This window comes from Diabrotica virgifera, chromosome 1 (genome assembly GCF_917563875.1).
Source record: "Diabrotica virgifera virgifera chromosome 1, PGI_DIABVI_V3a".
NCBI classification, from domain to species: Eukaryota; Metazoa; Arthropoda; class Insecta; order Coleoptera; family Chrysomelidae; genus Diabrotica; species Diabrotica virgifera.
This window is the reverse complement of record NC_065443.1, coordinates 100,746,155-101,322,870: the sequence shown is the minus strand read 5'-3', so window position 1 is coordinate 101,322,870 and position 576,716 is coordinate 100,746,155. Positions and strand designations below refer to the sequence as shown.

At 32.6% G+C, this 576,716-nt stretch overlaps 2 protein-coding genes across 7 annotated transcripts; both read right to left on the bottom strand.

The window, feature by feature from the left end:
• Positions 1-147,501: 147,501 nt before the first annotated feature.
• Positions 147,502-189,999, bottom strand: LOC114349413 (uncharacterized). Of its 3 annotated transcripts, none has more exons than XM_028299782.2 (4): positions 189,216-189,997; positions 184,669-184,763; positions 173,663-173,809; positions 147,502-167,953 (listed from the first exon to the last, which is right to left on the bottom strand). In XM_028299782.2, the coding sequence occupies exons 1-4, from the start codon at positions 189,894-189,896 to the stop codon at positions 167,776-167,778; spliced, it is 1,101 nt and encodes a 366-aa protein (XP_028155583.1). In that variant the 5' UTR covers positions 189,897-189,997; the 3' UTR covers positions 147,502-167,775. The 3 variants fall into 3 exon arrangements, with proteins under 3 accessions (XP_028155583.1, XP_028155584.1, XP_050513791.1); XM_028299783.2 differs by lacking the exon at positions 147,502-167,953 and adding an exon at positions 170,228-170,778 and having other exon boundaries at positions 189,216-189,998; XM_050657834.1 differs by lacking the exon at positions 147,502-167,953 and adding an exon at positions 170,794-171,210 and having other exon boundaries at positions 189,216-189,999.
• Positions 190,000-213,874: 23,875 nt separating this feature from the next.
• LOC114349416 (hypoxia-inducible factor 1-alpha) lies at positions 213,875-570,395 on the bottom strand. Of its 4 annotated transcripts, none has more exons than XM_028299786.2 (12): positions 570,181-570,395; positions 442,570-442,757; positions 423,601-423,752; positions 419,750-419,932; positions 415,443-415,645; positions 412,275-412,381; positions 397,860-398,004; positions 295,852-296,177; positions 247,004-247,224; positions 243,977-244,310; positions 238,547-238,842; positions 213,875-214,366 (listed from the first exon to the last, which is right to left on the bottom strand). In XM_028299786.2, the coding sequence occupies exons 1-12, from the start codon at positions 570,216-570,218 to the stop codon at positions 214,085-214,087; spliced, it is 2,475 nt and encodes an 824-aa protein (XP_028155587.1). In that variant the 5' UTR covers positions 570,219-570,395; the 3' UTR covers positions 213,875-214,084. The 4 variants fall into 4 exon arrangements, with proteins under 4 accessions (XP_028155587.1, XP_028155590.1, XP_028155588.1 ...); XM_028299789.2 differs by lacking the exon at positions 570,181-570,395 and adding an exon at positions 506,583-506,601; XM_028299787.2 differs by lacking the exon at positions 570,181-570,395 and adding an exon at positions 506,487-506,565.
• Positions 570,396-576,716: the final 6,321 nt, after the last annotated feature.

The window sequence follows — 576,716 nt, the reverse complement described above, 5'->3', positions numbered from 1 at the left end:
AATTTCCTGGCTGAGAAGAGAGTCTAGGTGCAGGACAGTAGATCTTTTTAGATCAGCTACCAATGAGGTACGGATAGCTGTGATGATAGCCAACTTCCAATAGGAGAAGAAAATACAAGAAAAAGAAGGATAATTTAATTTTATCTGACTCCTATGATATTGACAATTCAGATAATAATAGATATATATTGTACATCTATTACTCATCTCGGTTCCTGTGCAGACATTGCTAGATCAATGATTCAACATTGCAATGATTGCAAATAATTGTTTGAGCATTACAAACCCATTTCCAAAACCATTCCGTGTGTCGCTTACCTTTGCGATTTTGTGCTTATACAAAAGAACATCAGGGCTATGTCCACAGCCTACTATTAAAAAAATAATTTTTGAAAAAATCCCAAATTGCAGTTTTCGTCCATGTTAGTCTATTTGAAACCGTCATTATTTTTTATCTAACGCCCGGTATGTGTGCGATAATCTCAAACGGTATCGCTCATACTTCGCGCGAGGGTGGCCATCTGAAAAAGGGCACAGGGGTTCAGGGCGCTGTTCGTGATTTTTAGTCAAGTTTGCAGATTGTCCTCACCAAGTGTGTCTGAAAGATACCGGGCACTAACTATGTTTTAATAGCCTACACTCGCCTGATGATGTATGGCTCTCTTTCTGCTGAAACTCATGAATATGCAACTGGTACGGTCTCTCTAACTAAATGAATAACTTTCGGCTTTTGAGATTTCGTACGGAATGAGGAATCTTGCACATTTAAAATTCATAGAGTTAATTAAAATAATAAAGAGATGAACGGAGGAAATGCCGGCTGGGTCAATTAAGGGATCTTTAGATAAAAATTACGTAATTTTAATCCAGTTTACTTTTTATTTATAATTAATGTCATCCTACGTATCGGAATTTTAAAGATTAAATTAATTAGATTTTCCATTTTGCCAATAGAATAAACTTATACACTGTCTACCACGTTGATGTGTTTTTTGGATTACAACAAAGCCTTCGATAAGGTCAGACATAACCGCCTTATCGAATTACTTGAAAAGAAAAACTTAGACATGAGAGACATCAGGATCATTATAATCAGATCGCTGTGGTAAAAGAGAACGTTTTTTCAAATAAAATACAGATTGAAGGGGACGTCATACTTTGTTTAATTTGTATTTAGAGAAAATAATCCAGGAAGCACTAAAAAACTAACTACGGAAATAAAAGTAAATTAACACCGAATTAAAACCACCTCTATGTAATAGGTATATTAAAAATTCTAAAAAATTCCAATGGATTGTCTAAAATGTGTTCAGAACGAACGTTTTTGGACCTATAAGTCCATCATCAGTAAACTCAAATAAATTCATTAAACTCAAATACTTGCTAAATAGCCCCAGAACCAGACAACGGTTGTAATTAAAATTCAGTCTACATTATAGTGTATTGAAATTAAAAAGGCTTAAGACCGATGTTAGAAGATACCTCTGGGAACATGGTGAAACCCTAAACAAAACCTTAAGCAACCATCTTAGGCCACGAATGTCTGCCAAGTAACTTGCATTATACTTCAGAGGGGATCCAATTTTACTGAATCGAATGCCTTTGTGTAATGACCTACGAAACAAAACAGAATTGGTATATTGTATTCCCCTGTTTTTTCAGTTATCTATCAGACGTTCCTTTTCCTGGTACGAATCTGCATTGTTCTTCAGCTACCTCTGGAAGTAGAAAATTCTTTAGCCGTTTATTGATTTATAATATGTAGCAGGAATTTGCTTGCATGAGGAACAAGGGCAATGATTCTGTAACTGCTGCATACTGTTAATGATTATTTTTTATCAATATGGATAACAGTTGATTCACACCACTCGTCTGGTCATTAAACAAAAAGTTATAAACAAAAATAAGAGAAAATTTTGTAAGAAGTTTCCTTTTGGAGGTTATAATTTCCGTTCATTTTACAATAAAAAAACATCATAGCGATTTTATAGAGGATTTTTCAACAATTTCCACTATAAAGTTGTTTTATTTTATTTATTTATCTAGGTTTTACAGCGCTCCAAACTTGACTATATTCTCGAATTCTCATAGGAATACAATAAAAACGAAACCTTGGGCTTACTTTTCTATCTATTTATTTATTTATTATGATTTTAACATCTTTAATATAATAATGGACGAAATAATAGAAGCAGTACGTAAAGGTCATGGTTACAGAATGGGGAACAAAGAAATCCAAATATTATGTTATGCAGACGACGCCGCAATAATCGCCGAGACAGAAGACGATCTCCAAAGATTAACACACATCTTCAATACAGCAGTCAAGAAATACAATATGATAATATCAGCAGAAAAAACCAAATGTATGACAACATATAAATACCCACCACGATGTACAATCGAAATTGATGGGAAAATAATAAAGCAGAAAGCAAGGTTTAGATATCTGGGAATAGATATAACCAGTTACGGAGATGTTGAAGAGGAAGTACGACAACAAAGCTTAAAAGCAAGTAAAGCGGCTGGATCCCTTACTGACACAATCTGAAAAAACAAACACCTAAGACGAGACACAAAAGCAAGAATCTATAAAGCAGCAATTAGACCTATATTGACCGGAATGGGACGTTTCGATGCCGCCGGTTCATCGCCAGTCCATTTCATCGCCGTCATATCTCGCATTTCCTAGAATTCCTAATTAATACTAAAAATAACTAATAATTGTAACTGTCGAAAATTCGGAAATATATCAGATAGCGATTAATTGACTGGCGATAAATCGGCCGGCATCGGCATCGAACTGGCGGCATCGAAACGGCGGCGATGAAACGTCCTAGACCCTATATTGACATACACGGCGGAGACAAGACCTGACACATCTAAAACGAGACGACTACTAGAAACAACAGAGATGAAAATACTCCGACGAATATCAGGGAAAAGTCTGTTGGATAGGGAGAGAAGCGAAAACAAGAAGATCATGCAATGTAGAAAACCTAAATGGATGGGTGACAAAACGGAAACAGGAGTGGAACGAACACATTAGTAGAATGGCAGAGTACGAGATAAGTCACCAAATGGACGAAGAAGTATTGGCAGACCAAGAAAAAGATGGTGCGATAACTTAAATAATTTAGGAGGCTACTATTGAAGAAGAAACAGGCTTTAAAGCCTACATACAAGAAGGAAGAAGAAGAAGATTTTGACATTCCTATGCTATTATTAAGCTAATTTTTGACCCTTTTCCCGGCCCCCTATTAGGTAGGAGTCTGGAGGCGCGTTTTTGTGTGGTATTCCCAATAGGCCTGATCCACGGACAATTTCTAGATAAAATAATATTATTCATTATTGTATGTTGAAAAAGATCTATCATAATTATTATTTTTTCATTTTTTTTTCGATGGTCCAGGCTGCAAGTCAAGATGTGAATCAGTATCCGAGGTGAATTTTTTTGGTATAATGAGAGTTAGAGTTGACGTCATTGTCGGTAATTCATCTACTAATTCATTTTCTTCAATAATTAATGTTGATATGTCCACGATTTTGCTGCAACTTTCACCACCACAATAGAGACACACTGCTGAACATTTTGAGGTCTGCTTTTCGGCAACCACATGCACTTCCAGTTTCCATTGCATCTGTTAAAGATGAATTTCATAAGCTCGGGGGTACTGGAGGCTTGGAAGTTTGGATTGGTATCCAAAATTGTCCATGCTTTTCCAGCCCCAATTTTCTGGATCACAATGTTTACCGAGCCATGACTGAATCTGGTGATAGACTCGGAGTTTGTGGAATCGGGCTGCATCTTGTGTTGGACGAAGTGAGAAGCGATTAAATGCATTTTTTGTTTTAGCGAATCATTTGTATCTCAGGGTTTCCAGAGAATCGTCTTTATTTCCGCCATATAAAGAGACGAAAAACGTTCGCCGACAACAGTGAGTAAAGATGGCTCGACTTTCCCACTGACAAATAATTTTCCCTAGAGGTTTCTTACAAATAAAATAACCACCACTCATGATGTGCTTTTACAAAAAACACAAAATTCTTATCTAATCACAAAAATATAAATTTTACCCACAAGATCCTCAATAGTATTATCTATAAAACTCAAAATACTTTTCACAATTTTTAATACGACTGCACGTGGCCAAATAGGTAGTACAACTACTGTAAGAATAAGTTAAGTAGAGGGGGACCAACTGCTGTGTCACCTAGGATAAATTATAATAATAAAAGTAATAGCAGGCAGATATTTAGTTCGGTACGGAAGAAAAATGACGTAACTGCAAATTTTGTCAATTCCTGTTTATTGCGCAATTAACTTCTAAAATACTATGTGAAGATGATACAAAAAGACCGAACTGTAAAAATGTGCTGAGCCACTATAGGGTAGTTGCGTCGTTACTGAAATACGAGGTATGTTAGACCTTGTTTTAGATGCATAATGACGCAACTGTAGGTAGGGTTGAAAATGGGGCGATTAAATTAAGATAATGGAATTCGAACCAATATCGATGAAAATAAAAGCCATCGTTGTCAAAAAACAAACGCCATACCGATGCTCCTGGACGATTACTCTTCATTTAATCCCGATTTTAAATATTTAAAAATCGTTTTTTGCTCTTCTGAAGAATTTTGCATTTTGCGCTTGCATCATTCTTCTTCTGGACCAACAACTTCTTGGACCATTTCTATATATGCTTAGGGTTCTAACTTTTATAGTGGGGCGAAAGGTCAAAAATAGATTAATAATAGCATTGGTTAAAATCATAATAAATTGTATGAATAAAAAATATTAAGATAGAAAAGTAAGCCTGACGTTTTGTTTTTATTGTATCCCTAGCCTATGAGCATTCGAGAATCTGGTCAAGTTTGGAGCGCTGTAAAACCTAGATAAATAAATAGAATTAAACAACTTTATAGTGGAAATTGTTCACTGAAAAACCCTCTTGAAAAAACAAAATTGCTATAATGTTATTTTATTGTAAAATGAACAGAAAAAAAGTTATAACCTCCAAAAGGAAACTTGTTAAAAAATTTTTACATATTTTTGTTTATATCTTTTTTGTTGGTCGCTTTACGATAAAAAGTAATAGAAATTAAATTGTAGAAAATTGAATTTGCTACATTTTATGTTTATTAGATTTTCTGTAGGGTTGGTAGTTTACGAGATATAGCGCGAAACCCCTTTGCACCCCTTTTCCAAGATGGCGGCCGGGGGACAAGGGTGGCGACCCCAAAAACTTGAACTTAAGCTTCTACTAATCCCCCCTACAAATTAAAAAAATAAAATTGACTCCTCTAACAAATGCAAGGTATGGCCCAAAAAATGTTTAATTTCATTACCTTGGATATCAGTTAAATTGTAACGCAGGGAGTCGTGGTAAAATGAGATCCAGAATTAAGCAGACCAGAGCCGCTTTCAGAAAAATGTTTAAGGGATTATGTAACAGAGACCTACAATTGGCATTGCAGATCCACCTACTATGCTGCTACGTGTTCTCGGTCTTATTTTATGGTCTTGAGTTTTGGACTGTGAATAAAAGTGAACTAAATCGCCTTGAGGCTTTTGAAATGTGGTGCTATAGAAGAATTTTAAAAGTTTCTTGGGTGGAGAACTCTCGAAACTCCACAATACCAGAACGTCTCAGAAAGACTACTGAGATTATAAAAAAGCATCAAGAAGATAAAGCTAGACCACTTCAGACATGTAATGAGAGGTCCCAGATATAGCTACAAAATATTATGCAAGGGAAAATAGCAGGCAAACGCAGTCAGGACGAAAAAAGACTTCATGGTTGAAGAACTTACGAGATTGGTGTGGTATTAATACAATCGTGCTATTTAGGTTGGCAGTGAATAAAATTAAGCTAGCTATGATGGTAACCAACATTCTGAAAGGACATGGTACATGAAGAAGAAGAATCTCGCCCATAGCTTTTAGAGCCTCCGCTGGTATGCCATCTATCTCCTGAAAATTTTTTTTTTCTTAGTTGGTTAAGAGCAGTGGCGGATTCAGAAATTTTTTTGGGGAGGGTGTGATGGATCTTGAGGGTGATTTATAATTACTTTTCTCTGGTGCAACGCCACTTTGTCTTACCACCCTTAGGATAAGTGGCTTTTCAATTATTTTTGGATGGGCCTATTTTTTTTTTGTTTTACGGCCCTCGGTTTTTCTTTTTTAGGATTATTGAATTGCTATTTTTTATTTGTGTCTGGGGGGTCATGATCCCCGTGACACCCCCCTTAGATCCGCCACTGCTAGAGAACCTTCTCTATTTCTGCTTGTAAAAAGATTGATTCTGCTGCTTTGATTGCATGTTTCTCGTACCCGTGTTGAGCTGGCCTCCCCCTACTTGCAAAAATTAAAAAACAAATAGCGCTGATTTATGAGCTATTTATGAACTTTCATATTCAGCCAATTAAAAATTTTGACCTCGTTACACCGAGCAGGAAGTTAATATTTTAGTGGGGGCGAGCTGAATTGAATCGATCTTTGCGCCAGATTACGAGCTATTTATGAGCTGTCAAAGTGATATAATTTCGATTTTTGAGCTCATCCCCTTCACCCCCAAACAATCCTTTAATTGATTTAACTTAAGAGAAAAATGCTGAGAAAATTTAAAATATATCGTATCGCGGATATAATTCGTATAGCTTATATATTCTAAAATAAACTCCACCCCATCTTACCGAATTAAGAGAGAGAGTTGTACTTAAAATGAATTAAATTAATTATTTGGCGACTACATATCGTTTAATAATTTATGAGCTCCAAAACACGAGAATTTAGACCAATAAATTTCAATTACTTTTGTATAGTGTAGTCACTGAAGGTAAAAATCAACTATTACCTTAAATTTCGGTAAACCTTCATCGATTTTCACGAAAATTGGTGAGTGGTTAGAGAATACCTCAAGAAACAAAGGTGACGTGATGCCATCGTGTGCCTTTACTCTGAGGGTGGATACCAACCACCCCTTCTTGGGGGTGAAAATTATTTTATTAAAAATAACTCCACAAATCCATAGAAGGACAAATAGGGAACTTGCATAAAATTTTAAATTCGAAAAAATGGTATACCTAAATCACAACAGAACATAATTTGGAACCTGTATCAAAGATAAAAAAGGTTTGTTTGTCTTTCGTTTGGCCCCTAAAGACGGCTAAAAATTCAACTTATACCAGCCATCCCAAAACGCGTCGTGACGTCACGGGGTTATATGTTTACATTCTATACCAATTGTATATATAATTTTAAATTAGACATTATAAACGTCAGTAGAAAATACAGTTATGTGACGTTACAAGTGTTTTTGATCGTTTGAACTATTCATAGAAAACTTGTACTTTTAAAAAATGGTTTTATTTTCAATAGTAAACCTTCTTTCCTTTCCTTCAAAAACTGTATCAAACTCCAATCTCAATAAACTGGTATATATTAATTACAAAGACATACGATAAATGTCATTAGAATATAAATATTTTTCCTTTATTCCCCGACGACGAGATGGCCAAATACCCAAGTAGGTGGAGGCCAATAAAATAAAGAAGAAGAAGAAGAATATACGTAAATATAACCATAAACGGAACCATATAGTTAAACTATGTGACGTCACGGGTCGTTTGAACTATTTTAAGATACAGAAGACTTTAAATTTGTACTTAGTACAGTTATTATGAGTTTTTGAAGCGTGAAATTTTGGAAACCTCATTTTTATACAAAACTGAACATTATTATGTAGTTACAAAATGTGCAAGTTCCCTATAAGCAAAATTTGTTATATAAAGTTATTAAAATAATTCAATACCTTTTTATTGTTAATAAAGATATAAGATTTTAAATTTTCTTGAAAAATATGCATGTTTTAAAGCGGTTTTTCGTAAATCACTCAAAAACTGTAAGTTTTTACAAAAAAGTAATCGTTACAAAAATTGAAGCTAATAAAACGTTGAATAACCTCCTTACTTGAAAAACCTTTTAATATTAATAATTCAAAGTGAGTTACATATATGTAATGAAATGTATATTTTTTTATGTAAGCGAGTACTAAAATCTAAGTAGGTATTTAAGCTCAAATAACAGGAAAACCATTTTATAAAATATACTTAATATACATAAATATACAGTGCGTCCATAAAGTAACGCATAAATTCATTATTTCGTAAACCGGCGACTTTAAGGAAAAATCCCGAAACACGCCAATTTTTATTTTTAAATTACGATATTTTGGCATATATAAATATATCATACTAGTGACGTCATCCATCTGGGCGTGATGACGTAATCGATGATTTTTTAAATGAGAATAGGGATCATGTGGTAGCTCGTTTGAAAGCGTATTTAATTCTCTATTCACTAGTATAAACATTAACAAAATTATTTACACAGGGTGTCCAAAAAATGTTTTTTTTTAAATAAATTAATTGGCACAAAAAGATGAATGTATGTAATTCTAAATACATTTTACTGCTGTCAGAATATATAAAAAAATTTATTTAAGAAATAAACATTGATTTTCGCTTAAACTTAATGTTCAAATTTCCAAGAGGCAGGTGGGTCGCAGATCTAACATTGAATTTAATCGAAAAGCAATATTTATTTGTCAAATAAACATGTTTTTCCTGTCTTCTGACAACATAGTAAAACGAATTTTGAATTAAATAAGTTACATACGTTCTTCTTTCTGTCTCAATTAATTTAATTAAATTTCTTTTGAACACCCTGTATAAGTAATTACCTATATTAATGTTTATATTAGTGAATAGAAAATTGAATACCCTTTCAAATGAGGTATCACACGACTCCTATTCTTATTTAAAAAAATCATCGATTACGCCATCAAGCCCAGATGGATGACGTCACTAGTATGATATATATGCCAAAAAATTGTAATTTAAAAATAAAAATCGACGTGTTTCGGGATTTTTCCTTAAAGTCGCCGCTTTAGGAAATAATGAATTTATGCGTTACTTTATGGACGCACTGTATATAAAAGTACTTAGAAATATCTATTAAATGAGCTGCGAAAGAAGTTGATAACATCAAAATTAAGCAAGTGAACATGAAAATAATAGGAACCTTTCGAATTTTTTAGGAAAAAGTGAAAAATAAAACGTACGCCATTTCCACAAAAATTAAAATCTTTAGTAATCCCTATAAGACTTTCTTTACTTTAGCATAAGTAATGACCTTAAACATTTTGACCGATTTAGAATTCATATTTTAAAAAAATATATTTATATGATTTAAAAAAATCAAAATTTTTCAAATTTTCCTAAATTATTTTCTTTTGATAATAACTCCAACCATACTCGATACACGTAAAAAATGATAGAGATTCATACTCATCTGTATGAATCAAAATATCCAAGATAGAGCCCTTTAACCTATTATCCTAAAAAATAAAGTATTTGAATGATTAAATGTAATACAGTTTAATAGCTCTTGAAATTACCTTTCAAATAGTTGGATGTGACTGATATCATAAAAATTAACAGAGTTATTAAAAAGAAAACAATATTTTTTTTGGAAAATTTTTTGGAGTATAAATTTTGATGCTATCAACTTCTTCTGGAGCTCATTTGATAGGTATTTCTAAGTATTTTGACAAGTATTTAGTAAGTATATGTTATAAAATGCATCGTTTTCCCGTTAGTTAAGCTTGGATCCTTAGATCTTGCATGCAGAGGTAAAATAGTATAATATGTGAAAAAAGTGAGTTTTGAGATAAATGACTTTTTGTTCTTTTATTGCGTCGTTTTGTCATTTATAAAGTTAGACAAGTGAAATTTGGAATATAAAAAAGTATATTATTATAATAATTATTACAACAGCAAATAGGTATAGTTTTTTCAAATGTGCTTGTAAAATGACATATTGGGACCGTGCAAGTTGCGCAAAGCGACACCTATTTCTACGCTCTGCACTTTTATTCGCAGTTTTAATTGTATTGACCAATTACGTTAGTCCTGGTTGCTGGATAATTGTCAAGGCCATAGCCCAAAAAAATAATAAGAAGAAAAAATAAGATTCAGGGTATGTGATGAAAACGTAAACAATTGTATGTAGTAAATAAAATTAGTTATTAAAATGCAGTACTGCTAGCAAAATAAAATTAATTAAATTTACCTTTATATAATAATTGCATATCATATCAATATTGTGGAGCAACATATAATTTTTCTCCTTCAATGACAGTAGATATGAAATGTACGTCAATTTGACAATTTCAATTGACAATATGAATTATTTAAGAAAGTTGCAATATTTCTCCGCTATTCGCGCACGATCGTTTCACGTCTCCCTTCCAAGTACTTGCACACCGCGAATACTGTTTTACCATTTTTCCAGTATACCCAAAGAGTATATAAAAGACTTTATACGTATATACCGTCGGGGGAGATAAAAATTCCCATTGGCCATACTATGGTAAATATACCATACTACTATGGTAAAAGAGTATATGAAATGTTTATACTGTTTTACCATTGGAATTGGGACACCGTTTTTATGAAATATGTTACCGTATAACAGCATATACCACATATATCCTGTTTTACCAGTAGAGTTTCAAAAAATACATTTAATATAATACCAGGGATAAGCAGTGTATGACGATGTATACTATTCTGCCTTCGTAGAGTTGGTCGAATATACTGTTTTACCATAGCAGAGGCGCAAGTACACGTACTCATATACTGTTTTACCAGTGTCACATTTTGAAAACTAAATGAGATAGAAATAGACTAAAAATTGCATAAGAAAGAGCGGAAAAAATAACCCAGTTTCGGCGGCAAATTCAAAAATCGAGTTTTTTCACATTATACTGTTTTACCTTGGCAGGCAAGAGATTTGAGTACTCGCAGAAAAAAATATACATTCAATTACCTATAACTTACTTTGAAATAATATTAAAAGTTTTTGCAAGTAAATAATTTATTATATTTTTCATCAGCTTCAATTTTGGTAATGAAAACTTTTTTGTAAAAACTTACAGTTTTTGAGTTATTTATGGAAAATCGCTTTAAAGCATGCATTTTTTTCACAAAAATTAAAATATTTGATCTTTAATAACTCAAAAAGTATTGATTTATTTTAATAACTTTATATAACACATTTTGCTTAGAATTTGTCCCTCTATCGATTTGTTGGGTTATTTTTAATAAAGTAATTTTCACCCCCGAGAAGGGGTGACATCTACCCCAGGCTAAAAGCGCAAGTTGGCACCATGTTACTTTTGTTTCTTGAGGAAACTTACTTTGTTTCTATCTATCCACTCAGCAATTTTCGTGAAAATGAATGGAGGTTCACCAAAATCGAAGGTCATAGTTCATTTTTAACTTCAGTGACTGCACTATAGAAAGGAAATTGCAATTCAATAATTGAAATGCGCCTATTTTGCGAGCTCATAAATTATTAAACGATATGTAGTCGCCAAATAATTAATTTAATTCATTTTTAGTAAAACTCTCTCTTAAGCTAAGAAGATGAAGGGCTTTCTTGTGAAGGGGTTGTAGCTCAATAATCGAAATGCGCGTGATTTAAGATATAAGCTATACGAATTATATCCACGGTACGATATATTTTAATTTTTCTCAACATATTTCTCTTAAGTTAAATCAATTAAAGGGTTGTTTGGGTGTGAAGGGGATGAGTTCAAAAATCGAAACTATATCACTTCGAGAGCTCATAAATAGCTCGTAATTCTGCCGCAAAGATCGATTCAATATCCCTATTTTTAATTGGAGGGGGTGGGGCTGACTCAGCCCCACCACTAAAATATTAAATTTCTGCTCAGTGTAACGAGCTCAAAATTTTTAATTTGCGGAATATGAAAGCTCATAAATCAGTGCTATTTGTTTTTTAATTTTTACAATTGAGGGGGCGCAGCTCAACACGGGTGTTTCTCGTAGTATATAATTCTGGGAAGTAATTTTTCCAGTTCTCTGCAATGCTCTCTTTCAATGCAATGCAATCACCTGCAATGTCGGTTCTTTACTTCTTCTATGGCCTATGCAGTGGTTCCCAACCTTTTATGTCTCGCGACCCACCTTCTGATGTTTTTTCATATTCGCGACCCATCCCTCACCCATGATGATACGTTATTATGTACTCTGTACGCTACTTAGCTACTGTAAGAGCCACGCCGCGACCCACCTGAAATGTGCCCGCGACCCACTAGTGGGTCGCGACCCACCGGTTGGGAAACGCTGGCCTATGGTATTGAATGGCTTGAACTTATGGCTTGAACTCTCGGGCCTAGTTTCTGTTACCTATGACTAAGAGTGATTGTTTGAATTCTATTTATAATTTCAATGAGTGTTCGTTAAGTATCAGTAACATTCTTGAAGGAGTATAGGAATTTTTATTAAATAGATTATAATTCTGACATTATAGGTATTCTTAGCTCAGTGTAAGGAGTTGCAAAAAATTGATTCTAGTAAATTACATGTAGTATAAAGTACCATCAAAATACGAACAAAACCAAATGAATCCTCAACTGACATATACATAATAAGCGAATGATGAGATACCTATATAAAAAATTGAAAATATTCAATTTAACATTGACCCATGCATCGCAACGGTAGAATACTATACCTACTTCAACGCCACTTAAATTATTATGTGAGAATGTATAAAAAATCTGTTAAGTCATCGAATACGTGGGTATAACTACTGGAGATTTGTGTATGGGTGTCCTTCACACTTTTAAGTTGCAGCATGGGCTTGGAATTATGTAGTACCCACTTATTACAAACCTAAAATTTCACTCCAAGTCCGAAGTAGGTAATACAGCTTGTCTCTGCTACAAATAGCTTAGGCAATTATGTAACAACAGTACCTACTTCATATGTCTAAGTGTATGTCTGGTTCATTGCCATATCGATTTTTAACGTAAGAAAATTTATCCTAACAATTTTTTCATACGGACAATTTAGTATGATAGAATTCATCCAAAAGATGGCTTAACCCAGACATCCAAAGTGAAAGTTATCCACCTACACCAAATTGTTCTATATGGTCCACATAAGTGTCGGGTTTTGGGGGAGAGGGGGGAGAAATCGGTAAATTCGTAGTTTTTTACGTTTTTCGTCAATATTTTAAAACTGTGCGGTTTAGCACGAATAACCTTCTATACAAAAATGTTCTACATTAAATTTGAAATAAAAAAGGTCCTATGCATAATCCTTCTAAAATGAACGGTTACAAAGTTACGGAGGTAGTATAGTATAAAATTGGTCCAAAAAAAGGCCTAACCCAGACATCCAAAATAAAAGTTTTCCTCCTACACCAAATTGTTCTATATGGTCCACATATGGTTCAGTAAAAAGTAACACCATTTTGAGCGTCCGGTTTGGGGGGGGGAGATGGGGGAGAAGTCGGTAAATTAGTAGTTTTTTTTACGTTTTTCGTCAATATTTCTAAAACTATACTTTAGCGTAAACAATGTTCTATACAAAAATGTTTTATAGTTTGTTCGCTAAACTCAGACGCAACTGGCTACATATTTTAGTCGATAATTTTTTTGTTTTTTGCCAATTTTGCAAAAATTGGCGAAATTACTAACTATTTAGTGATTATTAACTATTTAGTAATTATTTTTTGCCAATTTTACTAAAATTGGCAAAATTACCGACTAAAATATCTAGAAAGTTGCGTCTGAGTTTAGCGAACAGACTATACATAAAATTTAAAACAAAAAAGGTCCTATACATAATTGTTATAAAATCAACGGTTACAGTATTACGGAGGGTGAAAAGTGGAGGTTTTCGATACTTTTTATATTTATTGGGCAATTGATGATAATTTTGGGTGGTGAGGTTGACGTTTCTTCAAGGGCTTATCACTAACATACCATCGGGCATTGAAATAGCAAATTTGATTTATAAAACAAAATCCTGTTAAAGAAAATCAGTAGGGAATTGCCCAAAAAATATAAAAAGTATCGAAAACCTCCACTTTCCAACCTCCGTAACTCTGGAACTGTTGATTTTATAACAATTATGTGGCAGACCTTTTTTGTTTTAAATTTTATGTAGAACATTTTTGTATAGAACATTGTTTACGTTAAAGCATAGTTTTAGAAATATTGACAAAAACGTAAAAAAACTACTAATTTACCGATTTCTCCCCCATCTCCCCCCCCCCCCCAAACCGGACGCTCAAAATTGTGTAAATTTTTACTGAACAATATGTGGACCATATAGAACAATTTGGTGTTGGAGGAAAACTTTTATATGGATGTCTGGGTTAGGCCTTTTTTTGGGCCAATTATACTATACTACCTCCGTAACTTTGGAACCGCTCATTTTAGAAGGATTATGCATAGGACCTTTTTTATTTCAAATTTAATGTAGAATATTTTTGTATAGAAGGTTGTTCATCCTAAACCACATAGTTTTAGAAATATAGACGAAAAACGTAAAAAACTACGAATTTACATATTTTCCCCCCTCTCCCCCCCAAACCCGACGCTCAAAATGGTGTGACTTTTTTCTGAACATTATGTGGACCATATAAAATAATTTGGTGTTGGAGGATAACTTTCACTTTGGATGTCTGGGTTTGGGTCTAGTTATACCATACTAATTAGAGATTTGTCAATTCAAAAGCTATTTATTTGTAAATTTTGATGATAAAATAGAAGGTATAATTTATTTAAAAAACCCTTAAAGTGCCGCATCTATCACAGAACGTTTTCGATATACATAGATTATCATCAGTGCTGTTACAGACAAATCAAATGCTGAGCCTCCAAAAATACATGGGTAAAACTCTTTAAATATTAACAAAATGTGTTACAATGATATTATTGTTGAAACATCCGATTGATGGATAAAAATTCGTAAGGAATGGCCCTTGGCATTATATAACCCCCCACAAGGCACGTGGGTTGCTTAATTGACTATATGGCCTTTGGCATTCACTTAGTCAATTAAGCAACCTTCGTGGGGCGGCATAGGTACAATTGTAACTTTTGAGTTTTCAAATTGTGATAACTTCTTTTTTTAAAGAGGTAGAGGCTTCAACTTTTTTGACATCTCTACATTTATCCAATAGAATATATGAGCCAAATTTAACAAAAAAATCTTTATTCAGTTCCCAGAAGAAGGCTTAAATAGTTCTTACCCCCATAAACGACGGCATAGGTACATTTGTACCTTGTACGTTTTTTGTACCACACAAGTATTTCTCGTTTTACGCTGTTTTTCCGTTCATTTCGACAAATATGACAACCTCCCGTTACTGGAGTAGGTCCACGAATGCTGTGAGATACTTGAGGAGGAGTTTTTACAGCAAATACGTGCTCTGTTTCGACCAAGGACCATTTCTACAGCACTATGATGAAAATGACTCCTCATCATCATCCGGTTTTTTACTTTGAAATTGAAATGAAGGTAACCAAATATCTTTAGAATGATCTTTTTCTGGTTTATTTCTATTAGGTCAAAATATTTTGCCTCCTTTTCTAATCTTTTCAAAACATTTCTTAATATGTAATTATATTCTTGTTTTCTTTAGAAGTTAGTAAAATCGTTAGCAAAGGCCAGACATTGATGCTTATTGTTGAAGATGGATCCGGTCGTTTTATTTTTACAGAATTACCTAATACAATAAAATAAATCTTTATTGACTATTAAAAATTATTGTATGTTTTCTAGTCATTTTTTTTTCTTCTTTATGTTTTCTATATCTTTTCGATATAGGCCTGTCTTTTTGCCCTCTACATTTCTCTATTCTGGGTTAGCCGGTACCAATTTAGTCCTACTTTTTTTTAAGTAGTCGTACCATCTTTGTTGCGGTCTTCTTATGCTTCTTTTTTCTCCTCATGGTCTCCATCTATTGAGATTTCCACTACATTTGGAGCGATTACGTCATTACGCCAGCTCTGATGACGTAATAATATGCAACACATACATAGCAATTAAGGGCCATTCAAACATTAAAACTGGTACCTATGTTTTAAGATTTATTTTTTTAAATTCGTCTGTTTCTGAAATAATCAATTTATTCCATTCTTTTGCATTATACTGTATAAATGATAAACCAAATAAATGTAACATCCTTATTAAAAATTAACAGATTTCATTTATTTTAAATATTTAAATACTTTTAACCCAACAGTTTAAATAGTAAACATTGTTTATTTTGGGATTTAGTCTGTAAATAAATAAAATATAGAGATAGAGAAATCAAATAGTTCTATATTATTATTGTTATCTAGTTCAGAATACTCACATGACTTATATTCAACTTACATACAGAGTGAGTTTTAAGTATGGAAACCCTCAATTATCTCGGAAAGGGCTTGCGCGATTTTTATAGATTTTGGTGGCCAAGGGTTTTCTAATGCGGCCGATATTAAAGTGCTAATTACATTGTTGTCAGATTTTCCGTTTTTCTTGAAATCTAATGAACTTTCTTATTTCAAATGAAACACCATATACAGGGTGAGTTTTTAGTGCGGGATCGGTCGATAATTCCATTACGGTATAGAATATCGAAAAAAGTTATTTAGAAAAAATGTAGGCAATGATATTCTCCACGCTTGAAAAATATGTCCATTTCTACAGGGTGATCAATAACAGCGTGGTATATGAAACATATAATTTTTTAAATGGGACACCCTATATATTTTTTCATATTTATATTCCCCTCATAATTCTTGTTCATATAATATAGGGTTTTGCATTATTATACAGAGTATTTAAAAAGTTATGACCATTTTTATTTTGAAATCCCTATGAGATTAACACCCTGTATATAAAGAAGTAATTCATAGACAATAATTTGTTTTATGTAGTAAGATAAACAATATACTGTAGTTTTTAAATAAAGTCCAACGGAAATCATTGACGAATGTTTGTATACAGGGTGAACTACAAAACCAAATTACGATTTTCTCTATTTTTTTAAATGGATCACCCTATATTTTATTTTTCAAAAATATTGTATTTATTATACTCTTTCATTTTTATATAGCATTCCCTATATCTAAACTTATTACTTTCGGAGATATTTTTAGTTTTCTTTAACTTTCGGGAATACATTCAATTTTTCTAGTAGAAAAAGTTGGTATTGAATGATAATTAAACAAAATTATTTTTATTCAATAAATAACTAACACAAAATATAAACCATAGCAATAGGCAATGAATGTATCAATAGATGTGATATTAACACATTGGCTGCCACAAGGATCACCGGCGATCCTAACTAACAGATTACAATTATTGTGCCATTAGGATCACCGGTGTTACTTGTGCGTATTTAACTTTCAGAATTATTAGTAGTGTTCGCGCAGTACAAATCGAGCATACCCAGAGTAAGTTCGGGATTAGTTTCCAATGCGCAGGCGTCAACGTAAACTTATCCTGGACATGCTCAGGATTTTTCGCTCCGCGAACAATTTTCGGATTCGCAATGTAATGACGGGTTGCATACATTAAGGTTAGAGAAGGAAGCTTTTTGTTGTCTCTTTCTTATTTCGAAATAAATGTCAAAAAAAATGCAAATGCAACAAATTTGTATGTCAACAAAGAGAAAAAGAAAAGAGAATAAAGGCAACAGGCAAAGGATTAACTTTCTATTCAATAATTCAATGCCTTTCTTAGAAGGTAGAAATTTGATTAGAGTCTTTCTTTATTATTTCCACAATATAATGTGGTTATTTCCACTCTGAAATCCAGCTTACATTTTTGTAGAGAGTAAGATTGTTGATATGTAGATATAAAAATTACCTTTAACTTCATGAGGGTTGAACATTATCTGAAGGAAGGAATAATTTAGTAAAACAATCATTTCCAATTTTGATATCTATGTATTGAATTTAATGGGTTGTGGCATTGTGTTGTGGTTTATTACACCACAAAAATAATGAAATATAACAAGACACAAGAAATAGTTTCAGAATAAGTTTGATGTATTGTTTATGTTTCATTATATTCAATAAGAGACTAATTTAACTCATAAATTAAACTGAAAAATAAACCACAAGAATATGTAGGTACTTTTAGATAGAAGAAATTAAGTAAAAACAGAGTACAATTTATTGTAATACATACTACCGTAATAGATAATTATCGAATATCGAATGAAAATAATACTTGAAAAGGTACCTACTTATTTATAAACATACGAAATGGAAAACATTGACAAAAACAACTAAAAAAGCTTTAATATAAAAAATATTAAAATTTGTTTGAAGAATATTTAAATGACACAACACTTTACATAATTTCAAAACTTTAAAAACCAGTATCTACATCTACAAGTTGTTTAACAAAACAATATTTTAGGTTAAGAATTGGAAGGAGTAAGAACAGAATGTCAAGAAATTCTTCCCAAATATTTTGTGCGCCTGTGCGAACTTAAAATCCGAAACAAAATCCTCGAACGTCGAGAGCGTACCCCGGGCATGTTCAGGATCTTTTTTCTGTACTGCGCGAACACCGAATTAAAAATCCGGAGGGTGTTCAGAGGGAAAGATTTGGACTCCGCGAACGCCCAATTTTGTAATGCGCAGGCGTTCTCCCTCTGGGTATACCCAGGACGTACTGCGCGATCAAAGCTACTATAACGGTCGGCACTGTAGGACGCTCAACTAGTTTTACTGTGGCACACTAGGAACCCATAGCTAGTATTTTGTTAGGCGCGATAATGTCGTAAATAGCTTGTAACGACAGTTGATAATAAGGCGTTGTAGAAACGATTAGTGGCATTCATTATCAAGTTTTTCTACGGAATTAGCAGTTTTTTTGGTGAATTTGAAATTATATGAAGTAAGTATATGTAGTTTATTCATTTTAAAATCTTGTTGCTTGAATATTTGTAAGGATAAACAAAATATTACAGTATTTATTTTACATAACCTCAAATGTTTTTGCTTACATTTAATTAATGAAAAATGGTGATAGTAAAGTTACTTTTTTTAATTGGAATTTGTCTTTCAGATCATGGATAATTTACCAAGTACAAGTAAAATGCAGCGTCTGCCAAATAAAAATAAAAAGTTGACAGAGGCGGAGTTGCTCAAATTGTTAGAGGAGGATTCTGATGAATGTGTGTTATCCGGTTCAGAGTACAACCCGAGTGACGAAGAAGAATCTGATATAGAAGATGAATCTAACAGTGATTCAAGCTTATTAGATGAAAATGCACGACAATCGGTAAAATCTAACGACCAGCAAAATAATGACGATGAATGGTACGAAGTTGACTGAACTCATTTACGTCTCGATATACAGTTTCCTGGTAATGAATCATATGTCTATGATGATAGGTATCCTCAAAATAGAACCGAACTAACTCCTTTTCATGTATACAGGAAACTGATCGATGATGAAATTTTACAACTTATTGTAGAGGAGACTAACAGAAATGCTGCGCAAGTAAAAAATGCACAACGTTATAGCAGATCATCCAGAATTCATGCTTGGAAACCTACCAATAAAGAAGAAATTTTAAAATTTTTGGGTTGTGTTATGTATATGGGAGTTGTCAAGCTTCCCAAAATTGCTGATTATTGGAGTAAGTCACCATTGTATAATTTTACTTTTATTTCTTCTGTAATGACTAGAAACAGATTTCAGCTTCTTTTGAGATTCTTGCATTTTGCTGATAATACGGCTGCTTTACCAAACGATCGTTGCCATAAAATTAGAAAATTATTTGAAATGACACAATTACGTTTTGCCCAACAATGTAATCCTGGCTCAATACTAGTTGTTGATGAAAGTATGATTCCCTTTCGAGGAAGACTACTTTTCAAACAATATATACCTTCAAAGCGTCACCGCTATGGCTTGAAACTGTTTAAATTATGTAATCCTGCAGGTTATACTCTAAAAATGATTATGTATACCGGAAAAATGGCTAATAAAGGGCCGGATTTATCGGGAAAAATTGTACTAGATTTAGCAAACGACTATCTACAAAAAGGAAGAGTTTTAATAACAGATAATTACTATACGTCTGTGCCTTTAGCAAAACAATTATTAGATGCTAATAGTCACTTATTAGGGACACTACGTAAAAATAGAAAATATATTCCGGAAGTTATACTTTCCGCAAAATTAAAAAACGGAGAGATAATTGGAAAGCAACATCGTGATGGCATTGTAATAGGCAAATGGCACGATAAACGTGATGTCCTCTTCTTGACGACCAGACATGGAATCGAGATGAAAGATACAGGTAAACATAAGAAAGATGGTGTAGCTATAATTAAACCTGAAGCAATTATAGACTACAACAAAGGAAAAGATGGTGTTGATGTCTCAGATCAACTCGCAAGCTATTTCTCACCTCTGAGAAAAAGTGTTCGCTGGTACCATAAAGCTTCAATTGAAGTTTTATTGAATACGGCTGTCATCAATAGTTTGATAATATATAATTCCTTCAACACACCAAAACAACAAGTTATCTTATTTCGGGAAATGCTAATCCTAAGTTTAGTCAATTACAGTCCGATGCCTGAGCCTATTACTACTGTAAAGCATATGCTTGTTACAGTCGACGCCAAAACTACAAACAATAGGAAGAAGAGAAAACGTTGTAACCAATGTTACACTGAAACAGTTGCAACAAAAGGCAGCAAAGAAGCTCAAAAGAAACCCAAACTTGTTTCTACATTTTGTAATGTTTGTGAAAAATTTTACTGTGTGACATGTTTCACTAAAAAGCATTAAGTTGTTCACGATCACCGGTGATACTAGTGGCACATACGTGTGTAATATGTTAGTGCAGTGCCATTAGGATCACCCGTGATCTTGCTATTTTTTTCAAAAAAATTTGTAAGAATGTAAACTTACATTGTATTATTAACCATTTGTATGAATAAATATTGTTTTGTAAGCATTTTTCACTTTGGCACCTGGTGAACGTACCTAACACTCTTATGGTGGCAGCCAATGTGTTAAGGAATTATCATATTTCCCTAATATTCAAGAATCATACAATTCCTACAAAAAAATATACCTAGGTATCTTGTGTATAATAAAATTACAAGATTATTTTTATTTAATAAACAACTCACACAAATATAAATAAAAACAATATACAACTAATTTAATAGTTTTTAGATTATTATATCAACAGCATTCTAAGCCAAGAAGTTTTTAGTAACACATTCCTAATTGCAGATTGTGACCCGCAGTTATTAATAATATAATTTTCATATTAAATTTCATTAATATGCATCAAGAAATCCCTACTTTGTTAACACTCAAATTAGGTGATCTATAAATGTTTAAGGTGATATTGTTAGAGATTATGTGATTGGTCCACATTTTTTGACGGTTCAGGTTTTTATACGACGGTGCTCCAGTTCTTCCAAAATTGATTTTTTTCAAGTGGGGCTATATAAAAAACCTTGTATACCAGAAGCATCCAACAACGCTTGATTATATGAAAAATAGAATAAAAGAAGCTTTTAATAATATTGACTTACAAAAATGTTAGAAATGTGGCTCGGTCATTTGAATATCGGTTACAAAATTGCATAGACGTTGAAAGTGGTCATTTTCAACATTTACTTTAGACTTATATCCTTAACATCACATTAATTGGTACATTCATTAAATTTTGTTATGGTTTATTATTTTTTGTTAGTTATTTATTGAATGAAAATATTTGTTATATTATTGCATAATACTTATTTGTTAAGTTATTATTATATTTATAAGAATTGAATGTATTCCCGGCAAATGAAGAAAACTAAAAATATCTCAGAAACTAATAAGGTTAGGTATAGGAGATGCTATATAAAAATGAAAGAGTATCATAAATACAATATTTCAAAAAAAATAAAATATAGGGTGATCTATTAAAAAAAATTGAGAAAATCGTAATTTGGTTTTGTAGTTTAAAAGTGCTTATAAAAATGAATGTTCTACTAAAAAATTCTTGGCTTAGAATGCTGTTGATATACCAATCTAAAAACTGTTACATCAGTGCTATATTGTTTTGATTTATGTTTCATGTAAGTTATTTATTTAATAAAAATTATCTTGTTATATTATTATATACAATAGAAAGTTTTTTTTGTAGGAATTTTACGATTCTTTTATATTACGGAAATATTATAATTTCTTAATATCACATTTATTAGTATATTCACTGCATATTGCTATGGTTTATATTTTGTGTTAGTTATTTATCTAATAAAAATAAGTTTGTTTAATTATCACTCAATACTAACTTATTTCTACTAGAAAAAATTGAATGTATTCCCGAAATTTGAAGAAAACTAAAAATATCTCGGAAAGTAATAAGTTTAGATATAGGGAATGCTATATAAAAATGAAAGAGTATATTAAATACAATAATGTTGAAAAATAAAATATAGGGTGATCCATTTAAAAAAATAGAGAAAATCGTAATTTGGTTTTGTAGTTCACCCTGTATACAAATATTCGTCAATGATGTGAATTGGACTTAATTTAAAAACTACAGTATATTTTTTATCTTATTACATAAAACAAATTATTGTCTACGAATTACTTCTTTATATACAGGGTGGTAATCTCACAGTGATTTCGAAATAAAAATGGCATAACTTGTTAAATACTCTGTATAGTAATGCAAAACCACATATTATATGAACAATAATTATGAGGGGAATATAAATATGAAAAAATATATAGGGTGTCCCATTTAAAAAATTATATGTTTGATATACCACGCAGTTACTGATCACCCTGTAGAAATGGACATATTTTCCAAGCGTGGAGAATATCATTGCCTACATTTTTTTTAAATAACTTTTCTCGATATTTTATACTATAATAGAGTTATCGACCGATCCCGCACTAAAAACTCACCCTGTATATTTTTTGCGTTTTGAAGTGCTTATGAAACACTGATTATTTTTCATGTTATATTCCTCATACCTTAATGCCATAATTTAGAAGTTATTGCTACATTTATTAAAAAAAAATAAACAAATTATAAAAGTCAATTTTTTCGGCCCGAATAAACATTATTTTAGGTTGCTTAGATTATTGGAAACAAAAAAGATCTGTTGTAATTTTTCTCTAAAATTAATTGCTTCCGAGTTATAAACAATTTAAAACTGAAAAAATGGAATAATGACGATTTTCAAGGTTCAAAAACACAAATAAAAAATATTATTTTTGAAACTGCGAAGTACCTAAATTCAAGTTCAAGCCTTAATTTATCAGCTACCGATAAGTAATTTGAGCTTGTTTCGTTTGAAAACATTGTGTCTTAGTTGTTAATGCAGCCCGCTCGCCCGTCCTCTCATATTCACCTCATTAACAATTAAACAGCAACGTTTTAGAATAAAACGAGCCAAAAAATCTTATGGCAATCTATTAGAAGAAGAGTTGAGCTTGCATCTAGGTAGTTCGTAATTTCAAAAATGATATTTTTTACTTGTGGTTCTGAACCTTGAAAATCGTCATCATTCGATTGTTTTCACTTTTAAATTGTTTATTACTCGAAAACGATTAACTTTAGAGAAAAAATACAAAAGACCTTTTTTGTTCCCAATGATCGAAGGAATGTGAAATAATGTCTACCTGGACCGAAAAAATTAATTTTTATAATTTGTTTAATTTTTTTTAATAAATGTAGCAATAACTCCGAAATTATGGCATTTAGGTATAGGCAATATAACATAAAAAATAATCAGTATTTCAGGACTACAAAACTCGAAAAATATACAGGGTATTTGAAATAAAAAAGTTCATTAGATTTCCAAAAATACTGAAGATATGACAACAATGTAATTAGCACTATAATATTGGCCGCATTAAAAAGCCCCTACCTACTAAAATCTATAAAAATCGTACAAGCCATTTTCGAGATAATTGAGTGTCTCCATACATAAAACTCACAATATGAGTAACATTTTTGTCGTATTCAAACTTTTTGCGAGATTTATTTCTAATGTTTTTTTTTATATATTCTTCTAGGTGAAGGTTTTTGCTGAGGAATAAGTAGACGAATAAAAGAAGGCACTGTTTGAGGATTTTAAACTTTATCATATTATGTGTCAGTTTATTTCTAACACCAAATCAAGATTAGTAGCTGATCTCAAAATTAGAAGTGCAATGATATCAAAATTATTGATAAAATATAAAAATTTAAACATTTTTTAAACTCGTGAATTTTATATTAATATATTGTTTTATGTAATCTATTTTATGTAATCCTACTAATTAATCCATATTGTATTTCATTATTTAGTTTTTTAATAGCTCACATAAGTTTAAAATACAACGAAAATTAGAACCTATATAGAAATTTGAAAATTAAAAGTGATATCAATAGCAAATGGAAGTAGAAATAATCATGGCGTCTAAACAGTATATAGTCTAAGAGCTAGTGAATCTGAACCCTCCGACTAACGGTCGTCCTGTAAGGCTAGAAATTTGTCTAGTGATAATTCATAGCACACCAAGGCTAAAAACCATGACCTGGCAAGCCTCAGCGGTGCACTTGTATCTACCAGGTGAATCGAAAAGTGCAAATTTAGAGGGTACTTTCTCCTGTAAGGTTTAAATTTAAGTATGTGTTTGAGTAAGTCATTTAGAAGAAATGTGTACAATGACAGGCGATTCTGAAGAGCATAAGACCTTGCCAGGCGAGGGGAAAGATTAGGGGTTTTTCCTAAAATTATTCTTTCTGCATCGAACAAATTTTTTTTTTAGATTTTTTAAATCATTCCAAACAGAAAAGGTACTTAGTGATTTTTCTCTTAAGTTAATAGTTTTTGTTATATAAGCGATTGAAAATTTTGAAAATTGCGAAATCGGCCATTTTTAACCCTAAATCGGACATTTATCTAAAAATTTCAATATTGGCAAGGTACGTAGATATTCCTTAAACATTGATTGATGAAATCCCGAAGAGTTTTTTGCAATAAAATATCGAAAACCCCTTTGTTTTTTTTAATTGCTAATCAAGCGGGCGCTACACTGTAGTAGAGTGAGGACGTTTGAGCTTGCTTAAATTCATTATCTCGAGAATGGGCAAATTTCAAGAGAAATCCTCAGACAGGTCGATTTTTATTTTTGAATTATGACTTTTTGGTATATATATCATACTAGTGACGTCATCCATCTGGGCGTGATGACGTAATCGATGCTTTTTTTAAATAAGAGTAGGGGTTGTGTGATAGCTCATTTGAAAGGTTATTTAATTCTCTATTCAGTAATATAAACATTAACATAATTATTTATACAGGGTGTACAAAAAGAAATTTTTCTTCTATTTGTCAAATTTAATCAAAGTTAATTTAATAAAAAAAAATTTTTGTACACCCTGTATAAATAATTATGTTAATGTTTATATGAGTGAATAGAGAATTAAATAACGTTTCAAATGAGCTATCACACAACCCCTACTCTCATTTAAAAAAATCATCGATTACGTCATCACGCTCAGATGGATGACGTCACTAATATTATATATATGCCAAAAAGTCCTAATTTAAAAATAAAATCGATCTGTCTGAGGATTGCTCTTGAAATTTGCCCATTCTCGAGATAATACAGTGTCACGTCCGCTTGATTAGCAATTAAAAAAAGAATGTGTGTGTACTTTGTACGCACGTAAGAAGTTATACTTCTATTATATGATTATATGATTATAAACGAAATTAATATACTTTCTATTTATATTTTATTTAAATATTAAATTAATTTATACTTACTACTTCTCAAACATTTTTATTAAAACAGTGCCAAAAATTAAAATAATAAAAAAATAAAACACACACTAACATTTTAAAAATGCCACAAATGATTTCTGAACATTAATTGTCGGAAAATTTTTTAACTAAATACGTATTTTCTGAAAATAAAATTATATAATAAATATACTTACAATCATAAAATGTATATAAAAAATTAAAAAATAAAAGTTTCTATTGGGATTCGAACCAACTTACCACGCGGCTGGTATTTGCGTTGTATTGGGATTCTCTCGCATTCAAACTTCGCCACAGAGACAGCTTGTCATTATGTGCGAAGATCGTCTAACTAAACAGATTAACCTTTTGACATTTTTAACTTATGTAAATCAAATTATTTTGATTTTGAATTGAAATGATTTAGAATTGAAAAAATACAACAAAACATATAGTAAGAAAACAATATATTAGGTGAATATTGATAGAAATTTTGATGGTAATCAAATGATGTAAATAAAAGTATTACATACTACTTATGTATTTTGGTAGGTTCAAGGTAGGTATCGGAGCCCGTATAACGACTAATAAATTTCGCAATCACTTGCGTCGTGCAAAGTGGCTATGTTCAAATATCATAACAAAATTTGATCAACTATTTATAAAACACTTACCAGTGAAAGATTCTTTAGCTTTGAATAAGCGAGACCTGCGGCACTCATTAGTCACAGTTTGATGAGCTTTCACATTGGCATGCAACAATCATCTCTTCTATGTAAATAAGTCCAAAAATATAATATGAAAACTATTTAACAAGGCATTAACTAACTTTTTGTTTGTTGTTTCTCTTCCTACAAATTTTAAAACGCAACAAGCATACATTATAACCAAACCACAGTCCCACAGCTGCCATATTGGATAATTTTTGTCATGTCATTTGAACATCCAATCAGAACAAAGTTATAATGCGCATGCGCCCGGTCGCTAGGTTTTCCATATAAAATTTCACCGTCATTACGCCCGTAAAGAAGTATAACTTCAAAAACAAAGGGGTTTCCGATATTGTATTGCAAAAAACTCTTTGGGATTTCATCAATCAATGTTTAAAGAATATCTACCTACCTTGGCAACTTTGAAATGTTTAGATAAATATCCGATTTAGGGTTAAAAATGGTCGATTTCGCAATTTTCAAAATTTTCAATCGCTTATATAACAAAAACTATTAACTTAAGAGAAAAATCACTAAAGACCTTTTCTGTTTGGAATGATTCAAAAAACTTAAAAAAAATTTGTTCGATGCAAAAAAAATAAATTTAGGAAAAACCCCTAATCTTTCCCCTCGCCTGGCAAGGTCTTATGCTCTTCAGAATCGCCTGTCATTGTACACGTTTATTTTAAATGACTTACTCAAACACATACTTAAATTTAAACCTTACAGGAGAAAGTTTATTTTACCCCCTAAATTTGCACTTTTCGATTCACCTGGTGCATTAACGTGCACCGCTGAGGCCTGCCAGGTCATGGTTTTTAGCCTTGGTGTGCTATGAATTATCACTAGAAAAATTTCTAGCCTTACAGGACGACCGTTAGTCGAAGGGTTCACTAGCTCTTAGACTAATACCTACAGTCTTTGTCTCAATATAGCGTCTATACGTCCTTTACTTCCAAGTGATTATTGGATTAAAAACTATTCTGTTCCACAAAGGTGTACCTATAACAGGTATCAATAAATTATTATTAGAATTTAGAATGCAATTTGGACATGCGTGTTATCCTAGGCGTCTGGCTAAGTTCAAACTCATGTCTAGACTGTCAAAAAGAAGGGGATGTGAACCACATTTTCTCCCAATGTAAAAATACATAAAACAAACGGAAGATCAATTAAAAATCTTAATATACGTCAACATTTTTTCCTCCTCACACAATACGTGCTATCTGCTATCTCTTAATATGAAAATTGTAGAATAAATTAATGTTTAGTGAAATATATTTGCAAAAATTAACTTAATATTTAAGGTAATTAAATTCTTAACCTTTGTTTTACCCCATTTGTCGTTTCCTCCTGTCCGTGCTTGATGGGTCTCTAAAGGAGGAACGAGTGTCCATGTTTTATCCCCATCTTACCCTTATGAAAAATATCTTTTATACTCTGGATTTATATCATAGTTTTCTACTATATTGTTGTACTTATTGTAGTTTTTCTAATACAAAGTTAGTTATAGATTTATATTAGTTTAGATTATATTAGTAGTTTTTTAGAAAATGTTATCATGTTGTGACTGACTATATGGCATTTGCTAATGCAAATTAAATAAATAAAATAAAACTAATAAATTATTTTAAAAATTATATGCTTTATTTATTTACTATCTTGTATGTAGGTAGGTAGGTACTTTGCAAAATAAATTTGACAATTATAATAAATTAGGTATCCTAAATTTATATATTTTGGATTTATACATATTTGCAGTAAGGGAAAGATATTTATACGTGATTACAAAAAAGGTTCCTCCATACCTTCTTTCGTCTTTTCTATCAAATTTTCTAGTAACTTTATCTTGTTAATTATTATCCTGTATCTCTTTTGCTCCGTACAAACTCTTGAGCTGCATCTTTCTCTCACTCGCTGTTTCTTCGCTTTGTAAGCTTTTCTATTTTTTATTGACCAAATTATTTATACGTCATTAGACAACCCATCCTACGGGTCGCCCCCAAAATTAGTACTGTCATTAACACGCGCAACTTTTATACGAAAATTATAAAAAAAATATGCATTGAAATCCAGATCCCGTAATTTTTTGAGCAATATAAAGTGAGTACAAAGAGATACATAAATATTTTTTTAAGTAAAATTTAATAAAAAATTTGGTCTTGGTAAAAGGTATATTATTTTAAAAAGCCCTATAGGGCTACAAACATCGAACAGAACGTTTTCGCTCTAAAAAGAGCATCATCAGTGTTGCAAGAACATGGTGAGCCAACCAAAAAATACGAAGGTCAAAGCCTTTCAAAAGATATTTTTGGTTGGCTCACCATGTTCTTGCAACACTGATGATGCTCTTTTTAGAGCGAAAACGTTCTGTTCGATGTTTGTAGCCCTATAGGGCTTTTTAAAATAATATACCTTTTACCAAGACCAAAATTTTTTATTAAATTTTACTTGTAATTAATGGTATACAGCCAGCTACAGGAAATTCTTCCTAGTGGATTTTTAAATATTTTTTTGGTATTCCATCTTCAATTTACCCTGCACTTCTCGTAGACTATTATCGATAAAGTAGAGTTGTCACTATTTTGGGTCGCGCCCCCCATCCTACATAGTATCATATATTTATTTCGGATCCAAGAGAGTTTTTTTCTCCCGACTCTGTGTTTTCCTTCATATTTGCCTGTTATTACACGTTGGGGGAGGAAATAATTCTGATTCCGTAATAGGTGTCCAACACATTTATTAGGTATCCATCATTTTTATTGGAGTATCTTCAAGTATCTATGTTCTCTATCACTTTGCTCTTTGACCATTCCAGTTCATCCTTATCTTTTAGATACAAACGCAAACGATTTGTATTCTGTTTTTTTTAAGCACATCTACCAATTCCACATTCGTACCTTCCAGTAGGTAGATGGTTCCAGACTCTTTTGGGATTCCAGCACCCTATGACCCTATACCTTAATTTTACAAACCTGCAACAGCATTCTCCCTGTGATTAAATTTCACGCAGTTATGAGTTGTTATCATAGTTCTTGTTTGAAATTCTAATGTTTTTCTTTCAATCTCTCTTACATTTGTTTCTGTATTGAATGTGTGTCTTTCGTCCAAAGAAATTTGTTATTTTTCCTCTTTGATAAATTACAATATTTTAAGTGTACGATGTGTTTAATTACTTATATTTTAAGCTTAATGGTTGAATAGCAATTTTAAAAGGATTTTTGTTTTTAGGCTTGAATAATAAAAGTCTGTCAACTTGTCATAAATTATTTTCCCTCGATTTGCTCCGTGAAGCGTTTCATATCCATCCATAACAAATTCAATCTATATTAAATTAGAATTGAATAATAGATAACAAGCCACCGTGACCATAGGTTTTAGTAAAAATCGCCTGTTAAAAGTGACAACCAAAAATTAGGCCAATCACTGTGCATCAGAAGTTTTCGTTTAAAAGGTCAGCGGTAACGGTAATTATTGTATGTACAGTATTTCTCATGATCATTTTTCAGTGCGTAACAAATGATAGGAAAAAGGGTAAGTCCGTGATAATACACATTTATGACATTTATTCTAACATGACATTTTAGTTAAATCTGACAGTTGTCACATTATATTTTCAATTTGGAATAAAAACAAATCAAAAGTGTTTCTTGCATTTATAAAATGGTATTTTCTTTGATTTGTATAGTCTTATAAATTATACAGATTATATTTGTAATATTATTATCTAATTAAAAAAAAATATTTTTTTATTATGGCGCCATCTATCGACAACTAGAATAATTAGAATAAATGTTATAAAAATGTCACCGACGAAATGTAATCACCGCCGTGCCTTTTTTTCACATACAATTTAATGCGTTAGAAAGAAATCGAAAAACTGTGACGCACTGAAAGATGATCATGAGAAATACTGTATCTACTTTTTTGTGCAGGTTTTTGTCACTATATTTTGACCCCCTGTTAACTGCTTTATTTACAGAATTAGCAAAAATATGAAATACAAAAGTTATTCGATTTTTAAATTATGATTTTTTGACATATATATCGTACTAGTCACGTCATCCATTTGGACGTGATGACGTAATCGACTATTTTTTTAAATGGGAATAGGGGTCGAGTGCTAGCTCATTTGAAAGGTTATTCAATTTCCTATTCAGTAATATGAACATTAACATGATTAATTATACAGGGTGTCCAAAAAATTTTTTTAATTAAATTAATTGACACAAAAAGAAGAAGTTATGTAATTTATTTAATTTAAAATATACTTTACTGCTATTATAAAACTGAAATAAAATTTATTGCACAAATAAATATTGATTTTTGCTTAAATTCAATGTTCAAACTGCCAAGAGGCAGATGGGTGGCAGCTTGAACATTAAATTTAAGTGAAAAGTAATGTTGATTTGTTCAATAAATATTTATTTCTGTTTTCTGGCAACAGTAGAATGTATTTTGAATTAAATAAATTACATACATTCTTCTTTTTGTGTCAATTAATTTAATTAAAAAAAAATTTTTGGACACGCTGTATAACTAATCATGTTAATGTTTATATTACTGAATAGGAAATTGAATAACCTTTCAAATGAGCTAGCACTCGACCCCTATGCCTATTTAAAAAAAATAGTCGATTAGTACGATATAGTATGATATAAACGGCAAAAAATCATAATTTAAAAATCGAATAACTTTTGTATTTTACATTTTTTTCTAATTCTCTAAATAGAGCAGTTTACAGGGGGGTTAAAATATAGTGAATAACCCTGTACATACAACATATCTTTGAACGACTTTTAACAATTGTGATGATCTTAACAACAACTTAGAATAACTTATAACTTAGAATTTGAAATAAATGAAATTAAACATGAAAGTCAAATCGAAATAAGTGAGAAATATGAATTAATGAGGTAATATACAAATACATACAATTTCTCAGAATCATCCATACACTAATTTACAAGAATTGTGAGATTCAGATGAGTGACACTAAATTAGGATTTCGAAACACGAGAAAGTCCTTTGTGACTTAAATGTGTTAACACTCTCTCTTCTATGGCGCTACAGCCCAAGTCCGACCCTGGCCTCTCCCAGCATCAGGCTCCAAGTATCTCTGTCTCTGCTCTTCTCCAGTTGTCCACCCTCAATATATCTTTAGCATCGGTTCTCACTTCGTCTACTTCGTCTTCGTTCTCTTTCTTGGTCTTCCTACTGGCCAAAGTCCCACCATAGCTCCGCTAAGCGTTCTACTAGGTGTTCTGTCGTTATCCATTCTTATAAGGTGACCTGCCCAGCGCAATCTTTGTGTTAACACAACGATGGAGAAACATGAATGTAGATATATATGCATATTTGATTAATTACCGAAAAGCATTTGACTGCGTTAAAAATCAAAAGATAATCGAAATTCTGAGAACCACTGAAATTAACGAACAAGACTTGCGAATTATCTCAGAACATCAGAATTATGACACCAAACGGCAACAATTGAAGCAGATCACACAACATCCGAAGATATACGAATCCGACGAGGGGTGCCACAGGGTTGCGTCTTATCACCACTATTATTTAATATGTATTCAGATTCAGAACCTGTACTAAGAGAAGCATTAGACGAGCTCCAATGTGGAATCAATATTAACGGAACCAGCTTAGACAACATACGGTGATGATAACGTCCTAATAACAAGCAACGCACGAGACCTACAAAATATAATAAATACGGTAGTTTGTCATAGCGGCATGTTTAATTTACATCTAAACGTTTCCAAAAAACTAAAATTCTATTATTTTTAAGGGCAGCAATAAAGATACATTTGTATGCCAAGGGACAAATAGTAGAATAGAAAACTTCCATAACATATTTGGGAGCAAATATCAACAGCCCGTCTAAGGCGGCGGTTACATTGGATGCGAGTTCGTACGAAACTTTATTCGTACGAATTCGTACTAATTTAAGTCGTAAGACAGATTGGTTACATTGGATATGACCTCGGACGAAAAAACGCAGTAGATATATCAGAGTTTTCACATTGTGGTTTGTGGTTATTAAAAATGGATGACGTTGATTAACAATGAATGACGTATTACTTTTTTGAAACACCGTTATTATTAAAGTTGCTTTTATTAGAAAACTCCAGAGTTTGGGTTGATGAATTCTTTTTATCAAGAAGTGTAGATGGAGAATTTGCGAAATATTTTAATGAGCTCAGGTTAAATGAGAATTTTTTTTTGCATATACAAGAATGACACCAATTATTATTAATTTTTCAACATCCATTTTATAACTACATATAATCAGCGTAACACCACAAAACTATTAAATGCAATCGACTTCTCGTACGAATAGTTGCAGGAAAAACAAATTATGTTGGTCGCATCAAAAAATCGTATGAGTTCGTAGGAATTCGTAAGAAATATTTTTGTAAGTAATGTAACCGTGCATATAACATTGTACGCATTTGTTTCGTTCTGATGATTTCGTACGTATTCTTACGAATTCGTACGATCGGTTTTTCGTACGAACTTGCATCCAATGTAACCGCCGCCTAACCCAAAAAAAAAAGAAATCTTATCAAGAATCGAACAAGCGAGGAAACACTTATGAACATGAAAACATTTTTTACAAGATCATACCTTAGTCTAGCTAGAGCAATGGTTATCAACATTTTTGGGTTAGGTACCACAAAATACTTTAAATTTTTTTTTTGGTACCACCTAACTGAAATACCTATCTAGCTAGGTAATCTGTGGTGCTATTAATATGTACCACCAGTGGTACATGTACCACAGATTTGGAACCGCTGGTCTAGAGGTAAGAATCCAAATTATCAAATATTATGTTTTCTATATTTTGCTTGATGGCTGTGAAAGTTGGACAATGGGTTCTGAAACAGAAAAAGGAATTAACGGCTTTGAGATGTATAAACACAGACGTATACTGAGAATTCCATGGGTACCAAAAGTTACCAACCATGGTGTACTTCGGCGCATCAGAACTAGAACAGACAAAAAAATTACTCCTCCTCCTCTTAAGTGCCTTCTCTATTAAGGTTGGCGATCAATATGGCAAATTTCTCTCTGTTCTGGGCTTGATGAATTAAGTCATTCCATGTTGTGTGTGTCCAATCTCCGATGTTTCGGAGCCAGGATTTTTTCCTTCTTCCTATACCCCTTTTACCTTCGATTTTGCCTTCTAATATTACCTTGAGCTGCTCAAATTCCCTATGGCGCATTATGTGTCCTACGTATGACGTGTTTCTAATTTTGATTGTATTGACCAGATGAGGACGTGTGTTCATTATTTCCAGTACTTCTTCATTTGTAATCTTGCTGGTCCAGCTTATTCTTAGCATTCGGCGGTATATCGACATTTCGAATGAATTCAGTTTGTTGACGTCCATGATACTACGACAACCAGAGATAAAGCCACGCGCATGAATAAGCCTGTCTCTCTCTCTTCTACGCCTACGTCACTGACCGACAAACGCCAGACCAAATGTTAGATTTTTAACTTGGGTTTGTTATTTTTATGCAGTTTGCGAAAGTTTTCGGAAAGTATAAAGCTATATTTTCGGGATAAAATTCTTAAATATAATTAGAAATAGTCATTACTGCCCTTTCAGCATGGTATTATTGTTAGTATTAAATCTTTGCGACTAGTCTTTCTAGATTTAAAAAAAATATTTCAACATCAATTTAATAACAATATATAATTTAAATCAAGATTGCTTAGAAGGACTATTCTCAGTAATACGTGCGATTGAAGGTTTACATGATCATCCGTCTCGTTTGCAATTTAAATACCGTCTTCGTAATTTTATTATGGGTCGGAACGATGAAGTTATTTCACTCTCAGCTAATGTAAGTAACCTACCAGAAACAACAAACATGTCGCTTCAAAACATGAAAGCAGGAAGCTCTTTGAATATTGATTGTTACAACAATGACGTAGTAGATTCATTGATGATAACCTGATGATAACCGAACCACTCTTTAGTCAATTAAATCTTCCAGTAACTTCAGAAAATGAAAACCATCAAACAGATTTTGAAATGGAACAGTTGTTTCATGATGGACTAGAAAATTTAGCTGGTTTCATAGCTTTCAAGCTACGACATGAAGAGAGTTTGGGCAGTTCTACAAATAGTAACACTTCTTCCTCGTGGGCAAATCATCTCTCAGAAGGGGGTTTGGTGAAGCCTTCAGAAATATTACTTACGAACTGTCGTGAACTAGAAAATATTTTCTGCCAATTCAATGGGGACACTATTAAAGTTGGCATCAAAAATTATAAAAAATCTTTATTGGAAAGATCAGTTTATGTTAAAATATCTGGTGATGTGAAAAAACTATTTTTTAGATGTCGGATGTATTTTCAAATGCGAGTTTTGAACCAAAAGTTGAAAGAAAAGTCTGAAATACAAAAAAAAATTGCAAAAATCGTTAAGTAAAATGAATCAAATGTAATATTGTTTTTGTTTTGTTTTTTTTTTGGGCCGAGGGATGTGCTCTTTTTCTAGTCGGCGTAAAGCTGAGCGAGAAAAGAACTAATCTCAAGTTTTTCTTAGAGAGTCTTAGGATTTTGCACCTCCTTAAACCATCCCAAGACCGCTGGGTACTCCCAACATTGATTGGGGGTGTGTAATCTTTGATTGCACCCTTCTCGTGGTGGCCCTGTTGAAACTAAACTTAGCGGATCTAAACTACATAGATAGTCGATAAACAATCCCTGCGGTAATATGCAGATAGATAAGGTTATACCTGGAGAATAGGATAGTAATATCAACTCTAGTTAAAGCAACCATCAAAGCAAGAGTAGGTGGAGGCTGTCCACAAGGAGGAGTTCTGTCACCTCTACTTTGAGCAACATTGGTAGATGATCTCAAAAATCTCTCCACAGAAGACTTTTTTGTCTAGGATACACTGACGATAATATCAATCGTCATCAGGGACAGGTTTGCCCAGCTGGTGTCTGGGAGAATGTAAGCAGCCCCAAATGTAGTTGACGACCGGTGTAAATAAGAGAGACTGATAGTCAATGCTCAGAAAACAAATCGCCAACTGCACCCAAAGGACAGCACTAGAAGGCTTAAAACTACCGGTGCTGGGAGGAACAGAGATTTCATTTGCCAAAAAAACAAAATACCTTGGGGTTTATACTGATCATAGGCTGAAATGGAATACTCACATCCTGAAAACCCCACAGAAAGCTACTATGTCCTTGGGCAAATGTAGAAGAATGTGCGGTGAGAATTGGGGCTTATTGGACCTTTTAAAAAGGGCCAGACTAAAGAATGTAATCTAGAATTAGAGGACCACAATAGATCTGAAAAGGTAGCAGTGGAATAGGCTAAACGGTTACCTCTTTAAATCCATCTAAATCTATCTACTTAATCTTGTTTTTGTAATTTTAATACTTTTTTGAAACTTTAGTTTTTTCATTATTTGTTAATAAACCATCTTTTATTTGACGCGGTTTATTTAAAGTTTTCTGCATGTCAAGAAACATCTTAAATTTTTGCAGTGAAAAAACTATTACGTTTTTTAGTTCAGTACCTATATAATATATTGTATTATTTTACTGGTATGATTATAATAATTCATCAAAGTATAAATTAAACAGTGTAACAGAACAGACGAACGGCAATTTCAGTTATTTAATAACACGAGAATGTATAAAACCGTATAAAACTATATGCTTTCCCATAAGTCTCCGTACAAGTTTGTCGGGCGCTGACGTCATGCGCGCACCGGTTAAAAGTCGTTCTCGAAGTGGCTTTATCTCTGGTTGTCGTAGTATCATGGTTGACGTCATACTGTTTTAATGTCCAGGTCTAACAGCCATATAGTATAGAGGCCACAAATAACACTTTAGTGTTCTCAATCTTATCGTGACTGATAGCTTGGGGTTACAGAGCATTTTACGCATGTTCATGAAGCCCGATCTTGCTATTTCAATGCGTCTTCTAATTTTTTTGAGTGGTCTAGCTGACTGTTTAGCTCTCAGCCCAGGTATATGAAGCTTTCTAAAAAAATTACTAAGAATGATTAAAGGGAGGAAAATACAATACTTGGGTGGTGTATTGAGATATTAAAGATATGAATTACTACCAATAATATTAAAAGGTAAAGTAAAGGGCAAAAGATCAGTAGGAATACGCCATAACTCGTGGTTGAAAAAGACCTGAGGAGATGGTTTGACCGCTTATCGGCAGAAACATTTCGTGCAGTAGTTTCCAAAGCTACAATTGCCATTTGGATCGCCACCTTTGAAAGAAGAGGGCGAAATAAGAAGAAGATACAAATGCAGCAAACATTAGTTATGGTGAGATGCGCTAAATAGGATATTTTCGAGATATCTGGTCCTCTTGGCTGGCGAAGCTATAGAAAGTCGGCGTTCATTTAGTGGCGTATTTGCGAAAGCTATTAGTTACTGCTACATACCATAATTTGTATAATTCACCTAGTTATTTCGATATTTTCCTTTCCACTCTTAAAGGCAAGTAATGTGTAGGTACTCTATCTCTCTCTCCTTTTTTTAAGCGACTACAAACTCCGTACTATTCTCTATAAGGCTTTCATTATTCTAAGATTCTTTCCTGGTGTTTCTAATCTGTAACGCTGTTTCTCATAAAATAGTCCTCTCCCAGAAATCCGAACTGAAGCTCATTTTGGTTCTTAATCGTTTAGAATTAGAAAATAGAGAATTGGTCAGATTTTATCTCATTACATATCACATAAAACTGGCCTAAAACGGATGATTTTAGTGAAAATCCCCTATGAAAGTGACAATCAACTAGAAGAGCAGTTAAACCAGGTGCACGTCAATAAAATAATTGGTCGATGACTTAACGAAAAAGTAATTCACTATCAGTTGATAACAAAAATGTCAGCGATCACGAGGATGCCGTAATAATTGGGTAATATATTGAAGGGATGCGTGTGCCGAAATGCACCTTGCTAGGGTTAGGTAAAAATTTCGAAAAAAAAGTTGTTAAGTAAATGAGAAGCATTAGACCAATATTTAGGTTTTTATAAATAAATTTATAAGAATAAATTATGAAACTCTTAACCGGGACAGTGATTGGTAGATAGGGTATAGTAAAAAACAGATTAAGCTGCTTCTTCTTCTTCTAGTGCCGACTCCACTAATGAAGGATGGCTATAACCATTGCAAATGCATCTCTCTCTTTTCTGAAAAGCGTGTCTGTGTTTAATCCGGTCCAGCCGCGAATATCATTTCCAACCATGTGCCCCAAATATGCTATTCTTCTCTCTTTAATGGTGATCAAAAGATCTCTGTATCTTCCCATTCTGTGCAACACCACTTTGCTCGTAATATGATCGGTACACAGTATTTTCAAAACTCTTCTGAAGAGCCAGATCTTAAAAGCTTTTATACCTTTCACATTAAGTCAACACCACCAGTCTAAGCGCCAACACCATAAAGAAGAACCTAAGCAGGTACATTTTATTATGCGATATCGGATTTGCAGTCTTTGGCTACTCAGAAATCTCCCCACACTCAAAAAGGCTGTTCCTGATTGCTCTACGCTTGATCGAACTTCTGACTTTGTATTTAGATCCTTCGTAATCCAGGCTCTCATGTACTTCATCCTGTCCACTTGTTCGATATCTCCATTTTCCATCTGGATCCCTGTTATGACTTCACCCCTCTTGCTGATTACCATGGTTTTTATTTTCTTTCTGTTTAGTGTCCAACCTAGTGTTTCCCAGTATCACAAACCGTGCTCAGAAGCGTCTGCGGATCTTCTCACTTTCAGTGACATGTGTGCGTTCGGACGACCATAGCGGCTGGACACCTTTTTTTTTTTTTTTTTGGGAGGTGGGAATCTTCTTAAGACCGTCTGGGAAGGTATCCCAGGTGTGTCGGATTCAGCCCGTCCTATCTCTATCTTGCCGGGCCGCCTACCGACTAAACCCACCTCCTCTTTCTCCAGCCGGCGGGTCCGGAACCGCTCTTGGCGAGCATATCTGACCCGTCGACCTTACTCATAGCTCCCCTCCGGCACTCCCAGCATGTATTCCACGGATTAGCCGGCCGCCTGGCCGCCCCCCGCCCCTGCGCGCCGCACCAGACCGGTCGCCGCGCGCGGGGTAGTGGGGCAGCCAGGACGCCACCCAAACCAAGATGGAACCAACCAAAGAATGCCAGTTGACAGCTACGAGCAACTCCAATCATTCATGCTTTCATCTATGCACGCCTTCTCATCCACCCATTCAGTCACTCACTCTGATATTAAGATGGGACAGTCTGTGTAGGTCGGATATAAAAGGTCCTTCCCCACTGACTGCCCCACAACGATACGAACAAATATAACATAAGAAAAAGAAACAAGAATAAAAGAGATGAGGGAGAAAAAGAGAAAATAAAAGAAAGAGAAACAGAGAATAGAAAGAAAAGATAGAGAACATGAACAGGGAAAAGTAGAAAGTGAAAATAAAAGAACGGTAAGAGTTAAAATAAAATTAAATAGATTAATTAATAAAATCCGATAAAATAATAAAGAACAGATAAAATCAGCTAAAAAGTAAAATAGATAAAATTAAATAGGCAGTCAGCGTGGTTAGGGTGTATAGGGTCCTCCCCCGCTGACTACCAACCACAACACAAACGATTTTTTTTTGTAAATAAATAATATGATATGTAATATGGGTCATCCCGCCTGTAGTCGTCTCTCTTTTTCTTCTTTGTGCTTCATGGTTTTTGTGACAAAAGCAATGAACAAGTCGAAGTTCCTCCTGCTTCCGATAATTCTATCCATGAGCTCTTGTGGCTCACCTAGAGGAGACCCCAGATCCAGCTGCAGCTCAGTTCTCCCCGCACGATATGCAGGGCACACGAATACGACATGCCGCGCGTCATCCACCACCCACACTCAGGACATAGATCATCCACCGTTTTCCTTATACGGAAGGTGTAATTCCTGAACAATCCATGTCCCGTCAAGAACTGTGTGAAGTAGTAGTTGACGCGACGATGTCGGCACTCGTACCACTTCACTACATCCGGAATCAGACATCTCGTCCAGGCAGCCTTTCTGACTTCAGTTGTCCATTCCCTCTGCCACATCTCCAAGCTCCTCTTTCTTTCTTGTGTCCCTGAACCAATTGCCCCGTTGCCCCTCTGATGCATTCGGACCCTTTCTCTGGCCAGGATGTGCACCGGCACAGACCCAGACACCACTTGTAAGGCAATGGTTGAAACGGTTCTGTACGCGCTGCACACCCTGATCAGAGGTTTCCTCTGTGCTCTAAGAAGCATGTCTCTGTATTTGGCCATCTCTAGAACCTCGTGCCACACTGGGGCCCCGTATAGTAAGATGGACATGATTGATTGTAACACTACTCGTTTTTGTGATCCAGGACCCCCTATATTTGGCATTAATTTGTTTAGTGTGGAGGTCCTTTCTTCCGCCTTCCGACATGCCTCTTCTATGTGTGGTCCGAATTTCATTTTGTCATCAAAAGTTATTCCTAAGTATTTAACTGTTTTCTGGGGTCTTATTACAGAGTCTTTGTACTGGAATAATATATTTTCTCTATATCTCGGTCCCCTCAAGATTATCGCTTCCATTTTCTCTACTGCTAGTTTTAGATCATTTTCTTCTATCCATTCCGCGGTTCTTTTTATTGCTCGGTTTACTTTTTCTATTATGCCCCAATCATTTTCGACTAGTAAGGCCAGGTCGTCCGCGTATGCAATCGCCCTTACTTCTCTCTCCGTGTTTACTTCTAGTACCCCGTTATATAATATATTCCACAGTGAGGGTCCCAGGACTGACCCCTGGGGTACACCCGCGGTCATTTTCATCTTCTTTTTCTTGGATATACATACGGTTCTTTCAGATAGGTAGTCTTTTATTATGTTGGACACATACTCCGAAGCCCCACTCTCGACTATTCTGTCTATAATGAGGCCCCAGTTTGCCGAGTTAAAAGCGTTTTTAATGTCCAACAGAACAAGGACCACCCACTTTTTTTTGCTTACTCTAGTCGTGTCCCTTATCCAGGCCGCGGTCGACTGCCGATCGGCCTTTTCTAAATCCATATTGCTGGTTTGATAGCACTCTCTCATCTTCCAACACGCCTTCCAGCCTCTTCTTGATAAGCGCCTCATAGAACTTACCAAGGCAGTCTAGGAGGCATATTGGCCGATAAGAGGATGCCGAATCGGGGGGTTTCCCAGGTTTTAGGAGCAGAACTAGGTTCGCTTCCTTTAGGTCTTTGGGAAACTCTTGTTTCTGCAGTAGGTCGTTGCATATTCTTCTGATCAAACCTGGTTTCTCCGTTGCTACTATCTTGATTGCCTCTGGTGGCAGCCCGTCAGGGCCGGGAGCTTTCCCTGTCTTCATCTCTTGACCAGCGGTTTTTATTTCCTCTTCTGTAAACTCCTCCACCATATTTGGAAATATTTTTATAAAATTCTGGATGTCTTTGGTTGGGAAGAGGAGTTCAGCCGATTTCATCCGCTGGTCCTCATCCAATTTATATGGGGCGATTATTTTCAGGGCCTTCATGGTTATCTTGTAGGCATCGCCCCATACATCTTCGTCCAACGCTTTTATAAGGGCCTGCCACTTTTCCTTTTTTTCCTGTTTTATTTTTTTATTTAATTCTTTCTTTAATTCCTTGTATATTTCTTTGAGCTCGAGGCTGCCCTGGCTTCTCGTATAATTCCTGCGAGCTCTGAGGCATCTCTCCCGTAGACCTTCAATCTCATCCGTCCACCAATAGGGGGATTTTTTATCATTCTTTTCTTCACAGTGGCCAACTTTGCTGCATTTTTAGTGCTCTTTTTAGTTGGCCAAGGTCAGAAATCTCTTCCTCGTTGATCTTTCTGACCTCCGATAGGTACGTGGTTTTGTTAAAATAGATGTCAGTGTGTCCTATCGACCGTCTTATTCCCCCCTTCACCTTTAATTTCGTACCTAATGTATCGGTGGTGGGTAAACAGCTGGTCGTCGAGGACATCCCAGTCGTGTATTCTGCGGGATAGCCCTTCACTTGCTAATGTTACATCGATGTGTGTCTGGCTGGCCCCTCTCACAAAAGTTGGTTTGTTGTTGTTCAGAACTTGGAGGCCAGCCTGGGCTATCCATTCATTCCAGAGTTCCCCCTTTTTATCATTTATGGGGGAACCCCACAACCTTGACTTCGCGTTGATGTCCCCGGCAACGATCACGTCTTTTTCGTTTGTAGCGGCACTCATTATTTCGTCTACGATGCTTTGGTATCTCTGCATAGGGATGTTCGGAGATACGTAGCATGCCAGAAGGCTGAAGTCCCTCAGTTTAATGAGGATATGATTTCCGTCCCTGACAATACCCCGCACTCCTAGATCCCTATTTCTAATGAGCACCGCCACATTTTTTCCGTTGTCTTGTACCCATCCACCTTCCGAGGTTATCTTTTTGTTCGGTTCGGGGACGATGAGTAGGTCAGATTCTAGCATGCAGGCTTTTGCGTTGACAAGGTCATGTGCTCTTCGAGCCCTGCCCACATTCACCTGCAATATCCGTATACCAGGTTGATCCTTGAGGTCCGTTTGGTTCAGTTCCCGAGAGTCGCCCCTACATCGGATTCTCCATTTTTAATAAATTTAAAATTATTAAAATTTGATATAAATAAAATGAATAAATAGATAAAAAAGTATAAATAAAATTGACTAATAAATAAATATAAATAAATAAAAATATAGATAAAATAGTTAATAATATAAATAAATAAATAAATAAATAAAATATATACCCTAGGTGGGCTGTATATGGGCCCACCTTTGTTTTCCAAAAAATCTGTTGTTTCTTTATTATTCGTTTTCTAAGGGGGGTTCTCCCTCTCCTCTCCTTCCGTAAACTAGGGCTCTGTAGTCTGGACAGGCCATCCTGTCCATCCTGTGCCCCTCCTCCTTGCATACTAAACAAAACGCTTTGTTTGTGCAATTTACTGCCGTGTGTCCATTTTTCAGGCAGTTGTAACAACAAGCTGCTCTACTTTCTTCTTTGCAGTCATATGTATTATGACCGAACTTAAGACACTTGTAGCACCGTATCGGGTTGTGCCTCTCCAAGCGGCTGGACACCTGAGAAAGCGATAGCTGTCAGACGACACCGCTGGAAGTCAGCCGCTGAGAGATTTACTAAGCTTTCCCTATTAGCGCTGGATACAACCACTACGCTGCTTTGTGCTGACAGTCAGCCGCTGTGGTCTTCCGAACGCACCCATTGAATGTATCGTCGGCATAACGAATTTATATTTTCACCATTTATCTTGATGCCTTTTGTGCTGTTTCCAAGTGCTTGTGTAAATAACTCTTCGGAGTATATATATTAAATATACTCTGGGCTAATTAGCAACATTCATGGAAAAGTTATTTACCAGCAATTTTATTGCTGGAATCGAATTATAAGATCGTATATATTAATAATATAGGTATGCAAAGTCCGCAGATAGTGTGCTACTTTTTTTATAAACAAAATGGCGCCGACAAATCGTATTTTTTTCAATTATTGCTCTATAACTCCGAAGATTTTAAATTTACAACAAAAATACCCAAATAAAAATTCATCGCAATTAAATTCTGCATAGAGATATGTTTTTCACGATTTGCTCCGACGAAAATTTTCCTCGGAAAATGCGGGTTTTCCTAACAAAAATTCTAATTTTCAAATAAAGTTTTAGGTAAGTAATTATTAATCAATAATTAAATAACTTAGTGACATCAAAGCTTTCTTGGTATAGATTGTAATTCCAGAAGCCGGTGAAAATTAAATGAATATTTTAGCAACAATTCAATTGTTAATTAACAATTTACGATTGCAATACTAACCAAAATAATCATGATACATTGATCAAACTTATAAAAATTATAAAGATGAGATGCTTATTTAATATTTTATCAACAAAATATAAATTTTTCGTTTTTTTGCATAATTATTAAATTTTGAAAAAAAAATAACTGTAAATATAATAAATATAATACGCTGGTCTAATTAGTAAAGTAAAAAGAAAGGTTATTTACCAGCAATTTCATTGCTGGAATCGAATATTATGATCCTATATATTAATAATATAGGTATGCAAAGTCCGCAGATAGTGTGCTACTTTTTTTATTAACAAAATGGCGCCCCCAAATCGTGTTTTTTTCAATTATTGGTCTATAACTCCGAAGATTTTAACTTTACACCAAAAACACTCAAATAAAAATTCACCCCAATTTAATTCTACATATAGGCATGTTTTTCCCGATTTGCTGCGACGAAAATTTTCCTCGGAAAATGTGAGTTTTCTCAACAAAATCTCGAATTTTCAAATAAATTTTTTGGGAAACGTAATTATTTATCAATAATTAAATAACTTGGTAAAATAAAAGCTTTCTTGGCATATATTATAACTGCAGAAGGCGGTGAAAATTAAACGAATATTTTAGCAACAATTCAATTGTTAATTAACAATTTACAGTCGCAATAAAAACCAAAATAATCATGAGACATTGATGAAACTTAGAAATATTATAAAGATGTGATGCTTATTTAATATTTTGTCGACAAAATATAAATTTTTCTATTTTTTTGCATAATTTTTAAATGTTTAAAAAAATAGTTATAAACAATATATAATAGTTTATTATATTCTAATTTTAAAAAATAATTAAAATGCGTATTTCAAAGGTCTTGAAAATGAATGCTTCAAAAATTTTTTCCAACCATTTGCAAAAAAGTTATGAAAGAGCAAAATAAATATACGATTTCTCCGTTGTTTATAATTTGTTTTAATTGTTTCAAAGCTTAAAAGTGAATCTGTGGTACAATCTAATTACTCACAAAGAATATCAAATATTAGTTCAATGGTTCTATTTTAATCAAAGATTAAAAATACTTTTTTTTTGTAATTTTTAGCGCGATAGTAGGCTTGATACAGAGCCGGAGATATTCACCCGAAGCGATTGACACGCTTTAAACTCGCGCGAGTTGTGTATGTGGACGGGTATAATACATAATACATAGCTACGGTACTGTATTAGTCTAATTTCGCGCATGTAAATTACAAAAAAATATATTTATAATCTTTAATTAAAATATAACTATTAAACTAATAATCGATATTTTTTGTAAGTAATTAGCTTGTACTTTAAACTCACTTTTACGCTTTGATAGAATTAAAAAAAATTATAAACAACGCAGTAATCGTATGTTTACTTTGCTGTTTCATAACTTTTTTGCACATAGTTGTAAAAAAGTTTTAAAACATTAATTTTCAAGATTTTTCAAAAACGCATTTTAACTATTTTTTTAAAATTAGAATATAATAAAAACTTTCTGATAAACGATAATTTGTTTATAACTGTTTTTTTTTTAACATTTAAAGATTAAGTATACAAAAATATAAAAAATTTATATTTTGTCGACAAAATGTTAAATAGGCATCTCATCTTTATAAGATTTCAAAGTTTGATCAGTGTATCATAATTATTTTGGTTATTATTGCGACCGTAAATTATTAATTAACAATTGAATTCCAGCTTCTGGAACTATAATCCAAACCAAGAAGGCTTTTAAGTCACCAAATTATTTAATTATTGGTCGATAATTACTTATCTAAAACTTTATTTGAAAATTAAAGATTATGTTGGGAAAACCCGGATTTTCCGAGGAAAATTTTCATCGGAGCAAATCGGGAAAAACATATCTCTATGCAGAATTTAATTGCGGTGAATTTTTATTCAAGTGTTTTTGTTGTAAAGTTAAAATCTTCGGAGTTATAGAGCAATAATTGAAAAAAACACGATTTTCGGGCGCCATTTTGTTTATAAAAAAAGTAGCACACTATCTGCGGACTTTGCATACCCATACTATTAATATATATAATCATAAGCTTCGATTCCAGCAATAAAATTGCTGGTAAATAACTTTTCCCAAAAATGGCCTATTCTCCGATAATCAGCCCAGATTAATAGTAATGGTGAAAGTACACAGCACTAATTATGTAAAACTGCTAATTATTAAAGTTACTATGGTCGTAAAAACACGAGGAGAATGTTGCGGTTGATTAGTCGTGTACGACTGTAGTCTGCTTTTAAACCAAGGGGAGTAATTCAAATTTCCTGCGCCGTAAAGCTTGTTTGTAATTGGTCCAACCTCAGGCAAGTTGCTTGCTTGCTTGGTTATTGGCCTTGCTTTACTCATATTGCCTCAGGCAAGTTTACTCCACTGTCAGAGCCTATTTTACTTCAAATCGGGCCCGAGGCACGACACAATTTTCGGGCCTAAATATATTCTCACCACCAGAGCTCAATCCTTTTGATACCGTAGGTATCGGGGATGAGTCAATTTTCCCCTTAGAAGGAGTGTGAGCCGTATGACTAAATCTGAATAATAATAATTGTTTCGATTCTATATGCAAAATGGCCAGAACATCGAAGCCATGGGTGAAAACGAGGTGTACAAATATCTTAAAGTAAAGCAAGCGCAGAAGGGTAAACAGCTGCTTCGTTCACAGGTCAATTTTAGGCGTGGGTAGTTTCCATGACAATTTGCCGATATCGTTCTCGATCTTGTGCGGTATGTAACAATTGATCTGCTGATAAGGCAGTACATTGACGAAGGTTTCGGAGCCATGAATATTTCTTCCTACCAATTCCGCTTTTCCGTCGATATTTCCGTTAAGTATTAACTGCGGTATCCTGTATCTGCTACCTGTCATTATACGCCCCAGATATTCAAGTTTTCTCTTTTGGTTCATCTTTAAGTCACCTTCGCCTTGACTCTGTTTAAGACTTGCGCTATTTGGCAGTAGATAGCACAACACCGATCAAACTGAGGCAACCGGAAATGCGCATAAACCACCTTAAGGTCATCACAATAAGGTCAGCCAAGACTATGTCGACAATGCAGCGTCGAACTATTGGTTGACATCAGGAAAGATGTTCCCTCAAACAGAAGGTTCATTACTAGCCATTCAGGATCAGATTATACCAACCAAAAATTACTTGAAATATATCGTCAAAGACCCTCAGATCCAAAATGACAGATCCCGATATGGATGTCAAGCCCAAGAAACCATCCAACATCTTACAGGGGCTGCCAGGCATTTGCTGCAACTGAATACAAGGAACGGCATGACTGAGTAGGAAAGATCCCTCCCAAGAGATAGCTATCAAGCTGGGACTTCTCCAAACAGACCATATCACATATTATCAATAAGTCCCTGAGGATATGCTTGAGAATCACAACTACAAGTAGTTATACTGGGACCGCACTGTACTCAGAGATCAAACAGTGGCACATAATAGACCAGATCCGTACTAGTTAATAGATTATCAAGACAGAGAGGCTGCTGATTTAGAGTATTTCTTAAATATAACTTACTCTTTTCAGTACCGAGAAGGTACTGAATTATTTCGCAATTATTTTCCAAGTAGAATAGTTAATTAGAAAAATGTCACAAATAAATAGCTTCAGAACAATATTAACATAGTAAAGTATCACAAATAAGTAAAAAACTATGTATTTAAAAATGTTCATGTCCTTTTAAAAACATTGATAAGAGCGGTTTATGGTTTATGAATATAACTCTTATTGTTATCATTTACCATTTCCTGGTCGTAAAATAAAAGAATTTTGAAAATTTATTTTGTTATTGCAATAAAATTCTTTTTTAATGATCATTCCGGGCCCCATTAAAATGCGGGCCCGAGGCAGGTGCCTCACGGGCCTAGTGGTAAAATAGGCCCCGTCCACTGTTGTCAAATTTTGACACTAATGACATTAATAAAATTTTGGCACTATTGGCATTTCATAGGTTAATTAAGTTATATTAGCAATTCTTTGTATTTTATGCGTTATTCCTTTAACTTTTAGATTTTTAGTCTGTTTTTGTATAAAAAACAGTTGTTTTAGAACTTGTTAGCGACGTATTAGTATAATATAATGTTTATGGATTACCGTCAAAGGGCGATATGATCAACCAAAAAAGAAGATGTATTTGGTGATATTTCTAGTGACTTTCTTGGGTATGCATCTATCTTTTAAGTTTACTCCTCTTGGTTTAAAAACAAAGCTTAGTTATTATGGCCACCTTGTAGGAATTAACCAGAAGCTCTAATAGACACCATTATTCAACAATTCAGAAAACATGACGTTTTGAGAATTTCCGGATTAATTGCCCTAGAGATTTGCAATAACGAAGTTTCCATATTTCCTACAAGCTATACACAATTTCCGGAGAACAAACCCGTTAAAAATATTCCGCATTCGGAATTCATTAGGTTGCGGAAAACCGCCTGCGCTCGAAATAATGTGGATGGTTAAACTATATACGGTACGATGATGATGATGCCGTGGTATATACGTCCAATTTTCCCCTTTTCATTACTCGACCCGTGCTCTGTACCGCTGCTAACAACCCCTATGCAGACTACAGTGAAACAGTGACTAAGCTTATGTAAACAGGGATGATAAGAGATAGATTCACAACACTTACGACGAACTAAAAATAACACAACGTTAAATTAGCGAAGGGAGAGATAATCCCCATATTTTTATAGTAAGTTGTAGGAGAATATAACAGTGGGAAATGCGAAAAGTAAAGGTATCAGATAACGCTTTTTGGCCTTTTATATCGATTTGGAAAATGCACAGTATTATCGAATACACATTAATGAAGCTAATGAGCTCCAAATTATCACGCGACTTAATTCTGTAATTTCTGTTCCTTATAGTGTACCAGTAACTTGATTTTTTTTCATAAAAATACCTTCAGCATTTTATGTAGGTAGGTATATAATCTAATATAAATTATACACAAGCCGATCTCATGCACTATTTTCATGGGAAACATCTTGAGTCAAAAGGAATCTTAATAGACTAAGAATAAGGACACATTTATGGACAGTCTGGGGTAGCAATTCTTCAGAAAGAGGAGTTTTATGGACCTTCTCAGTTGATTCTAAATCTCGAGAAGAGCTCCAGAAACTCCAAATGGCGGCCTTTTTCGGAACGGGAAATTCGTAATTTAGGTGTGGTTTTTCCTTTTGATATTGTGGTAATCTAGGCAGCAAAGTTGAAACATTTTTTTTCTTTTACTTGAATATCTTTCTTCTTTTTTTTCTTCATGAATTTTTCTTATCTTCGCCATAGATAATAGTCATACATTATCAATAAACACTTCGCGCACATACTATTTCGCGCCCGTATAGATAACTTTTTGCAAGAAATTCCTAATCTATTGGACTTTTCCCCAAAAGCCATCTCTTATAAACTGTCGTACGGCAGCCAATCAACTTATTATATATCTTCCATTCCCTCATTTCCTCATCCCAGAGCTGATTGATCTTATACGATTGGTTGAAAATGAAAGTCAAATATTTGGTCTGCAATTAAACAAAGATCATGATAGTGGATAGACTACATAACAATCATCCACACATAACCATAATTGATCGGTTTGAGGTTGTGAGCTCATACTCTGGGATCATTAATCACAAACACAGGGTCACTACAGGAAGAAATAAAATGTAGATGTGATCTAGCAAAAGTCACCACAGCAAAAATGACCACAATATGGAAGCACTGTCAAATTTCCAGAGCGTTAAAGATGAGGTTGATCAACTGCTTAATATTCCCAATACTGACCTACGGATGTGAATCTTGGACCCTGAAAAATTCGGAAAGAAGAAAGATAGACGCCACTGAAATGTTCTGTTGGAGACGAATGCTACGAATTCCTTGGACCGACCATGGAACAAATAATTCAATTTTAAGAGAGCTAAAGTTAGCCAACGACTCTCCAGTAAAGTCCATCTTCAACAATTAAAATACTTTGGACATGTTATGAGAGTAAACACAGAAAACATGGAAAGGCTCATTATACAAGGAAAGGTGGAAGGCCGAAGATGACGAGGAAGATCCCCAACAAGATAGATCGATCAAATTACAGGAATATGCAAAAGACCTATGCATGAGTTAAAAGAAATGACCAGAGACAGAGATCTTTGGAGACGGACAATACACGACATCACGTCGACCACTACACTCCCTCCGGGGGGTCAGGATTGAAAAGAGAGATTCCCTCATGATACCCATTCCAGCATTCTGGAATCCTATACCAACTTATACAGGTCCAGTGAATGGGTACCATATATTTTTGGAGTCACTTGGTTGTCTCCAAAAGTATTTGCCACCTGAGCTGCGGTCTAATACCTCGCAGTCATGAAAGATATGGTTCACTGTTTCGGGTTCTCTGCTATAGAGTATGTAGTTTAAATACCCATAAAACGATCGCGTGGTTTGTAGATGTGTCGTGACTGACGCGTTTTCAGTAAGAAAGCCAGTACTTTAGACCTATTAGCACATATCCGTCCAACATATATTTTGCCTTGCGATTGACTGGATATATTTTCCCAGTAAAAGTTATGTTACTTAGGATCCCGTGCATCAACCCTTTCATTGCCGATTATTCCGACTGGAACCCATGCCAGTATGACAGTATTATATTCCGGCAGTGTGTCTAGTTTCACTCAGCATTCCCACACTAGACTTGAGTTCGCCCATGGCTGCTTGACTATCTGTGCATATATTAATCAGCGTCAATTCGAAGGCCCTCATATTTTCTCATAACATTGAAAACATTACTACCAAATATTCCTGTGCCCGGCCCTTCTGCAATTTTAGTCCGATCTGAGTACCAGGTATAACCCAGCAGTTTTAGTCGAGGGTTTACTCTGTCCCATTGCTCTAGTCTAGTGGGGTGAAGTCCAGCTGGAAAGTTACTTTAGGCCTTTATCTGAGTACCATATGGTATTACATCCTCGCCTCCCTCCTTATAATTATATGTAGTGGAGTGTGCGCCTCCAAGATTGGTTACGCTCTCGGGTGGCCCAAGGTAGTCTATTAGAAGAATGCATAGCTGCAGGATTTCTCAGATATGGGCTTGTAATTAAGAAAGTATATGAAGGAGGAAGAGTGTCATATGATAGCTAGAATGTAATGTCACACTATGATGTAGTGGGATCCGGCATCCAACTCAGTATTTAGCTTGTCCGACTTATAATAACAATGGACAGACAATGGTACAAACCTTAGTCTCTCCATAAACGTCAAGCACACACTGGAGAAGTGCTGGTTGGAGAAGACCGAAAGAATATCTATAACTTTTAAACAATAATATTTACTATATGTAATGAGAATTAATCACAATTTTCGTTGGAAATACGTTTTTTTTTTACATTTCGATTTCCACTTCGACAATCGTCAGAAGTGGAAATCTAAACGTCAAAATAAATGAATTTTCAACTAAAATTGTGGTTAATTCCCATTAAAGATAGTCTTCTCTTCTTTTTCTTCTTTTTGTATAGACATGACTCTGTCTGTTTTTCAATGTGTCTCCAGTAGATAGTCATTCCACCTTTTTCGTGGTCTTTCCACTGATCATCTTCCTATTGGGGAACCGCCGCTCGCCATTCTACTCTTCTGTTTTTCACCTAGTTATTAATGTTGTCCACCTTGTATCTCTGTCGTATATCTGCACTTCTAGCTCTGTCCCATAGAGTCTTACCATCGATTTTCCGAAGGGTTTTCATTTCCGCTGTTTCGAGCAATCTTTTTGTCCTCTCTGTGTCGTGTCGTGTTTCTGCCGCGTATGTCATTATTGGTCTAATGACTGTTTTGTAAATTCTGCCTTTCATTTCTTTCCGATATTTTTATTTCTCCATATTGTGTCATTCAGGCAACCTGCGGCTCTGTTTGCTCTATTCACTTGATCTTCCACTTCTTTTTCGAGCCTTCCGTAGCTAGATAGTGTGATGCCTAGGTATTAGATGTTCAAAGTTAAAAAAATAAATGCCTAAATAAATTGTATAAGTAGATAAATAATCAACTTCAGACTCGAAATATATTTAGATAACGTTGCTTTAAAAAAGAAAACCTGCGGCTCTGCTTGCCTTATTCACCTGATCTTCCACTTCTGTTTCGAGCTTTCCGTAGTAGGATACCTAAATAAGCAAGAATCATATCATCCGTTCCAGCACGTAGCGTTTCGTTTCCGAAAAATATTGATTTTAATGGTTTTAAATATGAACAATTATTCATACTGTCCGGAGCGTATAGTATCAGACAACTCTTTGTAAAATCAGGTTTTTCGGAGACTACGCTACGTGCCGGAACGGTGCGGGGATGATAATATGATTCTTCCTTTTTTAAACTCCATAACTTGTTTTATTATTTGACCCTCCAGCTCTAATTTACACCTTATTAGATTTGCTGTTATAACCATGCATTTAGTCTTTTTTGGGGAAATTAACATGTTAAATTTTCTAGCGGTTATGTTAAATTAGTGCAGCATACGTTGTAAATCATCTTCACTTTGAGATATTAGTATTACGTCGTCTACATAGCAGATTATTTTAAGTTGTTTTTCTCCCATTTGGTAGGTATCCTTTTTTTGTTCTTACTTTTTTTAAATCGTAAATAAATTAAAGATAGTAAATAGTATTAAAATGCCACAAGAAAATAACTTACGAGCAATATAAAGAATAAATGATTAAAATACTGAAATTAAGCCAAAACATTTACAATAACTTTATTTGTTAAATCGACAGTGAAATGAGATTATACATATTTATTTAAATGCAAACGTGTTGTGTCATGTTTTATGTAGGTATGCTTCAATATTTTTTTTGTAAACGTTTGGCGGGTTTTTTTATGTTATGTCTGCGGCTGTTACGTATTTCAGAACGCAAATATACGCTTAGTCACGGTGAAAATCAGAATTAACAAGAAGGTGGCAAGTGGTAAGTATAATTGCAGTAGAAGAATTTCAATATCTGATGGATATTGTGAAGAACGAAGAGCTGATAATAATCTTGGGTAACTTCAACGCTAGAATCGGAGACTCGGTAATATCAGAAGTAACACAGCGAGTCAACGGAGATATAAAAATGGCAACATAGTAATTAACGGTAGCATTTTGTTCCACTAACGAATTAACAATAAATAACAAATTTTTCAGTCATACACTTTAACATGAGTACACATTTGACAACACAAGAGGACAAATAATATCGATGACAGAATAATATCGTTACTATATCGAGCAATACATGCTAAACAGAAACAGGTATTAGAGTCGGAAGGAATCTAACTTCAACAAATGTGTAATGTGTTCCAAAATAAGAATCATTATTTATATAGTACTAGGCAAGCTTCTTTTTGACATGGTTATATGAAGTGTCGATGCAGACCAATAAAGTCAGAAATTAAACTAAAAATAAAGAATTTGCAGGAAGAACCGATAACATTAGTATACCAAAATATACCTACTAGACCTTAAAAGTGGCGTGAATCCCATCAAAGATATAAACGACGTAGAATCATGCCGAATGAAGCTAAAAAAACATACAAAAATCAGCAAATGATGCTTTAATCTTCTTCTTCTTCTTTTTCTTACGGTGCTTATCTTATCAGTTCCGGATGTTGGCGATCAGCATATGGCTATCCTAACTTTGCTTGCGCTAGGTATTCGAAGTAGTCCGTTTGTAGTTGTATTGAACCACTTTCCCAGGTTTTGAAGGAAATATACTCTTCTTCCTCCTAGTCCTCTCTTTCCAAATACCTTGCCCTGAAGAATGAGTTGCATGCAACCAAACCAGCCATATCTCTGTTCATGCCTCATAACATGGCCAAGATATTTTAATTTGCGCTCTTTAATTGTGTTAATAATCTTGCATTTCTTGCCCGTTCTACGCAAGACCTCAACATTGGTCACATGATCCACCCATGAAATTCTTAAAAGGCGTCTGTAATACCAAATCTCGAAGACCTCGAGCTTTCTTAAAGTGTCCAGGCCCCTACTCCGTATAAAATGCGGAACATTTGATAATAAAGATTTTGGTACCGAGTGGTAAATCGTGACTTCTGAAAAGAGACTTCATCATTATTAACGCTGACTTTGCTTTTCCTGTGCGTTTGATTGGCTGTTTATGTTGGTACCAAAGCATGTGTAGCTAGCTATCCACCCTGTCAATTGGATAATATTTCTCGTTTAGGTACTGACCAGCATGTACTTTGGTTTTTTCTTGTTGAGATTAAGTCCCTAATCTCTGCTTATATCTGATAGGTATGCCTTATTATCTAAATAGTAAACAGAAATGTGAAGTTAATCCGGCATCCGACATGTGAATTTTTTGCCACCAACAGACAGGTGAGGTGTGACAAACCCCAGCAACTGAAAGAGTTAATGAATCTCAAAAAATATCTTTACGTTTAATTGTCTGTGATATTTGGAACGTCAACATCTTGAAGCTGGTCAGAATAGTCACTATTTACGCTAACATTATCTATTTCTTCACTTACTTCCGAATTACTCTTGTCAATACACTCGTCACTGTCTGTTTCACCCCATAAGGCCTGAAGGCGTGCTTGTTCTCGTTCGTAATTTATTTTAGCTTAGGCTAATAAAAATTATGTTAAAATCTGTAATAAATATTATAACTCAACTATACTTACTTATTTATAGGAGTAACACAAAATAAAAACAATTCTGCAGAAAGTACAAAATCCGACTCGTCGGGTGTGATCACTTTCAATCAAAATATAGAGGTACTTGCTGAAACTAAACACACGACTAAAAACTATGTGTCATCGCATAATATATGAATATACAATAGAAAGCTATCTATCCGCTATGGCCACTACATGCAAAATTTCCTTGTGTTTTAGGCGCTCCAGTATTGTTGGGGGGTACTACACCCCACCTGTCGGATGAAATCAGAGACCCCTTTAAACTCATTAAACTCAACTCTAAAACTAACAACATTGTTATAAACGATTTTAGTTTTTTATGTAGGTATTAAAGAGACTATTAATACACACTTATTTTAAAAGGAAGGTATCATTACTTGCAAAAATAGAAAACTATAATAATAGATAAAAAGGAACAAAAATCAAGTTGAATCGGTTTTAAGATTAAGTTTGGAACCATTGTGTAAACATACTAGCCAGTCACGTTTATAAATATTTTGATGTAAAACTATTCAGGTAGATATATTAAGGAACGACGTTTTAGAGGAAAGGTTCTTTTAGGAAAAACACTAGAAATTCCTCGAACTGTTACAATATACCATATAACCCACTTCCTTTTTGACACTTGATTTTAAAGTTTTTGGTAGAGATGGGAGCAAAATTGAAAAGCCGGGTCCAGACTATGTAACAAAACATGTGAAATAACAAGAATTTTAAATAAAAAAGTTTTAAAACACAGTGTTGTATAACATTTTTCTGGTTATGTAGCATGTTTGATGTTATCCAACTGATGTCGGTAAACATCAAAGAAAGTTATAAAACATTGTTGTAAAACCGCACCGCCACTGATCTACACTTAAAAACATGTTATTCAAACATTTCTCTGGCATTGTAGGTACGCGATCAGTAACTTTGGTAGGAATCTCCACTTGCTAAGAATCTTATCGTAACTGCTAGTCTTTCTCTTTCTCTTACTGGAATTGCATCTCGAAATGTTGTGTCTTTCCTGCCTATTTTGTTGCCGATTTTATTTAGAATAAATTCAAAATCAGAACTTTTCATTCTTAAGAAGTTTTTAAAACTGCCATCACATTTAATGTCTCCTGTCGATGGGTCTATGTCATCTCTTTCCAGATCAGCTAATTTACCACTGTATTTTGCTCGAGCTGCTAATGAAGGCCGCACCCAAAATCTTCGTTTAACACGCTGGTGTCGCCTGCATAAAGTTACACAAGCTGCTGGTGCTATGACGGCATCCTCTACGTACACTCAAAAAAAATTTAGTTAGTAATATTGATTAACAGTGATTACTGAATAGTATTTCGTTGTCACAATTTAATTTGTTGTTTCAACGAACTTTTAGACATTGACGAATGTATTTGGTTATTGTCACAATGAATGAATAATAATTGTGAGAATAACTAGAGTACATTAATCAATAACACTCAATTTATTCAGCCAATAACTTAGTTTCGTAAATTTAATAAATACTGTTAATTCTGGCAGCAACTCACGTTCTTGATTTCGTAGATGACAAGCAATTACCTTGGTTTATTGTGACAACGTACAGATTTCATTAAAACAATGTACAAATGTTGTTAATATAGAGTAATATATGATTATTGAATAGATGTAAATTGATTGTTGTGACAACGAATGCATTAATCAATCTACTACTGCATTTAATTCCCACAATCAATGCGTTTATTGTGACAATAATCGTAGTTGTTGAGACAATAAATGTTTTGCTTGACCATTTGAAAGTTAACGGTTTTTCCTTATCGTGATACCCCTAGCTTCTCTGTGTTACCGAAGTACCGAATAATAATTGCATTTCGTTTTCAAGTGTAGTCCGTAGTAGAAGGAAGTTTTTGTGTGTCCATTATCGTGAAATTTCGGTCGAATTCTTTTTAAATGTATTCATTTTTTTCGAATCCTGAGAAAACTAATTATTATTTTTGAAAATTTAAATGCAAAATAAAATGTTACAGTATTATCTAGGGTCTGAAGTCCCTGAGAACCTCTATAATGATTATTTTAATAAGTCACAGGGGTGAAAAATAGAAAATTTAGTATGATTTTTAATTTCAAATAGGCATACCATTCAACAGAAACTTTTTGTTTATTCTAAGGGACTTTCTGCCCCCCTCGGTAATAATGTAATATTTTATTCTGCGTTTAAATTTTTCAAAAATACTTATTAGTTTTCTCAGAATTCCAAAAAATATGAATGCGCTTAAAAAGAATTTGATCGAAATTTTGCACCTGCGCTCTCAAAAAGGATTAAAGTGTTATACATTTTTTGAATCACTATTTCAAACGCTTTTCAATAAGCTGTCACATGACGTACTTTCACATTAAAAAAAATCAAAGTTACGCCGCGCCTGTCACCTGAAGAGGGATCGTGTAAAGTTCGAAACATTGATGTTATAATATACTTTGATTATTTTAAAAATCGACCTATCCGAGCGTTTTGCTTAGGTGGGGGAGTGTAAGACTTATTCCAGTACACTGTATAAGTGAAATGATATGAAAAATCACACAGTGTAAAGTCTTTTAAGGACAAAAAAGGAGGATTTAAAAAATTATTATTAATCAATTAATATCATACATTGGGCTATTGCATTCAGTAATTATTAATATAAAATACGTTCATAGTAGGAATGAACGGAATTAATTGTAACAATAAACGGAAATAATTGTAGAAATAAACGAAATACGGTCTTCGTTGGTCAATTAACGACGTTGTTGTTTCAATAAATAGTGTTCGTTGACTCAGTGAACACAGTTCGTAATATCAATAAATAGTGTTCGTTGACTCAGTGAACAGAGTTCGTAATACCAATAAAGTGATATTATGATATACATAATGAATGTTCATCCATTCAATAAACGTAATACATTGGCTCAACGAACGAAAATAATGAATTAATAAACATCGTTTTGTTGTCCCAATAAAACCAAGAATTGGACAAATTTTAAGTATTGCGTTTATTGTCTGAATTAACATTTTTATTGATATTACGTACCTTTTTCGTTGAGTGTATGATGCCATTTTATATACATACTTCAATTGAAAAAGACTGTATGACTTGTACACACTTCTAAGTAGGTCAAACCGGCAAACAGGTGTATGTTCTCAAAAAAATTGATAGTGTGTAAAAATTTTTTTATTAATCAGCTAAGTACCTACTTTCAACATATTACGTGTCATCATTTTAGGAAGCTCTTCTTAGGATGTCTGTCCATTCCGAACGTTGGCGATCATTCTGGCTATGATTATTTTGTTGGTTGTTAAATCGGCGGTTGTTATAATCCGTTAAATCTGCGGTTGTGTTCATCCTCCGTAGTATTCCTCATTGGTGACTTTGTCTGTCCATGGTATCTTCAGGATCCTTCGGTACAAGCATAGCTCAAAGGCCTGAAGTTTCGATAGAGTTTCCGTCTGCAATGTCCATGTTTCTACTCCGTATAGAAGCACTGAGTACACGTAACATTTAAGGAGCCTTATTTTTGTTTCTAGAGTGAGGTCATGGCTGTTGAACACAGAGCTCATAGTCAAGTATGCACTTATTGCCTTTCCGATGGGACATCTAATCTCTTGGGTATTGTCCCACGACTCATAGATTATAGTTCCCAAGTAGTTGTTGAGACACGTTCAATTCTCATTTTAGTCGAGGAAATGAAGCATTTTGGCTCGCAATTTTTTCGTCCAGCATGGATTTACTTGAAATTCGTACAGAAGGTAGGGAATAGTCCAAACACCATTTTCTATATCATGCCGCTGTACGCTAAAACTTTGGGGGTGGTTGCCACCCCATCTCAGGCGTGTGCATTTTTAATTAAATTTTAACCATGTAAATCGATGTAAAATGTAATTATAAGAAAAAAATGTTTTTTACATTTTTTCGTAAAATTAATATTTTTCGAGTTATTCGCGGTTGAAAGTAACAGTTTTTCGACGAAAAAATCCACTTTATTAGAGAGTTTTTTGAGAATAACTCGAAAAATATGCATTTAATCAAAAAAATTATATCTATTCAAATTGTGTCCTTTAGTAACACAAACCAAATTCTTTGTCTATAATATTTTTACGACACTCAACGAAAAAGGTACGTAATATCAATAAAAATGTTAATTCAGACAACAAACGTAATACTTAAAATTTGTCCAATTCTTGGTTTTATTGGGACAACAAAACGATGTTCATCAATTCATTATTTTCGTTCGTTGAGCCAATGTATTACGTTTATTGAATTTATGAAAATTCATTATGTATACCATAATATCACTTTATTGGTATTACGAACTCTGTTCACTGAGTCAACGAACACTATTTATTGATATTACGAACTCTGTTCACTGAGTCAACGAACACTATTTATTGAAACAACAACGTCGTTAATTGACCGACGAAGACTATTCGTTGTGTCAATAACAGTGTTATTTCTCCTAACGTATTTCGTTTATTGCTACAATTATTTCCGTTTATTGTTACAATTAATTCCGTTTATTCTCACAATAACGGTTTTTCTTACAAGCAATTCTATTCATTCTTACAATCAGTTTCGTTCATTCCTACTATGAACGTATTTTATATTAATAATTACTGAATGCAATAGCCCAATGTATGATATTAATTGATTAATAATAATTTTTTAAATCCCCTTTTTTTGTCCTTAACCTAAAGGACTTTACACTGTGTGAGTTTTCATATGATTTCACTTATACAGTGTACTGGAATAAGTGTTACACTCCCCCTGCCCCCTTATTAACTTATTTATTTTTAGCACATTATAAGCAAAACGCTCGGACAGGTCTATTTTTAAAATAATCAAAGTATATTATAACATCAATGTTTCGAACTTTACACGATCCCTCTTCAGGTGACAGGGCGGCGTAACTTTGATTTTTTTTAATGGGAAAGTACGTCATGTGACAGCTTATTTAAAAGCGTTTGAAATATGGTAATATTTTATTTTGCATTTAAATTTTCAAAAATAATAATTAGTTTTCTCAGGATTTGAAAAAAATTAATACATTTAAAAAGAATTCGACCGAAATTTCACGATAATAGACACACAAAAACTTCCTTCTACTACGGACTACACTTGAAAACGAAATGCAATTATTATTCGGCACTTCGGTAACACAGAGAAGCTAGGGGTATTACGATAAGGAAAAGCCGTTAACTTTCAAATGGTCAAGCAAAACATTTATTGTCTCAACAACTACGATTATTGTCACAATGACCGCATTGATTGTGGGTATTAAATGCCGTAGTAGATTGATGAATGCATTCGTTGTCACAACAATCAATTTACATCTATTCAATAATCATATATTACTCTATATTAACAACATTTGTACATTGTTTTAATGAAATCTGTACGTTGTCACGATAAACCAAGGTAATTGCTTGTCATCTACGAAATCAAGAACGTGAGTTGCTGCCAGAATTAACAGTATTTATTAAATATACGAAACTAAGTTATTGGCTGAATAAATTGAGTGTTATTGATTAATGTACTCTAGTTATTCTCACAATTATTATTCAATCATTGTGACAATAACCAAATACATTCGTCAATGTCTAAAAGTTCGTTGAAACAACAAATTAAATTGTTGTGACAACGAAATACTATTCAGTAATCACTGTTAATCAATATTACGAACTAATTTTTTTTGAGTGGACCCATACAAACCGAGATACAGCATGTTAAAGGTTAGCTTTTTTCGTCAAATTTATAATTTGAAATATTCAAAGCCAAATAACGGGAAAACTTTGCATTTTTTGAGGAAAACTTAAATTATCTTTTTTCCAGGATACAATTAGATCTTTCAATAGAAAAAAAAACAAAAAGTTTCTAGCACAAAAATTGAGTGACTTATGATCAAAAAAGTTCGCTACCTGCTTTTCTTTATGAAAAAATCAGTGAAAACAACCCCCTAACTACCCTCCTAATTAAAAATTGGTCTTCACATTTCTGTAATTTCTTTTATATTTGTGTTATCAATACATCCAAGAAGTTTGACCCATTTAAAACGTCTAAATTAAAAAAAATTGGACTTTAAAGAAAAATTGATTTTTTGCAATTTCGTATTTTTCACCATTTTCTTCAAAATATCTCCAAAAATACTAGAGATACGAAAAAAATTATAGACTACTAAATTGTAGCATTTTTCATAACTAAAATTTTTTTGGGCATAGATTTTTATTAAAGTGCATAGTTAGCGAGACATAGCTGTTTAAAACCTCTATTTACGAGCAAACACCCCCTTATTGAGCCCTTTAAACCACCCCAATTAAAAACTAAGGCAATTTACGGAATTTAATTTACACAGTCCTATAGCGCTTCAAAAATCCTACAAGATTATTTTTTAAAAAACTTTTTATTGCCAAAAATAAATAAGCTATGTTTATAAAACGAATTTTTTTTCGAAAAATTCGAATAGTTCGCTTATAGAGCATTTTCAATGTATCTAATACCACAGAACTGGTTCGTATACTGGAAGATGACTAAAAAACTATTTGTATTTGTACATATTTGTAAATTCGTATTTTTTTTGTAAATAAATGTTTTTGTAATTCTTTAATTCTACTTTTTTTTCTGTATAGATCTATTAAATTATCTACGTATAAAAATTGCAATGTTATTAAGGGTGGTTTTTAAGGGTTGAAATATGATATTATATCCTTTAGCATAAAACAATCATTCGTTAACCAATCAAAACCAAATTTTACCCATATTAAAGTTTACAATGTTGTTATATAATTTTTGACAATAACGGGTAGTTTACACCCCTAAAAATAATCAACGCCCTTGAGCATGATATAGAATATGAAGTACAGGGTGAGATAATCCTAATCTCAAATTTTTATGTAAATCGATGCAAGCCGAAATTATTCTTTTGGGATAAGTCAATTTTTTATATATAGCTCCAACAAGGGTGGTTGTAAGGGTTGAAATATTATAATATTATATCTTAAAGCATAAAATAATCACTACGTAACGAATAAGAACCAAACGTTGACAATATTAAAGTTTAAAATATTATTTTATAATTTTTTACAATTACGGGTAGTTTTCACCCTTAAAAAATCATAAGCGGTCAACGGCTCACTATATAAAATGAACTAAAGGGTGAAGTGAGCCTAATCCCAAATTTTTGTCCAAATCGATGCCGGACGAAAAAATTGCGAGGTTTTGCCATTTTTTCAGTTTCATTTCCTCGACTATTTGGTTCACATACAGATTTGCTCCAGTTAGGTATTCCTTATTGATGATCATTAGCTTAGTTTTGCTTGGTGTTTATATCCAGTACGTATGTTCTACTTGTTTCCGCTATTTGGTTCATTAAGTTTTGCTTATATTCTATGGCATTGGAAAACGCTATTGTATCATCTGCATAACGCAGGTTACTGAGCTTGACTCCATTTATTGAGATGCCTTCATCAATATCTTTTAGAGCCTCTTCAAAAATGTGCTCTGAGTACAGATTTAATATCAGCGGTGAAATTATGCACCCCTGTTTAGGAGGTACACCGTACACATGTATAGCTGGTTCCTAAAAAAACTGATAAGACTCTTGAAGCCTATTTTGTAGAAAATTGAGCAGTGTATTTTGAAGGATAAATACTTATTATTTACATACTGTCATTGTCACTGCCAAATTTTAAAATTTTTCAAATAACTTATTCTGTTCAACCCGTTTAACCCTACCACAGTATTCGCGGTGTGCAAGTATGAATTGAGAACCGATCGTGCGAGAATAGCGGAGAAATATTGCAACTTTTTTAAATAATTCATATTGTCAATTGAAATTGTCAAATTGACGTACATTTCTTATCTACTGTCATTGAAGAAGAAAAATTATATATTGCTTCACAATATTAATATGATATGCAATTTTTATATAAAGGTAAATTTAATAATTTGTATTTTACTTGCAGTACTGCTTTTTAATAACTAATTTTATTTACCACATACAATTATTTACGTTTTAATAACATAACCTGAATCTTATTTTTTCTTCTTATTATTTTTTTGGACTATGGCCTTGACAATTATCCAGTAACCAAGACTAATATAATTGGCCAATATAATTAAAAGTGCGAATAAAGTTGCGGAGCGTAGAAATAGGTGTCGCTTTGCCGAACTTGCACGGTCCCAATAGGAGAATTCCTCCTATACTGTGACCCAACGAACTGCCAATACTGTCAGTATTGACAGTTCATTGGTTCAACCTCAAAAAATGCCTCCACATGCTAGGAAAGAACTAAAAGCAAGAATTGTAACGAAATTAGAAGATGGTTGGTCACTATATGCCGTAAAGAACCATTTTAACGTAAACAGAACAACAGTTTTTAATATTAATAAAAGAAGGAGATAACAGGAAACTCTCGAAAGAAAGCAAGGTTCTGGAAGACCAAATAAAGAGAATCCTTTTGAAGATGCGAAAACTGCAAGAATTCAAAATAATATCAAAATTTAGACCTTATAGTAATAGTATATTAAGTATGGAGAACGATAAGGGTTTTATACCGATCGAAGACAATTGTTTGGAGGAGGAGCGGATCGACGACTCCAATTATTGTCTGAGATCGGTTACCCTTAACGTTCGACATGCTTATAACGTTTTTTGCACGATTGATACCATTATAAATTATAAAATTAAACATTTTCGTCATATTGACTAGTTTCATTCATTTTATCAAGATAGATGCTTTGGTTGTTAGGTAGTAACTAGGGTGCATAACAACAATGGAGAATTGAGTTTTTATTTAGTTGTCAATAATTTTAAGTACAATTTTGATAATTATAAATTAAAATATGAGCGAAAGTGAATTTGAAGAAATTGAACGGGCTTGGGAAGAAGGGTGTTCCGCAATTATTCCCGAAAAATCCAAAATCCGTTATCAAAATACCTACCAAAGTTTTAAAAAATGGTGCGAAGGCAAGAATTTAAGAATCGAAGAAAAGACTCTATTGGCATATTTCGTTCAAAGACATATGCAGTTGAAACCTCCTGGAAGCCTCTGGGCAGAATATTCAATGATTAAATCCACCGTTTTTCTTTATGATGGCATTGCTATTTCCAAGTTTTCAACTTTGATCGCGTATTTGAAGAGAAAAAAAAATGTTGGCTATAGGCCTAAGAAGTGTCAATATTAATAAATAATTCGTTAGTTTTCTTTATTCTTTCAAAAAATAAATTAAAATTAAGAGATTTTTTAACTCGACGGTAAGTGAATTACTTACCGTCGAGTTGGATTACTTACCGTCGAGTTGCTAGTAAATGTCACCTACTGACGTAAAATCTGTCACGGTATACAATCAAAAATGATCAATCGTACAAAATAATTATTACAATTTATGAATTAACATATTATGTAATCAGTTGGTTGTTGCTTATTTGTTTATTTTATTATTTGTCCGTCATCATAAATATAATATAATGTCAAACCAATCAAATACACTGCTCAAACTGATCAAATCTTACTAAGAGTCGTATCAGTTTTTTTAGGAACCAGCTGTACCCTAGGCACGAAATTGTGCACCCTATAATATAGGTATACTTGTAAAAAATATTTATCATAAATATTGTTCCAAAAATCGGTTTTTTCTTTGATGGTTCCAACTCTATTCACAATGAGTTACCAACCTGTATTTAGCGCAATACCTGGATCCAGCGTTCCGTTTTCAACATGCGTGTGGTCTCAACGGAAGAGCTCTTACGATTGTCTCCTTCAAGTGCTATTTAACTCCTTACCTTACCGTATACGTACAAAAATAGAATCATTCATTCGTTTTTGTGCTACCTACCAGAAACATTCATAATAAATATGCATCCACAGGTTTTTCATTGTGTAGATATGGATCCACTTTGATATTTTGTCGATGAATTTTTGGATGTAGGGGTCACAGTAAACGTTGATGGTTTTATCCAGATCAATTTTAGTTTAGTCAGAACAAATAAATTTTATAAATAATAATCTAAATTTCTTAACAAAGAGATTTGACCTCTTTGATTTTTTGTAGTGCTCCTATTATAAAATTGGTATTTTCTATATTATTTGTTATTAAATGTTCAGTTGGTCATCGAAAGATCTTGTATTCCATTATTTTATTATGCATTATCATCAATCATCATCAACAGATATTCCGTCTATCGTCAAATAAAAGCTGTAAAGGATGGTCGAATATATACGGGATGTCTTACAAAAATAAAAATGTATGTAATATATACAGGGTGTAACAAAATGGCAGGTCACAAATTAAATCACACATTCTGGAACCAAATAGTTCGGTTGAACCTAACTTACCTTAGTAAATTGTGCACATAAAAAAGTTAGCTCTTTGAAGTTACAAAATGATAATCGAATTTATCTAATATGTAAGTATACCGAAAACTGAAAACGAGATTTTTTATTAAAAATGAACGTGTGACATTATTATGGCAGGAACATCTTAAAAAAATAACAGGGAAATTTGTGAACACCATAAAAATTTTATGGGGGTTTTGTTTCATTAAACCCCTACCGTACCCCCCCTTCCGAATATTTGTGTACGCTCCAATTAAATTATTATTTTAGTATCACTATTTAAACACAATGTTTTTAAAACTTTTTTGAGTCTTAGTACTTTTTCGATACTTCAGTTTTTATCACTCCGCTCAAAGAGTGTCATAATTCAAAAAATTTTAAAATCGGTTTTATTGCATCAACTGTTTAATAAAACTATAAGCTCCTATCTCACAAAGTGTCCCGTCTATGGGTCAAGCATTTATCGTTAGATGACAGTAGTGTCATTATACGATTATCCAAAATCAACGACGCACCGAACACAAACAGTGTCATATATCGCCTTGTGCAAAACATTTGTCCATCTAAGATGTGTATAAAGCGTCGTTTGTCGAGTTAAGACAGTATATGCAATTAGTTTATTCAAAACAATCTGTGTATGTGTCCAAGAAAAGTGACACATTTATCACTTATTTATCTTTCTTTTTGCACTATTTTGTGTTTAATGTTGTTACTTGTATTTAAAGTTACATCCTTAAAAAGTATAAGCCTGTTAACCAGGCAATAATAATGATATTATATTATGTACTGCAAGTGTCACTTTTGATAAATAATATTTCGTTATTTTATCTGTATAGTGTCACAACTCAATTTTTTTTTAATATTTAATATACTTAATACGGTATTTTATAGAGCTTTACAAACCATTGTAACTGAGTAAAATAGTTATTATTCTAATTTTAATAGTTTTTGAATTAAATCCGAAAATGTTGTAAGTAGTACAAACTTTAAACGTCGTTTTCTCGAAGTTTTTTTGACTTATGACACTCTTTGAGCGGAGGTGCGATATTTTGAACATCATTTGTAAAATTCACCACATATTTTTAATTATCTTAAAACATATTTTATTTCACTGTCAAGAAGTAAGATTTTAGAGAACTAGTAATATGTAATAAATATTATGAAATAGTTATTTATGATATAAGTGTTAAAAGTACACGTTTAAGGCATGCATGTGAAAGTTTGCAGAAAGAGCGAAGCGAGTTCTGCAACTGACATGAGTACCTTAAAAATGTACTTTTTAACACGCATATCATACAACATTTTTTCTACAAACGTAATTACAGGACAATATCTACAAAAACTTTTACTTGAACTTGACTGATTTTTATATTATTTTGACATTACATCAAAATTGCCTATACGGTCAATACGAACTGCAGTGCCATAAAAATTTTAAAGCACTAGTGCCTTAAAGTGGCATTTTTAACGCTGGTATGGAGTGCTAAAAATTGCATTTTTAACACGGTTGTAGAAAAATAATATTATATAATATAATCTTACTTAACCAATTACCAATATGTGGTGGATTTTACAAATGTTCAAAATATCCCAATAAAAACTGGCTTATCGAAAAAGTACTAAGATGCAAAAAAGTTTTTAAAATGTTGTGTTTAACTAATGGTATTTCCACAATAATATTTTAATTGGAATGTACATAAATATTTGGGGAGGTTTAAGAGAACAAAACCCCATACAATTTTTATGAGGTGCACAAATTTCACTGTTATTTTTCTTAATGTTCCTGTCATAAGAATACCACATGTCCATTTTTAATGTAAAATCTCTAACAGTTTTCTATATATTGGAAAAAACGATTTTCATTTTGTAACTTCAAAGGGCTGTAACTTTTTTTATGTGAACATTTGTACTAAGGTAAGTTAGGTTTAATCGAACTAATGTGGATTCCACAATATGTGATTTAATTTATGACTTGCCTTTTTGTTACACCCTGTATAAAAACAAACAGTAAAAAACATGTAAATAGCCTTTCCTTCGGATTAAGAAGTGTTAAGATTTTTTTGCTTCATTAGCCCGACTAACTGAAATCCCAATTCACTCCTACTATAAACTCGAAAACTCATTCAATTTGCACAAATTATTCAAAACCTCCATTGATTTGGAAAGTACGTAATTTATTAAAAGAAAAAAAATGAAAATAGCAGCAGGGAAAGAAGAATAGGAGGAAAAAAACGAATAAGTAAAGGAAATAATGAGCCTTGGGCATACTTGGTCTTCAGAGCTAATTTACATAAATAACGGATTTAGTAAATCACGAAAACAAAAACAATCAAAACGAAAATACAAGCTTAGCAAGAAACTTATGTATGTATATTATTCCATTATAGTCTCTATTCTTGTGTTTTTATATTTGGTAAGATGGCTGTCACGACTAAGAATTATCGTGATTAATAATATTAATAGAATCTATATTTCTAATAGGTAAAGTCCGGATATGGACTTTCACTAAACATCGAGAAAACAAAATGGATGATGATCTCTGAGAAGGAACAGCAATTTGGATGAATCAATGTGAACAGTCAACAAATAGAAAGAGTAAAAACATACACCTACCTTGGTACGAACGTCAATGAAAATTGGGACCATTCCCTAGAAAGCAAATGTAGGATAGAGAAAGCAAGATCTGCATTGAAAAAAATGGCTAAGCTATTCAAATGTCATGATTTATCAATACCCATAAAAACCAGGTTACTACGTAATTATATCTTTCCTATACTGTTGTACGGAGTTTAGTCGTGGACTTTCACAGACGCCACCTGCAAAAAAATTGAGGCTTTGGAAATGTGGCTTTATCGTCGAATCCTGAAGATATCTTATGTCGACCACCTTATTAATCAGGGCGTTTTGTTGAGAATCCAAAAAGAAAAAGGGAATCCGGACAAATAATCCCCGGACAAATAATCCTGGATAAAAAATCCCCACAAATTATCCATGGACAAAAAAACCCCGGACAAAAAATCCAGGGACAAATAATCCCCGGACAAATAATCCCCGGACAAAAAATCCTCACAAAAATTCCGGACAAATAATCCCCACAAATTTTTTTTGACAAAAAATCCCCACAAAAATCCCGGAGAAAAAATCCCCAAGAAATATTTGCTGCCAAATAGTTCTCTAAAAGTTTTCCAGAAATTTTACCAAATTTCGAATTCCAATTCCATGCTGAAAACTTCAAATTTTACATGAAAAAAGAGTGAGTTTTTTCAAAAATCGTGGAAGATATGGGGAATGAGCTAAGGCCCCGTTCTCATGACAGGCGCTTAACGCGCGTTTTGATAACGCGCGATTACAACTACATTTTACTGAAGACCGTTCACATGCTAACGCGCGTTTTTAGCTCATTAAAACGCGCGTTGGCATGTGAACGGTCTCTAGTAAAATGTATGTACATAGTTGTAATCACGCGTTATTAAAACGTGCGATAAGCGACTGTCATGAAAAGGAGGCCTTAGCTCATTCCCCATATCTTCCACGATTTTTGAAAACATTCACACTCTTTACTCTTTTGTCATGTAAAATTTGAACTTCAGCATGGAATTGGAATTCGAAATTTAGTCAAATTTCGGGAAAACATTTAGAGAACTATTCGGAAGCAAATATTCCTTGGGGATTTTTTGTCCGGGATATTTTGTGGGGATATTTTATCCAAAAATATTTGTGGGGATTATGTGTCCTGGATTTTTTGTGGGGATTTTTTGTCCGGGGATTATTTGTCCGGGGATTTTTTGTCCAGGGATAATTTGTGGGGATTTTTTGTCCGGGATTATTTATCCGGGGATTATTTGTCCTAGCTTCAGAAAAAGAGCTGTTAACCATAATAAAAACAGCCAAAATCGAATACCTCGGTCACATCATGACGAACAGCGAGAGATATAGGCTACTAATGCAATTAATATTGTAGGGAAAAGTAGAAGAAAAACGTGGACCCGGAAGGCGAAGGATTTCCTGGCTGAAAAATCTACGTACGTGGTTCAACACAACAACCACAAACCTCTTCAGAGCAGCAGTGTGGGAAGTACAGATTGCCATGATGGTCGCCAACATCCGAAACGGATAGGCACTAGGTACAAGAAGAAGAAATTCGAAACTATAAACATTTTGATTTTTTTTTAATTTGGATTTAGGATGTTTAGTAAAATTAATTATTCTACAAATGTTTTGCTTTTCTTAATTATAAAAATCCTTTTCTGCTAAAGATCAATTTTAGGTAGTACCAGTGGTTAAACCGCATTATTGGTACCTCTTCATCATACAACAGACCAGTGTTTCCCAAACTTTCTTAGATTTGGGACTCTTTTAGACAAAAAAATTAATTGGCGACTCCCTTTTCTTATTATACCCAGTCCATTCGCCATTTAATAGAATTGTGAAAACAAGGGGAAGATCATTCTATACGCCATTTCAGATCTTTTTACAGTTGTTTAACACGTTCAGCCCCGGTGTTATATATTTTTTTTCTTATCCATTGGTCAGCATTTTCTTTTTCATTACTGTATTGTGGCATTAGTCATGCCTCACTGTTCTAAGAGTACGATTTAGTGAGGCACCATATTGATGGCACCCGGAGCTGAACGTGTTAATAAAGAAAAACGCTTTTATTTGCCCCATCAATAAGCAAGTTACACAATTTTTTTCTTCTTAATAAATATGTGTCTTAATAAAGATCAAAGACAAAGATAATAATAGAGGATAGACTACATAACAATCATCCACACATAACCACAATTGATGGTTTTGGGGTTGTGAGCTCATACTTATATCTGGGATCATTAATCACAAACACAGGGTAACTACAGGAAGAAATAAAACGTAGATGTGATCTAGCAAGAGTCACCACAGCAAAACTGACCACAATATGGAAGGACTGTCAAATTTCAAGAGCGTTAAAGATGAGGTTGATCATGATCAACTGCTTAATATTTCCAATACTGGCCTACGGATGTTAATCTTGGACCCTGAGAAATTCGGAAAGAAGAAAGATAGACGCCACTGAAATGTTCTGTTGGAGACGAATGCTACGAATTCCTGCCTTGGACCGACCATAGGACAAATAATTCAATTTTAAGAGAGCTAAAAGTTAGCCAACGACTTTCCAGTAAAGTCCATCTCCAACAATTAAAATACTTTGGACATGTTAGGAGAGCAAACACAGAGAACATGGAAAGACTCATTATTAAAGGAAAGGTGGAAGGTCGAAGATCACGAGAAAGATCCCCAACAAGATGGATCAATCAAATTACAGGAATATGCCAAAGACCTATGCATGAGTTAAAAGAAATGACCAGAGACAGAGATCTTTGGAGACACGACATCACGTCGACCACTACACTGCCTCCGAGGGGTCAGAATTGAAGAGAGAGAATAAATATGTGTATATGAGTAACTAGAGTATAGAAACTCTCCGAAAGATAGGTATGGACTTATCGAATTATGGTATGAACGACAATGATATTCGGATTGTGGCAAAGCTATATTGGTGTCAAGTCGCAAGAATAAAAATAGATCCTGAACTTACTGAAAATGTGTAGATCAAAATGCAAAAATGTAAAGATGGTATCCCCACTTCGCTTGAATATCGACTTCGAGGAAATATTTAAAAAATTACCATGCTAATAGCATTGATTATAAATATTCCAATATGTAGTTATTAATCAATGCTAATAGCCAACTTTCGCAGCGAAAAAGGCACCTAAATAAGAAGAAGAATTTATTATTACGTTGTAGTTCATCTATAAATATTGTAAATTACCTGGTATTATATTTTTTATATAAATTTAAAATAAAAATAGCAGATCTTCAATGCTACGAAAAGTCATGACCAATGCAATTTATTCGTTGAGTAACATTTCAATTACTTAAGCACCTCTTAAGTGCATAATATATAACCTCCTTAACATTCATTCTTATTATTAAGCTATTATTAAGATATTTTGAGCAATTTGAGATTAAAAAGTATTTGTTGTATGCATGATTGAATCAAAACCATTTAATTTTTAATACAAGTACCTTCAGTTTGTAATTTTATCGAAGCACCACTCTTAGGAATGATAACTTTTTCATTCATATTATTTTCATGGTTTACTAGATAATAAGTTTAATGACGTTGTATTTGCTATTCTTCTAGGGAGGATTTTTGATTGGTACGAAGAAATTCTTCTTCATCCTTATCATCTATTTTTTTAATAATAAGTATTACTCATTTTATAGCTATTAATACACCGGAAAGGTTATGGGATTTATAATAGTTAAACAAGCACCTGGACTTCGTAAGTCCAGGATTTTACCCAACGTGACTGAAAATAGACCGTGTGGAACTTCCGGTTACAACTTTTTAACCGGTAGTGATATAAAAACAGCAAGTATATATACTTATTCTTTTCTTGCTAAGGTGCGTCGAATAATATATCGCTTGTACTATTTTGGCGTCTTTACAACAATCCTTCCAGTTGCAACTTCCGAATTGGTAGTCGAAGGTCAAATTTCTCACCTTTAATACCATATTTGAGTTTAGGCTTTCATTCGATACCTGATTTCGACATCTCTTAGAAATTTTTCTTATTTTTATAGTGTTCAATAACTTACAAACGACATTTACCTACTATATTTACCACGGCTTCGTTGGTTTGCATAGTTGTCCAATGCATTCGAAGCATTCTTCTATGCAACCACATCTCAAACGCGTCTAGGCGATTGATCGTATCAGCCCACAGGGTCCAGGTTTGGGTGATATGTAACAATACTGACCAAATGTAGCATTTGATCATTCTATGGCGTAATTTTAAGTTTAAGTTGTGGCTACAGAAGAATGATTTCATTTTTAGAAACGTTGTGCAAGCTGCTTCAATTCTGCATTTAGTCTCTTTACTTGAATCAGGCTTCATCGTCGTTGTGGTTTTCATCTGTAACCGTAGATAAGGGACCCTCACAGAGGGCTATCATCCGGGTAAGATAAACTCTTTTTTTTGCCTCTGTCTCTATCCCTCTTCTTTTTTCCGGGCTTTGGTCCAGCTGCATCTGTTATAAAAACTACTCAGTTTACATTACAACTAACGAAGGCAGAGTTACTTATTGGTATTGTACAATAATGTAAATAATTTGTATCTAGTGTATTAAAAAGTTTTTCCACCTACCTCTACCGAAAGTATACTTTTCCTGACCTGATTCTAGGGAGCAAAGTCGTACTTTTCCTCCCTAGGGAGTAAAAGTACTTTTACGCCCTATGGAGTAAAAGTAAAAGTGGCGTCATGGTATGTCATTGATGAAATAACTTATTGACGCCCTATACAATATTCTATTAACTATTACGTAAGTATCTATACATTTTAACGTTTATTTATAGAACACCCTGTATTTGCAGAATGGTAAAAAACAGTAAATTGGTATTTTGATTTAACAATGTTTACATCAATAATTTGACTTATATTTGACAGTTGACAGTTATACTGTGCCTACTTGTTAGTTTTAGTTCTCTAATAAATTTTGTTAGTTAGTTACATAAACAAATTATTTAAAAATGAAAAAATTATTTGTTATTTGAGGAAGATGGAAAAATCATATGTAAATATAACATGGGAGTAAAGTACCTTTTCCTCCCTTGAAACTTCATTCTCGGGAAATAATATAAATAATATAATAAATAGCTATTTGTATAACAAGGGAGGAAAGTGCTACTTTTCCTCCCGAGAATGAAGTTTACCGCCCGACGCGTAGCGGAGGGCAGTACACTCAACGAAAAAAGTACGTAATATCAATAAAAATGTTAATTCAGACAACAAACGCAATACTTAAAATTTGTCCAATTCTTGGTTTTATTGGGACAAGACGATGTTCATCAATTCATTATTTTCGTTCGTTGAGCCAATGTATTACGTTTATTGAATGGATGAACATTCATTATGTATACCATAATATCACTTTATTGGTATTGCGAACTCTGTTGACTGAGTCAACGAACACTATTTATTGATATTACGAACTCTGTTCACTGAGTCAACGAACACTATTTATTGAAACAACAACGTCGTTAATTGACCGACGAAGACTATTCGTTGTGTCAATAACAGTGTTATTTCTCCTAACGTATTTCGTTTATTTCTACAATTATTTCCGTTTATTGTTACAATTCATTCCGTTCATTCCCACAATAAATACGGTTTTTCTTACGAGCAATTCTATTTATTCTTAAAATCAGTTTCGTTCATTCCTACTATGAACGTATTTTATATTAATAATTACTGAATGCAAAAGCCCAATGTATGATATTAATTGATTAATAATAATTTTTTAAATGCCCCTTTTTTGTCCTTAACCTAAAGGACTTTACACTGTGTGATTTTCCATATGATTTCACTTATACAGTGTACTGGAATAAGTGTTACACTCCCCCCACCACCTTATTAACTTATTTATTTTTAGCACATAAGCAAAACGCTCGGGCAGGTCGATTTTTAAAATAATCAAAGTATATTATATCATCAATGTTTCGAACTTTACACGATCCGTCTTCAGGTGACAGGCGCGGCGTAACTTTGATTTTTTTTAAATGGGAAATTACGTCATATGACAGCTTATTTAAAAGCGTTTGAAATAGTGATTCCAAAAATGTATAACACTTTAATCCTTTTTGATAGCACAGGTCCAAAATTTCGATCGAATTCTTTTTAATCGCATTCATTTTTTTTGGAATTCTGGGAAAACTAATAGGTATTTTTGAAAAATTTAAACGCAGAATAAAATATAACATTATTACCGAGGGCAGAAAGTCCCTTAGAATAAACGAAAGTCCCTTAGAATAAAGTTTCTGTTGAATGGTATGCCTATTTGAAATTAAAAATCATACTAAATTTTCTCTTTTTCACCCCTGTGACTTATTAAAATAATCATTATATAGGTTCTCAGGGACTTCAGACCCTCGATAATACTGTAATATTTTATTTTGCATTTAAATTTTCAAAAATAATAATTAGTTTTCTCAGGAGTCGAAAAAAATTAATACATTTAAAAAGAATTCGACCGAAATTGCACGATAATAGACACACAAAAACTTCCTTCTACTACGGACTACACTTGAAAACGAAATGCAATTATATTTCGGCACTTCGGTAACACAGAGAAGCTAGGGGTATCACGATAAGGAAAAGCCGTTAACTTTCAAATGGTCAAGCAAAACATTTATTGTCTCAACAACTACGATTATTGTCACAATGACCGCATTGATTGTGGGTATTAAATGCAGTAGTAGATTGATTAATGCATTCGTTGTCACAACAATCAATTTACATCTATTCAATAATCATATATTACTCTATATTAACAACAGTTGTACATTGTTTTAATGAAATCTGTACGTTGTCACGATAAACCAAGGTAATTGCTTGTCATCTACGAAATCAAGAACGTGAGTTGCTGCCAGAATTAACAGTATTTATTAAATTTACGAAACTAAGTTATTGGCTGAATAAATTGAGTGTTATTGATTAATGTACTCTAGTTATTCTCACAATTATTATTCAATCATTGTGACAATAACCAAATACATTCGTCAATGTCTAAAAGTTCATTGAAACAACAAATTAAATTGTTGTGACAACGAAATACTATTCAGTAATCACTGTTAATCAATATTACGAAATAAATTTTTTTGAGTGTAATCATTCAAGGGAGGAAAAGGCACTTTACTCCCATGTTATACACATGGTTTTTCCACCTTCCTCAATAACAAGTCATTTTATTCATTTTTACTTAATTTATTTATGTAACTAACCAACAAAATTTATTAGAACTAAAACTAACAAATAGGTACCTACAATATAACTGTCAACTGTCAAATATAAGTCAAATTATTAATGTAAACATTGTTAAATCAAAATAACAATTTACTGTTTTTTACCATTCTGCAAAATACAGGGTGTTTTTTAAATAAACGTTAAAATGTATAGATACTTACGTAATAGAAAATAGACATTGTACAGGGCGTCAATAAGTTATATTTCATGAATGAAATACCATGACGTCATTCTTACTTTTCCCTACCAGGAAAAATATTTTCCTCCCTAGGGAGGAAAAGTACAACTTTGCTCCCTACAATCAGGTCCGGAAAAGTATACTTTCGGTAGAGGTAGGTGGAAATAGCTATTTTCACTATTCATAGTTCATTCAAAGTAGAAGGAAAGCGAGGACCAGGAAGGCGAAGGATTTCCTGGTTGAAAAATCTACGTAGGTACGTGGTTCCACACAACCACTACAAATCTTTTCAGAGCAGCAGTGTGCAAAGTACAGATTGCCATGATGGTCGCCAATAACCGAAACGGATAGGCACTACAAGAAGAAGATAGTTCATTCTGTAATGTCGTGTTTTTTGAATAAAAAATAATATTTTATCTTTTGATAAAGTTTCCAACTTCTCCTAAAAAACATCAGTTATCTAATGTTTGTCTAATTTTCATAAAGCTTCTATCGTTTCCACTGTTCAGTTTTATGGAAAGAATAATGCAATTCAAAAAGAAACAAAAAGCTGACGTTAAATTGTTTACAACGGAAGTATGTCGTATACTTAATAATCTCAATTTCACGAAAAATATTAGAGTAAACTTTCTCGGAAATGTCTATAGACAGAGAGATTTCTAATCAAAATATAAGTGAAGAGAATTCCGATATCTACTTTAAATATTTACTCTTATTTTTCATGTTAGGCTAAATGAGTTTGGGAAAAAGAATCGGGCAAATACGTATTATGACTTGACAATTCAATTCTAAACGTGTACAGCTCCTTCGGTTATTTTTTTGTGGACTTTGGAAAGGTAGAAATGCTTTATTGACATTGGTAAAAGGATTAATTCAAATTTAATTTAATAAAAAAGCAAACGATGTATTTTTGAGATTTCTAATATAAAAACAGTATGCATCAAAATAAACAGTACTGAAATGAATATTGAAATGTTTATAATTATTTATACAAGGTGTCCCAAAAGTAGTGGAACGGTCGAATATTTCGCGAACTAAACATCGGATCGAAAAACTGAAAAATAAGTGTTCAATAATTTCCAAAAATCTATCCAATGACACCAAACACCAACCCTAACTACACCCCATGGAGGTGGGGTGGGGGGTAACTTTAAAATCTCAAATGGAAACACCCAGTTTTTCTTACAGAATTTAATCCGTTACGTAAAAGTAAGCAACTTCTATTCAAGACATTTTTTCGGACTGTGGATAGATGGCGCTATAATTGGGAAAAACGATTTATCCTGATACCATAGGTAAATTATAGAAACGGTCTGATATCTCACGAAATACACTTCCAAATGAGAAACTAAAAAACAGATGTTTAATCTTTTTCGAAAACCTTTCGAATAACACCAAACGTGACCCTCCAAGTCCCCTCCAAGTCCCCTGGAGGTGGGGTGGGGGTAACTTTAAAACCTTAAATAGCAACCCCCACTTTTTATTACAGATCAACATCTATTTGAAACATTTTTTAGAATTGTTAATAGATGGCGCTTTAATTGGAAAAATACGATTTATTAGCGCCATCTCTCAGAAATTTTAAAAAGTTTCGAATAAATGTTGCTTAATTTTTTATGACGAATCAGAATCTGCGATAAAAAGTGGGGGTTGCTATTTAAGATTTTAAAGTTGCCCGCCGCCCCACCTCCAGGGGGTGGGTTAGAGGGTCATGTTTGGTGTTATTCGATAGGGTTTCGAAAAAGATTAAAAATCTGTTTTTTTGTTTCTCATTTGGTAGTGTATTTCGTGAGATATTAGACCGTTTCTATAATTTTACCTATGGTATCAGAATAAATCGTTTTTCCCAATTATAGCGCCATCTATCCACAGTTCGAAAAAATGTTTTGAATAAAAGTTACCTACTTTTACGTAACGAATCCAAATTTGCAAGAAAAACTGGGGGTTTCTATTTAAGATTTTAAAGTTCCCCCCACCCCACCTCCAGGGGGTGTAGTGGGGATTGGTGTTTGGTGTCATTGGATAGATTTTTGAAAAGGATTGAAAACTTATTTTTCAGTTTTTCGATCCGATGTGTAGTTCGCGAAATATTCGACCGTTCCGCTACTTTTGGGACACCATATATACCTAGTATACATGATATAGCGTTGCAAACATTATTCACGACGACGCACGTTCCCGATAAAACAGATGTTAAAGATGCCCTCTGCCTAGTGGCGGATCTACGGGGAAGGAAAATGAGTAAATTTCCCCCTAACAAGGTCCAACATTAAAGAAAAAAACTGTTCAAACATAAAAATATATTAGCTGACATGAAACCGAAACCACAGAAAGACAAATTCAACCCAATAAACACGCTAGTTAGGACAATTAAGGGAACTTAATGCCTATAAGTTATTATTTATGTCTTTTATGTAATCTGAGTTTTTTTTATGTATTTTGATAGGTTTTCCATTAGAAATTAGAAGTTCCCCCCTAAGGAAAATTTCCCCTCCCAAGGCAAATTTCTAGATCCGCCACTGCCTCTTTTACGAAAAATTTTTTAATTCTAATCCGCAAATTCCGAAATGGCAGACAGTGGATCTGTCTGACTCCTTTAGCATTCCCCATATGTACGCCTCTGGTGGCGTTAGTTCTGGTGAGTGGTAACTCCCAAAATGATCGCGCAGTATTCGAAGAAACTCCCTGGCAGTGTGACAGGTTGTCCTGTCCTGCTGAAACCATTATAGTAACTCCACCATAAAAAAAATTTCTGCAAAACTGAGAACCATTCTGAAGTACCTACACGACATTATCACACAATACACATACGTTATAGCGACGTTCGGAAACCACTCAGTACGTTTCGGCGCATGATACATACAAGTTTGAGGCATACGCATTTCAGTACTGTTTATTTTGCCGCATATCGTAGTACGAATAAAGAGTATAATTTGTCGTACCTTCTTCAAGTGCCCTGTCTGTTGAGAACGTTGGCTATTAACATGGCAATTCTGATCTTGCTTGCGGCACTACTAAATAGTTCGACCGATGAGAGCCCGAACCACTTCCGCAGATTTTGGAGTCACGAGTGTCTTCTCCTGCCTGGCCCGCGCTTACTGCCTATATTTTCGCCTGGATAATCAATTGCAATAGACGGTACTCCGGTACTTAGCGTGTCTTAATACCTATGTGGCCTAGATACTCAAGTTTTCTTTGTTTAATTATGCTCACGATTTCTTTCTCCTTTCCGATTTTGTGACTACCTCTATGTTGGTGACATGTTCGGTCCTGGATATACAAAGAATGCATCGGTACACCCACATTTCGAATGCGTTTAGTTTTTTCATGAGCGTCTCTGTCAGCGTCCAAGTCTCCACACCATGTGCTAAGATGGGAATATGTAGCATTTAACTAGACGTAGTTTTAGGGGAAGGGACAAATCCTTCCTTGTAAGGAGCTTTTTCATATTGTTAAATGCTGCTCTAGCTCGTTCTATTCTCGCATTCATTTCTGTGACCTGTTCCCATTTTGCTTTACGTTGATGCCAAGGTATACACAAGATTCTACATGGTCAACTATAATGTTATTTATACGTAACTGTCGACTAGGTTGTTGCTTCTTGATTATCTGCATTCACTCAGCCAAGGCTGTATTCCTGACTAACTAGATTAACCCTGTACATTGCCTGTCGCAATTCATCTATGTTACTGGTAAGGATCATCGTGTCATCGGCATCTCTTATATTATTCGTTAACTCACCGTTTATTTTTATGCCCTCATTTGCATTTTCCATACTTTTTTAAATATTGAATAGGAGTGGGATAATACACACCCCTGCCGGACACCTCTTTTGATCTCCACACTTTTAGGAAGGTTTGCCACAATCCGATTATCCTTGTCGTCAATACCAGTATATGAATAATGTATATTATATTATAACGTATATATACAGGTTGTGGAATGCATATTCTATATTTCCCCTAGTCTATTCATGTATTGTATGTTTTCCTTCTAAATTGTAAAAAGCACGGATTTAGGTTGTCACCAGAATACCAGAATTTGATTCCAACGTTAGAAGTTTTAGATCTTCGGTTCTTTAGACTTCTCGTTGTTTTAAATAGATGTCGCTACTACGTCCACTAGCAAATTATTTCGTGTAATTTTGCTTTACTAGACAGTTGATTTCCGTTTTGATTCAGAGCAGACCAAAGGCCGTCCTAAAGATCCCAATAGGGTGAAACGTTTCGTTTTATAAATTAAATAATAAAAGAGGGAAGGTGTGGTGTAATGAGAAAAATATTACGATTTTTATATGTATTAGAAATATTAATTAGATAATATTAAATAATATCAAATATTATTTAATATTGAACTTGGTCAAGATTAAGACTGAGTGTGATTGCAAGGACAGATTTTGATCCCTGTCTATTTTAAAATAACAGAACGCTCAGCGCTCCAATCGGTGGCGGTTTATATGTAGAGGAGGGCATGCCGTATCCATTGGAGCAGTTGCAGGGAGTACGGGGCGCAAGTTGTTCGCGAACATAGTGGAGACATGCCCATGCCTTTGAATGCTTAACATTAAAAATTACCTTACCACCGCCCTTGCCTTACATTGCGACCCTGCCAAACCATGTCAACTTCATAAAGCACATGATAGGGTTCCTAGCGAGGTACTGGTAAGTCCAAGGTGACTATGAGCGATATGTGTGAATGACCAGCAACTAGTGTTTGAACAATAGCTCATAAATTTCAAGTATCATTGCAACAGGGCTCAGTGCTTAGACTTAATTTAATCTCATTAGTGTTGGATCAGATAACAGGGCAACTACAGTGTAACAGTCCGTGGTACCTAATCTAAACTAAAGACACTCTTGAAAAACATTAAACACTTAGTAGAACACAAGAGTATCTAGCATGTTCATTCAAAGATAAAGCCGTTGATTGATAAATATTGATCTGTATATTTATCAATCAACGCTAATACCACAAATAAGGTGATAAGGGTGGTGTGTTGTGTTGGTAGAGAGATTTCAAAGAAATTGAAAGAAAACTTTTTTAACATTGCTATAAGACCAGCTATGATGTACTTCACCGAATTTTGATTTTTGAGCAGTAAAAATTGGTGGGAGACGCAAGGCAGGACTTGTTTGTGAAGGTGAAGTTAATAGATGTTAATATGACCCAAGATGGTAACTTATTAAGAATAATAATTATGACTCTATAATTAAATATTGATAATATGTGAAGAATATGTGAAGAAACCGAAATATCCGATAATCAATTTGGCTTTATGCAGGGCAGATCAACAACAGTTGCAATTTTCATTGTAAGGCAACTGATGTAAAAATACAGGAATAAAGAGACCAACGCATATATGATATTCATTGATCTTGCGAAAGCATATGATAGAGTTTCTCGAGAGATTATGTGGTGGGCACTCAATAAGAAAGGAGTCCCTGGCGAATATGTAAAGATTGTGAGAGATATGTATGAGGGAGTAACGACTAGTGTTAGGACAGGTGTGGGAGAGACTGATAAATTTCAGGTGAAAGTAGGATTGCACCAAGGCTCGGTGCTTAGTCCTTATTTATTCTCATTATGCTGATGATGTAGTGTTAATAGAAAATAATGAAAGATACTTAGAACAAAAACTGGAACAGTGGAGACAAACTCTGGAGGAAAAAGGTTTAAAACTTAGTAGGACAAAAACACAGTATTTGGAATGTTCATTTAAAGATGGAGTTACTACAATTAAAATGGTATCTTTGGATGGTGAAATGATTGTGAAAAGCAATAGTTTTAAGTAAGTACCTAGGATCGGTAATTAAGAGTAATGGAGAAATAGATGGAGATGCATGCAGTAGAATTAGGGCTGGATGGATGAAGTGGAAAGAAGCGAGTGGTGTGTTGTGTGACAGAAAAATTCCAATGAAGCTGAAGGGAAAATTCTATAAAACAGCCATAATACCGGCTATGATGTACGGAACTGAATGTTGGGCAGTGAAAAAGAAAGAGGAACAACGAATGCATGTGGCGGAGATGGGAATGCTTAGATGGATGAGTGGAGTGACAAAGAAGGATAAAATTAGAAATGAGTATATTAGGGGAAGTCTAGGTGTGGCACCAATTGATACCAAAATGAGAGAGCATAGGTTAAGATGGTTTGGTCATGTTCAACGACGAGACGTTAATCACCCAATACGAAGAATAGCTGAAGTGCAGATTCCTGGAAGGAGTAGGGGAGGAAGACCAAAGAAGACCTGGGGGAGACGATAAGGCAGGACATGTTGGTAAAGGGGATTAACATTGATATGACCCAAGATAGAATTGTGTGGAGAAATGCAATTAGGGAAGCCGACCCCGCATAGGGATAAGGCAAAGAGAATGATGATGATGATGATGAATTAGATATTGATAATAAAACGTACTAAAATATTTATTTATCCTTTATTAACACAAAACAAAGGAAATTTGAACACAAAAATTATTTTGGGTCAAAATTTATAGCCCTTGGGCCCATACTTAAAAAAAAATGTATTACCTTTTTTATTCAGTTATTCATGTCGAGTCGGACAACTTTTCTAATTTCTTGATCTTGTCTTGATTTCAAGACAAGATCAAGACAAGAAGTAATTTTAGATTTCAAGACAAGACAAGAAATTTTATCTCACAATAAAATCCATCAAGTAACGGTCGAATCCATCAATTATTTACAAGAAATTTTATATCAATACCAAGATTTCTTGTCACGAAAACAAAAAATCTTGAAATATCTTGACTAATAATGAAAACTCTAAAACGTATTTATTTGTGAAAAAGATAACATTATTTTAACATAACATATTTTAATTTATTGATTGCAAACTAGATTCCTTCTATTGATACCTATGTATTTTCTATTGATATATAGATTGATTCTATTTTAAATAATAAATTTAGCGCATTTTTAAATCGGAATTGATAAGCCATGAATTAAGGCAGATAACACTTCTCATGGAGTCAACAATTAGCAGATTTCTTGGCTTTGTTATTGTTAAAGCTGCTCTTGAAAATAGCATTTCCGCAGGTACCTACAGGCTGGCGTTCCGAGGTGACGGGTAGATATTTTCGTGTCTTCTCCACCAATCAAGTATATTCTCAGACCAGTATATTCTGACCTAGGCTCATTTATGTATTTTTCAATTTCATACTTCCAAGATTGTAAGTTATCATTGTCAGCGTTCTTAAATAGGTAAGTAATATCTAAATCAAATTCGTTATCTTCTTTTTTCAGACCAAGTGCTGGTATTGGATTCTGTAGATCATTCTGGGATTTATTAAAATAGTAAGCTTAAAATATTTCTTCAAATTTTTGTACTGCCTCTGATTGTAGAAGCTTTTTCCAAGATGAAGAGGAAAATGCCTCTACTTTATGCCGAGTATCCAAAATAAGAACTATACAGTATATCCAATTAGTTTTGTAATAGTGTTTCAGTATTTTATCTCTCGCAGTTTGAATGAAGTAAAGTAATTACTCGTCGGTAGTGCCTTTATCAATTTAATTTCCAAGTTAATGAGCCCAATATTTTCAGTTTGTCTAAAAGTAAATTTACTCCAATTACCACCAATGGGAGTGCGCAATATTTTTTCCCTTCGAGCCTTCGAGTATTGAAGAAAGTGTTTTAAAGCTTCTCAGATACTGACAAAATTTACTGATCAGAACCCATTCTTTATCTAATATTTTGCATTTATTTAGATTTTCGATCAGGACTCCCCCCAGTGGCTGTGTTAGCACGCAACGCAATAAAAAGGTCGCCGGGGAATCACCGGACCGGGTAATCAAGAAATTTCAAGATCTTGAAATTTCTTGTGTCAAGACAAGACACAAAATGTCAAGAAAACGTCAAGACAAGAATTTTTTAAATTTCTTGATTTTTTCTCAAGACAATACATAGTCAAGTGGTTGTCAAGACAAGAATTCTTGTCTTGTCGACCCCTACCAGTAAATTGTATTTTTATCAAACAATCCTGCAAAAAAATCATCACTTATGCCTCCACAGTGCGCTACCCAAATGGAGGCATCATAAAGAGTCATAAAATTCATACCTCCCAGCTGATTTTTGCAGGATTCTTTGATAAAAATATTTACAATTAACTGGTAATATTGTCCGAGAAATTTTTAAGAGTACCTACTCCAGTTGTCAGTCGCACCAAAGTTTAGAATCCTCTAACCTCTATATTTACGAAACTCTGCCTTCTCGAAAACTTTCCATATTAGAAAAGTTGTCCGACTCGACATGAATAACGGAATAAAAACAGTCTCATGAGGGAGGTATTAATTTTTAAGTGTGGGCCCAAGACCTAATTTAAAATTGTGGGAATCTCACGTTCGAATTTCGTTATTAATTTTTGATTACAACCATACATTGATTAACTATTTAGATGGGAAATAAGCCACAATGAAATTGAAAAAATAATTTTATTAACGTTTCGAAGCCCAAATCGGGTGTCATTGTCAAAATACAAAATACAAATGGGATATTTTCTCCACTGAGCTAATTATGTTTAATTTTTGGAATAGATGTATGAGTAACAGAATAGTTTAAACCTTTTGACAATACCAAATTTTCCGTTGAATTTAAATGTCTATTTGAGAGATTGACAACTGTCGCTAATATGTCATTATATCTATTTAGGTTATCAAAAGTATTTAGACTATTTAAAAAGAATATTAAATTTATTTAAATGTATATTTCTTTGTTTTTTATATGAATTTTCATACATTATGTGTAAACTAAAAATAATTCGATCAAAATCAGAATTTGATATCATTCCGAAAAGTAAATATTCAATATTTACGACATACGATGTCTTGTTCGATAAAAAATAAATTTGATCTGTGAAATTGTAACCTTTCCCGGATCATCGACAAACTGGCTCTATGTAATATATTTTAGAGTATTCTGCTTGCTGGCCGTAACCTCAAGCCCTTTGGTATTATGTTGTTATTTCTACATCGTCTTAAAAATTTTATTGAATTTTGACAGTGTGCCAGTTTCTCGTACAAGGTTTCCAATTTCCTAAAATTTTGACACACGATAGGCCCATACCGTTTCTTAATGTTGTTCTGAAGCTATTTCCTTGTGGTATTTTTATGATTAACTATTTAGATGGGAAATAAGCCACAATTAAATTGAAAAAATAATTTTATTAACGTTTCGACGCCCAAATCGGGTGTCGTTGTCAAAATACAAAATACTATTTTTATACAGTAGTATTTTGACAACGACACCCGATTTGGGAGTCGAAACGTTAACAAAATTATTTTTTCAATTTAATTCTGGCTTACTTCCCATCTAAATAGTTAATCATAAAAATGCCACAAGGAAATAGCTTCAGAACAACAACCATCCATTCTTACACGAACGTTTTAACATAAATATGCGAAGAGCTAAATGTAGCCAGGCTTTAATATTTTTCGGTAATAATAATTCTAGGTCTGTTTCCATCATAAAATTTTACCTGTCACACTATCGTGAAAATAAAATGTTAAAAGGGACAATATTTAGATCACGAAATATAGCCAGCCCATCACCCCATCAATAAATGAATTAAAAGACCTTCGGCAGATAATAAATAAAAACGTGTTAATGCACATTTAAATTTCTTCATTGCCTCAACCTTAAATGCAAGAAACGAAAGAAGTGGAGGACGATTTTGGTTAACACCTCAAATAACAATCTTATCGACAAGAGTCACAAACTGAGAAACGTTGTTGCCAGTTTACGTCGTTTACTATAGAGTTCAAAAGGCACGAGTTTAACTAAAATAAACATTAATTTTATCACAAAAGTGTAAAAATAAGTCGTTTATAAAACAGTACTTCATATATACGAGATTCCCTTAAAGGTATCAGACTTTCGTTAATAAATTCTCAATGCTTTATTCTTGGTCATCCAGCTTGAAGCATCCTTCGAAAAAAACCCTATCTGACTTAAAATTATGATTCTATCAGTTATTTAAGTCCTGAATTCCTATGTCCTGAAGTTCTAAGTCACTGAATTAGCTCTGAAATTCAATTTTTGATATCCTTCAAGATTATCATCACATTCGTTCGAATCGTCTCTATATCGTAGAAGTGTTGCAGTTTAAGTCGAATTTTCCTTTAACGAAACCCGAAAACGTTCCATTTTGGAAATACGTTATGAACACTGTACTGTAAAGCCGATGACCACAATCTACTTATGTCAACACCTAACTAATATTGCATTCTTTATATATAATCGATTTCTACGGCTGTCGCCGCCTCTCCATACCCAGCTTGCAATTTTTTCTATCGTAACACATATCTTCATCTAATTGCCTCGAATCCATTGCTTCTTGAATATTGTTCCTCCAGCTTCTCCGTGGTCGTCCTCTTTTTCTTCTCTCCGGTGGGATCCACTCTAATATTTTTCTCGGCCAGCGAGTCTCATTCATTCTTTTAACGTGACCGAACCATGTCAGCTGTCTCTTTTCAATATCGTCTATTATAGTTTTTTCCACCTTCATATGTTCTCTAATTGTTTCATTTCTTACATGTTCTAATCTCGAAACCTGACAACTTCTCCTCAAAAAGTCCATTTCTGTACTAAGTAGCTTCTTTTTATTTTTTGCACTTATGTCCCAAACTTCTGCACCGTAGATTGTAGCGCTCTTCATTATACTTTCTTATATTCTTCTCGTTTTTTCCTTCCTGATATATTTGTCCCATAAAATTAAATTGAGGGATCTAGTGATGCTTCTACCTTTATTGATCCTATGTTGTATTTCATCTTCACTATTTCCTCGTTTGTTAAATATAGCTCCCAAATATTTGCATTGTTTCAAACCAACAATATGTCCTTGTTCCAATGGTACAACTTGGTCGTCCGCAAAATATAATGTAAATAGGGAGTCGTCTCCCACTTTCAGTCCCATCGGTTTTACTGCTTTTGTCCACCTCTCTAAGGATTGGTCAAGGTATATTTTAAAGAGAGTGGGAGATAGACAACATTCTTGTCGGAGGCCTTTTGAAGTATTAAATGCCTCAGTGAAATTTTTGCCGTTTTTGATTCTGGTGTTAGTGGTCTCATATAACATTTTAGTTGCTTGTATGAGTTTTCCATTGATACCGATGTCTTTCATTGACTTCCATAGTTCTATTATGGAGACACTATCATAGGCTTTTTCTAGGTCGATAAGAGTGAAGTGGGTTTCCTGATTTCTCTGTATTTTTTTTTGTATTGCTATTTTTAAAGTGAAGAGATTGTCTACCGTTGAACGTCCCGCACGAAAACCAGCTTGTTCTTCAGCTTGCTTTCCTTGAATTTCTCGTTCTATTTCATTTCTTAATATCCTGGAGTATAATCTTCCAATGGTGCTGATGACTGCGATTTCCCTATAGTTTTTGGGGTTATTTTTAGGTCCCTTCTTATGTATGGGAGTAATATGTGATGTTAGCCATTCATCTGGTACTTTTTCTCCATTTAGACATCTTTCGAAAAGTTTTTTAAGCATATCCATATCCCATAGTTTGGTTGGTCCATATTTTATTAATTCAGGATTAATTCCTCAAACCCCCGGTGCTTTCCGGGATTTCATAGTTTTAATAGCTTCTTCCACTTTGCTTTTATCTAGTTCTATTTCGTGTTCTCTCTGTATATCATTCTTGTATTCTTGTTATGTATTGTGGTCGTTTCTCTACTAATTCCTTAAAATGTTGTTCCCACTCGGCATCAGATATACTCTTAATTATGTGCCCACCTTTTTGTGACGTTCTGACATTATTTATTATCTTCCATGCTTCTGAACTCCTAGTTCCTCCTAATTTTTGATCTATGTATTCACATTTTTTGATCCAGGTTGCGTTTTTTCTTTTAATCACTTCTCTTTTTTACTTCTCTATTTAGGTCCCTGTATTGTTGTTGAATATCAATGTTGTCCTGATTTTGTAGACGTTGTAGGTGAAGCTGTTTTTTCTTCTCTATTTTCTTCTTGATATCTTTATCCCACCATTCTGGTTTCTTTCCGTTTTCTAAGTTTCCTAGTGCTTCTTGTGCTGCTTGTTTTATGCATGTTTTTATTTGATTATATTCTTCTTCGGTTGTTCTTTGTTCTTGATTTAGTTTCTGTTCAAGTCTGTTACGGTACAGATATACTGTACTTTCATGTTGTAAAATACTATATTTTTCTATTTCTGGATCATATGAATTCCTTTTGTGTTCTTTTTCTTCGGAGTTATTTTGTTTCGGTATAAATGGAACATAAATTTTACCGATTACTAAGCAGTGGTCTGATCCGCAATCAGCCCCTCTGAAAGCTCTAACATCCTGGATGCTAAATTTTGCATTTTGTCTCGAAATTAGATAGTCAATGATTGACTTAAGTCTACGTGTACGTGTATGTTGGTACCATGTAAATTTATGGATGTCCTTATGTTCAAAGAACGTGTTGTATATTTTAAGTTCATACTCCTCGCATAGATTAATCAATCTTATCCCATTGTCGTTAATTCTCTCTTCTCCATATTTTCCAACCACATTGCTATGGTCTTGTTTGCCTACTCTGGCATTTAAATCTCCTGCTATAATCAATTCGTGCATATTCGGAACCTGTTCTATTTGATCTTTTAATATTTCTTCAAAATTGTTTTTTACTGCTATCTGGGCATCGTCATTGGGAGCATATACGCCTAGAATTGTACTTCTTCCTCTAATTGAGATGGTCAGTTTTATTATTCTTTCGTTTATAGCTTCCCATGATTTTATTTGGTTTTTTCCATCGTTTGTTAATCATTACTGACATCCCTACTTTCGCTCTTTCACTTTTTGATACTACTTTGAATATTGCATTCTATCTATCTATAATAAGTCGATTAAATACGTAATTTACGCTGATTATACAAGAGCGCGCATCGGAAAACCTAGATCCATCTTCAACCGGATGGGGGCCTTCTTCAAGAACCACAACCACTCTCTGTATAAAAGTAAGAATGTCTCTACGTCTTCTCTGTCTTTTTTTATGGTGTTGAATCGTGGACCTTGAACGAAGATATGTGCCGAAAATTGGAAGCATTTGAGATGTGGCTGTATCGGCTCATTTCTGACCCGGTCAAGATATGCCCTCCTACAAACCATCCTACCAGAAAAAATATTTGGTATGCCGGGTCCAGTAAGAAGAAGAACGTACAGGTTAAAGAATCTCAGAACCTGGTTCAACACAACACCTGTGCAGCTTTTCCGGGTTGCTGCAGATAAGATAAAGATTGCCATGATAATCGCCATCATTCGTCACGGATAGGCACATCAAGAAGAAGAATACAAGGCCGCGTCCGTGTAGATGCACAAACTTTTTCTATTGCAAATTCACGTAGATATTGTTTATCAATATGTTTTATTAATTCACCTCTTCGATATTGAATTAAAATTATTTCTAAGCTATGTAGTTTAGTATTTAAAATTAACATGAATAGATATGTGTTTACTAGGTGCATCGTCATCATCCAGCCTTATACACCCAAAGTTGAACATAGGTCTCCCCCAATTTCTTCTAGTTTAGCCTTGAGCTTCCTGCAACCGATTCCCAACGATTCTTTTGACGTCGTCTATCCATCGTGTAGCTGGTCTACCTCTACTTCTTTTGTCTGCTCATGGTCATTCATTCTGGCCACACAGTCCACCCAATTCCACTTCAGCCATGTCCTGCGCTATACAGGATGAGTCATGAGGAACTGTACATACTCCTACCTCGTATAGAGGCCCCTATGGGGAATAACAAATGACCATTAAAAGGTATCTGCTCCCATTGTTTAATAATATACAGGGCGAGTTTCGAATTTTGACAGAAATTTGTATTCGTCATAATTTTTGAACGGTCAGATCGATGTGTCTCTTATTTTGGTCAATCGTTACACTATTACCACCTAATCAACTGATTTAGTCAAACTAGAAAAAAATCAGGTCCGGCTTTAAAAAATTAGTTCGTTTTGGTCTTAGAAAAAATTTCACCGTGTATACGCTTTTTGAAAACTCTAATATGAATTTTACAAATTAGACAAATAGGCAATTAAATGGCATATTTATTTTTTTCCCCACACGATTACTTAATTTTTTATAAAAAAATCAAATTTGACTATGAATTAAAAGTTTGGTAAAGTGAACTATAGATTTAAAAAAATTAACTTTTATTACAAAAAATAATTTTTTTAAACAAATATTTAATTTATGTTATCACCCAATCAACTGATTTATTTAAACTAGAAAAAAAATCAGGTCCGGCTTTAAAAAATTAGTACGTTTGGGTCTTAGAAAAAATTTCACCCTGTATACGCTTTTTGAAAACTCTAATATCAATTTTACAAATTAGACAAATAGACAATTAAAATGGCATATTTATTTTTTCCCCACGCGATTTCACAAAAGTTTCACAATTATTTTTATAACACGTCTAGATCTAAAACTCCCCATACACTTCTCTTTGGACTCTATAGTTTAACATAGACGTGATCAAATAGATAAATTTTAAATTTTTTCACTTAATTTTTGCAATTTAACTTTGCAATTCACGAATCTGCACCTTTTATTTTTAAAAATTCATAACTTTTACGAGAAGAAGACTGAAAGTCTACAACAATTTTCATAGTCTTCACAATGGTAAGAGATATGTGCTGTAGAAATTACAGAAAAAAATATTAAAATGGAACAGAGTTGTAGCGAGTTATCGTGATTTCATTTTTTTTTTTTTCATTTTTAGGTTAAAATTCCGATTTTGACAAATTTGATTTTTTTATAAAAAATTAAGTAATCGTGTGGGGAAACAAATAAATATGCCATTTTAATTGCCTATTTGTCTAATTTGTAAAATTCATATTAGAGTTTTTAAAAAGCGTATACAGGGTGAAATTTTTTCTAAGACGAAAACGAACTAATTTTTTAAAGCCGAGCCTGATTTTTTTTCTAGTTTGAATAAATCAGTTGATTGGATGGTAACATAAATTAAATATTTGTTCAAAAAAAAAATTAATTTTTGTAATAAAAGTTAATTTTTTTAAATCTATGGTTCACTTTACCAAACTTTTAATAATTATTCATAGTCAAATTTGATTTTTTTTATAAAAAATTAAGTAATCATGTGGGGAAAAAATAAATATGGCATAAACTAATTTTTTAAAGCCGGACCTGATTTTTTTCTAGTTTAAATAAATCAGTTGATTGGGTGATAACATAAATTAAATATTTGTTTAAAAAAATTAATTTTTGTAATAAAACTTAATTTTTTTAAATCTATAGTTCACTTTACCAAACTTTTAATTCATAGTCAAATTTGATTTTTTTATAAAAAATTAAGTAATCGTGTGGGGAAACAAATAAATATGCCATTTTAATTGCCTATTTGTCTAATTTGTAAAATTCATATTAGAGTTTTTAAAAAGCGTATACAGGGTGAAATTTTTTCTAAGACCCAAACGAACTAATTTTTTAAAGCCGGACCTGATTTTTTTCTAGTTTGACTAAATCAGTTGATTGGGTGGTAATAGTGTAACGATTGACCAAAATAAGAGACACATCGATCTGACCGTTCAAACATTATGACGAATAAGTACAAATTTCTGTCAAAATGCGAAACTCGCCCTGTATATTATTAAACAATGGGAGCAGACACTTTTTAATGGTCATTTGTTATTCCCCATAGGAGCCTCTATACGAGGTAGGAGTATGTACAGTTCCTCATGACTCACCCTGTATGACATGTGCCGCCTGTCGGTCTTCTTATTTCCTCGTTTCTAGCTCTATATCTTGTGTTAGTCCAAATAGCGACCATTTCATTCTTCTTTGGGCCACTCTGAGTTTAGTTGTTGTGGTCTGGGTTAACGAAAGTGTTGCCATAAGTCATGACTATAAGCACACATTAGTCGAACGTCTTCTTTTTCAAATAATTTGGCATATTCTCTTGAAGATGTCTGATAGAGCTTATACAGGCCAAGCTAAAGTTCTTTTTTGCAACTCAGCAGTTTGTCCGTAGCAATTTGGATTTCATGACCTACATGACAAGTATTTATATTTATGAACTAATGCTATTTCGATTTCGTTGCAGTCGACTTTTGGATTTTCGCTTGGTACCAGTAGGGGAGTGCATATAGATTTTCACTTCGGAAAAAATCAAACAAGATAGAACTTTTTATAATTTCATTAAGAAATGTTTAATAAACAACATATTAAAAAGTTCTACTCGAGAAGTGGGTGCTTCATTTTTTATTAAACAAATGAACTGCGAAATTAGATGTCTTTTTAAATAACTCCGAAAATATAAATTTTAGAAAAAAACTGACTTGACCATTGAAAAATTCAGGAAATTTTACAAAAAAACCATGTATAAAGATTTTTCTAAAATTAAATCTGTAGCTTCTATAATTTTCTATTTATAACGCTAAAGTCACCCTTCTCACAAACATTGGAGCACTGTAAACTGGCGTACGGCGAAGTGCACGGTAGAGTTATTTTAATGTAATTCTTTAACTAATGGATCAAATGAAATTTTACAAGATGGACATGAAAGAATAATACTTAAGCTAGCTTATGGTTATAATAAAAAGAAATAAAATATATGGGCATAAGTACGGTGTGGGCGGAAAGTGAGACTTACATGAATTTTGTTTAAAAATTATTTAAAAATGTGTATCTAATACAATTTTTCTTATAAGACTCTCAATTTTGCACAACATACCTTTTAAACATCTCACTAAACGATGTTTCATTAAAAAAAATCTCAAAAATTTAATTGAAATGATACGACGTCTCAAAAAATGTAATTTTTGACAACTTCGTAGTTTTACAGAATTACCACCATTTTAAGACGGTATTACTCATGTTTGAACAGAGTTATTACAATTTTATATATGCTTTTTTAAAGCTTAGGATGTAATCTTTAAAATTCATTAAATTACTTTACTTTAGAGATGAAATAAACTATTTCTTTTTGAGAAAATTAAGAAAGATAACAAAAATGTAATACAATAACCGAAAATTACCAGCTACAAAAAAGTGATCAAAACTTTTTTCTTCAAAACTTATCTAAAATACATTTAATAATAAGCTTCAACAATAATAAATGTTCAAAAAAAAATTTTTTAACTCTTATACAGTATGTCTGCGTAACTTGGAACCTATTGATAACTTTTTTATTATCAGTTTTATGAAAAAAGTTATTCTTTATAAAATACTCTACATCCTATATAATCTAAGATGCAACCATCAAATATCAAATTCTATTAATTTTATACGAAGTATATAAAAAATATGAATTTCACTCAAGAGTAAAGTACCTTTATATTTCACAATATCGAAAATTGTTATTAAGAAAAGTTGTTTAGAATTAAAAAATATGTTTCAGTGTTCAATTACATCCTTCTAATTAAAATACTGTGCACATAAAGGCACTTAACTCTTAGAAAAAATCATATTTTTTACATACCTCGTATAAAATTGAAAAAATTTGATATCTGATGGTTGTATCTTAAATTTTTGACCAGGCAGAGCATTTTATGAAGAATAACTTTTTTTCGTAAAATTGATAGTTATCATAATTGTACTAAAATGATGATGGGTATCCGTAATTTGAGAAAAAATGAATTTTTTTTTTTTTTCGATTAGAATGATGTATGTAATTGTATATTAAAACATAGTTTTTAATTTCAAACGACCTTTCATAATAACATTTTTTGATATTCGGGAATATAAAGGTATTTTACTCTTTAACGAAATTCAAATTTTTGACATAACTCGTATAAAATTGATAAAATTTGATATCTGATGGTTGAGTTTTAGATTTTTGACTATCCAGAGCATTTTATGAAGAATAACTTTTTTTCGTAAAATTGATAATAAAAAAGTTTTCCGTGTGGTTCCTAGCTACGCAGACATACTGTATAAGAACTTCTGTATAAGAATTTTCAAATAGTAATGCCATATTCGGATTCAGCATAATCAAAAACAAAATAGAAACATATTTGATCAAAGTAAAATGATGAATTCAACGATATTTTTAAAATGATTTATACAAAATAATTGTTATTGTTTAAACAATTAATAAACAATTAGCGCCTAAATCTGTGAGTACAACTTTTTACCTTAACATGTATATAAACTAACAAAAACAGTTTTATAAAAATATAAGCTTATTTGAATTTTTCCGAAACAATGCATGTTTTCGTTCTAATTCCACTCACCTACAGATTTGTCATGTATTGTTATCTTTCCGAAATTTATGTTTAAACCATCTTTCTTGTTGTTCACTAAAATTGTTTGAAAGCATGTTCCAGAACTTCCGTAAAGAGTTTGGGAGATAACGTGTCTCAAAAGCAAAGCAAAAAACAATGTAAATATATGCTGTTATGAAGATTTCCGATTTATCAAAGCGTTACTGATTACCAACAGAGGGAGCTGAAACGTTTTGATGCAAAATTATGAACGAAGCTCGGATATTTTTGGGACAGACCTCATCTAACTTTAATTCTATAAATATATTTATTAGACTAGACCAGGACAATATGATGCGCCACTTCGTTAGACATATATCTACTAGATACATTTACAATCAAGATGCACTAGAAGTTAACAAACCAAGCCACATTAACTGTTACAAGGAGCACTCCTGAATCATGATTTAGGTACAATGTATAAACTTTTTAAATCATCATTGGGGATTTACAATGTATAAACATTAATGTTATGTGGCAACATAAACGTTAATGTGGCTTGGTTTGTTTACTTCTAGTGCATCTTGATTGTAAATGTAGTATAAATAATTCCATTAATGGAAATAAAATGAAATTGAATTATAATGCATTCTTATAAATTGAATTTATACAACAATTTGAGAAACAAGTCAAATAAATGCAAGCTTGTTTTAGATCATTAAGCAGTTATTTTATTAATAAGGAGAATCGACTTTGATGTTATTTAAGATTTTTTTTTCATTTGTATTTATTAAGTCCTACTTTAACGACGGAATTATATTTAAATTAATATTATTCGTTTAATTATACTTGAGGGAAGTAAGAATAGGATTATGTCTTGTTTCACTTATGTAAATTATAGGTAATTGTAGAAGAAAGACTCAAAAAAATGGATTTCATTGATTCTTCAACACTAGATAAGCATCTACTTATTATTTCAAGCCCTCGTCTTCTTTATTTTTGTTAATAGGCCTTTTCATTCTTTTCAGAGTGCCTTTTCATTCTTCTATATTTAAATAGTCACAGCAGTGTTTTTTAGATCGTGCAATGCTTCTACGCCCTATTGGTTACTTGTCTGAAGATATTATTATTAGTCTGCCGATTTCATCCCTTACCAAGAAGCTTGTGCTTATGTCATTACTTGAAGGATAATTATAATATCCTTATCCTGGGACTATTCGCTCAAAAAGAATAGCAGGTTGCATCTTGGATACTGAGAAGGTTTTGCTAAAACGTGGCAGGGATTCCTACATTTATAAATCCGATGAAAAAAAGAATATAATAGTAATCAAATCAGCAGATAACAAATGTGTACTTCTGGCTATTACTGGTTGTGGGATTGAGCCAGTCAACCATGTACAAAGATATTCTAAAGTACATAAAAGAAAAATAAATGTGTCATGCCCAAATCTTATCAATCAATAAAATAATTATTAACAAATGGGTGGAGTGGATAAAGCTAACTCTTTATTGGGTCTTTACAGAACTCAAAGACGTGGTACGTAAAAGATGTTATCTTCCAATAGTTAGCTGGCTCTTAGATGTATTTATGTAATGTAAATAACTAAATGACAGTAAAGCTAATCATATAAATTTTATGCCTCTCAAGAAGTTTAGAACGAAACTAGCTAAGTCTTTTTATAACACTGGAAAGAACAAAGTAAAACGAGGTCATCCATCAAATACGGAAAATACAGATAACATAATTCGCCATCCTCTTGCTCATTCCACGATTAAAATTAGACCTATATTTATAATTTTTTAGTCTTATGCACTATATAAGTAAAAGTTCTTTTATTAAATCAATAAAATGTCTTTTTAGGTGGTTAAATAGTATTTCTTGGCAGAAAATGAGCAGCAATTTCTGGGCAACGAATTCAAAAACCGCTTTCGTCTGTCTCCTTCAGGTTTTTTTGTACCACAGGGTGTTATAATAAATAACAATAAAATAATTTTATGACATCTATATTTCAGATACCGGGTTAATTATGTTTTCTCTGTGTCTCTGTAAATTTCTTTGATTGTTCTAATAGTACCGGATCCGAATAGGATGTCGAAATGTACCCATCTGCTTGCGGGATGAAACATTTTTTTTATTAAATTTCGTACATAGACAAACACGACAAGCATGGGTTGCCTATCAAAATCGTGTCATAGCTATCCTTAAGGGGGGGCGTAGGGGTTGAAATCAACATTTCAAGCACATTTTTGTGATTTTTTTTTAAAGTATGAGAGAATAATTTTATTTTTAAACTAAATAAGCGTATTAAGTATAATTCAAAGAATATTCAAAAAAAAATTCAAGAAAAAATATTGAAAAATAAGCCAACGGTGGCAAATTTTTAAAGACACCTCAAAAAACAATGAATTTTGCGGTGGACATCAGAATTTATCATTGGATCATGGTAGACAAAAAATTCAAAAAGATTTTATTAGCTTATGAGTTTCGCGAGGTAACGCTGTCAAGTTTCTTATAGTTTTAAAGATCTTTGACTTTTTAGTATCACTCAGAAGTCAAAACAACGAAATTTTCACAGAAAAAAGGGTGAAAATTAACATATTTATTATGGTTAAACAAAATATAAGCATAAAACAAAAAATATCTCGACAGTTTTACCTCAAGGAATATCTAAAGAAAATATGTACAAAATTCCAAGTGAGTTGGTCAAGTAGTTTTTGAGTTACAATGTCTACAATCTTCGAAAAACGCAGTTTTGAGAAAAACGCTTTTAAAGTATTATCAACTTTTATTTTCAATTTTTTTTGTCTGTCAAATCGTAAAGTGATGCACACCGGAATATGTTTTTGAATCGCGGGGTAATTTACAAAAGAAAATGAGAACAGCTGTGGACCGTTTCTTATTACGCTTTAACGTAATGAACAACGCTTTAATGCTTTAACGCTTATTATGCGTTAACGTAATGAACAACGGTCAACAGCTGTTCTCATTTTCTTTTGTAAATTGTGTTGTTCTGAAGCTATTTTTTGTGGCATTTTTGCAATTAACTAGTTTTGATGGGAAATAAGCCACAGTTTTACTAAAAAAATGATTGTATTAACGTTTCGACCCCCAAATCGGGTGTCGTTGTCAAAATACAAAAAATATTAATTTTGTAAATTACTCCGCGATTCAAAAAGATAATCCGGTGTGCATCATTTTACGATTTTACAGACAAAAAAGAAATTGAAAATAAAAGTTCAATACTATAAACGGTTTTTCCTCAAAACTGTTTTTTTCAAACGCTGTAGACATTGTAACTCAAAAACTACTTGACCGACCCCCCTGGAATTTTGTATAAGTATATTTTCTATAGACATTCCTTGGGGTAACGCTGTCGATATATTTTTTGTTTTATGCTTATTTTTTATTTATCAATAATAAATATGTTGATTTTTGCCCTTTTTTGTGCAAAAAATTTCGTTGTTTTGATTTCTGAGTGATACCAAAAAGTCAAAAATAGTTATAACTAAAAAAAACTCTACAGGGTTATCTCGATAAATATACATATAAGCTAATAAAATCCTTTTGAATTTTTTGTTTACCATGATCCAATGATAAGTTCGGATGTCCACCGCAAAATCCATTTATTTTTTCGAGGTGTCTTTAAAAATTTGCCACCGTTGGCTTATTTTTCAATATTTCTCCTTGAATCTTTTTTAGTATTCTTTGAATTACACTGAATACGCTTATTTAATTTAAAAATGAAATAATTTTATCATACTTTCAAAAAAAATTCACAAAAATGTGCTTGAAATGTTGATTTCAACCCCTACGGCCCCCCCTTAAGGATAGCTATGACACGATTTTGATAGGAAACCCATGCTGGTCGTTTTTGCCTATGCATGAAATTTAATAAAAAAAAAGGTTTCATCCGGCAAGCAGATGGGTACATTTCGACCTCCTATTCGGATCTTAGACTATAATTAAGTTTCACGAAAAATTACTATGGTGCACAGTATAATACATTAATAAAATATAATTTTATTTTATTATTATTATTTAATAATAATAATAATTTATACATTATTTTATTATCAACTATTTTCAATGGGAAATAAGCCACAATTTTACCAAAAAAATGATTTTATTAACGTTTCGACGCCCAAGTCGGGTGTCGTTGTCAAAATACAAAATAATACTAAATTAAACAAAAATGTTGTTGCTTAGTAAAAAATTTTTCTAATAGTTTGTTTAATCTGACTCATTTATATCGGCAATTCAGACATGTATTATACATTTTAAAGTAGAAGACTTTAAAATGATATTGCCAATATTGATGAGTTGCGTTCCTGGGACGACTTTACTAAAATATCAATAAAATAATAAAATCTTTTTTTTTGGTAAAACTGTGGCTTATTTCCCATTGAAAATAGTTGATTATAAAAATGCCACAAGGAAATAGCTTCAGAACAACATTATTTTATTATTTACAATAATAAAGTAAATAATAATTATTAATGTCTCATTTAATATAAGTTTTATTAATTTTAAATTCGCGGCAACATTGTCTTTAAGTTGAGACCTCGGCCATGCAGACCATATAACACCTCGTCGCTCTGGGTGGTCCTGCCTTGATAGAAGGGGAGGACGGGATAGTGTCAATATTTGACATTTTCATTTCACCTGGGTACTTAAGTAACCACAAAAAACAATGTCCCACTGGGTGGGTTGTTGATTTTGTACGAGCGGTGTGTTGTGTTTGAAGTTTTTGAGAGTTTGCCAAAACATTATGACAAAAGTAATAAAATCCGATTTTATAGTGCCCTTGCACTTTATAATACCTTACTGGTACTTAAAGCAAGTGCAAGTGATCATGTCACTGAAAGGGATAGATGGCAGACACGTCTAATTAGCAATTACTTGTGAAATCTGTTTATCATTTATTTGAGATACAGAACTCAATCAACCAAATTACTTGTAAAGATATATATGTTGTAAACGATAAGGATATTTTGATCATTTTCTTATTGGTTTCTATTTTTTAAACTATGATAGACAGAGTTATATTAACAGTATTTGCTTTCTTCTTCTTCGTGTGCATCATAACCAAGGGTGGGTATTTGCCATTCAGATCTCTCTTGTGCCCTTCTCCTTCATTGTCTTATATTCATCGGCTTCCATTTTATAAATTTTTAAATTTCTAATCACTTATGTCAAAAACTATCAACTTTAGAGAAACGTCACTAAAGACCTATTAATTCTGTTTGGAATGATCCAAAAATCCTAAAATCTTTGTTCAATGCAAAAAAATAATAATTTTAGGAACAGAACAAAAAAAAACCTTTAAAAAATTTTTTACCCACTTTTGGACCTGGTAACATGCAAAGGACCCCGCAGACTAATGGGAAGTGGCTCAATGTCAAATGCTCTGAAACTTTGGGTTCTGGTAGTCCTTGATGTGTAGAACAAAAGACTCAATAGGTGCGTAGCTCCAAAAATCATTGTTTTAAGATATAAGCCTCTGAAGTTATAGGTACAGTGAGGACGTTTAAGTTGGAATAAATTCATTTTCTCGAGAACGGGCGACTCTGGAGATAAATTACGAATCATATCGATTTTTATTTTTCAATTACAATTTTTTGGCATATATATCATACTAGTGACGTCATCCATCTGGGCGTGAAGACGCAATGGATTATTTTTTAAAATAAGAATAGGGGTCGTGTGATAGCTCATTTAAAAGGTTATTCAATTCTATATTCACTAATATAAACACTAACATAATTATTTATACGGGGTGGCCAAACATATTTTTGAATTAAATTAATTGAGACAAAAAGAAGAATGTATATAATTTATTCAATTCAAAATACATTTTACTGCTGTCAGAAAACTGAAAAAAATGTTAACTTGAAAAATAAACATTGCTTTTCGCTTAAATTAAATGTTCAAACTGTTAAGAGGCAGGTGGGTGGCAGCTTTAATATTGAATTTAAGCGAAAAACAATATTTATTTATCAAATAAACATTTTTTCCCGTTTTAGGACAACAGTAAACTGTATTTCAAATTAAATAAATTGTATACATTCTTCTGTTTGTCTCAATTAATTTAATTAAAAAATTTTTTTGAGCGCCCTGTATAAGTAATTATGTTAATGTTTATATTAGTGAATAGAGAATTGAATAACCTTTTAAATGAGCTATCACAAGACCCTATTCTTATTTAAAAAAAAAATCATCGATTGCGTCATCACGCCCAAATGGATGACGTCACTAGTATAATATAAATGCCAAAAAATTATAATTTAAAAATAAAAATCGACCTGATTTGTAATTTATATCCATAGTCACCCATTGTCGAGAAAATGAATTTATTCCAACTCAAACGTCCTCACTGTACCTATAACTTCAGAGGCTTATATCTTAAAACCTTGATTTTTTGGAGCTACGCGCCCACTGAGTCTTTTATTCTACACATCAAGGACTACCAGAATCCAAAGTTTCAGAGTATTTGACAGAGACCATTTCCCATAAGGTTTCTGCGGGGTCCTTTCATAAATTAAAAGCCATAAAATGTACATACTTATAGTATTTTTACTACAAAAGCGATATTACGTAGGTCAAAATTTTTGACGTAAGAGAACTGTCAAAACATTAGAATGTGACTTTTCATTATTGCCATGTTTATTATAAACATAGGTAGGTCAAAATTTTTGACGTAAGAGAACTGTCAAAACATTAGAATGTGACTTTTCATTATTGCCATGTTTATTATAAACATGGCAATAATGAAAAGTCACCATAGAAAAGAGTGTTGTGTGATTTGGTAGAATGCGATCTTACTCTTTAAAAAACATGTCACGTATTTCAGCGCCATCTCAGCACCTGGTTAAATGGAAGGATACTACAAATCTGGCCTCCACATAAGTGGTCTGTAGCTTCGACATGATAGGTGTGAAATTTTAAACGTTCTTGTTGTTGATTGTATAGGAAGGGTGCCATAATCTAGCCTCCATGCTAGGTACATAGCCTCCATACGGTACTTCCAATATTTAATATTTTATTCAAGTGGACAATAAAGGTAAAACAAACACAACTTTTGTTTCTTACTTATTTATTTATAAAATAATGTGTCATTTTACATAAAAATATGAGTATTTAATTTGGATTCAATAAATGTTACTTGTTGAACTTTTCCACCGTCTGCACACAACAGCTGAACGGAGCCATTAGACCTAACAACAAAACGCGAAATAAAATGTGTATTTTAAAACTGTTGGATGGACAGTACCTACAGTCAGAAAATCTCTACCTTACAATCAGAAAAACTTACCTTTAAAAAGGTACTCGATTACAAAATATCAAAAAACGACTGAATATCAGCTTTTTATGGTGACACAAACACATCACCATCACATAACCGACAAACCGACCATATAAAATAACTGAACGACAACGAACGAACGAACACGAACACTGAACACAGATTCACAGATAGCGCAGGATTTGTCAAAAGTCATGTTCCACCAATCACAATGCCGACATCAGCGCCTCTGACAAAATGGAAGGAAAATAAATACGATTACATGTTTTTTATTAGAGTGCGCGGGGCATGAAAGTCACATTCTAATGTTTTGACAGTTCTCTTACGTCAAAAATTTTGACCTACGTAATATCGCTTTTGTAGTAAAAATACTATATATAAAATTTACTGGCAACCTGCCGCACTCAAGTTTATTATATAAAATGCAGAGTTACAAAAAAAAACACTTTATGGTCACTACTACCTACTACTAATTTAATTAATTACATTCCGTACTTTATTATAACCCCAAAGAAGTCTCCACGTTACTAATAATGTTGCAGTTGTTAAGTATGACATGAACAATAATTGAGGGGGCCAGACGTAAAAGGGTTTAAGTGCAGTTTTGATAGTTCTGAGATAATCAGCTTCAAAGTTGTTTGAGTTTTATAAATTCTAGGAGTCATTAAACTAAAATATGTCTAGTGTACAATGTACTTACTATAAAATGATAAAAATATAAGGGTATATTATTACACCTAATAAGTATATCCTTCCTTTTTTTCAATTATTATAAAAATGTACTTGAATCGGTACAAGGTTTTGATAAATGTTACTGGTAAAACGGTTCAAGTGCAGATGTTTACTAAATATTACTAATCATTTTTATCACAGCTGTTATCCATAGTGTAACTACAACTGGCACGTTGCATTATTTATTTGCATTATTAATATTTAATTAATCTCCAAAATTTGTCAAAAATCTAATATTTATTTACTTGAAAGTAATCCTGTATTAACATGTGTTTACGCATTACAGAATACTAAAAAAGGTTTTGTGGTAAAATGATTCAAGTGCACTGAAACCAGTTTATTACTATTTGTTTTTACAGAATACTAAAATTAGTTTTGTGGTAAAACGGTTCAAGCGCACGTTAAATCTATTTACTATGAAAGCAAACTGCAATTGTTTTCAGTGAACTAAATGTAATGTAAAAGAATATTTGAAGACGTAACAACAATCAACAACGTAACAACGGGTAGTGACCATCGTATAGTTAGAGCAAAAATAAATATTAACATGAAAGAAGAGAGAAAAAGAATATTTAAAAAAACAACGCGAATAGATGCCTTTAAATTAAAAACAAATGAAGAGCAATTCCGAGAGGTCTTAGCGGATAAGTTCAAATATGATCCTTCACATAATCAAGATGAAATTCTAACAATAAAACACGAAAACGTTTGTTTTCTATACTTCCACAAAATTTTATTATATCTAAGTGACTACAGCTGTTTCGGCGGAGTGCCTTTCTCAAGTAATATAGTTTACAATTTGTTTGCCTTTTTAATCTTCAACTGAAGAGGTTGAGGAGTGGGGAGCTGTTTGTCTCGAGTTGGTCATTCAGAATTATATCTGTATTTTTCAGTTTATTAATTTCCATAGATTCTAAAAAAGATAGCTTAAGGCCTTTATTTTGAATATGTAGAATTTGAAACTCTTCATTGAAAGAATGATTATGATCTAGAAGGTGAAGTGCGTATGTAGAAGTGTCTGTTTTTCTATTGTTGAATGCCCTTTTGTGTTCTGCTATCCGTTTGTCAAAAGTTCTGCCAGTTTGACCGATGTACGTTTTCGGACAGTCACCACAAGTTAGTTTGTACACACCACTCTGTAGTTGCTTTCTCTTTCGGCTTTTATTGTTCTTAATATATTTGCTTAAGTTGTTGTTAGTTCTGAAAGCTGGTGTTTTTCCTTTCTTTTTTATGTATCTGGCTATTGTTGTTGTTATCTTGCCAGTATATGTGAGAGAGCAGAAGGTACTGGGTTCTTTCTGTGGTGGTGGATACACTAATTTCAGGGCTTTCTTATGGAGTTTTTGGTTTAAAATTTTGTTAACTGTTTGTTCGTTATAGCCGTTGTTTACTGCTATTTGTTTAATGATGTTTAGTTCTATTTCGAAGTTATTTTTTGTCATGGGAATTTCTGTCAGTCTATGTATCATGCTATGGTAGGCTGCTAATTTGTGTTGTGTAGGATGGGATGATGAATTGTGTATAGTTGTGTCAGTATGGGTAGGTTACATTATTTACAAGATGAAATTGACGAAATTAACAAAAACATCAATAAGAACCTTCTCGAAGCCGGACTAAAGGTCGCAAAGAAAACAAGTACTAAAGAAGACAAAATAAGCAACGAAACTAAACAACTAATGACGGAAAGACGACAACTACTAACGCAAAACAAACGCCATACTCAAGAATACATAGAACTTAATAAAACAATTAGAAAAGAACTAAAACGCGACTTACAAAAATGGAACGAGAACTTAATAGAGCGAGTCATTGAAAACAACAGAGGCTTAAAATGTCTAAGACCGGCACTGGGTGTTCAAAAAATCATCAAAATTAAAGACGCCAATAGTAAGGAAGAGAAGGACAAATATAAAATTACAAAAATAGTCGAAGACCTCTACAAAAGCTTGTACAGCTCCCAAAGCCAGCCTAATGAATCAACAAAGGTGAACATCAAAAGAAAAATAAAAAACGTGGGATCAGAAGTACTACCAAATATAAAGGGATTCGAAATAGAAAGAGCTTTAAAAGAACTAAAAAATAATAAAGCTCCAGGACAGGACGGTATAATTGCTGAGCTCTTGAAAACAAGCAAAACAGTAACAATCCCTATACTAACAGAACTATTTAATAAATGTCTTCATAATAGCAAGATCCCTAAAGACTGGAACGAAAGTCTAGTAATACTTTTACACAAAAAAGGGGACAAATGTGACCTACAGAATTATAGACCGATATCGTTGCTCAGTCAAGTATACAAACTATTCATGAGAATTATTAACAACCGGTTGACCTACAAAATGGACAATTACCAACCAGTGGAACAGGCTGGCTTCCGCAAAGGATATAGTACACCAGACCATCTGCTGACAATGAGAACATTGATAGAGAAGGCAAATGAATACCAACTACCCGTATTTCTTGCCTTCGTAGACTATGAAAAGGCGTTTGATAGTATCGAGATGTGGGCCATAGAACAAGCTATTAATAATTGTAGAATAGATTCGAGATATAGACAACTAATACATAATATATATGACAATGCAACTATGATAGTACAACTAGACGAAAATACAAATCCCATCCCTATTAAGAGAGGCGTGAGACAAGGAGACGTAATATCGCCAAAGCTTTTCAACCTAGCACTAGAAGACGTCTTCAAAACGACAAATTGGTCAACCTATGGCATTAACGTTAATGGCAAGAAGCTAAACCACCTCAGATTCGCTGACGACATTGTGATTATAGCGAGCTCATTCGAGGAACTGCAAATTATGATGGAGGAACTCGCAGGCAGCTCCCAATACGTCGGCCTGAAAATGAACATGAAGAAAACAAAAATAATGACAAACACAGATGACCCCAGACGCATAACTATAAATGGCAGTGAGATAGAAAAAATCCAGGAATATATCTACCTAGGCCAAATCCTGAAACTAGACAAAGAAAACCAAAGTGCGGAAATTAATAGAAGAGCAAGACTAGCATGGGCAGGATTTGGAAAACTTGGTTGGATACTTAAGAACCGCAAAATACCTCAATATTTGAGAACCAAAGTGTTCAACCAGTGCATCCTTCCTATCATGACATATGATAGCATAAGAGCAAGACTAGCATGGGCAGGATTTGGAAAACTTGGTTGGATACTTAAGAACCGCAAAATACCTCAATATTTGAGAACCAAAGTGTTCAACCAGTGCATCCTTCCTATCATGACATATGGGTGTCAAACCTGGACCCTAACCAAGGCAAATATGAATAAACTAGCCACAACACAAAGAGCTATGGAAAGAGCAATGTTAGGTATACGACTGTCAGATAAAAAGAGGAACGACTGGGTAAGATCAAAAACAAAAGTCGAGGACATAACAACAAAAGTTGCCAAACTTAAATGGAGCTTCGCAGGCCACACTGTTAGACAAAAAGACCAACGTTGGAATGCAACGATACAACATTGGAGACCTTACCAAAGTAAACGACCGAGAGGAAGACCACAGATGAGATGGGTTGATGATATTAAAAGAGTAGCCGGAACGAATTGGAAATATGTTGCTCAGGATAGAGACCGATGGAAGGAGTTGGGAGAGGCCTATGTCCAAACGTGGACGATAGAAGGCTAAGAAGAAATGTAATGTCGATAGATGGCGACTGTAGGGCGAAATATGCTTAAATCATTTTACCACCAAGTTATAATACCATTTAAGTATGCGAATATGCATAAATTTTAAAAAAGTGCACTTAAACCCTTTTACTTTTAACCCCCTCAATTAATGCATGTCCTGAAATCAAAGAAGATAGACAACAGTGACCTCAGGATTACATCGAATTTACCTATACTACACATAAGCAACGAGCAAAAGTAGGTATTAACGATCAGCTGTCAGAGGAAATTGAAATCAGACGTGGGGTAAGACAGGGATGCGTGTTGTCGCCAAATCTCTTTAATGCCTACACGGAAGACATCTTGGAAAAAGCTCTTGAGGGTGAAACAGTTGGAATAAAGGTAAATGGAGTTCCCATTAACAACAGTAGATATGCCGATAACACTGTCATCTTAGCCGAAAATATTGGGGATCTTCAGAGGCAGGTAACCAGAATAGCGGAGCTTGGACAAGAAGTCGGGCTAACAATGAACGTCAAAAAGACAAAGTTTATGAGAATATCGAAAAGCCAAAGAAATAACGAGAATCTCTTCATAAACATACCCAATGTCGAACGAGTCAACCAATATGCATATCTTGGAACAATGATCTACTCCACAGGTGATTGCTTTCAGGAAATCAAAATCAGAATAGAAAAGTCTAGAGCAAATTTTAACAAAATGAGAAAAATGCTCTACACAAGAGACTTGAAGTTGGAGCTTAGAATTAGGCTAGTCAGGTGCTACGTTTTCTCGACTTTGTTTGATGCAATGGAAGCTTGTACCTTGAATGCGGCATCAATGAAAAAACTAGAATCATTCGAGCTGTGGGTGTACAGAAGAATTCTGAAAATATCGTGGACAGAACACGTCACAAACAAAGAGGTTCTGAGAAAGATGAATAAAGAAATGGAAATCTTAAATACCATCAAAACAAGAAAATTAAAATATCTCGGACATATTACACGTGGAGAGAGATACAACTTTCTCTCCAATTGATCATGCAGGGAAAGATTCAAGGAAAAAAATCATAGGGAGACGAAGAATATCGTGACTGCGCAACCTGAGAGAATGGTACGGATGTACATCAAATGAACTTTTCAGAGCAAGCGTTTTTAAAGTCCGAATAGCTATGATGATTGCCGACCTCCGTCGCGGAGATGGCACTTGAAGAAGAAGAAAAAATAGAACATAATATTTGCTATTATTAGTCAGCAAATTTCACATCATCGTAAAACACATACTTTCCGCTTTCCGCATCATCTAACATTTAAATTTCATAAATTTAAAAGCCATAAAACGTATCTATATAAAATTTACTGGCAACCTGCCCCACTCAAGTTTATTATATAAAATGCAGAGTTACAAAACAAACACTTTCTGGTCACTACTACTAATTTAATTAATTAAATTCCGTACTTTATTACAACCCCAAAGAAGTCTCAACGTTACTAATAATGTTGCAGATGAGTCCGCAATAACCACAAAATAGCAACCCTTTTGGTTAAGTATATACACATAGGCGGAGAAACCACTACAAAGTGGAATTGTAGGGAAATATTTTTATCTACAAAATTAAATAGAGGAAACTTAGAAGTGGGGACAAAATAGAAAATAAAAAAGTTATATTTTAAGAATATAAGAAAACGCTTTTGCTTTCATTTACTTTCTTGATTTATTCCAAGATAATTTAAATTACATTTAAATAATTGAAGAAAATATATACATACCATATACACTCAAAAAAAATTAGTTCGTAATATTGATAAACAGTGATTATTGAATAGTATTTCGTTGTAACAACAATTTAATTTTTTGTTTCAACGAACTTTAAGACATTGATCAATATATTTGGTTATTGTCACAATGATTAAATAACAATTGTGAAAATAACTACAGGGTGATCAACTTCTGTGACAAAGTCCAATATATCTGTTATTATACAATATATGAAAAAACGTTGTTAATAAAAGTTATAGACACCTTCAATGTACACATTTTAAAATTAGTGAGAAATATACAGGGCCCTCCATAACACGGTGCCTAACCAAAGTTATGTTTTTTTAAATGGAACACCCTGTATTTTATTCAAAATCTGGTTTCTCTACATTTTTCTGATTCTAGAGATATAACACTTGTCTAGGGTTATACTGAGTGTTTCAAAGTTACGAGCACTTTTATTAAAAAATCATACTGATTTGATCGCCCTGTATGTCGCTAACAGTGTAATATAAACTTATTTTTTTAATGATTTTGACTATAAATATTAAAGTAGTTTTGCAACAATGTACAATTTTTTTATAACTACACAAATTGTATACAGGGTAAGTCAAAATGTAAATACAAGATTTTCTTCATAATTTTAAATGGATCACCCTGTATTTAAATGTATTTTATATTATTATCGAAAAGTTCTATCACTATACTTACATATCTTTTAAATATTCCCTATACCTAAAGTTATTAGTTTTCGAGATATTTTAGTTTTATTGTCGATAACAACATGTATTACTTAGTTATTAATAATAATACTGTAATTAATTAAAATTTATTAAAAAAACTAAATTAAATAAAAAAAATGTTCAACGTACTTCTTATGTTATAAAAGGTGTTCAAAATGACCTCCCATAATGTCTACATAGCCTGGAGACGCGTTTGAAAGACCTACTGATGTTTGTAAGCATTTGTTGTGAGACACTTTGAAAGGCATTTTGAATCCTTATTTTCATATCGTCAACTATTGTTGGATGTGTCCTATACACTACGTATTTAATATAACCAAAAAAAAAAGAAGTCAATTTCGTTTAATTCTGGTGATCTGGGTGGCCAGCGAACTGGCCCATCTCTTCCTATCCATCTTTCAGGAAATAGTTCATTGAGTTCACCGTTGACAAGTATGTTGTGGTGAGCAGGGGCTCCGTCGTGAAGGTACCACATATGTTGGCGGATGTTAAATGGTACATTTTCAAGTAAAATAGGTAAATGATTCACTAGAAAATTTAAATAAACCTCACCATTTACCGATACCTCAAAGAAAAAAGGACCTATAACGTAATTGCCTATGATTCCACCCCAAACATTTAAGGACCATCTCGTTTGACTATGTGTCTGAGCACAGTACAGATTGGTTGTGGAATAATAATGAAAATTGTGTCTGTTTACACTACCATTTTTGTGGAATGTTGCCTCGTCTCCAAAAAAAAAGAACCAACTCAAAAAAATCTCTCTGTATAACTATTTGTTGTTGTGACCATTGACAAAATTGTACTCTTCGTTCGAAATCATCCCCAACAAGTTCCTGATGTAATTGTATATGATATGGGTGCATGTTGTTTTTCTTGAGTATGTTTTGGATAGATCCATAACTTATATCTTGCTCTCTTATAATATTTTGAATACTTGTATGAGGATTTTCTGTAACAGGCACTAAAACCTTTAATTCATTTTCATGCGTAACAATGATTTTTGTTTTTTCCTTTGCTTCATAAACAGAACCAGTACGATTAAACATGTCTAATAAGTTGTCAAATGCTCTCTTATTTGGTTGTTGACGCTATGGACACCGTTCCTTATAAATTCTTGTGGCAACTAATGAGTTTTTGAAACACTCTACTAAAATCCATATCATATCTGTCATTTCTTCACGACTAAAATTCATTGTTAGGTACCAATTATAACAATATGACAAACAATTATAATCAGTAACAAAAATAAAAACGTACAGATAATTAAAATCTTACATCTGACAGTTCTTGTGTCAATTATTTCAAAGCCACCTTAAACAAGAACTTGCAGCAATTTATAGTTCCCATTTCTTCGCGTAAAATTAATATCATTTTGTTAGTAAATATAAAATTGTCGTTATTGTATAGAATTTACCATAAACTTGGAGAAAAAATGAAATGCAGTCTAATTTTAATTATCATTAACAAATTGATTGGAGGTTTCTAATATTAAGGGTAATTAATTTATTGTAATAAACGTATCTATGAGTTATCAACAATAAAACTAAAATATCTCGAAAACTAATAACTTTAGGTATAGGGAATATTTAAAAGATATGCAAGTATAATGAAAGAACTTTTCGATGATAATATAAAATTCAGGGTGTTCCATTTAAAAATATGAAGAAAATCTTTTATTTGCATTTTGACTTACCCTGTATACAATTTGTGTAGTGATAAAAAAATTGTACGTTTTTGCAAAACTACTTTAATATTGACAGTCAACAGCAGTAAAAAAATTAGTTTATATTATACTGTTAGAATCATACAGGGCGATCAAATCAGCATGATTTTTTGATAAAAGTGCTCATAACTTTGAAACACTCAGTATAACCCTAGACAAGTGTTATATCTTTTTAATCAGAAAAATGTAGAGAAACCAGATTTTGAATAAAATATAGGGTGTTCCATTTAAAAAAACATAACTTTGGTTTGGCACCGTGTTATGGAGGACCCTGTATATTTCTCACTAATTTTAAAATGTGTACATTAAAGGTGTCTATAACTTTTATTAACAACTTTTTTTCATATATTTTATAATAACAGATATATTGGACTTTGTCACAGAAGTTGATCACCCTGTATAGTACATTAATCAATAACACTCAATTTATTCAGACAATAAGTTCGTTTCGTATATTTAATAAATAATGGTAATTCTGGCAGCAAGGACTTTATTGATTTCGTAGATGATAAGTAATTGCCTTGGTTTATCGTGACAACGTACAGATTTCATTAAAACAATGTACTACAAATGTTGTTAATATAGAGTAATATTTGATTATTCCATAGATGTAAACTGATTGTTGTGACAACGAATGCATTAATCAATCTACTACTGCGTTTGATAACCATAATCAATGCGTTCATGGTAACAATAAACGAAGTTGTTAAAACAATAAATGTTTTGCTTAACCATTTGAAATGTAACGGCTTTTCCTTATCGTTTTTTGTTAAACAATGCTGTTACCTCTGCCGAAGTACCGAATAATTTCATTTCGTTTCCAAGTGTAGTCCGTACTGGAAGGAAGTTTTCGTATGTCTATTATCGTATTAATTTTTTTCGGATCCTGAGAAAACTAATTAGTATTTTTGAAAAATTTAAACGCAGAATAAAATATTACAGTATTATCGAGGGTCTGAAGTCCCTGAGAATTTCTATAATGATTATTTTAATAAGTCACAGGGGTGAAAAAAAGAAAATTTAGTATGATTTTTAATTTCAAATATACCATTCAAAAGAAACTTTTTGTTTATTCTAAGGGACTTTCAACCCTCGTTAATAATGTAATCTTTTATTCTGCGTTTAAATTTTTTAAAAATACTTATTAGTTTTCTCAGGATTCCAAAAAAATGAATGCGTTTATAAACAATTCGATCGAAATTTTGCACCTGCGCTCTCCAAAAGGATTTGGTATGTATTTTTGGAATCACTATTTCAAACGCTTTTAAATGAGCTGTCACACGATGTACTTTCCTATTAAAAAACCAAAGTTGTGGCTATCACCTGAAGAGGGATCGCGTAAAGTTCGAAACATTGATGTTATAATATACTTTGATTATTTTAAAAATCGACCTGTAGGAGCGTTTTGCTTATGTGCTAAAAATAAATTAGTTAATAAGGGGACAACACTTTTTCCAGCGCACTGTATAAGTGAAATCATATGAGAAATCACACAGTGTAAAGTCCATTAGGTTTAGGACAAAAAAGGGGGATTTGCAAAATTATTATTAGGTAATCAATTAATATCATACATTGAGCTAATGCATTCAGTAATTATCAATATGTATAAAATACGTTCATAGTAGGGATGAATAGAATTGCTTGTAAGAATAACCGTATTTATTGTCGGAATGAACGGAATTAATTGTAAGAATAAACGGAAATAATTTTAGAAATAAACGAAATACCTACGTTAGGAAAAATAACACTGTTATTGACACAACGAATAGTACTTGTCGGTCAATTAACGACGTTGTTGTTTCAATGAATAGTGTTCGTTGGCTCAGTGAACAGTGTTATGTGAATTAACGTAATACATTGGATCAACTAACGAACATAATGAATTGATGAACATCGCTTTGTTGTTCCAATAAAACCAAGAATTGGAAAAATTTTAAGTATTGCTTTTGTTGTCTGAATTAACATTTTTATTAATATTACGTACCTTTGTCGCTTAGTGTATTACATGATATACGATTTAGGTTTCTGAACCCATATTCTTTTATTTTTTCCTTTACTTAATCACTACTCATACAAAACCACCCATAATTCATAGAAAGAGATGCAGAACAACAGTCAACAAAGCCAATAGGAAGAGCAGATCGAACTAACATACTAACATAACGAACTAAGCGAAGTAAAAAAAGCCATAAGAACTATTCTTTTTCTTCTTAAGATGTCTAACCGTTTCGGATACCAGCGATCAACATAGCTATCCCAACTTTGCTTGGAGCTATTCGGAATAGTCCGGTTGTAGATGAGGTTTTGAAGCCAAGATAGTCTTCTTCACCCTGGTCCTCTCTTTCCTCAAGTAGAGAGGAGTACTTTGCCCAGAAGATTGAGTTCCAATAAGCCGTATCTCTGTTCATTCCCCATAACATGGCCAAATTATTCTAGTTTGCGCTCTTTATTTGTGTTAATAATCTCGCATTCCTTGTCCATGCTACGTAGGATCTCAACATTAGTCACGCGATCCATCCATGGAATTCTTAAAATTCGTCTGTAACACCACATCTCGAAGGCCTCAGGTTTTCTTAAAGAAGCTTCAGAAAGGGTAATAGCGTAGAAAATACATAGTATCTGATGTTAAAGATCTTGGTACCAAGTGGTAAATCGTGACACTCTATTGACTAATACGCCTTCCTGTAGTTCTCCTACTGTTTGCTCAAAGATATGTTCAAAGTACATATTAAATTTCACCGCGGACAGAATGCATCCTTCTCCCATTCCTCTATCTATGTAAAATCCTTCTGTCAACTCATTCACTTAATTGTTGGTTGTAATATATAAAATATATACAGTGCTAGTCAAAAGTCCGTACCCCCCCTCGTATCTTTTGAACGGTTATACCTATAATAGTAAAATTTGAAGGGAGGAAATAAACAGACGTAAGCTTCTGAACTAGTCATTACAGGTGACGTAATAGTGACAGATGACTTTACAGCGCCACTGTGACAGATAATTTTAAATGAGACCTTATGGCAAGTGATACCTCGTTTGAAAGGTATTGAAAATACCTATTCAGTCATACTAATTTTGTTTGAGTTTAAGCTAATTTTGATGAATAAATGAAATAATAAAAGATTGTAGTTTCGCATTTAATTAATAAAAATTCAAAATTCCGCCTATGATTACTTGTCAAAAAGGTTGACGTTGACGTAAAAACTACTAGAGAATTGAAAAACGTCAACTTTTTGACAAAAAACCCATAGGCGGACATTTGAATTTTTATTAATTAAATGCGAAACTACAATATTATATTTATTTAATTTATTCACCAAAATCAAAATCAACTTAAGCCCAAAAAAATTAGTATGACTGAATAGGTATTTTGAATACCTTTCAAACGATGTATCACTTGCCATAAGGTCCCATTTAAAATTATTGGTCACAGTGGCTCTGTAACGTCATCTGTCACTATTACGTCACCTGTCATGACTAGCTAAGAAGCTTACGTCCGTTTATTTCCTCCCTCCAAATTTCACTATTATAGGTATAACCGTTCAAAAAATAAAAGGGGGGTACGGACTTTTGACTAGCACTGTATGATTCTCAAGTCTCTATCTAATTCACCTTCTTTCAGGATGTTTATGAGCTTATCACGTTTACTCTATTAAATTCCTTTTTGTAGTCGATAAAAACAAATATATACGTCACATTTGACATCCGACATCCCTGTAACTCTGCATAAGCACTTGGACAGCGAATAGAGACTCTCTGGTGGCTGATGCAAGATACTTGTTTTTCGCATTTTTTATATATTCTGCCGTGTAATCATTTTGAAAACTTTTTTAAAAGATAAGAACTCAAAAAACGAAATTATACTTCAAATTTTTAAGTGCAATAAAACTGAAATAAATACCAGAGAAACGGTTTATAGGTATGTTACGCGATTGACTCTACTATTTTATTTATTTATATCTTTAGGCACTAAGTTTAATTTAAATAAAGGAAGACTTACTTATATTATTTTATTTACATCACTTATTTATTTTAATAATCACAAATAACACCAACTAACACATCTAATTTATTTACAACTCAAATTTATGATTTAATTAACTAAACATAATAACTTCGATAACTAATATATACATTTCATTAAATCCGAATCGAGTACAATTATATTACGCGTCGCGGCTCGTTCATTGACTGACTGACTGGCCTGTGCTCGGATTCCTGTTCTTAAATACTCTGACAGCGGTCGCCTCGAATCGCCGTGGAAGATCTGGCCTTTACTCGTAACGCGGAGAAGTTTCGAGAATAATTAGGCCGGGTTGCGAAGCGTCACATTGCCCCCTCCTTAAAAGATGGTTCCTCCTGGAACCTTGTCGGGACTGGAACTGGATGCTGGTATCTGCAACTGGACCCTCTTTTACAACTCCCAGTTGTATAAAAGTGACAGGGGACGGTCTTCTCTCCGCACCAGTAACTATGCGGATTGCAACAGACTAACACCTGGACCTCGGTGTCTTTAAAAATTTCTTCTACCATATTTAGGATAACTCTCCAGTCTAATTGGCGGCATTCTAATTTTGGCATGGCTAACTTTTGCACGTCGGACTCCAAAACGTGCTCTCTCAATTGAATTAATGCATCCCATACATCTTGGTAGGTAGGTTGGTCATGGACAGTGGCTTTTGTTACCAGATAGAATAGGTAACGTGATGCATCTTGACCAAACTTCATTCGGAAGGCGGATGCCAACCCTCGTGCGTCTTTGATACTGGCCGGGATGGTATGGGCCAGCGAATAGTCATCGGGAAGTGCGAGAAGATCTCGCTTTTCTTCAGTGGTAACACCATGTCTTGCTTTACCGGTACCTCCGTAGGCACCCATGAACTCTTCAAACGTGAGGTCAGGTATTTCTCGAACTTGGTTGACTTCTACTTCTTCATCTACGTCGTGGTCTCCCTCGTATGGCGCCAACCGGTTATGGTGGACTATCATCGGCTTTCCCCTAGGAATCTTGCTTATTCGGTAGATAACGTCATTAATTTTCTTGACAATAACGTACGGACCTTCCCAGAACTGCTGCAACTTGGGAGAACAACCTGTTCGTTTCTTTGGATTATAAAGCCAGACTTTGTCGTTCTCCTTGAAACATCCCTTCTCGGCTTGGGTATCGTATCGTTTCTTCATTCGGTCGCTAGCGATCTGAAGATTAGAACGAACCAACTCATGTATATCGTCCATTCTTCTTCGTAATTCATTCACGTAATCCTCACCAGCAACATCTTCTCCAGGTCGACATCCAAACTCTAGATCACAGGGTAGACGCATCTCACGTCCAAATAGGACTTTTGCTGGTGTTTGGCCAGCTGATTCATTAACAGCAGATCTATAGGCCATTGCGAAGAATGGAAGGTACTGGTCCCATTCTCGTTGATGATTGGACACCATCTTTGTCAAATACTTGCCGACTGTCCTATTCATACGCTCCACCATTCCATCCGATTGCGGGTGATAGGCCGTGGTTCTTGTCTTCTTCATGCCTAGTTTATCACAGATTCCTTGAAATAGATCGCTCTCAAAGTTCCTTCCTTGGTCACTATGGATCTCCAGAGGTACTCCGAATCGGCTGATACAATCTTTGATTAGCACATCTGCAATAGTGGCGGCCTTCTGGTCTGGAATTGCGTAGATCTCAACCCATTTCGTGAAGTAATCCATTACCACCAACATGTACTTGCATCCATTGTCACTTTCTGGAAATGGCCCGGCAATATCCAAAGCTATTCTTTCAAACGAACTTCCAACATTGTACTGTTTCATAGGAGCCTTTCTTTTCCGGTAGGGTCCGTTACTTGTAGCACAGGTAGTACATTTCTTACACCAGTCCTTCACATCGTCGGAACTATTCATCCAATAAAATCGTTCCCGAATTCTCTGAAGGGTTTTCTTTACACCAAAATGCCCTCCTGATGGACTGTCGTGTAACTGACGAAGTACTTCGGCTATTCTGCTCTTTGGAATCACCAACTGTGTTCTCCTCACTGAACCATCATCATTTTCTATTACTCGTTTAAGCAAGCTGTCTTCCAAGATAAATGAGTCCCACTGGGCCCAATACGTCTTAACTACTGAGCCTAGGCTTGATATTTCTTGCCAAGATGGTCGACGATTTTCTTCTTTCCATTTTCGAATCTTCTGTAAAACTGGATCTTTTTCTTGTTCTTCCTTGATCTTGGTAGGCGTCCACTCGTCGTTGACCACTGTTGTTCTTAGTACTGCTGCTTCCTTTGACTCTGTTTTGTTGCAATGGGAACATTCTGCTGGACACGGTCTTCTAGATAGAGAATCAGCGTTCCTGTGGCTAACTCCGGCCCGATGCTCCATCTTGAAATCATATTCTTGAAGTCGTTCAATCCATCTGGCTATCTGACCCTCTGGATTCTTAAACTGCATTAACCATTTAAGGGCGGCATGGTCGGTTCGGATTAGAAACTTCCTTCCGTAGAGGTATTGATAGAAGTGTTCCACTGATTTTACTACTGCTAGAAGTTCTCTTCTCGTGACGCAATAATTTCGTTCAGGTTTTGAAAGCACTTTACTAAAATATCCAAGGACTCGTTCCTGTCCTCCTTGGATCTGCGACAGCACTCCTCCAATTCCCACATTGCTTGCATCCGTATCTAAGATGAACTCTCCTTCTGGCAGTGGATACCCTAATATTGGCGCTGTAATTAAATGCCTCTTCAAAGTTTCAAAGGCCGTTTGGCAGTCTCCATCCCAGCAATAATCCCTTGCTTCCTCTGTAAGTCGTGTTAATGGCTTAGCGATATCTGCAAACTTCTTAATGAATCTCCGGTAGTAAGTACACAGTCCCAGAAAACTTCTCACTTGATGTTTATCAGTTGGTTCCGGCCATTCCTTAATGGAATCGATTTTTCCTTTGTCCACGGCCACTCCTTCTTTGCTGACTATATGGCCTAGATAATTGACTTTACTTTGAAACAGCTGGCATTTCTTGGGGTTTACCATTAACTGGGCAGCTTTAAGTCGATTAAAAACGTCTTCTAAATTCTTCAGGTGGTCTTCAAACGTCTCCCCCAAAACGATTATGTCGTCTAAATACACCAGGCACGTCTTCCAAGATAACCCTCTCAACACATTTTCCATAAGCCTCTCAAATGTCGCAGGAGCATTACAGAGTCCGAACGGCATAACGTTGAATTCCCATAATCCAGATCCTGTCGTAAAGGCCGTCTTCTCCTTGTCCACTGGATCCATTTCTACCTGCCAATATCCAGACTTCAAGTCCAACGTAGAAAACAATTTACTTCCAGCCAGTGTGTCCAACGTGTCGTCGATCCGAGGCAGGGGATAACTATCTTTCTTGGTAACATTGTTCAACAAACGGTAGTCCACACAGAACCTCGTAGTTCCATCTTTCTTCTTGACCAGGACCACCGGAGAGACCCATGGGCTCGTAGAAGATTCTATCACCCCGTCTTTCTTCATTTCTTGAACAATCCTTTCAGCTTCCTCTCTCTTCGCCTGTGGTAATCGTCGAGCTGTTTGACGAATTGGCCTAGCGGTACCAGTGTCAATTTTGTGTTTGACAACTGTCGTTCTTCCTGTCTTTCCTCCTTTCGGTACGAATATGTCACGATATTGCCGAAGAAATTCCCTTAATTTCCTTTTTTCTACTTGGTTTAGAGACTGGCCTGCAACTGCAACCATTTGGTCGAACTTGTCGTTGGAATTATCTGATGTTGTCGTCTGACGGATTATGGACGTCACGGGTACACAAGTTCCTACTTTTGTCTCCTTCTTGATGGTCACCGGGTAGTCATTGATATTAATCAATCTCACGGGAATTTCTCTAGCAGAAGTAACCAATTACTTACATGAACTCCGTACGTGTCCCATTTCCCCACAATTCCAGCACCTTATGGTCTTTGTTTTCTTGTATGAAATGCCCTTTATCATATTGACAATCTGGTCCAGTTTGTCTTCATCCTCTTCCTCTTTCACAGTCCTAACTTTACTGTACCCGCCAGAGGCCTGGATAGCTGATTCGTATTCGAGGGCGGCAGACAAGACATCAACCAGCGTCTTGTGACGAGCTAATCGCAGTGTTCTTTGCATTTCATGATCACGAAGGCCATCAATGAATGTTTGAACAGCCAACTTTTCCATCATGTCTTCGGGAGCTGTTGGATATGCATATCGTACCAACCTGGCAATATCGACCTCGTATTCTTGAAGAGCTTCATCTTTCTTTTGTCTTCGATTTTTAAACTGCGACTGATAGACATGCTCTAAATGTTCGTGCCCGTATCGCATATTCAGTCTCTTTTTAAGCTGCTCGAAGTCATCTGTCTCCTCTACGGCTATGGTCTGGAGGACATCCAAAGCGTCGCCTCGAAGAGCAATAGTGAGGTTTACAGCTTTTTCTTTTTCGGACCATCCGTTCGCTCTGGCCGCCGATTCGAACTGTTTCATGTAGTTGTTCCATGATGACTTTCCGTCGAAATTTGGCACCTTAACACGAGCAAGACTCACACTCCCTTCAACTATGGACTGTGGCTCCAATTTGTATTTGGTTTCATCATTTTTAATGTCTGTTAAGATGGGTTCCATACCTTTGTCTGCTTTTTCCGTTTCCTCCATTTTCTTTTCTATTTCCTTGATCTTTTCTTCAAAAGTAGATTTTATGGACGATATTTTGTCGTCAAAATCCGAAGTGACCCTAGAGATCTCGTTAGTCATTTTGCTGTCAAGGGATGAAATATCACCCGAAACTTTCTTCTCTAACGATGCAATGTCTGTCGAAACTTTCAAAACATCCGAGGAAACTTGGGAGATTTCACTAGAAACCTTTTTCTCTAACGATGTGATCTCTGTTGAAACTTGGGAGATTTCACTGGAAACTTTGTTCTCTAACAATGTAATGTCTGTCGAAACCTGGGAGATTTCACTAGAAACTTTGGTCTCTAACGACGTAATTGACGAAATCAAAGCAGCATGCTTGTCTTCAAACAAATAGGTTTCTGGATCTTGACCCTCTTCTTGAAGAGCGTTTTTTAGACGTTCGACTAACTCAGCCTTTTTCCCCGTAGTGTCCATGTCTCTCTCTTCTAACTGGTTACGGAGCTCCTTAACGATCAAATCAGTGATTTTCTTATGTTGTGTAGACATTGTCACACACTTTATTTATTACGATATTTTATTTATTTTTAAAAGTTCCACACTCTATTTAAACCGAAAATTTACGTTGATTTTATTTCAAGTATCCCACTTCTGATCACCAGTTGTTACACGATTGACTCTACTATTTTATTTATTTATATCTTTAGGCACTAAGTTTAATTTAAATAAAGGAAGACTTACTTATATTATTTTATTTACATCACTTATTTATTTTAATAATCACAAATAACACCAACTAACACATCTAATTTATTTACAACTCAAATTTATGATTTAATTAACTAAACATAATAACTTCGATAACTAATATATACATTTCATTAAATCCGAATCGAGTACAATTATATTACGCGTCGCGGCTCGTTCATTGACTGACTGACTGGCCTGTGCTCGGATTCCTGTTCTTAAATACTCTTGACACCTTAAATACTCTTGATCACCGTGGAAGATCTGGCCTTTACTCGTAACGCGGAGAAGCATCGAGAATAATTAGGCCGGGTTGCGAGGCGTCACAGGTATATGAGGAGCAGACTTTAAAATCGCAATTTGTCCATATTTTGACATTTTGACTTAGAGGTGGCATTGGATTCGTCAAAACATCATTTATTAATTTACTCACAATCGGTTAGTAATTTATGGATTTCTAACCTTTGAAGTAATCAGGAAGCGACTTATTACTTACTTTACTTTCCCAGCTAGCCGGGAAAGTACTTTCCCGGCTAGCATCTGTCACTTTTCTACCTGCAAATGTCAATGTCATTTTTGATTAAAAGGTGGTTTATAAAGAATAGAATCCACTCAACATTTATTTAATTAAGAAACAACAACAATAATAACAAAAAGAAAACTATTTGGAATTAGTAGCACCATTTACTGTATAGTTCATAGGTGTTTTCATACCTCTCCCTGTTTTTTTCAGGAATTATTTCTTCAGTAGCTCTCTCTGCAGCTACCCGCAGTTCTGGTGGCGTACATTCAAATTCACTATCAGACATTTTTGTAAAATAAACACAATTTGATTATATGTACAATTAATGGCGTCGTGTATCGCCTAAATGTCAGATTCAACAAACTTGTTTTGTTACCTAGCAACGATCTCACAGGTTAAAATTACTTAAAATAATTCATCTTATCACATAATGAAAATGGATACAGATATTTGAAACGAAATTATTATTGGTAGATTGTGAGTATTAGAAATCCATAAACTACTAACCGATTGTGAGTAAAATAGTATACAAACCTCGCGGTAACTCATTCTAGTCTCGCGTCTGTAGTTTACCTCGGTGCTTCGCACCTCGGTAAACTACCGTGCCGCTCGGCTGAAATAGAGTACTTTCCCGCTAGGTATGTAATATACTATTACACACTCCTAGACATTCTAAGCGTGCTATTTCATGTATATTCTTGGCTTCAAATATCACCTAGACAAACAAAACGCATTTTGTCCATTACCAAGAGACAAATAGCACTATTTTGGACAAAATGTGATTCGTTTGTCTTACAATGCTATTTTGTCATGTAACGACTTTATTTGGCATTTTTTCTGGCAGATATTTTAACAAAGACTCCTGTTTTTTATACATGCCTTGAGCATGAAGCAGGAAGAGGTGAGGTAGAATTAAGTTCCGCGTTGACTGACTTTCTAAAAAAACTGATTTAAGAAAGGGCAAGTCCGCAAGCTAGGCTCTGATTGGACTAGGTATGACATAAAACATGCAGCACTTTCACTCAAAAAAAGTTATAGGTATCAGTAAAACCAAAAGAATAATCATAACTAATAAAAAGTTTTTTAAGTTTACTTCAGCCCAAGTAACTCTAGTTCTGCCGGAATTATTGCCAATGAAGCAAGCTGTTAAGAAGAAAAAACTGTGAACATGGAGAAAGTTGCTGCCTTCTAGAGGACTACATCCATGTCATATGATTTTTTTAAATTTTCTATATTGCTTTCCAAACACGCAAAATGTATCTTTAGTTCACATTTTTATTTTAATCATTTAGGGACAACCAAAATTAATTTTTGTCCTTTAAAGACAATCAAATGGCGTTTTGTTCATCAAAAATTTTTTTTTTTTTAAAACTAATAAAGTCTATTGTTACTTACAAACAGGGCAAATTGATAATAAAAAAGAACATTTTTTCATGTGTTTTTTTTTAACTTTATTAATAACGGAGTGGCAGTTTTTCTCATTTCCTGAAAAATGTAAAAAAATGGACGAAGTGCGATTTGAAAGTCTGCTCCTCATATAGAGAAAACCAAATATTGTATAGAAGGACAAAAATGAGTTACCACTAAAGAATGATATGGTTATCGACCCAAGCTCTGACTATGTATACCTTCGACAAAATTCGAAATCTACGAAAGAATTATGAAAGGCAAGAAAGTAATAGGAGCTTTGAACTCACTACTTTGGTCAAAAACCATATCAAAAGAAAAGAAAACACGGCTATATAATAGCATCTTTAAAAGCGTGGTACTGTATATGGATATGAAACCTGGCAACTGAATAAGCGAACAGAACAGAAGTTGCTCGCACTGGAAATGGACTTCTGGCGAAGATCGGTCTGCATTCTGCATCTCTAGAGTCTCACACATAACGAATGAACGAGTATTATAACGAACCGGTGTTATATGTTTAGAAATGGTTTTACGTATGTATTAAAAAATGCGAAAAATACAGATGAGACTTTGGAGAAATTAGAGCGAAGTATTACAAATAAAATCAGATAGCATCAAACAGAATTTACTACCAGGTATTGCATAACAAGGAGCTAGAGCACGCATAAATAAGTAAGTACTACTATAAAATATTTTTTCTAAACTATTTTTTTTGATAAAATAAAGATAAAGGGGTGTCATACAGAGCATAACCGCATATTTCTTAGGGCTGGCAATATTAGATCAACGACTTATGTTACGCTCCTGAATCTACCCCTTTTTCTACCAATGATTACCCTCTAACCTGAAAAATAATAACGCAATTAAATAAATTATTTGAAGAATATATAATGACATAGTACTGGCGGTTTGTCGAACTTCCGACAAAAATGACAGGAAGTGAATAGTTGAACCAACACACCAAAGTGTGCCGGTCACGTGTGCGAAGGTTATCAATAAAAACTTACTTTTTGCAGATAACGAAAAACGCTTATTTGAATTATTCTGAGCAACAATTAATTCTGAGCAAATAAGAGACACTGTCTGTCATATTACTCTGGGCAAATTAGGAAAAAACAAGGAAACATTATTCACCAGCTATTTTATTGCTGGAATCGAATCTTAAGATTGCATAGGTACCTATATTAGGTATTCAAAGTCCGCAGAAAGTGTCCTATTTTATTTATAAACAAATTAGCGATCCAAAATATTTTTTGTCAATTATTGCTCTGAACTCCGAAGATTTTAACTGTAAACCAAAAACATCTAAATAAACATTCACTGTAATTTAATTATACACATATTTTTTCCGATTTCCTTCGATGAAAATTTTCCTCGGAAAATCCGGGTTTTCCCAACAAAATCTTTCTAAAATTTGAGGGTAATTATTTATCTTCTTCTTCTTCTTTCTCATAATCCTTAGTGCCCTTCAGGGCGTCGGATGTCGGGTTCCGCCTTTTATCCACTTCTTCCAATTGCTTCTATTGGTGGCCAGGTTCTTCATATCCCTCATACTGATGTGTCTCCTTTCACCTATATCTTGGATCTGGTCCATCCATGTCTTCCTCGGCCTTCCCTTTTTTCTTTTGTTTCCCATTTTGGCTTCATGTACCTTCTTTGTAAATCTATTTTGTTCCATTCGTTGTATGTGTCCAAACCAGCTTAATTGTTTGTTTTCGATCTTCCTAATTATCGGTTCTTGTTCCAACTCTCTTCTTATATCTTCATTTCTGAATCTGTCAAACTTCGTAACTCCGGCTATTTTTCTCATGTATTTCATCTCCGTCGCGTTTATCATTGATTCATGTTTCTTTTGGACAATCCATGTTTCCGCCCCATATGTCATTATCGGATTTACTATGCTGTTATATACTCTGAGTTTAGTTTTGTTGCTTATTTCTGACTTTCCAAAAATTGTATTATTTAAAGAGTAATACACGCTAGTTGCCTTCTTCAGTTTATTACTTATTGCCAAGTCCGTTTTCCCATCATCTGTTATTATATTTCCCAGATATTCAAAAGTAGATACATGTTCTATTACTTTTTCCCTTACTATTATATTAGTATTCCTTTCTCTTTTCTCATCTTCATTTATTATCATAAGTTTTGTTTTGTTGAGGTTCATTTCCATTTTTAATTTATGTATCTCTTTTTGCCAAATATCTATTAGTTTCTGCATTTTCTCTACTGTGTCTGTGATTAGAACTATATCATCAGCGTATAGAAGGGAGTTGATCTTTATTGCATTTAAGTTTTTATATCCTACTATGTATTGAAGGTTTCTTGTTTGATCTTTGGTATTTTTGATTAAAGTATCCATGACTATTATAAACAAGAGGGGGCTTAGTCCATCTCCTTGTTTAATTCCCTTATCCCATTTAAAAGTGCCTGATCTTTCTCCATTTATTTGTACTTGGCCTTCTACTTCCATATATATAGATTTTATGACTTTTATCATCTTTTTTGGTATATTATAGCTCTCCAATATTTTCCACAATATTTCTCTGTTTATCGTATCAAATGCCGCCTTCAGATCGACGAACATGAGAAATAGTTCATTCCCTTTACGGCATTGTCTCTCTATTATATTTCTTATGATGTAGACGTTATCGTTTGTTTGACGGTTTGATCTGAATGCAGCCTGTTCGTCTTCCAATTCTTTCTCTATCACTGATCTTAGACGCTTCTCTATAATTCTCGTGTATACCTTGAAGGCGACCGATGACAAGCATATTGCTCTATAATTCTCGCATTCATTATGTTGTCCTTTTTTGTATATTGGTAGAACTATGTTCTTCTTCCAGTCATCTGGGATTTTCTCTGTACTCCATGCTTCCTTGCATATCTGTAATAGCCAGTCCTCTCCTTTTTCACCCATCCATTTTATCATTTCTGGATCTAGTTGGTCCTCTCCTGCCGCTTTTCCAAGTTTAATATTGTTTATAGCTTCTTCCAGTTCTTCCTTCCTTATACTCTCTGGTTCCTCTTCCTCCTCCAGTTCTGGTCTATTTCTTCCTGCTTCATATATTTCTACTTCTTCGTGTTTGAATTTATCTTCGTAGTATTGTTTCCATACTTCTACTATTTCTGTAGTCTCTATTTTCAATTGGTTATTTTTATCTTTGATTCCATACTGTTCCCTACCTTTTTTCCCTCTTAGACCCTTTATACGGTTCCAGAATTTTCTGTTATCTGTTTTGTAATTTGCTTCCAATTCTTTTCCGAATTCTTCCCAGCTCATATTTTTCGCTTTCCTTACTGCTATCTTTGCTCTATTACGTTTCTCCATGTATTCTACTTTGTTATTTTCATTTCTACATTGTTGATATTTTTTCCAGGCTTGCTTCTTTTCCTTTATTATTTTCTTTAGTTCTTGACTCCACCATTCTGTTCTCTTATGATATTTATTTATTGACTTTTTTCCACAAATTTTCTCTGCTGTTTTATATAGTGTGTCTTTTAGTATTTTCCATCTTTCTTCCATATTCAATTGCTCTCTTTCCAGCTCCATTCTTTGCAATTCCTCATATATTTCTTGTTTATAGTCACTTTTCTCTTTCTCTGTTTTCAGCTTCTTAATATTTATCTTAGTGTATGACTTATCGACTATATATTGCTTTTTCTTTGTAGTCATTTCGGCTACGAGTAGCTTGTGTTGAGTATTAAGTTCTGCAAATTTTTCTGTTTTTATATTTTTGATAATATTCATTTCTGCAGGAATCACGATGTAATCTATTAGACTTTTGGCATTTCTTTCCTGTGCTTCAAAAGTGTATCTGTCCTCCATATTTTGATACCAGAATGTATTTCCAATTTTTAAGTCGTTATTTACACAAAATTGTATCATCTTCTTCCCATTTCTGTTCTCAGCTTTTTCTCCATACCGCCCAAGGCTTCCAAGTCCCTTGTTGATGTCATTTCCAACTCTAGCATTCCAGTCTCCCATAATAATTATGTTCTCAGTATCTTCTCTCACTTCGTCTAAAGCTGTTTGGAGTTCGCTATAGAATTGAGACATTTTCTGTTCTTCTGTGCCCTCGACTGGTGCATATATTTGTATTATGCTAACTAACTCGTCTAGTTTTATACTTACGGTAATTATTCTAGAGTTTATTGCTTGGTATTTTACAACTCTCCCACTCAGATCATCCGTGATTATAAAACCGACTCCCTCTTTTGCTCTTTCCATTTCTTGTACACCTGAGTAGAAGAGCTTGTAACCATCGCCACATCTCATATTTCCTCTTCCCTTCTTCTTCGTTTCACTCAGGCCTAGGATGTCAATGCCGTATGTTTTCATTTCCTCTGTCAATTCGAATTCTTTACCATAAAGACTTGTGATATTCCAAGTACCTATTATTGTTGTTTCCTTTCCATTATTTTCGTTGTCCTTTTCCATTTGCGTTGTCTTTTTTACTAGTATCTTTGCAGTTTTTGGTGCCTGTGTTTTCAGTTTTTTGAGTTATATGCTCCCCCTTCTGCTGTTCTTATTGATTTTGGTATTTGCTGTATTTCGTTTCCTGGGGATCTTTCACTCGCTTTTCTCCCCTTTGTTTTTTGTTCCTCTGCTCCATTTTCAGGTTGAATTTCTCCATTGTTATCATTTTTGTAGCCCAACTGCTCCGGGGTATATATTTCTCCATCTATTTTGAGCCCGTTATAGTTTAGGAACGCTCTGTAACCTTTATCTCTAGCCAATTTCAGTTGGTGGATTAGAAATTTCCTTTTCTGTTGGTATTCTTTTGAGTAGTCTTCCGTAATGAATATTTTGCTGCCCTTGAGTCTGCGTGTTTGGCTTAGTATCTCTATTTTTTTCGACACATGTTTAAGTTCTATTTTTATAGGCCTGCTTTTATTATTTTGGTTTCCTACTCTATAGATATCTTGTATCTCCTCGTTTTCGTCTATTGAAATGTTCATTTTATTAGTTATTTCTTTGAATTTATTTTTTAGGATTGCTCTATTTTCATTTGTTGTTTCGGCTACACCATGTATTACAATGTTTTTCTTTCTTACTTCTTTTTCTAGAGCCTCGATTCTTCTTTCTTGCAATTTCATCTCCTCTTTGATTTCCAGGTTTTCCTTTTTGATCAGTTCATTTTCTAATTTTAGCTTATTGAGTTCGATTGATATAGCATCTATTTTATTTTCTACCCTAATCTCTCTCTCTTCCATTTTATTAAGTTTTTCTATTATTTCTTCCATTATTTTTTCCATGACGATGTATTTGTTTTTACCTTTCCCTACACGACCACTCACCGATAAAGGTTTATCCCAAGTCGACCCTGCGGAGGAAACGCCTTTCCTTGAGTGGTTAAATGTAGTTTGTTTAGATTTTAAATCAAATTTTTTATTTTTAAATTGATTTTTAAGTTGATTTTTGGCTTACTTTATTTATTATGGTTTAAAGAATATTTATACTATTATAATCCAATACTTTAACCATCCAACCGTCCAGACGATCCAAAATCTATTTTTAATAATAAAAATATGGAATATTCTTACCTTGAATTGTTACGCCTATGTTTATGTTATTGTTATTTTTGAGTACCTTATTAAATTCTGTCACCACGCGTCTTACTTGTTTGTAGGTTAATAAACTAAATTTACACTTCCACAATAAAATATTATGAATTTTCACTATGTAAATATTTTAAACCATTTAACTATTAATTAGGTTTACCTAATTATACGTATCTTCTAATATATAGCCAGTGACGGAACCCCGTAATTATTTATCAATAAATAAATAACTTGGTTAAATAAAAGCTTTTTTATAGTAGATTATAATTCCGGAAGCCCCCGACAATCTAACAAATAGTTTAGCAACAGTTAAATCGTTAATTAAAAATTTATGGTAGCAGGCGCGGATCCAAGGGGGGGGGGTCAATGGAGTCAATTGCCTCCTCCTTGAGACATCGCCTGGTGTCTACTGACACTTTTTGAGAAAGAGATTAAGGTTGAAAAAAAATAGTAAGTTTTGTGTCCTGTTGATAACTGAATAACTGCAACATACTTAAAAATATGGCAGAATTCCTTGGAATCGAAAATTATTAGTCTTTGGAACATAACAAATGAAAAATGTCCACAATAAATCTGTTTATTACCATCTATTCAATGCCAGAGACCAGATAAAAATAGTAATTGCCGCTGCTATGTTATGGTAATTTGTTTTCTAGAAAGGTTTGTATTGTTAACTGCAATAAAGTAGGCCGGTGGTCTCTAATAGACTCTGTAGGCTGCGTACAGCATCACGCCGTAGGAAAATTATTCATTTTCGTTACTTTTAATAAACTTTGAAGGACAAAAACTATCTCATTTTCTAAAATTGTAATTCTAAAACAAAGAGCCCTAATAAGAACCACGTTTAGAAGGATGTCCAAAGTATCATGTAACAGAGACTTAAAATTGGCATTAAGGATCCACCTACGTTTCTCGGGCATACTGTATGGTGTCGAGTCTTGGACTTTGAATAAAATCCATCTAAATCGCCTTGATGCTCACGAGATGTGGTGCTATAGAAGAATTTTAAGAGTTTTTTCATAGGAGAAGAACAGAATGGCGTAGAAAGCTTGAGAAGGTTGATGCCCTCTAAGGGCTGTAGCACCAAGATGATGATGATGATGATGATGGGAGGAGAAGATTCAAAAATCCACAATACTATAGGACCTCTCAGCAAGACTACTGCGATTATAAAAAGCATCAAGATGAGAAAGTTGGAGTATTTCGGACATGTAATGAGAGGTCCTAAATATAGGTCGCTACAAAATATTAAGCAAGTGAGAATAGCAGGCAAACGCAGTGCAGGACGAAGAAGAACTTCATGGTTGGTTAGGGTGGCAGTGAATAAAATTAAGATAGGTATGACAGTAACCACCGCTCTGAAAGGATATGGTACAGGAAGAATCAGATGTTGAAGCGGATATACCATAGTATTATTTGTTTATATAAATATTTGCCAGAAAATTAATATTTAAACTATTTTATTGAAAAATGTATTGAAAAAATAAATAAATAGAAAATAAACAAAAGTTTCGTTGAAAATAGTGAACTGTAATTTTAAGCATTACATTAACATAAATAAATAAAACTTATTTATTTGACATTTCAATTTTATGTTAACGTTTAGTTGCGTCAAACGAAAACAAGTTGAGTTGACGTTTCTATGTCGGAAGAAAATAAATATTTAAAGAAGGCTTGTGACGTCACAATGACGACTTTGAAGTCGTATATCTCAAATATGGTTAGAGATAGCGAAATGCCGATTTCAAATTTGGATTCAGAAGACAAAACTACATAGGAGCGGCGACGCACGAACGAATAGACTTTTAAGAATTTAGAAACGAAAAGTTTTCGTTGAAAATTCTGCAGAACAAAAGTTGCATAGAATTAGTCATTTTAAACTAACTTGTTTTAAACGTATGTTTTTTCACCCCGGAGAAGAGGTGGCTTTCACTCCCCAAGTAAAAGCAACCAAAGGCACAAGTCCAACTTTGAAGAAGAGGGTAAGTAGAACCTAAATCCAAAATTTCAAGCAAATCCGTTGTGACTCTGAAAATTACACTCCAAAACGGTCATTTTTGGGCTATAATAAAATAACATTAGTTGTTTTATTACTGACTACTTTATTACTGTTGTTGACTACTTTTTTAGTTAATGTAGACCTATAGGAAGAAAACCTACCTGTTTCCTGCCTAGAGTTCACGTCCGTTTTTTAATTATTAACAATTTAGTGCAAAAATCGCGATTTTTTCGATTTTTTGCACTCCATTCAAAAGCTAAATAGTTGACATAAAATTACAAAATTCAGTTTTTTAAAACATTGAAAAACCTTCAAAATGCCGATTTTTGAAAGTTAAAAAGTTAATTTGTTGCTATGCAAACTGCAAAATAAGTGAAAATCGTTATTTGTTAATAACTTTTACTAAAACTAACTTAGAACTTTAGTATTTCACCCAAAGTTGGGTATTGGCGAACTTAACAAACTTTCAAAATTTGAAACCCATCCATTAATTAGTTTAAGAGTTATTCTATTTGTTTATCCCAGAGATCTTTATTTTGCAATAAGATAAGACAGAAAATAATGAAGATATGGCAATTCTGAGTATGCCAAATGAAAGTAGAAGAAAGATAGTATCAAAATGTATTAAAAAAATCAAAAAAATAATTAATATAGTCAAAAATGCTAATGCCAAATTTTTGAAATTTTGTAGTTTATAAACATTTAGAATAACTTTAAAAATGTTGTCCGTAGAAACAATCTTTTTATATATTCGAAAAGGTAGTATTTTAATACGAATTTTCAAATAGAAAAATTTAGCCTGGGTTCATTTGAGAAAAAGTTAACCATATGTTTTTTTTAATTCACAGATAAATTGTTTATAATAATTAAGGAATCTCATTAATGTAATCTTAAAGAATAGGATTTGTATTTTTTCTTAAAAAATTTGCACAAACATTGTACCTTCACAGCACCCTCTACGATTTTTCAAAATTGTAGTTCAAACGATTACTATGGGGAACCTACAAATCCACCGAGTTAAAATACCGAAAAAGCAATTTCAAACGAATATAATTTTCTGTATCTCCGGATCAACTCAATGGATTTTGATCTTTCTTTTTTAATTTGTATGTAATTTCTACGTACATTACAAATATGCAATTTGTTTATAAATTTGTTAATTAATAAACAGTCTAATTTGTTTAAACAATTCTTGAAAAAATATTTTTCTTACAAAAATCTATTTTTTTAATCATAGTATCTATCATTAATGATCATAGACAAAGTTGAAGTACACTTTAATAAATAAATGATTTTTATTAGATAATTATTTATTGAAGATAATTTATTTATTAAAGTATACCTTAACTTTTTCTAAGATTAATAACGATAGTATGATTAAAATCATGGATTTTTGGGAAAAATTTGTTTTTTCAAGAGTTGTTTAAACAAATTAAACTATTCATTAATTAATAAATGTCTAGACAAATTGCATATTTGTAATGTACAACAGAAAAATTACATACAAATTAAAAAAGAAGACCCCGAGATATAGAAAATAATAGTAGTTTTAAGTTGCCTTTTTTAGTTTTTGAACTCATGCATTTGTCGGCTCCCAGCTCCCCTTCACTTACCACGACTAGTCACCAACTGAACTACATTTTTAAAATTTCGTGTAAAATACCAGCTTTTCTAATATGTAAAATGATTTTTTCTACGTACACTATTTTTAAAGTTATTCTAAATGTTTATAAATTACAAAGTTTCACAAATTTGGCATTAGGATTTTTGACTATATCTATTAGATAATTTTTTTATCTTTTTTTAGTGCATTTTGATAACATCAGTTTTCTACTTTCATTTGGCATACGCAGAATTGCCATATATCTTCATTCTTTTCTGTCTTATGTTATTGCAAAATAAAGATCTCTGGGATAAACAATTAGAATAACTCTTAGACTAACTAATGGATCGGTCTCAAATTTTGAGGGTTTGTTAAGTACCCCAACACCCAACTTTGGGTGAAACACTAAAGTTCTAAGGTAGTTTTAGTTAAAGTTATTAACAGATAACGATTTTCATTTATTCTGCAGTTTGCCTAGCAACAAATTAACTTTTTGACTTTCAAAAATCGGCATTTTGAAGGTTTTTTAATGTTCTAAAAAATTAAATTTTGTAATTTTATGTCAACTATTTAGCTTTTGAATGAGGTGCAAAAAATCGAAAAAATCGCGATTTTTGCACTAAATTGTTAATAATTAAAAAACGGACGCGAACTCTAGCTAGGCAGGAAACAGGTAGGTTTTCTTCCTATAGGTATACAATAAGTAAAAAAGTACCTGAATCTTTGAGTGTCCCGAACATGGTCTATTTCTAGCTTACTACCCTGGAGTACTATGAGGTCGATGTTAAACGATTCACTAACATAGATGATAGGTAACATAGATTTCCCTGCACAAAAAAGGGTAGTTAGTAAGTTAGTCCGGAGAGTAATACAGACCAAGTTATACAGTGACCGAGCGATACAGAATTGTACAGGATGTTCGAAGGGAATTAAATTAACAACAAGAAAGTCATCACAACAAGAACCTGCTAATACCATTGCTAATTACATCTTGATTGTATAAAAAATACCAGAGAACTACATGATAAAAAAAAAAGAATGTGTGTGTACTTTGTACGCACGCGCACGTAAGAAGATATTCTTCTATTATATAGGTAATTTAAACGAAGTAAATATACTTAACAGGTTATTTGTATTTTATTTAAAATTTAAACTAACTTTCTTATCTACCACTTCCAAAAAATTTTTATTAAAATAACGAAAAATAAAAAAAAAAAGTATGAATCGTCTAGGATTAGAAACCGCGACCTTCCGTGTGCTTCCGTTTTCTGTCCCACCGCTCTGCCAACTACGCCATCGAGCCACTTGAATTGACACGTAAGTTTCGGATATAATTACACAACACGGCGACAAACTGTAAACATGTTATGCCTACATATTTTATTATTTTACTACAGGGAAACACAAATCCAAAAACACAAGAATTATAATAAATAATACATTTCCTAAAACCACTAATATATTCTTTTAATGACTTATTTGCACGGTTACAGATACATACATTGTCATACATACCTATATTGAAAGATTAGCAATGAACTACATACTGTCAGTGTGCGCAGGCGCGTGGTTGATGTACAATTTTACCCTCAATCGATTCGTCGCTAAAGAAGAATATCTTCAATAAATCATATTTTGCTGTTATTTTTTACGTTATATACTGAAAATACTCAAATATAGCATTTTAACGTTAACTCTAATCATCTATAACAAGTAATTATTAAAACATTAAAGAAGAAAAAATTGTTATATTAAATAATTCATTATGGCAGTTATCGTGCTGTTGGAAGATCCAATAATTATCATAATATTTTTGCACTTACCTTTAAAGAATCATTGACAAAATGCATACTACATAACAGTATTTACCATTAAACACTCAGTTTCTACACTATTAAATACATTTTTTCACAAATTATCACTGAAAAATAGTGAAAACGGTGAAATTTTTAACAAAAACAGTCCTAGCCGAAAACCCGGATACTGCTTTGTCTATTTTATTTGAAGACGGCTTTACGAAAATACATGTTTTTATTGGCCGCGTCAAAACAATTGCTAAATCGAGGCTACTAGAAACAAACGAACTGTCAAAATTAGATTTTGCAAAACTCTTTGCCCTATTTATAACCTAATATGATTTGGTTTGATGAAAACAAAAACAAATGGTATAGAATTTTTAAGGCAACTAAAACCAGAATTTTAATAGGTAGGTTCATAATTTCGTATTTCGTCACAACTTTTCTTAAAATAATTGAAAGATTGCAGTACTTAGAATACTTATTATTTGTTATAGGTAAGTAAATACCTAGTTACACCTCTATTAAATTATTCTTCTTCTAAATGTTACTTAAATGCATGTGTCGACGAATTTGATTATTTGTTATCAGTTTTTCTGAATATATAAAATTCTCTTTTCTTTTGCCGCTTGGTACGAAATTCTCTAGAGTCCGTTCTTTGGCTATGTTTTCGATTAATTTCTTTTAGTGGGTTTTCTAGCATTTACGTAAATGCGTTTTAGACCAGGGCGCATCTGTAAAAATATTACTACATTTGGACGTTTAGAGGTGACTCATTTTTTTTGCAGAAATTGCTTGAAAATAACTCAAATAATCATATTTGAGTTATCCTCCCTCTCAAAAAGGTCCGGAACATTGTTTAAATAATCAAAATGTCAAAACTTGAAGAAAAAATTCGATTTTTTTCTTCGTTTTTTGATTATACCTTTAAAAGTATTCATTTCCGAGAAAAGTTGTACTGACATAAAAGTTGCGTAATTAAATTTCCTACAATATAGAATTGGTTAACAATTTAAAAAATAGTCAGCCTTGTTGCAAAATAGCAATAATTGCAAAAAAATCATACAAAACAAGTATTCGCATTTTACGTTTTTCAACCATTTATGCTACACTTAGAACCTTCATATTTCACCCAGAAAAACTTTATGATACAGTTAAACGATACTGTAAATTTCATTAAGATCGGTTCAATAGATTTTGCAAAATATATTTTGCAATCCAGCTTTGGCAAAAATAATTCATTTTTTCAAAATGTTACAGGACTGAAAATAAAGCAGATAGCAAGTTGAAATTTTTTTGCGTATAGAAGCGTACTGTATCTTTCATTTGCAATTTGCAATGTTAAAATCGATTAACTACCACGGTGTCAGGAATTTTTTTAAATAAACATTAAATTACTGGTGCTACGCGCAGGACAGCGGATAGTTTGCTCTAATTGGGCATTCCAATGACCTTTGATAATGATTGATACATTTTAATTTTTATTACATTTCGATATAAATAAATAAATTTGTTTATTGCAAAATAATAACACATACTCTATTCTTTAAAATAACACTTTTTTTAGCAAAAACTTTCTTTGTTCATATATTTTAACTTAGAGAATGAAAGTTTATTATTTTTAAACATATGCAATTGTTTAAACAATATTTCACAAAGAATAATAAAATTAGTTTGTCTTTTGTGAAATTAAAATATTAAAATACAACAAAATATAGAGTAAGAAAATAATATATTAGATAAAGATTGGAAGAAATTTTGGTGGAAATCAACTTGTGTGAATCGAACACCGCTGTCCTGCGCGTAGCACCAAAAATTAATGTTTATTTAAAAAATTTCCTGACGGTGGTAATTAATCGATTTTAATTTTGCAAATTGAAAATGAAAGGTACAATACACTTCTATAACCAAAAAAAATTCAACTTGCTATCTGCTTTATTTTCAGTCCTGCAACATTTTAAAAAAATGAATTTTTTTGCGAAAGCTGGATTGCAAAATTTATTTTGCAAAATCTATTCAACCGATCTTAATAAAATTTACAGTCTTGTTTTACTATATCATTAAGTTTTTCTGGGTAAAATATGAAGGTCCGAAGTGTAGCATAAATGGTTGAAAAACGTAAAATGCGAATACTTGTTTTTGTATGGTTTTTTCGCTATTATTGCTATTTTGCAACAAGAGTGACTATTTTTTAAATTATTAACCGATTTTATATTGTAGGATATTTAATTACGCAACTTTTATGTCAGTACAACTTTTCTCAGAAATGAATAGTTTTAAAGTTATAATCAAAAAGCCAATAAAAAAAATCGAATTTTTCCTTCATATTTTGACATTTGGATTATTTAAACAATGTTCCGGACCATTTTGAGTGGGAGGATAACTCAAATATTATTATTTGATTTATTTTCAAGCAATTTCTGCAAAAAAATTTGAGTCACCTCTCAACGTCCATCTCAAAACAGATGCGTCCTGGACTATTTGATGTTTGAGTTATTTTCCGTTCTTGGCTTACTATAGACCAGGGCATTTAGCACTAAAAACACCGAAATAAATCAATCTTTAAATACAGCACCTAAGAGACTTTCAACTTTTTGCATTTTGTTCAGGATAAGGTCAGAAAAAAGCCTATTATAGAAAAATTGATTGGAATAGGGCTTTTCACATAGAGTTATATTAGTTGTGTAATTTGATTGTGTAGTTTAACAGATATTTTATTTGTTTATAAACAAAAAAATTATTGTTTATTTAAAAAAATTCCTGGACCTCGATTTTTGACCCTTCGCTTCGTTATCGAACGTATTCGCTTCGTATCTGTTTAGTGTACAGATAATGATCGATAACGAAGCGAAGGGTCAAAAATCGAGGTCCAGACGTCGTGTTAATTATTCGATTTTAATTTTGCAAATTGCAAATGAAAGGTACAGTGTTCTTCTATATGTTAAAAAAATTTCAAAAATTTTGAAAAATTGCATTTTTTGCAAAAGCTGGATTTAAATTTTTTTTGCAAAATTTGTTGAACCTTTCTTACTGAGATTAAGGGCCGGTTGTTCGAACGCTAATCAAAAATGATCATTATCAAATATTTAATTACTGTCACAACTCTCAATGTCAACTTTGATTGGGTTGCTGAAAACATAATTATTGATTACAACTATGAAATTAATTAATCAATTATGTTAATAGTTGTTATGTTAATTGATTAACTAATCTCATAATTATAATCAATTATGTTTTCAGCATCGGTTAAGTCGATCGGATAGCTCAGTGCGACTAGCGGCTGACCCACACTTCACTTCGCCATGAGGTATGTGCGTTCAAGCCCAGCCCAGGCCATCGGAAAACAAAAAGGCTAACGCGTCAGTATAAAATTCGAAATATGAATCTGGCGCTTAGACTGGAATATGCGGGCATCTGATCGACCTATGAGGGAGCAGTACGGCAAGGGATAAGCGCTTGCGGCTCGGTGAAACTCCCCCATAGATCCCTACCGAAGGGCGTTGACGCCTAAGAACGGTGTATACCTACACACATGTTTTCAGCAACCCAACCAAAGTTGACATTGACAGATGTGACAATAATTAAATATTTGATAGTGATCATTGTTGATTAGCGTTCGAATAATCGGCCCTTACAGTATTGTTTTATTATATCATAAAGTTTTTCTGAGTGAAATATGAAGGTCCTAAGTGCAGCATAAATGGTTGAAAAAAGTAAAATGCGAATACTTGTTTATTATGGTTCTTTTCGCAATTATTGCTATTTTGCAACAAGGTTGACACTTTCTAAAATTTGTAACCAATCCTATCTTATAGAAAATTTAATTGCGCTACTATTATGTCAGTGCAACTTTTTTGGAAGTGAATACTTTTAAAGTTATAATCAAAAAACGAAGAAAAAAATCGAATCTTTCCTTCATTGGGAAGATAGGATATCTTGTAAAAAATTTAATTAGGTACGCAACTTTGATGTCATTGGAACTTTTCTCAGAAATGAATATTTTAAAAAAATCAAATTTTTTCTCCATTTTTGGAGATTTTGATTATTTAAACAATGTTCCGGACCTTTTTGAGTGGGAGGATAACTCAATTATTATTATATGAGTTATTTCCAAGCAATTTCTGCAAAAAAATATATAAGAGTCACCTCTTAACATCCAAATGTACCTACTCATATTTTTACAGATGCGCCCTGGACTATTAATCAAAAGTGAGCTTTTTATTTAATTCAGTATTTTTAATTATATTCTTTCTTCAATTCCTGTTATAATAACATAATAATAACTCATAAACTAATAAAATCTTTTTTAATTTTATGTTTCCCATGATCCAATGACTAATTATTCTGATCTGAGTTCTGATGTCCACTGCAAAATCCATTTTTTAAGTGTAAAAATTTGCCACCGTTGGCTTATTTTTCAATATTTATTCTTGAAATTTATTTTTGAATATTCCTTGAATTGTACTGAATATTATTTATTTAATTCAAAAATAAAAAAATTCTACTTAAAAAATCACAGAATATGCTTAAAATGTTGATTTTAAAGCCTACGCCCACCCTTAATTAAGGACAGCTTTGAATATATTTTGATAGGAAATACATGCAAGATGAATTTGTCTATGTATAAAATTTGATAAAAAAAATTGTTTGATTCGGTAAACAGATGGGTGAAGGTTGACATAGATTCGGATTCCGTCCTATATGTATTAAAAAAAATTCCGCCCTATATGTATTAAAAAAAATTCCTACTAACGAAAGTTTTCGTATTTTCTCAATTCTGCGTTTTTGTGGAGTAAACGTTCTATATAATATTAATCGCCTTATTACGAAATGATGGACGGGCAATAAAAACATATCCATCACCCTTGTGTGTTCTCTATAACTGAATTGCTGTTTTTGATGATAAACAAATAGGTCTCTACAGGTTTACAAGACTTTTATTTTATACAGCGAGCACTTTTGTGAGAAAATCGACATATGGAACAACAAAGAATAGAATGTGGTCACAATAGTTATTAATTTAATTGATTTTGTAATTATTGGCGTCCTAAATAATATAAACAAAAGCCAAAAAAGCAATGATGGAATTATACCTACCGATTACCGAATTCGCAATTAAAAACAAAGTAGGTATCTGAAGTCTTGAGTCAGAATAGCCTTGATGATATCCAATCTCCGATAGGAGTGGCACAAGAAGAAGAAGAATCTGACCTCTGGTGGAATAAATTTAAACTACTAAAAGTGGTAAGTACAAACAAACCAGAAAGCCGTTTGGAATGGAATTTGGTCACTATTAAAAATTTTTAGTAAACAGCATTATGAGTAGGTACATTAAAATATTTTAAATAAAATCGGTATTGTTCTGTTCCTCAATTGAATGTTTCTTTATAACATTTATTTCGGCCATTTTACTGCGTTCGACCTGCCCTCTATATTCGTTTTTGATCGCAAATACTGATCGTTATATTACCAATTTTTAAGATGAATTGTTTGCAAATGCCCCGGCCCACAAGGTAAAAAGAACAAAGTAAGCAGAGCCTATTTTACTTCAAATCTGGCCCGAGGCACTACACAATGTTCAGGCCCCTAAATATAATTTAATAATAATACCTAATAACTTTGACAAACCTGGTACCAAGCGAAAATCCAAAAGTCGACGTCAACGAAATAGCATTGGTCCATAAATATAAATAGGTACTTAGGGCATGAAATCCAAATTGCCAGGGACAATCAAACTGCTGAATTACAGAGAAGGAAAACCTTAGCATGGGCCGCACATGGAGCTCTATCAGACATCTTCAAGAGCAACTTGCCAAATTATTTGAAAAGGAAGACGTTCAACCAATGTGTGCTTCCAGTCATGACTTACGGCGCTGAAACATTATCGTTAACCCAGACCACAGCAACGAAACTTAGAGTGGCCCAAAAAAGAATGGAACGGTCACTACTTGGACTGACTCTCAGAGACAGGGTCAGAAACGAAGAAATCAGAAGAAGGACAGGCGTCACAGATGTCATAGAGCGAGTAGCATGGCTGAAGTGGAATTGGGCGGGCCATGTAGCCAGAATGAAGGACGGGAGGTGGACCCAAAAAATTACAGTGTGGAGACCAAGAGAAGACAGAAGAAGTAGAGGTAGACCACCTACACGATGGACAGACGACGTCAAAAGATTGCTGGGAATTGGTTGCAGAAAGCCCAAGACCGACAAAATTGGAAGAAATTAGGGGAGGCCTATGTTCAACTTTGGATGCAGAAGGCTGGATGATGATGATGAATAACTTTGTTTAGAAGTATAGTTGCACCAGAAATTTAAATTTTTATTAACAATAAATGACATTTATTTTTTTTTGATGACATTTTTATGACATGAGTAAAAATTGAATAGGTATAGAGTACTAATTGGTATCTAGTATATTGGTAGTACCTATTACAATAACGTAATATAATACATTATTGGTACATTATAGATAACAATAATACTAACAAGCCAATTGATGAAATATATTCAAGAGATCGCTCATGTTGAATAAATGTCCTCCTATTGATATTTTTGCAGTCATTATACCAATCGGAAGTTATAAGAACAATTTTTTGTAGAAAACAGTTTACAAACGACACAATAAACACGGCTACTTTAGAACTATACAGTAACCACTCGCCAAGAATTTTTCCCCATTAGCTTTTGTTTTATAAAAAATTGCACTTTGCAAATGTCTGGTTTTTTTATTGTCCAATTGTATAACACATTCACTAATTTTATCAATATTTTTATTCGGTCGATTATTTATACAATATTGTTGAAATTTCAGATTTAAATGTTTTGGCTAATCCCCTACATCGCTAGGAAAAAAAAAAGAATGTGTGTGTACTTTGTACGCACGTAAGAAGTTATACTTCTATTATACAGTATGTCCCTGTAAGTTGTATCCATATGGAAAACTTTTTTATTATTAACGTTACGAAAAAAAGTTATTCTTCATAAAAAGCTCTGCATAGTCCAAAACCTAAGATTTAACCATCAAATATCAAAGTTTTTGAATATTATACGAGGTATGTCAAAAAGTTTGAATTTCATTCAAGAGTAAAGTAGCTTTATTTTTCAAATATTGAAAATTGCTATTTTGAAAAGATGTTTGGAATTAAAAACTATATTCTAGTATGCAATTACATCCTTCTAATTGAAAAAAAATTTTTTTTTGAAAAATTATGGATTAACATTATTTTCAGTTATTTCAATTCAGATAACTCTTTTATAATTAATTTTACGAAAAAAAGTGATTCTTAATAAAAATTTATGCATGATCTAAAACCTAAAATACAACCATCTTATATCAAATTTTATCAATTTTATACGAGGTATGTAAAAAACATGAATTTCGCTCAAGAGTAAAATACGTTTATTTTTCACAAAAGTTATTTAGAATTAAAAACTATGTTTCAGTATCTAATTACATCTTCTAATTGAAATATTCTGAACTACAAAAATACTTTACTTTTGATCTAAATTTATCTTTTTTGACATACCTCGTATAAAATTGATAAAATTTGATATAAGATGGTTGTATTTTAGGTTTTAGACCATCCAGAACTTTTTATTAAGAATCACTTTTTTTCGTTAAATTAATAATAAAAGAGTTATCAAAATTGAAATATCTGAAAATAATGTTAGTTATCCATCAAAAAATTTTTTTTCGATTAGAAGGATGTAATTGCATATTAGAATATAGTTTTTAATTCCAAACAACTTTTCATAATAGCAATTCTCAATATTTTGAAAAATAAAGCTACTTTACTCTTGAGTGAAATTCAAACTTTTTGACATACCTCGTATAATATTCAAAAAATTTGATATTTGATGGTTAAATCTTAGGTTTTGGACCATGTAGAGCTTTTTATGAAGAATAACTTTTTTTCGTAAAGTTAATAATAAAAAGAATGTGTGTGTACTTTGTACGCACGTAAGAAGTTATACTTCTATTATACAGTATGTCCCTGTAAGTTGTATCCATATGGAAAACTTTTTTATTATTAACGTTACGAAAAAAAGTTATTCTTCATAAAAAGCTCTGCATAGTCCAAAACCTAAGATTTAACCATCAAATATCAAAGTTTTTGAATATTATACGAGGTATGTCAAAAAGTTTGAATTTCATTCAAGAGTAAAGTAGCTTTATTTTTCAAATATTGAAAATTGCTATTTTGAAAAGATGTTTGGAATTAAAAACTATATTCTAGTATGCAATTACATCCTTCTAATTGAAAAAAAATTTTTTTTTGAAAAATTATGGATTAACATTATTTTCAGTTATTTCAATTCAGATAACTCTTTTATAATTAATTTTACGAAAAAAAGTGATTCTTAATAAAAATTTATGCATGATCTAAAACCTAAAATACAACCATCTTATATCAAATTTTATCAATTTTATACGAGGTATGTAAAAAACATGAATTTCGCTCAAGAGTAAAATACGTTTATTTTTCACAAAAGTTATTTAGAATTAAAAACTATGTTTCAGTATCTAATTACATCTTCTAATTGAAATATTCTGAACTACAAAAATACTTTACTTTTGATCTAAATTTATCTTTTTTGACATACCTCGTATAAAATTGATAAAATTTGATATAAGATGGTTGTATTTTAGGTTTTAGACCATCCAGAACTTTTTATTAAGAATCACTTTTTTTCGTTAAATTAATAATAAAAGAGTTATCAAAATTGAAATATCTGAAAATAATGTTAGTTATCCATCAAAAATTTTTTTTTCGATTAGAAGGATGTAATTGCATATTAGAATATAGTTTTTAATTCCAAACAACTTTTCATAATAGCAATTCTCAATATTTTGAAAAATAAAGCTACTTTACTCTTGAGTGAAATTCAAACTTTTTGACATACCTCGTATAATATTCAAAAAATTTGATATTTGATGGTTAAATCTTAGGTTTTGGACCATGTAGAGCTTTTTATGAAGAATAACTTTTTTTCGTAAAGTTAATAATAAAAAGAATGTGTGTGTACTTTGTACGCACGTAAGAAGTTATACTTCTATTATACAGTATGTCCCTGTAAGTTGTATCCATATGGAAAACTTTTTTATTATTAACGTTACGAAAAAAAGTTATTCTTCATAAAAAGCTCTGCATAGTCCAAAACCTAAGATTTAACCATCAAATATCAAAGTTTTTGAATATTATACGAGGTATGTCAAAAAGTTTGAATTTCATTCAAGAGTAAGTAGCTTTATTTTTCAAATATTGAAAATTGCTATTTTGAAAAGATGTTTGGAATTAAAAACTATATTCTAGTATGCAATTACATCCTTCTAATTGAAAAAAAATTTTTTTTTGAAAAATTATGGATTAACATTATTTTCAGTTATTTCAATTCAGATAACTCTTTTATAATTAATTTTACGAAAAAAAGTGATTCTTAATAAAAATTTATGCATGATCTAAAACCTAAAATACAACCATCTTATATCAAATTTTATCAATTTTATACGAGGTATGTAAAAAACATGAATTTCGCTCAAGAGTAAAATACGTTTATTTTTCACAAAAGTTATTTAGAATTAAAAACTATGTTTCAGTATCTAATTACATCTTCTAATTGAAATATTCTGAACTACAAAAATACTTTACTTTTGATCTAAATTTATCTTTTTTGACATACCTCGTATAAAATTGATAAAATTTGATATAAGATGGTTGTATTTTAGGTTTTAGACCATCCAGAACTTTTTATTAAGAATCACTTTTTTTCGTTAAATTAATAATAAAAGAGTTATCAAAATTGAAATATCTGAAAATAATGTTAGTTATCCATCAAAAATTTTTTTTTCGATTAGAAGGATGTAATTGCATATTAGAATATAGTTTTTAATTCCAAACAACTTTTCATAATAGCAATTCTCAATATTTTGAAAAATAAAGCTACTTTACTCTTGAGTGAAATTCAAACTTTTTGACATACCTCGTATAATATTCAAAAAATTTGATATTTGATGGTTAAATCTTAGGTTTTGGACCATGTAGAGCTTTTTATGAAGAATAACTTTTTTTCGTAAAGTTAATAATAAAAAGAATGTGTGTGTACTTTGTACGCACGTAAGAAGTTATACTTCTATTATACAGATGTCCCTGTAAGTTGTATCCATATGGAAAACTTTTTTATTATTAACGTTACGAAAAAAAGTTATTCTTCATAAAAAGCTCTGCATAGTCCAAAACCTAAGATTTAACCATCAAATATCAAAGTTTTTGAATATTATACGAGGTATGTCAAAAAGTTTGAATTTCATTCAAGAGTAAAGTAGCTTTATTTTTCAAATATTGAAAATTGCTATTTTGAAAAGATGTTTGGAATTAAAAACTATATTCTAGTATGCAATTACATCCTTCTAATTGAAAAAAAAATTTTTTTTGAAAAATTATGGATTAACATTATTTTCAGTTATTTCAATTCAGATAACTCTTTTATAATTAATTTTACGAAAAAAAGTGATTCTTAATAAAAATTTATGCATGATCTAAAACCTAAAATACAACCATCTTATATCAAATTTTATCAATTTTATACGAGGTATGTAAAAAACATGAATTTCGCTCAAGAGTAAAATACGTTTATTTTTCACAAAAGTTATTTAGAATTAAAAACTATGTTTCAGTATCTAATTACATCTTCTAATTGAAATATTCTGAACTACAAAAATACTTTACTTTTGATCTAAATTTATCTTTTTTGACATACCTCGTATAAAATTGATAACATTTGATATAAGATGGTTGTATTTTAGGTTTTAGACCATCCAGAACTTTTTATTAAGAATCACTTTTTTTCGTTAAATTAATAATAAAAGAGTTATCAAAATTGAAATATCTGAAAATAATGTTAGTTATCCATCAAAAATTTTTTTTTCGATTAGAAGGATGTAATTGCATATTAGAATATAGTTTTTAATTCCAAACAACTTTTCATAATAGCAATTCTCAATATTTTGAAAAATAAAGCTACTTTACTCTTGAGTGAAATTCAAACTTTTTGACATACCTCGTATAATATTCAAAAAATTTGATATTTGATGGTTAAATCTTAGGTTTTGGACCATGTAGAGCTTTTTATGAAGAATAACTTTTTTTCGTAAAGTTAATAATAAAAAAGTTTTCCATATGGATACAACTTGCAGGGACATACTGTATGAATTCAACGAAATAAATAAATATACTTTCAACAGGTTATTTGTATTTAAAGATTAAATTAATTTTTACTTACTACTTTCCAAAAATTTTTACTAAAACAATACTAAAAATAAAAAAAAAGTTAGATACCTAACACACGGAATTGAACCAGGGAGTTCTCGATCTCCGGCCGAACGCGCTACCACCGAGCCAAACTCCCGTTTCCTTGACAGCTTACATGATTTCTCATACATACTGACAAATTCAATAGACCAAGTAAGTGAGGTATAAAAAAATACTTTAAAATTTAAAGTAAATATACTTACTATTATTATAAAATATTTTATTCCCGAGGAAGACACATCCAAAGACACAAAAATTATAATAAATAATACATTTACTAAAAACACTAATATATTCTTTTAATGACTTATTTGCGCTGATACATACATAATTTGAAAGATTAGCAACGAACTACCTACTGTCTGTCTGCGCATGCGCCAGGCAAGTATAAAATTTCACCCTCGATCGTAAAGAAGTATAACTTCAAAAAAGTTTTCCATATGGATACAACTTGCAGGGACATACTGTATGAATTCAACGAAATAAATAAATATACTTTCAACAGGTTATTTGTATTTAAAGATTAAATTAATTTTTACTTACTACTTTCCAAAAATTTTTACTAAAACAATACTAAAAATAAAAAAAAAGTTAGATACCTAACACACGGAATTGAACCAGGGAGTTCTCGATCTCCGGCCGAACGCGCTACCACCGAGCCAAACTCCCGTTTCCTTGACAGCTTACATGATTTCTCATACATACTGACAAATTCAATAGACCAAGTAAGTGAGGTATAAAAAAATACTTTAAAATTTAAAGTAAATATACTTACTATTATTATAAAATATTTTATTCCCGAGGAAGACACATCCAAAGACACAAAAATTATAATAAATAATACATTTACTAAAAACACTAATATATTCTTTTAATGACTTATTTGCGCTGATACATACATAATTTGAAAGATTAGCAACGAACTACCTACTGTCTGTCTGCGCATGCGCCAGGCAAGTATAAAATTTCACCCTCGATCGTAAAGAAGTATAACTTCAAAAATTTACTGAAATAATTGTAGTTCTCTATAGGAGATAACGGAGATGCACTTGTGCCAGGTGAAGTCGCTTGGAAATCAACAGTGAAGTCATCATTTTCTTTGATTGCAACTCGCCCTTCATCACATAATTTATTTTCACTATCACTAGTCACCACAGATTGATCAGAAACATGATGGGAAGACGAACTTCCTTTGATATATTGCATTTTTTTGAGCTTGCCGTTCCTGTTCTCTTAATTTTTGCTTTTTTCGTTTTTCACTGCTACTTAAATGTTTTTAACTCATGATAATAACGAAACGATTAAGAAAAATAAATTTGATTTCGCCCATATTATAATTTTGTCTGACTCCTTAGCAGTATTGAAATCTCTTGGTAAATATGGACCCCCAAACATCCAAGACTGCCCATACATTTATAAAATTAAACATATTAAACAAAATCTTTTAACCAAAGGAATCAATGTACATTTTATCTGGATTAAAGCACACGCAGGATTTGAACATAATGAGTATGTCGACTTATTAGCCAAAGAAAGCGTTTCATCCGATACCAGTATTCTACATAAAATAACACTGACTGATAGTATAATCTCTTTCAAGTCAACACTGCATCGGGAGTGGAGCTACCAGTGGAAGGAATACTCTTTTGTGAATCAAAATAGATACTCGTTAATTCAGCCCGATATTCCCAAATTTCCTTGGTACAAGTCTTGTAGAGCTTCTAGAAAGTACATAACTTCTATTATTAGAGTAAGATTCGGGCACGCATGTTATCCAAAGCATTTATTTAAAATACAGGTTTTGGATAATGATAAATGTGAGCATTGTGAAGAGGAAAGTGATTTAGATCATATATTTTTTGGTTGTTCTAAAAATACAATTTACTCATCTAAATTAATAAATGATTTATTAAAATGTAAAGTAGCAACTCCTTGGAATATACTATATTTATTATCACTTGGTTCTGTAGATGTATACAACTCTTTAATTAACTTTTTAAAAGACAGCAAATTATCATTATAATTCCCTTAAACATTTTTAATTAATACCTTTGGTAGTTAGTAGTTTTAGCTGTTAAGCTTAGTGTTACTTAATACCTTTTAGTTGTTATCTTTGTTTTAAACCTGTTTTGTATAACTTGATAACTTGTATTCCTTATGTGTCTGGCAGTATGACGGTAAGTCTAAGCCAAAATAAAAAAAAAAAAAAAAAAAAAAAAAGAAAAATAAATGTTTAAAGAAATTTAATAAAACGACTAATGATTAATCAATAGATTAATTCAAGTTAGTAAGCAGAGGACTGAAAACTAATGCAAGCAAGCAAGACCATATCTTTGCAGAAATCGGCATCAATATATTTTGAATAAATATCTTGAGTAGTATATTTATATTTAAAAGATAATAGTGAAGATACCTGTTGTTAATCAATTGGAGTAATGTCTATTATTCTATTGAATCTACTTTTATTGTTATCATTTATCATTTCCTGTTCGTAAAATGAAAGAATTTTAAAAATTTATTTTGTTATTGCAATACATTTTTTTTGAGGATCTTATTAAGAGGGCCCATTAAAATACGGGTCTGAGGCAGGTGCCTCATGTCTCTTTTTTGTTTTCTTTAATACATTAAAATTTAGTGTAAGTAGTACGTATATATGGTTCTTTTCATGAGCATTTTTCAGTGCGTCACAGTTTTTCGATTTCTCGCCGAAAAAAACGCACGTCGCTGACATTTATAACATTTAATCTATTTGTCAATAGATAGCGCTAATAATATAATATTAAATAATATTATATTATTCTATATAAAAAAATTCAATCTGTACAATTTATAAGACTATACAAATCAAAGAAAATACCATTTTATAAATGCAATAAACACAATTGATTTGTTTTTATAGCAAATTGCAAATAAAATGTGACAACTGTCAGATTTAACTAAAATGTCATGCTAGAATAACAGCCGGTTTCCGAAACGTTATTCAAATCTCCGATCATCTAATCGGCTGTCAGATTTGATCAACTGTTAACCTGTGATGGGTTTCTCAAACGCCAATTATTGTAAAATTGCATGATCATAGATCATGTAATCGATGATCTGACATACAATTTGGTAGCGATACTGTCACAATTGGCTGTTATCCTTCAAAATTTCAATTATATTAACCTCTAAATCCAAACTTGTATCTTTAGATTCTAAAGGTGCATTCTCTCTTACTTACTGTCACTTTTGTTTGGAGCAAGAATTGAACGAGAGCATTTTAAAAATGAGGCTAGGTAATGTGACGAGAGTTGGAGATATAAAACAGTTTATTTATGATCTATAATATTTTATAATCGTATTTTTATTTTTGGTCTATATATTTACTTTTTTATTTATTTTTAATTTATTTACCGGCTGTTTTATTGTCTTCAAAGTTAGCTGCTATAATTTCTCACACGTTTTCCCTCTTATTTACATCGCTATAATCATTATGTTCTGCTTTTTAGAGCTCTGGCCTCTCAAAAAATAGCTCTATGAGTCTAGCATCCTTGTTATCTTACATTTTTTAAAGAAAAAAAAAATATAAATTATATAATCAAATATAAAAAATGTCCGAGATATCCATGTTCTGCAAGTTAAATAAATATTTTAAATTATTTCTTCCACAAAAAATCTTATTTTTATTGAATAATATGATTTATATCATTTATATATGTGTTATTTGACAATTTTTTCCCGGTATTTGTTAATTACAGTAATTAAAAAACTAAAAAAAAAACTTTTAACAGCCCGTTAATCGACGGATAGTCGCAGATTAGGTAACAGTCCATTTTTACCGCCGTTTGACAAGCGAAACTGGTTAATCGACCTTTCGGAGACTCAAAACACTCATGATCGGCTGTTTAACTAACGATTAATCTTTTGTCAGGTGATCGACTGTTGTTAAAACTAGTTTGTTTGACGTTTCTGACGCATTTAATCTATTGTTAATCGTCGATTACATAATTTTTGAGATGATCATCCTTCCGGAAACCGGGCGTAAATGTCATAAATGTGTATTTATCACGGACTAACCTTTTTTCTATCATTTGTGACGCACTGAAAAATGCTCATGAAAAGAACCATACTCATTGTTCACATCTACTTCTTCTTTTGACACATAACATGAGTAGGTATTTGCCTGTTTGGCTATGTCCTTCCATTCACATCTCTCTTGTGTCCATCTCCTTCAGTCTTATATTCATGATTTCCAGATCGTCTTCCATGTCATCGAACTGTATCGTTCCTTTTTTTTTACTTCCCTAGTAATATTTTCTTTGGTGTTTTGCATCTTCTTGCCTCTGGACATATCCCAGCCATGACAGTCTTTGACTTTTCACAATTCTTACAATATCATTGTATATTCCCACTGGCACTACGTGCATTAATTTCGATACTCACGAAATTCTTCTGATTTCGGTGCCTAGATAAATATGAAGGCACACGTTCAATAGTATAGTTCTCTATTGCGATATTATTTCGTTCTTGTTTCTTTCATTTTAAGCCCTATTTTTGATGCTTCAGGATCAATTTCCTTGAACGCTTCCATTAGTCGTTGGACTCATACTAATGATAGCTACATCGTCTGCACATGCAGTAATTTGTACTGTTTTGGTATTTATTTGGCCGGTTACATTGGTTTTTCTGATGACTGCCTCAAGAACTAGGTTGAGCAGCGTTGATAGTGAGTTTCCCTGTCTAGAATGATGTCAATAAGGGAGTCAGTGTCAGACTTTTACACTTTTCGTATAGTGCAAAGGACAGAAAACGATATTAACCCGGGAGTAGTCGCGCTCACTTCTGTAACGGGAACAGTCGCGTGTTAGATTTCATCTCACAATACGAATTTACAACAAATTTTTATTTTATAGTATTTTTATTTACTTGCTATGTTAGAAATATTATTTCTAACAATTATTAAAGCTAATTGGCTCTCACCAAAGCCATAAATTCCACAAAAAGAAGAAGAAAAAAAATACCTACGCATTACTACACCCTTCCTCGAGGAACTTCCTCTATGTTACTCTACATCCCACCAGGCTGAAATCAATGGGAACCTTCTCTGGTTACATCTCCGAGGCTTCTACAATTTGCGGCCATAACGGATAAAATTCCCTCATCTTCCTTAGTCTCAGCATCCGTTATGGCTTGCAAATTGTAGAATCCTCGGAGGTGTAACCAGAGAAGGTTCCCATTGTTTTCAGTCTGGTGGGATGTAGAGTAACATTATGTTGTTTTATGTGCCATTAGATTGAAAACTTAGTCTTTTTGCTAGCAGTTGCCGCTAGGGCATCTATGCCATTTCGTTCGTTGCAATCCGTGACAGCACGCCGGGGTTTGTTTTGGTTGGATCAGAGAGAGCAGCATATGTGCCTCCTGATGAGAGACTAATAAGTTTCGAAACCGGTAGAGGTGCTTACCGCACTCTCTGATTGGACTAGAATATGGTGCCGCTGTATTTTCGTTTTACATCGAAATTGAAAGTGATTATTCATTTTTGAGTTACAATTATTATAAACTAGTTTGAAATGATAAAAAATGTTATCATAAAATATTTATTGAAAAGGACAAATATAAAAATTGTTTCTAAAAATATTACTTATCTGGAATATGTTTTTATAAATATGTAAATAACACCTGAAATATTCTATTGTATAACAAGCATGCACCGTTTCACTAAAACTCAAGCAACTCTGACTTATATGTACTTTGGAATGCATTGATACATTGGAATCGATTGTGGAAACAGTTTTTGTTTAGATTTTCACCTTTTATATTCATTCAATATTATTCATCTTGTTACACTGAAACTAAGATGAATTCAATACTGACATATCAGGCACTAAATTAAAATTGATGGATATAAAGGAAAGTGGGGGAATGGTCCGCAGCGGGTAATCTTGCGCTGCATTGTATTTCAAATTCCGTGGATGATTTTAAGAACTCAACAAGTCCTACACCTTTTGATGATCTCATGAACGGTTGACGCCATTATCTTCAGTCGAATGTTGCACGGGGACTGAGTGAGATCCGATTATTGAAAATCGCAAGAATTCTTTTAGTTTTTCTGCTCCAAAAATTAAGACGCTAAGTTCGTAGGTTTTATTAAATTGCTTTGATTGCTTAACTGCTTTTGATTTAAATCATGTTGTTTTCTGTACATTTTGGTGCATCTGTTGGTTTATATGGTCTAGTATTTTTTTGTTTGTGACGACGTTTGCTATTTAAGGCGTAAAGGGGTAATAGTGCGCAGGATTGCGCATGATTCCCCCACAAACAATGAAGTGGTAAATAATAAAGTCACCATTTTCCTTTCCAGAGGCTATAAAACTACACTAAAAAATCTATGATTCTTACATATATACTAACGAAGATTTACAAAATCCTCTGTATGCAATTAGAAATGCCGGCAAAAAAATAAGGGAAACGATAAGAGCTTTCGACATTCAAGATCGACTTCAAGAAAAAGACAAACGGGTTTATGTACCTAGAGGAGCTACAAATGTAGGCTCTGTTTGTTGATAGTGGAAGAACTATCATGATCGTTTATTGCATGAGTGCTGGAGAGAATTATATTCCACTCATGTTGATCTATCACGAGTTAAACCAGAATTTAAAAGAAAATCTCGAACAATCGAAAAATCTTACAAGCTCACCAATGAAGATAAAATTGGAGAACGCCAAGGAAAAAAGATGACTAAGGTACGTGAATCTCACGAGAAAGGAGGACCAGAAAGCAGCAAGAAAACTGTTCAAAAATGATTTGTTAAAAAATCGCTAGATATCTCGCCAGAGAGAAAAAAACTTGAAGGCAAACAAAACAAGAAGAGAGTGCAAAAGGAGCTAACACCTGTGTAGTCTGATGTAACAGACACTGATTTGTCAGATATTATCGATGAAGACAAATTATATGATATAAAATTAAGTTTCATTCCACCACCAGAAAACAAGCTGCACCTAGGGACATGTTGTATTTGCTGGAAAACAGAAAAGAACAATAAAGAATTTTATAAAAACATTATTCAGTGCGCACCATTTACCAATCCGTGCGCATGATTACCCTCATGGATGAGGAATCGTAAGCAAAGGCACTTCTTTCGTTTTTTAATATTCTGCTTTAGTAGTTTGTATTTCTCTAAAACCTATTTTAAATATTAAAAGTAGAATAATTAGAGCTTACTGTAACATACTAGCCGTTATGATAGATTTAAAGAATTTACAACGGAGTGCGCACCATTCCCCCACTGTCCCTTACGAAGAAACAATCTCCTTCCTTTGTATACCTGTAAGGTATATTCAGAATATTTCTACTAAACTATATATTTTCATGCTATTTTATATCTCATGTATCAATTATTTGCATCTTTGGAATAAGATTTTGGAATATCTTTGGAATAAGACTGATGCAATATCTAAATAACACTGTGTATAGATCAAAGCCTACTTGAGTGAATGTTAGCTGTTAGCAATTATTGATATTCTCGTTTTTTTTATTACAGAATCGGGATTAATACTAAATAAGTGGTTAAAATTGTAAACTATAAATAAACTGTGAATGCTTCAATGTATGTACATAAGAAAACAAGAACCAAATAGTTTATAAAAATGCTTACTTACTTAAACAATATACAATTTTGCTTATGCATAGTGTCTCAAACCTGGGTTACTAGTTAATACATAGTTATACGCCGACTTTACCGCAACTGTTATATTATAACTTATAAATAAGTTGTTCATTGCGTAATATTTAAACAATGTCTGTGAAGGTACATTAAAAGTCAATAGAGAGATATCGCAAATGCATTTTTACCGCACGCTAATAGCGGAATACGCTATTTTGACATGTACGCAAGCGCAAAGTGAATGTTACGCTAATACCGGATAACGTGTCCCGCTATTTAGGTCGAAATAAGGGACGGTAATAGGTTTGTTCCAACTCGATACAAAACCTTTCTCGAACGGTTACGAGTATGCGCAGTAACGAACAATGTGTTACTGCGCATAATTATTCGTTATTGCACATGCGCGTAACGATTCAAGAACGGTTTTGTATCGAGTTGGAACAAACCTCGAAACGTTAACGCTAATTTGACATTTGGGACGAAACATAAAAATAATTTGTAGAATACAAATTTTATAAACTAAAAATTGTAAATCATCTTGTTTCCTGTGTTGACAAATGCTTGTGTTCTTATTTTGTTTACAATAGACTACTTTTTGTGCTTAGGATATTAGCTATTCAGATATTTTATATTATTTTTATACTGATTATTTATATTTATTGTTGGTTAAACCATTGCTCAATCTCCAAATTAATTTTTCAATAAAAACATTTACAGTATTCCTTAACATTAATTTCTAGGTTACATTTAATTCCAAACTTCGGTTGTCATAATAACGTTAAGTCCCGCCCCAAAACATTTGCGATAACTCTCTTGATGCCTGTGTTGAAATAGACTCTTATCCCTTATTTACGTCTTGACACGTTATTAACGTTAACCTTTGCGATATCTCTCTAATAGCAACATCGCATTAAAAAAGTTAAATGAATAAAAAAATGAACTTTGTGACTTTTCTATGACAACTTTTCTCTCCAAAACTAGTTTACATTGATTGTTAACTTAATCAAAGTGTTTTTTTATAAATTAAATGATATTTTGGAGTGTCAGATTAGAAAGAAATAAGAATGCTTTATTGAAAATTTTAATTGAAAATACGATATATTTGAAAAAGTTTAAGGTACTAGTACACTTTAGAAGGCCAAAAATAAGCATTTTTCAAGATTTTTTTTCAGAACCCTTATTAAAAATGAACAAAAAACGTTTTAAATATTAATATCTGACTTTTAGAGAATACAAAAAATATATATTTTTTTATTTATGCACGTACACTAATATTGAAGAGTGCACCAAAGTCGAGGCCTCGAAAAAAAGTAGTTCCGATGGCGGACAGTTAATCTCAGGATTAGGATCTCTGAAACAAAAAAATCGTACGGCATTTGAAAAGGGAAGGTTTCTTACGTGACAATTTACCACCGTTAGTGAAAAATTCCGCAAAAAAAAGATTTTACGGAAATTTGAAAAATTTTTGTGAAGAAATCTCCGGTTTTTCTTCAGTTTTTCATGGATAAAAAATATTTATTTTTTATTTTTTGGTCAAATTGTGGTAAATTGTCACGTAAGAAACCTTTCTTTTTCAAATCCAGTACAATTTTTTTGTTTCAGATATCCCAATCCTGAGATTAACTGTCCGCCATCATTTTTGCGCCCTCTACAATATTAGTGTACGTGCATAAATGAAAAAAGATACATTTTTGTACTCTCTAAAAGTTAGATATTAATATGTAAAAAGCTTTATGTTCATTTTTAATAAAGTTTCTGAGAAAAAAATTCTTGAAAAAAATGAATATTTTCGGTCTTCTAAAGTGTACTAGTACCTTAAGTTTTAACTTGTATTGGAAGAACGATTTTCCAGATAAAAACAAAATAGTCTAAATACGTTATATTATATAACATATTTTCAATTGAAATGTGAAATTGTGGTTTATTCCCATTAAATGAGTAAATAATATCTAAAACTCAAAACAAAAAATAGTTTTGGAACTGTTACCATTGGTTATTAAGATGTTATTATTAAGTTATTCAAATATATAAAACTACATTTAACTATTTTCAATGCAATGAAGCCTCACAAAACATGAATAAGTACCTCGCTAATTTTAAATATATCTGTAAATAATATAATCTCGAATTTTAAAATAATTTAAAAGTTTAGTGTATTGCAGTAAGCAAGTAAGAGATTGTAAGAAAAACTGTAAAAACATTTAAACTTAAAACTTAAAAAAGTGTTCGACAATATCCAGTGTAATAAAATGGTGAACTTCTACTAAAGGCTCAACAGAGAAGAAAGTATTCAATAGCACATAATTAAATAATACGTACAACCCACCTTATGTATATTATTTCTAAAAAGAAAGGCATTTATTGTTTGTAGCGTTGTTACAATGAAAAGTATCTTGTAAAAACCTAGAAAAACAATAAAACTAATTCCGGCATAAAATTAATGCATCAAATATTAAAAATATTCTGAGATAATCTACTATCTACCACAAAAATATGCTTTGGACCTTCTGTAACCCTTCAAGCATATATGCTTGATTTGAAGTATAACATTTATTGCTTCCAAAATTTCCCAAAATTTATTTAAAGAAAGGTTAAAGTATGAGACCGTACATATACAAGATTTTGTTACAATTTAGTTAATGTATAATTACCACTAATGTATACAATGATAAGCGCGCTAATAACCGGCAAAATAACACAAAAGACCGAAACCATATTAAGTTGTGAGATCAAATTTAGATGAACCTAGTAGAGGTGGGAAATTTAGCGATAGAAACCTATAAATTAACATTATATTGATTGTTTCCCACCTTTCGACGTGTCGGAGGAGTTTGGCAACTACCAGTGTGACGGTGACAGTTTTAGTTGACATACTCCTCTGATACGTCTAAAGGTGGGAAACAATCAATATAATGTAAATTTATGGGTTTAGATCGCTAAATTTTCCACCTCTACAAGTTTCATCTCTTTTTATCTCACAGCTTAATATGTTTTCCATCTTTTGCGTTATTTTGCCGGTTATTAGCGCGCTCATCACTGTGTATTTAAATTTAATGGTGCATTGATTTTGATTAGGAATTTAGTCTATGAACACAATATATCTTATAGCTAAATAATAATAAACTTTAAATGTGTAAAATAATATTAAGCACAAAAACAGTCTATGAAGTGCACCTTGATTCTAGTTTTGTTAAATCCTTAAGACAGAAAGAAGTTTGTAGTGTAGATAAAAATACTATATAGGGTGTTTCATTAATAATTGGAAATATTTTAACTAGATTTCTGGGCTCAAAATATATATTGCGGTGTAACCAAAATCACTTAAATAAAATGTGTCTACTTACTGTTACAGGGTGTTTTACTTTATTATTATAAATTTAAAAACTATTTGTACCCGGTACCTACTTTAAATCTATTTGACATATTCTTGTCATACTTGGCAGAAAATGCAGGTACTTTACACCCTACTAAATTACATTAAATAGCTACTACCAGAGGCGTACGAAATGGGAAAGTGACCATAGAATTACATTTATTACGCACATGAAATGAATGTAAACCGCTATTATGGTTCTTTTCATGAGGATTTTTCAGTGCGTCACAAATGATAGAAAAGAAGGTAAGTCCGTGATAATATACATTTATAGCATTTATTCTAACATGGCATTTTAGTTAAATCTGACAGTTGTCAAATTTTATTTGCAATTGGGCATAAAAACAAATCAATTGTCTTTATTGCATTTATAAAATGGTATTTTTTTTTATTTGTATAGTCTTATAAATTGTGCAGATTATATTCGTAGATATATTATATAACTAGTAATTAAATTTTTTTCTATTATAGCGCCATCTATCGACAACTAGAATAATCACCGAACTAGAATAATTACCAAAGTAATCACCGACGTGCCTTTTTTTCTGTCATATACAATTTAATGCGTTAGAAAGAAATCGAAAAACTGTGACGCACTAAAAAATGCTCATGAGAAAAAGCATAAACAAAAAATAATGTTGTTTAATGAAATTTCTTGAAACGAATAGAAGCATTCAACATTTAGAAACAAACTGTGGTTCTAAAATGAATCATTTTGTTATAATCTAAATTAAAGAACAATTTTAATAACACGAAAATATCAAAAATAACATTTTAACTAAATATTTTATAACAAATGTTCAATGTTCCCATTTACATCAATAAGTTTATCAATGCTTCCGTTACGTTAAACGATCTTCTCACTTCCGACATAATTAATAAATTAATCAAAGTAACTGTGCTGTTTCAATTTTAACTTCAAATATCTCGAAAAATAATAACTGTATCGTTATGAATAAAGAGTATGTTATCTACACCTACAGTTATTTTTATTATTTTTGGTACCACCTATATTTTTAAATCGTATTATCAGTACTTACTAAGTACTACTATTTTAATTTTTTCTGTGTTTTGTGTACCACCGCCAATAATGATATGTACCACAGATTGAGAATCTCTGATCTACACTGTTAGTTCACTTTCTCCTGTCGTACGCCTCTGGTAGTAGCCAGAAACGACTATTTAACACAATTGGCGAGGAACCGCAAAGTGGGCGACGCCTGGTGGCGAATTTGAAAAGCATCAACAATAATTTCGACTTAAAAAAATTATTGCAGTGTTCCTAAGTATTCATTCCTATTATATTCTACGTAATGACCTAAATTAACCAATCCCAAATCACACATTTTGTTAATTTAACGTTTGTATTAAACGTAGTATTTTTTAATGTTTAAGCGACTGCAAAATTAAATAAATAAATAAAATGTAGTATATATTCTGTACATAGAATGTACATTGTTATGCAAAATATCTCGACCACTTCGTAATTTCCAGAATACAATTATTATAAAATAAATTCACCTACTTAGTTTCCAGTTTTTATTTAATTAAAAATTGTTATCTGCTGGTGTAAAATAAACTGTAGTGCACCTATTAATTAAATTAATAACAAAATTAGAAATCCTAAGATAGATTAATAATTTTTAGAACGCTGTGTGATTATCGGGGGCCAGATTTTTTTATGAAAAAAAAAAAGGTAAAAACAAATCAGTAGTTAGCATCAAATTTTAATGAATGCATACAGATTAAACATAATTTTGAGTCGTCTTTAACTTATAAGATGTCTTAGTTGCAAAACTTAGTGGTTACTTTGGCAAAACACTTCTGTAAATGATTTTAATTTAACGTTTTAGAACTGTGAATTCAAATGACAAAATGAATTGTTTTCCTAGAGTTGTCGTCCATCTTTGAAATTTTGAGCGCCCTCTGTTGAAATTTAATTTTGCGAATATAATTGGCTGTGAGTTTCGACGGTAGCGCTCTCTCGCAATTTGAAACTTGTACTTTTCTGATAAAATTGGTGTATGTCAAGTATACAAAACGAGAAAAATAGATATTTAATTTATGTAGAAAACCACAAATTATGAACTAAAATATTATTGTAACCTCATTACTGAACGAATACACAGAATTAATAGTAAAAGTAATTACAGTAAAGCATTATAATTTTAATATTTAATATATAAATTCGTGCGACTGGATGACTGCTTACGGAAGACGCCATTGAGAAAAAGAAGAAGTTTATGTGAAACTTAGAGGTTACCTGTTTTTATTGGCTGTGAGTTTTGTCGGTAGCGCTCTCTGGCGGTTTGAAACTTGTACTTTTCTGATAAAATTGTTCAAATTCAATGCACAAAACTGCCACTAACAGCCCTGGCGAAAACTGTCAAATCCCCTCTACTCATAGGTTATACAAGGCCTACCCTTTCTGCCAAGTTTGACAAGGATATGTCAAATAGTTTTAAAGTACTGGGATAGGTTTTAAATTTCTGTAACTCAGTAAGGAGCCACATTTTATTTAATTAATTTGGAAGAAATCTTAATATTTTGAGCCCACGATTCTACACTTAAATTATTTCCAATTATTAATGAAACACCCTTTATATACCCAGTTATCCTCTATCGAGAAAAATTGTAATTAGATTAGATTATGGAATTTACATAAATGACGCTGGTTAACTAGAGTCCTTTTCACGAGCATTTTTCAGTGCGTCACAAATAATAGAAAAAAAGGTAAGTCCGTGATAATACACATTTATGACATTTATTCTAACATGACATTTTAGTTGAATCCGACAGTTCTCACATTTTATTTGCAATTTGGCATAAAAACAAATCAATTGTGTTTATTGCATTTATAAAATGGCATTTACTTTTATTTGTATAGTCTTATAAAATGGTACAGATTACATTCGTAGATATATTATATAATTCGTAAATAATTTTTTCTTCGATTATAGCGCCATCTATCGATAACTAGAATAAATGTTATAAATGTATGTAATCACCGATGTGCCTTTTTTTCTGTCACATAAAATTTAATGCGTTAGAAAGAAATCGAAAAACTGTGACGCACTGAAAAATGCTCATGAAAAGGACTTTAGTCAACCATTTCACAAGTCATAAATGTCATGACTTTGTTACTTTTGTTGCGTTTTCCGGCTCGTTCAAAACTTCGTAAACAAATATAATTTACATATTTCACTGTATATCATATTCCTCAAAATATAAATTTTAAATTCAGTACTTCAGTGCAAAACAATTTTTTAATACCTAACGGAATATTGATTGCTGTCATATCTACGCAACTATTGAGAATTAAATCTGTAAATTTGGTGGGAATATATATATTTTTACTTTTTTCTTGTCTATGCAAAATTTTAAAGTTATAGTTAGATGCATGGACTTGCCATGCCTTGCCTTGAAGCCATGTTCCGTTAGCCGTTTTTTAAACTTGTTCCTGTCTGACATGTGTATGGTTTTAGACATGTACCAAAAGGGATCTTATATTTTGGACATGTAAAATTGTACAACTAAGTGATCAGACGAAAAGAAGTATTAAACATCGCATACACAGAACCCAGATCTAGCACGGAGATGTAAAACGAACTTAACAGACGCTAACTATTTGACTAAAGAAGACCCTGAATTTAACTACAACTTTGAATATTGTATGGATAATTGAAATTTTTGACTGGAAAATTAGAATGAACAGACAGATATTGGGAGGTCTGTGTGTCTAATAGCCGATTTCACCAATGACGAAAAGTAATTTATTTAATGAATAAACTTATTCGACCAATAAACTGACACATCTACGTTTCGCTAACGTGAAATATCATTTCATTTATTTATTTATCAAATAACTATTTACTCTTCGAATAAATTGACAAGTTAATATCGCTTTAAATAATATCTACAACAAAGAAAATTCGTCAAAATGTTTAAATTATCAAAATGGTATTGAAACAATTTTACTCGACGAATTCATTGATTTATTGTTATTGGTGAAACCGACCCTATGACTAACGGTAGGATAGTTGGTAGGCAGAAAAAAGAATAATAAATATTTTTTAGGTATTACAGATCCGAAATTTCTATTAAATGAAATTGATGTACAGTAATCTGACAAATTGACCATATTGTTTGAGAACGAACACGTTTGTGTTTTATGTACCGGGTGTCCACTTATATTTTCCCCCATTTTAACTGCCTATAACTTCTAAACGGCTCAAGATAAAAATATGCGGTTTTCACTGAAATGTTTTATTTTAGTAAAAGTTTTGTCTGAATGGATTGAATTTTTTATATCGCTTTCAAATACGAAATAAAAGATGGCGGATTTTTGAAAAAAAAACGTTGTTGACTTTTTTTTTAATGGAACACCCAGTATATTCTTTTGTAAATTGAAAGAAAGGTCATTCACCTATCTAGCGATATAAAGTTTTTCAAAACCGGTTGTCAAATCACTGAGTAATTAATTTTTAAAATGAGAGGTGCAACGTGGATATCACATACCTAAATAACATAACTGACCAAGTTCTGTAATTTCCACATTGCATCTCTCATTTTAAAAATTAATTGCTCAGTCATTTGACAACCGATTTTAAAAATTTTTATATCGCTGGATAGATAAATGACCGTTTTTTCCAGTTTTTAGGTAAGTGACCATTTTCTATATCGCTTTTAAATAAAAAATGGCGGATTTTGAAAAAAAAAAAAACGCTGTTGACATTTTTTTATTAAAACACCCAGTATATTTTTTTGTATCTTGAAAAACGGTCATTTACCTATCCAGCGATATAAAACTTTTTAAAATCAGTTGCCAAATGACTGAGCAATTAATTTTTAAAATGAGAGATGCAATGTGGAAATCACATAACATAATAACATTTTGGCCAGTTATGTTATTTAGGTATGTATGTGATATCCACGTTGCACCCCTCATTTTAAAAATTAATTACTCAGTGATTTGACAACCGATTTTGAAAAACTTTATATCGCTGGATAGGTGAATGACCTTTCTTTCAATTTACAAAAAATATACTGGGCGTTCCATTAAAAAAAAGTCAACAACGTTTTTTTCAAAAATCCGCCATTTTATTTTTCGTATTTGAAAGCGATATAAAAAATTCAATCCATTCAGACAAAACTTTTACTAAAATAAAACATTTCAGCGAAAACCGCATATTTCTATCTTGAGCCGTTTAGAAGTTATAGGCAGTTAAAATGGGGGAAAATATAAGTGGAATAATATCAGCTGCTACTTCAAGATTCACCATTGAAGATATTACTATTATTTTAGGTAGCTCATATAATTGTATTCTATTGTTGGTTCTTATTTGCCAAACATTACCATCTTTTAAACTTTCATACATTCTAGGAATCTTCCATTTCCATCTATTCAATTTCAGTAGAACAATAAATGAATGAAAGACCACAGATTGAGAATGCATGATACTTAAATGATTTATAATACTCTACAAAATAATTGAAATTGAAATTTGAAATAATCTATATAATAATTTGAAATACTCTACAAACTTCTTAGAAATTGCTCACAATAATTTAATCATTCCATATGACAAGTATTCTCTAAAATATGAGTATAATATATATTTGTAAATTTTAGCAATACAAGCAATATCACATCATTTACATTTTACCAAATTGAATCAAGTTAAAATTGGGCACATCTTATAAATTCGTTAAAGAAAACTTTTGCTTTTTTTTTCACTCGAACACAACCTATTTTACCCTCATATTCTTTTACATATTTATATTTCAATATAATGAAACAAATTAAAAATAAAAAGTGATACATGTGTATAAATAGTAATAATAAGACACAACCGTGATATTGTTTTAGGTCTTAGTGTCCTTTAGGCTCTTAAATTTTTTAATAGATTTTGTTTAAAACAAGTTCATATAAGATAATTCTTGCAATATACCGCAAACTGATAAACTTATCAATACAAAATGTATCGTGGGAAATCACCTCACTAGGATATCAAGACAGTAGGATATCTTCATTCAAATCTTATTCAAAGAATGTTAGTCTCTTGACAGTCAGTTCAGTGAATAAACCAACGTCTACAAAAAGCGTTATTTATAAGACATTCTTAATAAATTATTAACTATATAGTAATGGCTTTAAATTAAATATGAATATAAATGGAATAACAGTATTGGCAGTTTGGCTACTTTCGAATATTTTGTATAAATTACATTATCAGTTTATGAAATACTGCAACATAGCTAAATCGTTGTGGCATACCATACAATAAGCACAATTTTCACACAATCAATTCCCAAGTAAAACAAATACTTATTAGTACAGTAATGTACTTATTGTACATTATTCGAGGATTAACAGTTAGACATCAAGACCAGGGCACAGAGCGCATCTGTAAAAATATTAGTACATTTGGATGTTGAGAGGGGACTCATATTTTTTTGCAGAAATTGCTTGAAAATAACTCGTATAATAATATTTGTGTTATACTCCCACTCAAAAAGGTCCGGAGCATTGTTTAAATAATAAAAATGTCAAAAAATGAAGGAAAATTCGAGTTTTTTCTTCGTTTTTTTATTATAACTTTAAAGGTTTTCATTTTCGAGAAAAGTTGCACCGACATAAAAGTTGCGTAATTAAATTTCCTACAATATAGGATTAACTGAAAATTTTAAAAATTGTCACCCTTGTTGCAAAATAGCAATAATTTCGAAAAAACCATAAAAAATCAAGTATTCGAATTTTAAGATTTTCAACCATTCATATTTCACCCAGAAAAACTTTATGATATGATAAAACAATACTGTAAATTTCATTAAGATCGGTTTAATAGATTTTGCAATACAGCTTTCGCAAAAAAAATTCATTTTTTCAAAATGTTGCATCACTGAAAATAAAGCAGGCTTTAGACAGCAAGTTGAATTTTTTTTACATATAAAAGAATACTGTACCTTTCATTTGCAATTTGCAAAATTAAAATCGGTTAACTACCACGGCGTCAGGAATTTTTTTAAATAAACATTAATTTTTTGTGCTACGCGCAGGACAGCGGATACGTTCGCTTTGATTGGGCATTTCAATGACCTTTGATAAATTTTAATTTTTAGTACATTTCGAAATAAATAAATAAATTTGTTTATTGCAAAATAAAAACACACACTGTGTCCTTTGAAATAACACATTTTTTAGCAAAAACTTTTTTTGTTCATATGTTTTAACTTATAAAATAAAAGTGTATTATTTTTAAACATATGCAATTGTTTAAACAATTTTTCACAAACAATAATCAAATTAGTTTGATTTTTGTGGAATTAAAATATGAACATACAACAAAATATAGAGTAAGAATATAAGATATTAGTTAAAGTTTTCAAGACATTTTGGTGGAAATCAACTTGTGTGAATCGAACGCCGCTGTCCTGCGCGTAGCAAAAAAAATTAATGTTTATTTAAAAAAAAAAGAATGTGTGTGTACTTTGTACGCACGTAAAAAGTTATACTTCTATTATATGATTTCAACGAAATAAATATACTTAAACAGTTTATTTGTATTTTATTTAAATAACAAACTAATTTTAATACTTACCACTTTCAAAAATTTTTTATTAAAACAATACCAAAAAAAATATGAATTGTCCGGATTTAACCGCGGGGCCTTTCGATCTCTAGTCGAATGATCTACCAATGACCTACCACGGCTCTGTGTAATGATGGTGCTTCTCGGACATAATTACAATGATGGTGACAAATAGATCACGTGAAGTATAAAATAAAAATTTATTTCGGATATTTAACGGACTTCGGATATAACGGACAAAACAATCTGGTCAAATGTGAAAAAAATTCAAAACGTCTCTGTATTTTGCAAAAAATTTCAATAAAATTTTTATTATAGCATTGTGCGGATGCATTTCTAATTATAAAAAAAACAGCAAACTTCAAAAGTGCAAATACAACTTAAAAAAAGTTGTTTGATTTATTTTAAACCTATTTTTATATAACGGACTTTCGGCATTAACGGACACCTCGTCTCCCCATTTAGTCCGTTATATCGAGGTTTTACTGTACTTATTATCTTACCCCCGAAGAAGACAAATCCAGAGACACAAAAATTATAATAAATATATTTACTAAAAACACTAATATATTCGTTTTGCACCTTATTTGCGCTGATACATATCTATATAAATTGAAAGATTTAGCAACTAAGTCCATACTGTCTGTGTGCGCATGCGCGCAGAAAAATTAAAATTCACTCTCAATCGCGCCTAAAGAAGTATAACTTCAAAAATTCCTGACGCCGTGGTAGTTAACCGATTTTAATTTTGCAAATTGCAAATGAAAGGTACAGCATTCTTCAATTTCTAAAAAACTGCTTTTAACCTCAATTTGTAAAAAAATTAACTTGCTATCTGCTTTATTTTCAGTCCTGCAACATTTTGAAAAAATGAATTTTTTTGCGAAAGCTGGATTGCAAAATTTATTTTGCAAAATCTATTGAACCGATCTTAACTAAATTTACAGTATTGTTTTATCATATCATAAAGTTTTTCTGGGTGAAATATGAAGGTCCTAAGTGTAGCAAAACTGGTTGAAAAACGTAAAATGCGAATACTTGTTTTTTATGCTTTTTTTCGCAATCATTGCTATTTTGCAACAAGGGTAACAATTTTAAAAATTTTTAACCAATCTTATATTGTAGGAAATTTAATTACGCAACTTTTATTTTAGTGCAACTTTTCAAGTCAATACTTTTAAAGTTATAATCAAAAAACGAAGAAAAAAATCAAATTTTTCCTTCATTTTTTAACGTTTTGATTATTTAAACAATGGTCCGGACCTTTTTGAGTGGGAGGATATTTCAATTATTATTATATGAGTTAATTCCAAGCAATTTCTATAAAAAAATTAGAGTCACCTCTCAACGTCCATCTCAAAACAGATCCGACCTGGACTAATCGGACTTTTACATCGGGCTGTTGTATGAAGAACTACTTTGGGTCTTGTGTTTTGCAGCCATGTAAGTGATATTAAGTTCTTTATTTATGGATAAAAAAAATTATATATGTTCGTTGAAAAGCGCTAAATCTGACACTAGCGACGAAATCTTTAACATTCAATTACTATGTCTTTGTTCATAGTTGGGAATACTTTGTGTGAATACGTAATATACAAACCCCTAAATATATTTTTTAGAATTATATTTTAAAGATACTTACATAAAAATTTGTACAGCCGATAGTATCCAACTGTATATTAATATCTAAAAAAAAGTTTAAAAATAAAGAAGCAAATATAAATACCTACGTTAATCATTTTTATTGTTAATTTCTAATAAATTATTTTATTAGTATCACTGAGTCATATTCTCACCATGTATTTATATTCACGTTTTTAAATTCTTGTTATGATAAAAGTTCGTGAATGGATACTTACATAATATAAAGAAATAAAAATTTTAAATTTATAAAAAAAATTGATCTAAAACGACCTAGATAGTTTTCATATTGAATGTTAAGAGGATCGGTACGTATTTTCGGCTGCAATGCTATTCAAATGGGGATTCATTTTTTTCAAATCCTGAGAAAACTAATAAGTATTTTTGAAAAATTTAAACGCAGAATGAAAGATTACGTTATTAGCGAGGGCCGAAAGTCCCTCAGAACTTCTATAATGTTTATTTTAATAAGTTACAGGGGTGAAAAAACTAAGAGAAAATTTAGTGTGATTTTTAATTTCAAATATCTCATTCAAAATAAACTTTTTATTTATTCTAAGGGACTTTCGGCCCTCGGTAATAATTTAGTCTTTCATTCTGCGTTTAAATTTTTCAAAAATATTTATTGGTTTTTTCAGGATTTGAAAAAAATGAACACAATGCCGTGGTAATATTTTCCAAATCTGTCTTTGTCTTACAACGCACTCAACCGAATATAATATTGTCAGCATATATTGTCAGTCAGACACTGACAATCAGTGACAATTTTAAATATTTGACATTGCATCGGGAATATTTTGAGAAATTGATTAAATTAGTGTATTTGATAAATAATTGATTTAAGACGTGAACTTAATAAAAAGTTATTTATTGTGTATTATTTGTGGAAGATCCAAGCAGAGAATACATCAGATATATCCTGTGATCCAAGTATTTTGTTGTTAGAGATGTTCAATTATGTAAGCGTTCCTTTTTCCTCTTTTCTCGATTGATTATTAGTTTTTGTTGTACAAATAAATTATTACAATCACTGAAAACATAGTTAGTGAAAAAATTATCACATTTATTAATTGAATTAATAATTTGCAATTATAAAAATAACAGTTATCCAAGAACATTCAAAAGCCATCTCTTTAAATTAATTATGACATTTTCAAGTAGAATGACATTCTAGTAATGTTTACATATCCACACCAGTGTGAATTTTACTACACGTAATTTGCCGTGTAAAGACAGAAAAAGTAGGGATACACGTAAAATATTTGCGAATTATGTACCCATAGCCTTAACTATATGGAACATAAAAATTTAAAGAGCTGATCAGATAAACAGATAAATTTGCGGAGAAAAAAACTCGTTTTTTTCTGCACGTAACTCGTTTAAGAAAATGTAACAATTTTTGCAACAGAATTTTAAGTGTCGACATCAGGGCCGCCGCTAAAGTGTTGGCCGCCCGTGTGCAACTTAATATTTGCCGCCCCCTTTTAACACTTTAGTCGTTTCAACATAGGTACTAGTATTTAAAGAAATGTGCAGGAGATACATCGTAACCGTAACGAGTATATGAAAAATAATTGCTCTGATCTCGACGTTACTTTTAGACACCTGGATCCCGCGTACCAAAAAAAGTTGATTAATAGCAAGCTGAAAATTTGTTAATAGTTTACCGGTATCTAGTCGGACAAACTTTGATGTATGGGAACACTGGAAGTTTTAATTGTGTAACAGGTTAAAAATTTGGAACGTCAGACTACGAAAACGTTCCATGTATTTTGTCAGACATAACTTCCAATTGATTTGTTACCATTTCATTAAACTCTCATGCAAAAATCAGACTGGTGTCTATGACCAACTGGGCATTTTAATGAGTGAAACACGAAGAACATGTCAAATGACAGGAATCATGTTGGTTAGTAATAGCAGTCTGATCTTTGCATGAGAGGTCAATGAAAGGGTAACAAATTAATTGGATGTTCTGTCCGACAAAATACATGGGACGTCTTCGTAATCTGAAGTTCCAAATTTTTAAACTGTTCCACAATTAAAACTTCCCCTGTTCCAGTGTTCCCGTACATCAAAGTTTGCACGACTAGACACTGTTAAGCTATTAACAAATTTTCAGCTTGTTATTAATCGACTTTTTTTGGCACGCGGGTTCCAGGCCTATTTGAAATACCGTAGTGTGAAAAGAAACGGGCACACTACTACATATACATCTATTAAAAACAACATCGTTTATCAAAAGCGTGTCTAAAATCATCAAATTCTCAACTTAGACTGAACTATAACCCATCTATAGCCATACATACATAAGCACAAAGGAACAATATTATAACAGAGTAACCATCGAGTAATAAAAAAGATGTTTCAAACCATCGAGTAATAAAAAAGAGTTTTTTATTACTCAATGAGAGCAACTTAACAAGCACTTATCTAAATTCTCTGAAAGTGGCCTATTGTCGTGTTATAAAATAATAAATGCCTCTTAACAAATAATAAATGTTCAGAACGTGAAAAATTCGCATATGGACCACGTAGATAAAAATATCATTAGAAGCCCGAAAACCGGCAGCCACTTTGAATTAAAAAGCATTCCCGGAACTACTTTATGATTACAGCTGCAAAAAGGCAGTTCATATAATAAATAACATTTTCTGGCATTTTTGTTTAGATTGTTTGGAATATTAGAGTTTGTAGAAATATCTGAATCATTACTATTTGTTTTTGAATTTATTTTCGTTAAAAAAATTATCATCAGTCATCAGTGGACTGCTTTTGGCCGCCCCTATAATCGGCCGCCCGTGTGCGACGCACACTTTGCACACATGGTAGCGGTGGCCCTGGTCGACATAAAAATGCGTATGGTTAGATGTTATGTATTCACTATCCTATTATACGGTATAGAGCCAGCAACTCTAACTAAAGCGATGATGAGATAAGTGGAAGTTTTGGAGATATGGCTTTACAGAAGAATCCCGAGAATAACTTACGTAGACAGAGTCACGATGAAGAAGCCTAGCGAAGACTTTCAAAAGAAACACAACTGAGTAATGAAATACAGATACGAAAACTATAACATCTTGGCCACGTGATGAAAGGAACAAAATATCAGCTTCTACATAATATCATGCAAGGAAAGCGAAGCGTTGAAAGCCGACGAATGTCATATCTGCGCAATATCAAAGAGTGGTTTAATTGATCGTCTAACCACAACCAGCTTTTTAGGGCAGCAATGAACATATTTCGACTAATCATGATGATTGCCAACCCTGCAGTCCCATCACCAACTTCACAGAATATGCTTCTAAGGTCCTTCGAGACTACGGACACCAATCTGGTGTAAGAGAGTTCGCTACTGAATTCATATGTGTACAGTCCGTCTAATTTACTTACAGTTGCACGTCATTACTTACGTTAGAGATCAAGTTGACATTGTTGCCCAATTACAAAAAATTCTTAAATTCATTTTAAATCAAATACATCACACAATTTTTACGGAAGTGGATTATACAGCAAAACAAATTAATATTCAATGTAAATAAATAAAAACTTTAGAAATAGAAAACAAGAATTAATTTATAATCTTACGTTAAAATACATAATAAAAACAGTAAATATAATGAAACAAATACTTATAGTAAAGAATATAAACAAATATGAAGTGTCATCACCGCAACAGTCAAATAAATGTTACCAATTTATGCCAAAATATCACCTTCGTTCGATTATAGTTACAGTGTATTCCGAACACATGTGCTTCAAAAAAAGGCTTTATAATCCATTTATATAAATTAAATGAAACATATTATTGTGTATTTCTTTAAGTTAACATTAATAGAAATCTTTAAATATTATTTCTACGCGTATATAATAAAATATGCATAGTGGCTATAACATCAGTGTACTCGGCAAAGTGATTCTAAAAAAGAACACACCTACCGCCTAAATATTTCATGTGACGTCTAAGGTTATGACGCGGATGACGTGCAACGGTAAGTAAATTAGATGGAGTATAGGTACATACCACCAGACAAATCATACTTTTTGTAACAATTGATTGTACTACCTGCCTTTTTACTTGCATTTCATAAATTTACATGAAATCAAAAATTAACAGCAGAAAAAACTAGAGAAACAGCAAATGAAGCCAAATTATCATCTTACATATTATACAAGGATGTCCGTTTATTGAAGGTCTCTTGTTCGGTAAAAAAAGGACGCCAAAAGAGGCCTAACTGTAAAAAGCTAATGTAAACGAGGAAGGGAATGAATCATCGAACAAAAATGATTAGAATAAATATAAAGAAATATCTTTTTTCACGGAAGCCTAATCGAAAGGTACAGTATTAAAAAATATTTATTTATTTACCTACTTCTAATAAAAAGTAAAAACATGACCCAATGATATAAAACAGACCCTCCTTTTGCTAATATTACCACCTAACTTCATTAATAGTTTTAGGGCTGCCACTATAGTATGCGGTCTACCGTAGCTTTTCTGTTATAGCTTGCGGTCTATATGTAAGGTTAAACAACACCATAAGCTTTTCTTTGAAGGGTTTGCACACAATATGAAAGTCCATTTTTAGGCAAAATGTTTATTGCTAGGTAGTAATCAACATTTTGTAGGAATACACAATACACTTATTTCTATACTATTATATTCGCGGTGTGCAAGTACTTAGAGGGGATACGAGAAACTATCGTGCGAGAATAGCGGAGAAATATTGCAACTTTCTTAAATAATTCATATTGTCAATTGAAATTGTCAAATTGACGGATATTTCATAGTTACTGTCATTGAAGAATAAAAATTATATATTGCTCCACGATATTGATATGATGTGCAATTATTATATAAAGGTAAATTTAATTAATTGTATTTTGCTTGCAGTACTGCATTTTAATAACTAATTTTATTTACTACATACAATTGTTTACGTTTTAATAACATAACCTGAATCTTATTTTTTGACAATGACTATGGCCTTGACAATTATCCAGTAACCATGACTAATATAATTGGCCAATATAATTAAAAGTGCGAATAATGTTGCTGAGCGTAGAAACCAGATGTCGCTTTGCCGAACTTGCAGGGTCCCAATAAATAACACCATAATCTTCTTGGTTAGGGTACTTGCATGACTTTTTTAAGCCAGAATCATTTACTGCATTTCTCTTTTAAATTAAGGTACATGATATTTTTCTTTAATAATAATTAGGCTTTTTCGATTTGTAAATAATTAGGCTACATAGAATTTTTTGTATAAATAGCTGGAGTATATTTTTTTGTAAATCATTAGTCCCCTTTCATTATGTTTACAAATATTTAGTAATTGTGAATAAACATTTTTTTCTACAAGAGTTTTCTTGCATTTCATTATTTTGCGCGAATCCTTCATAAATTTTCCGATCGGTATATCGCACCCTATAATACGCACAGAGGGACCGCATCCTAGGGGTAGACCGCATACTATAGTACATATCACCGTTTTAGGTTTATTATTTCGAATAGGAATGTTATTCTTATTACTTCGACGATATGTTTCAATTAAATTCGACTTATTATTACAATAATTATTAAGTATTATAAATCAGTTACAGGGCCAGTCAAAGTGATTCTGGAATTACTATGAGATACTGACGAGGCGTTGGTGATGATGCTCGTGCTGAGACTTTCTATGGAGGCCGTCTTAGCTTCATCGGAAATATCTGAGTTGTTCATGTCGCTACTGCGCATTAAATTGGAAAGCTTCTTATCTAACCTACAAAAATATTAAATATGTTTATATAAACATTTTTATAATTATAAATAATTAAATATTGTTAAGAAATATATGTACGTACACAGGACTAATTAACGAAAACGAAACGATTTTTTGCAGAACGTTTTTTTTTTGGAAAAAAAATGCAAAAACTTAGCGATAGGTATTTTCATCATGTAGAGTCCTTTTCATGAGCATTTTTCAGTGCGTCACAAATGATAGAAAAAAAGGTAAGTCCGTGATAATACACATTTATGACATTTATTCTAACATGACATTTTAGTTAAATCTGACAGTTGTCACATTTTATTTGCAATTTGGCATAAAAACAAATCAATTGTGTTTATTGCATTTATAAAATGGTATTTTCTTTGATTTGAATATTCTTATAAATTGTACAGATTATATTCGTAGATATATTATATAATTCGTAAATAATTTTTTCTTCGATTATAGCGCCATCTATCGACAACTAGAATAACTAGAATAAATGTTATAAATGTCTGCAATCACAGACGTGCCTTTTTTCTGTCACATACAATTTAATGCGTTAGAAAGAAATCGAAAAACTGTGACGCACTGAAAAATGCTCATGAAAAGGACTCTAAGTAGCAACCATCATGTTGAACCAACTATAGTTCAATTATTTCGTACTGTTTTAATCAACAATGGTTGGGAACGCAGTATTATCTTCACAATTGAATCAATCGTTGATGGTGCTTCACTTATTTATACAGTAGGAAAAATGAAAGAATACCCATGCGTCATCGATGATATGCATACGAATCAAATCAAAAATTTCTAGTCAAAACAACGTGTAAACTAAGTTAATACTGTAAAAAACGGATGTGACTACTACCCCACCGTACGATTTTTCGTTATGTTATGTTATTCTTTTTCTGATAATACCTATATATTTATTGGTAATAAATGTTACTTTTACTACCGTAATTAATTATTTGATATAGATTAATAATACAAAAATAATGAGTAAGCAAATATAGTATTATGAATTTCTGCATGTTAAAGTTGCCGGACATAAGTAGTAACAGGAATTTAAAACATGTCGTTTATGTAAACTTAATTATTAATTCAGATCATTTTGGTATCCAGATCATTTTCCAGACATTATCTGCAAATAAATGTACATTCGTAAAAATATATTAATCTGTAATTTTATACACTATGATTGAAAAGTCAGAGTAATATGTACACGTTTGGCAAACTCATAGACAGAAGTTAACCATATTGACAGATGATTACTTACAAACTTTATTGACTTATTTTAATTAAATAAATACTTACCAAACCAAAAATACAATATAATATCAAAATAGCTTTCAAAAGTTGAGTTTATTCAAGTAAATACGATTGATTATTAAAATTTATAAACTCTACCGAACCTAATCCAGTTTCACTATCAAAGTGACAGAATTTGAATCTGTCAGATTATAGTTGACCAGCACGATTACTCGAATAGTAGTTTATACAATCATTATCTCTACTGATGTTGAATGTTTTTCTAAGAATGACATTAGAAGTACAGAAATAGTCAAGTGTGAGTTTAAATTTTCTACTAAATTAATATAACTTCGTTGAACAATAATTGTATCGCCGTCTCACTCTGTCAATTATAAATATGTAACTGCGTATGCCTTGGATAACGTTTTTGCTCAGTAGACAACACTTAATAATATATCTCTCTCGTTTGTTATTTATAGAAAAAGGCAGCAAATCCAAAATATGTGCTCGATATGATCGTTCATGGATATTCTTTCATTTTTCCGACTGTAATTCCGTTGAATAATAATTGTACGTAATTGAAAAGATGGCTCAAATGTCATGTACGTCCACAAAAAGGAAAAAGAAGTGAGCTGATTGAGAGGTTAGGTATCATTACTTGTTTATTATACAAATAATATCTACATCTTTTTTATATAATTAATGATGCCTACCGATTTTCATTACTTACCTAAATATATTAATTAACAATAGCTATTTGTATAACAAGGGAGGAAAGTGCTACTTTTCCTCCCGAGAATGAAGTAATTTTTTCATTTTTAAATAATTTATTTATGTAACTAACCAACAAAATTTATTAGAACTAAAACTAACAAGTAGGTACAATATAACTGTCAACTGTCAAATATAAGTCAAATTATTAATGTAAACATTGTTAAATCAGAATAACAATTTACTGTTTTTTACCATTCTGCAAAATAAAAAGTGTTTTTAATAAACGTTAAAATGTATAGATACTTACGTAATAGAAAATAGGTATTGTACAGGGCGTCAATAAGTTATATTTCATGAATGAAATACAATGACGTCACTTTTACTTTTCCTCCCTAGGGAGGAAAAATATTTTCCTCCCTAGGGAGGAAAAGTACAACTTTGCTCCCTACAATCAGGTCCGGAAAAGTATACTTTCGGTAGAGGTAGGTGGAAAAAATATTAATAGGTATAGTGTATGTGTATAATCAATAGAACAATTTTTAAATTTTATTGATTAAAAACTTATTTGTTAATTGAGGCACTTTCTTTAAAAATTTTATTAAACATTCTTTATAAAAGGTATACATATTTATATTAAAAAAGACCATTTGGGGCTACATCACACAACGTTTACGGAATGACAATTCCATCAACAGTGCTGCTTACGAGGTATACATTATTTATACATGCCTGCCTTGCATGCATTAACAGTCTTGTTCGAGCATATATTCAAAAAAGTCATTTAGATCAGTTATCGACAAAGTTGGGACTACTGCATTGCCATGATATTAAGTCAAGTAAAAGTTCAAACGTCACATAATATTAACTACCTATAACAATGTAACATTATAACAACTTTACACCATTTAAAGGGTTTTCACCCAGATAATTTTAGTGGCTCAATCATGTATACCTCGTAAGTATTAAAACATATTGCTTCAACCTTAGTCAACATGTAATATTTACGTTTGATTTAATTAAAGTGGCTAAACTTCTAGGTAAGCAGCACTGATGATGGAATTGTCATTCCGAAAACGTTCTGTGATGTAGCTCGAAGGGGTCTTTTTTAATATAAATATAATAATAATAAATCCACAAGGGAAAAAGTTTTCCTGTAGCTGACTATATACCATATATCACAAAAAATTTGTTAATTACAATCCTTTATAAAAGGTATACAATTTATTACAACTTCACTTAAAGGGCTACATCACATATGCAGAACGTTTTCGATCTAATACAGATCATCATCAGTGCTGGACCTAAAATAAATATAACCTTTGAAGTTAAAACAAAATTTTTAAATGTTGACTAAGATTGAAAAAACAAGGTTTGATTACACTTACAGGATGTTCACATGCCAAGCCACCAAAATTGAAAATATATGGGTAAAGACCCTTTAAAATGTTACAGTAATGGAAACATTGACATAAATTGATTTAAAAAACAGAGATGATTTAAATAATCCTAGATATAGCAGCACGTGGCACGTCTTGAGGTTCAGCTCATATCTTGGACGGTCGATGACAACTGAATGTTAACGGAAATTTTGAAAGAAGTCAGAACTCAACTGTCAACATTGGTATGTACTTCCGGTTGCACTGACTCCTCCTCCTCCTCAGTCGTTTCCTCATTGCTGAGTGTCGTGATTCTCTTTAATACGAGCAACTATCTCTTTCCATCGGCTTCTGTCCTGAGCTTTCCTCATGGATTCAGAGAATGTTTTTCCACTGGCTTTCTGTACTTGATCCGTCTATCGAGTAGGTGAGCGACCTCTACTTCTGCGCCCTTCAACGTTTCCCGAAATTATAACAGCCGGTTTCCGAAACGTTATTCAAATCTCCGATCATCTAATCGGCTGTCAGATTTGATCAACTGTTAACCAGTGATGGGTTTCTCAAACGCCAATTATTGTAAAATTACACGATCATAGATCATGTAATCGATGATCTGACATACAATTTGTTATCGATACTGTCACAATTGACTGTTATCCTTCAAAATTTCAATTATATTAACCTCTAAATCCAAACTTGTATCTTTGTATCTCTAAAGGTGCATTCTCTCTTACGTACTGTCACTTTTGTTTGGAGCAAGAATTGAATGATAGCATTTTAAAAATGAGGCTAGATAATTTAAAAAAGAATAAAACGCATTAAATTTATGTGATGAGATTTGGAGATATAAAACAGTTTATTTATGATCTATAATATTTTATACTCATATTTTTATTTTTGGTCTATATAATTACTTTTTGTATTTATTTTTAATTTATTTACCGGCTGTTTTATTGTCTTCAAAGTTAGTTGCTATAATTTCACACACGTTTCCCCTCTTATTTACATCGCTATTATCATTATGTTCTGCTTTTTAGAGCTCTGGCCTCTCAAAAAATAGCTCTATGAGTCTAGCATCCTTGTTATCTTACATTTTTAAACGAAAAAAATATAAATTATATAATCAAATATACAAAAATGTCCGAGATATCCATGTTCTGCAAGTTAAATAAATTTTTTAAATTATTTCTTCCATAAAACAACTTATGTTTATTGAATAATATGATTTATCTCATTTATATATGTGTTATTTGACAATTTTTTCCCGGTATTTGTTAATTACAGTAATTAAAAAACTAAAAAAACTTCCTTAAAGCAAGAAACCCATTATGAACGCCCGGCACGGCACAGCCCGGCACGGCACAGCACAGGCCGACACGTCCAAAAACCCATTTGTAACGGCCGGCACGGCACCGGAAAAATGATCATATATTTTAAAAACTATCGTAAAATAAAAGTTTTTAAAAGACATAAACTACACAATTTTAAAGAAAACATGTTAAAAAAAGAAAATCATGTTAAAAAAAAAGAATTCATGGTTAAAAGATAATGTACGTACCTGTCCATTGATCAAAATTTTCGGATATTTGTACCCATGTATTGTCCTTTTTCTTACTATCTTGATAATTTGAGTCCGATGCATCATACAAAAATGGGTATTCTCTGACACTCTCAATGAAAAGTTCGTCCATATTATTTTATTTCAAAAGAAACAACGCGCTTTCAATTAAAAAATCAACAATATATCTGCTTATTACCAATTATGACGCACTGGCGCCGACTGGCCGTTCGACTTCAACGGATTTTATTCTCCTCGGAGAATTTTGGCCGTTCCGTTTGCGTGCTGGCCTGTGCCGGGCCGAGCCGGCCGCTCATAATGGGTTACGTTGCATTTAAAACTATACAAATGAATTTGGACTGTCCTGTGCCGGGCCGGGCTGTGCCGTGCCGGCCGTTCATAATGGGTTTCTTGCTTTAACAGCCCGTTAATCGACGGATAATCTCATATTAGGTAACAGTACATTTTTACCGCAGTTTGACAAGCGAAACTGGTTAATCGACCTTTCAGAAACTCAAAACACTTATGATCGGCTGTTAACAAGCGATTAATCTTTTGTCAGGTGATCTACTGTTGTTAAAACTAGTTTGTTTGACGTTTCTGACGCATTTAATCCATTGTTAATCGTCGATTACATAATTTTTGAGATGATCATCCTTTCGGAAACCGGGCGTAAGTCTCTCAAGATTATCATCACTTCTTCTTGCAATATGGCCGAAAAAATTTAAGACGGTGGAGAGGCAAATAGAGGAAAGTCGAGTCTGAATATTAGTCTGTTGCACTGACAGAAGTATATAAATAATTAGTTAAATGACTTACTGTAATACTTTTTGATCTGATGCCTCCTTCTTAGCTCGGGTATCTTGGAGTTCACGTCGTAATTCTAGGGCTTCCCTTTCTAATTCAATCACTTGCCGGGCAGTATTAGAACTATTAGAACCATTTAAGGATACACTTTCTTCTTGCCTACATTTAAATAGTAATAAATATTAATTCATGTTTACTGAGTACAAATTATAAATAGCAACCTGACATGGAATTAAAATCTAAAGTGCGGCAATATATACAGGGAGTTTCATTAAGAATTGTCCATATAGTAACTGGAGAAATCTTAGCACAAAATACGAAGATTTAATGTGGTTCCTTACTGAGTTACAGAGTGTTTTATTTAAAAATTTAAAAACTATTTGTACCCAGTACTATAAAACCATCTGACCCTTGTCATACTTGGTAGGAAGTGTAGGTACTTTACATCCGACATTGATGTATACGAGTTGTTTTTACAGCACTGTTTTTATTTTATTTGTCTAAGCGAAAAAATGAACAGTTACAGACAATCTGGCTATGACCAAATGAAAATTACTGCAAATGAAATCGCAGAAAACCTTGATATAAATAAGTTGATATTTTAATATAAGTTGATTACGAAAAGTCTGTGGATGAATTTTTAACAGTGGAAGGTAAATATAAAATAATTTTTTTCATCTATATTTTAGACATTGTCATTAATTCTTTATTGATTGATCGAAACACTAGAAAAATAGTGTATGAATCTTCATTCAACACTTTCAATAGAAAAAAATCGGATATAAAGGCAATGATCTTCTAGATGAATTTAGAGTATTAATTTGAACTATTTGTGCCAAAATAATCTAATTTCTTTATACCTAAATGTAGTTGTATCACTAAGAATTTTATTAATACTCCCTGTCTCGGTAGCTATAGGGGAAAGAAGTTTTTCAAAATTAAAAATTATTAAAAACTATTTACGAAGTTCCATGAGACAAACAAAATTAAAAAATTTAATTTTAATAAATGCCTCACTAGCTGCTACTTTAGACTACACCAATCTGATTAACGAGTTTGCCAAAATTAAAGTCAGAAGGGTAAAATTGTAATTTTTGTAAAAGTTGTTTAATGTTAAAACATATTTCATTTAATTTATTCATTTCATTCATTATTTAAGTATGTTTTGTTTTTAAAATAAAAGTTTTCGTCCATTTTGCGCAGTTTCATTTAGTAAAAATAAAACTTGAGTTTCAATAATATTTAAGGGCATAGGCGCAATATTTCGGCTGGAATGCTTTTTAAATGCATTTATTTTTTTCGAATCCTGAGAAAACTAATAAATATTTTTGAAAAATTTAAACACAGAATTAAAAATTACATTATTACCGAGGGCCGACAGTCTCTTAAAATAAACAAAAAGTTTCTTTATTTTGAATGAGATATTCGATATTAAAAATCACACTAAATTTTCTCTTTTTTGTTTCACCCCTGTAACTTATTAAAATAAACAATATAAAAGCTTTCAGGGACTTTTGGCCATCGGTAATAACGTAATTTTTCATCCTGCATTTAAATTTTTCAAAAATTCTTATTAGTTTTCTCAGGATTCAAAAAAAATGCTTTGGAGCCGAAATTTAGCGCCTACCTCGTTAAGGGGAGGCATTTTTGAAAACTTGCATCATACTGAAAAGATTTCTTCTTTGAAAGAATTTGAAGATTGAAAAGAAGAAATTGGCAACTAAACAGAACAGTGAGCTATAAAAATAAATTTAATAAAGCAGCAAGGGAACTAAAAAAATAATAATACTTGAAGTAAAAAATGATTCTATACAAAGATACTTAGAAGAGCTTACACCAACAGAAGCCACCGACTACTCACTAAGGAAAGCCACAAGGAAACTAAAAAGTCCTCAGACACCAATAGCACCAATAAGAAAAAACAATGGCAAATTGGCAAGAAATAACATGGAGAAGGCAGATGACTTTGGTGGCTATCTCTCACAAGTCTTTGAACCAAACAGCTTGGAATCAACACCTGAAGAATTGGAGGAAATAAATAGAGTACTAAATGAACCTTACCAAATGGAGCTGCCCATACCGAAATTTAAGTACAACGAAGTTAAGGATGTAATAATGAAAGAAATTAATCCTAAAAAAGCTCCTGGTTATGATCTGATAACGGGTAGGATACTACAAAAATTAACAAAGAAAGGAATAACGGCAATATTACAAATTTTTAATGCAATAATAAGATTAAATTATTTTTCCACCTACCTCTACCGAAAGTATACTTTCCGGACCTGATTGTAGGGAGCAAAGTTGTACTTTTCCTCCCTAGGGAGGAAAAGTAAAAGTGACGTCATGGTATTTCATTCATGAAATATAACTTATTGATATTTTTGTACAATCTCTATTTTCTATTACGTAAGTATCTATACATTTTAACGTTTATTTAAAAACACTCTGTATTTTGCAGAATGGTAAAAAACAGTAAATTGTTATTCTGATTTAACAATGTTTACATTAATAATTTGACTTATATTTGACAGTTGACAGTTATATTGTACCTACTTGTTAGTTTTAGTTCTAATAAATTTTGTTGGTTAGTTACATAAATAAATTAAGCAAAAATGAAAAAATGACTTGTTATTTGAGGAAGGTGGAAAAACCATATGTATAACATGGCAGTAAAGTGCCCTTTCCTCCCTTGCATGATTACTGCCCTCCGCTAGGCGTCGGGCAGTAAACTTCATTCTCGGGAGGAAAAGTAGCACTTTCCTCCCTTGTTATACAAATAGCTATTCCGCAACAACTGAAAATGGCACTTATAATTATGATCCCACAACCAGGAAAAAAACTAGAGGAATTAACATCATATAGGCCAATAAGTTTACTGCCTGTGCTTTCCAAAGTGCTGGAAAAATTAATAATAAAAAGCATAAAGCCAATACTAGATAACAAAAATCTCATACCAGAACATCAGTTTGGGTTTAGACAAGAACATGGAACCATAGAGCAAGTCCATAGATTAGTAAAACATATCAGCAACGACTTTGAAAATAAGCGATATTGCTCAGCAGCGTTTCTTGACATAAGCCAAGCGTTCGATAAAGTCTGGCACAAAGGTCTACTCTATAAACTAAAAACCTATTGCCTCATCCATATTATGAACTTCTAAAGTCTTACTTATCTGACAGATTCTATTCAGTTAAATACCATTCAGAATATTCAGAATTATACCAAATAAAATCAGGAGTACCGCAAGGCAGCGTGTTAGGGACCAATGTTGTACCAGCTTTTTACTGCAGATCTACCAACTTCAAGAACTACAATAACAGCAACCTTCGCAGATGACACTGCAATACTCGCCTCACATCATGATCCAGTAACTGCCTCAAGAAACTTACAAGCCAGCCTTAATAATATCCAAGCATGGTTAAAAAAATGGAAAATTCGAGTTAATGAGACCAAATCAATCCATGTTACCTTTACACTAAGAAGAGGTATATGTCCAGCAGTGTTATTAAATAATCAAATGATTACTCAGAGAAATGAAGTCAAATATTTAGGTTTACATCTTGACAGAAGATTAACATGGAGAACCCATATATTTACAATATGAAAACAATTGGGTCTCAAACTAAGACAACTTTACTGGCTTATTGGCAGGAAATCACAATTAAATCTCACAAATAAGATCTTAATATATAAAGCAGTACTGAAGCCAATATGGACGTATGGAATTCAATTATGGGGTTCTGCTAGCAATTCAAACCTAGAAATCCTACAAAGATTCCAGAACAAAGTTCTTCGAATTATAACCAATGCTCCGTGGAACAACATAATAGAAAAAGACCTCCAAGTTCCATCCATAAAAACTGAAGTCACAAAGTACAGTGAAAAATACAAAAACAAAACTAGTGCTCACTCTAATTAATTAGTGCGCGAACTGTTTAATGTCAACGATGAAGTGCGTCGACTAAAGCGTTTTAAGCCTACAGACTTAATAAACAGATTTAAATAAAATTATTTAACAGTTACCACTACATTATTAACTTTGTTTGTTAATTATATGTTAAAGGAAGCCTCTTACTGGAGAGAATTCCTACAAGTCATTGTTTCTTCTAATTATTGTCATAAAATTTACTTATTGTTACGAGTGATAACAGATTGTAAATTAAGTGGAGCTAAATAAAAAAAATATTGAAAAGATATACCGATGCTAGTAGCCAGAAACGTTTGCTTAACATAATTTAGTAGTTTGTACAGTACATACACTTATTGCTAAGTATGACAAGGATATGTTAAATGGTTTTGCAGTACTGGTTACAAATACTTTTTATATTTTTAAATAAAATAGCCTGTAATTCAGTAAAGAGCCATATTTTATAAGTGATTTGGGTTAAACCGCAATATTTTGACCCCAGTAATCTACATACAATTAAAATAATTCCAATTATTAATGAAACACCCAGTATACATTGAAGTTTAGTTTTCACACTGTCATATTTTGTTGAGCACTAAAACTAATAATTTCTGTATAAATAGCATATCATTTATATTAATTATTGTGGAAGCAGTAACAATATTAATTTATTACTCTGTATAATTCGGTCGATAGGGAGATCGCGTAGGAATGAAGGGGCGATCTAAGCTTGTTTGTTTTATATCTTCTATGGAATTTATTGCATCATGATAAGACATGTTCCAGTGCCCTATCAGCTTTGAACCGACCGCAGACGTGGAAGCGGGTTGCGTGCGTTACGGACATGATTCCAGAGAAAACTTGACGATAACGATTGCCGTATTTAGATAGACATGAAAATTGTAGCTAAAATGTGTTGCTTGGGGGGAATTTTCATGAGTATATTTTGAGTAAAATTTTTTTAAAGCAACTTTATCTAAATATATTTTCTTAAGTCAATTATATTTATCCGCTTGTAGAATTTATTTAATTATTTTTGCGTTAATATATTGTAGAAATAATTATATATATGTTATTGTTGTATCAAAAGATATAAATAAATAATAATATATACAAGGGTGGGCGTAAGTCAGTTAACCCATTTGCATACCAAACAAAAAGAAAAAAACTATACAGAAACTTAGTTTATTGCGTTGATTATTTATATACAAAACTAATTATTATGCATTTAGTTACTGTTTGTGTTCAAACTGCAGATCACTTTCCTCAATGCAGCTATGCCGCCGCTTATTTACGCTTTTGCAGGTTTATCAAAGAATTCTGGGTTTTTTCGTATTGCATCTAATTCCACTTGAATTATTATTTTCAAATGTTCAACTTAATGGGGTGATGAACACTTTGTTTTTGAGTACTCCATATAGAGCAAAATCGCATGGCGTTAGGTCGGGTAACCGTACAATTCTTCCTCTTCTTCCTATCCACATGCCAAACTCAGCGTTCAGGTATTCACGAACTGCAAGTCCAAGTTTTGTTGAAAATATCGAATACCGACAAACTCTGGGTTATTTTCAAAAGTACCCTTTAAATTAATAAGCAGTTCAAGATAATTTTCTGCATTTCCACTGGTCTCAAAAAAATACGGACCAATTAGATCACTGGCGTGAATCCCAGACCACATGCACATGCAGGAAGATTTAACTCATGAGCAATGGTTTTGTGAGGGTTTTCATCTGCCCAGTAAGTACAATTGTGTCGGTTAATCCCAAAGAATCCATCACTCCAACGAATTTGCTTAAAAAATTGTGCGGTGTCTTCTGTGCAAGCAGTATACCATTCGCAATATTCCAGTCTACGATTAGGTTGTCTACTTAGCGCATGTATCAAACATGGATTATATTATTTTTCTCATGATCATCTTTCAGTGCGTCACAGTTTTTCGATTTCTTTCTAAAGCATTAAATTGTATTTGACAGAAAAAAAGGCACGTCGGTGATTACTTTGGTAATTATTCTAGTCCGGTGATTATTCTAGTTGTCGATAGATGGCGCCATAATAAGAAAAATATTTTTTTTTAATTAGATAATAATATTACAAATATAATCTGTATAATTTATAAGACTATACAAATCAAAGAAAAATAGAAAACTGGAATATTTGGGTCACATTACCAGAGGAGAAAAATATGAGTTGCTGAGAATTATTATGCAAGGAAGGATCCAAGGAAGAAGAGGCATAGGAAGAAGACGCATCTCCTGGCTGAGGAACCTTAGAGAATGGTTTAACTGTAGTTCATTACAACTATTCAGAGCAGCAGCCAACAAAGTGACCATAGCCATTATGATATCCAACCTCCGATAGGAGAGGGAACTTTAAGAAGAAGAAGATACAAATCAAAGAAAATACCATTTTATAAATGCAAGAAACACATTTGATTTTCCAAATTGAAAATAAAATGTGACAACTGTCAGATTTAACTAAAATGTCATGTTAGAATAAATGTCATAAATGTGTATTATCACGGACTTACCCTTTTTCCTATCATTTGTTACGCACTGAAAAATGCTCATGAAAAGGACAATAACAGTGATAATTTAATTTCTTTAAAATGCGACGTAAACATAGGTGAGCTATTATACCTAATTGAAACAATGCAGATTACTTGGTGTCTTAACAAAAGTTTGAGCAACGAGTTCCAACTTGTAAGCCATCTGCCTTGTAGGAACAGGCCTATTTGGATACCTTGTGGTGAATTCATTGAATATCGTCTGGCAATCTACATGATAACGCAGGTACGAAATCAACAGAGAGATTCGTAATTTTGTAGTGTACTTTAGACGATGTTATTAGACTATTAAAAAAAATACAATGCTATTTGCCTTCCAGACAACTAACCGAATTGTGATCATCATTATCATGAATGTAGTTACAACTCTTCGTAGTCTATGCCCGTTTACTACTGCCTTTTATGTTTGTCGATCCTGTGCCAATACCTACTTCCCATTTTCTCACTCCAATTTTCTCCAGATCATCTCTGACTACATCTTTCCACCTTTTTCTAGACTGCCCTACAGACCTTCTACCATCTGGTCTTTCCCAAAACACATTGTTTATAAGGCGATTGTTGTTACTGTGTATCACATGTCCTCCTCGTCTTAGTCTAATGCCCTTTATATCGCCGCCGCCTACGAAAAGTATAACTCCGAAAAATGCCGTTAAGAGTAGACCTTTCAATGAACGCCGCGAAAAAAATATTATTTTCAATTATATGATTGTGAAAATTATGATTCCTAGGGCCGGTTGTTCGAACGCTAATCAACAATGATCATTATCAAATAATTAATTACTGTCAATGTCAATTGTTAAAACATAATTAATTACAATTCTGAGACTATAATCAATTAATATAACAATAATTATTAACATAATTAATAATAAATCTCATAATTGTAATTAATTATGTTTTCAGCAACCCAAACAAAGTTGACATTGACAGTTTTGGTGACAGTAATTAAATATTTAATAATGATCATTGTTGATTAGCGTTCGAACAACCGGCCCTTAATAAAGTGTTAGCGAACAAATTCATTTTTTGAGGACTATCAGCAAAAAACATCATTTCTTCTGTGGGTCCACGAAAATTATAATTACCAAGAAGTTCTCATAAATAAATAATTGTTTTCGTCGGCAAACACAGAAACAGAAAGGGAAATAATTGTTTTCGTCGGCATCTATTATGAACTAAATCTTTTCGTTATAAATATTTTGGGAGTTATAATCTTCGCGGACACGCATATAAAAAAGAATTGTATCGCCAACACTTATCAAAGAATTATTATTTTCACTGGAAATGTTTTAGGAATCACATTAATCATAGGTACCAGCGATATAATCTCACTAGATTTTTCTTTCTGAAGAGAAATTCTGACTCGTTATTGTGTCTACATTTCCATTCGTTTCTTATGCTATCTCCTAATTTTTAATTTATTTTATATCAGGTCTTTATTTCAATTTTGTTGTGTTACTTTTTGTAAGTAGGTACATTTTTTTCAATTTGGTTTGATAACATGTGTAACCTGCATCTAGTCTTATTATCTTTATTACAGTTTTAGTCATTTTGTATGAATAGTACTTGTTCTGAAGCTCAACGCTCTTCGATCTTAAATCCATCAATCTCCTCAACAATAGTAAAAACAAACTCAAAAAGAACTCAAATACAGCTCAAAATTAGTAAAAACAAACTCTAAGAAACAAAAAATGAAAATAATAAACAGTATGTACCGTAAAATGGGGTGAATACAAACAGTTTTCAACTTTTAATATAAATATCGTAAAGTATTATGAGAGCTAAGGAATTGAAACCTACCTTAGTTTATGCGCCTTGCAGTCCTCTACAAACCTACCTAGTGATGTGAGTCGAGAATATTTCCAAGCGAATATTCGCGAACGTTGGAAAGTTTCCGTGAATATTCGCCTATAAAAAATGGAAATATTCCCCTGACCGCGAATATTCCCGGAAACTTTCAATGGAAAATTCTCGAGAATATTTCCGAGAACTTTCGAGAATGTTTCCTAGAACTTTCCATAATATTTCCGAGAACTTTTGAGAATATAAAGCATTTACATTAGACATTCAGTGTGATCGCTAGTCAAATATAAGAAACCAATCTGTTATTAACTTTAAGGGCGTTTAGACGCCGCGATACATATGAGCAATTTATTGTGACGATAAATGGCTACGATTTATTGATTTTTTTAAAGCTGTTTAGACGCTGCGATAAATTGTTGCGATCAATTAAGTGGCGTTTAGGCGCCGTGATAAATGCGAGCAATTTATTGTGACGATAAATTGCTACGATTTATTGAATTTTATAAAGCTGTTTAGAAGCTGCGATATATTGTCGCGATTGATTATAAACTGAAACAACTCTATCGTTACAATAAATTGATGCAAACCGATAGGTACCAATTCCAAACCAATTCAAATCCCGATAAATCGCTACGATGTACCGTTTACACACAACGATAAATTGAAACAACTCGAATGATATCGATAAATTGCACGGATTTCTAGCGGTGTCTAAACGCTGCTTTGACAACACCTGAATCAGTAATATGTATACTTAACACTTTTTACAGATTGTGAAAGGCACACAGCTGAATATCTTTCACAAGAAATAATAAATAATATAATAAATAATATAAAGGCTATAATAAAGTTGGCCCAGAAAAATTTTGTGGGATTGTTACAGACAATGCAGCACCAATGGATCATTTTGCCAAAGGCAAAATGATCGATAAAAAACAAATATAATTTTATTGAAGCATATTCCTGTGTTTCTCATACATTAAATTTGCTGGTGTCTGATTTGATGAACCTACATTCTCTTAAAAATGTTAAGGCATGTTGTAAAGAAATTGTTAAAAAGGTAACTAATTCTCACATAATATTATCTCTTGCCCGATTTAATACAATCTAGCTTCAAAACTACAATAATCATTAAAACTTCCTGTAAAAACTAGATCAGGTTCAATCATTAATTGTAAAATAGTCTTATTGTGTTTGAAAGTGCTTTACAAATGCTTATGATCATAGAGGGAGAAAATTTAAAATTTTCACGGAATTTTAAATAAAACTGTCTGGATGAAATATTTTTAATAAAGTTGCAAAAAGTAGCAGTTGTGCTAACACCAATAATAATTGTAAAATGGATTACTTTATTGGAAGGCAATATGTTTAAAATATCCCAGGTTGTCGAGTCATTTAAGGACATAGCAAATATTTTTACCGAGAATATTCCATTACTTCCAATCAGTAAGCCCGAGGAAAAGGAATGCTTATATCTAAATTAGAAAAAAAAAAGAAAACAATGGCAGTGAAGCCTGTGCACTGTGCTGCAAACTTACTTGATTCTTTTAGGAGGACAAAGCATCACTGGTAAAGAGCATATATTAGCTAAGCAGTGTATAGACAAAATATTAACCAACCATCCCAAGTTTATTGACAAAAAAAATTTTTTACAGAACTAACATACAATAGACATACAACATACATACAATACACACTAACATACAATTGACTAACAAGTAAAAATACAATATTTCCATAAGTTTCCGAAAGTTTCCAATATTCCTGGAAAGTTTCCGGAAACTTTCCGGTATTTGAATCTTTCCGGAAATTTTACATCACTAAACCTACCCTAATGTTTTTTCTTTTAAGTACAAGGAAAAAATTTTTAAAAATTAAAACATGCTGTTTCTTTTCACCCCATTGAGTGGGGTGTTTTCCAAGTATATTTCAACTGCAGAACCTGTGGGGCTTATACAAACAGTCAGCACTATCATGGGGTAAAAAGAAACAACACTTGTTTTGATAAAAAAATTTATGTAATGTAAATATCAAACTATAAATGACAAAATGAATCATTGCTAGACAAGTTAATTTAATTCTTCTTCTTCAAGTGCCATCTCCGCGACGGAGATCGGCAATCATCATAGCTATTCGGACTTTGGAGACGGCTGCTCTGAAAATTTCGTTTGATGTACATTCGTACCATTCTCTCAGGTTGCGCAGCCCACCGGTATGTTTGACCTGAACTGGATCTTCTGGAAGAAAATCTGCCACAGAAACACTTTTTTCAGGCTCCACAGAAACACTTTTTTCAGGCTCCACAGAAACTTTCACAAGTTTTTTGCGAGGTGCAGTTGCTTCTGGTTGTCTGAGAGCTTTCAGGAGTTCCTTGAAAGTGTCGTCAATAGCAGCGACAAGAGTTGTTACTGTTGGAGTTGTGGCTACTGAGTCCTCTAAAGATGGTAACATCTTTAGTACTTGATTGTGACAAAGAGGCACAATACCACATTTTCTAGAAACAGCTTACTGTGTTTCTATTCACCCAACACATCCTAAATATGTGTTTTTATTCACCCCATTCACACTGTTTTTATTCACCCCATTTTACGGTATGTTTTCTATATTATATATTTAAGATGAAAAGTTTATGTGAGACATTTATAAAAAAGAAAAAGAAAAAAATAGATCTAGGGATAACAGTTAGACATGGTATGTTTGTAAAGGAGATTAATATTAGTATCACTCAAGTAACAATTAACTTACCTATGACCTGATAAATTATGGTTCATTAATTGTTCTTCCAGTTTAGATATTCTTTCATTATTCTTATGTTTTTCTGATAGAAAATGCATGTGATTCTGAAATGAAGAAATAAATATTTTGTAGATAAGAATGAAAGCAAGAAAAATAACTTCATATAAAAAATAATAATATTCAAGGAAGTACCTAGTTAATCATATTTCTCTTATATTATCTATTCAAAAAATGCATATTATATCAAAAAAGTAGAGAGAGAGAAAATTCTCTATAGGCCGGAGAGGAGAATCCTTGTTGACTATCTATTGCCTGAGCTTTTTACAAATTTATAAAGACAGAGGCCGATAAATAGTGGACATGGGAGAATCTACAATATACATCCATCACCTGTCCGATTATTTAGATAAAATTCCAGGGCAGAATCCTTAATTCCAGAACTATATAATATAGTTCTCTGTGCTTTGATTGATATAGTTATTTTATTATATTATAATAAAATAACTATATCAATCAAAGAATATGATATTTAGGACTAATTGAAAGAATGGGAAAGAAAAGAATGCCGAAAATGGTATTATCATGAAAGCCAATACAAAAAAGAAGAAATGTAGACCAAGAAAGAGATGGAGGGATAGCTTATATGAAGACTTATAAAAAAGTGATATTGAGAATTGGAATGAGAAAACATTGGACAGAAAACAATGGAAGGAAGAGGTTATGAAGTGTATGGAAAAACTGTAAGAAATATTAAATGCATTTTGTATAAATAAAAATGTAAGTTGTAATTATATACAAAAATTAAACAAATTGGACAATGGTGGAAACAGCTGTCCAGCGATTGTGCATCCCTCTGAATCAGAAACAAGCAAAACCATCTTTTACTTTTCTATCTTTACTCAGATTTGAGTACTAGAAAGTTCCTCTTCTGTCCTTTTCCTAGACGAATGAAAACGGCATGTGATTGCAAGGAATCCTTTTTGTTTTCTATATTTGTCGTCTGCAGTCTTATAAATTGTAAAAGTCGCAGATTAAGGATGTACCAGAAAGAACTTTCAACACGAAAAGTCTCAGATTTAAATAACTATTTACCATTTTAATTTTTATTATAATGGTGAATTCTGCATCTGAGACTCTTCAATTTGTTAAGAGATGTCACTGGATCGCATCCCAATGGGAATTTGAATGATCTTTCAAATTCTCCTTAAATTGATGGTTGAGCTGTTTTTCGATTAAGAGGAGTGAACGCTAGCGCTGTTAAAAAAGCCTGAAATGGTGGAAACAGCTGTCCAGCGATTGTGCATCCCTCTGAATCAGAAACAAGCAAAACCATCTTTTACTTTTCTATCTATACTCAGATTTGAGTATTAGAAAGTTCCTCTTCTGTCCTTTTCCTAGACGAATGAAAACAGAATGTGATTGCAAGGAATCCTTTTTGTTTTCTATATTCGTCGTCTGCAGTCTTATAAGTTGTAAAAGTCGCAGATTAAGGATGTACCAGAAAGAACTTTCAACACGAAAAGTCTCAGATTTAAATAACTATTTACCATTTTAATTTTTATTATAATAGTGAATTCTGCATCTAAGACTCTTCAATTTGTTAAAAAATGTCGCTGGATAGCATCCCAATGGGAATTTGAATGATGTTTCAAATTCCCCTTAAATTGATGGTTGAGCTGTTTTTCGATTCAGAGGAGTGCACGCTAGCGCTGTTGAAAAAGCCTGAAATGGTGCAAACAGCTGTCCAGCGATTGTGCATCCCTCTGAATCAGAAACAAGCAAAACCATCTTTTACAAAAATTAAACTTTTTAACCCTCTAGGCTTTCAGGGCTTGTTGAGTTTTATAAATAAATAACTAATGTACATCTTCTTCTTCTTCTTCTTGTAATAGGACTATGTCCTCTTTCTTCTGTTACAGTCTCTGCTACGATCCGGAGCTCCAAAAACTAATGTACATAATTAAGTATAGTATTTATAAAGATATGTAGAGAATTTTGACATTATTAATCTGTATGATTAGTGAGTATTTGAAATAAATAGCTCAATTTTTGACAAAAAGAAATGGAACAATAATTGTTAATACATAATATCAGAAGCAACCTGTCTAAAATCCCATACTTATATATCTTTTTTTTTTCTTAAAGTTATTTTAAAAATACAGTAAATATTTGGAGAGAATAAAATGAAAATTATTGGATTTTACTGAGTATGGTTTTAAAAAGTCGAGGTACATTTTTTGTCTGTCACTTCCAACTTAATGCGTTAGAGAGAATTCGCTAATTGATGGCACGCTGAAAGAAGGGTTTGGCATGAACTATACATATATTATGTAGGAATAAGATGTCAAAAACTAAAGGAACAACTGTAGTGTTGAAGTAATCTATTACTTACATTTTCTGTATCTATAGAGTAGGAAGCGTGAGTCAAGTCCTACAGCACTCAGGCCACAATTGACCATTTGTGTATCCTCCCAGGGAGCTGTCATCCTTGGCACATTGTCCATCGTGCCATTTACAGGAAGGTGGACAAGTCACCAGGGGACATTTCCCTTATGTGGGCAGGTGTAGGCCAGGGCTTGCCTAATGCATACTCTTGTATTGCCAATAACTCTGGAGATTCACATAGGACATTTTTGACAGTTTCGTCTTCTCATTCATACTTCCTGCATAGAGGTGTGTCTACTAGCCCCAGTCTGTGTTTGCTTAGTTGACAATGACCAGTTAAAAAACCAAGTATCAAGTCGACCCATGCAACGAAGACTATCATAACTCAAAAAACGTTACATTTGACTTAATATTGTGGTATTATTATTCTTTTTAAGCTTTATTTGGTAGAAAAGTATGGTAAATCAGGTATGAATTTTAAGGCAACCAGTAAAGCATTTGCATGTGTATAGTAAATTTACTATCCCACACTCCTGCAAGCGAAAACTATAGTAAGTTGGGTTACTGTAGTCTTCGTTGCAAGAAACAGAGGAAGGTATTCCAAGTTTGAGTTAAACTGTTTGACTTACTATAGTTTTCTCTAGTTAGACTCTAATTTTAGTTATTTCAATTAACTACAGAAATGTTTTTTATTACAATTTTAAATAGGACTGTTTTGCTTCAATAAATCTGTTACTAGTAGATGAAAACTATAGTAAGTCTACAAAATTTAGCAAAAAATCTGTTTTTTGTTATGTTTGATATGTGAAATCCCTTAAAACCTTTTATACATAATATAACAGAAATTTAAATTTGTAAGACATATTTCTTCCAAAGATAACATCATTTACTGTTAATAACTCTAGAGTAAGTATTATTTTTTCCTTAATTACTTCGACGAAAACTATAGTAAGTCCACAAGATTTAGCAAAAAAAATGTGTTTTTTGTTATGATTGATTTGTGAAATCCCTTAAAACCCTTTAAATATAATATATCAGAAATTTCAGTGTGTAAGGAGTATTTGTTCCGAAGATATCGTCATTTCTTACAGCGAACTCTTTGCAAAAAGTTTTCAAATGCGATTATCTCAGTTCAATCAAAATTGAGTTGCAATAGTCTTCGTTGCATGGGTCAAAGTGTACATTTTTCCTGGTCATTCCCAAGTTATGTACTTACATTAGAATAAGGAACTTGCACAATTTTTTTATTACATAATAATGTTCAGTTTTGTATAAAAATAAAATTTCCAAAATTTCACGCTTCAAAAACTCATAACTTAGAAGTACAAATTTAAAGTCTTCTGTATTTTAAAATAGTTCAAACGACCCGTGACGTCACATAGTTTAACTATATGGTTCCGTTTATGGTTATATTTAGGTATATTCTTCTGCTTCTTCTTTAGTTTATTGGCCTCCACCTACTTGGGTATTTGGCCAGCTCATCGTTGCTGAATAAAGGAAAAATATTTATATTCTAATGACATATATCGTATGTCATTGTAATAATATATACCAGTTTTTTGAGATTGGAGTTTGATATAGTATTGAAGGAAAGGAAAGAAGATTTACTATGGAAAATAAAACCATTTTGTAAAAGAACAAATTTTCTATGAATAGTTCAAACGATCAAAAACACTTGTAACATCACATAACTGCATTTTCTACTGACGTTTATAATGTCTAATTTAAAATTATATACAATTTTGTTTAGTTTGTTGGTTCAGAATGTAAACATATAGCCCGATGACGTCACAACGTGTTTTGGGCTGACTGGTATAATTTGAATTTTTAATCGTCTTTAGGGGTCAAACGAAAAACAAACAAAACTATTTTATCTTTGATACAAGTTTCAAATTATGTTCTGTTGTGATTTATAATATTTTTTCGAATTTAAAATTTTATGCAAGTTCCCTATTATATCAGCTGCAATGCTGTGAATACCTTTTTTAAGTCTCAATTTCTTTAACTATCATCCCGTTAATACTTTACATGCCAACGGCACACATGTGAGCCACATAGTGCCTCCACTAATGTATGGACGGCTCATGAGTATAAGTCTTAATTCATACATCTGCAAGCAATTTGTTAAGCTACGAGAGGAAATCAATATTTTAATTTTAGTGATTACTCACCAAACCTAATTGTTGTTGCTGCTCTTCTAACATATGCTTAACTCTAGCTAAAAAAGCATCTTCTCGTACCCTAGCTGCATCCCGAACTTCTCGTATTATATCTGCTAATACACCAGGCTCATAATCTCTATCATACTGCTTAAAACTATTTTGTTGCTTTAATAAATTCATTTCTACTTTTAGCTCCATAACTTCTCTAGATAAACGGCGATTGCTGTCTTTTAAAGAGTTAATTTGAGATTTTAACTTATGCACTACACTGTCTTCTATGGAATTTGTACTTGAATCACTATCATTGGGCAAACCAGGATCTGAGAAACGTCTCTTCATTGCAACTTCGTCTGGTTGCATGTGAGCAGCTGGTAAACTGGAATACTCAACATCTTCATTAAATTCTGAGCCATGAAGTGTTTTTGGGGTACTCATATTAGACAAAAAATTTCCACAACTTAAAGAGTGATTGGACAAAGACATCAGCTGTTGAATGTTCATACCGTTTGTGACTGGATAATTCGACACATTTGGTAAATTCAAGTTGCATGCGTGGGAAGGCACTGGTAGATAGTTACAATGAGAAACTGAGTTTAACTCAAAAAAATTTCCATTTTGGTTGAAGTTTTTTTTCTGATTTTTCTTACGACGTACCACGCTTGGAGGGTTATTACTATTTTCGGGGGACATTTTTTGGAGTATTTATATAATAATATACCAAAATATTGAAATATTTAACAAAAATAAACAAACTTTGACAACAGTTCAGCTCATCATAACCTACTTTTGTTTTTGTTCGCTTCTGTCAGCTCTGTCTATTTTCGCCTTTTACTATGTAAGAACACAGTCATAGATAAAGAATATAATACACACGAACCACCACGCTATTCCGTCTTTTGTCGAGTCTATTTTATTTGTTACACATACTTCCTTAGCTGCATCCTGTAGTAGATCCTTATAGTTTTTCCATAGGTTGTTTATATCGTTATTGCCTACTATTTCTTTTATTGTTCTTTCTCGTTTACTTTTTTCTGAAATGTTTTTACCATTTCTTTGTTTCTTAGCTTATAATTAGGTTTTTATCTTTTCTAAGCTTATATTTATGTTTTTTAATTGGTTTTTCCCTTTCTGTACTAGGATTTTCCTTAATTCTTTCTTCTCGTATCTTAGTTACTAATAACAAATAATGGTCGCTGCCTATTTCGGGTCATCTGTGTACTTTTGTACCTACCTACTTTTGTCTATTATATTGCTTTTAACAAGTCAATGTGAAATCCATAATAGCCAATTATGGATTTCACATTTCGACTTTTGACTTCTCTAGTATACCTGTGGATTTATGTGTTAAAAAAATGAATTAGTTGTTATTTCTGGTCATTTCTCCATATAAATGCCTATAGTGTATATTTTGGTCTTTTATTCCGACCTGACTATTGAAATCTCCTGCAATCTGCAATGTAAACGTATTTCTGCTCTTGAGGCTTCTGTTGCAAACATTATAACTATCCCAAAAATTAAAACTCATCTTTGCTTTATACGTTAACATCTTCGTTTGGTCCATATATGTACTTGTACTACTATAATAGTTTTGTTAAGACTATAGGTACTCCTTATATCATTAATTTCTATTAGTAATATTCTCGCTAACCATGCTTTCCAGAAGGATATCTCTGTTTTTCCAGTCTTTTTTATATCTGTATTATACCTACATCTTGCATCTGCAGCTGCTGTTTTGTCTTGTGATACTCTAATGTATATTAAAATATGATTATTTTCCATTTTTATTATTCCTTGTCCTTTTTTCTTGGTCTATCATATTGCTAGTTATTCTGCTGCCTCAGACTCCTCTTCTAGTTCTATTTCTTTGCCAATAATGCTCTTTATGTTCCACGCTCCAATTTTCCAAATAATATGCTCATTTTTTTCTTAGTTGACTTATCTGATTTGTTTTTCATTCTTTGGGGTTTTGTCAATCTTGCCTTCATATTTCTTGTTGTTTTCCACAGATTGTCTCTGTTTTCCCGACTTCTGTTCCTTTTCCGCTTTTCCTCGTTTTTTGCATCTTAATATTTTTAAAAGTGCCGTTATTTTCTCATTTCCATCCCTCTTCGTCTGTTTTTTATACCTACTTTTACCGTTTTACCAGTTTTCCTGAGTTCTTTACATTTTTCAGTTATGTCTTTTCTCCCTTCTCTTTAATTTGTTGGTTTCCGGGATCCCGAATACCGGGATCCCGGACGATTTTTGTCCGGTATTCGATACCAGTATTTATAATAAAAATACCGGTATTTCGGTATTAGCTTAATTTATAAAAAGTGAATTGATGCACAATAAACTTTCTTCTAAGATATTTTTTGCTATTACAAGAAATTATTTTTGAAGATAAACAAACAATATCATTGTAAAAAATATTTATTAAACACGTTTATTACACATACAAGTCAAGTATAGCGCTTTCTAAAAGCGTGAATGTCGTTAATTTAAGGCGAAGGGTTATATCAGCTTCTACAACCAAATTATTCAATATCGTCTATACAAATACATAAAATGAGTTATATAAAAATTCTTAAATATTTAAAATTACACTACAGTAGACTCCCGTAAGTTCGGCCACCTCGGGACTGGACCCTAGGCCGAACTTAAAAGTGGCCGAACTAAACGATGCCTATCTAAAAAAATACCCATTTATTGTTTGTAAGGATCTAGCCTAGCAAGCACGAAACACTTGCACATTCTGTAGAATACAACACAGTGTGATACTCTGCCATATTATTTAAGACATATGAAAAAACAGAAGGATAAAAAACACTACAAAACAATACTTACAGAGCTGTAGGCCTAATAAAATTTAAAAATATTGTACATTGCTGGTTTGCCTTCTTAAATACTTCCTCAGCAGCATTTGCGTCGCTATATTCTTCTCATTTTCCTGGCGAATAACACACTCGGAGATTTATTAATCAGAATTGTTTTTACATTTTCAGATCTATTTTTCATTTTTTTTTTTTTGGGTATTGTGGTGTATAAATTAGGCTCAGTTATTTTCTGAATTATTAATAATAATTGAAAATATATAGCGGTCTAAATACAGAGTAATCCATATAAAATATTTGTCACAGTTGTTAATCTTTGTATTAATATATTTTAAAGTTAAATTAATTTACAAATAGCAAATTTCATAAGTAAAAGTACTATCCTATTATATGCAAAATTTATCCTAGAATCAAATATTTTGCTATTTTGCCTATTTAAAAGTGATCTCTGGAGTATCTGGTACCAAGGGTACCTACTGTTTACCTCGTCATTAAAATTCATTAAAAAATTAGTCAAAAATCATTACTCTAGGGTTTTTGGGGCCGCCAACGATGAATATGACATCGAAAGTGATTTTCGGAGTACCTGGTGCCCAGGGTAACAACTGTTTAGCTCTCTTGTGGAGTTTTTGGCAAAAAAATTATTAAAAAATTAGTCAAAAATAATTACTCGGGAGTTTTTGGGGTCGCTAACGACGAATATGACATCGGAAGTGATCTCCGGAATACCTGGTGCCAAGGGTACTTCTTATGGAGTTTTCGGCAAATTCATTAAAAAATTACCCAAAAATCATTACTCGGGGGGTTTTTGGGTCGCTGACGACGAATATGACACCGGAAGTGATCTACAGAGTACCTGGTACCCAGGGTACCTACTGTTTACCTCGTTTTCTGGAGTTTTTGGCAAATTCATTAAAAAATTACTTAAAATTCATTACTCTGGGGTTTTTGGGGTCTCTGACGACGAATATGACATCGGAAGTGATCTCCGGTGTACCTGGTGCCCAGGATACCTACTGTTTATCTCGTAACTAATGATGGTTGGCTAATTTTTTAATGAATTTGCCGAAAACTCCAGAAAACGAGGTAAACAGTAGGTACCCTGGGTACCAGGTACTCCGGAGATCACTTTGATGTCATATTCGTTTTCAGCGACCCCAAAAACCCCCGAGTAACAAAATTGAACTCATTTCCGCCGATAATTGACGAGTTCTGAATTTTTTTGTCTGAGATGCACTTTAAGAATGCATTTTTTGTATGCAGTTTTTTAATATTATATCATGGCTCCGGTTCACAAAGTTTCCTGGCACATTCACGAATCGAATGCAAAAAGAATTATTAAGATCCGTCTTGTCCTTTTTTTTTTCGGAGGTAAGGCCGATTTTAGTGCTTTATTGCTTCGTATATCAATATTTTGTGAGACGTTTGATAACCATTAAAATTAGTTAAGCTCTTGTCTATGTCGAGTTTTAAGGCTGCCAGTTAGCACAGCTCTGTTTCATCTCTATATGTCTATTTTTATTTATTGTAGCTCCTTGGTCGGGGCACGTTCCATATCCTTAGTCTTGTATTTTGTTAAATTTCTTCGAAGCTTTGTGCAATCCTTCATGTGCCTTTTAAAATAATTTCTGTATTTAAATTAACAGCAGTTGGCTACATATGTTTCAAATGTAAATATCAATATTAATAAAACAATAAAAAATATTCAACTCTTTATTATACCAAAACTATAATTCATACTATAATTAATAATTGAAACTAAGTAAAACTATAAAGTGAACAAATACGTAAGTAGGTACAACATCCATATTTTCTTTCATATTTTACTAATTTACACACAATTATTGCACGGAAATTAATCAAGACAAATATACAATATAGTTAATGTTGCAAACAAAAAGATTACCAATTGACAATGATAAGAATTTAGTGCCATTAATATCGAATTTCGTCTCTTCAGTGAAAATGCTACAACGTCAGTTAGAAGAAACCATATTTTAACTAATATCTGACGAGTGTGTAAAAATATAAATAGTAGAGGAATAATTGATGTTATACATTACATCAGCGCAACAAGAAACTTGAAATAGGTACAAAAGACATATTAATTAATACTGTAACTCAAGAATATCCTTATGCCAAAATAATGCAAACCAGGCGTATTTTGAAGGTTGGAAAATTAAAAAAAAATGAGCCAGCATCAAAATCATTTAATGTATGTATGTAATATTTCGGTTTTTTAGCGTGTTATGCCTTCCCGCAAGTTTAAATGAATGCTCCATGGAACTGGAATTAGAAATGGCAGATTCATAAATATGGTAGGTATATTATACAATAACATTTGAAAAATTTCTGGATGTAGTTTGGCTCGAGCCACAGCAAATCAACATAATGACACTTTACAACGTAAGAAAAGATTCCAAAAACAATTGCCAAGGAAGAATGACCATGGAAAACACATCAGAGTATTACAAAAAGCAATTGTACAGTTGAGTCCGCGAGTCTTTACCCGTGCGTCATTAATACCTGGCGAGATAAAACACATACTTTTTATCTAGCATCATTCTCTTCCATGCATGAAACTCATGACAAACCAGCTGCCGTTTGTTATTAAGTAACAACACATGTTATTTTTATGAACCATCTAGACTCAGTGCATTGAAAAGAGATAGGTACAAAAAAAGACGATTCGGTATGTTTTCATATTTTAAGCACAATTTGTTTGACGTTTCTGATTTGTTTAATTTTGTGGCTGTCAGTCAGTTGAACTTTTTGCGGTTTTTGTCGAATTTTTGCGTTTTGAAGTTTCTTTATATTACACAAACAGTTGTTTTCACAACTAATTTTATATTGGGCTTTGAAATTTTAAGGTAAATAATTATATTTAGGCAATTAATATTTAAAACATACACAGCTAACGTCATTCACACAGTAAAGAAATGACTGTGTTTAGATTTCCGTCAAAGTGAATAAAATAACAAAAATAAAATATGTTATTGGATTTTTTTATAAATTGTTTATTTATTTATTAATCAATAATAATAAAAGAATTTATTAAGCTACTTCAAATGTAGCTGTAATTATGCACAAAAAATTTGAAGCATAACTTACATTTGACATTCTATATATTTAATAACGTCAAATTTTATAATAAAACCCGTGATCGGAACAGTATCCATTTTCTGTCAGTTGTTGTTGCGTGAAATAGATTTCCGACTTATTTCGTATGCTTTAAATGATGACGCACGGGTAAAGACTCGCGGACTCAACTGTAATAAAGGTCCAGCTTTGACATCTCTAAATACCAAAATCAAAATTATTTAATGTGATAAACAATATATGACTATTAGGTGCTCGATTTCGAACATTTTTTAAACTGTCTGCAACAAAATACCATTACTTCGAGAATTTCTACATTAAATTTAAACAAAATATGGAAGCTGTACGTAAAATCCAAACATATAAAATTGTAAAATGTTTTCAATTATTATTGTTGTCAAATTCTAAGTAGATATTGTTTTTGGAATTTGCATGTATGTTTCTCAGTAATGTTAACATTTACTCGTAGCTGGTCATGGAGTTGGTGCTTATTTAAAGTTGCAAACAGCCAATCAAATAAATTTGCACAAACAACATTTTTAGTGTATGAATAATAAAAATTAATGTATGCAATACATTTTTATACATTATTTATTTTATACATCATAAAGTTGAGTAAAAATAGCGTTTAGTCTTGGTTCTTAATTTATCAATGATTAGTAACAAGTACATATTCGTATAAACATAATACGTTAATTTTGGCGAGGATAAAAATATTTTTTACAACTCGTCGAAATGTCAAAATTTTGCTTGGAAAAAGTAGGTATGCTAATATTTCAGAGTTGTATGCAAAAATTACAAAAAAACATTTACTATAACTTCCTACATCATCAAAAAAATTTCAAGTAAACCAAAATTTGTTTTTTATGAAATTTATTTCTACCTTTGATTTTTACAGAATTAACAACTAAACTATTGCGTGTTTTATTGCGTATAATAATACGTATATTTAAAATGACAACAAATAATAACAAATATCAAACAGTGGTTAGTTCACACACTCCTATCAAATAATAATCATTACAATTACAACAACTTATAGTATTAAAAACTAGTAGATATGGCAGTTTATAATAATTTTTCCATCACAACATAAAACATAATTTCTTGTTAAATATGATTTATTTTGAACAACTATGATCATACTTTTATACATGTTGAGTTAGTTAATGATAAAACTCCACTAATTAACAAAGAGAGCTTGAAATATTTCTGTTAGGTAAAGGATTCGGTGACTTTAAACTGTGATTTTATATGACATTTCTTTCAAATGTTTAAGACAATACATGCAAATAATAAAAAATAATATCAATTATGACAAGTAATCAACGCAAAATGTAGTATAATTTTAATAAAAAAAAGGGCGACTGTAATTTTGATAAAGTTGTTTATATTCTCATAGTGAATAAGTACAATGGTACATGTATATTCTCCTTATTTTATCCTTACCCAAGTACAGACATTCTTAGACATTGAAAACGAAAAACCTTGTCTCTCTGGTTTCGACCCTCGAATGTTCCTCCCTCGATATGTTCTAACCTGTGTTAGCAATAACCACTACTTACCGCGTGAAGAAAAGTATCGCGAATCTCTCTTTTGTATTGATCTCCACAGGCAACAGACGCGCGGATAGCTCTCTCTTTCTGGTTTCGACTCTCGAATAGAACAGATGCTCTGTTCTAAACTCTGTTAGTGATAACCACTAGCTTCTAACCGTCGGCACTAACTTCTGAACAGATAGGTAAACACCACACATAACTAAAGTATGGATATTCTGGATGGAAATTTTTGTTTTGATCCAATTATAATATTGATGCAATTTACGTATCGGTGATATTTTAATTACCGAATTGCTATTTTTTATATTTACATCTATCATACTTGAGTGCCTGACAAAGAGAAGGGGCTATACCACATAACTTGGGATTTTGGTTTTTTTGTCGTTCTGCATAGTGCTGCCATCAAGGAACAATAATATGAACTTCTTGTAAGTGTGGCATATCCCCTTGTTTGTCTAAAATGCAATTGAAAATCCGACAGTTCGAGCGTCAGCTGTTTGTTGAGAAAGATAAGGGGCTATACCATATGTCCTTTTGTTTTTAAAGTGCATTCTAGTCTATGTATTTCTTAATGTTTTTTATTGCCAACCGTCACTAAGTCATTCATTATTGTACTCATTTGCCCTCATTGCGGCAGTAAAGTAACACTTGATTGTACTGAAAGAAGAATTTTATTTTACCTGCCGCGATTAATCGGAATTGAATGTAAGTGGTCGATGGCAGTAATCGATTATTTATTTGAGTTAACTTACAATTTATTTACTTTAATTATTAAAAATATTGTACAACATTTACGACATTGTTAATTAAATTTATGTCGAAAAGTGAAATTTTGTAGTATTTTATAATTATATTCATATAAAATAAATCAACACTTTACCGATTAGAATTATTCAATATTGATAACTATCGATTAAAAATCGAAAGCGGCCATCATGCAGAAGTCACCTGTCATCAGTCATCACTGTCATGAAATTTTTATTACGTCTATAATTTTTAAAAAAATTCTTAAATTGTAAATTGTAAGTAAGTATTAAAACCAATATCAAATTGTATGCACCACGTCAGTAAAGACTCTTTATTGAACTCGTCTGTTATTCGCCTCACTCGCTAGGCTCGCTAATCTCGCTATGCTCATAATATCAGACTCGTTTGATAAAGAGTAACTTTACTGACTTGGTACATAAATAACTATTTCTGTAAAAGAGTTTAGGTCAATATTTTGGTTCAGCAGGTCTATTTGTACCTATTGTTCTAATGAGTATTGATTGTATTTTACTTTTACTTATTACGTGTAACATGAAAGAATTTCTTTTACTTATTATGTGTAATAATACCTCCGACGCCCCCGAGGGGCATAATGGAGTCTCGAGAAAGAAGAAGAAGATGAAAGAATTTCTTAAAAATAAAATTTATTTTTGACTCAGTTCTTTCTATTTCTATTAAAGTGCATTGTTTTAAGTAGTATGTATTTCTTTATGAATTATTTTCTGTTTACTGAGAAATTAAAAACACAAGATAATATTTTTTGGCTTTTTAGCATTGTAATTACGTGTTGCTTAATGTGTTTCTAAGAGAGCTTTATATAAAAATTTTAAAAAAATTTCTTTTATTGACAATATTTCAAAAATTTTACATAAAAAAATTTTTTTTCAACAATTTTCCCAGATTCTTTGCTATATAATTATTCCAAACATAATTTTTATAGTTATGACATTGTATTTTATGTTCAGTCTAATAAAATCTTTTTTTACTCAAAAAAAATTTTTGTGGCATAATCCCTTCTCTTTCTCAGACACTCATTTTCTGAGTCTATTTTTCTTTTCTAATCTTATCCCGTATCAATGTCTCACATTTTTGAATCCATACGAATTGAAAACAAAATGGATGATGGTCGGAAAAATTAATATAGAAGACTCAGTACTAAAATTAGATAACAAAATCCTGGAAATCGTGGAACACTTTAGATATCTGGGTAGCTGGATTGACTGCAGGGTTGAAAGTGATGAGGAAATTTCGATCAGAATAGAACTTGCACGAAAAAGCTGGCGTTCTGTATTGTACAGTAGAAGTTTGTCATTGACCACACGTCTAAGATTATTGAAGTGCTACGTCTGCAAAAATAAAAAAATATTAACAAATTGGAAGCGCCCGAGTTGTGGTGTAACCGCTGCATGCTCAGAATCCCGTGGACAGCACACATATCTAACGAATGTCTGCTAGAGACCATGCACAAAGAGCGAGAATTGAACAACATCATAAAAATGAGAAAGGTTCAATACTTCAGTCATATCTCTTACTCCGGTTGATCATTCAGGGTAAAATCGAAGGAAAACGCTGGGTCGAAAGAAAATAACTGTCCTGGCTGCGTAACAATAGAAAATGGACAGGTCGAACGGTCGACGAATTGTTTAACCCATTAGCGCCCAGCGTCCTCGTTTGAGGACGGTTTGTTCAGGTTGGGATAAAACAATTTATGCGTGAATATTTTGTGATTGCCTACCTCATTGTTTTAGCAGAAGCACTACCGTAGGCAGAAGTGTATGTATTGGTGCTTTATTTTTATTTGAAGAAATACTAGCCCAAGGCGAAAAGTACGATTTTTAAGTTTACTGAACTATACTTACATCGGTGTGCATAAGTTTTTTATATACAAAGGTGAGTTCTAAAAATTTGTTTTTTTTTCTTTAGGTTAGATTCATAACTTGCACAAAAAAAATACAAAAATGACTACCCAATAAAAAAAATGTTAAAAAAATTATAAGAGTATTATGCGTCCTCAAATGAGGACGCTGGGCAAATTCACATATTTTGTGTAAAAAGTCTACATTGGCATTTTTAGTAACTAATTATTTTCTTCGATTCTAGGATGACAAAAATGTTTATTAGAGAAAATTATTAGAGTAAACCCAACTGCAAAGTGTTCTACCAAACAATAAAAAGACCTAACATAACAGAATAGAAGCCTTGAGGTGCATATGACTGGTGCTTTGACAACAACAATATAGTAAATGTGTTTCTATTGGAACCAATTATGATACGGTTTTTCTCACCAACCAAGTTCAACAATGGAGTAAAAGGGATCACCATGGTGGCACCAAAGGTGGCGTGGATCACCATGACTGGTTGTAAGAAAAACACCATACATCTGTAAGAGGAAAAAAATGGTATTGGTGTCTTATTACACGAATGGTAGATATGGCTATTGTAAATGGATGCGTGCTATACAACATGATACATAAAGGGAAAAATATATCCATCAAAGAATTTAAGCGACAAGTAGCTTATTCATATCTAAAAAGTCGACATGACGTAAGAATAAGCAAATGTCGTCCATTTAGTCTTCCAAGTACATCAAGAAGTTAGATATGATCCGAATGATACAAAAACGAATTACAAAACAACGAAGATGTCAAAATCGAAACTGTACCTACGTCAAAACCTCGAACATATTGCCAGAAATGTAATGTAACGCTTTGCGTATCAATTTGTTTTAAACAATTTCATAAAAAAATATAGGATTTATATAAACATTTTTAACTCCATAGTATATAATATGAATATAATTTGAAAAACTACTAAAACTTATTTTGCGAAACTAAATTTTGTCTTTAATTTTATAGTAATTGAGCCCAGCGTCCTCAAATGGAGACAGTTGTTTTTTCAAAAATTTGAAAACAAGAAACAAAAACTTTGATAGGACATCATTTTGTACCTCAAAATATATTACGAAACAAAAAATTACGTTAAAAATGCAAAAAAAAATAATTTGGGCGTTAATGGGTTAATATAGCTGCCGACCAAGAAACATTTCATCAGCTTGTTAATACGGCGATAACCAACGCTTGAAAAAAAGCACGGCACAATAAAGAAGATGAATTGATTAAAGAATCTAGAATAGTCGTAAGCTGAAAAGTACATAGTAATGAGCAGAAATATCCATGATCTAATACAAATTTGAAAAAGTTTTATTTAAATATTTGAGATCAGGAATAATTTAAAAAATATCTAAAATAAACAATAACGGAAAAATTAAAAAAAAAATTAAAAATAAATTGTATAAACAGTGGCAAGAAAATACGTCGGACACACTTTTGAAATGATTCAAAAAAATAAAGAAAGACAGCACTATTTAGTTATTTATTTTGGTAACTGACGGTTTAATTGTTTCCTACTTGCCCCACTCTCCCCGAATATTATGTTTATTATGTTTAAATAAAAACAAACACTCCTCCCATGCTATTATTATATTTAGGTAACTTCACTACTTGAAATATCTACAAATCTGCTTCTCACACACGTTTCTACAAATTGAAATTGCACTTAAACCTAATCTACCGAAATAATAACACAAAATATGCAAATATTATTTTATCTTTTGATTTCTTGCCACTATCGTGTGAAGTGAACTGAAACATCGTATTTATTTATCATCTACGACCAAACAAGCACGTAGACACGCGGTCGAAATATTCATTATGTAAAAAGTTACTATATTTATATTGTGTGTACATTGTGAGACAATTTTAGTTTTAATGTTAATTTGACGATGAGAGGTGAGTTTTGTCTAGCTTCATAATAAATAATTCAATTAATTCATGAGTAAATTTTGTTTTTTTTTGCTATTTAATTAATATTAATTGATATTACACACACATTATTTTTAAAATTAGAAATAATCTCAAACAGTGTTTGTACTAAAACCGCAATAAAAAATACATATTTATAGAAAAATAAAAAATACTTCATGGTTACTTATCTCGCAAATTTTTCTTTTCCATCCTTGTACGTTCCCTTCTTTCATATTTTTCTTGGCATCGCTCTTTCTAATGTTTCTTTGAAGTAACAAAAACATAATACCTGTCTTGTGACTATTCTATTTCGAAAAAGCAGTTGATAAAACTTATTGAAATGCAATGGTGGACTTATAGAAATTATAATACACTCTCCCTGTGAAGATTTTTCAACTAAAAATTACAGAGTAATTGCAGAAATTAATAGCAAAGCATAGAAGTCAGCACTAGAGACGGAGTTAGACATTGCTGTTTTCTTTATCCGATACTGTTTTCTACAGTGTTCGACAGATTAAATAAAGGTAGCTAATATCGGAGTTTATAGGTAGTGTTAATCAAAAATATGTTACTCAAAAACAACATGGAAAAGCTGAAAACACGGAAAATGGTAATAAAGCACAATAAACCTCAAATAATAACTGCAAACTGTGTTGTATGTTAATAATTCTAGATATGATACCAGGTGGAAAAAATGAAATGTAGAGTAGAGGAAAAAAACAAGGAATGTCATTTTTTCACTAATTTTGGCTTTTCTCGCCATATAGTAGCAAAAACTGAGTACTATCGACTAGGCTATCGATTCAGGACAATAAACAAAAATATCAGTCTATATAAATTTTGTAAGAATTTGTATTCAGGCAAGGACCAGGATTGTCCGCACGCCACTGAACAAAAATAAGGATTTTTAGTAGTTTTTTGGTGCAGTATTAATAAGTTAATATAGATTCATATTATAATATTAAGACTAATATAATATAATATTAAGAATAACAATTGCTAGAATTCTGCTAAGCATCTCCTAAGTAATTTTTAGATATCATAAGAATTAAACGTTTATTGGTGTTTATCTCAATATGTATAAAATGTGACATTCCTTGTTTTTCCCCTGTACTCTTCAAATAGTATATACCAGAAACCTTTAATTTAATATATGTACCGGGTGTCCCAATAAGAATGGCTCTCGGCCATATCTCAGGAACCGTTTATAGTAGAGCTTTGAAATAAAAAATTTTATAACAAAAGTTGCCTCAGGAAAAGCCTGGAAATTATTTTCATAATTGTGGGTCCCCCGCTAGAGGGCGTAATTGAATATCAAAAATAAAAAAATCTAAATTTTACAAAATTTTCTTAATGGAGGGGCACTGGAAATCCGATTATTGTATTCTTCATCAAATTTTGCGCATATTTGATTTAACAAGTTTAACTCTACGTTTGCAAATAAGAGGTAGGGGTGAGTGGGAACCTTGTTATGAAAAAATGGCTGTAAGTCCGGTTCTGCTAAATCAAATTTTGAAAACTGGGTCTTATTGAAGACAGATCTTTTTCTTCAATGTAAGCGTGATAATTTTGAACCTTCCTAATAAGTAATAAGCCAGCTGGGAGGCGTTATTTAATTTTTTTCAGAAATCTAGTTTTCTTTGGAAAATATTAAATACAAGTATGCATTTTTAATCATACTTTATAAAATTAGATTAAATTAGCAATAGAATAGCGAAAACCGCATGTCGATACCTTTTTTCTATCTCAAGATATCTCGAGAAACGTGTAAATTTTATAAATAACTGTTACTATCACCGGTAAACTAAGTTAATGAAAAGTAGTGTGCTGTGGAAAAAAACACAATAACATTTTCCAGATGTCAACGTATAAAAATATAATTAATTAAAACAACAATATAAAGAGAAACAATACTATTAAAATTAAATATAACACAGAACAAAAAGAACTACTTAGTGACGACATAAATATTCAAATTGTTGCTCATCATACACTACTCTAGAATACATTATCCAGAGAATGCTAAACGCCATTCAAAGCATATCGAGAGCAGAAATTGAGACTGCTGTTCAATCTACTCTTGAAAGAGTAAATGTTTGCAACGAAAATGATGGGCAAAAATTTGAGCGTTTATGTCATCACTAAATAGTTGTTTTTATTTCTTTGTAATAGGGCTTTTCAACGCTTCTCATTTGTTTCGAGCCTCTGTCATATGCCGTATAATCCGTGTATAATATTAATATACGAGATATGAACGAGGCTCGAAACAAATGAGAAGCGTTAAAAAGACCTAATATACGTTGACAGCTGGAAAATGTTTCTATGTTGTTTCCATAGCACACTACTTTTAATGAATTTCGTTTACCGGTGACAGTAACAGTTTTCTTTTTAAATTTACACGTTTTGTAAGATATCTCGAGATAGAAAAAAGGTATTAACATGCGGTTTTCGCTATTCTGTTGCTAATTTTATCTAATTTTGTAATATGGTATTAAAAATGCACGTTTGTATTTAATATTTTCCAAGGAACACTAGATTTCTGAAAAAAAATTAAATAACGCCTTCTGGCTGGCATATTACTCAGTAAGTTAGTTCGAAATCATAACTTTTACATTGACGAAAAAGATCTGCCTTCAACAAGACCAAGTTTGCAAAATTTGATTAAGCAGAACCGGACTCACAGCCAGTTTTTCATAACAAGGTTCCCACTCACCCCCACCTCTTATTTCCAAAGGTAGACCTAAACTTGTCAAATCAAATATGCGTATAATTTTATGAAGAATACGACGATTGGATTTCCAGTGCCCCTTCATTAGGAAAATTTTGTAAAATTTAGATTTTTTAATTTTTGATATTCAATTACGCCCTCTAGCGGTGGTCCCACAATTATGAAAATAATTTCCAGGCTTTTCCTGAGGCAACTTTTGTCATAACATTTTTTATTTCAAAGCTCTACTACAAACGGTTCCTGAGATATGGCCGAGAGCCATTCTTATTGGGACACCCGGTACATACATAGTATGCGATTTTTTTACTAAGAAATAACCAATTTAAACAGAGTCTAAAAATACCGATACAATCAACAATATTTTTCGATAATATAGTGTTTATTATATTATACCTCTATATTTTTTGGAACATGTCAAATATAAAATCACATCTTTAAAGTCAATATATAAAGAAAGGTATAAGGTGTTTAAAATCATAGTATACTGTGTAACAAAATAAAATAAAAAATATATAAAAACAATTATTTGGTCCCAAATATTTGGATACTGCTCAGTAAATCCGCTTCTATTATTTGTGTTTCAAATATGCAAAATATGAACCAAAAGATGTAACAATAACATATTTTTAATTGTCGAAACGCAAGATTCTTCTTGAAGTGCCATCTCCGCGACAGAGGTCGCTAATCATCATAGCTATTCGGACTGTATAGACGGCTATTCCATTCTATGTAAATGAAAAGATGAAAGAAAAAGTGAAAGATTACATTGCCATAATGGAAAAAGTTTGATAGCTGAAAAAGTAGGTATTCCTTGTAGGTATACCATACGATCGAAATAGCAAAGTACCCTATTATTGTGACTATTTTTGTGATATTAAAATGACATTATTTATTATTAAATGCATTTCGGTAAAATGTATATTGACTCTTATAATGCATCATCTATGTAAAATAATTACTTGGTATAAATTTCGATGTTAACACATTTATGTAAATATATCACCCAAGTATATCGGGTTGTCTACTTTAATATGTATGTTGTCTAATGCCTGCTCTTCATTATCGCCGATTATGGCCGATCATGTGATTGTCTATGATCGTCACAATCATCGTGCAAGTGTCGAAGTGTCCACATAATCGTCCGTAGCATGTTGAACGACAACCATCAAGATGGACGTGCAGTGTGTTGCTACTGCAACAATTTATTTAATAGTGGTATATAACCATTATGTTAATATGGCCCAACGAAAACTCGTAAAAAAATGGAGGAAAAGAAGAGTGGTCTTTGACAACTACCTTTAAGACTGGCTTGTTCGAGATAAAATCAAATAAGTTTAGATACATCAAACTTCGCAATTCGATAAACATATTTTTCACTCATCGCTGTGCACTTAGATATCCTTTTTTCCAAAAAAATTATGGAGAATCTGCTTGCTTAATTATTGGTTAAACCTTCCGGAGAATTCGAAAATTTTATACGTATGTCACCGAGCGATTTCAATTAGGTATTTGGTACGAAAAATATCCCCATTAGTAGCAAAACAAGACACTACTTTCAGGAAGTCCATACCAGTTAAAATACGACTTGCAATCGCATTGAGATTTTTCGGTACGGAGGATAGTTAAGCTTGCATGAACTTTTTAGATAAAAAATTACACCTTTTTTAACCTAAGCACAATATTTTCAACGGGCATGTCAACGCAACTATCACTTATTACTCATTAACTTATTATTTATTACTCGACGATTCCCTTTGAAACGTCTCCAAAAAACCGCAAAATCACGGATCGTCTACAGTCATGGGCGATGATAGACGATCATGGGCAACTATAGCCGAGTATGCCCTCTACACAATCGTGCTCGCGCTTGATCGTCTGTAATCGCCGATTATGTAGAGGAGCCATAATGTAAACGTAAAGCAAGCACCACACTCTCGGCGAAGTTACTTCGGCAAAGTTGACCGAAGTCCGAAGTACCCGTCACTACACACTCGTTCTACTTCGCGAGAAACACATTCACGCCAGGCGATAAGGACTTCGGTTCCTTTGACTTGATCGCAAAAACCGCCACAGAATTGAAGTAGGCCAAGGCACAGCGAAGTCGCATAAGGTGACTGTCTACACTCTCGTACTTGCTGAACTTCGATCGACTTCGCGAGTAGTATAGTGAGCGTTTAATATTCGTAGTTGGTTATGGTTCTCAAACGACAATCTAAGCTATTTAAAGGAAATTAAGCACAAGTTGAAAATCTATTATATTTAATGTTTCGATTTCCACCTCGCAAATAGTTCTCCAAATACGATTTTGAGGACGATTTTCAAGGTGGAAATCACAAGATAAAATACAATATACAATTTTCAATTACAATTGTTATTTATTTACAGTAAATAGGGACAGAAGATATTGTAGTTTGTTATTAGGTTTGTTAAACTCGATACAAAACCGTTCTTGAACGGTTACGACTAAGCGCAATAACAAAAAATGTGTTACTGCGCATAATTATTCGTTAATGCGCATGCGCGTAACGATTCAAGAACGGTTTTGTATCGAATTGGAACAAACCTATTATTGATATAGAATCGTGGTCCTCATTGCGTTGTTTGATAGTACCCTTATCGAGTATAAAGTGGTAAAAACTTCAAGCACATTTAATAAGCAAACAATTGAAACATATCTGATATAATTTTAATATAAAAAGAGTAAAATTTAATCTCAAAGTTCTATTAATAGTAACAAATAATTATTACAGACACTATATGTAATTATCGTAAAATGTTGCCGTTTAAGAAAAAACTATTAGTAGTTACACAAATGTACTTTATTTAATACAACACTTTACTAACGGACTGTCACAATATAGAAGCGGATTTACTTTTAAAAAATATGAGAATGCGATCTGGTGATGCTGCAAATGAGATTACCACAAATGAGAACCTTAAATATATCAAAATGTGATATATTAGTATGAAATTGCAATAAATATTAAGTTTAAAATAACGTTGAAATTTTAAATATATACAGGATAAAAAAATGTTTATTTTATTATTTTTAAAAATTTGTGTAGCCAACGTACAACGAATTAATTGATTGCTTTCTTATTGAATTACCACCTACATGACTCATGTAGACTTCAAGCGCGGGTCCAGAGAGGGGTCCATGGGGGCCATGGCCCCCTCCGAGAAAAATATAAATTTATATATTTGCAGTCCAAATGTCTTTAGTTTCAAACATATACTATATAATTAGGTTCAAAGTGCAAATTATTACTGTGTCATATTTTAAGAGGACCGATGTATCCCACGTGGAAAAGCTTTCTCTAAATTTGAGATACATATACAATAACAACATTCGTGAAGACTTTTGTCAAGTTGATTGACGCTTATGAGAAGAAAATAATTAGTAAAACTTAGAGTAATGAGCCCTGAAGCGGTCGGTGCAGTAACAGAAATAAAAAAGATCGCAACAAATGCAGTAAGATGTCCTTGCTTGAATTACTTATATTTTCAACAACTCCCTTTCAACTTCATCAGAAACACAGTGGGAACAATGAAGTCAGTAATATCATTTTTAACATGTCAGCCAAGAGAAATGAAATTTTAAGACTGAAACTCGGACAAAATTTAACAAGTTTATGTGAAACAAAATGGGCTGCGCGCCATGAAAGCTTAATCCAGTTCAAATCTGTCATTTTACATAATTTAAGCACTAACATCTATCTCAACATGAAAAGATCTCAAGACTGCTACACTTGCATCAACATTCTTTATGCACATCTGAGTTTCTAGTATCAATGATGTCACTGATTGACAAACTAAAATTAATATTGCCATTAAGACGACTTCTACCCAAACAAAATCTCTTGATGCTAACCTGGCGAGTAACGCTGTTTCCAATAGATACCATGCCGACTTTGAAAGACAGAAGATCCAACTGCGAAGAAAGTTTTAGTAAGATCTTTACCGAAGTTAAAGATTTAGCAGACGAATTGGATGTTAAAGTGAAGTTACCTAGATTCGTGGTTAGACAGACTAAGAGAGCCAATCATTCAGGTGGACCAGAAGAATATTACAGACATTCAATCTGCATACCTCTTCTAGACAATGTTTTTATCAATTTAACGTCAAGACTACATATCACCTCATTGGAATGTTTGTGGCTATGGGGCATTATTCCCACACTCCTAACTGATTCCCACGGAGAAAAAGAAGTGGATTTATTAAAAGATTTGAAGAAAGTAGTTGAAAAGTTTTCACCTATCATGGACATTGGTGATACACAGACAAACATTATCCTGTTACCAGATGAAGTAACAAAGTTGCTTGACGTTTGTGACGCAAATGTCTTTATGACATTTAAAGTACTGAAAAGTGCCTTAAACGCATACCATTCTAACTCTAATTTTTTAAAAATTTCCCCAGAAAAGTATACCCAAAAAAAATTCATGGCCCCTCCCGAAAATCGGTCCTGGATCCGCCCTTGGTAGACTTAGAACAAAAATGCTAGAACATCCATCTTATTCCCCAGATTTGGCCACCTCGGAATTCCATCCATTTTCAAAACTGAAGATCTTCTATAGTTAGCGCTTTTTGTCAAATTCAGAAGAGAACTGCGAATGTAGCAGCATTTTTTAGGCATAACCGATCTATTATTAGTCCAGACTATGAGAGAAAATCAAGACATATACATGTAGTGATTTGGAACAATTATTGTAAAGATAAACTGAACGTAAAGACTAAGCAGACTACGAAGAAGAGGATGATAAAGAAGATAAATAGAAACTATCGATAGTGAAATGAGAGCAAGTAACTTAAAGGAAGAACCATGATAAGGCAATCGAAGTAAAACAGAAACATAAATAAGAAAAAAAGCTTCTGGAGTGTATTTTGTTGGCTACACATATTTAGGTTTTTTTTTCGATTTTTGATGTTTAATGTCAGTTCTATCTTTATTAATTTCTATATCAGTATTTATTTCCTACTGTTTGTACTAGTGTCAGTCAAAAAGTCGACAGTGAACATTATAGAAATGAGAAATATAAAGTAAAAAGTGCATTTACGAACATCATAAACAGTATTTTGAGCGTATGGTAAACTTTGTGAAATACAAAATATGCAATCTTAAGTTTTCTGTACTAGATTTAGTTCTAGTCTCGGTCATTCATACTTCAGTCGAGGTGTTTGCTGTAAAAATAGTCAACAGTAAAAGATATTCAGATAAAATGAAAAAAATCTATTTAACTATATTTTTTTAAATAAAAATGAATAACCATTTTCATCTCGTTTTTTATTTTTTATTTCTATTAGTATTACTCCTATATGAGTATTAATCCGGTCAACTTAGACATCAAAATAGTTGGCAAATAACAAAAATTGCCGGAGAGCCAAATTTTGGAGGAGAACTAGAGTTTACCATAACAAATAAAGTTTTAAAAGTCCCCATCGATCCCATGTGTGCAACAAAAGTTATTCGGGGTCAAAGGTCAAAATTTGAGATTTTTTGGATTTTTCTCGAAAACGGTAAGTTTTATCAAAAAAAAAACATCAAACCAAAGTTGTAGATCCTAACATTCTCTACAAAAATAGTCCTTACAATTTTTTTCCTAAGAGTTGCCATTCCTGAGATATCGCGATTTTAAAAGTTACTTTATACATTATATGCACAAGCTACGTATATTCATAATGTGGCACTTAAGACAAGTATAAATGCCTATTTGTGTCTCTTTTATATAATATATTATACTATTCTAAAAATATTTCTTCAAAAGATAATCAGTCCCAAACTGAATTTCCTGTATCCACGTGGCCTTGAAAAACATTTGGCTATACCATTGTTTAAAAAAGAACAGATTGTCTATTGTAAACAATGGCTACAGTATTGTCCGTAGGTCTTGTTCATATTATCTGTTTCTTTTAGTGCTAAAGGTTCAGTTCAAGTGAATATAAGTGCTTATTACAAGCGTCTACCATTTAGCAGACATTACGGACTTACAGTGACAGTGGTATTTGACGGCTACAGTGACCCGACAAAGAATATTAAAGTTGCAGAACAACGTCGTCGAACTACAAAAACATCATCGGGTTCCGAGATTATCTTTGATGATGAAAATATAACAGTTCCAGCGAATTAACAACAATTCTTCGCTAACACTAATAATAAATCTCGTTTCATTTCCATGTTAACTGACAAATTAACAGCTGCGAATATTGAAGTTAAACAAGTTAAAAATGACGCAGATGTCCTTATAATTGAGACAGCAATTGAAAAATTTAAGGCAACAAACACAACAATTGTAGTTGGTGAAGATGTTAATTTGTTAGTACTGCACTGCTTACTACAAGGACTCCAGTAGATAAAGTTATTTATTTTCTGAAACCTGGAAAGGCTCAACAGCGAACAGAGATATATTCTTCGAAAAGTTTATCGGCTTATTCCAAATGCCAAAAGTACATTTTATTTTTACATGCGATAACCGGCTGCAACACTACGTCAACAATTGTACAAAAGGGACAAAACGTCAGTTTTTAAATTATTCGAAAAAAAAAAAGATTTGACTGACTGCTGTAAAGTTTTTACAGAACTTGATTCCACACCGCAAACAATAATTACGGAAGGAATTCGCTTTCTTCTTGCGGTTTATGGAGCTCCAAAAGAAATTAGTTGTCTTGATGAGGTACCTACAGATACTTAACTTTTGTAAAAAATACGCGAAACAAGACACAAGTACAACTATCATGTCTTCCTCCAACATCAGCATCTGCTTTTCAACATTTGTATCGAGTATATTATCAAGTTCAAACATGGCTAGGCAATGAACTGAATCCAGAAGACTGGGGTTGGAAATTAATAGATAATAAAAGACTAAGTTTTTCAACCTAATAAAAATATTTGTAAATTAAATATTTTTAAAAGATTTTTAATTGAAAAACTAATAGATAATACTCTGGAACCGATTAAAACCTTACTCCCACCTGCTCTAGAAAAACTCCTTACTATTTTTTGTAATTGCAAAAAAGGTTGTAGTGCCAAATGTGGATGTAAAAAGTCGGGTTGCTGTGTTCTCCAGCGTGTACCAACTGCCAAGGTCAGTCTTGCTCAAATGTCCAGTTTAGAGTTTAGTACAACAGAGGAAGACAGACTCCTGTGATTTTAATGAAGAGACCAATGACTCAGTCACAATGAACAATTTTTAAACATCCAGCAAGAGGAAGAGGAAGAAGACGAAATCGAAGAAGACTTGACTGCTGAAGTAGACTTTCAAGAATATGAATCTGATTAAAATATCTAAAGAAATCAAAACAATAGTTAGCCTAATAATATCAATAATATAGTAATATCTAGAACTTGACCGGTATTGTTTCCTTAAATTATCCTAAAATTGTCAAAACAGTTAGTGGAGTAGGCCTACAGGCGAAACCAAGGTAAAAAAAACGCGCCAAGTACACTACCTCACAGGTGGTGTGGAAACGTGTGCAAATCGTGTATATTGTGACTCTTAGAATCGCGATATCTCAGGAATGGCAACTCTTAGGAAAAAAATAGTAAGGACTATTTTTGTAGAGAATTTTAAAATCTACAACTTTGGTTAAAGGTTCCTTTTTGATAAAACTTATTATTTTCGAAAAAAATCCAAAAAATCTCAAATTTTGACCTTTGACCCCGAATAACTTTTGTTGCACACATGGGATCGATGGGGACTTTTAATACTTTATTTGCTATGGTATACCCTAGCTCTCCACCAAAATTTGGCTCTCCGGCAATTTTTGTTATTTCAAATGTCTATATAGACCGGGTAATATGTAGCCCAGCATCCGCTTGGCTTGCATTTTTAGAAGACACGGAGGTATAACCAGAAAATGGTCCCAATAAGGTGTTTAATTTAATATTATTTTATATTTTATTAAGTTGAAAACTTTGACTTGTATAATTTTTTAGTTTTACTTCAAATAATATATGTTTAGTATATTGTTGTGATTAGTTTAAAAAATTATCGTTATTTTTATTTTAACATGGACACTAATGGACAGTTCTTTTGCTGTGTTATGTGCTGTGCTATGTTTCAAGTTATTTCAAAAAATAATTTTACAAACATGAAATAATATTCAGCAAATCTATTTAGGTTATAATCATTAATTCAAAAGTGTTTGTCAGTACTCACAATATTTTTAGCAGGTAATGAAAAATCCAAAGAACTAGTACAAACAGACAATATACTCGTTTACAATAATAACCTTAATGATGCATGTAAAAATGTATTTTGGTTATTGATTTTAGTATTATGTATTATATTTGACACTAATGATTGATTGGGCGTAAAAATTCTATCTAGAACAGTATACATGAATGTATATGTACAATGTCAAAATGGATATAAACCACTCCACTGCTATCAATCCAGATTTTTCTGGTGTAATTACATCAGTTTGCAAATAATAATATATATAAACCGCCAATTATTGAGGGGGGCATTCCTATCTCGGCTCACTATAATCCTTTAGTCCTTTATGATACCTACCCCAGGTACATTTTAAAAACGTCCCAGGTCGGCTCGAAGATTAACAGGTAGGGCTTAATACCCCATTAGTAGGTATAATAATAATTTTATCTTGGAATTATAGATTAGGGCAAATTTCTTATTAACATAGAAAAATATTCTACCCTCAATACCCCTTTCTTCAATATTGTACAGAAATTTTGGGTTCTTTACGAATTGAAGTAACAGTTTCCCTTGGTTGGAAATGTTGGACGTGGAATCGATTTCGCTACTGATACATAGGATAAAGCTTGGTTAGATGTTTGATGATATTGACTGTTTGGGTATCTGCTACGACACTGCTCATGTAGACAAAAACAATTATTATTTTTAGTTGAAGGTACACCAATGTCACTGTTTTTGCACTATGTTTTACAAAGCACGACAAAATACAGAACGATGTTACTCGCTCGACACCTCGTAGTGGAATCAATTTATCTTTCAATTAACTACTAGTTCAGTATTCAGACAAAATAAGAGTATAATGACATCTTTAAAGGCCAGTATAAGTGAAATGTTTAGTCAAAGAGGAAAATTATTATTGGTGTGTAAAAAAGTTATCAATTTAACGAACAAAAACGAAAATTAGCTTTAGGTGAAACAAAGTGGAGATGTGTAAGGGATAATTGCAAAGCTTTCAGCAAAACAATTGGAGAAAATATTACAAATACAAAACACATTACAATAATGAGTTTTTATTAGGACAAAACAATTAGTTTTTATTTTTATTGGGCTATGGATTATACATATAGATAATTATATTTATTTAATAAAGTTATTCCCATTCAATATTCCATGAGCCGAGCTGGTATATTTTGTATCGAGCAGTTTTATTCTTTGCGCCGACTTGGGACATTTTTAAAAGACCTACCTGTTTTTCGGGCCGAGATAGGCACTGCCCTATTGAGCTATTGTGTTCTTTCAAGTACTGCTTTCATTTTCATGTTATGAGTAAAGGATCCAAGCCATTATTGAACGAACGGTGGGGACATTTTATGTCAACTCTTTTGAAGAAAGAAGAAAGCTGAACTATTAACTTAATAGTAGTAAAAAGCCTTCACTTCGATACACCAGTTCCAAAGTGTCGAAAATGATTAGCTACGAGAAAACAGAGTAACAACTCGAATTTTTACACTTTGCAACTAAAATAATTACCGTTTGATGGCAAAATATATGTGAGACATCTTCACAGAACGTTATTATATAGTTGCTATCCTTTTGAACTCGTAAATATTGGTTATTGAAGCACTTTATGTACTTTCTCAAAACTCGAAATCGCCAAAATTCTGACTTCTTACTCTTTGGAACTGGTATATCGGCTTGATCAACAATTAGATCCTCTTTCCTGTAAAAATAATAAAAATATCTTGAAACTAGTACCTACGTTTAATTACAATTGAAAACTACAAAATGTAAAAATGTCTTAAATGTAAAAGTTATATTTAACAATATACGATACAGCTTATTTTCCTCTTTGCTTTTACATTTTATCCCAAAAACACCTCATCCAAAAATTTTCCTATCTTTAATGCTTAATCATCAAACTCTCATGGTGTTATGCGTGGCGGTGGTGCTGGCTAAATAGTGGCCAAGTTGATGTCTAAAGCCGTCAGAAGGTCTGTTCCTTGTAAGAGATTGTTACATACGGGTGCGTTAACATCGAAGTCCTGCTGGGTTAGGTCCATCAGTGACGCCAGCGATGTACCTTCGGGGTCTAAAAGACTTAGGGAATTTCTTATTAACTGCGATCTCTTTGAGAGCTCCTGATCTTGGTTTTGATCAATACTCATGGGTTCCTGACCAGAATTCGATCTAGGATCTAGTAACCTTTCAGTATTTGAATTGGTCATTGAGGTTCCCTGAAATTAGAGACATAGTTGATAAGTACTTTGTGATAATTAAAATGATGTTTTTATTAAATAAAGTCAGGAACTCTATTATTTTTAAATGAAATTAATCAAAGAATTAAAAAATCAGAAAAATGTGTACGGTACATTCCATGTCAAATCACTCAGGCAAAAAATTTTGGATTTCCGATTTGTCTGAAAATTGGTATATAGCTTCTGCGGGACGTAAAAATATGATATTTAAGGTCAAAAAATCTTCTTCTTTTTTCTCAAAATGTTATTTTATGCGATTTTACAGTGATTTTGTGTTTCTTTAAACAAATTTGCATTTTCTGTCGCAAAGTATCAATAAAAAACATAATATTTTAATAGAAGGGACTCAAAAAATGTCATTATATGGCATTATAATAAATTATTTTGATTCAAAACAAGGTTTTGATCAAATTTTATAGTGTATAAAACGTTAAAATACCGTTTTTTACATTTTTCTCCATTCCCAAAATACATTATCATCGATTTGGCTGAAAATTTGCCCACAGATAGCCAGAACATAGGACTTTAAGTGGTCAGAAGCATTTGATTTATTATCAAAAAAGTTACATGCAGTAATATCAGACTCAAAAGTATATTAGTCCAGTCAGAATAGCATTTGACCTTGCATGCCAAGCTGTCCAAAATTTTATTTTTCTAATCTTTAGGGGAATCAATAGTAGCCTAAATTTAATATCACGAATGAATTCCTCCGTTACGTTAGCCGTCATCTTGATTTTAAAGGAGAACCTGTTTTGTTCAATATCTCCGCTATTTTTAACTTTTCGACAAAAATGGTAGAAACTGAAATTATTCCAAATAAATCGTGTTTACAATTATTACAATTTCTTTTTAACAATTTTTGTCGTGAAGTCGATATTTTCGTGTTAATTTTACTTACAGTAGACGCCTATATTTTTGACTATGATATTGCATGTAACTTTTTTGGTATTGTAATATAATTCCAATCCTTCTCACCACTTAAAGTCCTATGTTTTGGCTATATGTGGGAAAAATTTTAGCCAAATCGATTATGATGTATTTTGGAAATGGAGAAAAATGTAAAAAAACGGTATTTTAACGTTTTCTACACTATAAAATTTGGTCAAAATTTGTTTTGAATCAAAGTAACTTGTTATAATACCATATAATGACATTTTTGAGTCCCTTCTATTAAAATATTATGTTTTCCTGATACTTTACGATAGAAAATGCAAATTTGTTTAAATAAACACCAAATCACTGTAAAATCTCATAAAATTTTGAGAAAAAAGAAGAAGAAGATTTTTTGACCTTAAATATCTTATTTTTACGTCCCGCAGAAGCTATATACTAATTTTCAGACAAATCGGAGATCCAAAATTTTTTTGCTCCAAAATTGAGTGATTTGAAATGGAATCATCCGTACATCAATTTAATTTTCTATTGTTTCTATTTTATTCGATGAGATTCAAATATTTTTTATTTAAATGCATTTATTTTAAATGTTGTACTAGAAATTTTCTAGTAAAAAATTTAAATAGAAAAAATTTGAAGAGATTCAAATATTTTTTATTTAAATGGATTTATTTTAAATTTTGTACTAGAAATGTTCTAGAACAAAATTTAAAATAAATACATTTCAATAACAAATATTTGAATCTGAATTTAAATTTGAATAAATACATTTTGTACTAGAAATTTTCTAGTACAAAATTTAAAATAAATGCATTTAAATAAAAAATATTTGTATTCTATTAAATAAAATAGAAATTTTCTAGAACAAAATTTAAAATAAACGTATTTAAATAAAAAATATTTGAATCTCATTGAATAAAATAGAAACAATGGAAAATTAAATCGATGTACACATTTTTCTGTTTTTTTTTAATACTGAGATTAATTTCAATTGAAAATAATAGAGTTCGTGACTTCTGTTATCTCTTATGAAATTGTATTATTATATTAATTTAATGTTAATTTTCTATAAAATAATCTACATAGGTATATCTGTCTCGCTCCAATCAGATTATTCCGCGACACTCTAATAAGCTGTTCAATTTGTGTGCTTGTGAATATATCAGTATAAAAACTTTTTTATATTTGTTTTTAATATGTTCTTATAACATTGTAATGATGCATAATGGTTAATAAAACTGATAGGTATATTTGTCAAGGATTTCAATAATTTTTCTTTTACTAGTTATTTATAATTTTACGAGTCGATAATTCTACAAAAGGAAAACAATAATTTAACGTATAGATTTTTTTATTTATCCAAATTTAAATAAACCGATTATACAGTATGATGTAAAAGTATGGAATAAATTCATTGTTTCAGATATAAACGATTTTTGAATGACCATCGATTGCTATAAAATACATGTGTTGGACATTACGTCATGGGTGCGTCACGTGACACCTCATTTGAAAGGGTCTCATAATCGCCTTTGCAGAGTTAACCAAAATTATGTACTTAGTTAAGTATGATGTCAAATTATGGAATAAATTCATTACTTCATAAACAGATCACATGGATGGGAGCACATAAAATCAGGATATTATGCTATGCCGACGATGCAGTACTAATTGCTGATAACGAGGATGACCTACAAAGGCAGCTCCACATCTTCAATATCACAGCTAACAAACTTAAGGGGCTATCCTAGTGTAAAACTACGAAATTCATATACTTTTTTGGGAATTTCTAAAATAAAAAGTACTGTACCAATTGTTTTGAAAATTTGCATGAGCATTTATTATAAAGATAAGTACATGTAAAACAGTTTTCATAAAAAAATATTGAAAATTAAACGATTTATGCGCCATCTACTGGCACCGTGAAAATAAAAACTTAGCTCCACTGCTACAGTGATTGGGACTAATAGTGATCCTGAAACATAAAATTTCAAAGTCATTATTGAAATATAGGTTATTTTCTATACCATGAACTAGGGGTTTTTTGATCGGATAAAAAATGTCAATTTGGCAGTTTTTGAAACTGAAAATGTTTTAGCTAATTGTAAAATTTTCTTTAAACACTTCGTCATTTTTCCAAATTTTGATATTTTTTAAAAAACCTAGTTGATGGTTGTATTTCAATAATCACTTTGAAATTTTATGTTTCAGGATCTCTGGTTAGTCCCAATTACTGCAGCAGTGGAGCTATATTTATATTTTCACGGTGCCAGTAGATGGCACATAAACCGTTTAATTTTCAATATTTTTTTATGAAAATTGTTTTACATATACATCTTTTTATATTAAATGCTCGTGCAAATTTTCAAAACAATTTGTACCGTACTTTTTATTTTAGAAATTCCCAAAAAAAGTATATAAATTTCGTACTTTTACACTAGGATAGCCCCTTAATATGGGAATATCAGTAGAAAAAACTAAATGTACAGTGATCAGTAAAGAGCCGTGTAACAAGTAATGAAATTACCTAGTAGGAGTAGAGATCACTAGTGACAGGTATATAAGAACAGAGACTACCTAGAAGGCAAGCAGCAAAACCAGCAAAAGCAGCAAGAGTAAGTGGTTGCCTCCGAGAAATCATATGGAGAAACAAATATCTGACCACAGAAAGCAAAATAAAAGTATACAAGACAACAGTGCAGTAAGACCAATCCTAACATATGCAGCGGAGACAAGAACCGATACAAGAAAGACAAAACAACAAATCAATAATATCGAAATGAAAGTATTAAGATCAATAGCGGGCATATCATTAAGAGACAGACAAAATAACAGAAGTATACGCGAACAATGCAAAACTCAAAACATTAACGGGTGGATAAAAACAAGAAAAAAAAACTGTAACGAACATGTAAACCAAATGGGACCAGAAGATTAGCGAACATCTGTAAAAACAGCAAGCCATACCTATAGCCGAAGACCCGTTGGAATGCCGCCGAAAAGGTGGAAGACAATGTACAGTCAACAACAACTGAAACAGAATAAGAGGCAGTCGCACGAAGAAGAAAAAGATAAACAGACGACTTTAAAAACAATATTATAAAACATGTCAATTGTAATTTTTGAATGACAATCAATTGCTATATTGTGTTGTGACATTACGTTACCAGGGTTGGCATAATGTAATCGAATACAAACCGAGGTCACAGGACACCTAATTTGAAAGTTCTCTTAATCGGCTTTGGAACGATGTATTATTCGAATATTTATTTCTACGGGGTTAACATTTGTTTGAAACATTTTTTTCTACGGCGTACAGATTCTTGGTAAAAAGATGTTTTCCGTTTTTCCCCACCAGAGTCGGGGGTTTTCAGGGGAAGCCCGGATGTAGGAAAAGTTACCTTTTTTTAATCTTTTTTAAGGTCCAAAAATAGGCATCCTCGGCAAAATTCAGTTTATTCGTATGATTTTTACAGGTTCAGTGGTGTTCGGCAATCCTTATTTCTTTATTTTATATTGAATATCATTCTAATATTTAATTTATTTCGGTTAGAATAAGTTTTAGATAATTTAATAATTATATTTAGTGGCTTTTCTCTGCCCTCTTTAAAAATGATGCAGAATAACCTTGTGTGTCTTCTAATTTAAATAAATGCTCAATATTAATTTTTACTCATCCACAAGCACAAAAATCGCTTTGCGCATCATGTACAAATGGACATGCTCCGTTGAGTACCTTAAGGACAGAAGGTACGACTACGACTTCGCTTCAAACCTTCAACGGTGAAAGAACTCCCGAATTCCGAACCTTTCGTGATTTGACGGTACCGTCGCACGTGCATAGTGAAATTCATGGAAGGAATCCATTAAAGGAGCAGTGATGAATTGAGTAGTCACTCTTGGGTCTGCATAGTTTACCAAATCCTAAAGAACACCAATTTTTAAGGTAAGCGATTTGCGCATAGCGTGTGGAACCAAATTATTTTTAAAGTCATTATTTTTAACAAGTTAGTTTTCATATTTCCTGCAGTTTTCACACAAGTGGCATTTTCGTCTCTGACCACTGGAGTATAAAGTAATTTTCTTTTAAAATTTATAATTCAACTCTGTTCTTGATCCAGAATCAGTTTAAGATTTATTTAGTTGTCCAGTTTGTCGGTCTTAGTGACTTTTATCTCATACAATTAATCCATGGAGTACAAGATATCCCTGTTGTTCCCCTCAACCAAAATATCTATGATGACTGTCACGTTTTGGTTGACAATCAAGGTCCTCCATAAAATTGTTTTATGTTAGAGTCTTCTGAGCTTCACCGATGAGGCATAAGGATGCTGAAATAGCTATATAGAGATGGTGGTCCAACTCTGAATCAAATATAAACAAAACCTGCATTGATCTTTTTTATCTTTTTATATGTTTTATGTTACTTTTATGAATGTTCTTATGTTTTTCCCGAGCCGTTTTTCCAGTCAATTTTTTGGTTTACCTTGAATCAAACTAAAGGGAACTATAGTATGTTCATTACTTTTTACAGAATTTTATGGATCAAAGTACCGTTCACAACTTAGGATTACTTAATAAGGATTATTAACAATTTTCATCACCAACTTAAAATGTTCCATACCATTAGATCCGCTTTTTACCCACATGATGAGCCTGTTGTCAAAATTCCTCAACCAGTCGGACACCGCAGGTTGACGTAAGATGGCTTAGAATACTAGTTATCTAGCTGTCATATTTCATGAATAAAACACTTTTTCTAGTTTTCTCAGAATAGGGAGTAAATTTCGGTTTCATAATTTGCCCCACATTACATTTAAGTAATGCCATGTCATTTCTTTTAAATCTATATTTCGATCAAAATGATTCCTTGCCGCCTTTCTTCAAATGGGTCATTTAATTCTTATCCGGTTACATAGCAAATAAGTCTTTTCCTTCTCTAATTGTTACAAAGCAGGTAATCACGGAAACAATTATGTCTCTACTATCGTATGAGTTATCATTTCATCAACAACTCATTCAAACTAAAGTTATCAAAAAAGAAATACTACCACACTTGTAAAGGTGTGTATCAGATAATGCAACTACGCATTCTTCTATTAATACTTTATTGATATGCAAAAACCAATTGTTAAGAAATTACACTACAAATTGTCTTTCTTATGACGGCACCACACTTCGCTATGTGCTATGTGTTATGCGCCTTATTCAGCCGCATAGGACGCAGTGTGGAGGGTTCATTCGTCAATATTCGCTTGATGCGCGCGCATAGCGAGTAAGCTCGCACAGCAAATACTCCTATTCGTCCAGTTGTCGTTTTTTACACACTTCAAAGGACAAATATTTGGGCGCATACATCGTAGCCGCATAACACATAACACATAGCGAAATGTGGTGCCGCCATTAGATGTACTTATTAATCAAATGATTCGGAAATATATCATATGTTATTGGTTTATACGCTTATAATTACATATTATGCAATATTAAAAAAACTTAAATTCAGTATTTAAAACGTAAGTATATTTAAGGTAAAAATATATACCACAGCTGTGACCAACTAATATTTTTTTAATTAATGTTTTTAATTTTAATTTTAAATTAATCACTTTGACATGTATGCCAAATTTCCGGTAAACGTTTACAGACTTGCCACTACTGGCGTTCGCGAATTTGTAAATATCCCCTCTACGTACGAGCTCACATCGTATACTAGTAAAATTTTAGTAAATCATATAATCAGTAGTCAAACATTATTTAAATAAAGGTTAGAACACCAGAAGTTTGTTGCCATCTTTCTGACTTTTAAGAATTTATCATTAATCATCTTCAATCTCACGAAATTTTACTAGATTCTCTTCTGGTTCATTTATGCCCGGTTGCACCAACAGATCTTAAGCTTAAGTCGAGAATATCATACGAATTAATATAATATAATTATAATATATTACGATAAGAATACCGTAATATAATAATAGATATAAATGATGATAAGGTAAGAATCTAAAATTATGGTGCAACGTAAGCGATACTCAAGGAGGCCCTATCTATAAGTAGAGCTTAGTTAAGCTGGAGCTTAAGATCTGTTGGTGCAACCAGGCATTATGTTTCTAAAACCTTATTTAAATGCTTGTAATACGTAGATATTTTAACTGAAAAATACTAAAGCTCTCTCTGACCCCCTCTATTCAATCCTGATCCCCCCGGAGGGAGTACAGGGGTCATCGTGACGCCGTGTAGGTCCAAACATCTTTGTCTGTGGTCATTTCTGTTGGCCAAGACTCATATTCCTGTAATTTGATCGATTCATCTTATTGGGGATCTTACTTGTAATCTTCTACCTTTTCTTGGATAATAAGTATTTCCGTGTTCTGCTCTCATAACATCTCGAAAGTATATTAATTCTGGTCGGTCCAAAGAATTCGTGACATTCTTGCCCAACAAAATATTTCAGTCACATCTATATTCTTTCCGCTTACCTTAGGGTCCAAGATTCACATCCGTATGTCAGGATTGGGAATATGTAATAAGCAGTTCATCTACCTCCTTTTAGAGTTCGTGAAATTTTGAGAGTCCATCCATATTTTGGTCATTTTTCCTATGGCGACTTTTATTAGATCAACGGACACTGCACACATCTTATGGAAAATATGTCACTCAAATAAAATAAAATTTACCTGAATATATTGGTCTTGAAATTACACTAATTTCATACCAGTGCGCCAACTCTGTATTTTGAATAATAAGAGCGTAAATTGATATAAATAAATCTAAAATCAAATGGAAATGTACGTGTGTCATATGGAAAAAATCAAATGGAAAAATACGTAAAGAGAGAAAAAAGATATTCTAATGCGGTACTCCATAAATCATTCTGAGGGATTAAGGCAGAGGCTTACTCTTATGTTATCTTATTGTTATTGATAATAAAGTAGGTATAATTTGGTCAGTCGTACTTCCTCTAATCCTCTTATCTCGTGTTGAGTAAACCCTTGTGAACAGCCACTAGACTAATACTATTTATGACTGACAGTTTTATGAACTTCAAAAATGTGATTTCGCTAAACTTTAATTACAATTAACGCCGTTAATAATGATAATTCAGAATTCGAGCAATGTTATGAAATTCTTTAAATTACGACACCAATATATTCATGTAAATTTTATTTCATTTGAGTGACATTATATTTTCCATAAGTGTGTGCGGTGTCCTTTACATTTTATTTTTTCCTGTAGTAACGCCGTGTTTGTGATTAATGTTCTCAGATATAAGAATATGATGTTGATATCTTTAACTGCAGACCAAATATTTTACTCTCGTTTTCAACCAGTCATATGCGTTCAATTAACTCTTCTTGATTATTTGCAAGAATTACTGTGTCATCTGCAAAACATGGGGTTTATTTTTCAGCCTTTTATTGAGATACTAAAAATCTAAATCAGTGATAAAATTTTTAATATTACGGATTTAGTGTCATTTATTTTATCTTGTGTTCTTTCATTCTTTCGATACATAATCAATCAGTAGCAGTTTATTGTTGTGTATACAACCACGATCACGATAAACTTTTTACTAGATAATGTTCTCGTTCATCGTTTTCTGTTTTATTTTTATCTGGGAATATGAAGATATATTTATAGAAATTATACTGGTATTAATTCACTTAAGGCGATTTACTGGTATTCATATTCTTCTGGTATTCCTTCACTCTTTCCATAAAGCATCAGTTACAGCTTATTGTTGCATTGCATAGTCTTGCATTTTTGTAACCATAAGCAAGAATTTTGATTGGATTACTGTGACCTAGGAATTATACGCATGACATACCAAAATCAATGCAATTTTTATCAACAACATAAACAGCTCTATCACTCAATAAGCAAAATTCTTCGTAATCTCCCAAAAAACACCACGCGATCGTAGATAGGGTAAAAATGCGTTGAGTGTTGAGTGTATCCATATATGCGTACATATATCCATGAAGATATATACTTTAACTCACAACTAAACCATTCGAAGTTTATAAAAAATATGAGAAAACTACAGACATATAATGCGCCAAGGAAATTATAAACAACTGCAGCTTATATTTGACGAAAAACATACGGGAAGCTTATTTTGGAAAAAGAAATCTGTGAAATATCTGTGGACTATAACCAACGAAAACAATCTGTTACTTATAGTACATACATAGAAAAAGATTTACCATGATTATGCGATAATCTCTAGAAAGATGCTCTGACAATTTCTCTAAGGGCCGGTTGTTCGAACGCTAATCAACAATAATCACTATCAAATATTTAATTACTGTCACCAACTGTCTATGTCAACTTTGGTTGGGTTGCTGAAAACATAATTGATTATAATTATGAGATTAGTTAATCAATTAACATAACAATTAATACCATAATTGATTAACTAATTTCATAATTGTAATTAAAAATTATGTTTTCAGCAACCCAATCAAAGTTGACATTAACAGTTGTGACAGTAATTCAATATTTGATAATGATCATTTTTGATTAGCGTTCGAACAACCGGCCCTAAATTTATTTAACAGCAGTATAGAAACTGACTTCATTTGCAACAAAATCCAAAAATTGCATTCGAAAGCTGCACCCTTCACCCTTAAAACGTATTTTAATTTTTGTCGATAGGGCACTTTATCAAAAGATATCGAATTTTTACCCTCGAGTTGATACAAAGGATATTATAAAAAAAATTATTTCGCACGCTTAACTTAATTAACATTTAAAATCGCCGGTCGCTCCAAGTGTTGTTTCTGAGAGAACAGTTCACCTTCATTCTACACACAAAGTGCTAATAAACATTTTTGTTCTAATTTATCTCAGCTCCATTCCTTGTTTGAAACATGTTTTTCTATGGCGTAAAGATTCTTGGTACATTTTTGTTTTCTATTATCCCCCTGCGAGGACTGGTTTTAGGGGAAGCTTGGGGGTAGGAGTAACTTTCTTGCATCTTTGTTGGGGTCCCAAAATTGATATTCTCGGTAAAATTCAACTTGTTCGTAAGATTTGTAGTTGTTCAGTGACATTTTCGTCTCTGACTAATTAGAGCAGTCAGTGAGGGTATTTGGCTGCGAATTCCATCCTACTACATAGATTTACTCGATATTTTCCCAGTAAGTAGGGAATAGCTCATGAAACAAAGTTTACCCTATGCCGATGTGCGCTTTTATCTTGGGGGTGGTTCCCACCCCTTCTCGGGAGTAAAAAATGTTTTGGTTAAAATAGCCACGGAAGATGCTAGAGAACCCAATTTTAAGCAAAAACTGTTCTATAATTATTTTTTGAAAACTCAATACTATTTGAGTTATTCGTGGTTGAAAATTGGTCATTTTCATTGAAAAATGACACCTTTTCGGACGGATTTTTGTGAATACCTTAGAAACTATGCATCTAACAAACAAACTATATAAAATATTTCTGTAGGTTATAAAAAACAAAGATATTCGTTCCTTCATAAATCTTTTAGTTAAAATAGAAAGAGGGATATGGTAGGTAAAAAGAGTTTGTTTTTTTGCTGCATGCTCAAATTGGTGTATTCAACTTGAAATAACAGAGAAACGGTCGATTTTAGGTGTATAATGATACAACTTTTATAGTACTTGAAAAGACCTTTAAAATGAGCAATACTAAATGTCGATTGCATTCAAACTAAGCGAGATATTCTGCAAAAAAGTTGATGACTAATGTATTTTAAGAAGAAATGAAGTATATTTAACCCCTCATCCATCAGAATTTAAATACATCGTTTTCCTTCTACAATGCTTTTTATTATAGTGTTATTTATATGTTCAAAAAGTTGGACTGGTTTAAAATGAATAGTTTTTGAAAAAATAAGATCAAATTATAGAGCGCATTTTTAAATTTTCTTAAAAATCTTCCTTTTTCTCCATGTAACTCGAAAATGATACGAAATATGAAATCTCCATGTAACTCGAGATATGAAAAAAGATACCGAACAAAAATATAGTGTTTTTTCAGATAAAAATTTTCATTTCATTTGTCATTACTGTATCTCTTATCATTTTCAAGTTACATGGAGAAAAAGAAAGATTTTTAAGAACAATTAAAAATGCTCTCTAAATTTGATCTTTTTTTTTTTTCAAAAACCATTCATTTTAAACCCGTCCAACTTTCTGAACATATAAATAACACTATAGTAAAAGGTATTTTAGAAGGAAAACGATGCATTTACATTTTGGTGGATGTGGGTTAAAATTACTTCTCATTTTGTCTTAAAACACGTTAGTTATCAATTTTGTTTGCAGCATATCTCGCTTAGTTTTAATGTAATGGACCTTTAATATAGCTCATCTTAAAGGTTTTTTCAAGCACTACAAAAGGTATTATACACATAAAATTGACCGTTTCTCTGTTATTTCAAGTTGAATACACCAATTTGAGAATGTACCAAAAAACAAACTATTTTCACCTACCATATCTCTTTTTGTATTATAACTAGAAGAGTTATGGAGGCAAGCGTCTCTTTATTTTTTTACAACTTACAAAAATGTTGAATATCATTTTTTTAGTTAGATGCATAGTTTTTAAGGTATTCGCAAAAAACCTTTCGATGAGGTATTATGTTTCAATGAAAATAGCCAATTTTCAACCACGAATAACTCAAAAAGTATTGAGTTTTCAAAAAAAAAATATGGAGCAGTTTTTTCTTAGAATTAGGTTCTCTAGCAAATTCCGTGATAATTTTAACCAAAAAATTTTTCACCTCTGAGAAGGGGTGGGAACCACCCTCAAGATAAAAGCACACATCGGCATAGGGACATGGTAGGTAAAAAGAGTTTGTTTTATGTGGACTTTGAATTAGGAGATAAGTAGAGGCTAGGCCCAAAATTTCATTAAAATTCATGCAGTAGGATAGAATTCGGAGGTATTTAATATCCTATTCTTGCTCCCATTGACTGGCGTAACTGGTGTATTTAAGAAGTAGGTACCGACTTTAATAATACATAAAATATTAATAAAAATAAAAGGTTGTGGGGATAAAGTAGTAAAAAAACCATTTTTTAATAAAATTTTATTAACAGAAGCATATTGACAAATATGCCGTAAAATAAATACACACGTTCGAAATAATCTTTATAAAAGATTAAAAATCATACCAACTTTATTGCTCTAGTAGTAACAACATGGTCCTTTCCGACTTAATAAAATATTCTTCAAAAGAATTGAAATTAAATTTTAGATAAGTATATGTATCTTCATACGCACAACATTTATTTATATTATTTTAGAATATTTAATTATTTTATTGGACGATGATGATGATTGGGATATTTAGTTCTAGTTTTTTATCTTTACTTTTAAATTGTAGCAGTTTTGGAAAACATCTATGTTAAACCATAAAAAGAAAATATTCTGAATAAAAAAGTTTCTAAAAGAGACTTTCAAAAGAAACAAAACTAAATAACGAAATAAAAATACGAAAACTACAATACCTTGGCCAACTGATGAGAGGAACAAAATACCAGCTTCTGCAGAATATGATGGGAAATATTTTTGAAAAACTTAGCGTTAGAAGGCGATGAATTTCAAGGCTTAATCTCTAACTAGTTTTTTAGAGCAGCAGTAAACAGAATACAAATAATTATGATGAAACTCGGAAAACCATTTAAAAATTTTATTAAGAGCTTGACCGAATAAAATAAAATAAATATTTTTTTTAGATTTGAAACAAATTCTAAAATATTTGCTATAATGTTACTATTAACACTATTGGCGTTAACCATCTAATACATTGCTATACAATTAAGATATTTTTTTAAAAGAATTTTCCATTCTGTTTTAAATGGATAAACTTTCTAAAAAAACCGAAATAAACATCCCGTTAATGAGCTATACTAAAATGTATTTAATGAATAAAATGAACAGTTAAAATTTGAATTCACAACGGCTTTCACGAAAAATACATCTATATTCGATAATATCTCACATTAGTTATCTATCGTTTTGTTTCTTCTAGCTATTATTCTACGTGTTAAAAGTTTCTCACATAAGTCGATCACATTCTAAAAAGTAAGTTTTGGAAAATCTGCTGTCAGAAAAATATAAATTGAGCTCTCCTATCGTTAAAAGGTTTGTTCCAACTCGATACAAAACCGTTCTTGAATCGTTACGCTCATGCGCAATAACGAATAATTATGCGCAGTAACACATTTTTCGTTACTGCGCATACTCGTAACCGTTCAAGAACGGTTTTGTATCGAGTTGGAACAAACCTGAAATAATATGATGACGATGATGTGACGGCAACAAAAGATATTGTCTACTTTAATATTGTCTTAAGAGTTTTTTAATAGCACCGATTAATGCTTGAATATAAATAAAAAAAGTGAAACAAAAATACTTGCACTAAAGATTTTTTTTACTTATTTATGTTTAAATCTAAATTTTAAAATGAATGTTAAATGGATGACTGAAATGATACACAATCTAAAATATATTTCTCATAGATTAAACATATTTTTTGTAATTTATTGAAGTTACTCTTTAAAAAGATTATTAATGATTTAATTCGTTGTGCCAGTAATAATTAAAAAAGTTTTAAGACTTCTAAGGTCCGGTATCACCAACAACAAATAAATCAATGAATAGTTATTCGTCGATTAAAATTTATTATTGTTTGTTTTTTAACCAAGAGGAGTGATTCAAATTTACCGCGCCGTAATGCTTGTTTCTAATTGGTCCAACCGCAGGCAAGGTTACTCCACTATTATTAAATTTTGACACTAATGACATTTATGAAATTTTGGCACTTCTGTCATTTTATGGGTTAATTTAGTATATCGGCGATTTTTTGTGTTTTCTGCATTATTCCTTTAATTTTTAGATTTTTAGTCTACTTCTATATAAAAACAGTTGTTTTCAGAACTCTTTAGCGATGTGTTAGTATAATATAATATGTATGGATTATCATCGAAAGCTGATATAATCAACGAAAAAAGAAGATGAATTTGGTGACTTTTCTAGTAACTTTCTTGGGTGTGAATCTGTCTTTTTAGTTTACTCCTCTTGGTTAAAAAATCAACTATAGACGTTTATATTTATATTTTGTTTCAAAATAATTTTGATAATTTGAAGTTAAATTGACGAATTTACTTTCTTCTTAATATTTACAGCGAGATTAACTTACCAATTTATTCGAAGAGTAAGTATTATTTATTTGATAAATACATAAAATAAGTCTCATTTGACGTTAGTAAAATGGAGAAATGTCAGTTTATTGGTCGAATAACTTTATTGATAGAATAAACTACTATTTGTCGTTGGTGAAACCGGCCTTATGTGAACAACCGCGTAGAATCAAAAAGTGACATAACCTCTGACAGAAATGTAGAATTAAAGCATAAAAAAGTATTAAATATAATGTCGTCCTCTTTCCTTCAAGTTCTGCTTTCGTTTTGAATGTTGACAATCATCAAGGCGTTGCCTCTCTCTTCAATCCTGATCAACTGGAGGGAGTGTAGTGGTCGACGTGATGTTGTGTATTATCCGTCTCCAAAGATCTCTGTCTCTGGTCATTTCTTTTAACTCATGCATAGGTCTTTTGCTTATTCCTGTAATTTGATCGATCCATCTTGTTGGGGATCTTCCTCGTGAGTTTCGGCCTTTCACCTTTCCTAGTACCTATAATGAGTGTCTTCATGTTTTCTGTGTTGGTTCTCATAACATGTCCAAAGTATTTTAATTGTTGGAAATGGACTTTACTGGAGAGTCGTTGGCTAACTTTTAGCTCATTCACATCCGTAGGTCAGTATTAGGAATAACAGTTAATCAACCTAATCTTTAACGCTTTTGAAATTTGACAGTCCTTCCATATTTTGGTCATTTTTTCTGTGGCAACTTTTGCTAGATCACATCTACGTGTAATCTCTTCCTGTAATGATCCTGTGTTTGTGATCAATGATCCCAGATATAAGTATGAGCTCACAACCCCAAACCAGTCAATTGAGGTTATATGCGAATTATTGTTATGTAGTCTATCCACTATCATGATCTTTGTCTTTCATATGTTTACTTGCAGACCAAATCAAGGCTTTGTAGAAACATCATGATTGAGGGAGGACAATTGAAGGCGACAGGAATCTTGTGGGAAACCGAACCAGTTAAAAACAAATAGTTTGAAAATGGATGCCAAGAAGTAGCAAATAGCAAAGATATTGTTCAAACCAAAGATGGTGAGAGAAATATCATAAATGATACGGTCTGTCTTGAACAGATGCCTTATTAGATCAAGTTGATTGAAATCTATTCAACCCAAATGAAAGGGCACCTACCATCGAGACTGTTGCCCAAGCCATTAGAAAGTTTAAAAATAATAAATCAGAAGGAACTGATCAAAATTGCAGTGAGCTCTACAAGAATGCTGGGAACTCCCTACTACAAATACTGCATAAACTTTTATTTCTTGTTCGGCAAAATTAGACCATGCCCTGTGAATAGTCTCAAGGCGTGACAAGTCCTATGTAAGTGTGCATACATAGTGGGCATAATTGGAAAATCATAAGCCATATTTACACCAGAAAAAATAAACAATTGACCGAATTCATCCAATAAGACAGATCCTCGAGAAGACATTAGAATTTAACATTGAAACCCATCACCTATTTGTCGACTTTAAGCCATGTACGACAGTGTTTTTTGGGAATACTTTTTTGTTCAGTTTTAAGTATTAAAAATTTTAAATAATTTTAGAAAAGTCTTATTATTTTTCCCTCATTCTCATTTTATTTATAACAGTTGAACGAATAATCTCATCGTAGCTGTTATGTCTAGGTAATACTAATTCAAATGGCAATTATGTAGCAATTAAAAACCTTGTCTGTAAATTGATATTGCCAATAAACTCAATTTACATGCATTCAGTTAATACCAAAATTAATTAATTAATTAGTTAACTGCGTTTCACACGGTAACGTATGAAATACAAAGGCATTAGTTATAATTGAACGTTCTATCTAATTATTATAAAAAGTAGCAATGTCGGAAATTAAGATAGAAAAGTGGAACGTATGGTAGGAATGCGAATATAAACTCGGTTCGACGATCCCAGTCCTAACTGTCTAGTTTTAGTAATCAGTAGTTTGTGACAATGTATATTTAATCCTTAATTAATTAATCCTAATTAATAAAAAACGTATGATGACCAAGTGGCTATTGGTTTCTTATAAATAATAGACTTGTTTTATTCGGATATAGATAAATCCGAGATAAGATCCCAGCTGACAACGATGTTACTGAAGAAAAAAAGACAGAATCCAATCAGCAAATCGCTGTCTATTCGCACTGGATAAGCTTATAAAATCAAAAAATCTTACAAGAAGTTCCAAGATCAAAATCTATAAATCCATCGTCAGACCTGTACTAACATATGGTTGCGAAACGTGGACCATGACCAAATCAAACGAAGAAAAGCTCAGACGTTTTGAACGAAAAATACTTAGAAAAATTTTCGGACCTCACCACGATATCACCACAAACCAGTATAGGATCAGAACCAACTTCGAAGTAAAAGAACTCTACAATGACACCAATATTGTCCAAGAAATTAAATCACAGCGACTAAGATGGGCAGGCCACGTACATAGACTTCATAACGAGAGACTTGTAAGACTGGTATGGGAGCAGATTCCTACAGGCAAAAGACCACTCGGACGTCCCAGAATGCGATGGAGAGATAACATCCAAGCAGATCTCCGGAAAATGAACATTCCAGTTGGCCATAGGTTGATGGAAGACCGAACAAATTGGAAGAAAGTTGTACAGTCAGCCAGGATCCACCCAGGGTTGTAGCGCTACGTGATGATGATGATGATGATGAGATAAGATCATATTTCAGAAGAATCTTTTAGGAGGCTGCTATTATACAACTTAAGAGCACTGTATTCTAAAAATAGATCAAAACGAAATGTTGGTTTTGTTAATAGCTTCTATTTATATTTGTGCTAAAGGCTTAAAATTTTTTAAGAATATCTATTTATAATTATATTTATATGTGATCTAATGTAAATAATCTTTTTTAAAGAGTTGGCTTCTTATTATTACTTTTACACTGTTGATGATGATACATAAAATATGGTTGGTTGCTAAGAGATCATCATCTTCAGCACTAAATTGAAAAACTAACAAAAACTTCCCCTCAACGCTGGTATTATACGGCAGAAACAGATCAAGTGGGTTATCTGGAAACCCAAGTCTCTAAACAGAAGCTTGGTTACTTCAGATACCAAAAAACAATATTGGCTTGGGTTTTTATAACCAATGAAATCATAAAGATACTATTGCCATGAGTTCAAAGTACAGCGAAAGGGAAGTTGGCAAAGGTACAAGGGCCATGCTTAGCAGGATAGGTGCCATGGGAACAACACCCACAACCGCTATGGAGAACCTCTTTAGTTTTGGATTATCTTCCTGTGGTAATTAAGGAGCAAGCTATGAAACCAGCACTCACACTACATGAGGCTGTATCTCACAGTAGGTAACGTAACCATAAATATAATTGTCAGTTTCATAAGTGGGGGGGGGGGGGGGTAATGGGCGGAAGGAGCCATATGTGTTTAGGAAAACTCCCAAAAATGGTAAATCGATAAATCAAAAAATGGAAAGTGGTCCGGGGTTAGACGTGGTGGGGTTAGAAGTGGTGAAAACAAGGTTCAAGACATGTCCCTCGATGCTGAAGCCACCATTTTCCGCATTAAAAGCACTGTAAGGTAATAGCTTCAGATCAAAAATGCTTTGCAAGTGCCATTAATCTCTTGCAGATGGATAAGAATAGAGTTGAACTTGTATGAATGGCAGGACAGGCGGGAATAGCAGGTAACGAGCACTCAGATCAGCAAGAGAAACTCGGGACAAGAAAACAGTTTCTAGAACCAACTCCCGTGTTTGGCTTTGGCCAAAGGGATTGTGAAGAGGTCATCAAAATTGATAAACCAAGAAATCAGTACAGCCTGGAATAAATTACCAGGTCTATATAACTCAAAGAACCACTGCTTAGCCCTAACAAAAAGAGTAAGTCATCATCATCTTTGGCTTTTACAAGTCTTCGTGAGTCTTTGCCGCGTTTACTATTGTCTTCCATTGGTTCCGATCCTGTGCTACGATTTCCCATGGTCTTACTTCCATCTTCTCCAGGCCTTCTCCGACTACATCTTTCCACCTTTTTCTAGGCCGTCCTGACAATCTTCTACCATCTGGTCTTTCCCAAAACACATTGCTAATCAGATCTTAGTCTATTGGCTTTTATGTATCTCACGATGTTTCCCTGCCTGAAGGGAGTCTCTAATTCATTGTTGTATCTGCTCATCCATTGATTTGTCACACTGTCCCTGCAAGGACCATATATAAATTGCAGGATTTTCCGTTAAAAATAGTAAGTGCTGAACCGAAACAGAAGAGAGTTCTGTGGTGAAGAGGTGGAACATAATCGAAACAAGGTACCCAGCTCTCGAAAAAGAATGAAACATCTGGAATTTTTTTTTCCACTTCAGAAGAGGAGTTACTGGAACTTCCGACGAGTGCCTTGATCGACTTCATTACGGACATAGATCTTTCCAGAGTCAAACAAGAGGGATGCTTAAAAGATCTCGTTTGGTCGCAGTGCACAAAGTTCATATTGGAATTGTCATCGCAGTCTTAACAATAATAATAAAAATACAAGCCACCAATTACAGTAAATTTGGACAACTAAGATTTGGTTTCAAGAAATATTTCTTTATCTAATAAGTAGTTTGTTCATTTTACGATTTAGTGCTGAAGACAGTATCTAAAGCGCTAAAAGCAATGATATGATTTCAAATGAAATCATTACAATTAAAGGAATGTAAAAAACACATAGAGAGCTTTTAGATAGAATTTCTATCACAGATAAAACGAAATAGTGCGCTGATTTTTTTGTCTATAATTATGTTAAGATAACTGGCAGTTATATGGTTTCCCTGAACTTATATTGTACTCTTAATTATTCAAAGTCTTTTATATTACGTTATAAAATCATAAACAAATAGTATTGTATATTGCTGGTACTGATATAAAAGTAAACATTGATCTAATCCTATGATGAAGTCATTTTGATTTAGACATTCAGTTCATGTCGAGGAAAATAACTAGTCTGATATCCGATTTAAAGTTTTCCTGAGATTGACTCTTCTTTATCGTCCATTTCTTCCAATCACTTGGGATGAAGGGATTCACCTAGATTTTGTTTATATTTTGATATGTATATTAATTAAGGTACCATTATATTTTCTGATAATTCTATAAAAGTTCTATACTCTCGACAAGATACAGGCTGTTCAGTGTTTGATTAGATATACCCCACTGAAGGAAGCGCTAAAATCGGCAACATCGCTTATAAAAATGGCATTGCTTACATTGCCACTGTAGAATGACGAATGACTAAATGAAACGACGCGAATCAGGCGCAAGTGGGCAGCGGGAAAGCAGTGTTGCCATTTATAGCGAAATATCCAATTTAAAACTAAACAGTCTCTATATCAAGTATAATCGAGTACTCTTAGGTATTGTAGATTAATAATCTTGGGGTTTTAGTTTTATAAATATATACGTTAATACAATTCGTAATATATTCAATTAAGCACATAAACAAAATCTAAAGAAACCAATCGCAACATGAAGTAATTTCTTCTCGGATAGAATTCTAAGATCTTCTCTCCGAAATATCCATAAACGTTTTTCTTAATTGACCAAAGGTACACTGGATATGACCGCAACATTATTAATACGCGAATAGGAGTCATAGACAATCAATTATCTACTATTGTCCAAGGGCTAGTATAGGAAAAGAGTCCTCTTTGGGTACATTTGCGTTAACTAATTGATGTAGGTAATAATTATATCCTTACAAAACCTGTTTCACGTCATTAATGACAAAAATATAGAATTACGAGATAGTTATAACTTCAAAAACTAAACTAGTAATCCTAAAATTACATCGTCGAAATGCAAAATATAGAATAACATTCTAAAATTCCCTATAATGGGATAATTACTAGTAATTTAGTGGTTTAATGGGCCGTACGGCCATAGTTTAACAAACTTACAATGAAGTAAAAAACGTTTAATGCAATTGGTATACAGTGATGAGCGCGCTGATAACCGGCAAAATAACGCAAAAGATGGAAAACATATTAAGTTGCGAGATAAAAAGAAATGAAACTAGTAGAGTTGAAAAATTTAGCGATAAAAACCTATAAATTTACATTCTATTTATTATTTCCCACCTTTAGACATATCAGAGGAGTATGTCAACTAAAATTGTCGCCGTCACAGTGGCAGCTCCCAAACTAGTCCGATACGTCTAAAGGTGGGAAACAATAAATAGAATGTAAATTTATAGGTTTTTATCGCTAAATTTCCCAACTCTACTGTTTCATTTCTTTTTATCTCACAACGTATTATGTTTTCCATCTTTTGCGTTATTTTACCAGTTATTAGCGCGCTCATCACTGTATTTGAGCGTGTTACGTTAAGAACGGAACGTTGCGTAGATAGGGCTGCGTATTTCTTATGGACCATAGAAGCGCGCCGATGCCAATGGATCTTATATTGACAGTCCAATAGCAACACGTGCCTGAGAGCTTTGGCAACACTGATCTGCATAAGCCAAAAGTTCCATTCTTAACGTGAAATAAAGTATAGAAGTTCTTACGTCATTGTAAGTTTTTTATTCCATAGTTCATATTCGTGTTTTAGTAAGAATCCTCTAATCTATCTTAATAATGACGTGACACCGATTTTGCTAGAAATATACTATTCCAGTAGGTTTTATTTTTATAACGACGGTTGGCAGAGAGGAATTATGTAAATACTTTGTCACACAAACTGTTGCTTTCCTTATATTAGTCCTAAAATCGCAAGGAAATATTAATGGTATTTTCGAAATAATATATGTATCCAGGTCTAAATAATAAATAAATAAATAAATAATAAGGCTAATAAATGAAGGCATCCGTGTAAAAAACTGAAAGCTCAATTTTATACATACAAAAATTTTAATATTTTAAACTTTTACCGAAAGGGAGATGTTTTACATATTATTGCTTAGTTTCGTACCTGACAGCATAGGAGCCCATACCCCTGGGGAAGGGGGGCCGTGGCCCCTAGCTTTTCGGGAAATAACAAAAAATTAAATTTATATTGTATATACATATATAGACAAACGTATTTTTGTCAAAAAATACGTTTGGCCCACCTTAAAAATTTTTATATGGGCGCTTTTTGATGGCAGCAGTTACTTCCTTGTATTAACCCTTTCAACTGCGTTCAACGCGTACGCGCGTCCAAATATGACTAGATTAGTGCCATTGGACGCGTAAGCGCGTCAACGGTGAAAGGGTTAAGGAACTTGTTTCATTAAATTTATTAAGCCTATTTCATTAAATTCACTTTGGATTTGCAGTAATTGTACTTAAACTTTCCCCGTCTACAAGATTTTGACTCTATTTGCTTAAAAAAATGCATGGAATCGTTACTGACGCTAATTTTATCTAAATATTATTTATGTAGAAAATAAATAATTGTTAAACAATATTTCTTGGAAATATGAACAGGCAAGGTTTTGTAATTTGAGAGATAACATAATGGTCAGATTTTAAGAACAATGGGGCTACCTAGTGACTCAGACTCAACTATCATGAACGACCGTTTGAGATAAAAGCGGGTTGTGCAGTCAGTCAAGACTCACCCCGGGTTGTAGTGCTACAAGAAGAAGAAGGTGGTTACTGTTTTTCCGTAGTTTCTACTAGCTAATTAAATATCTCGATGTGATACAACTAAACAGAGTAGATCAGAAGACAAAACTATTGAATTACTACAATTGGAATTATGCCACAAGGCTTTCGGAAAGAAAACGTAACAGGAATAAATTGAAGTTTTACAGTAAACGTATTATGGTGAGGTGCGTGAAATGACGCACTAGCTACTAGATTCCTCCGACAGGAGATACTATCGGAAGAGATCCGTTAGTCATTGGCTTATATGCGAGGACGTAGTTATTGCTAAGTGTTAGTATTATCTGCTATTCAGCAGACTAGCACATTCACTGTTTCGTTACGCCTAAAATGGTTTTTTGTAAGGTGCGCAACGAAATTTCTTCATAATTGACAAAAAGCGTTAATTGACAAAAAGTTAACTCATGTGGAAAGCGTTTAAAATACATGCATTTTAAAGCAGCTTTGTTTAAAATAATTTTCTCATGAAACTGAAAAACTTTTTGATTTGATGAAAAGCTGATTTTTTCGCATATTGTTTTGTCCACTATAATCAGTTAAGCCGGAAAACTACCATATGGTAGCCACCTTAAAATCGTATAGCACCTACTGTTATTTCCTACACAAAAGTGCGATGGATGACGTTTTAACAAGCATAATAGCAAAGGTCAACAGAGATTATACATATGAGAGCAATAATTTCAAATCACTTCCCGATTATATATAGGAACCAAAAGAGTTACAAAAATACTTAATAAAGGGTGATTCAGTGAAATGTGGCGATTTGACAACGCTGCTGACGATAAAATAGAGGAGCCGCGGGCTTGCGACGTAAACGATGTGAATCTAGAGAGTGGGAAGTTTAGTTATCATGGAGACGTGGTCGGGTGAACAACGCGCATTTTCTGTGAAAGCTTATTACAAAAATGGTGAAAGGTTTGGGCGTGCACAACGAGCATTTCGTTTACACTACCGTTTGCCGCCCCGTTCACAAGATCAAGTTACAAGACTTCTGTTAGGAACTGGAAAGTAGTGGATCAACATCACAAAAAAGAGGTGGCTCAGAACTGCTCGCACACCACAGACTATTGAAAAGGTACCAAATTCATTACACGCGAGTCCTCGAAGATCCCTGCGACGACTCTTTTCTCGACCTCTTTTCTCGTTAGACGGAACTGCAGCATGGGGCAGCAAATGGTAATGTAATCGAAACGCTCGTTGTACACGCAAAAAACTTTCACCATTTTTGTAATAAGCTCTCACAGCAAATACGCGTTGTTCACCCTACCACGTCTCCGCAGGATTGCCAGATGAAATTTCAGAATATCCCTAGACGGGAGCTTCAATTTCCCCTAGAAATCCCTAAATCGTATTAATTTGACCTAAAAAAGAAGAAATTGACAGATGACAGCTGTCAATTTAATTTATAACCTATTAAACACTATGTTTAATCCACTTTAATCATTGATTAGGTGATGTTTTAATGTTTACTTAGGAATATTTATGTCAGGGAACAATAAATAAAAGATATTTAATAACAACAAAAAATGGCGCCAGCACAGTTTAATAAATCCCTAGATTTCAAAAAAAATCCCTCCAGAGCTCCAAAAAATCCCTAGATTCGGGAAAATCCCTAGACATGGTAATACCAAACTTCCCACTCTCTAGATTCACAACGTTTACGTCGCAAGCCCGCGTCTCCTCTATTTTATCGTCAGCAGCGTTGTCAAATCGTACCGCTTCACTGAATCACCTTGTATAAATATTAATATTTCAACGGCTATAAGATAAACTTGAGAGGTCTAAGTAGGGAAGCTACCACAGCATAAGAACAAAGGCAAAGACAATGATTAAGACAAAGGTTAACATTGAGATATAATATGCTTCTGCATACCAAAGATAAATATGGCATTTTCCCTCTAAAAATTAGTGGTATATAGTACTAAAAATTGCAATTAGTGAGCGGTAAGGTAATAAAAAAAGTTCTGCATTGGTAAACATTTTATATTTTATTAAGGATTTTTAAACTAAAATGCAGAACTTTTCTCAGCAAAGTGCAAATTTTATTGTACAAAATAAACGTATAATAAACAAACTATGCAAACGTCTCTAAATAGTCAAAATAATGATAAATATGTGTTAAATTTTCGAGAAGGGACTTGAATGTCATCGAAAATACCATTATAAACCTTTGTGATGGTTAGGACAAATAAAGAAAAACAACAAATCAGTATTCAAAACATTTATTAACGAAAATCTTTGTATTTAATATTTCGGATTTGTAAAAAAATAACTCTATTCACACTCCCGCAAAGTGACTTTTCCCTTTCGGTTTCCGACCACAGAAACTTAATTCCGTTAATACACCATTTTGTAGCGGTAACATCCAATTTTAACAGCGCACAATCAAATTCGAGGCTTGTTCTCTCTATCTTTTCGATTTGTTTGGAGCGAGACAGATGTAACCGGCTCGAATATCGAAACCGCTTACCAGCAGGTTCATCAAAACGCTATCGCTCGGTTGCGATATACACGCTGCTTTTTGTGAACCGTTCTTGAGTAACCAATTATTTTTATCCCTCTGTCGCCCTCTATTGTGATTATTTGATATTAACTGCTGTAGGAGTTCGGATGACATTTTTTCTTTGGGTTCGTTGCGGGTTTTTTTACTGACATGGTCGTATATGGTACAATTTGATCGTTTCGTACTTTGAGTACGATCTAGTTTGTTGATGGCAGTCGATTTTGGGGACATATTATTTTGGTCGTTCCACGACTTTCGGATATCTGAAAAAAGAAAAGAAAACGTTAGAATCGTGATTTAATTTTTATAATAATATAAAACAATGAATTTAAAATATACAAAAATGTTCAATACTCAAATAATAAACGTAGTAAGAAATTTTGAAGAACTCATGATAAACTTCTGCACGAATAACGAACTTGGAATAAGTAACAAATTTTTTGACCACAAAGACCAACACAAATATACATTAAATAACACCCGTGAACAAAGATCTATGATAGATCTGTTGTAACCAACAGAGATATACATCCATCAAAAATAATCCACGTAAGATGCCTCAACTCAGCAGATGTAGGTAGCGACCATAGCCTTGTATGTATTACGTAAAAAAGGAATCAAAGTACTTCACACCCAAGAAAGCGGCACAAACACAAACAAAAATCAGAGTCGAAAGAATACATATGGAATAAAGAGAAGATTGCTGAGAATGAAATATTACAAAACGATAACATCGAGGCAATCTTAGTCCTGTCGCCAGGGGGGGTACAACGGCCTCGTTAATTCAGATGGACTTACTCAAGTTTTTTTTATGTATTTTGACCCGTAGAACACGAATTTTTTGGGTAACAGTTGATCCGGATGTCGATAAGATTGTTATAGACCAAGAACTTGAGGAATCAAATAACAGCGATTTTTGGCAAAACAAAACACTATTTTGTATTTTTTGGGCCATTTTAAGTAAAAAATATTTCTACAAGTTTTTTCGTAGGATGCACAGTTTTCGAGATAAACGCGGTTGAACTTTAAAAAAATCGAAAAATTGCAATTTTTGAACCCGAATAACTTTTGATTAAAAAATAAAATAGCAAGTCTGCTTACCGCATTTGAAAGTTTAAGTCAAATTATATCGGTTTTGATTATTTCCATTGGTAAAAATTTATTTTTTTATTATTTAACAAAGCTATAAACACGTAGGGTTTCCCGTGCTTTTACATGTGTTTTAACGCATGTAACGTAGAAATAGTCTTGATTGCACTAGTACCTATTCTACCTACTCGTTCGATTTTAAATGAGAAATCATAGAAACATCACTCACGCACTAGTTGTTTGTAGCTTTGTTTAACAATAACACAATAAATTTTTAGCAATGCAAATAATCAAAACCGACATAATTTGACTTGAACTTTCAAAGGCGCTAAGCAGAATTGCTATTTTATTTTTTAATCAAAAGTTATTCGGGTTTAAAAATTGCAGTTTTTCGATTTTTTGAAAGTTCAACCGCGTTTATCTCGAAAACTGTGCATCCTACTAAAAAACTTGTAGAAATATTTTTTGCTTAAAATGACCCAAAAAATACAAAATATTGTTTTGTTTTGCCAAAAATCGCTGTTATTTGATTCCTCAAGTTCTTGGTCTATAACAATCTTATCGACATCCGGATCAACTGTTACCCAAAAAATTCGTGTTCTACGGGTCAAAATACATAAAAAAAACTTGGGTAAGTCCATCTGAATTAACGAGGCCGTTGTACCCCCCCTGGCGACAGGACTATCTGGCAAAAACCCAAAGATAACATAATTAACGCAGCAACAGAATCACTTAGAGAGAGGAAGGTAACGAATACTAACGTATCAAAAAAGAAAACACCATGGTTAAGAGAGGAAATGAAGATAAAATGGGAAAAAAAGAAGAAAGCCATTTTACAATACAGAACAAAACAAACACAACAGGCATACAACCACTATAAACGAATCAGAAACGAAATGAATACCTTAGTGAGACAAATACATAAAAAGGGAATACTGGCAGATCTTCTCAAAACAGATGGAACACGACTTCTACGGAACACAAAAAGAAGTATGGAGAATGATTAGAGTACAAAGAAAAGTGATGAACGAACTAATAAAAACGAAACATATTCAGAAATAAACATGGGCAGACTACTTCCGATCTCTATTTGCTAAAGGAGACGATAATGAACCACCAACACCTAAAATTACGACAAACGAAGAAATAAACATCGAGAAGGGAGAGGTAAAGGAAGCATTAAGGAAATAAAAAAATAGAAAATCACCAGGAGAGAACAGAATAACTGGCCAAACAACTATTAAAACTAATACAAAAAACAATAGACCAAATACCACAGAATGGAGATCAAGCATCCTAATCCTTCTCTTCCAAAAAGGAGAATCGTGTCCAGAGAATTACAGTGGAATTAACTTATTAAACACAACATTAAAATCAACAACAAGGTTTTGGTACCATCGAAAACCCAATCGATGGTAATATCCAAGAACCCAATTAGATGTAAATTAGTAGTGGACGACCATATAATCGAACGGGTAATGGATTGTAGATACTTGGGTGTCGAAATATCTAGCGACAGGCATCTGTGGCAAGAAACAAAACAGCAGGCAACGAAAGCAGCGAGAATATCTGGTTTCCTGAGGGATATAATCTGGCGGAATAAATATATGATCACCGAAAGCAAACTGGCATACGTAGCTGAGACAAGGGCAGAGACAACAAAGACCAAACAAATAATGAGAACAACAGAGATGAAAACCCTAAGATCCATAAGAGGTATCACACTCAGAGATAGAATACGAAACGAAGACACATTGAGAGAGCTAGGCGTTCAAGACGTAGTGAGATGGACAAGAGCACGACGACGACTGTGGAGAGACCACGTAGATCGGATGGACCCTGAACGTACGGCGCAATGGGCGAAGACACAGAAGCATAAGCACCAAGCGACCCATAGGAAAACCCAAAAAACGATGGTACGAGAGCTGGAGCTCCGGATCGCAGCAGAGACTGTAACAGAAGAAACAGGACTTAGTCCTATTACAAGAAGAAGAGAACAAGGTTTTGGGTCGAGAAGATCATGCACCGACGCTATATTTATAATGAGGTAAGTTCAATAAAAATCATTAGAATATAATAAACCGGCATATTATGTTTCGTGGACCTTAAGAAGGCATTTGACAGGATCAAATTAAAATACGTTATCCATTTGTTGTACTCTATTAATAATTAAAACGATTGAAAATGTATAAGTTTTAATCTTAATAGCAGAGAAAACTTTGACAATGAGGTTAAAATGCAGATCGGTATGGTAAAATAATATTTGCTAATTTTATTTAACTGTTGCTACAACGCATGCACTTGGATTTAAAATCAGTCAGGGAGACAGTTTTTTAATACTGTAAAACAAACAAGTGTCATATTTATTATAAGAAATAAAAAAATTAATTGTTTAATGATAATTTTCATCGATTTTCAGTATGCAGAATGGGCAAAAGACGAAGTTTAGTGCATTGTTGATGTTGATGAATTTCATTGGATGGTGGGTTACAATATAATACAATATGGACCTTAATTTTTGTTTTATTTAGAATATAACCAATTTTGTACTACATAAAGAAGAGTGCTCAAAAATACAGAAGGAATATTTCTGGCGTAACGTAAAAACATTTTTGACATAAAAATAGTAGTAAAAAGCAAGCAAAATGATGTAATGCATTGCGGTCAGACGATCATGTAAAAAAGGATTGTGAATTTATTTATATATTTATAATATTATAACCTTTTTAAATCAACGCTACGTGCATAGGAAGAGCGAAGATAAAACGGTTATCATCGGAAATTCAGAGCAGTCATATTTCGATCTTATCGATAATGTAATCTACTTTTTCCGAGAATGGATTTGTTTAAAACCTCCATTATCTGTATTTAATTTCCTTGCGGAATACAGGTAAAACACTTTTCTGCGAATTGATTTATAAATTCTTAGATGATATTAAGGACTTTCAGTTTTCTAACTACTTACATATAAAAACATATTTTACGTTTTAAGTGGTAAATTTATGGGAAAGATAAAAATCATAAATAAAATAAAAATTTATAGGGATTGGATGCGATGTGCCCTTCATTAGATAGAGAATTGATGTCTGAAAGAGAACCTCTCTGTGAACCTTTCCAAAAATAAATTAGTAGTCTTCAATAATAAGAGAAAGCTTACTGGACTCAGTGAGCTGAAATTATTTGGGAAGGGACTAGAAAGAACCAATGAGGTTAATTTAGTCTAAAGGTAATTCTGGATTTAATTCGAGCACTCATGTTAATAATATAACCAACAGGGCTACACGACACTTCTGGAACTACAGATGAGTTGTAGGTAAAACCTGGGAATTGAAACCAAAGGTTATCTGTTGGTTATACACATCAGTGACACGATCGATCGACAGCTACTTATGGCATCTTTAGAGACCATTACAGCTCATATATTTCGCCATAAATGCGGTAGATCGGTAGCCCTTATGATCGGAGGCCGAATTATGCATTGAATAGTCACACAAATACGACTGGAACTATACTTGAGGAATCCATCTTTATGATGACTCAGATATTATGACACCAGAACTAATCTTCACTGAGAAGATTAACACAATTATACTATAGCGATACGCTTTAATTACTATTTTTGCTAATTTTAATTTTAATAATTTTTCTCAAAACGAAATAATATGGGCCATATAAAAGTCACAGTTAATATACAAACCAGATGCTAAGAAAGACATGGTTTTACAAACGAAATGCATCCCTAACCATATGTTTTTGGTGTGTTCAGTGTAACAAACTGAATTCCCCATAAATTAATTATCATATCAGACCATTATGTCAACAACTCACTTTGGACATGCAATCGTTTTAAAACTGCAGAAGTGTTTATGTTTTTATACGCCAGATCTAAATAATTTATTGCCCATCTGGTCAGAGGGTAGAAACACAAACAGATTAGCGTCTGTGGCTTTCTTTCAGTCTCTTCACAGCATGCGAACAAGCCGCACTCTCGCTAACAATCGACCCACTCCGAGACCTAAGCAAAACACCTTTTTTGTTACCAAAATAAATAAATATTTTACTGTTCGTCGTTAACTTATTTTTATTATTTTTTAATTAATTCCGTCAACTCACACCTACCGGAATAATACTATCTATAGAACAAAACTTAACTTGAATATTTTGGCCAAGTTATGCGACACCCAGAGATAAAATATACTCCATTTAACAATGCAAGGTAGACTGAAGAAGAGGGTCAGATCGAAGAAGAACGTCATGGATTAGAAACCTCAGAGAATGGTTTAAGAGATCCTCCTGAATTTTACTTACTTTTTATATTATAGACGTCATCAACTTCTTGTTTACACAATATTCCTCCCCCGTGGTCGCTCTGTTTTAACTGGCGTTTGTTTAACGAGTTGGATAATAATTGAGCTAAACTCGAATTACTTTCGGAATGCTGCGTCTTTTTGTCGCTCGTGCTCCACATCAGATCATTCGATACCAACATCGGCAGATCGTCCGTTATGTTCATGGGGATGTATGGAGGTTTCAATAATTCTATGTCCTCGTCCATGTGGAGGTTCATAAACGATGACGTGTGATCATCGTCTATTAGGGAATCGCAAGGACTATTGAGGGAAGGTAAACTGCAGTCTGAGTGCTAAAAAATAAATATGTTAGAAAAATAAATTCAAGAAAATTGGTTTTAGAGTAAGGTTTTAAAAGTTGGATATTTGCCTTTACATTTTGATTTTTCATGTATATTTAAGGGGATGGGTACGTATTCTCGGTTGCAATGCTATACAAATGGGGATTCATTTTTTCGAATCCTGAGAAAACTAATAAGTATTTTTGAAAAATTTAAACGCAGAATGAAAGATTACGTTATTAGCGAGGGATGAAAGTCCCTGAGAACTTCTATAATGTTTATTTTATTAAGTTACAGGGGTGAAAAACTAAGAGAAAATTTAGTGTGATTTTTAATTTCAAATATCTCATTCAAAATAAACTTTTTATTTATTCTAAGGGACTTTCGGCCCTCGGTAATAATTTAGTCTTTCATTCTGCGTTTAAATTTTTCAAAAATATTTATTGGTTTTTTCAGGATTCGAAAAAAATGAACACAATGTCCGTGGTAATATTTTCCAAATCTATCTTTGTCTTACAACGCACTCAATCGAATAGAATATTGTCAGCATATTGTCAGTCAGACAGTGACAATTTTAAATATTTGACATAGCACCGGGAATATTTTAAGTTGTTGATTAAATAATATTGATACCTATATAGTGTACTTGATAAAAATAATTGATTTAAGACGTGAACTTAATAAAAAGTTATTTATTGTGTATTATTTGTGGAAGATCCAAGCAGATAATACATCAGGATAATATATTCTGTGATCCAAGTATTTTGTTGTTAAAGATGTTCAAAATTGTAAGCGTTCCATAGTAACAATATATTATTAAAAAATTACTTTAACACTTTTCCTCTTCTCTCGATTGAGTATTAGTTTTTCTTGTAAATATAAATTATTACAATCACTGAATACATAGTTAGTGAAAACATTATCACATTTATTAACTGAATTAATAATTTGCAGTTATACAAATAACAGTTATCCAAGAACATTCAAAAGCCATCTCTTCAAGTTAATGATGGCATTTTCAAGTAGAATGACGTTCTAGTAATGTTTACATATCCATACAGTGTGAATTTTACTACACGTAATTTGCCGTGTAAAGACAGAAAAAGTAGGGATAGCCGTAAAATATTTGCGAATTATGTATCGATGGCCTTAATAGAAATCTTCAAATATTATTTCTACGCGTATAAGTATATAATAAAATATGTCTAGTGACTGTAATTCGAGTATACTTGCCTAAATGATTCTAAAAAGGAACATAACCACGACTTAAATATTTTGTGTTGGTATCATGTAACGTCACTTGCTATGACGCGGATGACGTGTAACGGTATTTATATTGTATGAACCATACTTACCTTATATTGGGATATACGTTAAATAAATAATATAATCAATAAATGTGATACTATTTTCATCAAAGGTAAGAAACTAAAAATAACAAGTTTCAAACAACTACTAATCCAAACTACTAAGGTCACACAATATACTCGGAAACAATCGTTAAACTATAAATTATAGGCAAATAAACAACTTAATAAGTTTTATCAGGCCACATTTAGTATGGTATAACTAGACCCAAACCCAGACATCCAAAGTGAAAGTTATCTTCCAACACCAAATTGTTCTATATGGTCGACATATTGTTCAGTAAAAAGTTACACCATTTTGAGCGTCCGGTTTGGGGGGTAGATGGGGGAGAAGTCGGTAAATTAGTAGCTTTTTTACGTTTTCCGTCAATATTTCTAAAACTATGTATTAGCGTAAACAATATTCTATCCAAAAATATTCTACACAAAATATAAAACAAAAAATGTCCTATACATAATTGTTATAAAATCAACGGTTCCAGAGTTACGGAGGGTGAAAAGTGAAGGTTTTCGATACTTTTTATATTTTTTGAGCAATTTATAATATTACTAATGAAAGAAATTCTCTTTAACAGGATTTGCTATTACAGTGGCCGATTGTATGTTAGTTATAAGTCCTTGAAGAAACGTCAACCTCACCACCCAAAATCATCATCAATTGCCCAAAAAATATAAAAAGTTTCGAAAACCTCCACTTTTCACCCTCCGTAACTATGGAACCGTTGATTTTATAACAATTATGTATAGGATCTTTTTTGTTTTAAATATTATGTAGAACATTTTTGTATAGAACATTATTTACGTTAAAGCATAGTTTTAGAAATATTTACCAAAAAAGTAAAAAAGCTACTAATTTACGGACTTCTCCCCCATCTCCCCCCCAAACCGGACGCTCAAAATGGTGTAACTTTTTACTGAACAATATGTGGACCATATAGAACAATTTGGTGTAAAAGGAAAACTTTTATTTTGGATGTCTGGGTTAAGCCTTTTTTGGACCAATTATACTATACTACCTCCGTAACTTTGGAACCGTTCATTTTAGAAGGATTATGCATAGGGCCTTTTTATTTCAAATTTAATGTAGAACATTTTTGTGTAGAAGGTTGTTCATGCTAAACAGCATAGTTTTAGAAATATTGACGAAAAACGTCAAAAACTACGAATTTACCGATTTCTTCCCCCTCTTCCCCCCAAACCCGACGCTCAAAATGGTGTGACTTTTTTCTGAACATTAAGTGGACCATATAGAACAATTTGGTGTTGGAGGATAACTTTCAATTTGGATGTCTGGGTTATGCCATCTTTTGGATCAATTAAATCATACTAATTACTTACTTTTGATAGATTCGGTGATAACAATTGCGGGGACGTGTCTTGGAAGTCTCTGTATGCAATAAATGGATCAGACGGTTCTTCTGTTAACAAAGGTCCAAAATTATCCTTTAAAAGAATATCGTCTAGCATGTCTGGAAGAAAAATGTGATCTTCCAGAGGAACGCACACGTCTCCCGCTACTGGAGCCAAGTGAGTTAGGTCTTCTGGTTCGTCTTTCAGCACTGAAACAAAGAGTGAAATATACTGTAATTTACGGTAAATGGTTAAATGGACTTATTATACATATTATAGTAGAAACGGAAATCGGCCAGAATGAGCAACAAAGTGGCGGTATCAATGTTTGGTATAAATGTTTAAGAAATTAGAATAGCCGCTTTATAGATAAGCTCTTGTCGGTATTTTAACATCCCATTAATCATTGTAGATTCGTCATTTTAGAACTTACAGTAAACACTTGCAAATTAGTACAGTTAAAATAATTAGATGATAAACATTAAACAGGAGAAATTAAACTTTTTTTCTACTTTTCATTAGCGGAACTGTATACACAATTATTTTGCACATCATATTTGAACCATTATTTGGTTAAAACATTTTTTTTGGTAAAAAAATATATTAATTTATCTGGAATAAATTATCGTTCTGTTGACATCCGAAAAGACTTGGTATTTACACAATGTTGCCAAACTGAATTTTTTTATATTCGGTTTAAATTTTCTAGCCGATTTCCGAGCCTACTACACATAAAACTAAGCATGACATATACCGTAACTTATGATATGGATTACGGTATGAATTAATGTATTTATTTTATTACATGAAATTCATTAATTTGAGATAAATTAAGGACATAACTAAATTTATTGGAACTACTAAAAATTTGTTCTGATTGGCATTCCAACGTTGGCAACGTTCAATAATTACGATTTTGGTATTAAATTATTAGGTTTTATTGCACTTGAAATCATGTTCTTTGATTTTTATTATAAACCTAGCAAGCCTTGCCAGACATCTCTAAAAAAATAGATTTTGCGGTGGTCATCAGAACTCGTCATTGGATCATGTGAAACAAAAAAATTAAAAAGATTTTATTAGCTTGAGTCTCTCGAGGTAACGCTGTTGAGATTTTTTTAGTTTTAACCATTTTTGATGTTCTGGTATCACTCAGAAGTCAGAATAACGAATTCTTTGTAAAAAATGGGTGACAATCATATTTATTATTATTAAACAAAAAATAAGAATAAAACAAAAAATGTTGTTCTGAAGCTATTTTCTTGTGGCATTTTTGTAATTAAAATTTGGCTTATTTCCCATTAAAAATGGTTAATTAAAAAAAATATCTCGACAAGGTTACCTCACGAAATGTCTAAAGAAAATATTTTTTCTTTAGACACTTTACACTTTAGATTTCTTTCTTTCTAAAGAAAAACTTTCAGGTGGATTGGTCAAGTAGTTTTTGAGTTACAATGTCCATCATCGCCTTTAAAAATGCAATTTTGAGAAAAACGCATTTAAAGTTTTGACAACTTTTTTTGTGTCAAATCGTAAAGTGATGCACATCGAAATTTGTTTTTGAGTCGCGGAGTAATTTACAAAAGAGAAGGGGAACCGATGTTGCACGTTTCTCACTAGGTTCAAGCGCGCTGGCGCAAAGCTGCTGCCAAGCTAGTCGATGGTAGGGATATTCAACATGCTGTATTTCTGGTAATTTTGATTTCAGAGAGTATTCTTGAAAAATAGAAAATTTCAAAATTTTGAAACCACACCCCCTCTTCCATTCTGCAAATGATTTTTTATAATATGTTAAATCGTTAAGAATACAAAACTTCTAATAGGTGTTCTTTAGTTATTTGTCAAACTTAAGATCAGTTTCCGGGATCAAAACAGAAATGATATCACTAATTTATTTTATTCTCCAACAAAAAAGTTTTCCGACCATTCGGTTCGTAAAAACTTTTGTAATTTTATTTAGAACTTCAAAATAAAACCATATAAATGTCGAAACTTCTTTTCGAAACTTTCCATCAAATGTAGGTAGGTATTAAGCTTCTTCATTTTTTGGTGTAAAAATACAATATTACTATATTTTATTATGACTTCGTATATAGTAGAGGATCCGATATAAGAACGACCTTCACCGATATGTTTAATGGATAAAAATTATTTGATATATAATTTAGTATGTTAAAAATTATAACAAACAAGGAGTCTCCGATATAATTTTGTCCAGAAAATAATTAATTAATAATTAAAAAATGAGTTTTTTTTATACATTCTACTAACATTTTTTCGGCCCGGGCATATATTATTTTATATTTTTTGGGTTATTCGAGTTTGGGTTAACAAAAAAGTCTTGTGTTGTTAGTATGGTATAGTTAGACCCAAACCCAGACATCCAAAGTGAAAGTTATCCTCCAACACCAAATTGTTCTATATGGTCCACATAATGTTCACAAAAAAGTCACACCATTTTGAGCGTCGGGTTTGGTGGGGAGAGGGGGGAGAAATCTGCAAATTCGTAGTTTTTTACGTTTCTCGTCAATATTTCTAAAACTAAGCGGTTTAGCATGAACAACCCTCTACACAAAATTGTTCTACATTAAATTTGAAATAAAAAAGGCCCTATGCATAACCCTTCTAAAATGAACGGTTTCAAAGTTACGGAGGTAGTATAGTATAATTGGTCCAAAAAAGGCCTAACCCAGACATCCAAAGTAAAAGTTTTCCTTCAACACCAAATTGTTCTATATGCTCCACATATTGTTCAGTAAAAAGTTACACCATTTTGAGCGTCCGGTTTGGGGGGGAGATGGGGGGAGAAGTCGGTAAATTAGCAGTTTTTTTAAGTTTTTCGTCAATATTTCTAAAACTATGCTTTAACGTAAGGAATGTTCTATAGAAAAATGTTCTACATACAATTTAAAACAAAAAAGGTTCTATACATAATTGTTATAAAATCAACGGTTCCAGAGTTACGGAGGGTGAAATGTGGAGGTTTTCGATACTTTTTATATTTACCGATTTCTCCCCCCTCTCCCCCCCAAACCCGACGCCCAAAATGGTGTGATTTTTTTCTGAACATTATGTGGACCATATAGAACAATTTGGTGTTGGAGGATAACTTTCACTTTGGATGTCTGGGTTTTTGGTATAGTTATATCATAAATATTGCCCAAAAAATATAAAAAGTATCGAAAACCTGGACTTTTCACCCTCCGTAACTCTGGAACCGTTGATTTTATAACAATTATGTATAGAACATTTTTTGTTTTAAATTTCATATAGAACATTTTTGTATATAACACTGTTTACGCTAAAGCATAGTTTTAGAAATATTGACGAAAAACCTAAAGAAACTACTAATTTACCGGCTTCTCTCCCATCTCCCTCCCAAATCGGACGCTCAAAATGGTGTAACTTTTTACTGAACAATATGTGGACCATATAGAACATTTTGGTGTTGGAGGAAAACTTTTACTTTGGATGTTTGGGTTAGGCCTTTTTTTGGACCAGTTATACTATACTACCTCCGTAACTTTGGAACCATTCATTTTAGAAAGATTATGCATAGGGCCTTTTTTATTTTAAATTTAATGTAGAACAATTTTGTATAGAGGGTTGTTCATACTAAACCGCATAGTTTTAGAAATATTGGCGAAAAACTTAAAAAACTACGAATTTACTGATTTCTCCCCCCTCTCCCCCCCCCAAACCCGACGCTCAAAATGGTGTGACTTTTTTCTGGACATTGTGTGGACCATATAGAACAATTTGGTGTTGAAGGATAACTTTCACTTTGGATGTCTGGGTTATGCCATCTTTTGGATCAACTATACTATACTATTGTGTAATGTTTTAAAGTTCAAACCTAAGTCGTAACCTAATAGAAGAAGCTATTAGGTCCCGATCAGAGTGTTTGCCATGTTTTATTCTAAAATATATTATTTAATTGTTAATGAGCAAGGTTTTTTATGGAAAGACGAGCGATGGGACTGCATTAACAACTGAAAAACAATGTTTTAAAAGGAAATAAGCACAAAATAATTATATCAAGAACTGATAGAATAGGGGTTGAACTTAAATTTATGTACTTAGGTACATCGTAATTTCAAAAATGATATTTTTTACTTATGTTTTTGAGCATTAAAAATCGTAATTTTTCGTTTTTTTTTTTTAGTTTTAAATTCGAAAACTCCCAACTCTAAAAAATTATACTCGAAAACGACCAACTTAGGAGAAAAATTACAAAAAACATTTTTTGTTTTGAATGATCCAAAAAATCTAAAATAATATCTGCCCAAGCCGAAAGAATTTAGTAGAATATATAAAAAAAATCTTTTTTTATTATTAATTAATTATAGTCAGGACAAAATTATATCGGGCACCCCTTGCTTTTTATAATTTTTAACATACTAAATTGCATATCAAATAATTTTTATCCATCGTTCTTATATCGGAACTTAGACTAGTACTAAATAAATCATCATCTATTCTTGTAGGAATGATGAAATTGTATAAAATTATTAACTATTTTGTGAAAACTGTCATTATAGATAGCAGTGCGTGAAGTGTTTAAAGTGTGCGTGAAGTGTTTAAAGTGTGCGTGAAGTAACAATGTATTTTAAATGGGACTTACTTTTTCGCACTGTTTTTGACACACTTTCATATAATCAAATATCCTTAACTTTCGCGTTGTCATGGTGATGACGTAATGAGCAATAAATTACGACAAAAGTTTTGACAGTTTTGTGGTTTGAAAGAAGTTAGAATTTTTAAATGTCAAAGTTCTAAAAATTGTAGAATAGAAATAAATTCCAGTGACGAAGAGTTACAGTTTTTTTATTTGTTCATCATAGATAAAATATTGTATGAAACTGTGCGTGAAGTACTTTTTGCGAACTTACGCGATGTATATATAGCACTCGCTCCGTTGTCGCTCGTGCTCTAAACATCGCGTGCGTTCGCAAAAAGCATACTTCACGAACTGTTTGATAAATACCTATTTTCTGATTGTATTGTAATAATTGCTTAGTTATGGTGTTAATTTTTGTGAAGTTATATTGTGACTTGTCGAGTTCTTATTTGAGGTAAGTCTATATTATGTTTATTCCTTAATACATTTAAACAATTAGTAGGCAATACTCCATGAATTTTTGTACAATTAGTTTTGTTGTTGAATATTTTCTAACGAATAAATAACTGAATGTTGAAGGCTTAGCGTGAATTAGAACAAGAAATTATTTTAAACTCAGCTGTTTCGTTGCCCAGTTTCTCTTGCATAACAACTTCCAAGTACAATGTGAATTCCAATGAAGAGGGAATTAGTGTGAGTAGTAGAGTAATTTAGCTATTAAAATAGAGCAAAGTAAAAACATACTTTAGAAAAATTAGTTATAGTTAAATAACTAATAAAAATTATCATTGTTCAGGTTCAGTGATACCTATTTTTAAATTTCAAACACCGAATCCACAGCCCCTATATACATCACTTCCCTTTTACAAATAAAATAAAAAGTTAACTGTTACTTTCGGCCGTGAAAGCATGCTCACATTTTATTATTAGAACGAGAAATTTCAGAGTAACGCAAAGTAAAAAATATACTACTGGAAAGCCGCCATAAGAATATAGTGGAAAGCAAAAAACGAAAACGTAGACCGTAGAAATTCAGCCAGCATGAAAATTATCTTGGACGACAGATCCCATTTTACATCTGTGTCAGAAGTAAAGTGAAAACGTAAATTGGTATATTCTAATAAGAAGGACGCCCAACAAATCGAAAAGATCAACATAAATCTTGTACGTGAAACTTGCGATTTTTCGTTCCAGTTTATTTTACTTTATATTTTCCTACAAGTATGAAATAATGAAAAAGCTAGAGGAAATGCTAGCGCATAGTAACGCCATCAAAATAATTGAATGCAGTAGTAATACTAGTACAGTTGAGTCCATGGTTCTTTACCCGTGCGTCATTAATAGCTGGCGAGATAAAACACATACTTTTTATCTAGCATCATTGTCTTCCACGCATGAAACTAAGAACAAAACAGCTAGCGCCTGTTATTAAGTAAAGACACATGTTATTTTTATGAACGCTCTAGACTCAGTACATCGAAAAAAGTACAAAAAATACACTTGGAGACGTTTTCAGATTTTAAGTATTACAATTTGTGACGTTTCTGGTTTGTTTACTTGTGGCTATTAGTTTATTGGATTTTTTTGTTGTTTTTTTGTCCTATTTTTGCATTTAGAAGTTATTTATATTACATAAACAGTTTTTTTCACAACCAATTTTATATTGGAGTTTGAAATTTTATGGTAAGTGTATTTTATTTTGCCATTAATTGACATACCAAGTTAAACTCATTCACAAAGTTACGGAATGGTTTTGTTTAAGTTTCCGCTAAAGTGAAAGAAATTACAAAAAGAAAATATTTATTTATTATTATTTATTATTATTAATCACTAATTGAAATGTAGCTGTAATTCTGCACCAAAACTTTTAAGCAAAACTAAAATTTTACATTATATTTATTTGATAACGTCAATTATAATCCGTGATCGGGGCAGTAACCACTTGCTGTTGCGTGGAGTAAATTTCCGACTTATTCCATATGCTTTAAATGATGACGCACGGGTTAAGAACCATGGACTCGACTATAATAGGGTAAGTACTTATAGACGGAGAGGCAGCGCTGAAAAATCTCTTTGAATTTACTAAAGCTAGATTTTTCACAGTTGATTACTGTGAGTGTGTAGAGAAACATACTGCGGTCGGTCAAGCGAAACGTATAACAGGGGTTACTGAGAGGGTATCAAAATTGTTCTCCTACGAAGGTAATTATTTTGAATTTATTAGGCTGAAAATCAGTACACACATCATAAATTAAATATAAATAAAAGTTATTATAGTCGGTCAGCTGTATGACGGGACAGAGCCGGTCGGTCGGCCCCAATAGTCGATTGAGGAAATGAAGCATTTTGGCTCGCAATTTTTTCGTCCAGTAGGATTTACAGAAGGTAGTTAATAGTCCAAGGATCATTTTCTATATCATGCCGCTATCATACGCTAAAACCTTGGGGGTGGTTGCCACCCTATCTCGGGGGTGGGAATTTTTTATTACAATTTAAACATGTAATTCGATGGAAAAAGTGATTCTAAGAAAAAAATGTTTTTACATTTTCTTCGTAAAACTAATATTTTTCGAGTTACTCGCGCTTGAAAATAACGCGAAAAAATCGACTTTTTTAGAGGGTTTTTTTTGAGAATACCTCGAAAAATATGCATTTAATCAAAAAAACTGTAGATATCAAAATTGCATCTTTTAGTAACACAAACCAAATTCTTTTCCAATAATATCTTTAAGACCAATATAAACCGAGATACGGCATGTTAAAGGTTAGCTTTTTTCGTCAAATGCATAATGTGAAATATTCAAAGCCAAATAATGGGAAAAATTTGCATTTTCGAGGAAAACTTAAATAATCTTTTTTCAAGTATACAATTAGACCTTTAAAAAAAAATAATAAAAAGTTTCTAGCATGAAAATTAAGCGACTTATAATCAAAACAATGTCGGTACCTGCTTTTCTCTACGAAAAAATCAGTGAGAACAGCCCCCTAGCTACCTTCCTAATTCAAAATTGGTCTTCACCATTCTGTAGTTCCTTTTATATTTATATTATCAATACACTCAAGGAGTTTGACCTATTTAAAATGCCTAATTTTGGAAAAATATTATATCTCACTGTGTACTGATTTTCAGCCTTAGTAAATGGATTTAATTACCTTCGTAGGAAAGCAACTTTGATACCCTCTCAGTAACGAGACCCCTCAAAAATGATTTTGTAGGATTTTTAAAGAGCTATTATAAGACTGTGTAAATTAAATTCCGTAAGATGGCTTAGATTTTAATTGAGGCGGGTTTAAAGGGCTCGAATAAGGGGGGTGTTTGCTGGTAAATAGAGGTTTTAAACAGCTATATCTGGCTAACTATTCACTGTAATGAAAATCTATGCACAGGGTAATTTTAGTCATTAAAAAGCTACAATTTAGAAGTATATAATTTTTTTCATATTTTCAGTATTTTCGGAGATATTTTGAAGTAAAAGGTGAAAAATACCAAATTGCAAAAAATTAATTTTTCTTTAAACTCCAATTTTTCCAAAATTAGGCATTTTAAATAGGTCAAACTCCTTGAGTGTGTTGATAATATAAATATAAAAGGAACTACAGAAAGGTGAAGACCAATTTTGAATTAGGAAGGTAGTTAGGGGCTTAGGGGGTTGTTTTCACTGATTTTTTCGTAGAGAAAAGAAGGCACCGACATTTTTTATCGCTTAATTTTCATGCTAGAAACTTTTTATTATTTTTTTTGAAAGGTCTAATTGTATGCTTGAAAAAAGATTATTTAAGTTTTCCTCGAAAAATGCAAATTTTTCCCATTATTTGGCTTTGAATATTTTAAATTTTGCATTTGACGAAAAAAGCTAACCTTTAACATGCCGTATCTCGGTTTGTATTGGTCTTAAAGATATTATAGGAAAAGAATTTGGTTTGTGTTACTGAAAGATACAATTTTGATAACTGCAGTTTTTTTGATTAAATGCATAATTTTCGAGGTATTCTCAAAAAACCATCTAAAAAAGTCGATTTTTCGTCCAAAAACTGTTATTTTCAAGCGCGAATAACTCGAAAAATATTAGTTTTACGAAGAAAATGTAAAAAACATTTTTTTCTTAGAATCACTTTTTCCATCGAACTACATGGTTAAAATGTAATAAAAAGTTTCCACCCCCGAGATGGGGTGGCAACCACCCTCAAGGTTTTAGCGTATGATAGCAGCATGATATATAAAATGATCCTTGGACTATTCCCTACCTTCTGTGAAAATTTAAAGTAAATCCATGCTGGACGAAAAAATTGCGAGCCAAAATGCTTTATTTCCTCAATCGACTATTGGGGCCGACCGACCCGCTCTGTCCCGTCATACAGCCGACCGACTATAATAACTTTTATTTATATTTAATTTAGAATGTGTGTACTAATTTTCAGCCTTAGTAAATGGAAATCATTACCTTCGTAGGAAAACAATTTTGATACCCTCTCAGTAACCCCTGTTCTACGTTTCGCTTGACCGACCGCAGTATGTTTTTCTACACACTCACAGTAATCAATTGTGAAAAATCTAGCCTTAGTAAATTCAAAGAGATTTTTCAGCGCTGCCTCTTGGTCTATTATTACAAAACAAAACTACACCGTCCAGGTAATTTTTCACATCTTGATCATTTCATCAAGATAAAACACGTGTATTTTTTATCTGACATAGATAATTGCAGCTCCAATAGTTCTGTATAAAAAAACACCTCATTCGTGAAAGTGTCTTTTCAAATACACTAAAAGTTTTTACTTTATTAGGATAAACTTCTATTTTTACACTCAAACTTAGTTTCCTTTGAGAGGTTTAGAGCTGGGACAAACATCTTCTTCAAGTGTCATACACTTTCAAGCCGTTCATCCGCCATCTATTTGTAATTGTCCCTCTCTGACCAACGTAAAAATTTTTCCTGCATTTTGAATCCTGCAGCAAACTTATTAGTCCAGAAAGCCACTGCGCATCCGCTAGGAAAAATATTCTGATTCGGATTATTTGCACAATCTTACTCAAAAAGGACTCCTTTTAACAAATTTGCATGTTGCCAGGACCAAAAGGTGGTCAAAAATTTTTTAAACGTTTTTTTTTGTTTTTTTCCTAAAATTATTTTTTTTGCATGAAAAAAGTTTTTTTAGGTTTTTTGGATCATTTGAAACAGAAAAGGTCTTTAGTGACTTTTCTCTAAAAATTATAGTTTTTAACATATAAGCGATTAAAAATTGAAAAATTGCGAAATCGGCCATTTTTAACCCTCAAAAACTATGTGAAAAACTGAAAATTTGAATGTTGCCGAGGTAGGTAGATATTCTTTAAACATCGATTGATGAAATCCCAAAGAGTTTTTTGCAATACAATATTCAAAACTCCTTTGTTTTTTAATTGCTAATCAAGCGTGCGTGACACTATATTCCACCGAGAGTATGGTGCAAATGAAAGGAATAAATTCGTTATTTCGTAAACCGGCGACTTTAAGGAAAAATCCCGAAACAGGTCGATTTTTATTTTTAAGTTATGATATTGTGGCATATATGGTACACTAGTGACGTCATCCGTTTGGGCGTTATGACGTAATCGATGATTTTTTTAAATGAGAATAGGGGTCGTGTGGTAGCTCATTTGAAAGGTTCTTCAATTCTCCATTTAGTAATGTAAACATTTACATAATTATTTATACAGGGTGGCCTTCTACTTCTTTTTTTGTCAAATAATTTAATTTAATAAAAAAATTTTGGACACCCTGTATAAATAATTATGTAAATGTTTATATTACTGAATAGAGAATTGAAGAACCTTTCAAATGAGCTAGCACACGACCCCTATTCTTATCTAAAAAAATCATCGATTACGTCATCACGTCCAGATGGATGACGTCACTAGTATACCATATATGCACAATATCATAACTTAAAAACAAAAATCGACCTGTTTCGGGAGTTTTCCTTAAAGTCGCCGGTTTACGAAATAACGAATTTATTCCTTTCATTTGCACCATACTGTCGGTGGAAAATAGGGTCGCGCACGCTTGATTAGCAATTAAAAACAAAGGAGTTTTGAATATTGTATTGCAAAAAATTCTTCGGGATTTCATCAATCGATGTTTAAAGAATATCTACTTATCTTGGCAACATTCAAATTTTCAGTTTTTCACATAGTTTTTGAGGGTTAAATATGGCCGATTTCGCAATTTTTCAATTTTTAATCGCTTATATTATGTCAAAAACTATCATTTTTAGAGAAAAGTCACTAAAGACCTTTTCTGTTTCAAATGATCCAAAAAACCTAAAGAAACTTTTTTCCATGCAAAAAAAATAATTTTAGAACAAAAACAAAAAAAAAAACGTTTAAAAAATTTTTGACCACCTTTTGGTCCCGGCAACATGCAAATTTGTTAAAAGGAGTCCTTTTTGAGTAAGATTGTGCAAAAAATCCGAATCAGAATATTTTTCCTAGCGGATGCGCAGTGGCTTTCTGGACTATATATCTCACAGCCACGTATGTTGCCTTCTTCATGGACCTCTTCTTCCTTCCCTTCTGTTTGCCCATTAAAATTAATTTGAGATTTATGATCTCTCATTATATGTCGTTGTTTAAATAAACTTCGTTGTAAAACTTTTCGGTGTTTAATAGTTTGTAACAATTCAGGCACGGTTCTAGCTCTTCATAAACCTTCTTAGTTTATCTCATGATCAACCCATGACAGACGCAGTACCTTATGAAGAGTCCACATTTCAAATGCTTCTAAGCATATTGATTTTAATTTGAGGAAATATGATTCATCCCCGTATGTTATTGTTGGTCAAATAATAACATTTTATCAGACGGAGTCTCTTCCTCCGGCATAACCGTTTTGGAATTTAATCATTGCCGATCTTGCCATGACTGTTCCACATGGGTAGTGACATGAAGTTTTATTTCTATAGGTATCACTATCCAGTTTGTCATTTATAGTGTAACCAAGGTATTTGAACTTGCCAACTGTTCCTAATCGTTTACTGCCCAATATTTGGTCCTGATTATGTTGTCTACTAATGACCATGAATTTTGTTTTGTCAATATTGATGTGCAGGCCAAACTTTTTTACTATTCTGCCAACATCATTACGAAGTTTTCTAGTAATTAGCCTGACACATTTTCATATAGAGCATTGTTGTTGTGATATTGTGACATTTTTAAAAACTGACGATTGAGATTCGTTTAAAAAGAAAATTTTTATAAAAATCTGCTTGAATAGAGCTCTCCTAATTGTACATTTAACTTGGATCTTTATCAAGAAGTGAAGGTTTTCACGGCCACTTTTTTGGTAAAGGTAGGTACAGTATTTCTCATGATCATTTTTCAGTGCGTAACAAATGATAGGAAAAAGGGTAAGTCCGTGATAATACACATTTATGACATTTATTCTAACATGACATTTTAGTTAAATCTGACAGTTGTCACATTTTATTTTCAATTTGGAATAAAAACAAATCAAAAGTGTTTCTTGCATTTATAAAATGGTATTTTCTTTGATTTGTATAGTCTTATAAATTATACCGATTTTATTTGTAATATTATTATCTAATTAAAAAAATATATTTTTTTTATTATGGCGCCATCTATCGACAACTAGAATAACTAGAATAAATGTTATAAAAATGTCACCGACGAAATGTAATCACCGACGTGCCTTTTTTTCTGTCACATACAATTTAATGCGTTAGAAAGAAATCGAAAAACTGTGACGCACTGAAAGATGATCATGAGAAATACTGTATATTTTATTTGTGGTTTGTAAGTTGTGATCCGAAATTATTTTTTCCTGGCATGTCATTTGCCTTTACGACAAACAACAATTTTGTGTGTACCTGCAGAGTTTGCTTATACCTCATAGAGATGAATCCACATTCAATTTTGATGAAAACTATTCTTTAAGATTAAAATTGACCGGATCTTCTTGAATTTCAGTAGCCTCTCTTACCATCCGTTGATATGAGTGATGAATGAACTTAAATAGTGAAGAAGATTATCTACATCTAAAAAGGTTGTGCACCTAACTCTACATTTACAAACCTTTTCCCAGGTGCACCAAAAATTCCAATGCCGATTGGGATCAACCGACAGATCCAGGGACATACACACTAAGAATATAAATAGCGCAGATACTCGAGGAAGATCAGAAGTGAGCGACAGGTGGTTACGTCCCGTTTCTTATACGGCTCATAAAGCCAGGAAACAATGAACCATCGTACCTTTATGGGAATGAAACCTTAAGAGGAAACAGTAGCGATCAACAGGTAGCAAAAACGCGTTCCAAGATTGCGGCTGTAATTTTGAATATTTTTTCGAGATATTTGGCACATGTATTCGTAATAATAAAGAATGGCGGTACAGAGCCTAATTTGAAAAATATATTAATATGTGAAAATTACTCTGTAATTAAATACAATATTAAAAAAACGAGCCTGTACCGCCATTAAGAAGAACAAAAAAATACACTTTCTTTAAATACACTTTTTTAACCGATGCCTAGATTTTGTGTCATTTTGGAACTACTAAATTTTTTTATTTCATTAGTAGTTCCAAAATGACACAAAAGAAAGTGTATTTTTTTGTTTTTCTTAATGGCGGTAGAGGCTCGTTTTTTTAATTTTGTATTTAATTACAGAGTAATTTCCACATATTAATATATTTTTCAAATTGGGCTCTGTACCGCCATTCTTTATTATATTACGAATACGTGTGCCAAATATCTCGACAAAATATTCAAAATTACATCCGCAATCTTGGAACGCGTTTTCGCTACCTGTTGATCGCTACTGTTTCCTCTTAATAAAGACATTGTATGATAGTAAATTGAATGTAATGAATATGAATTTGAAGTGAATATTGGGATAAAAATTGTAAAACAGGATAAAGGCAAAATATTACATGAAAATGTTTTGGAAACTTATCTAAAAGAAAAGAAAATTTACGGGTTAAAAAATATACAATCCCAGAATAAACACAACAAGGAAAACGACGTTTAGGAAAAATAGGCATTTATACATAGTAAATAGATGAAACTTATAAAATGTTCGAATTGCAGTGACCAATAGTATGGTTGGTGGGCGTCCTCTGCTCTGTAGTGCTTCTTCTCGTGGCCTCCACTCGACAATACGTTTTGTCCATCGGTTGTCTGACAATCTGGCGACGTGTCCTACCCAACTCCACATAAGTGAGTACAGGCAACACACACTGGACAAAGGTTTTCCTTTTCAGGCATATGGTAAGTCCGATTTAAATACATAGTTCAGTTTACCAAACGCTGCCAAGGCTAATCCTATGGTTATCTCGTCCTAACCGAATTTCATGTCCCAAGTACTTATAAGATGCAGTCTGCTCAATATCCATTCCATCAACAACAATATTACGATTTAGCACCAGTCCGACCTGTAAAGAAGCATGATATAATTTGTTCAGCATTATTATTGATTCATCCATTGGCTTGGCTCTAAGGACGATGCCATCTGCGAATCTCAAACGACTGAGCTCCTCTCCATTTATGTTGATACCATGTTGGTTCAGATCTGCCTTCTTAAAGGTAATGTTCTAAAAGGGTTGTGAATAGCTTTGGTGAGATGGTGTCTCCTTGCCGTACTCCTCGCTGTATGCATAATTGATTTGTTTGTTGTTCAGATAATCTTACGCTAGCCGTTGCCTTTTGGTAGATATATTTGATCAAGTTAGTGTAGCGATGGTCTATTCGGCATTCTGTCAATGCTTTTAACATTTTCTGCTGGCTTATGGTATCGAATGCTTTCTCGTATTCCACGAATATTATTGCCAATGGTTTGTTGCATTCTACAATTCTACAGACTTCTCTACCAGGTTTTTTATTACCAATAAGTGGTCGTTAGTGCTATATCCGGATCTAAATCCAGTAACTCAACCTACAGTCTTCTTTTGATAATTTTTGTGAAAAAAGTTTATAATATATGTATGATAGCAAACCGATAGGACGGTAGTTTTTTAGATCTGTTATGTCACCTTTCTTGTGTAACATTGAGAAGAAGGTATAAAGAAGTTATAAAAGTGAAAAGGGAGTGGAGAAGTAGAAAATTGAAGCGATATAAATACTAAAATAATTTATGCGTCAATAAAAATTATCTGATAGCATGTCAAGGAAACGCGTTTTGAAACCGCTCATTCAATTAAATGTTTCAAATGAATCAGTGAACAATAGCAATGATGTGCTATTGATATGTTACGTTCATTATGTAAATAAAAAAGGAATTGAATTAAAGTCACATGTTTATTATTATACAGGAGTTAAAAGGTAGCAAAATTGCTATCATATAAAACCAGTCTACGAAAAAATTACTGCTAATGATCATACTGTGCCATAAAAATTATACTAAAATTTCTATCAAATACGCAAAGCAAAATAATTTCAAGGTTAAAAAAAGTCAACTCGTTGAATAATTTGGTAATTTGTTTGATGTGTTAATCACAACTATTTAAATATCTATAATCCCATAAATTTATTATATAAGATACTTTTTTAAAGCATTTAGGAGAGATGTTATTAATGACTTCAATGTCGAACTCATAAACTATATTTATATAGTTATTTTTTTGTGGTGTGCATAGCTGACATATTACACTAAAAACAAACTTTGCTAATGAGATACAAAATACACACGGATATGGTTAAATGAATAAATTGCAAGGAATGTTTGATAAAAACTTTGCTGCTTGCTTGCTTAGTTATTGGCCTTGCTTTATGCAATTTGGCCAGCTCGATCAGGTTGGCGGTCACGATCCTTTATGACTATTATGACTGACAACGGACACAAACATGCATTAAAAGAAAAACGCAAGAGATATTTTAGCCATCGATTAAAAAATTGAAATAAATTGCAAATAAATCCCTATTTCACTTAGTCGATTTTCAAAACGAAGCGCGAAATGAAGTCGAACGAAAATGAATGTTGTTTAGATATTTAAGTTTAAAAGTAAAGCCCCTGGATTGTGCCAGTGGTAAAGTCATATTGACGACATTATATTGGTTTTCGGAAACGGGCCAGATTGTGTACATTTTTTGACTTAAAGATACTAAGACAAAAGTTAAAGAAATCACACAGATGTATTTAATTGTTAAGTGTATATAGAATCAAAACCTGCTAGATCCATTTGTTGAAATTATTCACGAGTAAAAAAACATTAAAAATGTAAATTTCCCCAAAAGTATCCGGCATTTTTTAATCAAAGTGGCATCAATAAATGTCATAAAATGGCACACTAATTTGGTATTACTACACTAACGCTTTGTTTACATGGGCGGTTTGCCAACGTTTGACGCCGCGGTTTACCTGAAAAACCCAACCGCCGCGGTTCAAGTTTAACATAGAAACAAATGCAACCTTTCCGTCGTCAAATCGCGGCGGTTGTAAGTTTACTAGGGGAGGAACGAGACCGCCAGTCAATCGCTCTCATGTGTACGAACCGCGGTTGTTGGGTTTTTCAGGTAAACCGCGGCGGTTGGGTTTTTCAGGTAAACCGCGGCGTCAAACGTTGGCAAACCGCCCATGTAACACTACTACATTAAAGCAAACCGAATATAATGGGCGGGCCACGTGCTAAGATCGAGTGACGAAAGACTTCTGAAGGTCTTATTCTGGTAAAGGCCCGATGGCAAAAGGTCAGTTGGTCGCCCAAGAAAGAGATGGAAGGACGTAGTAGCAAGTGATCTACGCAAAATGGGAGTACAGCAATGGGAAATAGCTGCTCAGGAGCGACAACAATGGAGGGAAATAGTAAACGCGGCCAAGAATCACATAGGGTTGCAGAACCAAATGATGATGATGACTAATTTGATATATATAATTTTTCTGCATGTCCCTTACATCTTCAGAAATTTGTACTTTTAGTTTGGATTTAGCAGAATTTGATTCTAAGCCCACATAATATTGCTCATTTTCAGGCGCAATTAATGCACTAAAAGTAGGTATTGAACCATTTTGATAGCAAAACATACAAAATATACAAGAAAAAGAAGTATTTTATTGTTCACAAAACTATGGACATAGCAGGGTTTGATCCTACGTTAACATTTCAGTGGTATTTTGAAGAGGATTTAGAAGGTTTTGAGTCGAAACATTATGCCTGTAGGCTAATAGATACTTGAACTTTGAAACTGTGTAAAAAAAAGGGAAAATGAAAAATTTAGGATTTTGCAGGTTTTGATTTTAATAGCTTAATTGTTGCGACTACTGTAAATTCTATACTATTGTGAGAATTGATTAATCTTAATAGACCGGGCAGTATCGTCGCCCCCGCTAGCGCAATTATTCCGATTCGATTTTTTTGCACAAACTTACTCAAAAAGAGGTCCTTATAACATATCCACAGGGTGCCGGGCGCTGCCGTGGTCGAAAAATTAAAAAAAAAAAATTTTTTAACAAATTCACAAAAATAATTTTTTTATTTCCAAAAATTTTTTTTTGATAATTTGGGTCATTCTGAGCAAAAAAAGGCTCTTGTCATTTTTATCTAAAATTGACTGTTGTCGAGTTATACGCGATTAAAAATTTGAAAAATGCGAAAATGGCAATTTTCAAGGCTTCATAACTCGATCAAAAATGATTATTATGAAATTCAAAAAGTGACAAAATCAAGATTCAAATACCTTCTTCAGCGTTATGAAGAGATTTTTGTCATTAATTTATTACAAAGCTGTTATTTTTAGTTATTAACAATTAGCGCTATCTGTATCGTCACCCCCGTTAGCGGAACTATTTCGATTATATTTTTTTGCACAAACTTACTCAAAAAGAGGTCCTTATAACATATCCACAGGGTGCCGGGCGGTGCCGTGGTCGAAAAATTTTTTAAACAATTTTTTTTAAACAAATTCACAAAAATAATTTTTTCATTTCCAACAATTTTTTTTAGATAATTTGGGTCATTGTGAGTAAAAAAGGTCTCTGATCATTTTTCTCTAAACTTGACTGTTGTCGAGTTATACGCGATTAAAAATTTGAAAAATGCGAAAATAGCCATTTTCAAGGCTTCATAACTAGATTAAATATTATTATTATGAAATTCAAAAAGTGACAAAATCAAGATTCAAATATCTTCTTCAACGTCTTGAAGAGATTTTTGGCATTATTTTATTACAAAGCTGTTACTTTTAGTTATTAACAATTAGCGCTATCTGTATCGTCACCCCCCGTTAGCGGAACTATTTCGATTATATTTTTTTGCACAAACTTACTCAAAAAGAGGTCCTTATAACATATCCACAGGGTGCCGGGCGGTGCCGTGGTCGAAAAATTTTTTAAACAATTTTTTTTAAACAAATTCACAAAAATAATTTTTTTATTTCCAACATTTTTTTTTAGATAACTTGGGTCATTCTGAGCAAAAAAGGTCTCTTGTAATTTTTCTCTAAAATTTATTGTTGTCGAGTTATATGCGATTAAAAATTTGAAAAATGCGAAAATGGCCATTTCAAGGCTTCATAACTCGATTAAAAATGATTATTATGATATTCAAAAAGTGACAAAATCAAGATTGAAATACCTTCTTCAGCGTCCTGAAGAGATTTTTGTCATTATTTTATTACAAAGCTGTTATTTTTAGTTATTAACAATTAGCGGTATAGTCCAACTGTATCGACGCCCCCGTTAGCGTAACTATTTCGATTAGATTTTTTTGCACAAACTTACTCAAAAATAGGTCCTTATAACATATCCACAGAGTGCCGGGCGGTGGTCGAAAAATTGTTTAAACAATTTTTAGACCACGGCACCGGCCGGCACTCTGTGGATATGTTATAAGGACCTCTTTTTGAGTAAGTTTGTGCAAAAAAAATATAATCGAAATAGTTCCGCTAACGGGGGTGACGCTACAGATAGCGCTAATTGTTAATAACTAAAAGTAACAGCTTTGTAATAAAATAATGCCAAAAATCTCTTCAAGACGTTGAAGAAGATATTTGAATCTTGATTTTGTCACTTTTTGAATTTCATAATAATAATTTTTAATCTAGTTATGAAGCCTTGAAAATGGCTATTTTCGCATTTTTCAAATTTTTAATCGCGTATAACTCGACAACAGTCAAGTTTAGAGAAAAATGATCAGAGACCTTTTTTACTCACAATGACCCAAATTATCTAAAAAAAATTGTCGGAAATGAAAAAATTATTTTTGTAAATTTGTTTAAAAAAAATTGTTTAAAAAATTTTTCGACCACGGCACCGCCCAGCACCCTGTGGTTATGTTATAAAGACCTCTTTTTGAGTAAGTTTGTGCAAAAAAATCGAATCGAAATAGTTCCGCTAACGGGGGCGACGATACAGTTGGACTATACCGCTAATTGTTAATAACTAAAAATAACAGGTTTGCAATAAAATAATGACAAAAATCTCTTCAGGACGCTGAAGAAGGTATTTGAATCTTGATCTTGTCACTTTTTTAATTTCATAATAGTAATTTTTAATCGAGTTATGAAGCCTTGAAAATGGCCATTTTCGCAATTTTCAAATTTTTAATCGCGTATAACTCGACAACAGTCAAGTTTAGAGAAAAATGGTCAAAGAACTTTTTTACTCACAATGATCCAAGTTATCTAAAAAAAATTGTGGGAAATGAAAAAATTATTTTTGTGAATTCGTTAAAAAAATTGTTAAAAATTTTTTCGACCACGGCACCGCCCGGCACCCTGTGGATATGTTATAAAGACCTCTTTTTGAGTAAGTTTGTGCAAAAAAATCGAATCGAAATAGTTCCTCTAACGGGGGCGACGATACAGTTGGACTATACCGCTAATTGTTAATAACTAAAAATAACAGCTTTGTAATAAAATAGTGACAAAAATCTCTTCAGGAAGTTGAAGAAGGTATTTGAATCTTGATTTTGTCACTTTTTGAATTTCATAATAATCATTTTTAATCGAATTATGAAGCCTTGAAAATGGCCATTTTCGCATTTTTCAAATTTTTAATCGCGTATAACTCGACAACAGTCTATTTTAAAGAAAAATGACAGGAGAACTTTTTTGCTCAGAATGACCCAAATTATCTAAAAAAAAATGTTGGAAATAAAAAAATTATTTTTGTGAATTTGTTTAAAAAAATTGTTTAAAACATTTTTCGACCACGGCACCGCCCAGCACCCTGTGGATATGTTATAAGGACCTCTTTTTGAGTAAGTTTGTGCAAAAAAATCGAATCGGAATAATTGCGCTAGCGGGGGCGACGATACTGCCCGGTCTATAAAGGAAATTTTTATAGATGGGTTCTGTGTAAAACATTGTCTCAAATACCTGAACTGCAGAATTACGATATTAAATTTGCATATATCTACTGACTAGTTTTTTTACTGTTATAGATAGTTCAATGCCACGATCGTAAGTAGTATTTGTAACCGATTCTAGGAAAACAAGTAATCATAATTATAATTGTGTAATGTTGGGAAACGATCACAATTACATGTAGGTACAACTTTTAAGTAATGTGTTTCTAACGAATATCTTACTTTGTGTAAACAGATAATATAAAACATGGATTAACAAATAAATATACCAGTACATACGAATGGTAAATAAGTATATCAAAGTTTATCAGAATTTTAAATCGAGTATATTTTCAACTCTTAGAAGTGTATGACTGAAATATAAGCACCTTTTTTTATTTATTTAGCTTAAATACCTCAATAGTTAAGACCAGTGTGGGTGTTGAGTAAATATCTTGTTACTTAGTAATGTCGACTTCATTGTCTTTACAAAGAGACTTTCTTTCTCTTCTTCATTAAATTTCATTAATTGTTCTACCATTTGGTCCTCATTATTTAATGATGTGAAATGCATCATAAATTACATCGTGTGTATAATTTACTATTTGCTTGTTTTAATTGTAATAATTTTCCATGAATTGCAAATTATCAAAATTTCAAAATTGTGTAAAATATATAATCTGTTAGTGACCGTGTCAAGGCTCACAAAAACAATCTGGTTAAACAAAATTTCTCGAATTCAAAAAAGTTTTTGCAATCTTAAATTTCTTTTCTCAGTTTGCAATTTGTAAAATTTGAATGCACATTGGCCCTATAGAACAACTCACAAATTGCAGAGTGCTTTCAAAGTATTATTGTCAAGGTATTGAACATTTTTTTCGATCCAATGCATGATTTACTACTACTAAATATTTCCATAACAACTCTCGTACTTATGCAGTTAATTAACACTTCAAAATATAGTTAATTAACACTTCATTATTTCAAGGACTTCCAATAAAATGGTAAAAACAATAAATTCGAGACAAACAAATGTGCGCTGATCGATAACACGCATGGGTATACGCAACGGAAATTTTAAAAATTATAATATATGCATGAGTGGAGATTTAATGGAAGTATTTTGGAAAACTGAAAACAGGTTAATGAAAAATCTGTTTCAGGCATTAATGGCCCACAGAAAGATCACTCTACATTTATATTGTAAATCATGTCATAATTAACATTATGACATATATTAACAATTCTTGTCATTTTTTTACGTTCTCTGTAATTAAAAAATAAAACTCAGCTCAATTTTAGCCCCCCATTTAACCAAGCCTTGATTGCATCTCACCCTTTTTTAGGTAAAATTGCGCTGTCATATTTTTTAATCACATAGAACGTAAACAAATGAAAAAAATTCTGGGAGTGAGTGCATGTGCCTATCTTAATGGGGCATTTATACATAATAGTCCAAGCTGTGGGTGAAAAATAGGTCGATTTCAGGATATAATTCAGGAATTTTTGAAACCTATTAAGTGTTGTAAAGGACGATGGCAGGAATAACTTGTACTAAAATGTAACCAAAAATTTCATGAGCTTTTTTATTTATGACGTTTTTCATTTGTTAAATTTGCAATTTTTAAAGATTTTTAATTTTGCAGCTTAGGATATTTATTTTAGAGAAAAACTTTTAAATAGAAAATTGTAGTAAATTAAAAAACCTACAACTTGAGCTATAACAAGTTTAATTTTGTTAATAGGTTATTGCAAAACAGCCTGCGAAAGGTCCAAAATGGCCGTTTTTGCAATTGCATTATTTATTGTAAAAATAACTTTTATTTATTTTTTAAGCCTTTAAAATAAAGATCCTCCAATACCAAACATAAAAAAAAATTATAGAGCCCGATTGGTAAACTTGTTGCTTAGATATTATAACTTGTTTATCCCAAGGGGTCAAATGTCGAAGCCTATAACTTTTTGAAAAAAAAAATCGTAGAGAGTTAAACCAAGATCCACTCTCCTTCTAAAGACGATTTTCATATTTTGATGTAAATAAATGCGTAAAATATTTTTCAACCTCTTATTTCGGGCTTGCAAATAAGGGGGCAAAATTCCTTATAAGCATTTAGAACTAAAGCCGCCCCTGTACATTCTATGAGTTTCTAACTTGCAGATTATTGTTGCTGAAGACAAAATAAAGATTCAAAACAAAATAAAAAATTTTTACGACCAACTGAAGCCGAGATAATTGTTTTTGTTTTCTTAAATCGTAGTGATTTTATTTATAACAATTAAGAAATTATTTCACAGTCATTGACTAAAGAAATACTTATATTATCTTAAAATAAAAATTATTTTAAACGAAAATTACATTTAATTATTAAAAATGATTTTTAAAGTGTAGTGGAGATTTATTACTCTCTACGAAAGTGATTTATTGTGTCGGTTGCCCTTAGCAACGGTTAGCAACTTACAGTACATTGAATCACGGTTTTTGCTCCAAATTTTAAAGCACCGCTTGGATTGACTTGAAATTTGGCAAACACATAGATGACATGTCAAAGAATAAAAATGGTATTGGGCCTCTGTGTGCTTTTGCCCTGGGGGTGACCTTCACCCCTTAGAATGGTGAAAAAATATACGTTCAAAATAAGTTAGGAAATAGATAAAACGTCTAATTCTAAGCAACTTTTGTTCTACAACATTTTCTCATTGAGCGTTTTGAGTAAATACGTTCATTTTCAACAAGAAAGAAAACGTTTTTAAGCGGTTTTTGGCAAATAACTCAAAAAGTAAGTACTTTATTGAAAAAACATTCTTAGAAAAAATATAACCCATTAAAAATAAAAAAAACTGGTGTATGTATGAACTCACTAGACCCAGCAGAAGCAAAGTTCTAGCTAATGAAAAATAGGTTCATAACCTTCAAATTTCAAAGTGAATATTTCAAAGTGAAATAACCAAAAATGATGCACTTTTTGGAGAACACTCATTAGAGCTTTTTTAAAGATTTTAACAAAATATTATTTTTTGTTTTTAAAAAAAGTTTCTAGCATCAAAAGTAAGCAAGTTACGCTCAAAATAAAGTTGATCTCTTTTTTTTTATTAAAAAAACTCGGGAAAGTCACCCTCTAATTACTATCTTAAATCAAATTAATCGTTACCGCTTCAAAAATTACTTTGCTCATGTATTATTTATGTGATTTGTAAGTATCATCTGTTTAAAGGGCTTATTTAAAAAAAATGGTTTTAAAGTAAATCTTTTTTAATTTTGATTTTTTCAAAATTTATTAGTGTGACCAAAAATCACAAAGAGTAAAAAAATGTAGTTTTTGCTTTTCTGAGTATTTTTGATTTTTTTTTTGTAAGACAAAAATTGGTTAAGATATGGCTGTTCTAAATTTGCGTACACTCGTGATTATTGACTAGTTCAAGTCCATTCAACTACACTCCCTTCAAAAATAAGCACTCTGAACCAATGAAACTTGCAAACATAAACGACACAAACACGAGTAAAACAACTTTTGAAGTAAAACGGATTAATTTCATTTTTGATGCTAATTAGGGGGTGACATTCCCGAGTTTTTTTGACCAAAAAAACCAACTTTGTTTTGAGCGTAACCTGCTTACTATTAATGCTACAAAGTTTTTTAAAAAACAGATACACATATTTTTTTAAATACTTTAAAAAAGTTGTAATGAGTGTTCTTCAAAAAGTGCATCATTTTTTGGGTATTTCACTTTGAAATATTCACTTTTAAATTTGACGGATATGAACCTATTTTTCATTAGCTAGAACTTTGCTTCTGCTGGGTCTAGTAAGTTCATGCATACATCATTTTTTTTTAATTTTTAATGGGCTATATTTTTGCTAAGAATGTTTTTGTCAATAAAATACTTACTTATTGAGTTGTTTGCCAAAAACCGCCTAAAAACGGGTTTTTTTTTTGTTGAAAAATAAACGTATTTCTCGGACATAACTCGAAAAATATTAACTAAATGAGAAAATGTTGTAGAACAAAAATTGCTTAGAATTAGACGTTTTATCCATCTCCTAACTTATTTTGAACGTATATTTTTCACCCATTCTAAGGGGTGAATGTCACCCCCAGGGCAAATGCACACAGAGGCCCAATACAATTTTTATTCTTTGACATGTTATCTATGTGTTTGCCAAATTTCAAGTCAATCCAAGCGGTGCTTTAAGATTTGGAGCAAAAACCGCGATTCAATGTACCTACTATAAGTTGCTAACCGTTGCTAAGGGCAACCAACACAATAAATCACATTCGTACAGAAAAATAAATCTCCACTCCACTTTAATAGTTATTTTTAATAATTAAATGTAATTTTTGTTTAAAATAATTTTTATTTTAAGATAACATAAGTATTTCTTTAGTTGATGACTGTGAAATAATTTCTTAATTGTTATAAATAAAGTCACTACGATTTAAGAAAACAAAAGCAATTATCTCGGCTACAGTTGGTCATAGAAAATTTTTATTTTGGTTTTAATCTTTATTTTGTCTTCAACAACAATAATTTGCAAGTTAGAAACTCATAGAGTCTACAGGGGCGGCTTCAGTTCTAAATGTTTATAACGAAATTTGCCCCCTTATTTTCAAACCCGAAATAAGAGGTTGAAAAATGTTTTACGCATTTATTTATATCAGAGTATGAAAATATAAGTCTTTAGAAGGAGAGTGGATCTTGGTTTAACTCTACGATTTTTTTTCAAAAAGTTATAGCCTTCGACATTTGACGCCTTGGGATAAACAAGTTAGATTATCTAAGCAACAAGTTTACTAATCGGGCTCTATAAATTTTTGTATGTTTGGTATTGAAGGATCTTCATTTTAAAGCCTTAAAAAATAAATAAAAGTTATTTTTACAATAAATATTGCAATTGCAAAAAACGGCCATTTTGGACTTTTTGCAGGCTGTTTTGCAATAACGTATTAAGAAAAGTAAACTTGTTATAGCTCAAATTGTAGGTTTTTAATTTACTAAAATTTTCTATTTAAAAGTTTTTCTCTAAAATAAATATTCTAAGCTGCAAAATTATAAATCTTTAAAAACTGCAAATTAAACAAATGAAAAACGTCATAAATAAAAAAGTTCCTGAAATTTTTGGTTACATTTTAGTATAAGTTATTCCTGCCATCGTCCTTTACAACACCTGATAGGTTTCAAAAATTCCTGAATTATATCACGTTTTTTCACCCACAGCCTGTGGTATAATAAAAAATTGCGATGTGCTGAAAAATGCTTAACATTGCTTATTTTTCCAAAAAAGAGTTAAGGCCCATTTATACATACCCGGGCCGTGTCTGTTCCGGGTCAGTGCCGAGTCCGGGTATTTTTATTGCGATATTCACATACAACCGGGTTGTGGCAGTGTGCGTACCGGGCCGAATAAGAGAGGAAAATGTTATTACATATCTCTGTGTAAAAGATAGTTGAAAATATTTCGGCTTGGATAGAAGATCTCACCTCACAATATCTATTGCTTGTCTGTTTTCCAGCAGTCGCGTTCACAAAACAATAAAATCGTGTTTATACAAGTCCCTGCGATCCGTGTCATTTTCGTGCATCGCCAGTGCCGACAGCAAAAATATCGGCTGGGATTAATTTCAGACCGGGCCCGGACGGGCCCCGTCCGGGAAACGCCAATGTATAAATATCCTCATAAGAGTACATATTGTTTTTTTTTTGGACCGGGCCCTGTCTTAACACGGAACGGACACGGCCCTGATATGTATAAATGGGCCTTACACCACCTTTTTCCCACAATGATTACAAGTATGGTCGACAGTGATGATACGATATTTTATAAATGACTACTCGTATCGCTAATTAGTATTAACGAATTCCAAAGGAATGAGTGAAAAATTTACATCGCAAATAACAGTGTCAATATTACGCAATGTCGCATTCTGCGAGAACCAATACACAGACAGATTCGCGGTCGTGACTACGGACAGGTAAAAAGTTGCTGCATTGTGTAGAACCAGTTATCGCATTTTATAAATTATTTATAAGTAGTTACGAACTCACCCAGTTTTTATACGTCTACGTTTTGTAATAGATCTTAGAATAGTTCGCTTTTTCTACAATTGATTTTATGAATGGGTATTAACTATCGTGTCTGTAGGTCATTTACTTTTTCTAGTCGATTGTCACCGTATATCTGATCAATTTCAGATTTTTTCTTGTTATTTGTTATTTAAAGGTATTTTCTATCGGTATTCGCATTAATAATTACATATATGTATTATCACTTTTATTTCTTTTCGTCCCAAAATAAAATTTAAGAGAAATGAGTCAGAAACTAAAATTCGAATTATTTATCATCTGAGCCTTTTAAGATGGAAAAATAAAGCACAACAAAGTAGTGAAATACTCGACAAGGAAATCTATAATTTCATTCACGACCTGTTGTTCACCGTGATAATAATCGTTAGCTGAATTACCAAAGATGAAATTATTTAAATAATTACACCGAAAAGATGAAAATATTTTATTCCGGTCAGTGCCATTATACTTTAAAATTTAAGAATTTGTTCTAGTGCCCAAAAATTGGAGGTTCTTTTTCACAATTCCTTGCACTGATACAATATCGCTTATTATTATTTGTTTGGACCTTAACAATTGCCGAAAAGATGACTTTCAAATATTGGAAAAATCCCTCTCTTTCTTTGTCTCGCATGGATCAATAGATCTTGAGACAGCGATGATCCTCTCAGTAGTCTTGCCTAAAGTGTAAGAGGAGCGAAATTGGTCTATAGGATTCAATGTTAATGAGGGGTTTCCCTGGTTTAGGGAGCATGATTGTGCTACCTATTTTCCAAGAGGTAGTAAAATATTCCATCTGAAGACTAGCATTTATATTTTGACTAACAGCGAGAAGATGGTGTCTGGAAGTTATGTGAGGCATCTACTTCCAGAAATATTAGCCTATAGATTAAGAACAACAGAAGATCATGGAACGAGCTATGGAGTATATCTGAGAGAACATACACGAAACGAGGATGTGCGAAATAGGACGAAGGTAAAAGATATAATTGGAAGAATTGCGCAAATGAAATGGAGCTGGCAAAGACAAGTGATACGACAATACAACGAAAGATGGATGAGACACATTGTATATTGGAGACAATAGCACAAAACAGAGAAAAGTGAAGAACTCATGGGGAGACCTTTATCCAGGAATGAATGCAAACAGGCTGCATAAGAAGAAGAAAGACTACATGCGGCTAAAATTAATGAAAATATGGCAAAGTATATGTTGATAATCATCGACTAAAAAGAAATCTACTTCTTCCAAGAGCTTCTTGGAAGGGTATCTTCATAGAAGGGATAGGAGAGAAAAAAACAAGGAACTGGTAGCAGAGAGTAATGTAAGTATTTTTTGTCACAAGATGGATTTTTGTCTTCGTTGATTATACCGATTAAGGATTAATTATCATATAGCTGTATATATACAGAGACGGGCTAAATTATGGAATAAATTAATTTTATCTAAAATGGACGACTTTGGAGAAAAATCGCGAAACAGGTCGATTTTTATTTTTAAATTACAATTTTTTTGCATATATTTCATACTAGTGACGTCATCCATCTGGGCGTGATGACGTAATCAATGATTTTTTTAAATGGGAATAGGGGTCGTGTGGCACCTCATTTGAAACGGTGTTCAATTCTCTATTCAGTAATATAAATAATAATATCATTATTTATAGAGGGTGACCAAAAAAATAATTTTTGAATTAAATTAACTGACGCAAAAAGAAGAATGTATGTAATTTATTTAACTAAAAATACATTGTATTGCTGTCAGTAAATAGAAAAAAATGCTTATTTCAGAAATAAACATTTCTTTTCGCTTAAATTAAATCACAAACAGCCTTCCACCTACCACTTGGCAGTTTGAACATTTAATTTAAGCGAAAAGCAATGTTTATTTGCCAAATAAACATTATTTCCTATTTTCTGACAGTGATAGAATGTATTTTGAGTTAAATAAATTGCATACATTCTTCTTTTTTCGTCAATTAATTTAATTTAAAAATTTGTTTTTTGGCCACCCTGTATAAATAATGATATTAATGTTTATATTATTGAATAGAGAATTGAACACCTTTTCAAATGAGGTGCCACACGGCACCTATTCTCATTTAAAAAAATCATCGATTACGTCATCACGCCCAGATGAATGACGTCACTAGTATGAAATATATGCCAAAAAATTGTAATTTAAACATCAAAATCGACCTGTTTCGGGATATTTCTCTAAAGTCGTCCATTTTAGAGAAAATTAATTTATTCCATAATTTAGCCCTTCTCTGTATATATTATATACAGTGCTAGTCAAAAGTCCGTACCCCCCCTCGTATCTTTTGAACGGTTATACCTATAATAGTGAAATTTGGAGGGAGGAAATAAACGGACGTAAGCTTCTTAACTAGTTATGACAGGTGACTTAATAGTGACAGGTGACGTTACAGAGCCACTGTGACCGATAATTTTAAATGGGACCTTATGGCAAGTGATACCCCGTTTGAACGGTATGTAAAATACCTATTCAGTCATACTAATTTTTTTGGGTTTAAGTCGATTTTGATTTTGGTGAATACATTAAATAAATATAATATTGTAGTTTCGAATTTGATTAATAAAAATTAAAATGTCCGCCTATGGATTTTTTGTCAAAAAAGTTGACGTTTTTTAATTCTCTAGAAGTTTTTACGTCAACGTCAACCTGTTTGACAAGTAATCATAGGCGGAATTTTGAATTTTTATTAATTAAATGCGAAACTACAATTTTATATTTATTTTATTTGTACATCAAAATTAGCTTAAACTCAAACAAAATTAGTATGACTGAATAGGTATTTTCAATACCTTTCAAACGAGGTATCACTTGCTATAAGGTCCCATTTAAAATTATCGGTCACAGTGGCTCTGTAACGTCATCTGTCACTATTACGTCACCTGTCATGACTAGTTAAGAAGCTTACGTCCGTTTATTTCCTCCCTCCAAATTTCACTATTATAGGTATACCCGTTCAAAAGATACGAGGGGGGGTACGGACTTTTGACTAGCACTGTATATGAGTATTTTAAAGGTGTTATAGATAATTTTGTTTGTTCTTATAATTTTGTACCAACTTTCGATTTACCATATTATATCTAGGCGATAAAACCACGTTTAAACTAAAAACGTTTTGAAAAAGACTGTTATCTTATACTGAGTGAAAGATAGACGTAAATTCATCAATAAAGGACTAAGGCGCGAAATGGAAATTGAAAGAAAGAACGAAAATCGATTAACAGACAGTCAAATCCTCACGCATTTATCCGACGAACCATTCCACAAAATTTGCCAGATGGCGAGTAGATTTGACATAAAAATATAGGTCTTTCCCTCGTTTTAAAACCTCATTATGCATTTGTCCTTGTTAAATTCATCCTTTTCCCTTTTTTGCGTAATAAAACGATCCGAAATTCTGTAGCATATAACGCCGAATCTAACACGAAAATTGGCCTCTACCTACGCATCTGTAAATCCGCATTGTGCAAATTTGTGACACATCTGATTAAATTGATATTAAACCAATTACGTAATGATACAATTATTATTTTATCCGAGTATCATCTATTTGCGTAGTATAGGTAGCTATTTTCGAACACTCCCATTACATAAACTGAATGGACATTTTGGATTCGAGGTTAGTTATTTGGACTCCAACCAACTGACAGGTATTTATGTCGTATGTTGCATACGTACGCTGTTATGTAAATAATCAACAACTAGCTACTACAATCCATATTCTAATAATTTATGGTTTATCAGTAAAAGTGGATTTTTGCCAAAGTTGATGAAAAACGTACCTGCCTACTGAACACAATGAGCTGGGTAAGATGTGGGATATTTTGTAAGAAATTTCGCAAAACCTGTGTTTATTTTTTTCCTATTTTACATAAAATAAATAAAGAAGCTAACCTTTAGAAAAAACGCAAGGTATGTGCGAGATAATTTACTTTCATTACTTGACAACATAGTGGCTTGTTGCCAACATAAATTTGAGAAACTCTATGGTTCTGGTCACGCGGCGTGTTTACTTATTTTTTTACATCTTTGTATCTTTATATGCATATGAGCATATACAAAATGAGTTGATGCGATTGGTTACACAAGGGAAAATGGAAGGAAAACGAGGACCAGGGAAACGACGCACGTCCTGGTTGAAAAAAAAGGGGAAGAAAACAATAGCACTCTTCAAAACCACTGTAGATAGAGTAAAATGGGCCATGACGATCGCCAATGCCATTCAACGATGTGACACATGAAGAAGAAGATGCATAAATAAGTAATAAAAAAAGTATAGGATCATCATAAATTCTATGGGGCAATACATCGATTTCATGATATTTATTGAAAGATAACATGTAGAACTACTGTAACGTTACAAACATCACATCTTTGCTATTTTATTTTTAAATAATTATTTTATTCTATCTTCTTTATTAATTCATTAATAATAATCTTCTTCTATTTATTTTACCTGTTTTCCCTGTTAAAAATTGGTTGGCGCCCTGTTTCTTTATTTACAGGCATATCTCAACATTCTTGTTCTATCTCAGCATAAAAGATCCTTATTAGACCGGGCAGTATCGTCGCCCCCGTTAGCGAAATTATTCCGATTCGATTTTTTTGCACAAACTTACTCAAAAAGGGGTCCTTATAACATATCCACAGGGTGCCGGGCGGTGCCGTGGTCGAAAAATTGTTTAAACAATTTTTTTTAAACAAATTCACAAAAATAATTTTTTCATTTCGAACAAAATTTTTTTAGGTAAATTGGCTTATTATAAGCAAAAAAGTTCTCTTGTCATTTTTTTCTAAAATTTATTGTTGTCGAGTTACATGCGATTAAAAATTTAAAAAATGCGAAAATGGCCATTTTCAAGGCTTAACTCGATTAAACATTATTATTATGAAATTCAAAAAGTGACCAAATCAAGTTTCAAATCCCTTCTTCAAGGTCCTGAAGAGATTTTTGTCATTATTTTATTAGAAAGCTGTTATTTTTAATTATTAACAATTAGCGCTATAGTTCAGGATGTATCGTCGCCCCCGTTAGCGAAATTATTCCGATTCCATTTTTTTGCAGAAACTTACTCAAAACGAGGTCCTTATAACATATCCACAGGGTGCCGGGCGGTGACGTGGTCGAAAAATTGTTTAAACAATTTTTTTTAAACAAATTCACAAAAATAATTTTTTCACTTCGAACAATTTTTTTTTAGATAATTTGGGACATTCTGAGCAAAAAATGTCTCTCGTGATTTTTTTCTAAAATTGATTGTTGTCGAATTATACGCGATTTATAATTTGAAAAATGCGAAAATGGCCATATAACTCTACAACAATCAATTTTAGAGAAAAATCACAAGAGACCTTTTTTGCCCAGAATAACCCAAATTATCTAAAAAAATCGTCCGCAATAAAAAAAATATTTCTGTGAATTTGTTTAAAAAAAATTGTTTAAACAATTTTTCGACCACGGCACCGCCCGGCACCCTGTGGATATGTTATAAGGACCTCGTTTTGAGTAAGTTTCTGCAAAAGAATGGAATCGGAATAATTTCACTAACGGGGGCGACGGATACATCCTGGACTATAGCGCTAATTGTTAATAATTAAAAATAACAGCTTTGTAAGAAAATAATGACAAAGATCTCCTCAGGACCTTGAAGAGGGGGTTTGAAACTTGATTTGGTCACTTTTTGAATTTCATAATAATAATGTTTACTCGAGTTATTAAGCCTTGAAAATTGCCATTTTCGCATTTTTCAAATTTTTAATCGCATATAACTCGACAACAATCAATTTTAGAAAAAAATGACAAGAGACCTTTTTTGCTCATAATAAGCCAATTTATCTAAAAAAATTTTGTTCGAAATGAAAAAATTATTTTTGTGAATTTGTTTTAAAAAAATTGTTTAAACAATTTTTCGACCACGGCACCGCCCGGCACCCTGTGGATATGTTATAAGGACCTCTTTTTGAGTAAGACTGTGCAAAAAAATCGAATCGGAATAATTTCGCTAGCGGGGGCGACGATACTGCCCGGTCTATTATTCAATCGTTCTGTGGTTCATGACAATGACATCTCACTGTCGTTTTCGTTTCAAATTTTAACCCCCACTCACGAAGTCGGTCAATGTCAAGTGAAACCTCTTGTCAAAATGGACGAATATTTTTTGTTTCAATTTTAAAATTTACTTAAGGCGACTGTCTGGCCTCATACCCACATTTTCAAACAGGCGTTCTTATTGGGGTTTTCTGGATAAATAACCAACATCTGAACAACCCTTTACTCCGTGAGAGGACTTCCTCAAGCTGGAGCCCCCAATGTCGCCGGCGATGCAGCGATAGCAACTAGACACCTAGAAACCGACCAACACCTTTAGGCCTGGTGGCCAGAACATCCACGTTGCCAGAGCCAGTATAGAAACAACATCAAGACACCAAGAACCCGCAGACAGATACCAAGTGCCATCGAATAAGTATAATCTCTGATCTGTTAAGTTTCGGCAAGGTCTTGTATATTATCTTTTAATACATTAATTATGTCTTTTATGAAAAATAAACATGAGTTAAATTATTGTTTTATTTGCTCCATTCTGGATTTTCATTGTTCATGTTTTTGATTAGGACATGGTGGACTCACAACTTGGGACATTGACCTAGTCTAGGGTAGACGATAGCTATCATAGTTGATTGAAATATTATTCTTCAATATTGTTTCATCATCTGGGGTAGTTTATTGTATCACTACTCTTCATTGAAAGAATTTGTTTAATAATGTATTATTGTATATTGTACGAGGTGTATACTAAAAGTTTTACACAGAGCTATATCACGGAAGTTACTCCACCTCGTAAATTTGGAAATGGAAATGGAAAAATGGAAATCTCAACAACAAAGCAAATCTGTATGTAACAATATTTTGGTTTGAAGTGATTGGTCTCATCCTCTGGAAGTATGAACCACAAGGCTCGTATACAACCGGAGTACTTGAAGGTACAAAACATGGGTTTTAATGGGCCATCCTGCCTACAGTCCTAACTTGACACCATGTGATTTCCCGAGAATCAAAATAAACTATGTAAATAAACGTTTTAATATGCCAGATGAAGCGGCCAAAGCATAAAAACCTGTCATTTCTAAAATACTCATTTCAGACTGACATAAGTGCTTCGACGATTGGTTCGAGCACAGATGTGTCTTGATCTTAAAGACCAATTCTTTTAAGAGTACCTACTCGTGCAGAACAATATAAATGGTTTTTTATCAAACCCAGACAAAATTACATCACAATCTACTGAATATTGTAGACTATGATATAGGTAAAAATCATTCTTATCTTGCACAAATATATTTACATATATCTTATGGCACACTTTATTAGCAACAGATACATTAATCTCTCACATAATCACTCAAAATAATAGTCGAAACTCAATTGGAATACTCATATTACCAATATAACCAATAGGGCTAAGCGACTCTTCTGGAACTGCAGACGAGTTGTAGGTAAAATCTGGGGATTGAAACCAAAGGTGATATGTTGGTTGTACACATCAGTGATACGACCGACAGTTACTTATGGGTCAGTACTCTGGTGGAGAAAGACGGCTTTGCAATCTTGTGTGACCACTATCACCACCCTACAAAGACGAGCGATTCTAAATATAACAGGAGCCTTGAATAGTACAGGAACGGCTTCATTAGAGGCTATCACAGGTCTCCCTCCGCTGGAATTGTATATTTCGGCGGTAGCCTTTATGACCATCCTGAGGCTCAAAGCAAACAATACTTGGAGGCCAAATTATGTATTGAATAGCCACACAAACATTACTGGGACTATACTTGAGGAATTCATCTTAATCTTCACTGAGAAGATTAACACAATTACGAGTATACCACCTAGAGAACAAAAAGTCCCAAACATTAATGGAGACTTAATATGGTTCACTGATGGATCTAAAACTGCCCATGGTACTGGATCAGGAGTCTTTGGGCAAACATGTAACTATAATAAATCTTACAGCCTAGGTCAACATAAAACGGTGTTCCAGGCTGAAGTTTTTGCTTTGGTGGCCTACATTGATGAAATCATTGATGAGGACCCTAAAGCTAAGAGAATCAACATTTACACAGAGAGCCAATCGGCTATTCTGGCTGTAAAGAACCCTCTCACCAAATCAAAACTGGTGAGAAACTGACATACACATACTATGCCATTGCAGTGTGCTAGGTGATGTAAGGCAGAACTTCACTGGTCAAATGAGGTTTGAACCAGAAGAGATCCTAAAACTACCAATAAGAAAACTGTTGGCCTTCGTTGAGGCCACAGGACTTATTAAAGTTTAAGGAGAAGAACAGGGTTTGGTACAAAGGTCTTATGACCAAGTGCCAGAGACTAACGAGTCTCGCCTGAGTTAAGAAGAAGAAGAAGAAGAAGAAGAAGGTGGACTCACAACTTGGGAGATTGAGCTAGTCTAGGGTAGACGATAGCTATCATAGTTGACTGAAATATTATTCTTCAATATTGTTTCAATCATCTGGGGTAGTTTATTGTATCACTACTCTTCATTGAAAGAATTCCTTTAATAATGTATTATTGTATATTGTACGAGGTGTGTACTAAAAGTTTTACACAGAGCTATATCACGGACGTTACTCCACCTCGTAAATTTGGAAATGGAAATCTCAACAACAAAGCAAAATTTGAATGTAACAAATTTTTGGTCAGAAGTGATTGGACTCATCCTCTGGAAGTATGAACTACAAGGCTCGTATACAACCGGAGTATTTGAAGGCACAAAACATGGGTTTTAATGGGCCATCCTGCCTACAGTCCTAACTTGACACCATGTGATTTCCCGAGAATCAAAATAAACTATGTAAATAAACGTTTTAATATGCCAGATGAAGCGGCCAAAGCATAAAAACCTGTCATTTCTAAAATACTCATTTCAGACTGACATAAGTGCTTCGACGATTGGTTCGAGAGCAGAAGTGTCTTGATCTTAAAGACGAATTCTTTTAAGAGTACCTACTCGTGCAGAACAATATAAATGGTTTTTTATCAAACCCAGACAAAATTACATCACAATCTATTGAATATTTTAGACTATGATATAGGTAAAAATCATTCTTATCTTTCACAAATATATTTACATATATCTTATGGCACACTTTATTAGTAACAGATACATTAATCTCTCACATAATCACTCAAAATAATATTCGCTAAGGTTATTGGTTTGAGTGGATACACTGATATAATAAAAGATATTAGAATGGTCCAGGTGAACAGAAAAAGGACATGTGAAAGAAAACAATCAATGAAACTTGTTTACTAAATTAAATTAAAAATTACTTAAATCGTAGCAACACAAGAAGCTCAACATGGTTTACCCCACCCCGGATTTTACATGACTTTATTATACAAAAACGACCTGGAATGCGAAAATGCAACCAGATTGCAAAAAAATAAGTCATTGGCTGCTGCCATGACGACAAAATGATACTTAGCCCAATAAATGACCGTTTTGGAGTGTTATTTCCAGGGGCAACTCCGAATTGCATGAAAATTTGGATTTATGTTCTACTTACCCTCCACTTTAAAATTGAATTTGTGCCGTTGGTTGCTTTTACTTGGGGGGTGACATTTACCCCTTCTCGGGGGGTGAAAAACGCGTGTTTAAAATAAGGCCGGAAATGGATAAATTGACTTATTTTAAGCACCTTTTGTTTTATAAAGTTTTTTACGTAAGTCAATACTTTTCGAGTTATTCGCCATTTAAAATGTTGATTTTTCGACAAAAAACTACGTTTTCAGACCGTTTTTCCCAAATAATTCAAAAAGTAAATATTTTATCGAAAAAAATATTTTTAGCAAAAGTGTAGCCTATAAAAAAACGAAAAAAATGGTTTACCAGTAAAGTCTACAAATTGAGTAGAAGCAAAGTTGTAGCTCATGAAAAATACGTTCTTATTCGTCTAATTCCAAATCTAATAATTCAACGCGAAATCACCGAAGAAAGAAGCGTTTTTCGGGAAAACCTTATTAACATTTTTAAAGTATCGAAAAAAAGCTTATTTGTTTTTTACAAAAGTTTACAGCATCAAAAATAAACGAGTTACACTGAAAAAAAAGTTGGCCCCTTTTATGGTAAAAAAAATCGTGAAAATCTCCCTCTATTTAGCACCCGAAATGAAATTAATCGTTTCGCTTTACCATATATTTTAACTGTATGTGTATTGTTTATATGATCTGTAAGTTTGATTGGTTTGAAGTGCTTATTTTTGAAAACATTTGGTTTTATAGGAAAAAAAAAATTTTTCTAAAAATTTTTGAAAAATTTCATTTTTTCAAAATAACTTAAAAAGTATTAGTGATAAGAAAAATCTTAAAGAGTAAAAAAATGTAGGTTTTATAAATATGCTAGTTTCATTTTGTTTCTCCGTAAGACAAAAATTGGTTAAGATATATCTGTCCAAAATTGGCATACACTCGTGATTAGTGACCCATTCAAGCTTTCTCAATTATAACCCTTTCAAAAATAAACATTTTAAACCAGTGAGACTGACAGAACATATAAAAAATAGACAGGTAAGTAAATTGTTTGTAAAGTGGTAGAGATTAACTTCATTTGGGGAGCTAAACACGGCGAGATTTTCATGATTTTTTTACAAAAAAAAAGAGGGCCAACTTTATTTTGAGCGTAACTCGCTTATTTTTAATGCTAAAACTTTTGTTAACAATTAAAACAAAGCTTTTTATAAACACTTTAAAAAAGTTTAAACAAGTTTTTCCCGAAAAGTGCTTAATTTTTCGGTGATTTCACCTTAAATTGTTCGATTTGGAATTAGACGAATAAGAACGTATTTTTCATGAGCTACAACTTTGTTTTTATTTGATTGATAGACTATACTGATACACCATTTTTTTGGGTTTTTTATAAGCTACACTTTTGCTAAGGATATTTTCTTCGATAAAATATTTACTTTTTGAGTTATTTGCGAAAAACCGTCTGAAAACGTAGTTTTTTTGTCGAAAAATCAACATTTTTAATGGCAAATAACTCGAAAAGTATTGACTTACGTAAAAAACTCTATAGAACAAAAGTTGCTTAAAATCAGTCAATTTATCTATTTCCTATCTTATCTTGAACGTATGTTTTTTCACCCCCGAGAAGGGGTGACTGTCACCCCCCAAGTAAAAGCAACCAATGGCACAATTTCAACTTTGAAGTGGAGGGTAAGTAAAACCTAAATCCAAATTTTCATGCAATTCGGAGTTGCCCCTGAAAATTACACGGTATCGCCGAATTTCCCGTTCATTTACTGGTCTAACTGTGGTGCAAAAAATCTGAACTGAGCTGCTGACATTTGGGCAAAATGGTTATTCTCTGATGCGAGTTATTTTTGGTAGAAGAATAGCTATCTTGTGTTGTTAAACTGTAAACAGCTGATATTGATCAACGAGCTAAATATTCATCGTATATGTTCTGAAGCTGCCTTCTTTATAGTTGAATCCCTTCTACTGATACCAATTCATGATGAACTTGCAAAGATACAGACAAGAAAGAACATAAATTGAAAACTAAACTAAGAAAAGTATATGCCAAAAACCAAACAGAATTTTGACCAATTTCGGCTCATATCACATGTCCAAAATCATAATTAAATATTTCAAGGACAAAAACAAGCGATACGTTTACGAGCAAGGAAACTCACCGGATTGTAATCTTTGTGGTCTAGATTATAATCTCTGGTCTAGTAAGAAATTAGATTGCACAAAAGATATTGTATAAAAAAACAAAACTGAGGGTCATTCGCATATGATTGCGAGACCAACAAATATCACAAAACTAAGAATCGCCAAAACACCAACCAAAAGACTTAAAAAAGATAAACCCAAAGTACATAAAAGACATAAATAATAACTTGTATGCCTTAAGTTCCCTTAATTTTACTAACCGGGGTGTTTATTGGGTTGAATTTATCAGTTTGTGGTTTAAGTTTCATGCCAGCTAATATATGTTTATGTTTCAACAATTTTTCTCTTTAATTTTGGACCTTGTTTGGACCCTTTAGAGGGAGAAAAATTTCCCCTCTTTTTCCCTCCCCTTAGATCCTCTACTGTAACCGATGTTTAAATTTTCTGTGAAATGCCAAGTATAATATTTGCTACAAAACGAATTCATAGTACATCTTAGTACATCTAGGTCACGTTATAAGGCACAGTAAATATAGAGTACTTTAGCTAATTATTATCCAAGGGAAAATAGACAGCAGAAGAGGACCAGGGAGGAGGAGACACTGGTGGCTCCAAATAGTTATGTTAAGTTAAATAGCTCCAAATAGTCAGAATAGCTATGTTAATTGCCAACGTTTGGAACGGACAAGGCACGTGAAGTTGAAGATCTTGACACATATTTATATCGTATGGTGGCTAAATCGAGTTCTATTTCAGTTATGAGGATGTACGAGACCTACCAGCTCAAGAAGAATTCAATCAAAAGATTTAAATCAAAGTGTTTAGGACACTTGAGACAAAATCCATGAGAGCTGTGGAAAATATCTACTATGTATAACGGACTACTATGTATATCTTCTCCGTATATGCAAAGTGGACCTTGTACAATGAAAAACTTTTCTATAAGAAGAATCCTTACATTCTATAAAAAATTATACCAAGTTACGTTTTATTGAACGAATATTTTATTAAAAGGAAAAGTAGTTTAATATTGCTGTAACTGCGTATCCAATAAAACAAATCTGATAACACGTTTTTATCTGATATCAAAAACAAAAGACCAAGAAATGGTTGGGTTTTTTATCTAGAGTTATTACTGTGCGAAATGAACTCATAAAGTAGGATAAAAATCTGCTGCAATAAAGTTTTATCATAACGTTTACTTTTCTCATATTGCGCACGAGTAACATTGTTATCAGCTAGATACACCTTAACTTCAATATAAAAAGAGTATTGTGGTGTTATTGACCTATACTAATGTTCGGTGTGTTACGGCTTAAACATGACTTTAAGGAACTCAAAAGCTCAAAAAGAAAGGTCAAAAGCTCGAAAAACATATTTGAAACGACTAGGTAAACGGACAAACAGCCTCCTGATTTTTTTCCGAATTATCATTATTAATGTAGCTCAAACAATTCCTTTATCCTTTCCATTATTTCCTCAGTCCGAATTTCTTTGTGTATTCTCTGTTTTTTTGTATTATAAATCTGGATTATGTCTACCCATAGCCGTACTTGCTATCGCATTCACTTCACTGGTAGTCTAGATTCTAGATGTTTCATAGTTAAAATCTATGCGCTAGCCAAAAAAAAATAAAAAGCTTAACAATTTAATCAGTTTAAGTCCCAAAAGGGATCTTAGAATGCGTCAATAAATCGGGTCTGCCTATGATGAGTAGAGCGGTAAGAAATGGGAACTTACGACTTGCCATATATTTCATTGACCCTAACGAAAGGCGCCAAGATGCTAGCACACTGGAAAAAAAGTCTAAAATCTTGGTGCGTTCTGATTTTGGTTTTACACTCTACATCAAATAATAGAACTGGTGGATTAGATATCAGCGAAGCTACAGGGTAACATTTCCTGGTGCTTAATGTATGCTGATGATGCAGTGTTAGTAGGAAATAGTGAACGCGACTTAGAACACAAACTGGAACAGTGGAGACAAGCTCTTGAGGAAAAAGGTTTAAAACTTACTAGGACAAAAACAGAGTATTTGGAATGTTCATTTAAAGATGGAGTGACTACAAATAAAATGATATCTTTGATTGATGATGGTGATGATCAAATAATATAAATAAAATGACAAACACAATTGGTATGGCTTTCGTTTGGCATTTATATACAAGGAATAGGAATATAAAAGAAAGGTAAAGGAATATGTTGTCGATGATATAGTTCAGGATACAAAAAAAACAAAAGATGTAGATCTTTGAAACACACTCAGTGATCAAAAGATCCACAGGTACTGGTTTAACGACCACTCGTACGAAATCAAACAAATGAAATAGAGAATGTGGAAAAATCCCCTTACGAATAATTCACACATCCACCATTTCGGGCTGGGAAAATTTTTTTGAATAGAATCAAAGACCCAAACACCAGTTCTTAGAAATGTGTTTCGCCCTCTTCAACCTCCCTGGGCTCGTCGGTAAAGATGAGAGGTTGAATATCTTTAGACACATTCCAATCAAAAAACAACATCCGAGTCCTAGACATAGCAGGAGCGTAAATCTACGCCCAACCTGAAAATGTCAGTCTCAAGTTTTAATTCCCCAATTACTTTAGAGTAAGATAATGTTTATGAAAAAACAAAAGATGTAGATCTTTGAAACACACTCAGTGATCAAAAGATCCACAGGTACTGGTTTAACGACCACTCGTACGAAATCAAACAAATGAAATAGAGAATGTGGAAAAATCCCCTTACGAATAATTCACACATCCACCATTTCGGGCTGGGAAAATTTTTTTGAATAGAATCAAAGACCCAAACACCAGTTCTTAGAAATGTGTTTCGCCCTCTTCAACCTCCCTGGGCTCGTCGGTAAAGATGAGAGGTTGAATATCTTTAGACACATTCCAATCAAAAAACAACATTCGAGTCCTAGACCTAGCAGGAGCGTAAATCTACGCCCAACCTGAAAATGTCAGTCTCAAGTTTTAATTCCCCAATTACTTTAGAGTAAGATAATGTTTATGAAAAAACAAAAGATGTAGATCTTTGAAACACACTCAGTGATCAAAAGATCCACAGGTACTGGTTTAACGACCACTCGTACGAAATCAAACAAATGAAATAGAGAATGTGGAAAAATCCCCTTACGAATAATTCACACATCCACCATTTCGGGCTGGGAAAATTTTTTTGAATAGAATCAAAGACCCAAACACCAGTTCTTAGAAATGGGTTTCGCCCTCTTCAACCTCCCTGGGCTCGTCGGTAAAGATGAGAGGTTGAATATCTTTAGACACATTCCAATCAAAAAACAACATCCGAGTCCTAGACATAGCAGGAGCGTAAATCTACGCCCAACCTGAAAATGTCAGTCTCAAGTTTTAATTCCCCAATTACTTTAGAGTAAGATAATGTTTATGAAAAAACAAAAGATGTAGATCTTTGAAACACACTCAGTGATCAAAAGATCCACAGGTACTGGTTTAACGACCACTCGAGCCCAGGGAGGTTGAAGAGGGCGAAACACATTTCTAAGAACTGGTGTTTGGGTCTTTGATTCTATTCAAAAAAATTTTCCCAGCCCGAAATGGTGGATGTGTGAATTATTCGTAAGGGGATTTTTCCACATTCTCTATTTCATTTGTTTGATTTCGTACGAGTGGTCGTTAAACCAGTACCTGTGGATCTTTTGATCACTGAGTGTGTTTCAAAGATCTACATCTTTTGTTTTTTCATAAACATTATCTTACTCTAAAGTAATTGGGGAATTAAAACTTGAGACTGACATTTTCAGGTTGGGCGTAGATTTACGCTCCTGCTATGTCTAGGACTCGGATGTTGTTTTTTGATTGGAATGTGTCTAAAGATATTCAACCTCTCATCTTTACCGACGAGCCCAGGGAGGTTGAAGAGGGCGAAACACATTTCTAAGAACTGGTGTTTGGGTCTTTGATTCTATTCAAAAAAATTTTCCCAGCCCGAAATGGTGGATGTGTGAATTATTCGTAAGGGGATTTTTCCACATTCTCTATTTCATTTGTTTGATTTCGTACGAGTGGTCGTTAAACAAGTACCTGTGGATCTTTTGATCACTGAGTGTGTTTCAAAGATCTACATCTTTTGTTTTTTCATAAACATTATCTTACTCTAAAGTAATTGGGGAATTAAAACTTGAGACTGACATTTTCAGGTTGGGCGTAGATTTACGCTCCTGCTATGTCTAGGACTCGGATGTTGTTTTTTGATTGGAATGTGTCTAAAGATATTCAACCTCTCATCTTTACCGACGAGCCCAGGGAGGTTGAAGAGGGCGAAACACATTTCTAAGAACTGGTGTTTGGGTCTTTGATTCTATTCAAAAAAAATTTTCCCAGCCCGAAATGGTGGATGTGTGAATTATTCGTAAGGGGATTTTTCCACATTCTCTATTTCATTTGTTTGATTTCGTACGAGTGGTCGTTAAACCAGTACCTGTGGATCTTTTGATCACTGAGTGTGTTTCAAAGATCTACATCTTTTGTTTTTTCATAAACATTATCTTACTCTAAAGTAATTGGGGAATTAAAACTTGAGACTGACATTTTCAGGTTGGGCGTAGATTTACGCTCCTGCTATGTCTAGGACTCGGATGTTGTTTTTTGATTGGAATGTGTCTAAAGATATTCAACCTCTCATCTTTACCGACGAGCCCAGGGAGGTTGAAGAGGGCGAAACACATTTCTAAGAACTGGTGTTTGGGTCTTTGATTCTATTCAAAAAAATTTTCCCAGCCCGAAATGGTGGATGTGTGAATTATTCGTAAGGGGATTTTTCCACATTCTCTATTTCATTTGTTTGATTTCGTACGAGTGGTCGTTAAACCAGTACCTGTGGATCTTTTGATCACTGAGTGTGTTTCAAAGATCTACATCTTTTGTTTTTTCATAAACATTATCTTACTCTAAAGTAATTGGGGAATTAAAACTTGAGACTGACATTTTCAGGTTGGGCGTAGATTTACGCTCCTGCTATGTCTAGGACTCGGATGTTGTTTTTTGATTGGAATGTGTCTAAAGATATTCAACCTCTCATCTTTACCGACGAGCCCAGGGAGGTTGAAGAGGGCGAAACACATTTCTAAGAACTGGTGTTTGGGTCTTTGATTCTATTCAAAAAAATTTTCCCAGCCCGAAATGGTGGATGTGTGAATTATTCGTAAGGGGATTTTTCCACATTCTCTATTTCATTTGTTTGATTTCGTACGAGTGGTCGTTAAACCAGTACCTGTGGATCTTTTGATCACTGAGTGTGTTTCAAAGATCTACATCTTTTGTTTTTTCATAAACATTATCTTACTCTAAAGTAATTGGGGAATTAAAACTTGAGACTGACATTTTCAGGTTGGGCGTAGATTTACGCTCCTGCTATGTCTAGGACTCGGATGTTGTTTTTTGATTGGAATGTGTCTAAAGATATTCAACCTCTCATCTTTACCGACGAGCCCAGGGAGGTTGAAGAGGGCGAAACACATTTCTAAGAACTGGTGTTTGGGTCTTTGATTCTATTCAAAAAAATTTTCCCAGCCCGAAATGGTGGATGTGTGAATTATTCGTAAGGGGATTTTTCCACATTCTCTATTTCATTTGTTTGATTTCGTACGAGTGGTCGTTAAACCAGTACCTGTGGATCTTTTGATCACTGAGTGTGTTTCAAAGATCTACATCTTTTGTTTTTTCATAAACATTATCTTACTCTAAAGTAATTGGGGAATTAAAACTTGAGACTGACATTTTCAGGTTGGGCGTAGATTTACGCTCCTGCTATGTCTAGGACTCGGATGTTGTTTTTTGATTGGAATGTGTCTAAAGATATTCAACCTCTCATCTTTACCGACGAGCCCAGGGAGGTTGAAGAGGGCGAAACACATTTCTAAGAACTGGTGTTTGGGTCTTTGATTCTATTCAAAAAAATTTTCCCAGCCCGAAATGGTGGATGTGTGAATTATTCGTAAGGGAATTTTTCCACATTCTCTATTTCATTTGTTTGATTTCGTACGAGTGGTCGTTAAACCAGTACCTGTGGATCTTTTGATCACTGAGTGTGTTTCAAAGATCTACATCTTTTGTTTTTTCATAAACATTATCTTACTCTAAAGTAATTGGGGAATTAAAACTTGAGACTGACATTTTCAGGTTGGGCGTAGATTTACGCTCCTGCTATGTCTAGGACTCGGATGTTGTTTTTTGATTGGAATGTGTCTAAAGATATTCAACCTCTCATCTTTACCGACGAGCCCAGGGAGGTTGAAGAGGGCGAAACACATTTCTAAGAACTGGTGTTTGGGTCTTTGATTCTATTCAAAAAAATTTTCCCAGCCCGAAATGGTGGATGTGTGAATTATTCGTAAGGGGATTTTTCCACATTCTCTATTTCATTTGTTTGATTTCGTACGAGTGGTCGTTAAACCAGTACCTGTGGATCTTTTGATCACTGAGTGTGTTTCAAAGATCTACATCTTTTGTTTTTTCATAAACATTATCTTACTCTAAAGTAATTGGGGAATTAAAACTTGAGACTGACATTTTCAGGTTGGGCGTAGATTTACGCTCCTGCTATGTCTAGGACTCGGATGTTGTTTTTTGATTGGAATGTGTCTAAAGATATTCAACCTCTCATCTTTACCGACGAGCCCAGGGAGGTTGAAGAGGGCGAAACACATTTCTAAGAACTGGTGTTTGGGTCTTTGATTCTATTCAAAAAAATTTTCCCAGCCCGAAATGGTGGATGTGTGAATTATTCGTAAGGGGATTTTTCCACATTCTCTATTTCATTTGTTTGATTTCGTACGAGTGGTCGTTAAACCAGTACCTGTGGATCTTTTGATCACTGAGTGTGTTTCAAAGATCTACATCTTTTGTTTTTTCATAAACATTATCTTACTCTAAAGTAATTGGGGAATTAAAACTTGAGACTGACATTTTCAGGTTGGGCGTAGATTTACGCTCCTGCTATGTCTAGGACTCGGATGTTGTTTTTTGATTGGAATGTGTCTAAAGATATTCAACCTCTCATGTTTACCGACGAGCCCAGGGAGGTTGAAGAGGGCGAAACACATTTCTAAGAACTGGTGTTTGGGTCTTTGATTCTATTCAAAAAAATTTTCCCAGCCCGAAATGGTGGATGTGTGAATTATTCGTAAGGGGATTTTTCCACATTCTCTATTTCATTTGTTTGGGTTCAGGATACATCTACATATTGAAAAACAAGAAATATTCTTAGTATCAAAAAAAAAACAAAACTGTTTACCTAGTGTATTCTTCTCATCTTTACGTTTTATGTCAAACATGAACATCCACAAGAGACAATATGGACATAATAGCGAGAAAAAAGTGATAGAAAGAAGAATATCAATATAAGACTGTTAATGGTGGGTTAAGGTTGCTACCAGCACCAGCCAAATAACAAAAAATTATCTAGCTAAACTATTACACAATAAGACGAAAGATGGAATACGGTTATTACGGAGTAGTGAAAATGGATATGGTCCCCATATACAAAAAATTAGGGAGCACAAATGGTGCATGGATACACATGGCTCGAAGTAAAAAAAAACGATATGTTCAACAAAATTGGATATTGTAAGATTGATTTATATTTATATTTTATTTATATATTTGCAAATATATTTATTAGAAAAATGAAAAGAGTATTAGGATTTACCGAAATTTGAACAATCATGCTATCCATAAAATGCGTGTAATGTTGAAGGTAAGAGCCTTGAAATTAAATGGTAGTCAAAATTGTTAGATTCACCAAAAGTTCCACACGGTTTTATTAATCAAATTGTACCAAGCAGACAAAACCACTTTTTTAAGTAAATTTGTCGTGTTCTATTGTGAAAACGATAAATAATAATTCTTAATTTTATGCGTATAATCTACATATTTTATAAGTTTGTCAATAATTGGAACGATTTTTGATAAATCTAGGCCACTCCATCCATGAATATTCAACAGATGGTATTTATTAAAAAGAGGAAACCATTCTGAAAAGTAGATGAGATTAAACCAAAAAGGTGCGAAGACTTGCTCGCATAACACATTATATCGGATATAGTCATATTAGTAGACATCTAAATTAATCAACGGTATAGATGGAAAATCATTAAGTATTATAACCTCATAGCGAATGACAAAGATGAGAAAGCAAAACAATTCTATGAGAAATCAACAAAGCCATGGTGGGAAGGGTATAGAGGGTATACATTCATTATGGGCCATTTCAATGTAAAAATAGGGGGGGAAAGAAATTGTGAAAAGAAACGTATGGAAACGTATGAATTAGGAGGAAGGATTAACAGTATACAAAAAATATATTCTTTAATACATATAGTCAAGCAGCCATGGGTGCTCTAAAGTGGACTTTAGGCTAGGTGGTAATGCCAAGCAATCGACAAACTGGCTGCAGATAACAGTGTCACACTGGTATGGTTTTCTGGTCATCGGAAAATACATGGCAGTGAAAGACCTGATAAACATGCCCGAAGAGGATCAGCTTTACCCTCACTGGTAAAAGCTTGGATTCGAAGACAACATAACTCTCATTGGGAAAGTATACCCGTTCAAGCACATGGCAAATGTATATTGGACAGACACGTGTTAATAGGACTGAAGTACTGCGGAAAATACACAATGGCGGCAAACACTTTTTGAAGCCTACCAAGTGAGTCCAAAAATATATATGGTACCCATCCACTAGACCTGTACAAGCTGTTACAGCGTTACAGAATTCTGGAATGGGCATCATGAATGAATGGAACATATATAATAAGGCAGTTGCAATATGAACAAGTTTCCAATAAAAAAAAAAGGATGGATTAGGTGGAAACAATAAGAGAGGAAAAACAAGAGCAAATTATGCAAAAGAAAACAACTTGTATGTAAGTAAACAATACATTCTTTACAGCACGATAACAGAGAAAAGATGCATTTGATAAAATCCAAATGAGACAACAAATAATCAAATAAATTACATGTTATGCAATGCAAGATTGAATTAGAAACAGTAGCTAAAACCATAGGCGTAACCAGTGGGTGGTTTTGGGAGTTATAACTCCCCCCCCCCCATTGGGATCTACTTTGAGCTTTATACGCTTAACACCAGTATGTGTTGATGACAAATCAAGCCATTTTGAAGTTGTAACCCTCCCCCCCGCCTTAGGATCATCCTGGTTACGCCGTTGGCTAAAACTGGCAGTACCCATTAAACAAATATATAAAGAATCACACCTAGTATTGAACACAAATCTTACAAACACTGCACTATCAACACAGGTTAGCCGAATAAATAACCCAGAAAAAAGTCCAAAAACCCAGCAAATAAATACAAAAATCAAATAAAGAAGCGGGAAAGTGTGTACCAAACCAAACACTTGATAGAATAAAACTATCCGAAACGAATAAAAACAATAAAGAAAATGTTCAGAACATACAAGAAATAAAATAATAAAGTTTATTATATTAGAAAGGAAAAGCTATAAATCGAATAATAAAATTAATAATCAGAAAGAAACATCATCACAGATACCCAAAAATAGTTATTTATGATATAAGTGTTAAAAGTACACGTTTAAGGCACGCATGTGAAAGTTTGCAGAATGAGCGAAAGCGAGTTCTGCAATTCACAGAGTGCCTTAAAAATGTACTTTTTAACACGCATATCATACAATATTTTTTTCTACAAACGTAATTACAGGACAAAATCTACAAAAACTTTTACTTGAACTTGACTGACATTCCAATTTTATATTTTTTTGACATTGCATCAAAATTGCATATACGGTCAATACGAACTGCAGTGCCTTAAAATTTTTTTAAAGCACTAGTGCCTTAAAGTAGCATTTTAAACGCTCGTATGGAGTGCTAAAAATTGCATTTTTAACATGGTTGTAGAAAAACAATCATAATGATCAAAACTTCATATCAATTATTGCTGTAAAAATTAAAAACAAAACCACCACCAGCAAAAGAAGAAAAACATCGAAACGTATTAGAAAATCTTGGAATAGGAAGATATACCGGAAATAACAGAGAGAAAAATAACAACCACCACGTGCACCATGTTTAATAGGCATCCTCTAAGAAATGTTAATGTGCAAAAAAGAAATAAAAATTAAATAGAAAATTGTAGACCTATCAGCCGACTATCAGGCTTTATAATATATTATAACATTATTAAACCACAAAACGCAACAAAAGAAAAGAAAAATAGCGGTAGAGAGAGTTATTTAACCCTGTATTGTGTCCTTAAGAGTGTAACAAATCTAAAAGTTGATTTTCTAAGCATAATAATTTTCAATAAAACATATTTCCGAAAGATCGTAGTCACGTTTTTCAAAAATTTGAAAGAATATTTGATTATTAAGGGACAATCAATAGGAAAAATAATGAATTTCATGTTTTAGTTTCTACTGTTTTTAACAATGTGGGATATTCGTTTCTTGACGTCCAATAGAAAAAATTTAAAGAATTTTGTTTATAATAAAAACGTAGTTTTAAAAATAAAAATCTTTTTTGCGAAATCTTTTGTCGTAAATTTTCAAAGTTACATCATGATTTCATAAGCTTTATAAATTAAAAAAATGAAGGTTATTTTAACGCTTAAATGTTTTTGGATGTTAAACTGTGGACTGTTTGAACAAAATATATTAGGTAATACAGTAGAATCCCGCAAATCCGAACCCCGCTAATCCGAACGTTCGGCAAATCCGAACCAACAGAAAGTGAAAAAAATTAAATAATTCAAGACAAAAACTTTTAAAATTATACAGATTAAAACCAAGAAATTGAACAATGTATGATTAATAGGACTTTTGACATTAAAAATTTCTTAAAAATAAGTACATACTTTATACGTAGTGCTTATAAAGGTTAAATACAAACTTACTTCAGTTCTCTTGCAGTCAACTTAAGTCCAAAAATATTGTCCACACTCTTTCGTGAACGTTTTGCGACTCAAAATCAACGACAACGAAAGCTTTGAATAATTATTAGTTAGGATAACTTTCGGATAATCCGAACTTTTCGGATAATCCGAACTTTTCGGAATCCGAACAGGCTGTCCCCCCAATTAGTTCGGATTTGCGGGGTTCTGCTGTAATAAGAAAAATCAACTTACTTGTAAGACCAGGCTCTTCATCGGAAAACGTCAAGAACCCTCTACTCATATCCTTCGTCCTAGGTCCGAACAGCTTACTAGTAGCACTTCTCGGTCGCTCGACTTCCTTAAGATTACCAAACAACTTCCTCGTGTTCGAAATTCTTTCTTTCACATCGATCTTCTTGGTCACTTCATCTTCATTGTCGGGTTTAACCTTGTCATTAGTAATCACAATTTCGGGAACGACTGACTTGGTTGTCAATTGACAATTATTATTATTAATCTCTGACTTAACAGTAGATAATTGTAAGGAGGAGTAAAATTGGTCCTCGCATTCCAGTCCACTGAAAAAATTAATAAACAGGGGGTGTTCCAAGATGTATCGCGCTTTAACCAAATTACTTCGGGGAGTTAATTTGGCTCCTAACACTAAATGAGGAAGTTACAATTATTAACTTACAAACTCACGTATAGTACGTTAGTGCGTTGGGGGAAACGTACACCACGTTATGGTTATGGCTAAGGCGCTTCGACGAAACTGACACTCGATCGACTGGCGGTGCTTTTTGCGGGCCAACAGCGCGGTCGTGATAACCGCCACGTGATGATATCAATGCATATGAACTATTAAGATTGTTTTAAATCAATCTTATAATAGCACGTGATTTGATTAAACTTATTGCCTAAGGCGCGACTTAGTTATTTTACAGGGGTTTTGATTTTTGGATGGCAATTATACAGGGAGTGTAGTTACGTAGGTGATTATACCAAGAGGTTGCTTTTTATTTATTACAATTTGCAATTATTTTTAAATTTAATTAAATTTTATTTAAATTTACTTTTTAAATAACTTTAAACAAATACTCTAAAGATTATACGCTGAATTGTAAGTAGACAAAATTGAAGGTTTATTGAACACGTTTGGATAATACAGTGATGATTGCGCTAATAACCGGCAAAGTAACGAAAACGACGGAAAACATAATACGATATGAAATAAAAAGAGATGAAACTAGTAGAGGAGCATCGTGGCAAGACACAAAAGTTTTAGTAGCAGATAGGAAGAAGTGGCGTAAATTTGCAGAGAGTATCATATAGAGAGTATCGACACCTAACGGTAAAAGAGGCAATCGATTATGGACGCAATTTACATACAGGGTGATTGATTAGTCGGGTAAAGCTCAATAGATCCGCTATAGTAATAGATAGCAATAAAAGTTAATAACAAACATTTTAGTCACCTTTGAGCTTCACATTACAAAATTAGTTAGAATGTTACAGGGTGTTCGATAACACAGTGGCAGACCAAACTTATGTTTTTTTAAATGTAACACCCTATATTTTATTTTATATTCGATATCCTGTTAACTTCTCCATCACAAAAATATAAAGGTTTGTTATGTTATACAGGGTATTTACAAAGTTATAACCAATTTTATATGAAAATCTTAATAAGTGAACTCCCTGTATAAATAAAAATAAGCAAAACAGCAATGGTTTATTATTGCCATATTTTTTTACGAATTGTCAAAATTTTCAAGAATGATTGATATGGCTAATTTTCTTTATATCAAATACAGGGTGAGTCAAAACGCAAGTACATTATTTTCTCAGTAATTTTAAATGGAACAACCTATATTTTATATCACTATTGAAAAGTACCATTACCGTACTTTAAGATATTTTCATTTTTCAATGGACGAGTAGCGTAGCCACCCAAATCACCAGAATTTAATAAACTGGACTGATTTTTTTGGGGTTACGTTAATAATGACGTTTATAAAATACCTCCAACAACAAGGGATGAGATGAAAAATAGAATACAAAGTGTATTTCGATGTGTTAATTTACAAATGCTTCGTAGAGTAAGTATCTCATTCAATGATCATTTTTAGGCGTGCATAAATGTGTTAGGAGGTAATTTTGAACACCTTATGTAATTAAATATTAAAAATATTTTATTAAACGTAGCTTCTAATTTTTTCAAACATGTTTTTTTTGCAAAATGTATTAGTGATCAATTATTTTTCGTTCTTTATTTGTTACGTTGTTACATTTACATACAAAAGTAGTGTTTAATTTTCTTCACAAAATGTCGTATTTTGTGTTTGTGTGTTTTTTTTTGTAAAATTTATTACTAATTTTTTTTCTTTATTTGTTACATTTACATAAAAAAGTATTTTTTAATTGTTTCAAAAATGTTGCATGTTGTAGTTGTGTTTTTTTTTTGTAAAATGTATTACTAATAATATATTTTTATTTCTTTATTTGCTACATTGTTTCATTGATTACCGGATTGATAATCAATAATCGTCAATTGTCAATTCAGTCATGGCTTACTTAAAATTTAGATAAATTTAGACACCTAATATAATTTGCTCTGAAAAATGAAAATATCTCGAAAACTAATAAATTTGGACATAGGGAATGTTATATAAAAATTAAAGTACGGTAATGTTACTTTTCAATAATGATATAAAATACAAGGTGTTCTATTTAACATTACTGAGAAAATAATGTACTTGCGTTTTGACTCACACTGTATTAGATATAAAGAAAATTAGCAATGTCAATAATTCTTGAAAATTTTGACAATAAATAAAAAAATATGGCATTAATAAGCCCTTGCTGTTGTGCTTATTTTTATTTGTACAGGGAGTTGAACTTGTTACGATTTTCATACAAAATTGGTTATAACTTTATAAATACCCTGTATAATATAACAAACCGTTATATTTTTGTGATGGACAAGTTAACAGAATTTCGAATATAATAAAATATAGGGTGTTCCATTTAAAAAAAAAACATAAGTTTGGTATGCCACTGTTACAATGTCTGTAACATTCTAGCTAATTTTGTAATGTGAAGCTCAAAGGTGACTAAATTTTTTCTTATTAATTTTTATTGCTATATATTGCTATAGCGGATCTATTGGGCTTTACCCCACTAATCAATCACCCTATTGATAGTTTCACACCTTTAGACATATCGGAGTAAAAGTATCAGGAGAATTTTGTAAAATTGTAAAATATAATGTAAATTTATAGGTTTCTATTGACAATTTCCCACCTCCAAAAGTTTCATATCATTTTATTTCACAACGTATCATGGTTTCCGTTCTTTGCGTTATTTTGCCAGTTGTTAGTGCACTCATCACTGTATAATTATGTAAAAAAGAAGCCTGGTGTCCCTCTTTAAAATGGGTACCAGGTCATGAAGGGGTGCATGGGAATGACCGAGCAGATCTGTTGGCAAAACAAGGCTCGAGAGAAACCTTTGTATGCACAGAACCTTTGTGTGGCATCACTAAAGATACTACAAAAACCGAGGTTCAGAAGTGGCTTACAAGGAATCATCAAAAGAAATGGAAAGCCACTTAAGGTAAAATCCAGACTCAAAAAATTATCGAGAATATTGATAAAAATTTGATGCACCTCAATAAACGAGAGATCAAAACGGTCACTGAAACGGTGACTTTACATTGCCGTTTAAGAAACCTCCTACACAAACTAGGTATATAAGGTGAGTGTACCATGGTGCAGAAAGTGCGAGATGAAAGAAGAGACTGTCACACACATCTTATGCCTTATGCCATTGCAACAGGAGTTACTTAAGAGTAACTCCTTAAGTAAGGAAAGTACTCCTTAGGAGTACTCCTTAAGTAAGGAAAAAACAAGGTCCGCTACAAAGGTCTTATGACCAAGTGCAAGAGACTAATGAGTCTTGCCTGATTTAAGAAGAAGAAGCCTGGTGTCTGATAAAGAAAGAAACACACCGGTATTTAAAGGCTTAATAACTCAGCAGTAGGGAAATCAGAAAAAAAAACGAGTGCACAATTTAATTGTGATAATGAAAAACTTCTCACCAGGGTAAATATAGATCAACTGAAAACCGACAAGTATGAGAAACATATAATATTTTTAACTGATATTATGTGATCAAAATCAGGTGCTGATATAATGTGGTCACAAATAAAACAATAAATTACGACACTTTTGAGTCACCAATAATTAAAAATTATACCCTAGGTATGCACCAAATGGAAACCCTCAATTGGCGAATGAATTTAGGCGCATCCTCCAAAATTCATTTCATGCCTATAAATTTTTGCATTCATTTTCTATTTACTTGTCAATCCATAATTATAGAGAAATATTTTAGACATTTTTAAAATAGAAACAGTTTAAATGTCACTTGTGATGTTGTCCAGATGTCTTGTATCAATTTTTGGGTAAAGTATCTTTTGAAATAAACTTACGTGCATAAAAATCGGCCCACTTAAAAATTTGGTCATTTTTGATGTCTCATATTTCCTAAACCAGTTGGCCGATTTATGTGATTTTTTTGAAAATGTTATAGCCTGATTCTTTAAAAATACCACTGGAATAATATTGTTGCTAAACAGGTAAATTTTCATTGTATACGGGGTGTACCAATCAAACTGTGTTTTTTTTTCTCAAAGTTCGCATCACCCTGTGGAATATACCCAACTATAGCCTCAGGTTTTCTTAACAGTCTGCTTTTTGATTCATTCGTTTATGTTGGATAATAAAAAAGTTACGTACTTTAACAACTACACATGTTCTTTATCAATACACGGTGTTTCTAAATAAGTGCGACAAACTTTAAGGGATAATTCTGCATGAAAAAATAATGATAGTTGGCTTTATAAACGTATGTACGCAAATGTTTCGTTTCCGAGATACGGGATGTTGAATTGTTTCTTACAAACTGATGATTTATTTTATTTCTTTAAAACTGGTTGAGATATGCCAATGAAATTTGGTGGGTTTTAAGACGTAGTTATTGTACATTTTTTGACATACAATTAAGAATTTAATATTCACTATTAGCGCGCAGAAGTGTAAAATGACCGATCTTATTGCCCGTATGCACGCTAATGGTGAATATAAAATTCTTAGTTTTATACCAAAAAATCCGCAATAACTATCTCTTAAAACCTACCAAATTTCATTTGCATACCTCAACTGGTTTTAAAGCAATAAATAAATCGTCAGTTTTTAATAAAAAATTCAACATCCCGTATATCGAAAACGAAACATTTGCGGACATACGTTTATAAAGCAAACGGTCATTATTTTTTATGCAGAATTACCCCTTAAGGTTTGTCGCACTTATTTAAAAACACAGTGTATTGATGAAGAACATGTCTAGTTGTTAAAGTACATAACTTTTTTATTACCCAACATAAACGAATAAATCAAAAAACATAATGTTAATAAAACCTGAGGCTATAGTTGGGTTTTAATTTCAGTATTTTATAAATGCTAGAATGTTACACAGGGTGATGCGAACTTTGAGAAAAAAACACAGTTTGATTGGTACACCCGGTATACAATGAAAATTTACCTGTTTAGCAAAAATATTATTCCAGTGGTATTTTTAAAGAATCAGGCTATAACATGTTCAAAAAATCAGTTAAATCGGCCAACAGGTTTAGGAAATACGACACGTCAAAAATGACCAAATTTTTAAGTGGGCCGATTTCTATGCACGTTAGTTTAGTTACCTTGGTTTCTATTTTAAAACTATTTTAAAAATAGTTTCCAATTTCAAACTTTCCAAATCACAACACATGACCAACGTTGTACTGGCCAAAAACATCTCAACTTACGACACGCAAATTGAACAAGTATATACCTACAAATATCTGGGCCACGAGATTAAATTAGGAAGAGACAATTAAACAACAAAGTTACAGGATAATAGGGATAACATGGGCAGCAGACGGAAAACTGAGTGAAGTCTCTTGATCAGATATTCCCATGTAGTTGAAAAGGAAGATCTTTGGTCAATGTGTACTCCCAGTTCTAACGTATGGAGCACAATCATTGACCCTTACCGGAAAAGTAACCAATAAAATCCAAGTGGCACGGAGAGCAATGGAGAGGTCAATGCTGAATATATCCCTCAGAGACAGAGTTTCAAATAAAATAGGCGAAAAATTGAATGGACTGAACTGGAACTGGGCGAGATATGTCAGATTCAAAGACGGAAGATGGACCAAGAAAATTTTATATTGGAGACCTAGACACGATGCTTATCGTAGTCAAGGGCGTCCTCCAACAAGGTCCTTTGCTAGGCGTCGCGTCGTCAGGTTTCGAGGAAGGTAGGTAAAGGAAGAGAACACTGGTACTTAAAAGATGATGACATCTAAATGATGCCGATACAAGCAATGTTGTTATATTCACGTGGAAACATACTTAAATCTTCGTTAAGATTGACTGGTGGTTGATGGTCATCGGCTTTACTGCACTTTGACAATTATAGGAATGTTCTTGAGAAGTTCTTTTGGTTGTTACACCGTTTCTCCCCAAGAACATTCCTATATTTGTCAGAGTACAATAAATCCGATGACCATCAAATATTAGTCACCTATAACGGAGCTTTAAGTATGTTTCCACGTATAAGCATCATTTAGTTTTGAGAAATTCCACAAAACCAGTGAAAAATAATATTCAAGTCAAACTGGAAACTTGTTGATCGAGGACTACAATTAATCATTGTAAATGGAGCTATCAAGCGAATATAAGGAGAAAACCAACAGCGGAAAGTAGGAAAGATTTGTCAGTTAATTATAATCTTAAAGAGGGTTTTTATTGAGAACTCTTGATATTAATAGAATAATAAATATTAATAGTAATTCTCTGAAAACGAAAGAAACATATCAACTCAAGCCAGAAAAAAAAAGAGAAAAAAATCTTAAAATATTTTATGCTAAGTTCAATAAAGCAAACAGAGCCGCAGGTTGCCTAAATGAAACAATATGGACCTCGATTTTTGACCCTTCGCTTCGTTATCGAACGTATTCGCTTCGTATCTGTTTAGTGTACAGATAGCGAATGTTCGATATCGAACCGAAAGGTCAAAAATCGAGGTCATGGAGAAATAAAAACATCGGAAAAGAAGTGAAAGGCAGAATTTACAAAATAGTCATCAGACCAATAATGACGTACGCGGCAGAAACACGACTTTATATTTGACAGCTGACAGTTCTGCTGTACCTACTTGTTAGTTTTAGTTTTCTAATAAAATGTGTTAGTTAGTTACATAAATAAATTATTTAAAAATGAAAAAATGACTTGTTATTTGAGGAAGGTGGAAAAATCATATGTATAACATGGGAGTAAAGTGCCTTTTCCTCCCTTGAATGATTATTGCCCGACGCGTAGTAAACTTCATTCTCGGGAGGAAAAGTAGCACTTTCCTCCCTTGTTATACAAATAGCTATTCCTTATTCAACATTTCTTCAAGATTTCTGTTTTCATGTTTTTGAGATAAAAACATATCCTACTACTGTTAAATTAACTTCCTAATTGGCTTAAATAAAATTTTCAAGGCATATATTAATACTTTAATATTGTTTTAGAACAAACTTCTTGGCATTCTTACCTACATAACTAAATTTTGTAAATACTAAATATCTAATATCAAATATTTCGTTCAAAATAACATGTAATACATAATATTATGTAATAGTAAATTCGTAATAATTGATTATATCTATCTTGTTCTTAAAACCGGAAGTAAATAAACAATAAATAATATAAGAACTCAAGCAGCATGCAAAAACTACCAAACAAGAAAAGAATATGTATAAAGCGTATATGCTATAAGTAGATAAAAATGATCCTATAAAAATATTTCTATTTTAAACTTTGCAACGTGTTTAACCCCTCGTGTACGCATATCTCGGCGCCTATGTTATTCAAACGATTGCGCCTTCCCATCTATTTAAACGACTGTGTGATTCTCAGTGATACAAATAAGAGTGAAATTATCTATTATTTAATTTTTCCTTCAGGGACAACACATGGAACTTAAATCGTATGTTTTGGCGTAGATAATGGTTATCATCGTAGAGGTGCGTGTAGTTTATGATCCAGAAGTGTCGAGGGATGGTTTTCTGAAATGCCTCATTCAAATCAGTACGCATAGTAGAATAAAAAGTGATACAGTATTTCTCAAAGTAATTGAAAACAAAGATTTGCCGCTCGCAATCAAAAATCATTATAATCAACAGATACACATAAGCTTACTCCCGAAAATTGAAGTTTCATATCAAATTTAAATAGTCTATGTCTATACACATAAATCGAAGGTAATTGATTGCGTCAGAAAGTCACATGGGAGAAACCCTGTACCCTGAAATGTACCCCTACCATATATGAACTCTTAATACAGGGACGTAGGTTAATTGCTGTCCCTAAAAAATCTAATCTTAGAAAAACTCGGAAACGTCAGATTAAGACCAGGTTAGTTTAAATGAACGAGTCACAAAGTTGTAAAAAAACGCCATCTTGAAATACTCGAGCGCGACTGATTATTTTTATTTTGAAGGAAATCCTTTAAGGATTACGGAAAAAAAATATAATCTGACAATTTTCATGGGGAGATGCAGCTAAAACCATTATATAGGTGTGCCAAAAGTAGCGGCACGGTCGAATATTTCGCGAAATGAACATCAGATCGAAAAACTGAAAAATAAGTGTTCAATATTTTCAAAAATCTATTGAATGACAGCAAACATGCCTCCCCTACTCTGGGGATCGTGTTTGGTGAGGGATAACTTTAAAATCTTAAATAGGAACCCCCATGTTTATGGCAGATTTGGATTCCTTACGTAAAAATAAGTAACTTTTATTCAATACATCTTTTCAAATTGTGGATACAATTCGAACAACAAGAATAAAAAAGCCTCCACATATAAAACTTAAGGGAAGATACTGCAGAGGAGGATAGAGAAAAGTAAAAACAATAATAACAGAATCTGCACAGGAAACTGTCGGAAAATTCAAGAGACAAATAAATGCAAAATCCTATTCTCTAAGAGCAATTTCTAAAATTATTAATAAAAGACATTTTTATTGGTCCCTTATAACAAAAAATCTTATTTCATCAGCGAATAGAAACGAGTTTGAAACACTTATCTCACGGTCATGGATACCGGATCATTCCGATATATCGGGCAATATACAAGTTGACACACTGGTCAAAATATAGAGAGATCTTATGCCTGGCTGCCCCAACAGATCTTAAGCTCCAGCTTAGCTAAGCTCTGCTTATGCATTAATACTGGGGCCACAGTAGCATCTAATACCGTTAATTATCGCATTACTTGCATTAGAAATATGTCAAATAATGCGATAATTAACGGCATTGGACACTAGTGTGGCACCAGCATAAGGATTTACATTTTAAGCTTAAGGTATGCGTTAAGCTTAATATGTGTTGGTGCAACCAGACATTAATGTTCCTTTGAACATGAAAGTGGATTCCCAAGACGTGTTACCCATAATTAAAAAGAAAATTAAAAACAAATTCAAAAATACTTGGAAAACTGTAATTAGTAAAAAATCATATCAATCTTACAGAGTACAAAATATTTTCGAATGACGTATAGTTTTAGTTTCAATACTTTTCCATATAACTATTATAAGAATGCGGAGTTGCGGAGCGGTCATTGTTTAACAAATCAACATCTTTTCAGACTGGCGGACAACCCTTACTGTAAATATGGCTTAGAGAACCTAAATCATATATTTTTTTAATGTCCCATTATTATAATTCCGAGCTTTGACCTGTAGAACCAGACTTCTTCGTGATCACCACCAAATGGAGCGGGCCTATCACCACGGCGTGTAAGACATAACAACAAAAAGAGGAACCAAGGAAGTGAAAAATAGTACGTTAAAGTGTGTAAAATGTATTTATTTCCTTAGCTAAGCGCTTTCGACAAAATTGTCATCATCAGAGCTAATGGTCAATAGGAGGTAAAAGTACCACTACTTAAGGTTATGTGCATGAGTATGTTAATAGTATCCAGTTGTATTACAATTTTTATTTATTCATGTATGCACTATAGTTGTCTTCCGTACAAACTCCCAACAGAAAAAACGGGAAAAACCGGCCACAAAAACGATACAAACACATTAAAAATTTTTTCATGGCGTGGGTGTATTAGCCAACCATCTTGGCCGAGGAAACAGCTAATTCACCTTCAATCAAGTCTTCACCTTCAGCCAAGATGGTTGGGTGATACACCCACGTAATGAAAAAATAGCAGTTTTTTTTTCTGTTGGAGGTTGTACGGAAGACAGCTGTAGTATATACATGAATAAATAAAAAATTGTAATAGAACTAGGCACTATTAAAGTACGATTCCGACATGGACGATATGAGACTGATTCCGACATCTAACTGCAATTGCTGTCCGGCAGAACGTCAGTTGCTAACAATTATACAAATTATTAGTGTAAAATAAATACGTATATCATGGTAACAACTGTAACTGCCGTCTGCCGTCGATGTCGGATTCGTACTTTTAAGATGCTCATGCACATAGCCTCAAGTAGTGGTTCTTTTACCTTCTATTGGCCATTAGCTCCGATGATGACAATTTTGTCGAAGGCGCTTAGCTAAGGAAATAAATACATCTTACATATTTTGACAGACTATTTTTTCACTTCCTTACTCATTCAAGTGTGTACAAAATTTATCAGTCTTTCAAAAAGAAGAACTCTTGCATCGTTATCATTAGTCCGTTAAGAGGAATTATTCTGAGATATTTTGAGGATTCTAGTGATCCGAATTCGATTATTTCGAATTCAGTAACAAGTACCGTACCTCTAGTCATAGATACATTATTTTACAATTATTATCGCACATCTGTTGCGTAAAAGATGGAGGAGTGGTGCGTGATCCAAAATAATGTTAATCAAATATTACTTTATAGTTTGTTTTATTTTAAAACCACTCTTTCTAAAAATGATCTAAGATGTTATTATTGAAATTCGAGAAATTTTTATCAGCTAAAATTGGAACGTTCTAATGTAGTTCACTCTCTTGACAGCAAGTAAATGTTGGCACCTGACGAAAACGAATGTTGGGTTTGTAAATAACTTCACAAGCGACGACATTTGAAAACTATTCAATTATTTGTGAACACAACAATGTATTTATTGTATTTAATAATTATTAAAATAGAGAGCCCTGGACGCTCAACATAACGCATACCGCTGATGAATAAGTTAGAAGTCTTTGAACTCTGACCACAGTTTTTAATTTAATTTTATATAATAAAGTATTTAATTAAATTTTCTCTATCAATATTGTTATATTTCTATTTGATATGAAAATTAAATTTTGATAATTATAGACAAAGTTCAATTTAATATAAAATATTTTCAATTTTCTCAACCACGGGCATATAAATTTAGAACAACCTGTATACAACAAATTGTTATATTTAATTTTAAGAAGTGATTAAACGAAACTCGGGACAATGCGCTTAAAATAAAACTCAAGTGAAATCGATAATAGGTCATTATCGTTGTTCGCGGAAGGTTCGATCATTAGCCGATGCTAAATAAGACTTAGTGGAAGTAGATAATAGATCATTAAATTTTGTAATTAGTAGAAAGTAATTTTAGAATGGGAATTAACTATTTTTCTTTTGAAATCCATTAAGCATATTTAGAAAGTTTAAAAATTGGTTTTGAGGAATACTGCGAATGAGAGTTGGTGGTGGAAGTTTGATTTGTAAATCTGGAAGGGATATTTAGAAAGTAGGGGAATGAATGACAAATAGAGATCAGAATGTTTTGAGCTGTCGAGAAGTGAAGTCCAGTAGTAGACGGTAGTGTACGGAGAGTGAGAAAGCCGGTGTAGTTCCGTGAGTGTGGAGTATCTATCGTGGAACGAGAGGTAGGCCAGGTTGAGAGTAAAAGAACCTTTTTGAGCCAAGAGTTCCCGGTAGCTGATTGCAGTTTCGAAAAAGGTAGAACACAGCATCACGACAGAAGCAGGAAACGAGAGCTATACGAGCTAGTTTCAGAGGAGAACATTACTGGAAGCCAGGACGAGGTTTTGATTGCAGCCAAGGATAGCAGGAAACGGGTCTTGTGTGAAGACATTCTCAGTTCACCAGAAAAAGGTCAGTCTCATTTGTTTGGACATGAATGTATGGGTTTTTCGTATTAAATACCACATTTAAAATTGAAGAAACATAATCAATAATATCAGAAAAGCTTCATCAAACTTAAATAGAATTGTTGCTAATAAATCATAATAGTTAAATGTTAATAAAAACTTTCAATTGGAAACCAAAAGGAAATAAGATTCCCATGTGTAAATGTTATGTTTAAGAATAATAAGATATAGCAAATATTAAGCAGTGATTGCCATTTAAATAAAATAAACAATATTTTGATTACAATTGTAACCCATATGTGTTATTATTTTACTCTTTTCTTTCCTATCCCGATTAGGAACCATTAAGAAATACTTAGAAGCCACGAGAGTACGTAATTAATTTTATAATTCGCCCTGAGATTGAAAACATATTGATATGTGATCTGGTAAATTAATTAGATTATGATTAATGCATGGATTAAATTAAATGACATATAAGAATATTATCTCATATCAATAATCAAGATCACATCAATATATACTGAATATGTCCAGAAACTGGGGGTGTCCAATAATGGGTGCATTTGACATATTCGAATACACTTTTGCTAAATTTATAATATCGAAATAATATAAAAATAATATTTTAGTAATATACAATTAATTAATATGTTCTTTATATCATCCGTAACTTCACGCATGTGCTCTTAAACAGACAAATCTTTGATCTTTAATAACTCAAAAAGTATTGATTTATTTTAATAACATCATATAACAAATTTCACTTATAGTTTGTCCCTCTATCGATATGTGGGGTTATTTTTAATAAAATAGTTTTCACCCCCGAGAAGGGGTGGTATCCACCCCAGGGTAAAAGTGCAAGTTGGCACCATATCATTTTTATTTCTTGGGGTATGCTCTAACTAGTCACCAATTTTCATGCAAATCGATGGAGGTTTAACAAAATAGGAGGTGAAAACCTTTAAAGACTACACTAACTTTCCCCTTTCATCCCTTATTGCTACTTCCTGTATCCACTGAGGTGTCAGCCTGAAAGGGGTCATAATTATCAATATACAATAGACACATTTCACATGCCAAACTCCATAATTACTTATGACGATGATTTTTCGGCCTAGTTCTTAGACTATAACGATTTTACTTTTATTGTGCTCTGGCTTTATATGTCGCACCCTCAGTGCAAGACTGCAGTAAGTCAAAATAAGTAAGTTTCGAGATAAAAACGATTTTGTTTATTTTCGTGCTAATATCGGTGAAATAAGACAAGTTTTAAGAAAAATTAACATTTGATTATGATTTTGCATGCTTTTCAGCCTATATTACATTAACCAAAAATAGAAATTTAAATAAAATAATATTAATGCACAAAAAATTAGGAATTTCAAAGTTACAACACTTTGCACGGAAAAAATTGTTAATCACTACACATTTAGTATTAGAATTTCAACGTTACAACAGTTTTGCACGGAGAAAATTGTAAAAAGTGTAGATACATTTATTTTACAGTAAAACCTGTGTTACCGGCCACCTGCCAACATCGGCCACCTGTACTAAAGGCCAGTTTAAAAATTCCCCAAACCGATTATGTATATCTAGACTACAAAAACTGGCAATACCGGCCACCTTTCTATATCGGCCAATAGTTCTTTCATTTTTAGTGGCCGTTGCTGACAGGTTTTACCGTAGTTGTTGTCCTCTTCTCGTACATGATCTTGTGCCAAAATATTTTTATAAAAACTATGGTGGGCTTCTGGTATCATACCCGAATGGCATAAGTATACCAAATCTTTCTTTTTGGCCATTTGAATTTTTGGCTGTTCTTTGGCAAGTTTTATGAGAATAGATATTTTTGACCTCTCAGTATTGTCAATACACAAGTTTTAAGATAACTGTTTTTCTTTTCATGAGAAAAAATACTTTTTGGTCGTAAATAATTAGTCTTATTTATGTGGTTTTAATCCAATCTAACAAATAAATGGTCAAACGACACTGCACACATCTTATGGAAAATTAATATCACACAAAGGACATAAAATTTACATGAATAGATTGGTCTCGAAAATCTTTGTTTATTGTCTCAGTCGTTAATGGATTACGTAGACGCGCTGTATATTAAAATTAAACACCACAGATATAGATATTAAAATAACAAATATCTTACTTTTTTCATTGCTTGTTATCGAATCCGTTGCAATGTTTCGTGCAAAACTGTTGTAACTCTGTTACATTAGAGTTACAACAGTTTTGCACGGAACTTATGTTCAAAAACGCAAAATAGTTAAACTGTTGTTGTTTTAATAACGAGCGATCCACAATTATTGGGATCAAAGCTATCCGTGCAAAACATTACGTATGTCTCGTTTTAATCTGAAAGATCGCCGGAGTGTGACGTCACGGCCTACTGCGGCTATATCCAGTGTTGTTATGATCACTATTCCAAACAAAGAATAAAGATTGAAAACACGTTGAAAAGATACCCAATCTCAAATCCTTTCAATTCGTATAAAGTAAAAATTTTGCTTCCTCTGCTACTTTTTATGTTCAATTATTATAGTGTTTTTTAAGTTGACGTACGTACACTGACAAGTATCTGTCAAAGTTGACGTAAGATGGAAAGTATATCTGAATTAATAATAGACATGCACTGTATAGCTATCTCTGTCGTCCAGAGCCACCTATGGTGACAATAGAGAGATATTGCAAATTTAACACAGCCTACGTTGCGCTATTTACACCGCGCTATTCTGACAGAATTGACATTTCTCAGACGTTTCATAAATGCAGATATTGCTTAACATTTTGGTTGCGGTATTTTACGGCTCGATTAAGATTAGTTGTTGTTTATCTAATTTGTACTCAAAATCCAGAATTTAATTTAGATGGAAGAAAGGTTTGTATTTTCTTCCAAATATCGAGCAAGAGAAACAAATGATCCTTGAATCCTTGATCCTCTTCATGTTTTCCTGATCTAACGTAAAATTTTCTGGAGAAGTCAATGGATTTTGACATAAAACTTGTTTTAATAAACATAAATCGTCATCAGACGTAAATCTACTTTGCTACTGTCTGAGGTACCCATTTTAGCAAATTATTACGAATAAATTTGGTTTAAATGAAAGGTAAACAACAAACATAACCTGAAAACAAAATAGCGCAACGAATACCGCACAGCGTAACGACTCCCCTAATAACGGCAGGCCGTATTTCCAATAACGCAGCGTAAGCTAGATATCACATCTGCGCATGCTCTACTGTCAAAATAACGCGTGCTGTAATACAGCAAGTGCAAAAAAGACTCAGCAATATCTCTCTAATAATTTTGGATCACACGTTATTTAGCCCATTAAGCATTTGAAAGTTACTAAAGTTTTACAGGGGATAGATATGCATGTTTACAATCGAATTCCATGATTACTTCATTTTTATAAAATTTTGAGTTACAGTGGAACCTCGATAACTCGGATTAATCGGGACCGCGGCCGTTTCGGGTTATCGAAAATCCGGGTTAGCCGGAGAGCATGGTAAAAATTAATTAAATACGGTATACTTATAGATAAAGTCCCTTATAAGCAAAATAATATGAAATATATATGCACAGTTACCTATGGTTGTATAGAGTTTAGTATAGACAATATAGAGTATTATTAATTTCTAAGTGAAAAAACTCAGTCAGTTTGGTTGTGTCAATAATTTCGTCTGGTCTGCTTATGTAATTTAAGAACAGTGACTCTTTCGTTGTTTAAAAGACCATTGTTTAAAAAACAATTTTTTAAAAGACAGTTGAAAATAAATAAAGGAATAACAGGTGCCTGTTGTTTGCGATAATGAATGTCGCTCTGCCGCCGCCGTGTGCATGAGTCATTTTTACTATCATATAGTTCAAATTACACAGATACCCATTATCTCTCAAATATTATATTATGATTGAAAGGAAGTTTTATCAATGAAATTCGATATTTTTAAGACATTCCAGAAGCAGCTGCAGATAAAATGTTTTAACATAATACATACATTTTTATTGTTGAAATGTTTGTCGGATGAAAATCGGTCCGGGTTAGCCGGACTTCCGGGTTATCGGGGGCCGACTTATCGAGGTTCCACTGTACTGCAGTCTTGCACTGAGGGTGCGATGTATAAGAATCTTGAAAATACCTTGGACAACCCACACGTTGGTGTGAACAGTCCACTGTAAACAGTGCCTTTAATGATCCTACTACTTTGCTATCTTTCAACAACAGTTTATCTATTTCTCTCTCTCTTCGCCTCCTCTATTTGTAAAGTTCTTCAGATAATTAACTCAGAACTAGATAAGTGTGTATTGCAATTTGATGAATGGAATATGCTGATGAGGCGAGTATAACCACGTACGGAAATTGATTAATATTTGTTGATAAAAAGTACAATAAGAATATTTTCGCATTTAAACTAAAAAGGGTAGTTCCCTAGGTTGGCTGTATACCATATAGTTAAAAAACTCAAACATGAAGTAAAAAACCACTTCTATGTAATTGGTATATTTATTAAAAATTTTAAAAATCCCAATGGATTGAAAAAATGTGTCCAATTCAGAACGTTTTCGGACCTATCGGTCCATCATCAGTGAATCTAAAATAGAATAAGTAATCCCACTAATAAAATTGAAAGATGGTTGAAATTTTAAAAGTTAAAAAATGTGGTTATGATTACTTAATCGAATACTTGTTAAATAGCCCCAGAACCAAACAATGGTTGAAATTATTATTCAATCTACATTATGTTGTAGTGATATTGAACAGGCTAAACGCCGATGTTAAAAGATATAACCTCCGGAAACATGGTGAAACTCTACCAGGAAACTTATTCAACCATCTTAGGCCAACGTTGACTACCAAGTGTCAAAAGTTTGTAAGGAACTGTATGGAGTGACATTGACAATAGAGAAGAAGGTAGTCGATTTTCAAAGGTTTTAACCAAAGGTCATGATCCGAAACAATGATAATATTATGATAAAAGATTTTAATATCTGAAAATGTCTAACATTTAAATCTATTGTTTTTTGAAAAGAAAATTGTGTTTTACAATTTTTTTTTATTATAAAATTATTTTACTTTGACTGTTTACTATAAAATTAAACTGATCAAATTGATTAAAAAGGAAGTATGAGCTGCTATTAATAATGATAAACAAAAAGATAAAACCAATGACGGTGAGAGAGGAGAAAGAATAAATTTTAAATTGGAATGCTATTATACAAAGGAATTGCCATGTTGGCAAAATTATTTATATGTATATTGTATTGGTGGTTAAAAAATGGAAGTGGAAAATTGTTAAAATAATGGATTAGAGTTAGGATACAGTCAAATTAATATTATGAAATATGTAAATTAAATGATTGTAATTATTATGAGATATTTTAAAAAAAAATTGAGAGAATTCTTGTGACAAAGTGGGGGGTTTGTAAAATTGATGATAAAGAAATGTAAGATTATAGCTGAACCCAGTTGATACAAAATACCGTATTTTCGTATTTACCTGCAGCCACTTTCGTTTAAGCCACTCTGCAGCGCTACTCCGTGGATCCACAAAGTGGCTTAAACAGGCGATTTTGTAGCCCCAATGATTTTATAATGGACGCCACTGGTTCGTCTATACATTTGAGGCTACATGAAGTGACAACTTTGAAACCTTTAGAGCCAAACCAGACGGGCCACTCTGCAGCGCTACTCTGTGCATCCACAGAGTGGCTGAAACTAGCCAGTGGCTATTTTATAAAATTTCAATGCTTTTGAAAAAATACCAATAAACTGCATAAATGGAATTAGAAGAACCAGACAAAAACAGCTATATCACAGAAAGAAGCACATAAAAAATCAACCAGTACATCTAGAATCCTACAGGCGTAAAATAGTTTGATACAAACAGACAACTGAGTGGAAGTGAAAAACATGTTAGCTTGCAACCCCCTTTTAACTAATATCTTATCGTTTTGTTTTCAACAACAAACAATAAAACCTTTTTTGACCTAGGATGGGACCCCATTATTTAACATAAATAAACAAACAAGATTGTGAGTATTTGTTTTGTTCAGTTCAAATGCATCCAATGTATAATAAAATGTAAATATAAATAGAGAAAACATTGCTTATAGGATTTATTTTTTTCGGTAGGGCTACCTTCTTTAAAATCAGAAACAAATAATTCAAAGATGACGTCTCACGCTTTTCCCTTTAATGGCCTATAAATATGCCCTCGGGTTTTTGTATCACATATATCCGGTCTGTTTTACACTTCAATCAAAAACCGTTCCGAATCGAAATTCATTTTAGGTGCTCACGCTATAAATTCTCGTAAACATCTGCGGCAGCTACAAAAGTGGCCCGTCTGAATGGCGTTTGCAACTAGTGGACGCCACTAGTAGTGAGGTTCGGCGACTGTGGCTGGCCACAGTCGCTCGTCTGAGGTGCGACGTCCACTTCACATAAGAACCCACGTTAAATCATCGCAAGCTGCTTTGTGGATCCACAGAGTAGCGCTGCAGAGTGGCCCGTCTTGTTTGGGCCTAAGGATTCATTAGAAAATTAATAAAAGGTATGGATATAAATGCATATGCCACCTTCCTCATATCAGTCCATACAAACACATATCAGATTCCTTATCACAATTCCGCCAATTTTTGCGAGGATTTAGTAAATTTAAATACAGATTATCTTCTCGCTAATGCGCAGTCCATTACGACTAACCTTCAAATTCTAAAAACATCCAAAACCAAAACAATAGTAGTAACCATAATAAACGGACTATCCTTATCAGAATTTTTGGTTATGTAAGTTTTTGTTCATGGAAAATTTCGAAGATTAAGTTTAAGATTCTTATCAGTTACATAACAATTGCACAATAATGTAAACTGAGGACACTCGTATCAGTTGAAAATAATTATTGGTGATCAAATTTTAAACTTTAGTGGTATAAATCAACAGTTTACACAGCAATAATAACATAAGTGACAATGATTTTATCTCATTACATTAACACAATTAAGTAGGCAGAAATGTAGAATTCCTTATTTGAATATACATATAGTGCAGTCACTGAAGGTCGATATGAGCTATTACCTCCGATTTCGTTGAAGCTCCATCGATTTGCATGAAAATTGGTGAGTGGTTAGAGGATGTCTCAAGGAACAAAGGTGACATGGTTCCAACTTGCGCTTTTACCATGGGGGTGGATGCCACCCCTTCTCGGGGGTGAAAATTATTTTCTTAAAAATAACACCATACTTCGATAGAGGGACAAATTTTAAACAAAATTTGTTATATAAAGTTATTAAAATAAATCAAAACTTTTTGAGTTATTAAAGATCAAAGATGTTAATTTTTTGTGAGAAAATGCATGTTTTTAATCGATTTTTGATAAATAACTGAAAAACTATAAGTTTTATCAAAAAAGTTATTTTTTCCTAGTAATAGCTAATAAAAAATTAAATAACCTCCTTACTAGAAAAACCTTAGTGTTAACTGAAAGTGAGTTATAGGTAATTAAATATATATTTTTTTCGGCGAGTACCCAAATCTAACTTATTCAAGCTTAAATAACGGAAAAATGATGCAATTTATAACATAAACTTATTAAACATTTGTAAAAGTACTTAGAAATATCTATCAACTGAGCCCCCGAACAAATTGATTCCATTAAAATTTATGCTCCAAAAATGTCTCAAAATGTATCTTTTAAAAATTTTTCCAAAAAATGTTATTGTGTTTTTTTAAATAACTCCGTTAATTTTTAAGATATCAGGTTCACCTAAAAACCATTTAAAAGTTAATTCCAAGGGCTATTACACCGCGTTGAATTTAATCTTTAAAACCCTATACTTTTTTAAAAATAAAAGGTTAAATGACCCCGGTTACATGGTTCTCGTAGCAAAATTTAAGCTTTAAACGTTTCTATCTCGGTTATTTTTTACCCAACAGAAATAGAAAAACTGGTAAAATATTCAATACAAAAAAAAAACTAAAATTTTGTTATATATCATTTTTAACGTATATTTAGTATTTTTGGAGTTATTATCAAAAGAAAATGAAAATTACGATAATTTGAAACTAAAATGAAACTAAAATTTGAAAACTAAAATTGTTGAAATCATTACTTATGCTAATATAAAAAAAATATAGTAAGGATTACTATAAATTTTAATTTTTGTGGAAATGGCGTATGTTTTATTTTTCACTTTTTCCTAAAAAATTCGAAAGGGTTCTCTTTTTTTTATCATAACTTGCGTAATTTTAATGCTATTAACTTCTTCTGGAGCTCATTTGATAGGTATTCCGAAGTAATTTGTCAAGTGTTTAGCAGGCATATTTTATAAAATGCATAGTTTTCCCGTTATTTAAGACTGAATGCTTAAATTTGAGTACTCGTCGAAAAAAATATACATTCAATTACCCATAACTCACTTTGAATTAACATTAGTTTAGTTCTTCAAGTGAGAAATGTATTAAATTTTTTATTATCCTCAATTTTGGCAATAATATCTTTTTTGTAAAAGCTTATAGTTTTTGAGTTATACGTGAAAAACAGCTTTAAAACATGCATTTTTTACGAAAAAATAAAATCTTTGATCTTTAATAACTCAAAAAGTATTGATAACAAATTTTGCTTATAATTTGTCCCTCTATCGATTAGTGGTATTATTTTTAATAAAATAATTTTCACCCCCGGGAAGGGGTGACATCCACCTCCAGGGTAAAAGCGCAAGTTGGCATCATGTCACCTTTGTTCCTTGAGGTATCCTCTAACTACACATCAATTTTCATGAAAATCGATAAAGGTTCAACGAAATCGGAGGTGAAAACCTTCAGTTACTGCACTAATAATGAATTAAAATGGGATGGCATTAAATTTAAAAATGAAACTAATAGATGCCCTCCCAATATCTGTGTTGTTTGATTCAGAATGCATTTTTAAGAGAGTTAATTAACAATTTTCTATAAGTCAGCTGCTGATATAACTCGAATTGTTTCCCGTTCCAAATGTTCAATTATCCGTTTCTTGAAAATTCGCCCTGACTGTCCTATACTAGTATACTTTTAAGCATGTACCACAAATAATTTTATATCCTGCTGAACTTCGGCTTCTATAATCCTTATTGTTAATATTTTCATGTATTCATTTAACGAAAAAAATCATCCCTACATTTATATAGTTTGGTTTTCGGAATGCAGTGGGTACGAGAGAGTATACAAGTTTAGTATATACGTGTATTTCAACACAAGGTCTTTAGTATACAAGTGCTATTTCAACGATGCAGAGATGTAAATTGCGATATTTATGCATGTTTCATTGAATACCATAAAACATTCGACACAGTAAAGCACGACAGCTGATGGAGATATTAACCAATGTTAGAATAAACAGGTGTGATCTAAGAACTATTAGCAATCTATACCGGAATCAAACATTTCAATATATTATACTCTGAGGATATCTTTCAAGACGCAGTGGATGATGTTGAAGCCGGAATTCGAATTAGTGGAGAATGTATCAATAACATAAGATATGCAGGCGACACCGTGGTACTCGCTGACAGTTCTGAAGCCCTCCCGGAGTTAATGAATAGAATCACAGAAGCAAGTCAGAGATATGAACTTTCACTGAATACTAAAAAAACAAAATGTATGATGATCTCTAAGAAGAAACAGCAATGTGGTCGAATCAGTATGAACAGTCAACAAATAGAAAGAGTAAAAATATACACCTACCTTGGTACGAACGTCAATGAAAATTGGGACCATTCCATAGAAATCAAATGTAGGATAGAGAGAAAGCCAGATCTGCATTTCAAAAAATGGCTAAGCTATTCAAATCCAGCCAAAATCGAATACCTCCGTCACATCATGAGGAGAAGCGAGAGATATGGACTACTGCAACTAATCTTGCAGGGAAAAGTAAAAAGAAAACGAGAACAAGGAAGGCGAAAAATTTCCTGACTGAGAAATCTACGTACCTACGTGGTTCCACACAACAACCACAAATCTTTTCACGGCAGCAGTGTGCAAAGTACAGATTGCCATGATGGTAGCCAACATCCGAAACGGATATGCACTACAAGAAGTAGAAGATCCAACGAATTCTTGGGAATCAAAAAATGCATAGTACTGTTGCGACATAATAAGCGCTTGGACCTATAGTCCGTTCTTTAACGGTCAAATATTGCAAAATCTCTAAATTTTAAAGAACAGCTTGGATTGCCGTGAAATTTGGCATACACATAGCTTACATGTCAAAGAAAAAAAGTGATATTGTGTCGATATGTGCTTTTGCCCTGGGGGTGGTTTTCACCCCCTCTTGGGGGTGAAAAAATATTCGTCCAAAGAAAGTCAGGAAATGGATAAACTGGCTGATTTTAAGTAACTTTTGTTCTATAGAGTTTTTTCACTAAGTCAATACTTTTCGAGTTCTTTGGCAGTGAATATGTTCATTTTTTCAACAAAATAACCACGCTTTTAAACGGTTTTTCGCAAATAACTCAAATAGTAAGTATTTTGTCGAAAAAATGTTCTTAGCAAAAATATAGCCTGTAAAATTTTTAAAAAAATGGTGTATATATCACGTCTCTACACCTAGTAGAAGCACAGTTATAGCTAATAAAAAATAGGTTCATATTCGTCAAATTCCAAATGGAATACTTTAACGTGAAATAACCAAAAATGAAGCACATTTCGGGGAAAACTCATTAAAACTTATTTAAAGTGTTAAAAAAACTTTATTTTTGTTTTATAAAAAAAATTTCTAGCATCAAAATTAAACAAGTTACGCTCAAAATAAAGTTAGTCCCTTTTGGTTTTGGTAAAAAAATCGTTAAAATCAGCCCCTAATTAGTATCTTAAATGAACTTAATCGTTACGATTTCACAAGTTTCTTGACTCTTGTATATATTGTTTATATGATCTGTAAGTTTCATCGGTTCAAAGTCCTTATTATTGAAAGGGCTGTAGTTAAAAGGGGTTGAACGAGTCACTGATCAGGAATGTATGCAAATTTAGAAACACCAAATCTTAATCAATTTTTGTCTAACAGAAAAACAAAAAAATACATGATATTGAGAAAAGCAAATCTGACTTTTTTTGTTTTTCGAGATTTTTGGTATCTCTAACAATTTTTAAGTTATTTTGAAAAAAAGCATATTTTTCAAAATTTAAACTTTTAAAAATTTTATTTTGAAACCAATTTTTTTCAAAAATTAGCACTTTGAATCGATGAAACTTACAGATTATATAAACACAACATAAGTAAAATAATTTGTGGAGCGGTAACGATTAATTTCATTTAAGTTGCAAATTAGAGGGTGGTCTTCCCGATTTTTTTTTTGAAAAAACAAAAGGGACCAATTTTATTTTGAGCGTAACTTGCTTAACTTTAATGCTAGAAACTTTTTGTAAAAACAAAAATAAAGGTTTTTTTAAACACTATAAAAAAGTTATAATGGGTTTTCCCCAAAAAGTGCTTAATTTTTTGGATATTGCACGTCGAAATGTTCTATTTAAAATTTGGTGAATATGAATCTATTTTTCATTGGCTATAACTCCGGTTCTACGAGACCCAGAGACCTAACTCGTACACCATTTTTTTTTACTTTTTTATAAACTATATTTTTTCTAAGAACGTTTTTTCGACAAAATACTTACTTTTTGAGTTATTTGCCAAAAAGCGTCTAAAAATGTGGTTATTTTGTTGAAAAATGAACATATTCACGCGCACATAACTCGAAAAGTGTTGACTTGGCGAAAAAGCTCTATAGAACAAAAGTTACTTAAAATTAGTCAGTTTACCCATTTCCGGACTTATTTTGGACATATATTTTTTCACCCCCAATAGGGGGTGAAAGTCACCCCCAGGGCAAAAGCACACATCGGCACAATATCACTTTTTTTCTTTGACATGTAAGCTATAAGTATGCCAAATTCCATGTCAATCCAAGCGGTTCTTTAAAATTTAGAGCAAAAACCGTGAATGAATGGACTACTAAGAATTTGGGCTATTAAATCTCTGGTCCGTATTTATTCAACACCAGTCACTAAAAGTAAAAAAAATTCAATCAGTCACTAAAAGTATATAAAAAAAAAACATTAAAATTCACTTTCATATCGTCCAATCAACGGTAAAATAGACAAACGATTGACATCAACGTACTGGAACAACACGGGACTAGTAGAAGAGAAAGAATGAATAGAACTTTAAATATCTTATGCCACTGGACGCTGAAGATATTCTGGCATAAAGAAAGATTATAATTTATAATTGAGAAGAAAGCACTTCTTCCTCTTAGAAGAAAGAAAAAGTTTCATCGTGCTTCTTAGTAACACTATCAACAAACTTTATTATACAGAACATTTTGCTGTACCTATTTATTTTTAAAAAATATACCAGAAAACATTTTTTTAACCAGACCATGTCGATATATTTTCAAGTGTTAAAAGTTTGTTTGGAACGATATATAACAGTTAATAAAACAAGGTTTTACCATTTATAGTCTAAAAAATACAACACTTAAAACAGCGACAATATCATAATTCGCCACAAGGAAAAAGATAAGAGTGTTCGCCCTCTGACAAGTATTATCCACGGGAATATTTTTATTGATTGTGCTACAAGAAACAAAAGGATAAATAATGGAAAATGTGAGTTATTGAATCATTCAACACAAGCTTCTATACAGTGCAACAGTTTTAGTTTTAATGAAAATAAATCTCACAAACTAACATAATCACCAGTTCGTAAACATTTTTGTAAATGTTTATATCGTCCGACTGACGAGCCATAAATGGCGAAACGCGTCTCGAAATGGTGAGATAGACGAGGGTGTGAATATTCCTTTTCTTATATTATTTACACATTGAAAATCATACGGAAAATCATGCGAGAGATACTATATTCAGCGGTAGATCCTGATGGTGGATTCAGTGGATCATCAGGCTAACTGATGATGATAATGATTCAAATGTGTGGAAGTCATAACGGGGTAAAACAAGATGAATGATTCTGTTAATTAAAAATATTTTCTATGAGAGTTGGACGAATGAATACTTTGTTAAATAAATTTTTCTAGCAATTTTACGAAGCCTCACTACAGTTGAGTCCACGACTCTTTACCCGTGCTTCATTAATACCTGGCAAGATAAAACACATACTTTTTATCTAGCATAATTCTCTTTCACGCATGAAACTAAAGACAAACCAGCTACCGCCTGTTATTAAGTAAAAACACATGTTATTTTTATGAAAGATCTAGACTCAGTGCATTGAGAAGAGATAGGTACAAAGAAAGACGATTGGGGATGTTTTCACATATTTTAAGTACAATTTCTGACGTTTTGGTTTGTTTACTTTTGTGGCTGTCAGTTTGTTGAATTATTTGCTGTTAATCTGTCGAATTTTTGCATTTTGAAGTTTTTTATAGTATACAAACAGTTGTTTTCACAACTAATTTTATATTGGAGTTAGAAATTTCATGATAAGTTTATGTTATTTTACGATAAATTTTGACAATGTACAAAGCTACCCTCATTGTTGACACAGTTAAGGGATGCTTGTGTTTAATGTTCCGACAAAGTGAATAAAATAACAAAAAGAAAATATGTTATTGAATTTTTTTATGAATTGTTTATTTATTTATTAATCAATGATAATAAAAGAATTTATTAAGCTACATCAAATGTAGCTTTAAAACAAAACTTAAATTTGACATTCTATTTATTTGATAACGTCAATTTTATACTATAACCCGTGATCGGAATAATACCCACTTTCTGTAACTTGTTGTTGCGTTTATGCCCGGTTGCACCAACAGATCTTAAGCTTAAGTCGAGAATATCATAAGAATTAATATAATATAATTATAATATATTACAATTAAGAATACCATAATATAATAATAGATATAATTGATAATAAGGTAAGAATCTAAAATTATGGTGTAACGTAAGTGATACTCAAGGAGGCCCTATTTATAAGTAGAGCTTAGCTAAGCTGGAGCTTAAGATCTGTTGGTGCAACCAGGCATTAGTAAATTTCCGACTTATTTCGTATGCTTTAAATTATGACGCACGGGTAAAGACTCGTGGACTCAACTGTACATTATGTTTAAACATAACTGATTGAATTTGAAGCATGTTGTTCTAAGGAATAATCTACATGCTGGATAATATGGAATTGGACTGATGGCAAAATGAAATATGAACAGTAATAAAACTTCGTGCGTCCTACAAACATACATTAAAGTTATACCAAACATTATTAAAAAACATTAATGTTTGCTAGTACACGAGGATTGAAGTGTATTGAAAAAAAAGTTGATTTATATTCGCAATATATTAAGACTAATAGAGATAAACAAGTTTTAGGGCCCGAACATAATATCAGCGTTTAAGGGCTCGGACACGTGCCAGCGCTTAACGACGCGTTTTACCTGTTTTAGAGACCGTTCACATGACAGACGCTTAACGCGCGTTTTGATAACGAGAGATTACCACTAAATACATTTTACTTGAGACCGTTCACATGCTAACGCGTGTTTTAGGTCATTAAAGCGCGTGTTGGCATGTGAACGGTCTTCAGTAAAATGTATGTAGTTGTCATCTCGCGTTATCAAAACGCGCGTTAAGCGCTTGTCATGAGAACGGGACTTTAAGCACTGCTATGTGTCCGACCCCTAACGCCGTAGTTTACCTGTTACACGCGCGCTTGCATGTATACGATACCATTTTGTTCCATGGTAAAGTGTAACTCGACATACAAATATCGATAATTTTAGAGCTCTCGTGTAATTACTACTGATTATTTCATTCATAGGAGATTCTGACCAATAGAAAGCTACAGAAATCTAAATTAAACTGATAATTTTTGATAATTTCTCGTCGTCAAGTATATTACGTCAGATGCCCTTCGTTGCTACGAAAAAATACATTCAGTGACATTAATGACAATTAATGTTTTAAAAATTATAAAAGTGATGACTTTCAACCGTAAAATATTTATAACAACTGTGTGTTTAATTGTACTAATTTGTACTTACATAAATAAATTACAATAAAATTTTGGTTTTGAACAGTTTTATTCATGAAATAATCGCAACAAATTAGTCTGAAATAGTCTGAAATTTTTAAAGAAACAAAAATAGTACGCCACTGAGATATTTCAAATTAAAAATTATTTTTGAATTCCCTGTTCAATTTCTGAGAAACAATTTATTTTCATGTTTGTTCATACGATGCTTCGTTTTCATGCAAAAAAATAAAATATCTTAACGCTTACAACGTATTCGGAATAATTTTCTACATATTCATACAGAAACTTCGTCGAAAACTTGGTAAGCGTTATGATGTTTTATTTTTTGCATGAAAACGAAGCGTTACATGAAAAAAGGGAAGATAGATTTTTTGTCAAAAATTGAACGAGAAATTCAAGAAAGATTTTTAATTTGAAATATTTCAGTAGCGTACCATTTTTATCTTTAAAAATTACAGACTATTATCCGTATGCGCGCCAATGGTAAATATAAAATTCTTAATTATATGTCAAAACATGCGCAACAACTATGTCTTAAAACCCACCAAATTTCATTTGCACACCTCAAACGGTTTTAGAGCAATAAATAAATCGTCAGTTTGTAAGAAAAAGTTTAACACCTCATATCTCGGAAACAAATGAAAATCCAATAACAACATATGAGTTATTTTTGATTATTTGTTGTTTTTAACAACAAATAATCCGTTCCGAACGGATATTATACAGTCTTGAAGTTTGACACATTCCTCCCCACTCACCCTGTATTTATTATGAGCAATACAGTAACATAACAAATTTTGGGGAAAACTGTTACAAATGCTTATTACAGGTAGAAAGGTGAGAACAAGAAAGGTCTTTCTATTTATATGAGAATAATGGGCTCTTTAATATTGTAAAAGATTTTACCTCTTATTTTTTACCTTACCAAAATTATAATGAAAACTAGCACATTAAAATTTTAAAACGTCGTCCCTGAAAATTAGAACTTTTCGACTTGTAACAGTGTTCTTCCAAACCAACGATGTACTAGCGCTTAAAACGATCAGGTTTCGGCATAGTTTTTTTTTAACACACAGCTTTCGCGGTTCGTTGGAGTTTAAGACTCTTGCATGCAAAGATACACATATTACTCGGTATCCAATATTGTTTAGATCGCTTACATGCTGTAATCATACATGTATGAAACATGTGATGTATGTCAGTAACCGTGAAGTATGTACTAGTGGAAGCCTGTGCATGGAACAAAACAGCAATATAAACTGCTTACATGGTGTTCTAAATTCGTAACTCGTTACATGTAAACTTTATGAGGTTTATGCTATTTGAGATTTACACGAATAATACATTATTTTCGTTATAAAACATTTTTGGTTGATAAACTTTTTTTGGAACTTTGGTAAGAGTTTTCGAATCAACCAAAACATGCACATACACTCGTAAAAGGGTGGGTTAAATTAAAGTGTGAATTAAGTGTGAGGGGGACACTTCTATTCTATTTATATTTTGGGTCTAGGACGTTTCATCGCCGCCGTTTCGATGCCGCCAGTTCGATGCCGATGCCGGCCGATTCATCGCCAGTCAATTAATCGCTATCTGATATATTTCCGAATTTTCGACAGTTACAATTATTAGTTATTTTTAGTACTAATTAGGAATTCTAGGAAATGCGAGATATGACGGCGATGAAATGGACTGGCGATGAACCGGCGGCATCGAAACGGCCGGCGATGAACCGGCGGCATCGAAACGTCCCATTTCGTTATATTTTTTACAGCTTGACACGGGCATATTAATATTTTAGCATTTATTTTCTAATAAATAATATTTTGAATATTGCCAGAATTCAAAGAAATAAAAAGAAATATTTTTGAAAAATTTAAACGCAGAATGAAAGATTACTATATTACCGAGAGCCGAAAGTCCCTGAAAACGTCTATAATATTTATTTGAATAAGCTACAGGGGTGAAAAAAAAAATTTAGAATGATTTTTAATTTCAAATATCTCATTCAAAAGAAACTTTTTGGTTATAAATAGTAATTATTTAGTCACAAAATTCATACATATTCTCATTGGTTCATCGTTACCATTTCAAATCAGTTTAGCTTCCATCCAAAAATCCTTCATATTTTCAAATTTCAATCTCCTTTTTTGTTGTATTTCTCGCGGCTCAGACCTTTAATACGGATTTAATACGGATTTTACAATACATTTTATTATTTCCTTATTTTTCAAAATTATTATATTTTATTATGTTACATAATGGTCAAATATTTACATAACCATGGTGTGTAGATGATAACATTAATTATTCAATTAAAATTTATTATTAGTCTGCTGGAAGAACAGCGCAAATTGTGTTATGCAAATGTCGTAGGTCAAGTTCAATGTAAGTAAATTTTGCTGTTAATTACAGTATTAATCTATTTTTTATCAGGTTTAAATAAATGTTTAAAATTCGGTGTACGATAATGATACAAACGTAAGAAAATCCTTGACACTTTTTGAAACTGTATTTGATAATGCTTTATCGTTTTATCTTCAGTATTTGCTCATCTATACTGTGTGCTGACATTATTCGCTGTATCTAAATTTGTCCGCCGTCAATCTTTGATAAATACTTTAATTCAGATAAATTAATCAAGAAGAATTCATAGATGACATATGAGATCCTGAAACTAATGGACGCAAGAAGAAATGCCAGAAATGACCTAGACTCAGATAAACTATAAATATAACAATCATCATCATTCTCTTTGCCTTATCCCTATGCGGGGTCGGCTTCCCTAATTGCATTTCTCCACATAACTCTATCTTGGTTCATAGCAATGTTAATCCCCTTTACCAACATGTCCTGCCTTATCGTCTCCCCCCAGGTCTTCTTTGGTATTCCTCTCCTACTCCTTCCAGGAATCTGCACTTCAGCTATTCTTCCTATTGGGTGATTAAAGTCTCGACGTTGAACATGACCAAACCATCTTAACCTATGCTCTCTCATTTTGGCATCAATGGGTGCCACACCTAGACTTCCCCTAATATACTCATTTCTAATTTTATCCTTCTTTGTCACTCCACTCATCCATCTAAGCATTCTCATTTCCGCCACATGCATTCGTTGTTCCTCTTTCTTTTTCACTGCCCAACATTTAGTTCCGTGCATCAGAGCCGGTCTTATAGCTGTTTTATAGAATTTTCCCTTCAGCTTCATTGGAATTTTTCTGTCACACAACACACCACTCGCTTCTTTCCACTTCATCCATCCAGCCCTAATTCTACTGCATGCATCTCCATCTATAAAATTCTATAAAACAGCCATAAGACCGGCTATGATGCACGGAACTGAATGTTGGGCAGTGAAAAAGAAAGAGGAACAACGAATGCATGTGGCGGAAATGAGAATGCTTAGATGGATGAGTGGAGTGACAAAGAAGAATACAATTAGAAATGAGTATATTAGGGGAAGTCTAGGTGTGGCACCAATTGATGCCAAAATGAGAGAGCATAGGTTGAGATGGTTTGGTTATGTTCAACGTCGAGACGCTAATCACCCAATACGAAGAATTGCTGAAGTGCAGATTCCTGGAAGGAGTAGGAGAGGAAGACCAAAGAAGACGTGGGGGGAGACGATTAGGCAAGACATGTTGGTAAAGGGGATTACTATTGATATGACCCAAGATAGAATTGTATGGAGAAATGCAATTAGGGAAGCCGACCCCGGATAGGGATAAGGCAAAGAGAATGATGATGATGATTTTTGATGAAACATGAACTATTAGAGTCGAAACAAAAGTGTTGAGTGAGAAAAGTACGACATTTATAGAATCCGTATGAACTCTAAGCTTGACATCATACACTATCATGCCTGAATTTTTTATTTTATTATCTGCCATAGGATCTGTTGGCTAGCTGGGTCACTAAACATGTCAAAAGATCGCCTGGATCATATCCTGGCAACCAGAAGGGGTTTCTGTCTCGTTTTGTGAGCATAGACATATATAACATGGATCCACTGGTAAACACCAGAGACCAAAAAATTTGCGTCGAATGGCGAGGCCATTCCCCTCATGACGGCCTGCTTTGAAGACCTCGAAAAATCATATTTTTCAGAAGGATTAAATAAGTTTAAGCACCTTTAAACCAACTGTATCGAGCTAAACGAAGACTATGTTGGGAAATTAATCCCCACTTTTCCCAACATTTTCGTTTTTCTTTTGTAGGCTAAGTATCTACTTAGTTATCGGGCCGCTCTTGTATGTTTTTATACATTTTATACATTTTACTATACATAACCTAATTCTAATTACTTTCGTAATTTGGCTAATGCTTGAAAACCACCGAAACCATTAACAAATTACACGTGCCGGGAGGTTATTATTTTCTTTGCAATTTTCCAGTATTACTTTAATATTATGAGCCTATTAACTCCTTCGCTACGGTAGGTTAGCTCCCAAAGGAACGGAAATTACTAGATCTACCAACAACCTGATGAGAGTAATTGAAAATTAGATTATATGTTGTTTGCCTCGCGTTAATTTTAACAGAGTCGTTTACTGAACCGATCCAATCTTGTCAGCTACTATACACTTGTTGATAATTTACCAGTAGTGTGTTAAACGAAAAGTTCTCTTCAGACGAAGATATGATCCGTTCACTACTGTACATCAAGAAATTTACTACCAACGTCTCTGTTACTGAATATATCACCAAGTACAGGGCAATCTATTTAAAACTTATAAAATCAGCTAAAAAATTGTACTATCAAAATCGTCTGAGAAGCTCTAAAAGTGTTGCAAAAGAAACTTGGTCCATAATAAACGATCCTCGAAATAAAACTCACACAGCTCAAACATTTTCCCTTCCACATTCAGAAAATCTAAATGAATACTTTGTTAATGTGAGTAAAAATATAACATCAACTATTTTCTCACAACAAGATCCCGTTTCCTATCTCCCTAATTCAATAAAAGTGTCGAATTCATTCTATATAAGACCGATTGATAAATCTGAACTGATCCAAACAATCAATATATAGTATCAAAAGCAAATTTTTCTGTAGTACAGATGGACTATCCATAAAAATTTTGTCATATCTCCCAGAAATTGTGTTGGGAGTCCTCATCTCTGTGTCTCTCCCAAATGTGTTGGGAGTGTAATAATTAATAATTCTTTTGAGAAAGGTAAATTTCCAGAGTGCATAAAGACAGCCATCATTATTCCTCTTCATAAGGGCGGTGAAAAATTTAACGCCTGCAATTATAGACCTATTGCATTACTACCGGTACTCTTCAAAATTATTGAGACTCATAAAAGTCCGTCCATATGTCCTTTCTCGTTGAAAACAACATTTGATCACAAAAACAGTTCGGCTTTTTAAATAATAAATGTACCACTGATGCCATGTTTTCTGTACTACACGAGGTTTATCAAGCATTAAACAATAATATGCTGCCACTGTTTTTTGTGATGCCAAAACTTTTGATTCTGTAAATCACGACATTTTGATAAAAAACCTAAATTTCTACGGAATTCGAGGTATTTCTTTGAATTGGTTTCAATCTTACTTGGATAATAGGAAACAACTGGTTAGAGCAAATGATACAGACTCTAGTCTCAAAAATAGTGTATATGGGGTACCACAAGGTTCAGTATTGGGTCTTCTACTTTTTCTTACCTTTATTAATGACATCACTAGTTTAAAAATCGATGAAAAAGTTTTGCTTTTTGCTGGTGATACCAGTATCACTTGGAGCAACTCAAATATCGCAACTCTTCATGCTACTATAACTTCTGATCTACTCACAATAAAATCCTGGTCAAATTCCAATTTACTCTCTTTTAACATAGATAAAACAGTAGCATTATCCTAAAAAGCAGCTCTTCAACCTTTACCTCTTAATAACAGCTAGATCAGTATCGTTGATTCTGTAAAGTTTCTTTTTTAGATAGCAACTTTAAATGGTCCCTTCATATCGATGTGTAAAGCAAGAAACTATCCTCAGCTTGCTATATAATAAGATCTGTTTCGAAGGAAATCAATTTAGCCTCTTACAAAATAACATATTTTTTGTTCGAGTCGCATCTTCGATATGGTATTCCTTTTTGGGGTTCTGGTACAGCTACCCAATCCGATGTTATTTTTAAATTATAAAAAAGAACAATAAGATATCTGTTTGGCCTCAAAATAACAACACATTGCAGAAGCTACTTCAAAGATCACAGGATTCTAACACTACCTTCTTTATATATTTTAGAAACTGTTTGCTTAATTCGTAAACATCTACATATCTTTCCAGCAAGACCTAGTCATGACTATTTCACCAGAAATTCTACCTTTGACATCTATTTACCGATTCCGTCCACTGAGTTAGTAAATAAATCTATATTAAATTAAATCTATACAACCATCTCCCTCTACAACTTAAATCTGCAACATATTTCCCCTAGTTCCGCAAAATGACAAAAGCCTATCTATCTGAAAGACCATATGTGACGGATATTCTTGAGTTGGGATTGATTTCATGTAATCGAATGAACTATCTTTTAGTAAAGTTGTCCCAGGAACGCAACTTATAAATATTGGGGATATCATTTTAAAGTCTTCTACTTTAAAATGTATAATATACGTCTGAATTGCCAATATAAATGAGTCAGATTAAATAAATTATTAGAAGAATTTTTTTACTTAGCAACAACATTTTTGTTTATTTTAGTAGTATTTTGTATTTTGACAACGAAACCCGATTTGGGCTTCGAAACGTTAATAAAATCATTTTTTGGTAAAATTGTGGCTTATTTCCCATTAAAAATAGTTGATTAAAAAATTCCACAAGGAAATAGCTTCAGAACAACACTGAAAGACCATATTATTCAGTAACAGGGTTTTTTAACCAATAACTAAGAAATTGCAGTATGTATTCTTATAGGCCAGGGTAATAAGACAAAAATATACCCTGTTCGTGACACTTCAGCAGCCAGGGTACTGGAGCGTTTTTTCGACAAGTAATACCTATAGGAACAAATTGTAACTATTTCCTGCGTAGGATCTGGCGGCCATTTTTAATTATAAACAATTAACTGTCAAAAAATGGCATTTTTCCTTTTTTTTCAAATCAATGGAAAACAATGAAACTTACGATTTCTTTAGTACAAATATCTTTGAGATTATGGAAAAAGCTTTAAAATGACATACTACAAAGTTTGATATACTCATTTATTGTTAACATAATTGTGAAAAAAGGTCTGAATTGCAAAAAAAAATATTTCCGCAATAACTGCTGTAAAAATTAGTGTACAGGTTTGAAATTTTTGTCAAATGAGGGTTCTTTGGTGCTTAATATGTGATAAAAATTTCAAAGCGATTCATTCAATTGTTTAAATTTTATTCGAATTGTTTATCTCAGAGAGCATTTTTTTTGCAATAACATAAATCAGAAAAAAATGACGTTAGAACCATTCCACAGGTGTCAAATGGAAGAGCATGAGATATATTTTCAACTTGGTTTAGAGAAAGCGAATAAAAAATGCATTTATTAGTAATAAATCATTATGCAAAAGTATGTAAATCTTTCCTTATAAACTTTTTGAATAACTTTTTCCAAAAAAATTAACTTTTTTTACCGTTTTAAGTGCACAACTACCAAGTAATGGTATTTATATCATAATTGATTAAAAATTGTAATACATAAATATATATAATTTCTTATATAACAAAATAAAAAGTTTATAAGGAAAGATTTACGATACTACATTTTTTATTCGCTTTTTTTAAACCAACTTGAAAATATAGCTCATGCTCTTTCATTTGACACATGTGGAATGGTTCTAACGTCATTTTTTTCTGACTTATGTTATTGAAAAAAAAAATGCTCTCTGGGATAAACAATTTGAATAAAATTTAAACAATTAAATGAATCGCTTTGAAATTTTTATCACATATTAAGCACCAAAGAACCCTTATATGACTAAAATGTCAAAGCTGTACACTAATTTTTACAATAGATATTGCAAAATTAATTTTTTTTTGCAATTCCGACCTTTTTTCGCAATTATATTAACAATAAATGAGTATATCAAACTTTGTAATACGGCATTTTAAAGCTTTTTCCATAATCTTAAAGATATTTTTACTAAAAAAACCATAAGTTTCACTGTTTTCCATTGATTTGAAAAAAAAAAGGGAAAAATGCCATTTTTTGACACTTAATTGTTTATAAATAAAAATGGCCGCCAGATCCTACGCAGGAAATAGTTACAATTTGCTTTTATAGGTATTACCTGTCGAAAAAACGCTTCAGTACCCTGGCTGCTCGAGTGTCATGGAAAAAACCTTATTACTCTGGACTATTATGTTTAAGTAGAATTTTAATCTATACTTGAGTGTCATATGCAGCAGCTTAATTTAATTTATTCAATTTCTAAGGTAGATTATGCAATTTGCAATTTTTTAAATATGTAATGCAATAGACTGTTATTGTTTTTTGTTTCACTTCATTATTTTTTATTTATATTGACGCTTTATAATATTTTCGAAAATTGTATTTGTTTTTATTTATGACACTATGACTCGTAAGCTTTGTCTATAAAATTGTTAAATTTTCCATGACAATAAAGCATATTTCTATTCTATTCTATGATTGAATTCTATTCTATGACTTCTCAATCTTCAGACTTCAGTTGACCAAAATGGTTGTTTGAGATTTCGGGTAGGGTCTCGTAATGTTCCCGCTAACATCGGCTTCAAGTCTTTATAATTTTACGTTTTAAGAATGTAAATTGAATTCTACAATAACCACTGTTTGGTTTTGGGGCTATCTTGCAAGTACATGAGTTCACTGATGATGGACTGATAATAAGTCCGAAAACGTTCGTTCTAATCATTTGGATTTTTAAGATTTTTGATTAAAGTATACCTACTACTAAGGAGTTTTTTAACTACATGGTATATAGCCAAGTCCCGGGAACTTTCCCGTTTTAGTAAAGCCGTATTAGCTATACATAATATACAGTTGAGTCCGCGAGTCTTTACCCGTGCGTCATTAATACCTGGCGAGATAAAACACATACTTTTTATCTAGCATCATTCTCTTCCATGCATGAAACTCATGGCAAACCAGCTGCCGTTTGTTATTAAGTAAAAACATGTTATTTTTAGGAACCATCTAGACTCAGTGCATTGAAAAGAGATAGGTACAAAAAAAGACGATTCGGTATGTTTTCATATTTTAAGCACAATTTGTTTGACGTTTCTGCTTTGTTTACTTTTGTGGCTGTCAGTCAGTTGAATTTTTTGCGGTTTTTGTCGAATTTTTGCGTTTTGAAGTTTCTTTATATTACACAAACAGTTGTTATCACAACTAATTTTATATTGGGCTTTGAAATTTTAAGGTAAATAATTATATTTTGGCAATTAATATTTAAAACATACAAAGCTAACGTCACTCACACAGTAAAGAAATGATTGTGTTTAGATTTCCGTCAAAGTGAATAAAATAACAAAAATAAAATATGTTATTGGATTTTTTTATAAATTGTTTATTTATTTATTATTCAATAATAATAAAAGAATTTATTAAGCTACTTCAAATGTATCTGTAATTCTGCACAAAAATGTTGAAGCAAAACTTACATTTGACATTCTATATATTTGATAACGTCAAATTGTATAATAAAACCCGTAATCGGAACAGTAGCCACTTTCTGTCAGTTGTTGCGTGAAATAGATTTCCGACTTATTTCGTATGCTTTAAATGATGACGCAGGGTAAAGACTCGCGGACTCAACTGTAGATATATTACAGGATTGCGAAAAAGTCTGGCAACACGTTATTTTCTCGGACTTGGATAATTTCTCGGATTTTGGTGGGTAAGGGTCTTTTAATGCGGCGGATAGCATAGTGGTAATTACATTGTTGTCAAATCGTTAGTTTTTCTGGAAATCTACTGAACTTTCTTATTTCAAATGGAACACCCTGTATATTTTTTTAGTTTTGGAATCATTAAGAGATACTGATTATTTTTCATATGATATTTCCTATACCTAAATGCCATAATTTCTGAGTTACTGCTCCATTATTTAAAAAAAATATAACAATTTATAAAAATCATTTCTTTCGGCCCGGGTAGACATTATTTTAGGTTCTTTAGATCATTGGTAACAAAAAACGTCTTTTGTAATTTTTCTCGAAAATTAATCGTTTTCGAGTTATAAACAATTTAAAACTGAAAAAAAAAACGAAAAATTACGATTTGCAAGGTTCAAAAACACAAGTAAAAAAAATAATTTTTGAAATTACAAACTACTTAAATTCAAGATCAAACCTTCTTCTATCAGATACCTATAAGAATTTTTGGCACATTTTATTTTAAAATATTGTTTTTTTAATTATTAATGAAGCGCATATGAGAGAACGGGCGATCGGGGCTGCATTAACAACTAAAAAATAATATTTTAAAATGAAACAAGACCAAATTGCTTATGGGTAACTGATAAAATAAGGCTTAAACTTTAATTGAATCGTTTATTTCAGAAAGGGGTCAAGTGACAAATCTTGACAAAATGTGTGCAAAAAAATTAATTTTTTTTCTTAAACAACTTGACAAGTTACATTTTAAAAAAATACAACACTTTTTGACAAATACTCCAGGTTGTTAGGTAGAATTTTTATTTTATATAAAGTGATTATTTGTTGAATATAAACAGTGTGTAAATTTAATTTTCTCAAAAGTAGATACTTGTGACTTGACCCCTTTCTGAAATAAACGATTCAATTTAGGCACTTCGTAGTTTCAAAAATAATATTTTTTACTTGTGTTTATGAACCTAGAAAATCGTCATTTTTTGATGTTTTTCAGTTTTAAATCGTTTATAACTCGGAAACGATTAACTTTAGAGGAAAATTACAAAAGACGTTTTTGTTCACAATAATCCAATGAACCTAAAATAATGTCTATCCGGGACGAAAAAATTGATTTTTATAAATTGTTTAAAAATGTTTTTTTAATAAATGTAGCAATAACTCCGAAATTATGGCATTTAGCTATAGGGAATATCATATGAAAAATAATCAGTATGCCTTAGGAATTCCAAAACGCAAAAAATATACAGGGTGTTCCATTTGAAATAAGAAAGTTCATTAGATTTCCAGAAAAACGGAAGATTTGACAACAATGTAATTACCACTATAATATCGGCCGTATCAAAAGACCCTCACCCACTAAAATCGTTGTAGAGGTTTTCGAGAAATTACCGTGTTGCAAGACTTTCTCGCAACCCTGTATTGATAGAAAGCACTCCAAGCAATTTGTTATGTAGGCTAGGTCATGGTTTTGAATTATGTTACTAAAATCCAGATTATTGATTATATCTGATTATGAAAAATATTTATCACTGTCGCATTCGGAAATGCAAGGCAGTGATGGATTTTAAACATCTTATTTTGACGTTGACACGTGAAAATTATAGAAATGTCTTGAACTTCATTTTCTTTATGGCGAAATGTGCGTAACACAGGATAATACAACGAATTACAAATATATTATTGATTATTATTGATTAATGAGACATTTTAGCTACTAATAAATTATAATAAAAGATATATGTTGGCAACAAGTATGAGATAAAGGTCAAGAACTGCAATAAAAAACGTTCAACGGTATACAAAATAAATTTAGAACAAAGTGTTGGTGTTGGTTGAAATCGAAAGCTGCACTAGACACTAATAATATAACCCACTAATAAATTATATGTTTATAAATATGAACACCTTATTTTCATGATTTTAATACAGAATTTACTGGACGACTTTCAAAATATTTCTGAGATCGCTCTATGTCCGATGTAGCAAATAACTTTTAGATGCTATGGGAATAGACTAATGCTTATGTTCTTTAAAAAGAAACTACAATCTTAGAGTATTTTTATTGTTTCATATGGTCAATGGCCCCCAAATATGAAAAAAACCGTGGAGTGCTGCATTCAAAAGGGTGCGTTTTTGAGAAATGGATTGACCCTCTTCAGTTTTTTATTTTTAACTCGAATTCTATGCACTTTTCGTACATATACATGTATAGAAAAGTTGTTCAAAATTAAATTAATGTTGGAGATATCCAGAAGACAGCAAATAATTATTTCCTGTTTACAACTTGGCATACCCAGTTTTCCCATGAGCATTTCTTCAAAAAAGAAGAATACCCAGGTGAAGAAGCTTCGGAATATCGGTTCTTTCACGATCCTACTAATTTTAGCTCGTTAGTCACTGAGGCTTACAGTTTACCTTAAGAAGTATACGTTACAAAACAATGTTCCGGCTGATGGGGCCAAACTCAACTTTATCTATACCCAGGATCTATACCCTAAAATTCCCAGGAACATGTCAATGTTTCTCAGTATATCCCGAACAACGAGCTCCACAATAACTTGAAGATGGAAATTGTAACAAAATCATAAAAAAGATGACAAGCTCCTAACTTAAACAACCCATCCAATTCCTGACAATACTAAATCTATTTAAATAGAACAAAACCTATCGAGTTAATGGAAATTATCTCACTTCCACATCTTGTGCGTGAGCATGTTTTTAGTTTACATAAAACAAGAGATACTCTTGGAAAAGTCTTAATTTTAGTAAAACTTTAGTAAATCAAATTAGAATAAAACTGCTAAGTCACTGACCACGTTGTAATGATCACAAAATACCAAGTAGATATATTTATAAAAGAAAACAAAATTAACAAGTATATAAAATGCATTAAAAGGTTAAATATACGTTGAATATACTAAAACCCATAAAACGTTAATTTTTTATAGAAAGATTTTTATACGGTGATGAGTGCCCTAATAACCGGCAAAATAACGCAAAAGATGGAAAACTTATTAAGTTGTGGGATAGTACAAGATAAAGCTAGAAAAACATTTTATTTTAACGTTCCATGTTATTCGTTTCGACTGGCACAAATAAACGTCAAATCAAAATTCCCAGGAACATGTCAATGTTTCTCAGTATATCCCGAACAACGAGCTCCACAATAACTTGAAGATGGAAATTGTAACAAAATCATAAAAAAGATGACAAGCTCCTAACTTAAGGGGGGGGGGGGTATAGTATTTTTGATTATTTTTTTCGATTTTTTTTATTGGCTTATTTGATTGTAAATATTTTCACTAGTAATACCACTAGAGGTCAAATTATTTCCGGAAATTTTCTAAAAATATTCATGATCAAAAAAAAATTTCCGGATATTAATTTGACTTCGCGTGGTATTCGGTAAGAAAATTCCACACCAAATTTGCATTTGAAAATCCAAAGCTGCATGAACAGATTAATAGCGCGCCATAGCTTTGTCAGCAATTATTTAGGCTTTCAAATTCGTAATTTCTACTCATTGTAGTTGCATGGGAATACCATTTCAAGATAGAAAATAGTATATTCTTCAATTTTACATAAGTTTTGAGTAACTACAAGTGATAGAAAATGAATCAAAACTAAATTATGTAAACAAATAAAAACTAGTCTGTCAAAAATGTTCTGTTATTGTAAACGTCAAAAAATGTCCACTATAATTCGCTGTTGGGTACCCCACGAGCAAAAAATTTCCGATAAAATACCTCCGTTGCCATGGTGATCTGTCAAAATAACGTATTTTGATTGGTTCAAAATTACAGGTGTGGAATTTTCAAGAGTATACCATTAAAATTTCAAGTTAATCCGAGCAAAATTGACGGAGATATGGATATACAGGGTGTTTCATTAATAATTGTCCATATAGTAACAGGAAAAACAGCACAAAATACGAAGATTTAACCTAAAACACTTAAATAAAATGTGGTTCCTTACTGAGTTACAGGGTGTTTTATCTAAAAATTAAAAAACTATTTTTGCTCTGCATTTTAAAACTATTCGACGTATCCTTTTCATACTTGCCATAAAGTGTGACTACTGTACACTCTACTAAATTATGATAAACAAACGTTTCTAGCTACTACCAGAGGCATACGACAGGGAATAGTGAATGGTTGACCCTTCCCAAATTCTACGCTACTGGAGGAATTACTATTTTAGTGTCATTTTTAGATTCTCCAATACTTTCTACGTAAATAATATACTCCTCATTGGTAACGATAAAGTCATTAGTTTTCGAGATATTTGAAGTTAAATATGAAACGGCACAGTTATTTTGATTAATTTATGATATGATTCATATGACTAAAATTTAAAAATTATTTGTACGCAGTACTTTAAAACTATTTGGCGTATCCTTATGATACTTGGCAGAAAGTGTAGATACTGTACACCCTACTAAATTAAGATAAATAAACGTTTCTAGCTACTACCAGAGGCGTACGACAGGGGATAGTGGCTGCTTGACCCTTCCCAAATTCTACGCCACTGACGAAATTGCTATTTTAGTGTATTTTTTTGGTTTTTCAATACTTTTTATGGAAATAATATACTCCTCATTCGTAACGATAAAATGATTAGTTTCCGACATATTTGAAATTAAAAATGAAGCGACACAATACATTAATCAAAATAACCGTGTCGTTTCATTTTTAACTTCAAAGATTTCGAAAACTAATGACTTTATCGTTACGAATGAAGAGTGTATTATTTTCATAGAAAGTATTGGAGAATCCAAAAATTGAACTAAAATAGCAATTCCGCCAGTGGCGTAGAATTTGGAAAGGGTCAACCATTTACTTTCCCCCGTCGTACGCCTCTGGTAATAGACAGAAACGTTTGTTTAACATAATTTAGTAGTGTGTACAGTACCTATACTTCCTGCCAAGTATGAAAAGGATACGTAAAATAGTTTTAAAATACTGAGCAAAAATAGTTTTTACATTTTTAGATAAAACACCCTGTAACTCAGTAAGGAACAATATTTTATTTAAGTGTTTAAGGTTAAATCTTCGTATTTTGTGCTAAAGTTTCTCCAGTTACTATATGGACAATTATTAATGAAACACCCTGTATACAAAAATTTTCTTAGTATTATATTGACAAAACTACATTTCTTTAAACGCGTTTTCTGAAAAACATGTTTTTTTGAGGCGGTGTACATCATAACTCAAAAAGTAATGCACCGATCTTTCTGAAATTTTGCACACTTCTTTTTTAGATATTTTACTAGGTAGTGACGTCGAGTTTTTGCTTATTTTAATATTTTTTTTTGTTTATATTACCATTTTTCTCTTTACCGAACACACTTTTTTTTGTTTTTTTCGATTTTTTCACTTTAAAGTTATACCATGAATTTAAAAATCAATAATCATAAAAACTCAACGTCACTACCTCAAAAAACTCTTAAACTAAAATAGTCTTTTTGGTTTATACGTTTCAATCGATTCTGTCCGAAGATATGGTGTACACCGCAAATCATCTTCCTTTTTGGATCATCTACTTAAAAATGACGCCACTGCTTCATTTTTTAATATTTTTCAATAAAAAATTTAACTGAATACTCTTCAAGTGTTGTTCTTTAAGATATCCTTTTACCCATTTAATTTAACCCTATCACTTTTAAGGGAAAACGTTTTAAAATTATGCAAAAAAAACGTAGAATTAACTATACCCCCCCCCCCCTTAAACAACCCATCCAATTCCTGACAATACTAAATCTATTTAAATAGAAAAAAACCTATCGAGTTAATGGAAATTATCTCACTTCCACATCTTGTGCGTGAGCATGTTTTTAGTTTAAATAAAACAAGAGGTACTCTTGGAAAAGTCTTAATTTTAGTAAAACTTTAGTAAATCAAATTAGAATAAAACTGCTAAGTCACTGACCACGTTGTAATGATCACAAAATACCAAGTAGATATATTTATAAAAGAAAACAAAATTAACAAGTATATAAAATGCATTAAAAGGTTAAATATACGTTGAATATACTAAAAACCATAAAACGTTAATTTTTTATAGAAAGATTTTTATACGGTGATGAGTGCCCTAATAACCGGCAAAATAACGCAAAAGATGGAAAACATATTAAGTTGTGGGATAGTACAAGATAAAGCTAGAAAACCATTTTATTTTAACGTTCCATGTTATTCGTTTCGACTGGCACAAATTAACGTCAAATCAAAATAAAAACGTCAAATAAACTTAATTTCAAACTAAAATTGCGGCTTATTAATGCAGATTGTGTAATGGTCAGCAGTTATCTCTGAGCGAGAAAAGGTTTTACCTTTGTTGTATTTGTCCCATATTAACTCCAAATTGTCGGTGGATGGAGGCCAACAAACCAAAGATGAAAAAGACATACATAACCTAATAAAACTAGGTTAGGAAGAACATCATACGTACAATTATGACTGAAGGTAACTAGCCCTCAACCTAACGTCTAAAGCTGGAAACTCTCGGTAGTGGTAACGTAATTTAAATTAAATTATAGGTTTCTACCGATATTTTCCCATCTCTACTAGTTTCATCTCTTTCTATTGCACAACGTATTATATTTTCCATCTTTTGCGTTATTTTGCGGGTTATTAGCGCACTCATCATTGTATATTAATGACTCATCTCATCAGTATTAGAGCATTTTATTGCTATGGAAAACATATAAAGCATTGTTTGCTTTCTTGTTTACATCGATAAGCAAACGTTATTAAATTTTACTCCGGGTCATAAAATTCGCATCATTCCTATAAAAAAAGCGACCAATAACGCATTAAATCAACATAAATATTTTCCATAAAAATTGAAACGAGAGTTTTTCTCAATGGCGAACACGATACAAACAAGTTTTTTTTATAGATTTCTGAACTTTATTTTCTGTAATAAATAAAAATTTTTCCGGAAAATTTTAGTAGTCCTCATCGCAACAAAAACTATTTATTATAACTTAATATCAACAATTTTAACCGGCTGTGAAAGCACTTCTGAACTTTTTGTTCAAATTTGTTGCAAATTAATTAATATAAAAGTGAATAATATTAAAATTCAAGGATTAAGTTTTAAAGGCTGGTGTTTTGTAGTGGCACATTGTTTTCCACTCGTCTAGGACGTGTTACGGAAATATTTCTTTCTGGCCTTCCGTCTGCTGCATTTGCAGAGTAAATGATCAGATCAAGCATTGATCAACTGATGCATCCACAAAATCAGATTAAAGTAATCAAATAAAGTGATATCAGGATCCAAGACGTTGTACAATGGTCTATGTAAAGTCAGAAAAAGAGCACGGAGAGATCGTGTTAATAGAATGGGTTATTAAAGACTTTGGTCAAAGATTGTAAGAATGACAAACCAAACACCAGTAGACCACCGGGAAGACCTCCCAAACGCTAGGATAAAAATTGGACATCAGAATCCCAAATAGGCTAGAACTTCGAAAAAAAAAACTGTCTTAAAATAGGAAAAAGAAACAAAATATAAATCAAATAAATCAATAAATTAATCTTCTTGAGTTTATAAAAAAATCATAGGATTGGTGGCACACGGTGTGGTTCTGTTATCTCCTAAGCATGACCGCAGAATCAGATTAGAGAATAAAATCAGGGACTTATGATAAGTGAAGTTGATTAATATAAGTAAATTTTAAGATAAAATTTCAGCAAAGAAAAGCAGCGTACAATACTCTACAATATTTTGCAGCACAAAAATGTATCTTCTGATCATTACAGAAACATTGAAAAAAAAAGAAGCTACCGTTAGTAGCTTCTTTTAATTAATTAGTAGCTACCATTAATACTTTAAATTAGAACAGTTCATTCTTACTATGCCTATTCGTGTAAATTTTCCTGAATGTAGTCCAGGAGCTTTTCACCTCGCAATTTTTACAGAATGGATCGATTTGCTTTAAAATTTGAGAATAAGTAGTGGATAGTCCAAGGATCAAAATCTATATCATGCCGAAAGGCCCTTTTACCATGGAGGTGGTTGCTACCCCATCTCGGGGGTGGAAATTTTTTATTATGTTTTGACGGCAAAAGTTGATAAAAACATTCATTCTAAGCCAATAATGTCCTATACATTTTTTTGATAAAATTTACAGTTTTCGATTTATTCGCTATCGAAAGTGTTAGTTTTATATCGATAAAATCAATGTTTTTCGATAATACTCTTTTATGATTCACTCAATTTTTGCCTTAAAAAATTTTTTCAAACCAAGTTTTTGGGAATTAAATAACCTACAATTTCATATTTAAACATTTTTTCGTGTCTCTGATGCTAATCTTTCTATTCTGAAGAAAATGGATTTTTTACCAAACTACAAAAATTCGTTATTCGCTCTTACTCCAGTTTTTTTAAAACTAATCATTCTAAGCAGTCAAACTTCTAGAATCTATTAAAAATACATAAATAAAGAAGAATGAATAAGGTCAATGACTAAAACACCGCTAACATACATTATTATGCTTCCAATTAGATTTCTCCTTTTTTTTAAAAAAAAATATATTGATTTTTTAAAAGTAACTTTTTTATTTTTTATCTTAGAAAGTTTAATAAAAAATAATTTTTTTTAGGTTTTTACAAGATCTATTATAAGCCTATTAATATTAAATCTGTTTAAAATCCTTAGTCGTAAAAAGAGGTGACTTTTAAAGGGTTGGTAAAGGTGGTTTTTGCATGTTATTACAAGTTTTAATTGTCAATAGCTCATTCAATTTTTGCTGTAGAAAAATTTTTTGCAAACCAGGTTATTGGGAATTAAATAAGCACAATTTCTTATTTAAACATTTTTTCGTATCTCTGATGCTAATCTTTCTATTCTGGAGATAAGGCCAGTTTTATCCAAACTACAAAAATTCGTCATTCGCTTTTAACTTCAGTTTTTTAAAAACTAATCATTCTAAGCCTGGTAAACTTCTAGAACCTATTAATAATTCATAAGTAAAGAAGACCAAATAAGGTCAATGACTAATTTTAATTAGGGTGGTGATTAGGAGGTTGCTTCCGATCACTTTTTCGCTGAAAAAAATAGGGACTGACATTATTTTCATTATAAGTCACATAATTTTTGAGCTAGGGACTTGTTTTTTATTTCGGGAGATATATATTTTTAAATACTTTAAATTAGTTTGAACAAATTATCCTCGAAAAATGCATGGTTTCCCGTCTTTTGACTTTGAAAATACAATATTTAGCATTTGACGAAGAAGAAGCTAACATACAATAAAGTATAGCTCGATTACTATTAGTCTTAAAGAAAATTAAAAAAGATGGATTTGTTTATTTTTTTAAAAGGTGCATTTTTGTTAAGTAAAGTTGTTTTGATAAAACGAAAACTGTTGGAGTTATGAGCAGAAAACATTGATTATTTCAACATAAAACTAACACTTTCGATAGCGAATAAATCGAAAACTATTAATTTTATCAAAAAATGTATAGAACGTTTTTTTGCTTAGCATGAATGGTTTTACCAACTTTTGCGGTCAAAATATAATAAAAAATTTCCATCCCCGAGATGGGGTGGCAACCACCCCCATGGTAAAAGCGCCTATCGGCATCATATAGATTTTGATCCTTGGATTATTCAATACTTATTCTCAAATTTTCAAGCAAATCGATCAATTCTGTAAAAAATGCGAGGTTTTGTCCTATTTTAAGCTTCATTACTTGGGACTAATGGTCAAACTTCCAAAATGGGTACGTCTCTAAAAAAGCTCCCCAAACATTACACGTCTTTCTTTATCCGGTAAGCTTTTAAAAATTTAATACCCAAATACCCAACAACCCATCAAATTCCAGTTCTCCTGTTGTAGACTTCATTTTTGTTGTAGTTATTAGTGTTACTAATTTAACAGGTATCACTTGTATTAATAAAGTGGTACACAAATAAGAGTAAATTAAGTTCACGTAGTGCTCTTATTTTAGCAACACTTTTGCTGACGACCAAATAGTGAACACTGAGAGAAAACTGGAACAGAAATATACAAACAATGGAATGGAAATAAATCAAAGGAACATACAAGTACGAGTATTTAGGTTTTATAATATCAAGCAAAGGAACAACTGAAGAATATATAAACAATAGACTAGGACAACCCTGACTTACGGGTGTGAAAATCGGATAATAAATAAGAAATTCGAAAATAAACTAAGAGCAACAGAGATGGAATTCCGAAGAAAAAGCTGCAGAGTGACAAGAAAAGATAGAATAAATAAAATAGAGACTAAGAAAAGAATGGGAACGAACTAAGATCTAATAGACTACATAGAACAGAAGAGATTAACGGTACGAACATGTCAAAAGAGCAGACAAAAAACATTAGATAAACAGAATAATAGAGTGGAGCCCCATAGGAAGAAGGAAGACCCCGAAGATGTTTCAGAGATGAAGTGGACGAAGAATGTAAAGAAGAAATCTGCAAGAAGGGGACTACTGGCAAAACAGAAAGAACTGGAGATAACGGCTGAGTGTAAATAATAAAATGAGTAAAATATATTATATATTATTATAATAAAATATATGAGCTGAGTAAAATATATTATACAGGGTGTCCAGAAACTCTACCGACAAACGGAGACAGGAGATTCCTCAGATAATTTTAAGACAATTTAACCCAATTCACCTAGTCCGAAAATGCTTCCTAAGGGAGCTAGAGCTCTTTGAACATGGCATAATGTAATTAGTTTTTCTTAAATACCTCCAGAACGCTTATATTTAGAAAAACAAAAATTGGTATGCGTATTTACTTTCTAGAAATGAATCGATTCCATCGATTGCGAATTTCTAGTACTGGTCATAGGCGTCCGTTTTGGGTAGGGCAATGGTTATTTTATCGCCTAACTTTTTTGTATTTAATTTTTAAGCATTTTTGACTCTGAATTATTAAATTGTGAGGTAGTCTAGTACTAAAAGGTACTCTTACTTTAAGTCGATAGGATATACCGTTTTCTAGAAAAATCAATTTGAAAATTTTTCGTTCTTTGAATTTAAAAAAAAAAAGATTAAAAAAACTATTTAGAAAGATGAAAACTGGTACAATTATTTATATTCCAGAGATTAATCGATTCCATTAATGGCGAATTTCTAGAAACGGTCATAGGCGTCTGTTTTGGGTAGGTCAACAGTTATTTTATAGCATAACTTTATTGTCTTTAATTTTTAAGTATTTTTGACACTAGATTATTCAATTATGAGATATTCGAGTACTAAAAGTTACTCTTGCTTTAAGTTGGTAAAATACATCGTTTTTTTTTTAATTTTTTTCAATTTTTTTTTTCAAATTCCCAAAACTAAAAACTTTCAAATCGATTTTTCTAGAAAACCGTGTGTCCTACCGACTTAAAGTAAGAGTACCTTTTAGTACTAGAATACCTCAGAATTTAATAATCCAGTATCAAAAATGCTTAAAAGTAGAAGACAAAAAAGTTATGCGATAAAATACCCAAAACGGACGCCTATGACCAGTACTAGAAATTCGCAATGGATTGAATCGATTCATTTCAAGAAAGTAAATATGTATACAAATTTTCGTTTTTCTATATAGAAGCGTTCTGGTGGTATTTAAGAAAAACTAATTACATGGCGCCATCTTCAAAGAGCTCTAGCTCCCTTAGCAAGCATTTTCGGACTAGGTGAATTGGGTTAAAATTAAATTGTCTTAAAATTATCTGAGGAATCTCCTGTCTTCGTTTGTCGGTAGAGTTTCTGGACACCCTGTATATGATACTCTTATTTTAGATCCTTAAAATCAAATCTTTGAACAATCTGATGTTGGACCAACTGAGTTGGAAAGGGGCTCTTATACAAAAAAAAATTAAAAAGTTCTTGAAACCGTTTTCTTGTGGCATGTCTGAGTTAAATATCACGTTTATATGGGATTAATTAAGGATTAATTGATTGTTTATAATGATTATGGATCTAAATTACAAACATAAAAAAGTGAAAGCTGCGAACGCGAAACCAGCAATAGCGATTATAAAACAGACAACGTTTTATTACTTCTTTATCTTAATTATTATCGCCACCTCAATCTTATAATCGCTGAATTATCAGTTAATCCGTTTTTTGCGTGAACTTTTTCAAGGACCGTTTATTTTAGAAGGAACAATTATTCGTAAAATACAGTAAACTTTTCGATTAACCCATGATACATTTTTATTTAAGTAAGTCCATTTATAAGTAAGCTTTAAAATATATTTTCTTTTTTTAGTGTACCTACCCTAGAAAAAGGATGTCAAAAAGAGATGGAGAAAAGGATGTCAAAAAGAGATGGAGAAAGTATTTTGACAGTTTATTAAATGAAGAATTTGACAGACAGCCTGTGGAGTTAACGGAGACAGTAACAGCAATGGTTACCAGAATAACAAACGAGGAAGTGGCTCAAGCGCTTCAAAAAATAAAGTAAGGAAAATCAGTCGGACCAGATGATATTCCTGGGGAAGTATGGAGAGCATTGGGAGATACAGGAATAAGTTGGCTAGCAGGTCTATTTAATAGAATTATGGAAGTTGGACAAATGCCAGACGAATGGAGAAGCAGTATAGGTACTGGTACCTGTTTACAAAAACAAGGGAGATATACAACAATGTACAAACTACAGGGCTATAAAATTACTTAGCCACACCATGAAAATATGGGAGAGAGTAATTGATAGACGGATACGTGAAGAATCCGAAATATCCGATGATCAATTTGGCTTTATGCAGGGCAGATCAACAACAGATGCAATTTTCATTGTAAGGCAAATGATGGAAAAATACAGGAATAAAGAGACCAACGCTCATATGGTATTCATTGATCTTAAGAAAGCATATGATAGAGTTCCTCGAGAGATTCTGTGGTAGGCACTCAATAAGAAAGGAGTCCCTGGCGAATATGTAAAGATTGTAAGAGATATGTATGAGGGAGTAACGACTAGTGTTAGGACAGGTGTGGGAGAGACTGATAAATTTCAGGTGAAAGTAGGATTGCACCAAGGCTCGGTGCTTAGTCCTTATTTATTCTCATTAGTTTTGGACCAGATAACAGCGAAACTACAGGGTAGCATTCCATGGTGCCTAATGTATGCTGATGATGTAGTGTTAATAGGAAATAGTGAAAGAGAACTAAACAAAACTGGAACAGTGGAGAAAAGCTCTGGAGGAAAAAGGTTTAAAACTTAGTAGGACAAAAACAGAGTATTTGGAATGTTCATTTAAAGATGGAGTTACTACAAATAAAATGGTATCTTTGGATGGTGAACTGATTGTAAAAAAGCAATAGTTTTAAGTACCTGGGATCGGTATTACAGAGTAATGGAGAAATAGATGGAGATGCATGCATTAGAATTAGGGCTGGATGGATGAAGTGGAAACAAGTGAGTGGTGTGTTGTGTGACAGAAAAATTCCAATGAAGCTGAAGGGAAAATTCTATAAAACAGCCATAAGACCGGCTATGATGTACGAAACTGAATGTTGGGCAGTGAAAAAGAAAGAGGAACAACGAATGCATGTGGCGGAAATGAGAATGCTTAGATGGATGAGTGGAGTGACAAAGAAGGATAAAATTAGAAATGAGTATATTAGGGGAAGTCTAGGTGTGGCACCAATTGATGCCAAAATGAGAGAGCATAGGTTAAGATGGTTTGGTCATGTTCAACGTCGAGACGTTAATCACCCAATACGAAGAATAGCTGAAGTGCAGATTCCTGGAAGGAGTAGGAGAGGAAGACCAAAGAAGACCTGGGGGGAGACGATTAGGCAGGACATGTTGGTAAAGGGGATTAATATTGATATGACCCAAGATAGAATTGTGTGGAGAAATGCAATTAGGGAAGCCGACCCCGCATAGGGATAAGGCCAAGAGAATGATGTACCTACCCATTGAATGAGATCGGTTCGCTGTGCCCACTACAAAAAAAAACGGCGACCAACTAGAATGTGATAGTCTGGGACGCAGTGTCAAATTTTTACGATTCTTATATGAATTATGAATTTTCTTATATGAATTTTTTTTGGTAGATAGTACTTGTTTGATAACGAAAATATCTGTCAGTCATCTGGCGCGACTCCGGGGCTTTTAGGCAAGAAAAGATAAAGTATGAAAGTAGATGGAAAAACTCTACAACTTACATGTCAAATATTTATCTCCGTGCCTTACATCCATAATGGCCTAGTGGTTAGAATACCTGGCTCCTGACTGTCACCCAGGCAAGTCTGGTTCGATTCCTGGCGTCGGAAATCCTTTTTGTTTTTAAAAATGAAATTTTGATTTGAAAAATAATGGTTTTCGTAATACCACATTTTTATTATTTATACGACACAAAATAAAAAAAGTATTATAAAAACAATTATTTTTCAAATCAAAATGTCAATTTTAAAAACAAAAAGGATTTCCGACGCCGGGAATCGAACCCAACTCGCCTGGGTGAAAGCCAGGAGCCAGGTATTCTAACCACTAAGCCAGGGGTGGCCAACTTAATGGTATTCGAGATCTACTGTCTGCCTTTCTAATTCTTTGCGATCTACCCACTAGGAATTTTTTAACTATACTGACGAGCAATAAAACTTTTAATCCAGAATTTTAACGTTAACAGTGAGTTAAATATCTCTAGAGTCGCTCGCTATATCTCAGAAAATCAATCACTGATTCTGAAATATTCGATTCGGCTTTGAACGCTAAAATTCTGGATGGATTAGCTTTATTGCTAGCCAGTGTCTATTAGTAATACCTAAATAAAACAAATGGAGACTTCATGAGTCGCTGCCGATGATTGGTGCAAGATGGCTAGCACTCCAATATTTTTCGTAAATATTTACGACGGGAATAGGTAGGTTACCGATAATTTTTTCCTTGCCCGCGATAGACTGACCTAGGGACCGCGATCGACGGGTTGGCCTCCCCTGCACTAGGCCATTATGGATGTAAGGCACGGAGATAAATATTTGACATGTAAGTTGTAGGGTTTTTCCATCTACTTTCGTACTTTATCTTTTCTTGCCTAAAAGCTCCGTTTTTGGGCCAGCTGACACATTATTTGTTAATAAGCTTTGGAACAACTGGCTATATAAAAAACAGCCATGCTAAAATGCTCCGGTCAAACTTGACGCTACCTCCCGGACTATAATAATTAAATAAAATTTCGGGTGAATATCAAAGTGGATCTGAAACTGGAAGGTCAAGATCAGCGTATTAGCATCGTCAATGAACAAAAAGGGGAATTACTATCTACATGTCTACATACATCATTCACCTTTTTATGGATTTCAAAGTGACATACTAGATGATCTGATAAGTAACTTACTTTGAAATGAAAAACATGTTACATTTCAGCGACGTCGTTATTTCATTATTTTGAAATTAATTCCATCGTAAAAGTATGGTTTATGAAAATTACAGTCGATTTAAGGATTATTGTAAACACATGATAGTACATAGTAAAAAGTAGCGTAACTATAGTATCATCATTCTCTTTGTCTTATCCCTATGCGGGGTCGGCTTCCCTAATTGCATTTCTCCACACAATTCTATCTTGGGTCATATCAATGTTAATCCCCTTTACCAACATGTCCTGCCTTATCGTCTACCCCCAGGTCTTCTTTGGTCTTCCTCTCCTACTCCTTCCAGGAATCTGCACTTCAGCTATTCTTCGTATTGGGTGATTAACGTCTCGACGTTGAACATGACCAAACCATCTTAACCTATGCTCTCTCATTTTGGCATCAATTGGTGCCACACCTAGACTTCCCCGAATATACTCATTTCTAATTTTATCCTTCTTTGTCACTCCACTCATCCATCTAAGCATTCTCATTTCCGCCACATGCATTCGTTGTTCCTCTTTCTTTTTCACTGCCCAACATTCAGTTCCGTACATCATAGCCGGTCTTATGGCTGTTTTATAGAATTTTCCCTTCAGCTTCATTGGAATTTTTCTGTCACAAAACACACCACTTGCTTCTTTCCACTTCATCCATCCAGCCCTAATTCTACTGCATGCATCTCCATCTATTTCTCCATTACTCTGTAATACCGATCCTAGGTACTTAAAACTATTGCTTTTCACAATCATTTCAACATCCAAAGATACCATTTTATTTGTAGTAACTCCATCTTTAAATAAACATTCCAAATACTCTGTTTTTGTCCTACTAAGTTTTAAACCTTTTTCCTCCAGAGCTTGTCTCCACTGTTCCAGTTTTTGTTCTAAGTCTCTTTCACTATTTCCTATTAACACTACATCATCAGCATACATTAGGCACCATGGAATGCTACCCTGTAGTTTCGCTGTTATCTGGTAGTGTAACTATAGTATATCTACTATAATTATAGTACGATTGCTACCACTGCATCAGTTTCAGAATATTTTGTAATAATAGAACATCTCATATCTAATATATAGAAACCAAGTCTTCATTTACGTTAGGAACTAACTTGCTTTGAAAATCATTGTACTTGAATGTACATATAATCTAGAGTTTATTATTTATAGGCTGGCCTGAAAGGACAACTTTCCCTTAGGGATGAGCAGTGCGGATCTACGGAGGGAGGAAATAGGGGAAGTCCCCCCACTAACAACGTCCAAAAGTAAAAACAAGCAAAAAATTGTTGAAACATAAAAATATATTAACTGTAATAAAACTTAGCCATAGACAGACAAATTCAACCCAATAAACCCGCTTGAAGAAAATTAAGGGAATGCATATAAGTTATAATTCATGTATTTTGGTTGGTGTTTCATTGGAAGTTCACAGGTTTATAATGAGATTAAGTTAATATATGTCCACATCAAGTACACATGATGGAAACCACCATGGAAAATCCTACACAGCAGATTTGGTTCTAGATAGGCTATGGTATTACAGGAGAATCCTACGAATATCATGGATTCAAAGCATGTCCAACGTAGAAGTAACGAGAAGGATAGAAAATGAAGCGGAAATAATATTTACTGTCAAAATATAAAAACTTGATTAGGTAGGATATGTGATGAGGTGGAAAAATATACTCATTATTACAACTTATTACGCAAGACGAAATTCGAGGAAAGCGAAATTTGGAAAGGGGGGAATATCCTGGCTTAAGAACTTGCGGGAATGGTTTAAATGGAGTGGTGCAGAGCTCTTCCGAGCGGCTGTCAACAGGGTTCACATAGCCATGATGACCTCCAACCTTCAATAGAAGATAGAACTTAAAGAAGAAGATTCTGAAAGTTATCTCTTGCAACCTATAAGTACCTATAAGTCCTAGCAACCGCAAATAATGCTATAGGTACTAACCGAAAATAATGCTATGCTATATTATCTACAGAGACACACATAAGAAGAAACGAAGGACGGAACATAGTATACAAAAATATAAAACAGCTAACTTTTCTAAAATTCTAAGCTCAGTCCGCCGACGCGACGACTGTAAATCTACAGAAGGTAAAAAAAGTTAAAAATAATCTATCATAAAATAATAAGGTCAACTTAATAGAATCGATTTAAAGATTACTAAAATGTGATACCATCATCGAATTAGATTAGTTATTCACCTCGGATTGCTGTAAAAAGGTAATAAATGTCCTGCTTTGCATGACAGAGACGATAAATATTGTGGTTTAATCTGGTGATTACAATATTAAGGATTACAGTCAATAGGACACCTGACCGATAACCTCAAAGAAATATAAAGCCATGAAAGAAATTTTGAGAAATTAAGATACAAAAATTCAAATTGTACAATAACATTGTTATAAAAATCATCAACTATATATCAAAAAAGGCATTTGACACTGGAAATAGAATCCTACATTTTCTTTGGTGTTGAGGGACAGAGTTATAAAGGTCAAATGACGTATGTAGACATATTTCACAGTGGCTTTCACATATTTTGATAGTTGCGTTGTTTAAAGTTTATATAAACACATTAATACAATAGGGAACTTGCATAAAATTTGAAATTCGAAAAAAATGTTATAAATCCCAACAGAACATAATTTAAAACATGTATCAAAGATAAAAAAAGTTTTTTTGTCTTTCGTTTGGCTCTTTAAGCTAAAGACGATTTTTGGCTAAAGACGATTAAAACTTCAAATTATACCAGCCAGCCCAAAACGCGTCGTGACGTCATCCGGTTATATGTTTATATTCTGCACCAACAAAGTAAACAAAATTGTATATAATTTTAAATTAGACATAAACGTCAGTAGAAAATACGTTTGATCATTTGAACTATTTTAAATTCATAGAAAACTTGTACTTTTACAAAATGGCACTAAACAACACTTATAGTGTTTTCTTTTATTTTCCGTAGTAAACCTTCTTTCCTTTCCTCCAAAAACTGTATCAAACTCCAACCTCAACAAACTGGTATATATATTATTACAATGACATACGATAAATGTCATTAGAATATAAATATTTTCCCTTAATCAGCGACGATGAGCTGGCCAAATACCCAAGTAGGTGGAGGCCAATAAACTAAAGAATAACAAGAATAATATATCTAAATATAACCATAAATAAAGTTCAACTATGTGACGTCACGGGTCGTTTGAACTATTTTAAAATACAGAAGACTTTAAATTTGTACTTGTAAGTTATTATAAGTTTTTGAAGCGTGAAATTTTGGAAATCTCATTTTTAAACAAAACTAACATTATTATGTAATAAAAAAAAGTGTGCAAGTTCCCTATTAGACCCAAACTTTCTTTATTTGAACAACGAAAAATTTAAAGAACAGAAGTAGGTACTATAGATCTCTTACGCCGAAAAGCAAAATTCTGGTACATACAACCCAAAATCCGAGCCTTCTACAATTTGCAAAGTAACCGGAGCGATCAACTATAAACATGGGGGAATCTACAATATGCTTTCCACAACCTGTCTATTTATCTAGGTAAAATCCAACGACTTTTTGCTTTCTAGTACCTAAATAGAGCAAAGATACAGTGGAAGAACTGTACTCTTTCAAACTATGCATACATAATATTGACATAATTGTAGTATACCTGATAGAACCCTAATTGTTGTAAATTGGAATTGTTAGCATTTAAGTAACCTTTCCGGACACCTGACGATAAACAGCAAAGTGTGGTGCTCGAAACCGGTCGTCCAAGGTATAATTAACTTAACTTCACATTAAGACGGATCCGAGAAAAAGAACGGATCCGGCTTTTTAGAGGGGTGTTTTGCCACTGCGTAAGGGCGAAACCAGACGGGCCACTCTGCAGCGCTACTCTGTGGATCCACAGAGTGGCTGAAACAGGCGATTTTTTAGCGCCGGCGACTACGCTGCGAAGTGGATCGTTTGGAAGGGTGCGGCGTTTAATGTAATGGGTGAGAAAAAACAGTAAGTTTGTTCAAATGATTAAAAACTTACCGGATGATATTTTTTTAAAAAAGTGTGTTCGTCAAAATCAGTGTTTGTAATGTCCATAGTTTTAAATATTTTATAAAATTTCAACGCTTTTGAAAATATACCAATAAACTCCATAAACGGAATAAAGAAAAACCAGACAAAAACAGCTACATCACAGAAAGAAGCACATAAAAAATCAACCAGTACATCTGGTATCCCACAGGCGTAAAATAGTTTGATACAACCTGACAACTGAGTGAAAGAGGCCCTTAAAGAGATGATGACATTGAATATATCTAAACATGTTAGCTTGCAACCCTCTTTTAACTGATATCTTATCGTTTTGTTTTCAACAACAAACAATAAAACCTTTTTTGGCCTAGGATGGGACCCCACTATTTAACATAAATAAACAAACAAGATTGTGAGTATTTGTTTCGTTCAGTTCAAATGCATCCAATGTTGAATAAAATGTAAATATAAATAGAGAAAACATTGCTTACGGGATTTATTCTTTTCGATAGGGCTACCTTCTTTAAAATTAGAAACAAATAATTCAAAGATGACGTCCCACGCTTTTCCTTTTAATGTCCTATAAATCTGCCCTCGGGTTCTTGTATCCCATATAGCCGGTCTGTTTTGCACTTGGATCAAAAACCATTCCGAATCAAAATTCATTTTAGGTGCTCACCCTATAAATTCTCATAAACATCTGCGGCAGCTACAAAAGTGGTCCGTCTGAATGGGTTTTGCCACTAGTGGCAAAGCAGTGAGGCAGTGAGGCTCGGCGACTGTGGCTGGCCACAATCGCTCGTCTGGGGTGCAACGTCCACTTTACATACGAACCCACGGCCAATCATCGGAAGCTGTGGATCCACAGAGTAGCGCTGCAGAGTGGTGCGTCTGGTTTGGCCCTAACACTGCCACTCCAAACGCACGAATCGGATATAGTGTAAACGAATCTGCCGACGAGACGGCACCGATGTGCTTCCTTTGTAACCCGCGAAATACTACGCTAACATCATTTTTGAGTTCTACGCTCGTGCAACATGGACGTCGATGCTTGTACTTTGATATCACTTATCGAAAATAAAGCTTTTCGTTTAAACAGCGAGTCCATCTAAGTGAGAACACTCACGTCCGGCTGCCGCCTTCCGTTTAAAAAGACGGTCCGTCTAAGTGAGAACGGGCCCTTAGAGTATTTCGGGTTGAGTTATTGTTCCACTTTCTTCATTATAGTCGAGGTAACACTACGTACGAAATTATTTCATTATCCACTCAATACATGCTGAACAATTTATAGCCAACAAGACGTTTATAGAAGAAAAAATATGAGCTAACAAACACTCCGTCCTTTTACGAATATCAGTCTTGAGATTTTCACAATATTAGGGAACTTAATGAACTCGCAGCTAATTTTGTGCGAAGCCATTATAAATCAAATCGAGGATAGGGATTCGCGGAGACGGTTCATTAAGAAGCTGAGCAAAAAGTGAATAAATCTAGCGTAGCGTAGTCGAGAATTTGTTTTGGTCTAAATTCTAAATATTAGGTTGCTTAAACATCCACCAAGGAAATGCCGAACAAAAAGAATAATGTAAGTACGTTTCGTTTGTAATTAAAACAATATGGATGCGAAAAATACAATAGACCAAGCAAAGTGAATTTTCTGCAAACAATTGTGTAATACTGTGGCAGTCTTACTAATTTATAGGTTTCGTAATATTGTTCTATTCTACATCCGAAAAGACACAAAGGTGTGAGAAGAAGAAGTAATACTTTTCGGACCCTGTTTCTTTGTGGTATTTTAGTATTTTCTTTCAAATATCTTGTTGGAAATAAGTCAAATTTAAAATAAATTCGTTATTTATTATACTTCTCATTTAAATCAAATAAAGAATTTATTGTACAATTTTTGGATTATTGTAAGTACTCGTAATTTGAAAAAAAGAGAACATTTACATCACATATAAATTAGCCATGGAAAAATTTGCTAAGTTGTACAATGAAGCAGCCAATAGGGTTTTGGCAATAAATAAAAATCAAAATGAAATAAATTAACTAATATGTTCAAGAAAAAATACAGTTAACGTGACAAGGTTAAATATTGGCGAATATGAGTTTGAAAAGGTAGAACACGTTAAATAACTTGGGGTCTCAGTTAATGGAACTAATGATAGAAGCATAGTAATCAATGATAGAATCCAGGCAGAAAACAGAACCTACTGGAAATCAACTTCCTCAATGATGTACTTTGAGGAAGTTGTTCCAAAGATATACATACTTTAATACTTACTCAGAATACTAAACTCAAAATTTACAGAGCAGCCACTAATTACACCACTAATCACATACGGTGCTTAACACAGAAAGATGAAGAAATATTAAGGACCCTAGAGAGAAAAATCATTCGGAGGACAGCAAGCCTTTGGTAATAATGAATTTAGAAAACTGATGAACTACGAAGTAAAAGAACTTTTAAAAGAAGAAAACAACTTTTATCAAGGCACCGAGACTCAGATGGATGGGAACTATAGAAAGGAGAAATCCAGAAGCAGTTATCAAGAAAATCACCAAATAGATACCAGTATCAGGCAGACCATGAGGAAGAACGAAAACGATATCGGAGAACAAGATAATTGCTAACCTTAAGAAGATGGGAGTAAGAGAATGGATAACCATAAGCAAAAAACTGGAAGGAATAGAGAAATATTGTAGTACACGCCAAGTCACACAACCAATTATAAAACCAAAATGTTAATGCGGGCTGATTCCCCGCGATAAATGAATAGGAAGAACCCAAAGAGTTCGGCAATCACTCCGCTAGGAGTGTAGATGCCATGATAATGATGATAAAATGGTCTGAGTATAAGATGAGTCTAAATATTATGTCTATGAACGTGGCGATAAACACTTTCTACAAACATTCCATATGAATACTATAGATCTAGAAATTGCCGTAGAATAATAAATATAAACTGGATACACATCAGATGAATCTAACTTTTTAGTATCAAATCAGTATGAATATTTCCAAGCACTGGCTTATATTCTGATTGATCATAACCCCTTGCCCCTTGATAGCACGAGCTCACATCAAATTGAAAATAGCATACCTAAACTAATCAAACTGATGATGGATATTTGCCTAAAGAAAGTAGAGATAAGCCACAACTTAGAAAAAAAAAATAAGAAAAAATAAACAGTAACTTACAAGCACTTTATCAGAATGAACATTATTATATAAATTGAAGAATGGAATCACTTAAAAGAAGAATGGTGCTTGCCAATAAGTGTTACTATGGCTTGAGAATACAGATGACCTCAAAACTACTCAGAAAATGAAAGTGACCGTTTATAACACACTAATAATACCAGCGCCAACAGATGGACCAAAAACGTAGCCACTTAGACAGAATGACTTCTATAGAAGTTATGAGAAACTTGACATTGTAAAATTTATCAAGGTAGCACGCCTTAGATGAATAGAGCATGTAATCAGGCGAGAGAAAGGTGCAACAGTCAAAAAAGTTTTTGATCGAAGGGGGGACAACGAGTTAAAAAAAACCGGGACTTAGGTATCAAGACAACTTAGAGAATGATTTAAAATCTATTGGAGCTGGGGCATGGAGAAGAGTTGCCAGAGATATGGGCGAATGGAGGTTTGGTTTGAAGAGGGCTTTGACTCATAAAGATATGTGACACCACTCATGAGGATGAGTGAAAATACTAAAATTAGAAAAAATTAGAAAATAGTCGATTCATGCCTTAGTAGACTTGAATCCAAGATTCATATCTTGGGACTGCTTTTTAGTGATAGATAATAATAATTACACGATAAAAACTGAGCACATTTCCATTCGTCATGCATAATCTAAATGCGTTAATAATAATAAACACCATGGTAGACGGGGCTGTATCGTCGCCCCCGTTAGCGAAATTATTCCGATTCGATTTTCTTGCACAAACTTACTCAAAAAGAGTTCCTTATAACAAAACCGCAGGGTGCCAGGCGGTGCCATGGTCAAAAAATTGTTTAAATAATTTTTTTAAACAAATTCACAAAAAAAAATTGTTTCATATCGAACAAATCTTTTTAGATAAATTGAGTCATTCTTAGCAAAAAAAGTCTGTTGTCGTTTTTCGCTAAAATTAATTGTTGTCGAATTATACGCGATTTAAAATTTGAAAAATGCAAAACTGGCCATTTTCAAGGCTTAACCCGCCAGTGGTCGCTATATGAGATTTTCTCTCACGGTTTCAGAAAATTGCGCACAACTTTTTTTGTGGGAGATTATATGCGCTGTAGTTCCTTCTAGTCTCCTAACTATCCTCCCTCGACAATTTAATAGACTCGTCCGCTCAGATAGTGACTCAGTTTACTTAGTATTACCAGATTGTTGAGTCAGTGCGCTTCATGTGAGAGATTCTCTCATCAAGCGACCACCCGCGTCACCAACTGTGTATAAAAATTAATTTTATTTTTTCCCTTAAAACCTAAAATAGTATCCTTTTATGATGTAAAAAAAGGCGCCGTGGATGTGGTCGATGATATGAAAATCTTATATTCTGTTTAACGGGTTAGTTGTAGATGGTCACTTATATATATATAAGTGACATATATTTTTCAATGTTAAATATTGGCGGCGTTAATAGTCACATTTTATATAAAGATAATAATAATAAAACAGAACAATGTCGTGTATTTTTAAAGCAAATGGCTTTATCGTTGATGAAACCTCATCTTTTTTGAAAAATTTTGTAAAGAAAGGCAAAAGTTGGATATGTGAGAGAAAATCTCACACGCGACCACTCGCGTAACAACCTATCTAGCGACCAATGCCGGGTTAATAACTCGATTAAAAATTATATTATGAAAGTCAGGAAGTGGTCAAATCAAAGTTTAAAACCTCTCATTCAAGAACCTGAAGAAATTTTTGCCATTATTTTATTACAAAGCTGTTATTTTTAATTATTAACAATTAGCGCTATAGTTTAGGTTGTATCGTAGCTCCCATTAGCGAAATTATTCCGATTCGATTTTTTTGCACAAACTTACTCAAAAAGAGGCCCTTATAACAAATTCACAGGGTGCCAGGAGATGCCTTGGTCGAAAAATTGTTTAAACAGTTTTTTTTAACAAATTCACAAAAATAATTTTTTCACTTCGAACAATTACTTTTGGATATCAAAAGGGTAGTTTTGAGCAAAAAAGTTCTCTTGTGATTTTTCTCTAAAATTGATTGTTGTCGAGTTATACGCGATTTAAAATTTGAAAAATGCGAAAATGGCCATTTTTCAAATCTTAAATCGCGTATAACTCGACAACAATCAATTTTAGAGAAAAATCACAAGATACCTTTTTTGCTCAGAATTACCCAAATTATCTAAAAAAATTGTTCGAAGTGAAAAAATTATTTTTGTGAATTTGTTTAAAAAAAATTGTTTAAACAATTTTTCGACCAAGGTACCGCCTGACACCCTATGGATTTGTTATAAGGACCTCTTGTTGAGCGAGTTTGTGCAAAAAAATCGAAACGGAATAATTTCGCTAACGCCGGCTACGATACAACCTGGACTATAGCGCTAATTGTTAATATGTAATTAAAAATAACAGCTTTGTAATAAAGTAATGACAAAAATTTCTTCAGGTTCTTGAAGGAGGGGTTTTAAACTTTGATTTGACCTCTTCCTGACTTCCATAATATAATTTTTAATCGAGTTGTTAAGCCTTGAAAATGGCCAATTTTGCATTTTTCAAATTTTAATCGCGTATAACTCGACAACAATTAATTTTAGAGAAAAATGACAAGAGACTTTTTTTGCTCAGAATGACCCAAAATATTCTGTTTTGTTCGAAATGAAAAATTTGTTTTTGTGAATTTGTTTAAAAAAATTGTTAAAACAATTTTTCGACCACGGCATCGCCGGCACCCTGTGGATTTGATATAAGGACCACTTTTTGTGCAAGTTTGTGCAAAAAAATCGAATCGGAATAATTTCGCTAACGGGGGGAGACGATACAGCCCCGTCGTAGTTAAAACCAATGAAACTGGCTCTATTTCTATTGTTATACCCAAGAAAATAAAGCCCAAGAGAGTTCACACAAGGCGAAATTTTTTTGTCACGTCGACTTTTTGTCGGTTTTCTACGTTTAATATAGATTCCTGCTCCATTATGAGTTCTAAATTAAGGAACTTGTTTCAGTCTACATGCTTTGACTGCGAAGATGGTAAAAGAGAGCCGCAAAAAGTGGGTGTAACTAGCTACACATTTTAACACTACCAAGACAAAAATAATATAAAACCAGCAATATTCATGCATCAAATATGATTAAGGATAAACAAAACGTATAAAATCAAGGTCTCGTTAAAAATTAATCCCTCATACATTATTCAAATTTAATTTTTTTGTGTTTAACTAAAACTGGGCCAACTTGAACACCCCTACAAATCTTAACCAAATCCTAGTTGAATATTTACCTTTTCAACATGAATTTTTTAGACAAAACAACCTTCTTCACCACCAAGAGACAAATAACTCCAGTACACGTGACTGGTAATATTATTTGGCCGAAATTTAAAAGCCTTCCCCATCTGATTGGTGGTTGTCAAGGTCGGGCATGCGAAAACTAGCTGTAATAAAAGGGGAGCCGAATGTTGAGGATCGATACGGACCATACACTCTCTACGTTAGAAAGGGAAAGTCTTAGCCGACAATTACTTTTTTTATTGGATTTCCTATAAAACTTTGTTGAAATCTCTTTCGACGCCGTTTGATGCCGGGAACTTGAAGATTTCATTCTTGTTTGAAACAGTCGGTTTTAGATGTTACGAAATATTACGAGAAATTGACAAAGGCGTTGTAATCATCATAAGTTCACAGGTCGCAGGCAACTTGTTTTATTTTATGTCCAATCCGTGCACGTCAAGGAAAATATACGAGGGTAAATCGAAAAGTTTGTTTGAAAGATAAGGTTTTAGATGTTACGAAATATTACGAGAAATTGACAAAGGAGTTGTAATCATCATAAGTTCACAGGTCACATCGAGGAAATATAGCTTAAATATACAAGGGTAAACCGAAAAATTAGCAAAACAATAAATATACAAAGAAATCAAGAAATAGAAAATTATTATGCTTGTATCAATACCATACCAATCTCGCAAGTTCTTCAACCATGAAGTCCTTCGTCCTGGACTGCGTTTGCTTGCTATTTTCCCTTGCATAATATTTTGTAAGCAACCTATATTTGGGACCTCTCATTACATGTCCGAAGTACTCTAGCTTTGTTTCTTGATGGTTTTAATAATCTCAGTAGTCTTGCTGAAACGTTCTAGTATTGTGGAGTTCCGAGTCTTCTCCACCCAATAAACTTTAAAAATTCTTCTATAGCACCACATTTTGAAAGCCTCAAGACGATTTAGATCACTTTTATTTACAGTCCAAGACTCGACACCATAAAGTAAGACCGTGAACACGTAGCAGCGAAGTAGGCGGATCCGCAATGCCAATTTTAGGTCTCTGTTGTGTAAGATAATGTATCTTGGACATTCTTCTAAAAACGGCTCTGGTCTGCTCAATTCTGTATCTAATTTCACCGCGACTCTCTGCATTACAATTTAACTAATATCCAAGGTAACCAATTTCATCAATTTGCTCAAGTTTGATACTACTTACATAATAGACGGTTTTATATTCTGTTGTTACCGAGTTTTTTGGTTCTTCGTATGTTCAGATCCAGACCTGCTTCCTAAGCTCTCAACGACACTGTCAAGTAATGTTTGCAGATCTTCATGAATATGATAAGGTATCTAGTGAAATTTTGCAGTAGGAATTTATTAGATTCTTATTATTCTAATCTATTATTAGGAAATTATTGAATGCTCGAATAAATGAATTTTATTTCTTGGATTTGAACATTGTCTTCACGATTGTCCTCACATGCTTCCTTGTTTCAAAGCTTCGATGCAAACTCAGAGTACACCCAGTTTTCATCGTGGAAAGGGCAGTTAAACATGTCTGGAATCCTCCCAATTAATTCCCCTCAAAACTTTTCTAGCTAGGCCTTTGGTAATGAACTAACATCCTTTGCATAGTATGATTATCACCATGTAGCATGTTCACTTCGCAAAGTTACTTTTATAAAATCCTAAGGTGGTAATTTCATCGTTTTGTAATCTCCTATTTATTTTCTTCTAACAATGAATTTTTCTCCTTTTGTTACTTTAGAAGTACATCTTCTAAGAACCATTTAGAATCCCGTTAGCTTGCCAACGGACAATCTCGATGCAAGAAGAAGTTGTTAGATGCTAAATATCCCATTTTCTAACCCTTCCTAAGGTCTATAATTGCCTAATAACCCCCTCTCTTTCGTTCATCCCTAAAAGTAGATCTAAATATCATCAGATTATTATGCTAAAAATATTTTAAAAAATTAATGTTGATTTCAATATTAATAAACCTATTTTCCCAACAAAGATTGTAAACGTTCTATTGAACTATTGAAAACATTTACCAAAACAACCAGATGGAAGTCAAAATAGGGATAGAATAGGTCAGAATAAAAACGGAGGTTATAAGTATGGGGATAAAATCATAATAACTACTTTTTTACAGTATTTAACAATGTTCTAAAAACTATTTGAATTTATAATTCAGTAAGTCACAGACTAGTGAAACAAGTTTTCATACTACCAATCATTTTTCCGTTGCTTTCGCATACGATTGCTGATTTATTTTTCTAAATATTTAAGGAAATTTCTGACCTATCGGGAATTCTCAGACGTCACAATTTTGTTACTGATTATCTGACATTTCCAATTATACTGGCGTTCCTCAAGGTAGAGTCTTAGGACCTATATTGTTCCTCTATACAGCTGATCTGCCGAGAACATGAACCACCACTGTAGCAACATCCGCTGATGACACGGCGGTCTTGGCATCTCACACCGATCCGGCCTCAGCCTCAAAGAAGCTTTAGACAAACCTTGATAAAATCCAAAAGTGGCTAAAAACATGGCGTATCAGAGTTAATGAAACAAAATCTACACAAGTGACATTCACTTTACGTAGAGAAACATGTCCACCAGTAAAAATCAACGACTGCCACCTTCGACATGCTGACGATGCTAAATATCTTGGCATGCATTTGGACCGACGGCTGACTTGGAAGAAGCATATATTCACCAAAAAAAAAAGTTGAAAGACTGATAAGTTTCATATTCACCAAAAGAAAACAGCTAGGCCTTAAATTTAGCAAAATGTATTGGCTGATAGGACGCAAATCTAAATTATCACTGGACAACAAAATACTGTTGTATAAGGCCATTCTCAAACCTGTGTCGACCTATGCTATACAACTTTAAGGATCCGTCAGTAACTACAACATTGACATCCTTCAAAGATTTCAAAACAAAGTGTTGCGAACCATCGTTGATGCACCATTCTACATCCCGAATAGGGTCATTCTACACGACGTCAAGCTGGAATCCATCAAGAAAGTCATCTACCAGTTCAGTGTTCGTTACAGTGAAAGAGTGTCAGTGCACCCTAACGTATTGGCCAACCGTCTAAATGTGCCCGGTGACAACGAAGTGCGTAGACTTGGACGCCTGCTGCCTGCCGACCTGTCTACAGGACTCAGATAAGTTTTAGCTTCCAAGGAAATATAAACCCCAATAAGTAATCTCATCGTCATAAAACACTAAATTTAAATTTAGCTAGTTTTTTAAAGGATATCATTCACTGGAGGAATACTCTACATGTCAGTCTCACATTTGTCAAAGCAAACGCTTATTGCTCTTCCGGCAGATTTCAGAATCCATTAGGGGTTATATAAAAAAAAGATCTGACACGAAGTTGCTGCTTTTGGATTATATAAACATAGTCACAAAAGAATTACCACAGTTACACTGAATGTTGTTAGTGCAGTTCAAACTTGGATCAAATCCCAACAAACGTTTTTGCAAAATGATCAAAATAAGACATTATTTATAACCGATTGTCCTTGAACCGATTGTAGTTGATATCTGAGTTAACTGCCAAAATTGTTTTCGTGCATATAATTTACGTCAATTGGATAGTAGTTATCTAATAGTGTTTTCCGTACAAAACGAAAATAAGTTGTTTTGTAGAACGATTGATTGAAAGGAAAAATCGGCCAATTCCTGACGTTATTCGTGGTAGTAGTTGGAGTAAAATTTTTGAAACTTCAAGAAAATTGATTTGATAACCTTTAAGGTATTTTAATATTTAATTGATGATTTATTCATATGTGTACTTTGAACTTTCTGGATAGTGTACACGCTTTGTCAGTCAAATAACAAGCAGCATGAATTTTCAAATGGAGCAATTTTATAATCAACAATCATTATCATTCTTTTTTAAAGAGAAATAAGAAGTCTCAGATCTAAACAATAAATCTGAAACTTCTCGTGGAACCACTTCCTGGTAACATCAGTAATCTCTGCCTTTTACAATTTATAAGGCAAGGAGACGACGAATAAAGGAGACGAAAGGGTCTCTACAATATGCAGTCACATTCCGTCTGTTCGCCTAGGAAAAATTCCAACGAAAGTTGATTCCGTGTACTCAAAATATGATCATCATTCTCTTTGCCTTATCCCTATGTGAGGTCGGCTTCCCTAATGGCATTTCTCCACACAATTCTATCTTGGGTCATATCAATGCCAATCCCCTTTACCAACATGTCCTGCCTTATCGTCTCCCCCAGGTCTTCTTTGGTCTTCCTCTCTTACTCCTTCCAGGAATCTGCACTTCAGCTATTCTTCGTATTGGGTGATTAACGTCTCGACGTTAAACATGACCAAATCATCTTAACCTATGCTCTCTCATTTTGGCATCAATTAGTGCCACACCTAGACTTCCCCTAATATACTCATTTCTAATTGTATCCTTCTTTGTCACTCCACTCATACATCTAAGCATTCGCATTTCCGCCACATGCATTCGTTGTTCCTCTTTCTTCTTCACTGCCCAACATTCAGTTCCGTACATCATAGCCGGTCTTATGGCTGTTTTATAGAATTTTCCCTTCAGCTTCATTGGAATTTTTCTGTCACACAACATACCACTCGCTTCTTTCCACTTCATCCATCCAGCCCTAATTCTACTGCATGCATCTCCATCTATTTCTCCATTACTCTGTAATACCGATCCCAGGTACTTAAAACTATTGCTTTTTTACAATCAGTTCACCATCCAAAGGTACCATTTTATTTGTAGTAACTCCATCTTTAAATGAACATTCCAAATACTCTGGCTTTTGTCCTACTAAGTTTTAAACCTTTTTCCTCTAGAGCTTGCCTCCACTGTTCCAGTTTTTGTTCTAAGTCTCTTTCACTATTTCCTACTAACACGACATCATCAGCATACATTAAGCACCATGGAATGTTACCCTGTAGTTTCGCCTGTAGTTATCTGGTCCAAAACTAATGAGAATAAATACGGACTAAGCACAGATAGTCCAGAGAAATAAGATTTTTCTCGTGACACATCTCCCTCCAGGCCGAAACCAAATTTTTTGAGTAGTATGGACATCTATATTATTAACCTATATGTTTCCTGCAGCCGATTTTGATGATATACATAGTTATAAACAAATGAAGATCAAAAAACGGTAAATTATCGCTTTTTTCGTCTATTACCAAAAAATTAAGCACTTTAAACAAATTTGAGAGTAAGAAACTCATAAATCGTATAAAAACTTCAATATAGCGTTCGCTGAATATGTCCATCCTTATTGGTTACTTAGAAAATTGCAAAATAAATCATAAATTTTGAGTTTTTATAAATATTCATAACTTAGGTAAAAATTAACTGAGAATCTTCTTATTACACGGAATGCCGAGACTTCTTGTACTTAAATTATATTTTAAATTTCAAAGCAATTGGTCAAATAGTTTAAAATTTATTTAATTTGTTTATCCCAAATTCATTTTTTTGCAACACCATAAGTCAGAAAATTATGAGGTTACAATAATACTTCGAACAGTTTATGAAAGAAGAACATTTATACTATTACCTTAATTAAAAATAAATGACAAAAAATAATTTTAAACAGTGTAAAATTATTTTGCAAAAACATGTCGATTTTTTGCTTACTTATAAACAATTAGAATAACTTTTTAACCGTTACCCGTAGAAAAATTATTTTTTCATATTTAGAAAGACTGAATTTTTATACACATTTAGAAAGAAAAACAACTGTCCTAGGACAATTAGGGACAAAGTTAGCCCCCCCAATTTTTCATTTCACATGTTTTTGCAAAATTATTTTGCAATATTTATAATTATTTTTTGTCAATTTTTTTAAATTAAATTAATACTGTAAATTTTCTTCTTTCACAAACTATCCAAAATATTACTGTAACTTCATCATTTTCTGACTTACAGTGTTGCAAAAAAAATTAATTTTGGATAAACAAATTAAATTACTTTTAAACTATTTGACCAATTGCTTTGAAATTTAGGGTATGATTTAAGCACCATAAGTCTCAGCATTCCGTGTAATAAGAAGGTTCTAAGTTAATTTTTACATAAGTTATGAATATTTATAGAAACTCAAAATTTATGATTTATTTTGCAATTTTCTAAGCAACCAATAAGGATAGACATATTCAGCGGACGCCATATTGAAGTTTTTTATACGGTTTATGAGTTTATTACTCTCAAATTTGTTTAAAATGCCCAATTTTTTAGTAATAGACGAAAAAAGCGAAAATTTACCGTTTTTTGAGCTTCATTTGTTTATAACTATGTATATCATCAAAATCGGCTGCAGGAAACATATAGGTTAATATTATAGATGACAATACTACTCGAAAAATTTGGTTTCGGCCTGGAGGGGGTTGTGTCACCAACAGGATATTTTTTTTCCTTATTTCTCTGAACTAAGAGCCTTGGTGCAATCCTACTTTCACATGAAATTTATCAGTCTCTCCCACACCTGTCCTAACACTAGTCGTTACTCCCTCATACATATCCCTCACAATCTTTACATATTCACCAGGGACTCCTTTCTTATTGAGTGCCCACCACAGAATCTCTCGAGGAACTCTATCATATGCTCAAGATGTGAATAAAATGAAAATTAAAAACAGCTTGTGTTTCATTTCGGTTCAAAAATATTCACCATCAACCTACGATGATCTCTCCTTTACTTCATCCATATGCGGAATTTCTATCTTATGTTATCTTTCACAGACGTCTCGTGTAACTGTTTTCCACGATCTCTTTTTGGTCTTTCGCTCTCATTTCTACTAGGAACTTGACACTCGAACTTGCTCAAACCACTTTAACATAATATTTTCTCTCAATTAAACATCTATTATTTTCACACCTAGACTTTCCCTAATAAATGTATTCTTAATTTTATCTTTTATTTGGTTCTTCCAGAAATGGAGAATAGAATAGGCCAGAAAATGTTTCAAAACAATCAAAAAACTGCTTTGTGATTCTCGAATAAAACTCAAAATTCGACTTTATTCGAAGTTTATCAAAATGCTACGTCGAGTCGACTCTTCTCTATGCAGTTGAGACATGGACCCTTAAACCGTAAATAAATTGGAGGCCTTTGAAATGTGGATCTACCGCAGAATCTTCAAAATTTCATGAACATCCCATACCTCAAACGAAGAAGTTCTGCATAGAATGGGCAAGGAAATACAACTTTTCAACACAGTGAAAGTTAGAAAAACATCATACCTAAGTCACACATCATTCAGCCTCTCTCAATCCACTGCTGGACATAGGCCACCCCTGTTTGTCTCCAAAGTGTTCTATCTTGTGCTTTCTGTATCCAGTTTTTTGTTGTCTTTCGTAAGTCGTCTTGCCATCGTATTGGTGGTCTTCCTCTGCTACGTTTATCGGCCCTTGGTCTCCATTCAACTAGTTTGCGAGTCCATCTTCCGTCCTTCATTCTGGCAACGTGTCCAGCCCATTTCCATTTTAAATTGCAGCTTCTTTCAATGACGTCTATGACTTTGGTCTTAGCTCGTAGATCTTCGTTTCTAGTCACACACTGAGAAATAATAAGTACCAATATGCTCAACTTATAGTGAAAGGAAAGATCGAGGGAAAGAGAGGACTAGGAAGGAAAAGACTATCGTGGCTCAGAAACATTCGACAATGGACAGGGCTAAATTTTGAACAGCTAATAAGAACGGCCTTATAACCGAAACAGTGAACAAAAGCATTCTGCAACTGAAAAAACCAAAAACAACACACAATGAATTAGATAAAGAAATATTACAACAAATAGAAAAAAGGGAGATCTTAAATAAATCTAACAAAAAGGGAACCGCAGAATATAGAGAACTTAATAGGCAGATTAGAAAAGGAATCAGAAAACAAAAAAGAAAAGAAGAAGAAAAATTAATAACAACAACTATTGAAAAAAATAAGAGTATGAAATGCCTCAGACCGACACTAGGACGACGTCAGATAATATCATTAATGGGAAAAGACGAAAATGAAATTACAACTAGAGAAAACATACTGAAACGAATAGAAGAATTTTACACGGAACTCTACAGAACACATCAACAAGACGATGAAATGAGACCAGCACGGAAATTAATAAAAAATGTTGGATCGGAAATAATGCCAAAAGTAACAATTTCAGAGGTAACTACAGCATTGGGAAACATGAAGAGAAATAAAGCTGCAGGAGAAGATAGTATTACTACAGATATGATATTAGAAGGAGGTAAGGAACTCATTGCAATTGTAACTAAGCTTATAGACAGTTGTTTACACCAGGGCAAAGTCCCTAAAGCTGGAACAACTCTAAAGTAAGCTTATTACACAAGAAAGGTGATAATCGAAAGTTGGAAAACTATAGGCCCATCAGTCTATTTTGTCACACCTATTTAAAATACTCACCAAAGTCATAACTACCCGACTAACAAGAAAATTAGATGAATACCAACCATATGAACAGGCAGGTTTTAGAAAAGGCTATTCAACTTCCGATCACCTGTTAACCACAAAAATATTAATAGAAAAATGTAACGAATACAAGTTTCCAGTTTTTATAGCATTTGTAGACTACGAAAAAGCTTTCGACACTATAGAACACACGGCCGTAATAAACGCAATTCAAAATTGTAGAATAGACAGCAGATATATTAACTTAATAAAAGAAACTATGAACCAAGCTACAGCTACATACTACCTAAATGAAAATGAATAGTCGAACCCTGTACCATTAAACAGGGGAGTCAAACAGGGAGACACTCTATCACCCAAACTGTTCACCTTAGTTTTGGAGGACGTTTTTAAAAATCTAAATTGGAAATATAAGGGAATAAACATCAATGGCCGCTATCTCAGTAATCTACGATTTGCGGATGACATAATCCTGATAGCTACTGACCTACAAGAACTGCAAACCATGCTTTCAGAACTACACACAGAATCTTCTAAAATAGAACTGAAAATGAATTTAAACAAAACAAAAGTCATGCACTCCGAAGAAACGATGACAATAATAAACAACAAAATTATAGAAAAAGTTGAAGAATATATATACTTAGGACAAAAAATAATACTAAATAGGGAAATTCAAACGGAAGAAATAAAAAGAAGAAGAAAGTTAGCATGGGCAGCATTCGGCAAACTGAACTATACAGGGTGTAACAAAAATACAGGTCATAAATTAAAGTACATATTCTGGGACCAAAAATAGTTCGAATGAACCTAACTTAACTTTGTACAAATATTCACATAAAAAAAGTTACAGCCCTTTGAAGTTACAAAATGAAAATCGATTTTCTCGAATATATCGAAAAGTATTAGAGATTTTTTATTGAAAATAGACATGTGGCATTCTTATGACAGGAACATCTTAAAGAAACATTATAGTGAAATTTGTGCACCCCCTAAAAATTTTATGGGGTTTTGTTCCCTTAAAGCCCCCCAAACTTTTGTGTACGTGCTAATTAAATTATTATTGTGGTACCATTAGTTAAACTCAATGTTTTCAAAACTTTTTTGCCTCTTAGTATTTATGGGGGTTTTGTGCCTTTAAACACCCCAAATGTTTGTGTACGTTCCAATTAAACTATTACTGCGGTACCGTTAGTTAAACACAGTGTTTTTAAAACTTTTTTGCCTCTTTGTATTTTTCCGATAAGGCACCTTTTATCGAGATGTGGCTTCTTTTTTAATATGGTTCAAAATATACCTAAAAATTTAAACCATAAATAAATTTTCATATTATTACCAAGTCTCGATAATCGTACTTAACCATATACAAATATGTGGTGGATTTGACAAATATTCAACATATCTCGATAAAAACTGACTTTTCGAAAAAGTACTAAGAGGCAAAGAAGTTTTTAAAACATTATGTTTAACTAATGGTACTACAGTAATAACTAAATTGGAACGTACAAAAAAGTTTGGGGGGTTTAAAGGAACAAAACCCCCATAAAATTTTTAAGGGGTGTCCAAATTTCACTATAATTTTTTCTTAAGATACTACTGCCATAAGAATGCCACATGTCCATTTTCAATAAAAAATCTCTAATAGTTTTCGATATATTGGAAAAAATCGATTTTCATTTTGTAACTTCAAAGGGCTGTAACTTTTTGTATCTGCACATTTGTACTAAGGTAAGTTAGGTTCAATCGAACTATTTTTGGTCCCAGTATATGTGATTAAATTTATGACCTGTCTTTTTGTTACACCCTGTATACTCAGAAATCAGCAAATTCAACTACATCTTAGATCTAAAGTCTTTGATGCATGCATTATTCCGATATTAACATATGGGGCACAAACATGGACAATCACAAAAAAGAATATGAACATACTCAAAGTCACTCAACACGCGATGGAAAGAGCAATGCTTGGCATATCACTTAAGGACAGAAAAACAAACACATGGATAAGACAGAACACCAAAGTCACCGATGTGGTACAAAAATCACTAAAATTGAAATGGGAATACGCTGGACATGTAGCTAGGAGCGATCTTAACAAATGGCACAGAACAATTCTAACCTGGAGACCATACGAACACAAAAGACCCAGAGGCAGACCTCCTATGAGATGGACAGATGATTTGAAACGAACTGCCGGGAAAAATTGGCTACAAGTAGCGTACAACAAAAAACAATGGAAAGGAAGACTTGAAGAGGCTTATGTTCAGATGTGGACGTGAATGGCTAGACGAAGAAGAAGAAGAAGAATAAGAACGGCTGAAAACAGAGAAGAGTTGGCAATTGTAGTAGCCAACCTCAATTGAGAAGTGGGCACTTTAAGAAGAAGAAGATACTTGTTCAATGAAAAAAAAATGCCATTTCAGAAACATAAAATAGCGGGTAATTTTTCAGTTTATTTCGCTTAAATTCACTACTAGCACATGGCTAGATGTTCACTCAAAACTCGCTTTTTAAGTACATGCTTTTATACCCGATATAAAAGACTCGCACACATTAATACTTTATATACTTGGCAGTCACCTGGTAAAACTACTTTACCCTCTGGAAATTTGAGCCCTTTAATATGTTGCGAAAGCCTTAACGGTAACCTTGTGTCCGTAATTGCGTTGCCATTTTGTCCATTATTGTGTCATGTGGATTAAAAGCACCAAAAGCAATAAGATAGTAAGTAACAAAGCAAAAATGAGTTACATTCTTACAAGAACTCAACGAATCTTTATTTATATAATTTTAAAATGGGAAATAACGAAATTTTAAATGAGGCTTGTCTATTAGAGACAAACACATAACTGAATAGGGCTTTTCATTCACTGTTTCGAGCTCCTGTCATATGTCGTATATTCCTTGTATATTAATATTATACACAGATTATTCAACATATGACAGAAGCTCGTAACAAATGACAATCGATGAAAAGCCCTATAGGGTACGGATCGAGAAATTCGCTAAAGAATTGGGGATTTTTCAGTTTACATTGTTTTGCACTTACTAAACATATTTTACTTAAATAATATAAAGTATATATGACAATCTTCTAACCGGTAGCCTTTTTTTGTCATAATTGTTCATCAGCTCTATGACTATTATTACCTTACGTTATCAGAATGTTCACAATGGAATATGACATGTGAATTATCCATAATAGTACTGTTATTTTTAAGATCTATTGCATTCTATATAGTATTATCAACAATAATGACGAAAAGGCGTGAATAAGAATTTAGTAAAAGCCAACCGTGGAGCGATTCAGCATTGATGAATCGCTCGCGACAACCGTAATCGCAATTTGAACGATTACTCCCACCTTCAACTTGGTGATTTGTCGATATGTGTGGGTGTAAATGTACTAACATCACCTTATTTTAATGTCAGTAAACACAATTTTAATTTTCTTTTAATAAAATATTATTTTGTTACTTTTATTTTATTGTATTGGGATAAAAGAATCTATATTTATTTAAATTAAAACTGACTTTTACTGAGTCTGTTGTCTGACCAAAATATCCGTGACCAATTGGCGCCCGAGCAAAAGTAAGATGCCGCTTCAACCAGCCACGACAGACACAGACTCAGTAACCGGTACTACGGCAGGTACGTCGCAGTGGTGAATTTCGCCGAAAACCTGGCCAAAATGTAAAAATCTAAGTTTATGGGTATACCCTGACAAATTTTATATAAACCTTGCTCTGTAGGTTTTTGAGAATCATAAACGGCTGTTAAGGGTAGAACAATACAAGCAGATCATGCATGGGCGCCCATCTAAAAATTTTTTAGGGGAGGGGCCAGACGTGAAGATGTTGCACATTACATTTTGTATGCTTTGGATGACAATATATTATAGTTTAAAGCAATAGAAAAGCTAGGGGGGCCGTGACCATGCCCATGGACATGGGCGCCTATGAGATAGTATATTTATATTAGTGTAAAGTTGTGATTGAACGACAGCGGGCCAAATAAAAATTAAGTGTGTTATACAATAATATTGGGGCATTGTTTGGTTTTCATTTAGAACTATAGACGTGTATTATTTTGTTAGTTTATAGTGGATGCTATGTCTGGAGGTAAGTGGAGTATTTTAATATACTTTTTAGACTTTTTTCTTCGTAAAATAAACTTTATTTACAACATGTTTGCAAATTGGCAAGAATTTTCAATCGTTTTAAGTTTTCCAAGTTTTAAAAAGGGAAAAGTAAAAAAGTCTACTTTGGTCAGCAAAGATATTTTGTTTAATAAATAGTTCAAAATGTATATAAATATTCCTCAAAAAATCATCCGCAGAAAAATGCATCCTTAGCGGAATTTTTCATTTTATAGAAATATGACATGCTGCAGAATTTGTAGGTACATGAAGACTTTAATGTTATATGGTCAGTTAATAAAGTGAGAACAAAATATGAAGCATCTGGTCCAGTAAATTTACAGTTTTTTACACAAAAGCCGCCGTTTTTTGTTATTTTTTTGCTTTCTTCTTCTTTTTCTTAATCTGTAAGTCCTTTTACTCTCATGTATAATCCTGTTTTTGCTTCCTTACTTTTATATTTTTTAATAATTTTGGTCGTGTGAGCCAAACATTTTAATTTTTTAAAAATGAAATGCATAAACGAAACTGTGTTAAGAAGCAACACATTGGTAGGTAATACTTATAATTAATTGGATCCATTTACAAAACAATTAAGATGTATTAAGACTTCACCTACTTGTTTTTGGCTTCTTAATAAAGTATCGTTTATGAATTTTATTTAAAAAAAAGGCAAAATTTTTGGACTCACACGACCAAAATTATTAAAAAATATAAAAATAAGAAAGCAAAAAGATAGACCCATGCATAAAGGTAAAATGACTTAAAGATTAAAAAAAGAAGAAGAAAGCAAAAAAAGTAACAAAAAACTGCGGTTCTTGTGTAAAAAAAATTGTAAATTTTCTGGATCAACTGCTTCATATTTTGTTCTTACTTTATTAACTGACCATAAAACATTAAAGTCTCTTAATGTAGAATTTCTCCAGCATGTTACAGTTTTTTAAAATGAAGAATTCCGCTAAGTTTTCAACTTGATGCAGATGATTTTTTGAGGAATATTTATATACATATTGAATTATTTATTAAGCAAAAAATCTTTGCTGACCAAAGCTGACTATTTTACTTTTCCCATTTTAAAACTTGGTAAACAGAAAACGATTGAACATTCTTGCCATCATTTTGTAAATATGTTGTAAATATAGTTTATGTTAGGAAAAAGAATCTAAAAAGTATATTAAAATACTCCACTTACCTCAAGAAATAGCATCCACTAAAAAATAACAAAATAATACACGTCTATAGTTTTAAACGAAAACCTAACAATGACTCAATTGTATAACACACTTTAATTTTATTCGGTCCGCTTTCGTTCAATCCCAACTTTATAGCCCAGTAAATGAACGGGAAATTCGGCGATTTAGGTTCTACTTACCCTCCACTTCGTTGAAATTGTGCCGTTGGTTGCTTTTACTTGGGGGGTGACATTTACCCCTTCTCGGGGGTGAAAAACCATACGTTCAAGATCAGACCGGAAATGGATAAATTGACTGATTTTAAGCAACTTTTGTTCTATAGAGTTTTTTACGTAAGTTAATACTTTTCGAGTTATTTGCCATTGAAAATAAACTAAGTTTTGAGACGGTTTTTGGCAAATAACTCAAAAAGTAAATACTTTATCGAAAAAAATATCCTTAGCAAAAGTGTAGCTCATAAAAAACCCAAAAAAATGGTGTATCAGTAAAGTCTATCAATCAAATAAAAACAAAGTTGTAGCTCATGAAAAATACGTTCTTATTTGTCTAATTCCAAATCGAATATTTAAAGGTGAAATCACCGAAAATTAAGCACTTTTCCGGAAAAACCCATTCAAACTTTTTTAAAGTATTTATAAAAAGCTTTGTTTTAATTGTTAACAAAAGTTTTAGCATTAAAAATAAGCGAGTTACGCTCAAAATAAAGTTGGCCCTCTTTTTTTTTGCAAAAAATTATGAAAATCTCGCCGTGTTTAGCTCCCCAAATAAAATTAATCGCTACCGCTTTAGAAACAATTTACTTACCTATCTATTTTTTATATGATCTGTCAGTCTCACCGGTTTAAAGTGTTTATTTTTGAAAGGGTTATAATTGAGAAAGCTTGAATGGGTCACTAATCACGAGTGTATGCAAATTTTGAACAGCCATATCTTAACCAATTTTTGTCTTACGGAGAAACAAAATGAAACTAGCATATTTATAACAGCAAAACCTACATTTTTTTACTCTTTAAGATTTTTCTTATCACTAATACTGTTTAAGTTATTTTGAAAAAATGAAATTTTTCAAAAATTTTTAGAAAATTTGTTTTTACTATAAAACCAAATGTTTTCAAAAATAATCACTTCAAACCAATCAAACTTACAGATTATATAAACAATACACATACAGTTAAAATAGATGGTAAAGCAAAACAATTAATTTCATTTAGGGTGCTAAATAGAGGGAGGTTTTCACGATTTTTTTTACCAAAAAAAGGGCCAACTTTTTTTTTCAGTGTAACTCGTTTATTTTTGATGCTGTAAACTTTTGTAAAAAACAAGTAATAAGCTTTTTTCGATACTTTAAAAATGTTAATAAGGTTTTCCCGAAAAACGCTTCTTTCTTCGGTGATTTGGCGTTGAATTATTCGAGTTGGAATTAGACGAATAAGAACGTATTTTTCATGAGCTACAACTTTGCTTCTCCTCAATTTGTAGACTTTACTGGTAAACCATTTTTTTCGTTTTTTTATAGGCTACACTTTTGCTAAAAATATTTTTTTGATAAAATATTTATTTTTTGAGTTATTTAGGAAAAACGGTATGAAAACGTAGTTTTTTGGCGAAAAATCAACATTTTAAATCGCGAATAACTCGAAAAGTATTGCCTTACGTAAAAAACTTTATAGAACAAAAGGTGCTTAAAATAAGTCAATTTATCTATTTCCGGCCTTATTTTATACACGCGTTTTTCACCCCCCGAGAAGGGGTAAATGTCACTCCCCAAGTAAAAGCAACTAACGGCACAAATTCAACTTTGAAGTGGAGGGTAAGTAGAACCTAACTTAAAATTTTCATGCAATTCGGAGTTGCCCCTGGAAATTACACTCCATAACGGTCATTTATTGGGCTATTACACTAATATAAATATGTGATATGCTTGTTCTACCCTCAACGGCCGTTTATGATCCTCCGAAACCTACAGAGCAAGATTCATATAAAATTGCTCGGAATATATAAACTTAAATTTTTGCATTTTGGCCAGGCTTTCGGCAAAATTCACCAATGTGCGTCGTGGATATATCGCCTTTCCAAAGAGGAATTACAGCACGAAGCCGAAAAAGTCAGCTTAGATTCCAAAGGAACCGTCGAAGAGTTGCGATTAAGACTAAGAAGAGTTATTTTTTATTAAGATCGCGGGAAAGCGACAGGAACAATCCCAAAAGTTAAAACTTCCAAAAAATCTGAATCCGACATACTAACCCAGGAAATATGGGATTAAAGCAGGCAAGTCTGCTATCTCTTGTGCCTACAGATACATGGAAGGTAAAGGTCAGTGCTATGGTTCAAGCACCTATTATTACAACTGGTTTTACCCAAGGTACTCATTCTATTTCAGACTGAGTGGACCTGGCGCTGTAGGTATTTAAAAATATTTAGATGTTCTCGCTGGCGCTAGGATTCGATCCCCACCGTCTGGTTGGAAGTAAGACATTCTACCTTAACTATCCGGCCCACCGAAACGTTCATACTTTTTCATATTTACAATAAAATGAAAAGTATTTCCGCTGTGTACAACTTGCGCTTAATAACAGGGTCATTAATTTTTATCAATACAAGGATCTCATCAGCTATAAATCATTACGACCAGATTATACAGGCCCTTCCCATTCTGTAGGATAAAAAATTTACGACTAGGACTCTAAATCGGGCGAATCGATTATAATATGCTATTTTCTCTGATATATCACAATGAAAAAACACAAAACATAAAAAAAACGCAAGATGATATTGTTAAAACATGCCATAACAAGAAGAAATAAATTATTTTTTTGCATTTAAATATTACAAACAACCATCAAACCGTCTTCTTCTACATTATAAAACGTCAAAACAAATAGAAAAATCATAAAACTTGAAAAAAAAAAACCTTTAGAAATAAAAACTTGAGTGGGTTATATTTTTAGAAATATCGTTCCAATTTTAAATTCCAGCTGATTCCACAGCTGGTACGTGAAAGCCTTGATTGAATGGCCGATACACGTAATACCTGCGCCGTAAAAATCCTACTATTATACTTACAGTTTTTCTTCGATCAAGATGAAGGTTTTTCTATTATTAGAGTGTGTCGCGGGAAATGAGTTATTTTTACGAATTCCTAAAAGTCGATGCAAGGAGGAAAATATAGAATCGGATAATGAGTAAGGTAAGCGTTGAATTCTGTCAGTTGTTACTTGTTAGGAAAATAAATATATGTATATAAAGACACACTTTTACAGGTTTTTTTGGAAATGGAAATAGACAAGTATCAGAAAAATCGAGAAATACATGTTGAAAAACTGAGCGATTACTGTTACAGTAACAAAATGATAAACAACCTGTGGAGACGAAAAACAAACAGAGTTAGAAGAATTATATAAGGAGCCTAATACTTCAGGGAAATAAGGTTATTGTCGGGACACTTGAGCAGCCAGGTTGCAAATGGGTTTTTTGGGTACTATATACATAATACATTATACATACAAAAATGCCCGTCACAGTTCGGACGAGAATTTTAGTTATTAACAAATAAGGGTCAAAAATGGCAGTTTTTTCGTTTAAATCGCTACAGGTAAAAATAGGATAATTAAATATCTTATTTATAGTATTCTTCTTTTAGTAGATGAGCCAATGTTTAAAACGGCAGTTTTTTATTTTGGTCCGATCATTTGTTGCTTCGAAAATTGCAAAATAAAACTAAAATTTCGAAAATAAAAAATTTGCTATAACTTTCGCGAAAGTGACCTTATGACTTTTATATTTCACAAAAAGTTGAGTCAAAGAGTCCATATACTGCACAAAAAATTATAAGACGATTCGTCAATTAGTTTAAATTTTATTCAATTTGTTTATCCCAAAGAGCTTTTTTTGTAATGTTATTGTTCAAAAAATAATAATTATATAGAAATTCTGTGAAAACCACATAAAAGAACAATAGTCTTGTTTTCAAATTATTGAAGAAAATCATTAAAAAGTAATTTTTGTCACTACGAAAACATTTTACTAAAATAGAGTCATTTTTGGCTTGAAAACAATTTGAATAGCTTTGTTAATATTGACTGTAGAGTAAATTTACCTTGGAATTTTAAAAGCTGGTATTTTTACACAAATTTTCAAAAAAAAACTTTTCGCCTATGTTAATTACGGTCAAAGTTAGCCACTTATATTATTTAATTCACAGTTACTTCAATATACATAAAATTCTCCTGTAACAGTGTTAGTTACCATACTACTCCGAAACGGCTTGGCCGATTTTTATGAAATTTTACAAGTGTATCCTATGGGACTGAGAATAGGTTTTAATCTATTTTTCATATCCATAAGTTATAAGGGAGTTGCCCCCCTGACATTTTTTTTATTTTTTTGGACAAAATTGTCTATCTTAATTTTATATGATGTATGATTAAAAAATACATACAACCCTTAATTTACACTTTTCCATCACCAAGCCCTATTTGTTAATACCCATCTATATATTTACATCTATAAAATTCTCCTGTCACAGTGTTAGTTGTCATACTCCTCCGAGATCGCTTGACCGATTTTTATGAAATTATATATGTTTATTCGGTAGGTCTTAGAATCGGTCGTAATATATTTTTCATACCCCTGAGTGATAAGGGGAACTCACCCTAACATTTTGAAATGTTAGGTGGGGATTTACGTACATAACGTACTCTACAAGACTACTAGTACATACAATTTAAAAAAATTATGATCAAAATCCATCAACAAGCTCTGGAGATATTAATCGCAGCATATGTTTGAAGAATCAGTTTCATTTTTTGAGTGCACGGATTTTAATAATTCATTTCCACCGACCACAAATCGATTCCGTTAGAACGTTACTTTAAAGCTTTATTAACAACTCTGTTGAAGTTTAAAGTTTACTCAAACTTTTACACATAAACTATATACCTTCAAGTATACAACAGCTTCAAGTAGCTGTCAATTAAATAAAAAAAGTGGCTAACTTTGACTGTAATTAACCTAGGCAAAAACTGTGTTTTTCAAAATTCGTATAAAAATACCAGCTTTTCAAATCCCAAAGAAGTTTTAATCCACAGTCAATATTAACAAAGTTATTCAAATTGTTTATGAACTAAAAATGACCCTACTTTCATAAAATGTTTTCGGAATGATAAAAATGACTTTTTAATGATTTTTTTTTAATATTTTGAAATCATGACTTTTTTCTTTCATGTGGTTTTCACAGAATTGCTATTACATTACTATTTTCTGAACAATATTATTGCGAAAAAAAGCTCATTGGGATAAACAAATTGAATAAAATTTCAACTAATTGACGAATCGTCTTAAAATTTTTTGTGCATTATATGGACTGTTTGTCTCAACTTTTCGTGCAATATGAAAGTCTTAAGGTCATTTTCACAAAAGTTATAGCAATTTTTTTATTTTCGAAATTTTAGTCTTATTTTGCAATTTCTGAAGCAACAAATGATCGAACCGAAATTCAAAAACTGCCATTTTAAACCTTGGCTGATCTACTACGAGAATAACGGTATAAGTAAGATATTTAATTACCCTATTTTTACCCGTAGCGATTTAAACGAAAAAACTGCCATTTTTGACACTTATTTGTTAATAACTAAATTTCTCGTCCGAAATGTGACGGGCATTTTTGTATGTATAATGTATTAGGTATATAGTACCCAAAAAACCCATCTGCAACCTGGCTGCTCAAGTGTCCCGAACATGGTATATTTTTGCCTTATTTCCCTGGAGTATAATGTAATTATTGCAGTAGTAGGAGCACAAATACTTATCATGGTTATAGTCTGGGAGGTAGTGTCAAATTTTTACGATGATTTTAGCATGGATTCTATGAACTTATTTTGGTAGTTAGTAACGAAAATGCCTGTCAGCTGGCGCGACTCGGAGGCTTTTTGTCAAGAAAGAATAATTATGAAAGTAGATGGAAAAAACCTTAGCATTTATATGTCAAATATTTATCTCCGTGCGTCACATCCATGTATGATCTAGCAGTCTAGCCACTAGTGGATAGGATACCTGGCTTTCACTCCGGAGGATCGTGTTCGATTCCAGGCATCGGAAATCCCTTTTGTTTTTAAAATTATTTTGATTTGAAAAATAATGGTTTTTGTAATATTATACTGTGTCCTATAAATAATAAAACCGTGGTATTATAAAAAGTTCTTTTTTTATAAAAGTGTCATTATTTTTTTTTATTAATTTCCCTTGTCTTTTTTTATTTTATGCCCCGGTTTTGGGCCAGGTGACACATCATTTGATCTGCTGAGAGCTAAAGTGGTGTAAGTCAAAAAATCAAGTTCTTGGCAAGCAAGTACTTTAGTAGAAATTCTGTACACATGAAGTGTTTATGGAATTTGTTTTTTGTTTGGACAAATAAATATAATACAGTCGACTCTCGTTAATTCGAAACTCCAGGGGCTCTTAAAACATTACGAATTATTGAGTGTTTGAAATATCAAATGGTTCGAAATTTGTGAGAGAAAATAAATAAAACTTCGAATTATTAAGTGTTGATTATTTATTAACTGCAAGATCTTCTATAACGATGACAAAAGTTTAGAGGTACATTCGTGTACATACATACATGTATGTATTCCTAATGTGAATTAATCAATCTTTGGAAAGAACTGTATTATACCGGTTTGCTTCAAAGCACATTGCTGCTGCTCAGCCTGTCAATAATTTTTTTTAAGAGAAAAAGTGCCTGAAATGCTTTCTCATCACTTTCGTTTTGTAGGCAGAAGGTTTGTAAGGTATCAAATGAGGATCTTGCTTTCTTAACTGACACCTCTGCCAAAGGTTCTGATGTATCGTACTCATCTTCATCGTTACTTTTTCCATTCGTATCTGTCGCAGATAAAATTTCGCCATCGGTTAGTGAAACTGAGACAGCAACATCTTCATCCACTTGAACAAAGTCAGAAAAACTCACACCGCTGTCACCTAATGGTTCTATTGCTGGTTCTTCATCATCCATAAGTAATGGAAGATCTTCTTGATCTTCTTTTAAAAACCCGGATTTTTTGAAGCAGTTGAGAATAGTTATGAGTGTTAACACCTCTCCATGCTTTGTCAATCAGTAAAATAGCTATCAGAACTCAGAACCGTGATATTTGCAGTTAGCTGCTTGTCACAATCTCTGTAACTTTGAATTGTCGAGTGTTGGACGCTGATGAGTTCGAATTAACGCGTCGTTTTGTTTGTAGCAATGATATTTTTCGTTCGAATTACCAAGTGTATAAAAATGTATTGATTTAGTTCGAAATATAAAGAGATTTTGTAGGGAACTCGTTATAACTTTGAATTATAGAGAGATTCGAATTATCGCAGGTTTGAATTAACGCGGGTCGACTGTATATTCTTTTATCGAAACAAGAAACAAATTCCATAAAAGCCTTCGTGTGTACAGAATTTGTACTAAAGTACTTGCTTGCTGAGAACTTGATTCTTTGATTTACACCACTCTTGCTCTCATCGGCTCATTTGTTAATAAGCTTTGGAACAACTGACTATATAAAAAAAACAGCCATGCTAAAATGCTCCGGTCAAATTTGACGTTACCTCCCGGACTATTAGGACATGTCCAAAGAATGAGCCAAGTTAGAGTGCCAAAAATATTGTTAAGCGCTTCAATAGGTGGTAAAAAGAGAAAAGGAAGATGGAGACATGAAATTAATGGCGACCTGAGGTATATCAATGTAAGCAATTGGAAAGAAAAAGCGAAGAACAGACAGGAATGGAGGAAGATTTTAAACCAAGCCATGGGCCTTCTTGGCCCTAAGTGCTAATAAATGTGAATCGACTCCGACTGGGCCATGCAACCCCTTCTCGGGTGCATTTTTTTTATTAAAAATAACAAAAGAAATCAATATATTTAAATGTGTTAGAAAATGCTATATACTATCTCCAGTGTTATTAAAGGACATCGCACACATCTTATGGAAAATATAATGTCACTCAAATTCAATAAAATTTATATGAATATATTTGTTTCAATTTAACGATCAATTCTTATCATTGCGCCAACTCTTAATTTTCAATAATAAGAGCAGAAATTGATATAAATCAATCTGAAATCAAATGGGTAGGTACATAAGTTAGAGAGAGAAAAAATATTTTAAAATACCCAAATTATAGTTAGTTCATAAATCTTCTCGAGCTCTTAAGCATCTTATTATAATAGTTTCACTAATCCACTTAGGCCCAGCGGGGTTTAAGCTGTTTTGAATAGCACCCAGAGCAATAGTGATTATAACTGACACCAGGGCCGCGCCAAGGCTTTTAAGCGCCCCGGGGCAAGTAATTTTAGGCGCCCCTTTCCTTCTTCCTTTGTAAGTAGCTTTTGTAGCTTAGTGAATCGTTATACGGGATACCTACAAACTATTTTTTATGTGTTGGGAAAGTATCATCATCATCATCATCATAATCTAGCCGTTCTCGTCCACTGCTGAGCATAGGCCTCATCTAAATTTCTCCACATGTTTCCCTATCTTGAGTTAACAGTTATCCAGTTCCCGGCAGTTCTCTTTACATTGTCACTCCAGCGCGTTGGTGGTCGATTTCTGCTTCGTTTATCCGATTGTCCCCCGCGGTCGCTATTCCAATAATCTTCTAGTCTAGCTGTTGTTGGGTGTTCTTGCCACATGACCTGCACATCTCCATTTATTTTTTACTACATGTTCTATTATGTCTTTGATTTTTGTTCTTTGCCTGATATTAGGTATTTGGTATTCTGTCTCCTTGTGATTCTTAACATGGCCCTCTGGCTAACCTTTATTTTTTGCTCTTAGATTTTCAGCAGCAGGAAAGTAATACACTGATAAGTTATCATGAATACTATAAATATTTACAAAAAACAACGATTACATTATCAGAGAGGAAATAAATATATAATTATTATTATATTCTATTTTCTCATGGCTTTTGCTCCGTATTTTAAAGAACCGCTTGGATTGACATGAAATTTGGCATATGCATGGATAATTTATATCAAAGAAAAAAATTGATATTCCGTGCGGCACCGACAAACTACGACCGTAACACTACGATGAATTACGTCAGATTACGGTGAAAAATTCAAGGTTCTTCACTGCGGCAATGAAATGTGCAAACTCAGCAAGCGGTGGCTTCCAACGCATCTTTGGAAACCACCGCTATTATTTTGAGTGGTACAGTTTTTTATGACGTCATTCATCGCAGTGTTACGCTCGCAGTTTGTCGCTGCGGCTTTCGAGGAAACCGAGGCGTTAGTCAATATTTTTCGAGTTATTTGCGAGTGAATATGTTCATTTTTCAACATAAAACCACGGTTTTAGACAAATTTTTCGCAAATAACACAAAAAGTGTGTATGTTATTGAAAACAATTTTCTTAGCAAAAATATAGCTTATAAAAAAATTAAAAAAACTTGTGTGCGCAGGAAGTCGGTAGACCTAGTAGAGGAAGAATTGTAGCTCGAGAAAAGTGGGTTCTTATTTGTCAAATTCTAAATCGAACATTTCAACGTGAAATAACCAAAAAATTAAGAACTTTTCGGGCAAAACTCATTATAACTTTTTTAAAGTCTTTAGAAAAAGCTTTATTTTTGTTGTTAAAAAAGTTCCTAGCAGCAATAGTAAGCCAGTAATACTGAAAATAAAGTTGGTCCTATTTTTTGGTAAAAAACATCGTAAAAATATCCGCATAATCAGCATCCCAAATGAAATTAATCGGCATCCCAAATGAAATTAAACAGCTTTACAATTTACTTTACTTATGTATATGTATTTATATGATCTATAAGTTTCACCATTTTAAAGTGCTTCTTTTTGAAAAAAATTGGTTTTAAATTAAAAATTTAAATTTTGAAGGAAATGTCTTTTTTTCACAATATTTCCTAAGAGTATATTTTTGATAAAATACTTACTTTTTGACTGATTTTTGAGTTATTTGCGAAAAAACGTCTAAAAAACGTTTTTTTGTTGAAAAATGAACATATTTACTCGCAAATAATTCGAGAAGTAGATATTGACTTAAGTAATAAAAAAACTTTAAAGAACAACTTAACTTTATAACTTATAGTTACTTACAATTCGTCTTACAATATACGTACAAACGTATATTTTTTCACCCCCGTGAAGGGGTGGTACTCCCCTATGGCAAAAGCACACGTCGAAACAATATCAATTTTCTTCTTTGACATGTTAGCTATGGTATGCCAAATTTCATGTTAATCCAAACTATTCTTTAAAATTCAGAGGTTTTGCAATATTTTACCGTGAGTGAATGGATTAATAGTTCAGTTTAATAAGAGAAATATTGGTCCGTACACTTAGGGCCGGTTGTTCGAAAGCTAATCAACAATGATCATTATCAAATATTTAATTACTGCCACCAACTGTCAATGTCAACTTTGTTTGGGTTCCTGAAAACATAATATGAAATTACTTAATCAATTATGTTAATAATTGTTATGTTAATTGATTAATTAATCTCATAATTTTAATCAATTATGTTTTCAGCAACCCAATAAAAGTTGACATTGACAGTTTTGGTGACAGTAATTAAATATTTGATAGTGATCATTGTTGATTAGCGTTCGAACAACCGGCCCTTGTATACCTATAGTATATAGTAGTATAGGTATATAGTATAGGTGATCAAAGTAATAATAACTGCTATTTTTATATCTACTTACGATTGGTAAATTTTTAATTTTACAAGGTATTACTAATATACAAGGTATTACTAATATATTACTAATATTTCTGGTAATTTAGATATTGTCAAATCTTTTTTTCGGCACCTGCCGGCGCCTTTTTGGTTTGGCGCCGGGGGCACCGCCCCTCTTCGCCCTTATGGACGGCGCGGCCCTGACTGACACGTTTATAGACTCCAAAAATGTGATTTCGATAAACTTTAATTGCAATTTGCGCCGTAATTAATCATAATTAAGAGTTGGCGCAATGATAACAATTGACAGTTAATTTAAAACGAATCTATTCGTATAAATTTTATTGAATTTGAGTGACATTATATTTTCCATAAGATGTGTGCGATGTCCTTTATATTAATGTTCAAAACATGAGATCGGATCAACAAAGGTATACCTTCTGATGGAAGAAAACTAGAAACTATTAAATATGCATACTGTACTGTATTAAAAGATTTTGAGACCCAAAAGAAGATCTACAATAATAACACCTAAATATGTTGGAAATAAAGATATTCATAGCCTACAATCACAAATCCAAAAACATTAAAAAATCCCAGAGATTTATGAAACTAGATCTAGTATGATGATAATTGTATTATTGTTTTTAAGTATTATAAAATTTATTTTATTTTAAACTTATTAAACAGTTTCAGAACAAAATTAGACTTGTTTTTATTTTATTCACTATCGGATAGATATTCATGTAAAAAGAAATAGTTATTTTGACTATGAAATATAATATAGAATATTGATAATATTTATTCTATTGATTATATTTACATCAGAGGTTAAAGTTGACTATGAAAGCAACAAAAACACATTTTTGAGTACATAACAAAAAAATTGGTTAAAAATTGATAAGGTCTTAAAATGGTTCCATAATAGTGGTGTTGTGAAAACAACAGTTAAATTAATTCGCATTTATGTAATCTCTCTTGTAAATCTGTTGGGACAATCTGTATTGTGAAAGAATTAATCCTCTGAAAACTTGAGTGTTAAGGTCGCCTCATATTATAGGTTTGTTCCAACACGACCGAGAACCGTCACGAAACGGTAACGCTCCTGCGCAGTAAACAAAATCCGTTCCAACAAAAATATGATCGTCATCGGATCGTCCTTCCCACTGTTCCAACAAGAATTGTGATCTTTTAGTGACGGTTTCGTGATGATCATTTCAGTAATCGGGAAATAGGGTTTTTCATTGATTGTCATTTGTTTCGAGCTTTTGTCATGTGTCACATAATATTAATATATCTACGGCATACGTCTTTAGCTTTTATCATTGGATATACCAACAACAATATACATATTGATAGATAAATCAGTTATCAGTCAGGTAACCGTTCCAACATCGGTCTCCCAATTACCGTCATGGGACGATAACTGGGCGACACAATTACGAACATGCGCACAACAAACGGTACAAGTAGTTTCGTGACGGTTTCTGGACCGTCTAAAAGTTTATGTTGGAACAAACCTTATAATGCACGTCGCGTTTTCGTCACGTAGCGTTTGCAGACCGGCAATCGGACTGCCCATTCACAATATCATACATAGAACGTTTACGTTGGTTTCAGTTTGGTGCGGTGAAGATGTGTTTATTGTCACAACACATGTTTACATGACAAATTGCCTCGAAAACTACTTTTTAAATTAGACCGGGCAGTATCGTCGCCCCGGCTAGCGAAATTATTCCGATTCGATATTTTTAAACAAACTTACTCAAAAAGAAGTCCTTATAACATATCCACAGGGTGCCGGGCGGTACCGTGGTCGAAAAATTGTTTAAACATTTTTTTTTAAACAAATTCACAAAAATATTTTTTTCATTTCGAGCAATATTTTTTTTAGATAAACTGGGTCATTCTGGGCAAAAAAGGTCTCTTGTCATTTTTCTCTAAAATTGATTGTTGTCGAGTTACATGCGATTAAAAATTTTAAAAATGCGAAAAGGCCATTTTCAAGGTTTAATAACTCGGTTAAAAGTATTATTATGAATTTCAATAAGTGACCAAATCAAGTTTCAAACCCCTTCTTCAAGGTCCCAAAGAGATTTTTGTCATTATTTTACTACAAAGCTGTTATTTTTAGTTATTAACAATTAGCGCTATAGTCCAACTGTATCGTCGCCCCCGTTAGCGAAACTATTTCGATTAGATTTTTTTGCACAAACTTACTCAAAAAGAGTCCTTATAACAAACACATCCACAGGGTGCCGGGCGGTGCCCTTGTCAAAAAATTGTTTTAACAATTCTTATTAAACAAATTCACAAAAATAATTTTTTCATTACGAACGATTTTTTTTTTAGATAATTTGGGTTATTCTTAGCAAAAAACGTATCTTGCAAAAATGCGGAAATGGCCATATAACTCGACAACAATCAATTTTAGAGAAAAATCACAAGAGACCTTTTTTGCCCAGAATATCTCAAATTATTATTAATTTGGGTTTAATTAAATTATTAATAAAAAATTATTTTTGTGAATTTGTTTAACAAAAATTGTTTAAACAATTTTTAGACCACGGCACCGCCCGGAACCCTGCTGATGTGTTATAAGGACCTCTTTTTGAGTAAGTTTGTGCAAAAAAATCTAATTTCGCTAACGAGGGCGACGATACAGTTGGACTATAGTGGTAATTGTTAATAGTTAAAAATAACAGCTTTCTAATAAAATAATGACAAAAATCTGTTCAGGACCTTGAAGAAGTTGTTTGAAACTTGATTTGGTCACTTATTGAAATTCATAATAATAATTTTTAATCGAGTTATTAAGCCTTGAAAATAGCCATTTTCGCAATTTTAGAGAAAAATGACAAGAAACCTTTTTTGCTCAGAATTACCAAAATTATCTAAAAAAAATATTGCTCGAATGAAAAAATATTTTTGTGAATTTGTTTAAAAAAGATTGTTTAAACAATTTTTCGACCACGGCACCGTCTGGCACCCTGTGGATATGTTATAAGAACCTCTCTTTGAGTAAATTTGTGCAAAAAATCGAATAGGAATAATTTCGCTAGCGAGGGCGACGATACTGACCGGTCTAAATACTCTGTATCAAATTCAAAGGAATACCTAAATAAACAACGAGGGGAAAACGACCCGTAGCTGTCAACATCCGAAAAATATTGTTTTCGAATGAACCGAACGCAGACGTAACGTGTCTTATACGCTACGTTACGTGTCTTATACGCTACGTTACGTGTCTTATACGCACAATATGAATGGTTTAATTTAAAAACCATTAAATTATATTTTTCGCAAACGAAACGCTACGTGCCGAAAACGCGACGTGCATTATAATATGACGCGACCTTTAGGCACAAAAGATAACGCACATGTGCTTGCTATTAGAAGAGGCACCTGACTTGCGAACTAAGAAAAACATGTGTGTGTCCCTTTTTCAGGCACAAAAGTGTAAATTAAGATATTAATGCAGTGATTTTGAATAGAATTGGAGCAGTCCCTTTTAGTTTTCAGCGGTGAACACTTCTGTTCGCGTGTGTTCCTCTTTTCGCCGTGAAGATACGTTACGCTTTCCGCAATAATTAGGTTAAATACTCTTTCTTTTACGCTATTACGACAATTTATCGTTAATTCCGCATATTTGTTAAATTCGTTGTTGTTATTAAATGTTTTGTTAGCTTAACACTTTTATTTCTCGTTTGCACAATCCTTCATATGGTGTTTATTAGGAACTATAAAACCAGACCAGATAACTCTTAGAACCAGTTGCCCTAAAAGTTCACTAGTTTGTTAATATCGAAGGACTCTCTGCTTTGGGACACATGCGTGTGGTCCTAAAATATTCACCTATGTCCAATTAGGCAAAAGGTAATAATTAAACCCTTTTCGCCACTGTTGGGGTGAGATTCAATAAAAACTCACACCAAGTGGGAAATGCTTAGTTTTTTTTTACAATAGAACACTAACAACAATAACTTCCGTTTTTAATAATACCACAAAATTTATTATACATTAATGTCACTACAGCTGTTTCGGCAGAGTGAGTTTCTCAAGTGATGTGTTTTTACTATGGGTCTACACTTTAAAGTCTCTAACTGAATAGGTTGAGGAGTGAGGAACTGTTTGTCTCAAGTTGGTCATTCAGAATTATATCTGTATTTTTTAATTTATTAATTTCCATAGATTCTAATAAAGACAGCTTAAGGCCTTTATTCTGAATATGAAGAATTTGATACTGTTCAATAGGGCTTTTCATCGATTGTCATTTGCTTCGAGCTTCTGTCATGTGTCACATAATATTAATATATCTACGTCATACGTCTTTGGTTTGTGTCATCGGTATATACCAATAACGTATGACGTAGATATATTAATATTATGTGACACATGACAGAAGCTCGAAACAAATGACTGTGAATGAAAAGTCGTATAAGACAATGATTATGAATGATCTAGAAGGTGAAGTGCGTACGTAGAATATGTTTTTCTATTATTGAAAGCCCTTTTGTGTTCTGCTGTGTGTTTGTTCACAGCTTTTGCCAGTTTGACCGATGTAAGTTTTTGGACAGTTTACATTAAGAACAATAAGAGCCAAAAGAAAAAGCAACTACAGAGTGGTGTATACACTCGGACATGTGGTGATTCTCAGTTTGTATATGAAAATAAACATTAAGAAACCCAAAGTGATGTAAATCCGAAAAAAACAGAATGTGCCTCACCCTTATACAATAAACGAGAAGGTATTAGAACAGGTCAATAAATTAAAGTACCTGGGGAGTTGGATTGATAGCAGCCTAAATCATGATCTAGAAATAAGATCAAGAATATAGAACAGGCTAAAAAATCTTGCGAAAAAATTAAAAGACTGCTATGTGATTCTCGAATAAAACTCAAAATTTACGTTTTCAACGTTTATCAAAATGCTACGTCTGGTCGACTCTTCTCTATGCAGTTGGAGCATCAACCGTAAATAAATTGAAGGCCTTTGAAATGTGGATCTACCGAAGAATCCTCAAAATTTCATCGACATCGCATACCTCAAATTCAGAAGTGCTGCATAGACTAGCTAAGGAACGATAATAGAACGAGAACACAGTAAAAGTTAGAAAAACATCATATCCAGGCCACATTCTGAGAAATAATAAGTACCAATATGCTCAACGAATAGTGACAGGAAAGATCAAGGGAAAGAGAGGAATAGGAAGGAAAGACTATAGTGTCTAAGAAACATCAAGAACAGTTAAAGACAGACAAGAATTTGCAATTGTTGTGGCCAATCTTTATTGAGGAGAGGGCACTTTAAGAAGAAGAACCATAAAAAGATATTTTGATACCGCATTTTGAAATAAGAAACAAATTTTGAAGAAAAAAATATAAGAAAAATTATTAACATAATAATATTACAAATAATTTACAAATCTACAAAAATAATCTACAAATATTATTACAAATAATCTAGATATCATTTTTAAAACACTTCTAAACAGTGTATTTATAGTCTTCGCGAAACCGATAAATCGCATACTTTCCGTCACAAGAGTATCTCTTTCGACTTAAAATGGGGCATGGAAGACGTTGATATTTTTTATAATAATCTGGGATCAAACGATAAAGGATAAAGGACAACGAATCGGTATCATATATCTTATTACGTAAGACGAAGAGACGTGAGGAAAATTTATAAAAATAGGTGGAAACGTTTTCATATTGTCTCTTACATTGCAAATTACCTTTAATTGCAGTTGTTGACAGGAAAAAAGTATCGCGCGTGAAAAAAGACTTTCGCTCTTATTGTTATTCAACAGTTAATCAACATGCTGTTGTTAATTTTTGATGTTATACTTCTTTAGCCGCGATTGGGAAAATGTTTTAGAGTGGATTTTTATAAAAACGACAGTACGAAGTACGTGCACACAGACGTCATGAATAGTGTGCAACTTCAATTCAGTCGAATTCGGGACAAGGCTGAAAAAAATACCTGAAATCCGGGACTTTTCAATGAAAATCGGGCCATTTAATATAAAACTTTAATATCATCATTTTATTGCTTATTTAACATTTTTGTGTTGACAATGATAATTCAGATGCGATTAAGCCACAATCGATTGTAACGATAATTACATCTTTGTTAGTTTTTGACGTTTCGACTTCCAATCCGGAAATCGTTCTCAAAAAAGGAAAAATTAGAAAATCAACTAATGTTGATGATGAAAAATTTAATTATTATTTTACAACCAATTGTGGTTTAATCCGATCAAAAATATAATTGTCAAACATGCCACAAGAAAACAGCTTCAGAACATATTTTGTTGATTACTTCTTACTTAAGTACTATCATATTTGTCGAACGATTGAATTAGAAGAATAACGTATTCAAAATTTCAAAATAGAATTTTACCAAAACGTTGAAAATTCGGATGGCCCGGAAGCCTTGTCCGGGACGTCGGGACACGACTTCGTAATTTGGACCATGTCCCGGATTTTTCGGGCTAGTTGGTCACACTAATCATGAAGTTAGTTGCTAAACCTTTCAAGTTACATAATGTGTATCAGTGCAAATAAAGTGTGAAAAAGATATATTGGTGTTTTTAGTAAATATATTTATTATAATTTTTCTGTCTTTGGATTTGTCTTCGTGGGGAATAGAATAATAAGTATACCCCATTTCACGAATATACGACCCTCTTGGATTATCGCGACAACGAATATTTTACTGTGCAAAATATGAAGAACGAAAGGGCTAAATACTTTCGTACTTTTTATGTTGCACACTAAAATATTCGTTGTCGCGATAATCCAAAACAGTCGTATATTCGTGGAATACACCATATTAAAATATGATGAAAATAAGATTAAAAAGCAATATTAATATTATTTGTACTATCAGTCAAAATAATCCGTTTTGGTATTAATTTTACGGCAATAGCACACTGACTTACACAGTTCTCGTTCGATAACCGTAGTCAAGCAGTGTTTAGCGCGGTTATGTTTTGAATAGGTGACCGCTTAGGAACACCTCATGCTGTTGCCTTGCCTTACTTTTTTTTAATTTTTAGTATTGTTTTAATAACATTTTTTGGAAAGTAGTAAACATTAACATTAGTTTAATATTTAAATAAAATACAAATAAACTGTTCAAAGTATATTTATTTCATTAAAATCATATAATAGAAGTATAACTTCATACGTGTGTACAACAAAGTACACACACATTATTTTTTTTTTTAGCTTGTTCCATATATTTATTCCTAAGCTAATAATCCATAATCTATACGGATATTCATTCACAACCATGAAAATATTCAAAATGTTATTGTCATGTATTTTGATATATTTACTGTAATACTTGAGCTGACTATACAATTGTTATTTTTAGTTATTATATGTATATTTATGGAAAGATTAACTTATCTTCAATATTAAATAATAATAATTTAATGAAGTTTGAGCAGCACCCCATGAATACAGAATTGAAATATTTATGATGTTTACAATGCAGGTACTTGCGTAATTGACAAGTAGATTATTTTATATTTTTATCAACTATGTTAATGGGAATGAACCACAATTATAGAATAAATTTTTTATTTAAATTTTCGTTTTTTAATAAAAGAAAACATATCACTATCAATTAATATGATAATACCAGAATATGTATAACTTATGCCCGGTTGCACCAACAGATCTTAAGCTTAAGTCGAGAATATCATAAGAATTAATTTAATATAATTCTAATATATTACAATAAGAATACCATAATATAATAATAGATATAATTGATAATAAGGTAAGAATCTAAAATTATGGTGCAACGTAAGTGATACTCAAGGAGGCCCTATCTATAAGTAGAGCTTAGCTAATCTGGAGCTTAAGATCTGTTGGTGCAACCAGGCATTAGTGTATGTATAAAAAAGGATCACTGACTCCTAGTATGTAAAATATGAATAGACATAAAATCCAAAAAACCCAAGAGAGTAGCACCAGCATAAACTAAAATCAAAGTAGAAGGACTACCGAGACCCACAAAATATTTATAACCAAAGTCTATTTCGAAGGGTAAAAGTAAGGGACGTCATTCAATTTTTATACACATGAAACATACCACTATAAACACATAATCAAAATGTTCTGAAACATATTATATAAAAACACTACAATATTTGCAGAAATCGTTTTCAAAAAAAGATCATTTTAAAAATAAGGTTATTATTTAAAATGTGGATATTTATTAATTGGGGCTTTGTTATACTAATTAGACAGGTGGCTTATTTGGCTTCGATCTTGTAGGCAAAAAGCCATGTTTCTGAGTTGAAAAATCTGAGCGTAGTAATTTCACGACTTACAAGTAGTTAAGTTTAAATTAAATGCTATTTTTGGTATTTAGGAATTATGTGTTTATCTACTATGTATTACGTATAATTATAGATGAGTTAGTGTCGTGTGTCTCTGATTATCCTCTAGGATGACCATAAATTGAAAAATATAGGCTTCTCACAATATAAGCTTTTCGCTGACAGTTTAGATAAAAGCCAAACTATGAAGAAAAAACTACACTGCTGCCATGTCGTCTTTGGACTACGTAAACAATAATATAAAAGATGTACTGTATCTTATTTATTTCAATGCTGTTTATTACTACTATTTTTAACAGTAGTTGTAAAAATTTCTAATAAAAATATTTTATAGCACTAAATGTTCGGATATATTTCATATTCAAGTGCAAACGATTTATATGTATTCTAATGCTCAGTTATGATGAAATTTCAGGCACATAAATCTATCATCCATAATGATTGTTTTACTGGTTTCTATATATCAGAAATGAATATTATTTATTCCCGATTACGTTTATGAGTCGCTAACCTATCAATATTAAATAGAAATACTAATGAAGGCAGATCCAGAATAGAATTGGTAATATTAATTATAGTTCTAATTCTCGCATTCGCTGACGATATAGTTATAGTAGGCAGAAGTTTGAGAGACATGGTGCAGTGTTTTACAAGGCTTGCGGACGCGGCAAGTGAATTAGGACTTGTGGTAAACGAGGAAAAAACCAAATATATGTTGATTTCTAAAAACTCCCGAAATATCCAACACAGAATTCAAATTAACAATCACACCTTTGAGCAAGTCAAGGAATTCACATATCTTGGATCGCTAGTAAACACAATAAACACGACAAGCGATGAAATAAAAAGAAGCATAGCAATAGCAAACAGAACTGTTCACGGTCTCCATAAACATTTAAAAAATAAAAATATAAAACGTGCATAATAAAGAGATATTTGAGGTGGATAATTGGAGGAGAACAGCCAGGGATCGAGACTGACTTGGACCACTTAGAGACGGATGCTGGGAGAGGTCAGAGTCCGACAAAGCTTCCGAAGTACAAGATAATGTACAGATGCGTATTTGTTATAAGAGAAATCACAGAATAGGCACCACAATACAATCAACTGTCGTTTCTTTGCTTGATTTACTTAGAAAAAGCCTTTAACAGAGTAAGGCTAAATGACGTTATTCGAACTAAATTTGAATGATTTAGTCTGCATTAGTAAAAAATAGAAGCAACGGAAATCGTCCTTCTGAAGAAGCTCATGTTTAGCGGAATAGTCCATAGTAATAAGGATTTTCTCGGGACACTCAAAGATCCAGGTAGCTGACTACTTTTTTAGTTATTGTAGATCTATAGGAAGAAAACCTACCTGTTTCCTGCCTAGAGTTCGCGTCCGTTTTTTAATTATTAACAATTTAGTGCAAAAATCGCAATTTTTTCGATTTTTTGCACTTCATTCAAAAGCTAAATAGTTGACATAGAATTACAAAATTCAGTTTTTTAGAACATTGAAAAACCTTTAAAATGCCGATTTTTGAAAGTTAAAAAGTTAATTTGTTGCTACGCAAACTGCAAAATAAGTGAAAATCGGTATTTGTTAATAACTTTTACTAAAACTACCTTAGACCTTTATTGTTTCACCCAAAGTTGGGTATTGGCGTACTTAACAAACCTTCAAAATTTGAGACCGATACATTAATTAGTTTAAGAGTTATTCTATTTGTTTATCCCAGAGACCTTTATTTTGCAATAAGATAAGACAGAAAATAGTGAAGATGGGGCAATTCTGAGTATGCCAAATAAAAGTAGAAGAGTGATAGTATCAAAATGGATTAAAAAAAGATAAAAAAAATAATTAATATAGTCAAAAAGCCTAATGCCACATTTTTGAAATTTTGTAGTTTATAAACATTTAGAATAACTTAAAAATTGTTGTCCGTAGAAACAATCTTTTTATATATTCGAAAAGATAGTATTTTAACACGAATTTTCAAATAAAAAAATTTAGCCTGGGTTCATTTGGGACAAAGTTAGCCATATGTTTTTTTTTTAATTCACAGCTAATTTGTTTATAATAATTAAGGAATCTCATTAATGCCATTTTAGAGAATAGGATTTGTACTTTTTATTAAAAAATTTGCACAAACATTGTACCTTCACAGCAGCCTCTACGATTTTTCAAAAATGTAGTTCAAACGATTACTAGGGGGAACCTACAAATCCACCAACTTAAAATACCGAAAAACGAAAAAGCAATTTCAAACGAATATACTTTTCTGTATCTCCCGATCAACTCAATGGATTTTGATCTTTCTTTTTATAATTTGTATGTAATTTCTACGTACATTACAAATATGTATGCAATTTGTTTATAAATTTATTATTTTTAATCATAGTATCATTAATGATCATAGAAAAGGTTAAAGTACACTTTAATAAATAAATGATTTTTATTAGATAATTATTTATTGAAGATAATTTATTTATTAAAGTATACCTTAACTTTTTCTATGATTATTAACGATAGTATGATTAAAATCATAGATTTTTGGGAAAAATTATTTTTTCAAAAATTGTTTAAACAAATTAGACTGTTTATTAATTAATAAATGTCTAGACAAATTGCATATTTGTAATGTGCAGAAAAATTACATGCAAATTAAAAAAAGAACGATCAAAATATATTCAGTAGATCCCGAGATATAGAAAATGATGGTATGTAGTTTTAAGTTGCCTTTTTTAGTTTTTGAACTCGTGCATTTGTCGACTCCCAGCTCCCCCTTCACTTACCACGACTAGTCACCAATTGAACTACATTTTGGTAAAATACCAGCTTTTCTAATATGTAAAATAATTTTTTCTACGGACAATATTTTTAAAGTTATTCTAAATGTTTATAAACTACAAAATTTCACAAATTTGGCGCTAGGATTTTTGACTATATTAGATAATTTTTTATCTTTTTTTAGTAGATACATTTTGATAGCATCAGTTTTCTACTTTCATTTGGCATACGCAGAATTGCCCTATCTTCATCATTTTCTGTCTTATGTTGTTGCAAAATAAAGGTCTCTGGGATAAACAATTAGAATAACTCTTAAACTAATTAATGGATCGGTCTCAAATTTTGAGGGTTTGTTAAGTACCCCAATATCCAACATTGGGTGAAACACTAAAGTTCTAAGGTACTTTTAGTAAAAGTTATTAACAAATGACGATTTTCACTTATTTTGCAGTTTGCGTAGCAACAAATTAACTTTTTAACTTTCAAAAATCGGCATTTTGAAGTTTTTTTAATGTTCCAAAAAATTAAATTTTGTAATTTTATGTCAACTATTTAGCTTTTGAATGGGGTGCAAAAAATCGAAAAAATCGCGATTTTTGCACTAAATTGTTAATAATTAAAAAACGGACGCGAACTCTAGGCAGGAAACAGGTAGGTTTTCTTCCTATAGATCTACAATAACTAAAAAAGTAGTCAGCTACCTGGATCTTTGACTGTCCCGAACATGGTCTATTTCTAGCTTATTGCCCTGGAGTAGAATACATCATGTCAACATTACAAAAAAACTGATTGGAAATAAAAAACAGTGCTTGTTTAATTATCACCTACTTAATATAAATTTCCATCGAGTCGAATATAACAGCCAATTCTACAGTTCAGTTCATCAGTCTTCTATTTACACAAAAAAAAAACATTTTTCGTTTATTTAAGAATGCTCATTATATTTCGAAGCTAAAAATACGTATTAAAACTATTTGAAACATTTGTTGAAAGATCCATTAAAACAAATAAGTCTACTGACTTTATTAACATACGTTCAATAGTAAAAAAATCCTTTATCTCAAAATAGAACATCCAGGCCAGTTCTAGTTCTCGTGTTTGAAATGAGACCCTAGTGACTAACAGCTACAATGATATGTTCCCTGACCGACAGATTCGTAATTTATGTACGAGTGCTTTCCGGTCCTTCTAGGCAATAAATTGCGACCTCTCCTTGCTAAGACCTTTTATCTTTGGGTATATGCCTAATCGAAATATGTAGGACCATTCAACAACATGATACAATTTTAATATGGTTCTGAAATTATCTGCTTATGACATTTATGTGTTATCTACTATATTTAATGGGAATAAACCCCCAAATAAATTAAAATAGCAATTTGATATAATTTTAATGGTAGGGGAGCAAAGTATGCTAAATGTGCAGTCACTCGAGCGCTTTGGGGACCTACTGGGTTGTGAAGAGTAGGTCCTAAAAGCAAAAAAAGTTAAGTAACCTTTTCCATTTTAGTGGGCGCTTGCGATTTTTTAATTTAATTTTCAATTTCCAACAATCGTTTTTTCCGATTATAACGCCATCTATGCATAATTCGAAAAAATGTTTCGAATAAAAGTTACTTATTTTTTCGTAAGGAATCCAAATCTGCAATAAAAAATTGGGGGCTCCTATCTAAGATTTTCAAGTAACCCCCCCACCCCACCTCCGAGGGGGGTCGTGTTTGGTGTCATTCGATAGATTTTACAAAAATATTAAATAAGTGTATTTTACAGTTTTTCGATCTGATGTTCATTTCGCGAAATATCGCGGGATTCGTATTTAAAATATTAAATTTACTCCCCACCCCTCTCCGTGGGAAGTCGTGTTTGGTATCATTCGATAGATTTTAAAAAAATATTGAGCCCATATTTTTTAGTTTTTCGATCTGTCATTCATTTCCCGAAATATTTGCTTTTTTCTTGTGAAACTTTGGGACTCACCCACTTTCTTACGCCTGGCTCAAATCGTCAGATTTTTGAAATATACACTCTTTTGCATGTACTTAACTTACCTTATCTTAATCTGACAATTTCGAGTATTTTTAAGCATAGATATTTTTTTCCGGGCCCCTCTTAACGAACTTCCCTGTGTTAAGAGCCAATATATGGTAGAGGTACATCTGCAGGGTACCAGGTTTCTCCCCATATGCTGCTCCCCTACCATAATATGTATTATGCTACTAAGTACTCGACACACCAAATGTTAATATTTAGTGTAATTTGTTATTAATAATAATATAAAGCACTGGAATATAATAAACCTAAGGCTTAACCAGCCTTAACTTTTAAGTTTTAAGTTAAAAGCCATAACTTTTTTATTATCTAACATAAAAAACAGAGTGTTAAGAAAACCTGAGGCTATAGTTGGGTTTTAATTTCAGTATCTTATAAATGCTAGAATATTCCACAGGATGTGGTGAACTTTGAGAAAAAACACAGTTTAATTGTGACAAACACAGTTTAAATAGTGACAATTTACCTGTCTAGCAACAATTTTATTTCAGCGAAATTGTTTAAGAATAAGGCTATAACATATTAAAAAATCACTTAAATCGGACAGCAGGTTTAGGAAATTCGAGACATCAAAAATGGCCTATTTTAAGGTGGTGCGTTAATTGGTCAGTTTCTAAGAAAAATTTCAACATCCCGTATCGCGAAAACGAAGCATTTGCGGACATATGTTTATAAAGAAAACTGTCATTATTTTTTCATGCAGAATTACCCCTTAAAGTTTGCCGCATTTATTTAGAAACACCCCGTATTTATAAAGAACATGGCTAGTTGTTAAAGTACCTAACTTTTTTATTATCCAACATAAGCGAATGAATCAAAAAACAGAATGTTAAGAAAACCTGAGGCTATAGTTGGGTTTTAATTTCAGTATCCTATAAAAATGCTAGAATATTCCACAGGGTGTGGTGAACTTTGAGAAAAAACACAGTTTAATTGTGACAAACACAGTTTAAACAGTGACAATTTACCTGTCTAGCAACAATTTTATTACAGCGATATTGTTAAAGAATATATCACATTAAAAATCACTCAAATCGGACAGCAGGTTTAGGAAATTTGTGAAATCAAAAATGGCCTATTTTTAAGGTGATGCGTTAATTTCTTAGTGTGTAAAAAGAATAAGAATAATTTTCAAATGATGAAAGGGTTGCCAATGCGAGTCCATTATACTATTGGATATAGAAATTGAGTCAATACTCGCAATCTTAAAGTATGTATTTATTAGTTGTTACAAATTATGGGGCAACCGGTTTCGAGGCTTACATTATTTGCTCATCATCACATCCAGTACATACAGTCTTGCACAATTACAAACTACAAGATATCAGTAACAGTTGTAGTAGTTTTGCAGTTGTAGTTTATAATTGTGGAAGACTATGTACTGGACCTGATGATGAGGCAAATAATGTACGCCTCGAACCCGGTTGCCCCATAATTTGTAACAACTAATAAATACATACTTTAAGATTGCGAGTATTGACTCAATTTCTATATCCAATAGAATAATTTTTCAATAAAAATATCTCTTAATGTATCAAATGAGAATCACGCCAGTCCATATTACGTCCTTTTAATTACTCAGTAATATTTCTAGTATAACACGATATAATTAATATATAGAATATTAGCACACCGCGGTAAAAATCTTGATCACTTGGAACAACAAAGCATTGTCGAAAAAATAAAGCTTAAAAAGTTTAGGTACTCACCTAATCACGTGGTTAACACACACTACGCTCTGAGGTTTCTGGTTCTTGTCATGGATCAATGTAGCTTGAGTTACTAACCATACGTATCCGCCGTTCTTGGCTAGGAAGCGATACTGCTGGGTTTGACACTGACCCTTGGAAAACACTGGAAGTAAAACGTAGAAGATTATTTTTAAAAGATCAACAAACAGTTTAAATATTGTTGAATATTTGGATGGACCCGATGTTTACTTTTTTAAATTCATGACGACTTGATATAAAGTTTAAATGGCCTTGTCCAGATTTGTGAATACCTTGTAACGTGTGAAATAGCCTCCACGTTACAGTATATTTATTTTCTCCTTATCTTGCTAAATTTTGTGAAACACCCAGTATAGTGGGTGTTTCACAAAAAAGCTACATTTTACCAGCCAAAAGAACAAGTTGGACTTCGCACAAACTTTGGAACACACGACCATCTGCAGGCAGTAAACTTACTAATTGAAAAGTCAATAGAATATAATAAGCCTCTTGTCCTAGCATTCGTGGATTTTTATAAAGCCTTTGACACGAAAGAGCTGGGTAGCATTTTAGAAGCTCTAAGTCAGGGGTTCCCAAACTGGGGGGGCGCGCCCCCCTGGGGGGCATGAGGACATATCAGGGGGGTCGCGAGGCAAGTTGAACATTAAATTAAATTTAGTTATTTTTCTAAAATTCAAAATTAACCGCTTATTAGACTGTGTCTGGTAACGCAGAGTAAGCAAAAGTTATCTCAAATACCTCTTTTTGACAACACTGTGAAAAGCCGCATTGATGATATGACCGAAGACATACAAAACCAGGTAGTTGATGCAGTAAAATGATCGCCATTTTTTGCTATTCAGCTAGACGAGAGTACTGACATAGCACAATGTTCTAAGTTAATTGTTTATGTTTGGTATATTCAAAACGAAAGAATGAAAGACGAGCTACTCTTTTCTACAGAGTTGGAGACTGGAGACCACGACAAACGCTATTAATGTTATGAAAGCAGTGTGAGAGGTTTTTGACAAACATGAACTCTCTTTGCAAAAACTGATCAGTTTATGTACAGATGGCGCACCTTCAATGCTTGGTTTTCGCTCAGGCTATTTGCAATTAGTAATAGAGAAAAATGCTGATGTGATTGGGATACATTGTTTTATACATCGACAAGCCTTGGCAGCAAAAACCCTCCAAATGAACTTATGGCTGTCTTAAAGTTGTGTATTAAAGTAGTGAAGTACATAAAAAAAACAGTGCGTTGAATACTCGACTGTTTAAAACTCTTTGTGAAGATTTAGAAAATCACAAAACACTGCTACTTCATACAGAAGTACGATGGCTCTCAAAAGGAAACATGGCAAGATTATTTGACCTTTGAGATGAAGTAATCACCTTGGTCCATCAAAAGCAAAATGAGCTAAACATGGCCTTCAAAAAACATTGATCAAAAGTAATATTGGCTTATTTGTCAGACATCCTTGACTCGTTGAACAGCCTTAACCTAAAACTGCAGGGTGGAGACTCAAATATGGTAGTTACTCATTGTGATGGAGGCTTAGTTACTCAACTTTGGGGCGTAAAATATCAGAAAACCCCTGAAATTATTCAATTTTTTCTAAAGTAGAGCCAATCTTAGAAGAAACACGCTTCAAGGACATTTATGAAGGATCAAATTTGAAAATCCAAATATCAAACCATTTGAAGAGCCTAATTGAAGAGTTCCAGAAATACTTCCCAAACACTTGTGACAATTTTATTTACAGAATGTCAACTGATCCATTCCATGTCAACATAGACTCCCTGCTGAATCACTTCAAGAAGATGCTTTGCAAATAAATCCAAATGATTTTTTGCATGATTCCTCTGCCAAATAATTTGTTATAATTGACAAATTATTCATTTTGGTTAAAATATTTCAAAGTGTATCTTAGTGTATCATGGGGGCTCATCATGCTCATTTATATTTGCCTTTTTCAAGTAACTGTGCGATTTTCAACACTTGTGGCAATTAAAACAAAGTATCGGAATAAACTTGATGTTGGTAGTGACTTGTGGTGTGTACTTACTAAAACTCAGCCCCGAATAGGCATACTAGTAAATAAAACGCAAACACATCGATCTCACTAACCAACCTAATCTACATATTTTTATTTTATTAATAATTTTTGTATTTTATGATATTGTTGTATCTTAAGGCAGAATAAATAAATGTTTTGTTTTATTCCTATTTAGGCGCATACAATTTATTGTAAAGGGGGGGGGACACCAGACGCTCTCATTTCAAAAAAAGGGGGCGTGGTACAAAAAAGTTTGGGAACCCCTGCTCTAAGTGGATGTCGTATTAACTATCGTTATAGTACATTCATCTATAACATTTATAAAGAGACATACATATAACAATGAGTGTTAAGATACATGATGAAACCAACCAAATAAGCATACAAGGCGGCGTAAGACAAGACGACACACTCTCGCCAAAACTATTCATAACTGTTCTTGAATATGCCTTTAAGATGCTCAACTGGGACAATAAAGGGATCACAATAGATGGAGAAAAGTTAAATCATCTTCGTTTTGCAGATGACATAATCCTTATAGCTGATGACTAAAGACCGGATTATATGTTTTTTCGATAACCACCAAAGATACAGTCAAACGCTTCAGGATGTAGACGAATTATGATAATTAAAGGCGTTTGACATTAATTTAATTTTACATATTTAGAATATTTTCGTTATTTTAACATATATGGATGGTTTGAACATATTTTCGACTGTTTGACATATTTTGGCATATTTTTAACAAATTTTAGCGAAATTTTTATTGATGTCACAAGAATCGTCGCAGACGCAGGCAATGCGTATTATAGTTCCATTTATTTTACGACTGTGATTTATAATAATTTATGTTATGCCGGTTATTCAAGCTTCAAGAAATATTTCCCATTCAAAAATTGTCATTATTCAGAAACATACAACAAAAATGAGGTGCTAGTTGTATTATCGAGTGATTCTTAAAAATGCCTAAAGTGAAAAACTTTTTGGTGGCCTTTTGGATCAAAACCGTTCCAGAATTAGTTTTGAACGAAGAAAAAGTGTTCTGCAAAGCATGTGCTAAAATAGTAAGTTGATAATGATAATTTTACAATTTTATTTGTTATTTATTTTGCACATTCGATTAAACAAGCTATTTAAATTGCTATAGTTTATGGGGCACATATTATTTTTATTGTCAATGAATAAGATGCTGAATTTATATTAAGGTTAAAAACCTTATTTATCTACAGTAAGAATCATATTTTGTGGCGGATAAAGTTTTCATTATATGGTTTTCTTTTGTAGATTCCATGTGAGAAAAAATCCCAATTAATATCTTTCAACTGACTTCATAAAGGAAGATGGCAAAAAATGAAACAGTCAAATTTGGTGCAAATGTCTTTAGGTCAGGCACTAATGGCAACATCTTCATCTACAAAAAGTCAGGGTGAACAACAAGTATTCAATTCCGATTTAACCAAAGCTTTGCTTGCTGCTAATATTCCACTTAATAAATTACAAAATCCGTGTTTTAAAACATTTTGCAAACATATTGCAAACATACTATAACCGACGAAAGTACTTTAAGAAAAAATTACGTTACTGATGTTTATGTGGACATAATTAAAGAAATTATGCAAACTATAAATAACAATTATATATATATTTTATAGTAGTGAATATAAAATAAAAATGTATTCACGTCAGTTGCAACGGGGGGACTAATAAATATCGAAAATTTTTACCTGGAGTAGAGATAGCAGCCTATGCATTCTCCGAAGAGCCTCTAATAAGAGGTGAAATCGTCGATAAGAGTGCTGGTTGCGCTCTCTAAACTAAGTAAAAATTAAGACAGTTTTGGCTTCGCATTGCAGCTGAATAAAAATGGTATACATTTTTATAACTAATTTTAAGTTTTGAAGAAACAAATATTGGTGCGATTTCAAAATGCAAATCAATTTTAGCAAACAAGTCACTGCACAATGAGCTTTGTTTTATTAAATCGAATTATGAATTTGTTTATAAAACCATCCTCAATCTTGAAACTGAATCGCGTCCACTACAAAAGTCTCTTAATTTAATTCAGAAATTTAAGGAAAACGTGGAGAAAGTTTCTGGAAAAATTGGACAATCAATAAATAAAAAATGTATTGAAACTTTACAGAAAAATAGTTATTCAAACCAAACTCTTTGTGGCGATTTTGATTTTGAACACCAATTTAAATGCGGAGATTGTTAATGTTTTAAAATTTGCACCAATCACACCAGTTGATGTTGAACAAAGCTTTTCAACATACAAATTACTACTAACGGATAGGCGACATATTTTTTCTATTGAAAATATTGAAAAACATTTGATTGTGAATTGTTTTTACAAGAAGGAATAAAATGTAGAAACGTAAGTAATAGTAATAGGTACTAGATAGGTATACATTGGTATATTATGTATGTTCATTTTGTCAATATATGTAGGTACTTATCGTTATTTAATAAAACTTTTATATATTTTTTAATACATATTTTCTTGTTACTTTAAAATGCTTTTCACATATTCCACATATTTGGAACATATTTTAAACTTTTAGGGAATATTTTCAACATATTTTACTCATATTTCAGACATATCTATGCACATATTTCAGTCAAAACAGGAACATATAATCCGGTCTCTACTGATGACCTAGGAGAAGTAAAGGAAATGCTAAATGAGTTCGACGCTATCTGCTTGAAAATAGGCCTAAAAATGAACTTTACTAAAACTAAATTTATGACTAATCAATCTGGTTTCAAGCAGATAGCTGATTATACGTGAACAAAAAATAGAACTAGTGGAAAAGTACATTTACTTAGGTCATGAAATTAGAATTGGCAGAGATAACCAAATATGCGAAATAAAACGAAGATACGAGACATATTTGGGAGGAGTATACCGATTTGTTTAAAAAGACAAGTGTTTGATCAATGTGTGCCACCGGTAATGACATATGGAGCAGAGACACTGACTCTAACCAAGGCAACAGCGTCGAAAATGCAGGTTGCTCAAATAGACCAGTAAGGATCTGTGAATAAACGTCTATTTTTGGATGTGAAAGGTGGCATTCAGATTTTTGCAGATTAAGTTAGGTGACACCTTCAGTAATAATAATTGACTTATGCTCCTTCTCAAATATGCCCGGAACATTAATAAAAAAATTAAAATATTTAAAAATTTCGAAAAACGTCGATTTTTTTCTGCTTTCTTTGCTTATAACTTTAAAACGATTCGTTTTGGAACAAAGTCGTAGAGAAATAAAATAAAGATAACTGAATTTTGTATGATATACGACTGGTCAAAAATGTCTTAACGTATTACCTTTTCTGCAATATAGCAATAAATACAAAATAAGGGGGCAAAATACGCCTGTTGTTATTCAATGTTTTTAACCACTTTGGTGGCACTTAGAACCTTAGTAATTCGCTTAGGAAATTCTTTGTAATATACTTAAACCGTGTACCAAATTTCATTAAAATCGACCTAATAGATTTTGCATAATAAATTTGTAATCTAAATGTTTTTAAAAAAGTTCAAATTTTTTAAAATCTTTCTGAACAAAAAGTAGACCATTTAGAAGTTGTCTAATTTTTTTACATATAAAGAGGTGCCCTACCTATATCTAATACACTTTACATAATTAAAATCGGATAATTTAAGGGACATCAGCAATGTTTTAAACTTATAAACAATTTTTTGGCTTATAAACAAATAGCTTTGTTTAATAATAGAAAAATTAATTTTTAGCAATGCAAATAATTAAAACCGGTATAATTTGACTTAAACTTTCAAGTGCTGTCAGCAGAATTGCTATTTTATTTTTTAATCAAAAGTTATTCGCGTTCAAAAATTGCAATTTTTCGCATTTTTGAAAGTTCCACTGCGTTTATCTCGAAAACTATGGATCCTACGAAAAACTTGTAAGAACATTTTTTGCTTAGAATTACCCAAGAAATACAAAAAAATGTTTTATTTTGCGAAAAATCGATGTTATGTAATTCCTCAAGTTCTTTGTTTATAACAATCTTATCGACATCCGGATCAACTGTTACCCAAAAAAATCGTGTTCTACGGGTCAAAAAATACATAAAAAAACTTGGGTAAGTCCATCTAAATAAAGGAGCCCGTTGCACCCCCTCCTGGCCACAGGACTAATTTGTTTATAAGCCAAAAAATTGTTTATAACTTTAAAACATTGCTGAGGCTGCTTAAACAATCCGATTTCAATTCTGTAAAGTGCATTAGATAGGTGGAGTGCTTCTTTATATGTAAAAAAAATTGACAAATCTTTGTATGTTCTAGTTTTTGTTGTGCAAGATTTTAAAAATTTTAATTTTTTAAAAAAAGTTTAGATTGCAAAAAATATTATTCAAAATCTAGTAAGTCAATTTTAATGAAATTTGGTGTACGGTTTTAGTACATTACAAAAATTTTCTAAGCGAATTAGGAAGGTTCCAATTGTAACCTAAGTGATGGAAAATCATTTAATAATGACAGGCTTGTTTTGCCCCCTTATTTTATATTTATTGCTATTTTGCAACAAGGGTGATAAATTGAGACATTTTTAACCAATCGCATCTGATAGAAAATTTAATTATCTTTGTTTTATTCCTATACGACTTTGTTCCAAAATGAATCGTTTTAAAGTTATAAGCAAAAACAGTAGAAAAAAAAACGAAATTTTTTGAAATTTTTAAATATTTTATTTTTTTTTATTAATATTCCGGGCATATTTGAGAAGGAGCATAATTCAATTAATATTAACGAAGTTATCACCTAACTTTATCCGCAAAAATCGGAATGCCACCTCTCACATCCACCTAAAAACAGATCCTTACTGGTCTAAAAGGCGTATGGAAAGATGCATACTGGGCTTAACCCTACGGAATAAGATAAAAAATGAAGATCGCAGACAAAGAACCAGTATCACAGATTTTATAGAACGTGTCACCAGGCTCAAATGGAACGGGGCAGGACACGTTGCCAGGATGAAGGATTCAAGATGAACACGAAAGCTAAAGGAATGGAGACCAAGAGAAGATAAACCCAGTAGAAGAAGGCCACCTACACTATGGACAGACGGTATCAGGCGGATTAGTAAAAACTGGCAACAATCTGCACAAAACCGTGAAGTGTGGAAATAATCGGAAACCTATGTCCTGCAGTGGACGTAAATTGGTTGGATGATGATGATAACCCAGTATAGTCATTTATTTCACATCCAAATATTTTCCACGATATTATGTTTTGACCGGTTTACAAAAATTTCCGCAGTAATAAAAAATCCCATTAAATATTTAATTTCACTATTCTTGACTATTTGCGTTTAAGATGCCACAAAAGAACAGCTATATTTCGACCACCAAGAGTCAAAAACTGTTCTTCGCGTAGGTAGTTTTTTGCCAATATAAATAATATACAGTCCCTGCTCAATTTATTAGACTCACCCTAGAAATATCAGTTTTTTCATTTGAACCACCTTAAAAGTAGGTTGAAAGTCATACGAAACTGCTGAATGGGTTAAATAACAATTACTTAATAATTGTGCTACATAATTAAGTTAAAAATGGTGGAAGTTTTTGATTTAATTGTGAAAACTTGAGAGATGGCAATATAATGGGATAAAAGGGTGCAATATGATTCGACTTTTTTCAACTTTAGTTTTTTAGTGAAGTTAGTGATTGGTGTTCAATTTTCGTAAAATTTGCAGTGGTGGGTATTAATATTGTTCTGATGTTGTTCTATGTGAACGTTAGTTTTTAATTTATTTTAATATATTAAAAGAAATATGTTAATTTCTAAAAGATGAATATTTTCGATTTGAATTTTTTCATACGGGTGATTGCAAAAATCTTTTTGTTGAGCAAATCTTTTCTGTTACTGCTCTTTTAGAAAATATCGCATGTTGTCAAAAAGAAATAGCAAAAAAATGTGGTGTATCTTAATCTTTAGTTCGAAGATTGAGTCAAAAACCTAAAGGGAAACATCATGATATATCGATTTGGAGGAGTTGGTATGGCAGAAAGATTTCAGTCACTCCCAGAGGGCAACAATTTTTAACGAATGTGGTTATAAAATACAGAAGAGTCACCCATAGCGATATACGGAATGAATTGGAAGAATCAGAGTGTTCAGCATCGGAGTCCACTGTACGCCGAAATTTGTACAGCATGGGATTCAAATGTCTTAGGCCAGTTAAGGAACCAACTAAACAACCAACTATCACCACAAATGCTCAAAAAGGCTTAGTTTGGGCCAATTTGCATTAATATTTTATAGCCATCTAATATTTATGCAAATTGGCCGAAACTAAGCGTTTCTAGAGCATTTGTGGTGATGGTTTTGGTTTCTTAACTGGTCTATAACATTTGAATCCCATACTGTACAAATTTCGGCGTACAGTGGACTGCGATACTGACTCTGCTTCTTCCAATTTATTCCTTATATCGCCGTGGTGACTCTTTTGTGTTTTACAGCCAAATTCATTAAAAATCCTTGCCCTCTCGGAGTGACTGAAATCTTTCTGTTATACCAACCCCTCCAAATCGATGTAACATGATGTTTCCCTTTAGGTTTTTGACTCAACCTTCGAACTAAAGATTAAGATACACCGCATTTTTTTGCTATTTCTTTTTGACAACATGCGATATTTTCTAAAAGAACAGCAACAGATGAGATTTACTCAACAAAAAGATTTTTACAATCACCCATATGAAAAAATTCCAATCGAAAATATTCATCTTCTAGAAATTAACATATTTCTATTAATATCTTAAAATAAATTAAAAACTAACGTTCACATAGAACAACGTTAGAATAATATTAACACTCACCACTGCAAATTTTACGAAAATTGAACATCAATCACTAATTTAACTAAACAACTAAAGTTGAAAAAAATCGAGTCATTGCGCCCTTTTATCCCATTCTATTGCCATCTGTCAAGATTTTACAATTCAATAAAAAAATTTACCATTTTTAGCTTAATTATGTAGCATGATTATTAAGTAATTATTGTTATTTAACCCATTTAGCAGTTCAGTATAACTTTGAAGATACTTCAAGGTGCTTGAAATTAAAAAAAAACTGATTTTTCTCGGGTGAGTCTAATAAATTGAGCAGGGACTGTACACAAATTCTCAAATATTGTGATTGTTATAAGTACTGTATTATTTTTCTTTCTTAGATTATTCTTAGTAATTTCTTTTGTTTGTTCATGCGCCAAAGTGCCTCCTTGTTAGAAACTTTTTGTACCTATGGAATTTTCAGCATCCGTCTGTGTATATACATCTTAAAGGCATCTGTTCTCTTTTCTGTTTCAGAGTCTTGTCCAATTTTCACAGCCATATAGCAAGACAGAAAACAAATAACATCTATCATTCGGATTCTGAGCTCCAGACTAAGGTCTGATCTTGCAAAAAATGTTTTCATGATGAGTGTTTTCCTCACTTGTTCGATTCTTGATAGTTTTTCAATTAGTTAAATTATATTATAGTTCTCTTCTTTATTTTTGTATTTCTCGCTTCTCTTCTTCTTCTTAAGGTGCCTATCCGTTCCGGATGTTGGCGATCAGCATGGCTATCCTAACTTTGCTTGCTGCTATTCTGAATAGTCCGGTTGTCGATGTATTAAACCACTTTCTCAGGTTTTGAAGCCAAGATATTCTTCTTCTCCCTGGTCATCTCTTTCCAAATACCTTGCCTTGAAAAATGAGTTGCAACAAGCCATATCTCTGTTCATTTCTTATAACATGGCCAAGATATTCTAGTTTGCGCTCTTTGATTGTATTAATAATCTCGCATTCCTTGCCTATTCTACGTAGAACCTCAACATTAGTCACACGATCCACCCACGAAATTCTCAAAATGCGTCTGTAACACCACATCTCGAATGCATCGAGTTTTCTCAACGAAGCCTCGGAAAGTGTCCAGCCTCTACTCCGTATATTAATGTAGAAAATACATAGCATCTGATGATAGAGATTTTGGGAGCAAGAGGTAAATCGTGGCTTACGAAAAGAGACTTCATCATTATGAACGCTGATCTCGCTTTTCCTATGCGTTGTTTTATTTCACTTGAGTGGCCCCACTGACTGTTTATGTTGGTACCAAGGTATGTGTAGCTGTCGACCCTGTCAATTAGTTGTTGGTGAACCAAAAGCTGTGTATTTAATATTTCGCGCTTACTGACTACCATGTACTTTTTTTTTCGTATTGAGCTCAAGTCCGTATTCTCTACTTATATCTGACATGCGCGACATTATTCTCGCTTTGTATTTGTATTTCTCGCTTCTCTGTCGATCCAAATCTAATTGTTACTATTGAATACCATAAGATAGGGTTCCAATTTGAACCGAGGCCCTCAATTCCAATTTGGTTCTTAACCAAATATCATTTTTAATTACGACAATATTTTTTAAATTCAAGAGCAATATTTTTAACACTCAAACAACATATTTTATTATCAGATTTAGCCGTTCGGCTCACACTCCCTCAATGGGGAAAATTGACTCCCAGATACCTACGGTACCCAAATGATTGAGCTCTGGTGGGACTATTTCCATGTTATCGAGCCTAGGTGACTTGGTACGCCGGAGTATCTGCCAAAAAACTTTTTACGCATCTGGACGTTGAGAGTAGTATCGCTTTCTGCATGGTCTTATCGATATGTTCATTCATTCATAACTAAATACTAATTTTTTTGGTTCTCTTTATGTATTTTGCTAAATTTTCTTATGTATGCTATTTATTTCAATGTACAGTTAATCCGTTACAAAGAGGATTTAGAGAAAGTTAAAACCTATTTGTTTAGGGTAAATACTATGCAGTGAATTTTATAATTTTGAATTTTAATGTTATTTGTGCTTTGTTTACACCTGTGTAAGATTTATTTAAAACCGTTCATATATTGCTAACATTTTCATTTCGTTGTGACATTCATACCGGTCTTTCGTTTAGTCATTAACTATTTAGACGGGAAATAAGCCACAATTAAATTGAAAAAATAATTTTATTAACGTTTCGACGCCCAAATCGGGTGTAGTTGTCAAAATACAAAATACTACTAATTAAACAAAAATGTTGTTGCTAAGTAAAAAAATTCTTCTAATAATTTATTTAATCTGACTCATTTATATTGGCAATTCAGACATATATTATAGATTTTAAAGTAGAAGACTTTAAAATGATATTGCCAATATTTATGAGTTGCGTTCCTGGGACGACTTTACTGAAAGATAGTTCATTCGATTACATGAAATCAATCTCAACTCAAGAATATCCGTCACAAAAACATCATAGCATGTGATCTGTCTTTAAAAAGACAACCAAATGCAACGATGACAGTAAAATTCTCGCGTTAGAGATTCCATAGTAAATTATTCATACGCGAGAATTTTACTGTCATCGTTGCATTTGGTTCTTTTTAAAGAGAGATCACATGCTATGATTTTTTTGTGACGGATATTCTTGAGTTGGAGTTGATTTCATGTAATCGAATGAACTATTTTTCAATAAAGTCGTCCCAGGAACGCAACTCATAAATATTGGCAATATCATTTTAAAGTCTTCTACTTTAAAATGTAAATATATGTCTGAATTGCCAATATAAATGAGTCAGATTAAATAAATTATTAGAAGAATAAAAATGTATACCATTTTTATTCAGTTGCAATGCGAAGGCAAAACAATCTTACTTTTCAATTAGAATACGGAGTGCAATCCAGCCCTCTGAATCGCGATTTTCGATTCTTATTGGAATCTCATTGGAGAGAGCGCAGGCTTGTTCTCCATATCCTAACTGACTAGCACCGAGAGCTTTTCCCACACATTGCAACTGAAACAAATAGGCTAGGTGACTAGCGTCATCTGGCAATTGAAAGATGAAGTTTTTCAATCATAATAGCAACATTAATAATACTGAAAATATTAAAAATGTTACTAAAAGATTTTTAAATTGAAAAACTTATTGGTACATTTTCCTGGTGACACCTCCAAGGCTTCTACAATTTGCAAGCCAAATGGATGCTGCAGTGAAGACAAAGGGAAGGAATTCTACACTATGCAATTCACATCCCCGTCTGCAGCTTGGTAAAGTTCCAACGGAAGATGCACCTAGTTACTCTACGGAGTAATACGACTATAAAATAAAAATGTATACCATTTTTATTCAGTTGCAATGCGAAGGCAAAACAATCTTACTTTTCAATTAGAATACGGAGTACAATCCAGCCCTCTGAATCGCGATTTTCGATTCTTATTGGAATCTCATCGGAGAGAGCGCAGGCTTGTTCTCCATATCCTAACTGACTAGCACCGAGAGCTTTTCCCACACATTGCAACTGAAACAAATAGGCTAGGTGACTAGCGTCATCTGGCAATTGAAAGATGAAGTTTTCCAATCCTAATAGCAACATTAATAATATTGAAAATATTAAAAATATTACTAAAAGATTTTTAAATTGAAAAACTTATTGGTACATTTTCCTGGTGACACCTTCAAGGCTTCTACAATTTGCAAGCCAAATGGATGCTGCAGTGAAGACAAAGGGAAGGAATTCTACACTATGCAATTCACATCTCCGTCTGCAGCTTGGTAAAGTTCCAACGGAAAATGCACCTAGTTACTCTACGGAGTAATAAGACTATAAAATAAAAATGTATACCATTTTTTAACTCGGTGCATTTTCCGTTGGAACTTTACCAAGCTGCAGACGGGGATGTGAATTCATAGTGTAGAATTCCTTCCCTTTGTCTTCACTGCAGCATCCATTTGGCTTGCAAATTGTAGAAGCCTTGGAGGTGTCACCAGGAAAATGTACCAATAAGTTTTTCAATTTAAAAATCTTTTAGTAATATTTTTAATATTTTCAATATTATTAATGTTGCTATTAGGATTGAAAAACTTCATCTTTTTTTATTAGAAGAATTTTTTTACTTAGCAACAACATTTTTGTTTAATTAGTAGTATTTTGTATTTTGACAAAGACACCCGATTTGGGCGTCGAAACGTTAATAAAATTATTTTTTCAATTTAATTGTGGCTTATTTTTTCATCTAAATAGTTAATCATAAAAATGCTACAAGGAAATAGCTTCATAACAACATTTCGTTTAGTCCTTCTTTTTGTACCATGTGTATCCCATTTCCCGTTTTTCTTTTTGGGATTCAAACCTTTAAATAAATAATGGCGCCCAATTTTTTGTGTGAAGAATCGTTGTTCTTTTTCCTTTCCTTCTTTTGTTGTTTTGTTTTAATCGAGCTGACCCATCATTATACACCGACTAAGCAACGTCTACAATAAAGTGTCCAGAGCCTACTTCACACTAGTTAAGTTCACTGTGTACCTACGGTAAGACATAAAAAAAATATTTAATATTTGGATGGACTCGATGTTTGGTTGTTTACAAAACTCTTGACGACTTGATCTAAGGTTTCCATTCACACGTCTCGATGGAGCCCTTATCCCATAGCTATTTTTTGTATTGTAACGGTAGAGCCTCTAGCTCGCGCATTCGGCTCGCCAGTGGACACTGAACGCGCGCCGTCCCACCAGAGTTCTCACCACTACCGACGAGAATGCTAGGAGATGGTCCGTCGGAATTATATAAAATAGAGATCGAGGCAACAGAAAGTTATTTCAATCTGGAGAACTGATCTGGCAAATAACTCATCGGGTCCTGGTGGCCAACCTGGCTCCAAGCAGTGAGTTGGAGCTAAACGGGAGTCTTACGGAGTACTGATCTAAAAAGACTCACTGGTTCAAGCTGAAGTGTTGATCTAGCGAAAACCAATCGGGCTTCGACGATTTGAGTTAAAGTCAGCCGTGTAACGGTTCAGATTGATGAATCGCTCACGGTGACGGTAACCGTGAATTAAATGGTTGCTCCCATCTTCATCTGAGTTTTTTTCAGTCACTGGTATTCTTCAACCAAGGATTATCATGAAGGGCACTAATTGGAGACATCATTTTTTTGATGTTATATCTAAGTTCCCTAATTGCTTTAGAATATGCGATTACTTTTGTATTTAAAGTTAATTTATCTGTATTTTCTCAAGCTGATTGGTGAATATGATCTTCTATCAATCTAGATCTTCTATTGACAGCGTCACATCCATTTTTACTTCAAATTTTAGTTAGAAGTTTTCTCAGTTCATATTTTTAAATATGAAAGTCATATTGTCAATTATTATCATGCTGTTGGACATTATAAACAACTGCTTCTTACCAGATTGTTCACGTTTTTTTATTTTTTTCTATAAAACCCTTACAGTTCTACAATATTTTCAACAGTAAAGCCTTTCAACTATCAAAATAATGAATTTGTCAACAAACAGGTATACTTACAACACTTATATGATGATATTATTGAATCAATATCCATGGTGTGATGAAAATCGTATGCAGATTTTCCCAATAAGTCTTCAGAATCGTATCCCAACACTTCTTTCATACTGAAACAGAAAAAAAAAGGTTTAAAATTAAAAATTTCTGTTCTGTGTAATATGTACATGAATATATAAACGAACCAAAGTATAATTGTTGCTATCGTAATTAGAGTTGACCATGAAATAAAACTTGGTAAGTTTAAAAACTTTGAAATAAAACATCACTTCTACACAAAAGAATACATTACATAACCTAACTTTTTAATTTTTAATTTAAGATACCCTCTAAACGCTTTTAATTTCTTTTGGTTGGTTACTTTTGTAAGCTGAATACTTATTTGTCAATCATATAATAAAACTCTAGTGCTTGAAAATTCAGATACCGACACACAATTGACGGATACAGGGGAAAAGGCAAAAGTCCAAAAACTACAATTATCAGGAGAAAGAAAACAAAATTTAAACCCATGAAAATCCTACGCTTTTTTTCCGTTTTAGTTAAATATTTTTATAATTTAATTCTAAATGTACTTTTTCTTAATAGGAATAACGTTATGATTTTTATTTTTATTTCCTAGTTAGTTATTTTTTATTTAATCAAAATGGGGACTGATTTGGTTCTTCATCTGAACAGATCAAAACATTTTTATTTTTATTCATTTTTTTATTTCAAGCTACAATCTACTGATTAAAGTTAACCTGATTTCTAAAAAATCGCTTTGATCATCTGGAACATCATCGTGCTCAGACGGTAACTCAGGTTGATTAGCAGAAAGCAGTTGACTGTAGTACACTTTAGATCCCTCTTCTTCACAGAATTTCATTATAACTTTTAGATCAGCATACTCTTCTCTGGGCAAAAGTATAAGCGTTTGGTATTGTAACGGTACGAAGGTCATTGATATATCACCCCTTAATTTTTTTGTGCTAAGACCGTAGGTATTTATATTACGACCCCGGTATAAGCATTCTGTCTAATAGTTTCGTATCCCGAAGCCGCGAATTGTCTCATGAATTATATGAAGTGGGATGTTTACATGAATATTTTTTAAGTTTCTCACATACGTATGGTATTGCGTAATCCTCGTTCCCACATCGATATGTTTTCCGTTTGCCCAGGAGTAGAGCATTTGTTTATTTTCGGCGAGTTATCAAAAGAATTTAATGTTTTTTTGAGACTGAATTCTGTCCACTAGAGCCGGAATGTTGATATGATAAATTCCATAGTAGCGATAAAATTCTCAAGTGACTCTGAGTTTAGATTAGTCGTTAGAGCTGAGCTAGCAATTTTGGTGAGAACCGAAAAACTTGTTTACGGATAATGAGTATTTTCTTATTGGTTAAGAAGAAGATTTACAACTTTTAGTGGGATGCTCTTAGGAACATTGGTTTCTTTTTATTGGATAAACTATCTGATGATTGCCAGAATGGGAGTGTAAATTTCTGCGTTGAATTTTGGAGATAGCAGTTTGAGGAGATCGAGAAAGTTAGTTACGTTAGAGCCGTCAAGAACTCAAGTTGTAGTTGTAGCCTCGGGCAGAGACCGCTTATAGCGGTTTCTGAAGAGTTGAGTTGAAATTTTAGTTTGCGTTTTTTAAGTGAAGTTATTGTGCAATTTTATTGCAGAAGTCTTGGTGTTGGAGTTACAAGTGTTTGTTCCAGTATGGTCTAAACAAGCCGCAGGCCACCGCGTTCCGCTTTTTTTAGGCGAACGCGATATCTTATACCAATATCGGTATAATAAATTTTTCTTACATGCAGTCAGATCCAGGAATTATGCAGGAGTAGAATTTTTTGTGTTACTAGTTTCAACATCGCAGTTAAAGCACTGAGTTGCTTTTATTTTAGTAATTTTTGATCCCGTTTAATAAACTAGAAAACAATTTTTTTTATATTTTTGTTCGAGTAGTGCCAATTTGTTTTGAGAAATAAATCTAATGCTGAATTTTTCTATAAACTATGGGAGTAACCTGATGTACTTTTATTGAATCTATTCATATGTATAGCGACATTTGGTGAAGTGAATAATTGTGCCTTGGACTTAAGACCAACCAAGAAGATTCAGGACTAATAAACAAGGTATTACTTTTTCTATGTTAAAACTTTTCATTTTCTTTTTGATAAAAATGATCTCTATTTGTAACACCGTAAGAGATCACAGATTTAATTTCTTTTTGTTTTAATAAATAATGTTTGATTTGCAAAATACAATTTTATTATTTGTCTTTTCCTTCTCTCTTGTTTCGTACGTACAACAAAGATTAAGCTGAGTAAAGACATAGATAAGGTAAGTCACGCCATATTTGCTTTTATGTAAAATAAAGTATTTTGTAAATTTTATATGGACTTTGTTTTCTTGTTTATTTTTTTTATTTAGCTATCTTTTCTTTAATATTTCTATTTTTTGTATTTGTCTCTTGCGAAGTCTAAGTGCAGCTATGCTTAAACGCTTGGAAACCTTTGAGATGTGGGTAAACAAATGAGTGCTAAAATTAAACTCATTAGAATTTGATCAAGTCTAAAACGGGTTTTAAATATTTTGAAGAATATTAGAATGAACTAGGTCCGAGAAATTTATTGACAAAATAAGTATGTACTGAAAAAAATTAGGAGTTGTGCATCGATTCATATAGATGAGAATTGTATTTACTCTCTAATACTATGTAGTAAGTCAAAAGATAGCAATCGTCCAAAATAGCTACAGCATCAGGTTCCTGCATCGTTAATTGACTCTCTTCAATCCGGTAAAACAATAACAGCTCTACCCAAAGATTTGGAGAGGAAAGAGTTGATTTGAGAAAGAAAAAACCTATCACCATCACGATGCACAAACACACAGAAGCGTTGATGTAAAGACGAAAATGGTTGACTGAAAGTACAAACACTTGTAACTTTCAATTAAATTCACCAGAATATGGAAGGTTTCTACCTGGAGAGTATTTTTCAGGACATGGGGAAAATATAGTATTGTATTTTGATGTACTGAATTGAATAAATTGAAGAATCGTTACAAGATTGGACTTTAGAGAGAATATACTGAACTATAAAGTAAGTTTTTCAATCATGAATTCTTCTTTTATTTTTTGATTAAAAAAAATTAGTCCATTGTCTCATCTTAAAAACTTACAATTCGTCATCAGCATGAGTAATCTTCATATCCATGCTGTGCTTGGTTAAAAACGTTTGCTTCGGAAGAGGAGACTCTATATTTGACGGATGAGGGATGGGTTGATTAACAGCTACGAAACAAGTCTTCGTTTCGGTCGATTCTTCGTCGTCCTTGTTGGCGAGACTTTTGTATTTGACTACGTGACCAGTACAATGAATTACCTAAAAAATATATTTTGATTAATACGATATTCTTATATGTATAACACAATAAAATTTTACGGAGTAAATAAAATAATACTACGGATTGAATCCTGGACACTCACTGAAGCGATGGAGAAAAAACTGGACTGACAAGATAACCAACAAGACCGCACTACGAAGAATGGGGAAAGAAAGAGAAATGATGTGTACGATTAAAAGAAGAAAGTTATATTGTAGCAGATGGATTTTCGCTACAATGTTTTGTTAATAGCATTCATTAATTTTATATCCTATCTCAAGAAAAATATCTATTTTTCTAATTTATTTTGTGAGTTTATATTTCATTAAAATATCCTAAGCCGCTCCTGTTAGAAATATTTCAAAATGTTTCGCAATATAAAAAGAATATTGCGTAACGTTTCCCCTGAAATTTGTGTGTTTGAACCCGTCCTAAGTAAATAAGTTTTCGTCGAATAAGCATCTCTAAGGATCAGAATCGCTCGGTAATTGCGCTATTCTTTTCTTGATCTGTGGTTTCACCCGGTGTCCGAGGAGAAGCGCAATTTAGTCCCACGGTACCCTTTCGCTGGTGTGTTAAGCCAGCAATGTGGGGCTCATCAAAAACCATTACTTTGCCGGTAATAAGGGTTGTATTGTCGCTATGTGAAGTTGTGTGAAGGGTTGTAACCTGTTGAGAGTACTCGTGGAGGATTTCACCCCATGATATTGGATTTTTACGGTGAAAATCGGGTACTCCGTACAGGTTGTACGACGCAGTACAAATGAATTGCGTAGCTGATGGCCGACCTTGTGTGGTGATGTTTTATTCCTGTTCCCGTGTTGGAGTCCCCTATTGATGTCCCAATGAGATGTTTGTTTCCCAAATTCGTCCTGTTTCCATTGTCTTGAGCCTGTTTTCATCTAAAAGAAGCCCTGCGCCCCACCCACCTGTAGATTGACACATGAAAGTGTTTGCTTTGTTCAAGTGTGACAAGTCGTTTTAAAAGAGGTACAGTACTATTTTGATTGTAAACTAGGAGTGATTAAATTTCAAGTGGATATTAGAAGTTGGTAAAATTTAAATTTTTTTTTTAAATATTTTGCTTTTACAATGGTAATTTTTGGCAGAGACATTTGACAGCAGAATGACAAATGAAATATGTAAGTCAAATCTTATTTTGACATACACTGCCCGGTAAAGTTGAAGATTTTTTTGTATTGAAGTCATGTAAGAAAATTTGTAGTGGTTCATATTTTATCCTGTAGTAAAGTCATTCATTTCCTGTTTAAAAATTTGTTTTAAAAAATAAAGTTTGAGGCTTGAAAATAAATGTTTTTGAAAATGTACCTTTCACCCTTTGGAAAAAGGGTACCCTTTGGAAAGTTATTAACCAGATTTCTAATGCAACTGTGTAAGTTTTAGAGTAGAGAAAAAAAGGAATATGGCAAAGAAGCCAATGTTGATGATAGAGATAGCCCGATTAAGCCCAAACGAGGAATCTAAGATGAATGTCCCCCCAATTGGTACCCGTAAGTGCAGAATATGCCCAGTAAGTAAAAAGTAATGAACCAGAGGATTTATTTCAAACGGCGTCCATTTTTAAATAGTAGAAAAGTCCTCTAGTCTGTGTAAGTATCCTTTGTTTATTTGGTTATGGTAGTTAGTCATCTCTAAAACCCTCTCATCCCCCCTAACGATTCCACGACCTGCTACCAACAAAACCTGAGCTGTCGTTCGCAAAGAAGCTTTATGTGTCTGCTCCTTCTACTTTAGCCCATTTCGACCCCCAGTATCTTTGTAGTTAGTCCTATCCCTGTCCCCATCTGAGCAGATATGTAAAACGCTCCAGAATATCAAGGACACATAATGAGAAACGATATTGAATACAGATTACTGAAAATAATCCTTCAAGGCAAATTATTCGGAAAGCGAGGAATTGGGAGAAGACGAATATCATGGTTAACGAACCTGAGGAAATGGTTCTCCACAACAACTACTCTATTTAAAGCATCAGTTAATAAAGTAATTATAGCCACAATGATCGCCAATATTCGAAACGAATAGGCACCAAAAGAAGAATAAAATTTTAATAGAATCCAAGTTAAGAAAAATACAGTAAGAAGAAAATAGTCCGATACACCGACAAATTGAAAGGAATGTAGATTTTCTTCCCGTGATATTTTCATTTATATATCTTTCATACAAGTACCATCTCGGCTTATCATTGACCCTAAAAGTCTTACAACTCTTAATAGTCTCTTCTAAACTTAACCTCGGATCCAATACATAAGTATTCGGTCTTACAAATCTTTATCTTAGCTCTAAATCTAGAGTCCCCATAGCTCATACTCTTCCTTTAATTTTCTTATCATATATATTCCATGTCCTCCCTCTCTTGTGCAAAAATGGCTTGGCCATCGGTGAAAAGTAGTGAATATAATATTCTCTTATACTATTGGCGGTGTGCAAGGAGGGGTGTACTTGGAGGGGATATGAGAAACGATCGTGCGTAAATATCGGAGAAATCTTGAAACTTTCTGAAATAATTCATATTGTCAATTGGAATTGTCAAATTGACGTATATTTCATATCTAACGTCATTGAAGAAGAAAAATTATATGTTGCTCCACAATATTGATATGATACGCAAATATTATATAAAATTAAATTTAATTAATTGTATTTTGCTTGCAGTACTGCATTAATAATTAATTTTATTTACTACATACAATTGTTTAGGTACTTTGTAATAACATAACCTCAGTCTTAGTTTTTCTTCTTATAACTTTTTTGGGCTGTGGCCTAATTATTATCCAGCAACAAGGACTGACGTAATTGGCCAATACAATTAAAAGTGCGAATAAAGTTGCTGAGCGTAGAAACCAGGTGTCGCTTTTCCGAACTTGCACGGTCCCAATACTGGTGCTCATCGTTTCACGTTTTCTATACCATATTTTCCAACCCTGGTCGATTTATATATTAAAAAGTGTAGGTGACAGATCATATCCCTGTTTGAGGCCTTTTGTTGTGATGATTGTTTTGGTTATTTCATTTCCTTTCAAGCCATGAAAGCACTCCATGGAGTGATACAGAACAACCTAACAGGTACACCTGAATAGGTAGACCAGTCCTGTGTACCTGATAGTGTGTGGCGGATCAGTTAGCCTGAGAGGCTAGTTATTCCCGCCACAGACCATGAGGTCCACCGGAAAGGTCTACCTGTTCAGGTGTACCTGTCAGATGTACCTGATAGCGAGTGTCCGGCCTAACTAACGAAAAAAAAAGGATTTTTTAGAGCACAATGCTGAATACTAAATATTACCCTATATGGTGCGGAAGTATAATAATAACAATAAGAAATGAAATACAAAAAGTTGATTGGTTTTTATGAGATGTCTACTAATCACCAGAGAAAATAGAATAAGAACAGAGGAAATATGGAACAGAATGGAAGTGAAATGCTCAATTATAAAAAAGTGAAAACTAGAGCCCTGCAGTGGTACGGACATGTACAAAAAATGCCAGAGCAGAAGTGGCTGAAAAGAATATTGCAATGGGACCTGCCAGGAAGAAGATGGAGAGGAAGAGCTGTTATATGATGGAAAACTTAAATAGGAAATGCTATGATAGATATAGTCCTCAGAGAAAGTGACCGAGAGAATAGTGCTGTGGAGGACGAATACGGCGAACTCATAATGGGAATAGAAGAAGATATTTTTTACATACACTTACACTTCAAGACAGATACACTTTTAAGATTCGGTGGCGCTTGAGAATTCAATGTGCCGTATACGACATGAAATGAACCTCGTAGAAGAATCAACATCTGATTCTGAATCTGAAAGATCGAGAAGGTGTAGATCTATAGGCCTATCACAAAAAAATAGCTCACACAAAGAAAAAGGGAAAATTCAATCAAGGCATGATCTAACTTTATATCTTGTGATCTTTCGGTAAGGAATCTAAAAGAAAAAAACGCTTGATTTATGGAAAATATGAAGGCAGTATACTCAAAGTTACATAAGGTAGCGCCAAAATACCTATTTTTTATATTTTTTTTAGGATATTCAAGTACATTTTTTGCCATCCTTATTTTTAATTAGATTCCTACCACTACTTACTTTATAGACGGCTGACTTTAATGTTACAGATCTTCCTTTATTAGTGAGAGTACATTTCATTCTAATGAAAAGCGATTTTTTTGGATTTTCGTCTTCACTTGTCTTCCCGGACAATATTTCTTTTATTTCTTCGTGATCACATGGATGACTATATTCGAATATATTTTGGCCCATCAAATCAATCTAAAAAAATTAAAACACATATAATAAAATCAGTATATATCTAAATAAAAATATATATCTAAATATATACACCATTACGGTGAGTTAGAAAACTTATTCAGGTCCAGTGGATTTTTAATTTTTAGTCTGTGAGTTTGTTGACTGTTATCAAGCAATTTTATTGCCAGGGCATTGGCGCATTTGGATGGTTTTCTAGGCGTTTTATGTACCAAACACTGCACTGAACTATCACTTCACTGATCGTAGGTATTTCTAGATCAAAATAAATGTCTTTGTTTGATATGAATCATGGGACGTCTGTTGTAGAGCGTAAAGATTGTAATCTTTCGATTATGGATAGGTTGGATTTTGCTGCTGTACCCCATAGCTGGATTCCATAGATCCAGACCGGTTTGAGTATTGTATTGTATACCAACAGTTTGTTACGTATATACAACTTCGATGTTCTGACCAGTATTCAATAATGTTTACGAAATTTTAAGTTTAACTGTTGGCACTTTTTCCATATATGGGTTCTCCATGTCAAAGTTTTGTCTTTATTAGGCGATATTTTGCGACATTTTGTAAATATATGTTGTGAATTTGATTCATTGATCATTATGCGCCATTTGTTTGTTCACTTTTCAATGTCCCTAATATGCCTTTCTTCTTAACGTTCTTAAAAGAATGTTCAGAACATCGAACAATATCTGAGCCATCTACTAAAGATATTTCTAAACATCATCCACAACCGAGTTTATCAAAAGTTGGAGTCAGATATTAGTAATACACAGATGGGGTTCAGAAAAGGACTAGGTACTCGAGAAGCTCTCTTTGGTTTGAATGTTCTTACACAAAGATGCCTAGACGTTAATCAAGAAGTACATGCATGTTTTATCGATTCTGAAAAAGCGTTTGACAGACTACGTCACGATAGGCTACGAGACATTCTTGAAAGAAAAGACATAGATAATAAAGATCTGCGAATAATTCTCAACTTATATTGGAATCAGAAAGCTAACATCAAAATAGAAAACGAGATATCAAAAGCAATAGAAATACGTAGAGGAGTAAGACAGGGATGCATTTTGTCACCACTGCTATTTAATGTATATAGTGAAAGCATCTGCCAGGAAGCCCTTTTGCAAACAAATGAAGGAATCGTAATCAAGAGAGAGGTTGTAAATAATATTCGATACGCGGACGACACTGTACTAGTTGCAAGAACAGTAGAAGATTTACAACGATTACTTACAAACATAAATATTGCTTGCAACAATTATGGCATAAACATTAATATCAAAAAAAAACCAAGTATATAGTCTTCAGTAAAATCATGACACAACCAGCACATATTAGTATAAACGGCATTCAAATTGAAAAAGTATCAAGTTACAAATACTTGGGAACTTTAATAAATGAAACTGGAGACCAAAACAATGAAATAAAAAGACGTATCGAAATTGCCAGGGCCACCTTCATAAAGATGAGAAAATTCTTCTGCAACAGAGATATAAGCATCCCTCTACGCTTAAGAATGCTAAGAGGATACGTATTTAACACGCTATTATACGGTGTAGAGGCATGGACTCTCAAACAGAACAACATACAAAATATTGAAAGTTTTTAGATGTGGTGCTACCGTCGAATGCTGAAGATAAGTTGGGTTGAAAGAATCACAAATCTTGAAATAATACGAAGGATAGGAAGAGACCCAGAAATTTTGTTAACGACAAAACGAAGAAAACTCGAGTATTTGGGTCACCTGATGAGAGGTCATAAATACGCATTACTTCAAAATATAATGCAAGGAAAAATAGAAAGAAAACGGAATCCAGGCCGTAGAAGAATGTCATGGTTGCGGAATTTGAGAGAGTGGTTTGGCTGCACCACTAATGAACTTTTTAGGTCAGCTGTAAACAAGGTCAGGGTAGCCTTGATGATTTCCAATCTCCGATAGGAGTGGCACAAGAAGAAGAAGAATATGCCTTTGAAGAGATTCGGTAGCTGTTACAGGATTTTTACGTGTCGTCTGCGAATGTTGTAGTCGTTACATTTATATTTGTTGGTATGTCAAATATAGGTTATTATATTTTATGTGTAAATATCAAATATAATATAGGACCCAGAATACTACCTTGAGGGACTCCAGGTCGTATAGGGTAAATTTTTGATGTATCTGCTTCATACTTGACCCGGTAGTACCTATCTTCCTTCTAAATATGATTTCAGTACAGTAAACAATAGGTTTGTTCTAGCATCAGTTTCAAACGGTTTGAAACCATCAGCAAGTAGTGGACCAGCGCGAGTAGAGGGGATAGCACTGGTGACTGTATTATGTTCTCTCACTGACCAACTGTTTGCTGACGGTTTCTGACTAGTTTGACTGTTTGCTAGAACAAACCTATTGACTGCGGAACGTAAACATGTTGCATAACATAACGAAATGTTTAGTAATACGGTTATATTTGATTAAAGTGAATTTAGGGGACAAATAGGCAGAAACGTATTAGAGAGTCGCGGACACGACTCGACTAGTCTAGCTCAGATTCTTTACGTTGTTTTTAATCTTCATGAACGCATTTGGACGTCGCGGACTCGACGAGGACTTGATTCAATTTTTAATGAGAATCTCAAGTCTTCCACTGTCTTGTTCGCGACGAATCGCGTCCGCGACTCTCTAACGCGTTTCTGCCTATAGGGTACCGAAAGGGTCCATTTATCATTCAATTTTGGTGAGAATAACAATGTTTAGTCTTTTTTCAGCAAGTTGTTGTGTGATATTTTATGACACATCGATAGTTGCTATCTGTGTATTATACCTCTTTCCCACGGTCTGCGAACATCTGTGACAGTCTGTGTAGTGTTTGATTTCGCCATTTAGCTCACTTCTTTTTTAAACTCTTTAAGTACTATCCTTTCATTGATACTTTATACGGTTCCATGTATCGTATATAGCGTTCCTGTTCTTATGCTCTGGCGCTCTCGAATTCCATAAAATTGGTTCATTTTGATATAGATTTAAAAAATAAAAAATAAGTTCGTTCGTTCATTCCATGTTTTTAGCAAAAAACTCCTATAAACAACTGCAACAAACTTTAGCAACACCACAGACAGCTATACATACATACCGCACCTTTGATCTTACGCTGGCTTCCCACGATCCGCAATATCGCGGACCAGCTCACACCGACGCACTGTGGGAAGAGCTCTGTCTGTGGTGCGTTGGCGTCCGTGGTAGTCGGCTGTGCGTGATGATCCGTAGAATCTCAGACCGTGAGAAGGAGGTATTACGACTCTCGATTGATACCACCCACCAACACATACGTGTCTGTGGTACCACGGACGAGACTCTTCCCACGGTGCGTCGGTGCGAGCTGGTCCGCGTCCGTCCGCGATATTGCGGATCGTGGGAAGCCAGCGTTATGTTTTAATTGGGAAGGATGAAATGTATAACCGGAATATCTAATCGAAAATTGCTAAGCGCCATGCTGTCTCTATTGCGAAGTTAAACTGAATCTTTAATTCGTGAGTGGTGCCAGCGGTGGAGACAAAATCCTATTTTTGTCTAAGTTGCATTATTAGAAAATTACACATAATCTACCACTTTTGATATTTTTAAACAAAAACATGTGCATACACTTTGTATCCACTCCAAATGTTATGTGTCACATTAAATGCATAAATACCTGATTAATTCCAAGATATTCGTGTACGTTATCTGATAAATAGACGAAATCTCCTTCATCAGATAAAATCATCACATATCCATCTAGACTCTTCAGAAACGCCATGCTGTCTTCCTGACTTTTAGTTTCGTTCGATGTTATAAAGTCGGGAACTGTAAAATACGAAATACAAAGATTAGAAAAGACAAGTATAAACTAAATCGGGATAGTTGCCGTGAGTTGGCTATAGAACATTAAAAAACTTCATCAAAGGAAAAAACTTCTGTTGTAATTATTGGTATAAGTATTTAATTCAAAATTATATGTATTAAAAATCCAAAGGGATTACAATAGTTGTTCAGAACAAACGTTTTCGGACTTACCAGTCCATCTTCAGTGAACTTTGAAGTACTTGCGCTAATAACGGCAAAACCAAACAGTAATTGGGTTTAAATTGAAGATTAAATTAAATGACGTAAACTCGATGAAAATGGATAACTATAACTATCCGGGAGCAGTATGCGTCCCTGCTCGAAATAGTTACATCTGTCTTGGACTGCAAAAATGCCAACTGCAAGAAGAAGCTGGAGAGAAGGCTTATCTTCAAGAAGACATTTGATAAAAAAGCAGTATCCAAATATGTTTCAACAGTTTATCATCCGAATCCTCTTGTGAATCATAAATCATAAAAAATCCAAGGGATTTCAAAATGTAACCCTATAATTCAAGTTGTGCTGTTAAAGCTGGACTGAAAGAGACCAATGAAATGTTCAATGATCAATGTGTTCATAAATAAATAACTAAGGAAGATTCTTAACATTTACTGGCAAACCGCATATCAAACCAAGAGTTATGGACAAGAACTAACCAGGAACCTATATCTAAGGCAATATGCAAAAGGAAATGGAGTTGGATGAGGAGACCTGACACGGACAGCGAATCAAGTCCTAGAATATACACCACATGAAAAGAAAAGACCAGGGAGACCCGTAGAAACGTGGAAAAGAAGTGTCGAGAAAGAAATTAATCTTATTGGGAAAACCTGGAAAAACCTGGACTATATGGGACAGAGTTAAAAGTACAGATATACGACGGAGATGCAAGGTGGAAAACATTAATAACTGGGTAAGAAACAGAAGAATAGAATGGAATGACCACATAAGCCGAATGACAACAAATAGAGTAATAAGGACGGTGAGAGACGGTTCCCCAATAGGAAAATGATCAGTGGGAAGACCACGAAAACGATGGAACGACAACTTACTAGAGGCACATTAAAGGAACAAGTAACTACCATTGGAGCAACCGGGGCAGTGCCCCGGGGCCCCCGGCCAAGAGGGGCCCCGCAGGGGCCCTCGTTTGGTCGGCCGTGCATAGATTTTAACGAGGAAAATAAAAATATGTATTTTAGAAGCCGATCCCAACGAAATAGTTTCAAATGACACAATTTTAAAAAGACCTTACAGATGCACCCTAGACCTCAACATAAAGTTGAGGGGGCTAAGCTGGGGCCCCCGAGACCATAACATACAAATTTAAATTATTACCTAGGAAGTTAGTTATTTTGGCGTAATAAAACCTAAAATGCCATTGGAAGTAGGGGTCGACAAGATAAGAATTCTTGTCTCGACAACAACTTCTTGTCTTGTCTTGAGAAAAAATCAAGACATTTAAAAAAATCTTGTCTTGACGTTTTCTTGACATTTTATATCTTGTTTTGACTCAAGAAATTTCAAGATCTTGAAATTTCTTGATTCCCGGCGACCTTTTTATTGCGTTGCGTGCTAACACGGCCACTGGGAGGAGTCCCGATCGAAAATCTAAATAAATGCAAAATATTAGATAAAGATTGGGTTCTGATCAGTAAATTTTGTCAGTATTTGAGAAGCTTTAAAACACTTTCTTCAATACTCGAAGGGGAAAATATTGCACACTCCCATTGGTGGTAATTGGAGTAAACTTACTTTTAGACAAACTGGAAATATTGGGCTCATTAACTTGATAATTAAATTGATAGAGACACTACCGACGAGTAATTAATTTACTTCATTCAAGCTGCGAGAGATAAAATACTGAAACACTATAACAAAACTAATTGGATATACTGTATAGTTCTTATTTTGGATCCTCCGCAAAAAGTAGAGGCATTTTCCTCTGCATCTTGGAGAAAGCTTCTACAATTAGAGACAGTACAAAAATTTGAAGAAATATTTAAAGCTTACTATTTTAATAAATCCCAGAATGATCTACAGAATCCAATACCAGAGCCAGCACTTAATCTGAGTAAAGAAGATAACGAATTTGATTTAGATATTACTTACCTATTTAAGAACGCTGACAATGATAACTTACAAAGTTGGAAGTATGAAATTGAAAAATACACAAATGAGCCTAGGTCAGAATATACTGGTCTGAGAATATACTTGATTGGTGGAGAAGACATCATTATCGAAAATCGCCAAGGATTTTCTCGGAACGCCAGCAACATCTGTACCTGCGGAAATGCTATTTTCAAGAGCAGCTTTAACAATAACAAAGCCAAGAAATCTGCTCCTTGGTGCCAAGGTGTTGATTCCATGAGAAGTATTATCTGCTTTAATTCATGGCTTGTCAATTCCGATTTAAAAATGTGCTAAATTTGTTATTTAAAATAAAATCTAGTTTTCAATTTTAGTTTCAACAAGATTAGGTAAGGATCATTAATTATTATTTTTAATTTACATTTTTGTAAATCGTTTTAGCAAAAAAAGTGTTCAATAAATTAAAATATGTTATGTTAAAATAATGTTATGTTAAAATAATGTTATCTTTTTCACAAATAAATACGTTTTATAGTTTTCATTATTAGTCAAGATATTTCAAGATTTTTTGTTTTCTTGACAAGAAATCTTGGTATTGATATAAAAATTCTTGTCTTGTCTTGAAATCTGAAATTACTTCTTGTCTTGATCTTGTCTTGAAATCAAGACAAGATCTTGAAATTTTCAAGAAGTTGGCGACCCCTAATTGGAAGTGGAGGCCCGGGCTAAGCCGGGGCCCCGAGACCTTTCGTAAAGATATAAATTATTGTTACTGGGAAAATTAGTCATTTTGGCGAAATAAAAACTAAAATGCAACCGGAATATGGGCCCCCGTCCCAGCTATATTGTCTTAACCGATTTACCCCAGGCCACATATTGGTACGTGAAAGGAACCATATTGTAGCCGAACAATGTACTTGCATAAAACAGATAAGATGGTACTTGCAAAACTATTTAACTTAAAATAAGGTGATTTCAAAAATTTTTGTGTTGGTCAACTAAAATAGCAATATGTCGGTACCTACAAGAAACTTCAGTCATGAAATGCATTAAAATGAGTTTTCAAAGGGTTAAATATCAAGCATTTTTCCGGACCCTCCCCCCATTCCGCTGGGGTATAAACCCCAGACCCCACGGTAGGAGCCCCCAGACAGGGCCGCCGCTACCATGTGTGCAAAGTGTGCATCGCACACGGGCGGCCGATTATAGGGGCGGCCAAAAGCAGGTCAATGATGATAATACTTTTTTTAAAACGAAAATAAATTAAAAAAATTAAATACCTAGTAAAGATTCAGAAAATTCTATAAACTCTAATATTCCACACAATCTAAACAAAAATGCCAGAAAATCTTATTTATTATATGAACTGCCTTTTTGCAGCTGTAGTCATAAAGTAGTTCCGGGAATGCTTTTTAATTCGTGGCTGGCGGCCTTCGGACTTTAAGATATTTTTATCTACGTGGTCCATATGCGATTTTACGCATAATTAACAAGTAAAAAATTAAAAACAACGGCCTACATTGAAGTTAGACCCGATTTCTCTTCAGAATATTGAAAATGAATGCTTAAACTTCAATTTAACTATTTGGCAACCTAAAAAATACTAATTTAAATATGCATTTTTACTGATACTTTATTATAACTCGAAAACTATAAATTTTTACAAGATTCTTGTTTAGAATGACACAAAAAAACCTAAAAAAATATTTTTGGGAGCAAAAAAGACGATCTTCTGTATTTGTTTAAAAAAATTGTTTGAACAATTTCTGCCCAAAAAATCCGCCCGGCACCCTTCAGATTTGTTTAAAAGGGAAATTTTTGAATAGGAATCCGCAAAGAAACCGAATCAGAAATTTCTTCAGACGGAAGCGGTCTCACCACATGGACTAAGAGCTTATCCACATAAGGGCGGTTTGCAAACGTCGACGTCGAGGTTTACCTGAAAAACCCAATTGCCGCGATTGAAGTTAACATAGAAACAAATGCAACCGCTCAACATCGTACACATGCAACCGCGAGTTTTACGCGATGTACCAGCGTTTAAACTGGTAAATCGCGGCATAAACTCCTGCATTTGTACGAGGCCTTAGATAATATCTGTTATATAGAATATGTAAATTTTACAAATTATTAGTGTTATGTATCTCCTGCACATTTCTTTAAATACTAGTACCTATGTTGAAGCGACTAAAGTGTTGGAAGGGGGGCGGCAACTATTAAGTTGCACACGGGCGGCCAACACTTTAGCGGCGGCCCTGTCCCCAGATCACGTTTGCCCCGGGGCCCCCAACCTCATAGTTACGGCCCTGAAGCAGAGTCATGACTATACAAAAGAAGAAGAAGAAGAAGGGAAAACCTGGACAGAAATAAAGCTCAGTGCAAAGGATAGGAGAGAATGGTGGCAGACAGTTGACGCCCTATGTTAGAATTTATCAATATTTGCTTTCCAATGTGGCTGGTACATGACATATTTGTTAAATCTGTCATGGTATTTCAAAAATGGATGACTTTCTGACCAATTGTAATAGCGTCAATATTAATAATTAACCACATTATGTACTCGTTTTTGGTTCTATTACTCAATTCAGAATGCAGTCTCATAATTTATGTTGGACAAATTAAGTACATCAATTCATTACGCAGTGAAGTTTAATGTAGGTCAGTGTCTAGGCAATTTGAAACCCACTGTGTCTCTATTAAATATGTACGTACATCAATACCACATGAAAACTATTATTGTTCAAATACAAAAGAACTATAGAATTGTGTAGAATACTACTTAAGGATATTGAAAATTATAAAAACTACTACAATTATTGTATTTTAAAAAGAGATAACGAGATAACGGCAGTTTTGTTTTAATTTGATTCAGAGTTGGACCACCATCTCCAGATAGCTATTTCTGCATCCCATGCGTCCTCGGTGGAGCTATGCAGTCACAACCCTGAAACAAACATCAACAACCCTGCCTATTTAAGGCGAACCATCGCGATGCAATGATTCCACCTTTTGAGACGCAATCTAGCGACATCTCTCAATACGAGGAAAACAACGAAAAGCCCCAGATACAAAGTTTACTACTTTTTAAACAATTAGAATAATTGAAATTAAAAATATAATAAAAAATATTTTAAATCTAAGACTTTTCGCTAATAAACTGCTTTCTGGCTGCATCCTGTATCTCAGGTTTTTACAATATATAAACACAGAGACGACGAAAATAGGAGAAGGCAAATAGACGACACTGGCCACGCATTTATCTTCCCTTCGTCAAGGAAAAGGACCGAAAGACAGTTTATAATACTCAATTCTGAGTAAAGATGAAAAAGAGATAACGGCAGTTTTGTTTTAATTTGATTCAGAGTTGGACCACCATCTCCAGATAGCTATTTCTGCATCCCATTAGTCCTCGGTGGAGCTATGCAGTCACAACCCTTTTCCTTGACGAAGGGAAGGTAAATGCGTCGCCAAAGTGATCTCTATTTGCCTTCTCCTATTTTCGTCGTCTCTGTGTTTATATATTGTAAAAACCTGAGATACAGGATGCAGCTAGAAAGCAGTTTATTAGCGAAAAGTCTTAGATTTAAAATATTTTTTATTATATTTTTAATTTCAATTATTCTAATTGTTTAAAAAGTAGTAAACTTTGTATCTGGGGCTTTTCGTTGTTTTCCTCGTATTGAGAGATGTTCGCCTTAAATAGGCAGGGTTGTTGATGTTTGTTTCAGGGTTGTGACTGCATAGCTCCACCGAGGACGAATGGGATGCAGAAATAGCTATCTGGAGATGGTGGTCCAACTCTGAATCAAATTAAAACAAAACTGCCGTTATCTCTTTTTCATCTTTACTCAGAATTGAGTATTATAAACTGTCTTTCGGTCCTTTTCCTTGACGAAGGGAAGATAAATGCGTGGCCAACGTGTCCTCTATTTGCCTTCTCCTATTTTCGTCGTCTCTGTGTTTATATATTGTATTTTAAGTTTATTTAGGGTAATAGGTCTTGGGCTCACACTTAAAAAAACCTTTTTTATTCAGTTATTCATGTTGGATAACAATACGGAAAATTTTCAGGAGGGGGCGTGTCGTAAATATAGAGGTTTCTAAACTTTGGTGATTAATGGAGTAATGATACTCTGGAGTACCTACTCTTAAAAATTTGTCTGACAATATTACCAGTTAACTGTAAATATTTTTATCAAATAACCCTGCAAATATCGGCCGTGAGGGTATAAATTGCCCCGTGCGCCCCCCTATGGGGACGCACTATGGAGTCATAAATAATTATTTGTTTTGCAGGATTGTTTGATGAAAATACTTACAATCTACTGGTAATATTGTCTGACAAATTTTTAAGGGTAGTCCAGTTGTCGGACGCACAAGAGTTTATTTAGAAACCACTATATTTGCGAAACGTTCCCAGTTCCCCTCCTGAAATATTTCCGTATTAGAAAAGTTATCTGACTCGACATGAATAACTGAATAAAAAAAGTCATGGAAGGAGGTAATAAATTTTTTTAAGTGTGGGCCCAAGGTCTAATATTTCTCAAATCAGACATTTTTTCTTTATCTTCTTTATGTGCCGTCTTCTACCGAAGGTTGGCGACCATCAAACGATAGGTTTCTCTGTTTTGTGCCGCATGTATTATGTTCGCAGCTTCTGGTATTTGAAACCATTCTCTCAAGTTTCTCAGCCAGGATTTCTTCTTCCTGCCCAAACCTCTTCTACCTTCAATCTTGCCTTCGACGATAAGCTGTAGCAGACTGTACTTATCATTACGGAACACATGGCCCAGGTATGACGCTTTCCTCCTTTTAACAGTTGTTAACAATTCCAACTCTTTACCCATTCGTCTCAATACCTCTGTGTTGGTCACTCTGTCTGTCCAAGGAATTCTCAGTATGCGTCGATACAGTCACATTTCTAGAGCCGCTAACTTCTTTATAGTTGCTGCTGTTAACGTCCACCCTTATACTCCGTAAAGTAGAGTAGAGAGTACGTAGCATTTCGTGGCGCGCCATCGGAGGTTAACGCTTAGGTTGCGGTTGCTTAAGAGCTTTCTCATTTTTATGAATTTGGATCTTGCTATTTCAATTCGGATCCTAATCTCTACGTCTGTACGTCTGGGTCCCACTTATCATTTACTGTTTTTTCTTTATATATTTTGTAATGTCAATCAGAATTCTGAAATTATTCTACTTTACGGCGAAATTTAACTATTTAATTAAAAAATACTTTGATACAAACGGAACTATTATAGATAAACATGTTGAAATACAAAATTTAGTTCACTATTCCCACTAAAAGGTAAAAACTAGGTAAACAGCGTATTATCTGTCCTTGGCAACCGGAATCATAAGTGACTAATAACTCACTAATCAGGAGTTTTGAAACCAGGAGATATTTAGAAGACCATTATACTATGCCTTTAAAAATATAATTATTATACCGGGTGTCCACTTATATTTTCCCCCATTTTAACTGCCTATAACTTCTAAACGGCTTAAGATAGAAATATGCGGTTTTCGCTAAAATGTTTTATTTTAGTAAAAGTTTTGTCTGAATGGGTTGAATTTTTTATATCGCTTTCAAATACAAAAATAAAAATGGCGGATTTTTGAAAAAAACGTTGTTGACTTTTTTTTAATGGAACACCCAGTATATTTTTTTGTAAATTGAAAGAAAGGTCATTCACCTATCCAGCGATATAAAGTTTTTCAAAATCGGTTGTCAAATCACTGAGTAATTAATTTTTAAAAGGAGAGGTGCAACGTGGATATCACATACCTAAATAACATAACTAAGCGAATTGATGTGATTTCCACATTGCATCTCTCATTTTAAAAATTAATTCCTCAGTTATTTGACAACCGATTTAAAAAAAAATAATATCGTTGGATAGGTAAAAGACCGTTTTTTCAAGTTTTTAGGTAAATGGCCATTTTTTTTATATCGCTTTTAAATAAAAAATGGCGGATTTTTGAAATAAAAAACGTTGTTGACTTTTTTTATTGAAACACCCAGTATATTTTTTTGCAGCTTAAAAAAAAACGGTCATTTACCTATCCAGCGATATAAAATTTTTTAAAATCGGTTGTCAAATCACTGAGTAATTAATTTTTAAAATGAGATGTGCAACGTGGATACCACATACCTAAATAACATAACTAAGCAAAATTATATTATGTTGCGATTTCCACATTGCATCTCTCATTTTAAAAATTATTTGCTCAGTTATTTGACAACCGATTTTAAAAATTTTTATATCGCTGGATAGGTAAATGACCGTTTTTTTAAGCTGCAAAAAAATATACTGGGTGTTTCAATAAAAAAAGTCAACAACGTTTTTTATTTCAAAAATCCGCCATTTTTTATTTAAAAGCGATATAAAAAAAATGGCCATTTACCTAAAAACTTGAAAAAACGGTCATTTACCTATCCAACGATATTATTTTTTTTTAAAATCGGTTGTCAAATAACTGAGGAATTAATTTTTAAAATGAGAGATGCAATGTGGAAATCACATCAATTCGCTTAGTTATGTTATTTAGGTATGTGATATCCACGTTGCACCTCTCCTTTTAAAAATTAATTACTCAGTGATTTGACAACCGATTTTGAAAAACTTTATATTGCTGGATAGGTGAATGACCTTTCTTTCAATTTACAAAAAAATATACTGGGTGTTCCATTCAAAAAAAGTCAACAACGTTTTTTTCAAAAATCCGCCTTTTTTCTTTTCGTATTTGAAAGCGATATAAAAAATTCAACCCATTCAGACAAAACTTTTACTAAAATAAAACATTTCAGCGAAAACGGCATATTTCTATCTTGAGCCGTTTAGAAGTTCTACTCAGTTAAAATGGGGGAAAATATAAGTGGACACCCGGTATATTGATTTCTCGAGAATAAATAGTTTTTAAAGGAATTTTTAAAAGTTTTCTGCAACTGCAACAGATATGCCCTCCTAGAAGCCATTCTGCAAGGAAAAATATTTGAAAAGCGAAGTCCAGAAGGAGGAACATCCTGGTTAAAGAACTTCAAAACCTGGTTCAACGCAACATATGTGCAGCTTTTTCACGTTGCTGCAGATAAGATGAAGATTGCCATGATGATCGACAACATTCGTCACGGATAGGCATATAAAGAAGAAGAACGCCATTTATTTGACTTTTCAATTTATATACATACAGTGTGGCAAAACCAAATGGAATAAATTCATTATTTCGTAAAGCGGCAACTTAAAGGAAAAATCCTGAAACAGTTCGATTTTTATATTTTATTTTTAAATTATGATTTCTTGGCATATATGTCATACTAGTGACGTCATCCATCTCGGCGTGATGACGTAATCGATGATTTTTTAAAATGAGAATAGGGGTAGTGTATAGTCTGTTTTCAAAACCAAGAGGAGTAATTCAAATTTCCCGCACCGTAAAGCTTGTTTGTAATTGATCCAACCTTAGGCAAGTTTACTCCACTGTTATCAAATTTTGACACTAATGACATTTATAATATTTGGCACTATTGGCATTTCATAGGTTAATTAAGTTATATCAGCGATTTTTTGTATTTTCTGCGTCATTCCTTTAAGTTTTAGTCCCTTTACTCTTATTATGTAGTATAATATAATAATATTATATGGATTACCGTCAAAGGCCGATATGATCAACCAAAAAAGAAGATGTATTTATTTGGTGATATTTCTAGTGACTTTCTTGGGTATGAATCTTTCTTTTTAGTTTACTCCTCTTGGTTTAAAAACAAAGCTTAGCTCGTTTAAAAGGTTATTCAAGGCTCTGTTCAGTAATATAAACAATAACATAATTATTTATACAGGGTGTCCAAAAAAATTTTATTGAAGTAAATTAATTGACACAAAAAGAAGAATGTGTGTAATTTCTTTAATTCAAAATACATTTTACTGCTATCAGAAATCAGAACAAAAATGTTTACTTCACAAATAAACATTGCATTTCACATAAATTAAATGTTGAAACTGCCAAGACGCAGACAGGTGGGTGGCAGCTTGAACATTAAATTTAAGCGAAAAGAAATGTTTATTTCTTAATTTTCTTAGAGTAGTAAAATATATTTTGAATTACATAAATTACATACATTCTTCTTTTTGTGTAAATTATTTAATTAAAAAAATTTTTTTTGGACACCCTTTAGAAATAATTATGTTAATGTGTATATTACTGAACAGGGAATTGAATAACCTTTCTAATAAGCTAGCACACGACCCCTATTCTCGTTTAAAAAAATCATTGATTACGTCATCACGCCTAGATGGATGACGTCACTAGTAGTGATGTGAGTCGAGAATATTTCCAAGCGAATATTCGCGAACATTGGAAAGTTTCCGAGAATATTCGCCTATAAAAAATGGAAATATTCTCGTGATTGCGAATATTCCCGGAAACTTTCAATGGAAAATTCTCAGTAGTAATTGCACAAGAGCTCTAAAATTCTATATTAATTTTAGAGATCGAGTGCAATTTGTTGCGATTATTTTATGAATAAAACTGTTCAAAACCAAAATTTTATTGTAATTTATTTATGTAAGTACAAATTAGTACAGTTAAACACAGAGTTGTTATAAATATTTTACGGTTAAAAGTCATCACTTTTATAATTTTATAAAATATATCATCACTTTATAAAATTATCAGCTTAATTTAGATTTCTGTAGCTTTCTATTGGTCAGAATCTCCTATGAATGAAATAATCGAGAATATTTCCGAGAACTTTCCATAATATTTCTGAGAACTTTTGAAAATATAAAGCATTTACATTAGGCATTCTGTGTGATGGCTGGTCAAATATAAGAAACCAATCTGTTATTAACTTTAAGGGCGTTAGACCCCGCGATAAATGCAAGCAATATATTGTGACGATAAATTGCTAATATTTATTTATTTTTATAAAGCTGTTTAGAAGCTGCAATATATTGTCGCGATTGATTATAAACTGAAACAACTCGATCATTACAATAAATTGATGCAATCCGATACCAACTCCAATTCCGATAAATCGCTGCAGTGTACAGTTTACCCTCAACGATAAATTGAAACAACTCGATTGATATCGATAATTTGTTGCGATTTATAGCGGTGTCTAAACGCTGCTTTGACAACACCTGAACCAGTAATGTGTATACTTAACTTTTTTTACAGATTGTGAAAGGCACACAGCTGCATATCTTTCACAAGAAATAATAAATAATATAAAGGAAGCCGGCCCAAAAAAATTTGTGGGATTGTTACAGACAATGCAACACCAATGGATCATTTTGCCGAAGGCAAAATGATTGATAAAAAACAAATATAATTTGATTGAAGCATATTCCTGTGTTTCTCATACATTCAATTTGCTGGTGTCTGATTTGATGAACCTACATTCTCTTAAAAATGTTGAGGCATGTTGTAAAGAAATTGTTAAAAAGGTAACTATTTCCCACATATTTATCTCTTGCCCGATTTAATACAATCTAGCTTCAAAACTACAATAAAGTTATATTATTAAAACTTACTGTAAAAACTAGATAGGGTTCAATCCTTAATTATAAAATAGCCTTATTGTGTTTGAAAGTTCTTTACAGATGCTTATGGTCAAAGAGGGAGAAAATTTAAAATCTTCACGGAATTTTAAATAAAACTGTCTGGATAATGAAATATTTTGAATAAAGTTGCAAAAAGTAGCAGTTGTGCTAACACCAATAATAAATAATTATTATATAATTATTTTAAAATGGATTACTTTATTGGAAGGCAATATGTTTAAACGATCCCAGGTTGTCGTGGCATTTAAGAACATAGAAAATATTTTTACCGAGAATATTCCATTACTTCCAATCAGTAAGCCCGAGGAAAAGGAATGCTTATATCTAAATTAGAAAAAAAAAAAGAAAAAAATGACAGTGAAGCCTGTGCACTATGCTGCAAACTTATTTGATCCTTTTAACAGGACAAAGCATCACTGGTAAAGAGCATATATTAGCTAAGCAGTGTATAGACAAAATATTAACCAACCATCCCAAGTTTATTGACAAAAAAGAAAACATTTTTACAGAACTAACGTACAATAGACATACAACATACATACAATACACACTAACATACAATAGACTAACAAGAAAAATACAATATTTCAATAAGTTACCGAAAGTTTCCAATATTCCCGGAAACTTTCTGGCATTTGAATCTTCCCGGAAATTTTACATCACTAGTCACTAGATATATGCCAAAAAAATCATAATTTAAAAATAAAAATCAACCTGTTTCGGTATTTTTCCTTAAAGTCGCCGGTTTACGAAATAATGAATTTATTCCATTTGGCTTTGCCACACTGTATAATTATGAAAGATGAATAATGAATTGGATCAAAACCAATATGCAACACAATTCTATTTTTCTGAATTAGAATTTCTTTAACTATAAGTAGTGCAGTCACTGAAGGTTTTCACCTCCGATTTCGTTGAACCTCCATCGATTTTCATGAAAATTGGTGAGCAGTTAGAGGATACCACAAGTAACAAAGGTGACATGATGCTAACTTGCGCTTTTACCCTGGGGGTGGATGCCACCCCTTTTCTGGGGTGAAAATTATTTTATTAAAAATAATACCATCACTCGATAGAGGGACAAATTCTAAACAAAATTTGTTATATTAAGTTATTAACATAAATCAATACTTTTTGAGTTATTAAAGATCAAATATTTTATTTTTTCGTAAAAAAATGCATGTTTTACAGCTGTTTTTCACGTGTAACTCAAAAACTATTAGCTTTTACAAAAAAGTTATTCTTACCAAAATTGAAGACAATAAAAAATTGAATACACTATTCACTCAAAGTACTAAACTAATGTTAATTCAAAGTGAGTTATGGGTAATTGAATGTAAATTTTTTTCGATGAGTACTCAAATCTAAGTATTCAAGATTAAATAACGGGAAAACGATGCATTTTATAAAATATATCTGCAAAACACTTATCAAAGTACTTCAGAATACCTAACAAATGAGCTCCAGAAGAAGTTAATAGCATCAAAATTAAGCAAGTTATGATGAAACTAAGAGAATCCTTTCGAATTTTTTAGGAAAAAGTGAAAAATAAAACATACGCCATTTGCACAAAAATTAAAATTTATAGTAATCCTTACAAAAATTTCTTTGTATTAGCATAAGTAATGCTTTTAACAATTTTCACCGGTTTAGAATGCATATTTTTGAAAAAAAGATATAATTTTAAAAAATCAGAATTTTTAAAATTATCGTCATTTTTATTTTCTTTTGATAATAACTATAAAAATACTCAATATACGTAAAAAATGGCAAATAACCAAATTTTAGTTTTTTCTATATCAAATAATTTACCTTTTTTACCATTTTTGTAGGGTGAAAAATAACCGAGATAGAAACGTTTAAAGCTTAAAATTTTGCTGCGAGAACCATGTAGGTAACCGTGGCCATTTAATCTTTGATTTTTAAAAAAGTAAGGGGTTTAAAACATCAAATTCAAACTCGTTTTAATAGCCTTTAATTATCTTTCAAACCGTTTTTAGTTGAACCTGATATCTTAACAAAATAACGGAGTTAATACAAAAAAGGATAACATTTTTTGGAAAAATTTTTAAAAGATAAAGTTTGAAAAATTTTTGGAGCATAAATTTTATTGTTATTAACTTGTTCGGTATCTCATTTGATAGATATTTATAAGTACTTTGACAAATGTTTAATAAGTTTATATTATAAATTGCATCATTTTCCCGTAGTTTAAGCTTGAATACTTAGATTTGGGCACTCGTCGAAAAAGATATGCATTCAATTTCCTATAATTTACTTTTAGTTAATATTAAAAGGTTTTTTAGTAAGAAGTTTGTTTAATTTTTTATTAGCTTCAATTTTGGTAATAATAACTTTTTTGTAAAAACTTATAGTTTTTGAGTTATCTATGAAAAATCGGTTAAAAACATGCATTTTTCTTACCAAAAATTAAAATTTTTGATCTTTAGTAACTCAAAAAGTTTTGATTTATTTTAATAACTTTATATAACAAATTTTGCTTATAATTTGTCCGTCTATCGAATTGGGTTATTTTTAATAAAATAATTTTCACCCCCGAGGAGGGGTGGCATCCACCCCCAGGGTAAAAGCGCGAGTTGGCACCATGTCACCTTTGTTCCTTGAGATATCCTCTAACTACTCACCAATTTTCGTGCAAATCGATGGAGGTTCAACGAAATCGGAGGTAATAGCTCATATCCACCTTCAGTGACTCCACTAAAGCTCAATTCTACAATTATTCCTATATCTTCCAAGAAATCTTAAAGCGCAGTTTTCATGTCCTTAAGCAAAACATAACTCGCAAAAATCCTCTATTATATTTGCAAATTGTTTCCGATCCGCAGTGCGTTATTACAAATTATTCAATTAATTACCTCATAATAATACACTTTGTAGATCGGTTTGAATTTGCGATTTAAGTTGATTGGAAAATTGTTTCGACTGCAACGTGCATATAAGCACATATGCAAAGGAAAATTACATGTTTAAATGGAAATTGAGAGAATTTTTGTGATATAAAATTCCAAATTTCAAGGTAGAATTTGAATAAAACGTTTTATTACCCCTTTTTTCTTACAATAATGTACAGGTTAACAAAATAGATAGTGTTCACATATTGTTATTATTCCAGTTTGACGGGAATAATAACAGGTTTTTAAAGATCTTATAATCAAGACTCAATGATGATGGTCGATAGGACCGAAAACGTTTTCTCTAATTTTTTCATTCAAATTTACCTACCAGAAAAAAGAAGTTTTTATACTTCTTTCTCCTTTTATTTTTGCATTATTGTACTTACTATTACTAGGGTGTTCCGAAAAAACTAAAGTTTAAAAATGTTGATCTCCCCGGCTGTATTTTAGTTATGGGTAGACCATAAACATTCAATTTTAAATTTCGGCCCAAAATCTTAACCCTAAACCTTGTCCCAAGCCACCCCTAAAAATTTTTTTTGTTTTTTTCAAATATTTTTAATTACTTTTAATTTATAACTTTTTGTAAGTACCTAACAAACAAGTAAATTCAGTTTTCGTTGTTCTCTGGTTTTAACTTTTATTTTACATATTTATATGTTCAGAAAAAAATCATATAGTCGGAGAGATAGAAGCGGATTTTGTGCGTGATAAGTAATATGGAAAAACTATACGGGGATATGTTAAATTAGTTGTGTACATGATTTTCCCCAACGGCCGGAAACCAGAGTGGGGGGTAGTAGTTAGGTCAAAGTCGCGGTTTTTATTATTTTTTGAAGTTATACTTTTTAGGCGCGATTGAGATTGAGGGTGAATTTATATTGATCTGCGCGCATGCGCATACCGACAGTATGGTATTAGTCGTTATACGGGCTCTGATTGGGTGTTGAAATGATCTGTCAATAATAAATAATTGTTCAATATGAAGGTAAACAAATGTATAATATATTAGTTTTATTGTTGTGAGGACAGAAACAAAAAAGTTTATAATTGTAGTGACATTTAAATAGTTTTTAAAAGCAACAGGTACGTAATAATTGTAAATGTATCATAGGTACCTACCTATTTGAACCTACCAAAATATATAGTATGTAATACTTTTATTTACATAATTTGATTACCATCAAAATTTCTATCAATGTTCACCTAATATATTGTTTTCTTACTCTATGTTTTGTTGTATTTTTCAATTATAAATCATTTCAATTCAAAATCAAAATAATTTAATTTAATTCAAAAATGTCAAAAGCTTAATCCGTTTAGTTAGTCGATCTTCGCACATACTGACACATTGCCTCCGTGGCGAAGCGTTTAAGGCGAATGAACCCCAATATACCAACCGCGCTGATAGCTGGTTCGAATCCCAATAAAAACTTTTATTTTTTTATTTTTTTTATACATTTTATGATTGTAAGTATATTTATTATATAATTTTATTTTCAGAAAATACGTATTTAGTTAAAAAATGTTCCGACAATTAATGTTCAGAAATCATCTGTGGCATTTTTAATGTGTTTGTGTGTGTTTTATTCTTTTATTATTTTAATTTTTGGCACTGTTTTAATAAAAATGTTTGAGAAGTAGTAAGTACAAATTAGTTTAATATTTAAATAAAATATAAATAAAAAGTATAATAATTTCGTTTAAATCATATAATAGAAGTATAACTTCTTACGTGCGTACAAAGTACACACACATTCTTTTTTTTTGTGACGCTCATGATCGAGATACTGCACCAAAATTTGGGAATAAGTAGGTCATGACCCTCATCCTCAACTCTGGTTTCCGCCCCTGGAGATTTTGCTTAGTTACGTCATGATCTACTTATTCCCAAATTTTGGTGCACTATCTCGATCACGAACGGCAAAAAAAACCCTTGTATTTTTATACTCACTCCTGCCTACCACCCCTTTGTACTCCAAGCAGCGTTCCGCCCCTGGAGATTTTACTTAGTTACGTCATGACCTACTTACTCCAAAATTTTGGTACACTATCTCCATCATGAGCGTCACAAAAAAATAATAAAAACCGCGACTTTGACCCCTTATAACTACCCTCGTCCCCCACTCTGGTTTCCGGCTCTAGGGATTTTACTTAGTTATGTCATGGTCTACTTATTCCCAAATTTTGGTGCACTATCTCAATTACGAACGTCGCAAGAAACCCCTTATATTTTTTATATTCACCCCTGCCCCACCCCTTTGTCGGCCACGCAGCGTTCCACCCCTGGAGATTTTACTTAGTTACGTCATGACCTACTTATTCCCAAATTTTGGTGCAGTATCTCGATCATGAGCGTCACAAAAAAAATAATAAAAACCGCGACTTTGACCCCTTATAACTAACCTCGTCCCCCACTCTGGTTTCCAGCCGTTGGGGAAAGTCATGTACACAACTAATTCAACATATCCCCGTATAGTTTTTCCATATTACTTATCACGCACAAAATCCGCTCCTAGCTATTAGACTAATAGGCCATGATAACAAGTTTAATATGTGGTTTAAAATATCCTAAATACATATTACTAATTTTTCACGTTTATTGATCTTTCTCTAGTCTCTAGATATCTTGAGTATTTATGAAAATATGTACTAATGAAAATTGTTCTTGTTAAAAAAACAACACATTTTTCTAACTAATTATACATTTAAATATAAAGGAATGCACAAAGCTGTTACAAACTTATTTAAATGGAAAATAGTAACTACTCAGTAAAAGTTTATTTAAAGATTAATCAAAGTTGCCTTCCTGAAATCGTTAAAACACTTCTTGTGGGGTCAACTACTTGTAACACACTTTGCTTGCTTTTTCATTTGTGAGGGACAATGAAATGTCTTGCATCAATTTTACAACTCTCTCAGCAATTCATTAACAACTCTAATGTTTTTTAAAAAGTTCATTGCGGTAGTCTTCGTTCTCCTCCTATGTTTGCACTGGAGTTTTCAGCCTACTATTTTCCGTTTAAATCAATTTGTAACAACTTTTATGTATTCCTTTATATTTAAATAATGTATAATTAGTTAGAAAAATATATTGTTTTTTAACGAGAATAATTTTCATAGTTAATTACTTAAGATATTTTGAAAATTACCAATAAACGTGTAAAATGAGTAATATTTATGATATTTTAATCCCCATATTAATGTTATCATGGCCAACGATTTTTTTTCTGAACATACAATGTAAAATAAAAGTTAAGACTGAGTTTACTTGTTTGTTTACTTAAAAAAAGTTATAAATTAAATCTAATTAAAAAATTTGAAAAAACCGAAAACCGAACGCCCTAACGAAAAGCCAAAAGTGATCAGATATTACATTCGATTCTGCAGATACGAAAATACCAGTACCAACATTTCAAGAACTAAAAATGCGAAAGCATCTCTTAAAGATCACAAAACTCCAGGAAATGATGGTATAAGTGGAGAATTGATAAAAAAAGTACCAAACGTTTTACATGAAAAATTGTATGACATTATTCTGAGACTATGGCAACAACATAAAATGCCTAATAGGGAATGGAATGCAAGCGTTATAATACCTATACATAAGAACGGAAATAAAGAACAGTTGCGAAACTATAGAGGCATATCGCTTATTAGCACAGAATGTAAAGTTCTATCAATTATCTTGCTAAAGAGACTCACTCCTGGTTCGGAAGATATTCTAGGCGACTACCCATGCGGCTTTCATGCTGGAAGGTCAACAATAGACCAAATAGATAAAGGCAGTTTTTGTTTTCATTTGATTCAGAGTTGGACCACCATCTCCATATAGCTATTTCAGCATCTATGCATCCTCAGTGGAGCCATGCAGTCACAACTCTAAAACAAAATCAACAAACCCTGCCTATTTAAGGGAAAACATCGCGAATAAATGAATCCACCTTTTGAGACGCAAAACAGCGACATCTCTCCAATAGACCAAATATTTACGATCAGACAAATATTAGAAAAAAAACTGGGAATTAATTCGAGATGTACACAACATTTTCGTACAGTTTCAGCAAGCATATATGATTAGATAAAAAGAAGCCTATTCGCTCCATGCTCCATGCGTGGCCATTAAGACACGAAACGATGCCAGCCTAAGTAGTGGCGAAATATGACAATTTTGGCGATTTTTAGTAATACCAGTGTCACAATCAAACTTACCAGCTGTCATCATATTTCTGATTTTAAGATAGGAAATGGCAAGTCGCATAACTGAAGCCTTATCCAATTGGCTAATCTGCTCGCTTGAGAACGGGAGGGAACTAGCAAGGTCGAGATAAAGTTCGGTTTCTTTAGATCGTCGACATCTAGCAGCATTTCGAGATTTTTCTTTTCGTTTTTCGTTATTCCTAAAACAAAACGACTTACTTTTAAGATGTATTCGATTTAGAGCAAACAATGTAATACATACAGCCAAACATGTTGAAAAATTTGATTGATATTTAAAGAAAATTTATTTTAAAAATAACACTAAAATCTGGTACATATTTTCTAAATTTAACCCATATTTATTATTGGACCGACAATTTTTTTGGTTTCAACACATTTTTCTAATGCAGATTTATTTTTTTAAGCTGGTATATCTGAATTTTTCGAATTCTCTGGACAAAATCAAAGATATGAAGATCTAATGTTTTAGCAGAATATCTTGAAGATAGGTCATTTACATCGGCTGATTGTTCCAACACGTGTGATGTGATGGGAATTTTTTACACAAACTGCATGCATAATTGAATTATTGAATTATTTAATTGTATAGTATAGTTGATCCAAAAAATGTCATAACCCAGACATCCAAAGTGAAAGATATCCTTCAACACCAAATTGTTCTATATGGTCCACACAATGTCCAGAAAAAAGTCACACCATTTTGAGCGTCGGGTTTGGGGGGGAGAGGGGGAAGAAATCGGTAAATTCGTAGTTTTTTAAGTTTTTCGCCAATATTTCTAAAACTATGCGGTTTAGCATGAACAACCCTCTATACAAAATTGTTCTACATTAAATTTGAAATAAAAAAGGCCCTATGCATAATCTTTCTAAAATGAATGGTTCCAAAGTTACGGAGGTAGTATAGTATAACTGGTCCAAAAAAGGCCTAACCCAAACATCCAAGGTAAAAGTTTTCCTCCAACACCAAAATGTTCTATATGGTCCACATATTGTTCAGCAAAAAGTTACACCATTTTGAGCGTCCGGTTTGGGAGGGAGATGGGAGAGAAGCCGGTAAATTAGTAGTTTTTTTACGTTTTTCGTCAATATTTCTAAAACTATGCTTTAGCGTAAACAATGTTATATACAAAAATGTTCTACATGGAATTTAAAACAAAAAACGTTCTATACATAATTGTTATAAAATCAACGGTTCCAGAGTTACGGAGGGTGAAAAGTCAAGGTTTTCGATACATTTTATATTTTTTGGGCAATATTTATGATATAACTATACCAAAAACCCAGACATCCAAAGTGAAAGTTATCCTCCAACACCAAATTGTTCTATATGGTCCACATAATGTTCAGAAAAAAGTCACACCATTTTGAGCGTCGGGTTTGGGGAGAGGGGGGGGGGGAGAATTCGGTAAATATAAAAAGTATCGACAACCTCCACTTTTCACCCTCCGTAACTCTGGAACCGTTGATTTTATATCAAGTATGTAAAGAACCTTTTTTGTTTTAAATTTTATGTAGAACATTTTTCTATAGAAAATTTTTTACGCTAAAGCATAGTTTTAGAAATATTGACGAATAACTTAAAAAAACTACAAATTTACCGACTTCTCTCCCATCTCCCCCCCCCCCAAACCGGACGCTCAAAATGGTGTAACTTTTTACTGAACAATATGTGGACCATATAGAACAATTTGGTGTTGAGGGAAAATACTTTGGATGTCTGGGTTAGGCCTTTTTTGGACCAATTATACTATACTACCTCCGTAACTTTGGAACCGTTCATTTTAGAAGGGTTATGCATAGGGCCTTTTTTATTTTAAATTTAATGTAGAACAATTTTGTGTAGGGGGTTGTTCATGCTAAACCGCTTAGTTTTAGAAATATTGACGAAAAACGTAAAAAACTACGAATTTGCAGATTTCTCCCCCCCCCCCCCCCCAAACCCGACGCTCAAAATGGTGCGACTTTTTTCTGAACATTATGTGGACCATATAGAACAATTTGGTGTTGGAGGAAAACTTTCACTTTGGATGTCTGGGTTTGGGTCTAACTGTACCATATTATAAATGATTTAATGTCCGACTGGTATATTACTTGACAAATAATGACATGATTTCGAAGTCGGTTAAGTATGATATATTGCCCTAGGGCGTTATTTTGATAAATATGTAACGCCCTAGGGTATTAAATTTAAATAACTAGTTAAATAGTGTCAAGTTGACAAATAACAACCTAAGTAAAACTATGGTTACCACAATTACGTTACGACTATTGCTGGTAAATGTACTTATTTGAAAACTAATTAATTCAAAATTCATTCAAATTTTTTTGCATATAAAGAATAATTTAGTCGGACATTAAACGTTGAAGGCACCACGGATATTATAGATAATAACGCTTTCGGTAAAAGTATATCCCTCGAGCCAAAGGCCCTCGGTATATACACTATACACAATTGACCTCAAGCGTTATTATCCTTATAAGACCCTTGGTACCTTAATAACTATAATATTATATTAACTTCGTATATTTTAACTAGATTTATACATTAAGAAATTATCACTGTTAACCTTGTAAATGTTATCAAATACTATTGACTGTAATACATACAACTCTTGACATTTCCCATTACATTTGAGGAAGCAAACAATATAGCGCCATCTAGTGGTGTGCGGTGATAACCAGAGCAATCTAACCTTACATTTATAAAATTGCTTTATTATTGTTTTTGTATAAGTGTTTGAACTATTTTTATTTTAATTTAATTTAGCAAAATTAGCTCGTTATTCAAAAATTTATAAAATTAAATTTGAATGTTTACGCCAAATTTTACATTTTCAAAACGTAGTTTCACTTTAAGCCGACAGTGGCGCTAGCGCGCTAGTGGCAACGTGCCTCCAGATTTCTGTGGGAGTTGGATGTATTACAGTCAATAGTATTTGATGTTATCAATTGGCGCTGAAAGGCAACCAATTTGACAGTTGACTTACAGCCTAAATCTGGTGTAACGCAGCAGTTATATAAAAATTAAACTTTGGTGCAAGCAAGTAGCTTTCGAAGTGGCACAGTGCTGAAGAACAGAGGGCGGAACTGAAACAGTGGAAGGATCTATGTACTGCAGTACGGAAATTTCTGTAACTCTTTATCATGTCAAGAAACCTATACAATTCGACCCCCGGTACCGGGAGAATGTGTGATTATCGAAGTGTGTTAAGAATCTCCCGACTTGACAAGACAGACTATACTAGACTGCATACTGCATACTAGTATATGGAATACTAGAACACTTTTTGCGGAAGGTGAAGGTACGTATCCATTAAGTTGATGCTCCGTGCTCCGTTTAACTGCTCCACTGGATACGGCATGCTCTCGTCTACAGATAAACCGCCACCGATTGGATCGCCGAGGGTGAGCGCCGAGAGGAGCACCGGGAACATCCATAAACTACGTCGTAAAAATTTTGGAGTTTTTAATACCCTTCCCCCCTTCCGTCGTAAAGCGTCGTTTACAGTTGATCCACCCCTCATACCGACGTCGCAATTGCAACTCATGACCCCATTTTTTAGTGATTTTTTTTAAATTCCATGATATTCCTAGATTTTTAAAAGTTAGCTCTCAAAGTTTATTTACGAATGTATCCAAATTAGTATTACTATGAAGCTCATTAATATCCGCGTACTTTCTCAGTTCACTGTACACCTAATAATTAGCTTTATAGGGACAAAAGACAACACATTTATCGGAGTTCTTATGCTTTCTTAACTGCATCATATAAATCTTGATACTTATTTTGTTTTGATTTCAATGCCATTTCTTTTATTAGGTATAAATAGATACAATTTACTAACTAATAAATAGAATAGAATATTTTATTTCTATTCATTCTTTTAGAATTTTTTCACACAGAATATTCAGTAAATAAGTGAAAAATTTAATATTTATTGTTTCCCGACGTTGTTCTGAAAAGAAGCGTTTGTTTAAAGACATAGGACAATGTTTTATTGTTTGTTATTTTGTATAAAACTGCTAGCAATATTATTAAGGCTGTGAGTGATACAAACGAAATGAAAAGTATGCGATAAAAGTAATATACAAATTATTTTTCCTTCTAAAATAGGTTATATTTTTTATATTCGTGAACTTCAAACGACGTCGGATGTGCACTTATGGCCCCCTCCCCCTGTCGTATACCGTCGTAATAAGCAAAGTCCCGGCCTCCCCCTTTTCAACGATGTAGTTTATGGATGCTCCCACAACGTATCCACTATGTGGAGCAGCTACACGGAGCACCAACGTAATGGATACTTTCATGTTACTTTCAAGTTTAGAAAGTTTATATAAAGATCTAAAGACAGTTTAATATTTAAAATCTTTTTATATTTCTATAGTGCATATTTCACTATTTAATTTTTTAACATTATTTAACATTTTTGTGCAGTCTCTATTTTAAACACGTTTAAATCGAGAACCTTGACTTTGACTTGACTTTCAAATACCTGGGAATTAATCTATCAGCCGACAACAATATCGAAGAAGAGGTAAAAGACCAAATAATTAAAGCCAGTAGAACGGCCGGATGCCTAAACGACACAATTTGGAAAAACAAACACCTAAGAGTGGAAACAAACGTCCGAATATATAAGTCAGTTATTAGGCCAGTTATGACTTACACGGCCTAAACAAGACCAGATACAAGCAAAACGCAAAGACATCTGGAGACCAATGGAATGACGATCTTAAGAAGGATTGCTGGAAAAGGACTACAGGACAGGATAAGAAAGGAGGAAATCATACGCATATGTGTGGTAGACAATATAAATACCTGGGTAAAGAACAGAAAAGAAGAGTGGAATCAATACATAAGCAGGACGTCTGAATCAAGGATGGTAAGAATAGCCAGGGGCAAGTCACCGTTAGGCAGAAGAAGTATACGACGCCCAAGAAAAAAGTGGAATGACAATTTAGGGACAGAATGAAAGGCGCCGTTGAAGAAAAACAGCTGCCTATATAAAAGAAGAAGAAGAAATGGAGAACCGATGCTAAAGAGATATTGGAGGTGGACAACTAGAGGAAAGGAGCCAGGGACAGAGATACTCGGGGGAGACCAGGGCCCGATTTGGGCTGCAGCGCCACGGAGAGAGAGAAATCGAAATGTATTACCTAGCTATCATTTTCAACATAATTAATTAGTTAATCATAAGGCTTCCAATCCCGGAATACCGAGATCTAGTTATTGCGGGATCCTGCGTCATTTTGCAATCACGCATGATGCGGGATTAAATGCGCGGGATTTGCGGGACTGAAAAACACGTACATTCGACCTCTCGCCAGCGCTATCGCCCGGTGACTTTTGTGAATTTTGATGCTTTAGTAAATCTAAAAAATATCTTGAAGCCGGTAAAACTTGCTGTCGAACTTTGCCGTTATTGCGATTATCACGCGTCGTGTGACGAAGAGGCTAAGAGCAATGATGACGAAGAGGCTGATCAAGTAAGAAACGTCAATGTAGAGGTTCCGTCATGGGGTTCCGATCTTGAGCTTACATTGCAACAGGAGTTAGAGTTAGCTTTATCATCAGCATGTAATGTACTGTACCCGTCACCATATCAGAAATGACTATGAATCTGGGGGGTCAATGGGAAAATATCTTACATTTACACATATAAAGCCTTAAAAGGAATACCGCCGACAAGTGTGGCTGTGGAAGCCGAAAGGGCATTTTCTGATGCTGGCTATATTGCCTCTATAATACGCAGTAGTTTGGCAGACGACAGTTTAGATAAAATATGTTGTGTTTCCTTCGCAAACATTTTCAATTGAAAGCGTTAGCTAAGTAATATAGTAACTAAATAAGTAAAGTACACTAAGTATGTCAATTTGCAGTCGAATTTTCATGTATTTTTTTTTGTTGATTTTTAAAACTTGGTGTATTTTTTGGAGAAGATAGATTTTTTGTTTTTTTCAGTATTGTTACTGTTTTTGGTGAATAATAAACGGTGTAATTTGATTGATCTCGTAGGTACTAATAGTAATACTTAAATAAATGTGGAGTTAGTTGATTAATTCACTGTTTTATTTGCCTTATATAAATATTACTATTTTTAGTATGCGGGATCTCGCAAATACCGAGATCCCGCGGGATTGAAAATTGGTAGTCCCGCAAATACCGAGATTGAACTCAGGCTGCGGGATTGGAAGCCCTAGTTAATCCATTGGAAAGATGAGTTAGGTTACTTAAGGCAGTTCTCATGTTTCTTATGATATAAAATGTATTGATATTTGATATACATTTATTTGATTATTTGGTGATATTTATGATATTTGATAAATATATTTTGATATAGTGAGTTTTACCATTTTTTATTTTTATGAATTTGCATTTCTCTTTGTTTTGTGCATATTCCATTTCTGTTTTTCTGGGATTAAAATATTTAAAAACAGCGGTGACTTTTTTAAGAGATGTTCTCTTTCCTGTTTCTGTTTTGTTGTTCTGTATCTATTCTTTCTTGCGTTTCTCACCTAAGAGGTCTCATCACTTTGTGTAATGCAGTGCAAATGTATGATAAAAGGTAGGGACATTTCTCAATTTTTTATCTCTTCCAAATGATTTCAATCGATTATTATCTATATTATTGCTGTCATTTGTTAATTGTGTTGGATAAATTGTATATTATAATAGGTTTATATTTAGGATATTTTAACACGTTCGTACAATTAGTTCAATATCAATATCCTATTCTAGCAAAACGGTTCAGAATTACCAAACAAACTAAATGTACGCAAAATATTTTCTAAGAAATCCGTTCCAGAAAAAGACAGCAGAAATATTGCAGCAACCTTCTAGATGACGTAGAGGATAAGAAAACTCAACATGTACACGAACGTCGTGATGAATTCTAAATAGTTGATTATTGTAATCGATATTGCTGTTTATCAATATATTTTATTAATCGATGTTTATGTACCTGTTACAACTATCAATCTATAGTTATCCGCATAAATACATATAGGCGAGGCATCGAAGCATTAAACCTAGGAATTTTGTGCAGTAAGATGAATTGTCATGCAACTTTTTGCATTCGATTCGAGAGAGTCCGGCAATTTTGTGAACTAAATTGATCTCCGGCAAAAATTTTTGTGCATGAAAAAATGCATTTTCAAAGTGCATCTCGAAGAGATTGAAATGAAAAGTTTAGAACTCAAGAAATATTGACGGAAATGAGTTCAATTTTTATTCTTGGGGGGTTGTGGAGGTCACTGAACACGAATTTCATGACGGCGATGGTCTCCGAGGTACCTGGTGCCCAGGGTGGAAGTCGTCGCCTAGGACGATCGAATAAACCGCGTGGCCATCGAATAATTCTAGAAATGAAGATTGGATAAAAAAAAATGAAAAATACTTGTTTTTTTTTTAAATCTATCGACTGATACTAAACACGACCCCGCACTCCACCCCCTGGAGGTGGGATGGGGGTAACTTTAAAATCTTAAATAGGAACCCCCATTTGTTATTGCAGATTTGGATTGCATACGTAAAAATAAGCAACTTTTATTCGAGACATTTTTTCGAATTATGGACGAATGGAAAAAACAATTTATCGTGATACCATAGGTAAATTATAGAAACGGTCTAATATCCCGAGAAATACCCTTCCAAATAAAAAAACTAAAAAATACGTGTTTAATATTTTTTAAGATCCTACCGAATAACATCAAACACGACCCTCCACTCTACCGCCCGGAGGTGGGGTGGGGGTAACTTTTAAATCAAATAGGAATCCCCATGTTTTATTGCAAATTTGGTTTCATGAAAAAATAAGTAACATTACAAGGAAGTAGAAATACTTCAAATGTCAGTGACATTGACATCCAGGACAGGGCAATTTTTAAGGTATTAACCAGGGTCAGGATACAATGTGGTTACGGAAATTTAAGTTTAAGTCTTGTGTTGGAATTTTAATTTTTAATATTAGAATTTAAATTTACTTTTTTAAATATTACAACCATTACTATAAAATTGACTATAAAATTAAATTTGATCGAAATTATTGTCATATGGTAATGAAAACAAAATGTCAGATTGAATTAGTGGTTAATGAAAGCAAGAAAATTTTGGTATATAGCCTTGGGGGTGTAAGTTAAAACGTTGAATTGATAGAGAAGTTGAATAGTGTGTTTAGGAAAGGTAAATTTGTTAACTGTAATGTTGGTTGTATAAGTCTAGTAGGATATTGATTCTGTATGAAAATAGCTATTTGAAAAAATAGGTGAGAATTGATGTAACTGGTATCAGATTGTGAGGTGAAATTTTTTTTAAAAAATTAACGGAATGAGAAAAGTGTTAGTTATAGTCAAACATACAGGAAAATATTGTAAACTTATGCATAGAAAAGAAAATGGAATTATTTGTATATTTAAATTAAATCGAAGTTGATACAATATATGAATGAACAAAAGATTCAATAGAAGTGTGTCAGCCGGATGCACAAAACGCAAACTGTATTTGGAAAATAAATAAGAGTTAATAAGTGGCGAAAAAAGAATAAAGTTGTAAAGTTAGAATATTGGAGTAATTAGAAAGTTAGGAAGCAGATTAAAATTTTTTTGAATTTTTAAGAAAAGTAAAAAGGAAAGAGGACCTGTATAAAAAGAATTAAATTAATAGAGAAGTAAAATAATTTGGAAAAGACCAAAGGACGAAGTGAAATATAGTTATCAACTATAAAAAAATTTGATTACATTGTGTTTCTCACGTTTCTTATTTATAGGAACACGTCATTCACACAATCTTGATTCGACGAGACAATATCGCTGCCGTTCGCCACGCCGGCGCCGTCCAAATTGAACTGCGAATTTCTTTTGTGTTCAGTCCCAAAAACCGACAGGCCGTGGTTTGTGCAGATATGTCAAGAATAGATCTGGCTAGGGATATGCTAAACAATGAATCGGGGTGTAACGTCAATATCAAGTACGGTGGTCTAGCTATCTTTGCCTGTCCTGCGAATGTGAGCGTATCTACCAAGAGGTGGAAGTAACGGAACGACAGTTACACAGAGGCGGCAGCCATAATATGCTAGAGAGAGAAAGCTAAGCACCAGTAGAGAGAGATAGATAGACCATTGACCCGAAGATGCTCCGCGTTACGCTATTTTTCGAAGTTGGCCAAATCTATGTGTATAAGATCTTTGGGTTTGTGACGAGTGACGAATGAACAGCTGGTAAGAGGTTCGTATTGCCGTACAAATTATAAGAATATAGCGTTCGCATACAAATCGGCTCGCATTGTGTACTCGGCTTTACGGAAAAAAACATTATTTTATCGAGGATGAACATATATTATGGTTGCATTCTAGGTTTTAGACCATGTAGTACTTTGTAATTTGTATTAAGAATACCTTTTTTTCGTAAAATTAATAATAAAAAGGTTTTCCATATGTGTTGCCAACTTAAGTAGACACGCTGTATATATTATGACCACCAATATCCTTACACACAGAGGTAGCTGTAGCAAACATTGAATAATTCTAAGGATAACTATATACAAAAACTCATTGTATTCTATACGGTAGACAATATACCGGAAATGTTGATGCACTAATGACGATGTTTATAAAATTTAGAACAAAACCATGACTGTTTAAATGTTTGTTAATACGAGCAACTAGACAATCACAATCTATAATTTAATTTAATTAGCAGCAATGGCAGATTTAAAGCAGGAATTGTAAAATTGTAAGAGGACATTCTGTCCTCCCTGAATTTCACGCAAAATATAACTAAAACCCACATTGTCTAAGATGCGAATATAGGTCGATCTGTACCCATCTGCTTGCCGGATGAAACATTTTCAACGAAAACTTTTCGTTTATAAATTCGCAAAGTCTGTGTGTTATTGCGTTGCCGCTCCTGCAATACTTGGAGCAGATTTATCGATGGTTTCTTATGTAGTTTTGTCTTCTGAATTCAAATCTGAAAACGGCATTTCGATATCTCTAACCGTCTTCGAGATAATCGGCCTCAAAGTCTAAAATGTGACGTCACAATCATTTTATTTTCTGCCGACACACTAACCGTCAGCTGAAATCGTTGCTAGTAAGTAGGCTAGTTTTTTAATCTCGATTTGTTAAGCAAAGCATAGGTTATTTACATTTGAGTTTGACACTTTGTGAATGTCAAACTAAATTTTAAATTAAGTATTAATAAAATATCAATGACATTTGATAGTGAATTTAATTATTATATAAAATAAATAAGATGTTCAAAAATACAATTTGAGTATATTTTGAAAGCAATAATTTATTAAAAACTTTAAAAGGTTTATACGAGTATACAGCCTCCCCTTTAATGGGAGGAGCTAATGATAAATGGACTGTTCCATTTGTTATGAAATGAAAATTGTTATTATAGTCGGTTCGCTAAACTCAGACACAACTGGCTAGTGATTTTAGTATTTTTTTTTGCCAATTTTGCCAAAATTGGCAAAATTACTAATTATTTAGCAATTATTAACTATTAGTAATTTTTTTTTGCCAAATTGGCAAAATTACTGACTAAAATCACTAGCCAGTTGTGTCTGAGTTTAGCGAACCGACTATATGAAATGTTGTTTGTAATAAAGAATTATGGTCTGATATGTGCATCCTTCTAATGGAAAAAAATATTTGAACATTTTTCTCAAATTATGGATACCAACAACATTTTCATTTATAACTCTTTTATTTTTAATTTGACGAAGAAAAGTTATTCTTCATAAAAAGCTCTTTGATGATGATGACTAAATATTTTTGACGTTAAGTTTACAAAAAAGAACAGGTTTTTTTGCATTACAATCAAGATTATCGTTTTCAAGACTAGGAGCTATCATCACGAATACGCAATGTCTTGAACATAGTTATTCAAAGCAGAGCAAGCAAAAGATTTAAGCGAATAATTACAACATGATTCCCACGGCCTTAGCTCATTCCCCATATCTTGCACGATTTTTGAAAAACTCTTTTGTCATGTAAAATTTGAAGTTTTAGACATGGAATTGCAATTCGAAATTTGGTAATCGAAATTGCAATTCACGCTTAATCTTAATTGCTATTCATTATTTTCCTACCGAAAAGCGGTTTCATGGCGATTGCTATGTATAACCCATGATACAATAACAGAAGATATGACATGGAGCAGGTAGGCGGGGCCAACGTAGCTACGTCACTCTGTGAGTAGATCAGCATTATATTCAGTGTTGTCGTATAGTAAACACTGTTTATTTTTGTGTTTAAGGTGAATTTTACTTATAATTTATTACACTTTTATCAAAAATATTATATTCATAGTTAGATTTGAATAGTCCTTAGGAGGTGTGATCATAAATATAATTAATGAATAAGAGAACTTAAGTAATACAAAAATATAACTGATGGGCTTCATGACTATCCCAGCTTTAACTTTTTTTATCATTTAACTTTAACACATTACAATTTTATTGTTACCTTTATTTCATCCTCAGTACATGTATTATACAGGGTGTTATAATACATGTATTATATAGAGGGTGGAATGCATTTATGGAATAAAATTATTTCTGTCCTTGTTTTAAAAAATTTAAAAAAAAACGCTGAAACCCGTTCATTTTTATATATAAATCCAGGCTTTTAAACCTAAATTTAAATTTAAACAGGGTGATTCACGCAAGCCTGGTATAGTTCATAAGCTTTATTTTTAATGGAACACCATATACATTTTTATACTATTAAAAGCTACTTAACGGCCTGATTTCAACGATCCATATCATGTATGGTGTATTATGCATAATACAGGGTGAAATTTTGAAATTACAGTGTATGGAAACCACTTATGGAATAAAATTGTTTGTGTCCTTATTTTAGAAAATTATAAAAAAACGCTAGGATACGTCAACTTTTAAATTTAGATATGCTCTCTTTAAACATTAATTAAAATATACGGGGTGATCCACACAAGTCTATCATAGTCCATGATCTTTAATTGTAATGAAACACCCTGTATGTTTTTATGTTTTTCGAATTTGCTAAAAGCCCAACACCAAGCGACCCATAGGAAGACCCAAAAAACGATGGTACGAGAGTTGGAGCTCCGGATCGCAGCAAAAACTGTAACAGAAGAAACAGGACATAGTCCTATTACAAGAAGAAGAAGAAGAATTTGCTAAATAACTTCATCACAAAAAAGTGTATTGTATAGGACCTATTATGAATAATACAAGATGAAATTTTAAAATTATATTAAATTAATATGGTACATGATATTAAATAATATATATTTACATAAAATTTTGAAATTATCTAATAATTTATCATACTTTAAATAATAGTAAAGTATGTATATAATAATGGTATTTTAGCTAAATAAAGACATATTTTCTAAACTATGTATAAATAATATTTATTTTTTTTGGTTTTGTATCTTTAATGTCTTGACGAAATTTATGAATATTTTAAAAATTTCACCTTTTCAAAATTTCACCTTGTATTATTCATAATGGACCCGAATAATACATTTTTTTTTAGATCAAGTTATAAAGTAGCTTCTAAGCACATAAAAATAAACAGGGTGATCCATTAAAACTAAAGATCATGGACAATGCTGTACTTGCGTAAATCACCCTGTAAATTTAAATCTATGTTTGTAAAGCGCCCATTTAAATTTAAAAGTTGACCTGTTCCGGCATTTTATATACATACTTTTAAAATAAGGACACAAACAATTTTATTCCGTAAGTGGATTCCATAGTTAATAATTTCAAAATTTCATCCTGTATTGTTCATAATTCACCCTACATGATATAGTTAGTTGAAATCAGGTTGAAAGCAGCTTTTAAAAATATAAAAATATACAGGGTGTTCTATTAAAAATAAAGCTTATGGACTCTGTTTTACTTTAATGAATCACCCTGTAAATTTAAATTTGTGTTTAGAAGTGCAGATATTTATTTAAAAATCGACGAGTATCAGCGTTTTTTATAATTTTTCGAAACAAGGACAGAAATCATTTTATTCTATGCCTTCCACACTGTATAATTAGACGTATGTTGCCTAATAATAAAAAAATCATGTTTCTGATTGATTTTTATTATTAGAATATGCTCTCAATAATTATATTTAATCATACTAAAGAAAACAGCACTTCTAGAAAGTTTCACAACTGATATTAAAAGCTAAAATCTCCAAATCATAATGGCAATGCATTCGAAATTTAAAGGATCTACTCACAACGTGACGTCATGCGCGACCTGAACGAAATTAGTAACGCTCCATATCATATCTTGGGTTATTGTATCATGTGTATAACCCTCATGCACTGAAGCTGAAAAACATTTGCGTCGATTGCATTCACGGGAAAACTTTTAGAGAATTATTCGGCAGCAAATATTTCTTGGGGATATGTCCGGGATTTTTTGTGGGGATATTTTGTCCAAAAAAATTTGTGGGGATTATTTGTCCGGGATTTTTGTGGGGATTTTTTGTCCGGGGATTATTTGTCCGGGGATTATTTGTCCGGGGATTTTTTGTCCGGGATTATTTGTCCTAGCTTCAGAGCACCTATAGACTACCAAGGTTTTGCATTGTGTTCGGGATGACGTCAGGAAAAATGTCTACAATAGAAAAATGGGTGGAAATGCATAATTGCAGTGTAGGTATAAAATGCACCCAAAATAGGTGCAGGTTTTTGGGGTCGCGGGACATGAATACGCCATCAGAACCGACCCCCGGAGCACCCGGCCTTTATATACGTCGTATAATCGTACCCAGCAACCTCGAAAACTCCCGAGTATTATGTCTGCATCAATTTAGTATCGGAATATCTTCGAAACTCCAACAGATGACGTACTATGGCAGTGACCATGCACACCAGGTGCTCCGGGTGTCCGTACTGATGGCATATTCAAGGTTCAGCGACCCCAAAAACTCCCCAAGTAACAAATTCTGGCATTTAATATACTGATTTTGACATGTGTATGCACTTTTGGATGCATTTTATGCAGTTTCAGATGCAATTATGCATAATATCCACCCAGTTTTTTATTATAGACTTTTTTCCTGACGTCATTCCGAACACAATGCAAAAAGTTGCAAATCGGTAGGTAATGCATTTAAAAATCCATTTATTTCGGTGCTTTTTGTTCTAAATGCCCTGGTCTAAAATTGGAGATTGTCAGTGGTCCAACCCACCAGTGGCTGCACATATTAAACAATAATAAAAGTATCTTAATTTACTGGTTGACCGAGATACATACCTATGCGTTGGCAAAAGCTTGATTAAACATTGCAAAATTTCTTATTTGCTATAATAGTTTAATAAAATAAGATATAAAATCAAGTACAAATAAAAAAGAAATAGTTTTTACCTTGAAAGTACTTTGACTCGTACTATCAATGACAAGGTGAGATGTATAATGGTTCAGTTAACTAAACAATTTATCAAATAAAAAGTAGTCTAAATTTCCTTTAAACTATACAGTGATGAGCGCGCTAATAACCGGCAAAATACATTGCGAAATAAAAAGAGATGAAACTAGTGGAGATGGAAATGATCGTTATAAACGTATAAATTAACATTAAATTACATAGTTTCCCACCTTTAGAGGTATCAGAGGAGTGTCACAACTGTCACAGTGACAGTAGAATTTTATACTCCTGTCACAGACGTCTAAAGGTGGAAAACTATGTAATGTCATGTTAATTTATACGTTTATAACGATCATTTCCACCTCCACTAGATTCAACTCTTTTTGTTTCGCAATGTATTATGTTTTCCATCTTTTGCGCTATTTTGCCGGTTATTAGCGCGCTCATCACTGTATAAGATATAAATTGATGAGTTATACAGGGTTGGGCTAAAGTATGGAACCAACTAATAACTTTGAATTAAGAAAGACGCTATTTATGAAACTTTGCACGATGAGACATCTGACGCCATATTTTTTACTCTACTACTGTACTTCCGGTTTCATCAGAAATACCCTTCCCTTATTTAATTTAAACGGGACACTCTGTATATTATTGCAGATTTTAAGAAACTTTATTCCTGATCCATACGTGGCAGATTTGGTAGAAAAAAAAATGATTTTTGCTGTTTAGTCATAATACAGGTTGCTGATTATTCTAAGATCTTTGTCAGTGCTTCTATTTTGTGATAAAAGTGTGACATCGTGTTTGCATGAGTTCCTTGGATTGGGACATAAACACACATTGCTGTTTAAATTTTATAATAATTTAAAATGAGATCGAAAAATTAGATAAGAGTTATTTCCCCTGGTCTTTTTAATAATGAATATAAAATAGTACAAGATCCCATTGCAAAATCACTACGTTCATTTTAAGAACGGATAAAATTTAAGGTTAGGATAATACATTGTTAACAGGTTATCAGTCAAAAAGTGGCCGCAAATAGTTTTAACTAAATTAATAGTACCTAATTCATTTTTTGAAAAAAAATTAAATCTATTTTTTTACTAATACGATGATATAAGGTTGCCGTTGAAAACATGGCCGCAAATTGGTGAGACCAGCTGTTAAAATCGCGAGGTATCAGAGATAGAATGAAAGAGAGCTAGCGCGCAACTCCGCTGGTTTGGCAAGATGACTGCTTTAACAACTCGTATTGGTTATGAAACCTTATCAACCTTGACAAACCAGTGGCGTTTCGCGCTAGCTCTATTTCATTTTATCTCTGATACCTCGCGTTTTTAACAGCTGGTAACTCTCTAAAAAGCTTTAATTTGATATAAGAAAAGAGTGTGTGTACTTTGTACGCAAGTGAGAAATTATACTTTTATTTGATGATTTCAACGAAATAATAGTTATTTATGAAACAGTTCGTGAAGTATGCTTTTTGCGAATGCACGCGATTTTTAGAGCACGAGCGACAACGGAGCGAGTGCTATACATTGCGTAAGTTCGCAAAAAGTACTTCACGCACAGTTTCATACAATAGTTTATCTACGATAAACAAATAAAAAAACTGTAACTCTTCGTCACTGGAATTCATTTCTATTCTACAATTTTTAGAACTTTGACATTTAAAAAATCCTATCTACTTTCAAACCACAAAACTGTCAAAAATGTTGTTGCAAGTCATTGCTCACATTGTCATCACCATGAAAACGCGAAAGTTAAGGATATTTGATTATATGAAAGTGTGCCAAAAACCCATTGAAAGTGTGCGAAAAAGTAAATCCCATTTAAAATACATTGTTACTTCACGCACACTTTAAACCCTTCACGCACTGCTATCTATAATGACAGTTTTCACAAACTAAAAACTTATACATAATATGACATAGAGTAGATAAATATATATTAAACAGTTTAACTGTATTTTTATTTAAATATTAAACTAATTTTAATACCTAAAATAATACCAAAAATTAAAATGTTGTTCTGAAGCTATTTCCTTGTGGCATTTTTATAATCAACTATTTTTAATAGTAAAGTCGTCCCAGGAACGCAACTCATCAATATTGGCAATATCATTTTAAAGTCTTCTACTTTAAAATGTATAATACATGTCGGAATTGCCGATATAAATGAGTCAGATTAAATAAATTATTAGAAGAATTTTTTACTAAGCAACAACACTTTTGTTTAATTTAGTATTATTTTATATTTTGACAACTACACCCGACTTGGGCGTCGAAACGTTATAAAATCATTTTTTGGTAAAATTGTGGCTTATTTCCCATTGAAAATAGTTGATTACAAAAATTAAAAATAACGTTAATACGTCATTTTTATGAACTGTATTCTCTCCGCAATTACTTTTCCCTTGATGAATCGTAGAAAATCTAAAAAATCAGATTTTCTACACAAAATATTGAACACTTATTTATAAGTGTTTTTATCTGATGTTCATTTCGGGAAATATCGGGGGATTCCTATTTAAAATTTTAAAGTTACCTCCTTTAACCCCTCTCCGGGGGAATCGTTTTTGCTATCATTCGATAGATCTTTGAAAAATAATGAATACGTAATTTTCAGTTTTTCGATCTGACGTTCATTTCACAAAATATTCGCTTTTTTTGCGAAACTTTGTGACTCGCCCATTTTCTTACGCCCCGCTCAAATCGTCAGATTTTTGAAATCACTGTTCTGCATGTATTTAACTTACCTTATCTTAATCTGGCGATTTTGAGTTTTTCTAAGGATTTTTTTACGGACTGCCTCCAACGCACGCTCCTGTATTAAGAGTCCATATATGGTAGGGGTACATTTACAGGGTACAAGGTTTCTCCCCATGTGATTTTCTGACGCACTCGAGTAACTGCAAAAATCCCCGCTTGGGCTCCCCTACCATAACCCGTAGATATTCTAAGCCATAATTTTGTTAAAATGTATTTTATACTTTGTTTAGTATTACAGAAAAACTTGAGTCAAGATCTAATTAAAATTAACATTTACATTACCTATTTATGATTTAACGGAAAAATAAGAATATATTGTTGTTTCTTGGCAATTATTGTTTTGTAATATATTCATTGTTAACCAATTATATTAATTTGTAGTAAATTATACATAATATGATTATAATTACTTCATTATTTATTCATTACTATCCTCATATATAAATTTATAGCAAAATATTTTTGGATTTGTACGCAATATACATTTTATAATACACATGCTCTAAACGGATTTAGTGGCCTATGCCTATACCAAGCTCATCTAATAAGACATAAACTCCCTTTCAGACAAGTTTTAGACTCTGGTCTAAAGTTTTATATCTCGTATTTTTTACCTTTTTTCTCTTTTAGTAAAGAATAAAAACAAATATGAAGTGTCAATACCGCAACTACCAAATAATAAATGTTACCAATTTATGCCAAAATGTCACCTTTGTTTGATCGCAGTTAGAGTAATCCGAACAAGTGTTCTTTATAAAAACGCTTTATATTCCACTTACACAAATTAAATGAAACAAGTTAGGGTATGTTTCTTTAAATTTAAATTAATAGATATCTTCCAATATTATTTCTAAGCGTATATAGAAAAATATGTCTAGTGGTTGTAATTCCAGTGTACTCAGCTAAACGATTCTAAAAAGGAACACACCTAACGTCACGTGCTATGACGCGGATGACGTGCAACGAAATATATTGGTGTTTTTAGTAAATATATTTATTATAATTTTTGTGTCATTCGATTAGTCTCTGTTGCGAATATGATCATTAGTATTAAAATATGATGAAAAGAGTCACAAAGTTTCACAAAAAAGAGAATATTTTGTCAAATGAACATCAGAAAAACTGGAAAAATACGTGTTCATAATTTTTCAATGATCTATGGAATGATAAGAAATACGACCCCCACGGAGAGGGGGTACCTTTAAAATTTTAAATAGGAATCCCCGATATTTCCCAAAATAAACATCAGATCAAAAAACTGAAAAATACGAATTCAATATTTTTTAGAAATCTATCGAATGACATCAAATACAACCACCCAATACTTACTTAAGTTACTTTTGGTTTCCTTACGTAAAAATAAATAACTTTTATTTGAAACATTTTTTCGAATTATGAATCGATGGCGTTATAATCAGAAAAAAGGATTTTTGGAAATGGAAAATTAAATTCAAAAATGGAAAGTCTCCACTAAAATTTAAAACTTAATAACTTTTTTTGGTTTTAGGGCCTAATCTTCACAACCCAATAGGTCCCCATACCGCTCGAGTAACTGCAAATTTAGCACACTTGCCTCCCCCTACTATTATGAGTGTTCGACGAGAACAGAGAGTGTAGGAAATTAATGTATATTTCGGCTTGGAAGATAATATAAGAGGTGAACTTGAAAAATAAATTGTATTTATAGATGCAAACCAATCTCAAGCCAATATGTCTTGACGACTTTAATAACAACAATTAAGAAGTTCTATATCAGATTCAATTGAATAATAAAGACATATCGTTAAATTCGAACAATCTATATCGGTTAATGTAACAAAAATATTGACTAGGATAACTCAACATATAAGTATCATCAAAAATATGTATAAAATGAGTCTTATCCAAATGAAAAATATGTTTCGTATCGGCGCGCCGGCGATTCCCTGACAGAAATGTGTATTCAATAATATAATATGAAACATATTTTTAATTTCCACAAAATATAGTTATGGTAGGGGAGCAAAGTATGCTAAATGTGCAGTCACTCGAGCGCTTTGGGGACCTATTGGGTTGTGATTATTAGGTCCTAAAACCAAAAAAAGTTAAGTAAAATTTTCCATTTTAGTGGGGACTTCCCATTTTTTTAATTTAATTTTACATTTGCAACAATCGTTTTTTCCGATTATAGCGCCATCTATCCATAATTCGAAAAAATGTTTCGAATAATAGTTGCTTATTTTTATGCAAAGAATCCAAATCTGTAATAAAAAATGGGGGCTCCCATTTAAGATTTTAAAGTAACCCTCCACCCCACCTCCGTGGGGGGTCGTGTTTGGTACCATTCGATAGAGTTTTCAAAAATATTGAATAAGTGTATTTTGTAGTTTTTCGATCTGATGTTTATTTTGCGAAATATCGCGGGATTTGTATTTAAAATTTTAAATTTACCCCTCACCGTGGGGGGTCATGTTTGCTATCTCTCGATAGATTTTTGAAAAATATTGAACACTTAGTTTTTAGTTTTTCGATCTGACGTTCATTTCGCGAAATATTCGCTTTTTTTTGTGAAACTTTTTGGCTCACCCATTTTCGTACGCCCCAAATCGTCAAATTTTTGAAATAGACACTCTTTTGCATGTAGTTAACTTATACAGTGCTAGTCAAAAGTCCGTACCCCCCCTCGTATCTTTTGAACGGTTATACCTATAATAGTGAAATTTGGAGGGAGAAAATAAACGGACGTAAGCTTCTTAACTAGTTACGACAGGTGACGTCATAGTGACAGATGACGTTACAGAGCCACTGTGACCGATAATTTTAAATGGGACCTTATGGCAAGTGATACCTCGTATGAAAGGTATTTAAAATACCTATTCAGTCATACTAATTTTGTTTGGGTTTAAGCAAATTTTGATGAATAAATGAAATAAATATAAAATTGTAGTTTCGCATTTAATTAATAAAAATTCAAAATTCCGCCTATGATTACTTGTCAAACAGGTTGACGTTGACGTAAAAACTACTAGAGAATTAAAAAACGTCAACTTTTTTGACAAAAAATCCATAGGCGGACATTTGAATTTTTATTAATTAAATTCGAAACTACAATATTATATTTATTTAATTTATTCACCAAAATCAAAATCAACTTAAACCCAAAAAAATTAGTATGACTGAATAGGTATTTTAAATACCTTTCAAACGAGGTATCACTTGCTATAAGGTCCCATTTAAAATTATCGGTCACAGTGGCTCTGTAACGTCATGTCACTATTACGTCACCTGTCATAACTAGTTAAGAAGCTTACGTCCGTTTATTTCCTCACTCCAAATTTCACTATTATAGGTATAACCGTTCAAAAGATACGAGGGGGGGTACGGACTTTTGACTAGCACTGTATATATATTTTCAAAAAAACCTTTTTACCACATAGTGATGTAAGGCATGTAGTTAACTTACGTTATCTTAATCTGACAATTTCGAGTATTTTTAAGGATAATTTTTTTTTCGGGCCCCCCTGAACGAACTCCCCTGTGTTAAGAGCCAATATATGGTAGAGGTACATCTGCAGGGTACCACATTTCTCCCTATATGATAATCGGACGCGCTCGAGTAACTGCAAAATCCCCGCTTGGGCTCCCCTACCATTAACTCATGTTTCTATGATAAATAGATATTGGTATACGGAGTTATTGGAGGAGATATTGTACAAGAGTAAGGCAACGCTGTGTGCTCTCTCCGACCTTATTCCTGATAGTAATCGACTGGATTATTTTAACAGAAAAAAGACAACGCATGCAACGCAAAACTGAAAAAGTAGCAGAGGCAGGGAAGATCGGACTTATAAACGTCAGAAAAACTAAGATAATAAAAATAAATACACCAAGAGAAATGGGAATATCATTGGGAGGCACGGAATTAGAAACTGTAGAGACATTTAACTAGGTACTTATGCAGTATTTTGAACAACAAAGGAGGACGGAGAAGGACGTAAAACGGAATAGGAATAACTCAGAACGCATACAATATGCTAAGGAAAATGTGGTCTTCATGTCAGATGACAAGTAAAACCAAGATTAGCTCATTCAACAGCAACGTGAAGACCGTGCTAATATACGGAGCACAAACTTGGAAAGTGTCAAGAAAATGTACCGGACATGTGCAGGTGTTCATAAATAAATGCCTAAGAACGATTCTTAACATTTACTGGCCAAACCGCATATCAAAACTAGAGTTATGGACAAGAACTGACCAGGAACCTATGTCTAAGACAATATGAAAAAGGAAATGGAGTTGGATGGGGCACACACTAAGGAGACCTGGCATAGACATAGCGAGGCAAGCCCTAGAATACACATCACATGGAAAGATAAGAAGTGTCGAGAAAGAAAATAATGCCATTGGAAAAACCTAGGCAGAAATAACGATCAGTGCAAAGGATAGGACTGAATGGAGGCAGACAGTTGACGCCCTATGCTCCGCATGGAGTGAAGAGGAATAGGTGTAAAACATCAGCTTCCTCACAAGAAAGTTGAATAGCTCTGAATAAGGCTGTATACCTAAATATACAGGATCATACAGAGCCAATATCCTGGCTCAGAAATTTGAAAAGATAGTTTGGATCCAATTCGGGGAAACTCTTCAAAAAACTGTTTCTAGTTTTAAAATATCCATAATGATAGGCCAACGAGAATAATATCCTAAGCTCTTTAAATACCGAGATTATTTTATCCATTTTTTTTTAATTTAGATTCAGTTAGAACCAATTATTTCATGGTATTACGTGAAATAAGAAATTAATTGTACTTCAAATAGTAATAGGGACGTTACACCTAAAATTAACATTTTTGGCGTTGATAATAATTTAATGATGGATGGCATGCCAAAAGTATCTACCTACGTACTTTCAAACTGTCAAAGTTTGATTGTTCTTTTGTGTTATGAAGTTTTAATTGTGAAACAGGTTAAAAATTTGGAAAGCCAGACTACGAAAACATCCCTTGTATTTCGTAGGACAGAACTTCCAATTGATTTGTTACCCTTTCATTAAACTCTCATGCAAAAATCAGCCTGGTATTTATCACCAAGTGCAGGCATTTTAATAACTCCAGGAACATGTAAAATAACAAGAATTATGACAGGTGATAAATAGCAGGCTGATTTTTGCATGAGTTTTGCATGAGAAAGGGTAACAAATCACTTGGAAGTTCTGTCCGACAAAATACATGGGACGTTTTCGTAGTCTGACGTTCCAAATTTTGAACCTGTTCGACAATTAAAACTCCCCTGTTCCAGTGTTCCCGTACATCAAAGTTTGTTCGACTAGACACCGTTAAGCTATTAACAAATTTACAGCTTGCTATTAATCAACTTTTTTTGGTACGCGGCATCCAGGCCTATTATTTGATGGCAACTAAAACATTTCCATGCATAAGTGTACGTTTACATGACAGGCGCTTCAATCCGTTCGGAACGACCTGAATGTCTGAAGAAATCAAAAGATTTTAATCAGATCAGAAAGATAACGAAACTATCATGATTCGATGAATAAGCAGTCTTTTAAAAAAATGGATCTGCAAAAAGCAGACATCAATAATGGAGAAAACCTCTCTAATTATTATGGATAATGCCTCAAACAGGCCTGGTCAAAAGAGGACAACTGATTTTCATTTTTTAACACAGTTATATAACAAAATTGTATTCTATGTTACTTATTGATATTTGACCGATAAAGGTTCTAAATTATAAATGCTTTTCCCAATTTTAAGTCCAAACTATTATTTTGGTAATATTTATGTGTAAGTAATTTGGTTTATCTACTCTATGTCATATTATGTATAAGTTTTTAGTTTGTGAAAACTGTCATTATAGGTAGCAGTGCGTGAAGGGTTTAAAGTGTGCGTGAAGTAACAATGTATTTTAAATGGGATTTACTTTTTCGCACTGTTTTTTTGGCACACTTTCATATAATCAAATATCCTTAACTTTCGCGTTGTCATGGTGATTATGTGAGCCATACAACAAAAATTTGACAGTTTTGTGGTTTGAAAGAAGTTAGAATTTTTAAATGTCAAAGTTCTAAAAATTGTAGAATAGAAATGAATTCCAGTGACGAAGAGTTACAGTTTTTTTATTTGTTTATCGTAGATAAAATATTGTATGAAACTGTGCGTGAAGTACTTTTTGCGAACTTACGCGATGTATAGCACTCGCTCCGTTGTCGCTCGTGCTCTAAACATCGCGTGCGTTCGCAAAAAGCATACTTCACGAACTGTTTCATAAATAACTATTTTCGGTTTATTACATTTTTTTAAATAATTACTGATGTTAGAACTAGGTTATAGTCTCGTTTTGATGTTATGATGAGTAAAATTGTAAAGATACATAAAAATATGCAATACATAATTGCGCATAAATAATGGAACAGTGCAATTTTATTGAAGTTTGTTGTCGTATATCAGCATTTCCTGACAATTAAATAATCGCACTACCTCGTCAATTATAAGAAAAAGACAGTTATTTATATCATTTTGCAAAAACTGTGAATTCCATAGTACTATTCTCGTTCATGCGGAACTGGAAAACCCTTGCGGAATATTAGTATAATTTCTTAGCATTCAAATGTCTTGCTGCTACTGTTGTACCATTTTATTCGCAATTTATAAGATTACTGCAATTACTAGTTATACACTAACTCACTCCTATACACTAACTCCATATATCCTTAAACCAATAAGTACTAAAATTGAAGAGTTAATGGTAAGAACAATGAATAGAGACAACATTCGCAAGTACGAACTCAATAAAGCAAATGACGTCAAATGACTCACATAAACATAAAAAGAATAATATGAAAGAAGTTTTACCTAGAAAAACCATTTCTGTGGCCAAACTATTAGGTGCCCCCTATGTAAAAAATAAAGATATACGTCTAGAGATATAGCACATGAAACTTAAATAAAAGAATCAAAGAGTTATCAATACAATGACAAAAAGAAATACAAAACAAACCATTTCCCCCATTCACGAAATGAGAACTCAAAAATGAAATCCACGAGGAAAAAAATTTTCCTGCAGTTGGCTGTATAGTTTTCGATCAGATGGCCGATCATCATCAGTGTTTACCTAAAATGTGTATAATGCAAAAAAAAATAAATACTTTGCATTATTATCTCATCAGGTTATACACATTTTAGGTAAACACTGATGATGATCGTTCATCTGATCGAAAACTAGTTTTATCTATTATATAAACTATTTTATCGTTTTTGAAGTTATACTTCTTTAGGCGCGATTGAGATTGAGGGTGAATTTATTGTTGATCTGCGCGCATGCGCACACCGACAGTATGGTATTGTATTAGTCGTTATACGGGCTCTGATTGGATGTTGAAATGATCTGTCAATAATAAATAATTGTTCAATATGGAGGTAAACAAATGTTGTATAATATATTAGTTTTATTGTTGTGAGGACAGAAACAAAAAAGTTTTATAACTGTAGTGACTTTTAAATAGTTTTTAAAAGCAACAGGTACGTAATAATAAATTGTTAAATGTATCAGTATCCTAATAAAAAATTCCATAGGTAGGTACCTATACCTATTTGAACCTACCAAAATACATAGTATCTATGATTAGTATGTAATACTTTTATTTACATAATTTGATTACCATCAAAAATTCTATCAATATTCACCTAATATATTGTTTTCTTACTCTATGTTTTGTTGTATTTTTCAATTCTAAATCATTTCAATTCAAAATCAAAATAATTTGATTTAATTCAAAATGTCAAAAGTTTAATCCGTTTAGTTAGTCGATCTTCGCAAATAATGACGCATTGCCTCCGTGGCGAAGCGTTCAAGGCGAATGAACCCCAATACCAATCGCGCTGATAGAAGCTGGTTCGAATCCCAATGGAAACTTTTATTTTTTTTTATTTTTTTATACATTTTATGATTGTAAGTATATTTATTATATAATTTTATTTTCAGAAAATACGTATTTAGTTAAAAAAATTTCCGACAATTAATGTTCAGAAATCATTTGTGGCATTTTTAATGTGTTTCTGTGTGTTTTATTCTTGTATTATTTTAATTTTTGGCACTGTTTTAATAAAAATGTTTGAGAAGTAGTAAGTATAAATTAGTTTAATATTTAAATAAAATACAAATAAAAAGTATATTAATTTCGTTTAAATCATATAATAGAAGTATAACTTCTTACGTGCGTACAAAGTACACACACATTCTTTTTTTTTTTCAAAAATGAAAAGCCAGATAAGCAAAGTGTACAGTTCTTGAGGTGTGGTGTAGACTCATTCTACATCTCATAATACAGGGCAAAATCGCCGGAAGGAGAGGTCCAGGTCGAAGAAGAACATCCTGGTTCCGAGTGTGGTATCAAGAGACCACCGCTATGTTTAGAGCTGCCGCAAACAAAGTTATTATTGCCAATATGATCGCCAACGTTCGATAATCGGAAAGAGTACTAAAAAGAGAAGAAGTGCAGTTCTTATATTCAGTATATTTATTTACATAAAAGGTATGTGTAAAATATGTGTAAAATCGTTGGTTGGATAAAAAAAACCCATCTAACTTCTAAAAATGTACTCGCTAACCAATCGTAGCATGCGAATTAGGAACTGCCTGTCAATACGAATGTATTGTTACAACGACGTCAGCTATGAAATGTCAAATATCGTACAAAGCTGCTAACTTGACAGACAACAATATTTTTTCGTGTTGAGTTTAATGAGGAAATATTTTCGTGTATACAGCGTGTCTACTTGAGTTGGAAACATATGGGAAACTTTTTTATTATTAATTTTACGAAAAAAAGTTATTCTTTATAAAAAGTTCTGCATGCCCCAAAACCTAAGATTCAATTATCAGATATCAAATTTTCTCAATATTATACGAGGTATGTCAAAAAATATGAATTTCGGCTAAGGGTAAAGTACCTTTATTTCTCTCAATATCGAAAATTCTTATTATGAAAAGTTGTTTGGAAATAAAAACCAAGCTCAAATATGTAATTACATGCTTCTAATTGGAAAAAAATATTTTCCAAATTTTTCTCAAATTTATTGATACTAACTTCGTTTTTATTCATTACACATACGATAACTCTTTTATTATTACTTTTACGAAAAAAAGGTATTCTTTATAAAAATCTCTGTATGTCCTAAGACCGAAGATTCAACCAACAGATATGACATTTTATTAATTTTATACGAGTTATGTCAAAAAATATGAATTTCACTCAAGAGTAAAGTACCTTTATTTTTCACAATATTGAAAACGGTTATTAAAAAAGTTGTTTAGAATTAAAAACTATGTGTCAATATGCAATTACATCCTTCTAATTGAAATACTGTGAAATATAAAGGTGCTATAATATTGAGCGAATTTTATATTTTTTGACACACCTCGTATAAAATTAATAAAAGTTGATATATCATGGTTGTGTCTTAGATTTTAGACCATGCAAAGTTTTTTATGAAGAATAACTTTTTTTCGTAAAATGAATAATAAACGAGTTATGATATTTGTAATAATTAAAAACGATGTTGGGTATCCATAAATTTGAGAAAAATATTTTTTTTTCAATAAGAAGCATGTAATTGCATATTTCATCTTAGTTTTTAATTCCAAACAACTTTTTATCATAAGAATTTTCGATTTTGAGAGAAATAAAGGTACTTTACCCTTAGCCGAAATTCATATTTTTTGACATACCTCGTATAATATTGAGAAAATTTGATATCTGATAATTGAATCTTAGGTTTTGGGGCATGCAGAACTTTTTATAAAGAATAACTTTTTTTCGTAAAATTAATAATAAAAAAGTTTCCCATATGTTTCCAACTCAAGTAGACACGCTGTATATGTATTTATTTTTTAAACAATTATTAATAATGTTTCAAATATGCGAAAATATTCTGAAAAATAAACACAATGGGTAGCAATTGGTCATTGACTGTATCATTTAATAAGTAACTAAGGCGTTCGAGGATGTTCAAGAAGGAAATCCAACAGCGCTACCAAATAGAGCATTGCATTTTTGAGGTCAATTTCGCCACTTTTCGTTTTTCTTTTTTGTTATACTAACTCAAAAACTAGACCCAAGTAAAATATTAAATGCAGAATTGAAGCAACTCACAGAACTTTTCTAGATGAACTCATTCTTCTGTTACCACAACTTAAACCTAAAATTGCTTCAAAGAATGATTCAATGGGATTCATTGACGTATGCTGAAGATACCGTCGACAGCAAGATAAACTAATGCAGAAGTACTAAGGAAGGAGTGTCAACAAAGATAGAGAACTGCTAGTTAGATTAGAGATTAGATAGACTGTTAAGTGCCGGAAAATGTGTTATCTGGGACATATAGTGAGGGGAAATCGATACAAAATATTACAACTGATCCTTAAAGGCAAAATAGAGGACCGTAGAGGTGTAGCAAGAAAACAAGTTTCTTGGTTAAAACACAATCCTAAATGAACGCAAATATCAAGCAGGACAATTATTATTCCATATTGCAGAAGATCGAGAAGTCTTCGCAATGGTGATCGCCAACGTCGGATAATTCTGATAGGGCACGTGAAGAAGAAGGGGGACCTAATATGGCACCGAAAGAAGAAGAAATGTAATAGTCAATTAGCAGAAAGGCAAGAACTGGAAGAAGAAGTATAGGTTGACCAAGAACAATATGTAATGACAATATTCCAATGATTGAATAAGATGCCTAAATAAATGAAGAAAAAGAAGCTATTTAAATCTGTTATTAACGCTAATATGCTACATTACCAGAAGAACCTTCGTATTTAAAATGATATAAATATTTCAAAATATGAAAGTAATGCCATAGTTTTACACCACAAGACATCAGACATCAATAAGTTCAATACTTGTCATGTACGTCTAGACGGCTTGGTAGACACTGCTTGTTGGATTGCTAAAAGTATCCAAATGATACACACTTTCTATTTACCGAAAACATGACATGTGATCTTCTAAACGGAAAATGAACTTAATGTGTGTCTTGTGATAGCAACGTGCCCATGTGACGAAACAGGCATGGCGCTGTAACATCTGCTGTCTAATTCTTTTTACTCTGGGCAAATTAGGAAAAAACAAGGAAAAGTTATTTACCAGCTATTTTATTGCTAGAATCGAATCTTAAGCTTGCATATTTAGTAATATAGGTATGCAAAGTCCGCAGAAAGTGTGATATTTTGTTTATTCACAAATTAGCGCTCCGGAATCTTTTTTTTTCAATTATTGGTCTGTAACTCCGAAGATTTTGACTTTACACCCAAAACACCCAAATACAAATTCATCGTAATTTAATTCTGCACATATATTTTTTTCCGATTTCCTTCGACGAAACTTTTCCTCGGAAAATCCGGCTTTTCCCAAAAAAATCTTTAATTTTCAACTAAAATTTTAGGGAAGTAATTATTTATCAGTAATTAAATAGCTTGGTGGCATAAAAGCTTTTTTGTAGTAGATTATATTTTCGGAGGCCGGCGACAATCCAACAAATAGTTTAGCAACAATTAAATTGTTGATTAAAACTTTACTGTCACAATAATAACCAGAATAATAATTATGATACACCAAAATGGCTATGATTTTCTTATAAAAAAGGCCTTATACACCGTATCTAACGTACTTTACAGAATTGACTTGGACTATTTGAGCGGCCTCATGCATGTTTTAAAGTTATAAACAATGTTTTGGCTTATAAACAAATATAAAATTAAATTAAGAAAACGCTACTGGAGAGGACGTGGCAGGACGTGTCTTTAAAAAAAAGTTGAATTGCGAGGAGTAGTTCCTGAGATACAACCGGTCAAAGTTGACCGGCATTTGCGATGAAGTTATAAACAATCGGATGGTAATCTTCGAACCATGTTTTTTTTTATTTCGGTCCTCTTTCTACAGACAAATTTTCATATCTTCAAGAGACTCATAACATAATATATTATAATAATAAAAACGATCGGTATTACGGGTAAAAAATAACAAAAAATACCGAAATCCTAATAAAAAGCTGGGTTAGAGAAAATAGAATTTCAAAGTTCAAAATAGGGAACTTGCATAAAATTTTAAATTCGAAAAAAATGTTATAAATCAAAACAAAACATAATTTAAAACATGTATCAAAGATAAAAAAGTTTTGTTCATCTTCCATTTGGCCCCTAAAGGCGATTAAAAATTCAAATTATACCAGCCAACCCAAAACGCACCGTGACGTCATCGGGTTATATGTTTACATTCTGGACCAACAAAGTAAACAAAATTGTATATAATTTTAAATTATACATTATAGACGTCAGTAGAAAATACAGTTGTAGACGTTACAAGTGTTTTTGATCGTTTGAACTATTCATAGAAAATTTGTACTTTTACAAAATAGTTTTATTTTCCATAGTATACCTTCTTTCATTTCCTTCAATAACTATATCAAACTCCAATCTCAACAAACTGGTATATATTATTACAATGACATACGATAAATGTCAGAATATAAATATTTTTCCTTTATTCCGCGACGACGCGCGACGAGCTGGCCAAATACCCACGTAGGTGGAGGCCAATTAACTAAAGAAGAAGAAGAAGAAGAATATACCTAAATATAACCATGAACGGAACCATATAGTTAAACTATGTGACGTCACAGGTAGTTTGAACTATTTTAAAATACAGAAGACTTTAAATTTGTACTTCTAAGATATTATGAGTTTTTGAAGCGTGAAATTTTGAAAATCTCATTTTTATACAAAACTGAACATTATTATGTAATAAAAAAATGTGCAAGTTCCTATTGGTGCCCTATTGGTATACGTTAAAAAAAATGTATTTTCTCGGCTTCCCATAGAGCAATTTTCTCCATTTTTTTTAATCCGAAGTAACTCGAGTACAGCCACCTCACTAAAAGCCAAAATTGCTTTAGTTTTGTTACAATAAATTAATTAATTTATAATAAAATAGAACAAATATTTAGTAGAACTACATATTTTTCATGTTGTAGACTTTTTTTAGAACAACTTACAACACGTGTACCTTTTAACGTTAAAAAGACAAGACAACTCCTCGCAATTCAACTTTTTTTCTTTTTAAAGAAACGTCCTGCCGCGCCACGTCCTTTCCAATACCGTTTTCTTAATTTAATTTAATACAATATTTACCGATATATCTATTTGTGGTAGGGGAGCCCAAGCGGGGATTTTTGCAGTTACTCGAGCGCGTGAGATTATCATATGGGGAGAAACCTGGTACCCTGCAAATGTATATACCCTGCCATATATTGGCTCTTAACACAGGGCAGTTTGTTAAGGGAGGCCCGAAAAAAAAATCTATCCTTAAAAATACTCTAAATTGTCAGATTGAAATAAGGTAAGTTAGGTACATGCAAAAGAGTGTATATTTCAAAAATCTGACGATTTGAGCAGGGCGTAAGCAAATGGGAGAGTCAAAAAGTTTCACAAAAAAAAACGAATATTTCGCGAAATGAACGGCACATCGAAAAACTAAAAAATACGTCTTTAATATTTTTCAAAATATATCGAATGGTACTAAGCATGACCCCCCACGGAGAGGGGAGGGAGGTAAATTTATAATTTTAAATACAAACTCCGCGATATATCGCAAAATGAACATCAGATCGAAATACTGCAAAATACACTTTCAAAATGCTTTTGAAAAATCTATCGAATGGTACCAAACATGACCCCCCACGGAGGTGGACTGGGAGGTTACTTTAAAATCTTAAATGTGACCAAATTTTTATTACAGATTTGGATTCTTTACGTAAAAATAAGCAACTTTTATTCCAGACATTTTTTCGAATTATGGATAGATGGCGCTATAACCGGAACAAACGATTGTTGGAAATGGAAAATTAAATTAAAAAATGGAAAGTCCCCATTAAAATGGAAAATTTTACTTAACTTTTTTTGGTTTTAGGACCTAATAATCACAACCCAATATGTCTCCATAACGCTCTAGTGACTGCAAATTTAGCATACTTTGCTCCCCTACCATTGTTTATAAGCCAAAAAATTGTTTATAACTTTAAAACATTTATCAGGCCGCTCAAATAGTTCAATTTAAATTCTGTAAAGTACGTTAGATAGGTATAGTGCGTTTTTATACGAAACTCATAGTTATTCTGGTGTATCATAATTATTCTGGTTATTATTGCGACCGATATAATTTTCAATTAACAATTTAATTCTTGCTAAACTATTTGTTAGATTGTCGCCGTGTTAGATAGAATATAATCTACTACTTTAATATATATATATATATATATATATATATATATATATATATATATATATATATATATATATATATATATATAATCTACTACTGGAATATAACTTTTTCCAAAAATGGTCTATTTTGGATAATAATCTGCCCAGACTATTTTACTTTAGACCGGCAAACCACTCTATTAAGCTATTTTTATACAACAAGCAACAATGAATGTAACCGATTAAAGTTTGTTCAATAAAAAAGGTTCAAATTGAGTAACTACTATAAAAATATTTTGGAGCTAAAAAATATCAAATACGTGATGAGATTACTGAAACTGACAAATTGTTTGTTAAATAAAAATGATTATCAACAACTTGGTTACACATAGTAAATGAACTGAAGTTGGAGAATCGAATATTTTTAACAATGGTACTTCACTGATTATTTCATTCATAGGAGATTCTGACCCATAGAAAGCTACAGAAATCTGAATTAAATTGATGTTTTGATAATTGCCCGTCGTTAAGTATATTACGTTAGATGCCCTTCGTTGCTACGAAAAAATACATTCAGTGACATTAATGACAATTAATGTTTTAAAAATTATAAAAGTGATGACTTTCAATCGTCAAATATTTATAAAAACTTTGTGTTTAATTGTACTAATTTGTACTTACATAAATAAATTACAATAAAATTTTGGTTTTGAACAGTTTTATTCATGAAATAATCGCAACCAATTGCACTCGAACTCTAAAATTAATATAGAATTTTTGCCCTCGTGACACTTTTGACAAAATTTCACTCGCCTTTGGCTCGTGAAATTAAAACTGTCAAAGTGTCACTAGGGAAAAATTCAATAATTTTAGAGCTCTTGTGCAATTACTACTGATAATGCTATGTTCAGTGATGTACATCACTTTTTACATTATTTTTAAAATAAAAATAATTTAAATCTAATATTATTTAATAATCTAAAATTTAATCATTTAAAATAATAAAAACTTTAAATCCACGATCAGGTTGAACAAGGGATAAAATAATCGCCTGTCTTATCCCATAGGGCTTTTCAACGATTCTCATTTGTTTCGAGCTTCTGTCATAAATATATCGTATATTAATATTATACACATATTATACAACATATGACAGAATCTCGAAACAAATGAAAATCGTTGAAAAGCCCTATTGCATTGCAGTGATCGTTTTGATTATATTTACTACAGAGGTATCTCTCTTGCGTACAATAAGTGGATAACGTTCTTTAATTTTATCCTGCCAAATGCTTTCTTCAGGTCCACGAAAGAAATATTCCGGGTTTTTGGATTATAGTGATTTCTCTTGCACAGCCTCGTTATAAAAATACATGTATAATGTCGGTGCATGAGTATCCCGATGGCATATTTACGTTTCCGTGCTCATTTCAAGACAGGGTAGTTTTGAAATAGGCACGGAAACGGCGAAGCATATTTGCTTTCAAACATGCGTGCATTTCAAGACGTTTAATTTTGAAATGCGCACTGGTTTGTAAAAGAACTTGGCGCGTAAAATTATCACAAGTACGTGTTAAATTGTCACGGGTTTTTTTGAACTGTTTATCACAAATAGCTCCTATCTGCAGAATAACAAATTATCATTCGTTGGATCTGTGGAAACAAAACAATTTTGTTACCAAAATTTCCTTCTTTTTTCTTTATAAATTTTCAAAAATCTCAAAGTAGTACCAAAATATCCTGTCAAAGTAAACTATTATGATACGTATACATTAATTTTTTCGTTATGCCCAATAATACTTTAATGTTCTATTAAAAACATACATATATTAGTTTCAGCTGAAAAATTATTGTTCAACTGAAACTAAAATACAGTCGGAAAAATGAAAGATTACCCATGAACCATCACATCAATCACTTATTTTGAATTTGCTGTCTTTTTCTATTAATAACAAACGTTTGTTATAGAAAAAGACAGCAAATACAAAATAAGTGATTGATGTGATCGTTCATGGGGTAATCTTTCATTTTTCCGACTGTATGTTTGCTGAACAATAATTTTTCAGCTGAAACTAAAATATATGTTTTTACTGGAACACTAAAGTATTATTGGGCATTACGAAAAAAAGTATAAGTATCATAACAGTTTACTTTAAGACAGGATATTTTGGTACCTACTACTTTGAGATTTTTGAAAATTTATAAAGAAAAAAAGAAGGAAATTTTGGTAACAAAATTGTTTTGTTTCCACAGATCCAACGAATGATAATTTGTTATTCGGCAGATACGAGCTATTTGTGATAAACAGTTCAAATAGAATAAAAAACGGTGACAATTTAACACGTATTTGTGATAATTTTACTCGCCAAGTTCTTTTACAAACCAGTGTGCATTTCAAAATTAAACTTCTTGAAATGAACACGTGTTTGAAGGCAAATATGCTCCGCCGGGTCCGTCCATATTTCAAAACTACCCTGTCTTGAAATAAACACGGAAACGTAAATACGCATCCCCATCCAAAACTTTGTTGTTGTTTTGATAGTGTTCTAATTTAATTCAGTTTCTTTTTACTCTGTTGCTAATTTTAATGTTGTGTTTAATAGGTTGATTTACCTGTAGTTTTTCGGGTTTGATGTGTCCCCTTATTGAAGAAAGATATTCTGGATACTTTGTCTCCATTCCTGTGGTATTCTACTTTGTACTGTTATTTTTTGGATTAGTTGTTTGGTCTGATCTAGTCCTCCGTACTTTTTGAGTTAGTTTGATAATCTGTATATTATATATTATACAGTGTGTAACAAAAATACAGGTCATAAATTAAATCACATATTCTGGGACCAAAAATAGTTCGAATGAACCTAACTTACCTTAGTACAAATATGCACATAAAAAAGTTACAGCCCTTTGAAGTTACAAAATGAAAATCGATTTTTTCGAATATATCGAAAACTATTAGATATTTTTTATTGAAAACGGACATGTGGCGTTCTTAAAGAAAAACATCTTAAAGAAAAATTATAGTGAAATTTGTGAACCATATAGAAATTTTATGGGGGGGGGGTTGTTCCCTTTAACCCCCTCCAAACTTTTGTGTACGTTCCAATTAAATTATTATTGTGTTACCATTAGTTAAATTCAATATTTTTAAAACTTTTTTGCATCTTAGTATTTTTTCGATAAGGCGGTTTTTATCGAGTTGCGGCTTCTTTTTTAATATGTTTACATCAAAACTGTATGTGGGATTTGTTCCTTTAAATCCTCCAAATGTTTGTGTACGTTTCAATTAAACTATTTCTGCGGTAACATTAGATAAAAACAGTGTTTTTAAAACTGTTTTGCCTCTTTGTAGTTTTTCGATAAGGCATCTTTTATCGAGATGTGGCTTCTTTTTTAATATGGTTCAAAATATATCTACCTAAAAATGTAAATCATAAATAAATTTTCATATTATTACCTAGGCTCCATAATCGTACTTAACCATATACAAATATGTGGTGGATTTGACAAATATTCAAAATATCTCGATAAAAACTGACTTTTTGAAAAAGTACTAAGAGGCAGAAAAGTTTTAAAAACGTTGTGCTTAACTAATGGTACCACAATAATAATTTAACTGGAACGTACACAAAAGTTTGGGGGGTTTAAAGGGACAAAACCCCCATAAAATTTTTATTGGGGAGTCCAAATTTTACTATAATTTTTTTTTAATGATACTGCCATAAAAATGCCACGTGTCCATTTTCAATAAAAAACTCTAATACATAGTTTTCGATATATTAGAAAAAATTGATTTTCATTTTGTAACGTCAAAGTGCTGTAACTTTTTTTCTGTGCATATTTGTACTAAGGTAAGTTAGGTTCAATCGAACTATTTTTTGTCCCAAAATAAGCGATTAAATTTATGACCCGTATCCGTATTTTTGTTACACCCTGTATTACTATGGATTATATTATATTATCTCTGACACGTGCGAAATCGTCTACCACAGGGTTTATCGCATTGTAATTTTAACCCTAAAAAATTTACTTGAACTTTTATCTTTGTTTTAACAATTAAAATATTTCGTATTTAAAGTACGATAATTATAATCTGGAAAATGTACTTGTGTATTTTTAAACAAGTACTCTAGTCTTACATATTTCAATATTTCTTCCTTCAGATGTAATTATCTGTATCCTGATTGCTTACTACTTTTTTGGTTTTTTTATTAATTATTTTACTTCTTCTGCTGTTAATAACAGTTTATTAATTATTTTACGTCTTGTATTATTTTATGTTCTATGTCTTGCTACGAGTCTTTAAACGGTTTACCTATCTCTTTAGTTCATCTACTAGATCCCAAAAGCAACCATTATTGTTCTTTTCTACAAAAATTTGTATACCTTTGTATACATTTGTCTACTACAATTTACAGCTGTTTCCCTGTTCTATTTCCTTTTTTGTCTAAATACATGTTTACCCTGCACCATGGATTACGATCGTGCAAAATTAATAGGGCATGACAACAGAGATCAAGTCGAGAATTGCGAAGATGGGATCAAGTTTTAAAGCACATAATATACGAAAATAAAATTTTACCTCCCACTAAAAATCAAGTTGTTAATAATATATTCGTTAATATCCATCTTTGAAATGTGGTTATATCGGCAAATTTTCCGAATATCTTGGATAGATCACGTTACTAATGGGGAAGTGTTGTGACGAATTTGCAAGCAAAAAGAAATTACTTTTCGATGAAGAATAGAAACCTAAAATACTTTTGTCAGGAATATTTTTGGAAAGACAACAGATATCGCCTGCAGTAAATTGTTTTTAACCCCTCTGCGGCTCAGTGGTAAGAGCGCCTATCATTGGATCGAAAGGTCCGAATGGTCGTGAGTTAGAATCTCACCAAGGTCAGAGATTTTTCGTATATTATAAATTAATAAATGAAAATAGTTTCTGTCTTTGTGGGATCGGTACTGACCGGAGGGACCGCAGACGTTCGGATACAATTAGCGTCTCTTTGCGAAGACAATGACGTCAACTTTGCAAAGTAACAAGACACTTACTCAACACACACACTACACATGACACTAGGTACCTAACTGCAAAAATTCACCGTACCTACCATGCCAATGGCCATTAGTTGTCGAGGGATTAGCTAAATAAAAAAAAATTGTTTTTTAATGAAAAGTCGTGACAGGTGACAGAAGAGATCCAGTGGTAAAAAGAAACTTAGGGATGCAAAACTTACGCGCCTAGTTTGGCTTGACATCTGTCGATATTGTAAGATTAGTCTCTAATATAATGTTAATAGCCAACGTCCGCAATATATACGATACGGTAATAGAAAAAGAAATTTGGTAAGAATTAGCTAATTGATTTAATATATTTTTGAGTTTCTATCTATTCGTAGAACCTAGAACCATGAAATTAACCAAATTATCCATCAGCAATAATATACATTAAACAAAGATGCAATATAATGAAGGACGATGATTACTACTGAGAAGATCTAGTTTTTGACAATGTCAAAATCACAGCGTTCTTGTTTATAACTAGTTTTCGTATTATTTAAATTAAATTCATTTTAGTAGGTACCTTGAAATTTTAATTACTTTTTATAAAGAATTATTCACGACTAACCATTATCTATGTAAGTGTTCCATGACAAATAAACTACATTGATCTTCGAATTAAAACGAATCTATGTTATAAGCAGCGGGCACATATATACGCAAATTAATAACGCCCCAGAAGAGATCGAAATTTAAAGGGAGGCACGACAGGATGTGAATTTTCGACACTCTTGTTCAACGCATACTCTAAAAAAAATTATGGAAAAAGCAAAAAAAAATGGTCCGTTACGGCCATTTAAGAAGAATTGGTCCGAAATTTTGGGCCTACTCTCTTTAATAATTAAATAATTGGTTTAAATTAACTAAATATGTATTTTATTAATAATTAATTCAATATAAGTAGTTTTTTTCAAGTAAAAACGAATACAAAAACGACTGGCGATAGAAAATTCTAATATCCGTCATTTTGATCGCTTCGGTGCTTCTAGGTATGAAAAAATGTTCGTGCTTCTACTATTGAAATCTGAAAAAGGCGAAAAGCATTTTTGAGGCTTAAAAACTCATTTTTAACTTAACCTAATTTTCTGAAGCAAAAAAAAGTGATTTGAATTTGTTTTAAAAATTTTGCCCGGGACCCTTCAGATTTGTTTAAAGGCGGCATTTTTGAGTTTAGGAATCCCCAAAGAAACCGAATCAGAAATTTTTTCAGACGGGAGCGACCTCACAGAATGGACTAAAACGTTCGTCACTATATCGAGAAAAATTCGGTGACCATTCCAATAACTTATCTAAATGAACCCTTACTTTTAGTTAATGAATTGTGAAATTGACGAATCGGTTGCGAAATAACGTATTTACTATGCAACACATACAAACAGTGTGCTATACCAAACCGACTACACCAACCGATTGAATTCAAATAGAATGGTGTCCTTGTATGAATCGATATTATCACACAGTCTCGAAGAACTATACACCACATAATTTACAATAATATAAGAAGTGAATTAATAATACCTTTCAAATCAATCTAATGTAAATTTGTATTGGAACTCCCAAACGGCAGTGGTTATTTTACATCTAAAATTATTAACGAACAAACAACTAACAAAATTTTAAACCAAAAACTGCATATAGACCAGAAAGGATCTGTTTTAAGGTGGATGTGAGAGGTGGCATTCGGATTTTTGCGGATAAAGTTAGGTGATAACTTCGTTAATAATAATTGACATATGCTCCTTCTCAAATATGCCCGAAACATTAATAAAAAAAAAATAAAATATTTAAAAATTTCAAAAAATGTCGTTTTTTTCTACTTTCTTTGCTTATAACTTTAAAACGATTTATTTTGGAACAAAGTCGTATAGGAATAAAACAAAGATAATTAAATTTTCTATCAGATACGATTGGTTAAAAATGTCTTAATTTAACACCCTTGCTGCAAAATAGCAATAAATATAAAATAAGGGGGCAAAACAAGCCTGTCCTTATTCAATGTTTTTCCATCACTTAGGTTACACTTGGAACCTTCCTAATTCGCTTAGAAAATTTTTGTAATGTGCTAAAACCGTCCACCAAATTTCATTAAAATTGACTTACTAGATTTTGCATAATAATTTTGCAATCTAAACTTTTTTTAAAAAATTAAAATTTTTTAAAGTCTTGCACAAAAACTAGAACATACAAAGATTTGTCAATTTTTTTACATATAAAGAAGCACTCCACCTATCTAATGCACTTTACAGAATTAAAATCGGATTATTTAAGCAGCCTCAGCAATGCTTTAAAGTTATAAACAATTTTTTGGCTTATAAACAAATTAGTGCTGTGTCCAGGAGCTCCGGGCTCCTTTATTTAGATGGAATACCCAAGTTTTTTTATGTATTTTCATCCGTAGAACACGAATTTTTTGGGTAACAGCTGATCCGGATGTCGATAAGATTGTTATAAACAAAGAACTTGAGGAATTACATAACATCGATTTTTCGCAAAATAAAACATTTTTTTGTATTTCTTGGGTAACTCTAAGCAAAAAATGTTCTTACAAGTTTTTTCGTAGGATGCATAGTTTTCGAGATAAACGCGGTGGAACATTCAAAAAATCGAAAAATTGCAATTTTTGAACGAGAATAACTTGATTAAAAAATAAAATAGCAATTCTGTTGACAGCATTTGAAAGTTTAAGTCAAATTATACCGGTTTAGTACGGTATAGTTAGACCCAAACCCAGACATCCAAAGTGAAAGTTATCCTCCAACACCAAATTGGTCTATATGGTCCACATAATGTTCAGAAAAAAGTCACACCATTTTGAGCGTCGGGTTTGGGGGGGGGGGGGAGAGGGGGGAGAAATCTGCAAATTCGTAGTTTTTTACGTTTTTCGTCAGTATTTCTAAAACTAAGCGGTTTAGCATGAACAGCCCTCTACACAAAATTGTTCTAAATTAAATTTGAAATAAAAAAGGCCCTATGCATAACCCTTCTAAAATGAACGGTTAAAAAGTTACGGAGGTAGTATAGTATAATTGGTCCAAAAAAAGACCTAACACAGACATCCAAAGTAAAAGTTTTCCTTCAACACCAAATTGTTCTTAATGGTCCACATATTGTTCAGCAAAAAGTTACACCATTTTGAGCGTCCGGTTTGGGGGGGAGATGGGGGAGAAGTCGGTAAATTAGTAGTTTTTTTTAAGTTTTTCGTCAATATTTCTAAAACTATGCTTTAGCGTAAGGAATGTTCTATAGAAAAATGTTCTACATAAAATTTAAAACAAAAACGGTTCGATACATAATTGTTATAAAATCAACGGTTCCAGAGTTACGGAGGGTGAAAAGTGGAGGTTTTCGATACTTTTTATATTTACCGATTTCTCTCCCCTCTCCCGCCCCCCCCCAAACCCGACGCTCAAGATGGTGTGACTTTTTTCTGAACATTATGTGGACCATATAGAACAATTTGGTGTTGGAGGATAACTTTCACTTTGGACGTCTGGGTTTTTGGTATAGTTATATCATAAATATTGCCCAAAAAATATAAAAAGTATCGAAAACCTCGACTTTTCACCCTCCGTAACTCTGGAACCGTTGCTTTTATAACAATTATGTATAGAACATTTTTTGTTTTAAATTTCATGTAGAACAATTATGTATATAACATTGTTTACGCTAAAGCATAGCTTTAGAAATATTGACGAAAAACTTAAAAAAAACTACTAATTTACCGGCTTCTCTCCCATCTCCCTCCCAAACCGGACGCTCAAAATGGTGTAACTTTTTACTGAACAATATGTGGACTATATAGAACATTTTGGTGTTGGAGGAAAACTTTTACTTTGGATGTTTGGGTTAGGCCTTTTTTTGGACCAGTTATACTATACTACCTCCGTTACTTTGGAACCATTAATTTTAGAAAGATTATGCATAGGGCCTTTTTTATTTCAAATTTAATGTAGAACAATTTTGTATAGAAGGTTGTTTAGCATAGTCTTAGAAATATTTGCGACAAACTTAAAAACTACGAATTTACCGATTTCTCCCCCCTCTCTCCCCCAAACCCGACGCTCAAAATGGTGTGACTTTTTTCTGGACATTGTGTGGACCATATAGAACAATTTGGTGTTGAAGGATAACTTTCACTTTGGATGTCTGGGTTATGCCATCTTTTGGATCAACTATACTATACTAGTTTCAATTATTTGCATTGCTAAAAATTAATTTTTTTATTATTAAACAAAGCTATTTGTTTATAAGCCAAAAAATTGTTTATAATTTTAAAACATTGCTGAGGCCCCTTAAATAATCCGATTTTAATTCTGTAAAGTGTATTAGATAGGTAGAGCACCTCTTTATATGTAAAAAAATTAGCCAACTTCTAAGTGGTCTACTTTTTGTTCAGAAAGATTTTTAAACATTTGAACTTTTTTAAAAACATTTACATTGCAAATTTATTATGCAAAATCTATTAGGTCGATTTTAATGAAATTTGGTAAACCATTTAAGTAAGTTATAAGAAATTTCTAAGCGAATTACTAAGGTTCTAAGTGCCACCAAAGTGGTTAAGAAACATTGAATAACAACAGGCGTATTTTGCCCCCTTATTTTGTATTTATTGCTATATTGCAGAAAAGGTAATACCTTAAGACATTTTTGACCAGTCGTATATCATACAAAATTCAATTATCTTTATTTTATTTCTCTACGACTTTGTTCCAAAACGAACCGTTTTAAAGTTATAAGCAAAGAAAGCAGAAAAAAATCGATGTTTTTCGAAATTTTTAAATATTTTAATTTTTTTTATTAATGTTCCGGGCATATTTGAGAAGCAGCATAAGTCAATTATTATTACTGAAGGTGTCACCTAACTTTATCTGCAAAAATCCGAATGCCACCTCTCACATCCAAAAATACACGTTTTTTACAGATTAGTACTGGTCTAATAGGAAAGCTATGAAATTAGTCTTATCACTACCACAGAAACCCCAATACGTTCTGCTTTTTTACACATACAGTAGGATAGACAAGATATGAGCAAAAATTGCCAAACACATAAAAAAGAAAGGAATAACACCAGCTTTTAGAACAAACAACTTAAACAAATACATTAAGGACAATAAGAGCCAAAAGAAAAAGCAAATTACAGAGTGACATGTGGTGACTATCCAAAAACTTATATCGGTCAAACTGAAAGAACCGTTGACAAAAGTATCTCTCTCCTGTCGTTTCCCCATTACTGAGGATCGTGATTTCTTCCAATATTCCTAACAATGTTTCTCCATTGGTCTTTATCTTCAGCTGCTCTAAGAGCTTCGCAGAATGAGTTTCCAGCTGAATGCTTTATTTGGTCAGACCATCTAGTTGGTGATCGTCCTCTTGATCTTCTCCCCGGAACGTTTCCAGAAACAATTAATCTCTCCAAACTGTCGTCACCTCTGCGAACCACGGGACCAAAGAATTGCAGAATTCGTTGCAGACATATTGTGGACAGCCTTTTTTTAATATTGAGTTGGTTTAGAATGGAAACGTTTGTCCTATGAGCTGTCCAAGGTATGCGCAGCATTCTTCTCCAGCACCACATCTCAAAGGCATCAATTGTTTGGCGCTCGCATGCGCGAATAGTCCAAGGCTCTGCTCCGTATAGAAATATTGAGAATACAAGGGCATTCACCAGTCTCATCTTGATATTTTGAGAGAGAGATCTGTCTTTCCAAAGTTTAGTTAGGCGACTTATCGCATTTTTTGCCATACCAATACGTCTCCGAACTTCTGCTTCACAGTTACCATCGTTAGTTATACTAGACCCGAGATAGACAAAGGTGTTTACTATCTGGTATTCCTGTAATATGTTAGTCAGTTGAATAGTGTCAAATCTGTCGACCACCATTATTTTTGTCTTAGCTTTATTGATTTTCAGACCAACTTTATTGCTTTCGTACTCAACTTTTCGCAGAAGATCAAACATTTCTTGCTCATTTGCTGCTATAAGTGTAGTGTCATCAGCAAATCTTAAATTGGAGATTTTTCTACCAGCTACTGTTACTCCACCGGCCCATCCTTCTAAAACCATGTTCACCATAAATGTTAAATAAGTCAGGTGACAACACGCATCCTTGTCTAACACCTCTCTCGGTCTTGGATTGGTTTGAGAACTTCTGATCTAGTCGTACTGTCGCTATATTAGACTGGTACAGATTTTTAATAAGTGTCATCAGGTGCATTGGTGCGCCCATTTCTATTAAAATTGACCACAGATTTATCCAGCTTACACAATCAAATGCCTTTTGGTAGTCAACGAAGCATATAATCATAGGTACTTGAAATTCTCTAGACTTTTCAATGAGTTGTCTTAGGTTCAGGATTTGTTCCCTTGTACCTTTACCCTTTACAAACCCCGCTTGTTCCTGAGGTATTTGGTAATGTAGATAGGTTTTTAATCTGTTTTTGATGATATGCAACAATATTTTACTAGCATGTGTTATTAGTGATAGTGTGCGGTGTGACAAAAGTATAGCAGAACACAAAAGGGCTTTCAATAGTAGAAAAACAGATTCTACGGATGCACTTCACCTTCTAGATCATAATCAGTATTTTAATGAACAGTTTTAAATTCTTCATATTCAAAATAAAGACCTTAAGACATCTTTATTAGAATCAATGGAAATTAATTAATTAAAAATGCAGATATAATTCTTAGTGGCCACCTTGAGGCAAACAGCTCCCCACTCCTCAACCTTTTCAGTTAGAGACTTAAAGTGCAGACACACAGTAAAATACATCACTTGAGAAAGGCACTCGAACTTAACCCTTAACTGGTCCGGCGTCGTCTGACAGACGATTCAATAATTTTGATTATTTTTTATTGGAAATTGGCACCGCCCACAGGCAAGTCCTTCTATCTAATCCTTAATAGACCAGGGCGGATCTGTAAAAGTACATTTGGACGTTGAGAGGTGGCTCAAATTTTTTTGCAGAAATTTCTTGAAAATAACTCAAATAATAATATTTGAGTTATCCTCCCTCTCAAAAAGGTCCGGAACATTGTTTAAATAATCAAAATATCAAAAAATGAAGGAAAAATTCGATTTTTTTCTTCGTTTTTTGATTATAACTTTAAAAGTATTAATTTCCGAGAAAAGTTGTACTGACATAAAAGTTGCATAATTAAATTTCCTACAATATAGAATTGGTTAAAAAATTTTAAAAATGGTCACCCTTGTTGCAAAATAGCAATAATTGCGAAAAAAACCATACAAAAACAAGTATTCGCATTTTACGTTTTTTCAACCATTTATGCTACACTTGGACCTTCATATTTCATCCAGGAAAACTTTATGATACAGTAAAACAATACTGTAAATTTCATTAAGATCGGTTCAATAGATTTTGCAAAATAAATTTTGCAATCCAGCTTTCGCAAAAAAAATCGTTTTTTTTTAATTGTTACTTGCTGAAAATAAAGCAGATAGCAAGTTGAAATTTTTTTTGCGTATAGAAGTGTAGTGTACCTTTTATTTGCAATTTGCAAAATTAAAATCGATTAACTGCCACGGCGTCAGGATTTTTTTTTAAATAAACATTAATTATTGGTGCTACGCGCAGGACAGCGGATAGTTTGCTCTGATTGGGCATTTCAATGACCTTTGATAATTATTGATACATTTTAATTTTTATTACATTTCGATATAAATAAATAAATTTGTTTATTGCAAAATAAAAACACATACTCTATCCTTTGAAATAACACTTTTTTTAGCAAAAACTTTCTTTGTTCATATATTTTAACTTAGAGAATAAAAGTTTATTATTTTTAAACATATGCAATTGTTTAAACAATATTTCACAAACAATAATAAAATTAGTTTGATTTTTGTGGAATTAAAATATTAAAATACAACAAAATATAGAGTAAGAAAATAATATATTAAATAAAGATTAGAAGAAATTTTGATGAAAATCAACTTGTGTGAATCGAACACCGCTGTCCTGCACGCAGCACCAAAAATTAATGTTTATTTAAAAAATTTCCTGACACCGTGGTAATTATTCGATTTTAATTTTGCAAATTGCAAATGAAAGGTACAGTACACTTCTATAAGCAAAAAAATAATCCAACTTACTATCTGCTTTATTTTCAGTCCTGCAACATTTTTAAAAAATGATTTTTTTTTTGCGAAAGCTAGATTGCAAAATTTATTTTGCAAAATCTATGAAACCGATCTTAATGAAATTTACAGTGTTGTTTTACTATATCATAAAGTTTTTCTGGGTAAAATATGAAGGTCCTAAGTGTAGCATAAATGGTTGAAAAACGTAAAATGCGAATACTTGTTTTTGTATGGTTTTTTTCGCAAGTATTGCTATTTTGCAACAAGGGTGACTATTTTTTAAATTTTTAACCAATTCTATATTATAGTAAATTTAATTACGCAACTTTTATGTCAGTACAACTTTTCTCAGAAATGAACAGTTTTAAAGTTATATTCAAAAAATCAATAAAAAAATCGAATTTTTCCTTCATATTTTGACATTTTGATTATTTAAACAATGTTCCGGACCATTTTGAGTGGGAGGATAACTCAAATATTATTATTTGATTTATTTTCAAGCAATTTCTGCAAAAAAATTTGAGTCACCTCTCAACGTCCATCTCAAAACAGATGAGCCCTGGACTATAAACTATTGGAGCTTGACAAGTGGGTGTATTTGAGACAAGTTTCTCTCAGTTCCTAAAAAGTTATCGCAACAGTTAGGTTAAGAGTAGTTTCTCAGACGACGCCGGACCGTTTGTGTCACTTTTTTGTGTTCATACTTGGAGTTCAAGAAGAACAAGAGGATGTTCTTATTCTAGAAAAAGGCAAGATTTGCAGTTTATGTCTTTGCAAAAGACGAGGCCGAAGTCGATCGAGGTTCAACAAGTACGAGAGTGTAGACGGCCACCTTGTGTAACTTTGCCTAACTTCGTTCTACTTCCGAAATCTGTCGGTCTGGTCAAAGGGATCTTTGTCGGTATCGCACCGCTCTTTGTCGATATCGCACTTCGAATGAGTGTGTTGAGAGGTCCACATTCTCGGCGAAGTTACTTCGCCAAAGTTGACCGATGTCCGAAGTACCCTCTCTACACACTCGTTCTACTTCGCGAGGAACACATTCAAGCGGTGGGATACTGACAAAGATCCCTTTGACTCGGATGCGGCAGACCGACAGATTTCGGAAGTAGAACGAAGTTAGGCAAAATTACACAAGGTGGCCGTCTACACTCTCGTACTTGTTGAACCTCGATCGACTTCGGCGAGAGTGTGGACGGCGTTTTAGGTATTTCTTATCTACAATTTTGTCTGCGAGTGGGTGTTTGTTATTTTAATGTACTTAGTAATGCGATTAAAGAAGTTGTTGATAATGATGACGTTAAAGAACTGTTGAATTCCCACAATCGGGAGCTAACTATTGATGACCTCATAGAAATGCATGAGGAAGAACAAGACATTGAAGAGCTTGATTGTTTGGATCCAGTTTAAACCGAAGATCAAATAACGGGTAGGAAACTTGACTGAAGGTCTCAGTTTAATTGAAAAGGGCTTACAAATTTTAGAAAATATAAACTATAACAAATGTCCCATTTCTTCTACCAAACAAGGGATAAAAAAATTATTAGCCTGCTATGAAGAAATTTTGAGGGAGAAAACAAATATTTAAGTTGTCTCTTTATTAGATTTTACGCAGCCTTCTACATAACGTATAGTTTAATGATATAAAAATAAATGAATATTAAATCCATTTTCTATGGACATAATAATATAAAACAATTAGAAAACCACTTTGAAAATGGCTTTGAATAATAAACTATTAATTTCTCATTATGTGTATACTATAATATATACTATAATATGCATATCAAATAATATTTTGGTCACACTTAGTATACAAACGTAAACAACAACGGAATATTAGATTAATCAACCAATCTGACCGGAACTTGTTTGGTTTATTTGTTCAAGGTCAATTTATTTGGTTAGCTTAGTTAAGAAATAAGTGACTTCGAAATTTTTGTAAAAGTCAAATATTTATGTACAGCCCCCGGAACGAATCATGGCCGGTGACATACGCTGTCGTCGGTCGTACACCCACCTAAGGGCTTGTCCATATGCGGGCAACGTTTGCCAACGTCTACTGAGCGGTTTACCTGTTTTCCCCCCGTTTTTCTTGGTATTAGGGTGAAACTTCAAAGGCGGCATTAGGGTGAGATCAAGTAAAACAGGTAAACCGCGCAGTCGACGTTGGCAAACCGCCCACATCTGGACAAGGCCTAAGGGCTTGTTTATATGCAGGCGGTTTTTAAGGGCGGTTTGCCAACCAAAAACCCAACCGCCGCGGTTCAAGTTAACATAGAAACAAATGCAACCGCTCAATATCGTACATATTATAGTCCAGGGAGCATCTGTTTTGAGATGGACGTTGAAAGGTGACTCAATTTTTTTTGCAGAAATTGCTTGAAAATAACTTAAATAATAATATTTGAGTTATCCTCCCTCTCAAAAAGGTCCGGAACATTGTTTAAATAATCAAAATGTCAAAATCTGAAGGAAAAATTCGATTTTTTTCTTCGTTTTTTGATTATAACTTTAAAATTATTCATTTCCGACAAAAGTTGTACTAACATAAAAGTTGCGTAATTAAATTTCCTACAATATAGAATTGGTTAAAAATTTAGAAAATAGTCACCCTTGTTGCAAAATAGCAATAATTGCGAAAAAAAACATACAAAAACAAGTATTCGCATTTTACGTTTTTCAACCATTTATGCTACACTTAGGACCTTCATATTTTACCCAGAAAAACTTTATGATATAGTACAACAACACTGTAAATTTCATTAAGACCGGTTTAATAGATTTTGCAAAATAAATTTTGCAATCCAGCTTTCGCAAAAAAAATTCATTTTTTTAAAATGTTGCCGGACTGAAAATAACGCAGATAGCAAGCTGAATTTTTTTTGCTTATAGAAGTGTATAGTACTTTTCATTTGCAATTTGAAAAATTAAAATCGATTAATTACCACGGCGTCAGGAAATTTTTTAAATAAACATTAATTTTTGGTGCTACGCGCAGGACAGCGGTGTTCGATTCACACAAGTTGATTTCCACCAAAATTTCTTCCAATCTTTATCTAATATATTATTTTCTTACTCTATATTTTGTTGTATTTTAATATTTTAATTCCACAATAATCAAACTAATTTTATTATTGTTTGTGAAATATTGTTTAAACAATTGCATATGTTTAAAAATAATAAACTTTTATTCTCAAGTTAAAATATATGAACAAAGAAAGTTTTTGCTAAAAAAAGTGTTATTTCAAAGGATAGAGTATGTCTAACAATAAAACTTTTTAAAAGTTTTATTGTTAGATAAAATGAACTTCCATCAAGTAACGGTCGAATCCATCAATTAGATAGAGTATGTGTTTTTATTTTGCAATAAACAAATTTATTTATTTATATCGAAATGTAATAAAAATTAAAATGTATCAATCATTATCAAAGGTCATTGGAATGCCAAATGAGAACAAACTATCCGCTGTCCTGCGCGTAGCACCAATAATTAATGTTTGTTTAAAAAAATTCCTGACGCTGTGGTAGTTAATCGATTTTAACTTTACAAATTGCAAATAAAAGGTACAGTACACTTCTATAAGCAAAAAAATTTCAACTTGCTATCTACTTTATTTTCATTCCTGTAAAATTTTGAAAAAATGATTTTTTTTTGCGAAAGCTGAATTGCAAAATTTATTTTGCAAAATCTGTTGAACCGATCTTAATGAAACTTACAGTATTGTTTTACTGTATTATAGTTTTTCTGGGTAAAATATGAAGGTCATAAGTGTAGCATAAATGGTTGAAAAACGTAAAATGCGAATACTTGTTTTTGCATGTTTTTTTCGCAATTATTGCTATTTTGCAACAAGGGTGACTATTTTTTAAAGTTTTAACCAATTTTATATTGTAGGAAATTTAATTACGCAACTTCTATGTTAGTAAAAATTTTCTCGGAAATGAATACTTTTAAAGTTATAATAAAAAAACGAAGAAAAAAATCGAATTTTTCCTTCATTTTTTGACATTTTGATTATTTAAACAATGTTCCGGACCTTTTTGAGAGGGAGGATAACTCAAATATTATTATTTGAGTTATTTTCAAGCAATTTCTGCAAAAAAATTTGAGTCACCTCTTAACGTCCAAATGTACTAATATTTTTACAGATGCGCCCTGGTCTATTATGCACAGAGGCTATTTTACTTCAAATCAGGCCCGAGGCACTACACAATTTTCAGGCCCCTAAATATAATTTAATAATAATAACTTATTTAATTGTATTAATTATTTAATAGAAATATAGTTGCAAAAGAAAATGAAATTTTTATTGACAATAAATAAAATTTATATCTAAACAATTAAACATTGCTTAAGGGGATAGGCGCAAACTTTCGGCTTCAATGCTATTTTAATGCATTCGTTTTTTTTTTCGAAGCCTGAGAAAACTAATAAGTATTTTTGAAAAATTTAAACGCAGAATGAAAGATTACGTTACTACCGAGGGCCGAAAATCCCTTAAATCTTCGATAATGTTTATTTTAATAAGTTTCAGGGGTGAAAAAAAAGAGAAAATTGAGTGTGATTTTTAATTTTAAATACATATATTATTCAAAAGAAATTTTTATTTATTCTAAGGGACATTTGACCCTCGGTAATAATTTAATCTTTCATTCTGCGTCTAAATTTTTTTAAAATATTTATTAGTTTTTGAGGATTGGAAAATGAATGCATTTAAAGAGCATTGAAGCCGAAAGTTTACGCCTATCCACTTAATTATAACTCTTATGGTTATCATTTATCATTGCCTGTTCGTAAAATGGAAGAATTTTTAAAATTTGTTTTATTATTGTAATAAACATGTTTTGTTTGGTGATCTTTCCGGACCCATTCAAATACGGGCCTGAGGCAGGTGCCTCACGGGCCTAGTGGTAAAATAGGCCCTGATTATGCAACCGCCAGTTTACCAGAGATTAAACTGGTATATCGTAGCGTCGACGTTGGCAAACCGTTCTAATATGGACAAGCCCTAAGGGCTTGTTTATATGTGGGCGGTTTGCCAACGTCGCCTGCGCGGTTTACCTGTTTTACTTGATCTCACCCTAAGGCCGCCTTTGAAGTTTCACCCTAAAACCAAGAAAAATAGGGGGGAAACAGGTAAATCGCTGCGTCGACGTTGGCAAACCGCTCTTATATGGACAAGCCCTAAACTTTAGCAGAGAGCATTTCCCTCACTGGCCATGGTTCGCACTGGGAGCTGTAGTTCATTTTGTTCTATTTTATTCACCTGTAACTTGCTCATATTTACCCAAATAATAATTACCCCAGTCAATAGAGAAAGAAACCCCAGTCTATAGGGGTTTTGAAGGTTATAAACGGTAGATGAGGGATAACTAATAATTCAGTCAAGACGTACAGCTAATTTTGCTTTGTTTTTTTTTTAACAAATAAAGAATGAAAAAATCAGTTTTTTACTAAAAAAGTTTTTTATGCATTTTAGAGAAAAATGTTTCAAATAAATGTTGTAGATCATAAAAAGTTGTTTAATTTGCTATATAGTATGTATATTGAAATACATAAACAATTGACCGAGATCATTACAAAAAACCCTCATTTTTGCAGTAAATTATAAATATTAATAACTTCATTTTTTGCACAACAAAATATGGCATTGTCAAAGATGACAACAATACCATATGTAAAGGGTTTATCAGAAAAATATAAAGGGTAGGAAATAACTACAACATCACAAATCACAACATTCAAAACAACAAATACACTGTGATCTATCTAGTCCAGAATGAAACAAAACTATATCGGTAGTATAATACACAAAAAAGATTCAAAAACTACAGCTATAAAATACCCTGTAAATGCAACAACTTTTACGTGGGCGAAACTACAAGACCACTAAGTGTCAGGGTAAACGAGCATAAAACATACATCAATAACAGATTTCGAGAAATCCCAGATAGGTAAACATGCTTGGGACAATACGCACAGATTATAATGGAAAGATGCAACAATCGTGAAAGAAACAGATATTGATACTCAATGAAGAAAAATGTGTATACTGAATTCGCTCTGCCGAAATTCACTTTGACACATTCGGAATAGGAAAGATACAACACAAAAATTCCTACCTCACACTATTAACTGCTCAAATCAACTTAATCTTTCACTAAAAAAAGAAGAATTATTGGAAATAGTGGGAGTGTATACTAAACTCATAAAATTTTGTGGAGTTTATTGCTACAAAATATTTTTATTTTGTACAATAAATAATTCTCTCATTTGTTATCAATACATTATAATGGTGTAAATAAATAATTATTTATTGGCGCAAGGTTTATGTTATTTATGTCTGTTTACTATTAATAATATTGGCTAAGAGCAGGTATGTTTGGTTGTGTAGTAATTTCCAGCCACGTCTAGCAACTGAACTTCCCAAAAAAGAAATTACGAACGTCACTAGACAGTAGTGTATCTGAAAAGCGAATCGACCCTAGCAAACCCACCAGCAGAATGTAGCATGGTCCAGTTGCTCATATTAAAAGAAAAAGTCAGCCATAGGAATATACCAACATTAGCAGATTAATAGAAAGTCTGAGACACATCATCTACAATTATACACAAAACAAGGACAACAAAACAAGGAATTCATAAACATATAATATAATATATAAACGTATATTACACAAACTCATAATACACAATAGTCCAGGGCGCATCTGTTTTGAGATGGACGTTGAGAGGTGACTCAATTTTTTTGCAGAAATTGCTTGAAAATAGCTCAAATAATAATAATTGAGTTATCCTCCCACTCAAAAAGGTCCGGAACATTGTATAAATAATCAAAATGTCAAAAAATTAAGGAAAAATTAGAATTTTTTCTTCGTTTTTTGATTATAACTTTAAAACTATTCATTTCTGAGAAAAGTTCTACTAACATAAAAGTTGCGTAATTAAATTTCCTATAATATAGAATTGGTTATAAATTTAAAAAATTGTCACCCTTGTTGCAAAATAGCAATAAATGCAAAAAAACGATCAAAAAACAAGTATGTATTTGCATTTTACGTTTTTCAACCATTTATGCTACACTTAGGACCTTCATATTTTACCCAGAAAAACTTTATGATATAGTAAAACAACACTGTACATTTCATTAAGATCGGTTTAATAGATTTTACAAAATAAATTTTGCAATCCAGCTTTCGCAGAAAAAATTCATTTTTTTTAAATGTTGCAGGACTGAAAATAAAGCAGATAGCAAGTTGAATTTTTTTTTTTGCTTATAGAAGTGTACTGTATCTTTCATTTGCAATTTGCAAAATTAAAATTGATTAATTACCACGGCGTCAGGAAATTTTTTAAATAAACATTAATTTTTGGTGCTACGCGCAGGACAGCGGTGTTCGATTCACACAAGTTGATTTCCACCAAAATTTCTTCCAATCTTTATCTAATATATTATTTTCTTACTCTATATTCTGTTGTATTTTGCATTTATGTTTAAAAATAATAAACTTTTATTCTCTAAGTTAAAATATTAACAAAGAAAGTTTTTGCTAAAAAAAGTGTTATTTCAAAGGATAGAGTATGTGTTTTTATTTTGCAATAAACAAATTTATTTATTTATATCGAAATGTAATAAAAATTAAAATGTATCAATCATTATAAAGGTCATTGGAATGCCCAATCAGAGCAAACTATCCGCTGTCCTGCGTGTAGTACCAATAATTATTATTTATTTAAAAAAATTCCTGACGCCGTGGTAGTTAATCGATTTTAATTTTGCAAATTGCAAATGAAAGGTGCAGTACACTTCTATATACAAAAAAAATTTCAACTTGCTATCTGCTTTATTTTCAGTCCTGTAACATTTTGAAAAAATGAATTTTTTTTGCGAAAGCTGGATTGCAAAATTTATTTTGCAAAATCTATTGAACCGATCTTAATGAAATTTATAGTATTGTTTTATTGTATCATTAACTTTTTCTGGATAAAATATGAAGGTCCTAAGTGTAGCATAAATGGTTGAAAAACGTAAAATGCGAATACTTGTTTTTGTATGGTTTTTTCGCAATTATTGCTATTTTGCAACAAGGGTGACTATTTTTTAAATTTTTAACCAATTCTATATTGTAGGAAATTTAATTACGCAACTTTTATGTCAGTACAACTTTTCTCGAAAATGAATACTTTTAAAGTTATAATCAAAAAACGAAGAAAAAAATCGAATTTTTCCTTCATTTTTTGACATTTTGATTATTTAAACAATGTTCCGGACCTTTTTGAGAGGGAGGATAACTCAAATATTATTATTTGAGTTATTTTCAAGCAATTTCTGTAAAAAAATTTGAGTCACCTCTCAACGTCCAAATGTACTAATATTTTTACAGATGCGCCCTGGTCTACAAACAAATAATACAAAAAGAAACAAAATAATCAGAATTTGATATTATGAGGACACAAACATCAAATCTTTTCAACTAAAAGCATGACTATTGCCTACAAGATCGAGGCCAAGTAAGTCACTTGTCAGTTTTGAAAAACAACCCATTTTACCAACACTTTTGATTAGATTTTAATTGAGAGGTTATACACCAGAGAGGAAATCAAAACGTCAACTATAGTTTAATCCTATATATAAACATAGTAAAGTTCAGGAGAATGAACAAATTAAAGGAAACGCGCTTTGTAATTTTATATTTTATGTTATACTCCAGAGAGGAAATCAAAACGTCAACTATGGTTTAATCCTATATATAAACATAGTACCTATATAATTTCAGGAGAATGAACAAATGAAAGGAAACGAGGAAACGGGCACAATTAGAAATTATTTCATTATAGAAAGTTTAGGTATGGTGCTGACTCTGACCGATGAAGACCGTTCAGCAAAATCAAATAGCATAGGCTAAGATAGTTGGGTTATTTTCAACCCCGAAATAATAATCAACCTGATATGAACAACCATTGAGTTTCCTGGAAGAAATACTAGGATACAAAAACCACGTGGAGAACTATATTTACGTAAGCCGACCTCACACAAGGTTAAAGGAGAAGATAATGGTGATAAATAAAATCTTTTTGCAAAATATAAAAGACAACAGTCATAATGTTATTCATTTTTTAGTCTTAGCACTAGGGCAGCTTATATTGTAGCAGTTGCTGATACATTTTGAGATGAAATGTGTTAAAAAGTTGCTCCGCAATGTGATTTAATATGACATAATGAATAACTAAAACTATTACAGGAGAATGAACAAATGAAAGGAAACAGTGGTGTGTTTTGTAATTTTCATGGGTGGGCAACGACAAGTAAGGATGACAAAAAAAGGACACAATTAGAAATAATTTCATTATAGAAAGTGAATCAGTTCGGTGTCGACCGATGAAGATATTTCATCAAAATCAAATAGCACAGGCTAAGATAGTTGGGTTATTTTCAACCCCGAAATGATAATCAACCTAATATGAACAATCATTGAATTTCCTGGAAGAAATACTGAGATACAAAAACCACGTGGAGAACTATATTTAGGGAAGCCGACCTCACACAAGGTTAATAGAGAAGATAATGGTGATAAATAAAAGTTTTTTCTAAAATATAAAAGACAACAATAATAATGTTATTCTTTTTACAGTCTTAACACTAGAACAGCTTATATTGTAGCAGTTGCTGGTACATTTTGAGATGAAATGTGTTAAAAAAATGCTCCACAATGTGATTTAATAATATGACATAATGAAGAACTGAAGAACTAAAACTTACATGAAATCTTCGATATCTCCAAACTCCACAAACTGGCAAACATTATACCGGCCCTTATCATAATAACCAAAACACTGACCGTAATCATATTCACTCTCCTCAACTTGACACGGTACTCCCAGTTTTGCCAATAACCCGTCAAGTTTAGTTTTCGAAGCCACATTATTTTGTGCCACTAAAGAAGTACTGGAACAATCCGGTACGAATCCATTTTCACCGATTTGTTCCATGTTGCAAGGAACGTGGGGACTGACGAAAGCATTTGGTGCCATATTTATCACATTATTTTGTGCCACTAAAGAAGTACTGGAACAATTTTCACCGAGTTGTTCCATGTTTCTAGAAACGTGGGGACTATTGAAAGCATTTGGTACCATATTTGCATTATCTATTTGCTTGTTCGCGCAACAAAACGTTTTTAAGTCTCGATACGCTATACAGACACTATCAAATTTGGTGATGCTACATTTGCAGTCAATGTCACTTGGCAACTAAGATATTTTTCTATATACCATCTTTTATCTAATCAGATACTCGAAGTAGAAATCAAAATACTTTGTCTAGATTTTTAATATGACGTTTTTAGTCTTTTTATATTTACAGGATATAAATTTATTACAGTGTAGTCTTATTATCAATTCCAAACTAATTTCAATACATTTTCTAACACATACAAAGATTAAGTGTGACAACTACCTTATCAAAATAAATCATTATCTATGCAAATATTGACTCAATTCAAGCACCCTACAAACGAGCCATTAAAAAATATTTTAGAAAAAAAATTGGGGGGCAAACTTTCATAATTAAAAAAGAATATATACATAATATTATAATTATATGTAGTCCATTAATTAATACATGGGATATATCGGCAATATTTTGACTTTTCTGTCCGACTAAAAATTGTCTTCATCTTGGCAACACCGACAATTATCTCGAATATCACTATGATACTGATAGAAAGATAAACATACGCAAAGATTACAATGTTGCCAAGTTACGTAAAAAAATACAGAAAATATTTTTTATAGAATAATAAACTGGTACAACAGGGTATTGGCACAGTATAAAGAGGGAACCTCTATATACTGTGGTATTGGTAATAGTAACAAAAAAATACAGAAAATATTTTTTATAGAATAATAAACTGATACAACAGGGTATTGGCACAGTATAAAGAGGGAACCTCTATATACTTTGGTATTGATAATAGTAACGATTTGGTTGATTTGGCTTGGAACGTCCACATAATTTCGTATCCTTATAATAAATCGATTTTAAACAAGCCTATGATTCAATAGATAGAACAATTCTACCTAATATATTGGAAGAATTTGGCATACCATCAAAATTAATATGACTAGTGCAAATGACAATGACAGAAACAGAAGCACAGGTATGTATTCAAGGATAGATCACTGATGCGTTTACGATAACGCAAGGACTGAAACAAGGCGACGGACTGGCTCCAACGCTTTTTAATCTTGTTCTTGAATATGTAATTAGACAGTTGACGGTGAGCGGAAATAACATACTTACAAACAAATCTACCCAATTAGCAGCATACGCAGATGATATAAACATAATGAGCAGAACAATGAATGCAGCGGAAGAAACCTACGTTGAGTTGAAACAGAGTGCAGAAGCAGTAGGTCTAGCAATAAACACAAATAAAACAAAACTACTCATACAAACCAGATCAAATAGACCGGCGCAACAACACTTTATTGACGATATAGAACATGTGAATAGATTCACGTACCTAGGAATGGATCTGGTCGCAAGCAATGAAGAAGAACCGGAAATAAATAGAAAGCTTGTGCTGGCAAATAAAGCCTATTTCGCGATGGGGTACATATTCAAATCGCGAGAGGTACACCGGAAAACAAAACTCCGGGTCTATAAAACAATAATCAGGCCCATAGTAAGTTATGGCTGTGAAACATGGGTGGTGACACAGAAATCTGCCAATGCATTAGATGTGTTTGAAAGAAAAATATTGCGTAAGATACTGGGCCCAATAAGTGAATATAATAACTGGCGAATTAGGTATAATAGAGAAATATACGAGCAATATAGCGAACCAACTCTAGCACAATACACTAAACTGCAGAGATTACGGTGGGCAGGGCACGTGGCCCGCATGCATGAGCATAGCATCCCCAGAAAATTGCTAAATGCAAGAATGCAGGGAAAAAGACCTGTTGGAATACCTAAAAAGAGATGGGAAGACTAAGTCGATGAGGATGCCAGGAACTTCTTGGGAACGCGTTCATGGAAAAGAACAGCGGTAAATCGAAATGATTGGAGAAGCTTGTTGAAGGAGGCCAAGGCTCGATTTGGGCTGTAGTGCCATTGGATGGATGGAATTAATAAATGGGATATATCGGCAATATTTTGACTTTTCTGTCCGACTAAAAATTGTCTTCATCTTGGCAACACCGACAATTATCTCGAATATCACTATGATACTGATAGAAAGATAAACATACACAAAGATTACAATGTTGCCAAGTTACGTAAAAAAATACAGAAAATATTTTTTATAGAATAATAAACTGATACAACGGGGTATTGGTAATAGTAACGATTTGGTTGATTTGGCTTGGAACGTCCACATAATTTCGGATCCTTATAATAAATCTAAAATAATTTTTGGTTATTGGTCGTCCAATCTTTTTTAAATTTAATTAAACCTATGATTGTGAGTAATGGACTTATTTCCATATCATACTAAAATATTTGAAGGGTACAGGCAAAGAAGATGCTATATCAAAATAATAAGTTTCGAGAAAAATGGTTGTAAAGATTAGATTCTCTGGTGTTTGTTTATTATTTATGCACTGTGACGAAAACTCGTTTATTTACTAAATTTGCTGGAATTACAGCGATGGCATCAGCCTATGTGTACAACATGACATAGCACTTTTTTGTCGGGACCGCGCGTACTTGTTACCTTCTTAGCCTGACTAAAGAAATTAAAATAGTATTGTTATTCCTGACTCAACACGTTCATAGCCGGTGATTGATTTATAGAATGGTAGTCGAGATCGCTGGTTAACAGAGGGAACCAGAAACTCATTTTCTGCAAAAATTGACATAGCACCTTATTTGCCTGTACCCTTCATTTTATTTCATCTTAAAATATTCATTCCAAAGACTAATTTATATCTAGGAATAATCAAAAAGAGAAAAATACAATACTTGGGTCATGTGTTGAGAGCTGAAAGATATGAATGACTTCAAATCATATTGGAAGGTAAAGTACAAGGCAAAATATCAATCGGAAAACGCCAGAACCCATGGCTGAAAGACCTGAGGAGATGGTTTCACTGCTTCTCCGCAGAAATCTTTCATGCAGGAGTTTCCAAAGCTACAATTTCCAGTTGGATCACCAACCCTCGAAAAGAGACGGCGCAATAAGAAGAAGAAAGCCTAATTGACGCCTAGGAACAAACAGAATAGAAGGGAGTATTAAAAGATAAGTACATACCTATATTTAATTTAAGATATAAAAGAGGTGCCCAATGACAAAAGAACTAAAAAATGTAATGTGAAAACGGTGAGAAGAAGGTACCAAGTAGAGTTGCACAAGTTTGACTTGAATGTTTGAACTTGACTTGAGTTTGACTTAATTTCAAGTCAAACTAAAGTCAATCCTTCTGACAAATATTTCAAGTCAAGTCAAACTGGTCAATCGTACAGGTTTGAAAATTCAAACTGTTTGTCAAACTAGTTTGAAAGAGTTTGAAAAATAATTTATTTAGTAGATATACTTTTTTGTCGAGATTGACATGTTAGTTGCCAATTAAGACAAGAAAATTAATAATACAATGAGTGCCACATAAAAGTATCTTGATACAGGAAGCGATTATAATCAAAATAGGGTAAATTTTTTGAAAATGATTCCTGTGTGCTTAGAATTGCTTGCTGGTAAGTTTCGTTTTATCGATGCAACTTTTTTATATTTGAGTGTCACTAGATTAAAACAAAGAATTCGTTGGATAGTTTTTTTATCATACCAAGTGTAATTTAATCTACTTTTGAAGCTTTAAAGTATTACGTAATGCAAGTTAGTAAATGGACTAATTAAACATCTAAGATTTAACAACATCACGAGAAAACCCAAATGCAAAATATACAAAACCCTGATAAAACCGGTCCTTTTATATGGATCAGAGACATGGACACTGTCGAAAAGCGATGAGAACTTATTAGGTACGTTTGAACGAAAAATCCTCAGACACATAAGGGGGTGAAAGAAAATGAAGTATGGCGCAGACTCAGAAGATATAATTTTGAACTATACGCAGCATACAACGAACCCGACGTCATAACATCCATAAAGATCGGACGTCTGCGCTGGATGGGCCATGTTAAACGGATGTTGGAGACCGAAACACCAAAACATATAATGAGGCAAACACCAGTAGGGAGAAGGTCAAAGGGAAGACCCAAACTTAGATACATGGAACAAGTGGAACAAGATCTGAAAACACTTAAGATTACCCACTGAAAGAACAAAGCAAGGAACAGAACAGCATGGCGGAAAACAAGCCAGGACCCAAGAAGGGTTGTCGAGCTACTGATGATGATGAATTTGGGGGAGGGGTTTATGTAAAACGTTACGGCGCGTTATACAGGGGGGGTTCGAACAGCGCGTTACATAGCATTGTTTTTTAACTTAAATAAAAAAAAAACTACGGAATCGCAATCTCCCAACTTTTCAACTTTCGTTTATATTTTACATAGAACCCCTGGATTGTATTATATTGCCACTCACGCTCCGCTCATGTTACAATAGGACAATAGTATTCAAGTGAAAAAATCTTAGAATTCGTATTAACCAGATCAAGCACAGTAACACATGTCTGCAATAAATAGCTGGACCTTTCTTCACAAAAAAAGATGAAAAGATACAGATGGGATAAAGAGGTTGTAAAATTGTGTTACGACACTTAAACAGCCCCTTTAACAAAAATTTATGAAGGAACAACAAACTATTATATTTTTGATAGAGATAGAGTAGGTTTAACGAATTTTTTGCGACTTTGCAATGTCGTCTTAAAGACTTAGTTCACTAATTGTCATTTTATAACACTGTTCTTTATTTTTACATAATACAAGTACGCACTTTTCAATTTTCATTGTTTTGAAATCACCTGCCGCAATATCAAATAAATCAGTATATTTATTTTTCTTAATTAATGCTACTTCAACTACAGATTTTTCTCTTAATTTTTGCAGTGGAAGAGAAGGGAACCTTCAAAATTAGACTCAATTTGAAATGGTACTTGTTCTGAGCCGAAAAATATTCAGGTTCAGATATTATTTCACAAAACACACACTTCAAAACGAAAGCCAAGCATATACTTCTTAATATGAACTACAAACTAATCTGCGGAGTAGCAGAGTACATATTCAGAATTCAGACCTATCCAAATGAGTCAAAACGAAAGTCGGTACGCTCTCAATTACACTGCGCGTCATAGAAAACGGGCACCCTAAAAAATGGGTCATTTTTCATGTTGCATATCTCCTAAACCTGTTGTCCGATTTAAGTGATTTTTTGAATTTGTTATAGTCTTATTCTTTGTCAATATCCCTGTAATAATATTTTTGCTAAACAGGTAAATTTTCATTGTATACCGGGTGTACGAATCAAACTGTGTTTTTTTCTCAAAGTTCGCAACACCCTGTGGAATATTTTAGCATTTATAAAATACTGAAATTAAAACCCAACTAGAGCGTCGGGTTTTCTTAACATTCTGTTTTTTGATTCATTCGCTGATGTTGAATAATACAAAAGTTAAGTACTTTAACAACTAGTCATGTTCTTCATCAGTATAGGTTGTTTGTAAATAAGTGCGACAAACTTTAGGGGCAATTCTGCATGAAAAAATAATGACCGTTTGCTTTATAAACTTATATTCGCAAATGCTTCGTTTACGAGATACGGGATGTTGAATTTTTTTTACAAACTGACGATTTATTTTCTTGCCCTAAAACCGGTTGAGATATGCAAATGAAATTTGGTAGGTTTTAAGAGATAGTTATTGTGAATTTTTTGACTTGCAATTAAGAATTTTATATTCACTATTGGCGTGCATACGGGTAATATGGCCAATCATATTACCCGTATGCACGCCAATGGTGAATATAAAATTCTTAATTGTATGTCAAAAATGTGCAATAACTACGTCTTAAAACCCACCAAATTTCATTTGCATATCTCAACCTGTTTTAAAGCAATAAATAAATTGTCAGTTTGTAAGAAAAAATTCAACATCCCGTATCTCGGAAACCAAGCATTTGAGGACATACGATTACAAAGCAAACTGTCATTATTTTTAATGCAGAATTACCCCTTAAAGTTAGGCGCACTTATTTAGAAACACCCTGTACTGAAAAAGAACATGGCTAGTTGTTAAAGTACCTAACTTTTGCGTACCTAACAACATAAGCGAATGAGTCAAAAAACAGAATGTTAAGAAAGTCCGAAGCTATAGTTGGGTTTTAATTTCAGTATTTTATAAATGCTAAAATATTCCACAGGGTGTTAGAATGTTAAGAAAGTCCGAGGCTATAGTTGGGTTTTAATTTCAGTATTTTATAAATGAAAATATTCCACAGGGTGTTGCGAACTTTGAGAAAAAAACACAGCTTGATTCGACAACCGGTATACAATGAAAATTTACCTGTTCAGCAAAAATGTTATTACAGGAATATTGACACAGAATAAGGCTATAAAATATTCAAAAAATCACTTAAATCGGACAACAGGTTTAGGAGATACGCGACCTCAAAAATTACCCATTTTTTAGGGTGCCCGTTTTCTATGACGCGCAGTTTAGAATTGGAAATAAACAGGTTGCGCAATATGATATTCAAACTTCAAACTGTTTGAAGAAGTTTGATTTCAAGTCAACCTAAAGATATCGAAATCAAGTCAAGTCAAACTTTTTACAGAAAAAGTTTGGTTTTCAAGTCAAGTCAAGTTTGTTGAATAAAATCAAACTAGTTTGACTTAATGCATCTCTAGTACCAAGACAAGGGAGAACAATATACAGAGTGGGCCAAAGAAAACAGTCCACCTCGATATTTGGCAATAGTTATTTGATTTTAAGGAAATGTCGAAACAGGTCGATTTTTATTTTTATATTGCAATTTTTTGGCATATATTTCATATCAGTGACCTTATCCATAATAGGGGTCGTGTGGTAGCTCATTTAAAAGGGTGTTAAATTCCCTATTCAGTAATATAAACATTAATATTAAAATAGCTTCAGAACAACATTAATATCATTATTTATACAGGGTGGCAAAAAAATAATTTTTGAATTAAATTAATTGACGCAAAAAGAAGAATGTATGTAATGTATTTAACTCAAAATACATTGTACTGCTGTCAGAAAATAGAAAAAAATGTTTATTTCACAATACACATTTATTTTCGCTTAAATTAAATCACAATCAGACACCTACCTACCTCTTGGCAGTTTGAACATTTATTTTAAGCGAAAACAATGTTTCTTTGTGAAATAAACATTTTTTCTCTTTTCTGACAGCTATAGAATGTATTTTGAGTTAAATAAATTACATACATTCTTCTTTTTGCGTCAATTAATTTAATTAAAAAATTATTTTTTTGGCCACCCTGTATAAATAATGATATTAATGTTTATATTACTGAATAGACAATTGAACACCCTTTCAAGTTAGCTACCACACGACCCCTATTCCCATTTAAAAAAATCATCGATTACGTCTTCACGTCCAGATGGATGACGTCACTAGTATGAAATATATCAAAAAATTGTAATTTAAAAATAAAAATCGACCTGTTTCAGTATTTCCTTAAAATCTAATAACTACTGCCAAATATCGAGGCCCACCGAGGCTATTCTTTGGCCCACCCTGTATAATATGTAACAAAATTCATATTATAAAAGCTATACGAGCTCTATGAGTAGAAGTGTATGGAAAAGTTATCAAAAACGGAATTGAAACGGAACAGAATTGAATATTAATATGAGGAAGTAGCAGAAAAAGCTTGTTTTCCAGCAGACAGATTAACAAAAGACGCGTTTCCTCCCTCACTCCGCTACCAGAGAAAAACATGAACAGAAGTAAAAAAAATTGATAAAAATATGGGAGACAGGGACTTTGATGAGGACTTACGGAATGAGAAGCGGAACTGAAGTTTGGCGATCGCAAGACATTGGAGAATGTTGTAAATCGATATAAAATCATAATAATATACTGTCTACAATAAATTATAAATAGCTCGATAAATCCGTGGAGAATAGAGAATAATGTTGGTAGAGATGGACAAACTCAGTTCGGATTTAGAAATGCTCAAGGAACCAGAGAAGCATTATTTGCAGTAAATGTGCTAATACAGAGATGTTTAGATGTAAACCAGGACATCTATGTCTGCTTTCTAGATTATAACAAGGCATTCGATACGGTGAAACATAATCCGTTAATAAAACTACTGAGAACAAAGAACATCGACACACGGGATATAAGAATAATAAATAATCTGTATTATGAACAAGAAGCTGTCATAAGGATAAATAATTTAAACATCAATAAAATAAAAATCAAAAGAGGCGTTAGACAGGGCTGTGTCTTGTCGCCATCACTGTTTAATGCATACTCAGAAACTCAGAAGAAATATTCAAAAAAGCATTAGAAGAAGAAGTAGCAGGCATAAAAATAAATGGCCTACCCATATGTGAAATTAGATCGCCTATGACACAATACTAATAGCAGAAACTATTACTGATCTACAAAGAATTTTAGATAAGGTTGTTGCAACGAGTGAAGAATTTGGTCTATCACTAAACATAAAGAAAACGAAATTCATGGTTATATCAAAGAAAAATATTAGAAACATAAATCTACACGTAAATAATAAGACGATAGAACGAGTTCAGAATTATAACTATTTAGGGACAAACATTAGTGAAACAAACGATTATACCAAAGAAATCCGAATTAGAATAGAAAAGGCTAGAAGTGCATTCACTAATATGAAACAAATATTATGTAGTAAAGACCTCAGCCTAAATCTTAGAAAGCGAGTACTAAAATGTTATGTATTTTTTGTTCTTTTGTACGATGTGGAGACATGAACTCTCAATAAACAATGCCTCAATAGATTGGAAGCATTTGAGATGTGGACGTATCGAAGAATGCTGAGAATCTCCTGGACATACAGAATAACCAATGAGGAAGTACTAAGGAGAATACAGAACAGCAGGGAGATACTGGATTCCATCAAAATAAGACAACTTCAATACTTGGGTCATATAACACGTGGTGACAGATATGAACTCCTAAAATTAATTATGTAGGGAAAGATTCAAGGAAGGCGCAGCATAGGTAAGAGAAAAATGTCCTGGCTGAGAAATCTCAGAGAATGGTTTGGGTGCAGCTCAACTGAACTCTTTCGGGCTGTAGTATCAAAAGTGAGAATAGCAATGATGATTGCCAACCTTCGTCGCGGAGATGGCACGTAAAGAAGAAGTTGGTAGAGATCCTCATGCAATTTACATTTTGTCTTTTAAAAAACTTACATCTTTTTCTGTAAATCCTCTGACATGTCTTTAAGAGCACTAGACAACACTTTTATTACTTTTTTTTTCAGCTTGTATAAAACACACAATACTAACATTCACTGACACTTCTTTACCGCTGATGTTATGCAGTCCACTGAAGTAGGAAACAAACAGTAGCGGAGTATTTCTGAAGAAAATTTTGATAGACTGGGTTTGTTGTTATTTCGCTAATGGGAATCCCCAGTATTTGGTTTGTCCCAATCCCCCAATCTTTCTCCGGGTCCCTAAATTCGCGTAAAAGTGATGAAGATTGCGAAGAGATTGTCTGCGGTTTTTTTAACCATCATATGTACGAGATTTGACTTTTATAATATCGTTCGCTCTCCTATCTATCTTAGTTCTTGGAAGAGACAATTAAATTTATATGGTTATCGAAAAATATACAAAATTTTCAATGTCATTGCTATATTAAGAAAAACCAAAAAAGACGCACGAAAGAACTTTATTATACTATAGTCGAGGAAATGAAGCATTTTGGCTCGCAATTTTTTCGTCCAGCATGGATTTACTTGAAATTTTCACAGAAGGTAGGGAATAGTCCAACGATCATTTTCTATATCATGCCGCTGTATGCTAAAACCTTGGGAGTGGTTGCCACCCCATCTCGGGGGCGGGAATTTTTTATTACTTTTTAACCATGTAAATCGATGTAAAAAGTAATTCCAAGAAAAAAATGTTTTTTACATTTTCTTCGTAAAACTAATATTTTTCGAGTTATTCGCGCTTAAAGGTAACAGTTTTTCGATGAAAAAATCGACTTTTTTAGAGGGTTTTTGAGAATACCTCGAAAAATATGCATTTAATCAAAAAAACTGTAGATATCAAAATTGTATCTTTTAGTAACACAAACCAAATTATTTTTCTGTAATATCTTTAAGACCAATACAAACCGAGATACGGCATGTTAAAAGTTAGCTTTTTTCGTCAAATGCATAATTTGAAATATTCAAAGTAAAATAACGGAAAAACTTTCCATTTTTCGAGGAAAACTTAAATAATATTTTTTCATGTATACAGTTAGTTATTTTAAAAAATAACAATTAAAAGTTTCTAGCCTGAAAATTAAGCGACTTATGGTCAAAAAAAGGTCGGTAGCTGATTTTCTCTATGAAAAAATTAGTGAAAAGAACCACCTAACTACCTTTCAAATTAAAAATTGGTCTTCAATTTTCTGTAATTCATTTTATATTTGTATTATCAATACACCCAAGAAGTTTGACCTATTTAAAAGTGCTAATTTTAGAAAAATTGGGGTTTAAAGAAAAATTAAGTTTTTGGAATTTCCCATTTTTTACCTTTTACTTCAAAATATCTCCGAAAATACTGGAGATACGAAAAAAATGATGGACTACTAAATCGTAGCTTTTTTAATAACTAAAATCCTTTTGTGCATAGATTTTCATTACAGTGAACAGTTAGCGAGATATAGCTATTTAAAACCTTTATTTACGAGCAAACACCCCCTTATTCGAGCCTTTTAAACCCACCCTAATTAAAAACTAAGGGATCTTACGGAATTTAGTTTACACAGTCTTATAACTCTTTAAAACTCCTACAAAGTCATTTTTTAAAAAACTTTTTATCGCCAAAAATAAAGGAGCTATGTTTATAAAACGAATTTTTTTTTCGAAAAATTCGGATAGTCCGCTTATAGATAATTTTCAGTGTATGTATAATACCACAGAAAAGGTTCGTATACTGGAAGATGACTTAAAAACTATTTGTATTTGTACATATTTATAAATTCGTATTTTTGTGTAAATAAATGTTTTTGTAATTCTTTAATTCTACTTTTTTTCTGTATAATATATTAAAATATCTACTTGTAAAGACTGTAATGTTATTCAGGGTGGTTTTTAAGGGTTGAAATATTATGATATTATATCCTAAAGTATAAAACAATCATTATTTAACCAATCAAAACCAAATTTTACCCATATTAAAGTTTACAATGTTTTTATATAATTTTTGACAATAAGGGGTAGTTTACACCCCTAAAAATAATCAACGCCCTTAAGCATAATATAGAATATGAAGTACAGGGTGAGATGATCCTAATCCCAAATTTTTATGTAAATCGATGCAAGCCGAAATTATTCTTTTAGGATAAGTAAATTTTTTATATATAGCTCCAACACGGGTGGTTTAAGGGTTGAAATATTATGATAGTATATCTTAAAGCATAAAACAATCATTATGAAACTAATAAGAACCAAATGTTGACAATATTAAAGTTTAAAATGTTATTTTATAATTTTTTACAATTAGGGGTAGTTTTCACCCTTAAAAAACCAAAAGCGTACAACGGCTCAATATAGAAAATGAAATAGAGGGTGTAATGAGCCTAATCCCAAATTTTTGTACAAATCGATGCTGGACGAAAAAATTGCGAGGTTTTGCCATTTTTTCAGCTTCATTTCCTCGACTACTACGGGACTGGAGGAATAACCAAAACTACAATCAATACGATCGATCAAGAAATAAACATTGCCGCCAGACTTTCTAAAATTAAGAATTATTGTTTTTCTAAAATAACTTTTTTTACAAAATTTTGTTAAGTGTGAAAGAAATTATTGTGAAGAAAATTTTAAATACATACACAAACAAACTATAAATAATTAACTATTTAGATGGGAAATAAGCCACAATTAAATTGAAAAAATAATTTTATTAACTTTTCGAAGCCCAAATCGGGTTTCGTTGTCAAAATACTACTAAATTAAACAAAAATGTTATTGCTAAGTAAAAAAATTCTTCTAATAATTTATTTAATCTGACTCATTTATATTGGCAATTCAGACGTATATTATACATTTTAAAGTAGAAGACTTTAAAATGATATCGCCAATATTTATGAGTTGCGTTCCTGGGACGACTTTACTAAAAGATAGTTCATTCGATTACATGAAATTAATTCCAACTCAAAAATATCCGTCACAAAAAAATTATAGCATGTGATCTGTCTTTAAAAAGACAACCAAATGCAACGATGACAGGAACATTCTCGCGTTAGAGATTCCATAGTAAATCACGAGGGAACACCAGGAAAAAACCTCGTGATACTATCCCGACATCGTAAGTATTTGGTCTTACATTTAATTTACTTTCAAAAACTAATACCAAATTCTGACTTTAATATGTTTAAATTATAAATAATATTAATAATCATAGGTATACAATAAGTAATACTAAAATATAAAATTTGTACTAACTCGATATGTTATTTATTGACTTACTAATCGTGGTATTTTCTTTCTATTGACTTCCTCTTTCAGTATGGATAACCACATCCTACTGCATTCTACCGAGGAATTTGCGACACAATTGGTTTCATTTACATTGGTTTCTTTCAGGACTATACTTGAATCTCTCCACTGAACTCTATGTTCATTATCCCATGCGTGTTGACATATTTGAGATCTATCAAATTCTCTATTTTTAATATAAGACTGATGTTCACTTATTCTAACGTTTAATGGTCTTGATGTTTCACCTAAATAAAATTGTTCGCATTCACAAGGTATTTTATAAATTAAATTCTTTGTTCTTTCTTGTTCACTGTTAGGTTTATTATTGTTCATTATTGCTTTTATAAAATACCTTGAATGCCGTGAATGCGAACAATTTTATTTAGGTGAAACATCAAGACCATTAAATATTATAATAAGTGAACATCAGTCTTATATTAAAAATAGAGAATTTGATAGACCTCAAATCTGTCAACACGCATGGGATAATGAACATAGAGTTCAGTGGAGAGATTCAAGTATAGTCCTGAAAGAATCAGATAGCAAAAAGAGAAAAATCAAAGAAACGGCTCTAATTATGCTAAATGAAACCAATTGTTTCGCAAATTTCTCGGTAGAATGCAGTAGGATGTGGTTACCCATACTGAAAGAGGAAGTCAATAGAAAGAAAATACGACGATTAGTAAGTCAATAACATATCGAGTTAGTTAGTACATATTGAATATTTTAGTATTACTTATTTTATACCTATGTATTATTAATATTTTTTATAATTTAGACATATTAAAGTCAGAATTTGTTATTAGTTTTTGAAAGTAAATTAAATGTAAGCTCAAATACTTACGATGCGGGATGCGTTGTCGAGATAGTATCACGAGGTTTTTTCCTGGTTTTCCCTCGTGATTTACTATGGAATCCCTAACGCGAGAATGTTACTGTCATCGTTGCATTTGGTTGTCTTTTTAAAGACAGATCACATGCGATAATTTTTTTGTGACGGATATTCTTGAGTTGGGATTGATTTCATGTAATCGAATTAACTATCTTTTAGTAAAGTCGTCCCAGGAACGCAACTCATAAATATTGGCGATATCATTTTCAAGTCTTCTACGTTAAAATGTAAAATATACGTCTGAATTGCCAATATAAATGAGTCAGATTAAATAAATTCCGTAAAATGACTTTGACCGATTTTGTACTTTAATCCTATAAAAATCATATTTTAAATTTTGCTACATTTTTGTATATGCAAATATGTTATGGGTTTAGGCGTCTACTTTCAGTAGCTTAGATTATAATTACAAGAAAATAATCATGACTTAGAAAAAAAAATAAAAAATGCCTTTGGTCAAGTTCACCCCATCTGGGGAGAAGTTGACCGTATATCTGGGGAGAAGTTGACCGTATATGCTTTTTGCCTGTTAAACTTATTTTTCTTTTAGGTGGGGTTAATTTGACCGTTTTTTAAACCATTTTTTCTTAATTCGTTATATGGGTGGATTTAACAACCCTTGGAATATTAATACTTTTTTTATTTAAAAATGAATTCTTAGATATTTATAAATTTGAATCGTTAAAAATAATTTTAAAAATTAAACAGGGTGGCTGAAGTATATCACAATAGATATTTTTCTATGTTTTCGGTCAAATTCACCCCAGCGGTCAAAGTAATCCCATTTTACGGTTATTAGAAGAATTTTTTTTACTTAGAAACAACATTTTTGTTTAATTTAGTAGTATTTTGTATTTTGACAACGAAACCCGATTTGGGCTTCGAAATGTTAATAAAATTATTTTTTCAATTTAATTGTGGCTTATTTCCCATCTAAATAGTTAATCATAAAAATGCCACAAGGAAATAGTTTCAGAGAAACTATAAATATTAATGTAAATTAATTGAAAAAAAAAAAACATAGAGAATAAGAGCAAAATTAGCGCATTAATATATCGAATCTAAAAATGTTTTAAGATAAATTTGAAGGTTGGCGATAACCATTGCCAATTCGTCTCTATCTTCTGCTTTTCATAAAAGCGTCCGTGTGTTTAACCCGGTCCCTCTTCCCATTCTGTGCAACACCATTTCGTTCGGTCGGCCCATGGTATTTTTAAAATTCTCCTAAAAAGCCACATCTCAAAAGCTTGCAGCTTTCTCATTAAGTCAACATTAACGGTCCAAGCTTCTTCACCACAGAGAAGAATAGAGTGGATATAACATTTTACCATCCGATATCGAATTTGCAAAATTGAGTTTTTGGTTACTCAAAAAATGTCCTCATGCTCAATAGGCTGCTCTTGGTTGCTCTATTCTTGACGGAATTTCTTCAATTTTGTCGACTTGTTTAATAACTTCATTTTTTATTTGGATCCTTGTAATGATTTTACTCCTCTTACTAATAACATGGTTTTTGTTTTCTTTATGTTAATTGTTAAACCAAACTGTTCCCCAGTTTCACAAATTGTATTTAGTGGCGTCAGCAGGTCTTTCTTACTTTCAGCGATAATGACTATATCGTCGGCATAAGGACTGTTATTTATATTTTTACCATTTATCTTGATCCCTTTTTGTACAGTTTTCAAGTGCTTATGTACATAACTCTTAGGAGTATATATTACATAATAAGGGTGAAAGTACACAGCCTTGTCCCACTCCTGCTCCTCTACTTATCTGTTGAGAATCCATGCTATTTCCATCTAATGATACCACAGCCTGTTGCTTCAATAAAGATTTTTCACTATGTTAATATCATTTTTGCCGAGTCCTTTTCGCTTTAGACATTCCACAAAAATGTTATGTTAACCTTGTCGAAAGCTTTCTCATAGTCTATAAATGCGACGGAAAGAGCTTTTTGTTGATCTCGACATTTTTGGGCAAGAGTTCTGAAAATAATTACAAGAAATGCGTTGAAACTGAAAGAGGAGGTTTGAAGAAATAAGAAGATGTAACGTATATGTACAAACGAGAGAAAAAAAGAAAGGAATAATCATATAAATAGAACGGAGGAAAGCAGAGTCGTCAAAACAGTAAGAGATAGATTAACAAACGGTAGTATGGCCCGACCGCGCAAAAGATGGGGTGAAAACCTTTCACAAAGTTATCAGTCAACCAATGATCAAGCAGAATTGCTCATAGAGATGAAGAATAGGTAGAATAAACAACTTTTTCAACTTTTTAGTGTGTACCAATTTAAACTTATTCTATAAAATAAAAGGTTCTATGCCTTTTTTCTTTCAAAAATTTTCTTGATCACTCTATATACACTAAGCATCAAAATTAACGCACCACCTTAAAAATGGGACATTTTTGATATCTCGTATTTCCTAAACCTGTTATCCGATTTTAGTGATTTTTTTAATATGTTGTGGCTTTATTCTTCAAGAATAACCATTTAATAATATTGTTGCTAAACAGATAAATATCATTGTATACCGGATGTAACAATGATAGTGTGTTTTTTCCTCAAAGTTTGGAACACCCTGTGGAATATTCTAGCGTATATAAAATATTGAAATTAAAATTTAACTGTAGCCTTAGGTTTTCTTAAGATTTTGCTTTTTGATTCATTCGCTTATGTTGGATAATAAAAAAGTTATTTACTTTAACAACTAGCAACGTTTTTCATCAATACAGGGTGTTTCTAAATAAGTGCGACAAACTTTAAGGGGTAGTTCTGCATGAAAAAATAATGACCGTTTTCTCTACAAAGATATGTCCGCAAACGCTTCGTTTTCGAGATAGGGGGTGTTGAAATTTTTCTTACAAACTGACGATTTATTCATTGCTCTAAAACCGGTTGAGATATGCAAATGAAATTTGGTAGGTTTTAAGAGGTAGTTACATATTGCTCATTTCTTGGCATACAATTAAGAATTATATTCACCATTGGCGTGCATACGGATAATATGACTGGGTAATATGACCCGTATGCATGCCAATGGCGAATATAAAATTCTTAATTGTATGCCAGAAAATGCGCAATAACTACCTCTTAAAACTTACCAAATTTCATTTGCATATCTCAACCGGTTTTAGAGCAATAAATAAATCGTCAGTTTGTAAGAAAAATTTCAACATCCCGTATCTCGGAAACGAAGCATTTGCGGACATATTATGTTTATAGAGCAAACGGTCATTATTTTTTAATGCAAAATTACCCCTTAAAGTTTGTCGCACTTATTTAGAAACACCCTGTGTTGATGAAGAACGTTGCTAGTTGTTAAAGTACCTAACTTTTTTATTATCCAACGTAAGCGATTGAATCAAAAAGCAAAATGTTAAGAAAACCTAAGGCTACAGTAGAGTTTTAATTTCAATATTTTATATACGCTAGCTAGAATATTCCACAGGGTGTTCCAAACTTTGAGGAAAAAACACACTATCATTGTTACACCCGGTATACAATGACACTTATCTGTTTAGCAACAATGTTAGTACACCGATACTCTTGAAGAATAAAGCTGTAACATATTAAAAAAATCACTAAAATCGGGCAACCGGTTTAGGAAATACGAAACATTAAAAATGTCCCATTTTTAAGGTGGTGCGTTAACCCGGGAGCAGTCGCGCCGTTAGAAAAAATCTAACATTTTACCCTTTTTCATGATAACTCGATGAAAAATTTTGCAACATAATTTTCCACTCGTAAGTGCCTTGAGGAAGGGTGTAGTAATGCGTAGGTTTATTTTTTTAAATTTTTTCTTCTTCTTCTCCTTCTTTTTGTGGAATTTATGGCTTTGGTGAGAACCAATTAGCATTAATAATTGTTGTGTAAATAAATGTGTAAAGATAACAAGTAAATAAAAATACTATAAAATTAAAATTTATTGTAAATTCGAATTTATATTCGTATTGTTAAGCCGGACTCAAACGACTCGTGTACTTGGCGAATAATCGTCACTTGCGTATACTTGCCATGTCGTCTGAGTGGGTTACTCGTACAATTATTTGTCACTCGTTGCCACTCGTTCGTCTTCCAACTGTTGTCGGTAAAAATGACCCGAGTCAAAGAGATCACGATTATTCGCACACTTGCGAAGTACATACTTGTCTATACTTGCAGAGGCGGTCAAACGAAATGTATAAATAATTGGCATTTACTGCGACTATTCATTTAGCCCAGTGCATTTAGCACTAAAAACACCGGAATAAATCGATTTTTAAATACACCACCTAGAGACTTGCTAGTTTTGCATTGTGTTCAGGATGATGTCAGGAAAAAGTCTACAATAGAAAAATGGGTGGAAATGCCTAATTAATAATTGCTTTTTAAAGTTCTTAACATGCATTAAAAAGTGCATAAACATGTCAAAATAAGCATATTAAGGGCCAAGTTTTGTTACTCTCGGGGTTTTTGAGGTCGCTGAACATGACTACGCTATCAGAACCTACCCCCGGAGCACCTGGTGCCCAGGGTCACTGCTAGGGCACGTCATCTGGAGGTTCGAGGGCTAACGGCCCTAAATTGATGCAATCAGTTTACTTGGAGGTTTGTGGAGTCGCTGAATACGAATATGCAATCAGAATCGACCCCCGTAGCCCCTGGTGCCACTGCTGTAGCCAGGGACCCGGACCGTACCGCTAAAAACAGAAAACCGAACCGAAACCGATATTTTTTAGTGGACCAGAACCGAAACTGAACCCTTATTTGATATTAAACATAATTTTTGGAACCGAACCGTAACACTTAATTTTTCAAACGGTTTTATCGGTTTCTTTCGGTTTTGTTGTTTATAATATTGTTATTTTTGTTTTTGTTAAAGTTAATGCAAACAACTTTGCAGTGTTCTCTACTTTTGTTGATAAATAAAAAATACATTTCGAGATGTTTCATTATTTTTAAAATCAACTCAAAAACCATAAAAAACTATGTTATAATAATTGCCTCTTTTAATTCTGGTCAGCAAATGTTTCTTAAGTTGTTGAGGAAAATAAAATTTTTTGTATTTCAGAATACAGTAGAACCGCGATTATCCGTGCTCCTCGGGACCGGACGTTGGCACGGATAATTGAAAAGCCACGGATAATCCGTACATGTATTTCTTATTGTAATACATATGTACGTATATCCATACATATAGCTCTACCACACCCTACCATAAAAGGACAACAGAAAAAATAAATCTTTCATTATGAGTCTCCCTCTCAGCGAGTTTCCGTCGAGTGATGATTTACAGTGACGCTATTTTGATAAATCCTCAAAAATGCAATTTAAGTAATAGAAAATCATAGCACGGATAATTCGCAGCCCGGATAATCCGCACACGGATAATCGGGGTTCTACTGTAATGTCAAATATTTTATTTAACTAAATTCACGCCTTTTTAGCAAATTCTAAAATAATTAAATTATTCTATCCATTGTTAACTTTTGCACCTGATCAGTGGTCACTAATAATTGATAATCGGTGACAAATCGGAGTTGGTTGTGATGAAATGAATTGAACCATATTGGTAGGGAAGCCCAAGAGGGGATTTTTGCAGTTACTCGAGGGCGTCAGAAAATCACATGGGGAGAAACCTTGTACTCTGTAAATGTACCCCTACCATATACTGGATCTTAATACAGGGGAGTTCGTTAAGGTGGGTCCGAAAAAAAGATCTACTCTTAGAAAACTTCAAAATTGTCAGATTAAGATAAGGTAAGTTAAGTAAATGCAGAACAGTGTGTATTTCAAAAATCTGACGGTTTGAGCGGGGCGTAAGGAAATGGGTGAGTTTTTTCACAAAAAAAGCGAATATTTCGAGAAATTAACGTCAGATCGAAAAACTAGAAATTACGTGTACAAAATTTTTCAAAAATCTATCGAATGATAACAAACAAGACCCCCACGTAGAGGAGTGAGGGGTTAATTTTAAATAGGAACCCCGCGATATTTCGCCAAATGAACATCAGATCGAAAAAGTGCAAAATACACGTATTCAATATTTTTGAAAAATCCATCAAATGACACCAAACACGACCACCCACGGAGGTGGGGTGGGGGGTTACTTTAAAATCTTAAATAGAAGCCCCCATGTTTTATTGCAGATTTGGATTCCTTACGTAAAAATAAGTAAATTTTATTGGAGATATTTTTTCAAATTATGGATAGATGGCGCTATAATCAGAAAAAACGATTGTTGGAAATGGAAAATTAAATTAAAAAATGGAAAGTCCCCACTTAAATGAAAAACTTTAGTTAACTTTTTCTGATTTTAGGACCCAATCTTTACAACCCAATAGGTCCCCATAACGCTCGAGTAACTGCAAATTTCCTCTCCTACTATATTATATCTTGCATAAAAAATTTTTATATACTTAGAGAAATTACACCATATATTTACTTTTTTATCAGACTGTGAAATTGAGAATTTGTAGGAACCGAAAAAAACCGTTTGGACCGAAAAAATTGGTCAGAACCGAATCGAAATATTTTAACAAAACCGGAACCGGACCGGACCTAAAATTTTGAATTTTACTAGGACCGGAACCTTTTATTTCATTTCGGTCCGAGTCCCTGGGCTGTAGCACGTCATCTTCTAGAGCAGGGGTTCCCAACCTTCTAGCAACTGCGTACCACCTGATACATTTTGAAGATTTTGGCGTACCACCAAACACCGATGGAGGGGGGCATGGAATGGAAAGAAACAATTTTTTTAGAAACATATTTGCTGTCAGAAATATGTCCATTGGCTTGTTTAATTTTATCCAGAAGTCAACTAAGGATTTCTCTTTAAAACTGTCTTCTGTGAAATCGATTAATGTTTCCTGTAAATCCTGTAATTCCAACTCATTTGGTGGATGATGCTGCAGAAGGATTTTAATCCAGTCAAGTTTGGAATAGTCTTCAGAGAAATATTTATTAAAACTGTCTTGAAGAGATTCCAAGTGAAGAATTATATCAGCAACCACATCTGGTATTGGAGATATTTCGTTTTCGTTAAAAAATGGTGACAGCGTAGGAAATGCAGAGATATCCTTTCCCTGTATTTGAGAACATAAAAGAACCACTTTTTTCTTGAAGGAGTTATTTTCTCATCGGCTGTGAAGGGTGTTGTGTTTGCTCCCTGAAGACCTATTTTCAGCGTGTTGAGTCTGTCAAAAATTTCAGCTAGATACGCCAATCTTAGCAACCATTCTCCATCATAGAACAACTTGTTCATGTCATTATTTTTTCCGTTAAAAGCATTAAAACTTCTGACCTCAGTTTAAAGAGACGGGTGAAAAGACGCACTAGCACTTCCTCAGACAAAGGCCCATGTTTCACAAAAAGCGACGCGTACCACCTGAATTCTTCCCGCGTACCACCAGTGGTACGCGTACCACCGGTTGGGAACCCCTGTTCTAGAGTTTCGAGGGATTTTGGTACTAAATTAATTTAAACGGATTATACGGGGGTTTGGGTGCTGCTGAACACAAATACTCCATCAGAACCGACCCGACCCCCGGAGCACCTTGTACTGGTGGTCACTTCTAAGGCAAGTCATCTTCTGGGATTTTTAAGGTTTTCAGCACTGAATGCATGCAAATAGATTAAGTAGGCGGTTTTTGGGGTCGCTGAATACGAATACGCCATCAGAACCGACCCCCCAACCACCTGGGATACAATTCAAAGGTATGTTATTTTCAGGACTTTGGAGGGTTTTTGGGCATCAGGTGCAAACTGGGGGGTCGGTTTTGATGGCGTATTTTTGCTCAGCTACCCCAAAAACTCCCGAGTAATCTCTTTGCATAAATTTAGTGCTGAAATCCCTCTAAACTCTAGATGACGTGCCTTAGCAGTGAACAGTGAACCTGGACACCAGGTGCCCCGATGGTCAGTTCTGATGGCGTATTCGTCCTCAGCGACCCAAAAAAACCCCAAATAACAAAATCTTACCCTAATACACTCATTTTGACATGTGTATGCACTTTTGGATACATATCATGCACTTTAAAATGCAACTATGCATTTCCAGCCGTTTTTCTATTGTTGACTTTTTTACTAGTGTCATCCTGAACACAATGAAAAAGTTGTAGCTTTCTATGTGGTGTAGGTATTTAAATATCGATTTATGTTTTCCTAAATGTCCTGGTCTATTCATTAGTAATCACACCACTGATTCATTTGTCAAGGTCGTTAAGCCAAATGTTTACGCTCGCGTACTTGTAAATTGTACACGTCGTGTGAGTGCCCTGTTTGTCATTGTAATCGCAAACTCGTATATTCCAAGTAGGCGATTAATTCTGTACTTGCGAAGTACACGAGTCGTTTGATGCCGGCTTTAGATAAAATCTAACGCGCGACTGCTGACGTGACAGAAGTGAGCGCGACTGTTCCCGGGTTAACTTTGATGCTTAGTGTAGATAGAATTCCCCGAAGTAGGCAACGTGATAATATGAATTTGAACAGCTGATCAACAACATAAAATGAAAACAGTAGGAAAAATCCTATCACTAGGGATATTTTAAGATAATTTGTGTTGTTTCATAAAGTGTTTCATCCTTTTACCTTATGATAAAATAATGTGGTTAAGATTTCGACACTATACCGGATGAAAATCAATAAACAATATAGACCAGAGCGCATCTGTAAAAATATTAGTACATTTGGACGTTGAGAGGTGACTCAAATCTTTTTGCAGAAATTGCTTGAAAATAACTCAAATAATAATATTTGAGTTATCCTCCCTCTCAAAAAGGTCCGGAACATTGTTTAAATAATCAAAATGTCAGAAAATGAAGGAAAAATTCGATTTTTCTCTTCGTTTTTTGATTATAACTTTAAAAGTATTCATTTCCGAGAAAAGTTGTAATGACATAAAAGTTGAATAATTAAATTTCCTACAATATAGAATTGGTTACATATTTAAAAAATAGTCACCCTTGTTGCAAAATAGCAATAATTGCGAAAAAACCATACAAAAACAAGTATCCGCATTTTACGTTATTCAACCATTTATGCTACACTTCGGGCCTTCATATTTCACCCAGAAAAAATTTATGATACAGTAAAACAATACTGTAAATTTTATTAAGATCGGTTCAATAGATTTTGCAGAATAAATTTTGCAATCCAGCTTTCGCAAAAAAAATTCATTCTTTCAAACTGTTGCAGGACTGAAAATAAAGCAGATAGCAAGTTGAAATTTTTTTGGCTTATAGAAGTGTACCGTACCTTTCATTTGCAATTTGCAAAACTAAAATCGATTAACTACCACGGCGTCAGGAATTTTTTTAAATAAACATTAATTATTGGTGCTACGCGCAGGACAGCGGATAGTTTGCTCTGATTGGGCATTCCAATGATCTTTGATAATGATTAATTCATTTTAAAATGTAATTTAATTCATTCTGCCTTAAAAGAGGCAGAATGTTTATATTCCCTTCAGAGTTGTGACTGCATAATCTTCACTGATGATGCATAAGGATGCTGAAATAGTTGCTATATGGAGATGGTAGTCCAACTCTGAATCGAATATAAACAAAACCTGCCTTGAACCCTTTTTAATCTTTTTCATTTTACTCAGTTTTTGAGTATTTAGAAACTGTCTTTCGGTCCTTTTCCTAGACGAAGAGAAGGTAAATGCGTGGCCTAAGTGTCCTCTATTTGCTTTCTCCTATTTTCGTCGTCTCTACGTGATTATATATTGTAAAATCCGGAGATATGGGATGCAGCCAGAAAGCAGTTTATTAACGAAAAGTCTTAGATTTAAAATATTGTTTATTATATTTTTATTTCAATTATTCTAATTGTTTAAAAAGTAGTAAACTTTGTATCTGGGGCTTTTCGTTGTTTTCCTCGTAATACGAGAGATGTCGCTGATTTGCGTCTCAAAAGGAGGGTTCATTGCATCGCGATGTTTTGCCTTAAAAGAGGCAGAATGTTTATATTCCCTTCAGAGTTGTGACTGCATAATCTTCACTGATGATGCATAAGGATGCTGAAATAGTTGCTATATGGAGATGGTAGTCCAACTCTGAATCGAATATAAACAAAACCTGCCTTGAACCCTTTTTAATCTTTTTCATTTTACTCAGTTTTTGAGTATTTAGAAACTGTCTTTCGGTCCTTTTCCTAGACGAAGAGAAGGTAAATGCGTGGCCTAAGTGTCCTCTATTTGCTTTCTCCTATTTTCGTCGTCTCTACGTGATTATATATTGTAAAATCCGGAGATATGGGATGCAGCCAGAAAGCAGTTTATTAACGAAAAGTCTTAGATTTAAAATATTGTTTATTATATTTTTATTTCAATTATTCTAATTGTTTAAAAAGTAGTAAACTTTGTATCTGGGGCTTTTCGTTGTTTTTCTCGTAATACGAGAGATGTCGCTGATTTGCGTCTCAAAAGGTGGGTTCATTGCATCGCGATGTTTTGCCTTAAAAGAGGCAGAATGTTTATATTCCCTTCAGAGTTGTGACTGCATAATCTTGACTGATGATGCATAAGGATGCTGAAATAGTTGCTATATGGAGATGGTAGTCCAACTCTGAATCGAATATAAACAAAACCTGCCTTGAACCCTTTTTAATCTAATTCATTTTAATTTTTATTACATTTCGATATAAATTAATAAATTTGTTTATTGCAAAATAAAAACACATACTCTATCCTTTGAAATAACAATTTTTTTAGCAAAAACTTTCTTTGTTCATATATTTTAACTTAGAGAGTAACAGTTTATTATTTTTAAACATATGCAATTGTTTAATAGTTATTTATGATATAAGTGTTAAAAGTACACGTTTAAGGCACACATGTGAAAGTTTGCAGAATGAGCGATAGCGAGTTCTGCAATTCACATGAGTGCCTTAAAAATGTACTTTTTAACACGCATATCATACAATATTTTTTCTACAAACGTAATTACAGGACAATATCTACAAACACTTTTACTTGAACTTGACTGACATTCCAATTTTATATTTTTTTGACATTACATCAAAATTGCATATACGGTCAATACGAACTGCAGTGCCTTAAAATTTTTTTAAAGCACTAGTGCCTTAAAGTAGCATTTTTAACGCTCGTATGGAGTGCTAAAAATTGCATTTTTAACACGGTTGTAGAAAAACAATATTTCACAAACAATAATAAAATTAGTTTGAATTTTGTGGAATTAAAATATTAAAATACAACAAAATAGAGAGTAAGAAAATAATACATATGTTAGATAAAGATTGGAAGAAATTTTGGTGGAAATCAACTCGTGTGAATCGAACACCGTTGTCCTGCGCGTAGCACCAAAAATTAATGTTTATTTAAAAAATTTCCTGACGCCGTGGTAATTAATCGATTTTAATTTTGCAAATTGCAAATGAAAGGTACAGTACACTTCTATAAGCAAAAAAAATTCAACTTGCTATCTGCTTTATTTTCAGTCCTGCAATATTAAAAAAAATGAATTTTTTTGCGAAAGCTGGATTGCAAAATTTATTTTGCAAAATCTATTAAACCGATCTTAATGAAATTTACAGCGTTGTTTTACTATCATAAAGATTTTCTTGGTAAAATATGAAGCTCCTAAGTGTAGCATAAATGGTTGAAAAACGTAAAATGCGAATACTTGTTTTTGTATGGGTTTTTTCGCAATTATTGCTATTTTGCAACAAGGGTGACTATTTTTTAAATTTTTAACCAATTCTATATTGTAGGAAATTTAATTACGCAACTTTTATGTCAGTACAACTTTTCTCAGAAATGTATAGTTTTAAAGTTATAATCAAAAAACCAATAAAAAAATCGCATTTTTCCTTCATATTTTAAAATTTTGATTATTTAAACAATATTCCGGACCATTTTGAGTGGGAGGATAACTCAAATATTATTATTTGAATTATTTTCAAGCAATTTCTGCAAAAAAATTTGAGTCACCTCTCAACGTCCAAATGTACTAATATTTTTACAGATGCGCCCTGGTCTACAAACAAATAATACAAAAAGATGCACCTCAAAACAGATGCGCCCTGGACTAATATGTTTTGACTGTTTATTAATATTATATGCAAAATCGTATTCGTGTTAATGTAACTTGATGCGTGTTGAATTTAAAATTTGATGCAAATTATTTTCGGCGACTGACCAAAGGAAGTGTTTCTGTGAAAAAGCACTAAGTTGAGGTTGGTCATTGTCTCCAAATAGGCGAGCGGTTTACCCCTAAAAAGACGCTTAAACCCAAATCCAACGACGCGTTGAAGAGTGCGTTGAAACGCGCTTCAACAGTTTACCAATTCAAACGTCTGCAAAGAGAGATAGAAAATATATAATAGTGAAAAGAAAAGAGACCACGGTTCACACCCCAAAGTACTGTAAAATTAATAAATGTTTACTTTTATGATAAAATCAGTCGGACCATCATTTCCCCAAGAATATCACGGTACACCGCCAGTGTAGGCGGTAGAATTTTATCAAGTTGGTTAATTCATACAATAATAAAAATCCTAACACAACTTAGAGCACTATGTAGTAAAATTACCACGGCACTGATCGTATCAGCTCCTTATCTCAGTCGAGAGAGGGACGCTTTAGTACCTGTATGTTAAATTTCTTTAAACCGTGTCATTTTACCAACAATTCACGGGAAAAAGCGCGACGCTCCACAGGACAATAAAAATAGGGTACAGAGGTCATAAATTAGGGATCATAAATAACAAAATTTGAGAGAAATTTCGCTATTTCACGTTGCGTTGAATGCCGTCTTCAGTTTTTATCTTTTTAATAGATATTTAATAGATATTGATATACCAAAAATGCAAGGCAGGAAGAAAGAGTCCTGACTAATTAGTTAATAAAAGCACCATCTTGGGTTAAAATTGCGGGCAAAGTTAGTAAATAAAATGCACTTTTTTTGGTATGTTAAACTTTAAAGAGATTTATTTCTTCATCAGAACATCAAAACGGGATTAAAAACTAGCTATAACATCAATGATTGGAAAAACATAAGAAAAAAAAACAAATTACCTACACATGTTATTCAGATAAAAGATTGGATTTAAAATTGGGAAAAGCATTTAGAATTTAGAACCTTTATCATTAAAAACTCAATAAATAAAACAATATAATTTGGTTAAAAACCATATACAGGGTGTTTGGTAAAGAATGGGCCATAGCTTAACCTTAGATTACTGAGGTTAAAATAGGTCGATTTAAGCTAACTTACCTTAGTAACAAAGTTGGTAATAACCGAAACACAGGGTATCAAAGTTAAACTTTTATTTTATTTATTCTCGAATATTTCCTGAGAGACATGGGATACCAACACGAAATTTGGTAAGCGGGGGTTTTTTGGGATGAGAAATCTAAATTCGCCACCAAAAATGATGTATTACCCAGAGGGCGCCACATACGTCTTCAGTGCTCATTTAATACGTTCAGTTTTTTTATCCCCCACTCTACATACTTTTTAAATCAAAATTTTTATTCTCTTAATATTTCTACTTAAAAAAGGTATACTACATTCATCTCGCTAAACTCAACCGTTTTCGAGATAAACGCATTTTAAATCTGCGATACAACATATTTTTGTGCATTATATCATTGTAGTTAGACCCGAAAAATAAACTTAAAACCATAATAATTGTGCCAGTTCTCATATTTAGGTCATTGCATCGCAAATTCCATTCGAGGAAATTTGCGATACATTTTTGTAAATTTTTATGGTTTTAAGTTATTTTTCGGGTGTAACTACAATGATAATATGCAAAAAATTATGTTGCCTCGTCGATTTAAAATGCGTTTATCTCAAAAACGGTTGAGTTTAGCGAGATGAATGTAGTATACCTTTTTTAAGTAAAAATATTAAGAGAATAAAAATTTTGATTCAAAAAGTATTTAGAGTGGGGGAGAAAAAAAACTGAACGTATTAAATGAGCACTGAAAGACGGATGTGGCGCCCTCTGGGTAATATATAATTTTTTGTAGCGAATTTAGATTTCTCGTCCCAAAAAACCCCCGCTTACCAAATTTCGTGTTGTTATCCCATCTTCTTCTTCTTTAGGTGCCGTGTCTGTATTCAGACGTTGGCCGTCATCATGTTTACAATTTCCTGAAATCTCTCTCTATCGGCTGCTGCGCTGTTATCCCATGCCTGTCAGGAAATATTCAAGAATAAATAAAATAAAAGTTTAACTTTGACACCCTGTATTTCGGTTATTATCAACTTTTGTACTATGGTAAGTTAGCTTAAATCGACCTATTTTAACCTCAGGAATCTAAGGTTAAGCTATGGCCCATTCTTTACCAAACACCCTGTATGTATTGGTTTTTAACCAAATTTGGTCAAAAACCATATATGGAATATATTTGTGTTAAAAAATGAAAATCAGTTATCCTCTTTTGACTAGGCCTTATGTTACCTTATCTGATAATCTTTGCCCAATCATCTTGTACAAGGTTTTCTGTCCTAAATATCAAGATTTGAAAGACGAAAATTTGCAGCTTCAGTGCGATTTATTTTTATTTTTAGCGACAACCTCGAAATAAAGCGTCCCATTAAACTCACAAACATCTTTTCATTTTATAAAAATGAAAGAAAGAATTCAAACTACACTTTTAGTTTATTTTAGAACCGTGTAAATATTTTTAAATCAAGAAAAAGATAACATGTCTCCTTCAATAACAAGAGTTCCTGATGTTAACTGTTTAGATATCTCTATTGCATAAATATATTTCTACAGGTATTCATAAACAGGCATGGAACTATTTAGGTCAAGTTTTTCTGTTTTTTTTTTAATAGATGTCGTTGTTACCAGCATTTTCTGATTGAGTGCCACCTAGCAATTATAGGAATGTAGACGGTAGGCTTAAGAATTTTAGTATGGCGGCTGTCAATTAAGGATTTATTTATTATTATATCAAAAATCTACTGTGAGATATAATAGTTTAAGAGCCAGGGAACAATTTTGGATGAATTCCAACAAAAATACATATTTTACAACACAAAACCTGATACAAGTCAACCCGTAAACATTATTCTTCTTCTTCACGTGCTTCATCCTTTAAGGACATTGGCAGTAATCACTAGAGCTCCATTGTCCCGGCCCCTTTTGATTTCCCGGGAATCGGGAGTCGGTAATTTGGAATTCCCGAGAATTCCCGGGAATCGGGAAATTTAAAAATAAAAAGAAGAAATTGTTTTTGTTTTAATTTTTCAGTGCAATTAGTATAAAAACTATAAATATTGATTACAAATTAGAAATGTTTAGAGAACTTCAATAGCTATCTGTATAACAAGGGAGGAAAGTGCTACTTTTCCTCCCGAGAATGAAGTTTACTGCCCGACGCGCAGAGGAGGGCAGTAATCATTCGAGGGAGGAAAAGGCACTTTACTCCCATGTTATACATATGGTTTTTCCACCTTCCTCAAATAACAAGTAATTTTTTCATTTTTACTTAATTTATTTGTGTAACTAACCAACAAAATTTATTAGAACTAAAACTAACAAGTAGGTACAATATAACTGTCAACTGTCAAATATAAGTCAAATTATTAATGTAAACATTATTAAATTAGAATAACAATTTACTGTTTTTTACCATTCTGCAAAATACAGAGTGTTTTTAAATAAACGTTAAAATGTATAGATACTTACGTAATAGAAAATAGATATTGTACAGGGCGTCAATAAGTTATATTTCATGAATGAAATACCATGACGTCACTTTTACTTTTCCTCCCTAGGGAGGAAAAGTACAACTTTGCTCCCTACAATCAGGTACGGAAAAGTATACTTTCGGTAGAGGTAGGTGGAAATAGTATATTGTACAACAAGAGAGAAAAAAGACATATTTCTCACGAGCGCAGAAGTTTGACCGCAAATCAAGCGAGAGAGAAATATGTCATTTTCTCTCGTGTTGTACACTGTACTTTTTCTATGGATGCGTTTTTGTCAAGAGTTCAAATTTCAAAATTAAATACATATATACACATATTTAATATTCTTAATATTTATATACTTTATTTATTTAAAATTATAATTCACAGTTGAATGGTCTTAAAAGGTAATTTTTGATAAGTTTTGACAAGTTTGAACACATTTTATTTGACAAAAATAATTGTGTTTGTATTGTGCATGTTACCATGGAAATGGCGATCCTATGTATGTAAACCGGCGGTGAACCCGTGAGAAAAAATATTTCTCACTGCAATGGCCGACTTTTCTCACTGCCTGAGAAATTGTTCGTTTTGAATGTATGTAAGTAGTGAGAGAAGTTGCACATTGTATAGCATCCATAGAAAAAATATATTACATGTTACTACCACCTTCATCCACTACAATACCTCTTATTAAGCTTTTTAGAGGTACCGTATAAGTGTCATATGATAGTGAAGTTACATACCACCTTCATTCACTAAGAAACTCAAAATTTTAGAAAATGTTACATACCCCCTTCTTCCACGTAGGTCTTCAATTATTAGAGCAATTTACTTTCGTACTTCTTGTTGTACATAAAGTTCCATCATACAGATGGAACATAAAGTCATTAAAAAAGTGATCCTGTGATATATTGGAAGTTCCGTGTATCTTTTTTTTTCCAAAATTTGCAGAGAAATAATTATCTTTTTATTAGTATATTATGGTTTCAATTTTATCAATAAAAAAGTTTATGTTGTACTTTCATAGGGAAAAGGCCTGACAGTCCGGCTCACCCGTCCTCTGGAGGGTTAATCAGATAAAAAGAATAATGAAAGTTCCCGCATTGATCGGCATAAGTCAGCTAAATAGGTTCATCCATTACTAAATGACTCAAAGGGCATGTCAGCCACATCTAATGAAATTTAACTCTATCTATAGTATTTCTAAACGAAATTAAAATCGAAACGTTCCATGCTTCGATAAGTTAAAAGTCTTTAATTAACCTTCGTATATAAACTCAAACGCACTATACAGTGAGCACGTAAAGGTTGGAATAAATTCATTTTCTCGAGAATGGATAATTTTGGAAAAAAATCCCGAAATAGGTCGATTTTTATTTTTAAATTACGACTTTTTGGAATATATATCATACTAGTGACGTCACCCATTTGGGCGTGATGACGCCATCGATGATTTTTTTAAATGAGAATAGGGATCGTCCCATAGCTCATTTGAAAGGTAATTCAATTCTCTATTCAGTAATATAAACATTAACATAATTATTTATACAGGGTGTCCAAAAAAAAATTTTTAGTTAAATTTATTAACATAAAAAGAAGAATCTGTGTAATTTATTTAAGAGGAAACAGTAGCGATCAACAGGTAGCAAAAACGCGTTCCAAGATTGCGGCTGTAATTTTGAATATTTTTTCGAGATATTTGGCACACGTATTCGTAATATAATAAAGAATGGCGGTACAGAGCCCAATTTGAAAAATATATTAATGTGTGGAAATTACTCTGTAATTAAATACAATATTAAAAAAACGAGCCTGTACCGCCATTAAGAAGAACAAAAAAATACACTTTCTTCAAATAAACCTTTTTTATCCGATGCCTAGATTTTGTGACATTTTGGAACTACTAAAATTTTTTTATTTCATTAGTAGTTCCAAAATGACACAAAATCAAGGCATCGGATAAAAAAGTTTATTTGAAGAAAGTGTATTTTTTTGTTCTTCTTAATGGCGGTACAGGCTCGTTTTTTTAATATTGTATTTAATTACAGAGTAATTTCCACATATTAATATATTTTTCAAATTGGGCTCTGTACCGCCATTCTTTATTATATTACGAATAAGTGTGCCAAATATCTCGAAAAAATATTAAAAATTACAGCCGCAATCTTGGAACGCGTTTCGCTATCTACCTGTTGATCACTACTGTTTCACCTTGATTCAAAATACATTTTATTGTTATCAGAAAACAGGAAAAAATGTTTATTTGACAAATAAACAATATTGTTTTTTGCAAATTCAATATTAAAGCATCCACCCACCTGCCTCTTGACAATTTGAGCATTTAATTTAAGCGAAAAGCAATATTTTTTTTCAAATAAACATTTTTTCTGTTTTCTGAGAGCAGTAAAATGTATTTTGAATTAAATAAATTACACATATTCTTCTTTTTATGTCAACAAATTTGATTCAAAAAAAATTTTTTTTCGACACCCTGTATAAATAATTATATTAATGTTTATACTACTGAATAGAGAATTGAACTACCTTTCAAATGAGCTATCACACGACTCCTATTCTCATTTAAAAAAATCATCGATGACGTCATCACGCCCCAAACTGTGACGCCACTAGTATGATATATATGCCAAAAAGACGTAATTTAAAAATAAAAATTGACCTGTTCCGGGATTCTTTCCCAAAATCGTCCATTCTCGAGAAAATGAATTTATTCCAACCTTTACGTGCTCACTGTATATCGTGACACAGTGTCTTCGAATTTAATTATTTTTTATGGCTACTCATCATCATCATCATGGTTCTTGTTATCATGCGGGCGGTTGTCAGGTTAGGAATAATGGGACATTTTATTTATGTCTTTCCATTAACAGAAAGGTTTAGGTATGCATAGCAATTGTTTGGAAGATTCAACAGATATTCTGTTCTCTATAACAGCGTAGCGTACGAGTATGAGTTAATCCAGACAAAAGTGATATTTTCTCTTCAAATAAATAATTGGGAAAAAATATATAAATAGTATACATTATACATACTCTATAACTTCTTCTGATTAAGATTTCAAGCCTGCTATCACTTTCTTTGTTTTTTGGTATAAATATTTCTACGGCTCCCGGGCTAATGTGTCCGCTACAAGGTATTCTCAAGGAATTCAAAACAAACAGATCTCGTTTACAATGTATATTTTGTTTACAGCAAAGATACTTTTTTATATAATACGCCGAAATAACCCACAGTTAAATGTAATTTATTCATATTATGCTTTAATATGTGTGTTAGCAACCTAGAAAATGGTATGAATGAATTACTTTTGACTTTTTTTACTAAAATATCGACGTTATGTTGAATAATTTGATTTCTTGACATACCTATTAGTGTGTTCAGATGTTAGTTTATGTTTCCCTTAAATGAGAATAAAAAGAAATTGAATAAGAGTAATAACAGTAAAAAAATGAAAGTATAAGAAGAACTTACTGTCCCAGTTGAAGTTGGCAATGGAATAAGACAGGGGGATTCCTTGAGTCCTCTATTGTTCAACCTGATCACAGTGATCACGGATGAAATAATAAAAAAAGTAAGAACTAAAAAGGATACAAACTGGAAGGAAAACAACTTAACATAACCTGCTATGCAGACGACGTAATATCAATAATTATTATTAAGAGGAAACAGTAGCGATCAACAGGTAGCGAAAACGCGTTCCAAGATTGCGGCTGTAATTTTTAATATTTTTTCGAGATATTTGGCATACGTATTCGTAATATAATAAAGAATGGCGGTACAGAGCCCAATTTGAAAAATATATTAATATGTGGAAATTACTCTGTAACTAAATAAAATATTAAAAAAACGAGCCTGTACCGCCATTAAGAAGAACAAAAAAATACACTTTCTTCAAATAAACTTTTTTATCGGATGCCTAGATTTTGTGTCATTTTGGAACTACTAAAATTTTTTATTTCATTAGTAGTTCCAAAATGACACAAAATCTAGACATCGGTTAAAAAAGTTTATTTGAAGAAAGTGTATTTTTTTGTTCTTCTTAATGGCGGTACAGGCTCGTTTTTTTAATATTGTATTTAATTACAGAGTAATTTCCACATATTAATATATTTTTCAAATTGGGCTATGTACCGCCATCCTTTATTATATTACGAATACGTGTGCCAAATATCTCGAAAAAATATTCAAAATTACAGCCGCAATCTTGGAACGCGTTTTGACTACCTGTTGATCGCTACTGTGTCACCTTAATCTCTCAAAGTGAAGATGATTTATAGTCCAGGGTAATACGGATTTTCTCGGGACACTCAAAGATCCAGGTAGCTGACTACTTTTTTAGTTATTGTAGACCTATAGGAAGAAAACCTACCTGTTTCCTGCCTGGAGTTCGCGTCCGTTTTTTAATTATTAACAATTTAGTGCAAAAATCGCGATATTTTCGATTTTTTGCACTCCATTCAAAAACTAGATAGTTGACATAAAATTACAAAATTCAGTTTTTTAGAACATTGAAAAACCTTCAAAATGCCGATTTTTGAAAGTTAAAAAGTTAATTTGTTGCTACGCAAACTGCAAAATAAGTGAAAATCGTTATTTGTTAATAACTTTTACTAAAACTAACTTAGAACTTCAGTGTTTCACCCTAAGTTGGATATTGGGGTACTTAACAAACCCTCAAAATTTGAGACCGATCCATTAATTAGTTTAAGAGCTATTCTATTTGTTTATCCCAGAGACCATTATTTTGCAATAAGATAAGACAGAAAATAATAAAGATAGAGCAATTCTGAGTATGCCAAATGAAAGTAGAAGAGTGATAGTATCAAAATGTATTAAAAAAAGATAAAAAAAATAATTAACATAGTCAAAAATCCTAATGCCAAATTTTTCAAATAAAAAATTTAGCCTGGGCTCATTTGGGGCAAAGTTAGCCATATGTTTTTTTTAATTCACAGCTAATTTGTTTATAATAATTAAGGAATCTCATTAATGCCATTTTAAAGAATGGGATTTGTATTTTTTCTTAAAAAATTTGCACATGCATTATACCTTCACAGCACCCTCTACGATTTTTCAAAAATGTAGTGCAAACGATTACTAGGGGGAACCTACAAATCCAGCGAGTTAAAATACCGAAAAAGCAATTTCAAATGAATATAATTTGCTGTATCTCCGGATCAACAAAATGGATTTTGATCTTTCTTTTTTTAATTGGTATGTAATTTTTACGTACATTACAAATATGCAATTTGTTTATAAATTTATTAATTAATAAACAGTCTAATTTGTTTAAACAATTCTTGAAAAAATATTTTTTTTACAAAAATTTATTTTTTTAATCATAGTATCATTAATGATCACAGAAAAACTTAAAGTACACTTTAATAAATAAATGATTTTTATTAGATAATTATTTATTGAAGATAATTTATTTATTAAAGTATACCTTAACTTTTTCTATGATTAATAGGGATAGTATGATTAAAATCATGGATTTTTGGGAAAACAATATTTTTCAAAAATTGTTTAAACAAATTAGACTGTTTATTAATTAATAAATGTCTAGACAAATTGCATATTTGTAATATACAGAAAAATTACATACAAATTAAAAAAGAACGATCAAAATATATTCAGTAGATCCCGAGATATAGAAAATGATAGTAGTTTTAAGTTGCTTTTTTAGTTTTTGAACTCGTGCATTTGTCGGCTCCCAGCTCCCCCTTCACTTACCACGACTAGTTACCAATTGAACTACATTGTTAAAAATTCGTGTAAAATACCAGCTTTTCTAATATGTAAAATTACTTTTTCTACGGATATTTTTAAAGTTGGTGTAAATGTTTATAAGCTATAAAATTTCAAAAATTTGGCATTAGTACTTTTGACTATATTAGATAATTTTTTTTATCTTTTTTAGTACAATTTGATAGTATCACTTTTCTACTTTCATTTGACATACGCAGAATTGCCCTATGTTCATAATTTTCTGTCTTATGCTATTGCAAAATAAAGGTCTCTGGGATAAACAATTAGAATAACTCTTAAACTAATTAATGGATCGGTCTCAAATTTTGAGGGTTTGTTAAGTACCCCAATACCCAACTTTGGGTGAAACACTAAACTTCTAAGGTAGTTTTAGTAAAAGTTATTAACAAATAACGATTTTCACTTATTTTGCAGTTTGCGTAGCAACAAATTAACTTTTTAACTTTTAAAAATCGGCAATTTGAAGGTTTTTAATGTTCTAAAAAATTAAATTTTGTAATTTTATGTCAACTATTTAGCTTTTGAATGGGGTGCCAAAAATCGAAAAAATCGCGATTTATGCACTAAATTGTTAATAATTAAAAAACGGACGCTAACTTTAGGCAGGAAACAGGTAGGTTTTCATCCTATAGGTATACAATAACTAAAAAAGTAGTCAGCTACCTGGATCTTTGAGTGTCCCGAACATGGTCTATTTCTAGCTTACTACCCTGGAGTATTATGATAGGGGAGCCCAAGCGGGGATTTTTGCAGTTACTCGAGCGCGTCAGATTATCATATGGGGAGAAACGTGGTAGCCCGCAGATGTACCTCTACCATATATTGGCTCTTAACACAGGGTAGTTCGTTCAGGGGGGCCCGAAAAAAAATCTATCCTTAAAAATACTCGAAATTGTCAGATTAAGATAAGGTAAGTTAAGTACATGCAAGAGTGTATATTTCAAAAATCTGACGATTTGAACGGGGCGTACGGAAATGTGTGAGTCAAAAAGTTTCACAAAAAAAAAAGCGAATATGTATTTCGCGAAATGAACCTCAGATCGAAAAACTAAAAACTACGTGTTCAATATTTTTCAAAAATCTATCGAAAGATACCAAACATTACCCCGCGGAGAGGGGTGGGGGGTAAATTTAAAATTTTAAATACAAATCCCGCGATATTTCGCAAAATAAACATCAGATAGAAAAACTGCAAAATACACGTATTCAATATTTTTGAAAAATCTATCGAATGGTTCCAAACACGACCCCCCACGGAGGTGGGGTGGGGGGTTACTTTAAAATCTTAAATGGGAGCCCCCATTTTTTATTGCAGATTTGGATTCTTTGCGTAAAAATAAGCAACTTTTATTCGAAACATTTTTTCGAATTATGGATAGATGGCGCTATAATCGGAAAAAACGATTGTTGGAAATGGAAAATTAAATTAAAAAATGGAAAGTACCCACTAAAATGGAAAATTTTACTTAACTTTTTTTGGTTTTAGGACCTACTCTTCACAACCCAATAGGTCCCCAAAGCGCTCGAGTGACTGCACATTTAGCATATTTTGCTCCCCTACCATTACAACGTATGCTGCACCAACTTAATATAACCGCCTGAAAAGTTAACATCTTAATTTGTGTTCATTGTGTTATGGCTCGGAAGTATGGACTTTCAACGCAGATCTGAAAAAAGGTTGCTAGCCGTAGAAACAGACTATATAAGAAAGTGCAAGAATTTCAAGATGGGAAAGGAAAACTAACGAAGAAGTAAGAACAAGAATGAACGCTGAGGAAACGGTAGTAGACAGAATAGAAAGAAGATCATTGAAATGGTTTGGACACCTATTAAGAATGCCTGAAGAACGTTGGCCTAAACAAATATTTCAGTGGAGACCACCAAGAAGAAGAAAGAGGGGTATACCGCGGAGGTCGTGGAATGAGAGCGTCAGGAGAGCGATGTATGATCGCAATTTACAAGAAGACATGCCTTGGACAGAGAGGTTTGGCAAAGGATGACGGGAATGCGACAAGGTGCTGTTAACAATTGAGTAATTATTGCGACATAATTATTGTACTCGTAAATAGATAGATAAATGTTTGGCTAATAAATGATTTTGAAATTTTTGTATTTTGAAATTGTATTTAAACTTAACTGTCTCTTAATGTTAAGCTGTTAGGTTGTGTACTTTAGCTTAACAAAGACAAAACATGGTTAAAAAATTGTCAATACTCAGAATTGAGATAAGGCCATGATTACTACAGATTTTTGTTATAAATCATGTTTGTGATTATTACATAAAAAATATACTATTTTTAGCTCACGTATGTACTTTTTTCGGGGAAAAATTTAATTTACTAGTAGTAAGATTTGTTTAAAAAATCATTATTCTTATCTGTTTAAGAAAGTCAAAATATTATTTTGATGAGACTCGTGAATAGATAGGGAAAAAGTCAAAACGAGCCCAAAGAGAATATTATTAAAAATTATTTACAAATGGTGTCAGCTGATGTTTTTATTTTCCTAAATATTTATAGCCCAAGTTTAAATAAACGGGAAATGCTATTTATTTTTCTAATTATTATAGACGGTTTAAAATACATCAGGAAAATTACCGAAATAAATTTTGGATGGCATTGATAAATTCACAAAATTGTGCGAGTTTTCAAGACAAATAAATGTAAACTATCAATTATATTGTAACTAAATATTATGTTTATATGAGATTAGGCCATAATTGATTGTAATGACTATTTCATTCATAGAAATTCTCACCAATAGAAATTTAGAACAATAAAAACTTCAGCGATTATTTTTTAATGATTTTAATTTCCAATCATGTAGTAAGATTTTTCATCACGTGTTTAATTCTGTCCAATCAGATTATTATTATACCGAGAATATTCTACCTAGATCAGTAGTTCTCAATCTTTTTGAGTCATGTACCACAAATTTTTTTTATTATTTTTGGTACCACCTAACTGAAATACTTATGTCGCTAGGTAATCAAATTATCTATAATACTGGTGCCGATTTTGCGTTTTTTGTACCACCGCAAATAATGGTATGTACCACCAGTGGTACATGTACCGATTGAGAACCGCTGACCTAGATTATTATACTGGAAATATTTTTAAGTAGATTATTTCTGTTTAATTACACCAAGTTTCCAGTTTGCATCTAATATCAAATTGTCACGAGGACAACACAAATCGACAATTTTAAGCGCTCGAGTGAAGTTCGGTAAGATTAGTTCATGAATAAAACTTTATTTATAAATAATTTTAACTAATATTTTATTGATAGGTATCTTCGTCTGAATATTTGCTAAACTGTGCTGTTCACTTTGATAAGTTGAAAAATGTGTGTCACATTAATTGGGATAAATGTCACTGAATGTTTTTATACAAATACTTGAATTTTGTATGTAAGTATTCAAAAATAACCTGTCGAATATCACACGAAGAATAAATAAGAAAATAATGCTCCAGTTTTTTCTCAAACTTGTTGCCAATTCGGCAATAGTCTATTTCTAGGCAACAAGTTTTCGAAAAATTGTCGCAATATTTTCAATTTATTCTCACTTTCTTGTGATATTAATGTTGATAATGTTTTCGATTATTTCATTCATAGAGATCCTGACCAATAGAAAGCCACAGAAATAAAAATTACAGCGATAATTTTTTTCGATAATTTCCCGTCAAGTGTTGCGCCAGATGGCCTTCGTTGCTACGCAAAAATACATTCAGTGACATTAATGACAATTAATGTTTTACACTTGTCACAGAGAACACCAAGAAACAGGTTTAGCAAATATCCAGGCGAAGATATCAATAAAATATTAGTTAAAATTATTTATAAATAAAGTTTTATTCTTGAACTAATCTTACCGAATTACTCTCGAGCTCTAAAAAATTATCGATTTGCTTTGCCCTCGTGAAACTGACATAATTTTTAATAAATTAAAACTGTCAAAGTGTCACTAGGGATACAAATCGATAATTTTAGAGCTCTCGCGTAATTACTACTGATAATTTCCCGTCGTCAGGTATTACGTCAGATGCCTGATGCAAAAATGAACATTCAGTGACATTAATGTGTTTTGAGACTTTTTTATAAAAGCTGTCTGTTTCTAAAATAATAAATTTATTCCATACTTTTGGATCATACTGTATAGTTCTTTGGATAAAAGTAAACTTCCAGAGTACGCCAGTCAATGGGAGCAAAAATAGGATATTACCTCCGAACTCTATCCCACTGCATGGATTTTAATGAAATTTTGGGAATAGCCTCTACTTATATCCTAATTCCAAGTCTACCCTATGCCGATGTGTGCTTTTATCTTGGGGGTGGTTCCCACCCCTTCTCGGGGGTAGAAAATTTCTAAAATAACCAAGGAAGTGGCTAGAGAACTTAATTGTAAGCAGAAACTGTTCTATAATTTTTTTTAAAACTCAATATTTTTTGAGTTATTCGTGGTTGAAAATTGGCCATTTTCATTGAAACATAACACCTAATAACATTTTCAAACGGTTTTTTGCAAATATCTTAAAAACTATGCATGTAACTAAAAATACTATATAAAACATTTTGTAGCTCATAAAAACCAAAGAGACTAGTTCCTTCATAAACCTTCTAGTTATAATATAAAAAGAGATATGGTAGGTGAAAATAGTTTGTTTTTTTGGTGCATGCTCAAATCGTTGTATTCAACTTGAAATAACAGACAAACGGTCGATTTTAGGTGTATAATGTTACCAACACCTTTTGTAGTGCTTAAAAAGATCTTTAAAATGAGCAATATTAAAGGTATTATGCATTCAAACTAAGCGAGATATGCTGCAAAAAAAATTGATGATTATTGTATTTTAAGAAAAAATCAGAAGTATATTTAACCTCTCATCCACCAGAATTTTAATGCATCATTTTACTTCTACAGTACCTTTTATTATAGTATTATGGACGGGTTCAAAAAGTTGGACGGGTTTAAAATGAATAGTTTTTGAAAACAAAATAAGATCAATTTATAGAGCGCATTTTTAGATTTCCTTAAAAATCTATTTTTCTAAATGTAACTTGAAAATGATAAGAGATACAATAATGAAACATAAAACAAAATTTTTACTCAACAAAATCCTACATTTTTGTGTGGTACCTTTTTTTAGTATCTCTTATCATTTTCGAGTTACATGAAGAAAAAGGAAGATTCTTAAGAAAATTTAAAAATGCGCTCTATAATTTGATCTTATTTTTTTTTCAAAAACTATCCATTTTAAACCCGTCCAACTTTTTGAACATAGAAATAACACTATAATAAAAAGTATTATAGAAGGAAAACAATGCATTTAAATTCTGATGGATGAGGGGTTAAATGTACTTCACATTTTTTTTTTAATTCCATTAGTCATTAATTTTTTGAGCAGCACATCTCGCTTACTTTGAATGTAATCGACATTTAACGTGGCTCATTCTAAAGGTCTTTTCAATCACTACAAAAGGTATTGGTAGCATTATACAATTAAAATTGACCGTTTCTCTTTTATTTCAAGTTGAATACACCGATTTCAGCACGCACCAAAAAAACAAACTCTTCTCACCTACCGTATCTCTTTTTGTAATATAACTAGAAGATATATGAAGGAACGAATCTCTTTGTCTTTTTTATAAGCTACAAAAATGTTTTGTATAGTTTTTTTTAGTTAGATGCATGGATTTTAAGGTATTCGCAAAAAAACGCCCGAAAAGGTGTCATTTTTCAATGAAAACGGCCAATTTTCAACCACGAATAACTCAAAAATTATTGAGTTTTCAAAAAAAATTATTGAACAGTTTTTGCTTAGAATTGGATTCTCTAGTCACTTCCGTGGTTATTTTAACCAAAAAAGTTTACACCCCTGAGAAGGGGGTGGGAACCACCCCTAAGATAAAAGCGCACATCGACATAGGGTAGACTTTGTTTCTTGAGCTATTCTCTACTTATTGTAAAAATATCAAGTAAATCGATGTAGTAGGATGGAATTCGGAGCCAAATAACCTCATTGACTGCCCTAGAGAGGATTGTTAGACCTTCAGAAATGAGATTCAGATCAAACTTAAGATATGACCGTAATAATTATAAAAATATGCTTGTAAAAATGTATTACAATAACTTTTGAATAACATATTGTTTAAAAAATTTAAGCTTTAAGTAGATAATAATGGAAGATATTATATCACAAACGAAACAAAATGCCTATTTTTGGATTTCACTTTCTAACGTCAATTACGAACATTAACATCTAAAGATAAAAATTTTATCTTTCGACAACAAACAGGACGTATTTAACTAGTTACAACAAATTAGTATTATATTGATTTTCGTTGTTCCCTTTGTTAAATTAAATGAGTGACTAGGCTCTACTAAACGATATGAATATTAGACCAGGAAGGATCTGTTTTTAGGTGGATGTGAGAGGTGGCATTCGGATTTTTGCGGATAAAGTTAGGTAATAACTTCGTTAATTATAATTGACTTATGCTCCTTCTCAAATATGGCCGGAACATTAATAAAAAAAAATAAAATATTTAAAAATTTCAAAAAATTTCGTTTTTTTTTCTACTTTCTTTGCTTATAACTTTAAAACGATTCATTTTGGAACAAAGTGGTGTAGGTATAAATATTTGGTATAGAAATAAAACAAAGATAATTAAATTTTCTATCAGATACGATTGGTTAAAAATGTCTTAATTTATCACCCTTGCTGCAAAATAGCAATAAATAAAATAAGGGGTCAAAACAAGCCTGTCCTTATTCAATGTTTTTCCATCACTTGGAACCTTCCTAATTCCCTTAGAAAATTTCTGTAATGTGCTAAAACCGTCCACCAAATTTCCTTAAAATGAACTTACTAGATTTTGCATAATCATTTTGCAATCTAAACTTTTTTTTAAAAAATTAAAATTTTTTTAAAATCTTGCACAACAAAAACTAGAACATACAAAGATTTGCCCATTTTTTTACATATAAAGAAGTACTCCACCTATCTAATGCACTTTACGGAATTGAAATCGGATTATTTAAGCAACCTCAGCAATGTTTTAAGGTTATAAACAATTTTTTGGCTTATAAACAAATTAGTGCTGTGGTCAGGAGGGGGTGTTGCGGGCTCCTTTATTTAGATGGACTTACCCAAATTTTTTTTATGTATTTTGACCTGTAGAACACGAATTTTTTGGGTAACAGTTGATCCGGATGTCGATAAGATTGTTATAAACGAAGAACTTGAGGAATTACATAACATAGATTTTTCGCAAAATAAAACATGTTTTTGTATTTCTTGGGTAATTCTAAGCAAAAAATGTTCTTACAAGTTTTTTCGTAGGATGCATAGTTTTCTAGATAAACGCGGTGGAACTTTCAAAAAATCGAAAAATTGCAATTTTTGAACGCAAATAACTTTTGATTAAAAAATAAAATAGCAATTCTGCTGACAGCATTTGAAACTTGAAATCAAATTATACCGGTTTTAATTATTTGCATTGCTAAAAATGAATTCTTTTATTATTAAACAAAGCTATTTGTTTATAAGCCAAAAAATTGTTTATAAGTTTAAAACATTGCTGAGGCCCCTTAAATAATCCGATTTTAATTCTGTAAAGTGTATTAGATAGGTAGAGCACCTCTTTATATGTAAAAAAATTAGACAACTTCTAAATGGTCTACTTTTTGTTCAAAAAGATTTTAAAACATTTGAACTTTTTTAAAAACAATTAGATTGCAAATTTATTATGCAAAATCTATTTGGTCGATTTTAATGAAATTTGGTAGACCGTTTAAGTAAGTTATAAGAATTTTCTAAGCGAATTACTAAGGTTCTAAGTGCCATCAAAGTGGTTAAGAAACATTGAATAACAACAGGCGTATTTTGCCCCCTTATTTTGTATTTATTGCTATATTGCAGAAAAGGTAATACCTTAAGACATTTTTGACCAGTCGTATATCATGCAAAATTCAATTATCTTTATTTTATTTCTCTACGACTTTGTTCCAAAACGAATCGTTTTAAAGTTATAAGCAAAGAAAGCAGAAAAAAATCGATATTTTTCGAAATTTTTAAATATTTTAATTTTTTTTATTAATGTTCCGGGCATATTTGAGGAGCATAAGTCAATTATTATTACTGAATGTGTCACCTAACTTTATCTGCAAAAATCCGAATGCCACCTCTCACATCCAAAAATAGACGTTTTTTTACAGATTAGTCCTGGTCTATATTTCTATAGCTGTGTAAGCATTTTACAAATAGATCAGTAAATGAACATAAAATACGGCGATACCGTGTAGTTTTCCGTGTCACCACCGAAAGTATGAAAATTTATATTATATTCCTTATTTATACCATCTTAATAGAATTTATCGCATCTTTTACTACTTCTTAAATTACACATGTCTGGCCATCTGTCCCCTTACAGCTTCCAATTAGCTCGAATATGAGAAAAGTCATTAAATTACTAATCCATTGGAGTTCTCCGTATTTCCGTTAACTGTCGCAAACCTTTTGACTCGGAAATCTTTACGCTCTGAAAACAAATTTATAATCGCGATTTATTTTTTCGTTCTCACACGTTTTCAGCCTTCATAAAAACAGTCTATAGCCTAAATTCACCAAATGTGGATTAACATAGTTGAGATTAGAAGCTGAAGTTCAGTTCGGTATTGCATTTTTATGTTCCCCAAACTATTAAAAGTTCTTTGTGGCACCACACCGTCCTACTTTTTTTTTACTCTATAATTTAAATTAGACACGCACAAAACTTAATTATTGATTTCCTCCTCGTTGTAAAAGTCTAAAGAAGCCGATTTCTTATGCCGCTCAGTTAGACAGTCAGTTAGATACCAATCACAGAGTTAGTCGGTCGCATTTATTACAACTCAGAATGTAGTCAAACAGTCTCAACTCACGATTCACAATATTATCGTTATTCGTACGTCCATAGCTTGGACAATCTCACGTTTATTACACTGATTATTCTCGATTCCCTCATTATCACGATTAAGGTTGACACTGAGAACGCGGTCCAAGTTTATCCACGGTTCGCTAAGACATAGCAACGTTGTGTATTAAAATTAGTAATCGTTATTATTGTACAGTGTTTGTAAAAAGGGTGTGGGTTATAAAATAAAACATTTATCTCCATTTATTATTCATTTCAACACCGATTTACACCTTGCTTCGACTCGACAAAGATAATCATAGCCCAAGTTCTATCTTTGGGGTCATCAGATAGTGGAACATCAGAACAAAAACAGAAACTCAGAGAGAGAACAACGTTATTATCGCGTCGCCCATGTTCTCTCAACTGTCATCAATACGACTAACTTCACGCGTAACTTTGATACAAGAATTATAAAGTTATAAAAAAAAATTTCAATATGCATTGAAATCCAGATCCCGTAATGTTTTGAGCGTTATAAAGTGAGTACAAACACATACATATTTCTTTTTTTGTAATTACAGCTGCAATTTACACGTACACTTCTCGTAGAGTCTGCCGATAAGGTAGAGTCGTGCTGAGGAAACCTGCGTGCCCGTTATTCAGCGTTACCACATTTAGTAGATTTCTACTTTTTTGGTAGATTTTTGACATTGTTGTTAGAATTCTAGTAGGCAATATTTTTTAGTAGATTTTTGGTAGATTTCAACATTTTGTTATGAAATTTGCTTTTTTTAGTATTTATCACATTTTTAAATTGATTTTAAAGCTTTCGCTTTCTTGTTCCAAAAAAAAGCTGTCAACGTCGGTTTTCTTTCATCGTCATGAGCACGTGTGGAACAGGAAACAACCGGAAATGGCTTGAAACTTTCTTCCTCTTCTTTCGTCTTTGGCTCTTACTTACTTTACTTTTTACTTCCTTTCCAATTCCAATTTGTGCCTCTTTTGAACTGAGTAGAGAGCTGTGGAAGAGTTGGCTATGGAACTCTAAGGACTTCATTGCCTTCTTTATGTATGAATAGAAAACAAAAAAGTTGTGACTGGCTAATTGACACCCAAGTCTATGCCATAAAACAAAAAAAAATTGTGCCTCCTGCTCGTCTGGGTTGCTTGTTAGTAAACATAATTGGTTTGTTCCAACTCGATACAAAACCGTTCTTGAAGGGTTACGAGTATGCGCAGTAACGAAAAATGTCTTACTGCGCATAATTATTCGTTATTGCGCATGAGCGTAACGATTCAAGAACGGTTTTGTATCGAGTTGGAACAAACCTAATATAAATATAAACATAACCTCTATTTGGGCAATATTATAGTTATTTTGTGCTGTAAAATTATTGTATAAGTGGAATTTACTTACATTAATAATTTAAGAATGTTTTAATTAGAATTTTAGACATTAATTCCTGAAGTGGAATTTACTTACATTTGTAATTTACAATTTAAATTTTTTTAAATTATAGACAAAATAAAAATTTCATATGACAAATGAAAGATGAGTTTTACATGATGGCCGCTTTCGATTTTTAATCGATAGTTATCAATATTGAATAATTACTAAATCGGTAAAGTTTTGATTTGTTTTATATGGATATAATTACAAAATACTACTGAATTTCACTTTTTGACATACTTTTAATTAATAATAACGTAGGTACAATTTGTACAATATTTTTAATAATTAATAAAAAAAATTTTAATTTCACTCAAATAAATAATCGATTATTGCCAACAAATTCATATAAATTTCTAACTATAGCTGTTCTTTTTATTATAAAAAAAAATCATAAATTATTTATACAAATATGTTAATAAAGTTTTAGTATATTTTAGTTTTTTATTTAGTAGATTTTAGTTTTTGATTTAGTAGATTTTAGTAGATTTTTGCCAAACATGCAGTAGATTTCGTAAATAAAATGTGGCAATGCTGCCGTTATTATCAAATTTCCCACTACGGAGTGGACGCCAAAAAATACACACCACTGTGTGTCTCTGAAGTGTCTGAACATAAACATGAAATTATTCTAAAGATGACAAAGAACATTCCTCATAGTCTAAGAGCTAGTGAACCCTCCGAGTAACGGTCTTCCTGTAAAGCTAGAAATGTGTATAGTGATAATTCATAGCACACCAAGGCTAAAGACCATGGCCTGGCAGGCATCAGCCCTGCACATGGATCTACCAGGTGAATCGAAAAGAGTATAGTTTAGGGGGTAAAATAAACTTTCTCGTATAAAGTTTAAATTTAAGTATGTGTTTGAGTAAGTCATTTAAACAAAATGTGTACAATGACAGGCGATTATGAACAGCATAGGACCTTGCCAGGTTGTCAGGTGAGGGGAAAGATTAGGGTTTTTCCTAAAATTATTTTTTTTGCATCGAACAAAGTTTTTTTGGGTTTTTTTGAATCATTCCAAACAGAAAAGGTCTTTGGTGACTTTTCTCTTAGGTTAATAGTTTTTGACATATAAACGATTAAAAATTTAAAAATTGCGAAATCGGCCATTTTTAACCCTGAATCGAACATTTAACTGAAAATTTCAATGTTGCCAAGGTAAGTAGATATTCTTTAAACATCAATTGATGAAATCTCAAAGAGTTTTTTGCAATACAATATCGAAAACCTCTTTGTTTTTTAATTGCTGATCAAGCGGGCGCGACACTTTAGTATAAGTGAGGACGTTTGAGTTTGTATAAATTCATTCTCTCGAGAATGGGCAAATTTGAAGAGAAATCCTCAGACAGGTCGATTTTTATTTTTAAATTAGGACTTTTTGGCATATATATAATACTATTGACGTCATCGATCTGGGCGTGATGACGTAATCGATGATTTTGTGAATGGGAGTAGGGGTCGTGTGATAGCTCATTTGAAAGGTTATCACTGTTTTGTATTGATTAGCAATTAAAAAACAAAGGGGTTTTCGATATTTTATTGCAAAAGTCTTCGGGATTTCATCAATCGATGTTTAAAGACTATCTACCTACCTTGGCAACATTGAAATTTTCAGTTAAATGTCCGATTCAGGGTTAAAAATGGCCGATTTCGCAATTTTTAATCGCTTGTATGTCAAAAACTATTAACCTTGGAGAAAAGTCACTAAAGACCTTTTCTGTTTGGAATGATTCAAAAAACCTAAAACAACTTTGTTCGATGCAAAAAAATAATTTTAGGGAAAAACCCTAATATTTCCCCTCGCCTGGCAAGGTCTTATGCTGTTCAGAATCGCCTGTCATTGTACACATTTCTTCTAAATGACTTACTCAATCACATACTTAAATTTAAACTTACAGGAAAAAGTTTATTTTACCCCCTAAACTATGCACTTTTCGATTCACCTGGTAGATACACGTGCAGGGCTGATGCCTGCCAGGTCTTGGTTTTTAGCCTTGGTGTGCTATGAATTATCACTATACAAATTTCTAGCCTTACACGAAGAGAGTTACTCGGAGGGTTCACTAGCTCTTAGACTATCAGAATTCGCATCAGAGGCCACTTATTTATCGGACAATCCTCTTAAGTGTATTTAATTTTCTACTCAGTTTATACGTAACTAAAGTAAAAATTGTTTTTTTTTTGTTTTACATTTTGAAAACACTGTCTTCCAGAAACTTCTCGAGATAAATATCATTTACGTTATCAAAACTAGGTTAATTCCTGTGGATTATACGACATTTGTTTCGAGCAAGTTATTTTTGATAAACAACAAAACGCATTAACAAAAAATTACATTTTAATTAAGTTTTGATAAGTGTTTAATATTTACCACTTGGGATATGGTACGAAGGTTTGTCCAGGTGAAATAAAAATAGGTACACTAATGTTCAGGTTTCTTACAGATATTATGTTAATGTGAAAATAGAAAATAACTGGTTAGTTATCAAAGAGAGAAAAATACAATTTATTGAGAATAATTACTGGATAGTCCAAGGATCAAAATCTATATGATGCCGAAAGGCGCTTTTACCATGGGGGTGGTTGCCACCCCATCTCGGGGGTGGAAATTTCTTATTATATTTTGGCCGCAAAACTTGATAAAAACGTTGATTCTAAGCAAAAAATGTTTTATACATTTGTTTGATAAAATTAATAGTGTTCGATTTATTCGCTATCGAAAGTGTTAGTTTTATATCGAAAAAATCAATGTTTTACCAATTGTACTCATTTATGATTCACTCAATTTTTGCCGTAGAAAAATTTTTTTCAAACCAAGTTCTTGGGAATTATATAACTTATAATTTAATATTTAAACATTTTTTCGTATCTCTGATACTAATCTTTCTATTCTGAAGAAAATGACATTTTTTACCAAACTACAAAAATGCGTTATTCGCTTTTAACTCTAGTTTTTTTTTAAATTAATCATTTTAAGCTACTCAAACTTCTAGAATCTATTAATAATACATAAATAAAGAAGAATGAATAAGGCCGATGACTAAAAACACCCCTAACTTACATTATTATGCTTCCAATTGGATTCCTCCTTTTTTTTTTCAAAAAAATATATTGATTTTTTAACTTTTTTATTTTTTATCTTAGAAAGTTTGGTAAAAAAGAATTTTGTGGACTTTTACAAGATCTATAAGCGTATTATTATTAAATCTTTTAAAAATCCTCAGTCGCAAAAAGAGGTGACTTTGAAAGGGTTGTTAACGATGGTTTTTGCATGTTATTACAACTTTTAATTGTCAATAGTTCACTGAATTGTTGCCGTAGAAAATTTTTTTGCAAATCAGGCTCTTGGGAATTAAATAAGCTACAATTTCATTATTAAACATTTGTTCCTATATCTGATGCTAATCTTTCTATTCTGAAGAAAAAGCCATTTTTTTCCAAACTCCAAAAATTCGTTATTCGCTTTTAACTAAATTCGCTTAAAAACCAATCATTCTAGGCCGGTCAAACTTCTAGAACCTATTAATAATACATAAATAAAGAAGACCAAATAAGGTCAATGACTAATTTTAATTAGAATTAGGGTGGTGATTTGGGCGGTTGCTTCCGATCACTTTTTCGCTGAAAAAAATAGGGACTGACATTCTTTTCATTATAAGTCATTTAATTTTTGAGCTACAGACTTTTTTTCTATTTCTGGAGATAGATATTTTTAAATACTTTAAATTAGTTTCAACAAGTTATCCTCGAAAAATGCATAGTTTTCCCGTCTTTTGACTTAGAAACTACAATATTTAGGATTTAACGAAGAAGAGCTAACATATAATAAAGTATAGCTCGATTACTATTCGTCTTAAAGAAAATTAAAAACACGGTTTTGTTGATTTTTTCAAAAGCTACATTTTTGTTAAGTAAAGTTGTTTTGATAAAACGAAAACTTTTGGAGTTATTAGCAGAAAACTTATTAAAAACATTGATTTTTTCGATATAAAACTAACACTTTCGATAGCGAATAAATCGAAAACTATTAATTTTATCACAAAAATATATAGAACGTTTTTTGCTTAGAATGAATGTTTTTACCAACTTTTGTGGTCAAAATATAATAAAAAATTTCCACCCACATGGTAAAAGAGCCTTTCGGCATCATAAGAATATAGATTTTGATCCTTATACTATCCACTACTTATTCTCAAATTTTCAAGCAAATCGATCCATTCTGTAAAAATTGCGACGTTTAGTCCTATTTTAAGCTTCATTACTTGGACTAGTACACTGAAGCAAGACATTCATAAATAAGCTGCAGTCAGTGATGGTTAGAATAGCATGAACACAGAAGAAAAAAAAGAACATGGAAGTATTGCTAGACCTACCAAAGAATACGAAATAATAAACACAATAAAAATAAGAAAGTTACAATATCTTGGACACGTAATGAGGACAGCGATATGAAATGCTAAGATTGCTAATACAGGGAAAGATAAGAGGAGAAAGAAGCATAGAGAGAAATAGAGTGTCATGAAGTAGATGTCATGGACTATAGAGTAAAGTAGATATACGAAACAGAGTGCTGGCGACTATTGAGATTTATAGCTTTGGCATGGTATCAGCGCACTACCATGATATTGTAATGATATGATGCTTGCAGCTGGCGTTCGGCAGGTCAACCGCAGAGGATCGAATGAGTATCCATAGTGGCACAGCCCCCCTACGTACCACCACTAGGAGAAACCAAAGGAGAGATGGCTACCGAGAGTGTATTTAAGACGAGCAAGGAAACTCATGAATCAGTTCTGCTTGGCGTACTGAACCAGGAAGAACTCAAATGGCAGAGATGCAATGGATTGAGTTGGAACTTTGTCGAGGTGGGCGCGCTCTGTAATGAGGAGGCGTTCCTCCGGAACTGTATTCGCAGTGAACGGTAGTGGCGGCCATCTCCGATCTGGAGATGATGGATGGGCGACTGTGTGTCGATGTTTGATTGTTATTGAAATTGGATTGAAATGCGATAAGCTACGAGTCTGAGTGTGCAGATATATTGATTCCGTGTAGCGTAATTGCTATTGTATATATATATATATATATATATATATATATATATATATATATATATATATATATATATATATATGTGTTGTGTATTGTATTTACTTTATTTTTAACCTGTGTTTTACTGAGTGTGCCGTCCTGAAAGAGCTACCCGTCACAATATAAAGACAAAAGAACTCGCCAAGAAGAGAACTCAGAAATGAATGATTTTTCTAAGAGTACAATTAATAGAAATAAGAGAAAACCCGGAGCAGAGCTATAGCAGATATACCGAAGCTAGGACAAACATTCCCCGGACAAAAAATCCCCACAAATTATCCCTGGACAAAAAATCCCCGGACAAATAATCCTTGGACAAAAAATCCCCACAAAAAATCCCGGACAAATAATTCCCAAATTTTTTTGCACAAAATATCCCCACAAATAATCCCGGACAAAAAATCCCCTAGAAATATTTGCTGCCGAATAGTTTCACTAAACTCTAAAAGTTTTCCTGAAATTTTAACCAATTTGGAATTGCAATTCCATGCTGAAAACTTTATTTGTGTTATATTTTTGTTAACTTTATTTGTTTATACATGACAAAAAATGTGTGAGTTTTTAAAAAATTGTGGAAAATATGGGTCGGAGAGATAGAAGCGGATTTTGTGCGTGATAAGTAATATGAAAAAACTATACGGGAATATGTTGAATTAGTTGTGTACATGACTTTCACCAACGGCCGGAAACCAGAGTTGGGGCCGAGGGTAGTTATAAGGGGTCAAAGTCGCCGTTTTTATTATTTTTTTATGACGCTTATGATCGAGATAGTGCACCAAAATTTGGGAATAAGTAGGTCATGACGTAACTAAGTAAAATCTCTAGGGGCGGAACGCTGCGTGGCCGACAAAGGGGTGGGGGTAGGGGTGAATATAAAAAATATAAAGGGTTTTTTGCGACGTTCGTGATTGAGATAGTAGACCAAAATTTGGGAATAAGTAGATCATGACATTACTAAGTAAAATCCCCAGAGCCGGAAACCAGAGTTGGGGATGAGGGTAGTTATAAGGGGTCAAAGTCGCCGTTTTTATTATTTTTTCTTTGTGACGCTCATGATCGAGAGAGTGCACCAAAATTTGGGAATAAGTAGGTCATGACGTAACTAAGTAAAATCTTCAGGGGTGGCACTCTGCGTGGCCGACAAAGGGGTGGGGCAGGGGTGAATACAAAAAATATAAGGGGTTTTTTTGCGACGTTCGTGATTGACAGAGTGCACCAAAATTTGGGAATAAGTAGACCATGACATAACTAAGTAAAATCCTCAGAGCCGGAAACCAGAGTTGGGCATGAGGGTAGTTATAAGAGGTCAAAATCGCCGTTTTTATTATTTTTTTTGTGACGCTCATGATCGAGATAGTGCACCAAAATTTGGGAATAAGTAGATCATGAGGTAACTAAGTACAATCTCCAGGGGTGGAACGCTGCTTGGCCGATAAAGGGGTGGGGGTAGGTGTGAATATAAAAAATATAAGGGGTTTTTTGCGACGTGCTAGATTGAGATAGTGCACCAAAATTTGGGAATAAGTAGACCATGACTTAGCTAATTAAAATCCCCAGAGCCGGAAACCAGAGTTGGGGATGAGGGTAGTTTTAAGAGGTCAAAGTCGCAGTGTGTATTATTTTTTTTGTGACCCGGCACAACATTTGTCCCCCACGCAGCGTTCCGCCCCTGAAGATTTTACTTAGTAATGTCATGATCTACTTATTCCCAAATTTTGGTGCACTATCTCGATCACGAACGGCAAAAAAACCCCCATATATTTTTATACTCACCCCTGCGTACCACCCCTTTGTACCCCAAGCAGCGTTCCGCCCCTGAAGATTTTACTTAGTTACGTCATAACCTACTTATTCCCAAATTTTAGTGCACAATCTCCATCATGAGCGCCACAAAAAAAATATTAAAATCTGCGACTTTTATCCCTTATAACTACCCTCGTCCGCCACTCTGGTTTCCGCCTCTGGGGATATTACTTAGCTATGTCATGATCTACTTATTTAAAAATTTTGGTGCACTCACATCTCAATCACGAACGTCGCAAAAAACCCCTTACATTTTTTTATATTGACCCCTGCCCCACCCCTTTGTCGACCACGCAGCGTTCCACTCCTGGAGATTTTACTTAGTTACGTCATAACCTACTTATTCCCAAATTTTGGCGCGCTATCTCGATCATGAGCGTCACAAAAAAATAATAAAAAACGGAACTTTGACCCCTTATAACTACCTTCCTTACTCACTCTGGTTTCCGGCTCTGGGGATTTTAATTATTTATGTCATGGTCTACTTATACCCAAATTTTAGTGCACTATCTCAATCACGAACGCCGCAAAAAAACCCGTTATATTTTTTATATTCACCCCTACCCCCACCCCTTTGTCGGCCACGCAGCGTTGGGCCCCTAGAGGTTTTACTTAGGTACGTCATGACCTACTTATTCTCAAATTTTGGTGCACTATCTCGATCATGAGCGTCATAAAAAAAAATAATAAAATCCTCGACTTTGACCCCTTATAAATACCCTCGGCCCGAACTCTGGTTTCCGGTCGTTGGTGAAAGTCATGTACACAACTAATTCAACATATCCCCGTATAGTTTTTCCATATTACTTATCACGCACAAAATCCGCTCCCAGCTCTTAGACTACTAGGGTCCCGTTTTCATGACAGGCACTTAACGCGCATTTTGATACGCGTGATTACAACAAGATACATTTTACTTGAAACCGTTCACAAGCCAACGCGCGTCTTAATGACCTAAAACGCGCGTTAGCATATGAACCATCTTCAGTAAAATGCATGTAGTTGTAAACGCGCGTTAAGCGCCTGACATGAAAACGGGGTTTTAGCTGATTCCTTATATCTTCCACGATTTTTGAAGAAACTCACACACCTTTGGCATGTAAAATTTGGAGTTTTCAGCATGGAATTGGAATTCGAAATTTGTTAAAATTTCGGGAAACTTTTAGATAACTATTAGGCAGCAAATATTTCTTGGGGATTTTTTGTCCGGGATATTTTGTGGGGATATTTTGTCAAAAAAAATTGTGGGGATTTTTTGTGCGGGATTTTTTGTGGGGATTTTTTGTCCGGGGATTTTTTGTCCAGGGATAATTTGTGGGGATTTTTTGTCCGGGATTATTTGTCTGGGAATTATTTGTCCGGACCCCGATATACCAGGTTCCCGAGAACTTATATGTTAATGGAAACTAATTGACTACAATGTAATTAAAAATGCAATTGTTATTGCAATCAATTGTAGCTTAAGGGGATGGGTACGTATTTTCGGCTGCAGTGCTATTCAAATGGGGATTCACTTTTTTCGAATCCTGAGAAAACTAATAAGTATTTTTGAAAAATTTAAACGCAAAATGAAATATTACGTTCTTTCCGAGGGTCGAAAGTCCCTGAAAACTTATATAATGTTTATTTTAATAAATTACAGGGGTGAAAAACTAAGAGAAAATGTAGTGTTTTTTTTAATTTCAAATATCTCATTCAAAAGAAACTGTTTATTTATTCTAGGGACTTTCGGCCCTCGATAATAATTTAGCCTTTCATTCTGCGTTTAAATTTTTAAAAAATATTTATTACTTTTTTCAGGATTCGAAAAAAAATGGACACCATCTCCGTGGTGATATTTTCCAAATCGAACATTCGCTATCTTTGTCATACAACGCACTGAGTCAAATAGAATATGATGACAAAACAGTGACAGTTTTAAATATTTGACATGGCATCGGGAATATTTTGAGTTGTTGATCAACTAATACTGATAGTGTATTTGATAAATAATTGATTTAAGACGTGAACTTAATAAAAAGTTATTTATTGTTTATTATTTATGGAAGATCCAAGCAGAGAATACATCAGGATATATTCTGTGATCCAAGTATTTTTTTGTTAAAGATGTTCAAAATTGTAAACGTTCCATAGTAACAATATATTATTAAAAAATCACTTTAACACTTTTTCTCTTTTCTCGATTGAGTATCAGTTTTTGTTGTACATATAAATTATTACAATCACTGAATACATAGGTAGTGAATAACAGCTATCCAATAACATTCAAAAGCCATCTCTTTAAAGTTAATGATGACGTTGTCAAGTAGAATGACATTCTAGTAATGTTTACATATCCATACCAGTGTGCATTTTACTACACGTAATTTGCCGTGTAAAGACAGAAAAAGTAGGGATAGCCGTAAAATATTTGCGAATTATGTACCGATGTCCTTAATACACATAAAGATAGAGTAATTAACTTGTACTGTAACTGACTACAGTACGACGCGTATTAAAATTCACAAAAGCAAATACAACAATATAATTATTTACATTCAGACAGCTTTGTCTTAATTGTATTTCACAAGAATTAACAACATGGCCCATCACTAGTTATTATTTCTTTGAGATTACATAAAAATATATACCAATTAGACATTTATAAAACAAAAATCCCTTATCACAACTGAATAATAATAAACATTATAGATAATAAAACAGTGGTAACCTACAAACTGATAACAAAAAGAAATTTAAACTCTACATGCGATAAATTGAAATGCATAATATAACCTATTTAAGCTGCTATTTTATCCAGTGCCTTAACTGCCGGAATAAGTAATAAGTTAAACAAAATATTTAAGTGCCCCAAAAAATATGAGCCTACAAATGAATGAGGAGAGACCGAAAGTGATGGCATCAAGACCTACCATAGCTACAGGACGAAAAAATTTGGTCATATTCTCACTGTCGATAATTTTAAGGTCTTGGGACCACAATTTAAAAAAATCATGGTTACATCCCTCCCGAGACTTTATTTATTCAGTTATTCATCTCGAGTCGGACACCTTTTCTAATAGATACGGAAAAGTTTCGAGAGGGGGCGTCTCGTAAATAGAGGTTTCTAAACTTTTCGGTGCGTCCGACAATTGGAGTACCCTTAAAAATTTGTCGGACAATACTACCAGTTAATGGTAAGTACTTTTATCAAAGAATCCAGCAAAAATTAGCTGTGATGGTATAAATTTTATGACTCTTTATGATGCTTGCAACCAGTTATCACATTGTGAATGGTTCACCCGGTCTGTTTCAAGGAACAGACCGGGTGAACGATGAAGGGCATGTCCCGTAATGAGGATTTTGATTATTCTACAGCAGGGGTGGGCAAAGTGCGGCCCGCGGGCCGCATGCGGCCCTTCAGATATTTTTTTGCGGCCCGTGGAATTTTTTTTTTAATTCTTACTAATATTAATAATTAAATATAGATAATGCAGCTAATAATTAATACTTTTGCAGCGGGTCATTTTTCCGCAAATTTTCAACATACCGCGGGCAATTATTTGGGTTCCCGACACAGAGTTTTGTCGGCACCCTACATTAAATCCATGATATTTCAACAAATGGAAACGATATGTTTGAAGTAGTCAGGAACTGTTTAGAAAATTTTAAATTAACCCGTAACCACCTAGTAAGTGTAACAACAACTGACGGAGCACTAAATTTAACAGGAACTAATATTGTAATGTTGAGAAAACTTAAAGATTACATTCATAAACAATTTCCAGAACATTATTTATTATTTTTTCACTGCATAATCCATCAGCAGGTATTGTGCAAAAATGATTTGAAAGTAGACAACGTTATTTCAATTACAACAAATATTGTTAATTTTATTTGTTCAAAAGGAATAAATCATCGTGCATTCATAGCATTTTTGGAAAAGTTAGAAATAGATCATAGTGATGTCTTATACCACAATCATATTCAGTAGTTGAGTTTAGAAAAGGTTCTTAAAAGATGCTGTGAATTAGGGGAGGAAATTGCTTTATTTGAAGAAATGAAAAACTGCAGCACATTTGCTAAATTTACAAGTTTTGAACGCAAAATGAAACTTTTAAAATGAAACACAAACTATTCATTGTTCATATAAAAAAGAAAAAATTAGTTAAACTATTTCCCTCATTAAAATCATTAAAAACAATGTACCAGAAAATAAGTTTAACATTTATGAAGAAAAACTTTGTAACTTGCTGACGGAATTTGAAAATGGTATTATAGATTAATTTGCATATTTTTTCAATATTTTTGCATTTTACCAATCTTTGCAAATGTCCAAAAGTACATAGCTAAATTTATAGTTCGACTTATCGATACAATCCATTGAGGACCGGAATTGATGATGCTTTGACTAGATTTCCACCCGAAATAGAATGAATCATGAACAAGGACATAAAAAAAACTAAAACTTTATAAAAGCCATTAAGATTCGTTTTTCGTCTTTTAATAAATACTAATATACCTTAAATAAGTTTGGAAATAATAGATAATGTGTTTCATAAATATTTTTTTTATTATTTAATTCTTTCAAAGAAAACAAAAACAATGAAGGGAATCTAAGATTTTTTAAAATTTATAACTGTCTATTTTTATTTAAATGACGATTCAAAAACATATTCCGGTATTCATCACTTTACGATTTGATAGACAAAAAAGGAATTGAAAATGAAAGTTGTCAAAACTTTAATCGCGTTTTTCTTAAAATTGCTTTTTCAAAGGCGGTGGACATTTAACTCGAAAGCTACTCTACAGATCCACCTGAAATTTTTCATATATTTTCTTTAGACAGTTCGTGAGATAACGCTGTCGAGATATTTTTTTTTGTTTAACAGTATGTTGATTTTCATCACCCTGTTTACAAAAAAATTTGTTATTTTGACTTTTAAGTACACCGAAAACTCAAAAATTGTTAAAACAAAAAAGTCGACAGCATTATCTCAAGAAAGTCATAAGCTAATAAATATTCTTGAATTTTTTATTTAATATGATCCAACTACAAGTTTTAATGTCTACTGCAAAATCCATTTTTTTGAGGTGTCTGTAGAAATATGCCACCGTTGACTTATTTTTCAATATTTTGTCTTGAATTTTTTTTAATATTCTTCGAATTTTACTGATTATGTTTATTAATTTAGAAATAAAATAATTCTACCATAGTTTCAAACAAAATTCACAAAAATGTACTTGAAAAGTTGATTTCAAACCATACCCCCCCCCCCCAACCCTGAACAAAATTAGTAAAAGGTCGAACATGTTGAGGTAAAAAAATATTGCGGTCCTCGGTAATAGACCAAAAACATTTTGTGGCCCTTACTAGAAAAAGTTTTCCTACCCCTGTTCTACAGTGATGAGCGAGTTAATAACCGGCAAAATAACGCAAAAGATGGGCAACGTAATGCGTTGTGAATAAAAAGAGATGAAACTAGTAAAGGTGGGAAATTATCGTTATAAACCTATAAAACATGACCACTTAAACTAGTTTCCCACCTTTAGACGTTAGCTTTCGACTGACACAAATAAACGTCAAAATATGACAAGGTAGTACTTAGCTGAATATTTTTTGCCTGGGGGAATGGGAAAACTGTATCTATTTAATTTTTAAATTAGTTTTTAAATAAAAATATTTTAAAAAACAAAGTAAAATTATTAATTCATGAATCATAATCATTGTTTTTGATTTATTTATGGGCAGCCTTGCTTCCACACTCACTCATTCTATTCGTTCTAACAGCTCCGTCAAAATTATTCAAAATTAAAAAATGTTAATGTCACATTAACATCATACGTATGACTAAAGTCAACTAGCTCTTAGATAACCTCTAAAGGTGGGAAACTAATGTAAGTGGTAATGTTTTATAGGTTAATACCGATAATTTCCCACCTCTACTATTTTCTTCTCTTTTTATTTCACAACCCATTATGTTGTCCATCTTTTGCGTTATTTTGTTGGTTATTAGCGCGTTCATCACTGTATATTGAAAAACCTAGTATGAGAAATTAAAAAAGATAAAAATTGGAAAGATAAGATCCTTATTAAAGATATACCACCTTTCTTTGAGGAGAAGGAGACAAATGTAACCAAACCGTTAAATGTTGAAACAAAGATATACAGGGTGTTTCATTGGGGAAAGTAACATACATTAACTGTAGAAAGAGGACACTTAGGCGATCTCAAAAATACCATACTTAATGGATCTTACTCCATTAATAACAAAGATACTGGGTGTTTTATCTATTTTGCCATTTTCTTAATTGGTTCATAACTTTTTAACCACACTGTATATTTATTTTATATTTGGCACGCAAATATCAGTTAAGGTGTAAAATAAACTAATTTATTTACAATAGGGATGTTCACTAATTTTTAAATATAGTTAAATTCAATAGATTACAAGGTATATAAAAACGTAACAATCATAAAACTGTTTAAAAATGTATATTTTTTAAGATAAATGAGTTCATAATGCTGATTTTCTTGGAGGCTAGAAAAACGGTACCCTACAGCGAGGCTACGGTCTGTGACGTCAGCAGTCGTAACGTCTTTGATCGACGACTAGTTTTGTATACTTATTTACGAAGGGTATTTGAATGTGCGCAGTTTTTTACGTATTTAATTATTAAAAATAAAGCCAAATAAGTGGTGTTTTGTTCTTGGGTGTGTAAATACATCAAAAAACAGTTCTGACAAGATTTTTATTACCGTTCCAGCCAATTTAAAACAGAGAAAGAAATGGTTTGTTGCAGCTAGAACTTAAAATAACTAACTTAAAGAACTAACTTAATAAAATAAACATTATAGAAGTTTTCCAGAGACTTTCGGCCCTTGGTAATAATGTAATTGTTCTTTCTGCATTTACATTTTTCAAAAATACTTATTAGTTTTCTCAGGATTCGAAAAAAATGAATGAATTTAAATAGCATTGGACCAAGATTTTGCACCTACCCCCTTAAAGAGTAAATGAAAAAGTTTCGGGACCTCAAATTTGTATTCCTTAAACTGGGATATTCCTAAAAACGGGATTCTAATAATACATACAGTAAAAGTAAACCTTGAAATAACTACATGTGGATGTAGGTATGACTTTATATTATATTAAAATCATTAATAATTTAGTGAAAAGATTGGTTGAAATGAAAATGTATAATACCCAAGTTCAAAAATATTTTTTACCTTGGAACAGTTGTCAACTCGAAATACGAAACAACCGAAATAAGATCTAGAGTTGAAAAGGACATAGCAACATTTAACAACATGCATGAGAAATATTTTCACCCATTGCGACATAATATCTCTCCCACTAAAAATGCGGCTGCTAAAATGTTATTGCTATATGGAACAGAGGCCTGGACAGTAATGGAAACATTAATGAAAAAGCTAGAGGCATTCGAGATGTGGGTGTACCCACGTATCCTCAAAATATCCTGGGCGACCCACACCAACGTACAGGTATTGCGTCGAATGGGAAAACAAAAAGAAATCTCTTTTACAATTAAGAAACGAAATCTTAAATATTTCGGTCATATCATGAGGCATGATAAATATCGTATACTCCAACTGATAACGCAAGGTAAAATAGAGAGCAAACGCGGACCCGGAAGAAAAGACACTCATGACTTAAAAACTTACGCCAATGATTTGGACAAAAATCGATCGAGTTATTCAGAAACGCCTCAAATGAAATTAAAATTGCCATGATGATAGCCAACGTCCACAACGGACAAGGCACATGAAGAAGAATAAAAATATTTTTAATACACCTAACCAAGGTAAAGTAATAACCAGCCAATGTATGTATACAATATGCATGCGTACAATGCATGCATACAACTTTCTCTATTTTTTTTTTGTGGAGTATTAAGCATTTATTTTTTTAGCTTAAAGAAGACATGGAAAATTATATGGAATATACACTCAGTAAAGCTGTGGTAGATTTATTTTTTTACAAGATGCCAATAAATCATACACCATTGTTACATCTACACTACAGTCGGTAGTTTATACGAATCGGCTTTCTGAAAACCTTCTTCCATTTTATTTGTTTATTTTTGTAAAACCCAAAATATGTCCTTACAAACAGTCTATCCACTTTAAACTAAACAAATTCACTATAAAACTCCACTTTAACCCTGATAAAACAAGAAGAGAACAAAATAAAATGACCTGAAACGTCAAACACTATGAGAATGGCGCGCGCTTGGGGTATGCAACTAGTGACGTCAGGCCAATAGAGAAGCGTTCTTGAAATTTAAAATAATGCTAGATTTCTAATAAAGATTTTTTATAGAAAGGCTTTTTCAATTTTGTTGAAATTTTGGACAATTATTCCTAGGTTGTTTCTTAATCGTTTTACATGTTTGAAATGACTTTTTAATTTTTTGTGAACATCCCTATTGTAAAAAATCCAGATCCGGATTAAAAAATATTGGAAAAATTTTCCGACCCCAAAACAACACCCTGTACATTAAATTTTTTTAAAATGGATTTGTCAGTTGAAAAGAGGATGAAAACTAAATTCAGTGCTATAATTTAAATTTTCGGCAAAATGATTTTTCTGGTGAAATTTTGAATTTGAATTCGGAAATTAAGTGAATTGCGAGAGCTCTAAGTAGAAAAAAATTGAAATACAGCTTACAACTTGTCAACCTCACTGTATATTGATTTTATATTTAACACGCGAATATTCTTTTAGGTGTCCAATCATTTAATTTATTTACAATTATAAAAAATCCAGGTCCGGTTAAAAAAACATTGTGTAAATATTCCGACCCAAAAAAACACCTTGTGTATTAATTTTCTTTAAAATGGATTTCGCATTTGAAAAGAGGATGAAAAACAAAATTAGTGGTATACTTTGAATTTTCGACAAAATGATTTTTCTGGTAAAATTTTGAATTTAAATTCTGAAATTATGTCAATTGCGAGAGCTCTTGTAGAAAAAATTAAAATGCGACTTAATTTTAATTAATACCATTATTTAATCTAAATTGGTAAAATGTTAATATTTTAGTGTTTTTTATTATGTGTGAAAAATAGTTTTTGGCGAATATTCATCTTTAAATAATGAATAAATAATAAAGGGTCAAGAAAGAATACATCACTTTAATCAACAAAATAGCTAAAAATTATAACAAAACAGCGAAAATTTGCAGCAAAATCACTATTCAAAACTAAAGTACTTATTCGAAATTACCACCATCAAAAAATTTTTTTTATACGTAGGTACGGTAAATTTTTGTAGTTAGGTACCTAGCGTCATGTGTACTGTGTACTGTGTGTGTTGAGTAATTGTCTTGTTACATTGCAAAGTCGACGTCATTGTCTTTGCAAAGAGGCGCTAATTTTGAGACGCTTCAAAGAGACGTAAAGAACTGTAAAGGACAGAAACTATTTTCATTTATTAATTTATAATAAACGAAAAATTTCTGACCCTGGTGAGATTCGAACTCACGACCATTCGGACCTTTCGATCCAAAGGTAGGCGCTCTTACCACTGAGCCACAGAGGGGGTCATCAAAAATTATTGTTATGTGTGCAAATGTTAATATTTTACCAATTTAGATTAAATAATGGTATTAATTAAAATTAAGTCATATTTTAATTTATTTTACTTTGAGCTTCGCAGTTCACATAATTTCAGAATTCAAATTCAAATTTTTACCAGAAAAATCATATTGCCGAAAATTCAAAGTATACCACTAATTTTGTTTTTCATCCTCTTTTCAAATGCAAAATCCATTTAAAAAAAATTAATATACAAGGTGTTTTTTTGGGTTGGAACATTTATACAATATTTTTTATCCCGGACCTGGATTTTTTATAATTGTAATTAAATTAATTGACTGGACACCTAAAAGAATATTCGCGTGTTAAATATAAAATCAATATACAGTGTGGTTGACAAGTTGTAAGCTGTATTTCAATTTTTTTCTACTTAGAGCTCTCGCAATTCACTTAATTTCAGAATTCAAATTCAAAATTTCACCAGAAAAATCATTTTGCCGAAAATTCAAAGTATACCACTGAATTTAGTTTTTATCCTCTTTTCAACTGAAAAATACATTTAAAAAAAAATAATGTGCATGGTGTTGTTTTGGGGTCGGAATATTTTTCCAATATTTTTTAAGCCGGACCTGGATTTTTTAAATTGTAAATAAATTAATTTATTGTACGCCTTAAATGATATTTGCGTGCGAAATATAAAATAAATATACAGTGTGGTCAAAAAGTTATGCACCAATTAAGAAAATGGCAAAATAGTTAAAACACCCAGTATCTTTGTTATTAATGGAGTAAGACCCATTAAGTATGGTATTTTTGAGACCGCCTAAGTATCCTCTTTCTACAGTTAACGTATGTTACTTTACCAATGAAACACCCTGTATTAGGAACCCTTTTATTTCTAATACTAATACTCATTAAAAATAATCTAATTTATATAATTTCAAATCGGTTTCAACGAAAATGAAAACACAACTCATGTAACATCAACAAGGTTAATATAAATAAAATTATTTATTCTGGTTCAACAAACTCTTTTATATTCAATTGAATTCGGGGACATAATTCAGTGACAAACAACATGACCAGACTTTTGATTCCAAATTGAGAAACAAATAACATACAGATCTCCAAAATGTAATTTAAATAGATATAAACCGATAATAGATCATTTTCAGCGAGGATCGGGTTCATTTTGAAAAGTCTGAAAATAATGCAAGTACACTCGGGTGCAAAAAATCGATCCACTTAAAAATTTGGTCATTTTTGATGCTCGAATTTCCTAAATCTGTTGTCCGATTTAAGTGATTATTTTACTATGTTATAGCCTTATTCATTAACAATATCGCTGTAATAATATTGTTCGGGTAAACTGTCATTGTATACCGGGTGTACGAATCAAACTGTGTTTTTTTCTCAAAGTAGCCTCAGGTCTTCTTAACATTCTGTATTTAGATTCATTCGCTTATGTTGGATAATAAAAAAGTTAGGTACTTTAACAACTGGCCATGTTTGTCATCAGTACAGGGTGTTTCTAAATAAGTGCGACAAACTTTAAGGGGCTAATTTTACATGAGAAAATAAGGACAGTTTGCTTTATAATCATATGTCCGCAAACGCTTCGTTTCCGAGATACGGGATGTTCAATTTTTTTTTACAAACTGACGATTTTATTTATTGCTTTAAAACCAGTTGAGATATGCAAATCAAATTTGGTGGGTTTTAAGATGTAGTTATTGCACATTTTTTGACATACAATTAAGAATTTAATATTCACCATTGGCCTGCATACGGGTAATATGATCGGTCATAATACCCGTTTGAGCGCCAATGGTAAATATTAAATTTTTAATTGTATGTCAAAAAATGTGCAATAACTACGTCTTAAAACCCACCAAATTTGATTTGCATATCTCAACTGGTTTTATAGCAATAAATAAATCGTCAGTTTGTAAAAAAAATTCTCGAAAACGAAGCGCTTGCGGACATATGATTATAAAGCAAACTGTCCTTATTTTCTCATGTAAAATTAGCCCTTAAAGTTTGTCGCACTTATTTAGAAACACCCTGTACTGATGACGAACATGGCCAGTTGTTAAAGTACCTAACTTTTTTATTATCCAACATAAGCGAATGAATCTAAAAACAGAATGTTAAGAAGACCTGAGGCTATAGTTGGGTTTTAATTTCAGTATTTTATAAATGCTAGAATAGTCCACAGAGTGATGCGAACTTTGAGAAAAAAACAAGTTTGATTCGTACACCCAGTATACAACTACACCTGTCTAGCAACAATATTATTATAGCGATATTGTTAATGAATAAGGCTATAACATGGTAAAAAAATCACTTAAATCAGACAACGAGTTTAGGAAATTCGTGACACCAAATTGACCAAATTTTTAAGTGGATTGATTTTTTTGCACATGAGTGTAGATGTAGATAATAATAAAATAGTTATTAGTAATGGTAGGGGAGCCCAAGCGATGATTTTTGCAATTACTCGAGCGCGTCAGATAATTACATGGGGAGAAACCTTGTACCCTGAAAATGTACCTTAATGCAGGGGAGTTCGTTAAGGGGGCCCGAAAAAAAATCTATCCTTAGAAAAACTCGAAATCGTCAGATTAAGATAAGGTAAGTTGAGTACATGCAAAACAGTGTATATTTCAAAAATCTGACGATTTAAGCGGGGCGTAAGGAAATGGGTGAGTCCCATAGTTTCACAAGAAAAAAGCAAATATTTCGCGAAATGAATGACAGATCAAAAAACTAAACAATACTTGCTCAATATTTTTCAAAAATTTATCGAATGATACCAAACACGACTTCCCACGGAGAGGGGTGGGGGGTAAATTTAATATTTTAAATACGAATCCCGCGATATTTCGCGAAATGAAGATCAGATCCAAAAACTGAAAAATACACTTATTCAATATTTTTGAAAAATCTATCGAATGGCACCAAACATGACCCCCCACGGAGATGGGGATATATTTAATAAATTAAATATATTATGATCTAATGTAAAAAATAAAATCGGAGGTTTGCCACAAGGCAGCTTCTCCCACATTCAAACTATTTAGTTATAGCTTTGATGAAGCAGAATGTAAATTAAAACATGCAATATAAAAAATGTTCTGAGTATATTTGGTATTATTAAGTGGATCAAAACAGATATAGAAATCTTCAGCGAAAAGAGGTGGAAAGAACAGCATTACTGCAGTACCCATGAAGAAGAGAATTAATGGATATAAATGAGCAATTAGAAAAAACACAATTACAGTAACGTGACAAAAGAGACAACAGCACCTATGATATGATATGAAAAAAGCTTAAAAATATGTACATACATATCTCCCAAGAAGGCAAAAATTATATTGTACGAAACAATTCTAAGATATATAGACGAATGCGGTATACCTTATGAAGAAAAAAATCCAACTCTTAACAGTACAGTAAGTAACTAGGTTATGTGGAATATATGAATGAAGAGAAAATATAAAAATTTGAACAGCTGAAACAATTACGAAAAGAAAAACAAAAAACACAATCACTGAAAATTTAAAGGAAAAGAGCTTTCAAAATTTCAATATGACAATCACTGCTTGTGTAATGAACAAAATTCTACATTTTTATCACAATTAGGGAACATCCATAAACTATGTCGTAAAAATTTTGGAGTTTTTAATACCCTCCCCCCTTCCGTCGTAAAGCGTCGTTTGCAGTTGACCCCCCCCCCTCATACCGACGTCGCAATTGCAACTCATGACCCCCCCTTTTTAGTGATTTTTTTTTAAATTCCATGTTATTCCTAGATTTTTAAAAGTTAGCTCTCAAAGTTTATTTACGAATGTATCCAAATCAGTATTACTATGAAGCTCATTATTATCCGCGTACTCTCTCAATTCACTGTACAACTAATAATTAGCTTTATAGGGACAAAAGACAACACTCTTATCGGAGTTCCTATGCTTTCTTAACTGCATCATATAAATCTTGATACTTATTTTGTTTTGATTTCAATGCCATTTCTTTTATCAAGTATAAATAGATACAATGTACTAACTAATAAATAGAATAGAATATTTTATTTCTATTCATTCTTTTAGAATTTTTTCACACAGAGTATTCAGTAAATAAGTGAACAGTTTAATATTTATTGCTTCCAAAGGTTGTTCTGAAAAGAAGCGTTTGTTTAAAGACATAGGACAATGTTTTATTGTTTGTTATCCTGTATACTGCTAGCAATATTATTAAGGCTGTGAGTGATAAAAACGAAATGAAAAGTATGCGATAAAAGTAATATACAAATTTTTTTCATTCTAAAATAGGGTATATTTTTTATATTCGTGAACTTCAAACGACGTCGGATGTGCACTTCTGGCCCCCTCCCCGTCGTAATAAGCAAAGGCCCCCCTCCCCCTTTCCAACGACGTAGTTTATGAATGCTCCCTTACTCCAATTATTGCTATATTATCTTATTGTTTAAAGACAATTAAATAGCTGAACTTTATATTTTGCTCATCATTCAAGACCAGTGTGAATTATATGACAAATCAAATACCTGCTGTAAAAGGTTATCATAATATGTAGTAAGTTATTAATTTGTAGTTATGACTGTTCTTTGAAGCATTAAATTGTTGAATACTGGGTCATAGAAAAAAAATCATTTCTAAAATGCATTCTTTATTTTTACTTAAACGTTGCAGTATCTCCTAAAAAATTATTTTTAAAAAACACAAGTAGCTCAAGATAGAAAGTAACTGGTAGAAATATAAAATAAAAAAATTAGTATGAATTGAGTCGGTCTACACATTTACACAAATAATTTCAATCATAATTAGTGTAGGAAACAAAGGTTGAACCTTGCAAAATGGACACAAGTCCGGTTTTATTTTTTTTCTGGTATATCAAGGGGTGCTTATTATAAGACTAACTTTTTCTGAAAAAATTTCGCCCCGGAACCTCCCTTTTCACCCCTTTAAAGGGGGTAATTTGTGGTTTTTGCGGAACGTAGCCCTTCCTGTAACTTTTACAAAAAATTTCTTTTATAGAAATATGAAGAGGACTATATTTTCTACGATTTATTTCCAACACGATCTCTCTATCATCCACCGTTTACCGGGGGTGGCGCCCTAAAGTTGACAAGTTTTTAAAAAAGACGTTTTTAAAAAAAAATATATTTTTCCCTAACTGTAACGGAAATTAAGAAGAAATCCTGCGGCAATTATTCACAAATAATTGACTAATTTTTTGGTAGAGGTTTTACTTAAGGGTAATTGCCCTTTTTTTAATTACAGGGTGTTACATTTTAAAAAACCTCTTTTTATACAATCTGAACCGTTTATGCTAGAGTAAAAAGACTTTCAGCGATTACCCATGTACAGGTGCTATTTACAAATTTGTATAATGCACCCCCATTTTTTCCCCGGAACCACCCAAAAAAAAGAAGAATTAATAAATAAATTGATTTTCTTGGAATCCTTCACACACAATGCCCTTTATTAATATGCTTCATATATCATTTTGTGGACGTTATTATTACCCATGCATGGACACCAAAAGCAATTTCCTAGTGCAACCCTGTAGCAAAAAAAAATAATTAAAATGGGGGGTTGAAATTTTTTTTTTTGTTTTTTGCTTTTTGATCCATATGGGCATATGCTTCATCAATAGTGCTTTTCAAAAATATATATGGTTATTGCAACATCTCTGCGAAAACCACCCCTATCCTTGAAAATATACTGCAGAAACTACCCCTATCTTTTGGCGAGCATGTTTTTACGATTTTCTCATTACCTATATATTCTTTTTAAACAAAACTTATACAAGGTTAAAGACCACTATTTACTCTAAAAATTATGTCCTATTCATTTTTTCGTATAAGCAACCGTTACGGCACAGTGGCGCCGTAAACCTCATATATGCTTTGGCGGGCTCCAGTTTTTGTTTTTTTTTCGTCATCTGTTCGTTTTATTGATAAAGTACTTATGCAAAATAAAACAACACAGTGTAACCTACAAATTATGACTTATGCACATTTTACATTCTTTGCTCCCCAAAGCCACAGTGGTGGCCCAAAATAAATTTTTGCATATTTTCGCCACCTACATGCAATTTATTACATTAATGCTACCTTAACAGCACAATATTTACCCTTAGGTGGTCGCTACGCAGTGGCGGATCCAGGGAGGGGTGATGGGGGTGATCACCTCCCCCCTCTCAAACCAAGTGATATTATATTCAAAGAATATAAAAATATTCATTTATTTTTATAGAAATTTAACCAATTGGCACCCCCCTCTTAACGATGCTGGATCCGCCACTGTCGCTAAAGCATAAAAAGTCATTCATATAAAAATAATATTAATATAATATAAGTATTTCAATAAAAATAAATGAATATTTTTATAATCTTCAAATATAATATCACTTGGTTTAAGAGGGGTGGGGGTGATCGCCCCCATCACCCCTCCCTGGATCCGCCACTGCTTAGCGACCACTTAGGGGTGAATATTGTGCTATTAAGGTAGCATTAACGCAATAAAATGCGTGTAGGTGGCGAAAATATGAAAAAATTTATTTTGGGCCACCACTGTAGCTTTGGGGAGCAAAGAATGTAAAATGTGCATAGGTCATGATTTGTAGGTTACACTGTGTTGTTTTATTTTATATAAGTACTTTATCAATAAAACAAACAGATGACGAAAAAATAAACAAAAACTGGAGCCCGTCAAAGCATATATGAGGTTTACGGCGCCACTGTGCCGTAACGGTTGCTTAAACGAAAAAAATGAATAGGACCTAATTTTTAGAGTAAATAGTGGTCTTTAACCTTGTATAAGTTTTGTTTAAAAAAAATGAATAGGTAATGAGAAAATCGTAAAAACATGCTGGATAAGGTATAGGGGTAGTTTCTGCAGTATATTTTCAAGGATAGGGGTGGTTTGCGCAGGGATGTTGCAATAACCATATATATTTTTGAAAAGCACTATTGATGAAGCATATGCCCATATGGATCAAAAAGCAAAAAACAAAAAAAAAATTTCAACCCCCCATTTTATTTACTGTTTTTGGCTACAGGGGTTGCACTAGGAAATCGCTTTTAGTGTCCATGCATGGGTAATAATAACTTGCACAAAATGATATATGAAGCGTATTAATGAAGGGCATTGTGTGTGAAGGATTCCAAGAAAATCACTTTATTTATTAATTCTTCTTTTTTTTGGTGGTTCCGGGAAGAAAATGGGGGTGCATTATACAAATTTGTAAATAACACCAGTACATGGGTAATCGCTGAAAGTCTTTTTACTCTAACATAAACGGTTCAGATGGTATAAAAAGGGGTTTTTTAAAATGTAACACCCTGTAATTAAAAAAAGGGCAATTACCCTTAAGTGAAACCTATACCAAAAAATCAATCGTCTATTTGTGAATAATCTCCGCAGCATTTCTTCTTAATTTCCGTTACAGTTAGGGAAAAATATATTTTTTTTAAAAACATCTTTTTTAAAAACTTGTCAACTTTGGGGCGCCACCCTTGCTAAACGGTGGTTGATAGAGAGATGCTGTCAGAAATAAATCGTAGAAAATTTAGTCCTCTTCATATTTCTATAAAAGAAATTTTTTGTAAAAGGTACAGGAAGGGCTACGTTCTGCAAAAACCATAAATTACCCCATTTAAAGGGGTGAAAAGGGGGGTTCCGGGGCGAAATTTTTTCAGAAAAAGTTAGTCTTATAATAAGCACCCCTTGATATGCCAGAAAAAAAATAAAACCGGACTTGTGTCCATTTTGCAAGGTTCAACCTCTGTTTCCTACACTAAATCCAGTTATAATAGATTTTAGACTAAAAAGATTTCTGAAAGTTAAAAGAGAAAGAGTGGCAAGACTACTTAGTGGCTAAGACTCACTACTTGAGTCATATGTTGAGAGGTGCCATTTGAATCACCAACCTTCAAAAGGAGACAGCACAATAAGAAGAAGCCACATTTCAACAACATTGAATGCTAGAATAATTAAACTGTTCTAGATGAAAGCCTATACCAAACTACTATATTGTTTCAAAAATTTATATCTACATACCCCTTACACTGACCTGTAGATTGTCATATCACATAGCAAAATAATCAACAATATATTTTGAAGGATAATCAACATGTTTTGATTTATTACAAAGCAGGTATGTACTACATATAAATGAACTACATGTCTTTGAACCAAAAGCTAGTCCAAGTTTTCAAGACAATTTTAATCAGTGCACAACCCAATTTTAGATTTCTGGAACAGCTCTAGCTCTGAATGGCTGTTATAAAAAGGAGTGAAAATTTCGACATTTCAGAAAAGTTGAACATCATGATAGGTGCAAACTGCAAACTCACTACAAAAACAGACAGAACAATATAATGTTCATAAAGCACAAAAACTATGGAAAAACATTGTTGTATGGGGTTGTTCAACAACTTATCTGGGCTTTAATGAAGAAACCTCTTGGATGGACATTAGAAGAACTGAGGACAAAAATTATTTATCTCCACTGCATATAAAAGTAGAGCTTATAAAAGATTTTATTAAAAACTTAAGTAGTCAACGAAATATTGTTTTTCTTTGTGAGTTGAACGGAGAGTTGGTCTTCACCTCTCACTGTGGCACCTGGTTTTCGGGCAGGGATGCGTATTCCCCTTAGTAATATACAATCTTTTAACATTGATTTAATGTCGTTGTGTTCAGTAATTATAATGCATTAACCATGTAATTTAAAGATCTTTTGGGCCCATTTCTGTGGCTAGTATTAGATGCTTAGGTCGGCATCAACAGGAGAAACTCATGCATTTGCAGTTCCTGCTGATTCTGACAGGCATGGGAGCCTATTGCAGTCTGGGCCCCAGAAAAACCGATGACCAGGTTCTTATGGACCTGGTCAGTAGGATAGGGGTGATACAATGGACCCGCCATAGGCGGTCTAAATGTCTGAAGGGCTCACATGTGGGCCCTGCCCCAATGTACCATACCATACCATATTATATGGCTAGTTCCATATGCTAATGCTTAAATGTTCTCATTGATGATGGTCTGATAGGACCGAAAACGTTTTGATGTATAAATCCCTTTGGATAATTTTAAAAACTTTTTAATAAAAAAAAATTATATACCATTTTACATTAGAAGTTTTTACTTCAATCATAAGTTTTTACAAAGTATACTGTAGAAAATTATAACAAAATGAGACATTCTAAGACTCATGTGATGGGGACTCCTTGCTAGGATGTATTTACAGAGGACAAAGGTAAAATTTAGAGGACATATATTTAATTCTCAACTGGTATGGTGGTATCTTCTACGGTATGTTGGGTCAATGGAGATCCACAAGTATCAATCTTACATGATTTTACATATAATATGCAAAATATGTTATCTTGTAATTAGTTTATTTTGTTAATTAAACATTTTGGAAAAATATAAAACAAGACAATAAATGGATACAGATTATATACCTTATTATTATGAAAACATTGAATTTTTTTGCATGTTGATGCAGAAACTAACAAGACAATAATAGAAATATTTAAAAAACACCAATCTGATTTAATACTTTTTTTCCTTATCCGAACTTACTTATGTTCGTCCTATAAAAAAAAAGAAATAAAAAATTAAGACTTTTAGTCAAAAAGTCTATAAAGCTATAGTGTGTTTTGTACCTTAAAATTATTTGAAGACTTAAGTTTTAAAAAAACAGTGGTCCATACGCATAATGGTCATAGGGGTTTTGGGGGTTATAATCCCCTCCCCCCATTGGGATGTACTTTGAGCTCTATGTGCTTAACATCATTACTATTCCATAGGCTTTAGAGACCCTCCAGTAGTTGTAACCCACCCTTAGGATCATCCTGGTTACAGCGTTGGAGAGTACTGTAGAAAATAGGGGAATTCATAGCTGGCCACTGCCATGCTCTGATTGCAATATTGGTTAAATGGTCAAACTAAATTTTGTCGGATCAATATTGACCCACCATACCAGTTGAGAGTTAATTAATGGTGTAGTAGTGTAGTCTATTATAGTAATATAGAAAATTTGTGTCCATATCGATAGTCTCATTCTAATACCTCGTATCTGCAAAAAAAACTGAATTTCTGATTTTCGCGGCAAACGATTAACAAAACAGTTATCCATCTATGCACAAAACGACAAAACCCCGATCTAAACAAAAAATTCTAGGAAGCTCTAATACAGGTCATCTAATACCATACCCTGTAACTGAATATCTCTAAAATTGATAATAAATTCCCCATATCATAATAATTTGAGTTTGTACTCAGAATATCGCATGGTAGGGCATAGTCTATTCCCGATATGGGATATTGCTGTAATTTTTATACGAACATTTTTGAAGATACGGGGTATTGTAAAAAACAGAAAAACCTCCTACTGTAAAAAACCTCTTTTGGCAGATACGGGCTATTAGAATTAGACCGTCAAATGCAGTTAAAATGTAGGTACTCTTACAAAGCATATTTGAAAAATGCAGACAGAAAATGGTTAGGTTTTACAATATGTTCATAGATAAAAAATATAAGGGAGTGGAGTAAAATGAATATATGTGAACTAAGAACAAGAGACCAATTTGGAGTAAACAATGATATTGTGAGGGAGAGGTCAAGACACTACGAATGTACACTGTGTAGTGAACTGGTAATTTGTGATTACACTATCTCACACAATATCTATGTTAAGTGGGTCATATTAATTGTCAGTATAATAGTATAATCCTTTTCCTACTTGATCTCTTATAGAGAAACTTCAGAAACTCTGTAGTATCTAATGTAATGGTAATATTGTTCATCACAAAGATTTTATATAGGTAGATATTGAACAAATATATATGGCAAGAATAGTTCAAGTTCAATCAATATAACACAATGTATGCATATTGAAAGATTGTTAAGGCATTATTTTAAGAGGGATTTAATTTGTTACAAAATAGTAGTATAATAAAATTGGTTAAGTAGATATTATATTGAAAACTCGTATTAATCAGTTATGTGGGCCATGTATAGTTCAAAAAGAGTGATCATGTTTACACCAAAAAGACTAGTTCCACAGAACTCATTTTTGAATTAACAACTTTGATAACAGTTATAAAATATAGTTTTAAACGCTTCAAACCAAGAAATCATACCAAATGTTGAAGACAATAGTTGGTGTTACTAGCCCATACATAAATAAAAGCCAAATAAGCAAACCCTTAATTAACTAAACTTCATTATCAGACAATATAAACTAACCTTCGTTTCTCCTTGGGGGCCTTCTGTTTTTTCTCCATGGTAAATTGGACTGTGTGTATTTCTTAGTCACTGCTAAGGAAATTCACTAAAAAGTTTTTCAAATTAACACAACAATATTTTCACTTGTGTGAAATCAATGCACCAAAGGTGACATGAATGGATATCTTTAGCATAGATTACACGAATTCTTTTATTTCCCTTGTCATCGGAAATACTCTAATCGATCAGATCGAATTGACTGGAATTTACTCGTTTATGACATAGGACGGCAAAGGGAATGACGTTTGACAGGTGCTGCCATAATATAGTTGTTCCATCGGATCTTTGCACATGCATGAAATAGGGAAATTGCACATTTTTGAAGTTATACTTCTTTACGGGCGTAATGACGGTGAAATTTTATATGGGAAAACCTAGCGACCGGGCGCATGCGCATTATAACTTTGTTCTGATTGGATGTTCAAATGACATGACAAAAATTATCCAACATGGCAGCTGTGGCACAGCTGTGGGACTGTGCATGGTTTGGTTATAATGTATGCTTGTTGCGTTTTAAAATTTGTAGGAAGAGAAACAACAAACAAAAAGTTAGTTAATGGTTATACTGCCTTTTTAAATAGTTTTCATATTATATTTTTGGACTTATTTACATAGAAGAGATGATTGTTGCATGCCAATGTGAAAGCTCATCAAACTGTGCCTAGTATGAGTGCCGCAGATCTCGCTTATTCAAAGCTAAAGAATCTTTCACTGGTAAGTGTTTTATAAATAGTTGATCAAATTTTGTTATGATATTTGAACATAGCCACTTTGCACGACGCAAGTGATTGCGAAATTTATTAGTCGTTATACGGGCTCCGATACCTACCTTGAACCTACCAAAATACATAAGTAGTATGTAATACTTTTATTTACATAATTTGATTACCATCAAAATTTCTATCAATATTCACCTAATATATTGTCTTCTTACTCTATGTTTTGTTGTATTTTTTCAATTCTAAATCATTTCAATTCAAAATCAAAATAATTTGATTTAAATAAGTTAAAAATGTCAAAAGGTTAATCTGTTTAGTTAGACGATCTTCGCACATAATGACAAGCTGTCTCTGTGGCGAAGTTTTAATGCGGGTGAATCCCAATACAACGCAAATACCAGCCGCGTGGTAAGTTGGTTCGAATCCCAATAGAAACTTTTATCTTTTTATTTTTTTTGAAGTTATACTTCTTTACGGGCGTAATGACGGTGAAATTTTATATGGGAAAACCTAGCGACCGGGCGCATGCGCATTATAACTTTGTTCTGATTGGATGTTCAAATGACATGACAAAAAATAATCCGATATGGCAGCTGTGACACAGCTGTGGGACTGTGCATGGTTTGGTTATAATGTATGCTTGTTGCGTTTTAAAATTTGTAGGAAGAGAAACAACAAACAAAAAGTTAGTTAATGGTTATACTGCCTTTTTAAATAGTTTTCATATTATATTTTTGGACTTATTTACATAGAAGAGATGATTGTTGCATGCCAATGTGAAAGCTCATCAAACTGTGCCTAGTATGAGTGCCGCAGATCTCGCTTATTCAAAGCTAAATAATCTTTCACTGGTAAATGTTTTATAAATAGTTGATCAAATTTTGTTATGATATTTGAACATAGCCACTTCGCACGACGCAATTGATTGCGAAATTTATTAGTCGTTATACGGGCTCCGATACCTACCTTGAACCTACCAAAATACATAAGTAGTATGTAATACTTTTATTTTACACCTTAATATTCACCTAATATATTGTCTTCTTACCCTATGTTTTGTTGTATTTTTTCAATTCTAAATCATTTCAATTCAAAATCAAAATAATTTGATTTACATAAGTTAAAAATGTCAAAAGGTTAATCTGTTTAGTTAGACGATCTTCGCACATAATGACAAGCTGTGTCTGTAGCGCAGTTTTAATGCGGGTGAATCCCAATACAACGCAAATACCAGCCGCGTGGTAAGTTGGTTCGAATCCCAATAGAAACTTTTATTTTTTTTATATTTTTTTATACATTTTATGATTGTAAGTATATTTATTATATAATTTTATTTTCAGAAAATACGTATTTAGTTAAAAATTTTTCCGACAATTAATGTTCAGAAATCATTTGTGGCATTTTTAATGTGTTTGTGTGTGTTTTATTTTTTTATTATTTTAATTTTTGGCACTGTTTTAATAAAAATGTTTGAGAAGTATTAAGTATAAATTAATTTAATATTTAAATAAAATATAAATAAAAAGTATATTAATTTCGTTTATAATCATATAATCATATAATAGAAGTATAACTTCTTACGTGCGTACAAAGTACACACACATTCTTTTTTTATACATTTTATGATTGTAAGTATATTTATTATATAATTTTATTTTCAGAAAATACGTATTTAGTTAAACATTTTTCCGACAATTAATGTTCAGAAATCATTTGTGGCATTTTTAATGTGTTTTTTGGCACTGTTTTAATAAAAATGTTTGAGAAGTAGTAAGTATAAATTAATTTAATATTTAAATAAAATATAAATAAAAAGTATATTAATTTCGTTTATAATCATATAATAGAAGTATAACTTCTTACGTGCGTACAAAGTACACACATTCTTTTTTTTATTACACATTCAGTTTTCTTTAAAAATAAGATTTACAAAATTTCACGCCTCAAAAAGTCATAATAACTTAGAAGTACAAATTTAAAATCTTATGTGTATTTAAACCATTTCAAACGACCCAAAAAGTGCACGAACACTTGTGACGTCACATCATTATATCTTATAATGACATTTATCGTACGTCATTGTAATAATATATACCAGTTTGTTGAGATTAGAGTTTGAAGGCCGCGTCCCACCATCAAATAATTTGATCAAACTGGTTTGAGCCGGTTTGAGCAAACTGAAAGTGACAGTTAGTGACGTCACATCCTGAGTGTTCATTGTGGATAATAATGAAAAATTTTAATTTTAAATAAAGTACAAACAAGTTAGACAACTCAATACAAAAAATTTGATCAAACTAGACTGATAGTGAGAGCACAGATTTTTAGAATTTCAAAAAAACTGCAATTGTGAGGTCACTTTCACGTACTTCCGGAGTTTGCTCAAACTGTTTGATCAAATTATTTGATGGTGAGACGCGGCCTTCATACAGTTTTTGAAGGAAAGGAAAGAACTATCAAAATATTTATAAAACCTAGTGTCAGAACGAATGCCAAACCTAATGAATTAATGGCGAGGACTTCAAATACTATAATGATATGACGTCACGACCAATGTGGGCGCGTTTTGGGCTGCCTGCTATATTTTAAATTTTCTCTCAATTTTAAGGCTGTCGGTACATAATTCGCAAATATTTTACAGTTATCCCTACTTTTTTTGTCTTTACACGGCAAATTACGTGTAGTAAAATTCACACTGCTATGAATATGTAAACATTACTAGAATGTCATTCTACTTGACAATGTCATCATTAACTTTAAAGAGATGGCTTTTGAATGTTCTTGGATAACTGTTATTTGTATAATTGCAAATTATTAATTCAGTTAATAAATGTGATAATTTTTTCACTAACTATGTATTCCGTAATTGTAATCATTTATATACTGTACGACAAAAAATAATACTCATTCGAGAAAAGAGGAAAAGTGTTAAAGTGATTTTTTAATAATATATTATTTAATAATATATTATATTTAATATTATATTATTATATTACTAGTGAGAAACTGAGTTTATTTTGTTATGTACAATTTATTTGCTACGAATAAACTCCATATTTATTTATTTATTTATTATTTATTATGGAACGCTTACGATTTTGAACATCTTTAACAAAATAATACTTGGATCACAGAATATAATATCTTGATGTATTCTCCGCTTGGATCTTCCATAAATAATAAACAATAAATAACTTTTTATTAAGTTCACGTCGTAAATCAATTATTTATCAAATACACTATTAATATTATTTAATCAACAACTCAAAATATTCCCGATGCCATGTCAAATATTTAAAACTGTGAGTGTCTTGTCATCATATTCTATTTGACTCAGTGCGTTGTATGACAAAGATAGCGAATGTTCGATTTGGAAATTATCACCACGGACATGGTGTCCATTTTTTTCGAATCCTGAAAAAACTAATAAATATTTTTTAAAAATTTAAATGCAGAATGAAAGGCTGAATTATTATCGAGGGCCGAAAGTCCCTTAGAATAAATAACAAGTTTCTTTTGAATGAAATATTTGAAATTAAAAATCACACTACATTTTCTCTTCGTTTTTCACCCCTGTAATTTATTAAAATAAACATTATAGAAGTTTTCAGGGACTTTCGGCCCTCGGTAAGAACATAATCTTTCATTCTGCGTTTAAATTTTTCAAAAATACATATTAGTTTTCTCAGGATTCGAAAAAAATGAATTGCCATTTGAATAGCATTGCAGCCGAAAATACGTACTCATCCCCTAAATCGTCTTTAGGGGCCAAACGAAAGAAAAAAAGAACTTTTTTCTTTGATATATGTTTTAAATTATGTTCTGTTGTGATTTACAGCATTTGTTTCGAATTTAAAATTTTATGCAAGTTCCCTATTATTCATGAATTACTTTTATTAGGTCTCTTTTTTCTCACAGAAACTATATAGTCCAAGAAATTTATATTGCGGAACAGCTTTAAGGTCGGCAAAATTTGATATATCAAGTAAACGATGTTTTAAGAAGCGGTTCGTTTGACCGCATCTGTTTTTCGCACCCACGCAATCGGTTCCCTCAGACATTTACAAGTTTTACAAAACGTTTAGTTCGGTAGCATGTGGAGTGTAGGGGTGTGATTTACAGCTCGATAATAGCGTGTAAAGTGTTGTTTGATTTAAGAATAATTAATTAATTAATTAATAATTAATTTTAGCACAAACGATATGTCCTGCTTTAAAGGTATATATCTAAGTAAATATAGAGATTTTTAATTACATATTTAATTACCAGAAAGAACAGCCTCCGAACTAGAACTTAAAGAGGAACTATGGTCTGTTTTTAAACCAAAGAGGAGTAAATTAAATTTCCCGCGCCGTAAAGCTGGTTTGTAATTAGTCCAACCTCAGGCAAGTTTACTCCACTGTTTTCAAATTTTGACACTAATGACATAACTTTAACAAGAATTCAAATTCAACTTCCGGTCTCCAGTTACGTCATCATGCGCGAACTCCGACGTATTTGCTCTACGGGAAGATACTATCTCGTTATTTATAGTATCATGGTTTACTCCACTGTTATGAAATTTTGACACTAATGACATTTATGAAATTTTTACACGCGGTTCTTAGACATTACTACGGTTGCCTAAATCGACTAACCAATGAACATTAAGGGTGAGATTACGTCACGAGAGTTTACTGTCATTTGAATCGTAATATGATTTTTTTCGAATCCTGAGAAAACCAAGTATTTTAGAAAAATTTAAACGCAGGATGCAAGATTACATTATTACCGAGGGCGGAAAGCCCCTTAGAATAAACAAGAATATTCTACTGAATGAAATATTTGAAATTAAATATCACACTTCTCTTTTATTTTCAGCCCTGTAACTTATTAAAATAAACATTATAGAAGTTTTCAGGGACTTTCAGCCCTCGGTAATAATGTAGTCTTTCATTCTGAGTTTAAATTTTTCAAAAATATTTATTAGTTTTCTCAGGATTCGAAAAAAATTAATACAATTAAAACACATTGAGAATCTTGACATGCGTCAAAATTTTGCATTAACTCAATGTAAAATTCTGAACTGTTGAATTCCAGCTTCCCTAATAATTATTGTACATCAAAAGACATTAGAAACTATTTGTAGAGGATTGAAATCTGTATTGGAAATAACTGTTAAAATTGGTCTACGTAATTAAACATATTCCAAAATTTTGTAAAAATGTAATACATTTTAGTTTTCAGCCCAAACTTAGGCCACACACAATACAATAATGTTCACATTTTTGAACTGTCAATATTTTTATTTTATGATCTATTGTTTAAAAACAATACAGTTGATAAGATACCCTCAGTTACGGAGAAAGGATTAATAATAAAGATTTTTTTTATTCAGTCAATGGTGTGAGCACTGTCAGTTAAATAGTAACGTGTGGCCTTACTTTTACACGCATACCTATTGTGGCAAATGTATCATATTTTTCAAAATTTTGGAATGCATTTAAATCGTAGAACAATTTTAACTTTTGATTTTAATACAGATATTAATTCTTTACAAGTATTCTCTCATGACTTTTGATGTAAAATAATTAGGGAAGCAGGAATTCAACAATTCAGAATTTTACATTGAGTTTCCTATGGCCCTTTTTACGATTCACCACCCGGTATAAGATAAAATGTGTACTATTTGTCTAATTGTTTCATAATAACACAAATAATACACATATATACACAATAACACACATTCAATGATCGAAAATCATTTAAAAATATGGGAATGTAAACTCTTGTGACGTA

Bases quoted from the DNA above. Each gene is read 5' to 3' on its own strand.
- LOC114349416 (XM_028299785.2), bottom strand. From the start codon at position 497,276: ATGGTACCAAATGCTTTCAATAGTCCCCACGTTTCTAGAAACATGGAA. The intron at 423,753-442,569 runs GTAAGTTTGATT...CGTATTTTACAG, and splicing joins CAGAAATATGATGACAGCTG to TTCCCGACTTTATAACATCG. The intron at 244,311-247,003 runs GTAAGTAATTAG...TTTATTTTTTAG, and splicing joins TATCACCGAATCTATCAAAA to CACTCAGACTGCAGTTTACC.
- LOC114349413 (XM_028299782.2), bottom strand. From the start codon at position 189,896: ATGTCCCCCGAAAATAGTAATAACCCTCCAAGCGTGGTACGTCGTAAG. The intron at 184,764-189,215 runs GTGAGTAATCAC...TCTTCATTTCAG, and splicing joins AGCAACAACAATTAGGTTTG to AATCACATGCATTTTCTATC. The intron at 167,954-173,662 runs GTAAGTCATTTA...ATATTTTTGTAG, and splicing joins TCAGATCAAAAAGTATTACA to GTTAGATAAGAAGCTTTCCA.